Source organism: Crinia signifera, chromosome 5 (assembly GCF_055691185.1).
Source record: "Crinia signifera chromosome 5, ASM5569118v1, whole genome shotgun sequence".
Classification (NCBI taxonomy): Eukaryota; Metazoa; Chordata; class Amphibia; order Anura; family Myobatrachidae; genus Crinia; species Crinia signifera.
This window is the reverse complement of record NC_139221.1, coordinates 219,850,644-220,391,040: the sequence shown is the minus strand read 5'-3', so window position 1 is coordinate 220,391,040 and position 540,397 is coordinate 219,850,644. Positions and strand designations below refer to the sequence as shown.

Genomic DNA, 540,397 nt, shown 5'->3' with positions numbered 1-540,397 from the left:
AGGCCTGCCACGTCATCGCCCACCCCCTTGAGCTGGCTATATTAGCCAATGCGAGATGGGGCAGTCAGAGGAGTAGCAGAGAAGAGCTCCTGAAGATGCCAGATGAATACACCCAGGGCCAGATTAACAATGGGTCTGATGGAGCTACAGCTCCAGTCCCACTCTCCAAATAGGCCCATTTTTGTAGCTGAGGGCCAGGGCTTTGCAACGAGCACAACACCGTGTCACTAGTCCCCCGGGAACCGGAGATACCGCCAGACAAACCTGGAACGTTTTCCCCATAGTATAACATGGGACCCGCTAATTCCAACCTCCACCCATTTTCAATGGCTGCCAGTCCCCCCTCCGGCATCACAGAAGCTTGAGGTTGATCTCAGTCGAACTCAAATCGCTGGGCCTTCAATCTGATACCTGGTCCATATGGGTTCATTGGTTCTAGAGATATTGCGGGTAAACCAATTTTTTTTCATTTCTGAAATGTCATTTCATGGCTGTTCATGTTGTTTGAGGACAGATTTCTCTGGAACCAAACGGCCCAGTTTTATGGGACCAAAATCATTCGAAGTCTACATGTAAATGGGTCAGTTGGTTCCGATATAGCTGGTTGTTTAAAGGGGGGTGGGGGTGGTTTTCTCTCCCCCTCACACCAGAAAATGCAGGGACTAGGACCTGCATGATCCTGGGACCATATTCCCGGGTAAATCCCTGCATTTTTTGGTGTGAAAGGGGTATTATTTCAAATAGCAGTGCTCTGAATACAGCCGGGCAGCCCCCTGCTCTCTGCCCGGCTGTCAATGGCTGTCATTTCTGCACGGCGGCGGCTGTCCCACAGTTACCATGAGCATGTATTCCCCCTTGGCAATGAGCATGTAATCCCACATGGCAACGAGCATGGAACCCCTGCCAATGAACATGGAAACCCTGGCAATGAACATGTAGGTAAGCAACACTTATGTAGCATACATTTTAATAGGCATTATGGTGTTTGGCATAATACGTAATGGAGATTATGGTGTGTGTCTTAACATTTAATGGGCATTATGGTGTCAATTTTTAATGCGCGCCAATGCCCCTATTTATGAAGCATATTGTGCATTATTGCTCATTATTGATCAGTTTGGTATAGTACAGGCATGTCCAAACTATGGCCCTCCAGCTGTTGTTAAACTACAAGTCCCATCATGCATTGCCACAGTTTTGCTATTAGGGAATGCTAAAACTATGGCAAGGCATGCTGGGATGTGTAGTTTCACAACAGCTGGAGGGCCACTGTTTGGATATGCCTGGTGTAGTGTGTATTTGGGCTCAATCCATGTGGCCCAATGTGAATTTTGCCTTAATCTGTGTGGCATAACGTGAATTGTGAGTCAATCTGTGTTCCATAGTGTGAATTTTGGCTCATTCCATGTGGCATAATGTAATAGAGGCAAGTACAGTATAAGGGGGTTACTATTGTGTTGCATGATTTGTATAAGGGGTATATGGTGTGGTAAACTTAGGTGACCACATAAAAGGTGCTGAAATGTTGTCTACCAAGTTTCGGCTTTCAGTATTTTTTTTATGACTGCAGTGCCGTCTCACTCCGCAAGTATCTTAGGACATTGACGTCCTGCGGGGGCACCTTTGGAGTGCACCCGCCAATATATCTCCCTGCATTTTTCTTATGCCAGCCTCCTGCCTTTTCCAGGCATATATAATTAGTTGAAAGTATTTACACTAATAGAGACACACTCATGAGCAGACCACTGGTCACGCCCCCCACATTACTAGGTGCTGGCCACAACCCCTATTATTGCACATAATAGGCCCTTGATCATTCAGCTCCAGGCCCATTTAGACCTTAATTTGGCTCTGAATACACCACAGAAGAAAGATGATGCAATTTAATATTTCCTTTACAGGGGGGGGGGGGGCTATAGGTACCACAGCGGGCCTTTAATGCCCCATATGCTGGTACCTGTGGTTCTCCCAAGTACCTGTATGTGGGGCAGGCTTGCTGGGACCTGTATTCCCACTGTAAAGGACAATATATCTTTTTTAAACCAGGTAGCAACCGCGGACCCACCGCCCAGGTATGTGGGGGATAGCCTCGGGCTTCAGGACAAGTCTGGGGGGACCCCTTTATTTGGGGGTTCCCCACCTCAAGAACTTCTGGCCTGGGCTGACTAATTAGGGTGGGTAATGTTTTGGCGACGGGATCCTGTCAAGCGTGTCCCCTCTGGCTATGGCATTACACCCCCCTGCTAGTGGAGCCTGGTGCTGGTACTCATTTTTTCCCCTATATTTTGGGAGAGCCTGGTGTTGGTCCCTAAAATTCAGGGGATCCACACTCACTTTGTCCCCTGTGTTTTGGGAACCAGGGCTGGCTCCAAATGCCTCACCAGCCACTGACCTCACTGCACGCCACTGCATTGTATGTACCTCTGATTCCGATCCTGTGCACAGTTCCGTGCGGATCGGAGTCAGAGATCACAAGGGCTGCACTGAGGATTTGTCAGAACACACAGCCCTTGCTGGGATCACATACGATACATTGTATGCTAAAGGAGCGCATATGGTGCATCGTATGTGATCCTGATGGCCATCAGCTACCCATTGGGCAGTTGGCGGGGTATCGCATGCGAGGGAGGCATGCTATACCTTGCATAAGTGTATGGGCACCTTAAGTTGCAGTGTTAAAATAGAGCTGTCCAACATCTGTGGGCTACATTAAAAAGCAGCAAGTATTTACTCTACAGAGAAACAATATAAATGTATTTAGTGTCTAGAGAGACTCTATCAATGGGTCTTCCCCAATACGTCGACATGATAAAAGTAGACACTTGAAAAGTTTGACACAGGATTTTGTATTTTTTGACTTCAGTGTCAGCAACTGTCAACATGGATCCCCAATTAGTGTAATGCGTTCCCTCACATGACTCGCTACGGGCTCGGTGCCACACTACGCTCAGCACACTATTACCGGTATGTTCTCTCTCTGTGCTGACATGGATGGTGAAGTCATTTCGACCTTTTCATGTATCTACCTTTTTCATGTCGACCTATTGCATGTCCACCTTTTGGGGGTAGACATATTGACTGTCTATGTATATCTGTAGATCTATCAACCAGAACCACATAGCATCATGGTTTGTTCCTGACACAAAATTTGTTACTTTTTTGCATTACTGAATGCTGCCTGTTCTCATTTTTTAGCAAATTTTTGTTAGGTATGGGTCATTGGCTCGACCCATATTAGGTTGACCACTGAAGGTCAACATGGCCTAGGACGACAGGGTTGGAAGGTCGACACAAGCAATAGGTCGACCTTCACATTGTTGACATAATGCTTGTTTCGACCTTCCAACCCTGTCCACCTTGGCCATGATTACCTATTTCATGTTATGACCTTCAGTGGTTCAGTCGTTTTGTTCATTTGCCATCAGTTACCTTAATTAGAATCAGAATCCGCTTTATTGGCCAGGTATACTTGCGTATACTAGGAATTAGATTTGGATTGCTGAGCAACAGCCGTATAGGTAACAGTTAGACAGGGACAGTACAAATATACATAACACATACAGGTATATGCTCAATGTGCCCTGGGGATTGTAGATGCTGAGAACACCTACCCTCCAAGCTACACAGTGCCTAGGCAGCCAACAGCGGTGCCACTGGTCATTGCAACAGCCAGGTAGGTAACAGTTAAGCAGGGACAGTACAGTTTTAGGTTGCTATGCAGTGTGCGAGACAGGGGAGACACAGGGGTACATATGGCTGCGTGGCACAGTTCCTAGGCAGCCATTTGCGGCGCCATCTTGATCATGCTGCTAAAGGCAGCAGTAATAACATTAATTTTATTTATGTAGCACTTTTTTTCCAAAGCTGGCACACCCTGTGTGCAACCAGTGATGGTACAGCATACAGGCTTTGCATACAGTGGGGGTGGAGGTACATGGTACAAATCATGGTAAAGAAACAGTAAACAAAAAAGTAATACATAGCTTGCCTTTCATCAGCTTAGAGGCTGAGAGAGATCATTGGTGAAAAATAAAATGATGCAATGTGCGGGTGTAAGTCCAAATATATATTATTAATGCCACTACAGCAACTCCTTAAATTCCCCATCTAACTGGTGCTGATTATTATTATTCATTTTTTTCTAAATTGCCTAAACAGTAATGATGTACAGTATGTGTGAATAGTCAGTGCACCGCAGCAGCTTACTGTACATCATGATTTGTGTGCAAAGCCATAACTGCAAAGCTAGTGCCATCTGCTGGTTACTTGACCCAACTACACACCATTGCTTTACTAATTTCGAATTTTTGGTAACGGAATAGATTAGTGATGGCTAACCTTGACACTCCAGCTGTTGTTGAACTACACATCCCAGCATGTCTTGCATCAGTTTTAGCATGGCCAAATAGTAAAACTGTAGCAGGGCACGCTGGGATGTGTACTTGAAGTGTCAAGGTTAGCCATCACTGGTATAGATGATGGTCGACAGTGACTAGGTCGACACTGAAAAAGGATCGACATACCTTAGGTCAACACTGCCAGAAGGTCGACACAATCGTATGTCGACATAGGAAAGGTTGACAGCGAAAAGGTTGAGATGAGCTTTTCATGTTTTTTTTTAGTGTCTGCAATCATATGTCGACATGGACACCGTATATATGTACTGCGTTCCCTCACATGGCTCCATTCGCTCGCTATGCTTCGGGCATGGTGCCCCTCTACCCTCGGCACACTGTTATCTTCCCACACAATGCCCACTTGCATAGTAAAGTAGGAAAAAACACCTTTTTAAAAAAAAAATCATGAAAACTCATGTCAACTTTGCCTATGTGGACTATAAGCATGTGTCAACCTTTTAGCAGTGTCGACATAAGGTAGGTTAACCCTTTTTAAGTGTCAGCCTAGACATTGTCTACCCACTGACTGCATACCGAATGTTTGTGGCTCATTTACTGTACCAAGAGGTAGTTTTTATATACCTAGAGTGGATTAGCTAAGGAATACCAGGTTGATACAGCTTAATGTAGTTTTTCACTAATTGGCCTCAATAGTAAGTACCTCAAATATAATATCTTGGGGCACAAGCAATGTTACTTTTTATGGTTATCTTTCAGATTTTAATAAATAGACCCCATAAGGCTAGAGTGTGCAACACTAGCGGGGATCCAGTTTCCAAAAGGGGCAGCCTATGAGTTCAGAAGAACTGGGCATGACTCTAATTGTGGCCTTGCCAACATATAATGATGAGACCATACCCATTATCATGTGGATACACCCCCTTCAGAAACTCATTGCACCGTGTGTACACCTCTTAAGTGTGTATATATACAAAACCTAATATCTGTACAAATACTGTACATATACAGTATCTTACCTGCCAATGTGACTCTGCTTTTACACTTCTTTTTCAGCTTCGGGGTCAGGTAAACTGGATTTTAACCATGTTTTCTTTCTCTGCTCATGATACATCTGCTCCACCCGATGTGTCCACATACATCTTGGCTTTGTAGTTTTGTCCATCTGCCAAATCTGCAGCCTTGCTAACAGGTCTGAATCAGGCTAAGAGCATTTAGTGGTCTCTGTGGACTTAATTTCCTAAAAAAAACACTATATTTTAGGGAGCAAAGTAATCCTTTATATATAATATGTAGTGGTGGGCAATGATAAAAATGTTTAATTGCATGACATTTTTAAAATTAATCGCACTGATAGGCACATACATGCCGCTTACCTAATATGTTGATGCCAGGGGTTCTATGCTCGTTGTCAGGGGTTTCATGCTTGTTGCCAGGGGGGGGGGGGGTTACTTGCTCATTGCCAGGGCAGTTTATGTGCTCCATGCCAGGGGGGTTTGCTTGTTCATTGCCAGGGGGGTTTATGTGCTTCTTGCCATGGGAGTCTACTTGCTCGTTGCCAAGGGGTTTTTGTGCTCATTGCAAGGGGGGATTTATGTGCTCCATGCCAGGGGAATTTACTTGCTCATTGCCAGGGGGGTTTACTTGCTCGTTAGCAGGGGTTGCAGGGCCACAGCACTCCCGGAATACGCACTTCCATGTAGCGCTGGGCACTCTGCACTCCTATGACAGACCCTAGATGTGAAGGAGCACCTCTTGCGTCTGTCTCCTTCACAGTGGCGGCTATTTTTGGAGAGATGCAGGGTCTCCATCTGCATGTGGAGGGAGATTCTGCACCTCTGCGGTGCAGTTTTAACCAGCAGCCCCATCTCAGGTTTCCCAGTGCTCGCCAGCCCCATCTCCCGTTCCCTGCCACCGCAGCGTCCCCTGCATTTGCCCCCCATGTTAACTACGTTAAAAATCTTAATCGCCGTTAATGTGCTGGCGCGTTAACGCGATATTAATGGTCCACTTTTGGAAAGTAACTAGATATGGGGTTTAATTCAGCTTGGGTTGTAGATTTGAAAAAACTACAGCCCGTGGGGGCAGGATACGGTGGGCCGCCCAGCACAGGACCGCTCAGTTCTGCTCCGCAAACACTGTGGGGGCGATTCTCTAACACAGAAATGCAGTAAAAACCCTGTTATCTGGGTTTTTACTGCATTTCTTTTTTTTTTTTTTTTGACATTATAAATCTTTATTCAAAATTTTTTCTTTTTCCAACACACAATGCATCATTTTCTTTTGTATTATGTATAGCTTCTTATTTTTTACATGTTCTAAGCCATTTTCAAAAGCATATAATTATATTAAGGAAACAAAAGACAATAATTCCACACTAACAACAAAACAATACATTACAATAAATAATAAATACTAATAAATAGGAAATTGGGGTTGGGTGTTTAAATTTCATTATCTATTAGGTCATCTTTCATTAATTTTTATATTTAATCTTAGTTTTGTTATCTACTTCACCTTGCTTTGATTACCTATTATGTTAATGGCAAATTATGAAAAGCTAACCATGGGTTCCAGATTGCCTTGAAGGGTAATGGGTTCTCCTCTACAATGCTAGATAGGTATTCCATATGATACAGATCCCAAATCACTTCTTTTATTGCGATTTTGGATGGGCTGGACTCCATTTTCCATTGAGCTGCAATTTTTATTTTAACCGCACTGGTCATGAACCAGATCAGTTTTTGTGCTACTTTTGTGAACCCTGGTATATTCCTTGGGAGTATCAGGAACTCAGGTTGAAATGGTATTTTAGCACCTGTTACCTGTTGTATTAGGTTGTGAGTATCCCTCCAGATCTCTGAAATCCGTGGACACTCCCAAAAAATATGTATCAGCATGCCCCTTCCTCCACATTTCCGCCAGCAAAGATCTGTCGCATCAGGATATATGCGTGCTAATCTGCTGGGTGTCAGGTACCAACGTGAGTATATTTTATAAGCATTCTCTCTGAAACGTATTGCTGGGGATAGTGAGATCAAATTCTCCTTAATCCTGTCCCAAGTCTCTGTCTCTAATTCCTTACCAAGATCCGCTTCCCACGCTAATTCATGTGGCGAGCGGGTCTTTTTTCCATAATTTAGTAGTAACTGGTAGATTAATGAGATATAACCCCTAGCGTTGGCTCTCTTCTGACACAGACTTTCCACTTTCGTTTTAGTCCTTTCTTTGTTTACTGTTCGAGTTGATAAATATAAGCTTCGAATCTGTAAGTACTGGTAGAAACAATTGTTTGGTATATCATATTTTGCTTGGAGATCTGTAAATAATAAGAAGTTTCCACCGACCTCTAGATCACTAGTAAATAATATATTTGTTTTCACCCAGTACTTCTCAAATTGTCTGTCTCTGCTGGACCTAAATTGTGGGTTATCCCAAATGGGGGTCAGGGTTGGGGGGGAGGAAATCAATTTATATCCTTTACATATTTTATCCCACAGCGCCACCGTAAATGCAATTGTTGGGAAAGCTCCTAAATTTTTGGGTCTTTGTTTTTTTGGTATCCATAACAAGGTTGATACTGTATGAAGATTTAAACCTTCTGATTCCAGCTGAACCCATCTATGGTTTACTGTGTTTGCATGCCAGAGTACTGCTTGCGCTATATGTGCCGCATAGTAGTAAAACTTCAAGTTCGGTACACCCAATCCTCCTTCTTTTGTCCCATTTTGTAGTGTTTTTAACCTAACTCTTGATCTCTTTCCTGACCATAAAAACCTTAAAAAAAGATTGTCTAAATTTTTGAAAATAATAGCCGGAATAGAAATTGCCAATGACTGAAATAAGTACAGAAACCTGGGCAGCACATTCATTTTCAGGACATTTGCTCTGCCTGTCCATGATATATGCTGCCCAGACCAACTCGTTAAGTCATCTGTTATTTCATTTATCAATTTGGGATAGTTTGCCTCATATAGATGATGATATTTTTTTGTTATGTTAATTCCTAGGTAACTCAATTGCCTTTTTTTCCATTTAAATGTAAAATCAGATGAAATGGTCTCCCTCATTTCAGCGGACATATGAAAGTCCAAAACTTCAGTTTTTTCCGTATTAATCTTAAAGTTTGAGATCGTACTGAAATCATAAATTATCTCAAACAATTTTGTTACGGATGTCAACGGCTCAGATATTGTGAGGAGTATATCATCCGCATACAATGCGGTTTTGTAAACCGTATTCCCTATTTTTATTCCCCCAATTTCATGCTCATTTCTAATTTTCGCTGCTAAAGGTTCTATCATGAGCGCGAAAATTAGGGGAGACAGGGGACACCCCTGTCTAGTCCCGTTTTTATTGAGAAAGAAGGGGATTTATATCCATTCACTATAACCGAGGCCATCGGTGTTTTATATAGAGCTTGGACTCCCGTCAAAAAGCGCCCTCCGAATCCATATCTACCAAGCACTTGAATCATATACGCCCAAGACACTCTGTCAAATGCCTTTTCGGCATCAAGGCTCATGATTAAGGCAGGTGACCCTAAGTCATTCACGACCTGGATTGTATCCACTACCCTCCTGATGTTTTCAAATGCTTGCCTTGAAGGAATAAAACCCACCTGATCGGGGTGGATCAGAGTGGGAATAACCTTTACCAACCGATTTGCTAAAATTTTTGCAAATAACTTTAAATCAGAGTTTAATAATGAAATCGGTCGGTAATTGCTGCAGAGGGTAGGGTCGCGACCAGGCTTTGGGATCACAATTATTTCTGCCATAGTTGTTGCAGGATCAAATGCCTGGCCCATTTGAATGAAATCGAAGAGCGCTTTTAAGTGAGGGGTAAGGATATTACAGAATTTTTTGTAATAAATAGCTGAAAAGCCATCTGGTCCAGGAGCAGAGGCACTTTTCAAGGTCTTAATTGTTTTCTCAATCTCCTCTATGGATATTGGTTCCTCTAATGATTGCATCTGTACTTCCGAGAGAGATGGTAAGTTATTTGATAGCATAAATTTCTCAAAATGAGTTTCTAATGTTTTTTCTTCTATATCGATCGGTATGTTATATAAAGACTTGTAGTACTCTCTAAAGCTTTGTGACATTTCTCGTGGATCATAAGTTAGCTGATTCTGTGCGTTTTTTATTGCAAAGATCCGGTCTCTTTGCTTGCGTTTCCGGAGTTTATAAGCCAAAAGCGAATCAGCTTTATCTCCCTTGGCATAATATTTATGTTGGAGCCATTTCATGGTTTTACCTGCCTTTTCAGAGCAAATCTGAAACAATCGACTTTTTAATGTTAAAAGCTTCGAGTAGATGTTCCGTTTGGGTTTTTTTTGATGACTAATTGTTAAGGTGTTAATCTGTTGTTCAAGGTTGATACAGATTTTGTTATCTCTTAATTTTTGCTCTCTTGCTAATTTTATTAGTTGTCCTCTGATTACGGCTTTATGTGCTTCCCAAATTATTGTGGGCGATGTCTCATCGGTTTTATTTATTTCAAAATATTCTTTCAGTGTTTTTTCAATCTGCATACTATGTTCTGTTTTTAGCAGGAGAGTGGAATTAAGTCTCCAACGATATTCTGAGGGGCATCTATTTTTGGAGTGAAGCATAATTGTAACTGCCGAATGGTCCGACCAGACCACTGGAGTCACCCATGCTTTAATTAAGTCCGAAGTTGTAAATGCGTCTATCAAAAAGAAATCTAATCTTGAGTATGTTTTATGTGGAATGGAGTAGTGTGTATATGTACGTTCCTTTGGATATAACACCCTCCATGCATCATAAAGATTGTTTGAGGTCATAGTTTCTATAAGCCTTTTGGATTCTCTTACTATTGTCGGGTTTGGGGGATTTATTGCTTCTCTATCCCATTTTAAGTCAGGGCTAGCATTAAAATCTCCCCCTATAATTATTTTTCCTTTGGCTATTCTGTTTAATTGCTTAAAAAAATCTGTATGAAATGTTTTCTGCTCCTTGTTTGGAGCATAAACTGAGGCGACCGTTAAGAAGTTATTAGCCACTGACATTACCAAAATATTAAATCTCCCTTTTGAATCGGAATATGTTTGTTCTTCTTTATATATTAGGGAGTTATGAACCAATATTGCTGTCCCTTTCCTTTTTTTTTCAAAGGTTGAGTGATAAGATTTGGGAAATGTCCTTGAGGACAAAGATGGATGCTGATCTTTAAAATGGGTTTCTTGTAATAGTAAGATATTTACTTTTTGTTTTTTAAAGAAATGTAATGCCATCGCCCTTTTGCGTGGTGAATTTAAACCATTAACGTTTAGTGACATTATTTTAAGCGTCATGAGGTATATCGAGTGTAGGTTTTATACATGTACGACCAATTAGATTGTGTAAGACTAAGCTGATGACACCCAAGGAGGAAATTACAAAAAAGAAAAGAAACAAAATTTGCACAAGACAAACCACAAATAAGGTCCGCAGACTTAGACCCAACAAAAAACAACAAAAAAAAGACGTACGGCTGTACATCTTTAAAACTTAATCTATCCGTCAATTAAAACGAGACGGTATTTCCACACCTCTTTTGGAGTATTTTCCTCAAGGTGTCAGTTGATGCCAATAGGGGGGGGGGGGGGAAAGGGAGACAGAGATTATAAAAAGGGACACAGAGGTGACCTTATTTATTCGTGAGGCTTACTCCATTGCTCTTAAACCTTATATCAAGAACATAATTATTTTTTAAGCAGGGAACTAATCCTTCTGCTAATTGAAGAGGGGAGAGAAAAAAAAAAAAAAAGAGAGATGGAGACGTCGCTCCATAACCACCAAATCCTTCTTGGATTACTGAAATTACTTAACCCGCTATCTCAATGTATTTGCGACAAATCTACCCTATGTACATTCCCTTCTAATCTCCTGACGCCCAAAAAAAAAAAAAAAAAAAAAAAATGGAGACCAGAAAGGGAAGGGGTTGAAAAGATGGAGAAATAGCTCCACAACAAGCTAATCCTTCTTAGGTTCATGAAATTACCTATCCCACAATCTCAGAGTGCTTGCGGCATATCAGCGCTATATACAATCCCTTCTAATCTCCTAACAAAAAAGAAAAATGAAAAAAAAAAAAAAAATTATAACGAAAAACCCCTAAAAGTGAATATTATTCCGTGAGCTGGTAGACCCTAACCTGACTACACTTTCCTTCTCTTGTCGTGTCTGCTTTGAGTGGTTTAAGTGATTTGAGTGAATATTGTACCGTGATCCGGTAGATCCTAAACTGTCTACATATAACTTTCTCTTGTTGTGTCTACTGTGTCTGAGTGATTTAATTATTTTTTCTTGACTAAATGACAAAGCGCTTAAAAAAAAAAAAAAAAAAAAAAAAAAAATATTTATAACGAAACTCCCCTAACAGTGAATATTATTCCGTGAACCGGTAGACCCTAACCTGTCTATACTTTCCTTCTCTTATTGTGTCTGCTTTAAGTGGTTTAAGTGATTTAAGTGAATATTGTTCCGTGATCCGGTAGATCCTAAACTGTCTACCTATATCTTTCTCTAGTTGTGTCTACTGTGTGTACTGTGTCTGAGTGACTTAATTCTTTTTCTTGACTAAATAACAAAAAAAAAAAAAAAAAAAAAAAAAGGGGTAGGGGGAGAGAACCCGACCCGTTGCCCTTTTGATTTTTAGTCTCAAAGATAGCTTTTTGAAAAACCACATCCTTGTTATACTCCTAGCATTATTATCTTAGGTTATTTTTTAGTCCATTCAGCTCTCGGTGGCTTTCTGGATTCTGAGGACCCCGGAGTTTCCAATGTCATCGTGACCTGTATGGCCGAAAGAAGGCCTAAGTCTTTGAGGGTCTCAAGCCCAGATTCGAGGTTCCTTAGAATATGTTTTTTTCCTTCATATGTAAATTGTAGTGAAAATGGGAAACCCCATCTGTATAATATCTTCTGGTCCCTAAGAGTTTTAGTAACCAGTCCCATCTCTCTTCTTTTCCTCAATGTTATAGGTGCCAGATCTTGAAATATTGATATCATTGAGTCTCTATATTTGATTGTAGGAGAAAGTCTGCTTGCTTCCAGAATTTTTGTTTTAATCTGGTCATAATGAACCCTTATTATTATATCTCTGGGGGGCTGATCCATCGCAGTTCTTGCTCTTAAAGCCCTATGAGCCCTGTCTAGTAGAAGGAGGCCTTCTTCGCAATCAGGCAGCATCTGCTGAAAGAGCCCCTTTAAGTAGGATGGAATTGATTGGCTATCTATTGATTCTGGTACATTTCGGATTCGTAAGTTTTGTCTTCTCCACCTGTTTTCTAGGTCCTCTATTTGATCTTTTAACTGGATTAATTCTGTCTTCATTTCTTCAAATTCTTGTGATATTACCGTCTGGTAATTGCAAATTTCATCCGTCTTCTGCTCTAACGTATCCAACCTTGTCCCTAACGAGGAGATTTCTGATTTTAATTCTGTTACTGCCATTTTTAGTTCCGTCTTAAAGGAGCTAGTTATTCTCTGTAACAGAGATTCATATGGATCCGTATCTGCTAATTGTGATGTCTCTGAACGTGAAAGCGAGCTTGTGGGACTCAGAGTTATCCCTGGAGATACTGGTGTTTGCTTACTCTTCTTTGAGCTAAACAAAGTTGATTGGTTTTGTATTTGATTCTTTCGATTCTTGTTAGACATTTTTTATTTGGGTCTTCTGACCAGTTGTCAGTATGTCTGTATTCTGGCTTCTTTTGTTCTGTTTAGAGTTCTCTCCCCTTTTCTCTCCTTCCTCTTCCCCTTATTTCTCTTCCATTCAAGGCACCTTGTTATCCCTTTTATTTTTTAAAACATATTCTCTTACATTAAAGTTCAAGCTTTTGGGAGGACCTGTTTTTTTTTTTTTTTTTATGCCAGGTGCCTTGGCCCTGAACCATTTCTGGGGAGATCTCTACTATCCAAACGGCTCTTGGAGCACTCCTAAAAATGATTCTCCAGGCCAAGCTTGGAGAGTGTTGATAGTCTTATTTTCAGACCCAATATATGTAGGGTAAGGGCTCCCTGCTCTGTTGGCCCTTTGGCTCTCAACCCCCTTGGTTGTGGGGTGAGTATCCACTGGATCACAGACCTACGGCCCTGACCCTGTCTGCCGTGCTTCACAGACCTGGGTTCTATGCTCCTAGGGCTCCTGCGTATTCAGTGTTTTATCTCTCTAATGTTTATCACCTCTTTTAGCAGCGCTCTCTCTCAGCTCAGAGCGATCCCCACAAGCAAAACTTAAACCCTTATAGGCTTTGTACTGTCCCAGCAGGGGGCTCTTACCCGACCTCCAGCCTCCCACCTGCTCCGGTGACTCTCAGCGGTGCCCCTGGGCTCAGTAGAGGCTCACAATAATTGGCTGTGTCCTCCCTGCATTGCCTCCTGGTCCCCCGAGTCCAATCTCCGGCTCACCACCACCTCACCCTGCTGCCGGCTCGACTCCAGGTTCCCGCTAGAGCTGCAATGCAGACGTCCCTCCTGATGCCGGCTTCACCCCGCAGCTCCGTGCACCGTTGGGATCGGGGCTCTGCTTCTCCGTTCCACTCTCACCGCATCCCTTGCCGCTGGCTCAGCCGCGCTGTTTGCGTCCCTTCTGATGCTGCGAGACACCGCCGCTCTGTGCCCCGTTTGGCTGCAGTTAGCGTCCACTCTCACCGCCTCCCTTAGCGCTGGCTCAGCCGCGCTGTTTGCGTCCCTTCTGACGCTGCGAGACACCGCTGTCTGTGCCCCGTTTGGCTGCAGTTGACGTCCTCCTCTCCCTGGCCCCGCCGTCTCAACCCGCAGCACCCGACATCAGTCAAGCGCCCGGCTCCGAGGCAGCGGACCAGCTGGTGAGTGAAATCCCGTGCCTAGGCAGACTACCCAGGCACCGACCTGCTCACCTTCCCGGGCAGAGGATCGTGCATGAGACGTAACACTCCGTGCGGCTTCCTCTCCCGGCCACTCCCCCTCTCTACCTTTGCATACCTGCATTTCTGTATGCTGTATTGTGCTTTCGCAGTGGCAGCGCTTTGGAGGGAATCCCTGCAGAAGCCTATGGGCTTCTTACCGCAGCGCTGTTTGAGGGATCCGTCACGGATCCCTCCCAGCATGCCCCGCAGCCGGTGCGTCACTCTGGGCATGCACAGATGGACTCCTGGGTCACAGACCTGGAAGTTCAGTGCCGGCAACACATCGCAAGGGACAGCTCTTATCGCAAGAGCTGTCCCTTGTGTTAATAACAGCATATGTTAGAGCATATGCCGTTATTTATAATGCGATGCCCGGCAATAGAGGGCTGCGGATGTTACAACATCCCGCCATTGGTCATCACCCCCTTTGCTGTTTAAACTGCAGTTTAATCTTTTGCACACTGGCGCATACACAGATCTCCAGAAATCGCTAATTTGACGAGACCTGCGGGCCTTGCTGAAGCAGGTCAGTGGTCTAATAACACATTTAGTAATTGGGTAAAATGTTTAGGGCCAGAACACCTTTTAACATTAGTGTGAAAAAATGACATAAAAACTTTTTAATTTGTATTCTGGTGTTGATGCAATCTGAAGAGTTAAACGATAGTAACACTCAGATCTAAAAAGAGAGCTAAACAAATAACAAACCTCACTTACCTGCTATACCTACACCGAAGTGGGTGGAGCAGTCTTTTAAATATCTGCTGTCATTGTCACCAGTTTAATAATCAGGTTTAACATTTAATTTGCATCAAATGCATTAACGTAGGTAAATGTTTACCACATACATCATTTCTAACGTCATTATATCATGTTGTTTAGGATGATGTTAGAATAACAAAGGACAATGCAATATCAGTCACAACATATGTGAATATACTATTTATTCATTTGCACTGAAGTACTGTCTTGAATATAATTATATTTTATCTGCAAATTTGTGAGTTCACTCTGCATATGCTCTTATGTGTCCATACGGAGTGCCCAAATATCAATTTACAAACTGATTAGATGCAGATAAAACTAGTAAACTTTATTTATCATTATCTAAACATTTGCATAGTATCATCGAAAATTCCAGTTATGTCCATTTTAAAATTCTCAAATAACTAAAATTATTCATTTTGGAGAGATGCAGGGTCTCCATCTGCATGTGGAGGGAGATTCTGCACCTCTGCGGTGCAGTTTTAACCAGCAGCCCCATCTCAGGTTTCCCAGTGCTCGCCAGCCCCATCTCCCGTTCCCTGCCACCGCAGCGTCCCCTGCATGTGCCCCCCATGTTAACTAGGTTAAAAATCTTAATCGCCGTTAATGTGCTGGCGCGTTAACGCGATATTAATGCGTTAACGCGCCCAGCACTAATAATAGGATATACAGCACAGATCACACATCAAAAAAATAAATAAATAATAAAAAAAGTCAATATACTGTAGTTTAAAAGAGTTCAAACCTATGAAGGGCTAAACGCATTATTGCTTATTGAGAAGATTCAGTGTAAAGTCTACAGCAGAAGTGGTCCACTCTGGATATCTTTTGGAAAGTAACTATAGATATGGGGTGTAATTCAGCTTGGGTTGTAGATTTGAAAAAACTACAGCCCGTGGGGGCAGGATACGGTGGGCCGCCCAGCACAGGACCGCTCCCACAAAACACTCAGTTCGGCTCCGCAAACACTGTGGGGGCGATTCTCTAACACAGAAATGCGGTAAAAACCCTGTTATCTGGGTTTTTACAGCATTTCTGTATGCTGTATTGTGCTTTCGCAGTGGCAGCGCTGCGGAGGGAATCGCCAGCAAAAGCTGGCGATTCCCTGCAGAAGCCTAAGGGCTTCTTACCGCAGCGCTGTTTGAGAGATCCGTCACGGATCCCTCCCAGCATGCCCTGCAGCCGGTGCGTCACTCTGCGCATGCACAGATGGACTCCTGGGTCACAGACCTGGAAGTCCAGTGCCGGCAATGCATCGCAAGGGACAGCTCTTATCGCAAGAGCTGTCCCTTGTGTTAAGAACAGCATATGTTAGAGCATATGCCGTTATTAATAATGCGATGCCCGGCAATAGAGGGCTGCGGATGTTACAACATCCCGCCCTTGGTCATCACCCCCTTTGCTGTTTAAACTGCAGTTTAATCTTTTGCACACTGGCGCATGCGCAGATCTACAGAAATCGCTAATTTGACGAGACCTGCGGGCCTTGCTGAAGCAGGTCCGTGGTCTAATAACACATTTAGTAATTGGGTAAAATGTTTAGGGCCAGAACACCTTTTAACATTAGTGTGAAAAAATTACATAAAAACTTTTTAATTTGTATTCTGGTTTTGATGCAATCTGAAGAGTTAAACGATAGTAACACTCAGATCTAAAAAGAGAGCTAAACAAATAACAAACCTCACTTACCTGCTATACCTACACCGAAGTGGGTGGAGCAGTCTTTTAAATATCTGCTGTCGTTGTCACCAGTTTAATAATCAGGTTTAATATTTAATTTGCATCAAATGCATTAACGTAGGTAAATGTTTACCACATGCATCATTTCTAACGTCATTATATCATGTTGTTTAGGATGATGTTAGAATAACAAAGGACAATGCAATATCAGTCACAACATATGTGAATATACTATTTATTCATTTGCACTGAAGTACTGTCGTGAATATAATTATATTTTATCTGCAAATTTGTGAGTTCACTCTGCATATGCTCTTATGTGTCCATACGGAGTGCCCAAATATCAATTTACAAACTGATTAGATGCAGATAAAACTAGTAAACTTTATTATCATTATCTAAACATTTGCATAGTATCATCGAAAATTCCAGTTATGTCCATTTTAAAATAACTTAAATTATTCTTAACCTAATTATCTTTTAATAAGCATCCATCAATGTGATATCAGGTACCTGATTAAAAATGTAGAGGTGATATTTTATCATACTAATTCTGAATTAAGTGGTAGAAGTGTTGTATTTTATAGAATTGTGAGCATACTTTATTGTGCCTTTTAAACTTGCTGCATATTAAATCTGATTTTTTTTCATGCTTGCATGAACTCATTTTGCTTCTTTGTACAATTATCAGTGCATAACTACATACTGAATTTTAAGTTGCTAAGTTATTTATGTTTAATTTTCATATTCACATTTCAGATATTTTAGAAGTGGTAATCACACATAGAGGGGTGTACAATGGTGAATATGATGATAATTCTTGTCTGTATTTTCTTATTGCAGTGTTAATTTGGGTGTGAATAATAACATAGTCAGAGTCATTCTCAAACATTAATAAGCCAGTGACAAGAATGCATTAGGATTAGGGTGTAATTTTCTATCTTGAAAAAGACAAGGGGGTAAATGTAATATTGGCCCTTATTCTGCTTGGTGCGGCCGGAGCCGCATATGCGGCTCCGACCGTGCAGGCGAATCCCCGCCTTCCATACGGATCGCCACGGCCGTCCGTACGCGGACATGTGGCGGTCCGCATGAAAATGGCGGGGGATACGCCTCCACCATCTTGGAGCAGCCCCCTGCATTCGATGGTCGCCGACCATCGAAGGCAGGGCCGCACGCTCCACCAGCTCCCGCAACCATAGACCTCACGGACACTTGTCCGTGTGAAAGCATGTATGGGGGCGGGCAGCTGACATCCGGCGATGTCAGATGCCCGCCCCCAACACATGCGTCACAGCCTCATTACCATGCGTACGCCCCGCGTTTGCATGGGAACGCCCATGAAACGCGGGGCGTATGCATAGGGAAATGAGGCTAAGTAGCCCCTCACGCCCCTATCCACCCCCTTTGCGGCGGTAAAAAAAATTGTGCGGCGATTTCGCCTGCACATGCGCAGAGTGCCATCTGCACATGCGCAGAGCGAAAACATCGGCGGAACGGCCGCAAGCGGCCGTTACCGCTTAGATCGGAATAAGGGCCATTGTGTGAGAAGCTGGAGGCGCCGGAGTACTGTATGTCCAAGAATGGCTGTATTTTTCAAGCAGCAATCATTTACAATGCAAAACATACCTGAAACCGTAAAATTAGCAAATAAAAATCACTACTGTACTAACCTGAACGATGTGTTCTAGAATGAAGCCAATGAAAACGGGCAATACCTTTTGTATATTAAGTAATCTAGACTAGAGGTTCAAAGTATTAACCCGTTGAGTGCCAACTGAATTTGTTAAAATAGGTGTGAAAATTGCCGAGCATAGTGACCTATAATGTTTACCTTGTATAGGAAATATAATCTTTTTTTACACATTTTTTATTTGAATTTATATAAATGTGAGCGACACTTTTTAGTAGATATTTTGAACATCTCTCGTAGAAATGTTGGCACTCAAAGGGTTAAATCTAAATGGAGTATTATTAGGATTTTAAAACTTTTGTAAGCACATACATAAGACCTGTTAGTAAGATGATGTGATTGCGGCCCTAACTTACAGTGTAGAATTATATTTTATGCACCTTTTCACTGGAAAAAGATGAATTGAGTATTTAAAGATCAAGATTTCCCTGGATCGCACTGTGCTGATATAAACATATATATAAATATATATATATATATATATATTTACTTAAACATCTATAAGAATAAAGAAGGTAAAGATACATACACAGTAAACTAATAATAATCACTGAGGTAATAATCACAAATGTATTACCGTATATTAAATTAACCCCTTCCTGACAGAGCCAGTTTTTACGCTCCTGACAGAGCCCTTTTTTTCAAATCTGACATGTCTCACTTAAGTGGGGATAACTTTTTTTTGCTTTTACTTATCCCAGTGATTTTGAGATTGTTTTTTCGTGACACATTGTACTTCAAATTAGTGGTAAATTTGGGTCGATACAGTCTGTGTTTTTTTGTGAAAAATACCAAAATGTCGTAAAAAAATGGAAAATTTAGCAATTTGCAAAATGTTAAATTTTCTGCTTGTGAGACAAATAATCATACCACTCAAAATAGTTAATAACTAACATAGACCATATGTCTACTTTATGTTTCCATCATTATTTCAACTTCCTTTTAATTTTTTTGGACACTAGGAGGCTTACAATATGAATAGCAAATTCTCAAATTTTCAAGAAAATTTCAAACACTGATTTTTTTAGGGACCAGTTCAGTTCTGATGTGACTTTGAGGGACTTGTATGTAAGACACCCCCATAAATGATACCATTTCAAAAACTGCACCCCTCACAGTATTCAAAACAGCATTTTGGAAGTTTGTTAACCCTTTAGGTGTTTCACAGGAATTAAAACAAAGTGCAGGTGAAATTTCAAAATTTCATTTTTTTTGCAGATTTGCAATTTTAATACATTTTTCTAAGGAACACAGTACATTTTACTAGAGAAATGTGACTAAAAATTGATTCCCCCAATTCTTTTGTTTTCATAAATATCCTATATGTGGCCCTAGTGTGCACGTTGACCAAACCACAGGCTTCATAATAGAAGGAGCACCTACTTGATTTTGGAGCCTCCTTTTTATGAGATTATTTTTTAGGCACCATGTAGGTTTCTAGGCACCATAAGATGCTAAAAGTTAGGAACCCCCCCACAAGTGACCCCATTTTGCAAACTACACCCCTCAGGGAATTCATCTAGGGGTATAGTGTACATTTCAAACCCCCAGGGGTTTCACCAATTGTGGTACAACTGGGCAGTGAAAATGAAAAATTATTTTTTTACACAAAAATGCAGTTCTGGCTCCAAATTTGTCATTTTCAGAAGGTATGAAGGAGACAAAGCACCCCAAAATCTGTGCCCCAATTTCTCCCGAGTACGGCAATGCCTCACATGTGACCAAAAAATACCATTTGGGTGCATGGCAGGACTCAGAAGGAAGGAGTGATTTTTGGATTTTGCAGCTCAGATTCTGGTGGAATTTTGGTGGGTGCTATGTCGCATTAGCAAGACCCCCCAAGCACCAATACAGTGGAACCCCCCCACAAGTGACCCCATTTTGCAAACTAAACCCCTCAGGGAATTCATCTAGGGGTATAGTGTACATTTCAAACCCCCAGGGGTTTCACCAATTTTGATACAACTGGGCAGTGAAAATGAAAAATTACATTTTTTTACACAAAAATGCAGTTCTGGCTCAAAATTTTTCATTTTCAGAAGGTATGAAGGAGAAAAAGCACCCCAAAATATGTGCCCCAATTTCTCCCGAGTACGGCAATGCCTCACATGTGACCAAAAAATACCAGTTGGGTGCATGGCAGGACTCAGAAGGGAAGGAGTGATTTTTGGATTTTGCAGCACAGATTTTGGTGGAATGAATGGTGGGTGCTATGTTGCACCAATACAGTGGAACCCCCCCACAAGTCACCCCATTTTGCAAAGTACACCCCTCAGGGAATTCATCTAGGGGTATAGTGTACATTTCAAACCCCCAGGGGTTTCACCAATTTTGATACAAGTGGGCAGTGAAAATGAAAAATTACATTTTTTTACACAAAAATGCAGTTCTGGCTCAAAATTTTTCATTTTCAGAAGGTATGAAGGAGAAAAAGCACCCCAAAATATGTGCCCCAATTTCTCCCGAGTACGGCAATGCCTCACATGTGACCAAAAAATACCAGTTGGGTGCATGGCAGGACTCAGAAGGGAAGGAGTGATTTTTGGATTTTGCAGCTCAGATTCTGGTTGAATTTTGGTGGGTGCTATGTCGCATTAGCAAGACCCCCCAAGCACCAATACAGTGGAAACCCCCCACAAGTGACCCCATTTTGCAAACTACACCCCTCAGGGAATTCATCTAGGGGTATAGTGTACATTTCAAACCCCCAGGGGTTTCACCAATTTTGATACAAGTGGGCAGTGAAAATGAAAAATTACATTTTTTTACACAAAAATGCAGTTCTGGCTCAAAATTTTTCATTTTCAGAAGGTATGAAGGAGAAAAAGCACCCCAAAATATGTGCCCCAATTTCTCCCGAGTACGGCAATGCCTCACATGTGACCAAAAAATACCAGTTGGGTGCATGGCAGGACTCAGAAGGGAAGGAGTGATTTTTGGATTTTGCAGCTCAGATTCTGGTTGAATTTTGGTGGGTGCTATGTCGCATTAGCAAGACCCCCCAAGCACCAATACAGTGGAAACCCCCCACAAGTGACCCCATTTTGCAAACTACACCCCTCAGGGAATTCATCTAGGGGTATAGTGTACATTTCAAACCCCCAGGGGTTTCACCAATTTTGATACAACTGGGCAGTGAAAATGAAAAATTACATTTTTTTACACAAAAATGCAGTTCTGGCTCAAAATTTTTCATTTTCAGAAGGTATGAAGGAGAAAAAGCACCCCAAAATCTGTGCCCCAATTTCTCCCGAGTACGGCAATGCCTCACATGTGACCAAAAAATACCATTTGGGTGCATGGCAGGACTCAGAAGGGAAGGAGTGATTTTTGGATTTTGCAGCTCAGATTCTGGTGGAATTTTGGTGGGTGCTATGTCGCATTAGCAAGACCCCCCAAGCACCAATACAGTGGACCCCCCCCACAAGTGACCCCATTTTGCAAACTACACCCCTCAGGGAATTCATCTAGGGGTATAGTGTACATTTCAAACCCCCAGGGGTTTCACCAATTTTGATACAAGTGGGCAGTGAAAATGAAAAATTACATTTTTTTACACAAAAATGCAGTTCTGGCTCAAAATTTTTCATTTTCAGAAGGTATGAAGGAGAAAAAGCACCCCAAAATCTGTGCCCCAATTTCTCCCGAGTACGGCAATGCCTCACATGTGACCAAAAAATACCAGTTGGGTGCATGGCAGGACTCAGAAGGGAAGGAGTGATTTTTGGATTTTGCAGCACAGATTTTGGTGGAATGAATGGTGGGTGCTATGTTGCACCAATACAGTGGAACCCCCCCACAAGTCACCCCATTTTGCAAAGTACACCCCTCAGGGAATTCATCTAGGGGTATAGTGTACATTTCAAACCCCCAGGGGTTTCACCAATTTTGATACAAGTGGGCAGTGAAAATGAAAAATTACATTTTTTTACACAAAAATGCAGTTCTGGCTCAAAATTTTTCATTTTCAGAAGGTATGAAGGAGAAAAAGCACCCCAAAATATGTGCCCCAATTTCTCCCGAGTACGGCAATGCCTCATGTGTGACCAAAAAGTGGCAGGACTCAGAAGGGAAGGAGTGATATTTGGATTTTGCAGCACAAATTCTGGTGGAATGATGGTGGGTGCTATGTCGCATTAGCAAGACCCCCAAAGCACCAATACAGTGGAACCCCCCCACAAGTGACCCCATTTTGCAAACTACACCCCTCAGGGAATTCATCTAGGGGTATAGTGTACATTTCAAACCCCCAGGGGTTTCACCAATTTTGATATAAGTGGGCAGTGAAAATGAAAAATTACATTTTTTTACACAAAAATGCAGTTCTGGCTCAAAATTTTTCATTTTCAGAAGGTATGAAGGAGAAAAAGCACCCTAAAATATGTGCCCCAATTTCTCCCGAGTACGGCAATGCCTCACATGTGACCAAAAAATACCAGTTGGGTGCATGGCAGGACTCAGAAGGGAAGGAGTGATTTTTGGATTTTGCAGCTCAGATTCTGGTGGAATGAATGGTGGGTGCTATGTGGCATTAGCAAGACCCCCGAAGCACGGTGAAATTATGAACCTAATAATCCATAGATGTGTGGTATATTTTAAAACACTCCTTTATACATAGGCCGGGTTTGTCGGGGCAAGTGTCACACTGGAAAATAGTTTGCTTTCTTATTCCCTTTTTATAGCAAACTTTGCACCTTTTTTGTGTCCTGCCCTTTTTTCCAGTGGAGGGGATTTCATCAGGAAAATGCTGCCCTGGTACAATACGGGGGCCAGTACTAGAAGTACTGGGGCCCTCTGCCTGCTGGTTCCCAAATATTAGGCCCTTTATGACTTCCTCTTGAAAGTGCATAAATGTCCCCCTCTGGCCGGTAGAACGGAATAGCACGTAAGCGTTATACAGTGCCATCTGGATGATATACACGGCCAGCTTCTTGTACCAGATTTTTGTTTTCCGCAGGGCACTGTACGGCTTCAGTACCTGATCTGAAAGATCCACTCCGCCCATGTACCTATTGTAATCCAGGATACAATTAGGTTTTGAGGTGTGGGTACTGGTACCTCGTACAGGGACGGAGGTGGTACTGTCTCCGTGAATTGTTGTCAGTATAAGGACATCCCTCTTGTCCTTATATTTGACCAACAACATATTTTCGGTGCATATTCCCCTGCTTTCACCCCTTCTCATTACTTGGGCAATGTGCGTTTTTGGGAGGCCTCTTTGGTTCTTGCGCACAGTACCGCAAGCTGCTGTACCTCTTGAACCAAGGGCCTTAAACAGGGGGATGCTGGTGTAAAAGTTATCCACATAGAGGTGATAACCTTTATCCAGGAAGGGGTGCACTAAATCCCAGACAATTTTTCCACTAACACCTACGAGGGAGGGGGGGCATTCTGGCCGTTCAATTCTTGAATCCTTCCCTTCATATACCCTAAACCTGTGAGTGTACCCTGAGGTGCTTTCACACAGCTTATACATTTTTATGCCATACCTTGCCCTCTTACTGGGAAGGTACTGGCGGAATTTAACCCTTCCTTTAAAATGTATAAGGGACTCGTCTATGCAAATGAATTTATCTGGGATGTACATGTCTTCAAATTTGGCACTGAAATGATCAATGACCGGCCTGACTTTGAATAGCCGGTCAAAGGTGGGATCATCTCTGGGTGGGCACTGTGCATTATCGTTGTAATGCAAAAATTTAAGGATCGTCTCAAATCGAGCCCGGGGCATGGCCATACGGTAAAATGGGGTGCTGTACAGAACATCTGTACTCCAATATTGCCTAATTTCTGGCTTTTTTACTATGCCCATATGAAACACCAGACCCCAAAACGTCATCATCTCTACTGCATCTACAGGGGTCCACCTAGCAAATGATGACGTGGGGTTTTGAGCAATAAACTGCTGGGCATATAAATTAGTTTGGTCCACCATTAAATTTATAAAATCATCAGAGAAAAATAATTTGAAAAAGTCAATTTCTCTGAGACCTGTGGAATCAAATTGGATTCCTGGCATGGCCAAAAACTCAGGAACCTGGGGCTCAAAATTGTCTGGTGGTGGGGTCCATATGAGATCAATTATTGGGGGGGGGGTCTCAGCTGCTCTACGGGGGCGTCTTTGAGGGGGTCCCTCATCACCAGAGGAGGAAGAGGAGCTTAAGGCGAATCCTTCAAATTCCCCGCTTGCATCACTGGCTGTGTCAGAGTCAGAAGCAAGCATGGCATATGCCTCCTCCGCTGAATACATTCTTCTGGATGACTGGGATGACATTTGGGATGACATTTGGGATGCCATTTTTATTTTTGTGTTACTGGTAGTGAAATGTTTCAACACATGTATAGTGTAGGGGGGGTACAAACTTGATTTCAACCCGGGGGGTATGTAGTGTGTAGTGTGTATGTAGTGCAGAAAAAAAAAAATACTTTATACAAAAAAAAAAAAATTGAAGGGGTTTAAAAAAAAAATTGAAGGGGTTAAAAAAAAAATTGAAGGGGTTAAAAAAAAAAAAAGGTCCTGCGCCAAAAATTGAGCACAGATGTTGGTCAGTAACGTCCGTCACTGAACAGCGCTCAAAGGCAACAGGAATTTGATCAAAAAAAAAAAAAAAAAATAGATCAACCCTGTGCCGAAAAAGATGATCAGTGATGTACGTCACTGATCAGCGCACAGCGGCCACAGGACACCCACAAAATCACAGTGTGTGTAAAAAAAAAATTAAAAAAAGACCCCACAGCACACACAAAAAAAAAAAAGGTGATCAGTGATGCGACACTGATTACCAGTGAGGGGCAGCAGGTGCACAACCTTTGGTGCAACTGACAGTGCAACTGGCAGGTATATATAAAAAAAAAAAAACCTCTGCACCCCCAAAAAGTTGCTGATCACCTCAGATATAGTGATCAGCACAAAAGGCGGGGGCAGCAGACACAAAATTTAGCACTCTCTATCACTCTCTGTCACTATCTCTCTCTATCTCTCTATCTCTCACTATCTAACACTCTATGACACTGCAGCAGCAGCAGTGACAGGTATATATATATATAAAAAAAAACCTGCGCCCCCAAAAAGTTGCTGATCAGTTAATTTATACTGATCAGCACAAAAGGGGGGGCAGCAGTCAGTTATATAAAAAATATATAGCACAATCTGTCACTATCTCTATCTCTCTCTCTCTATCTCTCTCTATCTCTCTATCTATAACTATCACACTGCAGCAGCACAAAATATAGCACTCTCTGTCACTAGGCCTCTCTATCTCTCTCTCTCTATCTCTCTCTCTATCTCTCTATCTCTCTCTATCTCTCTCTATCTCTCTCTATCTCTCTCTCTATAACTATATCACACTGCAGCAGCACAAAATATAGCACTCTCTGACACTATCTCACTCTATCTCTCTCTCTATCTCTCTCTATCTAACTAACGCTATTACACTGCAGCACAGGAAGTCACAAGTAACAGGATCCAGGAAGCATCCAGCACACTACAAGCAGTGATGAAGCAGGCAAGATATTTGCAAGGATCAGGTAAGTATTTTGCAAGGTTCTGGTCAGTAAATGGCGACAGCTGGGCACGGTGACCGCACTGCACGCTATTCCAGACCGGAATGGCGTCTGCAGTGCAGTCACCGTTAGTTTAAACCCCCCTCCATGGCTGTGATTGGTCCGTCGGTCCGACGGACCAATCACGGCCTTTGGGGGCGGGCGGGGTGAGGTGGGGTGACACCAGTGTCACCCTTACACTCCGCGGTGATTGGTGCTGTACTTTACAGCACCAATCACCTCCGATCCCGTGTCACCGGCGAACGTTATTCGCCGGTGACACAGGAAAACGCTGTGAATGGCTGTTCACACTGAACAGCCAATCACAGCGATCGCCGACGGGGGGGCGGCATCGCAGCCCCCCCTGGGCATGCACGGACATGTCTGCTGTCAGGGACAGCAGACATGTTGAAACTGTCACCGCGTCTATAGACGCGGTGACAGTTAAATGCCATGACATACATTTACGCCATGTGTCGGGAAGTACTTCCCGACCATGACGTAAATGTACGTCAATTGTCGGGAAGGGGTTAATGACTTCTGCCACACTAAATAAGGGTACTGAGGTATGTTAAATAGTAGCAATCAATTGCAAGTTGGACGGAGAGTTCAGTCTCCCAGCCGGCATTTAAATTAAACAGGCTGTATATTTGAAGAAAAGTTAATCTGATGTAATTGAAAATTTGGCACCACCATGGCCGTCTCTACCACTAGGCAGCTTTAGGCAGCTGCCTAGGGTGCCAGGATCTGAGGGGGCACCACCGAGTCTGAATCCTGGGATACAGTCAGTCAATTATGTAGGTGCACTGCAGAGTTCCAGTGGAAGTGCAGCGGTCACACTAGGATCCCGCTGTGAACCAAACAGGTGTTGCTGTACATGCAGGTGCCCATTCAGTTCTGTTAGTCCGGAGGCTGGCATTTCCAGTGCTTCTGGGAGTTACATTCCTGAAGGCTGTAGGTTGATGTTTTGCCCTAGGGTGCCAAGAAACCTTACACCGGCCCTGGGCACCACACAGCAGTAATTCCCTTGCTCTTACCTTGTAAATTCACAGCAATGATGGTGGTCAGCTGTGGAATGGGGGGAGGCTTAGTGGGGATGTTAATGAAGCATGTGCAAAGCCCTGGATGAGAGAAGCAAGTCCTGGAACCGACTGTGAGTGTGTTCGAGCAGCTACACAAAGGGGCGGCCGCCGCCGCCAGATGATCACAGCAGCAATCGTGTGGTGTTCTCACTGTATGCTGCGAAGACCTCCGGTTCTGCCTTCTTAGTCCACTACTCACCGGCGTGTCAGGGAATGCACAGCTGGGATCTGTGTGGGAAGTTGAGGCTGCAGCAGGAGTTGTAATTGCCGGATAACCTGGATATAGGAAGGGAGCTGCCTGGATGGCAGAGGTGCTGGCAGAAGGTGCTCCTTAATGCATTTATCTGTCCTGTTGGCTGACCGTTTCCTCAGAAGAGCAAGTTTCAAAAAGCAAGTTGAGCAACTGGGTAAAATCTAAATACTTGGGGGTAAATTAACTAAAGTTTCTAAAAATGAAAAGGGGTGATTTTGCCCATAGCAACCAATCAGATTCTGTCAGTCATTGCTCTCTTGCATCCTAGAAAATGATAGCCAGAATCTAATTGGTTGCTACGGGAAACATCACCCCTTAATTTTTAGAAGCTTTAGTAAATGTACCCCTTATTGGGTAATGTAGATACTTATCATGTGGTGATCTAAGCAAGTCTTGGCTTTTATGCTATAGATGTTGGCACTTATACCTTTTAAAGTACTTTGGACCTTACTCAGACATGATTGCTGTTGTGTGAAATAGCAGAGCCCTGTGATCAGATAGTTGCCGCCCCACCAGAGTGAAAATCCACCCTGTGCACGGCTGCGAATGGCCTGCAAAAAAAAGTAGCCAATCAGCGGCTAGATGCAAATCCATTTGAAACTCACTAACCATTAAATGATTTTCCCAGTGTGTGCGTGACCCAAAACCTATTCTGCCTGTGCGCTAGAAATGGGCTGATTGAGGCTGAAGCTGATGGCACACACCCTCGCTTAAAACGCCTGGGCATGCCCTCCAACATTGCCCATTCCATTAGGTACAAAATGCTTTGTTGCTGGACTTCCTTACCAGTGGCAGTTGCAGAGGTGGGTCTGCAGCACAGTCCAATTATTAAAAAGGGGAGCCACACCTACTGCCACCCCAAACATCACTGTCCTGGACTCACTGTGCTGGAGTCCAACCTCTGTAACTGCCACTGGCAGTTACCTCCACACAAGTCTGCAAAAAAAGGGGGGAAAACGAGTTGCCAGATGTTTTAGTTAACAAAATACTAAAAGTATTTCAGGGGCCAAATGGGGAGGGGTAGGGGGGGGCATCAAATTTTGTTAAATGCTTGGGAGGAATAACATATAATAGCAGTCATGTACTCCATCTTGTAAATATACCATATATGAGATATAACCGCCTGCATGGGGAATGGGGAGGGCTTTTTCCAGTCAACAGCTATTTGACATGTCATAGCAGATAAAATGTGACAGAACAGTTTATTTTGGTGCCGGCTAAGAGTGGGGAGAGTTAAAAGTAGTAGGAAGTATTTAGGTTCAGAAGGAATAGTGGCAGGGGCGTAACTAGATATTCGTAGGCCTCATAGCAAAAGTTTTTAAAGGTCCTCTATTTAGCAGTTGATGATGACAAATGTATTACTTAGACAGTAAGATGGGCCCCCTTCAGCTCTGGGCCCCATAGCAGCTGCACCCCTTGCACCTATGGTAGTTATGCCCTTGAATAGTGGTGTCAAATAGGCAGAAGTGCAGGCCAGGGTGATTATTTCTCACATAGGAGCAGATTTATTAAGCTTGGAGAAGAGATAAACTGGAGATAAAGCCGAGAAAAGGTAAAAGGAGATAAAGCACCAGCCAATCAACTCCCAACTGTCTTTTTCAAACACAGCTGATTTATCTCCAGTTTATCTCTTCTCCAAGCTTAATAAATCTGCCCCAAAATATTGTAAAGTTTCGAACAGAACCATAACTACTATGTTTTTTTTATTTGCAGGGTGAATATCCGTATTTTTCTTTGTACTTTTAATAAGCAGGACCATAAGCTCAACTTCCAGTCTTGATTTATGGATAACCCAGATAGCAAAATGAAACCAAACTGTGTATAAATGAAGCTTTAGTGGATCACCTGATATTTATTTCTATATTACATGCAACTTCTCAGCTGTAGTGTCAAACTAAAGGCTACATGGTAATGACAGCCCAATGATTAGATGACTTTCCTTCAAAAATGGGAGAGCCTGTAGCATCACCATCCTCCTTATCTTGTCAGCATAGTTTACATCAGTTTGGGATTGGATCACTACAGTTTGGAAACCATGCTTGATCTTTATTTTAAGCCAAATGACTTTTCAACTAAAGGGCCCCATACATCAGCAATCACAATTTATGGATTTCCAGATACAGGGATTTTTTGGCCAGATAAATGGATTTTACAATCTATCTGACTTTGCCCACACATTACAGATTTATTTCAGTGATCGGCAGATTTTTCCATCTAAAGATTGCATCTTCATATCTGGAAATTGCCCCAATCGATTGTCATTTCAGCTGTTCATAATGTAAATAGATGAAGAAGACGAATTGGGAATGCCCACACATATAAAAAAGATCTGCAGATAATACCAGATTATTAAACATGTTTAAAAACCTGATTAAGCAATCGATTGGCGATTCTGATTGGGATTGCCAAAAGGGGGAGCCCACACATCTAAAATTAATTGTGGCAATCATCTCTATATCTGAAAATTGTCACAATTAATTGCTGATGTATGGGGCCCTTTACACAGATTGTAAGAGATGTAAATAATTCCTTGAAATTTTTTTTTTCAAGTTTTACATGACACACCCCTTCCTTTAGCTACACCTACACATGCTTCTGGCAGGTATGTTACCATTCGATAAGCCTGTATGCTTGACAGGTATTTTTTATTCTGTTAAACTGACCCAAATTGTATCTACTGTAGTTGCAAATTACACTTTCACAGTTCGTTCCAGAGAGTATTTTATGTTATGATTGAGGCTTTTATTAACAAAAGTAAATACAAATATGAGAAACTCAAGTAGCGCGCATATATATATATATATATATATATATATATATATATATATATATAATCACAGCACACCGACAGCTCACACGGACTTTTTACAAGAAATGAATTGCACTCAAAGGCTGATATCCTTCAGCAACGTTTCAATGTATTGGCAACATTGTCATCAGGCTTTGAGTGCAATTCATTTCTTGTAAAAAGTCCGTGTGAGCTGTCGGTGTGCTGTGGTATATGTCCATGACAAATGGAGGACTAAGCTCCAGACGAAAGCAGCGCTTTAGATTTCTGAGAGTGCCGGCTGGAGGAGTTTGTTTTTAAACCTAGATAAATATGCTGCTTAAACTATACACAGCTACTAAAGAATATAAAAATGTATGTTTTACCCCTTTTGCTTCAGATTAAGGCCCTTATTCTGGTTGGTGCGGTCAGAGCCGCACACGGGGCTCCGACCGCACAAACCAAGGGCCGCCCACCAGACGGATCGCCACGGCCGTCCGTACACGGACGGCTGGCGATCCGCATTAAAATGGTGGAGGCTACGCCTCCACCATGGTGGGAGCTGCCCCCTGCATTCGATGGTCGTCGACCATCGAAGGCAGGCCCGCACGCCGCGGCAGCTCCCGCAAGCTAAGACCACACGGACAATCGTCCGTGTGGTAGCTTGTATGGGGGCTGAAAGCTGACATCCGGCGACGTCAGCTTTCCGCCCCCATGTCATGGTAATGAGGGCGTCATGCCCTCATTACCATGCATACGCCCCGCGTTTGCATGGGAACGCCCATGAAACGCGGGGCGTACACATAGGGAAATGAGGGCATGAAGCCTCTCACGCCCCTATACGCCCCCTTTGCGGCGGACGAAATACGTCTGCGGCGAAGGGGGCTGCACATGCGCAGATTGACCTCTGCGCATGTGCAGAGTCCAAACATCGGCGGTACGGCCGCACGCGGGCCGTACCGACCGAATCAGAATAAGGGCCTAAATATGGATATTGTTCTGGGATAACAGGTCCATATAACCATCAGTGAGTGAAGAAAACCCTTTTCACCCCTTTGGGAGTGCAATTTTAAAAACTCCCTTCTTAGTAGGTGCCTATGTCACAAAAGAAAGCTGCTGTTTTACAAGGGGGCACAAAAATTTACCACTGATTAATGTCCATTGTCAATGTCTGCCCTTTCCGTTGATAAATGTACCTTTAAATCAGGGGTGGGGAACCTCAGGCCCCTGTAGCTGGTCTGAGTGGCCCACCCACCCGCATGGCGGCTTTGCAGGGAGTCAAGTACAGGGGAATTATTGCGAGAAGTCAGTAGTTCTTACGAGATTCCTCTTAATCAACAGCAGCCGGAGACTCTGAATCCTATTCAGCAGCAGCCACCGGAGCGTGGGGCGGCTACAGCAGGACAATTTGTGACAGAAATTTTTACATATGGCCTCCGAATGACTTTTTCCCCATACAAATGGTCCTTGGCACAAAAAAGGTTCCCCACCCCTGCTTTAAATCTTAAACCATGGTTTAATGTGCTAAGGACTGAAAATCTTTTTCCATCTTCTTAACTACAAAAGGCCATACAGATGTCACCAATAGCTGCTATTCAAAGTAGTGACAGGCGGGACTCGCCTCTGTGACAACAGACTTCTGGGCAATGTAGTTCCAATATGTAATGGCTTCAACTGTTCTTACTAATCACTAGGTGTGTGAGCAATATAAGCAGCAATGGTTATGGAAAATGTACATTTACAATTAAGAATTTCTGCTCTTGAAAAATATGGAGTTAAAACACGTTGGTCGTGTGACAGCTGTTTAAAAAAAATGGGAAACACTCTCACTGTCTGATTCTCACACCCTATTACATTTGGCCCTATGTGTGAATCTGAACCTTCAAACATCGCAATAGACGAGAGAGTAGCTGCCAGGAGGCATAGGCGCCGAAACCATGGGTGCTCCGGGGCCCGAGCACCCACGGAAATTGAGGAGCACCCACAGGCTACGGCAGCGGGGTCCCAGCAGAGGATATGCTGTCAGCAGCGGGGGTCCCTTCGGCGGATGGGAAATAGTAGCGGTAGGGGTGTATGGCGGTAGTCTGGGGAGAGCACCCACCAGAAAAAAATTAAATCGGCGCCCCTGCCAGGAGGGAGAGACAGGAGCCTTACCATGAAGTGAAAGATTAGAAAGTGCAGTGCTGGTTCTATAGTGTTTGTGTATTTGTTTAATCTGATGATATGTTTAACCTTTTCCTGACCACTTATCTTTTTAAATGTTTGAAACAGCCTGTTCTATAGACCATCTGTACTGTTAAATATTAATTATGGATTCCATACAGTAACCTGTGTGTAAAAATACCAAAGTTTCGGGGCTGTTACCACTCCCCCAGACTCCAGTACTTACTCCAATATGCTGTAGAGTGGGAGATTTTAAATTACATTTGGAAACGCCCCTCTAAAAATCCTGCGTTTGCCACTGGATCTCCTTTTAGTCGATGAATGCTTTGATTGCCAATTGTAAACAATCTGTTCTCACACTTAAAAAGTATAAATACAATGACTATTTAAATATTGTCTTTACTCTAATGAAATCGGGTACAAATCCACTATTAAACTCTTCGGAATACCATGTTTCATATAATTGCTGATCCATGGGGAGACCCGACCAGCAAAATTGCTACGTCACATGCTTTCCACAGTGGGAAATAACAGCAGCACATAATAAGGTTAGTATGTTGGGAACCTATCCTCAGGGACTGCTGGAACTTGCTAGAGCTCCTCTGTGCACCTGTATTTTGTATTATTATTAGATAGAAAGCCTTCCATGCATCACTTACAGCTGTGCATAACATGAGGGTTTTCAAGAACCTTTCATGTATCATTTGGACACTTAATAGCTAAAGATTGTATTTGTAGCAAAGCAGTGCAACTTAAACTCTACGGTTGTCATTTTTGCACATCATCATCTGTCACATATCACAATCAGATTGGATATCAGGTCACACACCATTTTACAAATGCAATACAAACGTATCTGTTTCTTAATCATATTTTTTTTGCAATTTGTTTCTTTTCATTACAGTTCTAAAAGGAGGTGAATAATCCCTCTCAGACATCTATATTGACATGAAGCACATGGATATGGCCTCTAGCCGTAAGTCACCTTTATTTATAAATTGACATCTCCCTTGGGACATGACTATCTCAGCCTCTGTTGACAGTGAAAGGATTTTCTATGCATACACTAAACATGACCTGTGTATTTTTCTGCCTATGTAAAGGAAACAGAAAACCAATTTTCCCAGTGGAGTATTTTTCCATTTAAATCAGCTGAAGTGTCTGTGGATTTATTTTACATAATTTTTGGGTTGTATTTTAGTTATTATTAGTAGTATTTGTGTTAAACACATTACTGCAATTTAGCATAGGCATTTTCCACCATTTCAAGGGTTAACCCGCCGGCAGCGGCTGATGGACTGTTCAGCGGCACTGCCCGGACCCAGGGGTTGCAGTGGTGGGGATATTTTTAAGGCTCATTCCCCACTGGGTGAGTTTTTTCTGGGGAGCGCTCCCTAAAAAAACCCCCACCACTGCAACCCCGGGGTCCGGGCAGTGCCTCTGAACAGTCCATCAGCCGCTGCCCGGCCCTGCCCCCGGCAACCCGGCTGTGTGTGGCGTGACGTTATAAGGTCACGTCGCACACAGCCGAGGGTATGAGGCAGAGCCGAGCAGCCACTGAAGCTGAGTGCAGAGCTGATCTCAGCGCTCAGCTCAGCGGTGCTGCCCCGCAGGACGGAGTGCAGGCAGTGGCACTCCCGAGAATTTTTCGGGTTTGCCAGTCTGCGTACTGGAGCAAAACCCGGAAAATTCTCGGTAGTGCCACTGAAGGGGTTAATGCAGTGCCAGATTAAGCCTTCGGGGGGCCCGGGGCACTTTAGCCAGGGGGGCCCCCTTGCACTTGTCATTACTGGCCGCACACTGCATGGGAGAATATTACACTGTCAAAACACAGAGTAAAGGCAGTATAAACTTGGTCAATGGGTAACTGCATATATATATATATATACACACCCACACACACACATAAATACATACCATATGAAAAGCCTGTGTTTGTCTCTCTGCAACTTACTCTGTAGGAGACCTCACAGTCCTAGTGCTGCCTTTGATTAAAAAACCTCCCATGACTAAGCTGCTGCTGCTGTTCTCCATGGGTATGTAATGAGCTTCACCAATTAGAGCTCAGCACAAACCTCTCAGCCTCTGCCCTCTGGTTTAAAGTGTCATGGGACTTAGTCAACTCCCAGTAATGCACTGCACACTTGTGCAATCAGTGTGCCTTGGCTCCCGATGCTCAGCGCCATTAATCATTGTCACATTGGCAGATAGGTGAAGCTGCAGCACTACCCCACTCCCATGCACAAAACCTTTAGCTACCTTTTTTTTAAATACATGCCAACCACAGGGGGCCCCTAGCTACTGGGGGGCCCAGGGGCACTGACCCCTTGTGCCTCCATTATAATCCGGCCCTGGTAATGGCAAAAGGCAGGTTCTCTGGGTTATGCATGTCATACCCTTTCACACATAGGGGCCTGGAAATTTCTAGGTCTAAAAGCCAGCAAATCCTTAGATTTAATTCCTGAACCCGGGGTTTTACTGCTAGTGTGAAAAGGGGAAGTATTAGTGATATATTAATACAAAATAGTAGGACAGTAAACACCAAGGTGATTTAACATCTACATTAGAATGATTTTATTTTACAAATTTGCTATGAAACTGGAGCATGGGGTGTGTATCTAAGCATCAGTATGTATCTATGTTAAAATAAAACACACACACAGAAAAGTAAAACTTTATTACATACACATCCACACACCTCACTTTTACACCGCTATACATACCGATCCAGGATCCAGCGCTGGTCTCTCTGCAGCAGAGCCGGACAGCCCGCACTGACAGCGGGCTGAACCGGCTTCCTACGATGCAGCTAACAGCTTCTGTCGCGCTGTCCCAGCACGACACAGGCTGAGAGCGTGATTGGGCGATGCGTCTCCATGGAGATGCATAGCTCAGCCCTGATTGGCTGAGCTATGCGTCTCCATGGAGACACATAAGCCGGAGACGCTCTCAGCCTCTGTTGCGCTGGAACAACGCGACAGAAGCTGCTAGCTGCATCGGAGACAGCCAGTTGTCCCCGCTGATAGTGCGGGCTGACCGACTCTGCAGCAGAAGGGAGACCAGCGCTGGATCCTGGATCGGTATGTATAGCGGTGTAAAAGTGAGGTGTGTGGATGTGTGTATGTAATAAAGTTTTACTTTTCTGTGTGTCTGCTTTATTTTAACATTCTTTTTACAGGTGGACTACAAGTCCCAGCGGGCCCATTAATGCCCCGCATGCTGGGACTTGTGGTTCTCCAACTCCCAGCATGCGGGGGAGGTCTGCTGGCACTTGTAGTTCTCCTGTATTAAGCAATGTTAGGAATGTGAATTTAACCATATCAGGCCGGCGTCCAATGGCCAGGGACGCCGGTGACAGCCCCGGGCTTCAGCCCTGGACGGGTGAAGCCTGGGGGGGGGGACCCCTTTATTGGGGGGGTCCCCACTCCTCCAGGTACCCCGTCCAAGGCTGACCAGCCACGGTGCTCATGGTACGGCCGGGGGACCTTGTGTAAAAAGTGTCCCCCGGCTGTGGCATGACACTGCGGGCTGTTGGAGCCCGGTGCTGGTTTCAAAATTTGGGGGACCCCCAGATTTTTGGTCCCCCGTATTTTTGGAACCAGGACCGGTCCAAGAGTCCGGGGCTGGTTTCAGAAATACGGGGGACCCCTACGCTTTTTGTCCCCCGTATTTTTGGAACCAGGTCCGGCTCAATGAGCCCGGGGCTGGTTATGTACAGGAGGGGGGACCTCACACCAATTTTTATTTTATTTTTTTATCACAAAATCGCACATTTTAACAAAATCGCACCTTTTCATGACTAAAAAATCGCACTTTTCATCCCGAAAATCACCCTACATCGCACTTTCTCGCACTTTTCATGCCGGAATACACACCTCATTAAATATGCGATTTCGCGGCAAAAATGCGATTTTAAAAAACGGCGATACAGGGCGATTTGAGCAAAAATCGCATTTTTGGAAAAACGGTCAACACAATAAATCTCGCCCTGAATTTGAATGCCAAGCAATCATTTATTTTGCATATATTTAGTGGCAGTTACATATCATGTCCCCAGTAGTGCCAGATACAGATGTAAAAAAAATTACATTTTGGAAACTATGGTTTTTGGAATAATTTGGATAATGGATATTTGGATTAGTGATACTCAACCTGTATTTGTATAGTGCATACATTAGTAGCTGTTAATATAATTGCTTATTCCTACCTGTGCTTGTGCTTTACATACACCAGGAAACACATTTGTAAACATTGTTTATTTTAGTACATATTGATAGAACGCTATAACATGTAAAAGTAAAACTTGAGAAAAGCACCTTGTCTCCTCCAATCAGACATTTTGCATAATTGAAGTTATCAATGACTGCTTTAAAATAGACTTTTGGTCTTGAGGCATGAATTCAGTAATAGAATTTAGATGAATTTATTTATAGATGACATTTTGTTAGGTCCTGGGTCTAAATGCCCAATAGATTATTCCTTTTCAATTGCTCAAGGAACGTTACTTGTTTCCTAGAACGGCGCCCACGATTTTGATCTTAGGCATCGCAAGGAAAAAAATCGCGTCGGTCGCATCGCATGCGGCCAAAAAAATCGCATGCGATGTGACCGACGCGATTACCGCGATTTTACATAGGGAACATTGTTAAATGGCCCAATTGACCCGATTTCAAATAGGGAACAATGTTAAATGGCTCACAGACCCCAAATACCCACCCTGACGTGTGAAATGGCCCCCCCAATTGTTAACGCCACCCCACAATCAACGTCAACCCGAAGCGTGGCAAGCGCAGCGAGCCCGCGAGGGGCGGCGGTAGCGTCCTCTGACCTTTTCATACCCCCGCTAGCCACGTCGGCATGGAGTTGAGAATAGAAAGTGTGGCGAGCGCAGCGAGCCACCGAGCCCGAAGCGAGGGGACGCAGAACATGCTCCCGAAGCGTGGCGAGCGGACACGGATTACTTAACATGTATTCCGCGTCCACTCGCCACGCTTTGGGCTCGTATTCGGCGTCCTCTCGCGGGGCTCGCCACGCTTCGGGCTCGGTGGCTCGCTGCGCTCGCCACACTTTCTATTCTCAGCTCCACGCCGAGGGTTCTCCTTGAGACCTCAGTTTGTGCTTGATATCCTGTTAAAGACGCCTCCTTACTCCCCAAATATATATATGATACCCAACCCCACACTCATGCTCCCATCCATGAAGGCCGCCTTATTAGTTCCCATACACTAATATCTCCCTTCAGACCTTGTCAACTCTTATTCCGAATTTAAGTCTAGCACGATGGTCTGCCTGTGGAGTGGCAATACTGGTAGACCTATTAACAGGCCCCACTCTACTGTCTTTTCCAAGTCTCCAACAAAATATTTTTTTCCCGAATAGCGAATTTATGCATTATCTCCAGATCTCACACTGGTGGCAGTCCACCCTTAATCCACTTCTTTTGTCTGTTATCTCCAGGTTGTTTCAGTCTAATTCTGCACATGATACTGTATTTCCTTTTCGTATGAGCTCCTAATAAGACTTGACACCCCCCCCCCCCCCCCCCCACACACACACTTAATCTAATGCTCAGAGGACATGGGAAACTGAATTAGGCCTGGTGTAACTGCTACACAATGGAGCAAAATATTTCTGTCATCATAGACTATGTCCAAATGCTTAAACCATACCGAAATGCATATAAAATTGCTCCAGAGACTCTACTTAACGCCAGACAGGTTGCACACATTCTGGCCCTCATGCTCCAAATTCTGTTGGAGCCTATGCGGGAGGTGGAAAACATATTTCATGTGTTCTGGACGCACCAAGTACTGACCAAATACTGGTCAGATGTTTTTGATCTACTTAATGTTGTACTCGCTCTTCAGCTCGCCCCGTCCCCCTCCTTGGCTCTACTTAATGTCATCCCCGTTTCCATTCCTAACCACAAACGTTATGTTTTGGGCCATATATTAATAGCTGCACGCACAGCCCTAGCACAACTTTGGAAACAGGCAGGTCCTTCTCTGATCACTGTCTGCCTCTCCACTGCTGTCCATCACACTGTCTGCCTCTCCCCCTTTGTCTCTCACACTGTCGGCCTGTCTCCTGATGTCTCTCACACTGTCGGCCTGTCTCCTGATGTCTCTCACACTGTCTGCCTGTCTCCTGCTGTCTCTCACACTGCCTATCTCCTGCTGTCTCTCACACTGCCTATCTCCTGCTGTCTCTCACACTGCCTTTCTCCTGCTGTCTCTCACACTGCCTTTCTCCTGCTGTCTCTCACACTGTCTATCTCCTGCTGTCTCCTACACTGTTTGCCTATTTCCTGCTGTCTTTCACTCCTCTGCAGTCTCTCCCACGGTTTCCCTCACCCCTGTGGTGTCTCCTTCTCTCCTGCAGTCTCTCCCACTGTCCCTCTGGTCCCTTGCTGTCTCTCACAGTGTCCCCCTATCCCATTATATCCCTCCTACTTTCTCCATCTCCACCGTGGTCTCTGCCACTATCCACCTCTCCTCTGCAGTCTCTCTCACTGTCCTTTTCTCTCCTGTGGTCTCTCCCACTGTTTACCTCTCCCCTGCTGTCTTTTCCACTGTCTCCTGCTGTCTCTTCCAGTATCCCTCTGTCCCCTGTGTTCTCTCACACACTCTCTCCCTCTCTCTGCGGTCTCTCACACTGTTAGCATCTCCCTTGCGATCCCCTGCACTCTCACAGTGTCACCCTGTCCCCTGCACTCTCTCACAGTGTTCCCTGCGGTCTCTCCCACTGTTCCCCTGCACTCTCTCACAGTGTCCCCCTGTCCCCTGCAGTCTCTACAACTGTTCCCCTGCATTCTCTCAGTGTCCCCCTGTCCCCGTGGTCTCTCCCACTGTTCCCCTGCACTCTCTCACAATTTCCCCTGTCATCTCCCACTGTTTAGCTGTCTATTCCACTGTCTCCTGCTGTCTCTTCCAGTATCCCTCTGTCCCCTGCGGTCTCTCACACACTCTCTCCCTCTCTCTCTGCGGTCTCGCACACTGTTAGCATCTCCCTTGCGATCTCTCCCACTGTTCCCCTGCACTCTCTCACAGTGTCCCCCTGTCCCCTGCACTCTCACAGTGTCCCCCTGACCCCTGCACTCTCTCACAGTGTTCCCTGCGGTCTCTCCCACTGTTCCCCTGCACTCTCTCACAGTGTCCCCCTGTCCCCTGCACTCTCTCACAGTGTCCCCCTGTCCCCTGCACTCTCTCACAGTGTTCCCTGCGGTCTCTCCCACTGTTCCCCTGCACTCTCTCACAGTGTCCCCCTGTCCCCTGCACTCTCACAGTGTCCCCCTGTCCCCTGCACTCTCTCACAGTGTTCCCTGTGGTCTCTCCTACTGTTCCCCTGCACTCTCTCACAGTGTCCCCCTGTCCCCTGCACTCTCTCACAGTGTCCCCCTGTCCTCTGCACTCTCTCACAGTGTTCCCTGTGGTCTCTCCCACTGTTCACCTGCACTCTCTCACAATGTCCCCTGTCATCTGTGGTCTCTCCTACTGTTTCCCTTTCTCTGCAGTCTCTAACACTGTTTAATGGCAAATTTGATATTTGATATGATTTGGCTATTTAACCCCTTCCCGACATTTGACGTATATATACGTCATGGCCGGGATGTACTTCCCGACACATGACGTATATATACGTCATAACTTTAAACTGTCACCGCGTCTATAGACGCGGTAACAGTTTAAACATGTCTGCTGTCCCTGACAGCAGACATGTCCCTGCATGCCCAGGGGGGGCGGCGATGCCTCCCCCCCGTCGGCGATCGCTGTGATTGGCTGTTCAATGTGAACAGCCAGTCGCAGCGTTTTCCTGTGTTACCGGCGAATCAGACGCTCGGTAACACAGGGATCAATCACCGCCGGGTGGGAGGGGGCGTGAGGGGGTCACCGGTGATGACCACACCTCACCCCACCTGCCCCCAAGGCTGTGATTGGTCCGTGATTTAAACTAACGTTGACTGCGCTGCAGACGCCATTCCGGTCTGGAATTGCGTGCAATCTGTCGTGATATACTGACCTGATCCTTGCCTGATACTTACCTGATCACCGCTGGTAGCGTGCTGCCAGCAGCTGGATGCTTCCTGGATCTTGTGACTTCCTGTGTGCTGCTGCTGCAGTGTCATAGAGTCACAGATAGTGAGAGATAGTGAGAGATAGTGAGAGATAGTGACAGAGAGTGATAGAGAGTGCTATATTTTGTGTCTGCTGCCCCCCCTTTTGTGCTGATCAGTATATCTGTGCTGATCAGCAACTTTTTGGGGGTGCAGTTTTTTTATATATATATATATATATATATATATATACCTGTCAGTTGCACCAAAGGTTGTGCTGCCTGTGCAACTGACTGCTGCCCCCCCTGCTGCCCCCCCTTTTGTGCTGATCAGTATAAACTAAGTGATCAGCACCTTTTTTGGGGTCCAGGGTTTTTTTTTTTTATATATACCCTGTCAGGTTGCACCAACAGTTGTGTGCCTGCTGCCCCTCACTGCTAATCAGTGTTGCATCACTGCATCACTGATCTGCAGTTTTGTTTTTTTTGGAGAGTGCAGTGGGGTTTTGTTTTTACACCCACGTTGCTTTTGTGGGTGTCCTGTGGCCGCTGAGCGCTGATCAGTGACATACATCACTGAACAGCATTTTTGGCACAGGGTTGATATAATTTTTTTTCTGCAGTTTTTTTAAATTGTTTTTTTTTTGGAGAGTGCTGTGGTTTATTTTTTTTAAATTGTTTTTACACCCACGTTGCTTTTGTGGGTGTCCTGTGGCCGCTGAGCGCTGATCAGTGACGTACATCACTGAACAGCATTTTTGGCACACGGTTGATATAATTTTTTTTCTGCAGTTTTTTTAAATTGTTTTTTTTTTTGGAGAGTGCTGTGGTTTATTTTTTTTAAATTGTTTTTACACCCACGTTGCTTTTGTGGGTGTCCTGTGGCCACTGAGCGCTGATCAGTGACGTACATCACTGAACAGCATTTTCGGCACAGGGTTGATATAATTTTTTTTTTTTTTTATTGGGATCAAATTCCTGTATAAAGTATTTTTTTTTCTGCACTACATACACACTACATACCCCCCGTGTTGAAATAAAGTTTGTACCCCCCCTACACTATACACGTGTTGAAACATTACACTTACAGAAACACAAAAATAAAAATGGCATCCCAAATGTCATCCCAAATGTCATCCCAGTCATCCAGAAGAATGTATTCAGCGGAGGAGGCATATGCCATGCTTGCCTCTGACTCTGACACAGCCAGTGATGCAAGCGGGGAATTTGAAGGATTCGTCTTAACCTCATCTTCCTCCTCTAGTGATGAGGGACCCCCTCAAAGACGCCCCCGTAGAGCAGCTGAGACCCCCCCCCCAAATGATTGATCCCGTATGGACCCCACCACCAGACAATTTAGAGCCCCAGGTTCCTGAGTTTTTGGCCATCCCAGGAATCCAATTTGATTCAACAGGTCTCAGAGAAATTGACTTTTTCAAATTATTTTTCTCTGATGATTTTATAAATTTAATGGTGGACCAAAGTAATTTATATGCCGAGCAGTTTATTGCTCAAAACCCCACGTCATCATTTGCTAGGTGGACCCCTGTAGATGCAGTAGAGATGATGACGTTTTGGGGTCTGGTGTTACATATGGGCATAGTAAAAAAGCCAGAAATTAGGCAATATTGGAGTACAGATGTTCTGTACAGCACCCCACTTTACCGTATGGCCATGACTCGGACTCGTTTTGAGACAATCCTTAAATTTTTACATTACACCGATAATGCACAGTGCCCACCCAGAGATGATCCCACCTTTGACCGGCTATTCAAAGTCAGGCCGGTCATTGATCATTTCAGTGCCAAATTTGCAGAGTTGTACATCCCTGAAAAATTTATTTGTATCGACGAGTCCCTTATACATTTTAAAGGAAGGGTTAAATTCCGCCAGTACCTTCCCAGTAAGAGGGCAAGGTATGGCATAAAAATGTATAAACTGTGTGAAAGCACCTCAGGGTACACCCACAGGTTTAGGGTATATGAAGGGAAGGATTCAAGAATTGAACCGCCAGAATGCCCCCCCTCCCTCGTAGGTGTTAGTGGAAAAATTGTCTGGGATTTAGTGCACCCCTTCCTGGATAAAGGTTATCACCTCTATGTGGATAACTTTTACACTAGCATCCCCCTGTTTAAGGCCCTTGGTTCAAGAGGTACAGCAGCTTGCGGTACTGTGCGCAAGAACCAAAGAGGCCTCCCAAAAACGCACATTGCCCAAGTGCTGAGAAGGGGTGAAAGCAGGGGAATATGCACCGAAAATATGTTGTTGGTCAAATATAAGGACAAGAGGGATGTCCTTATACTGACAACAATTCATAGAGACAGTACCACCTCCGTCCCTGTACGAGGTACCAGTACCCACACCTCAAAACCTAATTGTATCCTAGATTACAATAAGTACATGGGCGGAGTTGATCTTTCAGATCAGGTACTGAAGCCGTACAGTGCCCTGCGGAAAACAAAAATCTGGTACAAGAAGCTGGCCGTGTATATCATCCAGATGGCACTGTATAACGCTTACATGCTATTCCGTTCTACCAGCCAGAGGGGGACATTTATGCACTTTCAAGAGGAAGTCATAAAGGGCCTAATATTTGGGAACCAGCAGGCAGAGGGCCCCAGTACTTCTAGTACTGGCCCCCGTATTGTACCAGGGCAGCATTTTCCTAACGAAATCCCCTCCACTGCAAAAAAGGGCAGGACACAAAAAAGGTGCACAGTTTGCTATAAAAAGGGAATAAGAAAGGATACTATTTTCCACTGTGAAACTTGCCCCGACAAACCCGGCCTATGTATAAAGGAGTGTTTTAAAATATACCACACATCTATGGATTATTAGGTTCATCATTTCACCGTGCTTCGGGGGTCTTGCTAATGCCACATAGCACCCACCATTCATTCCACCAGAATCTGAGCTGCAAAATCCAAAAATCACTCCTTCCCTTCTGAGTCCTGCCATGCACCCAACTGGTATTTTTTGGTCACATATGAGGCATTGCCATACTCGGGAGAAATTGGGGCACAGATTTTGGGGTGCTTTGTCTCCTTCATTCCTTGTGAAAATGAAAATTTTTGAGCCAGAACTGCATTTTTGTGTAAAAAATTTAATTTTTCATTTTCACTGCCCAGTTGTACCACAATTGCTGAAACCCCTGGGGGTTTGAAATTTACACTATAGCCCTAGATGAATTCCCTGAGGGGTGTAGTTTGCAAAATGGGGTCACTTGTGGGGGGGTTCCACTGTATTGGTGCTTTGGGGGTCTTGCTAATGCGACATAGCACCCACCAACATTCCACCAGAATCTGTGCTGCAAAATCCAAATATCACTCCTTCCCTTCTTAGTCCTGCCATGCACCCAAATGGTATTTTTTGGTCACATGTGAGGCATTGCCGTACTCGGGAGAAATTGGGGCACAGATTTTGGGGTGCTTTGTCTCCTTCATTCCTTGTGAAAATGAATATTTTTGAGCCAGAACTGCATTTTTGTGTAAAAAATTTAATTTTTCATTTTCACTGCCCAGTTGTACCACAATTGGTGAAACCCCTGGGGGTTTGAAATGTACACTATACCCCTAGATGAATTCCCTGAGGGGTGTAGTTTGCAAAATGGGGTCACTTGTGGGGGGGTTTCACTGTATTGGTGCTTCGGGGGTCTTGCTAATGCGACATAGCACCCACCAACATTCCACCAGAATCTGTGCTGCAAAATCCAAATATCACTCCTTCCCTTCTGAGTCCTGCCATGCACCCAAATGGTATTTTTTGGTCACATGTGAGGCATTGCCGTACTCGGGAGAAATTGGGGCACAGATTTTGGGGTGCTATGTCTCCTTCATTCCTTGTGAAAATGAAAATTTTTGAGCCAGAACTGCATTTTTGTGTAAAAAATTTAATTTTTCATTTTCACTGCCCAGTTGTACCACAATTGGTGAAACCCCTGGGGGTTTGAAATGTACACTATAGCCCTAGATGAATTCCCTGAGGGGTGTAGTTTGCAAAATGGGGTCACTTGTGGGGGGGGTTCCACTGTATTGGTGCTTCGGGGGTCTTGCTAATGCGACATAGCACCCACCAACATTCCACCAGAATCTGTGCTGCAAAATCCAAATATCACTCCTTCCCTTCTGAGTCCTGCCGTGCACCCAAATGGTATTTTTTGGTCACATGTGAGGCATTGCCGTACTCGGGAGAAATTGGGGTACAGATTTTGGGGTGCTTTGTCTCCTTCATTCCTTGTGAAAATGAAAAATTTTGAGCCAGAACTGCATTTTTGTGTAAAAAATGTAATTTTTAATTTTCACAGCCCAGTTGTACAACAATTGGTGAAACCCCTGGGGGTTTGAAATGTACACTATAGCCCTAGATGAATTCCCTGAGGGGTGTAGTTTGCAAAATGGGGTCACTTGTGGGGGGGTTTCTAACTTTTAGCATCTTATGGTGCCTAGAAACCTACATGGTGCCTAAAAAATATTCTCATAAAAAGGAGGCTCCAAAATCAAGTAGGTGCTCCTTCTATTATGAAGCCTGTGGTTTGGTCAACGTGCACACTAGGGCCACATTTAGGATATTTATGAAAACAAAAGAATTGGGGGAATCAATTTTTAGTCACATTTCTCTAGTAAAATCTACTGTGTTCCTTAGAAAAATGTATTAAAATTGAAAATCTGCAAAAAAATTGAAATTTTGAAATTTCACCTACACTTTGTTTTAATTCCTGTGAAACACCTAAAGGGTTAACAAACTTCCAAAATGCTGTTTTGAATACTGTGAGGGGTGCAGTTTTTGAAATGGCATCATTTATGGGGGTGTCTCACATACAAGTCCCTCAAAGTCACATCAGAACTGAACTGGTCCCTAAAAAAATCAGTGTTTGAAATTTTCTTGAAAATTTGAGAATTTGCTATTCATATTTTAAGCCTCCTAGTGTCCAAAAAAATTAAAAGGAGGTTGTAATAATGATGGAAACATAAAGTAGACATATGGTCTATGTTAGTTATTAACTATTTTGAGTGGTATGATTATTTGTCTCACAAGCAGAAAATTTAACATTTTGAAAATTGCTAAATTTTCCATTTTTTTACGACATTTTGGTATTTTTCACAAAAAAACACAGACTGTATCGACCCAAATTTACCACTAACTTGAAGTACAATGTGTCACGAGAAAACAATCTCAAAATCACTGGGATAAGTAAAAGCAAAAAAAAGTTATCCCCACTTACATGTCAGATTTGAAAAAAAGGGCTCTGTCAGGAAGGCAAAAACAGGCTGCGGCGGGAAGGGGTTAAAACACACCCAGAAAGTATACCGGCTTCTGTACAGGGGAGAGAAGGTGACCCGCTGGTGCCGCCTGTACAGCACAGAGTTGAAGTCTCTGCGGAGAGGTGAACCAGCAGCGCTGCCTGTACAGGGGTGGGTGAGGCGACCCGACACTGAAGGTGTCTCTTACTGTGTGTGTGTGAGGGGGGGGGAAACTTTTTTGACAGGGGGGGGGGGCGCAAAATTTCTAGTTACGCCACTGGCGCAAGCCCAAATAGCAACAGAAATAGTTAAAATATCTAATTGCAATCCCCTTGCAATTTGACAGACAGAAAGTCATGTTTGGGGGTGGAAAGCAGACATTTTCTGGGAGTGTCAAAAAACTCAGGTGTGCCCAGAGAAGGTTTATGACCTCCTCAGCAGCGTCGATCAGCCTGTCTCTGTCGAGTTGTGTAATGGTCAGACTTATTCATATTTGCACAGACTGGGAAAATCATTAGATGGTGAGTTATTTGCATATGTATGTGCAACAGGATACCAGATTGCAACATTTTCACAATTCTCACAGATTTACACAGGGCGGGTTTTCTTTCTGTCTGGGCGGCAGCTAACTACTCGCAGTCATCTGCAACTTTTCAGATGAGTGATCAGGTCTGAATAAGGCCCCATATCCTTTTCATTTAAAATGTTTGCAAGCTATTAGTGAGTGTCTGTTGTTGGCCTACTAACCAGATTGGTCTCTGCTATTTACAGCCAACTTTTCTTTGCCTCCTCCCCACCAGACACTGTGCCTGCCAGGCCCCTTTCGGTGCTTTGATCCCTCCAATGGCTCGCACTATCCTCTAGTCGCCAATATATGTCGAAATGATGTCGAAATTTTCCTGTATACAGATTGTGCTGCAGTTAAAACTCTTGACCTCTTGCTACACCTGACCATTCCTGCATTCCAGTTTTGTATAATATTATACAAAGGCCCAATATGTTTCAGCTAGTCACATTGGGAGAAGGAGGAACAGGGAGGGGAGGGGGGGGGGAGGTGCTAGTGGGCCACAAACTGCAGGCTTCCAGCAGTGAAGACCTTATCATCTTTCAGCAGATCCCACTGAAGACCAGAGAGCTAATTTGACTCTTTGTTTTGACACTGTCAGATCCAAATCCCCAAATGACGGTAAGAATGAATATATGTTGCCAACAACATAGAAGGTTCCTAGTGAACTGAGTCACTGCAGTGAACATTGTGAATGATGTATTCCTCTGTTTGTAATAAATAATATTGCATTGAGTCAACCCTGTTACTCAGATATTTTCAATGACTTGCATACAGTAGCATCAAGCAATAAATTAGATTTATATCCAAGGGGCAATTTGCAGCTTGAAAGGATGTTTAAAATTTGTAGGACAATTCTAATGCACAATTCGGGCGGTTTTTGGTTGCCCACTCTTCAGTTCAGGGAATGGCATTCCCTGAACCATTATACCGTACCTCAGTTGCATGATCCCCTGTGGTCTGGAAGGGAAGGATCAGTGTGAGTCACTTGTAGACAGCAGGCTGCATTGAGGTGAATAGTATTTCCTCACTACCTAGCAGTTCCAGCCATTGTGCATCTACAAGCACTGATTGTGCTGCAGGCTGTATAATGAGACTTGATTCAGATTTGTAGGTAAACCCAATCATTTATGTAAAAACATAAAGTTTGTAGGTCTGCATGTGCACAAGACCCGCTCTGCACTTGATCAAAATGTGTTTTGCGTTATTCACATGCTGTGGCATTTGTATGGTGGCACTTCTCAAAATGGGCTGGTATCATCCTCGTTTTGTAGGCATGTCAAGCCCAGGGTCCTAGACTTCCAGGATTTAGCTGTTTGCATACTATGGCCTACAGTTTACATACATACAGGCCCTGAGGAAGACCCACGAAGCGTACGCCGGCCGACCCAGCCGTGCGCACGTTCCTCCAGCAATTCCCTACCCCCCTTTTTTGTGTTCTATGAAATGTATTTATTAGTCCTTTTCAGGACTCTAATGTAATAGCAGCCTCTTGTCACTAGTCACCCTAAGACCACACCAGCAGCAGTACGAGCTGACAGTGGCACAGGGTTGGACTTAAAGACATACGGCAACTGAAATCCTGTTTGCGGCACTTGTCCCTAGGACAGGGAGTGCGCGCCGATAGCTACCTGTTATACGGAGAACGGACGGCTCCCTGCTAGCTGTACGCGACCATAGTATCAGGTCGACAGCACGGGGTTCTACCTAGTACCTGTGATACTATTGTTACCGTTACCACCAGCCTCTCCTTTTGGGGGAATCATTGCATACCGTCCATATAGGGCAGGTTTAAGCTGTACTGGTTAAAGAGTCTCCCTGCGACCGCAACTATAAGCTATATTCTCAATAAACGGCGTAAGGAAAAAACTCCACACCATCAGCCTAATTAATAACCCTAGCCCAGGTAGCAATGTTTATCCGGGCATTGAATTGATTCACTAGCAGTAACCCATACATATAATAGAGGTGCTGCATCACCCTAAAAACCCGCTCTATAAGCACTGATTTAATAGTGACCTCAGACGGAAAGGGGTAACCGATTAGTGATATTACTGCATTTCTGTGATAACACACAGCTCAATTGTATTATCAATATACAAATAATACAAACAGCACCACGCCAGATAAACTGGTAATTAATTGAGCTAATTAATTCAATCTCAACCAATTGAGTACCAAACACCGCATCAAAGTAGCTAACATATAGGCTGTTACATTTGTATATAGAACACAAACCTATTTAAGATTGACACACTTCTCTTCTCAAACAATTGTTCAAAGGTCAAGAAGGAGAAAGCTAGTAGTGTAATTGATAATATTGAATAGAGGGAATTTGCTCCAGGAACTCGCACGTGCCTTTTAATAGCACACTGTTTTCACTTGTGTTAATGTTATTTGTTGTTTGTCATATTTCGTGTTCTTCACTTTTAAAATAAAAATAATAAAAGGTAAATTTTATGACTCTTTTCTATAAATGGTGCACCACCATATGACAATCCATTCTCTTTTCTGTAAAAATCTCATTAAATAAATTGTCGGTGGGAGCACACCCCTGGATCTAATAGAAACTGAATAAACTTGACCAGAGGGGGCCAATTGAATAAATTAAAAAACTATTCTGATATCCATCTCCCTTCCTGTGCAACTGATCACCAAAAGCTCCTACATACCTACAGTTTATGCTGACTTCCCACAGTCTGCTACCATCGGTTGTGATGGTGAGCTGATGCAGCACTCGGATCTCTCAGATGCATATAGGAGGCATCTATCTCCTACAGATGACGCCTGCTGCATTTGCGTTTATGCAGTAATTGCAGACCAACTTCCCTGCAGCTGTGTAGTTCCATATAAATCAGAATATGCTCTGTGCCTTTTCTCTAATGGGACAGCCATGGCAAGTGGCAGCTGCCTCACTGTACAAAAGGAAGATAGAGAAGAGTGACAGGAACAAAGTAACAAGAGACAGGAAAGGAATGGAGACTTGGAGAGTGACTTACTATGAGGAGAAACACAGAGGGGTAAATGCACTGTATATTACCTAAACCTTATAGTTTAAGTAAAGAGCTCTGCCTGCACCTATTTTCCACCTACATTTTTTCAAAACAAGCAATCATTACTGATACTATATTAATCTGCTATTCGTGTGCTGATCGTGCCATTGCAGAACAGATAAATGTGCCACCACAATACTTTTTAAATAGATTTCTGCATTTGGAAATCCTGCATTTTCCCCAGCAAATTTACATACTCTTACTAGGTTATGTATTGTATCTTATTCTTAATAAATAATGTGCCAAAATAAAAAACAGATGTAAATCGGCTCTTTCCTGTGCTATAGACACACTGATTGATTCAGGTTGTGGTGGCAACACACACATACCGAAGCAAGAGACGTGGCCACCCGAAAAGGTGGTGTGGCCTCATGGTACCGGTGCATCTCAAGGACCCAGTTTTCTCTGGGGGCGTGTCCAACATCCCTGGAGACAAGGCCATCTGCAGTGCCAGCTCTTTATCTGTGAGTGGAGCTGAGTTCTGCAGGAGAGTATCACACTGCAGCACCCAGCTCCTGTCACTGGAGAAGAGATGGCACTTTTGTGTACCACCTTTTGAGGGTGACCTTCATGAAGGTGTAGGCCAGACCCAACTAATGACACCACTGATCTCCGGTACAGTACATGTAATTTCTGTCATAACTCAGCTGATGCTGTAGGCTCATGTGATTTAGAAAAAAAATTACTACAAATCTTGGTGCAGGGGGTAAAACACTGATGCTATTAACATTAAACTTACCATCAATATTATTGTACCTCATTTTTTATTTTTTTTAGAACTCATTGAATCCCACAAAAACGGTGGGCACGCCAACAGAAACACTGGACGGACACCTCTGGCACAGGCGTGCCCCTGCCTGTTTGGGGTGGGAAGATGACACCAGCGCCTGCTCTGGATTCGTCGGGAAGCATTCATCAGAAAAGTACATATAGCCTTACTTTTCTTTACGAACAAAGGACAATTCATTGGCTGGTGAGTAACCAGCCAATGATTTATCCTGTGTGCGGACAGAAGCGTACACATCTGCTCACATGGAAGCACAGGGATTCGGTCGGCAGTCTAGCCAGCAGGTCTGAATTACCCCAAAATGTGTATGTGTGTGTGTGTGTGTGTGTGTTTGCCTGTGTGTGGTACGAGCTCCCTCACTCACAGGGGATGCCCCTCGTAACCCAGTTTTGACTGGCATATTTTCATCATCTCTGTTAAATGCAAATAAAAAGTTTGCAGACCTCAATTTATTACAAAAAAATATTTATTCAAATAATAATTTCCTACATTTTTTACAGAAAAAAAACCCAGTAGATTTTACATGGGACCAGACCCAGAAAGTATACCGGCTTCTGTACAGGGGAGAGAAGGTGACCTGCTGGTGCCGCCTGTACAGCACAGAGTTGAAGTCTCTGCGGAGAGGTGAACCAGCAGCGCTGCCTGTACAGGGGTGGGTGAGGCGACCCGACACTGAAGGTGCCTCTTACTGTGTGTGTGTGAGGGGGGGGGAACTTTTTTGACAGGGGGGGGGGCGCAAAATTTCTAGTTACGCCACTGGCACATGTGCAAGCCCAAATAGCAACAGAAATAGTTAAAATATCTAATTGCAATCCCCTTGCAATTTGACAGACAGAAAGTCATGTTTGGGGGTGGAAAGCAGACATTTTCTGGGAGTGTCAAAAAACTCAGGTGTGCCCAGAGAAGGTTTATGACCTTCTCAGCAGCGTCGATCAGCCTGTCTCTGTCGAGTTGTGTAATGGTCAGACTTATTCATATTTGCACAGACTGGGAAAATCATTAGATGGTGAGTTATTTGCATATGTATGTGCAACAGGATACCAGATTGCAACATTTTCACAATTCTCACAGATTTACACAGGGCGGGTTTTCTTTCTGTCTGGGCGGCAGCTAACTACTCGCAGTCATCTGCAACTTTTCAGATGAGTGATCAGGTCTAAATAAGGCCCCATATCCTTTTCATTTAAAATGTTTGCAAGCTATTAGTGAGTGTCTGTTGTTGGCCTACTAACCAGATTGGTCTCTGCTATTTACAGCCAACTTTTCTTTGCCTCCTCCCGACCAGACACTGTGCCTGCCAGGCCCCTTTCGGTGCTTTGATCCCTCCAATGGCTCGCACTATCCTCTAGTCACCAATATATGTCGAAATGATGTCGAAATTTTCCTGTATACAGATTGTGCTGCAGTTAAAACTCTTGACCTCTTGCTACACCTGACCATTCCTGCATTCCAGTTTTGTATAATATTATACAAAGGCCCAATATGTTTCAGCTAGTCACATTGGGAGAAGGAGGAACAGGGAGGGGAGGGGGGGGGGGAGGTGCTAGTGGGCCACAAACTGCAGGCTTCCAGCAGTGAAGACCTTATCATCTTTCAGCAGATCCCACTGAAGACCAGAGAGCTAATTTGACTCTTTGTTTTGACACTGTCAGATCCAAATCCCCAAATGACGATAAGAATGAATATATGTTGCCAACAACATAGAAGGTTCCTAGTGAACTGAGTCACTGCAGTGAACATTGTGAATGATGTATTCCTCTGTTTGTAATAAATAATATTGCATTGAGTCGACCCTGTTACTCAGATATTTTCAATGACTTGCATACAGTAGCATCAAGCAATAAATTAGATTTTTATCCAAGGGGCAATTTGCAGCTTGAAAGGATGTTTAAAATTTGTAGGACAATTCTAATGCACAATTCGGGCGGTTTTTGGTTGCCCACTCTTCAGTTCAGGGAATGGCATTCCCTGAACCATTATACCGTACCTCAGTTGCATGATCCCCTGTGGTCTGGAAGGGAAGGATCAGTGTGAGTCACTTGTAGACAGCAGGCTGCATTGAGGTGAATAGTATTTCCTCACTACCTAGCAGTTCCAGCCATTGTGCATCTACAAGCACTGATTGTGCTGCAGGCTGTATAATGAGACTTGATTCAGATTTGTAGGTAAACCCAATCATTTATGTAAAAACATAAAGTTTGTAGGTCTGCATGTGCACAAGACCCGCTCTGCACTTGATCAAAATGTGTTTTGCGTTATTCACATGCTGTGGCATTTGTATGGTGGCACTTCTCAAAATGGGCTGGTATCATCCTCGTTTTGTAGGCATGTCAAGCCCAGGGTCCTAGACTTCCAGGATTTAGCTGTTTGCATACTATGGCCTACAGTTTATGCTGACTTCCCACAGTCTGCTACCATCGGTTGTGATGGTGAGCTGATGCAGCACTCGGATCTCTCAGATGCATATAGGAGGCATCTATCTCCTACAGATGACGCCTGCTGCATTTGCGTTTATGCAGTAATTGCAGACCAACTTCCCTGCAGCTGTGTAGTTCCATATAAATCAGAATATGCTCTGTGCCTTTTCTCTAATGGGACAGCCATGGCAAGTGGCAGCTGCCTCACTGTACAAAAGGAAGATAGAGAAGAGTGACAGGAACAAAGTAACAAGAGACAGGAAAGGAATGGAGACTTGGAGAGTGACTTACTATGAGGAGAAACACAGAGGGGTAAATGCACTGTATATTACCTAAACCTTATAGTTTAAGTAAAGAGCTCTGCCTGCACCTATTTTCCACCTACATTTTTTCAAAACAAGCAATCATTACTGATACTATATTAATCTGCTATTCGTGTGCTGATCGTACCATTGCAGAACAGATAAATGTGCCACCACAATACTTTTTAAATAGATTTCTGCATTTGGAAATCCTGCATTTTCCCCAGCAAATTTACATACTCTTACTAGGTTATGTATTGTATCTTATTCTTAATAAATAATGTGCCAAAATAAAAAACAGATGTAAATCGGCTCTTTCCTGTGCTATAGACACACTGATTGATTCAGGTTGTGGTGGCAACACACACATACCGAAGCAAGAGACGTGGCCACCCGAAAAGGTGGTGTGGCCTCATGGTACCGGTGCATCTCAAGGACCCAGTTTTCTCTGGGGGCGTGTCCAGCATCCCTGGAGACAAGGCCATCTGCAGTGCCAGCTCTTTATCTGTGAGTGGAGCTGAGTTCTGCAGGAGAGTATCACACTGCAGCACCCAGCTCCTGTCACTGGAGAAGAGATGGCACTTTTGTGTACCACCTTTTGAGGGTGACCTTCATGAAGGTGTAGGCCAGACCCAACTAATGACACCACTGATCTCCGGTACAGTACATGTAATTTCTGTCATAACTCAGCTGATGCTGTAGGCTCATGTGATTTAGAAATAAAATTACTACAAATCTTGGTGCAGGGGGTAAAACACTGATGCTATTAACATTAAACGTACCATCAATATTATTGTACCTCATTTTTTATTTTTTTTAGAACTCATTGAATCCCACAAAAACGGTGGGCACGCCAACAGAAACACTGGACGGACACCTCTAGCACAGGCGTGCCCCTGCCTGTTTGGGGTGGGAAGATGACACCAGCGCCTGCTCTGGATTTGTCGGGAAGCATTCATCAGAAAAGTACATATAGCCTTACTTTTCTTTACGAACAAAGGACAATTCATTGGCTGGTGAGTAACCAGCCAATGATTTATCCTGTGTGCGGACAGAAGCGTACACATCTGCTCACATGGTAGCACAGGGATTCGGTCGGCAGTCTAGCCAGCAGGTCTGAATTACCCCAAAATGTGTATGTGTGTGTGTGTGTGTGTTTGCCTGTGTGTGGTACGAGCTCCCTCACTCACAGGGGATGCCCCTCGTAACCCAGTTTTGACTGGCATATTTTCATCATCTCTGTTAAATGCAAATAAAAAGTTTGCAGACCTCAATTTATTACAAAAAAATATTTATTCAAATAATAATTTCCTACATTTTTTACAAAAAAAAAAAACCCAGTAGATTTTACATGGGACCAGACCCCCCCCCCCCCCCCGAGAATATTGGGGCAGATAGTGTAATTGATTAGATATAACACAAACAGTAGCAATTTTGGAAAAATGTCTCTCGCCTTGTGCACCCTCGTATTACCACATCTGTAACTGCTATTGCCGGGCAGTTTACAGATACGAAGGCTTTATTTATGCACAGTGATTTTTATGCTGTTCTATCAATTGATTTTCAGGCTGTTCTAGGAATTCTAACCTTTGAAACAACAAAGTGTGGTTCCTCAGATTGTCTGGAGGTATAGCAGTTCAGCAGAAATGTCAAAATGAATCGTGAAATGTTTTTTTTTTGCTTATTACACGAAGTTCATTTTCTGCAACATTTTGTCCATTTTCACAGTATACTTCTTTCTTCCTATACATGAAAAATGCAAGAATCCCCGGCTCACACATTATATGGAAAATACCAGCAGCTGCATCTTCATGAAACTCCTCTTGTACACCATCCTGTGAAACCTTACTGCAGTTTAAAAATAAAACACAAGATGTGATATAGTTCACGGATTTCCAAGTGTAAAGGCAGTTTGGTAACAGAGAAGACATTTAACCTTCTAAAGTCTGATTTCTTGCTGATGCTAATTCTCACATGGCTAATAACTTGATGTAAATCACGTAGGTGCAGGGAGATCATGCATGACCTCTATTTTACCCTGTTTTCCTATGTAACTTGTATTGATCTAAATTGTATAAATAAAATATTCAATGTCTATGTATGAAAATTATTTTCATTTAAATGCATTATACGGTACCAGCCAACTACCTAGCCCAGTGGTCAGGGAACGCGGTCCTCATTACCCCACACAGTGCATGTTTTGCAGGTCTCCTCACAGAATCACAAGTGAAATAATTAACTCCACCTGCGGACCTTATAAAATGTGTCTGTGAGTAATTAGTACACCTGTGCACCTGCTGGATTATCAGCAAAACATGCACTGTGTGGGGTAATGAGGACCGAGTTCCCTGACCACTGACCTAGCCTCTAGTGATTTATAGGCTGTATTCTCCTGAATATTGTTACCTACCATGTGTCGGCAACAGGTAATATTTGCTTAGTATGGCAGAACACCGGTCCATAGAGCATATTTATTATCTGTACTGCTGACCAAAGCACTTTGGCCTCTTAGGAATATAGTCATGACTTATATAAACAATATCTAGCTGCAGTATATGCATATGGGTAGGGTACAACTTACCGACAGACGGTCGTTTCTCTGGCATCAATGCTTATTTAAATGTAAATGATTTTATACATTCAAAAGTATATATATGTAAAGGTTCCTGTGCCATGATATGGGTTAAAAGAGAAAAATATAACTTGTACTGTAGTATGTGTAGCTTACTATGTTAAAATAGAGTTGATATTTGGTTTACTAACATTGCTCGTCTGATTGGGCAGAGTGGTGAATATGAACCCATCTCCTGTTAACAAAAAAAAAAAACATTTCTGTATACCAAAGATTGCCCTGGGTAGGTAACAAGTTTATAATATGCTAGGTACCAGCCAAACAAAATGATGGAACAACATAACAATAATGTTAGTGCAGGTTATGCGCCCCCGAATGGAGCAAAACTTGAATTGATATGTCGGGCATGCACAACACTTGAATTCTCCCCATAGAGGTGAGGAGCAGTATTGGCCTTTTATTATATAGGATAAGTAATACTAACTAGTAGCATTTGTTAAATAAACATTTAGCTTGGGACAGATGTGTATTTTAGAACTTTACATTCATATGACTATTATATAAAAGTTTATAAACCCACATATAAACAAAATATATACATTTCTTGGTATGTATTAGTTTTCATAAAGAAAATGAATAGTTAATAATTTTTTCTGATAAAGAAAATGAATAGTTAATAATTTTTCCAGATAAAATAAAACTGACCAAGAAGGGGGCAGTTTTTACACACAGTGCACAATACCACTACTGTATTAGCTTTAATATGTTATGGAATTATGGAAATGCTATTTGCTACTTGTCCTTCTCTGTTCCATACCATTAGGCAAGAATCCTGCAATTATAGGCACTGGCCAGATGAGGGCAGCAACACTCCAGACAATGATAACCAGAGTCATGAAACAAGCCACCAAAGTGGATTCAATGGGCTTCCGATTCATTCGCCAGCCCTGTTCCCCTCTCAGCTCCTCTAGGCTGAAATCCAAGCAGCAGAAATTCAGCGATTCTCCTTGTAATGGGTTATGAGGGTCTGTTGAGGAGGAGGAAATAAAAGAAAAAGTGGAAGATGCAGCAGAAGATGTATGTTGGTGTCTGAGGTGGCCACTCCTTCTGGTCCTTGACCATCCACACCCAATACAGAGGCGAAATTCCTGCTGGGCCCCAGAAACCCCCAAATGCTCAATGACAACTGGAGACACAACACGGTTGTAGGCAGCTGAGAAGAAGGCTCTGCCATGGTTATTTGTAGAAAAGAGCAACAGGTCACACTGGAAGCCCAACTGCCGTCCCCAGCGAACTAGTAGCGAGGTGAGCATTAGCCTCTGCACACTGATATTGCAGTGAGTCGATCCTTGTTGCTGAGGTTGGGAGGCATGCAACTCTTGATGTGGACGAGGAGACAGAATCAAAGTATCTCTGCTGCTATCCCTAGTGTTGGTAGAAGATGACAAAGGAGGGGAGGAAGACGGCAGAGTCTCAGTGTTCCCTGCAGGGCTTTCCGCAAGTCCATCTACACTCTCCTCAAGAGAGGTCCTCTTAACAGTTTGCAAATCAAACTCCAGGTTGGCCAAAGATTTAGTGGAAGTATTAATAGGGAACAAAAAGACATCCTCTTCCGTGTGACCCTGTTGAGTCCATCCTTGTGTTGGAGGCTGGATACAGATAGCCAGCAAAGCCACAAGCCCCCGGAGCAGCCTGCATGAAGGGTAGGGGCGAAGCACCCTCATTGCATTGAGTGTTATAGAGGAGGCTGCATGGTTAACTGAAGAGAGACAGTGCTTGCACAAAGACTGAAAGTCACACAGGCGTGGAAAAGGATGCTAGTAACTGGGATCGCTCCACACTGCCTCCAAGTCTCCCTCCCTCTGCTGCACCCTCCTCCTCCTCCTCTTCGCTTTTCATTTATATGATTAGAGAAATGCAGGATGATCTTTATTCCCTATATTTGTGTAACCCTTACATCTGTGTGAACAGTGGGAACATTTTAGCATTACTTTTGTTGAAGGGAAAGCAGCATGTATTAGCTTACCTTTTGTTAGTGTTCTCAAAGCACAACAACAAAGGCTGTGACATAATATGCAAGCTGAGATGTTTAAGTGATAGACAAATGGGGAATGAGATATTCATGTTACATTATTTCCATCATAAAGTTATGGGTTTTTTTGTGCCATGATTGACATATTAAGTTAAACTACAGTCATGCTGCTTTCAGAACGCAAAACTGGCTTTGACCAGGTATTTTAAAACGTTTCTAAAAATGGGTCTGCCAGCTAAAACCCTTTTCACGCCACATGTCTTTAAACGGTATTTCAGTGCAGTTTTTGTCCTTAAACAGTATTTCAGTGCAGTTTTTGTCCTTAAACGGTATTTCAATGCAGTTTTTGTTCCTTCACAACACTGAACCCTTTTTAACCCATAGAAAACAGTGGATGAAAAAAAACGGGTCTGAAACAGGTAGGACCCTGCTTTATTACCGTTTAGAAATACCAGTTCAATAGAACCGGTAAATTCACTCTGCACCTTTCAGACTGCACAAATTACCATTTAAAACTGTAAAAAAATGGCAAAATAACGGGTAAAAAGTGCAGTCTGAAAGGGGCACTGAGATGAAATAGTAACTAGCATCTGTTTTACAGTTAGAGGTTCTTATAATAAGATGCATGTAAAAGACACAAGGAACAAAAACACTTTGGTTGACACCAAATTCATATAATAAAAACAAAAATAACACAAATGTACATAAGTACTTAAAAGAAAATATATGTACTAGAAGTTTCCTGTTATAGTAGGGCTACTTAATAACAAATATAAGTGTGGAAAAATTAATTTACTTAAGTGGAGTTGTTTGACATGGTATTTTGGTTTGTGTGCAATTGAAAGAAAACTAGTGTTCCCTGTCATCAGCTATTTTTTTGGGCAGATACAAATGTTTTCTACAAGGTCCTTTAATGAGATTGTTTACAAGAGGTTCGCTTTTTATAGTGTAATACATACTTTCATGATTATGAACAAAATGTTATCTCAAACTGATAGCAATTGACCAGCACAGCTTTTTCTTGAATATCTTCTGTACTGACAAACTCTAGAAACAAAAGCGGAGTATGAATCTGGACTGCACACCCTTATTTTTAAACATAAGAGGTGCTACTTTGCTGTGACCTGTAGTGTCACAAAGAAAAAGGAAAATGCAGGTGCACTCTAAAGGCCCATACACACTGGGTGATTTTGAGCTGAAAGCAGCTCAGTTTTGTCGTTCGAGCTGCTTTCAGTGCAAAAGTCGCACAATGGGGCAGATGTATTAAGCTTTAACAAGAGATAAATCCAAGGGTGATAAGGAGAGATAAACATACAACCAATCACCTGCTAACTGCCATGTTACAGCCTGTGTTTGAAAAAAGTCAGTAAGGAGCTGATTGGCTGGACGTTTATCTTTCCTTATCATCCTTGCTTTTATCTCTTGTTAAGGCTTAATACATCTGCTATGAAAAGTTGTCCACCCCTGGGAAAATTGATCAGAAGGGCAAAAATCTCTCATTGTGTATGTACTGAGCAGTTTTCAGCAAAGCGATTTTCCCCATCATCACTGTACACACACGCTGGGCAAAAACGCCCAGTGTATGGACCTTAAGTACTAAGAACACTACTAAGAACACTGGTAATTAAACATTATATAATAAACTCTCATTTCCATAAATGAGGTGCTGCAATGGTACATAGTTGATTGGATGTGGCTAACCTATGAAGAGAGCATAATTAGCACTTTAAAAGCTATACCCTGGCTCATACAAAGTGCAGTGGATGTGATACATCAGACATAAAGATGGCCAGCAATCACAGTAAGCCAATAGAGGCAGCATTAATGCCCAAAGAGTGGTAGGGACCTGGTATGTGCAGCACTGACTGAGGCATTGTGAGCCCTTACTGGCAGGGCCGGTGCAAGGCACCAGAGCGCCCCAGGCAAGTTGGGGTGGGGGGCGCCCCGGTGTCTGCCACCCAGGTACCTGTCCTGCGGCGCTGTAAAGCTGGCGGCGGCGGGGGGTCCCTGCAGTCAATAAGAAATAACGAGCGCTATCCGCCGGGCTATGCAGAAGCGCTTCTGTTTTGGAAACACTGGCCGCACGGCGCACGCTGATTGGCTGAATCTCAGCCAATCAGCGTGTGGCCAGTGTTTCCAAAACAGAAGCGCTTCCGCATAGCCCGGCGGATAGCGCTCGTTATTTCTTATTGACTGCAGGGACCCCCCGCTGCCGCCAGCTTTTACGCACATATACGCCGCAGCACAGGTACCCGGGCGGCAAGGGGGTGGCAAAATACTGCCCTCCAGTGGCCGGCGCCCTAGGCAAATGCCTAGATTTGCCTAGTGGTGGCGCCGGCCCTGCTTACTGGTAATTGTCTTAAGGCAAATACAGGTCCTGGACATATTTGTACACATTGGTGTCCGTACACAAAATACAGAATAATTAACACTCTACTGTAGATCTGTGGTACCAATGAATGCAGCATGTCTGAGAATGTGACACTAATGACTACACCATACTTGCCTACTTTTGAAAACTAGTTTCAGGGAGATTATAGTTGGTAGTAGAATTTTGCACAGTGCCCCATTGAGGGGGCGTGTCATTGCCCACCCAAAGGGCGTTTCTATATATATGGAGATATTGTGAAAAGGGATTGTGAACGTGGCACCCAGGGGCGGATCCAGGATAAAATGACAGGGGGGGCACCATGATAAAAGAGGGTTTAGGTGGGGGAGGGGCGGTGTTAGTAATGCCAGTGTACATGCTAAGAGAGCGGCAGAGAGCGGGTGGGAATGGGATTAAAAATAGGCCCTGGCATTTAAAGTACGCAGGCTCACAAAAGTGAAGGATGCAGTTGTGCGCGCGCTGAAGGCGCACTCCGGAAAAGGGGGTGTGGCCACTCAACAAGGGGCATGTCCTTGAGTGTAGTGTACTACACTATATACAACTTCTACACATTATGCAACAAAATACTAGACCCCACTATACTTGCCCCTACACATGATGCCAAATGGATTGAGCCAAAATTCACATAATAACACATGGATTGAGCCAAAATTCACATAATGCCAAATGGATTGAGCCAAAATTCACATAATACCACATGGATTGTGCCAAAATTCACATAATGCCACATGGATTGAGCCAAAATTCACATAATGCCACACGGATTGAGCCAAAATTCACATAATAACACATGGATTGAGCCAAAATTCACATAATGCCAAATGGATTGAGCCAAAATTCACATAATGCCACATGGATTGTGTCAAAATTCACATAATGCCACACAGATTGAGCCAAATTCAAAAAATGCCACACGGATTGAGCCAAAATTCACATAATGCCACTAGGATTGAGCCAAAATTCACATAATGCCACACGCATTGAGCCAGAATTCACGTAATGCCACACAGATTAAGCCAAAATTCCCAATACGCTTCATAAACAGGGACATTGTCCATCAAAGGCGTGCATTAAACATTTACACCATAATATCCATTACACGTTAAGTTACATGCCATTATGTCCATTATGTATTATGCCAAACACCATAATGCCTATTAAAAATTATGCTACATAAGTGCTGCTTATCTACATGCTCATTGCCAAGGGTTCCATGCTCATTGCCAGAGGTTCCATGCTCGTTGCCATGTGGGATTACATTCTCATTGCCAAGGGAGAATACATGCTCGCGGTAAATGGGGGATAGCCGCCGCCAGGCAGAAGTGATAGCCACTGATAGTGGCAGAGCCTGGCTGTATTCAGAGCACTGCAGGTTCCGGCTATTTGAAATAATACCCCTTTCACACCAGAAAATGCATTCCCAGGTTGGCCCCCTTTACACCAGCCTAGTCCCTGCATTTTCTGGTGTGAGGGGGAGAGAAAACCACCCCTCCCCCTCTTTAACCAGTTATCTCATTTAACCGGCTATATCTTCGGAACCAACAAGTATCATATTGATTTGAGTGGGCTTTGAATGATTTTGGTCCAGTGAAACTGAAACGTTTGGTTCCAGATTAGTCTGCCATCAAAGAACATGAACAGCCATGAAATTACATTTCAAAAATAAAAAAATCGGTTTACATGCAATATGTCTGGAACCGATTGACCGATATGGACCAGCCTGGTATCATATTGATGGCCCAGCTATTTGGAATTGAATGAGATCAACCTTCTGTGATGCCAGGGAGGGAACTGGCAGCCGTTGGAACTAGGTGGGGGTCGGAATTGCCGGGTCCCACTCCCATATTATCCTATGGGGAAAAAACGTTACAGCTTTGCCAGGCGATATCTTTGGTTCCCGTGGGGCTAGAGACACGGGGCTGGGCTCGTTGGAAAAGCCCTGGTCCTCAGCTACAAATGACAGGGGGGAACGTGCCCAGGTGCCCCCCCCCCCCTGAATCTGCCACTGGTGGCACCTAGAAGTGTGGGAGTGTACTGCTATATCTGAGAGGAATCTTTTAAAAATTACTTTAAGATGAGCCCCAAAGCAGTTAGTAAGAGCTATTATACTTGCTAAAGTGCTGGGAAATGGTGCTGATGATTCAGTGTAAATGTATCTATCTCTAATTCCTTTTTCCCCAAAAATGTAACAGTGCAATGTGGGCTAGGTGAAATGAGGGAGATTGCTAGACTAATGAGGGAGAGAGGGAGATTGCTGGTATTCAGGGAGTCTCCTGCAGAATGCAGGAGGGGAGGTAACTATGATGTAACAGTGTAATGTGGGCTAGGTGAAATGAGGGAGATTGCTAGACTAATGAGGGAGAGAGGGAGATTGCTGGTATTTCAGGGAGTCTCCTGCAGAATGCAGGAGGGGAGGTAACTATGATGTAACAGTGTAATGTGGGCTAGGTGAAATGACGGAGATTGCTAGACTAATGAGGGAGAGAGGGAGATTGCTGGTATTTCAGGGAGTCTCCTGCAGAATGCAGGAGGTTAGGCAACTATGGACTACACCTGTGCACCTGCTAGGTGATTTGGAAAACTTGGACCGTTAGTAGATCTCGGGGACTGGTCTGGCCACCATTGGTAGATCTCGGGGACTGGTCTGGCCACCCCTGATCTACAGTATAGGAAGAGAATCTAAAAACATATCATACATTTATCTAATAGAAATAATGTAAGAGTTAGGAAAAGGTTACATTTGTAATAATAAATATGCATGCACAGTATACCAGTAGGAGACAGAACTGAGCTTCCTAAGCATTCATTCTCCCACTGGCTAAGAGGCCTGTTCCTGTAGGCAGACACTCTTCGGTCTCTTCTGACTTGTGTGAATGAGCAGCAGACATGATAGGAAAAGCTGCTACTACCGGATATGTGTAACAACTCCATTTTGTCCCTTATGCTGCATGTTTAGTAAAATCATAATATATACTACTGCTAATGTAGTCCTTATTTGACTGTAGAGGGGTTTCCTGACAACCAGAAACCCCCTTGTGCTTACCAGCGAAAGTCTGACTCAGAGGATGTTAGGGGACTGTAATGAATCACAGTGGCTCTTATTATACGAGATGAAGTTTCTTAGATAAGCACCTGGTCTATTACCGGGATGCGGTCATTTGGTCTACAGCATTATGGTCGACAGTCATAAGGTCGACACCATTAGGTCAACTTGGTAAAAGGTCGACATGGGTCTAGGTCGACATGGGAAAAGGTTGACGTGGTTCTAGGACAAAAGGTCATTAGTTCGACAGGTCGTTAGTTCGGCAGGTCATTAGTTCAACATTGTCTAGGTCGATAGTAAAAAGGTCGACATGGAGTTTTTCACTGTTTTTTGAGCCAACATGTGCCCACAGGAGGTATTTCATGCCCTTCCATCCACTAGGGATCATTTGGTCTACAGCATTATGGTCGACAGTCATTAGGTCGACACCATTAGGTCGACATGAGAAACGGTCAACATGGTTCTAGGTCGAAAGGTCATTAGTTCGACAGATTGTTAGTTCGACAGGTCATTAGTTCCACATTAGGTCGATAGTAAAAAGGTCGACATGGAGTTTTTCACTGTTTTTTGAGCCAACATGTGCCCACAGGTGGTATTTCATGCCCTGCCATCCACTAGGGCGTGGTGGAAGAATCAAATAGTGAGCCGAGCATAGCGAGCCACCGTGCCTGACTCATTGCAAGCACAGCGAGGGGATGGGGTGCATTTTAAACTGTGTCCATGTCGACTGTGTTGACATTCAGGTAAAAAAACTGTGAAAAACCGGATGTCGACTTTTTGACTGTTGACCTAGACAATGTTGAACTAATGACCTGTCGAACTAACGATCTGTCGAACTAATGACCTTTTGACCTAGAACCATGTTGACCGTTTCTCATGTCGACCTAATGGTGTCGACCTAATGACTGTCGACCATAATGCTGTAGACCAAATGATCCCAACCCCTTCCTGTGGTCACACCCGTAAATTTGCTGGGCACTGGGTCCCAGCCGTATATCACATATAAATGGGTATGAATCGGTGCATTCGTACCCATTCGATCTTAGTAAGTTCCCCCATTGTGTCCTATAATAGCAGTGGTGTCGGGATAGGCTGTTTTTTTCCTCTAGGATGTACATAATAGGGGTTGGGATCATTTGGCCTACAGCATTATGGTCGACAGTCATTACCATTAGGGCGACATGGGTCTAGGTTGACATGGGAAAAGGTCGACATGGTTCTAGGTCGAAAGGTCATTAGTTCGACATTAGGTCGACCACTGAAGGTCGTCATCCTCAAAAGGTTGACATGGCTTTAGGTTGATAGAGTCATTAGGTCGACACAAGCATTAGGTCAACATGGGAAGGTCAACAGTCAAAAGGTTGACATAGGTTTTTCTTTTTTCTTTTTGTCCACGAATGGCAACACAGTCGACATGGACACCATATCGGTGCACCGCGTCCCCTCACTTAGGGCGCACTATTCTATTCTCCCTCCATGCCCTAGTAGATGGTAGGGCATGAAATACCGCCTGCCGGCACATGTCAGCTCAAAAGAAGATATAAAACCCCCACGTCGACCTTTTGACTGTCGACCTTCCCAGTGTTGACATAATTATTGTCTCGACCTAATGACCATGTCAACCGTTTGAGCGTGTCGACCTAATGCCTGTCGACCTTCAGTGGTCAACCTAAAGAAGTTCAACCTTTTCAATGTCAGCCTAGTGATCGTATACCCTAATTTCCAAAAAGCTGTACTCGGCCGTATCCGGCCATAGAGTTCTATCTGATCGGCTAATTTACAATCATTTGCACTGCTGAATCTGGCTGCGAATTCAGTAGTGAATAAGACAGAAAATAGACCTCATTTTCCAGGTGTATTTGGCTGAAGCCTGCATGGATCAATCAGACCCCTGTCTCCCTACCTGCAGCAAAAAGTGTCATTGCTTAGGATTCTAAATAGTTTTACAGTAGGTTGTGTTACAGGTGAGTCCAGGTCTAATGTCTCAGACAGGACCTGGAAACCGTGGGTGACATTTAATGAGATGTGAAAGCAATTTTTGGCGATATTTTTGGCAAAAACGTCCGAATTCGCATATTTAATGAGATGCGAAAAGCGGCAAAAAACACATCCAGATGTTTTCCCATTATAAAGTATACAAATTGCATACTTAATGAGATGCGAAAATGGCAAAATGTTACTAAAAATCGCCAAAGTCCCAGCATGCGGGGGAGGCCTGCTGGCACTTGTAGTTCACCTGTATAAAGCAATATTATGCATGAATGATTTAACCCTATCAGGCCGGCGTCCACAGCTCACGGATGCCGGCGACAGCCCTGGGCTTCAGCCTTGGACGGGTGAAGCCTGGGGGGGAACCCCTTTATTGGGGGGGTCCCCACTCCCCCAGGTACCCCGACCAATGCTGACCAGCCACGGTGCTCATAGTATGGCCGGGGGACCTTATGTAAAAGTGTCCCCCGGCTGTGGCATGAGACCGTGGGCTGTTGGAGCCCGGTGCTGGTTTCAAAATACAGGGGGACCCCCAGATTTTTTGTCCCCCGTATTTTTGGAACCAGGACCGGTCCAAGAGCCCGGGGCTGGTTTCAGAAACACGGAGGACCCCTACGCTTTTTGTCCCCCGTATATTTGGAACCAGGTCTGGCTCAAAGAACCTTGGGCTGGTTATGCTCAGGAGGGGGAACCTCATGCCTTTTTAATTTTTACATTTTTTTAACACAAAATGCACATTTCCTCAAATTCGCACATTTTCATGACTAAAATTGCACATTTTTCATGACTAAAAATCTCACATTTTCATGATTAAAAATCGCACATTATCGCACTTTTTTGTCCAGATTTCGCATTCCATTAAATATACGTATTCTGGGGGAAAAAATTGATTTTGAAAAGTGCGATAAGGTGCGGTTTTGGAAAGTGACTAAAAATCGCATCCTATTAAATGTCACCCCCTGTATTTGTTTTAAAAGGGCTTTGTTACCTGTGTCCTGAGATCTTGGTGCCAACTGTTGGATAAGAAACCACACCATATTGCCACTGTTGTTCTTTATGTCTCAGCACAGAAAAAATGTAGTTAGTATAGTTTTATTAAAGAATTACCAAAACGGAGGTAAGGAAGTACTTAGTTGACAATGGGACAACTTATGCTGCTTTCCCACTGCCTACACGGGTAATGACCCGTTTTTTTTAAACTGGTCTTTAAACGGGTAAGAGCCATAAAGACCCTTTCCCACTGCAGCTTTTAAAGGGTAAATTACCGTTTAAAAGCTGTTTTTGTCACATTCACACTTACCCATTTAAAAACCTGATTAAGCAGTGTAAAGATGGGGGGGGATTTTAAAAAAACGGCGTGGGGTCCCCCCCACTGCCGTAACCAGCACCAGGCTGAAATAAAAAATCAGGAAACCCGGCAAATAGGGGTTCCCTGATTTTTTAAAACCAGCCCCAGGCTCCAGGTCCGGGGCTGGTTCCCAAAATACGGGGGACAAAATGACTAGGGGTCCCCCGTATTTTAAGAACCAGCCCCAGGCCAAACCAGCCAGCAGGGTAATGCCACAGCCGGGGGACACTTATTATATAAGTTCCCGCCGTCAAAGCATTAACCCTACCGACCAGTCAGCCTGGCCAGGGGCCCTGGGGGAGTGGGGACCCCCCCAATGACGGGATCCCCCCCCTCCAGGACTTACCTGACCAGGCTGAAGCCTGGTGCTGTCCCCGATGCCCCTGTGCGGTGGGCATCGGGCTGATGGAATGGTGTAAAAAAATTGAATAAAAACTATTGTCTTTTACTGTGGAACTATGTGTCCCAGCAAGCCTCCCCCGCAATTAAAGGGCCCGCTGGAACTTGTAATTCCACAGTAAAAGAAATTGTACAACAAACACACTGACACACGTGAAAAATAAAAGTTTAATACATACATTACACAAACACACTGATACTTACCTATCTTAAGCCCGTAGGTAGCCCTGGTCCTGATGTCCTGGTCTGTGTCGGCGTCTGTATCCATGTCGGCATCCCTGTCGGCGATGGCGTCGGCGGTCCGGAGTCCGACGAAATCCATGTGGGAACCTATGGAAGGAAACCATACTCACCTGTCCCAGGGCGACGTAGTCCAGGGAAGGGGTCTTTGTGTTTGTGTACATCGTGCGGCTCCGCCTCCCGAATGCCACTATTGGCCGCCTTGCGGCCTAGCGGCTCCTGATTGGCCGCTAGGCCACATGGATTTCGTCGGACTCCGGACCGCCGACGCCATCGCCGACAGGGATGTCGACATGGATACAGAAGCCGACACAGACCAGGACATCAGGACCAGGGCTACCTACGGGCTCAAGATAGGTAAGTATCAGTGTGTTTGTGTAATGTATGTATTAAACTTTTATTTTTCACGTGTGTCAGTGTGTTTATTGTACTATTTCTTTAACTGTGGAACTACAAGTTCCAGCGGGCCCTTTAATGCCCCGCAGGCTGGGACTTGTGGTTCTCCAAGTCCCAGCTTGCGGGGGAGGCTTGCTGGGACTCATAGTTCCCCAGTATTAGACAATAGTTTATTCTTTTTTTTACACTTTAATCAGCCCGGTGACCACCGCTCCAGGGTCACCAGGGACAGCACCAGGCTTCAGCCTGGTCAGGTAAGTCCTGGAGGTCCCCACTCCCCCAGGGTCCCTGGCCAGGCTGACTGGTCGGTAGGGATGAATGCTTTGGCCGGGGGGACTTGTATAAAAAGTCTCCCCCCGGCTGTGGCATTACCCTGCTGGCTGGTTTGGCCTGGGGCTGGTTCTTAAAATACGGGGGACCCCTAGTCATTTTGTCCCCCGTATTTTGGGAACCAGCCCCGAACCTGGAGCCTGGGGCTGGTTGTAAAAAATCAGGGAACCCCTATTTGTCGGGTTTCCTGATTTTTTAATACCAGCCCCGGCTGGTAAAAAACTGCATTTTACCGTGTAAAGCCTGCAGTGGGAAAGGGTCATTAGATAACTGAGGACAATAAAACAATGGCAGCCAATGTCTTTGCTGCAAAAAGAACACTATGAACTGTCTGCCTGCATAAAAGAATGCCACAATAAATAAGCTAAAACTATTGCCCAAAAATCTGTACATTCTGTAACAAAGAAAACTTTATTGCAAGTTCTAGACCAGTTTCTGGTATACGCTGTCCATCACTGACCTGCAGTCATTATAGATGTAATCCTGTCGTTTGTTCCCTTCTTCCTGGAATATGGATAATCATGTTATGCATTTAATCAAAACAAGACAGTGGCTTAGCCAACCTCCCCAGGCACAAAATTAACCCTTTCAGCTTGGCATCCTTACACAACTTTGCAGTGATATAAGCAGGGGTTTGGCTAACAGGCTTTGAAGGTTTTTATGTAAAACATAACCTACAAATTCGAGCCTTTTATGCATAGTCAATTTAAGATAAATGCAAACCATTAAGATAACATATAATAGGCCTGATTCAGAATTGTACTTTATGATCGCGCATGCAGCGGATGTGAGAAAATATGCAAATTTGGGTACTTGTGAGTTATCCGGGCGCCCGATTTTTGGTCGTATGCGCATCGCGTCGCATCGCATGGCATCGTATGTTAACCAAATGGCATGCGATGCGACGCGACGAGATGACCACCCGAACCCGATTTTACATCGCATAGCATCGTATGTTAACCAAATGGCATGCGATGCGACGCGACGAGATGACCACCCGAACCCGATTTTACATCGGGTACTATGTAAAGTGATCATGTCGCATCGCATGTTAACCACATGGCATGCGATGCGATGCGATGCCACCCGATTTTTGCAGTGTAAAACCCCCAAGAAAGTGTCCCAAAAAGTGACACAATGTCAGTCCCATCCCCATTGTTAACACCACTCCACTATCAACGTGAACCCGAAGCGTGGCGAGCGCAGCGAGCCCGCGAGGGGCAGCGGTACGCGTCCTACGACCTTTTCATGCCCTACTATCCACTAGGGCGTGGAGTGAGAATATAATAGTGTGGCGAGCGCAGCGAGCCACCGAGCCCGAAGCGTGGCGAGCGCAGCGAGCCCCGCGAGGGGACACGGATACCTTCACAGGTAAGTGCGTCCCTTCGCGGGCTTCACAGGTGTCCACGTCGGCGACGTGGACACCTGTGAAGCCCGCGAAGGGACGCGCTTACCTGTGAAGGTATCCGTGTCCCCTCGCGGGGCTCGCTGCGCTCGCCACGCTTCGGGCTCGGTGGCTCGCTGCGCTCGCCACACTATTATATTCTCACTCCACGCCCTAGTGGATAATAGGGCATGAAAAGGTCGTAGGACGCGTACCGCCGCCCCTCGCGGGCTCGCTGCGCTCGCCACGCTTCGGGTTCACGTTGATAGTGGAGTGGCTGTGAGCATCCAATATCATTCATCCATATCATGCATATCTGACACATTAAGGACAACTGAATTAAAGGTAATAACTGTGTAATTAACATAAGAATGAAATAAATTAGAATAACAAATAATCATAAAGCACACAATAATCTCAATCAACATCATGATTTATCAACTAACGTGAGCGCATGCAGAATACGCTCAAATGCATTGTCTCTCGCCAGGCATTTTCGCCACACGAACTCCTGCATATAGGAATCTAGATGATGGCGTGCTGTTCCCCGCTGGCGTTTGTTGCGCCATTTTGCACACCCCCAAAGTCGCTCAATGTTCTGTGTGTGTGCACCAGTCTCTGGGTCAACGAAGTTGAAGCGGTGATTTACCCGCAAGTGGCTGTAACCAGCCCGCTCCAGTTCACTGGTTTGGTAGGCACGCCAGCAATCACTTACAATGGTGCTGCCAGGTGCCACGTGCTGCACAATTGCACCAATGAGAGTGGGTGCATCTCTTTTCGGAACTGCAACCATAAAACAGTCCCCTGTCTCCCGGCACACTCCTCCGAACACCCACTGCTGTGGGAGTACTCTGCCAACATTGGCCTTGCGTTTCACAAAGAGGGTTTCATCAACCTCCACCATTTTCCCTGGGCCTCCAATCTGCTGCTGTGGCTGTGCCATTAAATCACATTGGCATGCCTCCCGCATCAGGGCATTGTAGAAAATGGTGCTTTTATTGCAGAGTTTCAAATTTTTGGCACAGAATTCAATTGATGTCAGTTCATCACACCAGCACCAGATAAAGCGCAGGATCGTCATGAAGGGGAGCCTGCACCCAGGATAGAATAGGGAGGCCCGCAGACTCTGCTTTTTGCTGCAGCTTTTAATATAGCAGCGCCATTTGCGCTCTTGCAGGGACAGGCGCATAGGGTGGCCATTTGGGCATGTGGCAGTCAATGGGAGCAGCCCTTTCTCCTGCAGGAATGTGACTGTCTCTTCCTCTGTTTTTGGGAGGCTGAAGATGCCATCAACCACAGCCATTTTGGCAATAATAGTGTAAGGGGTGAAATGGGGCAGGTGTAAAGGGCCAAATGGGGCAATATTGGGGTAAATGTCCAATAATTCACCTCAGTAATATGCAACAATGCTGAAAATCAATTTCTCTCACTCAAACACTTGCTCTCTCCTCTGGAAACTACCTCACAATGATTTTCTGCCAGATGTGCCAGAGGGCGGGTTTAAAAATGGGCGGGAAGTGTAAACATTGCGTCGCGTCGCATCGCATCCCATTGTATACCATACAATAAGCATACGATGCGACGAGATACGACGCGATGGAAAATCGCGTCGCATCGCGTCGTATCGTATGCTTATTATAATGGCATGCGATGACCACATCGGGCGCCCGGATAACTCACAAGTACCCAAATTTGCATATCCAAATCTGGATTTCTATTGAGATGCCCACCGGCGTCTTTGCAGATCCTTTGATAATAAATAATTTGAGTAACAGTATGGTCACGCAGAATGGCTGCAGGAAGTGCTGGTACTGTACCATGTTTTTTTTTTAGTATAGGCCTGCGTTTTTGTGCCAACCACGGAACCTCCCCTAAACAATCCCTGGCTGTCAATCACTATGTGAATAAATCTTCACCGTGAGCAGAAGTGTTAAGGTACATGTGCAGTTGGCCAATAAGGGCTCAGCTCCGTAACAAAATTGCAATACAACATATATACTGTAAGATTGTATAAACTGTTGCTCTTAATTAGGAGAGTCAATGCATACCCCTTGGAAATTATGATTTATATAATCCCACAACAAAGCAAAAAATATCAACATATAGGAGTGCAATATGTAGCATTATGGGCCTTATTCTAGTTCACTCTTTCTGACAAAATCCTTCTTAGATGGACAAAACCATGGGCCTTATTTTGGATCACTCTTTCTGACAAAATCCTTCTTAGATGGACAAAACCATGTGCACTGCAGGTGGGGCAGATGTTACTTGTGCAGAGAGAATTAGATTTGAGTGGGGTTTTACTTCAAACAGATCTATATTGCAGTGTAAAAATAAAGCAGCCAGTATTTACCCTGCACAGAAACAAAATAACTCACCCAAATCTAATTCTCTCTGCACATTTTACATCTGCCCCCTGCAGTGCACATGGTTTTGCCCATCTAAGAAGGATTTTTTCAGAAAGAGTGAACTAGAATAAGGCCCTATAATTGGATGAATAAAATACATTGTTTTCACAGCAAAAAAAAATCTAACATTACAAAAAAAAAAAGATATTAGTAAATTAAAAACAGACCAAAAACACCTTGTGATTAATTATACGAAAATACAAGTACCAAGTCCAGGTGATAATCACTCCAATCTGTTTCTTTCAAATAGCAGACAGATGCAACAATTGTATTCCAAACTGATTTTAGATTGTTGATTTGCATAGTTCATAAGGGTTTAATTCAGTCTGATATGTGGAAAGTATGAAAAGTACAGTGGCCATCTGTCCTACCTTTCCTACAAAAAGCACATCAATATGCGGCTTTCCCTCTCTGTGTCTCTTGTCACACGGGTTAACAGGCTCCAGAAGGACCCAGGTCACTTGCCAGGATAAGCCGCACAGAGGGCTGTATGGTTCATCCTGACAACAGCTGATGAGTCCATGAGCTGTGACAACCACTTAGTTGGCAATAAGATATACCAACTGTTCACAATACACTACTACCTATTATCTTGTCGGATTAATAAAGACAATTTCTATGGTTTTAACACTGTGTTTAAAATACATTGTTTAATCCATTATAGCCCTACACTAAAGACCCCCCTTTAATTACTATGTCTTCAAACTTTAAATGTCCAAGTTTCTTCGGTTTTTTGACCTTCTTAACTGTCTCCGTGGTCTTCTTGCTCCTAGCACTAGTGTCACATCATACTGTACAGTGGCGTAACTATAGCACCGCATCCCCCGCAACCGCGGGGGGGGGGCGCTATGCATGTGCGGGCGCCGGGGGCTGCAGTGCTATAGTTACACCCCGGCGCCCGCCGCACCAACCCCCGCAAACCCCCCCATCCCCAGTCTTTACATGTGCTCAGTACGCGCTGGTCCCGGCTCCCTTCTTCTGCTGAGGACCACCACAAAATGGCCGCCCCCATATAGCACACTGTTCTCTGAAACTGTCTGCTGTATGGGGGCGGACATTTTGTGGTGGTCCTCATAGCAGAAGAAGGGAGCCGGGACCAGCGCGTACTGAACCTAGGTAAGACTGCGGGGGTTGGTGCGGCGGGCGGCGGGGCGGGTGAGTGGCTGGGCGCCCTCCCTTTAACGGCGGGGGGTGCCCAAAATGTAGTTATGCCGCTGATACTGTAGTATTTTCATTAAAATATATATGGACAGTAAGAAGTATTTGTATTCAAGATTGGAGGTTGTATCTCGTTTGCACTTAATTTGTAGCAATAGTGTTGTGTAGCCGTGCCTAATCTGGGTATACAAGAGTTATACAATATACAGAACACTAAATCACACAGTTTGTTACAAAATTACTTCAACTGTGTGATTTAGTGTTCTGTATATTGTCTGAATCTTGTATACCCAAAAAATATTTATTTCTGTGAAAACTGTACCTGGTTCGAGTACCAGTGCCCAAACTGTGAGGAGACAGATTGTTCTAGAATCTAAATGATTATGCACACAGTAAGCACCGCTATACACCACTGTTACTACAAATTAAGTGCAAACGAGATACAACCTCCACTCTTGAATACAAATACTTGTATTACATTGTGTTTTATGTTGTTTGTTGTGTGTTTCTTTTACTGTCCATATATATATTTTAATGAAAATACTGTTAAAAGTTATGTATTAAACAGTTGCTACTTAATGATCCTCCGCTAATCCTAGAATAAGGATTATTCTTGCTTGCTGCGCTCGCCACACTATCTAAAATCAACTCCACGCGCTTCGGGTACTACTAATTTCAATATTGTGTACAAGTTATAACAATGACAAGGAAACTTGTGACTACTGTGTACCCTAATCTCACTTTATGTACTTGTAAATTTGATGTCTGAACCACATGCTAATATGTGCAGCAACGTACTATGTTTTAAATTGATGCTTTGACATAATAAAAAGTTTTTAAAAAAAAAAAAAAAAGTTATGTTTTAAATACATTTTGTGACTCATACAAAACACAGATCAGCCATACTTTGGACACAGATACAGTATGTGTAGTTTGCTATACTATGCTTAAACACTTATCATACATATTTCTTTAAGACATTTCTTTCTTTCATAAGAGTGCCCCAGAAAAAAGAGAGTGCTCTATTCTTGTTTTGCCTTTAAACTTATTTTACTCTCTAGGGTGCACCTCCACAACAATTACTACGGATGAGATCATATCTTATCATAAACATTAGGAATTGTGGATGACTAATATCAATTGACATTACGATTCGATATTGGCTTGTGCACTGGTTTCCCCTTCTCCCCCTTTCCCTTACCACATCACATCATACTGTACCTGTGGAACCTTCAGCTAGGACCTCATTGTGCCCTATTTAGGATGTCTATTCCTGTGCCCTGGCTAACAACCCCATATGTAAAACATTAGCTGCCTCCAAATCCTTCCACCTTCCTTTCAGGAAACTTAGTTTATATATATATATATATATATATATATATATATGTGTGGTAATTTAATATTTGGGTGCTTGTTTCCTAGCATGGCGCCCCCGATGTCCATCGTAGGGCATCGCATCGCATGCCATATAGCCGCATACGATGCATGCGATGGGTGCTTACAATGTTAAATGCACCCCCACGCCACCCCCCTATCAACGCAAATCCAAACCGCAAACCCAAAGCGCGGTGAGCACAGCGAGCCCGCGAGGGGCGGCGGTACGCGTCCTCCGACCTTTTCATACCCCCACTATCCACGTCGGTGTGGAGTTGATTTTAGATAGTGTGGCGAGTGCAGCGAGCCACCGAGCCCGAAGAGTGGCGAGCGGACGTGTATTACTTTCCATGTATTCCGCGTCCGCTTGCCACACTTCGGGCTCGGTGGCTTGCTGCGCTCGCCACACTATCTAAAATCAACTCCACGCGCTTCGGGTTGGCGTTGATCCTGGAGGTGGCGTTGACTATGGGGGGCCATTTAACATTGTAAGGACCCATCAGGGTGCTTGTACAATCAAAAATTGTATACGATCGCATCATATGCCATTGTATGGCATACGATGCGATGCAATATTTTATTGTACAATATCGCATCGCATACCATCGTATACCTTATTTAGTGTAATGGGATGCGATGCGATGGGTGCCGTGCTAGGAAACAAGTACCAATATTTGTCTTGTATTTTGGAAGGAGTAGTCTGTTGAAATTTTTGCTTGCCCATTTTACTGACTATTGAGTTGACCTGCTGCCTTATATATCCTAGCCTTATGACAGGTCCCATTGAAACAAGATAATGTTATACAAAACACCTGTCAGTGGTTTAAACATTAAAGTTTATGGCTGATGGGTGTATGTGTATGGTGGAACTTGGTCAGTGGCTAGGACATGTGGATATCGTATAGAGGTTTTCTTCTTTTTTTACTGATGTACATAGACATAGAATGCTTATGTTGGAAACATGCAACTAAGACAGGGGTCTTCAACCTTTAAGACAGCGTGGGCCACCTAAAAAAATCCAGTGAAGCCCGAGGGCCACTATACTCTACTGCGGTATTTCGGACAGCCTCATAGAATCACAGCTCCCCTATAACGTCAGCACATTCCTTCATAGATAGTTGGCACAGCCGCCCATACTCAGCACATAACCCCCCCCCCACACACACACACACACATACCCAAATAGTTATCAGCAGCCAATTTGGGTTCCAGTGCAAACAGTAAAATTTGTGCCCCCCCCCCATATATAATTTGATATTGAATAAATTGCACGCGCCGTAGGCGCGCTCCGAAAAAAGGAGTGTGGCCTAATTATAACGAGTGTAAACTAGCAGGAAAACAATTACCTGACACCTCTTTTGCAACCTGCATGACCAGACATTGGTTACCGCAGGAATGGTCGTTGTCCTCACACGCTTAAGTTGACTGAAGGCTGCACAGTGACATATAAACATGAAGGCCCACACAGTGACCTAGTATGCCTCACAGATCGAACCCAAACAATGAAAGGCTACTTAAATCAATATACACTGTTACACTGTTTATCCATAATACACATTACACATTATGCCGCACACCGTGATGCCCATTACACATTAATCCACACAAAAATTATGCCCATTGCACATTATGCCCCACACTGATGCCCATTATGCCACAGACCATAATGCCAGCAGTACTCCTGCTTATACATATGATGCCCCAGCAGTGCCCCTCACCTAATGCCCCAGCAGTGCCCCTCACACACAATGCCCCAGCAGTGCCCCTCACACAAAATGCCCCAGCAGTGCCCCTCACACACAATGCCCCAGCAGTGCCCCTCACATACAATGCCCCAGCAGTGCCCCTCACAATGCCCCAGCAGTGCCCCTCACACACAATGCCCCAGCAGTGCCCCTCACACACAATGCCCCAGAAGTGCCCCTCACACACAATGCCCCAGCAGTGCCCCTCACACACAATGCCCCCAGTAATGCCCCACACACAATGCCCCCAGTAATGCCTGCAGCATTGCCAGGTCCCCTGCTCCCGCCAGCTGTACCTCCTCATCCTGCAGCTTTGCCGGGTCACCTGCTTCCACCATCCATGCCTCCTCCTGCAGTTTCGTCGGGTCCCCTCCGCCAGCTGTGCCTCCTCCTCCTGCAGTTCCAGCACTGGGTCCCCTGCTCCCGCCAGCTGCGTCTCCTCCTCCCGCAGCTTCGCCGGGTCCCAACTCCCCAGCTCGTGACCAGACGTGCCTCCTCCTCCCTCAGCCACGCTGGATCTACTCCTCTGCCCTGCCTGCAGCCAATGGAAATCAGGTAGGCGGCACGCGGGGGGACTCCATTACGCTGCCTCCCTCGGCAGCGTTTTCTTTTACTTAAAAAAAAAAAATCCTGTGCATGGCGGGCTGGCGGGCAGGGGGCCACTGAGATCAGCTCCGCGGGCCACTCGTGGCCCGCGGGCCATGGGTTGAAGACCCCTGAACTAAGACATCAAGGTTGGATTGGAAATTTAAAGTGGTTCTGAAAAAAATTCTAAAAGTGGCATCACATGGGCAGGACCACACAAATTTAGGTGGAGCCAAAACAAAAGTAGGGGAATTAATACATAATTATCTCAAGAGACATCAATGATATGTCCATGAACTCTCCACTTCATGAACTACAATGGACGTGGTGGGAGAACAAAATAGAGTGCCGAACCCGAACCATGGCGAGCGCTACGTTTCAGTGTCCATGTCGACTGTGTTGACCATTGGTACAAAAAAACCCATAAAAAACCCATGTTGACCTAATGCTTGTGTCGACCTAATGACCCTGTCGACCTTCATGCATGTCAACCGTCATGCATGTCGACCTAGTGGTGTCGAGCTAATGCTTGAAGACCTAGTTGCTGTCTATCCAATGATCCCATTCCCCGGAGAGAGTATGTATCGCTGCTGCTGCAGTGTGTGTTAAAATTGAAATCTAAATGACAGTGTAACAATATAGGACAGTATTTACCCTGTGCAGAAACAAAATAACGCACTGCACAGAAACAGAATTTCGCACCCAAACCTAACTCTGCACATGTTATATTTGCCCCACCTACAGTGCACATGGTTTTGCGACCAAGTCTGAATTAGGCCCAATGTTGGGAAGTTTCAAAAATTGCAATGTAATAGTTTGTGTTCTGTCATATTACTTCTGTAATCTCTGTGCACTTGGACAGTAAAGTATGAAAATGTGAAATGCCGACCTTTCCCATGATGACCTATTGCATGTGTCAAACTTTTTCATGTGTTGACCCATCTGGCGTGTCGACCAAATGTGGTCAACCTATTGACTTTCGGCCTTTTTTTGTCCACCTGGTGACTGCATCCCTCTATATGTATCTCTGTAACGGTGTACACCAAACAGAAATAGGGATATCTTTGAAATGAGACCTTTGGAGTGTTGAAGTTTATGAAGTGTTTGTCTTATTCACAAATCCTGTAAATTGTACAATTACTGAGAGCAGCGGTGTATGCTGAGTTACAGGCACAGCATGTCATCCAAGTGTCTGCTGAGGAAAAATACTGCACTATGGTTTAAGCGAGCTACAGGCCGGTGGCATCCTGTGGTGATTTATTCATTATTAGCAGCGTGAACAATCAATATGGAAGCTAGCAGGGATACCGCGGTATTCCCTCTCATTGATATGTTGTTTTATTTTCAGACCTGAAGGCACAACTCCTAATAAAGACACTATTCATAATTTATAGTAAAATAAAAGGGGGAATATTTATCGCTATCTGCATTTTACATATGGAGGTGATAAATCATTTTGCCCAAATTCACAATGTGGTAAAGACCCCATACACCAGTGGTGTCAAACTCATGGTCCGTCAGCTGTTGTGGAACTACACATCCCAGCATGCCCTGCCACAGATTTTATATAACGGATTGCTAAATCTGTGGCAGGGCATGCTGGGACATGTAGTTCCACAACAGGAGGGCCATGAGTTTGACACCACTGCCATACACTGGGTGGGATTCTCTTACATTCGTGGCGGGTCTATCTATTTACCGCTAGTTTATCGGCACATTTGCGCGCTGTTAATGATTACCTCTTATCCATCTTTTTCAATCCGGAGGCTTCAGCAGTGTGTTTGCGGTATCTCACCACTCCGAGATCCACGGGTTAGGTGTCCAGTGTGCATGCATCCATAGACAACTCATTAGTATTTAGGTTTTAATATCACACTAAGGCAGGGGTGTCCAAACTTTTTGCGACGAGGGCCAGATTTGGTGAAGTGTAAATGTGTGGGGGCCAACCATTCAGCCTGACATTCTTTGAATCATTAATCACATCGGAATGGTCCCTCACTCTGCCCCCATTCACTCTATGTCCCCCAGCCTGCCCCTTCACTTAATTTTCCACAGCCTGCCCTATTCACTGTATGTCCCCGAGCCTGCCCCTCCTTCACTGTATGTCCCCCACTCTGCCCCCACTCACTCTGTCCCCCAGCCTGCCCCCTTCTCTTAATGTCCATCAGTGCCTCCATTCATTGTATGTCCCTAAGCCTTAACCCTCCTTCACTGTATGACTCCCATTCACTGTATGACCCCCCATTCACTATGTACCCCACTCTGCCCCCATTCACTATATGTCCCCCAGCCTGCCCCTGCTCCCCCTTCTCTGAATGGCCATCACTGCCTCCATTCACTGTATGTCCCCCAGCCTGACCCTCTTTCACTGTATGTCCCCCACTCTGCCCCCTCCCTTCTCTGTATGTTTCCCAGCCCCTTGTGTGAGCCAGAGGAAGGAGAGGCAAAGCAGGCACTGCAAGGACAGGAGATGCTTGGGCTCCTGCTGCTGCCCTCCTCCGCTCTGCATGATACTGGAGCAAGTTTCCCCCTTGCTGCCCCCTCCCCAAACACTGCTGTCACTGTGATTGTGGAGTAGGGTTATATACGATTGCAGCAGCAGGGGTAGGATGCCAAACACATCTGACTGTGGCGGCCGGCACCTCCTCACTGCAGCAGACAGCAAGGTAAAGGCACGCTCGCCGGGGCCCCACCTTTAGTGTCCTGTGCTATGCTTCCCACATCTGATGCTCTGCCTGCTTCCAGCTGGAGGCTGCGGGGCACTTGATATGACAGCACGGGCCTGACTTTGGACATGCCTGCACTAAGGTCTGGGACAGGCACCTAGAACAGTAATCCAGCACACTGGCATCAGGCATATGGGTACAACAAGGGTCTCCAGCAGCAGGGGCTATACAGAAGCAGCCAAGGGGACCACGGTACTGTGCTGCCAGACGCCGGGTAGATCATAGAAGTAAGCATGCGGCTTTCTCTCTCTCAGATTCGGAATTCTCTGCCAACATATCTGTAAGTCTCTATGGGTTTTTATTTTTATATATACTTTAAAAAAAATGATAATTTCATAAAATAAACAATAACAGAATGTGACATAAAGCATAATGCAAATACATTGACAATAAATCAGCCGAGGTTAATACCACTTCGCCAGTCCAAGGAGGTGAATTGAAACACTGTGCAGAAAAAAGCAGTGGGGCATACAGAATAAGCTGCGCGCGCCCGCCCAATGTTACCCTATGGGGAGGCAGCGGTAGAGAGAAAAAGCAAGGAATGCGGAAGGGCAGCGAGCACACTTCCGCCGGCACCTGAAAGAGAATATGCTGTGCTGACTTCGGGTCTGAAAAGGACCCCAGATCGCGGTGGTAAGCGATAGAAATTCCCGCCCACTATGCGCTTTGGGCTCGGTTTCGCCATACTCCGGGAGATTGGGCCAAGAAATCAAGTGAAATCTGGCCAACTAGCATGTGTGTGACATCCGATCTGATGCAGTCCTGTCTGTGCACATCAGATTGGAGCTGGAGATCAGGTATGTTTATTTATTTATTTACAGTTTCTTATATAGCGCAGTAGATTCTGTTGCGCTTTACAAATGTTGACAACACTGAAAGCACAAACTGGGTAAAACAGACAGACATAGAGGTTGGAGGGCCTTGCTGCACGCTTACAATCTTGCATGTAAGATCCCAGTGTCGCACCTCCTCCCGGTGTTGGGGAAAGAGGATTGCATGTGATACATCACATGTGCCTCAGCCAAGGGTTCTAGGCGGCTGAAGGGGGATATGATGCGACTTCTGCAAGGGGAGAAGTCACATAGTATGGGCACCTTAAGACTGATGTCTCTTCTTCCTGGTAGCTACTCCCGGTCCAGTGCACTGATTGAGGACTCAGATTCACACACATTCAGCAAACTTGGTAGAAGAAGCTACTACTGGGCAAGTGCAGCAGCTTTGTTCTGTCCCATAAACTGCTTGATGTGATGGCAGCTGTAGTAATCATAGTATAATATACTATTGCTATTGTTATAATAATTTGAGCCACTTGCCAAGTGGAAGGGGGTTTCTGGGGCAACTTGCATTTTCCTATGGTAACTCCATCTGTACAAATCCAGCTGCTTCACAGCCAACATAGGGTGCTGTAGATGCTGTTGGAAATGGAGTTCTCCCACACAAATATCCCTTCATAGTAAGGGCCAGATGCACTAAGCTTCAAAAGTGATAAAATGTTGTGTGATAAACAGCCAGCCAATCAGCTACTGCCTGACATTTTTCAAACACAATCTGTGACATGTTAGACAGCAGCTGATTGGCTGGCTGTTTATCACTCTCCATTTTATCACTTTTGAAGCTTAGTGCATCTTGCCCTAAATCTGGGAGATAATAAATATTTGCAAGTACAGTACCCCCCAATTATTTTTTTTTTTGTGGATTATCCAAATAGGCCCCTAATAGTAGGCATTGCTCCATGATTCTATGCAGTCCTGAAGTATATCAGTAGGCAACAGCTTAGCTATTTGCTTTCATTGGTTAAACTGACTGATAAAATTTGAAATGTATTTTTTCTTGGCTATAGTATACACTTTTGTACCATATTATCAAGGTTTGCAACTTGCTTTACCCTTTTCTTATAGAAATTAAAAAAAAAACCCTGTCTCTGAGATGATTTTTTTTATTATTTTGGTTGACGTGTCTAGAATGTCATTTTCCCATATAGAGGAGGAGATGTATCAAGCATTGGATAAAGGTAAAGTACAAGCCAATCAGCTGCTGTCATGTTACAGACTGCAGGACAAATAGCAGAAGCTATTAGTTCTTAATTTATCGCTCACCACTTTATCTCTCGCCAAAATTTGATAAATCTCTCCCAGAGTGTGATAGAAATGTGCCACTGAATGTACAGTATACAGTGGGCCACCACCTGGTTTTCACCATCTTTGACAACGTGCAAAATGTGATGCCTTTTACAGAGAGAGAAACGCTTTGTATATCTATAACACGAAATGGTTCTAGGCAGCTGGGAACTATGAATAACCACAGAACATTCTGTTGTGCTCACCACAAAATTCACAAGCAGAAGCAAAACCCAAGTAAATAATATGAGTTCTAAATATCTGGATTAGTTTGGGAGCCAGGTGCAAGCAACAATTCCCACACATTCTTTTTTTTTTCTGAATTACAAAAGGACATATAGAGATTTGCTTAAAGTATTTTATTTACTTAGTACTTGTACTTTGGGCCTGATTCTGGTTGGTTCATATTTGCCTACCTGACCCTCTCCATGAGGGAGAAAATGCTCTGTTCCTGGACTTCCCTGGTAATGTATGATTGCCATCACCTGTGGTGAAACACCTTTCTTATCAATTACCTAGCTCCCCACAGGTGATGGCAATCATACATTACCAGGGTAGTCCAGGAACAGACCATTTTCTCCCTCATGGAGAGGGTCAGGTAGGCAAGTATGGGTTGGTTTGCAAAAGCAAACTCCTTCTTTCACCCCTTGAGTGGTAGGTTTTGCTGGGGCAGGACAAACCTACCAGGGCAGGTTTTTCCTGCCCCAGCAAAACCAACCACAGTGGGAAGCCCACCCTCCCTCACCTCTGCTCCGGCGCTCGGAGCTTCCCTGCTGCCGCTTGTGTCCCCGCTGCCTCTGTCACATTGAGCAGTGACTGCGGCGGCAGGCTGGGGGATGTTCGCGGCTAGGGTGACCAACTCATCCCTTTAATCCGGGACACATATTAATTACACAGGTTCTGTGGCTGGCTTTCACCTGGTTTTAAACTGCCACACCTCAAGACTCCATTTCACCTGGTTTTAAACTGCCACAGAACCTGTGTAATTAATATGTGTCCCGGATTAAAGGGATGAGTTGGTCACCCTATTCGCGGCGGCTCGGGAGGACTCAGGTGCCTGAGCGCTCCCGAGTGCCCCTGAGCCGCCCGAACATCCCAGAGCCTGCCACCGACGTCACTGATAATAAAAGTATGGCGGCGGGGGGAGCAGTATTAGAAGAGCTCTGGCGTGTGATCGCCGGAGCACAGGTGATGGAGGGTTGGGGAGTGATTGAGGAGGGGGGGGCTCTAGAGGTTCTGCGGCAGTGGTGCACTCCTGGACACCACTGGTGCGCACCTATTTCATATTTGTGGTATGCCCGGAAATTTTCCGGGACAGCCCGCTGCGGCAGTGCAGCTGAGCCCGAGAAATTTCCGGGCATACCACTCAAGGGGTTAATGGACAAAACCATGTGCACTTCATGTGGGGCTAATGTAACATGTACAGAGAGAGTTACATATGGATAATAAAGCAGACAGTATTTACCCTGCACAGAAACAAAATAACTCACCCAAATCTAATTCTCTCTGCATGTTACACCTGCCCCACCTGCAGTGCACAGGGTTCTGTCCATTAAAGAAGGAGTTTGCTTTTGCAAACCAACCAGAATCAGGCCCTTTGTCCCAATGATTCCCTTGTATTCTAAGCAGTGGAGCAGAGGAAGGGTATTTGTGTGTAGGAGGGTGTGTGTATGTGTGTGTGCTGAGTTAAGGAGAGAGGCACCTGTCCTCTCTCTTTCTGAGTGGGTGTGTGATCGACCCCTCACCCTGCCACCTGCCGCCCCATACTAATTTGTATTCTTTTTTTTTTTTTTACTGGGCCCATTACCGGAGCCTGGCAGAGCTGTCGATGCCTCTGATACTTTGAGGAGTATGTCTTTTTATTTATTTATTTCTTCAAAAACTTTTATTGACAGGTTTGAAATTCAAAAGCACATACTGTGCATTAAATCCGAAAAACAATTGCAAAACCTGAGACATGCAATGACATCTATATATACTGTATTGTGTTCAATTGAATAAAAAAATATAAGATATATGACAACATATAAATTGTGTGATGTGGTTTGTTCTTATTATTGATAACAAAATATGTGATACTTTACTTTCCCCGTTAACCCCTTCCCGACATTTGACGTACATTTACGTCATGGCCGGGATGTACTTCCCGACACATGGCGTAAATGTACGTCATGGCTTTAAACTGTCACCGCGTCTATAGACGCGGTGACAGTTTAAACATGTCTGCTGTCCCTGACAGCAGACATGTCCCTGCATGCCCAGGGGGGGCTGCGATGCCGCCCCCCCGTCGGCGATCGCTGTGATTGGCTGTTCAGTGTGAACAGCCAATTACAGCGTTTTCTGTGTCACCGGCGAATAACGTTCGCCGGTGACACAGGGATCGGTGGTGATTGGTGCTGTAAAGTACAGCACCAATCACCACGGGGTGTAAGGGTGACACTGGTGTCACCCCACCTCACTTCACCCGCCCCCAAAGGCCGTGATTGGTTCGTCGGACCGACGAACCAATCACAGCCATGGAGGGTGATTTAAACTAACGGTGACTGCACTGCAGACGCCATTCCGGTCTGGAATTGCATGCAGTGCGGTCACCGTGCCTATCTGCCACGATATACTGACCTGATCCTTGCAAACACTTACCTGATCACTGCTTGTAGCGTTCCTGGATCTTGTTACTTCTTGTGACTTCCTGTGTTGTGCTGTGCTGTGTTGTGCTGCTGCAGTGTGTTCGAGTTATAGATAGAGAGATAGAGAGAGAGAGAGATAGAGAGGGCTAGTGACAGAGAGTGCTATATTTTGTGCTGCTGCAGTGTGATAGAGTTATAGATAGAGAGATAGAGAGAGATAGAGAGAGATAGAGAGATAGTGACAGATTGTGCTATATATTTTTTATATATATACAGCTGTACTGCGTGTGCAACTGACTGCTGCCCCCCCCCTTTTGTGCTGATCAGTATAAATTAACTGATCAGCAACTTTTTGGGGGCGCAGGTTTTTTTTTATATATATACCTGTCAGTGCTGCTGCTGCAGTGTCATAGAGTGATAGATAGTGAGAGATAGAGAGATAGAGAGAGATAGTGATAGAAAGTGCTATATTTTGTGTCTGCTGCCCCCCTTTTGTGCACCCCCAGCAACTTTTTGGGGGTGCAGGGGTTATTTTTTATATATATAACTGTCAGTGCTGCTGCTGCAGTGTCATAGAGTGATAGATAGAGAGAGATAGAGAGAGATAGCATAGGCGTGCGCACGGGGGGTGCCAGGGGTGCACAGGCACCTCCTAATGAACGCCGACACCCCCCACAGGATTGCAACATCCGGCGGCGATCAGGACTGGCTTGCTTGCCGGCCGCAGCCAGTTTCCAGCATGCACGCCACCAAACAGATCACAGTGGCTGGGGGCATAACGGGAGTTGCCGCTGCGGCGCTGGCTCGGCTCCATAAAGTCAGCCCCCAGCCCTGGCCCGCTCCTACCTATAGACGTCACGATCACAGTGCACAGCACGCACGCTCCGTACCACATCCCGCCTGCCTGGTCTGGTCTCCCACCTGCAGTGCAGGGGATGATGTACATATTGGGGCTGGAAGGGGTACACACTGGTGAATAGGCTGCTGATTTGTCAATAAGTTAACACGTTTGTAAAGGGAGAGTGCTTTAGTATCTTCCAATCTTGAGCAGCGTGGCCCTTCCAGTGACTAGCCCTCTGCCATTCTTAGAGGGAAAATTGGGATAAAGAGTTGTGGCAGCTCTCAGCCTGCTGTGTGTGGAATTTGTCTGAGTATGAGGAGCTGAAGACCTGCAAGTTCTGCTTCTGCCTGCCAGTGTGCCAGTGAGCTCCCTGTGACCTGTAAGTTCTGCTTCTGCCTGCCAGTGTGCCACACCGAGCAGGAGCCAGCTGCAGCCATTGTTCATCCATGCTTTTTAAAAATTAACCCCTTGGACAATGAACATGTATCACCTCCCCACCTTGGCAGCAATCATGCAAGTCCCCTCGGCAACAAGCATATAAGTCTCCTTGGCAAGGAGCATTTAACCCCCTGACAACAAGCATGTAACTCCCCCCTGGAAATGAGCATGTATCCCCCTGACAATGAGCAGGTAATTCCCCCTAGCAACAAGCATGTAACTCCCCATAGCAATGAGCATGTAACTGCCCCTAGCAATAAGCATGTAACTCCCCCTAGCAATGAGCATGTAACTTCCCCCTGGCAATGATCATGTAATCCCTCATGGCAATGAGAATGAAACCCCTGGCAAGAAGCATGTAACCCCTAGCAACGAGCATGTAGGTAAGCGTCACTTATGTGGCATAATATGTAATAGGTATTATGGTGTGTAGTGTAATGTGTAGTGGGAATTGCTTTGTGGGGTATAATTAGTACTGGTTATTCCAGTGGGTGGCATGATGTGTAATGGGCATTACGATGTGTGGCATTGTGTAATGGGAATTACAGTGGGTGGCATAATGTTTCATGGGCATTACGGTAGGTGGCATTATGCTTAATGGGCATTACGATGTGTGGCATTATGTGGAATGGGCATTACAGTGTGTGGCATTATATGGAACGGGCATGACAGTGTAAATGTCTGCAGCGCGCCTTCAGCGCACACTGTCCAAATTCCTGGTGTGTTTAAGGGGAATGATTAATTCTGAAGTGCATATACATAAATAAGTCACCTTTTATTTTCTTTGCATTGATGCCTAAGACACGCCCAGAAGGTGGTGATGGACACACCCCTCCAATGGTGCACCTCCTAAGACAATGGGCTGCGCACACCTATGAGAGATAGTGACAGAGAGTGATAGAGAGTGCTATATTTTGTGTCTGCTGCCCCCCTTTTGTGCACCCCCAGCAACTTTTTGGGAGTGCAGGGGTTATTTTTTATATATATAACTGTCAGTGCTGCTGCTGCAGTGTCATAGAGTGATAGATAGTGAGAGATAGAGAGAGATAGAGAGAGATAGAGAGAGATAGAGAGAGATAGTGACAGAGAGTGACAGAGAGTGATAGAGAGTGCTATATTTTGTGTCTGCTGCCCCCCCTTTTGTGCTGATCACTATATCTGAGGTGATCAGCAACTTTTTGGGGGTGCAGAGGTTTTTTTTTTTATATATACCTGCCAGTTGCACTGTCAGTTGCACCAAAGGTTGTGCACCTGCTGCCCCTCACTGGTAATCAGTGTCGCATCACTGATCACCTTTTTTTTTTTTTTTTTTTGAGGGTGCTGTGGGGTCTTTTTTTAATTTTTTTTGATCAAATTTTTTTGATCAAATTCCTGTTGCCTTTGAGCGCTGTTCAGTGACGGACGTTACTGACCAACATCTGTGCTCAATTTTTGGCGCAGGACCTTTTTTTTTTTTTCTGCACTACATACACACTACATACTACATTGAAATAAAGTTTGTACCCCCCCTACACTATACACGTGTTGAAACATTTCATTACCAGAAACACAAAAATAAAAATGTCATCCCAAATGTCATCCCAGTCATCCAGAAGAATGTATTCAGCGGAGGAGGCATATGCCATGCTTGCCTCTAACTCTGACACAGCCAGTGAGGCAAGCGGGGAATTTGAAGGATTCATCTTAAGCTCCTCTTCCTCCTCTAGTGATGAGGGACCCCCTCAAAGACGCCCCCGTAGAGCAGCTGAGACCCCCCCCCCCAATAATTGATCTCGTATGGACCCCACCACCAGACAATTTTGAGCCCCAGGTTCCTGAGTTTTTGGCCATCCCAGGAATCCAATTTGATTCCACAGGTCTCAGAGAAATTGACTTTTTCAAATTATTTTTCTCTGATGATTTTATAAATTTAATGGTGGACCAAACTAATTTATATGCCCAGCAGTTTATTGCTCAAAACCCCACGTCATCATTTGCTAGGTGGACCCCTGTAGATGCAGTAGAGATGATGACGTTTTGGGGTCTGGTGTTTCATATGGGCATAGTAAAAAAGCCAGAAATTAGGCAATATTGGAGTACAGATGTTCTGTACAGCACCCCACTTTACCGTATGGCCATGACCCGGACTCGTTTTGAGTTAATCCTTAAATTTTTGCATTACAACGATAATGCACAGTGCCCACCCAGAGATGATCCCACCTTTGACCGGCTATTCAAAGTCAGGCCGGTCATTGATCACTTCAGTGCCAAATTTGAAGAGATGTACATCCCAGATAAATTTATTTGCATAGACGAGTCCCTTATACATTTTAAAGGAAGGGTTAAATTCCGCCAGTACCTTCCCAGTAAGAGGGCAAGGTATGGCATAAAAATGTATAAGCTGTGTGAAAGCACCTCAGGGTACACTCACAGGTTTAGGGTATATGAAGGGAAGGATTCAAGAATTGAACCGCCAGAATGCCCCCCCTCCCTCGTAGGTGTTAGTGGAAAAATTGTCTGGGATTTAGTGCACCCCTTCCTGGATAAAGGTTATCACCTCTATGTGGATAACTTTTACACCAGCATCCCCCTGTTTAAGGCCCTTGGTTCAAGAGGTACAGCAGCTTGCGGTACTGTGCGCAAGAACCAAAGAGGCCTCCCAAAAACGCACATTGCCCAAGTAATGAGAAGGGGTGAAAGCAGGGGAATATGCACCGAAAATATGTTGTTGGTCAAATATAAGGACAAGAGGGATGTCCTTATACTGACAACAATTCACGGAGACAGTACCACCTCCGTCCCTGTACGAGGTACCAGTACCCACACCTCAAAACCTAATTGTATCCTGGATTACAATAGGTACATGGGCGGAGTGGATCTTTCAGATCAGGTACTGAAGCCGTACAGTGCCCTGCGGAAAACAAAAATCTGGTACAAGAAGCTGGCCGTGTATATCATCCAGATGGCACTGTATAACGCTTACGTGCTATTCCGTTCTACCAGCCAGAGGGGGACATTTATGCACTTTCAAGAGGAAGTCATAAAGGGCCTAATATTTGGGAACCAGCAGGCAGAGGGCCCCAGTACTTCTAGTACTGGCCCCCGTATTGTACCAGGGCAGCATTTTCCTGATGAAATCCCCTCCACTGGAAAAAAGGGCAGGACACAAAAAAGGTGCAAAGTTTGCTATAAAAAGGGAATAAGAAAGCAAACTATTTTCCAGTGTGACACTTGCCCCGACAAACCCGGCCTATGTATAAAGGAGTGTTTTAAAATATACCACACATCTATGGATTATTAGGTTCATAATTTCACCGTGCTTCGGGGGTCTTGCTAATGCCACATAGCACCCACCATTCATTCCACCAGAATCTGAGCCGCAAAATCCAAAAATCACTCCTTCCCTTCTGAGTCCTGCCATGCACCCAACTGGTATTTTTTGGTCACATGTGAGGCATTGCCGTACTCGGGAGAATTTGGGGCACAGATTTTGGGGTGCTTTTTCTCCTTCATACCTTCTGAAAATGAAAAATGTTGAGCCAGAACTGCATTTTTGTGTAAAAAAATGTAATTTTTCATTTTCACAGCCCAGTTGTATCAAAATTGGTGAAACCCCTGGGGGTTTGAAATGTACACTATACCCCTAGATGAATTCCCTGAGGGGTGTAGTTTGCAAAATGGGGTCACTTGTGGGGGGGTTCCACTGTATTGGTGCTTTGGGGGTCTTGCTAATGCGACATAGCACCCACCAACATTCCACCAGAATCTGTGCTGCAAAATCCAAATATCACTCCTTCCCTTCTGAGTCCTGCCATTTTTTGGTCACACATGAGGCATTGCCGTACTCGGGAGAAATTGGGGCACAGATTTTGGGGTGCTTTGTCTCCTTCATTCCTTGTGAAAATGAAAAATTTTGAGCCAGAACTGCATTTTTGTGTAAAAAATTTAATTTTTCATTTTCACTGCCCAGTTGTACCACAATTGGTGAAACCCCTGGGGGTTTGAAATGTACATTATACCCCTAGATGAATTCCCAGAGGGGTGTAGTTTGCAAAATGGGGTCACTCGTGGGGGGCTTCCACTGTATTGGTGCTTCGGGGGTCTTGCTAATGCGACATAGCACCCACCAAAATTCCACCAGAATCTGAGCTGCAAAATCCAAAAATCACTCCTTCCCTTCTGAGTCCTGCCATGCACCCAACTGGTATTTTTTGGTCACATGTGAGGCATTGCCGTACTCGGGAGAAATTGGGGCACAAATTTTGGGGTGCTTTTTCTCCTTCATACCTTATGAAAATGAAAAATTTTGAGCCAGAACTGCATTTTTGTGTAAAAAAATGTAATTTTTCATTTGCACAGCCCAGTTGTATCAAAATTGGTGAAACCCCTGGGGGTTTGAAATGTACACTATACCCCTAGATGAATTCCCTGAGGGGTGTAGTTTGCAAAATGGGGTCACTTGTGGGGGGGTTCCACTGTATTGGTGCTTCGGGGGTCTTGCTAATGCGACATAGCACCCACCAAAATTCCACCAGAATCTGAGCTGCAAAATCCAAAAATCACTCCTTCCCTTCTGAGTCCTGCCATGCACCCAACTGGTATTTTTTGGTCACATGTGAGGCATTGCCATACTCGGGAGAAATTGAGGCACAGATTTTGGGGTGCTTTGTCTACTTCATTCCTTGTGAAAATGAAAAATTTTGAGCCAGAACTGCATTTTTGTGTAAAAAAATGTAATTTTTCATTTGCACAGCCCAGTTGTATCAAAATTGGTGAAACCCCTGGGGGTTTGAAATGTACACTATACCCCTAGATGAATTCCCTGAGGGGTGTAGTTTGCAAAATGGGGTCACTTGTGGGGGGGTTCCACTGTATTGGTGCTTCGGGGATCTTGCTAATGCAACATAGCACCCACCAACATTCCACCAGAATCTGAACTGCAAAATCCAAAAATCACTCCTTCCCTTCTGAGTCCTGCCATGCACCCAAATGGTATTTTTTGGTCACATGTGAGGCATTGCCGTACTCGGGAGAAATTGGGGCACAGATTTTGGGGTGCTTTGTCTACTTCATTCCTTGTGAAAATGAAAAATTTTGAGCCAGAACTGCATTTTTGTGTAAAAAAATGTAATTTTTCATTTGCACAGCCCAGTTGTATCAAAATTGGTGAAACCCCTGGGGGTTTGAAATGTACATTATACCCCTAGATGAATTCCCAGAGGGGTGTAGTTTGCAAAATGGGGTCACTTGTGGGGGGGTTCCACTGTATTGGTGCTTCGGGGGTCTTGCTAATGCAACATAGCACCCACCAACATTCCACCAGAATCTGAGCTGCAAAATCCAAAAATCACTCCTTCCCTTCTGAGTCCTGCCATGCACCCAAATGGTATTTTTTGGTCACATGTGAGGCATTGCCGTACTCGGGAGAAATTGGGGCACAGATTTTGGGGTGCTTTGTCTCCTTCATTCCTTGTGAAAATGAAAAATTTGGAGCCAGAACTGCATTTTTGTGTAAAAAAAATAATTTTTCATTTTCACTGCCCAGTTGTACCACAATTGGTGAAACCCCTGGGGGTTTGAAATGTACACTATACCCCTAGATGAATTCCCTGAGGGGTGTAGTTTGCAAAATGGGGTCACTTGTGGGGGGGTTCCTAACTTTTAGCATCTTATGGTGACTAGAAACCTACATGGTGCCTAAAAAATAATCTCATAAAAAGGAGGCTCCAAAATCAAGTAGGTGCTCCTTCTATTATGAAGCCTGTGGTTTGGTCAACGTGCACACTAGGGCCACATATAGGATATTTATGAAAACAAAAGAATTGGGGGAATCAATTTTTAGTCAGATTTCTCTAGTAAAATCTACTGTGTTCCTTAGAAAAATGTATTAAAATTGCAAATCTGCAAAAAAAATGAAATTTTGAAATTTCACCTACACTTTGTTTTAATTCCTGTGAAACACCTAAAGGGTTAACAAACTTCCAAAATGCTGTTTTGAATACTGTGAGGGGTGCAGTTTTTGAAATGGCATCATTTATGGGGGTGTCTCACATACAAGTCCCTCAAAGTCACATCAGAACTGAACTGGTCCCTAAAAAAATCAGTGTTTGAAATTTTCTTGAAAATTTGCTATTCATATTGTAAGCCTCCTAGTGTCCAAAAAAAATAAAAGGAAGTTGAAATAATGATGGAAACATAAAGTAGACATATGGTCTATGTTAGTTATTAACTATTTTGAGTGGTATGATTATTTGTCTCACAAGCAGAAAATTTAACATTTTGCAAATTGCTAAATTTTCCATTTTTTTACGACATTTTGGTATTTTTCACAAAAAAACACAGACTGTATCGACCCAAATTTACCACTAATTTGAAGTACAATGTGTCACGAGAAAACAATCTCAAAATCACTGGGATAAGTAAAAGCAAAAAAAAGTTATCCCCACTTAAGTGATACATGTCAGATTTGAAAAAAAGGGCTCTGTCAGGAAGGCAAAAACATGCTGTGTCAGGAAGGGGTTAAAAATGAAAATGGAGCCCCTGCATGTAGCGTTTCCATGTTATACTAATCTGTAGATTGAAAACATTTTCGTAAGGCTTCTTTGACCAATGTTGATAAAATCTTAATGTAATTTCTCTTGCTCCAACATAGGCCCTTATTCAGATCTGATCGCAGTACAAATTTGTTTGGAAAATGGTAAAAAGCATGTGCACTGCAGGTGAGACAGATGTAACATGTGCAGAGAGAGTTAAGGTGCATACACACGGGGGCGATTTTGTGTAATATCGCGGGAAATATGGATATATCGCCGGGTGCGCGCTCCCGTTTTTTTTACCCCTGGAGTGATCGCTGGTCACAGGAACATGCTCCTGCGACCAGCTGATTTCCACTGCAGTTTCTTTTTCATCAGCGACCATCTCTGGTCGCTGATGAAAAGGAGAAACTGAGCAATATATTGCTCAGCCATATATTGCTCAGCAATATATGGCCGAGCAATATATCTCCCCCGTGTGTACGGGGTTTTAGATTTGGGTGGGGTGTGTTGAAACTGAAATCTAAATTGCAGTGTAAAAATAATGCACTGAAACAAAATAACACACAAATCTAACTCTCTCTACGCGTTACATCTGCCCCACCTGCAGTGCACATGAGTTTGGCAATTTTCCAAACAAATTTGTACTGCGATCAGATCTGAATAAAGGCCATAGTGTTAGTCCAATCCATGGAAAACAAGTGTGAGATTCTAGGAAGGAGTACCGAAATGGGAACTGGGTCTGGGGATACTTTTTATTTATTTTACGGATATTTGGAACATATGTGCACTATGAAGAAAGTTCTTGATGTGCAGGGACACAAGAATACTATTGATTAGATCCAAGATGTTCAGTACACTGTTAATTTTATTGCATACATATTGTTTACTTGGATGGCTCTGTGGAAGCACTACAGATTTTGATTATTTCCAATAAATGTGGAATTGTTTACTGACCCTAATTTTATAAGCAATGGATAAATTTTTTTTTATTCATTTACATTTTTTCTCCAGATGCAAGGAGTAAACCCAGCATTTATTCAAAGAAACATTAATTATTGCCTTACATATTGCCATTTATAACATAGTTAATAATAATGATGATGGGGGCACTGCGATTCACTCTTGACATCATAAATGCCCGCTACTAACATACAACAGCAGTTAGATTACTACTAGTCCACCAGCTGACCGTGGGCCAACCTCCACGCTAATCTCTAAACAGAAAGAGCCTTTTCTTCTTTGTCTCATTAACTAATCTTGCCATGCAAAATAAAAAGTAGTACATTTGAGCAAAAACAGGTGCACTGGGGAGACCCTTGATTTGCAATTTTATAGATGACCCTTAAAATGAATTTTAAAGTGAAAAGATGTTAAATTAAATATTGTAAAGTGTAATAGTATAGGATGGCACTTTATAAAATAATAATATAATAATAATAATAATATTATTATTATTATTATATTTTATTTATAAGGCACCAAACATGTTTTGCAGCTCCGAAACACGTGTGGGGCTGTCACACCAATATTTATAATAATAATAATAATAATAATAATAATAATAATGTGGGTTATGGTGTGTACACACTTTAGATGTGCCTTAAGATCCTATCCACGATCTGATCAGATAGGATCGTGGATAGGATCTTAAGGCACATCCGATTTGCATCCTATCTTGACTATATAGTGCAGTTCTGCACTATATAGACAAGGCAGCAAAGACTTTCTGGCTTCCGATACGTGAACGCGCATCGGGATCGGATCAGGATCGCATGGGTTAATACCCTTGCGATCTGCATCCGATGTTGATCCGATGCCGATCCGATGTTGACTATATCGTCAACATCGGAAAGGAAATCGGATCGTGTGTACACAGCATTAGGGCCTGAATAGATTATCCTACATGATGTTTCATCAGTACTTGTTTCCTAGCACGGCACCTGTGATTTTGATTGTATTGATCGGGTCGGAAAAATCGCATCCATCGCATGCCAACCAAATCGCATGCGATGCGATCAACGCGATTTTTACATTGGAATCAATGTAAAATGGTCCCTGAGACCTAATTTTACATTGATTTTAATGTAAAAAGCCCCAAAACTCTGCATTTTAATTGCAAACCCCCCCCTGATGGGTGAAATTGCCCTCCATTGTTAACGCCACCCCACTATTGACGCCAACCCAAAGCGTGGCGAGCGCAGCGGTACGTGTCCTCCGACCTTTTCATACCCCCACTATCCACGTTGGCGTGGAGTTGATTTTATAAAGTGTGGCGAGCGCAGCGAGCCACCGAGCCCGAAGCGTGGCGAGCGGACGCGCATAACTTCACGCTCGCCACGCTTCAGTCTCGGTGGCTCGCGTATGAAAAGGTCGGAGGATGCATACCGCCACCCCTCGCGGGCTCGCCACGCTTCGGGTTGGCGTCAATAGTGGGGTGGCGTTAACAATGTGGGGGCATTAACCATACTTTATAACCATATACAAAGAGAAATTGGCCATAGTGGCCCATTTCCCATTGTTCCCTATATAAAATCGCGTTGATCGTGTCGATCGCATCGCGGGCCATTATAATGGCCCGCGATGGACGCCATCAACGCGATTTTCTGTTTTACCGGCAAATAAACTGGTGATTGACAGAAAATCGGGTCCATCGCGTCAATCGCATGCTTTAAGTACCTTAAACTTAAGGCATGCGATAGACCCGACGGGCGCCGTGCTAGGAAACATCTTCCCCAAAACACAATGAAATTACCATATTTTGATAATAATTAACCACAGGCAGGCTTGGAGACAGCAGAGTACAAGGGGAACCCAAGTTTCTGAGGGGTCCCAAATCTTGGATGAGCCCAAAACACCCAATATATTGCTCAGTAATATATTGCTCAGTGTCCCGTTTTCATCAGCTATCAGAGATGGTCACTGATAAAAAGGAGAATATATTTAAGAGGCGCAATAGTAAGGAAATACTAAAACTCAAATGTAAACACCCCCCCCCCCCCCCCCCCCCAGTCCGGTTACCAGAGTCATATACCAGGATAGAAACGTTGTGAAGTGCACATGCTACAGGGTAATTAATTAAACCGAGTTAGCATAAGTATAGCAGGCCCTGAGATTTCTGTTGCCATCACAGATATCTACTGTTTAGTTATTGGAAAGCAAAAAATACTTTTTTTCTCAAGTAGTATAAAATAACAATACTGTACTGCAATACATTTATTGTTGTATATTTTAATATTTTGCAAGTATTTTACATTTTTACGGCAAAAGTCTCTAATTATTAGCTCTGCAACATACATTTCTGGATCTGTTTTGCTTGGATTACTCATCCGAGAAGGGAATTAGGAATACATAGTCAGTTGTGATATTTTACGCTTGGAACCACAGCTAGTAACAACGCATTGACAGAGATGAGGCTTGGAGCCCTGTTCTCCTGACACCTGAATAACGAAACAAATTCTCCGGTGTATATGAGAGTGTAAATAAAGCAGAAAAGTCAAAGGTTCTCCATACAAATTATCATCTCTGCAATATCTGCCCATTCTCTTACACGACACACATACTATTTCTGTCATTTGGTTATTTGAAGCTGGTGTGTCACAATCTGATTTAATTAGTCCCCAAGGAACAAGTGACAAAAGTATGCCAGAGGGGACACATAGCAAATCATTTTACAGCTTTAGGATACCCTAATTGGCTGTATGATTTACACGCAGATATGATTTCTCCTCAACTGCATTACTGTTTTGCTATTTTGGCCCATTGTATCCTTCTGAAAGATCTCAAGGCTCCTGTCTGCAAATAATATCAATAACAGGGAAAAACTTTTCTTTTTTATTAAACCACTTTAATAATCCAATCCAATTGTTAAAGGTGAGTTAGTTAGTCAGTTACTCTACGTTAAGCTCAATTTAAACTCCAATTCCTATTTGAAACAATGCACAATCAAACAGGCAAGTATATTTAAAGATTTCTTCCTGCTACATTCTGAGTGGAATGTTAATAGAAATGACTGGCAAATTGGTATTGTCGAACCCTCTGCCAAGATGAGGGCAATCTTTTGTAGTACCATGAACAGATCCAGGTCCAGAGTGACAATTCTGCCATTTGCTGTGTCTAGAAATATTGGGGCAGATGCATTAAGTCTGGCGAAGAGATAAACTGGAGATAAAGTGGAAGGAGATAACGCACCAGCCAATCAATTCCCAACTGTCATATTTCAAACACAGCTTATTGGCTGGTGCATTATCTCCTTCCACTTTATCTCCACTTTATCTCTACGCCAGGCTTAATACATCTGCCCCATTGTCTTGTTTTGGCTCCCAAACGTTTGTTAAAATGTGTTGGGCATCAATCATTATCCCCTCTTACCTTCATATATTAAAATAGTAACATTGTATCTGTTCCATCAGTGGTGGGCTTGGCCTCGGTATTACTGGATAGCCTTTTTTTTTTATAAATGTTTCTTTCTATTTTATGTATTGAAATGATCTAAACTGTATTGTATTGTTACATTTTTTAATGATTATTTTCTATCAGCAGTAACCCCCATAAAAGGCAAATATACTGTAGATGTATGATGTATGTTGATTGCATTATTGCTATCCACTTCTCATACAGAAAGTGTTTGTTATACAAATAGCGCCTCTGCAGACAGTTGTTCAGCATGAAAGAAGCAGTGGCGTAAATATGGTGCGGCAGACCCCGCCATGGCTTGGGGAACCCAGTGCCTGGGGGTCTGCAGGGAGCACTGAAAAGAAAGAAGGTCTGCACACAGAGCTGGTGCTGGCTGCTCAGCACGCTCTGCAGTGCAGGAAGGCACTGGCCTGGACAAGCGCTCTCCAAGTGCTCCTGTCAAACAGCTGACAGGCAGCAGCAAGCTACAGAATAGCTAGGCGCCCTGGGCAAACTCTGGACACCAGCAATCCCCGGCATGTGCCAGCTGAAACCCCCCCCTGCTGGTCGGGGTGGGGGGGGGGGGGTTTCAGCGGGCACATGCCGTGGATTGCTGCTGTCCAGAGTTCGTCTAGGGCGCCTAGATGCCTTGCACCGGTACATCCTACTAGATGGTTGCCCAGCGGATTGCCTTGCTGGTCAGGGGGGGGGCAGCGGCCACATGCCGCCGATTGCTGCTGTGTCCAGCGGGGGGGGGAGTGTGTGTGTGTCAGTGAGTTGCCGCTGACTAGCTGGGAGGGGCGGCCACTGCCCGCCGAAGATTGCCGTGGATGATTGCTGCTGTGTCCAGCACAGGGAGGCAGAGAATGCCTAGCTGACTAGCTGGTGGGGCGGCCGAAGATTGCTGCTGACGGCTGGACATAGGGCTGGGGGGGGGGGGGTTTAACGTAGTGATTATCACAGGTGCCAGGCATGCTCCAGACAAGGAGGGGTGCGAGTTTAACGCAGAGAGTAACACAGGCGCCAGGCAGGCTCCAGGAGGCAGGGGGGGAGTGCGTGAATTTAATGCAGTGAGGGAGTAACACAGGCGGGCTCCAGGCGGACTCCAGGCAGGGGGAAGGGGGCTGGCGGGGGCGTACAGCTCATTCACTTGAATAGCAGAGTAACTGGTCTGGCAGATGCAGCTTTATTCCTCCTGCACTCCTCACAGCAGCTTTCCTGCTACTGCTGCTCCTCCAGCAGCTCAGTACCGCCCTCCAGTGGCCAGCACCCTAGGCAAATGCCTAAAGATGCATTAACAAGTGAGCTCATCGGGAACAAGCGTATATATTTGTGCGACTTATAGTGATTTGACATTTAGTATGTGAGAAGGAATTAACACTGCATACTGCTAAACACATAGGCATACTGCGTGACCATTCAAATAAAAGTGCAGTAGTGTTCAAAAGAGTCCAATGTATGCAACCTCTGGCAACATATTCATCAGCACAGATGTTATGTGAATTGCTGCAATCGCCATTCGCATGTATGCCACAAATGTTCTGCTTTTAAAAATGCTGAAACAGTTTGTATCAAACAAAATAATTTTGCATGCTGGTAAAGGTCCAAGCCTTAGGGGTGTATTTGATCCCAGGTCATGACTGTCAGTACGTCCCGCCTGCCGTGACCCTAGCCCGTTGCAATTTGTTCGACCACATATCAGCAGGCGGGATTCTATGTCCCGCCTGCCGACTACCGAAAAGGGGGCGGGTCTGCATAAACAGACGTGGATTGTCGAGCTCGTGACAATCAATGGGCACGGTTGGCAAAACGAGAAATACAGCATTGAATAGGTGCCTGCCGCTATTTCCCCCATTGGAAAAAACGGCGGGGATGGAATATCCCCCTTAAGCTTATGACAGAAAACCTTATGATATATATTCCAGCAGCCCATTGCACTCTGGAAGCTACACCATAAAACTCCCCAGACACTGGTTTCCTTTGCGGGAGTAATATAATGCTGAGTAAATTGGAGTAAATAATGGGATTAAATAATGCTATCAAAAATAAAATGTGCACTTCTTCAGCACACGAATCTCAAAAAAATCAATTGACAGCTCCTATACTGTAAATCAAATTGCCTAAGGAGGCTAGGTATCCAAGACCATGGGTGTACTCACTCTGCAATCCACACATTTGCCACCGCACTTTCATATAGTAAACAGTATTGTCAAACCACTTCTAGATTTTCTGGAGAGCATAATAAGTGCTGATGTGCATTTAATTCAACATGATGTTCCAGTGTTAAAAAACTGGGGACATTAAATAGTATGGGGATAACTGGGAACGCCACTGTCAAAACCCACTGTATGTCCACTGAGATCTATTGTTGGTCCCCTATTATTTGTAATACCAGATTTAGTTAATTCTTGTAGTTCTGGGTGGGTTTTCTGAATAACAATTAATAGGTATGATCGTATAACAGTATGCTTATTGTGCTCTTTCATTTTGAAGTAATTCACTATCTTTGTTTTTCAACTACATGCAATTCTAATGCCTTTGTTCAATGTACCATATTTTTTTATGTATTTTAAGCTACTTTGAGTCCTATGGGAGAAAAGCACTATATTATTATTATTATTATTATTACAGGCCGGGTATCCCGTATCCGGGCATCCCGTATCCGAATTATTCCAAAAACCGTGTTTTTTTGGAATAATTCAAATTCCCCCCCCCCCCCCAACCCTCTTTTAATACTTTCCAAGTCCTCCGGCGTCCACGGCAGGCCTTCAGCATCCTCTCCGGCGTCTCCAGCGGTCCCAGGAGTGCTTTGTGCGAGTGCGCGCGCGCGCCGGTGACGTCACCGGCGCGACTGGGAACTTGCGCAAAGCACTCCTGGGACCGCTGGAGTCGCTCGAGACGGTGCTGGTGGCCTGCCGTGGACGCCGGAGAACTCCATGGACGCCGAGGGACCATCGGGGACCCACCAGGGGCAGGTAAGTATTGCTAAAAAAAAATTATTCCAAAAAACGGAATATTCCCTTATCCGGAATGCTCGTGGTCCCAAGCATTTCGGATAAGGGATACTCAACCTGTATTACGGTCGTGTGCTTTTTGTTATAGGAAATCATTTTCCATAGCTGAACCTCCCTTATTAGTTATTCCTACAGTATAATAATGTCCGTCCACTTGTTCAAAGCAATTAAAGCTTTATGTTACAGTATGTTCTAATTAATTGGAAAGTGTGGAAACACAAAGATTTTTTATAGATGGATTTGTTAAAATTGAATCAAACCTTGATTTGGGTTGCAGTGAATTCAATTGTTCAGGAATATCACTGGTTTTATTAGTTATTTACATATGGGTTGATTTGCCAAAATGTTTATTCGGCCATAAAGTTCTATTTTGTTCTTAAGTATCCACTTTTCACTGAAATTTTCATGTCCTATGTTACAAAAAATTATCCTTTAGATAATACAGTGCTTTCAGAATCAGAGGTGCAGTATGATTACGAATGTAAATTTACATAATTTGTTTTTATGGATTTTAAATAGATGGACATTGATCTAAATTGATGTTTAATTTAAGGGGAAAAAACTCACATTTAATAACAGATGATGTTTTTAAATATTTTTTGGGCAGTTTGATCCCTGGAAACGCAACAGTGATTTAAACTGATTTTCAGCATGTATGCACATTGGGATGACCAGCAAGCGGGCCAAAGGTTGGAGTGATTTCCCTTCACCCAAACTAGTCCGATGTAATGAGTGATGATACATACAGTATCTAGTATCATACTTTATTACAGTTGACCGGATCCTATGCAATATGTACCAGTCGGCTGTGCATCTGGCCACGGGAATGTGTAGTTGTGTGTACATACACATTGTACGATGTTGACTATTTGGTCTACCTATGCTTAGACTGCAGTCTATCATTCATTTAAAAGGCTTGGAAAAAAGATGTGGTTTAAAACTTCAATACATATTCCTACAGGTACCTATAAATTCACTGTTAAGAAAAAAATATATAATTTATGATTTTTCTTTTTTATGATTATAATAATGCATTCCATTCAAAATAATGACAAATAATAATTGAAAATCATTATAGCTTATGAGAATACATCTGGATTATTAAAAAGTTATGTTCAGTTACCAAAAGGATTATGCTCCAGCTGTGTACAAAAGGTGTCAAACTACACAAGTAGCAAAATATAAACCTAGAGAGGCTAGGGTAAGTCGGCACAAATTGTCTTACTGTTAACTGTAGAAGACCCATATGTGGCCAAATGCAAAGTTGCAATGGAAAATATTTAAATAACAAATAAATATTTTATGGAATAGTCAGTCTCCTTAACAAAAGTTAGTTACACAATATTGAAACAGTGCTATGTTACAGAGACAATGCTCAGTTATTAAAAATAAACTATTAAATACAGTAATAAGAAACATTATTACATAATTAAAATAAGGTAAGGAAAACAATTAGCAATAAGGATCACTTGAATATCTCTGAGAAAATGTGAGCTGAATGGGCAGTACAATCAAATGCTACTCAGCCCCATAGGGATAAATAACTTGTGATTTTATTTGACCAACTCTTCTTAGTAAGGATCCAAGGCCTTGGAAAAAGATTCACAATAGCAGGAAAACACGTCAGCTGGCAGGAATTGGGGTACTGGTCATTGCAACAATGAGCTCCTCCATCCATATTGTGATGAAGTCTAATTTGGGACTAACAGCAAACCAACACGCTGACCGTGGGAAAAGGATACCAGTGATTTAGCTTTGGACACCTTTGGTTTAGGACAATCACTAATTTGGATCCTTATTAAGGCATTCAATAATCACCAGCTCAAGTAAATCAATGGTCAAGCAGCATGGCAGCTTGAAAAGCTGTACAAAAACATGACTGCAACAGGCCTGCATCATTCTTTAGCAGACTGAAAGTCCATTCAGGCCACACTGACCACAGGTGCCAGCTTTTCTGTCTACATTAAGATGGCCACTTTTACAGGTTACAGTACACGTTCGAAGAACTTTAATTATACTACATGTTAATTGGAGCAGTTTATCAAAGCTATGTTAAATGTAATCTCTATTCTTAGTGCTTAGAGTGCACAACTGCATACTTCCATTGGTACCTAGGCATTATAATGGTTTAGGGCATCCTCCAATCCATATGCTTAACACATGCTCCTGTGGCTCCTGTGATTGGCTGACAGTGAAGAGATGCTGTGCAGGAGGCTCTGTAACTAATGTCATTGTGAGCAGAACGGTCGGGTTTGAATCCTGCCATTGTCCCAGTGCTGGAATGGCAAAACTCTCTAACTGAAACCCATATTCCAGGAGTTTGGGCCCTCAGGGTCTTTGTTTTAAGTAATTTTTTATTTGGGGACCTGGTGGGCCCTCTGGGACCCATAGGATACTAGGCAGCTCCCTCGATACATCAAGGAAAATATGGCCCTGGCTACAACTCTCAGAATGGTAGCACCTCTTCTTATGTTTACAGCTAGGGTGCGGAATACAAAGAAAATAGGACATATTATTAGATATAAAGCTGGATTTATTTTTTCAGAAATCCTTGTTCATTATGCTTTTAGTTTATATTGATTTCCAAAATGTTTGGGTGGGTGGGTGGGAGGTGATACTAATCTAGGTTGCTTATTTGGTAATACCCTGGCCTTCCTGCAGGCCAAATTATAGATTAATTTGGGGAGCATTCTTTACTTACTGTAATTATATTTCTTTAATGGCATCGTGGCTGTTTCCAGCTAATACAAGGATCAGTAAAGGGGTAGATGTGTACTTCTAGTGGTTAGTCTGCATGAATGGATATCACCATATTCAATGTCATTTGAATATGCCCTATCACCACATAAAGTTTTCAACTTTGTATAATCTCCCCGAAAGCTTTTAAAGAAGAGGAAAGTGGAAACAACGTACCATCCATTAGAAGATGTTCAAAAGGAAGTATCCCCTCTTTCCCCCCTTCCCACCCCCATTTTTATCCCAGTGTCCCCCTTTTTTCTTCCTTCCTGCTTCTCCTCCTCCCTCCTGTCCATTGAGATCTCGATACACACAGGGAAAGCAGAAGAATCGCTCATTCTAGAATACTACCTCTTTTTCCATGATATTAAAGAGTTTATCACTTAATATGCTCTTTATGATACAATGCAAGTGTGATAAATTTTACATTGAAAGAACCAGATGACTACTTAAAATAAGAATGGAGGAACATTATAAACAAATTTTAAAAAGAACATTCCTATACGTCCGATAATATGAAGAATTTCTTTGGTGAAAAATTTGTAAAGCAGCCTAAAATGTAATGCTATCACATAAATAATTGTAAAAACAGAAATTAAATTCATTTTTACAGTATTATACAATTGATACCTATTGGGTTCAACAGTTACTTTAAAGTAAAATGGTTTATATAATTATAGAACATATTTTTAGAACATGTGTGAAACAGTTTAACATTGTTCCATTAATGCAGGGGTGGGCAACTATTTTGGCTGGGGGGCTGCTTAACACTTCCAGTAAATATTCGAGGGCCGCACACACACACACACACACACACACACACACACAAACACACGCACGCAAAGTGGGGCCCCTACCTACACAACTTAAAATATATATGAATATATATATATATATATATATATATATATATATATACACACACACACACATATAAAATAATATAGGCCCAACTGGCAGCTGCTCACTAATTTTTAAGGGCCATGGAGCAAGGGGAGCCAGGATATTATATATGTGTAGTGAATGAAGGATTTTTCAACAGGTTTTATATTGTGGGTAGAAAAACTGACACTTTTTTCATCTGAGTGCCTCCTTCATTCACTGCCTATCCATCGCCATTTTGGATGGGCACCAGGGTTGGAGACCAGAGAGGGAGAGTGACAGGCCGCCAGAAATACATATATATATATATATATATATATGTATATATATATAGCAAGGTGTGTGTTGACCTGGCACTCCCCCAGCTGGTCAGGGACCCAGGTGCCTTCCGGAACAGTTGTGCAGAAGTAGGCAAAGAAGCAGACAGCGGCACTCTGGGAATTTTCAAAAACGTATATTAGTGCAAAAATAGCATACCAACGTTTCGGGGCATAAGGTACCCCTTTGTCAAGGTGAACAGTGCAGTAACAAAAACAAAGTGCAGTGTGCTTACCTAAATACAACGTGCAACTGAAGAGGACGAATCACGCCGTTTGGCATGCTGGAGCCATGAACCCGGAAGTGAACTCTGGCAGGAAGTGCCTGTCAGTGGATATCCTGTCCGGGAGGTGTGGGCTGGAGTGCAAGCATCTCCATGGTGACCGGCTTTCACAGGGGTCTGGGGGTGGCTTAGAGGAATGCCCGGCGTGATTGGTCCATTTAACAATACAAACAGTAACAGACCTGTTGAATGCTGAAGTGACAAAAATGCATTACTGAAAGCATATGTGAGCAGTAGTGGTAATAATAAAGCATGAGTGACGACAGTGATAGTGGTCAGATACTCAGTCCATATGAGAGTGACATTAAAATTAATGTAAAGAAGAATTCTGTCGGTTAAAACATCCAGTGATATCTCCAGACCGTGGGGGGTTAATTGTATCTGTGTCATATGGGTGGACGCATAGTATCGTCTCTCTCAGTCAATCCTTGTAATAGGATTCCTATTTAATTAATTTATGGTGCTGCTGACACCTGTCAACAATAAGGGTGTCGACCTTAGATTGTATGTCACTGGCTCAAGCAGGAACGTCTGTCTGTATTAAAACCCATACTGGGCAAATTACTTAGTCACTGCTAGTACATGTATAACTAAACAATAGGGTATAATAAATGCGGGACAACTGAGTATAATTGGAAAGGGGGGCAGGGATAGCGAGATAAGCAGAGAAGAAGAAAAAGCACACCCGAAAATCTCTGTGAGGGTGGTTGGTCTACCTGTCGGCTCACTGTATGCGTGTGTCGACTGTCTGGCTGAGAGCCTCAAGTAAGATCCGGGCTTGCATACTAAGTTGTACGTATTAGCACACTAACAGTAGGGTCAACTAAGCATATCTAACGTGGGACAACCAAAAATACCTGGAAAGAGAGAATACCTGGACAGAGAGTTAAGCGGAGAGGAAGAAAAAGCACACCTGTGATGTCTACCTAGAAACTGGTCGACATGGATGTGTTGTCCTAGGTAACATGGGTCTAATGAGAGCTCACTTGCTCATAGGTTTAACAATGACCATTTTGTCTGTTCCAGATGGTTGGCCATCAGGGGACAACATAATATCGCTAAAGTGGGACAACTAAACTGAATTGGAAAAGGGTGCAGGGACAGTAAGTTAAGCAAAGAAGAAAGAAAAGCACTCAGTTGGTTGCATATGTCAACCCTGTCAGCTCCCAGTATTTTATGGGTTGGGAAGCCTATTGTGTCAGAAGAGGCCTCATAGGTCAGATGGCCTCATATTATAGGTTGGTTCGCCTGATTCGGGATGAACTTAATTTTAAGGTTGGGGATTAACTGAGATGCAAAGAGAATGGGTAAAGGGACAGTAAGAATAGCAGAGAGGAAGAAAAAGCACACAAGTATCGGTATATTCATAAAAATATGGAGTAACTGAATTTATCATTAAGTCCATGCGGTTTGACAGAGTTCTATTTGTGAATCCAGGTAGCCTCTCTTCTGAGTAACGCTTTGTCCCTGTCACCATATATATATATATATATACCCAGGGCTATTTTTCAGTAGGCTCCAGCAGGAACTGTGGCCCTTATTCTAGTTCACTCTTTCTGACAAAATATTTCTTAGATGGACAAAACCATGTGCACTGCAGGTGAGGCAGGTGTTACTTGTGCAGAGATAATTAGATTTGGGTGGGGTTTTACACCTGCCTCACCTGCAGTGCACATGGTTTTGTCCATCTAAGAAATATTTTGTCAGAAAGAGTGAACTAGAATAAGGGCCTCAGTTCCTGCTGGAGCCTCTGAAAAATAGCCCTGTATATACCTATATATATACCTATATATACATATATATATATATATATATATATATATAGCATATGCACATAGAATAATTTGCTGTCAGCTCCTTACTTTTATTATTTTTCAGGTGCTGAGAGAGGGGAAGCCTCCTGCCATTGCTGGAGATGCCTGCATAGCCGTCAGCCGCGTCATGCACAACCCGACAAAACCCGACTTCAGTGCGCCCGCCTCAGCAGCATTACTGGGAGTGTGGGAGGGGACACGGTCACGCGGCGGCTGCATCAACCAATGGCGGGGAGGTTGCTGCCGCGTCACTCCCACACTCCCAGTAATTCTGTGCGCGGCGGGCACAGTCTTGCAGTACCGCACTTTTAGCCCTGCGGCTGCCGGTTAAATGACAAGCGGCTCAGCTAGTCGGGCCGCTTGTCATAGTGTCAGAAGTCAGTGCGGCGGGCCAGACCTGAGCGTGCCGCCTGTTGCCCACCGCTGCATTAATGTGTTCCTACTTTCTTTATTTATTCTTTTATGTACAATGGTATACATATTTTATAGTATAGTTTAATAGTATCTTGTATTTAACAATTGGATATTGAATGAAAACCAACCCCAATAATATGGCCTCCAGCACACATAGATGTAGACTTTCACAAAATGCCCATCAAGAAGCTTCTGTTCTCAGCAAGAAGTCCAGTGCCAGAACGCAGAGGGTTCTGGAGACAATGAGGCTGCCCAGCATCACCCTGACTTTTGGGCGGCAAGAAGAACTTTGCAACACTTCCGGTGGAACCCAGCCGAAAAAGCCAAAGAATTGTGGGATATGAACGTTTCCAGTAAGGCAAAACCAGATATTTTAATATGTGCATTAAGATGTTAGGAAATGTATACCTATTACAGGTTTTATTTAAATGTAGGATTGATTAACCCTTTGAGTGCCAACATCTCTGTGAGAGATGTTCAAAATATAATCTAAAAAATGCCAGGGTCACTCACATTTGTTATATAAATTAAAATAAAATATATTGTGCAAAAAAAAAATTATATTTCCTACTGTATATAAGGTAAACATTACAAGTCATTATGATGACTAAAAATGTTTGCTTGCCAATTTTCACACCAGTTTTGACAAATTCACTTGGCACTCAAAGGTTTAATTACATATTGCCTAGAGCAGTGGTCTCCAACCTTTTTGGGGTGTGAGCTACTCAAGACAAAATAAACTGCCTGAAGAGCTACTATCGTGGCACTCCTGTGAGGCCACATGGCCATTTTTTCTTAAATCTAAATATGGGATAAATCTTTTTGCCTATTTTAAGATTTGGTATTTTTATATTATTTTTTTCTGATCCACCTTGCAGATCTTTTGTTCTCAAAGCTATATATGTCATTCAATTAGATTAAGCTAACATAGAATAATATATAGTGAGACTTTTTTCTGTATATTACAATTAAATGTTTTAGTCTAAAGGTCTTTATGATCTTTATTTATGAATTTATTTTTATTTTTTTATTTTTACATGTATGTATGTATAGATAAATATTTTGATTAAGATAAACGTCTTGCTTGGAGTACCTTTGTAGTGATCTCGTTTCTTGCAAATTACTGTAGCGCATAATTCTTCAGTTCAATTTAAGTTTGTTGGTTCTTTTAGAGATAGTGTGTACGCCACGCGCAGGTGTTCTAATTGTCTCCTGCTGCTTTTTAGACCTATAGAAAATTTGTTTATTTAAAAAAAAGTATTTTATGAAGTTACTTACTTAAATTTGAAAAGCGCCTGATTTGATTTATTTTCTTCCAAGCAGTGACCAGAGTTTATTTCATTGATTAATATAATTAATGATGATTATCTATCCAAATTGTGATTAGTTCACTATTTTGCATTCATGTAAACAGGGCATTATTTTTGGAATGTAAGTGCACAGGGGTGCAAGGATGGTACACCTACATTCTCTAATGCCTTTCTTCCTCTTCTTCACTTACCTGCTTCCTGAACTCTGTAGGAAAAAGGAAAATATTTAAAAACGTAGGTATATTTAACTGTGTTATATTATTTTTTAAAAATTGATATTTTGTACCCCCACACTGAGTGTCTGACTTGGACTAGCTTCAAACATGGGAATGGTTTGACTAGAACCGTTATGTATACTTACAGTAGCATACAGGGACAGTCTGTCAGTTTAAATGTCCCTCTGGAATAGCAACAGGGAATACATTGTATCACTGCCAGCATAGAGAGAAAGGATCCACATATTCCCTAAGATAAAGCCCAGCCAACTAGCCACTTAATGGACACTTGTATGGACCAACAGGATGATCAGAGCAGGATCCCACTTGGACCAATCAGAGCACAAAGAGGGACATTTAAACTGACAGACTGTCACACACCGTAATCTCATTGAAGAAGGCTTATGAGCTGAAATTGTTAACAGCAATACAATTGACCCAGGCAGCGGCTATCCCTGATAAGAGTTCAGCCAGAGTCCCAGCACGCTGTGTTTCCACATGTGTGCAGTGCTCGGGTGTCAGAAGGAAAGCAGAAAGACACCGGCATACCCTAAGCTACACCATCCGCCCCTCTTCCGAAAAACCGCACCAGCACCTGTCCTAAACGGGTACCTGAAGACTGCAATACTTAAATTTGAACAGTGTGACGCCGCATTCAGATACATTTTAGACTGTTTTTGAAGACTTTATTTCCAGGGATCAAATTGGACTAATTTCTACATACCTATTCAGGCAATTCATAGACCGCTGCTACCCACTTTGGCAGACTAGGAAACAAGTCTGGTGCACAAACTAGGGCTCGATGCTACACAAATTGCCTCAATCAGGGCTGTTATTATCATTGCAGAATACCATTGCTGTATTTTGAGGTATTACTTGCATAAAAACTATTCAAAATTTCAATGTGTCACCTCCATCAACTATAAAACACGCTAGTTATACTTGTGTGCACATACAGGCCAGACACATAAGGACAGAGCGCAACACAAACCCATTAATATATGTGTTATATTATTGTCTTGTTAAAATCCCTGACATTTTTCAAACTTTGGTAGATACCAATTTTAGGGCTAAGATCAAAGCCACAAATTTAAATTTGCATACAATTGCAAGTCTGATCTTGGTGTTGGTACACCCCTAATTATTTTTAATTGGCATTTATTTGAGTTAAGTTACACTAAATGTGCTAGTTATGATACATTTTATATTCTGCTATGTTCAGTGTGTGGCAGTGATTATGAATCATATCTTAAGCTTCTCATAAATCCACTGCTGGAGAACAATGAATTATGTAGCCCCATACTGTCACATGCATGATATTTATTCAAGGTATTAAGTGTCTTAAATGAACAGTCTACACTTTTCAAAGACTTTTAATATATTCAGACATTATTAACCTGATATGGTGCACTAAACTCTATTTTTGTAGAGGAAAAAATGGTTCTAGAATGCCTGTTTTAAGTCCTATTTTACCATCTCTACCATATCAACACATAGTCCAACAGTGGTGTCTAATGGAACAGCACTTCTTCCTCTGGTCAATATGAAAAAAGTCATTGTGTGCCCAATTTAAAATTTATTTTTGTAAATTTAGAAATGTGTGCAAATATTTTGATTATTTGACAGCAAAATTTGGTTGAAAAATGAAGTTTACTGTTAATAAATGTTTTACATTTTTTTCATTAATTTGAAAAGTATGGACTTTAGTAACTCAAGTTTTATACTTTTACCTGCCATATAATACGTCAACTTTTTGTGTGTTTTGTTATGCTACTTTTAAATTTGGTGGGTGTAAAATCTTTAGAAATAAATGTTCTTTGCAAATGCTGTCAAAAACAGTTCTTGTATAATAATGGTTACAAGAATAAGCACTTAGGATAAATAGGTAAACTACTGTAAGTGCATTGTAGTTATATTATGTTATATTTACTCAGTGTTTTGTTGCTTCTTAGTTACTTAGGGTAGTTTTTTAAATATCTGTACAAAACCATCAGGTTGCAGGTTATTGCTCAGATGGTCCAACCACTTACGCTTGGTCCTATTTCGAGTAAATTGAGTGATTTTTATTTGTATGTTCTCATGTGATAACCCTTGATAAAGTTGGTTGTGAAGCAATGAAATGGACAATATGTTTTATTATAAGATTATTGTAACAGTTGAGTATTACATCCCCTTGCTGCTTAACTTAATTTTCTGTAAATTTGTTTTCCATATCATCTTTGCATGGCAAGCCTATGTCTGATTGCCATGTAATGTTGGCTGCCATCCAAAATGAGCATCTCATCAATAAATCTAGTCCATTACAAGATTTATCTGGATGGGAATTGTATTAGTTTTCCCACTGTGCCAAACAGGTTTTCATAACTTGGTATAAACCTAATGCCCATGGCAGTGCCACAGATTTTCAGTTTGTTTATCATTATTTAGAATGTATACTGAACACTTTAAAATAAAGTGGGGAATTGGAAATGCTACAAATTTCATTATAACAAAAAGAAAATATATTTGGCAGACTAAATGGCTAACTGAGAAATATCTGAGGCATTTCAAAACTAATGACCACAGCTTTTCAGCTAAGCTAAGAAAGAAAAAAGGAGGTTCAGGAACAAGCCTTGCCTGTATTGCAGATAGTCAGCATATGTTCCCACCAAATAATGTAAACATTAAGAAAGCAAGAAATCCTAAATGATCAAAGGATTGTCAGAATAGGGTTAGTTCAATGTACTCTGAAAGAGGATGTCTCAGGGCGATTCTTGAATTCCAGAACTTTATCACCTCAAAGCTAAAGAGTTCCTAATCTGCCATTTTGGCCTCCTCGCAGTATAACTGGAGTAGATGAAAGCAGAATTTTTTTTGCTGCCATTCATCATTCGATCCAGCATTCAAATTTGTATTAGCACCTCAACCACCTGTCTTTGGGTAATTTTAAAGAGTATGCTTGCATTTTGCAGTCTACATATTGAAAAAGGCACTATGATTTGTAGGTCTTGGATAAATTTATTGTCAATATTAGGAATGGGTTTGGAGCTCCCTTTGATGTATGTAAGATTTTATATAGATAGCTGACTAGAAATCCGAATGTAAGTTCAAGTCAACAGGAATTGTCACAATATGGGAATAAGGAGTTAATCGGCTTGTTATACTTCGCGCATGGAACTGTGTAGTATTGATGATGATAGGCACCAGTAGATTATATGTGCATATACTAATTAGAGATGTGCACAGACACCTGTCATTTAATTCTGTATTAACTATAAAGCACTACTTCTGTGGGAATTGTGAATAAGGGACAATTGTGTGGCATGACTGGTGTAAAGGATATTAATGTGTAGCGTAACATGAACAAGGGGCAGTACTGAGTGACATAATATTAATAAGGGACTCTACTGTGTCGTAATGTGAATAAGGGACACTACTAAGTGGCGTAATATGAATCAAGGGCACTGCATGCTTTGTAATATGAAATAATTGTGCTTCAGTGTGGCATCAATTAAATTGGGGGTATTATTGTGTGACAATGCCCCTTTCTTGTGAGACCATTGTCCAATCATAAAGTTCAGGAAGAAAGGGACAAATTTATAGTTTGCAGGTGGGGGCCAAAAACCTTAGCACTGGCCCTTGGGGTGGGAATGAGTTCCACCACCTCTCTGGGACCACTTAAAGCCCTGGTAATAACCACCAATCAAACCAACTTCAATAGAAAGCAACAGAGAAATGTGATAAGAATCATGTATAATTGCTCCAAAGTAGTAGTAGTAGTTAATAAACAACAAGGGCATATGCTCCCAGCACGTGTCTATTCTCAGTGCCCGATCTATACTTTCCTTCTGGGGGGGCATTGCTACTGATGACTGGCCCTCTGTGTCCATGTTAAGCCCCATTAGAGCAGCTCCCAAATAATTTCCCCAGGCATTTAAATGACATGCCGCACAGAGAGCCAACGCCGGGAAGATTACATCTTGCCTCGTTTTTAGATGAGGTAGGCCAGGATCTACTCGTATGATGGAAGTTTGTGTGGGTTTGATTCTTTGATAACTAAGCCCATTCATCTCAAATAATAATAGACATCATTATAATTTAAATGTATTTAGTTATCCATGCACCTGAGACTGACAATTTTTGGCGATATGTACTATAGTAATCTTGATGAGTTTCTCCTTCACTAGCAAACTTTACTCAGAAGGCAATGATAAACACTCATCTACCTGTGTTTCAATGAATAAGGCTGTCAGTCAATCACATTAGTAAAGTGGTTCTCAAACTCGGTCCCCACACAGTTCACGTTTTCCAGGTCACACGACAGGTGCACTCATTACTGACAGACACATTTTAAATGACCCACAGGTGGAGCTCATATTTTACTTGATTCTGTGAGGAGACCTGCAATATATGCTCTATGTGGGGTCCTGAGGACAGAGTTTAAAAACCTGTGCATTAGAATTGCTCAAAAAAGAAATCGACACAATATAGCACATGGAAATACAGTGTGATGATGGCTACTCTCCTGGATGCCTTGTAAGGTGAATTACAGCTGTACTGTATATACACTTTTATTTTATTTTCACACATAGGGCCAGATGCACTGAGCCTCAAAAGTGATACAATGGAGAGTGATAAACAGCCAGCCAATCAGCTCCTGTCTGCCATGTCATAGACTGTGTTTGAAAAATGTCAGACAGGAGCTGATTGGCTGGTTGTTTATCACTCTCCATTTTATCACTTTTGAAGCTTAGTGCATCTGGCCCATAATGGGGCAGATTCAAACCCAATTGCTATGCTGCGAATGTGCAGCGGCCAACGGTCAGGTAGATGCCGCCTTGCGAATTCATGTGTACACCATGCGATTGGACGTATCACAGCCATGTGAAAATCCATTTGTAAGACGCTACCATCGAATGATTTTTTCCCTGGTCACCACCATTCATAGCAGGCTGTAGCCAGAGACTTACTCAGTGGCTGTGATAAAATCAGCCTGATCGCGGCTGGAGCTAACGTCACACACCCTCCCCAACAGTCTTTGTCACGCCTACCTATTCCCTGACACTCCCGGCATTTTTGCAGTCATTTCTGACGTTTTCTAAACTGCCGGTTACCACACACAGATGCCTACTACAAGTCAATCACTTTGCAAATGGCTAGCGAAGAAAAAAAACAGCAGGCTTTTATCAGCACAGCATTGCACACATGCATTGCGGCCCATACACATGTGCAATGTACACACATTGAATTCGACCTCTGTGCGAATTCACAGCTGGGCGATCAGGTGCGATTTACCCCCAATATGTCAGTAATTTGATAATACTGCAGTCCTGTATGTAATGCAAGATGAACTTGAATTGAACAGTCTCTGTGGCACTGGTTTCGTGCAGAAATAATTGAAGTCATGAGAAACTGGTAATACAGAAATGAACTTTGACAGTGAGCACCTGAATGTATTGTAGAATAATGGAGTCAGAATAACAAGCTGGAGTTTAAACTAGCTGAAGATGAAAAGTATCCAGGTACCAGCAAATCCAGAAAATCCAGTACATAAGCAATTGCCCAAAGTAGGCTGAGTTAATAAAATCTCCAGTTAGCAGGCCAAGGTCATAATAAGAATCGATATGGAGACAAAAAAAAATTCTGGATAGTTTCAAAGGAAAAATACACAGTGGTCTGCAGTGAGGGCCTGATTCAGATGCACAGTGTAGAATTTGTACGCAGAGAAGTTGTTTTTTGAAACTGCACAGATGCCGTGAGGGTCTTACAACAGCGGCTGCAGTAATTATTTATTGACAAGGAGTGTTTGCCAACAGCAGCTAATATGGGGGTGTGACCTTTCTGGAGTGTTGTGGATGTAGGCCACGCCCTCTGACCAAGAGGACATGCCCCCTAATTTTAGGCGCCTCCACTGCCACCATTGTTGGGAGGTATGCAATTTGTACACAATATAGTATTTTAATTAGGCATCCGATACATAAAACAAGTTTTCACAACAGTGTTATTAATAAATACTGAGTTCAGTTTACCCTGTAAACTATAATTAAATACAGATATTGTAGAAATCTTAATTTATAAAAAGTACTAGTTCATTTTAGATGAATACAAAAATTAGTTTTCTTCCCCAATAAGAAAAAAAAGAGGTCTACTTCTGTCCTTTTATTGCAAATATCAAGTAAATAAAGTTAGATTAAAGCAGTCAAGTAATAAACCTCCTCATCATCATCATCCTCAGCATCATTATAATAATAATAATAATAATAATAATGATATCATTAGAAGGGACCAAGGTGCAGTTTGCTAATTAGAAGAGGCTGCCAATCATTGCTAAATGGTTCAAGCACCCACAAGTGATATGTGTTTCTCTTGTGGTCTTCATAAGACACAATATTACTGCATTGGGAAAAAGTTTGTATGTCTGTTCCCTCCCCTGTTCAGTCTTTCTAAGCACCATGAATTGTTAGCACAATATGTGGCCGAACTTGCATAGGATAGATACATAATATATTGTCTTCAATTTTCTTCCCTTGTTTCTGCTGCTTTTTACTGCCGTCTTTAGTTATGTCTATAAAATAAAAACTAATATTAGTAGGACTTGTTGGAGTATGTGTGTAAAAATGGTGGTGATATGGCAAAGTGTAGGTACACACCATTCAATGGAGTCAATGAACCACTGAAGTGGTGGGGTGGTTTATTGAACAGTGATGTGAATTCCACAGCTGTACTATAGATGCATACAGTATATAGACTCTTTGCATTGAGTGAAGCTTAACTGAAGCATACAAGTAACCAGCCACTGAATGCATGGTAATGGTGGGTAACTGTGCAGGTTACAACAAGTGGTACCAGTATCTCTAGTGTTGCAGACAGTGGTCCCTTGGTTAAGTGGAAGATGTCTGCCTCCCTCTGTAGAGCTCCAACACTGTGCCAATATGGCACCGCACATGCACAGAAGTAAGGTGGTGCCCATCTTGGTTATGGATTGAAGCCTCCCTGTACGAGCCAATATGGAATATGCACAGTAGTACTCTCCATCTTTAATTTGACTGATTTAAAAAAATAATTAGAATGGGAGAATTGTCAAGAAAAAAATAAGGAATCATTTTGGAGAAGTCTAGCATGGGGCCAATACGTCTTTAGTAGGACATGTGCATAATATGTGTATGCATATGTGATGCTTGGCACATATCTGTAATTGCAATGAGAGACTGGCATATACAGTAGATGGAGTGCAAAGAGCTACTGAGCACTGAGTAAACTGCTGCAGGCATATGTTCTACTGACGTGTAAAGCCGCACAATCCAAATAGTTTAAAAAAGAAAATCAATACCATCAACCTCCTTACTGATTGCTGTTGACAGGCAAAAGCTATGTGATTAACTTAGGTAAAAAGGTTCTTTATAATGAGGCCGGGAGTCTGACTTAACTTTCATTGGTTCCCTGTAAGAAAGCTGTAAGTGTAATTGTCCACTTCAAGCCTGAAGCAGTGTTAATTTCTTTAAAAGTTCCTAATGAACCTTGATCTAAGATGTAAACGCATTATCTTCAGTCAGAATGGTTTCCAGAATTTCAGTCTGTGTGGATGACACAAGGCTATATTCAACAAATAAAGTAGCAGGGAGGCTCAGAGAAATTATGATATATAACTAATAAAATTATTCTCACAGCTATTATAATTATCACAACAGTTATACATTCCATTATGAAAAATGAATGAATGAAATACAAAACAGTAGGTTGACCAGTGGCTGTGTGATGCATACTTGTAGAAATAAAAAATGCAATTTATGTGTGTTATGTTGTGTACACACGGTGCAATATCGCTGGCAATATGGTCGCTGAGCGACCGTATTGCCAGTGATTTATTTGTGCTGCAGCGATAAATCGTCGGGAGCACGCTCCCATGATCAGCCCCCTAATGGTCTCAGAAGCTTGATGTTTCCCTCTGCGACTCCCCCGGCAGAGTCTCCTGTTCATCAGCGACCATCTCTGGTCGCTGATGATAACTGGACACTGAGCAATATATTGCACTGTGTGTACACAGTTTTATAACTATTGTGGTGTAATATTTTCCCTATGGATGTTTAGAGTAAAATAAATAAAAAATTTAAATAAAAACTTCACAAACATAGTAGGCAAGAGGTCCTACTGTACAATTATGTATATTAAATGCATATAATTTAATTTATATACTGTACATACAGTACAGCAGAATTCCTGTGCTCCTCAGTATGATCACCCAGATATTTGGGGATATGGAATTCCCTCATGGTCTAAACTCTGCAGGTTTGTTGGCTGATAATGTACCTCGCTGACCAGCACTTTTTGTAAAATATGACCTCCTGCAACCAGAAATATTCACACAAGAACAGTTCCAGTAAGAATATTGTGGAGGAACAATCCTGCACCTTGTCGAAACTGAATTGCATCTACACACACCTTAGAGTATCATGGCCGCCATTTGCGTTCATGTATTTACATAAAGTGCGTACGTAGCAAGTGAGAGAATATGCACTTGTTAATGGCAGTTATAATGTTACACATAGTCTTATACAGATGGAGCGTGCTCCATCTTTGCAGGGGCTGGCGGTTCTATTGCCAGTCCCCGCCAGCCGTCGACCAGGGGGGAACACACACAAGACGCTCACGTACACTGTGGCGATGGATCTCCCTGCCGTCGTCCGCCACCTTCCCCGCTTCCATCACCGGTCCCCACTGCCACCCTGAACCCCCCTTTAACCCTGCCCATCTCCCTGAAGCAGAGAATTGGATGCGTGTGAGCGTGAGACTAAAAAGGGAATTGCATAGAATTTTTTGTGAAGTTCCTGTATAGAGGCTGTTAGTGGCAGTGTAGTTTATGCCGGTGAGACTATCTCCCTTCATGTATAGCAGCGAACTTCAAAGAGTCCTTCTTTGTTAAGTTACTAGGGAATATTGTCAGAACATCTTTTTAATGTCTGAACAGATGATATCCATTTGACTCAAAATCCATGATTAATCACGCAGAGGCCAATGAACCTAGAGTGTATATATCTAATTTCCAATTTTGCCATTTGTTCTTTCCTATTATTTATCCTCCAGGTATTGAAGGCTATATTAATAGACATAGACTGAAGCTAAATCATACTTGCCTACCCTCCCAGAATGGCTGGGAGGCTCTTGAAAATCAGGTGACCTTCCGGACCCTTGGAAAGGTGGGCAAGTCTCCTGCATCTTCCTTGGATCCCCAGGGCTGCTTTGGGAATGGAGTGGCACTAAAATGATGTAAATTGGGTAATTTTGTGTCATTTTAGCCCCACTCCCTATCCATAGAGCCACAAATAGTGGCATATAGCTCTGGAATGAAGGTGAGGCTTAATGACATCAGCATCCTCCCTGCCCTGAACTTCAGATCAATGACAGGAGCATTGTAAAGTAAGCATGAGCTAAATGAGTGATGTCACAGTGATGACATCTCTGAAGTAAGCAGACAAAATGCCCTTTAAACAACTTTTTTACCGTTTCTAACATACTCTGATAATCTATGCTTTTACATACTCGATATTCTGTCGATGTCTTATTTTCTGCAGGATCACTTAAGAAGAAATTTTCAGTTCATGCTCTGGCAGCATATTAAATCTTTAATTTTATAATCCTTTTCTGTGTGTAGGGATATATTTCATGTGTTGAAGATTTCCATGTCGATATTTTGTTTGTGCGTGTTGACCATTTGGTATCGACCCTTTATACCAAAACCTTCCAGGCTGCTAAAAATGTGCCCTAGGTAAGCAAGAAAAGTCAGATGCACAATTGTGCACATGGCAAACAACGAGTGACTGAAATCTGTGTTACTGCCCTGCAAAGGTGACTGACATCAAAGGAGAATAATGGACACTGTAGAGCAGTGTTTTTCAACCACTGTGCCGTGGCACACTAGTGTGCCTTGAGCTGTTCTCAAGTGTGCCCCCAGATCTAGAGATGCCCAAACCAGTTTACAGCCACCACCAGTTCAAGGGTTATTTACTGGTCTCTTCTTTTCATTTAAAGGGCCAATGTATTTTATTTGTGTTACCTGTGGGGACCAATGTGATTGTTTTTTATATGGGGGGCAATAGGTTTGGTTTTTTCCTGTGGGGGCCAATGTGTTTTGCCCTGTGGGGATCTCATGGTGTGCCTTGGCAATTTTAAAATCTTATTTAGTGTGCCGCAAGGTAAAAAGGTTGAAAATCACTGCTGTAGAGACTGAATGTAATACTGACTGGCACTGTGAGTATCTCAGAAACACACTGGAAACTATGGCAAGTACCCAGTCAGTGGCATATATATAATGGGTGCAATGTCCGCAATGCACACGGCCAGGGGCTGGCTGGTAACTTTTAGCCTGGGGGGCAAGTCTGGAGCTCTGGCCCATAAGTAACAGCGCTTCGTTAAATGAAGGTTTTTCGTTTAAAAAATATGTATTAATAAGATTAGGCCTGGAGTTGATTATTATTATTATAATTTTATTTATAAGGCACCACAAGTGTTTCCACCACCGTACAAAGTAACAGTACAGGGAGACAAAACTTGGCGATTATACCATAGACACTTTACTATTATAACTTTACCTGGACACAATAGGCTGCTCCTCTGCATATTAATACCAGGACACCACAGGCTGCTCCCCCTGTATAATTATACCAGGACACCACAGGCTGCTCCCCCTGTAAAATTATACCAGGACACCACAGGCTGCTTCTCCCCACCCCGCATAATAACAAGAGGAAATTGAACAGGCACCACAGACTGCCCCCCCCCCCCCCCCTCTGTATTAAAAGAACAGGACACCACAGGTTGCTCCCCCTGTATAATTATACTAGGACACGATAGGCTGCTCGATCCCACATAATTATACCAGGACACCACAGGCTGCTCCCCCCCCGCATAATTATACCAGGACACCACAGACTACTCCCCCCCCCCACATCATTATGCCAGAACACCACAGGCTGCAACCCCCCCCCCCCCATAACCCCACAGGCTGCTCCACTGCATTAAATTAACAGACACCACTGATTGCCCCCCTGTATTAAAAGAACAGGACACAACAGGCTGCTCCCCCTGTATCATTATTACCAGGACACCACATGCTGCTCCTCCTTTATCATTATTATCAAAACACCACAGGCTGCTCCCCCCACATAATAACAAGAGGACACAACAGGCTGCTCCCCTGCATAATATGAGCAGACACAACAGGCTGCCCCCTGTATCATTATACCAGGACACCACAGGCTGCTCCCCTTGTATCATTATTACCAGGACACCATAGGCTGCTCCCCCTGTATAATAATTACCAGGACACCATAGGCTGCTCCCCCTGCATAATAATTACCAGGACTCCATAGGCTGCTCCCCCTGTATAATAATTACCAGGACACCATAGGCTGCTCCCCCTGCATAATAATTACCAGGACTCCATAGGCTGCTCCCCCTGCATAATAATTACCAGGACTTCATCGGCTGCTCCCCCTGTATTCTAATTACCAGGACACCATAGGCTGCTCCCCCTGCATAATAATTACCAGGACTCCATAGGCTGCTCCCCCTGTATAATAATTACCAGGACTCCATAGGCTGCTCCCCCAGTATAATAATTACCAGGACACCATAGGCTGCTCCCCCTGTATAATTAATACCAAAACATCACACTCTGCTCCCCCCCCCCCTGCATAACATAGCACACAATAAATGTCACCTGGCTGTCACAGGCACTGACAGTGCCTTTCAAGTTTCTCCGACCTCCTGTCAGTGCTGCTCTGCTGCGGCTCCCTCCATCCTCCGAGTATCTGTCCTCCGACCCACCCTACCCCCAAGACGCACGTGTGGGCGGCATCAGCGTCTGTCACACTGCAATCACAGTGCCAGCGCCCAGCAGGAATCAAGAGGAAGTGAATGTAATACAGGCGGCCGGGCCCTGCACATATTTATCCCTGGAGGATGCTGGACACATGTCCTCATGCAGGAGCCCGGCGGCCATTTTCCTGTAGCCGCGGCGCCGTCTACAGGAGGACAGGAGTGGAGGAGGTAATATACAAGGCGGCCCGCAACCAGTACCTGCTAGAGCGGCCCGGGGGGCACATGGCACCCTGCCCCCCGGCCCAACCCGCCCCTGCACACGGCCCCTGAGTCCCAGGGGGGCCCATACTGCACACACTGCACCCAGTATCTTATACTTACCCTCCAGAGGTTGAGATGAAGGCACTGACTCTAGTGCTGATTCACGAACTGCCAGGAAAATGTTGCAGCTGCCATTTTTCCAGCAGTTTAGTGCTCTGACTCACTGCACTAGGCGTCGTGTCAGGTGGGCACTGCTCATGGCAGAGAAGAGGAGGTCCAGCCGGAGAAGGCTGCACATTGGCTTCCTCCTCTTTAGGACTTGATTCAGACCTGCTTGCTAGGTAGTGTACACTCACTGCCTACCGAGCGGTAAGAGCTGAATTGAATTGACCCTTATTGACCCAAATTCTACATACAACATACCACATCCAAAACTTCTCTACCATTTATAGAAACATTCATAAAATACAGTAATGAAACACATGACTACTCAAAACTAAAATAAACTATTCTGCACCCCAGTAATCACCTACAGTAGCTATTATCTGTAACATAGATTTTTTTATATACATATTCATATAGCTCAGCTGGGCAAAGCATGCATCACCTCACCTGCTGAGGAGTGCAGTGAGGGCCATAATAACTGCTGCATGTTGAGTGCAAGAGCTCTCCTTAAATTGCCCATCTCCGTGGCTTACATTGAGAAATGTGGCCCCTACTGACCAGAAGACAACTGTGTGGTCGAGGAACAGGACACCAGACCCCCATCCCTGCGAAAGGGCTGCAGACTTGTTATCAACCAAGTGACCTCACTGGGATAACCTCAGCTGATTGTGGCTGAACAGCATATCCCAGGTATTTTCACACTGTAGACCAGTGGAGGCAAGGATGCTTGTGTACATGAATGCGGGGGAAATGGAGCAGATCCAAATTACTGCCTTGACCTGGATGATGAAAATCTTATACCCCTTTCACATCGCACTTTTAAAACAGTATATTGCCGTTTTTTTCCATTTTAAAACGTTTAAGGCTGCAATGTGATAGTGCCAGAGTTGATTTACTGGTTAAAGTTAACCGGTATTTCAACACGGTTAAAAAGCAGAGTCCTACACGTTTTAAAGCCGTTTTTTTGGCAGTTTGAACACCTCTATTTCAATGGCTTGAAACGTGTCCCTTGGGGGTTAAACGGGTTGAATGTTTGAATGGTATTAAATGATTTTTAAAACGGTTTTCACCTGCAAAGTGAAAGGTCTCAAGGCTCAGACCCGTTTTAAAGTCCCATTTAAGAATACTGTGTCATTACCCATTTCTGCAATGTGAAAGCAGTATTAGTTTCAGCCCTAGCTGGGCTTGGTCACTTGTCACTTGGTTGACAAAAAGTCTGAAGCGCTTCCTTCCTTCCTTCAGTAGTGAATCTGGTTGCATATACAGTAAATGCTAAACAACTTTACACCTACATACATCTTGGAGGCTATTTCAGGATTTTAATCCTTTGAGAGGATTAGGCATTCTAAAATCAACTACCAATTTGTGTTTAATTAAAATCTTTTTGCTTCCCTATATTGCACTATGAAGGTTCTGTAAGATATGGAGAGTTATATATGTTTTAAAATATGGCTACAATCTATATATTAATTTTATAATGTTAACATTTAATCAAAACCTTGTAAATGACTGCCCCTTTAGAACAAAATCTCTGAGTTTGGCATCCCGCACGAGCGATGGACGCGCACCGCAATATGGGCCTAATTCAAACCTGATTGCGAAGCACATTTTTTCTCTAATGGACAAACCATGTTCACTGCAGGTGGGGCAGATGTAACATGTGCAGAGAGAGAGTTAGATTTGAGTGTGTTATTTTGTTTTTGTGCAGAGTAAATACTGGATGCTTTATTTGTATACTTTAATTTAGATTTCAGTTTGAACACTCCCCAGCCAAATCTAAATCTCTTTCCACATTACATCTGCCCCACCTGCCGTGCTTCAAAACATTGGCGTCAATTCAAAATAGACATTAAATGGGCCATTAACACCATCAACAGCCCCCCTTGTAAATCTTTGCATACATCTCTATGGCTCTATAAAAAAAAGCATTTAATAGCATTGAACAGGCAACTCGACAGAACGTATCTGACTTTAAAACCAGTCGTGTCCATTTGACGAAAACGGCCGTGGATTGTCGAAATCACAGCCAATCCATGGCTGCTTTCGACGCTCAACAGGTGCAACATTGAATTCCGCCTGCGGATAAACTGTCGAGAGGACCGAAAACCTGGCCAGGATTCTGACTGTCGGAACATTCCAACAGTCGGAATACGGGATTCTCACACCCTAATACATTTGGCCCTATGTCTAGTACTTAGTACTGTACTTACAATCAAACATTAGAACACTATCCACTAGAAACTGTTTCTCTCCATTGCTTGGTAACTATGATGTTGCTTGTCAAGCACGTCAATGCAGTTCAGCAACCAGGACTAAACCCTTTAGGTCAAAAATGGTACCCACTGAATGCAGAAATAAATCACTGACCATCAAGCTAGAGGCCCACCAGGAAATTTGGGATTTTTTGAGGGTTTACTTTCCTATAACAGGCCTGGCCAACCTTTGGCTCTGCAGGTGTTGTGAAACTACAAATCCCATTATGCTTTGCCACAGTTTGCTATAAGGGAGTGTTAAAACTGTGGCAAGGCATGCTGCGATTTGTAGTTTCACAACATCTGGAGAGCCACAGGTTGGCCTGTCCTGTACTATAATGATATAATCTTAATGCATCACCAAGAATGATGGCATGGTATATGTGTTAGAAGTTTTATTGCAACAGTAAGAACCGCCGTGAATATATATATTTTTAGAAATATGTAAAAGCATTTAGATATTTGTATGTTCTTGGTAAACTGCTGGGGAAATAAGGGAGTACTTGGAAAATCACTGTAGACAGACTGATCACATGTGGTATAATTCTGTTATCCAATTCAATATTTTTTCTGAATATTAAAAAAAAAATCTGTACTTGTTTGGGTACCTGTGAAATATAATCAAAGGTGATATCCAAATAACTTGATAATTGCAATCTGTGATTGAAGTAGCTGAATGGGATGTGTGTCACATTCAATTAAAATACAATGATTTTCTAAGCATTCTACATGTTTAATGCAGTGAACTATTTCTAATGCGGTCAGTGCAAAACTGTAATTTGTGTCATCAATTGTGTATTTAGGGTCAAAAGTGATTAGATTGAAAAACTTGACTTTATTTGGTGTTCCGCAGTTATTCATTTCATTATTCAGTAGTGATACTGTGGGGATGTTGCCTATAGCAACCAATGAGATTCTGTCTATCATTTCGTAATAGAGAAATGATAGCTAGGGGAAAATTTACTAAGATGGGATTTCTAATACACATGGGATTTCTAATACACATGGGATATCGCTATGGGCAACCAATAAAATACTATCTATTATCTTCTAGAAGGTGCTAAATATATAAGAAGTAGATACTGGTTGGTTCCCCATAGCAGCATCCCATGTGAAATACAACTGTCATCTTAGTAAATTCCTTCCCCCCCTAAAATCTGGTTGCAATGAGCAATATACCCAATTCACTTTTGGAAGCTTGATTAAATGTACCCCTTTGTGTCTATTACAGTGATGGCCAGGGCCAGACTGCCCATCTGTCACTTGTGGCAAATGCCAGAAGGGCCGATGGCCTTGTGGGCCGATTTTAAGAGAGCACTGCTGCAGTGCTACAGTAGCGCCGCTGAAGCCTCCTGGGCTTCATTGTGTGCTACATCGCGCCCCTCCGCATCATTATCATATTGACGCCATCATAGGCGTGCGCACTCCCCCTGCCCTACGCTGATCGATGCATCCTACACTGTCCCTCCTCTGCCCAGCCGTACGATGAGTCCCCCCCCCCCCTCCACCCGTCACCTTCATACAGGGCTGGGCAGGGTACCATGTGCTCGCAGGTCCATGCTGTTACACATACAACGTTGCGGAGCCTACGATGTATACTCTGGCTGGCCGGTGCCGGGAGAAGCCTGCAGCCGACTGTATCGTGCCCCCGCTGCTTGTCCTCCATTGCCAGCCACCACCAGGTAATGCACGGCTGAGGGGGTGGGGGGCGGGTTTGCACGGTGGTGCGCGGCTGCGGCAGCATAATTGAAAGTATACAGGGGAAGAGAGGGAATGAGGGATTCAGAGAGCGCAGCAGCTCACTGCAATTGCCTGCCTGTAGTGAGGATTTAAATGCCTACTCCTGGTGAAAGTGGAATGGGGGAGATGAATGCTGACCCCCAAACACCCAAAATATGTGTGTAGGTTTATGGATTTTCCCGGGGGGTCACAGGCAAAGCAGGATCTCTCCCCACCCCTGCTTAGCAGGGGTGGGGGGTTCTGGGCACTGGATCTAAAGGTGCCAGTTCCCCCTCCTGCATGTCACATGTTTTGCCCTTACCCTCCTCATCTGCATGTTCCTGTTGATCCCCCTGTAAGTGACAGGTTCTTTCACCTCCTCTGTCTCCCCTGGATTGTGTAAGCTTTTCGAGCCATGGCATAATGTGTAATGGCCATTACGGTGTGTGTCATAATATGTAATGGGCAACACAGTGTACGGCAATGGCATAATGATGTGTTCAATAAGGTGTAATGGGCATAATGGTGTGTTCCATAATGTGTAATGAGCATAACGGTATTTTCCATAATGTGTAATGCCTCCTTTTTGTAATGCCACGCCTCTTTTCCATGAGGTCACACCCCTTTTTACTGCGCAGCTTCGCCGCGCAAGGGTCCCGCCTGCTGCTGGTGGGCCTGTGTGCTCAAAAAATGCCAGGGCCTATTTCTGGTCCCAGTCCTGGTGATGGCTAACCTTTTCAGCTTGGTGTGTTGAAAATCCTAAAAAGGCTTAAGGTGGTATAACCAGCAGATGAGCGGCTTTCCCAGCGATGTTGCCGGAGCGCACAGCAGCGCTCACCGCTCATTGCTGGGGCATACACACTGGGCGGCTTTGAGCTGAAAGCCGCTCAAACATGCTGTTTTGAGTGACTTTCAGCTCAAAGTCGCCCAGTGTGTATGGGCCTTATGCCTTCCTCGAGTCGTGTGTCATTTCAAGAAATATCAATAATTTGGTGATATTTGCACACACCGTGATGCCCGTTATACATATGCCACACACTGTGATGCCCATTATACATATGCCACATCGTGATGCCCATTATACATATGCCACACACCGTGATGCCCATTATACATATGCCACACACCGTGATGCCCATTATACATATGCCACACACCGTGATGCCCATTATACATATGCCACACACCGCGTTGCTCCATTATACATATGCCACACAGCGTGATGACGGTGGACTATAGAGAGCGGGAACAGCACAGGCCTGTCTACAGAAGATGGGGTGGACTACATGGGGAGCTAGCTCTGCTCCCTTCAGCAGACAGGCGACGCCCCCCTCTGTCCCCTTCTAGGCGGCGGCGCAGCATGCTTGCTGGCTCAGCCGCTTCACTTCCTATCCGCACACCGGTTGGTCAGAACGTGTGTCACTCAAAGTGCCTTGGCGTGTCACGAGTGACACGCGTGTCATAGGTTAGCCATCACTGGTCTATTACAAAGTTTTTATAAATAGGAATTGGTACTTTCCTAACCTTTATTGTTAATGTTGATAAACCTTGACCCAATGATTCACAAAGTTCCAATGTTAATGCTGCTCCACAATATTTATTTTATCTTCAGTATTCTCATTATTAATGCATCGTTTTTGTTATTATGAGTCAATCCATATTAAAAATGCAGAAGTTCCTTGTGTGGTCTAAAATAAAACTAATCAATATCTTCTAGGCCTGCAGAGGCAGTTATCTGGCGCTAATTGTAATTTTGTTATTTCCATCTCAGCATGTTAATTACTGTTGAGTCTGCCAACTTGCTACATGCAGGCCTTCCACTGCCCATCCTGTCAATTGTGTCCATTCGTAATCATCCATTTATATACTTATTTTAGATAATGTGAATAAAAGGAAATTACAGTATATGACAGGTAAATGCACAATTCCAACAACCGTTATTATTGAATAGTAAATAAGTCATAAAATCTGTTTTTATCACTGTGTACTATACTACAGTATAAATACACCCCATTTGGCTTTATATACTACTGTACATACTTTGTATTTACAGAGTAGAATCACCACTTCTTTGGAATATCTCACATACTCAGTGAATAACAGAAGTTATTTAGACCTGATTGCACATCGGTGAATTCGCCGGCTGGGCGATTATTGATAGACTGCACATGCAGGCCTTCCTGAGATAAAATCCTGCTACTTTTTCATTGCTTTCATGTACACAAGTTGATTGGCAGGAAGCCAGTGTTTGAGGGCGGTAGCCAACCGATTTCTGGGAGTGTCGGGAAAAACGCAGGCGTGCCCAGGTGTTTGAGGGGAAAGCGTGTGACGTCAGCTCTGGCCCCGATCCGACTGCTTTTATAGTAAGTCCTGGGCTACACACAGACTGCACACACTGGAAAAATAATTTCATTGATTCTAAGCAATTTGCAGGCTAGCACAGGGTGGGTTTTCACTCTGGCTGGGCAGTGATTACCTGATCAGCGATCAGGTCTGAATAACCCACAATACATTGCACTATGTGATTTCTAGCATTACACAAGACCCTACTCTGGTTCATGTTTGTAGAGAAGTATGAAATATAGGAGCATATCTATTGATTGTAGGGTTCTAAACCCAATAACTAAAATATCATGGTGGCAATATGAAATTATCGATTGTGGCTTTGTATTGAAAACTATTCGACAGAACAGGGGCTCTGAAAGGAGTCCATCCCTGCCATGTGTAAGAAGAGAAGTGATCACAAATGCAATCACATCCCTTCTGGTGGGACTACATGGTTGGCTTATCCTGTTGGCTATATATATCTCTAACAGTAATTTTTTCACTGTGGATAACCAATATCTGCTGCAGCTCCAATTTTGCTCGATAGCCTGCACATATTAATTGATACATAGGTTCCACACAGTTGGTCCGATTTAGTGTTAAGCAGCCCATACACGCTGCAATTCGGGCTGTCCGATGTGTGCTTTGAGGTGCGCGCTCCCGCGGCACCTCATCGCACAGTACAAAAAGTATGTGCTTGCACATACTTTTTGTACTTAGTTTTCATCACATTGAATCGCATTGCATGCACAACGCATGCACAGGCAATGCAATGCAATGTGATGCGTGCTACTTAAGCACTGAACGCATGCCTGTATCGGAACGTGTATGGGCGGCTGTAGACATAAGTTCATTAATGGCATGTAATGTTAGAATGGGAGAGAGGTACTACAACCTGGTTCCTCCAGGGATGCTTCATGGAAGTTTGCTATGGATATGCACCTTAAGCAGGAAAGGCTGTGGAAGGTAACAGTAGATCCTGGTGAAAGTTCAAGCCCAAATGATGTAGAGAGCTATGGACACCATATTCAACAGGAACATGTCAAATAGAGACATGTGAACAACATGAAAAGATCAATTATTAGATGTTCATTGTGCAATACATGACTGCAGATGTATGAGTGCTTATATAATTAGTATGCTGTCTATCTTTCAGTAGTTAATTTTTATTGGATTGCAACTAGATGAAGAAATAGCAACAGCATTGCTGCAAAATTTAACACCAGAAATTGATTTCATGTTGGCACCCAAGGCAAGTACAGCAAATTGACAAGACACAGCAAGAGCAAACCTATAACAATTTCACGAACATGTCAAAAAGGGTGACACAACTGCATTACAAGAAAAGAGACATTCAAAAAGTTCAAGTGTTCTAATTGTCACAAGCAATTGACTGCAAGCAGAGCCAGCCATGTAATCATAAATATGAGTTGGCCCTGTTCTCATATATAACCAGAAAACGCATACTTGGTAGATTGATTTAGATGCAACAATACATTTCAGCTGTAATGAAGATTGGATTACCAAGGTAACTGAGTGTGACCCCAGTGGCGTAAGTTTGTCCCAGTTGCCCGGAGGCAGGATAAATATTGGTGCCCCCCAAATACCTCAATCAGTACGGTGTCTGTCACCAGTAAGACAAGTGACGGGTCTAATACAGGGTGTGACACTTGCAAAAATGATGTTTGGAGGGGGAGTCAGCCACAGAAGTGATATCAACAGCTTTCAACTAACTGATTCAAACTTTCAGGGCATAAGAGGTGCCCCCTTGGGAGCAGGAGCCCGACGGCAGATGACTCCATTGCCTCCCAGAGTTACGCCTCTGTGTGACCCTATAAAAATTAAAGGGACCGGCAATCAAACCTTTACAGTTAAATAATGTTGGACAAATAAAGCCTGCTTGGGACAATAACAAAAGTCACAGAAATCCAAATGCCATTTTGTGTATCAGAAATGGGAACAAATAATATTACCATCAGTGTGTTAGAGCAAAGAGGCCACAGAGTTAACAGGTATATATGTTGCATAAAAAAAAAAATTAGCGGTATCCAATTAGCCCAGAAGAAACATTGCTATTTTTCCCAATGTTTTTCCAAAAATATTTTTTTTTCGGGCTATCCAATTACATTGCCTAGAAAAAAAAAACTCCTGAAAACACACAGGTTCATTAAAACCAGTCTATTTATTGCTGCTACAAACCTGTTATTTTTCGCTTGAAAATGGGTCTGCTTATCATGGCTACTTCGATAGTGCCAGGTGAGACAATTACCCACAATAACTGATCATTGGAAATTGGATACTGCCCTAACACACATTTTTGGCATGGGAACACACAAAAAAAGACACCAAACATTAGCAGGGTGCACAGGAATTGGCACACTGCTTGGTGCACCTGCAGCAATGATGTATGAGGACACATCTAAATATTCATATAAGTAAGTTACAGAAAAGCTTGATTTTGACATGCAGAACAAATATGTATCACTAGATATGCCAGAAGCTACTATTGAGAAAGTTCAACAACAGAAAAGATTATGTGCTAGATCAAATATCAGCAAAACATCTAATAGGTATAAAAAGGAATTTGCAAAAATCATTTAGTAAACCTGAAGACATCCAGAAATACATGTAGCAAGGAGAAAGCTTTATTTGGATGTTTGTGTGACATGGGCACTATATATGAGGCTAGCACCTATAGTAAAGTCAGTTCAGTTTGGGTCTTTAAATGCATGTCAACCACTGTCTTCATATAGTAGGTGCATGTAAATTCTGGGCAAGGGGTGTGCGCCCACCCAACCCTACTACCCTTTCCCCCCACTGGGACATAGACTTTCCGTCTGACAAGCTATATTGTGCATACAGACTGAATGATATGCTGAACGAGTCCTAGCCAGAGTCTAGTAATATGCACTTTTTTCTGAATGACATAGCTAAAATGGATGTGATTGTACATAGGACAGGAACCTTCATTAAGGACCTGCGGGAGCGCGCATCGTTCACTGCATACACACTGGCTGATTTTTTAAACTATATTGCCACAATGAGCGATATTCAGGGCCGGCGCTACCCGCTCAGCAGAGGATGCAAAGAAGGTAGGCGCCGGGCAGGAGAGGCGCCACTGTCCCTGCTCTGCATCCCCTGCTGTCTCTGAGGCTGCCGGCTGCTGCTGTGCCTGTCACACTGGAGGGCACTCAGCAGCGCCGGAGGCACAGAGTTCCCTCCAGGCTCCTAAACATCAGGGCAGCAGTACATACTAAAAGGGGCGGGGCTACACAACTAAAAGGGGCAGGGCTACACAGGCGGAGGGGGCGGGGCTACACAGGTGGAGGGGCGGGGCTACACGGGCGGAGGGGCGGGGCTATGATGGAGCAAGACTGAAGAGAGACACAGGAGAGGCTGAGCTGCCAGGACAGCAGACTAAAGTGTGAGTGTACTAATGTTGGCAACTGGTGTGGGCACGTCTATAGGCAGGCAGCATTACCAATGTTAGCAACTGGTGTGAGCATTTGTGTAGGCAGCATTACTAATGTCGGCAACTGGTTTGGGCACGTGTATAGTCAGTGCTACTAATGTCGGCAACTGCTGTGGGCACGTGTAAAGTCAGCGCTACTAATGTCTACAACTGCTGTGGGCACGTGTAAAGTCAGCGCTACTAATGTCGGCAACTGCTGTGGGCACGTGTAAAGTCAGCGCTACTAATGTCGGCAACTGGTGTGGGCACGTGTATAGTTAGCGCTACTAATGTCAGCAACTGGTGTGGGCACGTGTATAGTCAGCGCTACTAATGTCGGCAACTGGTGTGAGCATGTGTGTAGACATCGCTACTAATGTCGGCAACTGATGTAGGCATGTGTATAGTCAGCGCTAATAATGTCAGCAATTGGTGTGGGCACGTGTATAGTCAGTGCGACTAATGTTGGCAACTGCTGTGGGCACGTGTATAGTCAGCGCTATTAATGTCGGCAACTGGTGTGGGCACATGTATAGTCAGTGCTACTAATGTTGGCAACTGCTGTGGGCACGTGTATAGTTAGCGCTACTAATGTCGGCAACTGCTGTGGGCACGTGTATAGTTAGTGCTACTAATGTCGGCAACTGGTGTGTGCACGTGTATAGTTAGCGCTACTAATGTCCGCAACTGGTGTGGACACGTGTATAGTCAGTGTTACTAATGTCGGCAACTGCTGTGGGCACATGTATAGTCAGCGCTATTAATGTCGGCAACTGGTGTGGGCACGTGTATAGTCAGTGCTACTAATGTCGGCAACTGCTGTGGGCACGTGTATAGTTAGCGCTACTAATGTCGGCAACTGCTGTGGGCACGTGTATAGTTAGTGCTACTAATGTCAGCAACTGCTGTGGGCACGTGTATAGTTAGTGCTACTAATGTCAGCAACTGGTGTGGGCACGTGTATAGTCAGCGCTACTAATGTTGGCAACTGGTGTGAGCATTTGTGTAGACAAAGCTAGTGATGTCGGCAACTGGTGTGGGCACATGTATAGGCATTGCTACTGCTGTTGGCAACTGGTGTGGGTATATGGTTACACAGTGCTACTAATGTCGGCAACTGGTGTGGGCATATGGTTACACAGTAGCGCCTTGAGTCCTTTTGGAGAAAGTACGCTATATAAATTCTACTTACTTACATTGCTACTAATGTCGGCAACTGGTGTGGGCATATGGTTACACAGTGCTACTAATGTTGGCAACTGGTGTGAGCACTACGTATAAGCAGAGCAACTACTTTTGGCAACTGGTGTGGGCGTTCTGAATAAGCAGCCCTTCAAATGTGGGTATATCCAGGAGTATTCGGAGCATTATGTGTAGCATAATGTGTGTCAATATCATATGGGCATTATGGTGCATGGCATATTTTGTAAGGAGAATTACGGTGTGTGGCATAATGTGTAATGGGCATTATGGTGTGCTGCATATTGTGTAAGGGGCATCATGATGTGTGACATAATGTATAATGTGTAACGGGCATTACTTTATGTATAATGTGCCTTACTGTGTGTGGTATAATGTGTAATGGGCATTGAGGTGTGAAGCATAATGTGTTATGGGAATTATAGTGTAATTGGTACTTTTTGCCCATTCCCCATAAAGCTACGCTCCTACATTTTTGCGCGCTCCTACGGCGCAAACTCTCCCTGTTTTTTTAACTCATGGCACCAAAATGGCTAGTTACAGCTTTGTAAGGTGAATAATATTGTGCTACTATGTGGTGTAATTTGGAGTGGGAGTACTATTGTGTGGCCATTCCCCTTCCTTGAGAGATCACACATTTTTCTTTTGGTGTGCGCTGTCCCTTTGTAAAGCTTGGGTGGGCGCAAATTTATAGTTTGCAGGAGGGCGCCGAACCCCCTAGCACCGGCCCTGGCGATATTGTTCAAAATATCGCCCCGTGTGTATGCACCTTAAGCCGGAGTTTTGACTGGCTATATTATCACACTAAATGGTCTGCGTTCAACATTATTATTGTCTGATCTCTACAATAACTCTTTCATCTGCTCATCTATGTAAATCCTATTTTTTGATTAGCTGGCAGGAGGATATTTTGTGTTTTATTGCAAGAATAATATGATTGAATTAATATACTGCATTCAACACATGAATATATTGATATATGTTTGTTTTTAGATTGAGATATTTGTTTGCTGATATTTGTCTGAATATATTGTTTTATTATTTAAAAGCCCCATACACACACAGGGCGACATGCTTAAGCACAGTTTGTTTAGCACACATCACTGCACACCCGCGATGTGGGTTGAGTGATCCGTGTGGAGCAGCATTTTGCCTATAAAAATCAGAACAAGGACGCAGCACAGTAGGGAACGGCGCCACCTGCATTAAGTACAAGAATCCCCATAGACATATTTGATTTTTTGATAGGCAGACTTGGTGGCGCCCCCCCAGAACCTGGCGCCCTAGGCAACTGCCTAAAGCTGCCTAATGGTAGAGCCGGCCCTGCATGTTTGGAGGTATGGACTGACCGCAATCACACACCACTGACACATATTAACATCATAGGTTATTTTAATATATTTTACATTGGCAGCTACGTGACACTGTTAGAAGGATGTGGGGAGGATAGTTGCTGTCGATGGAGAAGGGTAAAGGTTAAGTATTATTAAAATGGGTGCAGTGCGTGCAGTGTGGGCCCGCCTGGGACTCAGGGGCCCATGTGCAACGTGCACCCATTATAGATACGCCACTGCTGCAGTAGCAGCGATAAAAGAAGTTGCCCATAAATTGTATAGTTCACAGATTTTGGTAGATATTTTCCCATATTAAAGATACATACAGTTTAAAGATACATTATGAATCTGTTAGTTACTGTACATCTTGAAACACCAGTGACAGATGCAAAGCAAAAACACATTCTGGACGGAAAAGCTGTATCGTCAACTGGATCATACTTTAAGGGCCTGATCTGGACTAAAATCTATTGTTGGTTTGGGGTCTGCACATGTGCAGGACCCATTAGGTGCATGTACAGTATGGGTCCTGCGTGACTGCTTGCAGTCCTCCTTTAGCCAAGGCATGATTGACATGGACCTAGCAGGAACGGCGACCAAGTCCGTTCTACAAAACAGGCTTGCTTTGAAAGCATGCAAAACCCAAACTCTGTGCAGGGCCAGATTACCAATGGGACAGATGGAGCTGCAGATCCAGGCCTCCACTAAAAATAGGACCATCCTCATGAAAGCATGAGGATCTCCAGTCGGCCAGATGGTCGGCCATAAATCTTAAGTATTTCAATTGCATTTCTATTTAAACATTAATGTAATTTCTGTACTTTTATACATTTAAAGGGAAACTGGAGCTTGAAGGGTATGAGTTCTAAATGCCATCATAACATTGGCCTCACCTCCTCCACGTTTCATAAAAGGCCCTTGAACATTTTCAGCTCCAGGCCCATTAAGCCCTTAATCCGGCCCTGCTCTGTGTTATTGGTAGCAGGTTCTAGTGATCCAATGCTGCCTCTTTGGAGGCTGCTTTAGGATCGCAGATGCACCAGATGTGTCTTTTTCCTACAAACACCTTCACCATACACATCAGAATATATATCTCACACAATACATTAGACTCAGTAGGCCTAGGATTGGAACACTAGAAGCTGGGAATTGACATTTTGTTAGCACAGTGCATATGTCATTTTCTTTTCTTCTTTTACTGGAAAGAAATAGTAATTTACTGAATAAGAAAAGCTTTAACTGAGGTATAGAAATGTCATGTTAAATAGCTATGGGAAGGTTTACCTAGGGATATACTACAATACAGCACAGACCTGTGTGACAATTTGTTATTTGGACTATTCACCAAGGCTAAGGTAGTTTCTGTGGTATTTTAATATTCCTTTGAATAAGTTGTTAAATAACACTGAAACGCCTCAGGGCTATTGAACATTGGACTTTTTTCCTCAATATCCCACTTGAACCAGCTCCATCTTCAACATTATCTTGGATCCCCCAAAGTCTATCCATATCTTATCTCTGGACCATACAACTAAGGGACACCACCACCTGCTTACTCATTGGAGACCCACCTGTACTTACACAGGAATACCTGATACAAACATCTTCAGGAAACCATCTTGGGACTTCAGCAGGTATATGGACACCCACAATACCAGATTTATGGAATACAAAATGGGAGACCAAGTTTAATCAACTAATAAGGGAGACTTAATCGGAACAAGGGGGAACCACAAAAATATCCCTCTGTCCTCAGCATCCATTTTATATGTGCATATTTTAATTGTCGTGAGTATCTATTGTTTATTAGATTTATATTTTAATGTTATACCCAATTGATCATTTGTGTTATTTTTTAGTAAGTGCTCCACCGCTTTCTTCTTATTTTCTGTGACAGTTGTCTAATGGATGGGAGAGGCTTGTGCAATGCTGATTTGTCTACAGGTTTCAATCATGTAAATCAAGGCCTAGTTTCAAATTTTCATAAATAAAGAATAACATTAATTTTTATGTAGCCAAGGTAGAATTTATAGGGCCTGATTCTGCAGTAGACAGATTGGCAAAGCCACACACAAGCAGCTTTGCAAAGCTATTCACTGAAAATGCAAATGAAGGAGATGTCAGAAACCTCCTTGCTGCAGTTGCAAGGTCGCAGCCTGAGATCAACATCATGAACTATGGTCACAATGTTTTCCACAGATGGCCAGTTGAACAAGCCTCAGCTTACTCTGTCTGGCCATAGCATGATGCCTTTCAAGGCCAGAAAGTGTCCGTCCTGAGATGAAGACCATGGCCTTGTCACTCCCGGAAATGCCAGCCATCTCCACCTCCCCCAAACACTTCTGCCTGTCAATCAGGCAGAAGCAGAAGGGACACGGCGTGGAATCACTTGGGACCCATTCTTCCTGTGCTTGTGCAGTTTTACAATAATTGGCAATCTGAGTGGGCATTTGATTTAGCGTATAATACTGAATCAGGCCCTTAGATGTTATTGTACAAAAAGTTAACTCTAAATTCTGGCGCTCCTCTCACGAACACTTTTTTCAAGGTAATATAGAGTGAGTATAAAAAATTATTTAAAAATCAAGTTATACTCCCCTTCTGTTAAATAATGGATCTTGGCTCCCACGAGGCTCTACTTAAAATATTACTCAGATTCTTTCCTCAAATAGGTTTTGCAGATTTATGAAATAGAAAAAATACAAAATCCAATGTGTAAAATTACTTCTGACAAATGTGGGTTTTGAATGGTCCACGACACCCACAGAGGGAGAATAAACTAGTGTGCCGAGCGCAGCGAGGCACCGGGCCCGCTGCATGGCGAGCCCGCAAGGGGGGGGGGGGGCGCGATCCACGTCCCCCCCTTGTTGGGATTTCGGTGTCAGGATTTTGACCCCTGGGATTCCGACCGCCGAGATTTCATACCAATCCCCACATATCAACATTGGCAAAACATCAGCAAATGTTTGGTGGCCCAAGTCCTGTGTATCTCAGATAGAACTTTCAACAAATTTTCAACAAAAAAGGTCACTGTGGTAACTGTTGCGTGTGAGACAACTCAGCTGCCTGAATGCCCATAATACATGCCCACATAGTATAAACCCCTATGATGTAGAATCACATTTACAGTACTGTAAATACATGTTTGATATGGAAGTTCTTTGTGATATGCGAATGCTTTAACGCATTACCTGCCAACATGTCAGGATGCAGCAGGTGATACAATGTTATACTATTATGTAGACTGCATCCAACCACTTATGCATAAGAGCCAGTTTTACAGTTTTTATTTTTGATTAATTTACATTTTATTTACACTACGTAAACAACATATGCTCTCTCATAGGCCCTTATTCAGATCTAAGCGGTAACGGCCGCTTGCGGCCGTTCCGCCGATGTTTTCGCTCTGCGCATGTGCAGAGGGCACTCTGCGCATGTGCAGGCGAAATCGCCGCACATTTTATTTTACCGCCGCAAAGGGGGTGGATAGGGGCGTGAGGGGCTACCTAGCCTCATTTCCCTATGCATACGCCCCGCGTTTCATGGGCGTTCCCATGCAAACGCGGGGCGTACGCATGGAAATGAGGCTGTGACGCATGTGTTGGGGGCGGGCATCTGACATCGCCGGATGTCAGCTGCCCGCCCCCATACATGCTTTCACACGGATAAGTGTCCGTGAGGTCTATGGGTGCGGGAGCTGGTGGAGCGTGCGGCCCTGCCTTCGATGGTCGGCGACCATCGAATGCAGGGGGCTGCTCCAAGATGGTGGAGGCGTATCCCCCGCCATTTTCATGCGGACCGCCACATGTCCGCGTACGGACGGCCGTGGCGATCCGTATGGAAGGCGGGGATTCGCCTGCACGGTCGGAGCCGCATATGCGGCTCCGGCCGCACCAACCAGAATAAGGGCCATAGTGTGCAGCAGCCAGAAAGACTCTAAAGCAGTGGTAGCCAACCCTAGCCCTCGAGAGCTACCAACAGTTCACATTTTCCAGACAACCTAGCTGCTGCACAGCTGCACTCATTAATCACTGACACATTTTAAAAGATACACAGAAGGAGCTAATTAGCTCACTTGTGATTCTGTGTGGAGACCTGCAAAACATGCACTGTTGGTAGCTCTCGAGGACTAGGGTTGGCTACCCCAGCTCTAAAGTGTTGGAATGACAACTGCCAGGGTGTCAATTTAAAGAACGTACGGCCCTCCATCGTTCAGCGATAAAAGCCACACTACCAGGCAGAGGTGGATTTAGACCTCATGGGCAGGGGCTCTTTAAGAGAGGAGGCCCGTGTGCAGCCACCTTCGGCTGGGCTTCCTCCTCCCTTCTGAGAGCAGCAGCTGCCCACCGCCTAGGGCAGTAGATTCTGAACACTAGAGCGCTCAGACTCTACTACGCATGTGTGAACCGCCAGAAAAATAGCATGGCGGACATTTTTCTGGGGATTCCGGCAGCACTGCTACCTTCATCGTGGGACTCCGGGGGGTAAGTATTAAAGAATGGGTGCAATGTGTTCAGCTATGTACACATCGGCATGGCATACAAATCTGAATCAGGCTCTAGGTCTTTAGGACGTAGGCTTACTACCTGTGTCATATTTAAAGTAAACTGACTGCCCACATACAGTGAATAACCATTTTTTATCTGGTATCTTGCCTAGGGCCCATGGGGGTCTAAATCCGCCTCTGATTTTCTCTGTCATATTTCTACTTACTCCTGATTTATTTGACAGACTTTTGATTCATATGAATGTTGTGCAGTATACCTCCATGTGATTGTGATCTGTGGAAGTCTAATTATTTTTATTCTAATCCTTTTGTTCAGAATTAAAAGACTAATTCCTGCGGGGCATTTAACACAATCTATAATAAAAGTAAAATGTTAATTTACTTCTCAAATCTTCTCTATGCTTTTCTGTAGCTGATTGAGATAAGTTTCTGATGGCTTTGCCAGTGTAGGTCTGAAATGGCAACTTTGTAGAAATGGAGTAGCAAAGAGTACACAAAGGGTGTACTGTTTCAGCTCGAGCCAAGCTTTTATGGGACCTACACACTTAGCAATTTTGTGTAATTTTCTAAGTGATCTGACTTAATTTAATTAGACCACTTAGAAAATGACCCTACATCGCTCCATGTGTAGAGGCCATAACAATAGCTGTGTGGTTCTGTGTGCTGAGTGATCTGAGCGATCTAGCATCACTCAGATCGCTCTGCACCATCGCCATGTCGGTAAGGCCCCTATAGCTTTCCACTTAAACTTTAAAATCAAACTCAAGTAACTATGCTATCATTGTCACAACTTGCTTGCATCTAGTGTGAAAACATCTAATGGTGCCCACACATGGTACGATTATCATGTGCGATTTGATCTTTTTAGTTCACATCTCATCGTGTCTAGATCAAATTGCACTGTGTTTATTTGCCTTTGCGATGCACGCTCTCACGTAGTCAATGGGGGGTATTCAATGTTGGGTCACGGCTATCGGGCTGGTCCAACAGCCATGACCCTGTCCCATTCTCGGTCTGCTCGACCGAGAATTTGAAGGCGGGATTGAATTGCACACAGCATACAAACACCTGCCCCTAGCGCTCAAAACTTGTGTTTCTGGGATTGAATGTCCCGTCTGACGCGGGTCGAGAAGGGGGCGTGGCCATGATCTGCAGCCAGGAATCGGCAACCTGCGACTGGGAGCTCATCAATACCTGGCCGTTCTCGGCAGAACGACTCCGACTGCTTATGAAGTCGGGCTCGTTCTGCCGAGATCCCCTGTTCAATGCTGTTGGGGAAGACAGCATTGAATAGGGCCCCGGGTACTTATGTATTATCTGGGCTCCCATGTTAAATGCACCCCATTTTTTGATACCCCTACTATCCAACTACGCATGGAGTTGATTTTACATAGTGTGGCGAGCGCAGCGAGCCACCGTGCCCGAAGCGTGGCGAGCGCAGCGAGCCCCGCAAGGGGACGCGGTCTCATAAGAAAAACGGGAGCCCAGATATTACATAAGTACCATTATGTGCATGCAGGAATTTTTTAACCAATTGCATGACCCTATAATTTTCTATTGCAATGTAGTCAAAAAATGGTGTCCTTCAAATTGTCTGTGGTTCAAATTGAACCAAGACCAGATTGCATAGAACAAATTCTATGGCTCAAATTGTACATCTCTCTGTGTGTGAGCGCCATAAGAAACCATTTTATTTCATTATGTACAGTAGATAAAAATATCCAATCTCCAAGCACCCAGTTTAAGCTGCTGTAATAAATGTTCCTGATTTTGTATTGCCATTCTGGACAGTCATCCCACAGTTGCCTGCCTTTAATATAAGGAAAATAAGAACTTATTAGGTAAGAACTATTACAAGTGGCTGCATATTGCCATGGCTATACGCATTTACAATGATCTCTCAAAGAAGGAAATAAGGGTTAGCAAAGCGATGATTTCGGCTGGGCACCAGTGGGAATTGAGACTGGCAGATCACTGTTTCAAACGTCAAGTCTAAATAAGAACAAAAGACTTTTAAATTATATCCTAGGGATTCCAGCACTTCACAAGACAGCAGTGTATCTTTCTGTCTGATGCCATAGTGTATTAATGGAGTGGCAGCAGGAAGAACCCCACAGGGATGTAGAAACCACAGCATTGCAGCGTGGAATTTAGGAATAGGATCCAAATGCTTTTGGAATGTATAACACCAACAGATAATGGCCAGGCTGGATGCTAAATGATTTTTTTTGATCAAATAGAAGACTCACACTGTGTCTACCTTGCTGTTTTTGGAAATACGATCGTGCTATCGTTTTAGAAGTTGAGTTTGTTTGAGTGATAAGGTTAAACAAGGATAATCTGGTTATGAAGAGATTGTGGATTTTCAGGGAGTATACCAACAAAAAGTGGGCCCCAATAACATGCTTGCCATAATGTATTTAAATTGTATTTATTTATTAGCATCAGAACTGTTCCCCATACATTTGTACATTTTATATGTAAGGGAATTACGGAGAGGAGAGTTTATAAAATAAATAGCAATAGTAATTCTACAGTTAACGCTGGATTATATCAATTTGTTTTTTAATGTTACATATTGTAATCCACCTGATAACAATGGGTTGATGCAAAATTAAACACAGGTCAGAGTAAATACACCTGTATTGTGGGCATGGAGAATACTGCAGATATGCTGTACACCTGTCATGCTTGGATTCATAGCCATAATCAGTATCAGTATACGCCTACACCAGCTTTATCACTGGTCCATGAGTTATGTATCTACACATATGTTCAACCAGGGTAGTAGAGAGCCTGGCTGGGCACAGGTTTTTTGCAGGGGCTGTGGCCTAATCATGGGAGGCGTGGTTATCAGGGATGGGCAGTCATAAATTATAAAAAAAATACAAAGATTATATTTATAAAACATATACTATGTTATAAATATCTTATTTGTATTTTTTTATTTTAGTATTTATAAGGCGGTACATTGTGTGGGGAGGCTGAGAGGCAGTGGGAAATGTGCCTCTCACTGACCATTGTAAAATGTCAGCAGTGGGGGGCTAAGCCACAGGGAGTAACTGAGGCTGCAAAGCCCATTGAAAATCAATGGGGAAGCGGCACCTGACACTCTGCCTCATTGTCAGGGACGTGCTTTCTGCCCACATCAAAGCACGCCCCTGTCACTGAGACAGATGTGATAGGACAGCGGATCAGGCTGTCACAAACTGACAGACTGATCTGGTGTCTTGCTGCTCATTGTCAGTGTGCACAGAGAGAACACCACACGCCTCACATGGATTTTTTCTTTATATTTACATTTAGCAGCCTGATCATCATTACATGTGATGAGCAGGCAGAGGTGCAAGCAGTGGCGCTGGTGGTAGTGAGTGGCAGGGGTAGCGGATAACGGCAGTGAGATCCACTACTGCCGTTGCCCACTACTTGTTTTTAAACCAGCTATCAACCCCGCACCTACCACCCAGGGGTGCGGGGGATAGCCTCGAGGGGGGGGAGCAGGAAACCACAACTAACATTCTCACTTTAAATGTCATCTATCTCTGAGTGAACTTTGTATGTTTTTGTAGGTTTAGTGTATATATATATATAAATATATACACACACACACACACACACACACAAGTGTAATAAGAATAATAAACAGTAAAAAATTGTTTTTATTGAAAGATGTCAAATAAACCACTTCAAAACCTAATAATTTTAGTTTGTGAATGTTAGAAAACATGATTTATCAATATTTCTAATGCAAATCAATGTTTCACAGTATTAATAAAAGTATTCTCTGCTTAATTATGTTTAGTTGTAAGGGCAATGTAAATAAAAAATAAGTACATTTATTATCAGAGAAGGGAGTATAATAGATGGTGATGCACGGTCACATGCGTTGCCATCACCTGACTAGATCTAGTCAGATCACCAGTGTTCCAACCAGAGAACACTGGTTAGCACAGAGCATCCATACACACATTGCTACCTGTGTATGGGCGATCTCACCACCGGGAAGCACAAGGATGATTTCCCTAGCCTACATTGCTCAGTATGCAGTCTAGCAGAAATCGCCCCGTGTGTATGGAATTTTACAATTTAATAAAGACAGTGTTCTGATTTTCTGCAATATTTGTTTTGAAAGTCCGAAACCTAAGCTGCTATATTTGTGGTGAACTTTACTTGTGAAGGAACAAGTAATAAGAAATATCTTTGATGTAATAACATATGAACTGTACTGAAATTTACTGTACTGACAAAAGAAACTGGCATTCACCATTGCTTATAAAGCAGCCATTGCTCCGAAACATAAAGCCGCTTCCATGTTTCACATTAGGGGCCTAATTCAGATCTGTTCACTAGGCTGTGTGTGCCTAGCGAGCAGGTAAAGCCACATGCCGCCCTGCCGAATGCCTTTCCCCCACATGAATCCCGCATAAGCATGCGAGTGGATGTGTACACTTACACATTCACCCGTATGCGGCTGCATGGGCAAAAAATCACTTGTTGGTCGCTCACCATTGAATTCTTTTTTCTTTTCCCTTCCCAGATAAGTCAGTGTAAACTGACTTTGATCCTGACCGGAGATGGACAAATTTGGGGCGGGTGCTGATCATATGATGTCAGCCGCCCGCCCCAAGCAGGCATCAACATGCCTGTGTTCCCAGGGGTAGGCCAAGCGTTTCTATAGGCGCACCCATAAAATACTGGCTGTTCCCCTGATTCCGCCCCCTGCCCTCCCATACTGGAGTGAACACCCCGATGAGAGAGAAACTCCCCAAAGACGTTGGTTCAGGGGGTTTGCACATGCACATTTTCATGCAGGAGCAGACCATCACCATTGGCTGGGGGACCGAATTCTGCTCGCTACGAGCGGGTCTGAATCAGCCTCTAGGTATGTGGTTCTCGAACTAAAGATGGTCGACAGTCATTAGGTTGACACTGTTGGGTCAACATACTGGAAGGTCGACAGGTGTCTAAGTTGACATGGCACAAGGTTGACAGGTGTCTAGGTCGACATGGGGTAAGGTCGACAGGTGTCTAGGTCGACACAAGCAATAAGTCGACATGGGTTCGGTCGACAGTCAAAAGGTCGACATGGGGTATTTCACTGTTTATTTTTTACCCAAATGTCGACACCTAGACACATGACGACCTTCCAGTATGTCGACTTAATGACTGTCGACCATCTTTAGGTCGACCAACTGACTGTATCCCCTATTTGTCCTTTGCCAATGCAGTTTGTATACCTCCCATTTTAAAATGTAAACGGCATGCATGACAACCAGTTATTCCTCTTTAAATAATAGTTTTAGCCTTATACCTTATTGCATAAGGACATATTCACAAATGTAATTCTGAAAACATTTCATCCAATTATCTTCTGTTGATTCCGGTGGGATTTATTTTCCTTTAATTAGTGTGATTATTAAGCAATATTCTGCAGTCTCTTGCAATACAGTGAATTAAGAATCATAATTCATTAAGCATCCCTGAAATATAAGAAGTGTCTGTCTTACTAATGATATGCAAGTTCAGATACGACATCTGTTATACCCAAGGATCATACAGTACGTTGCAGTGCTTTATTTCTGTGTCGTTAAAGAAATAATGATCTCTTGACAGCTTGAGATGATTCATGTACTTGGCCCACACCCAGGGCTTCTATGTGGTCTTCTAATTTGAGTACACTGCCATCAGTAATCCCCTTAGTGTGAAATACCTAAAATGAAAATACAGCACCAGTCATGAATTGGCTGGAAATCTTGAAGTGGCAACATTATAATTGATTGATATGCAGGTGTTTAACTGATCAAAATAAAGGCATTGTAAAAGTAAAATTGTCCCCCAATTATGTGGAGTTTATTTTCACTCTACATGACTAATTCACGGATATCGCATTTAGGTACAACAGCACTAAAATATAGCAAGTAATTCATTTTTTATTTGTCTAATGCCAGCTAGACAATGATAGTGTTCATTCTAGCACCCGCTAACTTTGACAACCCATGCAGTTCCTGTTCCCTGCCTGTGCTGTCACTGTCTGCTGTGGTGTATCTAGCATAGGTCTGGTTTGCATATCAGTACTGATATACAGACCACACTGTGCTAGAAGCATTACAGCAGACAGCGACACCCCAGGCAGGGAAGAGGAACTGCTTGGGTTTTCAAAGGTGGCGGGTGCTAGAATAAACACTAAATGACAGCAAATGTATGATTGGTTGCTATAGGTTTATGTTAATTTACAGCTATATGCATCATTAGTAAATGAGCCCTTACATCATCCAGAGATACAAGTGTCACCCATTAGCGGAAACATATAATAGCATATAATATAAAATTTTCTTAAGTTTAATGTAAATATTATAAAAGCAAACTAGCATCAGAGCAAAGTTCCAGCCTGGGATAAAAATGCAGCTCTACATATATTGATACCTTTGCTGTTTCACTATAGCCCCATATACACAAGGCAATCTTGGCTGATAAAGTTAACAATATTGTCCACAGGTGTATAGACTGAACAATACCGGTAAACAATATCGTTCAGTTATGTCAGCGGGACCTGCTGAACATGCAGGTTGTTGGCTATATAGCAGAATTGACCTGCATGTTCAGAAAACATAAAGGGTCCTTAAGGATGACACACTAGACACTAGAGTAGTGGTTCCCAAACATTTTTTAATCACGGCACCCTAGAGCATCAAAATATTTTCAAGGCACCCCTAGGCCAAATGCTTCTTATCGAGAAATTCAGAAAAAAATTAAATTAAGTACATTGTGTTTATACGTCACAGTTTTCTGGTGAGGGACAGAATTTGCTTCTGTTTGTCCACAGATTTTATGATTGGCAGCCACCAGCACTGGTTTTGCCTGGTACATTGACCATAACTAATATGAATTGATCTTGGTCCACCAACCTAAGGCACCCCTGCAAGTGTCCTGAGGCACCCCAGGGTGCCTAGGCACACAGTTTGGGAACCACTGCACTAGAGGATATTTTAAAAGATATCACTCAGAAGGCCCACACTGAGCACTGTACACACTATGCTTCAAAGTTCTGTGTGGACTAGTTTTCATGGGATTGCGAGAACAGGTCAGCAAATATTAAACAGTACAGGAGATGGGACCTCCCAATCCCAATTGCTGCATTACAAGCCGCTTATAATGCTTCTACAATAGCCCAGCATACAGATGTACGGGTACATATGGAAGGAAAATGTACTTACCTAGTCCTCTAGTAAAGATTGCGTCCTCTTGGTGCCATGTAGCATCCACGACAGGTAAAACAAACAAACTGACAAGTGAACCAGCGGCCCAGGAGTAGCAGAGAATGTATTGTTTACATTCTCCACTCCTCCCATGAACTGCGGGATTACCCAACCCTCAGCCAATCAGGAGCCGAGTTTTGCTGGGCTGAACAGTCAGGGGGTGAATGCTTTGGCCGGGAGAACTTCTAATGCTTTGACCCGGCTGAGGCATTACCCTGCTGGCTGTTTCTACGCGTGTTTCTGCGCATGTGCAGGCGCATGGTGCGTGCACCCACGGCGACCTTTTGGGTCGCCGGGTGCACACACCCATGGCAGCGAGGGGGGGGGGGGGGCGGAGATGGGCGGGGAGCGCAGGTCTGCCACATTAGCATATGGGAACGCACAGCGTTTCGATGAGAATGCTGGGCGTTCTCATGGTAATGAGGCAGTGACGCGGGTGTGTGGGCCGGGTAGCTGACATCAATGGATGTCAGCTGCCCGCCCATATCACGCCAGCGTGCACGCATATATACGCAACTGAAAAGTCACTTATATATGCGTGCACGCTAAACATCATTCGATGGTCGGTGACCATCGAATGATGTGGGCGGACACCCCAGCAAAGCGAATGGATGTTTATGCAAAACATCCATTTGCTGCTGTGCGGGCGAAGCCGCACTTTGCTGGGGCGGCGGGGGGGGGGGGGGGGCGTGCGTTCGCCGGGCGGGGTTTGGTGGACTCGCAAGGCTACGAATTCGCAGCCTTGCGAATCAACCTGAATAACCCCCTTTGTCTCCTGTATTTTGGAAACCATAACCAGCCCTTGAGCCTATTGCTGGTTTTAGAAATAGAGGGAACCCCATTCTTTTTGGCCCCTCAATTTCTTAAACCAGGACCAGGCTCTTTGAGGGGCGGGGGGAGCGCACATCGGGTTTTTATCATTAATTATTTATTTTTATCTATTTTTACACATAGAAGCCTGCACGGATCTGATTGATGAGGAGTATTTTCCAGACGTATTTTCAGGACAAATACCGGCCTTATGCTACATATAGCTGGTTAGTAAATTTGGAACCACCATTCGAATGAATGGTGATTCCTATTCATATTCCTGAATAGGAATAGGAATAAGCCTGTAAAAATGTTACAAATGGCCGTATACTGCCCTTTGTAAATTCAGAAATATGAATTTACGGTTAAAAAAGTCTATGAATACGTCTATTCGTAGCCATTAGTCTGTTAGTAATTTTCCCCCTCAGTGTTAAGTTTCAATATTATGACATAAGTCTTGTCAAATATTGGGGTTTGAAGACCCCATACATCAAAGATTAAGTAATATAAAACCTCTTGTACGATATACTAATAGATAAGTTAATGTAACATACAGTATGACAGTGCCAAAGGTGACGTGGTTAGACTTTTACAGGTGTATCTGTTTTTCTCTGTTGTAGCATATAATTAATCAGGCAATCAAGCAAGGAAATTAAAAAATAAGTGCAATTATAAGTTTGATATTGAGAGGATTATCTGAAATGACCTGTTGGTGTTGCTAAACATTAATTATTCTTTTTTTTTTATTTCTTTATTAATGTGTAAAAGTTAAAATTACATATTTCATAAACACTTGTATTTTACATATTTTGTTTTCATGCATATATGTCACATCTCATATTCCAAAATATTTGTTTACAATGCACATCATTTGAAGTGTTTTGTATACATTACCAATTTAAAGTTAATAAGCATTAAGTCGCCAATATCTTTATTTATTGGTTCCTATCTTCATCCTTCAACCAAGCTGAATATACATTTATTCTCTCTGGGTCCGTCCCTCTCCTCTTCTCCCCTCCCACCCCCCTCCCCCTCCATTCAAATTTTTATAATGTGATGTGTATTTTTCCTAAAATGGTGTAGTTCCTGTAGCTAATAGTCTTGTATTATACCATGTAGTTTTTCCCACTATTTTGCGTATTTGATCTTTAGTTGTCATTTGTAATGTTTTTATATATAATAGCCATATAGCAAAAAATTTATTAGATTTAATTTCCACCTCTAGAATGCACTCTGCCCAATCCATCTGATAAAGAAACTGGAGTCTAGATGTCATTAGGGCTATAGGTATTGGCTCATTATTTATCCATTGGGATAATATCGCCTTTTTAGACGCTGCTGCTATTCGGGCTAGTAATTGTTTTGTATTTTGTGTTACATTTTTATTCTGGGGTGTATAGTGGTTCCAAAATGCCCAGTGTTTTGATACCACAAATGGAATCCCTATTTCGTTATTTATATATTTCTGGACTTCCCCCCAAAATATTTGTATTATCAAGCATTCCCACATGCAGTTTATAATATCTGCATTTTCCATATTACATTTAAAACATCTTGAGTTGTCTGATGCCCCAGTTAGGTATCTCAATTTGGGTGTATAATATGCTCGATGGAGTATTTTGTCTTGCATCTCGGTATATGATGAGGATACTAATTGTTTTTTTAATTTATTATTCCATTGTATGATCTTTTGTAGATTTATATTTTCAGATGTCACTTGCCATTTGGCAAGTCCTGTCTTTATTTTTTGGAGATCTATTTTTCTCCTGGTTAAATCCTGTATTAATGATGAAGAATATCCACAATCTTGTTTAAGTCGTATCGCTCTATCCAGTGGAAATGTACTACAGGTTGAGTATCCCTTATCAAAAATGCTCGGGACCAGGAGAATTTTGGATAACGGATTATTCCGTATTTCGGAATATTTTAATATTTCAATGATGTATTCTGAAGTATCTTGCATTTATGCTGTATAAACACATAATATACACACAAATATATTTTATTACCACATAAAATACACACAAATATATTTTAATTGTTCAAAAAACAAGGTTTCAAAACGTGAAACAAAATGTGTGTACTATCTCAGCACTGAATTTGAATGCCAAGCAATCATTGTCTTGCACATATATAGTGCCAGTTACATATCATGTCCCCAGTGATGCTGTTACAAATGTCTCCAGTGAGTTTTTAGCAAAAAAAAATTTTTTTTTCACTTTCTGGAATGTCCGTATTTCGGAATAATTCGGATAACGGATATTCGGATACGGGATACTCGACCTGTATCTATTATTCTTAATTGGGGTAATATATCTTGTATATAGCTTCGTATTTGAAAATAGGCGAAATATGGGAAATCTATGTCTGGATATTTACTTTTGAACTGGTCCAAGGTTAAAATATTTAAACCATTTTTATCCATAAATTGGTATATACAACGTAAACCTTGTCTATGCCAGCTACGAATAATGGCATTATTTTCACCAGCCGGAAATTGTACATTATCTAGTAATGATATGAACCCAGAGATTTGTATGGGTAGTCTCCTTCGTTTTCTCAAAGTTTGCCATGCCAAGCATGTAGTGTATAGCAATGGGTTGTTTTTTATTTCCACATTTAAAGAGTTGAGTGGAGTATGTAAAATGGCACTTAGGTCGGTTTGTGGTATCATGGATTGTTCCAGATCTAAGTTAACATAATTATTTATGCCTCTTGCCCAATCTAGCGCATATCTATAATTGGCTGCCATTGCATAGTCTTCTACAGATGGCAGATTCACTCCTCCTAATGTTATTGGTTGTTGTAGTTTAAATAATGAGATTCTCGGTCGTTTATTTGCCCATATGAATTTTGTTAGTGCTTGATTTATAGTATGTACGTCCCGTTTAGCAATCAAAAAAGGCATCATCTGTAAAATATATAGGAGGCGTGGGAATGATACCATTTTATATAAATGGCATCTTCCATAGTATGAAAGGGGCAAATATTGCCACTTCGTAAAATCTTTTAGCATTTGTTTTATGCCATAGATAGTATTATAGCTGTACATATCTGTTATCTTTTTTGGAATGCGTAGACCCAGATAACGCATGCTATCTTTCGCCCAAGTGAAGGGGAATCTCTGGTCTCCCTGATTTATAGTACTTGTACCTATCGCTAAGGCTTCTGACTTATGATGGTTAATTAAAAAACCTGATATCTGGTGAAACATTTGAAAAATATTCATTAATCTGGACATGCAAAGTTTTGGTTCTTTAATATACAACAACAGATCATCAGCGAATGCCGATACTTTGATGTTGTAAGTCCCTATCTTTATTCCTTCCCAAGATTTTTCCAATTCACATGTACGGATCAATGAATCTAATGCAATATTAAAAAATAATGGTGATAACGGGCACCCTTGTCGTGTACCTCTGTACAATTGGAACCTGGGGGAATTAAGCCCATTTATTGTTAGAAATGTCATTGGTCGGCTATACAACATACGAAATATTTCTATAAATTGGGATCCAAATTTTTGTATTTGCAATGTCCGTTGGATATGGGTCCACGATACCCGGTCAAATGCCTTATCGGCGTCACAACTTACTACTAATGCATTGCAAAGTTTTGTTTTCTGAGCGTGGTGGATCGCAGCCATTAACATTCGTATGTTGTGTACCGATGTTCTGCCTTTCACAAAGCCATTTTGGGCAGGGTGTAAAGTACGCTGTAATACATATTGTAAGCGATCCGCTATCAGTTTTGAGAATATCTTCATATCTTGATTTAATAACGATATTGGACGATATGATTGTACCAACGTATGGTCTTTATTAGGTTTAGGGAATACCACTATTCTTGCCTCATTAAACCCAGAAGGTGGTATATGGCCTGTTAATAGTGAATTAAATAATGTTGTTAAATGGGGAACTATTTGCGGGGCTAGTATCTTGTAATATTCTGCCCCCAGTCCATCAGGTCCGGGGGATTTCCCTTTTTTCAATAATTTTATTATTGAAAGTATTTCTTTATCAGTAATCGGTTCAATTAAGGATTTCCTTTCCTCTTCTGTTAAAGTAGGTAATTTAGCTTTTTTAAGAAAATCCATCCCTGTTACAGGGTCATCTTTTGGTGAAGTGTATAGGGATTTATAATATTGTACAAATGTTTCTGAGATTTGAGTGGTATCCGTTGTTTTATTGTCATCTGTTGTACCTATTTGTTTAATAAATGAGGTTGAAGAATAAGATCTAATCAAATTGGCTAATATTTTACCCGTTTTATTGCCTCTTCTAAAAAATTTGTTATGCTGATTGTTATATGCAAATTGTGCCTTCTCCGTACATACTATGTCATATAGTTGTTTAGCCTTTTTATATTCTTCTCGGTTTTCTGTTGTTTTATTTAGCAGAAATGTATTATATGTTTCTGTTAAGTTTGCCCCTAAGTCTTTCAATTGTGAAGTTAGAAGGCGACGTCTCCTCGACATATATTCCAGTATTTGCCCTCTCACTACTGGTTTTGAAGTGGTCCAAAATAAATTAATATCCTCTTTGTGTAATATATTGTCATTAGAATAATTTTGAAACGCTAAATTTAAGTGTGTGCAAAAGTCTATTGATTTTTCCATGTGTGAAGGGAATCTCCAATTAAATGATTTAACTATAGGTCGGGGTAGTGTTAAGGTAAACCAAACAGGTGCATGGTCTGATATTATAATTGGTTCAATATGTGTCTGAACAATTTTACTTAATAGTGTTTCTGTGACAAGCCAAAAATCAATCCGTGATGAGGAATTATGTGGGTGAGAAAAAAAAGTATATTCGCGGTTAATCGGATAGTGAGTGCGCCAGGGATCACATAAATGTAATGCATTAGATAATAGTGAAAATGTGGATGGGTTATTCTTTAAAGTATTAGTGGAAGACGTCCTATCTAAACCAGTTGATTGGACACAATTAAAATCACCACCCAGTATGATCTCTCCTTCTGCCCAGTCAATTAATTTTGTATAAATAGTGGTGAAAAATGAAGCGTTAGGGCTGTTGGGGGCGTATATCGTGGCCAGTGTATATTGTACCTCTTGAATTTCTACTTTCAAGAATAGATACCGGCCTTCGGGATCACTGAGGATAGACTTAACTTGATGTTGTAATAATTAATACTTAATACTCCCCTGCGTTTGGAATTAAATGATGCAGTATAATAGCTACCTGTCCATGAATCTCTAAAAGTGTTCTTATCTGATGCTTTCCAGTGCGTTTCTTGTAGAAAAACGACATCTGGTTTCATCCGTTTAAGTGCTGTTAATATTTTCTTTTTTTTTACTGGAGTGTTAATGCCTTCTATGTTCCATGTCACAAACTTGATCTCTCTTTTTTCCTGATTTGTTTTAGTTTCTGGCATATTAACCCACACCTTCTCTTGGCCTCATGTATTTGATTTGTACATATATCTTGGCCCTATCCGTCCCAGCATACGGATAATTGGGTTTTAGATATTTAACAGCTTGATTATTCCTTACATTATCATAAACATTTCTACAGTTAGAACTACCTTTTAACATCTTTAAACAATCAATTTTTCCCCCTCCCACCTCCCCTCCCCTCCCTCCCTTCACCCCCCCTCTCCCCCCTCCCTTCACCCCCCTTCTCCCCCTCCCCCTCGGACCCAAAGTTTTACATTCACATCAATGCTTTTATGTATATTGTTTTGTTCCTCCCACACCAATTCTCCTATCCATTTAGTCCCTATATAAAAAATATTACAAAAAAGGGAAAAATATGACAGAAAGAAAAGGTGGGGAAAGCACAAAATTCCCATATTTTCTCTACGCTCCAAATTAATACATTTTCCCAAACATTTTTTTTCCATTAACGCTTGAATATGACTATAATGCAGTTTAAGAAAAAGAAAGGAAGATATAATGAAAAGCAAATTTTTTACTCGATCTGCCTCAGTCTGCTCCTTCTTTGCGGGGGGATTTTGGTGATATCAGAGAGTCCACATACTTTTTTGCGGCTTGTGGGGAATCGAATATATATGCTTTCCCGTCATGGTTGATTTTCAATTTAGCCGGGTACAGAAGTGCAAACTTATATCCAGATTCAAATAGACATTTGCATATTGGTGAAAACTCTCGGCGTTTTGTGGCCACCATATAGGAAAAGTCCTGAAATAGCAGAATCTTCTTATCTTGATACTTTAGATTGGAATGTTTTCGGTAAGCGTCCATTAGTCGAGCTTTATCTGCATAATTTAATATTCGCATTATTACTGGTCTTGGTCTGTCTCTTGTGGTTTGTCTGTCCGGTCCAATTCGATGTATTCTTTCAATCTGTAAATTATTACATGTGGTGGTTATGCCCAGTTCTTTAAGCAACCATTGGGTCGTAAATTGCATTAATTCATATGGCTTGACGGATTCTGGTACCCCAATAATTCTCACATTATTCCTTCTGTTTCTATTTTCGAGATCTTCTAGTTTATCTTGCATTGTTGTTAAGATTTTTGTATTTTCTTCTAGCGTGGTACGAGTTATGGCTAGATCATCTTCTAAATCTGAGATGCGTTGTTCAGCCGTGGAGATGCGTTGTTCTTGTTTGTTTATCTGGATAAGAGCTGCATCTAATGATTCTTTTAGTGGTGCCAGCTTCTTGTCTAGTAAAGATGATAGTATGTTTGTAATTTCTTCTGTTGTAAATACTTGTGGTATCTCAGTAGATGATTTATTGGACCAGGATTGTTGAGAATTTGCTGGTGAAGCAGGGGTCTCTAGTGTTGAATTCTCTCATCCTCGCCCTCTGCCAGTTTTAGCCGCTTGTGAATTTTTTGAAGCTTTTCCAATGTATTTATCCATTTTGGAGAGTATGTTGGATTTCTCCCTCAGTCTTCACTGGCCTCCCTGATATCTATGTCACGATATATCGGGGCTCACTGGTCAATACGTAAATTTCTGTACTTTCTATGAAGTGAAAATAGTAGCTTTCCACCTCACTTTTATTAGCAATTCTGTGCCGTTTTCCTCAAAATTTAAGAAGAAAGGGGGAAAAACTGATAATGTCCGTAATATTCAGGGTGCTCGCTTCACCATGTGAGTAAGAATCTGCCGGTCCAGTACTAGATCTCTCCAACTTGTATAAGTCTCTCTAGTCTTCCACCAAGCAGGTGATGGATCTCTGCAGTTTCTGTATTTTGGAATAGTAATTTCCCACAATTTATTTAGCAGATTTTATTTTTTGTTCTTCCTTTCCTTTTCTTTCTTTTCCTCCCTTTCCTTCCTTGATGCTGAATATATATCTGCGACCTGGTAGCAAGTCACTGTAATTTCTGCTGTTTAAGGTATTGAATTTCAATCCCCAGGTTTGTTTGTCAAATTTGTATAATTCTCAGCAGTGCTTGATATTAAATGAGTATCTGCGGGCCGGTAATAAATTTTCTACAGTTTTCGTAGGCTGGAGTTAGAGATATTGACTTCCTGCCCCTTATTTGGTGTCAAACAATCTGGCTGTGGATCTCTGTAATTTTTATAGATTAAAGTAGGGTTTTCCAGCAGATTATTTAGCAAAGTCTTATAGTGTGTATCTGCCACTTGGCAGCAAATTGCTGCAATTTCTGCTGTTTAAGATATTAGCTTTCAGTCCCAGGTAGATTTATACACTTTCCAGCAGGGCTTGATATTAAATAGGTGTCTACAGCCCGGTGGTACTACTACTTCTGTGAGTTAAAGATGTTGGTTTCCTGCCCTTGGTCTGTTATCAGGTCTTGTGCAGTTTATCGACAGGGATTAGTACAGCTTTCTCAACAATTATCTTCTACCACCAGCATACATTCAGCATGTCACATAGGCCCACCGGGCGTCTCACCCTCTGCTGTACGTTTTCTGCTTCCCAGACTTTCTCCTCCACCTGTAGTTTTGGCTCCCTCTGCCCTCTGTGTCCCGGAGTCTGGTGCAGATGGTGGTCGGAGATCCGTGCGTGCCTGTTGGTAGTTGCACCGCACGTCTCCTTTTCAGCTGCTTTGGTGTCGGGACCGGGTTGATGTCGGGTGAGGCGGATGAGCGTGAGCGCCGTGTGTCCGGTGGAACAGCCGCACGCTTCTCCTCCGTCCGTCCCTCTGTTCTAGGGCGTCCTGTCTCCAAGCCTCAGCGTGGCTCTCTCCCCGCTCGTTCACCCGCGGCTGCAGCCCGGCGTGTGTCTCTGCTCTGTGCGCCGGAAGCCGTCAGAGTTCTGGCCAGCGCCTGACGCCGTCTCTCCTGCACCGCTCGTGTCCCACAGCCGTTGTCCACTGTCAGCCGCACAAATCCCCCTCAAGCCCCGCAGCCAGCTCGGATGTCAGTCCGGACCCTCAGGTATAACGAGATCCAGCAATGTGATCTTTTTCTGGGGGGGTAGAGGCTATGTTCTACCCGTGTCTGGAGAGAGCTCTGTAGGGCACGTCTGTCTCCCTCTCTCACCAGGTCACGCCCCCCGAACAATTTTTTTTCACATTAATTATTCTTATAATTTACATTTTATTAATGATTGTAATATTTTAATTGTGCCATGAGTATTTTTGTTTTTCCTTATTGTATACAATCCTGTATATGGTTATAGCATTTAGATTTAGATTTCAGAGGAGGTGTTTCCTCTCTCCTATTGCAAAAGAACAATTTTGCAAATACATTATATACAATAAACTATATATAATAAACCTTTAATTGCAGACAGTCAGCAGTCTGCCATTAACAATATGAAAGGATATAAAATATTTTTTAATGTTTCAGAAGTAACTCTGAGGGAATAAGTCTGTATGTTGAAAGAAAAGAACAATGTTAATAAAGACTGCTTTAATCTCTTTTTGACATTGTCACCAGAACAGAAGGAGAGAAAAAATTGATACGTAGAAACTTAGATGAGTTTAGAGAGCTTAATAATTGACTCAAGGATCTGCTAAAGCAGGCTTAAAGTACAATCTGGTATAAAAGGGAATAAATAATAAGATCAGAAGATTTGGACATATTTAATTTAATGACTGCTCAATCCTTAAACCCAGTCAATCACATTATTTGCATGAAGTACAGTACCATCTTTAGTAAGTAAAAAGTCGTCTTAATGTGTTAATTTCCAATATCCACAAAATGTAATCATAAAAAGAACTGTATACAGATGACCAGATTTACTCTTCTGTATCACTGAACGTACTATACTGTATTACACCAAGACATATTTTTTGGGATGCTAAAATGTTTGTTCTGTTTCTTGGCTTTTTCCAAATCAAGTATTTTACTCTATTTTATATGAACTCATTTGTCTATTTTTACTGTTATTATAACTACCAGATGGTGTTCTAGAAAAAAAAACCATTTAAATATAAAAGTTTTTATGCGACACTTATAAGTAAACATGACAAAAATAGCATTGGCCGGTAGTCAAAAATGAATAACTATGTAGCAAAAGTATTAAAAAAAAAAGATTGAGCATCAGTAAATGAATTTAAACAGTTTCTGTAATTGGAAATGTACTAGGTGTATTGCATCTCAGCAAGTGCTGGGTACATACCAGAATGATTTGGCCTCAATTCCAACAATTTCAATACAGTCTTGACCGATTGCATGTAAATTGGGCATGTTTTGGCATGTTTTAAATCCGATTCCGATCCGATGCGCATCCCCCCTGGCCGTTTGGTCATTTATTTGATCAGTACTTGCTCGGGTTTTGCTGATGCACCCTGCCTGGGTTTCATGTACACCTTGGTCTTGGGTGTGGCTGCCTGCTAGGCCTCTGGGTATTCAGGCATTTTCCCAGCATTGAGACCCTGCCGGTTATAGTTTTGTTTAATCCTTGTCTGAGTCTGGTTAAAGTCTTGTGGGAGTTCTGTCACAGTCCTGAGTATTCCAGCAATCACTCCTGCTGGGTGTCCTGTGAAGTCCTGCCTGTGTCAGGGAACCATTGCTGCAGTCTATGAGACCCTGTATGAACACAGACCCTGTCTGACAGAGATAAGTGTTGGTTTTTCCACCTTGAGTATTTCAGCTGATCCCTGTTAGAGTGTAGCGGTGTGGAGTATATGTCCACTCTTATTAAGTGTTTTACCATCCAGCTTCACACAGGTTGTATATTGTTTATCATTAACATCTTCAAGCATTGTTGCATTTATGTCATTAGCCAGGACATACTGGGGGAGATTTACTAAGGAAAAAAAAATAGGTTTATCCGTATCCAGAAATACACCTATTTTTTACAAATTTGTATTTTCGAGATTTTACTATCCCGAAAATAAGGCAATTCGTATTCGTATTGATGGCACCTTCATATTTGTATTTACAAATACCAATGTATACGCCATCGATAGAATACGACTTGGAATCAATATTCAAAAGAATGGTGATTCCTAAATTACTAAGCGGCCATATTGAAAATACGGCCGCTAATTAGTGGTAAGCGTCCACTAATTGCCGACCAAATATGCCAGGAAACTACACTTAATTTTCCTGGCGTATTTGGCAAAAGCCTTCACAGATCAGTCAGATCCGTGAAGGCTTCAGTGTAAAAAAAATAGAAAAATAAATAATTTTAAAAACCAACGTGGGGTCCCCCTCCACCGCCATAACCAGCCCCAGGCTCACGGAGCCGGTCCTAGTTGTAAGACGCAGGATGACTTTGTTTACATCCTGCAGCTCCTCCCCCTGAATAGCACTATTCGCCGCCTAGCGGCCCATCAGGAGCCGTTAGGCTGCTAGGCGGCCAGTAGCACTATTCGGGGGAGGAGCCGCAGCATGTAAACAAATTTATCCATGTCCGTGCTGGCTCGCGTACCTGCGTTTTTTTATTTTGCCAAGTACGTGGATGCCTACTTTGGAACCAAGAGGACCTGATCCATGCCAAAGAGTATGTAAGTATGGTTTGCCTCCACAGGTACCCATACTGGAATTCTACTGGACATGGGGACCGATCTTCAATCAACATATGTAAGTATGTATGAATGGGCTCTGTGTGAAATAAAGTTTTATTTTTCATGTGTCAGTGTACTTTGATTTAACTATTGGTTATGCTGTGGAAATAAGAGTTCCAGCAAGCCCATTAATGAGCTGCATGCTGGAACTTGTGGATCTCCAAGTCCCAGTATGTGTTCCAGGCTTGCTGGGACTCATAGTTCCACAGCAAAACCCAATGGTTTTGTCTATTCTTACACATTTCATTAGCTTGATGCCCACCGCCCAGGGCATCGAGGACAGTGCCATGCTTCAGCATTGACAGGTAAGTTCTGGAGGGGGGGGACCCCACTTCCCCAGGACCCCTGCCCATGCTGACCGGCCAGGGGGACTTGTATAAAAAGTCTTCCCCCAGCTGTGGCATTGCCCTGCTGGCTTGTTGGGCCTGGTGCTGGTTCTTAAAATACGGGGGACCCCTACTCATTTTGTCCCCCGTATTTTGGGAACCAGGACCGGCCCTTAGGCCCCTTCAAAACAAAATTCTGCTCATCTCCTGGCACTTTTAGAATCCCTCAAAAAGTGTACTGCTGTCACACCATGTGTATGGTTAATTATGGTATAGAATGTGCTGACATCTGTAATACCCATCCTACCACATGATGTCCTCCAACTTTAAAAATAATTCCTTAGTGTCTTTCAAGTTGGATCGATTTAACAGGACAAATGGTTGAAGTATAAAGTCTATGAATTGTGAAAGGTTGGACATGATAGAGTCCACCCCTGAAATTATGGGTCTTCCTAGGTAGGTGATAAGACACTTGTGAAATGTTGGAAGTAAATACATCACTGGGTGGATGGATTATCAAAAACAAGACTTTTGCCTCTTTCTATGTTATTGTGCCCTTTTGTTGGTGACAATTTACCAGATTTTTTAATTTCTCACTAGTGGCAGAGGGTTTTTAAGGCCTTCCTTATTGTTGAGGTTGGAGGCTAAATTATTGATTGTGAAAGTGTGTGGAGGTGCAGCAGGTGTAATGGAGAACGGCGATTTATGAGTAAAGTGAGCAGGTTTTGTGCAATTCTTGTTCATAAAGATTACAAGCTAGCTTTAGACTATATAATATAAAATACTTTTTAGACGTTGAATAATAATAATCACAATAACTTTTTGGACTTTGAATAAAAATAATCGTGTCACAAGTAGCCGCTTCAGGTCCCGGCGAGCTCCTACTCACCCATAGGTGTCCTGCAGCAGCTCTCCGGGAGGACAGCTGGGAGTGCATGTGGCCAGGGCGGGGGGCTGGAAGTCGGCAGAGATGAGGGAAGGGTCCTGGGAGCGTGGCATCTGCAGGGTCTGGCGCAGTGCCGGGAGTCCGGAGGCGCCATCTTTGTTGTGGGCTGATAAGTAAATTTGGCAGACTCTGCCTCTTCCAGGTATTCTTAAGCTGGGAGCCAATGGCATCCTTCCTCCTACTATAAGGGGGATCTGCCTAGGTTCACCAGTGTCAGTGCAAAGAGTCTTCTGCCTGGTGATACTTCCTGGTACATTGCAGTCATTTCTGCCTAGCGATCCTGCAATCTGCTGCCTCATCTCTGACCTTCCAATGGCTGAATCTTTCTCTGGTTGCCGTCTCCTACTGGACCCAAACGACTGGTGAGCTATGCCCTCCCCTTCTTTGGCATTGGCCCTTTATCAGACCCAAGCCACCCTAACTCCTCTACCCATTTTAAGTACATTGCTGGAATCTTCCTTTCTCTTATATAGAAGCAAAGACATATTTGCGGTCACCGTTGAACTTTCCTTTGTTTGCATAAAGACATTAACTGCGCAACTACTATTGTATTTATGCAGAGATCCATCATTATACCAGCCCATTTCAAACCTCATACCACCAAGTCAGCAGTAGTTCCTGATCTTCAAATGAGACCATCAGAACCCACTCCCGTGACAGTTTGCACTGACCCGATGGACTCGGGTGCATATCAGGGACTGCCAGGGAATCCTGGGGTGCCTGGAGCAGTTAGAAAACTCTACTAGCCCAATGCCTTCAAGATTTGGCCCTGCGTCAACCACCATCGGCAAATCCACCAGCAGCTCCAGCTATGGCTCCAGTCAGTACCTCCCACGAAAATGTCACATCACCCAGCTCCTCTTCGGTAGTTCCGTCTCATCTTCATTTTCCAGTTTCTAGAAAATTGGACGGTTCTCCCAAGGCTCGTTGCGGTTTCCTAAATCAATGCGAGGTACATTTCACCTCGCAACCCTCCAACTTTCCCACGGCTAAAGCTCGCACAGCATCTCACTCCTTAATGGAACCTTTCTGGATTGGGTTTCACCACTCCTTTATTATCTGATTATCCAGCTTTCATTGCTAATTTTCGTAGAAGTTAAGATGAATTAGGGGAGAGTTTCCTCAGCAGCAACAGAAATCCTCCTTCTGCGACAAGGTAAATGACCGGTGAGCCAATACATCATTCAGTTTCAAACTTTGGCCTCAGAATTAAGTTGGAACGAGGAAGCATTCATTTCTGCCTTTTTGAATGGGCTTTCTGGTACAAAGAAAAGTGCCACCATCGTCAGATGTTCTGATGCAAATCAATATGTTCCATTTATCTCCCGAGGAGCGTTCTCGACGTCAAACAAAAGAACCTGTGTATGTATTGTGAAGCCTAATCATATGATTTCTTCTTGCCCCCGACGGCCGGGAAATGCCAGTTCCTGATCGGTAAGGAAGAGGCCAGATTGGGAGTTTTGTTTACATCTCCTGCCTCCTCAGAGTTCACCTTCCTGTTCATCTTCATTTTACCACAAGGTACCGTTCATATGAAGGCCTTTTTAGGTTCCAGGGCTGCTGGAGATTTAATTTGAAAGGAAATTGCTGAACAACTCTTCCTTCCTCTCCAAACCTTACAGCAACCATTATTTATAACTGCGGAGCTCCACAAGTGTGGAATTCTTGTGAAATGAAGTTATAGTTATATTAACATCTGTTGTTCTCTGGTGTAAAGGTAGTGGGCACTTGCTCCTGAGGAAGCCGGACAGTAAACATCCGGGGAAACGCGTTGAGCTATTGAAAGAAAGACCATCTCTCATCGTTACAAGTGATGCCCCTTCTCCCACAGACGTCCATCATCTCCTAAAATTCATTTGGATTACAAATCGTTTGGGGATTCAAGCCTAATTCCTAATTATCCAGCATCAAGGAGAAGACGCCAAATAGGGAGACCTGCTTTATCCCTCATTAGGGAACCATCATATGGGACTTCATCATCACTTCTTCCTGGTGCCCACTACCTTTACATCAAAGAACAACAGATGGTAATATAACTATAACTTCATTTCACAAGAATTCCACACTTGTGGAGCTACGCAATTCACTAGCAAACAAGCATCCTTTGCTCATTTTATATTTCATTTTTTTTAATGTGTGTTTTATTAATTTTCTTGATTGTTTTTATATGGTTAAAATAAATTGATACATTTTTGAGAAACCGTCTGGTCTTCCTAATTGTTCAGCCAGCGCTGGCACATTCCCTTTTTTCTTTACTACAAAATTTTGGGCTTGACAACCCAGTGCCAGCAGCTTTTGATAGCGCACCAGTCACCTTGTTTCTCATTTATTATTTATAACTGCGGTGGATGGCAGCCAAATTTGGGGTAGCCAAGTGTCATATCAAACTCAACCCCTTGGTCTCCAGGTTGGAGCCCTTCATCAAGAGACTATTCAATTTCTTGTAATTCCAAAATCTTCACATGAGATCATTCTAGGCTTACCCTGGTTAACCTATCATAATCCTCAGATTGATTGGTCCTCCATAGAAATAACATCCTGGGGTTCAGGCTGCTTCACTACTTGTCTTTCCTGTATTACTCCTCTTTGACAAACGTCCTCCACATATCCGTCCATTCCTTCCACCTATGCAGATTTCATGGCTGTTTTCAGTAAAGGTGGAGCAGACAGTCTACCTCCTCATCGTGAATTGGATTGCCCAATTGAATTAAATCCCAGGAAGGTTCCCCCCAGAGGTTGGACATACCCATTATCTATACCTGAAACAAAGGCCATGTCTGAGTATATCCAAAAAAAAAAAAACTGGAAAAAGGGTTCATCAGACCATCTACATCAACTGCTGGGGCTGGATTCTTTTCTGTTAAAAAAAAGATGGGTCTCTTCGCCCTTGTATAGACTATCGTGGCCTAAATGATATCACCATTAAAAACCATTACCCTCTTCCACTGATCAGCGAACTCTTTGACAAAGTTAAAAGGAGCCACAATCTTGACCAAACTGGATTTGAGAGGGGCCTATAATTTAATCCGCATTTGTTCCAGAGACGAGTGGAAGATGGCTTTCAATACCCAGGATGGGCACTATGAATATCTAGTAATGCTGTTTGGTTTGTGCAACACCCCTGCCATCTTCCAGCAGTTTGTAAATTATATCTTCTGGGATCTCCTCTACAAATCATTGATTGTTTACTTGGACAATATATTAATTTTCTCCTCTGAAATCTCCTCCTATCGGATGGTTGTAAAAGAAGTACTCTCCCGTTTACGCAAGAATCATCTCTTCTGCAAACCAGAGAAATGTGTGTTTGAGAAATCTGCCATTCCATTCCTAAGGCACATTTTATCCGGTTCTGCTCCAACTACACTCAAAGGCATCCAAAGGTTATTATTATTATTAATATTATTATAATTTTATTTATAAGGCGCCACAAGTGTTTCGCAGAGCCATACAAAGGAACAGTACAGGGAGACAAAACTTGGCATTACATTGAATAAATAACAAAAATAGAGTACAAATAAAGAGTGCCACAGTTTAATAAACATTACAGCTTAAATATAAGTAGTGAGGACTCAATTAACATACAACTAGAGGCTTGAGGCCAATGATGGGGATTAATATGCTGACAAAGATGGTCACTGAGTGTTTGAATATGGGAAAGCTGTGAGTGAAATGTGAACTGAAGAGGGTTTCGACAACAGGAGGGAAGAGGGCTTACTATCTTGAAAAGGTTCCTTGGCTTTACAAATTATTACAGAAGCTTTATCCGAAATGTTTTCACTATTGCTGCTCCATTGACTGCTATAACTCGTAAGGGAGCTGATCCGACCCATTGGTCTCCAGAAGCAACAGCTGCCTTCCTTCAACTAAAGCAAGCATTCATGTCTGCTCCTATTCTTCTACAAAATAATGTAGATAAGCCTTTCTTCCTTGAAGTTGATGCCTCTTCTGAAGGGGTTGGTGCCATTCTTACTGTCACATTCCACCATGTGGCAACACGGTGGGCACAGTACTCACCCGTCTGTGTGTACGGTGGGGTCCCCGGGCGGTCTGGCAGCAGCAGGTCATGGCGGTTCAGGATGCTGGCTCTGAGGGGCTTGTTGGAGGTGTGGCAGACTGACTGTGTGTTGGTAGGTGTTGGGAGGCCAGCGCCGCCATCTTGGAAAAGGGGCAAAACAGTGATTGGCCAGGTCTGGGTCTTTCCCTCCTCCTCTGTCCAGGTAGCCAATGGCAGCAACCTCCTTGCTATAAAGGGGATCTACCTAGGCCATCCTGAGTCCGTGTAAAAAGTCTCTTGGGCAATATACATCCCTGGGAAGATCCTGACTCCTGCTAGTGCCTATGCTCACTGTGTCCTGTCAGTCAGTAGTCCCTGCTGGTCTGTGACCTCATCACAGCCTCTTCCTGGTAGTCCGGTCCATTGATCCACCTTCCCCGGGTGCAACTGGACCTTCACAGTACCCTGCGGTTCCACTTCCTGATCCGGATCCAATCATCCAATCTTCCAACCAATCTTCCAACCAATCGATCAACCAATAGTCCAACCAATCTTCAAATACCAATTCCAATATTTATGCAAAGACTTGCTTCTCAGTTTGTTCCTTATTATTTATGATTTCTACTGCTCATCAAAGAAGTATTTGATTCTAGTCTATGTCATTTATATATGAGCTCTTTCATTAAACCTGCACGCTTTAAACTTACATCTTCTGGTCAATCATCTATTCCTGTGCACCACACTATACCATCCAATCCTTCACCTGTGACACTTTCTCAGAAAGGCGAAGCACAAGTTTTACAACCATGCGGTTTCTTTTCCAAGAAATTTCTCCCAGCCGAGAAGAATTACCCAATTTGAGAGTAAGAGCTATTAGCCATCAAACTAGCTCTGGAGGAATGGTGGTATCTATTGGAAGGGGCTCATCATCAAATTACCTATTAATTATCAAATTAATCTATTCTGATTATAAAAACTAGGAACGTGCAATGCCTTACTGCCCGACAAGCTCATGGACCATGTTCTTCGAATGTTGTGATTTCCAAATAGTCTTTCATCCTGGTTCCCAGAATGACCTGTCTCGGTCCTTCTCTTTGGGAGAGGGGGATTCATGTCCGTCTCAAACCGTCCTGAATCCTGTAGTTTTTGCTCAAACCACACCTCTACCTTCGGTACCACAAGGCAAGTGCTTTGTTCCAGACGAATTAAGGAAAAAGATATTAACATGGGCTCATGCATCACGATTTGCAGGACAATCAGGTATCCAAAAGACTTTAGCTTTTCTCCATGGTGGCCAACCATGCGCACAGATGTAACCCCATTTCATCTCCTCTTGTGCCCAACATAAGACCTCTCGACAACCTCCAGCCGGTACTCTTCTTCCCCTGCATATTCCAACTCAGCCATGGACCCATCTATCGATGGACTTCATTGCCGCTCTAACAGCATCTCATGGTCACATATTAATTTGGGTTGTTATCGACAGATTCTCCAAAATGGCTTATTTCATACCATTAAAGAGTTTGCATTCTGCTCCTGCTTTAGCCCAACTCTTTTTTCCACAATTTTCAAACTACATGGACTCCCCACTGAGATAATCTCGGATCATGGAGTCCAGTTCATTGCAAAATTCTGGAGATCGTTATGTCCAGCTTTACAAGTCCAATGTAAATATTCTACAGCTTATCATCCACAAACTAACAGTCAAACCGAATGTGTGTACCAAGATTTGGAGGGGTTTCTTCGATTATACATTTCCACCTCACAAGTCGATTGGTTAGACCTCTTGCCATGGGCAGAATTCGCTCATAACAATTCCCATTACTATTCCTCAAAAACTACTCCATTCTTTACAGTCTACGGCAGGCATCCTCAAGTTACTAAATTCTCCAGTCTGTCTTTGATTTACCCGCAGCTTTCTCCTACTTTCATTATCTGTCCAAAATCTGGTCTGAAGTACACTCTGCACTTAAAAACTAATCGCTATATAAAACAGCTCCAGTTTTTGAACAAGAATTGCTCTAATATACTTACCCTAGACCAATTAAAAGAAAAATCTCCAAATATACACTTTCCATACTTTGCTTATTTTCAAATATGATCTACCTCCTGAGGAAGCCGCTGATCACTTTCTAAGAGGCAGAGAAACACGTAGGGGAGTGCGGGGGAACTATCGGAAGTAATATCCTAGAACCGGTGGAGGGATCTCGGACATGACCGCATATATCCTGGACTGAACCAGCGGTCGGAGCTCACCATCTGGGTCTGGAGGCCGGAGCCTACACCCACTGGCTCTTATAAGTATATCAAAACCTTGTGCACATAGGTGGGACTAATTTTATTTGGATATTCCATTTAACCTACGAACCAATGCAAACATATTGCTGGAGACATTTGCATGCACTAACAAATATCATGGCCATATAAGGGGATCTAACCAGATGTATGTCTATTGAACCGGCTCATTGCTGTTGATCTTTTATTATTTTTCATTTATTCTATTATTTTTTTTTTTTTAGTGTATTTTATTATTATGTATGCTATTTAAAATATAAAATAAAGCAAGAAAGATTATTCTACACAAGCGCTGTTTCTATCTTTTGGTTGTTTTTCAAATATGAAGCTATAAACAGTGTACGTTGCCTCAATAAGTTTCCACAGATACTACTTTCATTAGACAGTCTAATACGTGCAAAACGGGGTTACCCATACTATACATCACTAATTTATGATCTAACTAGAAACAAAATAGATCTTACAAAAACTACCACGGGTATGGCCAAATGGCAGGATACTTTTGAGAATACAACTCAACAGACCATTATCTGATGGTGTAATACACTAATTAAATAGTTAGTCTCTTCATCGTATTCCGAAAAGCACTACAAATTACTCCACCGAGCGTACTATACTCCCAAACTGAGATTTCTAACCGTGGTATCAGATTACTCACAATGTTTCAAATGCTCCACCTTATAGATGCAGACATTATGCATTGTATATGGCACTGCCCTGCAATACAACTTTTTTGGAAAGAAGTTCAGACATACAGTATATTAATGTCAAAATAGGTATCCCATTTACTACATCTATGTCTTGGGCATTTTGGAACCATTATACCGCCCAGAATAAAACTGTAACACAACAAAAAGACTATACTATCCCAATGGATTCATGGCGACCTTATCATTAAAGCTACCTCGTCTTCAATTTTTATAACAGATGGACTTGGTAGAATGTGTTTTAGATATAGAAATTAGATCCAATAAGTTCTTCGCCATATGGCTACCCTATGTAAAAACTCTACCGACAACAATTAAAAACCATATACGTAAAACTGTTAGACGTACTACATGGGATAACAAAGAATTGGTTACCACAGGAACTACACCAATTTAGGACTACACTTTGCTAAATAAAGAATTTGTAATTCTTTCTTGCCTATGTATAATATGTTGTGTGCTTTTGTTTTTTTAATACTAATAAAAACAATAATAATAAAAAAAAACATCTGCAGACATGAAGAGATGTGCTGTTCCCCCATTGAAAGTAGGGGATCGAGTCTGGTTGTCCACCCAAACTTACAACTTTGGCTCCCTTCGATGAAGTTTGTTCCTCATTTTATTGGACCCTATTTGATTACTTAAATCATCAAAAACCTCTAAAGTTGTCTCCATTTCAGCTCAGGCCTCCTAAGTCTCCTATGATTCATGCTGAAAGAGACTCAGAGTTTGAGGTTAAAAGAATCCTGGATTGTCAACATCGTGGCTCTCACCTACAGTTTCTAGTAGAGTGGACCGTCTATGGACCTGAAGAGAATTCTTGGGTCAATTCTTCGGACTTGCATGCTCCTAGTTTGGTTCACCAGTTCTTTACAAGAAATCCAACAAAGTATCAAATGTGCCTGGAGGTCACCCGAAAGGGGGAGGGTACTGTTGCAAGTAGCCACCGCAGGTCTCGGCGGGTCTCCTACAGCGGCTCTCCGGGAGGACAGCTAGGCATGCACGCAGACAGGGGCGGGTGGCTGGGAGTTGGTAGAGATGAGGGCCCGGTCCTGGAAGCGTGGTGGTTGCAGGGTCTGGCACAGTGCCAGGAGTCCAGAGGCTCCATCATTGTTGTGGGCAGATAAGTAATTTTGCCAGACTCTGCCCCTTCCTGGTATTATGACGCTGGGAACAAATGGCAGCCACCCTTCTACTATGATCAGCCACCCTTCTGCCTAGGTTCATCAGTGTCAGCGCAAAGGGTCTTCTGCCAGGTGACACTTCCTGGTACCCTTGCAGTCGTTTCTGCCTAGCGATCCTGCAATCTGCTGCCTGGTCTCTGACCTTCCAACAGCCGAATCTGTCTCTGGTTGCCATTGCCTACTGGACCCAACTGACTGGTGGGCTACGCCCTCCCCTTTTTTTGGCGTTGGCCCTTTATCGGACCCAAGCCACTCTAACTCTTTGTCCCATTTCAAGTACATTGCTGGAACCTTCCTTTCTCCTATATAGCTGCAAAGACGTATTTGCGAGCACTGTTGAACGTTCCTTTGTTTGCCCGGGTTTAGCCAGAATCTGAATCTCAGGAAGAATCTGTGGCAGGCTGTCAGAACTCAGAACCTCAGGAAGAATTTGTAGCAACAGTGGGCCAGTGGTGGACGCTGGGAACTGGAACACTGGGGGTTAGAGGCAAGGACAGTTCATATGAGGATCACAGGAACTGCGGGCACAGCTAGTTGGGGGAGTTTTGCCCGCAGAGTCTAACACCACCGACGGTTTTCACCAGGGACCCCCGCAAGGAGGTTTGGACTTTGCTGCATTCGGTGGCAAGGTTGCGGCCCTCTGACCTGAGTTCCCCACAGCTAACTGGCCAGTCACGGGAGATGGACAGGGACTAGTGGCAGTGATCTCGGAGCTTGGAATTTAGGAACTTGGTCTGCGTTGGCCTGGGAGGCCAGAGATATGACAGTGGCTTGGGAGCCAATAAGTAGTCGATGGCCTGGCAGCCAACACGTAGTGTTGATAGCCTGGGAGAGTGTTGACGACCTGAGAATCGACATGGCCTGTAGATGGCCTGGAATCCAAAGGGGTGTTGACGATTTGGGAGTTGACAGGGACTGTAGACGGCCTGGTAGCCAGAGGGGTGTTAACAACCTGGGAGTCAACACAGACTGTAGATGGCCTGGGAGCCAGAGGGATGTCGATGGCCTGGGAGCCGGAACGGGCAGTTGACAGCCTGGGAGCCAACTCAGGCAGTTGATGGCCTGGGAGCCGACGCAGGCAGTTGACGGCCTGGGAGCTGACACGGGCAGTTGAGGACCTGGGAGCCACTGGAGAGTCTGTCTGGCCTAGGAGCCAGGAGGGTACATTGGCCTGGGAGCCAATGGAGAGTCTTTCTGGCCTAGGAGCCAGGAAAGCACTGTCGGTCAGGGAACCGATAGTGTATTCTTCAGCCTGGGAGCTGGGGATGGTTGCAGAGTCAACCTGGGAGTTGATGAGGGCAGCATCGACCTGGGAGTCGATGACGGCAGAGTCCACCTGGGAGTCGATGACGGCAGAGTCCACCTGGGAGTCGATGATGGCAGAGTCCACCTGGGAGTCGATGACGGCAGAGTCCACCTGGGAGTTGATGGTCCTGTGCTGCACTTGGGAAGCTGACTGTAAGCTGGATGCTGGAGACAATATAACAGCAGCTATAGCAGGTGGAATTAACCAGCCAAGGTGGTAGTAAAAACAGCAGCAACAGGATGAGGTTCACTGTAGCAGGTACTCAGGAGCCTTGTAGTCAGTCTCTGGGAAACTCTCAGGAGAATGACAAGTGAGGTTTAGGGTTGACGCCTGTGTCGACTAGGGAGTCAAAGACGGTGATGGTCCTTTAAGACCAATAGCAAACTCTGCTGGGAGATGCTGGAGTGCTCTATCCTCTTCCCTTGTAAACTGTAGATGGTAACAGCGAGGAAGGTAACCTGGCAGGTGGAGAGATCCAGTGAGCTTTGGTAACAGTAAGTAGCAGCAGCAGAGTGCACAGAAAACCACAGGGACCCTGGACAGGAACCTGAAGCCTTGGGATGCTGACTTCTGGATGAACACAGGGATCAGACTATTTGTTCAAGGGGAATGCAGTTATAATCCCAGCGGTCGGAATCCCGGCGTTCAAAATCCCGACAGCCGAAATCCTGACACTCTCTCCCTCTATGGGTGTCCACGACACCCATACAGTTAGAATAAATCAGTGTGCAGAGCGTAGCACACTGGTGGGGTTTTGGCGGTCGGGATTTTGAACGCTGGTATTTTGACCGCCGGGATTTCGTATAAAACCCGTTCAGGGCCCTGAGCTGTTCTCAAGTGAATCCTTATATCCCCCTAGGTAGCTGGGGATTGCCTTCTGACCGCAGCAGCAAGTAGGTCACAACCAGGAAGTGGGATTACTTGAATATACCTGGATCATGTGACCAGTGCTGAAGTCAGGGAGCCTCACAGGAACTTAATCAAGGAGGAATGCAGAGCAGCTGGACACAGACAAGCCTGGAAACATTGGGAAACAAGCAAGAAATGTAAACCAAGTTAGGTTTTTGACACAGGCTGAGCAGAATGACCAGCAGAGGCCTAGATAATCTGCAAACTCCAGTAAGTGCACAGCTCAGGAGACACTTTGGACTGACAGCTTCAGAAAGGCCAGGCTATATACGAAGGACTTCCTCCTCATAGGTTGAGAGTCAGGATAACAGAAAGGGCAACAAAAGGTGGAGCGCTAGGAATGGATCAATCAGATGATTTTAAAATAATACACAATATTTATTACTATAAATCATCGCATAGATGGGGTATAAAAATTAGACAAATAATATATATAGTATAAAAGTACGCAATACTCAATAAGATAATATGGGAATATATACCTTGCAGGATTATTAGAATAGCACTGGAGTATATAAGCAGTCCCCAAATAACGATGTTGCGATATTTGTAATCCACAGTAAGCAGGTGGTGGTTTCCCAAAATAGTTAGCAATTTTTCAGCTACATGCCCAGGGGTAGTAAGTCTTGGAGTCACTTTCAAACGGGAAGGCCAAAGCAACCAAAGATTTATTTATTTGTTAACAGTTTCTGTTTTTTCTGTATTTACAGACAGTCAAAAGGGCTCTGCTCGCAAGCTTACAATCTATAGATATCCCAATACTGTTAAAATCAGCAGGTGCTCCCTGACATGTTTCGTTGTCCTACTGACAACTTTCTTAAAGGTGTAGCACCCAGTGTAAGATCGGGGTTTTTCTACCCTTTGACAAGAAGTGTACTTAACACGATTAGTTTATCAATTAACCCAATTGATCCAATAAAGAAAAATAAAACCATATATACTGTAGCAGTTACAAGTAGTATCTACACTTCGTTTAAAAGGAGGTAGACCTATCTTAGTGTTCATTCTAGCACCCGCCATATTTGAAATCCCTTGCAGTTCCTCTTCCCTGCATGGGGTGTCGCTGTCTGCTGTGGTGTTTCTAGCACAGGTCTGGTTTGCATATCAGTGCTGCCATACAGACCACACTGTGCTAGAAGCACTACAGCAGACAGCGACACCCCAGGCAGGGAAGAGGAACTGCATGGGTTTTCAAATATGGCAGATGCTAGAATGAACACTACTATCTTATATAATACTAAGAGTATAATTACCGGTTTAATATCCACAATTTGTGGAGTTTGGAGCGATGCGCCATTCACGTGTCCTATTTCCGTGCGCTCCAACTTCTGGCAAATGGAACGCATGTGATGCGCATCACTTCCTCTGTAGCGCTATCGATGGGACCCCAGCCGGTGGGATGCAGAGCTTATATTGTTTGCGTCCCATGGCGGCCTGATGCGCCGATGGAGCGCAAAGTATTTTATGTGTGTCACATCGGCCGGGAGCACCTTTATATTCACTCAAAATCTACAGAGCCTTTATTCAATTTGATGTAAAAACATTATAGTAATATTCATGTAAATATGTCACAAGTGATTTATTGGAAATAGATTAATTTTGAGCTGGATAGATGAATAGTGTCTGTGGAACACTCTTTGTGCTTTAGTCATCAAAGTATAGCCTCAGAATTACATTTGAGTATACAAACAACATTTAAACATACTATAGCAATGAATAGTATATAGAAAGATAACAGGATAACAGAAAGGAGTGCAGACTGGCCAATAGCTCTTTTGTCTATATTGAAGATGGTGGCACCAGCCTCCCGGCGCAGACCAGAAACCAAACCAAAAACTCCTATGGGACTACCACTGGGCCCCCACCGAGACACCCCAACTCCCGCAAGGTGTCAGACCCCCATCCAGCGCAAGGAAAGCCAAGACCGAAACTTTCTATAAATGGCCCTGAATGTGTTTAGAAAAAAAAGATTTTGCACTTCTGGTTCCAGCTTCAATGGAAGCGGCAGCAAAGCGCTGAGCTCTGCTACCGCCCCAGCCAGCCCAAGCACGTTGCTCAGAAGCCGCCAGACGCCCGCCGCTGCTTACTGGTGATCGCCGGAGCACTACTGTAGCCCCCGATGGACAAATTCCTGGTGCTGTCACCGTCGGGAAAGCCACAGCGCCAACCCTCTCTCCAGCTGTGTGCCACCTCCAACATGGCCGCCGGCTCGCTCCACGCAGCACAGAAAATGCTCCCTGTGCCTCAGTCGGTGCCAGCCATAGTAAGTGAGAGTAAGACACGAAATCCCCCTCTCACACAGCCTGAACTCTTCACTCCACAAACCCCACTCCCTCAGCAAGCCCTGCTGACCTATGCATACATGGTCAGGGCAATACAGGATACAATTAACCCCATCTTGGATGCACATGCTACCAAGCTGCAACAAGCAGTGCAAGATATAAAATCACAGCTGAAGCAGATCACAAAAAAGTATATTACAAATGAGGCACATCTGGGGGAAGCTTTCAAGATATATACAAGCTTTAACCCACCACAGAATCCTTACAGAAAACTACATATACTATGCAAAACAAAATCAATGATTTGGAAAACCGCTCGAGAAGGAATAACCTTTGCATCCTGGGCTTCCCTGAAACTCTTAAGGGCCCTGATCTGCTTTCCTTCCTACTAACCACACTGCCTGAGCTACTACACATGGAAGAAGCCTGCGTGGGCATGATCATTGAGAGAGCCCACAGACTAGGCCCCATCCGAGATGGACCTTCCAGCAGACCCAGGGCAGTCATATTTAATTGCCTCAATTACCAGCACAAGGAGGCCAAAACAGATCCTTACAGTGGAACGGCAAGAAAATGCTTATTTTCCAGGACTTTTCAGCAGAGGTTACAAGAGCCAGGAAGGGGTTTTCCCTGCTGTGCTCCCGACTGGTGAAGAACCACAACAAGTTTGCCCTCCTTTACCCTGCCAAACTGCACACCTTCTCCGGCTCTTCCTTCAAGGAGTTCAGCACAGTCCAAGATGCAGAAAGTTACCTGGTTGAACAAGCCCAAGACACCTTCTCACCAGCTGGCCCTGACACCACCTGAGAGTCTGCACCTCATCACACCACGATGTACCTCAATCCCACATGCTGAAACCGACATCCTACAAGCAGACTTCCCTTTCGTTGAAACCCCGGAGCTGAGGCTATCTAATGCCCGCTCCTTTGCCCGCCTGAAATGGCCTGACTCGGGCTTTGGGGCCTGCAGTGTCCTTCCAGTAGACATAGCTATATATATATTGTTTACAAATGGTTGGTTGTGTACTACACAAAGCGTGCTAAAGTTACCTGATTTGGTTCCCGTGAAGTGGCCATGGTGTAGGTTTACTGCACCAGCCATCCTACCTTCACAACGTAAAAAGGCCCTGCTTTATCTTCATAAAATACAGGCGGAAGTAGCGTTTTTGCAGGAGACACATTTGACCCCCCCCTATGAAACCTTAAAATTGGACACGCTGGGGTGGACGCTGCTGGCGGTGGCACCCTATAATACCAAATCCACGGGAGTGGTTATTCTGGTCCGGAAACAGACTCTGATCCAGATTCACTCTATAATAGCTGATCCTGAGGGCAGATTTGTACTAGTGGATGCCACCATATGCTCAACAAGATATACGCTATGTAATGTGTACGCCCGCAATGTCTTTTCTAAGGTGTTTTTTCGCAACATTGTTACCCTACTTATGCCCTTTATGGATACCACAATTGTGTTAGCAGGTGATTTTAATGTGGTGGCCTCAAGTGTATTAGATCATGAGAGAACTGCTCGCTCAAGAAGCCCCCCCCCCCCCCCCTAAACATGGTATGCAATTCCTAATGTCCAGCCTCCACCTGATGGATGTGTGGCAATCCTGTAACCCAGTAGAGAGGGAATTTTCTTGTCTTTCTGCAGCCCACAACATGCTATCCTGTATAGATTACATATTACTTTCCACAAGGGGATTCCCCCAGGTATAGAAACTATTTCAGTATCAGACCATGCCGTCTGTTAGATTAGCCTCCATTCAGCGCAGGATAGGGGCCCATATATTCATTGGCGATTTCCCTCTCATTTAGCTAGCTCCACTAAATTCAAGTCACTTTTAGAATCCACATGGATGGAATATAAACACAATAACTTAACAACAGAATCAGATTCCCCCCTCCTATACCGGCAGGCTTTCAAGCCGGTGTTAAGCGGAGCCATAATCTTCTTCAACTCCCATGTATGCAAAGAACGCACTAAATTATACCTTGAAGCTCAAGCCGCTCTCACTGCAGCATACCAGAGCTACAAATCATCACCCACAACCCCAAACAGGATAGCATTCAATCAGGCCAAATCAATATTTGACAACCTTATGTCAAAGATAGAAATGTGACTGTCCTTCCAGACACAGAGTAAATATCATAGATTCAGTGGTAAATCTAACAGATTAATGACTAATCTACTGCAAGGCCAACACCCTACAATTAACATTACTTCCCTGAAGACAACAGTGGTTTATTAGTGCATAGAGGTCAGGAAGTGTCCACAGTTTTTATTTACAAATTTTATTCCAAGTTGTATTCACCCCCCGGCAGACCAATCCCACAAATCCTCCTTTTGGTCCACAACCACGTTGCCCACGCTTGAAACAGACCAAACCAACTCCCTACTAACAGAGATCACTGAAGAGGAAGTGACCCGTGCTATTGGACAGTTAAAACCTGGGAAGGCACCAGGCCCTGATGGCCTGATCGGAGAATACTATATAATTCACTCCTTAAAGGTGCGATCACACCACCATATTTTAACTCTGCACTCCTAAAGGTAATTTTAAAACCTGGTCGATATCCCACACTCCCATCATTTTACCGCCCCATCTCACTCCTCAACACGGACTATAAACTTTACACTAAAATACTGTCCGACAGGCTCAAAATATTGATACCTGCAATTGTTAAAAGGACCAAACGGGTTTTATTTTGGGCAGACACTCGGGGGTAGCTTTATTGAGCTCGGTGAAGTGATAAAGTGTCTGCTTTTTATCACAGACAGTTTATCACTTCACAGGTGTTAAATGTACGAAAACTTCTATCAGTGTTGCCGTGGTTGCAGACATCGGAGGCCCCAGACCCATAAGCAATTTTGGCATTGGATGCCGAAAAGGCCTTTGACATGGTCTCATGGGACCTCTATCTAAAGCATTGCAGAAATTTGGGGTCCCTGAGGCCTTCACCAATGCAATCCGTAACCTGTATGCTAATTCATCCTCCTAGATCTTAGCCAATTAATACCTGTCTTCCGCCTTTCACATACTTAGAAGTACCTGACAGGGATGAACCCTCTGCCCACTTTTATTTGCTCTTGCACTGGAATCCCTAGCCATTAAACTTCAAAATTCACCATATTTCACTGGTATTAAAGTAAGACATGTAGAAGTCAAATTAAGCTTGTTTGCTGATGACATGCTCCTGTTTCTTTCACAATCCCATCTTTCGATCCCGGCAGTTATGACTATAATAGACCATTTTGGTACATTCTCAGGTTTTCAGGTCAACTACAGTAAATCACACATATTACCCCAGGCGTGGCCCCCGTCTTATGCAGAGACTTTCCTGGCCCTACAACAATTTAAGATTTGTACCTCTCTGCTTAAATACTTAGGAATTATGATTCCTCTCCACCTAGACTCTTTATATGCGGCCAACTTCAAACCCATTTTACAAACACTAGCAAAACTATTAGATAGACGGATGACACTTCCACTCTCGCTTTATGGCAGAGTCACCATCATTAAAAGCATGATTTTCCCCAAACTGTCGTATCTATTTCAGATGTTGCCCCTCTCCCTCTTTAAACTGGAGCTATCTCGTTACAATACAATGATATCCAAATGTATCTGGTCAGCGAAGAAACCAAGGATGGCAATGTTTAGGATGTACCTTCCCAAATCCGAGGGAGGTTTTAGTCTCCCCCATGCTCAAATATTCTCCCAAGCGTCTCTCTTTCGATTTGCCACAGACTGGCTCTTATGTCGTTCGTCTTATACTAATGAAAACCTAGAGAAGGCACTCTTCCACCCGTATTCCCCAGCAGCACTCTTACATGCTCCACGGAGCAAAATTCCCAATGATATTAAAGACAATCTTCTCTTTCGTGAAGTCTATAAAACGTGGACAACAGTACACAAACGGTTTGGCAGGAACCCGGCTAGCTCACCCTACCCCACTTTCTGAGGCAATCCATACTTTCCTCCAGGCCTGGATAACCCCTTATACTTGGAATGGCGACAAAAAGGTATATCGGCTATATGTAATGTCTTTGACATTAATTATACCCTTTGATAACCGGGCCACTAAATTTCATCTCCATAGATCTTAATTCTATAAGTAACTGCAGGCGCGGCACTATGCCCAATCCCAACCTGAACCATACACTACTCATTACCCTTGGCCTGATCCTATCATTGTTAGCGCCACATAATATTCTGGGATATAGGATCAGAAACCTATATCAACTAGATAGTTGTACCACAAGATAAGCTGCTCGGCGGCCTCGAGTTTAAATGGAAGGTCAATATCCCATCAATCCCCCCGATCTGAAAAAACTCTGAAATATTTACAATCTGCTTCACTCAAATTCCTCAACAGGGCCTACGTATCCCAGAGCAGTCATTTTATCCCTGATGATCTGTGAGGCGTCACATTCTTCCACAATTTCTGAGTGTGGCAGAATAAAATTTTTCCGGAGGAGGCTGTTGGGTTTCCTGAACACACTATTTTCCGTACAATTGACGTATGACCCATTCCCCATGCTTTTCCTTTATTTCCTTAATTGGACCTTAGGACCTAATAAAAAAAGAATCATACCATTAATTACTTTGATATTAGTTTTGGCTAAAAAAATTGATCTTAACCAATTGGATCCATGGCACTTTGCCCTTGCTGGCAGAATTGAAAAATTCCTTCTTAATATATTGTTTTTTGAGCTCCAAGCTGCCGTGTGTGATATTGAAAAAGGTGTGGCACATTTTTACGCCAAATGGGATATTTATATATAAACCTTAGACATTGCTGTACAAATAGCCATACAGAAGATCTTTGAGAACACGACCTGGTTTTTTCGACGCCAGATTGCCTTGCACCCTGACCAGCCCTGAACAGAACTAATGGACCCATTGGAAGAGTCCAGTGCTAGCGTCCTGCATGTCAATCATAACAGTTCCACCTCAGTATCCACTGTTTACTTAGACATAGGACTAAGGACTGTAGACAATGTTAAGCTATTGATGTCTTGTCTCCCCTGTTTGTCAGTCTTACACCTCCCCCCTCTCATCCCCCCTCCCCCCCATTTTGAAGTTATTAGTTTATATTACAGGTTGAGTATCCGGACATCCCTTATCCGAATTATTCCAAAAACCGTGGTTTTTGGAATCATTCGAATTTTTTTTTTTTTTTTAACCCCTAACCCTCTTTTCATACTTACCAAGTCCCCGGGCGTCCACAGCAGGCCTCCGGCATCTTCTCCAGGGTCTCCAGCGGTCCCAGGAATGCATTGCGCGAGTGTGTGCGCGCGCCGGTGACGTCACCGGTGCGCGCGCACACTCGCGCAATGCATTCCTGGGACCGCTGGAGACCAGGAGAAGATGCCGGAGGCCTGCTGTGGACGCCCGGGGACTGCGCGGACGCCTAGGGATGCCCGGGGACCATAAGGGGACAGGTAAGTATGGCTGCAAAAAAAAAAATCCAAAAACCGGAAAATTCCCCTATCCGAAATGCTCGCGGTCCCGAGCATTTCGGATAGGGGATACTCAACCTGTATTAACATTACAATGTCTGTGTTCAGTTTATAAAACACGTTGTGATAATGTCCCATAAATATTAGAACTATAATATAGTGTTTTCATCCCATTGTTCTTCGTGAAAGCAATGATGGCCACATATGCCAATCTACCCTTAAGAAAAAAAACTGGATTACTGATTTGCCTGACTCTGGAACTGGTTCGGATCTCAGACGATCCTGACATGATCTGACAGCTATGTAACAGCGTTTATAACATGCGACTGTTTTCACGTTGTCATTGTTAACGTTAACGCTATTGTAACAAAAACAGACAATTGTGGTATCTTCTGTACAGATGTTTACTTTATTCATTTCACATTTTGTAACATTGAAAAACTTCTTAATAAAAATGTGTTTAGAAAAAAAAAAAAGATTTTGGGTGGAATGGAGTGACAGACGTTTCTCCTACTTCTTCCAAATCAGCCTCCTGTCTGGCCAAAAATATACTTACTGTTAATTTAATAATGAATCTTTGGGTGTTCAGGTATATCTCCAAATTATTTATTTTGTTTGATGGTGCAAATTTTAAACCCTTCTCCAAAAGAGATGCTTGACTCTCAATTAGCGTATGCGTACTTAAATTAAAAATGTTAGCAACATTTTGAGTTATTTCTCTTACCCTAGAGAAACACACATTTGTTTGTGGCTTCTGCCCCAGAGTAATTGTTTTTCTAATGAATCTAATTTGCAGTGTTAGAATAAAGCTGGCAGTATCTACTCTGCACAGAAACAAAATAACTCACCCAAATGTAACTCTCTCGGCACATGTTACATCAGCCCCACCTGCAGTGCATATGGTTTTGTCCATTGAAAAAGGAGTTTGCTTTTGCAAACCAACCTGAATCACCCCCATAATGTCTACATCTAGATTTTATATAACTGCATGGCTGTAGTCACTGTGGAGAGTTTGATACTTACACATTAAGTTGAGCCTGTGTTTTACATGGAAACTGACTTTCATTTATCAAATAAATTGCAAAATTAATAAGGGGATTTTTGTAAGAACTTACCGTTCGAACCCCTTTCTCTGAGTCCAGTCCGGTGACACAGCTCTACGATGGCATGTAGGAGGGTCCGCAGGAGCCAGGCACCTATGCTTCAATTCTTTGGGAGCAGGCTCCTCCCTCTGCATCCCACAATGCCTCAGATCAACGTCAAGAGCACACTAGGATACATTAACTCAGAACAATGCCCGAACATCTTATATGCAACATCACAGAACCATAACATGACAACACATGAACAGTATACTTAACTGAGCGTGAGGGAGGGATCGCTGTGTCACCTGACTGGACTCAGAGAAAGGGGTTCGAACGGTAAGTTCTTACAAAAATACCCCTTTCTCTTTCGTCCAGTCCGGTGACACAGCTCCACGATGGGACGTTCACGAGCCGGTCCTTTGGGAGGGTACGCTCAGACTGACAGTTCTCATCACTGCCCGTCCAAATGAAGCGTCCTCCGACGCAAACTCATGAAACCTGTAGAATTTGGTAAAGGTGTGAACAGAGGACCAGGTGGCAGCCCTACACAATTGTTCCGCCGTAGCCCCATGACGCACCGCCCATGAGGAAGCAACTGATCTAGTGGTATGTGCGTTTATCCGAGAAGGAACAGGCCTGCCCGCTTTACAGTAGGCAAAGGCAATGGTAGACCTTAACCTACGAGCGATGGTCTGCTTAGAAGCAGACCACCCAATCATTTGCATATCATACAACACCGAAAGCAAATCTGATTTGCGAACGTCCTTTACCCTTTCCAAGTAGATTCGCAAAGCGTGAACCACATCCAATTTTTTAAAATTTGTCCCTGTTACGAATCCATTCAGGAGAGGAAAACAACGGAATAACAATGTCCTGGTTTAAATGAAATGATGACACTACCTTAGGTAGGAATTTTGGTATTGTTCGAAGCACAGCCCTATCATCATGAAAGATCAAAAACGGTGACTTGCAGGACAAAGCACCCAACTCTGACACACGTCTAGCCTTGGCAATAGCCAACAAAAACGTGAGCTTCCAAGAAACATATTTAAGTTCCGCAGGTCTTAAAGGTTCAAAGGGAGGGTTCTGTAAAACAGACAGAACCAGAGACTATTCCCCCTCCAAAAGAGACTCCCTGCTGAGGAAGTCTGCTTCCACATTCTTGATGCCTGGAATAAACACAGCCGACAAAACTGGTATGTTGGTCTCTGCCCAATTGAAAATCCGTAAGACTTCCGTCATTGCCATCTTGCTGCGGGTCCCCCCTTGACTTGATGGTTCAGATAAGCCACAGTTGTGGCATTGTCGGACTGTATCCTCAAAGGAGATCCTTTCAGAAACTCTTCTGCCTGTATCAATGCATTCCAGACTGCTCGAAGTTCCAGAATATTGATGGGAAGTGTAGATTCTTCTTTTGTCCAAAGACCCTGAAGCCGCAGATGAAGGACTACCGCCCCCCACCCCTTGGGACTGGCATCGGTCGTGATGACCAGCCAATCCCAGGATCGGAGGGAACGTCCCAGCTGTAAGGTCTCCACATCTGTCCACCAGATCAGGGACTCTCTCGCTTCCTGAGACAGAAACAACCTTTCTCGTTTCATCGTTTTTGCATTCCCCGACCAGCAAGAAAGGATGTTCCATTGGAAAATCCTTAAATGGAACCTGGCAAACTGAAGAGTCTCGAACGTTGCCACCATCTTCCCAAGCAGCCTTACCCCCTGTCACACCGTGGGTGCAGTTGCTTGTAAAATTTCCAAGACCATCAGCCGAATTTCCGCTGCCTTGGATCCTGGAAGAAAAACCCTGTGAAGGTGCGTATCTAGGATCACCCCCAGAAATCTCAGACTCTGTGTGGGTGTCAAATGAGACTTGGCTAGATTTAGTACCCATCCCTGGTCTTGTAAAAATTTGGTCGCTATGCTCAGAAGCTTCTCTGCTGACTCCACCTTGAACAGAAGGTCGTCCAGATAAGGAATAATTATTATTCCCTCCAGTCTGAGTGTTGCAGCCATGACTGCTATCACTTTTGTGAACACCCTGGGGCCGTTGCCAGACCAAACGGGAGAGCCTGGAACTGCCAATGCTTCTCTCCGATTGAGAAGAGACTGATGTTCTTTGTGGATAGGCACATGGAGGTACGTATCCTGAATGTCTACTGACGCTAAACACTCTCCCGGTTCTATGCTTAATAGCACTGACCTGAGAGATTCCATGCGAAAGTGATCCACCCAAAGATGAACATTTAAAGACTTCAAATTTAGTATAGGTCTGGTTTGGGTACTAAGAATATGATAGAATAAAATCCTTTCTTTCTCTCCTCCTGAGGTACCAGGATCACCACCCCTTTCTCCTTGAGAGATAAAGCCGCTCCCAGGAGTGCGGACCTCAGTGACGCGGTCTTTGGCAAGGGAGTTGGGAGAAATCTGCGAGGAGGAGGATTCCTGAGATTTATCCGGAAACCTTCTGAAACTATGGAAAAAACCCAGGGATCCCCGGTGGATTCTCTCCACCTGTCCCGAAACTGCAGGAGGTGACCCCCCCACTCTGATGCCAGAACATCGTCCCCTTTTGCTGCATGTTTCTTTGCAAAAACACCAAATTTACCTTTGGGGGTTCTTCCTCTGCCGGTCTGGAATCTTCCACGTCCTGACTGCCCTCTGTTAGATGCTCCCCCTCGAAAGGAGGGACGAAAGAACGGTTTAAACACTCCAAATTTTGAACTCGTCTGTTTAGAAGTGGTGGGGAGAAAGGTGCTCTTTCCCCCAGTAGCCTGTTTAATGATATCGAAGAAAAAGAAGGTTTTTTGGATTAACCTTGCGCTATGATCGCTGCTCTGGATTATTATCAGATAGTATGTATCACCTTACATACAAGAAACAATTTGTGAAGAAGGGGGTACCGACAATGTTCCTGAGCGCTGATCCTATGTGTGTCTTTCAGCAGGTAGGTACCCAAAACACAAAAATAAAACCACAATAGTGCATTATCGTTAGGTATATAAAACACAGAATTATCCTTTTCTAAATGAGATGCAGGAGGACTCGTACCCTATATTCAGGTCTACTATTATGTAGACTTCACAGGCTTTGGGGGGGAGCGGTTCTTTTTACCGACAGATCCACAGGTGTTCAATTTCGTTCCCACATGCAAAATAATTAATACACTGGCATGGTGTGATATTGCTTTGATACAATGTATTAATTTTTTTATATACACAATAACAAGCAGCCTCGTACCGTATATTTTGGTCTACTTTTCACGGCAGACCTCAATTGCTTTGGGGGGGGGAGCGGTTATTCACCGTCGGACCTCATCCGAATTTCACAACCAGTGGTGTATATAAAAAGAGAAGAAAAGCTGGTATGGTGTAATACCGCTTTATTTGCAAATGACAATAAAAACAACAATGTGAGGGGGGGTCAAATCAGCGGACTCTCACCAATTCCAAATGTCCACAAAGCATGCAGACAAAGTAGGCAGATGGTTTGAACCAGGCGTCCCTGTAGCCTTTCCTGGTGAAGGTCTTGTGAGTGTCCCCCTCTAGCTCCAATGGCCAACGCGTTTCAAGACCACAATGGTCTCTTTTTCAAGGCATGTGGAGCTATACCTGAGTACACATATTTATACCCCCTTTCGGGGGAGCCTATTTCCAGACATGGATTACCTAGCAACTAAATCCCTATGTGCTCCGCTGGATCAAGATGTCCATATTTCGTCCCTCTCCATCTGATCTTTATATCCCGATCAGCTGGCGCTCGTTACAGACAAAATTCTCCGTGATGCGGGGCGGATGTGACGTATACTCGCGTCCATCTGATTTGGAACGCAGCGTTGGTTCTCCTGCGTCAGCGGAAGTGACGTTTTCCTTTCCTAATTCCGCCGGCTGTATGTAACGTGGTTTGCGTTCCATTTTATATTATTTCCTGATTAGGCGCCAGTTCTGCGTTCCAGCTCTTTGTAATGGTTCAGTTAATCTCCAAAACATAACGAAATGTACATATTTCTCCGATGTTGATATAAAATATAGAAGATATATACAATTAGATACTTTCAAAGCATTTTTTTATAAGTATCTTAAAGTGACTAAGTGCATACACGGAATTCTTAAAGTGACAGAGTGCAAAAAAGTATCCATGATGTTCAATAATAAATAAGTTAAAATGGAAAAAGGATAAAAACATTTAAAAAAAAATTTTTTACTACATAAACCACTTTAGCTCGAAATCTTTGTTGAGACCATTTGGGATGAGGGTTTGTAGGTTAAAAATTAAAATCATTTCACTTCTTGCTAGAAGGGCTGCCATATCACCTCCTCTATTATTCCCCTCTATTTTTTTTAAAATATAAAATTTTTTTATACAATCAGGGTTGGATTGGTGCTGAGTTTTAAAGTGCGTTGGTAGTGCATGTGTTTCCAATCCTTTGCGAATGTTACGGAGGTGTTCGCCCATCCTTACTTTAAAAGGCCTGCTTGTCCTTCCTATATAAAACTTGCCACAAGTGCATTCAATGGCATATACCACGTTCACTGAGTGGCAAGTTACAAATTCTCTAATACTGTGTTTTTTTCCATTTATTTGGATTTCTGTGATTTTTTGCCCAAAGTTGTTTTTAACAGTTTTACACCCAATACAAGTACCACATCTATAAAAACCTGTAGATGTTATCACGGACTTTTTAGGTGATGTGGGGCATAGACTTTTTACCAATTTTGATTTTAAATTGGGCGCCCTTCGGAAAATGCATGTTGGTTTTGGGGGAATTTCACCACCTATGATGGGGTCCTTTTTAAGGATATCCCAGTGTTTTTTTAGGATTTTCTTAATTTCCAGATGTTGTGAGGAATAATTTGTTACGAAGGACCATTTAAATTTATCATCTTTTTTTATTCTTTTTTCTTTGGGTGCAAGTAAGGTGACCCTATCTGACTCCTCTGCTTGTGTGCGGGAGATCTCAACTTTTTGGGGGTCATACCCACTTTCTAGGAATCTTTCTGTCATTCCTTGGGCCTGTTCTTGAAAAGTCGTAAGGTCTGTGCAATTTCTTTTAAGCCTTTTGAATTGCCCAATCGGGATTGACTCAAGCCATCTGTCTTGATGGCAACTGTTACGGTTGATGTATGCTTGAGAGTCCGTTGGTTTTGTATAGTTTTTTGTTTTCAATACCCTGTCCTCTGCATATATAATAACATCGAGGAAATTTACTTGTTCACTACTAATATTGAATGACAGTTTGATTCCCTTGTTGTTGTCATTTAAGTAATTACAAAAGGTGTCTAGACTTTGTCTGTCACCTCTCCACAAGAAGAGAATGTCGTCTATGTAACGACGCCAGGACACCAGGTTTGCCCCATATGGGTGGTGGGACCAGATGGTATCGGTCTCCCACTCACCCATGAAGATGTTGGCATAACTTGGGGCAAACCTGGTGCCCATGGCTGTACCCCTCTTTTGAATATAGAATTCATCTTTAAACACAAAGTAATTGTTCTGTAAGATGAACTCTATACCTTCCACCATAAAGTTTTTGAGTTTTGAGTTCAGGTCACTGTTGTTAAGGGCCCTTTTCACCGCTTCTACACCTTGGATGTGACTTATAATGGTGTATAAAGATGTCACATCTGCTGTGACAAGGAACATGTTGTCTTCCCATTGTACAGTCTCAATGAACCTGATGACTTCGGTGGTATCTTTGAGGTGTGATTGATTTTTCAACACCAATGGTTGTAGGTGAACGTCTATGAACATAGAGAGATTTGAAGTGATTGAGTCCATATTTTTGTGTTTTGGGTACCTACCTGCTGAAAGACACACATAGGATCAGCGCTCAGGAACATTGTCGGTACCCCCTTCTTCACAAATTGTTTCTTGTATGTAAGGTGATACATACTATCTGATAATAATCCAGAGCAGCGATCATAGCGCAAGGTTAATCCAAAAAAACTTCTTTTTCTTCTGTACTTAGTGTTCACCTTTTTTTTGGATATACCCTGCAGCTAATATGTTTAAAATTCGAGAAAATAGAATTAATAGGCTACAAAATGCCTTCAACGATCCATCCAGGGAAATAATTGTAATAGACGAGAGTCTTGAAGGCCTTTTAAATAAATTAGAAAAAATCCTGGTAAAAGAAACCAACTTATGCTGGGAAATTGCCACCCTGGAAAAGTATGTGTCACTCAAAGTGATACCAAAAGGCCTAAAAATGGAAAAAAAAAGCCAGTATCAGTTTCCCGAGTGAAAGTTTCCAGAAAAAATGGGAAGATATTCTCTTTGACTGTTCTTCAAACCTTATGGCACTTATTATTAAAGAACGTAAAGGTGATTTAAATAAGATAGAAGAAGAGATCAAAGAGCTAAAAAGATTAACAGCCCCCTTTAAAGACAATAAGGATTATAAGGAAAAAGAAGAGAAAATCTGTCAAAAGATAGAAAAAATTGAAAATACACTGGTTAATAGAAAATTAAAAAAATTAAAAAGGGATCTAGGATTATTAAAAGACCCAGAGGAGCCAACAGAGGAGGTATTTAAACCACCTAAAACCCCCAAGACACCCAAGACACCTATGTTGTCAGTGAGACCAAAAACTTTTGTGCCAAAACCAAAATGGTCAAAAACATTTAGGGATAAAAAACTGGAAAACGATTACACGCATAATCGGAATAGAAGCCCTTTCAGGAACCATGTGCCCACCTATCAAAATTCAAATAGGAGGGAAGAAGAATCATTTAAAAGTTGGAGACATAGATCTAATCCCCCAAAAAATAAAAATTGGGATTATGGGGATAATCATAGAAACAATTACCACCCACCCACCTATAACAGATTCTCTGAATTAGATGAGGTCTATACACCTAGGAGAGAAGACCATCACCAGCATTTTTTAGGGGGTCGCCACCAAACAAATCATATAAGATAACCACAAGGGGCAAAAGAGGTGGGATTAAAAGGAAACATCCCCAAAACAAAGCTAAAAAGAAAAAGAAAAAATCAGTCATCGTAAATGAAACTTCTAGTCCTGTTTTTGAAAATAAGGGGACAATTAAAATTTTCAATTTGAGCGACCATATTCTCCTACAAGAAGAACGTTCTTTATTGGAGAAAGGACTTAAATTCTGCCCATCTATACCCATGGACCAGTTTGGAGTTTTTGTTGACGTGCAAAAGTTTCTCAGAAAACTAACTCTGAGAAAAAATTTTCACGACAAAGAGAGTGAGGGAATTTATGATACCAATGCCCCGGTTTTTAAACCCAAATCAGTATTTTATCCGTCTTACCTGAAAGGATGTTTCCTTGACACATTCAACACATTGGTAATGGATGATGTCAGGAAACTTGAAAATAATAAAAAAAATAGGCCAAAATTTAACGTCCAAAGAAAGAAAAGGCCTTAAAACATTGAAAGAGGATAAAAACCTCATCATAAAGCCCGCTGACAAAGGGGGTGGCATAGTCCTCCTGAATAAGGGGGACTATGAGGAAGAAATTCATAAACAGCTTGCTGATCAAGAAACATACAAAAAGATGAGAGGAAATCCCACCCAAAAAATTATTATCCTCCTTAAAAATTTAACGGATAAATACAGTAGATCTGGAACTCTAACAGAGGACCAAAACAAATTTTTGAACATAGAATGTCCTATAATACCCACCATATACATTCTCCCAAAAATACATAAAAATCCAGAACATCCCCCCGGAAGACCAATCATCTCCGGGGTGGACTCAATCACTTCAAATCTCTCTATGTTCATAGACGTTCACCTACAACCATTGGTGTTGAAAAATCAATCACACCTCAAAGATACCACCGAAGTCATCAGGTTCATTGAGACTGTACAATGGGAAGACAACATGTTCCTTGTCACAGCAGATGTGACATCTTTATACACCATTATAAGTCACATCCAAGGTGTAGAAGCGGTGAAAAGGGCCCTTAACAACAGTGACCTGAACTCAAAACTCAAAAACTTTATGGTGGAAGGTATAGAGTTCATCTTACAGAACAATTACTTTGTGTTTAAAGATGAATTCTATATTCAAAAGAGGGGTACAGCCATGGGCACCAGGTTTGCCCCAAGTTATGCCAACATCTTTATGGGTGAGTGGGAGACCGATACCATCTGGTCCCACCACCCATATGGGGCAAACCTGGTGTCCTGGCGTCGTTACATAGACGACATTCTCTTCTTGTGGAGAGGTGACAGACAAAGTCTAGACACCTTTTGTAATTACTTAAATGACAACAACAAGGGAATCAAACTGTCATTCAATATTAGTAGTGAACAAGTAAATTTTCTCGATGTTATTATATATGCAGAGGACAGGGTATTGAAAACAAAAAACTATACAAAACCAACGGACTCTCAAGCATACATCAACCGTAACAGTTGCCATCAAGACAGATGGCTTGAGTCAATCCCGATTGGGCAATTCAAAAGGCTTAAAAGAAATTGCACAGACCTTACGACTTTTCAAGAACAGGCCCAAGGAATGACAGAAAGATTCCTAGAAAGTGGGTATGACCCCCAAAAAGTTGAGATCTCCCGCACACAAGCAGAGGAGTCAGATAGGGTCACCTTACTTGCACCCAAAGAAAAAAGAATAAAAAAAGATGATAAATTTAAATGGTCCTTCGTAACAAATTATTCCTCACAACATCTGGAAATTAAGAAAATCCTAAAAAAACACTGGAATATCCTTAAAAAGGACCCCATCATAGGTGGTGAAATTCCCCCAAAACCAACATGCATTTTCCGAAGGGCGCCCAATTTAAAATCAAAATTGGTAAAAAGTCTATGCCCCACATCACCTAAAAAGTCCGTGATAACATCTACAGGTTTTTATAGATGTGGTACTTGTATTGGGTGTAAAACTGTTAAAAACAACTTTGGGCAAAAAATCACAGAAATCCAAATAAATGGAAAAAAACACAGTATTAGAGAATTTGTAACTTGCCACTCAGTGAACGTGGTATATGCCATTGAATGCACTTGTGGCAAGTTTTATATAGGAAGGACAAGCAGGCCTTTTAAAGTAAGGATGGGCGAACACCTCCGTAACATTCGCAAAGGATTGGAAACACATGCACTACCAACGCACTTTAAAACTCAGCACCAATCCAACCCTGATTGTATAAAAAATTTTATATTTTAAAAAAAATAGAGGGGAATAATAGAGGAGGTGATATGGCAGCCCTTCTAGCAAGAAGTGAAATGATTTTAATTTTTAACCTACAAACCCTCATCCCAAATGGTCTCAACAAAGATTTCGAGCTAAAGTGGTTTATGTAGTAAAAAAATTTTTTTTAAATGTTTTTATCCTTTTTCCATTTTAACTTATTTATTATTGAACATCATGGATACTTTTTTGCACTCTGTCACTTTAAGAATTCCGTGTATGCACTTAGTCACTTTAAGATACTTATAAAAAAATGCTTTGAAAGTATCTAATTGTATATCTCTTCTATATTTTATATCAACATCGGAGAAATATGTACATTTCGTTATGTTTTGGAGATTAACTGAACCATTACAAAGAGCTGGAACGCAGAACTGGTGCCTAATCAGGAAATAATATAAAATGGAACGCAAACCACGTTACATACAGCCGGCGGAATTAGGAAAGGAAAACGTCACTTCCGCTGACGCAGGAGAACCAACGCTGCGTTCCAAATCAGATGGACGCGAGTATACGTCACATCCGCCCCGCATCACGGAGAATTTTGTCTGTAACGAGCGCCAGCTGATCGGGATATAAAGATCAGATGGAGAGGGACGAAATATGGACATCTTGATCCAGCGGAGCACATAGGGATTTAGTTGCTAGGTAATCCATGTCTGGAAATAGGCTCCCCCGAAAGGGGGTATAAATATGTGTACTCAGGTATAGCTCCACATGCCTTGAAAAAGAGACCATTGTGGTCTTGAAACGCGTTGGCCATTGGAGCTAGAGGGGGACACTCACAAGACCTTCACCAGGAAAGGCTACAGGGACGCCTGGTTCAAACCATCTGCCTACTTTGTCTGCATGCTTTGTGGACATTTGGAATTGGTGAGAGTCCGCTGATTTGACCCCCCCTCACATTGTTGTTTTTATTGTCATTTGCAAATAAAGCGGTATTACACCATACCAGCTTTTCTTCTCTTTTTATATACACCACTGGTTGTGAAATTCGGATGAGGTCCGACGGTGAATAACCGCTCCCCCCCCAAAGCAATTGAGGTCTGCCGTGAAAAGTAGACCAAAATATACGGTACAAGGCTGCTTGTTATTGTGTATATAAAAAAAATTAATACATTGTATCAAAGCAATATCACACCATGCCAGTGTATTAATTATTTTGCATGTGGGAACGAAATTGAACACCTGTGGATCTGTCGGTAAAAAGAACCGCTCCCCCCCAAAGCCTGTGAAGTCTACATAATAGTAGACCTGAATATAGGGTACGAGTCCTCCTGCATCTCATTTAGAAAAGGATAATTCTGTGTTTTATATACCTAACGATAATGCACTATTGTGGTTTTATTTTTGTGTTTTGGGTACCTACCTGCTGAAAGACACACATAGGATCAGCGCTCAGGAACATTGTCGGTACCCCCTGTTTAATGATATCATCTAATTCAGACCCAAACAGCAACTCTCCGTTGAAGGGCAGAGTTTCCAGGGACTTTTTGGATTCACTATCCGCTTCCCAAGCCTTTAACCAAAGTGCCCGTCTGGCAGTGACAGAAGTTACAGAAACCTTTGACGCCATCCTAGCGCCTTCTTTACCAGCCTCACAGATGTATTCCGCAGCACATCTCAATTTTACAGCCAATGAATAGGCTTCAGCTTCATGCTGGAGCTGACTGCTCAAACTCTCTGCCCATTTGATCATAGCTTTTGCCACCCAGGTCGAAGCAATAATGGGACGCAATGTAAAACCTAATCCTTCAAAAATTGCCTTAAGGCAACTTTCTACTTTTTTATCCACTTGATCCTTAAAAGCCACGCCACCCTGCACCGGTAACGGCGTGGCCTTGGACAATCTGGCTACTGATGCATCAACCATACCTTAATATGATCCTCCGGCATGGGGTACATATTTGCATACTTTTTTGTCATTATTAATCTTTTGTCTGGGGATTTGTCTGTTTCTCCCAATAAGGAAACCATCCCTTCATCTGAAGGAAAAGAAACAGGATCCTTGCGACTCCTCTTAAACACACACTGCGAAGGAGTTTTCTCCTCACAAGTTAAATCTAAAACTCGTTTCACAGCCAAGATTAAATCCTCAATGCCAGACGCTGAAGTATATACTTCCTCGCTCTGGGTCCAACCCAAATCCTCCTCATACACACCACCATCATCTGAATCTGTAAAAAAAACCTGCTACTAAGTCTAAGTTAATAAAACAATAAAAACCTAGGGTACTTGTGTACTAGCACGGCGCCCATCTCATCGCAGACCATAAGGCATGCGATGGTATGCGATGCGATGGCAGCCGATGTTATACAATTTTAAATTGTATACCATCGAATTGTATGGCATTGTATGCGATTTAAAATTGTATAAGCACCCTAAATGCACCCCCACGCCACCCCCACTATGAACGTGAACCCAAAGCGTGGCGAGCGAACCCGAAGGGGCGGCGGTACCCGTCCTACGACCTTTTCATACCCCCACTATCCACGTCGGCGTGGAGTTTATTTTATATAGTGTGGCGAGCGCAGCGAGCCACCGAGCCCGAAGCGTGGCGAGCGCAGCGAGCAGCGCGAGGGGCCGCAGAATACATGTAAAGTAATAGTCGTGCGCTCGCCACACTATATAAAATCAACTCCACGCCGACGTGGATAGTGGGGGTATGAAAAGGTCGTAGGACGCGTACCGCCGCCGCTTGCCACGCTTCGGGTTCACGTTCATAGTGCGGGTGGTGTGAGGGTGCATTTAACATTGTAAGCCCCCATTAGGGTGCTTATACAATTAAACATCGTATAGGGGGCTTATACTATTTTAAATCGCATTGCATCGCAGTGCATCGGGTGTATGGCATGCAATGCGATTATATGTAGTGCAACCAAATATCGTGGGCGCCGTGCTAGTACACAAGTACCAAACCTAGTCTAACGAAGAAAAAATCCAAAGATAAAACACGGCTGCAGCGCAGCTGTTCAGCATAGTACCCACTCCTGTGGGCACCTAAAATGAACTGGGGCATTGTTGGATGCAGATGGAGGAGCCTGCTCCCAAAGAATTGAAGCATACAGTAGGTGCCTGGCTCCTGCGGACCCTCCTACATCCCATCGTGGAGCTGTGTCACCGGACTGGACGAAAGAGAAAGAACTTATAGTCAAGACATTGGCAAGGTTAGAAATAATGATTTTTATTTGAAATAATCATTTTGTCCTTCAAACTTTGCTTTCGTCAAAGAATGCTCCTTTGCAGCAATTATCATTGCAGACCTTTTACATTCTAGCTGAGGTAATCTCAATAAATTTCAACCCACGTGTCGTGAAACACCTCTCAAATGTTGGATTAATGGGCACTACTTGCGTACCATACAGCAGGGCTTGACAATTAAAAAAAAAAAAAATCTAGGAGCCAGGACAAAGGTGTAGGAGACAGATAAACTAAGGATGCTCAGATATGGTGTGATGCGCACCATGTGTTTTGATTTAGATTGAATTGCATCTAGTTCAAAACGCATGCGATGAGTTACAGCAGCGTGCACTTTGAACTAGATGTGCTGCATGTACTTTTAGTAAAAAGGGGGAGGTGGGGTTGGCTAGTCTAGTTGCAGACAGAGATTAATAGAGGGGGCAGAAGGGAGAGAGAAAAAGAAGAGAGACAGCAGAGGAGAGAGAGGGGGTGACAGACAAGGGTGTGAGAGTGAAAAAGAGGAAATAGACAGAGTGGGGTTGGGGTGATGGTGTGAAGTGACCGGGGTGAGAGAAGGTGAGGTGACGGGATGTGAGAGAGGAGTGAGATGACAGGACGTGGAGGGGCAAGGTGACAGAGAGACAGAGGTTCGGTGACAGAAGGACAGGGGTTCGGTGACAGGTGGTAAAAGGGGGTGAGGTGAGAGGGGGTCAGGTGACTGGGTGACAGGAGCAAGAGGGGGTGAGTAAACAGCAAGAGTGAGTGAGGTGGAAAAGGTGAGGGTGGGGAGAGGAGGCAGCTGTCATTCTTGCCAGCAGGCCTCTCATTCACTGGCATTAGGCTCTCCATCTCCCCGGTGGCAGCCACCCCTGCTTCCATCTCCTTGGCTCCCTGCAGCAGCCGCCCCTACAGTATCCAATTCTCCAGCGTTACCCGCCCCTGCAGTCTCCATCTCCTTGGCTTTAGCTTTTCAGCTCCTGGCAGCAGTCGCCCCTGGAGTCTCCATCTCCCCAGCATTAGCCATCCCTGCTTCTATCACCCCAGCTACCATCGGCAGCCGCCCCTGCAGTCTCTATCTCCTCAGCGTTAGCTGCCCATACTTCTATCTCCAGAGCTCCCGGCGGCAGCCACCCCTGCAATATCCATCTACCCGGCTCCTGGCAACGGCAGCTGCCCCTGCAGTCTCCAGCTCCCTAGTGCTGGACACCGCTGCTGTGATGTCCATGGGGGCGGCTGCTTCTCCCCTGCACACGACCAGATTCTGCTTCCTCCCTCCCTGCAAAAAAATCTGGTCACCAGGAAGCAGAATCTGGTCGCCATGGTGACCTGGCACCCGGGATTTGTCGAGCCCTGCCATACGGTCAAGCTGCTTCCACAACAGCTGAATGGGGTTAAGATCTGGTAAATGCGCTGGCCACTCCATTACAGACAGAATACCAGCTGCCTGCTTCTTCCATAAATAGTTCTTGATAATTTGGAGGTGCGCTTTGAGTCATTGTCCTGTTGGAGGAGGAAATTGGCACCAATCAAGTGCTGTCCACAGGCTATGGCATGGCATTGCAAAATGGAGTGATAGCCTTCCTTATTCAAAATCCCTTTTACCTTGTACAAATCTCCCACTTTACCAGCACCAAAGCAGTCACAGACCATCACATTACCTCCACCATGCTTGATAAATGCCGTCAGGCACTCTCCTAGCATCTTTTCACTTGTTCTGCGTGTTTTTCTTTGTGATCCAAACACCTCTAACTTCGCTTTGTCTGTCCATAACACTTTTTTTACAACCTTCCTCTGTCCAGTGTCTGTTCTTTTGCCCATATTAATGTTTTCTTTTTATTGGCAAGTCTCAGATATGGCTCTTTCTTTGCCAGTCTACCTAGAAGTCCAGCATTCCAGAGTTGCTTGTAGACATTAACACTGGTGTTTTGCTGGTACTATTTAATGAAGCTTCCAATTGAGGTGCTGTGAGGCATCTATATCTCAAACTAGAAACTCTAATGTACTTGTCATCTTGCTCAATTGTGCATCAGGGCCTCCCACTTTCTTTCTACTGTGGTTAGTGCCTGTTTGTGTAATTGTAATGTCTCACATGGAATAGCCTTCATTTCGAAGAACAAGAATAGACTGTCAAGTTTCACATGAAAGTTCTCTTTTTCTGGCCATTTTGACAGTATAATTGAACCCAGAAATGTGATGTTTCAGATACTCAACTAGCTCAAAGAAAGGCCAGTTTTATAGCTTCTCTAATGAGCAAACACATTTTCAGCTGTGCTAACATAACTGCACATAGGTTTCCAAGGGTTTTCTAATCATCTATTAGTCTTCTAAAGACTATAATAACTAATCATACCACAAAGGGAAAGTTGCTTCACTATACATTAGCCAATTTCGATAACACAAAAGCACTTTTGCAGCCATGCCTTGTAAATGATTGCAGCGCCACTATTACCACTTTTACAATAGTAACTACTGACATCACAAAAATACTAGTACTAAACTTTAAACTAAAAAGAAAACGGGGGTTGAGATTCTGCACAAGACTCCACCCCATTTCCCTTCTGTATGTAATTCTATTGAGTGGAATATATGAGGAAGGTAGTAGTAGTAGTAGTACGTTTATTTATAAGGCGCCGCAAAGTGTCCGCAGTGCCGTACATAGCAAACAAAAAAACAAATTACAAGGTAACGTACAGGGTGTGTTGAAAAATACAGTATAAATAGGGGTTTAGCTGGTAGAACTAAAATCAGCATCAGTTCAGAAGTAGGTGTCAAAATTGTCGAGGAGACTGAAGATGAAGTAGAGGAAGGGAAGAACAGGACAGGAGCACAGGTGAGGTAATGAGGTAGGGTGAGTACGTGAGGAAGGAGGGCCCTACTCATAAGAGTTAACATACTAAAAATAGGTGGGTGGACGAACGAAATACAATAGGATAAGTAGGAACGTAGGGGAACGGAGGCAGGATAGGAGGATCAAAAGAGGTTAGGAGGAGGGATAGGCTAGTCCATGGTAAAAAAATATGTATGACCAACTACCCTGATTAACAATTATTAGATTTATTAATAATGCTGAACATGGGGATGGTGGTGCTCTTGTAAGGCAGATATAAGCATAGCTACAACAGAAGAAAAAGAAGACTCTTTTTTGGGGACACTCATTTTTTGTGAAGAAAATATAATCTTTATTACTTATAAGAGCAGATTAACAGTAACTCCTAATATTAAAAAATAAACATAAATCTTATCTTTAGGCTATTCTAATTACTTCCTAACAATAGATCGCATGGACATTATATATATATATATATATATATATATATATATCTAGATATATATATATAGAGAGAGAGAGAGAGAGAGAGAGAGAGAGAGAGAGAGAGAGAGATCCAGATACCGGCACTCTGCAAGCTCAGTATAGATTTCAGCCGGGGTGCAGACACGCAGAGGGAATGAATAGGGGGTGAATCTCGGTGCTCACACGGACGGACTTCCAAATGAAGACACTACACAAGCAGTGCGGATAATGTTTCGGATGTAATTTTCAAATCACAGAACCAAATGAGTACAAATACTTAGCTTACCTATATACCGTGCACAGTCTCGCTCCTCCTTGAAACGCCTCTCTCACCTGGCCCGCTCAGATCTCCCATCGCTTTCGGGTTACGCACGCCATCCACTTGACGAACACACGTCACTGCATCAGCACACACCCTGAATAGCGTCTGGTTGCTTAGCACCCTATCTGTGAGGAGACGCTGAAAGATCACAAAGACATATTATAGAAAAGATACAAACCATTATATGCAATATGTAACAAAATACACAAAAGCCCAATTACAACTGAAACACTGTTGTCATTACAGAAACATGTTATAAGAAATGTGTTCATTAAGACCCTTAGGTCTCACGGTACCCAATTTATGAATCCAGTATGTTTCTAACTGTAAAAATCTCTTAGCCTGATCTCCACCCCTTTTGTCCGACGGGACATGATCGATAATAATATATTTTTAATTTGCTAGGCTATGCTTGGCATCAGCAAAATGCCTGGCTACAGGCTGATCATTGTCCTTTTTATTGAGGGCGGACTTGATCTAGGGTCTTAATGAACGAATTAATGCCCCTTTCAGACCGCACTAAAAAAACTGTATTTTGCCGATTTTTAACTATTTTTATTGTGCGGTCTGAAATGGTATTTAGGACCCCACACTGGTCCCCCCCTCCCCTGGTACCTGGGCAGCTCGGTCCAAGGCAGCCCCCCCCCCCCTACCTGGACAGCCAGCCTGTAATCCAAGCAACATGTGTCCATGCCTCGCTGTGGACAGGGGAGCCAGAATCAGATGCTGCAGCAGGGGAGACAAGACCCCAGTCCGGGGGTGATGATACGGGCTGCAGGGGGCAGGCACTCCTCCAGTCTCCCCAGTGCCACACAGCGCAGGGTCCCTTTGGGGAATGTGAAATGAGCGGCGGGGTCCCTGCGGCGGATCCAGTCTCACCAGTGCCACACAGGGCAGGGTCCCTTCAGGGAATGTGAAATGAGCGGTGGGGTCCCTGCGGCGGATGGGAACTAGCGCTGGTACACGTCCTCCGACCTTTTCATACCCCCCACTATCCACGTCGGCGTGGAGTTGACTTTATATAGTGTGGCGAGCGCAGCGAGCCACCAAGCCCGAAGCGCGGCGAACGGATGCGGAATACATGTAAAGTAATCGATGTCCCCTCGCGGAGCTCACTGCACTCGCCACACCATCTAAAATCAACTCACACCGACGTGGATAGTGGGGGTATGAAAAGGTCAGAGGACGCATACCGCTGCGCTCGCCACGCTACGGGTTGGCATTAATAGTGGGGGTGGCGTTGACAATGGGGGTGCATTTAACATTGTAAGCACCCATCAGGGTGCTTGTACAATTAAAAATCGAATAGCATCGCATGTCGCTATTTTGCATGCGATGCGATGCACTTCAATCAAAATCGGGGGCGCCGTGCTAGGAAACAAGTACCCAAATCTGAATTCAGAGTGTAAATCAGTGTTGCCTACACTCCCGAAAAGCAGGTCCCCCTCCCCCCAGAAAGGTGGGCAACCCTCCCGGATACTGGGGGGATGGTGGGGCTAAATATGCAAATTGCATCATTTAGCTCAACCTCCTCCACAAAGACGCTGGATTTGGAGGACTGGGGGCGGGCGCGGTAATATCTACATAACGGCCCATTAGGCAACCCTGGTGTAAATACTCATGAGGGGACACCTGTGACAGTTTTTTTTTATTTAATGGTACTACTTTTACCATTCCATGGCAGCATTCCGATGTTTGCCACCATCGAATGGTAAAATTTGATGCTCCTGACCTCCCCCCCCCACCACTATGGTGCAGTGCTTCTGTGCATGCGTAGCTATCCTGAATGTGGATGAGAACTACAAATAAATAGGGATGGCCATCGGTGCAGATGCCAACGATGATGGCAAACTGTTTGATGGATAACCATCGATAGTTTTAGCTATCGATGGTCATCCATTATATTTGACTGAATGGCCGTGAGCCAATCAGAACAGGGGGGCGGGACTTCTGGGTGTCGGGGGCGGAGCTATGCTCCGTGTCCCAGCACCTTGAAAAAAAAAGAAACATTGCTTCTCCTTTGCCATCGATGTAGGGAAACCATCTGGTACTCCCACATCGATGGCAAAAGTATTCGACATCGGCCACAAACCATCGGTGATTTTAAATCATCGATGGTCGATGGCCATCCCATTCCAATCCCTACCTACAAATGAATGATAGAATGCCAGAGATCACAGCAGGGAGGCAGTCGGGCAGAGGCGGAACTACCATTGGTGCAGCAGCCGGTGCAGTGCATCGGGGCCCCTAAAGACTAAGGCATACCTCCCAACTTTGGTCGTTAAGCAGGGGGCGTGGCCTAATTTGGGGGCGTGGCCTATGCTTGCGGCTCTTCCGCGAGGCCACGCCCCCATGGGGGCATGACCCAGAGGCTCTGTGAGCCTCTAGCCATGCCCCCAGCCTGCGGGAATAGACGCTGTGCGCATGCGCACAGCGTTTATTCCCCGCTGCTTAGCAGCTGACAGGGGGGACTCCCAACAGCCCCCCCACACCGCGGGACACTGCCGCCCGCGGGTGGGACAGCGGGACAGGCCCTGACAATCGGGACTGTCCCGATAAAATCGGGACTGTCCCGATAAAATCGGGACTGTTGGGAGGTATGGACTAAGGGGTCCACTGCTGCCCCGTCACCCTCTTCCTGTAACCCATTGTTTTTCCTTGTCACCCACTTCCTCCGCATGCCTCTCCCTATCACGCTCGGCCTCTCCCTGTCACCTAGGGATGGCCATCGTTGCCATTGCCATCGATGGCAATTCTGCAACTGGCCATCGATAGTGCTAAACTATTCAATGGATGACCATCGATATTTTTACATATCGATGGTCATCCATTGTGTTTGATTGATTGGCCTGTGGGCCAATCAAAATACGGGGTGGGGCTTCACGAGTGTCGGGGGGCGGAGCTATGCTCCATGCCCCGGCACTTTGAAAAAAAAAAAAAAAGGCAAAACATCGTTTTGCTGTTCCATCGATGGAGGGAAACCATCTGGTTCTCCCCCATCAATGGCAAAAGTATTCGACATCGGCCATGAACCATCGGATCAGTATTACAGTAAAAATTGTGACTAGAAAACTGCATTACAGTAGACAGCCATTAATTACTGCCATGTATACAGGTCGCCGCAGTACACTACACACCTGGCTGCAGTCAGGGAGCACAGCTCCACCACGCCTCCTCCTCCTTTCCTCAGCCACACACACACACAGTCCGACTACTACTACAGCTGCTACGGTCTGACAGTGCACACACACACACAGTATTCGACTTTCCCGCTGTCACAGAGTAAATGACGTCACTCCCAAGTCGGGTCACATGACCGTCATATCAGGCGTGTGTGGCTGCTGGAGAAGAGAGGTAAGGGACATGTGTATGGGGCAGCTGACAGCACTTGGTGTATTATGATAAGCGCATCGGCGAGATAGACATGGCGTTACCACATCACGTATGCTTGGTGTGCGAGGGGCAATTAACACGGCGTTACAGGAAGCCGGAATTGAGCGCTGAGCTTTGTGAACTCTGTTAAATTCGGGTCGACTCGCCCACCGGCTGGGGAGTCTCAGAGTCAGACACACTACTTCTACGTCACGTGCTTTGGGAGGCTGGCGCATACACGACAACGTAACGTGTGGTCGCTATGACGACGTACGGTGTATTAGTTGCCGGACATTTGACCTTGCCATTTCTTCACCCTTGCCAGAGTGCAGGTGTGGAGTAGAGCTACAGCCAGCCCGGCGCTGGAGATTGTAATTGTATCCACAGCTGGAGACTCAAGGAGCACGTTTCTTTTTCGAAACAACGTTATTTGTCTCCTGTAGTGCGCCATATCTGGGTGTAAAATTCATGCTTAGAATGAAGTCTTGGTCTTCAGAAAAATGGCTTCCTGTTTACAATTGTACAGAAGTCAGTAAATGTTTTTTATTAGGTTATACTATCGAGAAAATCTTATGTATTAAATATTTTTATTTTCAGATTACCATCTATAGCTCTTTCTTGTTCACCAATTACTCTTTTCACATTTTAAAGTTTGCTACTAAATATCTCCCAACTTTGTGGGGCCTGGAGTATGGAAAGTTGTGTGGGGTGAAGGTATGCTTGGCTTTGCCTCAAGTGGCCCTGGCATTGGGGTAAGTGCTGTGTTTGTGAGCCACGGCCTGTTTTGTCACTGTGGAGTTCTGCCCTAGGCTATTTGAACAGCTAGCATGTCCCCTGTCCCTCTCCCGGTGGATTGATACTTTACACTCTTAGCAGCAAAGCAAGTGAGACAGGGTCTCCCAACTGCTCAATCCCACCATGGGACAGTCTTTGGAAAATGGGACTGAACATTGCACCACCACAATCAGGACAGTTGGGAGGTGTGATGTGTTTTTTTTAGTGTACATTATATTGTTGTTTGGTGTATAAATACAATTTTATATGAAAATACACATATATTGTGTTTCATTTGTAATATAATCCTAGGATTACCATACCAGATCCTGCAACATGACCCTTCCCATCAGGTACAACATGCTCAGCTCCTAGACTTCCCTTTATAGGTGCGTACACACGGGGTAATATATCGCTTGGCGATACATCGATAAGCGATATATCACTCAGTGTCCCATTTTCATCAGCGACCAGAGATGGTCGCTGATGAAAGGGAACCTCTGACGGGGGAGGCGCAGAGGGAATCAGCTGCGACCAGTGATTATAAAGGGACTAAAAACGCTCAATCGACCATATTGCCAGCGTTTTTTGCCCGTGTGTACACAGCTTATGACTACCACCCCCTGAGAACACCTTTCTCTTCAATGGCAGTCATTCATAAAGAGTGGAGTATATAGTATTAGAATGTGATTGAGGTGACCATGTTGGAGGGTCTGCCATACTATTCCACAGGGGCATAGCTAGAACTTTGTGGGCTCCATAGCAAAATATTGATAGATCCCCCCAGCTCCAGATGGAGCCATACTTGCCGACCTGACCCTCTCCATGAGGGAGAAAATGCTCTGTTCCTGGACGGCCCTGGTAATGTATGATTGCCATCACCTGTGGGGAGCTAGGTAATTGATAAGAAAGGTGTTTCACCACAGGTGATGGCAATCATACATTACCAGGGAAGTCCAGGAACAGAGCATTTTCTCCCTCAGGTCGGCAAGTATGGATGGAGCCCACTTAGACAAATTTCAGCAGGTAGAGCATCTTATACATAATACACCAGGTAGAGCCCCCCTCCCCTTTTTTTTAGAGTACATTATATTGTTTGGGGTACTTGTGTATTATCACGGCTCCCTCGATATGTGATCGCGCTATTTTTTATTGCATCGCATGCCATACACCAGATACACTGCGATGCAATGCGATTTTAGCCCCCTATGCGATGAAAAATTGTATAAGCACCCTAATGGGTGCTTACAATGTTAAATGCTCCCCCATGCCACCCCCCACTATAAATGTGAACCCGAAGCGTTGCGAGCACAGCGGTACGCATCCTACGACCTTTTCATACCCCCACTATCCACGTCAGCGTGGAGTTGATTTTATAAAGTGTGGCGAGCGCACGCGTATACCTGTGAAGTTATGCACGTCCCCTCGCTGCGCTCGCCACACTTTATAAAATCAACTCCACGCCGACGTGGATAGTGGGGGTATGAAAAGGGTCATAGGACGCATACCGCCGCCCCTTGCGGGCTCGCTGCGCTCACCACGCTTTGGGTTCACGTTTATACTGGGGGGTGGCGTGGGGGTGCATTTAACATTGTAAGCACCCATTAGGGTGCTTATACAAGTTATAATCGCATCCTATCGCATTGTATGGCATTGTATGGCATTGTATGCCCTATACAATGCAATACAATTGTAAAATTGTATGACATTGTAGAACATCGCGCAATATCGCATCGCATGGCATACCATCGCATGCCCTATGGTATGCGATACAATGTCCTCCGATGTTTTCATACCCCCACTATCCACGTCGGCGTTGATTTTATATAGTGTGGCGAGCACAGCGAGCCACCGAGCCTTAAGCGTGGCGAGCGGACGCGGATTACTTTACATGTATTACGCGTCCACTCGCCACGCGTCGGGCTTGCTGCGATTGCCACACTATATAAGACCAACTCCATGCCGACGTGGATAGTGGCGGTATTAAAACGTCAGAGGACATGTTCCGCTGCCCCTCGCTGCGCTTGCCATACTTCGGGGTGGCGTGGATTGTGTGTGTGTGGGGGGGGGGGGGTGCCTTAAACCTCTTGGTATGTCATACAATCATATTATTGTAGAGCAGTGAATAAATTACATTAAAAAATCGCATCGCATCGTATGGCACTAAAATGGCCCATGCAATGCGATTTCACTATGCAGAATAGCCCACTAAGCAATTAGCTTACTGGGCGCCATGCTAGGAAACAAGTACCAACATTTGATATGAAGATATCCACATATAGGGTGACATTTAATAGGATGAGAGATCCAGAAAGTGAGAGATTTGGTACCAAATCTCCAGTTAATTTAAAGCGGCAATCATGTACACTTCAAAATCAAACTGGTTTTGCCGTGTAAATGATTGCTGCTTTAAAAAAAATGGGGGTTTCTTACCAAATCCCTGTACTTTCTGAATCTCTCCTATTAAATTTCACCCATTGTGTTTAATTTGTAATATATTCATAGGATTACCATACCAGATCCTGCAACATGACCCTTTCCATCAGGTACAACATGCTCAGCTCCTAGACTTCCCTGTATGATTGCCACCCTGAGAACACCTTTCTCGTCAATGGCAGTCATTCATAAAGAGTGGAGTATATAGTATTGGATGTGATTAAGGTGACCATGTTGGAGGGTCTGCCATACTATTCCTCAGGGATGTAACTAGAACTATTATGCCAGGTGGAGCACTTGTTACATATAACGCAAGTTAGAGACCCTGCTAGGTGTTAAACAAAGTTAGAGCCCCGTTACGACAGGTCGAGCTCCAGTTACGCCAGGTAGAGTTACTGTTACCCATTACCCCAGGTAGAGCCCCTGTAACATGGTACGCCAGTTAGAGCCCCTCTTATGCCAGGTAAAGTCCCCGTTACTTGTTATGCCAGATAGAGCTCCTGTTACGCTAAGTGAAGTCCCGTTACATCTTACGCCAGGTAAAGCCCCCGTTACACGGTACGCCAGGTAGAAAAGGGGAGGGGAAGCAGGTATTACCTATTGCCAGCAGCTGATTAAAATTACGTGAAATTCCGCTTGATGTCAGCCAGAATCAGAATCTATGTAATTCATGAATGTCCTGGTATAAACACTACTGTAGTAAGCCTGTAGATTCATAATGTCAGCAAGATTTCAAATGACTCTGGAACTCCAACACCAAAGGTATTTTGACGTGTGAAAACATTTCATGTATGATGGCAGGACAACTGGTAACATGATTAATCATCATGTTGATCTGTGAAATGGTTGGACTTGCTTCTCACACTTGGCATCCCAACACTAATACATCGTGTTGACATTATGGATGTCAACAACACATATACTGTATAATCAGAAAATGTGTAGGTCTTTAAAAAAAAATATAGATAAACCTTAAAATAATAAAATCTTTTTTTCTCTTGATGTAAACACGATCCGTCTGCTTTTGTCATAAACGCAGCCAAATCTGACAGGGTTTGGCCCCATTTCTGACAATCTCAATCCGACTTTAAAAAAAGTTGCATTGAGGAGATGAGGCAGGGAGGACGGCGCCCAAGGGCAGCAGCAGCTTACCCGGTACCCTCTTCCCGCAACCTCCTCCTAGGGCTCACCCGGTCCCGCAGCAACAGCTCACCCGGCAACCTCTTCACCATCCCACCTCCGGGTGCCAGGCAGGTGAGGATCAGCAGCAGCCAAATTTGGCAGTCGGAGTTGGCACAGGTCCGACAGTCTGATTGGCCACATTGAATAGGGCATGTCGATCCATTCCGACAAATAAATGTCAGAATGGATCTGACTTTTAATATACCCCTAAAGATCCAAACACACTGGTCGATTTTGACCATCGTGCATGCAGACCGATGATGGAAAAGACCTATTTTAACTATTTTTCCCGGGGATGGATGACTTTTCATAGCAGGGCACTTTTGCCAGCAACCACTGAAATGTCGCTGTTTACTCCTGATATGTGATGTTAAAATAAATGTTTTTCATTTAGAAACAGACTGTGATTTTTAAGATGGACCAGTATCGTCTGCCATGTCCTTGTTGGAAATTTCTGGCTAGCTGAAGACAGATATAATTCTTTAGAGTGTACCAGATAGCGGTCACTTCCTAGCTGGATGTAAATCTAACCTTAAACACTTAACTGGTTGCACCAGATTCAACCTTGTCTGATGAAGCCCAGCACGGCATGGTTGCATCTAATGTATTCAATGTATTCAAGCCAGGCAAGGGTTAAATAGTGTTCCAGATGATGTCCACTTTTTGGATGGACACCGTTATGATTTTAAAAAGTGGCAGGGAAAAGTTATGATAAATATAATTTTAAAGAGGGGCCCTGATGATGCCCACTTGCAAGCTGAACAGTAATTATTTTGACTAGGCCCTACTTGTTTGGCCACACATACATTTTATATTTTTAGATACTAAAATCAAAATTGATTAAGATGGGAGTTCTGTCTCACATGGGATGTTGCTAATCTAATCAGAATCTAATTTGTTTTGCACCTAGGGTTACCACCTTTGTGTTGAGAGATTCCCAGACAGTGGCCAGTGACTTGACCTTAATTTTTCATACCACGATACTCATTACGTTACACCACAGTACCCACACATCACAATACCCATTACATATTACGCCACACACCAAGATAGCCATTACAGATTACGCCACACACTGCAATGCCCATTACATGTTACGCCACACACCGCAATGCCCATTACACCACACACCATGATGCCCATGACAAGTTATACCACACACCGTGATGCCCATGACAGGTTACGTCACACACCGCAATGCCCATTACACATTACGCCACACACCGCAATGCCCATGATAGGTTATGCGACACACTGCAATGCCCATTATAGGTTATGCCACACACCATGATGTCCATTACAGGTTACGCCACACACCGCAATGCCCATTACAGGTTACACCAGGCACCGTGATGCCCATTAAACATTATACCAGGGCTTTTTTTTTGTAATCTCGGAGCTATAAAAACTATAAATAGGGGCAGTGTGCACCGTTATGCCACACACCATAATGCCCATTATGCCACAGGCCCTATTACATATTGCACTACACATCGTAATGCTCATTACACACTATACCACACACCGTAATGCCCATTACATATAATAACACATGCCATAATTACATCTTCTGCTACATAAGTGCCGCTTACTATGCTCATTGCTATGGGTTTTTTGCTAGATGCCAGGGGTTTCTTACTTGATGCCAGGGGTTGCATGCTCAATGCCAGGAGTTGCATACTTGATGCCAGGGGTTGCATGCTCAATGCCAGGTGTTGCATACTTGATGCCAGGTGTTGCATACTTGATTCCAGGGCAGCAAAAGCAGCAGAGGGGGTTCCAGTGTAGGGCAGGAGTGGAACCTAGGGACTGCTAGAGCAGGGGGCAGCCACAGCCACAGGCGGCCCACACAGGGCTGGAGGCAGCACCGGACTGCAGTGTACAGTGGTGGGGCTGGGGTGGGCCTTGGAGGGCACCTCAGTAGACTGTCAAGCAGACACTGACTGGGTTCCCCCCCCCCTCCCCGACTGGCACCTGCTGTGGATGAGTTACATTATGCGGAGCGCACCGGTACAGAACACACAGGCCAGCTCCAAGCGGTTGCGCACGCACGTAGCTCGCAGCACATCTATGTCGCCATCCTTGGCGCTCTCAGTCTCACACAGACTGCTCCCCCTAGCCGAGCCAGCCTGAAGCGCCTCTCACCCTCTGTCCACGCCGCAGCTGGCGGACAATGACGCCCCGCAGCTGGCGACCTGCCAGGTTCTGGTGTGTTTCCGTTCCCGGACATTTTATAGTCCGGGAATGCCACCCGTCTGGACTCCGGACACCCGGTTTAATTACCGGACTGTCCGGAGTAATCCCGGACGGGTGGTAACCCTATTTGCACCTTCTAGAACAGTGGTTTTCAAACCCGGACCCCACACAGTTCACGTTTTCCAGGTCATCCGGCAGGTGCACTCATTACTGACTAAAACATTGTAAAAGATCAACAGGTGGAGCTAATTATTTCACTTGTGATTCTTTGAGGTGACCTGCAATACATGCACTGTGTGGGGTCCTGAGGACCGAGTTTGAGAACCTATGTTCTAGAACATAATAGTATCTGATTGGTTTCCCATAGAAACATCCAATGTGAAATATTACTCCCATCAGTATATTTTGGCCTACGACTTTTCACACCTTATCTGCCACCATGCCCTTCATTTTATACTGGGTAGGGATCTTCACTGCCAGTGATTTGAGAAATAAGTCACACTAGGAAATATCAATGAAATGAGAATTCCGTTTTCCTCACGCCGCTGGTCAGCAGGGGACTTTTACCTGTTTCCGCAGACAGCTTGACAAAATCAATGTGGGTAAAAAAGAAAAACAACCCTTTTCTCAGTTCTTTGTTGTGGTTAGCAATCTATAAATACATCTGTATTTAGCCAGCTGGGGACAATCAATCTGAAATCATTTTTGTTTAGGCTTTTTGTGACATCTTCCGTCATCTTATACCCCTTTCACATCGCACTTTTAAAATGGTATATTGCCGTTTTTTTCCCATTTTAAAACGTTTAAGGCTGCAATGTGAAAGTGCCAAAGTGGATTTACCGGTTAAAGATAACCGGTATTTCAACACGGTTAAAAAGCAGAGTCCTACACGTTTTAAAGCCGTTTTTTAGGCAGTGTGAATGGCTCTATTTCAATGGCTTGAAACGTGTCCCTTGGGGGTTAAACGGGTTGAATTTTGAATGGTATTAAATGATTTTTAAAACGGTTTTTTACCTGCAATGTGAAAGGTCTCAAGGCTCAGACCCGTTTTAAAGTCCCATTTAAGAATACCGTGTCATTACCCATTTCTGCAATGTGAAAGCAGTATGAAAGTCTCAGTAATACTTATTTTCTTCCAGGGTTTCTCTAAATGTTTCTTAGACTGATCTACCATTATTTTGCTTTCAGGGTCTTCCTCATCTGAAGAATGGGTCCTTCAATGGGGCTTGGATTCTGCAGCTCCTGTCTGAGAGGGAGGCTCAATGCACTGGCATTGCAAAATACTTGGTTTCAGGTTATAAATTATGGAATCACTCGGACTATTTATAGTGAAACAGGACAGTGGGAAAAGGGATATGGATTGGAAACTAGAAGAAAGGTGGAGACTTTTTGGCATCACAGGATAAAGGATCATTTTACCAAAATCAATGAAGAAGATGTAAGTATTTATGAAGGAACTGTACTTACAGTTGTGTCCTTTGTATATTCTGGTAATACGTGTGTTCCCATTTGATGGATTCTACTTCCCCAGCAGGCTACAAATGATGACTGATCCATGTGGATATTGTTAGTGCCTCAAGTGGTAAAAGCTAAGGCGCATGCATACTGGACAACCGTCTTAATGATTTTGTCAGTTCCAACTGGTCAGAACAACAATATCAGAAGGTTGTCCAAAGTGTGTGCATTATGGGCCAGATTCAGACCTTAGGGCAGGGCTGCGAATTTGCGCGGCGGTTGATTATCGATAAGCTGCAAGTGCATATGGGCAGCTGTGCGCATGCGCAACGCCCGACTGCGCTGACCTCCTGCAACTATTTTTGATCGCTGGCCATTCGCAAAGTGATTAACAAGATATAGGTGTCTGGGGGTAGTAACTGGATGTTTATTAGGAGTGTTCAGAAAAATGCAGGCATGGCTGAAAAAACACTAGGCGTGTGGCGTGTCTAGGAAAACACTGGAAAAATGCAGATGTGACAAGCCAGTTTAGGGGAGTGTTTGGGACGTCAGCTCCAGCATGGGTAGGCCTGTTTTCATTGCTGGCGCCAAGTAAGTCTATGGCTACACGTGTTTGCTATGATTTGTGCACTATGTAAAAATCATTCCATGCTGTGCGGCTTGTGATGGAATTTGAACGGTGCCATGTCCTCTGCAGCCGTACACATCAATTTGCCCTGCGTACACATTAATTTGCAAGGTGGGATTATAGTTTTGTGAGTCTGTGTCTACCTGAACGCTGGCCACTACAATCTGGTCTGAATCTGGCCCTATGTTACTGACAGTACCCACTCCCGCATGTCATCAGGCCATACTCCATTGGCTTTACATGCAGGGCAATGGAGGATATCACTAGCGAGAGCCATGCTGCAGAATGCATTTGCCGATGCCTGCACCCCGCCGGATCTCTAACCCTTAATTAAGTGTGTACCAGCATAAGGTTCATATTTTGTTACACTAGACTATGGGGTAGATTCATGTAGTTGAATGGTATGGTCTATTTTTTTCTGTGAATAGACTTAAGCCCTGTACACAAGGGGCGATATATGGCTCACGCTGAACGATATATTGCTTGGTGTCCCGTTTGCATAAGTGACCAGAGATGGTCGCTGATGAAAAATAAACAAAAGAATATACCAGCGCAGGCTTTGTTTCTCAAATAATAGAAATGTGACGGTTTCTTATACTTAAAAAAATATATATATTTTTAACTAGATGAATCGCCCGGCGTTGCCCGGGAGAACCTTGGGTTTTTTTTATTTCCAAAACTGCTGAAAAATGTCATTTTACAGTATGCTGTGCCAAAGACCTAAGATTATAATTTATTAAAGATTCCACCATAATGTTAGAATGTGATTGCATTGATACTCAATGATGGCAATGAAATCAGGTGCGGTGTTGTTGTTTGAAACACAACGCTCCTGAGTAGTTATGACATTCCCTCCAAAATCTGAGGGTCAGAAATCCACACCTCCATTTCTATACTTTTAATGGTACAGTTTCTAGGGTGTGTAATTACAGGCGCTGAGTGCGTGGAGACCAGGGTGGGTGTTACTTACCGCGCCACAATTAATTAAAAATTCACCACTCCCTGCCACTGCCGCTCCCCTCACCGATCCTGCCTGCAGCAGTCTCTGAGATCTGGAGATCTGTAAAGCACATGCACCGGCCATCTCTACCAAACAGTGGGGCAGCCCCTGAGTTTGGGAGCAGGTCCTCAGGCCTGGTCACATGACGTCATGATGCGAGGCACGCTACCTGGACTGCAATGCACCACTGGGAACAGGAGCGGTACTTGTATACTATCACGGCTCCCATCGCATGCCATATGTAATGGCATGCGATGCGATTTTACCGGGTTTTTAATGCATTTGTGAAAAAATCGCATGCGATGCCATTTTTCACAGAAATCATGGACATGTGTTCAAATCATGTAAAATGCACCCCAAATGTCATTTTTCACACTATCACCCCCACTATCAACGCCAACCCGAAGCGTGGCGAGCGCAGCGGTACGCGTCCTACAGTGTGAAAAATTACATTTGGGGTGCATTTTGCATGATTTGAACACATGTCCATGATTTCTGTGAAAAATGGCATCGCATCGCATGCGATGCGATTTTTCCCTGTACGATGCCCATCGTGGGAGCCGTGATAGTATACAAGTACCACAGGTGCAATGGGCCAAATTATTCTCTACACCTGCCGGGCCAATCCACAGATCCAGCCATCGCAATCATCAGTAAGGTTTGGAGTGTAAGAAGTTGAATAACACTGAGATAAAGATTTGCCATGTTAAAGTTAACAATTTACTTAATAAATCGTGAAAAATATATAAGTGTACATAGAAGTACAATCAAGAAATGAAAGTAGGATTAAAAAATAAGTTCTGATTCAAACTGGATGGGGGTGGGTTAGGAAACAAATCTATAGGTGGGGGTATGGATATTGTGGGCATAATTGGTGTTTTTTACATCTACAGGGGGTCCTCAATTGATGGGATTTTCACTACAGTGTCACCATAGGGACCCTTTACAATCCCGTAGGTCCTTTCTCCTTGAGCCTATGGTCTCCCTTAATGATAGTCAATCACTGAGGGAGACCATAGACTCCAGGAGAAGAGACCAACGGGATTGTAAAGGGGTCCCTAAAAGACCACCTGAACCCCAATTGGAAATCCCCCTATGGTGACACCGTAGTGAAAATTTCTCATCAACTGGGGACCCCCTGTAGGTGTACCAAACACCAATTATTCCACCAATATCCATACCCCCCTCCACCTATAGATTTGTTTCCCAAAGCACCCCCATCCAAACAATTATCAGTTTGAATTAGAATTTACTTTTTAATCTTACTTTCCTCTGAATGTTTCTATGTACACATATTTTTTTCACGATTTATTGAGTAAATTGTACACTTTAACGTGACAAATCTTCATCTTAGTCTTATTCTTCAACTTCTTACACTCATAACATTCAAACAAATACATGCAGCGCTCTTGCCCATCGACCAAACATTATCTATGAACCAAAAGGGTCTGGCAAACCCTTAAGGCAGAGCAGCACCTAACATCCAACTGACTAACATGGTGAGTGCAGTGTACCCACTTTATATTGATCAACGGGTGCATTGACCAGGACAAAGATTTCTCAGTGCAACCGAACAGGGAGCGCAATGACAGGCTGGAGGACTGGAGAGACGGATAATGGGAAAAAAGAAAAAACAGTACATTAGGTACAGTTTTTATTTGCCGGTACAGACTGTTAAATAAATGGCATATTATTTTTTTATGTGTGTTTGTGTGTGTTGTACTGTTTTTGTGTGTGTGTTGTAGTGTATGTGGTTGTGTGTTTTGTGTTGTATGTATCTGTCCAATGTGTAAAGGCCCCCATACATTAGGCCGACTTGTCCTAGGGACAAGTCGAACCCAATTTACCTGCGAGCCGGCAGCTCCCCGGGAGGCTCACATACAATTTGGCACTTGATGTGCCCTTTTTTTACATGGGATAATGCGATTTATCCCATGTAAAAAAAAAAACCGGGGAGCTGCAGGGCGGTGAGGAGTAGTGGGGGCGGGCAGCGGCGGCGGTGGTGGGGGCGGGCAGCGGCGGCCAGCGGTGGTGGGGGCGGGCGGCGGGTGCGGTGAGCACTGCTGACCTGGCCGGGCAGTGTACTTACACATAGCAGCAGCGAGGACGGGACGCGTAGTGGCGGCTATTAGATTTTTAAAATATTTGTCAAATGACCGGCCGCTCTCTGATTGGCCGGAGAGCTCTCAGCCAATCAGAGAGCGGCCGGTCATTTGACAAGTATTTTAAAAATATAATAGCCGCCACTGCGCTGCCCGTCCCCGCTGCTGCTATGTATGAATGGGCATTCTGTGATTGGCTGAGCGCTCCCTCAGCCAATTGCTGACTGGCTGAGAGAGTGCTCAGCCAATCACAGGCCGCCCATTCATTGTATGGGCTTTTTTTATTTATTCCGTACTGACAGCTCCCGCCGGCTCCCCCTGCCCGGCTCTATGCCGCCTGTGTCCCCCGCAGCGTCCCCAGCCCCCCCCTGCTCCCTCTACCGCTGCGCCGCCCCACTAGGTCCCAAGTCGGGTGGTCGGACGTGCAACAGGTCCGACCACCCGACGCAGATCCGATGCGCACGGGACCGTGCATCGGATCTGAGGGGACATCAAAACTAGCCGATTTTGGTCCGATTTAGGCCAGATCCGACTGATCTGGCTGAAATCTGACCAAAATGGGCTAGTGTATGGGGGCCTTAAGTGTGTGAGGTGTGCTATGTATATACAGTATGTGTATTTGTGTGTTGTGTCTTTGTGTATCTGTGCAATGTTTAAGTGTGTGTTTTGTGTGTGTTGTACTGTTTTTTTGGGTGTGTGTGGTAAATGTGGGTGTGTGTTGTGTGTATCTGCGCAATGTGTAAGTGCGTAAGGTGTGCTACGTATAAATGTGTGTGTGTGTAGTGTGCTGTGTGTATCTATGCAATGTTTAAGTGTGTGTGTTCTGTGTGTTGTACTCTTTTTGGGTGTGTGTTGTACTGTGAGTGGTGTGTTGTGTGTATCTGCCAAATGTGTAAGTTTGTGAGGTGCGCTACATATATATGTGTGTGTGTAGTGTGCTGTGCGTTTCCTGGCAATGTTTAAGTGTGTGTGTGTTCTGTGTGTTTTTGTATCTGCACAATGTTTAAGTGTGTGTGTGTGTACTGTGTGTTTGTTGTACTGTTGTTGGGTGTGTGTTGTAGTGCATATGGGTTTGTGTTGTACTGCAGGTGGTGTGTTATGTGTGTGTGTTTGTGTATTGTGTGTATCTGTCCAATGTGTAAGTGTGTGAGGTGCGCTACGTATATATGTGTGTGTTGTGTGCTATGTGTGTGTATGTGGTGTACTGTGTGCGTGTACAATGTGTACGTGTGTGTTATGTGTGGTCTATGTATATCCTCAATTATTCCTAATTGTTTAAAGCCTTCACCATAATGTTAGAATGTGTCATTCATACTCAATGACAGCAATAAAATCAGGTGTGGAGTTGTTCCTTTCTCAACGGTTTCCCAGATCGTCGATCTTTTTCCCAGATCATCAATGAAGGCAAATTAAAACATGGGGTGACATTCTATGGGATGAGATAATCTGACTTTTGCGAATTTTCTCGCAAAAACGGCCGAAATCGCATTTTTTTACATTTTCGCATATTTAATGAGGTCCGAAAATGTGAAAAAAATGCGATTTTTGGCAACAAGTTGGACACACTGAAAAAGCGATGTCTGCTTTTCGCAGCACATCGCATCCAGATGTTTTCACATAGAAAAGTTTACAAATCGCATATTTAATGGTATGCGATTTGTATAAAGTGTGACTATAATTCGCCCAAAAATCAGACCAGGTTCTGATGGGCGAATTAGCCAGAAACCTGCACAGATCGCAATGTTCTGTGCAGGTTTCTGGTGAAAAAAATAAAATAAACAGTTTAAAAAAAAAAAAAAGAGCGCAGGGTCCCCCGTCCGAGCATAACCAGCCCCGGGCTCATTGAGCCGGTGCTGGTGACATAAAATCAGGGTCCCCGACAAATAGGGGTCCCCTCGATTTAATGAAACCAGCACCAGGCTCAAGGTCCGGCGCTGGTTCCCAAAATACGGGGGACAAAATGACTAGGGGTCCCCCGTATTTTAAGAACCAGCACCGGACCCAACCAGCCAGCAGGGTAATGCCACAGCCGGGGGACACTTATTATATAAGGTCCCGCGGCCAAAGCATTATCCCCGTGGCTGGTCAGCATGGGCAGGGGTCCTGGGGAAGTGGGGACCCCCCCAATGAAGGGGTCCCCCACCTCCAGGACTTACCAGCCCATGCTGAAAGTCCGGGGCTGTCCCCGGGCGGTGGGCATCGGGCTGATGGATTGTGTAAAAAAAAGAAGATAAACTATTGTTTTCTACTGGCGAACTATGAGTCCCAGCAAGCCTACCCCGCATGCTGGGACTTGGAGAACCACAAGTCCCAGCAAAACGTCCCAACAAAAACACACTGACACCCTGTAAAATAAAAGTTTAATACACACATAACACACATACTGATACTTACCTACCTTGAGCCCGTAGGTCGGTCCCTGGGTCCGGGCTCCGGGGATCCAGGGCTGAAGAGTCCGGTTCCGGGGCCTTGGTCCTGGTTCCAGGGCTGGTCCTGGGGTTCCGGGGCTCCAGGGCAGAAGATTCCGGTTCCGGGGCCTTGGTCCTGGTTCCAGGGCTTGTCCTGGGGTTCCGGGGCTGTTCCGGGGTCCAGGATCCGATGAAGTCCACAGGGGTACCTGAGGAAGGAAATCCTACTCACCTGGTCCCCGGCGACGACATCGGCATCCTCTCCGGCAGACGCGCTGCTCCCGGCATGCAGTGGTACCCGCTCTCGGACTGAAGAGGCGAAGAGATCTTCATCTTCCGCGCCTTTCCTCCGGATGATTCTATTGGCCGGCTAGCGGCCAATCAGGAGCCGACTTTCTCGGAATCATTCTGAGAAGAGGCGCGGAAGATGAACATCTCTGCTCCTCTTCAGTCCGAGAGCGGGTACCACAGCAGCCGGGAGCAGCGCGTCTGCCGGAGAGGATGCCGATGTCGTCGCCGGGGACCAGGTGAGTAGGATTTCCTTCCTCAGGTACCCCTGTGGACTTCATCGGATCCTGGACCCCGGAACAGCCCCGGAACCGGACTCTTCTGCCCCGGAACCCCAGGACCAGCCCCGGAACCAGGACCAAGGCCCCGGAACCGGACTCTTCAGCCCCGGAGCCCGGACCCAGGATCCAGGGACCGACCTACGGGCTCAAGGTAGGTAAGTATCAGTATGTGTGTATTAAACTTTTATTTTACAGGGTGTCAGTGTGTTTTTGTTAACTATTTTTTGTACTGTAGAACTACAAGTGCCAGCGGGCCCTTTAATGCCCCGCATGCTGGGACTTGTGGTTCTCCAAGTCCCAGCATGCGGGGTAGGCTTGCTGGGACTCATAGTTCGCCAGTAGAAAACAATAGTTTATCTTCTTTTTTTTACACAATCCATCAGCCCGATGCCCACCGCCCAGGGGCATCGGGGACAGCCCCGGACTTTCAGCATGGGCTGGTAAGTCCTGGAGGGGGGGGACCCCTTCATTGGGGGGGTCCCCACTTCCCCAGGACCCCTGCCCATGCTGACCAGCCACGGGGATAATGCTTTGGCCGCGGGACCGTATATAATAAGTGTCCCCCGGCTGTGGCATTACCCTGCTGGCTGGTTGGGTCCGGTGCTGGTTCTTAAAATACGGGGGACCCCTAGTCATTTTGTCCCCCGTATTTTGGGAACCAGCGCCGGACCTTGAGCCTGGTGCTGGTTTCATTAAATCAAGGGGACCCCTATTTGTCGGGGACCCTGATTTTATGTCACCAGCACCGGCTCAATGAGCCCGGGGCTGGTTATGCTCGGGCGGGGGACCCCGCGCTCGTTTTTTTTTTTTTTACTTTGCGCTTCCCTGCAAACGTGCGATTTTCAGAAATGAAAATCGCACATTTGCAGGACTAAAGACATCGTACCACCTCGCACCTATTCGCACTATTTGGCCCGTTTTTCGCATCTCATTAAATATGCGAAAAACGGCCCAATCTTGCGATTTGAAAAAGGGCGAAGTGGTGCGATAAAAAAAAACGCGAAAATATCTCATCCCATAGAATGTCACCCTTGGTGTTTTTTAAATTTCTAAGTGAAATTTCCCCAAAACGACTTCGAGGTGCACACCACCGGGTCCAGAGGTATCTTGTTGCTGAATTTGGTGGCTCTGAGTGCCGCGGTGTGTCCGCAATGCAACAGACACGCACACACGCACGCAAACACAACACACACACTCTTCAACTTATTATATAGATATAGTAGATATAAAATAATAATAATGATAATATTATTAAGACACACAATTGGGGATTAAAATACCCTTTTTGACACTTGTTTAACTCCTGGGGATTACTGTGGTCCTGAGGGGTCTGTAATACCCAGCAAGCCCCACAGCTGCTACCCATTCCCAATTAAGGTATTCGGGTATTTATATGGACACCCAGAGACTTCCTTCATTCTTCTCCTGAAGAAGCTGGGAGACCTTTCCCAGAGAAACGCGTAGAGCTTCTCCAATACCTGATACACCCTTGACACCATTATACTCCTGAGGATACAAATTCATCAGTTGTTTCACTGGACTTGGGACCTGCAGCAATCAATAACTTCTACCCAGGTCTACCGGACAACTACCAGAAAGCAATTGCTTATAAAGTAACATCTATCTGGATACGGTTACCTGGTAATATATCACTGCTTATTAGAGACTGCACCCATCCAGTACCCAATATCCTAGATATAGGAGTTAAACAAGTGTCAAAAAGGGTATTTTAATCCCCAATTGTGTGTCTTAATAATATTATCATTATTCTTACTATATTAAAAATATTTTTTAAGTATAAGAAACCGTCACATTTCTATTATTTGAGAAACAAAGCCTGCGCTGGTATATTCTTTTTTTTGTTTACCCTATTTTCAGGGACTGACAATCCCTTAAACCAGCAGCAGTTAGCAGCGCACCTTATCACCATATATATGCTGATGAAAAAGAAACTGCCGGGGGAGCCCGGCAGTGGAAATCAGCTGGTTGCAGGAGCAAGCTCCTGCAACCAGCGATCACTACGGGCAGAAAACGGGAGCGCGCACCTGGCGATTTATCGCCGGTGCACACTCCCATCGCTGGCAATATGGTCGCTCTGCGACCATATTGCCAGCGATATTTGCTACAATCGCCCCCGTGTGTATGCACCATGACAGACTACAAATCAACCTGCAAGCTGCCCTGATACAGAAGAGATGAGTGTTCTCTGCTGCTTCCAGGCTTCTCCTGTAAATTGTGGGTCTGTAATTGAAAATGTCTGGTAGATTAGACTACGTGGCTCAACGAATGACTAATTGAGTCTGTCGCTAGAATTATGGTGTATGCTCATACGTGGGCCAAGTAATTAAAAGAATAAAGTTCTATTCATGGGGCAATTCAATTGTTTAGTGTCCTACGTGTTTTAAGCATTATTTTTATATACTTTAAATCTAGGCGATTTTTGTAGCTATATGTACTTTACTGTAAATTGCTGAGGTCTAAATATTTAGTCATATATTGTAAGAAATGCAAAGTGTTCAATTAAGTTATGGCCCCTACACAATGAGCGATTTCGGTGCATTTTCTAAGTGATCTCACTAAATCTCTTAGAAAATGCCCCTGCATGGCTCTGTGTGTAGGGGTCATAGCGATAGCCATGCACAGCCCCGCGCATCGCTATCACCCCGCAGTTAATATCCAGCATGCTGGGTAAATCTAGTTAGATCTCCAGTCAGGGCCAGTGTTCTCACCGGAGAACACTGGCCCTGACAGATAGTGCTGGCAAGTCACTGTGTGCTGAGCGATCTTGCTGAGAGTTTTGAGTGATTTAGCCTCACTCAGAGTGCAAATCTCCCGGTGTGTAGGCCCCTTTAGTCATGCAACATCTTGCAGTAATTAGAGTATTCATGTGGGCTTATATATGTACTGACCCTGAAAAGTATGCTTTCCCATTCAATGTATGCTTCAGCATAGTGCTTTATCTTTACATTACAACTGGTACAGAAACATGTGAAAGTTATTTTTTTTTGCACACAATTGTGTAAAACAGCAATGACCGTTGCTTTTAATAGGAAAATCCCATGTAAAGTACATGGCTTTACTTTCTCTGCTAATTGCATTTTGTCTTTTTTATGTCCTAGAAATCTAAACCGAAGTTTTATGTCTTATCCATGTTTCCGTATCCCTCTGGAAAATTGCACATGGGACATGTGCGAGTTTACACGTTAAGTGACACAGTAGCACGATTTCAGAAGATGCGAGGCATGCAGGTAAAGGAGTGCCAGCTACAGATTGGATGCGATAGCATTTACAGTCACGTTTAACCCTCTGTGCCAAAATCTCTGAGAGATGTGCAAAATATCTGCTAAAAATAACGACGACGCTCACATTTGTTTTTAAATTCAAATAAAAAATGTTGTGTAAAAAAAATCCTATATTTCCTATATAAAGGTAAACATTATGATGAATAAAAATGTTTACTTGCCAAGTTTCAAACCTATTTTGCGTTACTCAGCGGGCTGTCCCTAGCGCATGTTAGGTGCGCTGTTCATACATTTAAAAAAATGTAATCCCCTCCCCCCAGTTAACCAGCGTTAAGTGCAGCATATGCACTTAACGCTGGTTAATGCATCTGCCCCAATGTTATCTGTCTAAACGAAAAGTTATCTATATATTAGAAGAGGGGGATGGGGTGCAGGGGCTGGCTGGCTTGGTGTCCTGGCAACAATGCTGGAGTCAGCGGTAGCCTGGACCCGCTGTAAAATAACAGAGCCCACAGGCTGAGAGCCAGGTGTTGCAACTAATAGCTGGAGCCGATGCCAGCAATCAGCCTTCCAGCAGGAACTGCAGCTAAGACAGGCCGGAACTGAGAGCTTTAGCCGAACTTTAGTTGAGGCTGCAGTGCATAGGACATCAGGACACACCGTTGGGCACAGTTGACAGGGTCCAGGGGCAGTTGCAACATTATGTTGCCTGATTGACCTGTGTTTGTCTCCCTGTCTAGAGGCAATGCAGAGACTATTAGTGAGAGCAGTACTGGTGTACCCAATGTTAAGCACAGCTGCCAGTCAGTGCAGGCAATGTTGTACGACAGCAGTAAGTGTATTTAGACTAGATCACATTGCCTAAATACTTAGTAGTCATGTTAATAGCTAAGGGGTACCCCTTTTAGACCAAAACGCCGGGTCGCACCCGGCTTTTTGGACCCTGGTTGAAGCCGGGTGCGACCCGGCATTTAGGGGCATTTACACCGGATGGGCTTAAACGCCCGCACCCCCCTCCCGCCCCTTCCCGGCGCTTGAAGATGACAGCGCGATGTCATCTTCAAGCGCCGATCGACGCCGCCGTACCCGGAACGCTGCTGGGGGCAGCCCAGCACTAAGGTAAGCTGCTAGGCTGCCCCCAGTCCCCGCGCGCACCCCCCCGCCATTGGACAGGAGGTGAATGGATGCCGCACACAGGCATCCGTTCACCTCCCTCCCCCGCCGCCGCTGCTGTCTGCAGAGTATAGCAGACAGCAGCGCCGGCTGTCAGTGTCAGACTGACAATCCGTCCAACCTGCGGACACTACGGTCCGCAGGTTGGACGTTCCCCATTCATGTAAATGGGAGCCGGGTCATCCGACCTGGCGTTCCCATTTACACCGCCCTCTACCCAGGTCCTAGCCGTGTTCTACCCAGGTCAGGACCTGGGTAGAAGTCCCATGTAAAGGGACACGGCGTTAGGGATTTAAACCGCCGAAGATCCGGGTCTGACCCGCCGCTGACCCGGATTTTTCGGCGGTGTAAAAGGGGTATTATTAAGCTTGGAGAAGAGATAAACTGGAGATAAAGCGGAGAAAAGGTAATAGGAGATAAAGCACCAGCCAATCAGCTGTGTTTGAAAAAGACAGTTGGGAGTTGATTGGCTGATGCTTTATCTCCTTTTACCTTTTCTCCGCTTTATCTCCAGTTTATCTCTTCTCCAAGCTTAATAAATCTGCCCCTAAATCTTTAATGCATGAATATATAATATGTGATCCATACATGTATTATATCAATATCATTAATGGTGAAGGTTGTGAAGCATGGAACATATACAATCACAAGGCAAAAAACAGTCCAAAGTGATAAGGTGAATCCAAAAGCTTTATTAATATTACTCCTTCTAGTAATACTAATGGCTCCTATGTGTGTTGCTCAGCCTTTTAAACTAGCAAAAGAATGAACCAAGGGCTCTCAGAAGTGCTTTGTAACCTGTGTGTGACATAATTTCCTCTATGTTGTGTGACTTAAGGTGCATACACACGGAGCAATGCCGGAAGCGTTCCGACATTGTTCACGAGTGTATCAAAGCATTCATCGTGCTTACACACTGAACAATTTGATACACTTCACAAAAGATTGGTCTATGATCTTCCTGCAGGAAAGATCATGGATCATCGTTAACGATCAATCGGGAACACCCGCATTGTCCCTCAAATCTTTCTGTGTATACGGTGCTTTACTCCCAAATTAGTAGGTTTAAATGTGTGTAACATAGAACTTTTAACATTTATTGTTATTTGAACCAACTAAAATGTGGTTGAACTTGTGATAATGGATAAAATAAACTTACTAATATTAATAGAATAATTACTTCCCATAATGCCCTTTTCTAATGAAGTGTGTAGGGTGATTACTAGCAGAGAGCACCCTTGGAATGCATGTATAAAACCGCTATTTACCCAAATAAAACAAGATCTCCTACTTTAATCATTATCATTAAGCACCCTTGGTCAGCAACTACGCTGTTCACAGTGGGTGGTAATCCTTCCATGAGGTATTTCCAGTATACACGTGGCACTGTAGATCAAGGAATGCTGAATGTGTGGCCAACTTCGGAAATGCAATGTCCCATCTTCTGGCCACCCATTATTGTGCCCTTTTTGAACTCCGATAATGTGTGGTGCTTTGCCATGAGCAGCCTTCCCATTGTTCAAACTGACTCATGAGATGTCAGACTACAACTGATACAAGTCTGACCATTTACAAAATGTCGCAGTACAGTGGTGTGGCCTACCATCCTCTTTATTTACTGATATGCCATGACTTTTGGCACTTCAGTGTAAATACTTTAACTACAATATAAACAAATATACGAAAATTAACCACACAGTAAGCGAATTCTAAGTTGGGGTCAATTCTACTACGTGACGAGATGGAGGGGGATTGTCATTGCAATGTTATAAAATTTACGTATAGAGCTGTGAACAAAATCACTTAGGCGCCTGCGATCAGTTAGCCCCATTCCCGCCACAGTAAAATCCTACCCATGTGCACCCCTGCAAATGGCTTTGCAATCGTGCGGTGAGGGGGAAATCCATTTGCAGTCACTCACCATCAAATTAATTTCCCCTCCGCGCCCTGTGTGCAGCATAGTGTAAGACTAGACTTACTCGGTGCTGCGATGGCCCTGCTTAGAACGGGGCCGTTGCTGACATCAGTATCCCTCCCCCGTCTGTGTTTTTTTCACAGCACTACCTGGAAACGCTGGGGTGCCGCCCACTTATTCCGGCCATCTGTCAATTGGGGGGTTGGGGTGTTCGCACATGCGCACTGCAAACCGTGCGCATGCACGTTCCTCTGATAATGGGCAGGGCTGCGTTGGGATCTAAATTGTCACCTTAATCCAGTGGTACCCTAAGTGCTGCATGTTGAAAAGCCCCAGGCACCTACTCGCACATAGGATTTATAGTTAAAAATATATCTTGTGAACAGTATAAAAACATTTTCCAGTGTAACCTTTCTAGACAATTGCTCGATTTTCCTACACGCTCACCTAGTTGTTTTTATGAAGAACAGTGGGGTTTATATTTAAAAAGGAGGTGACTGTTCATATTGAATGTTTTTACTGAAAATAAATATGTAAATATTAAGCGAGTGGGTGTAAAAGTGCAATTATTTTGGTATTGTTGGGGTGTAGTAGAAGGCAAAGTTAACATTCTCACATAGAAAAACAGTGACAAAAATGCATTCATCCATTATCAAGGTAAAAAAATCTGTTTACAGATTCCAGTGTACCTGAAACATAACAACCAAATAACTTTCTTAAAACTAACTTCTTAACTAACTTTCTTAAAACTAACAATAAAAAAGTAAATTATAATAGCATGTCACTGAATTTTATTATTGATGACTAATTTTCAGTTTAATCCGCCCACTACAGTTTACTGTGCCTCTCTCCCTTCTCCAGTATAAACTGCTTGGTACCTCCAGCGGTGGTACCGGATCAGCATTGGGTCTCCTTGGTGGAGGCGGGTCCCCTCAGCAGTGCCAGCTCATGGGTCCCCTCAGTGGCGCCGGGTTATTACAATAGAGCGGATCCCCCTCAGTGGCGCCGGATCACCACATCAGTGGTCTCTGTTTAATCAGCACTGCCAGCCCTTGGTATTCAGCACAGTGCCAGCCGCAGCACACTGTTCCATTTTTCGCACTGGGGTTGCTCACTCAACGTGACGTTGAGCCCCAGCAGTATCAGAGAGAGGGTAGAGCGGAGGCTGGATTAGCCAGACCGGCTCCTCTCCCTTCAAGGTCCAATCCATAGGTGCTGGAGGGGCAGAGGAGCTATGGGGGGGGGGGGGGCGGGGGCTGGGGAAGTATTTAGGTACACGATGGCGGCACTGCCTGTAGGCACTACTTTAAAAAAATCCACAGTTACGCCACTGGATTGAGAGAAATCTAACTGTCCATGGCTGCTCGGGTTATGTAATTTCAGTCCGTCCAGCTGGCGCTGGCTCCCCCAAGCCACTGCAGGGGCTGCTACACCATAGATAAGACACTGCTCTCGGTGACACATTGCACTCTCCTTTAAATCACACTGCACTAGGCAGCACACTGTCATAAGCTGCATCAAGCTCTCAGTTGCTGTGTAAAACAGCAGAAAGGCATACCCTCCAACTGTACCGAATTTACCGGTACAGTACCGTTTTTTTTATCAGACTGTACTGGCAAATAAAGAATGTGCTGAATGTACCGATTTATTCACTTTGGCCCGACTCCCCTGGGGTTCCGACTCCTCCTCCTGGCTCCGGACTTGGTGTCACTGCAGTCTGCAGTCTGATCTGCCACTGTGCGCTGCTCTCCCCTGGCGTTCCCAATTGGCCCATTGGGGTCCTGTGCCGGCGCGTGCGCTTCATGACGTCACTCGCCGGCACCGCTGACATGGCACACTCAGGGGAAAGGACTGTCAGTGCTCTCCACATGCGCAGCGATGTCCTTCTGGGAGCGAAGCTGCCTGAGGCGGGAGCATCTTTGCGTGGGGTGCGGTGGCCAGGCAGCATGACGGGGGGACCACGGCGATGAGAGCGGAGCTGAGCCCATCAGTGAAGGAGCAGCACATAATATTTACTTCAGGCACATTGCAGCAAGTGAAGTAAGGTGCGGTGGCTGCATTTATTCAATTGTATAATACATACCCTCCAACTTTGTGTACAAGGGCTTCTGACCACGCCCCTTTACCAGTGGCCACGCCCCTTTTCAGATTTGTACCGATTTCTACCCATCAGATGTTGAAGGGTATGGAAAGTTGCAAACAATCAGGAACTCCGGGCTACACATGTGTAACTTGCTAGTGTGCTGTGAGTAGGCCCCACCCCTCCCCTTTTTCATCCCATTGTGACTTCATATTGTGAGTTTGAATAAAGACCATTTTTATTCACATCCAGGTTTTGCTGGCCTTACCTGGGTCTTACAAAGTTCAGTGTAAACTGAGGCAACCCGGGAAAAACTCGAGAGTATGATGCAATTGAATGGGGTCATCCTGAGGTCAACCCAGCAAAATCTAGGGTAAAAAATGCCAGGTCTTACCTGGGGTTTTGGTGAAAAAGTGGTATATGTAAAATGTCCAGCATCTTTGGGGAAAAAATATTTGTTTTCACAAATTTCCTGTAGTATTGCAATTTCTATTAGTTTCTATTATTCCACTTTCTATTTGTCTATCCTGTAGTATTGCACTTTCAGTTGTTACAGTATATGTTAAATCAGATTGTGTTTATGGAAAGCAAACTGGTTCAGGTGATATATATGTATGAAAAGAATCCTACCATTCAGTTCCTTTGAATTGTATTTATTTATGTTTTGACACATGGTTTGATTGGTTAAGGGACCCCGCGGGCAGCTTTACCCTTGGTTGTACTGTGATGGTATAAAAACAGACTCAGTTGACCCTCTTAAACCTTTGAGTGCCAACACTGCTGTCAGAGATGTGCAATATATCCGCAAAAAATGGCAAAACAAACCAAAAAACGAATTCCAGCACCATTGCATTTGAGAAGCTGCATGTTCATCCAGCTACTCCCCGGTACTGGTGGAAATCTCGCTGACATTATTCAACAGGAATAACCTCACCCAGTCAGGGCTGAGCTCCACGGCTGATTGGGTGTAGCTGGCTTTATAGACTTCAATGTTATGTACTTAGCATGGGAGTCTATGGGCAGTGAGGTGGGAAGGCTTGCTGGGACTTATAGTTCCATAGCAATGCACAATAATATTTTATTATTTATTTTTTCTTTTACACCATTTTATCAACCCGGCACCCACCGTCCTGGGGTGCTGGGGATAGCCCCGGGCTTCAGCCCTACACAAGGGAAGTCTGGGAGGGGGTCCCCACTCCCCCAGGAACCCCTACCAGTGCTGACCAGCTAGGGGGTGATGTTTTTGCCGGGGCAGCTTATATAAAGTCTCCTCTGTCTGTTGGAGTCTCCTGCTGGCTGTTGGAGCCCAGTGCTGGTTACAAAATATAGGGGACCCCTATCCTAACTTGGGTACATGTTCTCCTAGGCTTCATTTTCTGTCACCATTAAAGATGTTTTGCCATTTATTTTCCTATGTGTAAAAACCCTGCTGAAGATGTTAGCCAGAAATATGTGCAATAATCAATGAGCTTTGCTGTTGTTGGCCAATATATTATCTTTTCACTCTAGAATTTCAATCATATTTGATGGGGATTAAGGAGCTCAGAGACTTTACTGTTGCCCTTAAGCTGCTTTGGTGAAGTGGGATTTAACAAAATGGAAATGGCTTAATTTTGTTATTCTTCTTAAGAGACAGAAAAAATAAGAAATTGTTTTATTTCATAAACGTTGATGGCATCGTAAGGTAAGGGAATAAATGATGTGCCTTTGTTTTTAAGACCTTATTCTGGTCCGTACGCTCACATGCAAATTTGCATGTGAGTGCAATGTTTTTGCAGTGTGCATTTCTGCGCATGTGTATGCTCTGGGTGCATCTGGCTACAGCGAACAATTTGTTCGGTGGGTGCACGCACCCAACCTGGTGTTTCCATGGAAATGCTGGGTGTTTCCATGGTTATTGCCCGGTGACGTGGACGCTGGGGCAGACAGCTGACCTCACCGGATGTTAGCTGCCCACCCACTTCCTTCAGAATGTGCATGCAGATCTGAGGTTGTTTTGAGCATTCGATGGTTGAAACATTTATGTAAAATACGTAAAACATCCATTCGCAACTAGTGCGTGTGAACACACGCTGCGAATGGGTGGCACTTAGGCCACCATTCGCAAGGCAGGGTTTGGTGGACTCACAGGGCTGCGAATTCGCAGCATTACGAATTATCCAAAATAACCCTCTTGGTGTAAAATCAACAAGCTAAGAATTAATAGTCCTCAAATGATTGCTGGTAATTCTTCCAGTGCAGTCACTCCCTCCCCCAACCTGAACATTCAGGTTTCCAGAACACACAGGGTTATAAAATTGCTACAATTTTCCAATACAATGCAGCAAAAATCTTGGCCAGTTTTCCAGCTAAATTTAGCTTTAAAAAAAACAGCTTTTAAATGACGGTGGTTTATAATTGTTAAAATCCTAACTGTTAAACTGATTGCCCTCACAGGCTCTCTATATAATTAGCTACTTCTGAGATTAGACTCAGTTGCATGTCGTGTTTCCAAGTATTAAGTATGTATTTATGAAGTACATACCATTGGATAGCACTGATTTAATGTGTATAGCCACTCAAAATATATTCCGAACTATTGAAATAGCACTTGGACTTCCTTTGTACTAAATAAATTGGTAGTTTATATTTATATTGTTATACCCTATGGCGAGCAGTTCCGATAGCTGGCCGCAGAAACCCCTTCGGTCGGCGGCATTGATTACCGCCCAAAATGTTCAGTTTTTTTTTGACAATTCCTCCTGTATAGGGATCACTGCTTGCTAGGTGGGTATGGCAAATATTAGGAAGAGATGCATTAGGTTGACCGCAGAAGGTCGACGTGGCTTAGGTTGACACATGAAATAGGTCGACATGGCTAAGTCGACAGGGTTGGAACATCCACACAAGCATTAGATTCAACAATGGCAAGGTTGACATGAGTTTTTCACTGTTTTTTTGTCCTGAATGTCGACATTGTCACCGTCAAAGTGTACCGTCAGGTTCTGTAAGTACATCCAATAGCTGCAGTCTTATGAATAGTACATCACCCCAAATAATAGATTCCACTATTATTAGCAGACAAGTGCACTTTAGCCAATGTGTCTAGTCTCTCTGTACAGCGCTTAAATCCTTCTTACTATAGGTTTCCTAGGCCCTGGGGGCTCCCCGCATAGGAGGGGATCATGGGCGACGGAGACCTCCGCAATGGTGGCCGCCATCTTGGATTTAAGGGCTTACAGGCTGAATTCCTCGGAGGTCGCAGCCTGTCACAGGAGCCCGCAAGCTGGGCAACTCCAAGTGATCCCCATCCAAAGGGAGGCACTAGGAGAAGGAGAAGCCACTACAGGAGCAGTTACAGGAGGCAGAAGTTGCCAAACAAGCCTCAGGCCCCGCTGTAGCAGGGACTTTGGGTCTCTTCCTGAACTCTGTTTTTGGCGCCATTGATCCCTGCCTGTGAGCTGAGAGGACAGTTTGATCTCCTGAGGCCACGCTACCCCGCTGACCAGGAGGGTCACCCCGGCAGACAGATAAGTACTGACATACATTGGTACTTTTGCCTGACATTGTGGACTGTGTGTTTTTTTTTTTTGTGTGGAAACATGACTGACAGTAATGCTGCTGGAAAAGGGGAGGTATTGCTGGCCAAGTTAAATTGCTACAGATTATGTGTGCTAAATTTAACTACTGAGCAGATGATACAAGGGGAAGTTTGTCCTGTGTGTAATGCTGTACCCAGTGAAGCACATGCTCATAGGGGAGAACAGCCTTAGCCTGTGTGGGCTGCTGCTATAGTCTAGTCCAGTGGTCTCCAACCTTTTTTGGGTCGGGAGCTACTCGCGACAAAATAAACCGCCCGAAGAGCTACTAAAGTAAAAAAATTAAAAAAATCTGCATAATATCCCAAAAAATGCCCTTTACACATAATGCCACAAACTGTAATGCCCCCGACACATTATGCCACACACTGCAATGCCCCAAAACATACCTCCCAACACTGGAGGCAGAGGAGAAGAGTCTGCGAGGCTACATCCCCAATTTTTTCCACACACACACACACACACACACACTAAGCCCATTATACATATGCCCAACAACGTGATACTCCGTTATACAAATGCCCCACACCGTGATGCACCATTATACATATGCCACACCATGATACTCCATTATACATATGCCACACACCGTGATGCACCATTATACATATGCCACACTGTGATACTCCATTATACATATGCCACACACCGTGATGCACCATTATACATATGCCACACCGTGATACTCCATTATACATATGCCACACACCGTGATACTCCATTATACATATGCCACACACTGTGATGCACCATTATACATATGCCACACACTGTGATGCCGATTATGCCTATGACCCACAACGTGAAGCTCCTTTATACATATGCCCCACACCTTGATACTCATTAAACATGTGCCACACAAATGATGCCCATTACACATATTGCACACAATGTCCCACAGTAAGGCTTCTAATAAAAAAATGTAAATTACCTGCTTGCTGTCAGGGGTTCATTTTTGTTGCCAGGGGTTAATGCTCATTGACAAGGGGGTCACTGCTTGCCCCCTCCACTATGCCCGTCTTCACATGGGCATAATAAATTAGTCATTGCTGCTGGCTGCTGGTGCGTTCGGAGCTCAGCTCCATCATCACCCTGCTGGCAATTGGAGTCCGTCCGTTCTTCCCCCCACACCATGCTAGAAGTCATATATGACTTCTAGCCTATGACTGGGAACACAGAGCTGCGCTGCTGCAGCGTTACCCGGAAGTGCCGGGAGCGCTTATCGCGGTGCTCCCTGTCAGACGCTAGAGGTCAAATATGACTTCTAGGGCCTGCTGTCTCCTCTGGTCCCCGTAACAAGGAGGACTACAGCGGGGGAAGGTGACGGCTGCTGTAGCGGGGCAAGGTGGCGGCTATAGCGGTGGCTATAGCGGTGGCTATAGCGCTGCAAGCCAGCAGCAACAGCGGGCGGGCAGACCGGGCAGGCAGCAGTGGTCGAGCCACCCGTTTCGCTCAGGCGAGCTACCGGTAGCTCGCGAGCGACGGGTTGGCGACCACTGGTCTAGTCTGTAACTGCATTGGGCAGGTGTTAATCAGACAGAGAAATGAGTTGGTGAATTATCCTAGACCATTGTCATCCTCTCAACAGTCTCATGGTTCTATTCCCCTTTTAAGGGGAACCTGCTCTGTTACAAGCAGGATACGGCTCAAGGGTTTCAGTAGTTTAATACCCTTGCTAGAAGTCATATTTGACTTCTAGCCTATGACTGGGAACACAGAGCTGCGCTGCTGCAGCATTACCCGGAAGTGCCGGGAACGCTTAGCGCGGTGCTCCCTGTCAGACGCTAGAGGTCAAATATGACTTCTAGTGCCTGCTGTCTCCTCTGGTCCCCGTAACAAGGAGGACTACAGCAGGGGAAGGTGACGGCGGCTGTAGCGGGGCAAGGCGGTGGCTATAGCGGCGGCTATAGCGCTGCAAGCCAGCGGCAACAGCGGGCGGGCGGACCGGGCAGGCAGCAGTGGTCGAGCCACCCGTTTCGCTCAGGCAAGCTACCGGTAGCTCGCGAGCGACGGGTTGGCGACCACTGGTCTAGTCTGTAACTGCATTGGGCAGGTGTTAATAAGACAGAGAAATGAGTTGGTGAATTATCCTAGACCATTGTCATCCTCTCAACAGTCTCATGGTTCTATTCCCCTTTTAAGGGGAACCTGCTCTGTTACAAGCAGGATACGGCTCAAGGGTTTCAGTAGTTTAATACCCTTATGGAGCAGTTTTCTGAGGAACCTGTAGTATCTTCTAGACTCTCCGTAACATCTCTTCCTATTCTTAATGTGAAATCAGAGGAGGAGGGAGAGTATGGGGCAGGGATGCCCTGGAATAAATGTCCCTGGTATAAGAGGATTTGGTTTTGGCTGTTAAACAGGCATTAAATCTGTCTGAAGTAGATAAATCTCCAATGCTGTGATGTTTGAAAGGCAGCGCAGAGACGCAGTCACTTTCCCCTTGTGTCCAAAGGTTTTATGCCTGTATCCTATGCCAGCAGAGCATGCTAAGTTGTGGGGAAATAAGTTCCCTTGGTAGAAGCCCCGTTGCTAGGTTGTCTAAAGCGACTGTTTTACCTCTGCAAGGAGGTGCGGTCTTTAAGGGCCCTGTAGACAAAAAAGCTAGAAGGTTGCTTAAAAGCAATGTTGGAAGGTGTGGGTTATACCCTTAGACCTGTCATTGCTTCTGCATGGGCTTCCAAAGCTATGATAGTGTGAGCTACTATGTTGTGTGCTTTACTACAACCAGATCCAGAAGCCTTGGCCATCGCTGAAAAGGCGGCTGCAGAATATACTTGTGAAGCTGGCGAGGAGGCAGTTAAAATGGAGGCCAAAAGTAGCGGCCGTTTCTGAAAATGCACAAAGAGGTTTGGGGCTCATGGCCTAGGAGGCTGACAATGAAGCCAAGAAATCCCTAGAAGCTTTGACTTTTAAGGGATAGTTACTTTGGTTCAGTATTGGAAGTCATAATTAGACACGCAACAGGGGGGGAAATGTAATTTACTGCCCACGCCGACAGCCTAACAAGCTTCACCTAGGTTTACTGTTTTTCGGCCTTCCTTTCATTCCTCCTTTAGAGGAGGTGCGTCCTCCAGAGGACAATCCAGCAGAGAAAAGTTTGCAGCTGAAAAAAGGGAAGGCTCCAAAATCCCTTTTTTCGGGGCCTTTACAAAAAGACAGGCCTCTAAGGGTGAGGAGATACTCTCAGCATATCAGCCAGGAGGTTCCCCAATCCCTTCTCAAGGTGGGGGGTCGCCTCTTACAGTACTGAGACACTTGGGCCTTGTTAGTCCAGGATCCTTGGGTCCTAAAGGTGGTATCCCAGGGTTACAGGATATATCTAAAGATTCCTACCTACTCCATTACCCGGAGAGGCTCGTCTCAAAGCCCTTTTGTGGGCGGCAAAGTCTCTCAGGTGTGGTAATCTCGGTACCGCGACAGAAAATAAAGAAAGGGTTTTTACTCAGTTCTCTTCTTAGCACCAAAGCCAGACAACTGATTCAGCCCAACTCTGAATTTGAAGTCCCTAAATCTGCACTTGTAGGTAGATCTTTTCTGAATGGAATCCCTGAGGTTGGTTCTGCTGAGCCTGCAGCAAGGGAATTCCTAGCGTCTATGGATATTCAAGACTCATATTTACACATCCTATTTGTGCAGAACATCAGTCGTTACTGCGTTTTGCAATAGGAGACCCACAAATTCAGGCGCTTCTCTTTGGGCTGGCAACAGCCTCAAGGGTGTTTACAAAGATTATGGCAGTGATGGCAACTGCCCTCAGACTCAAAGGAATTGTGATCATCCCGTATTTGAACGATATGCTGTTCAAAGCAGAGTATGCAGAGAAACTGAGACAAAACCTGTTGGAGGCCATTTGGTTTTTGCAGAACCACGGGTGGATTCTGAATCTACAAAAGTCTCACCGGTGTCCCACTCACAGACTTCAGTTTTTTGGGAGTCATATTGGATACCTATCTACATTGGGTATTCCTTCCGGTATTGAAGGCCAGGGACATTTGTCAGTATGGCAGTGTCTCAGGTTACGGGGAAAGATGGTGGCATCTTTCGAGACTCCTTCAGTATGCCGTATTACATTCTCGGCTTTTCCAGTGGAATGCTTTGGCATGTTGGTCAGGAAACCCCCGAGACCACGAAAACAGAGAAAGAGGTCTTAACACCAGAGACAAGAACAGCTTTGCTTTGGTGGACGGATGTCGACTCACTCCAATGGGGCCGCTCTCTCCAGTCATGGGACTGGCTCGTGGTAACCACCGACGCCAGTCTCAGGGGCTGGGGAAAAGTGACTCTGGGACAAGGTCTATGGTCCAGGGCAGAGTAGGTATTACCAATCAATGTGCTGAAATTATGTGCAGTCTTGAAGACCTTATTCCAAATAGAAGGAATGCTGAAGGGATTCCCATTTGCATTCAATCGGAGAATGCCACGGTTGTGGCATATTTGTACCATCAAGGGGGTACTCGCAGTAAGATGGCGATGATGGAAGTGTCTCGGATATTCAAATGGCCTGAGACCAATGTTCCAGCTCTATCTGCTGTTTTCATTCTGAGAATTCGGAATGTGGAAGTGGTTTTCCTAAGCTGGAAGGACCTCCTGGAAGGGGAATGGGCTTCGCACCCGCAAGTTTTCCAAGAGATTGTATCTCTTTGGGGTCGTCCAGAAGTGGACTTGATGGCGTCCCGACACAATTGCCAAGTGCCAAGTTCTGTTCAAGGACCAGGGATCCACTGGCTTGGGTGGTGGATGCCATGACAGTGCCCTGGAAGTACAGGTTGCCCTATGTCTTCCTACCATTTCCAATGGTTGCCCGAGTGCTGAAGGGGGTGAGATCGCAAGGGACTTGCGTCATTCTGATAGCACCAGACTGGCTAAGGAGATCTTGGTACTCCAGTTTTCTGAGGTTGTTGACAGCGTTGTGGCATCTTCCTCTTTGGCCAGACCTGCTAAGACAGGGTTCCTTCTTGCATCAGGACCTAGCTAGGCTAAATGTGATGGCCTGGTGATGGAAACCTCTATCTTGAGAAGACGAGGGCTTTTTGAAGCCGTTATCCATACCACGTTTAATGCAAGGAGACCGGTTTCTTCTGCAAACTATTACAGAGTTTGGGAGATTTAGATTGGATGGTGTGAAACACAATAGGTTCACGCATCTGGGTTTAAAGTGTCTAGACTTCTAGAGTTTTGTACAGGATGGTTTCTCTTCCGGCCTAAGCCTTTATTTTTTGAAGGTTCAAATATCGGCTTTGTCTGTCTACTTTCGAAAGAAAGTAGCTTTGCTACCAGAGGTAATGACTTACCTTCAAGGAGTTATGAGGCTTATTCCTTATAAACAACCTGTGGCACCTTGGGTTTTGTCCTTGGTGCTGTCATTTCTTCAGGAACCTCCGTTTGAACCATTAAGGTCGGCTGACCTGAAGTTTGTTACTTGGAAAATTACATTTTTGCTGGCAATCGCCTCAGCGAGGCATTTCTCTGACTTAAGGAGTCTTCTCTTGTAAGCCTCCATTTTAGATTTTTCATGATGATAGGGCTGTGCTTAGAACAGTTCCTAAGTTTTTACCCAAAGTTGTTTCTTCATTTCATTTAAACCTAGAAATTGTTCTTCCGGGGTTCGGTTCTATGGAGGACGCCAGGAAAAGGGACTGACCTTAAATTTTGGATGGTGTTCGCGCTTTGCGCATTGATATGGACAAAGTAAAGGAATTCAGTAAGACTGATTCTCTATTGGTTTTGTATGATGTACACAAAAAGGGATGGCCTGCTTCTAAGCAGACTACTGCTCGGTGGTTGAGTTCGGTGATTGCTTTTGCCTATAAAAGCATTGGCAGACCAGTGTCTTCCAGAATCAACACTCATACCACCAGGTCGGTTGCGGCCTCTTGGGCGGTGCACCACGGGGCTACGGCAGATGAAGTAGGCTGGGTTGCCACTTGGTCGTCTGTTCACACTTTCACCAAATTTTATAGGTTCCATGAGTTCGCGTTGGAGGATGCATCCTTTGGGTGAGCCGGAATGAGAACTGCAGACCTGAGCGTACCCTCCATAAGGACCGGCTCTTGAACGTCCCAATGTGTAGCGGTGTCACCAGGATAGTTGAAAGAGAAAAACGGATTTTTGTAAGAACTTACCGTTCGAATCCCTTTCTCTGATACTATCCTGGTGACACAGCGATCCCTCCCTTACGCTCAGTAAGTAATACCGTTTTCATGAGTCGTCATGTTATAATGGTTATGTTGTATTTATTGTGCATATTAATATGTTCAGGCATTGTACTGAGTTAATGTATCCTAGTGGGCACTGGAAGTTGAATTGAGGAATCCAGGGATGCAGAAGGGAGGAGCCTGCCTCTCCAAAGCTTTAGCATAGGTGCCTGGCTCCTTCTGACCCCTCCTACATCCCAATGTGTAGCTGTGTCACCAGGATAGTATCGGAGAAAGGGATTCGAACGGGGAATTCCTAAAAAAATCGCTTTATTGCAGTTAGGTTTTTAAAGTCTTGGACAGTTTTATTACAAAATACATCTGCTTTCAATTACTGTAAATTGGTTTTGGTTGTGGACAGGTAACATTTGTGCACCGTCTATAATACCCTTTTCACATTGCAAAAATAACTCGGGTCTATCCCAGGTTGTTGTGTTGCCACGTTGACCTGGGTCTCTGTGCGATGTGAAAGGGCCTTTCAAATTTCCTGGGTCCAGCAGCCCTGCATTTTGACCCAGCTTAAAAGAAGGGTTAATCCCCGGTCGGACCCGGGTTGCTGTTAACCATGGTCCCATTCACACTATGGAGGAGGCAGTGCTTGGAGACACTATCAGCTCCAAGCACTGCCTCCTCCCTGCCCCCGATAATGTGCTGCCTTTCTTCCTCGCCCCTCTATGACGTCAGTGACCCTTCAAATGCAAGATCGCTGTGGGGAGCTGCACCTTGCAAATGCCAGGTAGCTCCTAGGAAGGCTTTGTGTCTAAATCCTGTGTGTGACCCGGCATTTGCGATGCGAAAGGGGTTTTAGTAACATAAAGCCAACAGAGATAAATTATTCTTAACACTTCACTGGATAAACCTATAATATGTTTCTTGAATAGCAATTATGGTGATCCAGGTAACCAAAGACTGCTTCTTTCCACCCAGATGCCTGTCCAGACTGGCGCTGTGCTCTGGGTTCAGACGCTATTTGTGCTGTTGATACAGCGCTCACTCAGTCCTCTCCACAGCCTCCCAACGGCGTTGCCGCTGCGCAGCATGATCCACTCATGCTGGCAAATGTCTGTCACATCTCTCCGGAGCAGCCCACAATTCCGTTGACATCACAGGCTGCAGGCCTGTTTGCTCCACGCAGAGTTTCCTGCCAGGATTCAGACATGAGTGTAGCCTTGTTGGACTATGTCACATGAGAGCTCCCAACCAATATGCTGCAGCATGAATACCAGCAGACGACAGCAACTAATCATAGTACACTGGCTGCTATAATGCTGTCCAGGAAATTCCTGTCAAGTTACCAGTGCTTGTTGTATCTATTAAAGCTACATCTCTTTAGAGAAGCTTCTGTAGATGACACTCTTCTTAGCATAGGTGCATTCCATACTGCTTCACCACCTGGCTAACGCTCAGCATCTGTGGACTCCCATGCACTATTGGTGTATTCCCAGTGTGGCGTTGCATCAAAATTCCAGCACCGATATTCTTACCATCGAGGTGCATCATTCCTCTCTATCTGCAGAAGGACTCACATCGACATCCAGATCCAGTGGTGTCTGCATCTGAACCCTGTCATTGCAGTACATTCACCATCGGTGACGGAGCTTTACCATTACTGCTCAGTTAGCAGAAGTGGGATATTCTTTCCAGCATTACCCTGCAGGCTTCCATTGTCTATCCTGCACACCATCGAATGTCCTCATCAATTGCTAACACTGATATTAATTTTCTCCATCGGTTCCAGCTGACTCCAGCCATCTCCATCAGTTCCAGCTGATTCCAGCATTTTCCATCAGTTCCAGACAACCCAAGTACTCACCATCAATTCCAGCAGATCCAAGTGTTCAGCCTACCAATACATAAATGAGCAAACAAATAACCAATTACAGTACAAGACAATTTATGACAATTACATGGTAAGTAAAGACCGTTGCATCAGGGGACAGGACACTGAAGCAATTACTTGGGTGGCAGAGAGATATATTCTAATAAAAGCACATGAGGAGAGTGGGCATTGCTCCTGAGAGCTTAAATTATAAATGGGAGGAACAAACAGACAGGAGTAACACAGAAGGGGTAGGATGAGAGATGGCTGGAGTTTATGCGGGAGAGTAGGAACCTGATCAGCTCAATCTTAGACATGTTAATTTTAAGAAAGTGCTGGGTCATCCAAGAAGAGATAGAGAGACATTTGAAAAAAAGGAATGCAAGGGAGAGAGATCAGGAGAGGAGAGGTAGATTTGAGTATCAATCAGCAAAGAGGTAATATTGCAAGTCGAATGAGCAAATGAGCTTACCCAGAGAGGATGTGTAGAGAGAGAAAAGAAGAAGAGGACCAAGAACAGAACCCTGCCGTTAGTGCTAGCGCAAGAGAAGTGGAGTCATTAGGGATGCACCTGTGCATTTTTCAAAATTGACACTACAAATGCAAGCATTGACGGTGATAGTGAGTGCTTTTGCAGTTGTCAAATAAAGGTGTTATTATGGCTGAATATCCAGTTAAGCAGCCAGAAGTTGCATGTTGTAAGGTTAAAGTGAACTCTCCTTACCTTAATTTGTCTTTCTGTTTTACTTTGGTGTAACATCGGTATGTCGCAGTTCGAATTGACTCTATTGTACTTCCTGGCCGTTCTCCAGAGTTCATTGAATACCTTTGCAATCTCCATAGCGACTTTCATATGCGCATTCTTCCATCATTAGCTACTCATTCAGTTATTGTTCATCTACCAATACATAACATTATGTGTGGAAGAACCCAATTAAACCTCCATGTTTCCTTTACGCTTCAGCCTCATTGTCTGTTTCTATCTCAAGCTAAACTCAAACCTCAGGAATGACAGCAAGATGGAAGCTACATTTCCTGTCTTTAGATCTGTTGAATGACTGCCATCTTAAAGCTGGCTATACAATCGTTGATCCATTTATCAACAGTGTGTGCGGTACAGGGTGATCAAGTGATCATAAAGGTGTGTAGCCTGGTTTAGTTAATGATGAACAAATCTATACATTCTGTAGTTTTATGGTAAAAGTTAAATATACAGTATGTTCTGTGAATGGTGACTGCATCTTTTCATACTGAATTTATATTTCTATAAAACAGAAAATAACCAATTTTTTATTTAATTACAGAATTAGAAGAGATAATTTATTTTAGCTTTCCAACCACAGATTGTTATTGTTACATGACTTCTGTGCATAATCAAAAATCTAATTTAGTTGAACATTTTGGTTATGTTTATCCGCAAGGAAGTACAGCTGGCATCTGGTGGCACCAAACTAGATTTGTAAATATGGAAGGCATGACATCACCTGTCTTTTCAAATGTTTGACACAGTCAGACACACAACATAGCCAGGTCAGCGGAACCTGAGGATTTGTCATCATCCACAAGAAGATTTTGCAGCTGATTTATTGAAGTATCAACATTTTTACTATTTATATAAAACTGTTATTCTTTACACTGTTGTAATTATTAGAGCTGGTTGCCATGGCAACTCTATAGCTGCACCTGAGATATGCAGCAAGCAAATAGTAGGTAAATCAAAATTGGTTACCTAATGTTTTTATTTCAGGAATATCTCTTGTGTGTTTCTGGTTGTTCAAATTCTATGTGCCGTTTATGTAATGCCAGTACTCCTTGTATAAGAAAAAAGGTGTATTGTGGATTAATTTAATTTTGTTTCTTTATAAAAACACACTGCCAGCTATCACTATAATGAAACAGTACTTAAGCTCTTTCATGGTATAGATAGCTGTGTCGACATTATTCTATTATGACTGAGTCCAGTACTTAAATATCAGTGTTCCCCAAGGACTGAGCTTAACTTTGCAATCTTAATATCAACAGCTTCTTCCAGTCTTGCTGGAAGGCTTTCCATAAGATTTTGGAGTGTTTCTGTGGAGATTTATGTCCATTCATTCTGTAGAGCATTTCTTAGTTTAGGTACTGATTTGGAGGCCTGGTTCGCAATCTCTATTCTAGTTTATTCCTAAGGCCCTTGATGGGGTTGAACTCAGATCTCTGTGTGGGCCAGTCAAGTTCTAATACACTGAACTCCTCAAACCATGTCTTTATAGTCCTTGCTTTGTGCAATGAGGCTTAGTCGTTTGTTTAAAAAAAAAGGGGGGGGGGGCCTTCCGCAAACTGTTGCTACAAAGCTAGCGGAGTAGCATTGTTCAAAATGTATTGGTATACTGAAGCAAGTATATTTTCAGGGTTTGGGCTAGGTATCTTATCACCAGGGCAGACTTAACCCTGGTGATAAGATACCTAGCCCAAACCCTGAAAATAGCCACGTACATTATCCCTCCTCCAACAAATTTCGGTACTTGTGTAGTTTCACGGCGGCACTTCCCAGCGGATTGCATGCAATTCAGCCCGAAGCGTGGCGATATCCACTTCAGCCCGAAGCGTGGCGAGCGCAGTACGCGTCCTCCTGACCTGTTCATACACCCACTATCCACGTCAGTGTGGAGTTGATTTTATAAAGTGTGGCGGGCGCAGCGAGGCTGAAGCGTGGCGAGCAGACGCGGAATACATGTCCAGTAATCTGTGTCCCCTTGCAGGGCTCGCTTTCGCTCGCCATGCTTCGGGATTGCTTTCCGTGTACCCGTGGGGCTCGCCGTGCTTCGGGCTCAGTGGCTCACTGTGCTCGCCACACTTTATAAAATCGACACCATGCCAGACATATGGCAAACCGTTATAAAGATTGGGTGCGCGTCTACATGTAGTCAGCCGGTAGGGTGACTAGGGACAGACATACAGCAAATAGCTATAAAGATGGGGTGCGCATCTACATGTAGTCAGGTGACAGGGTGACTAGGGATAGGGTTGGACAAAATGATAAAAACAGATCATAGCAGATGAGCAGCACTCCTCAATCAGTCTTAGTCATGGTGCCCTCCAAAGAATCCTTCATGGGAACCCAATACATGCAGTGACGGCGGCACTCATATAAAAAAAAATCATAACCAGGTTGGAATTTAATAGTCGACGTTTCAAAGCTCCTTTATTATCAATGCTTCTTCATCAGGACAGATGATGTCCTGATGAAGAAGCATTGATAATATAAATATATATATATATATATATATATTTAATATATACTCCCTATTGAAATGCTATAAAGAATAATGGGAATGAAGGCATACATATTTCAACGATTATAGGAAAATATAATGAGGGAGAGGTGAACGCTTCTTGTTTACATGCTGTGCTATAGGAGAGATCATGCTTTGGGAGTATAATCGCAAGAACGGCCAGCATATCGATCGAACGTGCGTACACAGTGCACTTTTGTTCCGATATGGGCCTGTCCGGCACTGAACCTTGACCGACCGAGTATGGACGGACTAGACTGTTTTTGCCCATTTATCGACCGTACAGCAGGAATCTGGACAGCATACACACCTATACAATCGAACGGACGTTCATCCCAGAATGAAAGAACGGCCCGATGATTGTATATACAGTATGTGTACCCAGCTTAAGTGACTGATTGTGGATCATTCGCTAAGCAGCGTTATTTTACTGCTTAGCTGCTTAGCGACTAAACTCCGCTCCACCGAACCTTGAGTCGCACACATCTAGTTGTGGCATAGTCATCGATCACATCCCAATTACACTCTACAAAGGCTTCTTTGTTTAATAAATGTAATAACCAGTTAGTTGAGTTCAAGGTTGGCTGAAAGAAATATAATACTCTTCCAAATGTATAGAATCCTAAGTGTTCTGTAGGCCACCCTATGTTATATACATATTTGGTTTATATCACAGACTCATCAAAATATAGTAATCATAGGCTGTCCCTGGACTGCAAAAAATACCACATATATAGTGGGGGGCGGAGCATGTTAAGGAATCTATTTACTAAGCCTTGGAGAGAGATAAAGTGGATGGGGATAAAATTCAAGCCAATCCACTCCTAACTGCCATTTCACAGGTTGTGTTTTAAAAATGGCAGGAGCGCGTGGGTTTGCACTTTATCTCCATCCACTTTATCTTACTCTAAGGCTTAGTAAATAGAATTCTAGGTCTTGCATATAAACTTTACAGTACCTTTAATGTGTATTAAACTGTCCCTGGGGATCAGCAATGCTGTTGTGTGTATCACAACCAACTTAGCTCCTCTATCTTGTATAACCAGCCCCTAGACCCCTGTGTATTTAGCCAATGGGAGTATAGGGGTGGGTTATAGAGGAAGGAGAATGTTGTGTCCTGGCCAGTACATCGGTGGCTGTTAAACAGCGCCGCTGCTGATCCCCAAGGAAAGCCAGCCAGCATGTTTTATGAAACACAGTAGAGGTACTGTAAAGCTTACTGTATATACAAGCAGGGATTCACTGCTCTATCCTATAGATTAGCATCACTGAGACACAGCCAACTGTATTGGCATAAAGGGTCAGGCAGCATGGGCAGGCAACTCAGACTTTGCTGGTGGAAAGCACTAATTTGTGCAGTAAACATTAGCTTTAGTAAGGAAGATTACAGTGGGGATTTAAAGCAAGTTGGATAAGAAAGATTGCGTTTTCTATACAGGTATCCTTAGTCATGCCAAACATCCCATCTCATTACTCCAGGTCCCCATTTGGCTCAGCTTGTGCTGAAAAATAACTGGCCTCTTTAGATTTATGTATGAGAAATTGGGTTAACTCATAGCTATCACCTGTTAATGAACCTTTTTTATATCTACTTAGTATGTTTCTATTTTAGTTTGGTGAAAAACAATTCCTATTTCTTTTTGTGTACCCTTATGTCTTATCAGGTTATCAATCCAATGGGCTGGGATGCATTTGGACTGCCTGCTGAAAATGCAGCCATTGAACGTGGTTTGAGCCCTGACACGTGGACCCAAAGGTACGAGCTGTTTTTTGTTATAAGGAACTGTTTATATAATGACAATAATATCACTAGCAGCATCTTATTTGTCCAATGTTTTGATAAAAAAATTTGGCACACGCATATAATTATATTTAGATTTTTGGGGGTAATTGGTTTTATTGTACCTTGAGGTACTACTTTGTTATTTTGATTTAGCTCTGAAGGTTAGTGATCCATCCTACTCTGTTTCCAAAACAATGTATATTGACCATAAACTAGTCTGTGCGGTGAATGTGATATTATTATTATTATTGTCCTGTCTCATTCAACATACATAGCTTTTAAAAGATTAACACCTTCCTTTGTATTACTAATCTTATAATATACCTGAAAGTAAAATAAGTATATTTAACAGGGCCTGATTCAGAGTTGGACGCAGCTCAATAATAATGAAAAGCTTCCTTGTGTGATCCGCTGTTGAGTCTGAAGACACAGAATAAGTTCTCTTGTGTGAACATCGGTCACCCAAGTAATCTTCGGTTATGAAGGATAGCAGGGCTGTTCTCGATGCAGGAAGTAATTGTGTCTAAATGAGCAGACCCAGCTCTATCCCCTTCCGAACATCGGTCTCCTGCAGGCTGCAGTTTGGGGGCACTACACGCAAGGATGCAGGACTATTTTGGAGCATGCATAGAATTATTATTTTATTATTATTATTGTTTATTTATATGGTGCCACAAGGGTTCTGTAGCACCTGTAAGAGTAAATAGATATCCCCCTACAAGTGGGCACAACAAAATACCAGCAGGGCTCTATTACAACCACACAGCATGGCCTTACCGCAATAACGGCGGAATGTGTACTATAATTGAAACACTAAAATTACATGTGCACTTGAATATAAGTGTAAACACCGCACACCAAATATAATAGAGGCACCCAATAATCTCTACGGATCCCCCCGCTAATTGTAGAATTGTAATTTAACCCATTAAACAAAAAACAAAACCAAGACAAACACTAACACGTTTGTAACAGTGCTAATGGTGGGATCGTTAAAAGAAAAAAAAACCTGACCATCGACTTTTACAATATTTGTAATCTCTGAGGAGATAATTAGGAGAAAGTATCCCAATAAACTCACTAAAATACATAATAGCAAAGTCTACATATGCAGCACTGAATAGAAATCGGTAACAATTGCCCAATCTCAAGTAATACATTCACAACATAAGCGTTGCAACATACAGGAGAGAGAGGTAGTAAGGTAAACCCCAGGATACTATAACGTATATTGAACAACATTCAGTTCTTACCACACAATTAAAGATTGCCATTAAGGGCAATAACAGCCCAAGTACAGTGGTTACAAGAAGGGCAGACACCCGCAATTCAACAGTGAAAACTGTTTTTTAAACACAACATTTTCTAATCTTCACTAACCTATACTTTAAATCTTGACTATTTTTTTAAATAAACATAAAAATGATAAATAAAATATCCACACACAAATAAAGTATATACCCTTCACGATAAAGGGTATTTTTAGGGAAGCACCAATAAAGGTTAATTTTTATAATCCCAAATCCCCTTTTCAATTTAATCCAATCTCATATCTCATTCTTTCTCTTGTTCATTTTCTGTAGCACCTGGCAATACATAAATGAGCAAAAATACAAGAAAACAGTGATTGACAGTACAAATAAGGACAAGTACATGGTAAATAAAAAACAGTTGCAGTAGCGGGCACTGATGCTATTTTACCAGTCAAAAAGATATACAGTATACTTAGAGAAGCACATGAGGAGAAAGGGCCCTGCCTGTCAGAGCTTACAGAATGAGTCCTGCACATGCACAGACATCCCACCAGTGGAAATGTGCGTAAAACATTGGGTTACATACATCTCCGAATCAGGCCCTAAGTATATCTATAATTTTAACTGTACCACTGCTTAAATAAGCAGAGATTATCTCACTTGCATTATTCTAGGAGAAGGAGAGCAGATGCAGAGTGACTGGTTTGCATCATCCTAATTACTGTAACAAACAATTATCTAAACAATGTTGTGCTTTCACTCAGTACATGCAAGCTTATAGATACTCACAGTTTCACATATCTCTATACCATATTATTCATTTCATATTATGCATCTTATCGAGTCCTTGTGATGATCACTCACAGCTCTCCTTTACTCCAACACTCAGTGACCATCTTCGTCTGCATACTCATCTCCATCATTGGCCTCAAGCCTCTAGTTGTATGTTGATTGAGTCCTCACTACTTACATTTAAGCTGTAATGTGTATTGAACTGTGGTGCTCTTTATTTGTACTGTATTTTTGTTATTTATTCAATGTTATGCCAAGTTTTGTCTCCCTGTATTGTTCCTTTGTACGGCGCTGCGAAACACTTGTGGCGCCTTATAAATAAAATTATAATAATAATAATAATTGTGAGATAACAGACTCATTTTATAGGGGACCGAGGACACAAGCTTGAGAAGAGATAAGAGAAGCATTGCCGTCTGATTAGACAAGGAGATTGGGTTGGATTGGATATAATGCCTAGTTTGGAGATACATGTAAAAATTAGGGGTGGGGAGACTAAATTTGGTTTGGAAATCCGTGAAAGAGTAATCCTTCACCTGGGTCAAAAACTTTAGAAATTGAGGCTAAGCCTTATCTTTCCAGTGAGTGAAGCCAACATTAGAAAGTGAAGAGGGAGAAGGACAGGTTAACACATAGGTTGATACACGGGAGTAGTGAAAGTTAGTTTGGAGCTTTTTGGTGATGGTGATCCATGCACTGTAAGTATCTGCAAATAAGAGTTTCTCTAATAAAAACAGGTATATCAGTCAGTTTAGAATGTAATTAGGGTAATATGGGGGAAAACTATGCAGTGTCTAGGAGGATGCCGGTTGTTAAAACAGAAATTAACGCATCAATAATTCTTTGCTTTTATTACACTCTGTTTTCTAAAATACTGTTATTATTGCTGAAGATGGCATTAGCTTGTTGCACAAGGTACTAGCCATGGCATATGAGGCCCCTACCCTTTGCGCTAAGCAGCAGGTGGGTGTCAGAAGCAGCAACCATTTTGTCAACTATGACTTGCATAAAAACATTACAAAATGGCTGAAGATTCAGAACAGTGCTGGAAAAGTGATTTCTTATAGAGGATTGTTTTCATTTTATAAGTTTAAGAAATCAATGTTGACAGTATAGTGGAGCAAGGACAGCCAGCTAGTCTCTAAAATATGAGATAAGAAGGTAACGCATGCGTATACCCCAAGGCCACTGAATCTTTCACTAGTAACAAGGAAGTTGGGTTAATTATGACATCACGATTGAAAGCAAAGTTTGCCAATAAGTCTCAATGATTAATTAATGTGATTAAGGTTTAAATATCAGAACTAGAGCAGGAAGGGGCAGGCAGTTGAGGAAGAACAGGCAAGCATGGGGGCTGGAGATAACTATGAATGAGGTTTAATGAGTGATCACTGTGATAGGATTCCATTTTGATTTGAGTTATAATTATTGTGTAAGTATTATCTAATTAATTTTATGTTTCTTGTGTTAGTCTGCATTTGCAAATCCCTGTAATCAAGCTATCTTACAAGTAAAGCATTGTCATACATTTTTTTACAAGTTTGTGTTGGGGTGCAATTTTTTCAGCGTTTGCTGTTATAATTAAGGTTTATAAAGCAATTATATATAACTACGCGTTATCACTGTATACAAACTAGTCCCGGGCAGCCAGTCACCAATATATCTGAAACCTATCGCAGAAGAATACACAGCCAGGTCAGGAAACCACAGACCTCCCTTCTTTCTAGGCAATTGGCATTTGGCAAAAGCCATCCAAGGCTGTTTACCTTGATACAGGAATCGTGAACATATTCAATGTTTTTAAATAATTGGAAAGTAATTGCAATGGAACCATCTGCATAATATAAAAAAAATTGGGAAACAATACACTTTTAATAGATAGTAATCTACCCAAGAGGGAAATAGGCCGGGATTTCCAACTATCCAAATAGCCTTTTAATTTAGAAATAATAGGTGTAAAATTTAGTCTATATAAATTCGAAAGGTCCGCGGAGATATGAATACCAAGATATTTGATAGCAGAAGTTTATTTATGAAAGGGTTGAAGAACAGGTAAAGAATTGAAACCACAAATAGGTAGTATTTCAGATTTTTCCACGTTTATCTGGTAGCCAGAGACAGAATCAAATAAGGAGTTGAGTTCAAGGACAGCCAGTAGGGAGACAGTGGGGTTGGAGAGAAAAAGTATCATATCCTCTGCATATAAAGACACTTTAAGATCATTAGCCTGAATATGAATATCCTCAATTATTGTGGGATTTCTGATGGCGATCGCTAAGGGTTCAATACCACAGCAAACAGTAGCGTGGATAGTGGGCAACCCTGTCTCATACCCCAGGAATTAGGATATTGTGCTGAAGTAGAGCCATTACAACCATTACAAGATATTTATGATAACAGGGCATGATACAAAGTTTTCAACATAGAAAAAAACCAGGGGGAAAACCAAATAAACAAAGATTATGGAAGAGGTAGTCCCAGGTAACAAGATTGAATGCTTAGTTTTAATCATTCTTAATATATTATCTTTTTATTTATCTGTACCCGTTTAAATCTTGTTCTTGTTTTGATGATTTAATACTTATCTTGGTTACAATTCAATGAACATAAAGGAGACTACCTGAATGCCTGAGTCCTGTGTTCTGGAACAAACAAAAATAAAAAATGAAAGTCAAGTGAAACATTCATGATTGCAATGCTCTTCGCTTCTCATATTCAAGATTAGATTAAAAAGTTGTCAGTTTAGAGCAATATTTAACACAGAACAAAAAGAACAATGAGATATGACTCATAGTCGCAAAATGCATCAAGCAGAATCCACCTGCAATGCACAGAAATTGTATATAACTGTGCTATGGAAAGACTCAGTGTTTCCAGCAATCTCGGTTTCTTTGTTCATTTGTGCTTGAAAGTTTGAATAAAAGATCAAGAACTCCATGTTTGCAGCTCACAATGCTTTTGAAAAAGTCAGTGGTCCTGCAGGAAATAGGCTATCTACGGCAAAACCCCGATCTCTGATACATTAGCTAACATACCAAACCAATTTTATCATTTCATTTCAAAATGACAAAGGCACAGTATTTTATTTATCTGAGATGGAAATTCATTGCTGTTCTATAGTATATTGTAGGCATGGCATATTTTAAGATACAGATTAATCAGAAAGCTAATGCTCCAGACTTGCCAAACTATAATAATAAAATTAGGGATGCCAATCCCGGGCATTTTGTAAATTCTGGGATTTGAGATTGAAAAAGGCTCAATCTCAGTATACCCGGGATTGACTTCCCCAGTTTAAAAAAACCCACCGCCTGCCCCACACATTTACTTACATGAGCGGGTGCGGCCGGGAGCGGGGCTGGTGGGGGTTGCAGCCAAGAGCCGGGCAGGCATTGTTGCCGAAAGCGAGGCAAGTGTGGCGGCCGGGAGCAGGGTTGTGGTAGTGTGGCCTTCGTATTGTAACCTCTGATGGGACAGGAGAAGCTGGACAGCATCTGAGCTGGTGATCAGACATAGGCCAGCATTAGACTGCACATGCACAGGCTAATTGCAAAATCCCAGGATTGAAAACTTCAGTCCTGAAATCCCAGTAATTTGGAGCCAGATCCCGGGATTGGCTACCCTAATAATAATAATAATACAAAAAACGATGAATAGTAATGATGATAATAATTATTACTATTTTTATTTGAAAGAGGCAAAATTTGATCTATTCACAAATACAGCACCAATGCAGCTAGAGAGTTAAATGTTGAGGGGAATACAATGTATTATTGTTTTTTATTCACTTCATAAGTGTTAAAGAATGATTCTAGAGGGAGAAGGAGAGTTACTACGGTATATGTAGTAACAGAGAGATCAATGCAGATGCACAATGACTGCAACATATTTGTGAGTAGATCATTGATAATTTTAGTGAGGGAATCTGAATTGTTTGAAGGACGGAAGTCTGATTACAGCGGGAAGCGAGTGGAGAGTCATTGGTCAAGTAAAATGAAATACTCTCCTGTGCATTTGGTGGCTTGTCCGTTTCCTTCTGTGACCTCAAACTACAGAAAAAGCCCGTAGTTGTCAGTATGTAAGTGATTAGATGCATGGACTGCTTAAACGTCAGTAAGTCTTGTTATAATTAGCCAGAACTATACCTTTAAGCATTTCCAGATTAATTTGCTAAACATTGCCTTGTTCTGACCATCGCTTGACACAATCTAATACAGTACTTTGTAATTACTATGTAATTTCCATTGCTATTGGCATTGTCAGCTTTAACATAAGGGGATGCAGATAGAAAAAAATTGAAGATGTATATTCAGAATGTTGACATTTAAAAAAAAAATCAATTTAATTAGGACTGATGGCATCTTCCCTGTATGTGCATTTAGAGGTATTAAAACAATAATAATAATAATAATAATAATAATAATAATAATAAAAAAAGTTTACCTAGGTCCATTTCTAAGAGGCATTTAGAACTGTAGCTACCTCCATCTGCGCTAGCCAGAGATGGATTATGCTAGGTTTAAAGATACTTATGAATGTCGACATTTGACATGTTAATCTGTTGTCTATGTCGACATTCTAAATGTCAGTATTTTGTACCACGCCCCCTTTCAGAAAACAAATATCAAAATGTAAATGAAAACGGTTCTAGTTACATAATTTACTATTATTATTATCATTATTATTACCATTTTAAATTCTTTACTTTTATACTTTTAGTTTATTTTGTACTTTTTTTTTAACCAGCACACTGACTTTCACACTGTACAATGTTAAAGCAACTAGATGTTGTAGGGATTAGAGCATATTTTATAAGCATGCAGTCAATAAAAATGTAGTACATTCATACCTTGGGTTAGCTGGAATTTTTAGTATTACTTGTAGAACTCCAAGCACCAGCAAACCCAATCCTTTAAAAGCAAACTGGGTATTTTGGGAAAGACTAACGAATAAAAAAAAAAATCTAGTGGAGGAGAGTTTTTTTTGTTTTAGTTCCTCCATGGTCTTCACATACAGATGGAGCCAGGCTCATCCTTTGCCGGCGCTCGCCAGATCCCTTTCACTGGTGAGCGCCGGCGATAGAGACTGGGATGCACGTGCGTCCCAGTATCACGGCGGCTGGGCATCGTCTCCCTGCCCATCTCCGCTTCAGGGAGATGCTGCCCAGTTCGAGAGGGGGGGGTGTCAAGGCGGTGAGGGGGACCGGTGGCGACGGCGGGGGAAGCAGCTGGGACCCCCGCCAAGCTCCGTTACCATGGGGTGCGCAAGCATCTCTCTCGCGCGCGCCCCTGGTGGTAGCCGGCTGCTGTTGGGGGATGGAGGTAGAATCGCCATCCCTTGCAAGGATGAGCCGGGCTACATCTGTATGCTTAATGCAAAAGTGCCACCACTTCCCCAGGCATAGAAATAACATAATCCACCTGGATAATTCCAAGCTGGTTTCACGAGTAGCCTTGTTTTTTCCTTTGGTTTTAAATTCACAAGGACATATTTTTTAAAGTAAAGTTATGTTTAAGTGACATTCTGAGTGGCAAATTACAAATATACAGTGATAATGATAGGATTGTAAGATCTATAGACTGCCTAGTATGGCCATTTTTTAATTATTTGAGACACTGTAAAAACTGAAAATAAAATAATTTCTCTTTTTCTCTAGAAAAACATATTTTTCGTCTCCATCCAGGCTTAAACAACATGGACAGCATAAGTCGCTCAAAAACATTGTCAATTTTGTATAGATTTTATACACTATTAAACGAGCGGTATGTTTATGCCTTACAATATTTTATTTATCTGATTAAGTGCCTCTCATCTCTGCTGCCTCTCTCTATCTATGCCTGCGCAGAGCTCTGACACGACATGTGCTGTCCTGTCTGGATTGATGGGATTTCCTTGCATCCGTATTCAGTGTTATTGTATAATAAAAAAACAACAACAAAAAAAAAGTCCATCTCTTAAAGGATGTTTAGAACTGTAGCTACTTCCAGCATTTTACTTCACCCCATCCAGACATATATAGCTTTGTACTGCCATCAGCTTCAGGTGGAATAGTTACAGCTACATTATCCTCACTCCCAGCTCCAGTAATAGAGTAATAGTAATGAACGTCCCACCAGGGAGATGTAGTTTGACCAGCCATCAACTGACCATTGGAGAGTGCATGCTTTGGACATATATATATATATATATATATATATATATATATATATATATATACATATACATATATATATTGCAAACCTCCAACAGATCAACAACCTGATATCCATCCCTGGGGAGGGACATGGATGGATGTCAGGTTGTTGGTCTTTTGGATGTTTGCCCATTGTTGTACTATTCCTGATGATGGTCTTGTGTAGACCGAAACGTGTCGTTACGTCGGATGGTATGTAAACTCGATGCAAATAAAGATGTTACTTTGATTACCTAGACCTTGGTGAGTGCCCATTCCATTTCCTCTATGCTTTATGCTTTGATGTTCATTCCCCCCCCTTTGCACTTTGATGCGATACGAGTGCGGATCCTTTGGAAAGTATATATATATATATATATATGGATAGCAGTTGTGAGTTGGCGCCCTTTTTTATGCCTTTAAGTACTGGGTCTCTATTAGCCTTTGATGAATAATAACATGGATATGAGTAAAGTCCAAAACTTTGTAAATATTTATTAAAAGGTCTTTAAAACCACTTAGTAGTGGTGAATATTCCAGATCATAAAAAGTTTTTCACATTAGCAAACATCTGTTTGCTAATGTGAAAAACTTTTTATGATCTGGAATATTCACCACTACTAAGTGGTTTTAAAGACCTTTTAATAAATATTTACAAAGTTTTGGACTTTACTCATATCCATGTTATTATTCATCAAAGGCTAATAGAGACCCAGTACTTAAAGGCATAAAAAAGGGCGCCAACTCACAACTGCTATCCATATTCTTCTTTCCCCCATCCAACAGGGGTTCTTGTGAGTACGGCAGCCAGAGTATAATATCAAACAAATAAGTGGCGCGAAACAAGAGTCTGTTCTCTATATATATATATATATATATATATATATATATATATATATATATATATATTAAACAATTGGGGTGGTTACAGCGCTATAAACCTTTTGTATGTGGGGCAGCTTAACTGAGTGGTCCGTGCTCAAAAATAGTATTAATCAAAAGTTATAGTTAAGCGCTCTCCTTTGTATGTGAAAATGAGTGACAAGATGCTAATTGTGTGAAGTCAAAATGTTTTTATTAATAAAGTTGCAAACAAATGTACATATGCAAATAAGGTAAATGGTGAGAGCCTTGAATGAGCCCCGTGGGGGAATTGGGGTGCCAGCAGGACCCCTTTCTACCATAAGCCTAACAGGCTTATGTCTCATACAGGTTTGGGTGGTGTGGATGCTGCCAGTGATAAGCCCTTTCGGGTGTAAGGGGTCAGCAGAACCCTTTAACTATAAGCTAGCAGGCTTATGTCTTATGTAGGCAGATGAGCGTGTTGGTGGGGGAAAGGAGTTTGCCTGTGGGGCGGGTGGGTGGAGGTTACAGTCCAGAACAACAACAGGGGCTGGAGGCAAAGTCACTGGATCACTGTGTGGGCTGTGCTGGGTGGCGGCGTCCCGCTCCCAGAAGTCTTACCCAGATGATCCTTTTGCAGAGTATTACGCAGCGGTGCTGTGCTGGAGTCCCGGGCTGTCTGTGCCAGTCCGAGGTGAGGGATGCTCACCCGGCTGGCTGAGATGTTGTTGCCGCTCAGCTGGAAGTGCGGCCTGCACGAGTGATGCGACCCGGACGCTACTTCCGGGTTAGCGCGATGACGTCACCGGGGGACTGAGCGCTCGACTCCGGCTTGGAGGAGACTTTGTTCTGTGTTGGAGGAGATGCTGTAGGATGGTTCTTGCAGTGTGACCAACGCGTTTCAGCCACTGGGGCCTTTGTCAAGGATGGTGCAGATGAGGGTACAGCTTGATTTATGCAGAAGGGGCGTGTCTGTAAACGCAACCATGGGATTTGATTGGTCTGGGTTGTGGGTCTCTGATTGGCTGTTGTGTGGTGTCAATCAGAATGAGATGTGTTCTGTGTATGTGGGACGAGGGGCTGTTAACCCTGTGAGGGCTGGATGTCAGTTCTTGTGTGGTGGATGGTGCAAGTAAGGGGTGATATCTTGGTTCTTAAGTATTGGAGATGAGGTAGTGGGAGAAGTATCAGTTTATTGTGTGTTAGTGGGTAGTTGCAGGATGGATAATAATAGGTGAAAATCACAGTGTCTGTTATAGTATGTACACACGGTTTGATATGGCTTCCGATGTTGACGATATCGTCAACATCGGAAGCCATATCGCATACATATCGCATACTGATTGTATGCATTGTAAGGGCTTCCTAGCCCGATGCGCGCTCCCGTTTAAGGAGAGATCGGAGGGGAGATAGAGTGGGCAGCACACTCTATCTAGCACAAATCGCAAGCATATCGCATGCATCGTATGTGATTTGCGATATGCTTAAGATGCGATGTGCTATACGATTTCCAGGGCCCTGTCAATCATCCTGTTGTTAAGTCAAAATCGCTTAGTCAAAATCTTAAGCAAATCTTAAGGCACATAGGAAATCGCATAGTAAATCAAATAGGAAATCGCATAGCAAATTGTATGGTAAAAAGTCAAAATCTTAAGGTGGCCATACATCAGAAAGATATTGTACCCAATCATACAATCTCAACTGATTGTAAGATGGATTGTATGCAGATTGTGTGCACATCTTATGTACATAATCATACAATCAATCAGCAGATGGATTGTATGACTGATTGTAAGATGGATTGTATGCAGATTGTGTGCACATCTTGTGTACACAATCATGCAGTAGATGGATTGTATGATTGATTGTATGATCGATTGTGTGTAGATTGTGTGTCCAAAAACCACCAAGGACTGCCGGGGATTTCAAGGGAAATTGTACACAATCATGAGCGCAATCGATCTTAAGATCGATCTTTCTGATGTATGGCCAGCTTTAAGCATATCTTAAGGCATATCTTAAGGAGTAGAGAAAAAAAAGGGAAAAGTAAAAATCGGACAAAACATCGAATCGTACATCGGATCGCACAGAACATCGAACCGTGTGTACACACTCTTAGTTTGTTTACATTTTCATTTTATAAACAATGGGGTTAGGACTATAGGGTTTAGCCCAAGTGGCTGTTATGAAAATCAATGTTGAGTCCTTTGGGGTTAAGTGTCTTGATGGTATAAATCCAGAAAAGCTCTCGTTTTTTGAGAGTGTCTATATGATTACCCCCTCTCCAATTTTTAAGGGGGGTCTCTATTCCCATGAAGAATAGATCCTTGGGGTCGCTGTTGTGTTGGTTTTTATAATGTAGGGATACGCTGTGATTTTCATATCCTATGCGGATGTTCCTAATGTGTTCGTATATGCGCTGTTTGAGTGTGCGTGTGGTCCTTCCTATGTATTCTAGACCACAAGGGCATCTCAGAAGATATATCACCCCTGTGTGTTCACATGATGTCTGTTGTGCAATTTTGAATGTTTTGCCTGTTGTTGTGGATGTCCAGGCCTGGACTTTCTTAGTGGATTTGTTAGTCATGTTCTTGCAGCCCGTGCATCTTCCACAGTAGTGGAAGCCTGTAGTGTGGTCAATGGTTGTCTGGGTCAGAGTTTTAGGTTTAATGTGGTTGTGTACCAGTCTTTGTCTGATGTCCGGGGCTTTTCGGTAGGTGATTTTTGGTTTGTCAGGTATTGAAGGTGTGAGGTCACATACAAAGGAGAGCGCGTAACTATAACTTTTGATTTATATATATATATATATATATATATATATATATTAGTAAATACTGCTAGTACATGCATGATACCAGATTAATAACAGGAATGCACTGTAGAGAATACACTATAGTCCTGTGCAGTAGTAAATCAAAGGCACAGTCTTGAACATGATCCCTAGATGAGGTGCTGGAAATGACAGAGTATACTTACTGGCTGTCTGGCCAGTCGCAGCAGTACTGTAGAGGTTGGGTGACTGAGGGCTAAGGACGCCTGGTTTAGTCGAGGCCAGGCAGAACTCACAAGCATTCCTAGGGGGCCGCGTACTGACAGTGTCCATGGTATGGGTTAGCACAGTGACTAGGCTGTGACAGTGTCACTGTGACCCAGTGAAAGCAGACACTAGGCAGTTACTAAGGTGGGGGTTGGGGGTACTGATATATAATGCATTCACTAACTGTGGGGTGTAAAGTACTGTCACTGCTAAATCCATCCACTCTATTCCTCTCCCTGTTCACAGCACAACCCAGTAACAATGTATGGTGCTGGCTCAAATTTTAAAAGAAGTACCCTCCATTAAACAGCCTTAACCACTTGGGTTGTTTCTGTGGTAAAGTCTCCACTGCCCCAAAATAACATATTTTATAAGTTTCTAGATCCATGTGTTATTGCTGAAAAATGGGTCTCTGAGGACTGCTTATTGTGGATTTTGCTTTGCATGCTTGAGACTCGAGAAGTATAATCCCCAATAAGTGCTAGCTCACAGGGCTAATTGGATAACCTGGGGAAATCCATTAACTGTAGTTGTTCACTTGAGTTAATAGGATATTCCCCTTGCTTAGAATGATGTGTATGGTAGACTTAGCGCCTATGCATGCAACATAGCCCCTGATAATTAAGAGTCCAACTTTTAAGATGGCAATGGTTGAATACTAGGTGGCTCCATCAGGCCCCTGCTAATGGCCTATTGCAAACATGTATGATAGGCCTGTAGGCACCTTATAGAGGTTGTTAATCTCCACTGTGTTTGCTCTCTGTTATTTTCACCTTTACAGACCTGGGTTTTTCCCAATTATGTCAGATCCAAGTCTTGTGACTAATGAAAGCTAACATTTTTTAAATTGGCTTTATTTGACAATACAGTCTTCTGTTAATAAAATGTATTAAAACATCAGTGTTATGTAATTGTATATTGCAGTAATATTGAGAACATGAGGCAGCAGCTGGAAAGGATAGGCCTGTCATTTAGCTGGGATAGGGTAAGTGAAGAACGTTGATTTTTTTTTATATACAGGTTGAGTATCCCTTATCCAAAATGCTCGAGACCAGAAGAATTTTGGATAACGGATTATTCCGTATTTCAGAATTTGGTACTTGTGTATTATCTGGGCGCCCGATTTTTTCATCTTAAGTGATTGTACAACCAAAAATCGGTCGCATCGCATGTACATTGTACAGGCACCCAGATGCCTGATTCCTATGTCAAATGCCCCCCCCCCCCCCAGACCCAATTTTTGATTGTACACCCACCCTGATGGGTAATGATTAGGTCAAGTGCCCCCCATTGTTAATGCCACCCCACGATCAACGGCAACCCGAAGCGTGGCGAGCCTGCGAGGGGCGGCGGTACGCGTCCTCTGACCTTTTCATACCCCAGTATCCACGTCGGCATGGAGTTGATTTTATATAGTGTGGCAAGCGCAGCGAGCCACCGAGCCCGAAGCGTGGCGAGTGCACGTGGGTTACTACACAATCCGCTGCGCTCGCCACGCTTCGGGCTCGTATTCCGCATCCCCTCTTCAGGCTCGGTGGCTCGCTGTGCTCGCCTCACTATATAAACTATACTCCACGCCGACGTGGATACTGGGGGTATGAAAAGGTCGGAGGACGCGTACCGCCGCCGCTCGCCAGCCTTCGGGTTAGCGTTGATCGTGGGGTGGCATTAACAATGGAGGGGCATTTTACCTAATAATTGACCATCAGGGTGGGTATACAATTAAAAATCTGGGGGGCCATTTAACATTGGGTCCAAATACGGTCAGTCGCGTCGCATAGCATCGCATCGCATCGCATACCATTGTAATGGCATGCGATGCGACCGATTTTTACATTGTGAAAATCGGGTCCCATCGCGTCTCGCATACCTTAAGTCATGGGTCCTCAAACTGCGGCCCTCCAGATGTTGTGAAACTACAAATCCCAGCATGCCTTGCCACAGTTTTGCTATAAGGGAGTGTTAAAACTGTGGCAATGCATGCTGGGGTTTGTAATTTCACAACATCTGGAGGGCCGCAGTTTGAGGACCCATGCCTTAAGTAGTGGCATGCGATGAAAATATCGGGCGCCCAGAAATTTTTTAATATTTCAATGCTGTATCTTGAGGTATGTTGCACTTATGTTGTACAAACACATCAAACACATGACATACACACAAATATATTTTGTTTGTGCGTAAAACAAGGTTTCAAAACATGAAACAAATTTTGTGTACGATCTCAGCCACTGAATTTAAATGCCAATCAATCATTTTCTTGCACACATTTAGTGTCAGTTACATATCATATCCTCAATAGTGCTGTTACAAATGTAGCGAGGCGAGCCCCGTGAGGGGACGTGGCTTACTTAACATGTATTCCGCGTCCCCTCGCGGGGCTCGCCACGCTTCGGGCTCGGTGGCTCGATACGCTTGCCACACTATCCAAAATCGACTCCACGCCGACTTGGATAGTGGGGGTATGAAAAGGTCGGAGGACGCGTACCGCCGACCCTCGCAGGCTCGCTGTGCTCGCCACGCTTCGGCTTGGCGTTGATAGTGGGGGTGGCGTGGACAATGGGGGTGCATTTAACATTGTAAGCACCCAATTAAAAATCGCATCGCATGCCATTTGCTGGCATGCGATGCTCTGCGATATTTAATTGTACATTTTGGGTCATTTTCTGAATATCGCATTGCATCGCATACCATCGCATACCTTATGGCATGGTATGCGATGGGCGCCGTGCTAGGAAACAAGTACCTAATTATCTAAATTAAGTCAGTGCATGCAGTAAAAATCTAGTCAAATTGCTTAGCAAGTGACTGCAAATCTCTCTGTGTGTACAGAATGAGAGATATTGATCACAATCTCTCATTCTGAACCATTAACCTGACTTTTTTTGCTTAAGCAAAATTGCATAGCAAAATCGCTTAGCACAAATCTCTGCATATGTATGTGCTCCCATGGGAGATCTGGACTCCAGGAAATCGCCTACCCTAAATAACTTAGCAAATATGCTTTGCACACATCTCTACGTGTGTATGCCCTTATCAATTCATACAATCTGCATTAAATTTGCACTATATAGTCCTTGCTGCCCTGTCTATCTGGGTTTCGATTTGTGCTATCATGGGAGCGCGCATTGGGATCGCAAAGTAAAAAAACCTGTGCGATCTGCATGCGATTTTGACTATATAGTCAAAATCTAATGTCAAATCTCATCGTGTGTACACAGCATTAGGTGAGCATTCAATTGTCATCCGTAATTTACAATTTGCTAATAGGTCCCCCAGGGTTTTCCAGTTAACCCTGAAGGCAGCCCAACACCGACACTTATCAGGGATGTTTCCAGGACCCGCTGAAGTACTGTTTTCGCATTCCTGTTGGCAAAACATAGATCTGTTAAATTATTAGGGATCCTGCTTTTTTGGGGGACCAATAACATGTAATTGTTTGGGGTGGAAAAAACTGACTCTAATTGGATGTCCTGTGAAAACATAATTGCGGTAAAACCATATGTTTACCCTCTTAAAATTACTGCTGACCATTATATTCTTCCTTCCCGGGGCTATTCAATACACTGATATGCTCCGTTGTTGCAATCATGTCTGGATCCTATGTGTTTTTAGCCAAAAAGAGGAATTGACCAGAAGCAATAACATCGGGACATAAACTCCTGTAAAAGCCCATTTTTTTTTTTGTTTATCCCAAAACATATTCAGGGTTAATTGAATTCCACACTTGGGATCCACATTCATGTAGAGCATCTGGAATATGATGTTGGTCTGTACCTCTGTCCTTGAGGACTCACTTTAATGATAACTTTTACAGTAAATGTACGTTGCATTGCACAGAATTGGCATATCCCTTAGATCCATCAAATTGTGCCTGAGAATACATTTGACAGCTTCGGTGAGTGGATCATCTGCTTTTTGTGTGGGGAGATATTCACTGAGCAGACAAGGAGTGCACCCACAGCTGGGGAGGAGGCAGAGACATCTCATTCTGTAGCTATAATTACTGCTGCTTCCATGTGACACTAGTCTGTATACAGTATCTCAGAGAGAAAGAAATAGAAAATTTGCTTTCAAATTTTTGGTTTCATTCTTGCCCGATTACATAAAATTCTTAAAACATAAACATAGAAAAAGATTAATACAGTAGATCTTCAGGATCGGCTCTAATGTTGATATATAACATATCTCTTATATATTTAGCCAGAACTGTCACTCTGTGACTGTGTGTATAACGCTGGGCGGAGTTATAGAGTGACAGATCAAATAGCAAGAGAAGGAGATACCCATGTGATGATCACACACACACTGCTGTATCTACAGTAACTACATACATGCTACATGTCACTGCCCATGTGATTAAACAGAGAATAGATGACAGGGAACATGCTGGAGGAGAGAAGCTGACACAGGTGAGGAACAGCCAGCTGCTGGGATCAGTGTAGTTCTGTACTACAAATCCTTCCATTCCCCACCACCATGCTGCTAGAGACTACAACTCCCTGCATGCTGTGCGGTAAAGGGCGGCCTCTGATTGACTGGATGCAGCTTGCCTATGGACTATGCATGTGATAGAGGAAGCTTAGCAGTGGCTATGAAGAGGGCTGAGCATTATCCCAAGTGATGCCCAATACTGAGCAGTGCAGCCTCCCCCTGCTCTGTGCCTCCTCTTCTGCTGCCTATAATGTACCCTAGCACTACTGATATATATATATATATATATATATATATATATAAACATACATACACACACCTTAGCACTAGTGATTTCTATAAATATATATTTTAACACTACTTAGTCAGCGTGACAGATTGGGTAGCCTATCAAATAGATGTGATGAGCGATAGAAGGTGTATCCCCAGCTCCCCCCCCCCTTGATCCCCCAGCTGTATCCCCACTTTCCACCACGCTCCCCCCAGCAGCATCCCCCGCCATCTCTCGGCTCTGTCTATCCACAGCTATCCGCCCATTAGAGGGCCTAGAGCCGGCACCTATCATGGGCGGCATGCTGCCTGTGACCATGCCTGAGTGGCCAGAAGCAAGTGACAGGCGACGCCACTCCCCGCTCGGCCATAAGTGCATGGAGGGGAAGCAGAACACCACCCACAGTATCCCCGCACCCGCCACCCCACCCACACAAACCCCTAACCACCTTCCCCCACCCATAGCCTCTTTGCACCCAGCACTCACCCACGCAATAAATGCGCTCACAGGTTAAGGGGGCGCAGCCCCTTACGATGAAGTGAAGAGCACCCGTAGGACGCGGGTCAATGTAAACATGCTCGCTGGGCTCCGAACATGTGCAGCCCAGCGAGTAATTCTGAATTAGGTAATATAGTACAGTGCAGGTGCCGGGGTGGCATTACATGGACTTTGGAGCTTAGAGAGTCAGTTAGAATGACCCCCATTCTCCAGGAGACCTGCCTCTCTCTGGGACAGGACAAACTCTGGGACAGTGTCTCCTAGTGACCCTAGTGCTCAGAGACTATATCTGTACTGGCTACTCGTGCGGTGGGGGCCCAGATGTGCACCAGCCTCTTCCTCTCTTGATGCACCTCTGATTACAGGTAACAAACTTTTTGGTACTAGCATAATGGTATTGCTTCCAGTGGGCTCAAAAGGAAATCTGGTTTGTGCCTTTTTATGCCAATAGCACTTTCATAGGAAACAAATTGCATATTACTTTTTGCTGTCTGTATTTTTATAACACAAATCATTTATCATGCTAAACCAACCTATAAATGATTGCTGCTTTGAAATTACATCCCAAATGAAATCCCATACCTCTGGCAACTTGGACCCTATAACGCATGGGTCTTCAAACTGTGGCCCTCCAGATGTTGTGAAACTACATGTTCCAACATGCATTGCCACATTTTTTCCTATAAGAGCATGTCAAAACTGTCAGGGCATGCTGGGACATGTAGTTCCACAACATCTGGAGGGCCACAGTTTGAAGACCCATGCTATAACGCTTACACCATAGCCTTATTTTTCATGATATTTTTTTTATGAATGTAATGTGTTAAACCTTCTAACTGCCATACATCTTTTCTTTACAAGAGATTACATTGTATCACAATCTAGCATAAGCTGTCACTATTGTCCACCAAAATAATGTCACTTCTCACAGTGGATCCGCAAAACACAGTGTTGAAGTACATCTTGCAAACAATTCATTCTTCTAGCACAGCGTGATTTCAGCAACATCCTCGTCTCTCGTACAATGCCAATATGTCTTTATGCTGCCTGTGTTATTAGCTCTGCATTACAGCAACAGCAAGCAGAATTCACTTTATGGATTCTCTGTGGAGCTTGTAGACTAGAACATCCTGACAGTTAAAGGAATTGTGTTGTTAAGTGTTCACCATGTTATATTATGTGCATCCCAACAGTAATACTCCCTGGCACACATGCGGAGTGGAGATATAGCTGTCAGTATATATGTAAAGCAGCTGCCAGTCTAACCTGGAGCACTCTTTTATTTTCTAGTTACTGTAATTGTAAATAAGGAACAACAATGCTCTATGGCTCAATATTGGCATACTTATATAATGTAACTACATGTTTTTTATGGTATACATTATTCTTAGGCGTTGTCTTTCATTTAAAGAAATGCAAGTTATGGTTTGTTTTTCAAAGTGGATACAAAGCAAATATACCTGCAGAATCTTGTTGGAGAATATATGTGTGTGTGTATGTATATTATATATATATATATATATATATATATATTTCTCTTTCGTCCATCCTGGTGACACCGCTCAACCATGGGATGTAGGAGGGTATGCAGGAGCAAGGCACCTATGCGGACTTCCCTTCCCAGAATTCCTCAGTTCGTTTTAGGTGCCCATCCGAGTGGGTGCTGTGCTGACTGGCTGCGGACGTTTTTGAGTAGGGTAGCTAGATGTTTTTTATTTTATTAATTTCAGTAATGTTTTACTTCCACAGGAAGTTTATACACACTGAGAGCACAGCAGAGGCTGACAGAAGTGCGTCCTGTCAGCTCTCTGTGTGCAGAGGGACGCTGTCTGCTTGGGGTGTCCTGAACGGATCTTGGGGAATAGGCCACCCGCTATGGCGGCCACCATTTTAATGAGCTTACAGGCTGAAATCCTTAAAAGGAGTTGAAGCCTATTACAGGAGTCCAGCGCAGCTGGATGCTTCCAAGTGGTCCCAGAAGGAGGGGGAGGCACAGGAGGTGAGGAGAAACACTGGTGGGAGCGGCTGAAGGGGGAAAAGGCACCAATAGGCTTCCTTCCCCGCTGAAGCAAAGACTTGGTCTCTTCCTGCTCTCTGTTCTGGCGCCCTTTCTCCCCATACTGCTCTCTGTTCTGGCGCCCTTTCTCCCCATACTGCAGAGCTGAAGGAGGATTTCATTGCAGTGCAGAGTGGAAGTTTCTCCTGGGCAGCGCTTTCCCAGCATTGTTGCAGGTCATGTAGGACACTGCACAGAGTGTTCATAAGATGAATGTATTTATGGAACAACTTGCCAAAACCCCTAAGGTTACTCCACCGAGACACCCCTTATCTACACCTCCCCTGTTGAATTTAGATTCTGATGATGAGGGTGTGTGTGCGTGGAAGATGTCTTTTGGGACCAGAAGTAGGAAGTTTAATCTTCTGTCCCAGGTATTGAGGATTTGATCCTGGCAGTTAAGCAGACATTTTAATCTTTCAGAAGAGGATAAAGTACCTGCTCATTGTGTTTTCAAGAAAATACGCAGAGATTCTGTGACGTTTCCCTCGGATGAGGGCATGATTTCTTTACTGGCTGAAGCATGGAAAACTCCTGACGAGGCTTCTCATGCCTAAAAGTTTTGCTAACATGTACCCAATGCCAGAGGAACATGTAAAATTATGGGAGAAAATCCCTTTAGTGGATGCGCCTGTGGCCAGGTTGTCTAAATCCACGGCTTTACCGATCCAGGGGCGTGCTGCATTTAAAGACCCTGTGGACAAGAAAATTGAAGGATGCCTTAAGGCGATGTTTGAAGGAGTGGGTTTACCCTACGCCCTATTATTGCCTCTGCATGGGTTTCCAAGGCTATGATTAAATGGGCTGAAGCTCCAAGCCTGACTCTGAGGCCTTTGGATTGGCTGAAAAGCTTAGGTGTGTCACAGATTATGTATGTGAGGCTGGGAAAGAAGGCGCCAAGATGGCGTCAAAAGTGTCGGCCACATCTGTGACAGCATGAAGCTCTGGATTAAAGCTTGGAAAGCAGACAGCGAATCCAAGAAATCACTTGAGGCCTTGGCTTTTAAGGGAGAACTGTTTTTCGGGACAGAACTTGAGTCCATTAAAAAGCAAACCACGGGGGGAAAGAGCACTTTCCTTCCCACCACAGGTTCTCTCCATCATTTCCCAGGGTTACAGAATAAATCATGGGACCTTCCCCAAATAGATTTCTTCCAAAACCTTTACCTCGGGAAGCTCGCCTGCAAAAAGCTCTCTTCGGGGCGGCAACGTCTCTTCTCGAGAAGGGAGTGGTGGTCCCGGTACCTCAAGGATTTTATTCGGTACTCTTTACCTAGAAGGGCGTCGGGGGTAAAAAATCGCGGCCATCGCGGGTAAATCGCGGGTACATTAAAAACGGGTGCCCGCGATGACCGCGATTTTCCCATAGGGATCAATGTTAAAATCGGTGATTGACCGCGATTTTAATGTTAAATGCCTCAATGCCCGCGATTTGGCCATAGGAATCAATGTTAAATGGGCCACAGAGCCCTAATAGTCACCGTGAACTCTGAAATGGCCCCCACAATTGTTAACGCCACCCCACGATCAACGTGAACCCGAAGCGTGGCGAGCGCAGTGAGCCCGCGAGGGGCGGCGGTACGCGTCCTCCGACCTTTTCATGCCTTACTATCCACGTCGGCGTGGAGTTGAGAATAGAATAGTGTGGCGAGCGCATTCGATGGTCGCGATGGTCGCGATGGGCGCCCTTCTAGGTAAAGAGTACCTTTTATTCCATTCTTTTCTTGGTATCCAAACCAGATGGGTCCTTCAGACCCATTCTAAATTTGAAATCTTTAAACCTGCACCAGACCATTTTCGCATGGAATCTCTCCGATCAGTGCTGTTAAGCATAGAGTCAGTGAAAATTTCTAGCATCAGTGGACATCCAAGATGCTTATCTGCATTAACCTATCTGCAAGGAAAATCAATCTTCCTTTTGGCCTGGCCACAGCGCCAAGAGTCTTCACAAAAGTGATGGTTGTCATGGCAGTGGTTCTCAGGCTAAAAGGGATAGTGATTATCCTGTATTTGGACGTCCTCCTGTTGAAAGTGGAGCCGGCGGAGAAGTTGCAGGAACACCTGGCCATTGCGACACAGTTTTTCCAAGACCATGGATGGTTGATAAATCTCCCAAAGTCTCATTTGACACCCACACAGAGACTTCAGTTTCTGGGGGTGATTTTGGACACACACCTACATCGTGATTTTCTTCCGGAGTCCAAATCATTGGACATTCGGCAGTTAGTTCTGTTCATCCTTCAGTCTCCAAATCCAACAGTTTGGCAGGATGCTAGGCAAGATGGTGGCAACCTTTGAGACACTGCAGTTTGCAAGGTTTCACTCAAGAACATTTCAGTGGAACATTCTGTCATGTTGGTCAGGAAATTCAAAGACCATGAAACATGAACAGCTGTTGCTGTCTCAGGAGATAAGGGAGTCATTGATCTGGTGGACGGATCTGTAGTCTTTGCAAACGGGGCGTTCCATTGGCTCATGGGATTGGCTGGTCATTATGACCGATGCCAGTCTCAGGGGCTTGGGGGCGGTAGTCCTACACCTGAGGTTGCAGGGTCTGTGGTCCAAGGAAGAATCCAGGCTGCCGATCAACATCTTGGAGCTCCTGGTGGTTTGGAACACCTTTCTGCAGGCAGAGGATCTCCTGAGGGGATCTCCTGTACGCATACAATCAGACAATGTGGCGTACCTGAACCATCAGGGTGGACTAGCAGAAGGATGGCAATGCAGGAAATCTTGCGGATTTTCCAGTGGGCAGAGCTGCTGGAAGGAGAGTTAGCGCTACATCAGGAAGTCTTTCAGGAGATAGTGACTCTCTGGGGGCTCCCAGAGATAGACTTGATGGCGTCCAGGCACAACTGTCAGGTTCCCAGGTTCTGCTCTCGGACCAGGGATCTGACCGAGTGGGCAGTGGATGCCATGACAGTTCTGTGGCATTTCAACCTTGCCTACGTTTTCTTTCCGTTCCCTATGATTCCACGGGTCCTAAAGAGAGTGAGGACGCAAGAGGTATAAATCATTCTGATTGCACTAGATTGGCCCAGGAGGTTGTGGTATTCAGAAATACTGAGGTTGTGATGTCTTCCTCTTCGACCGCACTTGCTCAAGCAAGGACCGTTTCTGCACCTGGACCTAGCTCATCTAAATTTGACAGCCTGGCTTTTGAAAGGGTTTTTCAGAAGCGGTTATCCAGACTATGCTCAGGGCTCGCACGCCTACATCGGCTGCAAATTATCATCGTGTCTGGAAGATCTATATCAGGTGGTGTGAGCGTCAAAAGGTGCACACCTCTAGGTTCAAGATCTCTAGACTGTTAGAATTTCTCCAGGATGGGTTTTCAGCAGGGCTTAGCCTGCAGTCTTTAAAGGTACAGTTGTCGGCTTTATCCATTTTCTTTCGGAAAAGTGTAACCCTTTTGCCTGAAGTACAGACCTTTTTGAAGGGATTCATGAGGCTTAAACCTCCATATAGGCAGCCTTGGGACCTGTCTTTAGTTTTGTCAGTATTACAGAAGCCTCAATTTGAGCCTTTAAGGTCGGCTTCAATTTTTGTCTTGGAAACTACCTTTTTGTTGGCTATAGCTTTGGCTATGCGAGTTTCGGAATTGGGGGCCTTGTCTTGCAAGTCTCCGTTTCTGAAATTTCATTATAACAGGGCTGTGCTTCGTACAGTGCCTATGTTTCTACCAAAGGTAGTGTCAAGTTTTCATTTAAACCAGGAGATTGGGCTTCAGGTGTTTTGCCCTCCTGAGGAGGCCAGAAATAGGGACAAGTTGAATAAACTGGACGTTGTTCGCGCTTTGTGCATATACGTTGAAAGGGTAAAGGATATCCTTAAAACACATGTGCTTTTAGTGCTATATGACGCACATAAGAGAGGGTGGTCTGCTTCTAAGCAGACCATTGCCAGATGGTTAAGGTCAGTAAATGCCTTTGCCTACACTAAGGTAGGCAGACCTATTCCTTCAAAGATTAATACCACCAGGTCAGTTGCTTCCTCTTGGGCTGTGCGTCATGAAGCTACAGCTGAGCAGTTGTGCAGGGCTGCCACCTGGTCCTCTGTTCATACCTTTACCAAATTCTATAGGTTCCATGAGTTCGCGTCGGAGGACGCTTCATTTGGGCAAGCAGTGATGAGAACTGTAGGCCTGAGTGTATCCTCCCAAAGGACCGGCTCTTGAATGTCCCATAGTTGAGCTGTGTCGCCAGGATGGACAAAAGAGAAAAGGGGATTTTTGTTAGAACTTACCGTTTGAATCCCTTTCTCTGAGTCCATCCTAGTGATCCCCCCCTTACGCTCAGTACGTTTATACCGTTCATGTGTTGTCATGTTATTGGTTATGTTGATTGTGCATATTAATATGTTCAGGCGTTGTACTGAGTAATGTATCCTAGTGTGCTTTAGAAGTTGAACTGAGGAATTCTGGGCTGCAGAAGGGAGGAGCCTGCCTCTTAAAAAAAGTCAGAATTGGTGCCTTGTTCCTGCCTTGTTCCTGCGGACCCTCCTACATCCCATGGTTGAGCTGTGTTGCCAGGATGGTCTCAGAGATATATTACAAATATATATATATATATATCATAAATCTGATGAAGGTTAAGTAAACCGAAAACGTTTACGTAAAGTTGCTGAGTGGTCTTTTGTAGTGAGCGAGTGCCGCCGTTCTGCATATATTTATATATTTATATTGTAGTGTTATATACAGGTTTGCAAAAGTATCATACAGTGTGTTCACGAATGCAATGATATATTGTGTGTAAGAACCCAAGAGGAGCTTTAGAAATGACTATATAATTTATTCTCTCAGAAAGCATAGTGGATGCCTGGAAGTGCTTGTAGACAAATACTTGATTACCAGCAGGGGGTCCTAATGTTAATCCAGCTCAGCAAGTACACTGCATTATTGTTTATACAAGGCCATCAAAAGTTTTATTTTAATAATATGATTCAAATCAGTTGTAAATGTTAGCAATCAATCTAATGCTTTTGCTCAGTCAAGTGGAAGTTACAATTAAATAAGCCTTTTAAAGTAATCAGGATACTATATAGACTACATAGAAAAGGCAACTGCCTTCTGCATGTGTATTTCTCATCATCCCGGCAGTTTGATGAAATTCTGACTAGCAATCATTGACTTCACAGCGTTTGTGGTAAAATCCCATTCTCTGTGCATTACATCATGAATGCATATGTACTAAGTACCTGCGTACTTACATTTATTGGTATTTTTAGGTGCTGCCTTTTTGGAGCAAAATACACACTAGAGCAGCGGTTCTCAAACTGTGGGTCCTGACCCCGAAGTGGGTCCCGACCACCTCAGAATGGGGTCACGTCTCCATGTTGGTGACAATCAGATTAATGTGTCTGTGGAAGGGGGAACAGGGGATAACTCATTAAGCAAACACCCTCTACTTCCCCCTTCCATCCCCCGTTCCCTTTTCTATCCCCTCATTACCCACTGCCTCCCTGTCACAATAGCGGGTACTTCAATTCACTGACCACACATGTGGCAGGCCATTCTGTAGTAACTTGCTCGGGTCCTGTAATAATTTTTATTGTCTGACGGGGTCCCAGAGCAAAAAAGTTTGAGAACCCCTGCACTAGAGGATATTGTGAACAATTTCACTCAGAAAGGGCTTTCTGAGCTGTATTGTTGGTACTTGTTTCCTAGAACGGCGCCCAGATTTTCTACATATGGCACCGTAGGGAAATCGCATCGCATCCCATGGGCCATTATAGCGGCATGCAATGCGATTTCTCAATGTAATTTTTTTAATGGTCTTTTTTCCTCCACTATATCACATCGCATTGCATCGCACCTCCTGCCATGCCATTAGCTATACAATTATATGATTGTATGTCCTAAAAATAGGTTTTACGCACCCCCCTACTATCCATGCCACCCCGAAGCGTGGCGGCAGAACGCGTCCTCCGACTTTTTCATACCCCCACTATCCACGTCGGTGTGGAGTTGATTTTCTATAGTGTGGCGATCCCAAAGCGTGGCTAACGGACGCGGATTACTTTAAATGTGGGGCTCGCTGCGCTCGCCATGCTTTGAGCTTGCCACACTATATAACATCAACTCCACGCCAACATGGATAGTGGGGGTATGAAAAAGTCAGAGGACGCGTTCCACCGCCGCTCGCCATGCTTCGGGGTGGCGTGGATAGTTGGGGGGGGGTTGCGTAAAAACTATTTTTAGGACCTATACAATCGTATTATTGTATACCTATTGTAATGGCAGCACATTCCCTATAAAATTTTGCGGGAGATGCGATGCGATGCCCTGTGGCACACAGAGCAGTGAATAAATTACATGAAAAAATCGCATTGCATGCGATTTCACTACGCAGAATAGCCCACTAAGAAAATAGCTTAGTGGGCGCTGTTCTAGGAAACAAGTACCGTATTGTTCACAATATCGTCTAGTGTGTACAGTCAATATCCTTAACAATGCACACTCTTGCCTGTTCAGTGGGTCCCAGTGACGTCACTGAACAATATTGTTTACCAATATCATTCAGTGTGTACACGCAATATCGGGATCCAGAAACAATATTGTTTTTCAAAATAAATGATAAGAAGGGAGATAAGGCAAAAAGCAGTCAGCAAACTAAATTCCACAATCTATTGGGACACCTCCGCCCACTTGCTGAAGGAGATACCAAGAGGTTGTTTGAAAACATTGTTGTATCACTAATTTGGTAGGAGTAGGAAGGGTATAAATATATTTAGCCCAACAACTAAACAGGGCAGGAGTCAATCTCTCTTTATCAATGGATGCCTCCAACCAGTCCATAGTAAACAAGAACATCAGTCTTGAGGTAGCCGGATGCATGAATCCATTGATGCAGCAAAATGGCCTTTTTACCTACTGCAGCAAGTAAAACAATAAGTTTTTTGTCGGTAATGGAAATAGCTGGCTGATCAACTGTGTCCAAAACAAGCCCAAGATATAGTACAGTGGAAGGCTATGCCCAGGACTGAGGAGCCATAATTATGCAATGCACAACAAAATGTCTGAACAGCAGTGCAGCCCCAAAGGCAATGTATGAGATCAGCTTCTGCTGCAGGGCATTTATTACATCCTGCCCACTCCGCTGGGCCCATCAAGTAGCTCTGCTTGGGTGAGACATATTCCCTATGTAATAATTTATAGGCTACTTCTTGGTATATATTAGCTGGTATAAGTTTTAAAGTCTTATAAAAGGTGTCTAGTAAAATTTAATTTGTAAGAGTAGGGACCTGGGATGTCCATTTGTTAAGTTCGGGGAGGTCCGTACCGGGGTCTAGTTCTATACGAATGTGGGCATATATCACAGAAATATAATTTTTAGAACGTACTATATAAGAGAATCAATGGGGTTAGGGAAATCCTGTGTTTTTAACTTATGTAATATGGAATGTACTGTAAATAGTGCAGTAAACCTCACTGCATGGTGTATAACAATAGGAGTGATTGGTAAGCCAATGTCCATGCAGAATCTTCAAGCCCTCCTGCTTTGGAAATGAAGGAAATATTATTAGAGCATCATGCCTTATAATATTAAATAAGAGCACAGGGTCTGTTAGGATATGGGAGCAGAGAATGGTGAAAGCCTCCTTTGCTGTGGAGTAGGGAAGATGGCTTGTAGCTGCATAAGTTGTGCCTGAGTGGCGAGCTAGGTCCAGAGAGCAGCCAAGGGTGCATGTGGGAGAGGAAAATGACAGCCGATAAACTTGTACTAGGACTGAGTCCTAGCGTGGATTGGTCCCAGGGCTTACAGGCGGGTGTAATATGCAGCCTCCCAGTGGGTGGTAGCGGCGGCTGGCGTCCACTTCTTCCTGCCTGGATGCTGCAGTGGCGGCTCCATGCTACCGGATGGTCGCGGTGGGTAGGCACCGAAATTGAGGCCCCTGGGGGGGGGGGGAGGTGTGGAGCAGCGCTACAGTCTCCTGCCTCTCCCATCCAAGATGGTCGATGGGTGTGAGAGCCGCAAATGATATTGTTAATTATATCAGCCACTGCCCTTGTCATTTAGATGTATGCAGGTGTGGGGCTGACCTCTAACATCACGCCACGCAGTCGCACTAACTGGTTGCTGGGCAGTGCAGGAGCTAAGCACTGGTGCTCAGCGGAAATTTTTGCCCTAAATCCCGGGACCTTGCCAATCTTGATCCTTGGATTGGCATCCCTTTACAGGAAACACAATTGGCGATTTTGCAGCCCATCCGAACATTGATAGACGGTGTATGCCGCTGACAGTACGTCGGGTACTGAAAGGCAGGGGGCGTTTCATGGGCGTGCCTGCAAAAACGGTGGTCAGAAACACTGGGCAGGCCCCAATGAACACACGTGTACCACTGTGGGGTGGGCGCATTACTTCCACATTAATAGCAGCCACTGAGTGACTCCTGGTTGGTAAGTAAATGATATCTCCTCTGTGCGGCCACATGCAAATGGATGTGTATGCGTACACATCCGTTTGCATCCCTGCACGGGGATGCCTTCGGTTGGGGGTGCATTTGGTGGGGTTGCGTTAACCTGCTCGCTAGTCTAGCAAACAGCTCTGAATCGGGCCCAGTGAGACTGTTCTATAATGGCATTTCAGTAGGCATTTTCATAATAGAAGCAAGTGGTCCATGCTAAAACAAACAAATATGACAATTAAACGTGATGTAAAGCTGAGCAATGGAGCAATTGGTCTTGGGCCTGGCACTGAGCTGGACACACATACACTTATTTTACACTAAACCACCCAAATAAAATAGTGTGTGTATGTGTGTGTATATATATATATATATATATATATATATATATATATATATATATATATATATATATATATATATATATACCCAGGGCTATTTTTCAGCAGGCTCCAGCAGGAACTGAGGCCCTTATTCAAGTTCACTCTTTCTGACAAAATATTTCTTAGATAGACAAAACCATGTGCACTGCAGGTGAGGCAGGTGTAAAACCCCACCCAAATCTAATTATCTCTGCACAAGTAACACCTGCCTCACCTGCAGTGCACATGGTTTTGTCCATCTAAGAAATATTTTGTCAGAAAGAGTGAACTAGAATAAGGTCCTCAGTTCCTGCTGGAGCCTGCTGAAAAATAGCCCTGTATATACCGAAGATAGTCAGCAGAAGTCACTCTAAGATTTTTAAACTGCACGGCGGCAGTAATCAATAAAGAAGCAATAGACACAAGAGTAGTGCAAATCGACGTTTCGGGCAGGTAGCCCTTTATCAAGACATGTCTAAACACAAGATCTAAGTGTGTACCACCAACAGCCTTTCTGGTTGATCTAGCTAGGCTCATACTTACCTGTAACCACTTTTTATACAACGGCAAATATTACGTCCAGGTGTCGGGCACCGCCATGGGCTCAAATCTAGCCCCTGCCTACGCGGGACTCTACATGTGGGATTATGAAAACTTGCACATACTGGCAAAATACCATAAGCACATCAGGTACTACAAAAGGTTTATAGATGACATCTTCCTCATTTGGTCTGGTTCGATTGAAGCATTCCAGGATATGATGCTTGAACTCAACAACATCAATGGCCCTATCAGATTGACCCATGTCATTGAGTCTACATCAATAAACTTCCTGGACATCACCGTGACTCTTTCCAATGGCACCTTACAAACCAGTGTGTTTCGCAAATCAACAGATCGCAACACTTTGCTTTCTGTTGAAAGCCAACACCCTCCCACTCTGAAAGAGAATCTCCCCATATCTCAGTATATGAGGGTGATTAGGAACAACACCATGCCTTTGATAATGGAGAAACAACTGGTAGAAATGACGGACAGATTCATAGAAAGAGGTTATGCCAAAACCACATTGAAAAGGTGCCTACGCAAAGCCAGACACAATATTTCTGTAAAACAACAAGTTCCAACACAAACTGAGCATCCAAAAGCACCACCTAGGATGATCTATGTGAATAAATACGATCACACTTCAGCCAACATCCAAAAGAGCATTAAGAACCACTGGCCAATTGTAGCCTCAGATCATACATTGAAGCTTCAAAGATTTGGGCCCCCAATGATGGCCTATAAGAAAGGTCCAAACCTAAAAGAGCTGCTCATGCGACCAATGGCAACACCCACTTTGGAGCAAAACACCACTTGGCTACATTCTAGAAGACCGGGCTGCTTCCGATGTACAGGATGTACCACCTGTAACAGTCTGATCTCAGGGACAACATTTCCTCACCCACTCTCTGGCAAAGCAATCAAAATCAGACACCGACTCCATTGCCAGATGGATCACGTTGTATATTTATTAAACTGTCCATGCGGACTTGCATATGTCGGAATGACAGCCCGAAAATTCCGCGAACGCATGGATAATCACCGGAATTCAGTGAGAGCAGCTTTAGAGACAGGCAAAGCTGACCTTCCGATACCTCGTCACTTCTTACAAGCTGGCCACCAAGTATCCTCCCTTCGCTGCCGGTTGTTAGACTGGATACCACCACCTATTCGCGGAGGGGACCGTGGCCTGCTACTTAAGAAGAGAGAGAGCAGGTGGATTCACCAGCTTGGGACATTGGCCCCGAGGGGCCTTAATGAGAACAATCCTTACAACATCTTTTTGAAGTGACACCACCTTACCAAGGACTCCTCTTCTCTTTTTTGCCTTTTTTCTCCTTTTTGGGTCTTTTTCTCTATGGACATCATTCTTGAAATGTTTAGGTCTATAATTGTATTGCTTGCGGTCACCCTTCTGCGCATGTCAAATTGCCCCACAGTTATGGTGCACTGAAACTTGATACCAAGTGTTTAGGCCACCTCAGCTTCAGTGCTGGGGGATCCCACCACTATCTCATTTTTTCATCTTTTTAATATCCCATTTTTCAATACCCCATTTCCCTATTTTTCCTTAATTCTCCGACCCAGTAGTCTCTTTACCAGAGATAGTTCTTTCCACTGCAAAACTAGTCCCTTCTTTGTAGAGTATTGACCCTGATCCATTTTTTCAGCCAATTAATACCCAGCATTATCATACCCTTGTAGACATATGTATAAAAAAATCTGTTTGATTTTTCTTGTAGTAAATACATAAAAGGTATTTTTTTATTCTATATATATACCAAGAAAAAAAAAAATTCTAGCCCAAAGAAAAATTTTTTGGGACTAAGTGCTTACATTGGGGTGATGATGACCTTCCCCCAGTAATAATAAAAATCAATATAGAGAATAAAAAATAATAAAAAACTAAATGATTACCTTCCCCCTGTAATAAGAATAAAAAATGAATACATTTTTTTTTATATATACAAAAAAATCAAAATAAGTATTAAAAAGTGTATAATAATTAATTTTATTAAAAAATAACGTACTTTTCCAGTAAAAGTCTCACCTAATATGAGCCAGTTCATTGTCCACAAAAATTAGAATATTGATGATAGAATCCTCCTTTCCTTGGAGAGAATAAGTAAAACTTCGTTTTTTAATATTACTTTATATTTATACAATCACCTGGCTTTTATCAAACACCGTCCCCGGCTTTTTTGCTCTTATATACCAGTACACTGATTCAGTGTACTAATGCACCTTGTTAACACCTAAATCTACAGCGCATATCTAAGGCTTGTATACATAGTAAAACATCAGCCCCCGTGACACCTTTTAAGCACCCGGAACATCTAGCATATTGCCGCTGATCACTATCTCTCTGTACACACGCATGGCTCCAGTCACAGACAGGAAGCCGTGCGTTCCAACTGTGCGGGTCACCATACATAGACTTCCGGTCCCGAACTTCCGGGAAAGCCTGGAAGTATCGCTGTTAGCGTGTGGACGCCGCGTCCACGTGCACCATTGGTCATTAGAGTGAATAAATAGCCGGGCCCGGGCAGTAGCGTGTAGCAGCTGCTCCGGTTACCCAGGGCTTTCCCTTTGCTCCTCCGTTGATTTTGTTGTACCACAGGAATTATAGTAAGATAATCTTTCTTCCTTGCTTCATTTTTTGACTCTATGTTTTATTGCTTTTTTTCATGATAAATTTGACTGAGGTTATTTCACTATGTGTATTGTAGGCCTCTTGAGAAAGATCCCCCTGTGTGGGATCGAAACGTCGGGGCATGTTCTATATACACCTGTGAATTTATCCAACTTGACTTCGAGTGAAAAATAAATAAAAAACAAATCTTTGGATTTAACCAAATTTGTTTGGACTTATAACTAGGAGAGTGCCGGATATTCTACACCTACACAGGTGTGGACACACCCCGGATTATAATTGGATATTCGTTTACGCGCATCTCCTTTATCTGGCACCCCGCGATATCTCTACTCTAGTGCGAGTGCGGTCTACACATGAAACTATATATATATATATATATATATATGAAAAGCACTTACCCCCCTTGGTTGTAGAAGGATAGGAACCGTGTGCTGGTTCTACAACCAAGGCGGGGTAAGTGCTTTTCATGTTCTAAAACTTTATGTTCCTGGCACCGGGATTTTTTCTATTTAGAGTGCCATCCTGCAAACCAAAAGTCTATATATATATATATATATATATATATATATATATATATATATATATATATACTAGGTGATTCATCGCGCCCTCCGGGCGCTCTTCACACCATCGTGAGGGGCTACGCCTCATTAGAAGTAGAAATATATGTGAGTGTGAGATCTAGTGTAATTGAGATAGAGATCGCAGAGAGAGATAGAAAGGGATCGCAGAGAGAGAGAGGGGTCGCAGAGAGAGATAGAGAGGGGTCGCAGAGAGAGATAGAGAGGGCTCGCAGAGAGAGATAGAGAGGGCTCGCAGAGAGAGATAGAGAGGGATCGCAGAGAGAGATAGAGAGGTGTCGCAGAGAGAGAGAGAGAGGGGTCGCAGAGAGAGAGAGAGAGGGGTCGCAGAGAGAGATAGAGAGAGAGGGATCGCAGAGAGAGAAACAGGGATCAGAGAGAGAGAGAGGGATCGCAGAGAGAGAGAGAATCCCTTTCGTGGGCACCCCTCCCCCAACCCGAGACCCCCCCCTCCCGAAATTCGCGGGCACCCCTCCCCCCACCAGCGACACACACCCCAATTCACGGGCACCCCTCCTGCGACACACACACACCCCCCCAATTTGCGGGCACCCCTCCCCCCACCCGTGACCCCCCCTCCCGAAATTCGTGGGCACCCCTCCCCCCACCCACGACACACACCCCCAATTCGCGGGCAACCTTCCCCAAATTTGCGGGCACCCCTCCCCCCACCCGTGACACAAACACCCCCCCAATTCGTGGGCACTCCTCCCCCCACCTGCGACCCCCCTCCCAAAATTGGCGGGCAACCCTCCCCCCATCCGCGACCCACCCTCCCAAAATTCGTGGGCACCCCTCCCCCCACCCGCGACCCCCCCCTCACGAAAGTCGCGGGCACCCCTCCCCCCACCCGAAATTCGTGGGCACCCCTCCCCCCACCCGCGACCCCCCCCTCACGAAAGTCGCGGGCACCCCTCCCGAAAATCGCGGGCACTCTACCCGCGACCCCCCCTCCCAAAATTCGCGGGCACCCCTCCCCCCATGTGGGGGGTGCCATGCCACCTTCAGCAGGGGCTGTACGGTAAGTACAGAAGTACTCACTGTGGATGTCTGGCCAGGGAGGAAGGAGCTGGCAGGAGGAGAGAGTACAGATGAGCCACTGCAGCAAAGGCATCCTGGGTCACAGTCAGTGTGCTCGGGTGGAGGGGGTGGTGTTCTGCCGTGGGGCGGGGTTTAGGTGGTATTCGGCCAGACATGGGGAGTGGTGGGAGAGTAAGGGGCAGGAGCTTTGTGTAGGAAATAGGATGTGTAGAACTTGTAATGCAGGTTCTGCAGTGTGGATAACGGTGGATGGGCCTGTCAATCACCTGTGGAACCCCGCCCACCATTACCTACACTGCTTTTGAGTGACGGATCTGGCTAAATATATAAGAGATATATACACACACACACAGATGTGGAGGAACGGGAACTCCCAAACGCTGTGGTACATAAAAGTGCCCCGATGCCTTCCTGCATACAAGATAACAGAAGAGGCGGCACTCGGAGACGAAGATATGATGAAGCCCCAAATGGTGGTTTAATAAAACATGTGGCAACGTTTCGGGGCTGCGCCCCTTTATCAAGCCAAGTCGAACAACAAGTGGAAAACAATGTTTAAACAGTGTATAAATACCTTAACCAAATCGCGTGCAGCCTCCTCCTCCCCGTCGCTTCGTGCTGCACGCTGCAGCATACTTCCGCTCAATCCCTGGCCTCCTCTCACTAGGAGAATGACGTAGGCGGAAGTTTGACGTAGGCGGAACTATATAAAATCACACTATACACAAACGCGCCCCCCTAGGGAAAAGACGAGTGTTATACACACCACCACCCCCTTGACATCACCTCCCCCCACCCAGCCAGGGCTACAGTACACGCCCACGCTTCGCTCGCCACGCTTCGGGTTGGCGTTGATAGTGGAGGTGGCGTGGGGGTGCATTTAACATTGTAGGTGCTTATACAATTTAAAATCGCATCGCATGCGGGCATATGGCATGCGATGCGATGTCATACAACTTAATATCGTGGGCGCCGTGCTAGGAAACAAGTACCCACTTGTGTGCTTTGCAGTTTTATTTTACATGTGTAGCAAGGATTCCTGCTTATATAGCATTGCTCAAGTGACAGGCACCTGGAGTGTTCAGTCGATATATAGTGAGACCTATTTTCCTAGGCAGTGAATAGTTTCCGATGAAAGCTTTGTACCTAACCATTTTCCTATTTAGTACAGAAAATGTTTCCTTTTTGCCATTTCCTGATTTCTGCAGTGGAAAAAGCCATCAGGAAATGCATTCTGAGCAATGATTTTGCCTACAAAGCATGGTGCTCTAGAGCTTTAAAAGGTATTTTAGAGACCCTCAAGCCGATTAAGGTAATAAATGCAATAGAATCTAGATACTTAGGTTTTTTCCTCCTATAATCAGATTTTTTTTAACTCTTTAATTGCCAGCATTTGTAGGGGCTGATATAAAGTATGCACGTTGGGGGAGAATTCCTTGCAGGTTTCCATCCTCATGTAAAAACAGTGTATAATACAGGTGGCGCAGTGCTGCTTTTCTTTTTACTTATGAACAAACATGTGTAATGGTTTGAACTCCCTGTTAGTGCAGGCGTGTATTTACACAGTGGGTAGGAACACCACAAGATGTGTAAGATTCTAAATTATTATTGTTGTTTATTTGTATGGCACCACAAGGTTTTGCAGAGCCTAACAATACATTAATGAGCAAAAAACAATTATATATACTGTAATTTCAGTCCAAGACAATGTAGGACAAGTACATGGTAAATAAGGATAGTTGCATCAGGGGACAGGACACAGTTATTGGTGTGGCAGAGATACCACCAGCTGACCTTCTAAAAGGGAGGGGCAGGCATAGAGGCATGACACAAAAGGGGTAGATACAGGTGAATATCTGTGGTGCTCCTGGGCCTAATTCAGAGGTGTATGCATAATTCAGTCACATCTGCTTATGCTTACGCAGAAACTGCATGAACATATGCAAATGCCTCAGCCTTCTGGATCTGTACGGATTAGCCCATCTTCAGTTTTGCAATTCCCAGCAGCTGCATACAGATACTGTACACAGCATTGGTCGCAGGTGAGTCAGTTATTGAACATTGTAGCCTTATGGTCACACAGCACAGCCAAAGGAAGTAAGCTGCCGGAGCCATTGCAGCTCCATAAGGGATCAATTTTACAGTCATGACACGCCTGTGTTTAGGCCACCACTCCCTGTAACAGCCCCAAACAGTATCTGATCATCAGTCCTGTCAGCCTCTGTCATCCCAAGCCCAATGCCGCACGTGCGCAGTGCAGCTTAGACACACAGGGCCGCCTGATTATCACGGAACTCTGTAAAAATGGAGTTTGCGTCCAACTCTCAATAAGGATCCTTGTTTGGGAGCAATATACGTTCAGTTTCTGTTCCACTATGTAAAAGGTTCCTAATATCTTATTTTTTGTTCCTCTGCAAAAAACTAAATACAACTGGTTTGTGTAGTATAATTTTGAGGCGTGCATTAGTATTTCCACACCTAGTTGTCAAAAAGTGCTGTTGCAATCTATTTGGATGTTACGTAATGTATGTGCAGAGCAATGTATTTGTATTCTAGCTGTAAAGCATCCCTGTTGCCAACGCGCACAGAGTGAGTCCCATAAGAAGGAGTTGTGAAATCTCTTACAGCATTATTTCATATATCCCCTGCTTATGGGAAACCTGTCAGTGAGATGAAGTCTCATCATCGCCATCTGTCTCATTCCCTGGTCTCCACAGTTACATTCAAGGCGAGGAAAATCCCACTGAGTTCATTCTGCTCCTTCAAACTTTTTGTCACACGCTGAAATACCATATGACATCGATGTCCCTAAACACTGTCCTTCCAGCACAGCAAATATGAACTGTGTAGTTTTCCTTCAATGATCATAGGAATTGTATTCACTCTATACAGCTGCATATTTCTGCCTCAAATAATGGAAATATATAATGTGGATATTTAAGTACATTACATTTTTTTTTTTCCTTCTATTTTTCAGGAAATTACCACTTGCGCACCTGATTATTATAAATGGACCCAGTATTTGTTTGTAAAGATGTATGAATCTGGACTTGTTTACCAGAAAGAGGTAAGTACTGCACAATGTAACTCGCTCCCCATGTGTGTGCCACTCATAGGCATATATTCAATTCATGTCAAAACTGCCGTCTTGGCAATAAGACGGCAGTTTTCGACATGAATAGGTCGGAAGGGATTCTGACCTATTCAATGCTAGCTTTTTTTTCGGTAGGTCAAAATGTTCCGACCTGCCGGAAACCAGGTCGATTGGCAGAATAGCCGCTAATCCACCTGGTTTTGACGGAAACACAGCCAATGCTGAAAGGTTTTGGCCAAGTTTCCGGCAATCTCAATCCGACATGAAAAGATGTCGGATTGAGGCAGGGAGGGCAGTACCTGGTGAGCAGCAGCAGCTTCCACGGTGCCTTCCTCCTTTTCACTGCCTCCCACATCCTCCTGCCGCCTCCCGTACCCTCTCACCACCTACCGCACCCACCCGCCTCACTCACCTGTCCCGCCACCGGGCCGGGTGAGAGCAACTCACCTGGCCTCGTCCCGGCTCCTGGGCGATCCTCCCACTGCTGCCCTCACCCAGTCCCCGCGCCAGCCGGGTGAGCATCAATCAGTGGTCAAATCCGCTAGGTCGAAAGGAGGTCCATGCTGCTAAATGTAGCATGCCCCCCCTCCGAAACTATATTGACTGCTGCCGGGTTGGCCCGTTTGTACACCCCATTAGTCTCACACAGATATATAGGTGTCGCATATCAAATTAATGGGCACAGTCTCCTCCTGTGTACCCATCTCATCGCTCTGTATCTAAATGGCTATAGGACCTGACTGTACAGTTAGGCCAGACACCTTGCACTGCATGGTGAATTGAAGCTATATGTATGAGAACACCTCTGTAGGTAAGGGCATAGGGTGAGATTTAATAGGATGAGAGATTCAGAAAGTGAGAGATTTGGTAAGAAATCTCCAGGTTTTTTAAAGCGGCAATCATTTACACCTAGTTTTACAACTGGTTTTGCAGTGTAAATGATTGCCGCTTTAAAAAAACTGGAGATTTCTTACCAAATCTCTCACTTTCTGAATCTCTCATCCTATTAAATCTCACCCATAGCCTTATTTGTCTATCTAGATCAGGGCTGGACAATAAGCGGCCCTCCAGCCGTTGATGAACTGCACATCCCAGCATGCCTTTCATCAGTTTAAGCTTGACCAAATAGCAAAACTAAGGCAAAACATGCTGGGATGTATAGTTCATCAACAGCTGGAGGGCCGGTTATTGCCCAGCCCTGATCTAGATGGTAGATTATGAGGGTAAATATACACAGTTAGGTCCATATATATTGGGAAATTAACACAATTCTCATATTCTTCTTGTTCCTGGAGCATTTTCTCTTACAGTTTTGTCTTAACATCAAATGAAATGCATGCTCAATTGGATTCAGGTCAGGTGATTGACTTGGCCATTGTATTTGCCTTAAAACACTCTTCAGTTGCTTTTGCAGTATGCTTCGGGTCATTGTCTATCTGCACTGTGAAACGCCATCCAATGAGTTCTGAAGCATTTGACTGAATATGAGCAGATGATATTGCCTAAAATACATCTGAATTCATCCTGCTGCTTTTGTCAGCAGTCACATTATCAATAAATACAAGGGAACCAGTTTCATTGGCAGCCATACATGCCCACACCATAACACTACGACCACCATGCTTCACTGATGAGGTGGCATGTTTTAGATCATGAGTAGTTCCTTTCCTTCTCTATATTCTTCTCTTCCCATCACTCTGGTACAATTTGATCTTTGTCTCATCTGTCCATAGGATGTTGTTCCAGAACTGTAAAGGCTTTTTTATATGTTGTTTGGCAAACTCTAATTTAGTCTTTCTGTTTTTGAAGCTGACCAATGGTTTACATCTTTTGGTGTTGATCTGGCCAACTGTTGTGAAGGTGTTTTTCTTCACCAGGGAAGTAATTCTGTCATCCACCACAGGTGTTTTCTGTGGTCTTCCGGGTCTTTTGGTGTTGCTGAGCTCTCTGGGGTGTTCTTTCTTTTTTATTAATGTTCCAAACAGTTGTTTTGTCCACACATAATGTTCTTGCTATCTTGTTGATGGGGTTGTTTTGATTTTTCACCTAATGATGACTTGCTTCACTGATAGTGACATCTTTTTGGATCTCATATTGAGAGTAGACAGCAACTGATCCAAATGCAAATGTCACACCTGGAATCAACTCCAGACCTTTTACCTGCTTAATTGATGATGTAATAACGAGGGAATAGCCCACACCTGTCCATGAAATAGCTTTTGAGTCGATTGTTCCATTACTTTTGGTCCCTTAAAAAGTAGGAGGCACATATACAAACCGTTATGATTCCTAAACCGTTCACCCTATTTGGATGTAAGTATCCTCAAATTAAAGCTGAAAGTCTGCAGTTAAAGCACATCTTGTTTGGTTCATTTGAAATCCATTGTGGTGGCGTATAGAGCCCAAAATATGAGAATTGTGTCGATGACCCAATATTTATGGACCTGACTGTGTGTGTGTATATATAGTGTGTGTATATATATATATATATACTGTACTAGTAAGCTCGCTCTAAGCTAATGCTTCAAAAGTTAGTATATGTAGTTTCACTTGCTGCCAACAGATGGCAATGTCAGCCCGCTCAAAGCAAATGCTTCCAAAGCTAGTAGTGCATGGACGATAGTATAAATTAAAGAAATAATATAAATCTGCTTTCCTTTATCATTTTTAATTCCAACTTAATTATTTAGAGCCATGTATTATGAAGCTACTGTAGCCAATAATCTTTGAATCGAGCAAATTACTGTAGGAATAAGCAGGACCCAGGTAACCTTACAGGTGTGAATAAGAGCATACTGGAAATGGGAGTGAGTAAGGATAGATAGGATAGAAATGTGTAATAAAAAATGCAAATAAGAGTCCAAATAGACTTACAGGTCAGGATTGTGATGGTAAGGTCCAAGGACTCAAAAGTTTGATGGGATTCAGAAAGGACAGAGAAGTATGCCTGACATGAGTGACTGGAATGGACTTTGGCAGTAAAGAGTGATGGGAGTAGTTGAGAAGGATGATAGGAATGAATAAGGATTACAGTGTGTGAATGCCAAAAACGGAGGAATTTCTACAGCAAATTGTCTAATACCCCTTTCAGACAGAAAAAAAGACCCGGTAATTTCCCTGCTCTTGCCGTGTCGACACGGGTTTTTCTTCTGTCTGAAAGGGTCAACACGGGTCTAAAGTTCCGGGACTTCGACCCAGGTATTTACCTGGGTTTTTCCCGTGTCAGACACGTGTTTGCGGCTGTGTGAAAGGGTCCGACCCGTGTTTTTCTCCCGACTATTGAAAAATCATGCTGATTGGCTGTGCAGCATGGCGCTGCGTGATTGGCTGATCTTTACAGGTTCCCTGATTGGCTGAGCGCACGTGGCAGAGGCGTGCAGCGCAGCAGTAAATGGCCATGGCACACTGGAAAGATGAGGAGATCCGTGAGCTGCTCAGTGTCAGAGGGGAGGAAGAAATCCGAAAACAGATTACTGGCACAGTGAAGGACGCTGTAGTCTACACCAATATTGCCAAGGTCCTCACTTCAAGGGGCATTGTGCGTACCCAGCAGCAGGTGGTCAACAAACTAAAAGCTCTGCGCAGGTACTACAACAAAGTTTGTGACAACAACAGGAGGAAAAGTGGTGCTGGGAGGATGGAATGGGTTTACTTCGACCAATGTAACGAGGTCTTTGGCAATTCTGCCCTGGTGAACCCTGTTGCCATATCATCATCCAGTGCAGCTTCATCACGGAGCATAACTCCAGAATGCAGCCCATCTTGCCCACCTATAATGGAGTTGGAAGACACCATAGACAACAGCATCCCTGATCCTATTGCTGCCATGGAGGACACAATTGATCCATTAGAGGCTGAGGTTGAGGACAGTGGAGCCAGCACCATTACTCCATCTGGGACACCCACTCCTGCACAGACTGAGACCCCAACGTTGCGTCGCAACAGTAAGTTTTTCAAGTATTGTTTGTGTATCTATTTTAATAGATGTACAGGGGGCTATACGTATCAGCAGGCCTTTAATGCCCCACATGCTGGTACCTGTGGTTCTCCCAAGTATCAGCATGTGTTGCAGGCTTGCTGGGACCTGTAGTCCCACTGTAACACAGGTAACAACCCCACACCCACTACTACAGCACACGTGTGGTGTGCCCTGGAGAGGGGTATTGTGGGAACCAGTAGTAGTCTGTCTCTCTCTCTCTCTCTCTCTCTCTCTCTCTCTCTCTCTCTCTCTCTCTCTCTCTCTCTCTCTCTCTCTCTCTCTCTCTCTCTCTCTCTCTCTCTCTCTCTCTCTCTCTATATATATATATATATATATATATATATATATATATATATATATATATATATATCTATATATACACTGGCATGCCGCTATTGGATTGTAATGATTTTTCCTTTATTTTTAGTATTTGATGTACCTGCAAGGAAGAAAAAAACGTCAAAGATGGAGCTTGCTACGCGCTCAATGTCAAGAATCCTGGTAGATCATCTCCGAGAGTCCGATCTTGAATTTCAAACTCAAGAGGATGCCCGACTGCAGCGCTTCTTTGACAACGAGAGACAGTTGCAAGATTCCTTTCTCACACAGTTGGTGGGTCTGCACGAACGCATAGCGCGTGAAAATCGAGATGCACAGATGACCTTCCTTACCAATATGGTGTCTACATTACAGAATCCGCACCCTTACAAGCTGTGTAGTCCGTACGCTGAGGGTGATTATTGTAATCCTCCACACAGAGGCCATACATTTATGCCTTCAAATTCAAGCCAAACTACTGTGCAGGGCCAAGGGCGTAGTTATACTGAAAACATGGGCAATAATTTTTCACATGCCACACAGCCAAGTAGGCCACATGCCAATACCAGTCCACAGGAGACAGTGCATGATACTGTCAATGGCACAGGATATAGTAGGCAATATGGCAATGTGAAAAATTATGCTGATGATTCAGTGAATGCCAGTAATCATAACACTCCTGTTAGCACTGTAATCAGCACTGCCTACAGGCATTTGTAGTAATGTTGCTATATGGTTGTTCTTTTTCTCTTTTTTCTGGGCTCGTTCAATTTTTCTTGCTTAAAAAGTGGCACTTACAAGGCCCGTTAAATGCTGTGTTCCATTTTGATGTACACAGTACAGTATTATGGTTCTTTAGTTTATGAGCCTCAAAAAAGCTCATTTGGTTCTTCAGTTTGGAGCTGAATCAAAGTTCTCAAACTTTTTTTTTATTTAAATGTGTACAAATAGAGTATACTCTAGATATGTGGCTGAACATAATCTATAATGTGTACACAGTATGCCTTCTTCTTTATCTTTAAGGCAATAAAAAAATTCCCTGTTTGGGGCTTATATTTATATATTTATATTGTTTTTGGGGTGTACTAAGGGCTATTTCACACACTCCGACTCCTGTCGGATGGCGAAACCCCGCACGGCCAGGAAGCCGTGCCGCACACCGGAGTTAATAATGGGCACAGATGTGACCATTCACCCAGGCCGCCTGGTTTCAGCCGGATCCCATCATTGTAAACTGCTGTGTGCGGCACAGATTCCTGGCCGTGCGGGTTTTCACTGGCCGGCAGGAGCCAGAGTGTTTCGAATTGCCCTACAGCACAGGTCTTCAACCTGTGGCCCTCCAGATGTTGTGAAACTACATGTCCCACCATACATTGCCACATTTTTTCCTATAGTAGGATGGCAAAAAACTCAGGGCATGCGGGGACATGTAGTTCCACAACATCTGAAGGGCCACAGGTGGAAGACCTGTGCCTTACAGGTACCAAAAATTGCAAATACAAGTGTTTATCTATATATACAGTGCCGGATGAAAATGTGTGGCTGCTGGACAGTCAAACTGGTGTGTGTCTCCCCTATACAATACCGGCTTGGATGGCAGCACAACCTATTCACCCACCACTGATAGAAGACCTATGCTAAATACTTATTCTACCTCGTGTTGCAATAGTTCAATGTTGTTTCAGTGTTGAAAGGGTATTTATGACCACTAAAGATATATTTGAAAACATTTTATATTTAAAAGTGAACTAACAAGCATAAAACATATTTTGTGAAAAATAAAACAAGTTCTTTCAAACATCCAACCAATGTGTCCTTCTATCTACTGTGTCATACTCTGTAAGTTAATAGTGAGGGTGTTACGGATAACCTCAGCAGTGGAACAACTTGTCTCACCCTCGTACCCTGCTGATTCGACAGGGGTATCAGCCAGGTCATAGTCCTCCACATTCCACTCAGGTAAAAAGTTCTCTTTCTGTAGCTCACACACATTGTGCAGAATGCAGCAAGCTGCCACCACATCTGGAACCAGGGTAATGGCAATGTCATTCCTCTTCAGTAGACACCGCCATCGCCCCTTTAGTCTTCCAAAGGCGTTTTCCACCACCATTCGAGCCGAGCTCAGAGTGTGGGTGTAGTGGACTTGGTCAGGAGACAGTGGGGTATGTTGCGTGAAGCCCTTCATAAGCCAACGCCTCAAAGGGTATGCCGCATCTCCAATAATATGGACTGGGATCTCCACTCCGGATACAAACTTTGACCACTGTAACGGTATAAAAAAAAAAATTAGAATTGTATAGGTGGCAAGTGTAGTGGTTAAAGAGCACATTTTTAAAAATAGACAAAGTTACCTCTCTAGGGAACAACCAGCCACCTCTCTTCTCCTCTGCGATCTGGAACAAGTCCGAATTGGCAAGTACCCGTGAGTCATGAGCACGACCAGGCCAGCCAATGTAGACATCTGTGAAACTGAACAGAAAATGTATTTGTGTTTAACAATATACAGTGCAGCCCAATCATATCACTAATGTAAATACTGCATACTGTACTACTTACCAATACTTATGGTCCACCACAGCCTGCAATATGATGGAGTGCCAACCTTTACGGTTATGGTAATCTGCTGGGTTATCTGGGGGTGCAATAATGGGTATGTGTGTCCCATCGATGGCTCCAGCACACTGCGGATAGCCTCTTCGCAGAAAACCTGTTATGGTCTCATCCAGTCGGTCGCCTTGTGGTAAGCAGATGAAACGCTTGTAAAGGCTCTCCAACAATGCCTGTGTCACTTCCCGCACTAGAACACACACCGTAGAAATGCCCACACCAAACAGACATGAGATGGTACGGTATTCCCCTGGTGTTGCGTACCACCACAACACAATCCCCAGTCTCCTGCATGGCTCAATGGTTTTCCGATAATTGGTGCATCCCCTTGTAAGTGCCGGGGTGACCAGTTCCAGCAGGTAGTAGAAGGTGGCTCGTGACATCCGGAAATGTGCCAGCCACTGCTCAGGTGCAAAAGCTTCCACAGTCTCCCAGAAAGCTTCTCCATGCCTGCGGTCTCTGGCCCACAACGACCGGTTTGAGGCACTTGTAGACTTCAGGATAGAGGTAACACTGGACAAAATCAGGGCTCTCCTCCGGTGCAAATACCTGCGTCGAGTGGAAGCCCTCTCCACCAAAAATTGTGCCTTCCTCCTCCTGGCATAACACTGTGCCAGGTAGCACAGTGTAAGCATCTGCATAATGCTCTGATTTGCTGTAAGCAGCAAAACACACAGAGCACTCATGACCTCCAGGTTCTGCAACTTGTCAGCCATGTTTAATGCAATGCAGTGACCAGACACCTCCCACTTTTCATGATCTCATCTCTGTGTGCCTTTAAAACTGTCCTTTTCTTATGACACACAGAGTTTTGCAGGAAAAATCCGGCTTCTGTGTGAAAGGGGTCGACACGGGAAATACCCGGGTTTTTGCTCCTGTGTGAAAGGGGGTCAGCCCCTTGCTGCCTAGTTGTACACGGGTTTTTGTATCCGGGAAATACCTGGGTTTTTGGGATTTTTCTGTCTGAAAGGGGTATAAGAGAGAAAGGAGATAGAAAGGCAGTTGTGACATGTGCATGTGTACTGAGAGATGTGTATTGGAAGTGAATGAAGAGATAAAATATTGAAACAATAGTATGTAGCAGAAAATGGCAGAACAGGCTGTCATAATAGAGGAAAACAAAAAAGGAGAAGCAGTAATGGAGGAGAAGAAAAAGGAGCAAAAGTTGATGGGAGAAGTGGACAGGGAGGAGGAAAATTAAGTACTGTATGTATAAGCAAAAGCTAACTGACTCAGCGTCAGAAGAGCGACGGTAGTAAATAACAGCACAGGAGAATGTGAAGAACGGATAGAGTAGTGATGGTGAATGAGGGCAGTGAAGAATGTCAAAAGTAAACCATGGTGAAAAAAGTTACTGAGGCAGTTATACGAGTGTTATTACTGATGTAAGAAGAGTAGTAACGGCCAGGGCAAATGGGCAGTTAAAACTGCGGGTGGTGGCTAGGAACGAAAATTATGATGACTGTTGAATAATAGAAAAAAACAGACATTTGAGAGAATGAGAAATGGATTTTGACATTAGACAATCTACAAGTAGTAAACAAGATCAGGGAATAAAGACTGTAGTTTGGGTACTTGTTTCCTAGCACGGAGCCCACGATATTCAGTCGTATGGCATCGTATGCATTGTATCGCTTTGCATGCCATATGCCCGCATGCGATGTGATGCGATTTTAAATTGAATAAGCACCCTAATGGTTTTTTTTTAAATGGTAAATGGCCCCCCTATATAATTTTTAATTGTATAAGCACCCTAATGGTTGCTTACAATGTTAAATGCACCCGCATGCCACCCCCACTATCAATGCCAACCCGAAGCGTGGAGATCGCAGAGAGCCCGCGATGGGCGGCGGTACGCGTCCTCCGACCCTTTCATACCCCACTATCCAAGCCTGAAGCGTGGCGAGCGCACGCATATTACTTTACATGTATTCCGTGTATGTATTGCGCTCGACACGATTCGGGCGCGGTGGCTCGCTGCGCTCGCCACACTATCTGAGATCAACTCCACGCCGACGTGGATAGTGGGGGTATTAAAAGGTCGGAGGACACGTACCGCCGCCCCTTGTGGGCTCGCTGCACTCGCCACGCTTCGGGTTGGCGTTGATAGTGGGGGTGGTGTGGGGGTGCTTTTAACATTGAAAACACCCATTAGGGTGCTTATACAATTTTAAATTGTATATGGCATACGATGGCATACAATGCGATAGTATACGATTTCAAATTGTATAACCGGCTGGCATCGCGTAATATCGTAGCGCAATCGTATGGCTTATGGTATGCGATGGGCGCCGTGCTAGGAAACAAGTACCGTAGTTTGTAAAGAGACTGTTGGTGGGAATGGACAACAACAGATCTACAGTATTTCTATAATTGTTTTACAAACTCTATTTTGCATTTTGTACTTCATCTACATTTTGTGATGAGCAATCACATTACCATTATTTATTTTGCATTTTGCTTGTAAAAGAAGTATGGAATTCCCCACAGATGCATAAAAATATAAATAAATCATGCAACACGCTCTTCACTGGTTTGATAAACACAAAGATATTAAAATGAGTATGGATTCAACAGAATTAATGCCAAAGGTCCACTGATCACAGCAATGATTATTAGCAGCTGGTTTGCAACCAGAGGACTCAGAAGAGAGTTTTATCACCTTTTTTGCACATCTTTGGGCTTTCTATAGTGTGTCAACAGTGTTATAGTGTTTCCTTGAACAAATTGTGTATTTCAAGGAATATAACTGGCCAGCTCGGAACACTTAGATGAATCATAGCAATTCGCATTCTGTTGCTGGCGTTCTGATTGAATGAGCCCAGGAGAACATTTGTTCTCGCTATTATTGTATTTAGAGGTTGGCTGCTTATCGGAGCTTTGTGTTCTTTTTGCAGTTAATTGAAGGAGTTATTTTTACAGTTTTTGATGTACTTTTTGTTTGTTCAGTTTTTAATCTATATTCATTTGGAGACAGAATGAGATTTAATGTGATCACCAATTAATTGGGTAAAGCACATATTTACAAATTACAGTTATTGGTATGCAGTAATTTGAGCAAGTTTTAATGACTACATTTCCACTAAAGATGAAAGTTCACTAGAGGAAATTAGCTCTTCTTTATTATACTAAATATATGTGATCATTCAGGGCCAATCTAGTGGAAGCTGGCATACTGTACTCGTACAGGTTCATAAGGCCACAGAAAGTGTCTCAGTAACTATCATTTGATGGGATGTTGTTCATATTATGATGGAATTCGGTTACCTTGCCAACAAGTCGCCTTTAGAAACTGTTACTGATTTTCTAACTGAAGAAACTCTTTAGCATACTGCATTCTGCTATATATTGCAGATGAGCTGAATACCTGCACTCAGAAGTTGCTAATAATGTACAGCTTTGTTAGCATATTAGTTGACAGTAGTGCACAAGGAGTTATGTAGGGTACACCCCAGAACGATTTGGCCCAAAATGACCCAATTTGGATACAATCTCAACCGATTGTATGTAAATTGGGCATGTTTTGGGCCATTTCTGATCCGATCCCGATCCGATGCGCGGTTCCGCGGGTCGTTTTTCAGATCCTACCTGCAGTAGGTAGTATCTGTAAACGACCATTCTAGTGGGTACGGGTCGCGATTGGATCGGGCCCAGATCGGATGCAGTTCGTGAGCGGGTCGTGAGCTCCAAAGATCAGGAGTGGGTCGCACGATCATCTTATGAACCGCTCACAATCTGTATTGTTCTAGTGTGTACCCAGCAATAGACTTTTACATACACGTTGGAGTACATGACCACATTTTGCCCATGGTCACTCCACAAATTTTGAACAGAGAGGTGAGACCATTAAATCATATACTATCTATACACACCTGTATAACCTGACACAAGGCTTGGAGGACACTATCCCTCTAGTTGCACAGACATGTGGTTGTGGAACTGTAGCGATTGTGTAGTCAGTTAAAAAGTGATTATGTTTGAGTTAAGGGGCATACATACTATGCAATTTTGACGATGCGATTTCCTCTCAAAGTGCATGGAGCTAATTTTGACTATATATATTGGTCTATGGCCAAATACGCTTCATGTGACATAGTCAATACCTTTGTTATGTTGAATTGAGTTTTTATGGGTTTTTTTTGTGAATATTGGATTTCCAATAATTACTAGATTGCGAGTTTATGACTATTATGTTACTTTGTCTGTAGCCAATCTCTCGTATTAGCAATTTTATATGAATTTGTAACTGAATCTCTAAAATAAATTTTGTAATTTGCAGTCTAGCAATAGTGGAAACATCATTATATGTGTTTCATGTTTGATGCTCTATCATACAGAACCAAAGAATGCTTCAGCTTTAGGTCAGAACACCAGCTCTTCCCCCACAGTTTGTGTTTCTATCTCTGTCTTTTCTCTAACATATACTGTACCTACAGTACATACTGTACAATATTTAGTGGGGATTTTAATAGCAAAGAAATGATATGTTCACAGACCTATGTTTTTCACTGCCGCGATCACAAAAACAGACTCCTCATCAGTGAGTTGGTTTTTTTTGAGCCTACGGAGGGCTCACAAAATCCCCAATAAGACAGCCGGCTGTGTGCGGGGCTAAATTAATAGGCCCGGAGGGTCAGTTAGCTGTAGCTAATCAATTTCCCCCCATTTGTATAAGCATAGAGGGTACTTTTGTAGTCTAATCTTATAGCCATCTGTTCAACTCCCTACTTCTCTCGTGGAAACATCTTCACAGGTTCCAAAGGTCATTCTACAGTAGTGAGGACCAAAGGACAGGATGTGACAGTACTTGGGTTGAGTAATCAAGATGATTTTGTTAACAATGTGAAAGAAGTACTGCAGTGACACATATTAAGACTGATTTATACCTGATGTCCCGGAAGGACAACCCGTGTCATTGTCATGAGTGCCCAAGGCCCATTGATGTGGGATACGGTCATTGGGTCAGCAGCAAGTTGTTAGACAGTCATTAGGTCGACAGGAGTCTAGGTTGACACGGGTTAGGTCAACAAGGTCATAAGGTCGACAGGGTCATTAGGATGACATGGGTTAGGTCGACAGTCAAAAGGTCAACATGTGTTTTTTTTACTGTTTTTTTATCAGACATGTGCTGACAGGCGGTATTTCATGCCCTCCCATAAACTAGGGCGTGGTGGGAGAATAAAAAAAGTATGCTGAGCGTAGCGTGGCATCGAGCCATGCGAGGGGACGCGGTGCACTTTAACCTGTGTCCAGGTTGACTGTGTCGACATCAGGGTAAAAAACGCAAAAAACCCATGTCGGCCTTTTGACTGTCGACCAAATGACCCTGTCGACCTTATTACCGTCGACCTAGGGTCATGTCCACCTTCATGCATGTCAACCTAGACACATGTCAACCTAACTGCATGTCGACCTAATGGTGTCTACCTAATGACTGTCTAACAACTTGCTGGTGACCCAATTGATGTGTGTGGTGGATATGGTAAAATACCACAGAAGAACTACTGTAGCACAAAGAGCCGAAAAAGTAAATTCTGGGTATAATAGAAAGGTATCACATGAGAACACACAGAGCTTCTCAGCTTGCTGGAGTGCCCGTACTGACTCCTGTCCTAACTGAAAGAACCTACAATGACCATATGAGTGTGAAGGTGCATACACGCTGGACGATATATATTGAACGATATTTCAAATTTGTGGGTGATATTTTCAATGATATTGCTCATTTTGATCGCTCAGAGCAATGCCGTTCATAATAATATTGCCCTTTAAATACGAACGAAGCATGAGCCTGCAGGTCTTTATTACCCCGTCACCGTAATTATCTGTACATGCATGTCAATTTTAACTATATACTGAATGCCTGCATGTATGGAGCAGGGACCCTGTGTTAAGTCATTGAATGATATCATTTAGTGTTAACTTCGGCATTTCTTTTAGGACAGGGTGCTGCCCACCGAGAGGGCAGCACAGACATTTTCATGACAATCACCGATTTCAATGAAATTTGCTGTTCTTGTTAGTTATTCAGAAAAACTAATTTACACCAAATTTCAACATCATAGGTTGGATATTTTTGGAGGTGGAGTGATTTAAAATGAACAAAATAAGCAAATTTACTGCTGTAAACTTGAGTTGTAATTTAGACAGGGAGATGAATTAATGTCGCTTTAAAGCTTATGACTACCATCCTACTGAAACATCAAATTTCATTGAAATTGGAGAGGTTCAGTAAAGCTTTTGTTTGTTTGATTTGATTTGATATGGAATGACAACATTAAACAGTATGCCGCACACTGTAATGCTCATTACACATTATGCCGCAAACCATAATGCCCATTACACAATATGGTGCACACTCTGATGCCCATTACACATTATTTCACACATTGTTTAATGTAATGCCCCTGTTACTACTGCTTATAAACTTAATGCCACCAGTAGTACAACTTTCACAATGCCTCCAATACTGCCATTTACATTTTGTTCCCAGTCCAGCCAGGACGGCATCCGTTGCCTTCACTGCTGCTGTGTTGGAAGGAGGAGAGCAGAGCAGCAGCTACATAGGGGAGAGATGTGCTGCAGCTGTCTCCTTTGCTCTGCGCTGCTGCCAGCGATGGAGGGGTTCATTGCCAGAGGGACGGGGTTGGGGGTGCGGAGGAAAGACGCAGCTTCTGCTCCCTGGTGGGATGGAGAGGGGAGGCAGCTTCCATCTTTTCGGCGGCAGGGGGAGGTCCATGCACATAGTGCGGTAACAGACTGACTCATCAGGGCTGTAGTTCATCCAGCTAGGAAGTCCAATCCACAATGTTTTCAAAATGGGCAAAACCATGTGCGCAGCAGGGGGCAGATGTAACATGTATAGAGAGATTTAGATTTGTGTGAGTTGTTGGCTCTATGTCCATTGGCTAATGTAATACCATACCATTATACAAGTCCTTAAAACATGTGAACAGGTTTATATTTTGTGATTGCAGGCGATGGTAAATTGGGACCCTGTAGATCAGACAGTGCTTGCTAATGAGCAAGTTGATGAAAATGGATGTTCCTGGCGTTCTGGAGCAAAAGTGGAGCAAAAATACCTAAAACAGTGGTTTCTTAAAACAACTGTGTATGCAAAAGTAAGTTGCATTAAATCTGATTTTTTTTTTTTATTTACATCTTTATTTTGAAATTTAAACAAATATGTTTTTGTTCTGTTGTGGTTTAAAAAATAAGGTAACAATACCCTTAATTGTGTAAATACAGTATATTCAACTTGTATGTGTGTATATATATATATATATACATATATATATACATATATATATATACATATATATATATATATGTATAATCAATAGTATGGTCTTTGTAAAGATTATTTTTCCCACATAGTCCCCAATGTCTAATCATTAGTTCCAACGGTACCTCAAGGCATCTATCCTGGCATGGAAGAAATCCATGTCAAGTATTGTACTTGAAGCCAGGACATGACGACTTGCTGAACTTAACTTTCATCTGGTTTTCCAATGGTCCAAAGATGGAAACCTTTGTATCAGTCAGAGGCCAGATGTACTAAGCTTGAAAAGTGATAAAATGAAAAGTGATATTCCACCTGCCAATCAGCTCCTAACTACCATGTTAAAGTTTGTGTATGAAAATGACAGGTACTAGGTGATTGGTTGGTGGCTTATCACTCTCCATTTGATCACTTTTTAAGGCTTAGTACATCTCACCCCAGGGCTGTATGGAGGATAGTCCTGTACCTCCCTATGGATCTTGAACAACTGTCCTGCCTTTATTAAACCTGTTTCTGTGGCATGACATTATCACCCCACACCTCTACAAGCTACAGATGACATTCAGCTGTTGATATGCCCTTTAGAAGTAGAAATCTGATCACACTACTCACATCAATGTTTTCACCATGTTTCCGCAATGTTAAGATCGTATGAGGGGTATTCAATGTGCCGCCGCTATTTCGGACGTGGAAAATAGCGGCAGCTCTCTATCAATGCTGTCTTTAGTGACAGCATTGAAGCGGAATCACAGCAGAACGGTCCTGACATTACAAGCTGTCGGCCCGTTCTGCCGATAACGGCCATGGATTGTCACGATCCCGGGCCGCAGATCGACAATCCATGGCGGTTTTAGCAGCCACGCCTTTTTTGCGCTGATCAGCAGGCGGGACATTGAATCCCGCCTGTCGTTCAGCTGTCGATCAAAGCGCAAACGGGCCAGGATCACGGCTGTCGGGAGGGATCGACAGCCGTGATCCTGGATTGAATACCCCTCTATGACTGATATGAGGCTCCGTCTAATGGCCGGGATGGGAAGCCGTGGTATACCTGCTCTGACTTGGCTGTAAATTAGAATAAAATAGAGAAAGTTACACACACAAGAGGTCTTGTTACCTTACTCATTGAGCCACCCTTGTATTTTAGTCACTGGGTCTTAGCCATTTTACATTGTACAAAATGTTTTTAATTTACCTATTTAAAGGAATTGCACACTTTCCACATCATTCTACTGTTTTCCTTTATTTAACTGTTCGCCATTCCTACCACCCTCTGCTATGCCAAGTGCCAAAGTACAGAATGAGGTCTGCACACAGTTTAGGCAGATTGTGTTGTTGCCTAATTAATCAACTTTTTATTTTCAGAATTGCTAAAATAACTAGTTATTAACGGTTCTGTGACAATAGACACACTTGTACAAAAAAATAGACATGATAGCAAGTTAAAGCATTGCATTGGAAATCAGCATGTTATAGAGTCATGGGCAGGCATAAGTGGTTGCCATGGTGACTGTACTCCATATGTTGGTCTTTGATGCTAAATTTCTGTTTTGAGGAGTCTTTGTGATTGTCAGCAATTGTGTTGCCCTGAGGAATACAGTGAGATTTCTCTCAGCAGCAGCAAGTGTTCTCAACTAAATGCAGACCATTTAACACTGTCATTGCCAAATGTGTTTGGCGTAATGTGACCTCTCCCATCTGGAATGACTATTATTTGTTGTAAAGTACATAGGCCGGCGGCATTGTCCATAGTCTGTATGCCCACACTAATTCCAGTGCAGGCCTGGTCATGCAAGATCTCTCTGTGGCAGGTATGTCTGATTTAGAGGCATGTTTAGGTAGGTCAGTGGTTCTCAAACTGTGAGTCCTGACCCCATAGTGGGTCCCGACCTTCTCAGCATGGGGTTGCGACTCCATGTTGCTGACTTTCAGGATGATGACTTTTCTAATCTCAGTCAGTGATTCAAGGAGTCTGAAAAATTGGTTGAATTGTCTGTTATTTTAGACTCCTCCCATCATTTAGTGCCTCCACAATGCTGCCATGTATGTGTTGTCTGCTGACTACACATGTGATGTAGTAACTTGCTGGGGTCCTGTCATTATTTTTATTGTCTGATGGGGTCCCAGAGCAAAATAGTTTGAGGATGTAGGTTATTCTGCTGTAGCAACAGGACATAATTAAGTATCACTAGTAAGTAATGTGTCTGTAAGCAGGAGATTTTGGAACTATCTTTAGATTTCTGATCACCAGCTATTTCAATAGGCATATCCACAGTGGCGTAAATGCAAATAATGAGCCCCCACCCCCCCGCCAAAAGTTTCTTGTGCCCCCCACCCCCTGGCCGCCCACCCGCTTGCTCGCTCGCCCACCGGCCATACTTACATACTTAGGAGTCCGGCTGTCAGCGATGCGGGTGGGAGCTGGGATGCCTGTCAGCGCTGCGGTGGTCCGGCTCCCGTCCTGGCTTCATTCTGATATGAAGAACGGACCATCACAAAATGTCTGCCCCCATACAGCAGACAGTTTCAGACAACTGTCTGCTAAATGGGGGCGGACATTTTATAATGGTCCGTCTCCATACGCTCAGAATGAAGCCAGGACGGGAGCCGGGACCACCGCAGCGCTGACAGGTAAAGCTGTGGTGCACATGGGGGGGTGGGGAATTACAATAGCACCGCAGCCACCCAGCGCCTGCACTTACACTGCGCCTCCCCGTGACCGCGGGGGCTGCGGTGCTATTGTTACGCCACTGCATATCCATATTTGTTCTCTGGATGGCAGATCATGTTTAGGTCGACAATCAATAAATCAACACCATATGGTCGACATACATATGACTGACAGGGTCAGTAGGTTGACATGGCAATGGCCGACCCATGAATAGATCGACATGCGTTTTTCTGTAATTTTGGGGAGTTTTTATACTTTGCCATCCATGTACACTCCTACTGGGAATGGAAAAGGTGTTCCGAGGCATGGCAAGTGAAACGGTTAACCAAAAGAGGGGGTCCACGTGCTCGGGTGTTGACATTGAAACCAAATAGTGCAAAACTTACTTTGACCTTTTGCTTGTGTTGACCTTTTTCCAGTGTTGACTTTAATTATGTTGACCTTTTTGGGATCGAACTATTGACTGACAACAAAGACATTGGATCCGATTCAGCGCTGTATGCAGGGCTTTGAATTTGCAGCCCTGCCAATTATCGTAGGGCCGCACATGTGCACAGTCTGCAGTGTGCATTCACAAGCCCTCCGTGCAGTCACAGCCAGCGACGGCATGTGATCACAGGCCGTACGCTGGCTGATTGACAGGCAGAAGGCGACCCCGATGTTGTGGTGCTGCACACTGGAGGACGACGACAACTGATGGCAAGTGATTTTGACTGGATTTTCACCTCTTCGCACAACTGCGAGTTCTCTCTAGTGGGAAGGGGGCTAATAGATTACTGGGCTTGCAGCCCTGAGGTCAGGGTTGAATCTCTGTGAGCTACACTGCATTTTCTATGGCTAAATAACAAGTTCCAAAAATATTTAATAAAGTTATTTAAAACTAACCTGAAGTAGCGAACGTCAGCTTCAAATTAAGTAGGGGCATTATTGGTGTAGCATGCTTTTCCCATTGCTATGATTTCTGACCGTACTGCCCCAACGACTTAGGACCTGATGCAACTTGAAAAAAAGTACCAATGACCCGTCCTTTGGGCATGCCCCGGACCTGTACTGCACATGTGCAGAACAGATCCTGCCTTGTAGGATGCAGAGCGGCTGCAGACATCAAGTGATGGACAGTCTGCAGCTGTTTGGGGGTGGTTTTGGCAACCGTTTCAGCAAATGTTGTTTTCAATTTGTGGGCATGCCAAGACCAGCCACTGAGATTTCTGGGCTTTATGGAAAGAGCTGCTGCTGCGGCGGCGACTTCTTGCATGACCATATGGATCACTCATCTGGCCGGTGGCGTCACATGTGATCCAATGTGGCATCCTCAGACCCCACACTTGATCACACATGCATGCAGAAGGCGTCCTATTTATAGCATCGCTGCAGCTTCCAAATATGCAGCAGCTATACTAAATACAACCACATCTGAACCAGGCTCAAAGTTTGCTTTGCATTAGGCAGAGTTGATCTTAACAATGGTTATTTTTTTGTCAGTGTTTATTAAACAACAGTTACTATAATCACTTCAAACAACAATAATTTGTGAAGGAAATGGTTTGTTATTCTTCATACCAGATATTATTAAATATTATATATTTTCTTTATTGCATAATGACATTATAACGTTTTGCCTTTTTCGAAATATGTTGTCTGTGCTCTTCCAAATACATTTTCCATGAGAAAATGAAAGATTTTGTCAAAGGACAAATGGTGTTTTAGAGGCTTATTTTTCTTTGTCTTTCGTGTAAGGTTATCTTTTAATTGCTGTATTTTTCTGTCTCAATGTGCTGTTATTATAGAGTGTGCTGTATCATACATTGGGTAGCTCGGAGACTGGCACAAGAACTGTTTCAGAACAAGAGTCCTTTAGGCAACAGGGATTTTTATTGTTTACTTTCATGTGTGTTTTCCATATAAATAAAAGAAGTAGGTGTCAATCCCCTGTCATGTGTACAAGGCCTTTTTCAGCTGTTTGCTTGAAAAGCCAGGATCTACATTCCACAAACTGTTCTCTCCTGATGCATCCATTCTACAGAGACCTCTGATTCTGCATGCATGGAAGTGTCCTTCCAGATGGACTGTCAGAAGCCTGTATCTTCCAAAATAATGGCTTTAAAACATATGGGATATAGGAGTTAAACTTCTGCACACATCAAAAATACTGCTTAAGTCAAGGACAGGTAAATGTTACAGGATAGAATAGCCTTAATATTCAGGTGTTCTATAAGTAAATATTATGTTGCGTTTTACAATTGGGACCAAAGCAGTAACAGTAGAAAAACAAATCTGGTTTATTATATTTACATAAAACTAAATAATACAGGAGGAGTGCAATAAGTTTCCGGGTGCGCCAAAGTATTCTATTTACAAACAATATATATTTTAAATGTTTTTTTGCCAGAAGAGTCTTTGCAAAGTTGCATGTTGTCAAACCGCTTGGTGAAGCAGTTGGACCAGTCCGAAGCAGGTATGACTTCTACGTGCTGGATAAAGGTCTCCACTGCAGCTTCTGGTGACACAAAATGAATCCCACGTATACTGTGCTTTATTTGTAGGAACACGTAGAAGTCGCAGGGGGCCAGGTCCTCACTGTACTCATGGATGCATTCTTGGGCCAGAAAATCCTGCGCTCTCCTGGACTTACTGTAGGCACATTGTCAGAAATAGGGCACCATAATTGCAAGTTCGTGACCACCTTTAAATGACTTTTAGCAATAACGGCAGGCATTTGTTGGTATACCAGTCCCCAGTGACAGTTCACTGTTGTACAATTGGTATGGTAGCTATATGACCAGGCAAACAGCCACCATCTATTTGGCCATGCTGCGGTCACGTTGGAACTTTGCTGTCGATCTCCAACTGGGGTCCACTAGGCTGATTGTTTGGCCTGGGGATCAAACCTGTATTTCCAGGATTGATCCCCACTAATGATCTCCCATATAGAGTCTGAGTGACTGCCATCAAACCTGGCCAGCATGTTTTAGCGCCATGTCACCAGAGCCTCCTTTTGCTCTCGAGTCAGCTGATGGGGCACCCAGCATGCAGAAACCTTGCTCAGGAGGTTATCCATTTCAACTATGCTACACATAGGAAGTCATTCTGGTTGGCTCGCAAAGCAGCTGTATTTTGCTGGTTTGCGAGCCTTTGATAAACATCCATTCAGGCTTGCACTTGGACCTGAAATCATTCGATGGTCATTGACCATCAAATGATTTCTGCAATGCTGGAAAATCTAAGTCAGTCTCTGCTGACTCAGATTAGCATCCTCCTGCTCCAAGAACTGGGCGTGCAGCTGATGTCTGGTGACGTCAGCCACCTGCTCCCGGAAGGCAGGTGCCCGCCCCCGTTAGCATGGGGATGCACAGCGGTTTCCTGGGCGCACCCAGCATTTTCTTGGGAAACTGTACAAGTCTCTGAAGGTGCCCACATAGAAGCCCTGCACATGGGCACAAGCGAATATGCGTATGTGCATAGATTCCACATCGAACTCCCGTGCAAACGCATGGGGATGTTGTCAAATCAGAACCGGGGCCATAGCAACAACATTGTCTTCTGTGATCACAGACACAGGTATCCTGCAGTGCTTCTCGTCTTCTAGGGATGGTGTCTGAGGTGCCAATATTCTGCAACCCACTAAAACACAGTGGCGCAGGATGGGGCTTCCTCCCTAAAAGGCAGCACCCACATGTTTTCACACCCACATGTGGTTCCTATTTCCACACAAATTCTCTGTAGCAGATTAATAAAGGTTTTTTTTTTTTTAAATCCTTCCTCTTACAAACTTCTGTGAAATATAGGCATTCTCTCTATTGATGAAACCAAACTCTACTCCAACAACTAGTATAAAAGAGTGTATTGTTCAATGAAGGTATAACATGTATATGTCATTTTGAATTATTCTGTGATGTACTGCATGGTTTCTTTATTCCTCTAAACTTTTGTGTGTAAGCTGGCTGGACAAATACGTTTGTTTGAAAAGTAGGAGGCTTCATGGTCAGGGTGTGTGGTCTATTATAACGGCACTCCTGCAAGGCCACGCCCCATTTTCTACGCTGTGGGGGGCATGGAGAGCGCTGTAAGAGCTGCTGGCCATGCCCTGAGCCCCTCTCTCCTGTGAATAGACAGCATCCATTCCTCTCTGCAAGTAGCAGCGGGGACTCCCAACTGATCCCCCCCCCCCCCCCCCACACACACACACACACACACACACACACACACCGCGGGACACTGCTTACCCCGGTAAGATGTGGGACAGTTTTAAAAAAAAATGGGACTGTTCTGGGAAATCGGGACAGTTGGGAGGTATTTATTTTATATATTTATAAACACTTTCTTATGCAGTGTAGCAAGTACCTGTTCCAATTAATTTATGTCCTTTTTAAGGTGCAGTGCCCAGAACTGAACACAATACTCCAAGTGTGGTCTCACCAATGCCTTGTAAAGAGGCACTATCACATTGGCATCCCTTGAATCCATTCCCCTTTTAATGCATGCCCGTGTCCGGTTTGCTTTTGAGCAGTGTGCACTATTACCCAATTTTTCATCTATGATGACCTCCAAGTCCTTCTCTAGAGCAGAATTCCCTATAATAGCTCAATTTAGCCTATAAGTAGCTTGTTCATTTTTGCTGTCATAATGAATGATGGTAGGAGGGCCCTGCTCGCAAGCTTACAATTATCAGATATGGTTTCTTTAATAGAGAATATAGCCATCTTCCACAGAGGATATAATCATATATGCATAAACTTACATTCATTGATCTACTATGTGTATCCTGTAGGAAACAGATAACCAGCGCCTTAATAATCCAATTTCATTATTTGATCATGTATTATACAAGGTGGACATGCCTTGTTTATTAATAATGTAGGCTGCATAGTTTTTTTGTTTTTTTTTGTGAACATTAACGAGATAATTGTTATTGACAGATCAGACATCTACATGGAAATCATAATGGAAAGATTGAGAAGTACTGAATATTGACAATCCTCTATAAAATAATAAACTAAAAACTAGGTTACATTTTCTCTTTTGCTTGGGGAATTCATTTCTAATGCTCTGTTTTTTTACAGGCTATGCTAGATGCTCTAGCTAATCTTCCTGAATGGTATGGGGTGAGAAGTATGCAAGCAAACTGGATTGGTGACTGCATTGGCTGCTTCTTTCAATGCATGTTAAAGGTAATGTAAATTGTACGTATTGTAAACTGACAATGGTACCCTCTGTGCTAACGTGATGCACTTATATATTCTCAGCACTACAAAAAGTCAGTGTGCACAGATTATCACTGTTTGATGGAACCAAGTTGAGTGCAGATTTTGCACATAGAGATGTGCATTTTTGTTTCAATTCAATCATTTTTATGAAGTTTTTGCATTATTACACGACACATTTGTTGCCAAGCTGCTCAATCAGATTGGGATGTCACTCAGGTGCCAAAAGGGAGGGGTAATTCTGGTGAGGAAAAAACATTTTGTATCCCAATTGCGCACTGATTGAGAAATATACACATAGACCAAAAAGGAAATAGCCGCAGCATACATAAAGACAGGCACATTATATGACAATATGCATAGTATTACGTCACTTTATGGATCACAAACAGGATAAGCAAGCTACCCCCAGAACATGCTACACTTACAGGATCACCTGAAGGCGCCATTCGGGTACATCAAATTAGAGCTATATAGTAGTATAGAATGAGATTGTGTTTAAATATCGACGTGCTCAAACCCCGGCTGTAGAATTGGGAGGAAAATACTGTAGTTGCATGTCTCACCAAAACACACTATCAAACTCAAAATAAATAATGTATACCTAGCTATCAAAAAGAAATAGGAAAAAAATAATAATAGTAATAATTAAAAAAAAAACAACAACTATCAAAGCAAACTTCCCCATGACCCCCCACCCTCTATGATCTAATCCCAACACAGGCATACTTGGATCCCTAAACAGTCTATCTCTACCCTCTAACAACACTAATTAACCCCACCCACCCTCCACCCAAATGTAGGATAGTTAAACAAAAAATAATTGACAGGGCAAACAACTAATGACCTTAACTAGGACCAGCTCCCTGTATAAGGATACAAAATTCCCCCCACACAATACCAAATATTTGCAAACAGCCACACAGCCTGATATATACATATATACTGTAAAGTATTATTGTACAAGAACCACATACAATATAAAAAGGCAGAAAAGAAAGATGAAACAAGAAAAAAAAAACCCCCACAGGCTATATTAATAGCAACCAAAACAGAGATGAACACATCAATATGGCCAAACTTCAGCGGTCTGCATAGCAAAAATAGTCATAGTATCCCCCATTTTTGAATCAAGTTTCTTTAATTGAAGCATTTCAGATCAATATAATAGAGGTACAATGTGCACAGAAGTAAAAGCACAGTTCACTTAAACAAGGTGTTTGTCAACAGTAAAAAAATAAAAATAAAATAGGATAAAATAATAATAATACACGTGACATTTTCACCGTGCAATAGCATTCCACAATAAGTCAGTGAACATACAGGAAAGCAAATAAAGTAGAAAGATTATATATAATGGGAGTCATAAGAGGAGCCCGGGTCCACGCCATTTATTACCTCCACTACACACACTGTCACGCCTGAAAAAGTGGAGTTCCAAGGGAAACAGTGGTCCAGATGGATCAAGCTTCAAAAAGAGATAAAATGGAGAGTTATAAACAGACAGCCAATCAGCTCCTATCTGTCATGTTACAGGTTGGGTTTGAAAAATGACAGGAAGGAGCTGATTGGCTGGTTGTTTATAACTCTCCACTTTATCACTTTTTGAAGCTTGATACATCTGGCCCAGTTTTCTATGAGATTGGGGGGTCCTGTGCACATACCCTAGTCTCGTACCATAATGTGTTTTTAAAACAGTTTCCAATTTGGCTCTTTAATGTTGGAGATAGGGTGTCAATGTAGCTCTCCCAAGTGTCAAAATTTTTTCCAGTGAACTTTTCTTTTTGTAGAGAAGCTTCAAGCCACTCCATTCGGAAAATGTGAAATTATTTGTTTAAGAAAAGTGAGAACGGGGGAGCTGTAGGGTGCAGCCAGAGTTGAAGAATACGATTCTTGGCTACTGCAGACAGGATGATCAGCAGTTTTCAGACCCCTTGCGGGACCCAGGTCCCCTCTGGCATAATGCCAAATATTGCCCATTCAGGTGTTAGGGAAACTAGAAACTAGATGTTGAGTAGCATGTTTCCAAATTTCAGCCCAAAACCCCCGAATTATTGGACATTCCCACAAGCAATGGTACAATTCTGCCCTTTTTGCATAGTATCCCCATTTATCCAGAGATTCACAGAAAAGGACAAGAAAAAACTGAGCAGTGAGATCAGCAATTGCATAGTCTCCCCGGGACAGATATAAAATGTCCCAGAGATATTTCCTGAGGTCCCAACCCCACCACGAAAAATGTAGAACTGATCCATGGAGGTAGTAAAACAGAAGCAGGCCATGTACACATTGGAAGGATTTCTGATATCTCCGGAGTATACACATCCTGTAATCTGGATAGCTCTGAAACTAGTTATGTTGTAGGAAATCTGGAAATAGCATCTAAAGCACTTAGGGGTGCAGGCTGTATAATAACAAACAGGAGCAGGCGTATATGCATTCAGAGGATTTCTGGCTCGGGAGTATAAGCATCCTGCAAACTGGATAATTCCATAAATGGCTTTATTGCAGGAGACCTGGAAACATCATCCAAGGCAACAGGCAGCAGAGTATCAAACTTAGGACCTAATTCTGGTTGACTCGTCAGGCTGCAAATTTCACAGCCTTGCGAGTCCCCAGATGCCACACACACAGCCGCTCCCCCTGCACAGCTGCGAATGGATGATTTGCATAATCATCCATTCACAGCCTTGGGTGTGAAGGAGAAATCATTCAATGGTCGGCAACCATCAAATGATTTCTCCAGCACTCGCAGATCTGGGACACCTCTGACGTCAGCTGCCCAACCCCTGTACACACTTCATCTGGGAATTTCCATGGAAATGCCCATGAAATGCTGGGTGTTCCCATGGGTGAATCCCCCAGCCCGGACTTCTGTGTGCGAGTGCTATAGCTGCTCTTACACAGCGGCTGCACATGGGAATAAATAACTGTGCCAAAAATTGGTCCCCCATGCGAACATGCAGGGGACCGATTAAATCAGAATCACCCTGAGAGTCATCGGTTGAATACTGACCCGTGAGCTGTGATGGCGAGCTATCGGCACTGCTTGCCATCACAGTTTGCCATAGAGCATTGAATATACCCAATAGTGAAAGTGTTCAAGGGAATGATAGAGAAATGATCTTCACCAAAATCCATTACAGTATTTATAAACTGCAAAGCTATGACTAAATCAATTACTAAAATTAGATGAAAATGTTCGTCAAGATCCACTAAGACAAAATTAAAAAATTTTACTAAAATGTGACATTTAATTAGGTCAAATTTTAGGAAAGTAACTAAGACTTAAACTAAAGTAAAAAACCCTGACGAAATTCACACTGCTTCACCGCTGGTACACACCTATGGATCTTGGGTGCTAAAAAGCACCCGCGATGTGCCGCTGACAGTTCCGATCCAATAGATTGAACCTGCAGCAGGGTCCGACCTGATTCGCATGGGACCACGCATCGGGTCGGATGGGATGTTAAACACATCCGATTTCTGCCAATTTATCTGCCCGATCCGTCAGGATTGGGTGAAATCGGCCCAAATCGGAGTGTATGGGCACCTTTACTATGACAGTTTAGGACAAGCAATTGTATGTAAACATACCTACATCAGAAGATGCCATCGAAGAATGTATGGAATTGGTTTAGGTAAAAGAAGAAAGGGCACACAAGGGAAGAGGACCCTGCTCGTGATTGCTTACATTCTAATGTTCAATAATGCACAATCCAGAGTTATATGAACAGCAGATACTGTACGTACACTGGTTCTGATTCTGGTTCACTTGAAAAAGTAAAATCCTTCTTTAATGGACAAAACCATGTGCACTGCAGGTGGGGCAGATGTAACATGTGCAGAGAGTTAGATTTGGGTGTCTGCACATGTTACAGCAGCCTTACCTGCAGTGCTCATGGTTTTGTCTGTTCAAGAAGGAGTTTGCTTTTGCAAGTTAACCAGAATCAGGCCCAATGGGTGTACTTATACATACCAAAGTGTCAAAATAAATGTTAAAAATCCCTGTGTTTTTCAAGAAACATTTGGTGTGAAAAACACATTTTTCCTATAGTGGTGAAAGAGATATGTGGCAAAACTAATATTTCGGTAAATGCTAATCATAATTAAGATAGGTACTATTGGAAACAAAGGCAAATGAATAGCAGTATTTCAAGAGGAGGTTTACAAGGTTGTAACGACTCAGTAATAATTATCTAAATGTTTATACACATACTTTATTGCATTTACTACTAATATACAGTATGTCTTAATAAAAAAAATGTTAACCCTTTCAGGTCCAACATCTAGTCTATAACAGCCCTAGCGCTAGTAGCAGATCCAATGTTGAGCCACTTCAAAATAAGAACATTAACATTGTTCAACATTCAATGTAGACCAATTTCCAAGAAAAAAAAGAAAAAAAAATTACAGTTAATTTAAACATTTAAACCAGACTGTCTAAACTGCAGAAAAACAATTTGGACTGCAAAGGGTTAACAAAGAACTGTTGAATATGGATGTCCCACTCTATCACCTAAATAAATGTTTTATGGTGCAAATAACAAATGCAAAAATATTTATATGAATATATTATTAAGCCATTAGTTTTGCTTACCCTGCACAGAAAACATAAGAGCCCAGGCTGGTCTAATTTTACAGAAATGTTATGTTATTACCTTCTGTGTTGTGTCTGAGTCCTGTTACATCACAGTACATTGTCATTTTTTTTTACCTTTCGCAACAATTACACAATTACTTTTAGTTATCTAGAATTCACTATAAAATTTAACTGATTTATGAAAGAAAGTTCTACTGTACATTCATTATTCAACCTTGTTCATGGAATGGGACTTAAGAAAACTTATTAAAAATGAATCCAGATGTCCCATTCCGTCACATGGAATATCCCATTTATATATTGCTATGTGATTAGCGGTTCTCTATTGTAGTTTTACCGGTTTCTACTGATGATAAATATAATTCTCTCTGTCCTCCAGGTGTGGCATGACAGCTCAAATGCTCTGTTCTCTGCTGCTTATAATGTGGTCTGTGTCCAACTGCAGCTTGATCGCGCAGTCAGGGGAAATTACGATATTTCCCTCTGCTCCAAATGATGGGCAATCACGCAGTTAATTATCTGCTCAACTGCCTTATGCGGTAGTCAGCATATGTTCAGGGTCTTAACTTATTTGTTTCTTTGCATACCTGAAACATCCTTTGAGCCATTAATGTTTTTCTTTTTCTTTTTTTGGGAGGGGGTTCCGGTTACCTACATTCATTGGGGAACATATTGTAGGCCTGAAAAATGAAATATCTCAGTGTTCATACTAGATTTTTTAAATTAATACTCAACTATATGCTAAGGGTATGGTTGGAAAAGGGGGTGGGTACAGATTATCCGAATTGGGCTCATAAGGGGAGAGCAGGACATTTTGTAATTGACGGGGAGCAACACCTTTCACAGAGATTCATATACCAAGCTAGGTGTGGCTGTGCCTCTTTCTAGAACTGGGACTCACAGATAGCCTTGGTTTATGTTTCACTGCACACAGGAATATATAACGCACAGAAAGAAAAGGTAAATGCAGCAAATACCCAGGTAACAGTCCAGATATGGCAAGTCCCAGTAGAGGTTCTATTTATCCATATAGGAGCAGCATTGCATAGGTCCACACTGGACCGGTGATGTGTGCCACAATGTACCTCAGCAGAATATTACTACTTAGCCAGGTTAGTGCCTAAAGCCCCATACACATTAGACGGTAATGATACTGTTAACAATTAGAGATCCGACAGATCCGAATATGGTGATCCAAGTCAGGATCCGAGTCGGCTCGGGAGTTCCCGTCTGAATTCCGGACCGAAAAAGAGGCAAACCGTCATCATCGCGCTGTCGGATTCTCGCGGGATCTGGATTCTATATAAGACGCACGCGCCCCGCCATCTTTACTCCAGCATAGGAGAGGGAAGAGGGTGGTTGTGCTCTGTGCTGTGTGCTGTGCTATAATAATAATATATTATTTTGCTGCTGCTCACTCGATTAGGGTCTGCAGGGGCTGCTGTACACAAGTCCAGTGTACAGGGGCTGCAGTGGCCAGTGTACAAGGGGCTGTACAGGGGCTGTGTTCAGTGTGACAGGGCCTGTGTACAGTGTGACAGGGTTTGTGTCCAGTGTACAGGGGTTGTGTCCAGTGTACAGGGGTTGTGTCCAGTGTACAGGGGCTGTGTCCAGTGTACAGGGGCTGTGTCCAGTGTACAGGGGCTGTGTCCAGTGTACAGGGGTTGTGTCCAGTGTACAGGGGTTGTGTCCAGTGTACAAGGGCTGTGACCAGTGTACAGGGGCTGTGTACAGGGGTTGTGTCCAGTGTACAGGGGCTGTGTACAGGGGTTGTGTCCAGTGTCCAGGGGCTGTGTCCAGGGGCAGTGTCCAGTGTGACGGCTGTGTCCAGTGTACAGGAGCTGTGTCCAGAGGCTGTGTCCAGGGGGATGCAGTTTAAATCCCGGCGGTCGGGATCCCGGCGTTCAAAATCCAGACTCCGGAATCCCGAACGCCGAAATCCCAACATTCTCCCCCCGTGGGTGTCCACGACACCCTCGGAGGGAGAATAAATTAGTGTGCCGAGCGTAGCGATGCACCGGGCCTGCTGCGTGGTGAGCGCAGCAAGCCCGCAAGGGGGGGCGATCCACGTTCCCCCCTTGTCGGGATTCCGGCGTCGGGATTTTGAACGCCGGGATCCCGACCGCCGGCTTTTCATGCCGAATCCGTGTCCAGGGTGACGGGCTGTGTCCAGTGTCCAGGGGCTGTGTCGAGGGGCAGTGTCCAGTGTCCAAGGGGATGTGTGCAGTGTGACAGGCTGTGTCCAGTGTAAAGTAAGAAAAATAAATAAAATAAAAACACATCTTTGGAGGATGATGGAGGAGGAAATAGTGGGAGATCAGCAACCTGATAGAAGTGCTGAAGCTGCTACCACCAGTCATGACGAGGCCGATACCTCTTTGTATTTTTGCTCTTTGGAGCATTTCTCTTTTTTTGGGGTAGTTTATTAAACTGCCACCCTGTCTGCCCCTGGAGTGCCGCTCTGCTTCCAAGATGTGCCAGGTTGGAAATGTAAGGTCCACATGTATGTGATGCCCACTGTTCAGTCATCCAGCTACCTTTTGGCCCAACTACATTAAATGAAAACATGTGAGCTGTGAAGTGATCAAAATTGACTATAAATGAGTGGAAACTAATGTTATTAATAATACTTTAGGGGCAAAAACAGGCCCAAATTCTGTTATTTTAGCAATTTTTTGAATTTTTCCAAAAAAAATCCAGATCCAAAACCAAAACCCGCAAGGGTGGTTTTGCCAAAACCAATCCAGATCCAAAACACGAAGGGAGATCCAGATCCAAAACCCGAAAAAGTGGCCGCCGCACATCTCTATTAACAATATATTTTTCATATTGTCTAGTGCAGGGGTGGCCAAACCTGTCCTCAAGATCAAGAGGAAGGTTGGAGTGATTTTAATATCTGTAACACATTGGCTGTCTGGAGAGGAATGAATTATGGACTAATGTGTTACAGATATTAAAATCATCTAAACAGCAGCGCAATTTACTCCAACCTTCCTCTTTAGCTTTTTCTTTTGTGGGTCTGACGGGCCCATAGGAGTTACTGCAGCAGCTGTGGCAATTCTTGCTAATTATCCATATATTTACACATCTTTTCAAAGAAGCAGATCTTGAACTGCAGAGCGCCAGGAATTGTGTCCCAGAGAGCCCTGTTTTTGGTGCTACTCTGTCACACAATAAACCCCTTTGTCCTCAAGATCAGTTCATGTTTTTCAGGCGACCTGTGAATCTATAGTAGGAATGAATGCAGCATGTTTAAAAATGTGACAGTAATGACTTCAGCTAGGTGATTTGGAAAATGTGGACCTTTAGGACCGGCTGGCCACCCCATGTCTAGTGTGTACATTCAATATTACTAATGATGCGTGCTCCCGCTCTTCATTAACAAGCCCACCCCATCATCTGTGTTGCGCTGCAGGGGCTGGTGATGTCAGTGAATGGTATAGTTAAAGATACCGTTCAGTTTGTATATAATATACCTTTGGGCCTTTTTACATGCTTAATATCCCTATCCCCAAGGGTCACCGTTCATCAATCCTTACTGATCGGTGCATTCGGTCAGCGGTTCAAGGGTCCGTAGGATCACCCGAGCAGATGTATGGGCCCCTTGATGCGATAGTTTGAGTCTTGTGAATGAACAAACACACACACATGGTGAATAGTGCTGCCAGCAAGAGGGACAGGGAAATATAAGAGCTAAAAAGTACATTCATCGCTGCAGAAAATGAGACAAAACAAATACAGTTTTATCCAAAGCCTCTTTTCTTCACAATAATAATTTCACAGGTGGACAATGTGGAAACTGGAGAAATAATTTCTGCTTACGCCTTTAATCCAGAGGCTATTTATGGAGCATCTCACATTGTTATATTACCAAACCACAGACTACTACATGGTGGCAGCAGTGTGAAAGGAGCCCTTCAGGAAGCCTTCATAGCAGGCAATGGTGAGTAAATTAGTGTTGTGTATAATGTTACCTGTTTTGTGCAATAGTGAGTTTATGCATCTGTTGTAGGCTTGACTGCTTTAAGGCATTGCTGGGCTCTACTCTAAGATCCCATCGTAGATGGCGACAGGTGGAAGGTACATGTGCAGCAATCACGTAATTGTAGCCTTGCCTTCTGCTGCTAAGAGACACAATTTGTAGCATTAGGCATTAGGGACAGAGCCACAATGATGTGGTTTATGTAGGATTTGGACATCAAGTGAGCTTATTTGGGTGGCTAGCCTAATCTAGAATTTAGTATAGCTCTCTGAAATCCATGGATCACATTGGCTCTCAACCCATTTCTTGCACACTAAGGTACATTTTCATAAATACCCTATAGAGTGTACATAGAGGGCCTAATTCATGTTTGTATAAATTCTTGTAATTAACATTCAAATGCAGAATTAGGCATCTCTAGGAAATAGATGTAAGGTGAAATGTATGTATCTGCGTTTGCAGATCACCATCGCAACCACTGGTTATGATTTGTAATGTTTTCAGCACCGGACAACCTGCATAGGCTGATGCTTACACAGGCTGGGCGTTGGAATCGGACACCTGGTCCAATATGTCTGCGTCCGGTGACACAGACCCTGGACCCATCATGCCAGTGTCTCTGGTGCTGCCCCCAAATGTCACAGCATGTCAATCATGCTGTGCCTGAAAGGGTTGCGTGCAATTTTGCAAGCCTCTTTCTGCAATGGTGTAGAATAGTTCTTACAGCTGGGCATGGTATTGTACATAATCAATTGGCTTTTTGTACAAATATGTTGTTCAATCTACTTTGTATGTGATTTTATTATATTTTTAAGATTAAGGGGGTGTCCAATTAGCCAATATATGACTAATAGTCATTATCAGGCTATCTAATTAGGGCTCATTTTTTCAGATGGAAAAGGTCCAGTTTTTTGGCCATGGATACGGGGTAACTTCCTGGACCCAGGTGTTATAGGAAATCTGTGTGATACATTTTGCCTGCAGCACCCAAAGCAGTCTGCAATAAGTATTGTGTTATCGGGACTAATTGGATAGTCCCAGGTGACATTATTGGCAGGAATTTACCACAGCTAATTGGATATCGCACATGTGTGTAAAATAAGAGCTATTTTAGATGAATTGATTTACTGTTTAGCCAAAGTTTTTTCTTCTGAGCTTTAGTTGGGATATTGTTTAGGATAAGGACCAACAATACATTTATGTTTCCTTTTTTAGCATTACATATTTAAATTTTTTAGTGTCACTCATGAGATCATATGAACACTAGGGTCATGTAAATCAGATAACCTAATGTTTAAACTGGCAACTCCCTTCTTTTACATCTTTTCATGTAGAAAGACTTTAACGGGTAGATGTATGAAGCAGTGATAAGGCAGGAGAAATGAGGCAGAGGAGAAGTGACCCATGGCAACGAATCAGCACAGAAGTACAGATGGAGCCCCTGCCATCCTTGGCCAGGGCTCGCCAGAACCTCCCCGCTGGCGTCCCAGTCTCTCGGCGAGGACGCTGCATGTCCCTGCCCATCTCCGCTTCAGGGAGACAGGCAGGGTTAGGGGGGCGCTCGGGGAGGCGGGAGGGGACCTGAGACAGGCTCCATTGCCCAAAGGGCACGCAAGCGTCTTGTGCGCGCACGCCCCCTGGCAGGGCTGGCGTGATGGCGGGGCTGGCGTTAGAAATGCCAGCCCTGCAAGGATGAAGCCAGCCCCATCTGTAACATCTATAATTTGCATAATATAAAAACATAGAATGCAGCTGATTGGATGCCATGGGCCACTTCTCCTCCCTTATCACTGCTTCATACATCTACCCCTAAATGTCTTTTGTGTTGCTTAATTTAAGTTATTATAATAAAAAAAATCGGTACTTGTGAGTTATCCGGGCGTCCGATTTTGAAATCGGGTCGGATCGGGACATCGCATCGCATCGCATGCGACCATCGGATGCGATGCGATGCGATGACCCGATTTTTCCATAGGAATCAATGTTAAAATGGACTGAGTCCATTTTAACATGGAATTCAATGGGAAAAAGGGTCCTTTTCATACCCCTACTATCCAAGTGGGCATGGAGTTGGATATAAACCTGTGGCGAGCGTAGCGAGCCACCGTGCCCGAAGCGTGGCGAGCGTAGCGAGCCCCGCGAGGGGACACGGAATACCGTCCCCTCGCGGGGCTCGCTTTGCTCGCCACGCTTCGGGCTCGGTGGCTCGCTACGCTCGCCACAGGTTTATATCCAACTCCATGCCCACTTGGATAGTAGGGGTATGAAAAGGACCCCTTTTTCCATAGGAATCATTTTAACATTGATTCCTATGGAAAAATCGGGTCATCGCATCCGATGGTCGCATGCGATGCGATGCGATGCGATATCGCATCGCATCGCATCTGATTGTATGCCTTAACTTAAGGCATACAATCAAAAAATCGGACGCCCGGATAACTCACAAGTACCAAAAAATCACCAACCACAGTATCAAATTAATGTTCTCAATACAGAATGTTAATATATGTGGGTATAAAACCTCTATGTGGTCATTATACTCTTCTCAAGCAGAGTGATAATTGGTTTCATTTTAAATTAATAAACTATGATGACTCAGTTATTACATAACATGGCCCAAGAAAAGGTGAAGTTGTGATCATTATGAATGTGGAATTACATTTGTGATGTCCATTTATCCTTGCTGATGTGATTGCAGATTGCTTAACACTGGTTTCAGCAATAAATCTTTTTACTAAGCAAGAGCTTCCTGTTATTATCTCTGCAAATTGTGAGTTTGAGGGCTATCTGGACAGTAAAATTGGTAAGTTCATTTAGTTTTTTCTAAAACTAAGCTATTAAGTTGATATTGTTTGTTGGTTTATCAGTCATTGCCAGTAATAACCCCATTATTGCTTATTGCAAGTCTTCAAATTAACTGCATACAATATATAATTTAATTTAAACAGCAGACATTGTAGCTAACGTGAATGGACAAATCTGTGACCACATTTACAATAATTTTAACCCTTTTGAGTGACAAGTGAATTTGTCAAAATAGGTGTTGAAATTGCAAAACAAACATTTTTATTCATCATAATGACCTGTAATGCTTACCTTATATAGGAAATATAAACTTTTTTGGTACTTATATGTTAGTTGTGCGCCCACAAAGCTATTTGCTTAGTATTCTGCTCGCCATGCTTCACACTATAGAAATTCAACTCAATGCCGACATGGATAGTGGGGATATGAGCGTAGTAACTATAGTAAGTACCACTTTTTTTTTACATAACATTTATTATTTGAATTTGAGCAATGGTGGCATTTTTAGCAGATATTTTGGCCATCTCTCAAAGAGATGTTGGCACTTAAAGGGTTAATAAATAAAGCACCCTCATAAATCTAAAATAAATAAGGTTGTGTAATTATAATCAAATTAAGATCAATTTGTGTTGTGTCATCTTGGGGGTTATTCTAGTCCATTCTTTCTGACAAAATCCTTCTTAGATGGACAAAACCATGTGCACTGCGGGTGGGGCAGATGTAACTTGTGCAGAGAGAATTAGATTTGGGTGGGGTTTTTCTTCAAAGTGAGATCTATATTGAAGTGTAAAATCATGCAGTCAGTATTTTCCCTGCACAGAAACAAAATAACTCACCCAAATCTAATTCTCTCTGCACATGTTACATCTGCCCCCCTGCAGTGCACATGGTTTTGTCCATCTAAGAAGGATTTTGTCAGAAAGAATGAACTAGAATAAACCCCTTTATACTGTGTTGTGCTTCTCAAAATAGTGACCAGCCCCAGCTGTTTTGAAAGAATAGAGAAACAATTAAATGAAACCCTCAAAAAGACGCTTAATAAAGTTACTTGCTCTCTCCACCAGTGCACTGCTCCCCAAAGACAAACAATAAAATTAGGTATTGATCGGTCAATGTAAAATAACCATATAGTGTTGCATGTACAGTAAATTGAAAAACATAGAGATGACATTACTCCACAAACAGGTCACAGAGACATTGAAGAGATAATGTAGAATGTAAGCTCTTATGAACATAACCCTCTCAACCTTTTCTAAAGGCCACTGTCCCGCTGGCACTGCCGTTACACTGACCAGATGCTTTGTTCTGATGCCAGCAATGGGCGAAGATCTATTGGTGCATTGGGGATATTAAGCATGTTCAAAAAGTACCGATTCCGCAATCCCTGCCAGGATTGGGGGAATCCGGATCTTTACAGTTTTAATATCCACAATCCCCCAGAGCGACTGTCAGGGGGATTGGAGGATTGGCCCAATAAAATGCTGGGCACCATTACTTAGACCATCTTCTACTCCATAATCCCTACAGTGGCACTTAACCCTCAGTTTCTGCCACTCTCATGATTATTTTGTCGTTGGGGATTTTGTTCATTAATATTGACTACTATTACTATTTCCTTTTATTCTGCCTAATTATATTCAGTGCAGTTACAGTAAACCCCAGGCAGACCAGTTTGTACACAGAATGTTAAAAAAAACGAAGCATTGTTAGGGTTTAAGTAATTTAATATGCTTTACTAACTGTATATTTTCCATGTATAGGTATTCCAAGCACAAACGCTGAAGATGCCATTTTGGCTGATAAATTAGGCCTGGCCTATAGCAGGGTTACAGAGACACTTAGTGATGGTACAGAGAGGCTTACAAATTCTGCAAAGGTAAGAGTGGGTTCTTATAACATGACATTTTTTTCTTGCAGTATACAGTATTTTATTTATTATTTATATAGAGCACACATATTCTGCAGCGCTTTACAGAGAATATTTAAACCTTTACATCAGTCCCTGCCCCAGTGGAATATTTGAACTTTTACATCAGTCCCTGCCCCAGTGGAGCTTACAATCTATATTTCCTACCACATCTACACAAACACATATTCATTCTTGGGAGGTTATTAGCCTGCCAGTATATTTTCGAATTGTGAGAGGAAACCGGAGTACCCGGAGGAAACCCATGCAAGCACGGGAAGAATATACAAACTCTGCACAGTTAGGGCCATGATACAGTATGACCGTGTACTTTTTTTCTCTCCTTTTTTTTTGGAGAAAGTATAGTCATATATATATATGTCAGATTCATTTAATGTAAGCTGTGTTTTGTAATTGTTTATAATTTAAATTGTTTATAATTTAAAAAACAAAGACAAAAATAGAACAGCCCTAAATGTGTGTCATTTTTCCAGTTCACAGGCCTGTCCAGACATGAGGCATTCCAGGCCATAACCCAACAAGCACAGGATGAAGGAGTGGGTGGACACCTGACCAGTGACAAGCTGAGAGACTGGCTAATATCAAGGCAGCGTTATTGGGGCACACCTATCCCCATCATCCATTGTTCATCCTGTGGCACCGTGCCTGTGCCCTATGATGACTTACCTGTGGTCTTGCCCAGTGTGTCTTCTTTTACAGGCAAGGGTTCTTCCCCTTTATCAATGGTTTCTGACTGGATAAACTGCAAATGTCCAAGGTAACAATTGCAAAATACAGTGTTTTGCATATGTAAATAAGAACATTGCTGTTTACAGATAGCAGTACTCTGGGATTTTTATGTTCCCTAATTATACAACCCAGAGACTCGGATGGCAACGATGGCTTGAGTAAATTAGCTCCCTTTTAATATCTTTACATTTAATAATTTTTTAGGCTGTTATGTTTGGAGAATGCTAGTGTAAAGGTGTATTGTAACTCAGTAATGTAACGGTTTGGGGGATTGGTAGTTCCAGCAGATGAAATATTTAAAAAGATAAAGAAGACTAAAATTCTCATTACTGCCAAATTGTCAAATAACTGTGGATGAAACCCTGATTTCTTTCTTGCCTAGTGAGACATGAGTGTTGGGATGTTTCATACCTCCATAAATAATGCAGCAGTGGGCATTCTGTCCATCAGGCACAAACCTTCAGTCCAGGTTTGGAGGAAATTCTCCATATTTGGTTGGGCTACATATTTTTATATTGAACGGTCTGCAAAAATATCAGCATCATTTGAACTTTACACAACTCTATATGAGTATTTTAATATGTCGCCTTTTTCCCAAGTGAATTAACCATGTTACTCTATGCAAGTCTACATTTCAGTTGCATGTACAGTATTTATTATACATATAAAATGGAGGTGTCCTTACATGTTCTATGGCTAACTAATGACTTCTTGGTGACTAATGGTATTGCTATAGGCAGTCCGTTTATCTCATGGAAGTTTAAATGCTTGTATGACTTTGCCATTTTTCATTTAGTATACATAAAACATAACAACAGTGCTCAAGCTATCTATATTACATAGTCTGATAGCAGTGGTAAAGTGTGTTCACATACTCATGTAGTCCTGGCATGTACTGTAGGTCCTTGCAGATAGTAGGTCTTGAAATTGATTTGTATTATTATTCTACACCTTTATTATGCTTATTTTATAAAAATATTTCACTTGTAATTTTGTTTTTCCTAGGTGTGCACGAGCAGCTTTGAGAGAGACAGATACAATGGATACTTTTGTTGATTCGGCTTGGTACTATTTGAGATATACGGATCCTCATAACTCTGAAAGGTATAATAGATGTTTTTGCAGCTAGGAAGCCATGATTCTGTTCTTGGAAATATGAGAATACTACATACAAAGTGCTGGTTTTAAAGTTTCACTGCCATGAAGAAATAATGAGGGAGATATAGCGCTGCTTATTATGCCGCTATAACACAATGACAAGATGTATGGACATCTGGTCTGCCGGAGCGAGGGGAGCAAAAACTCCCCTTCCATTAATGCCTGGCGAGCTGTTTCTCTCTGACCATCCGACTGTACTGTGCATGAATGTGATTTCTCTACTTACGCGAGATCTCCTGCACAGCCAGGAACTGGTGGTCGCCACAGCCAGGGACAGCTTGGATACCCCCTTTGTCCATTTAATAGTGTCTACTGATTAAAATGATATGTCTATATGCAGCTTGTGACTGCAGGTGTACAGATGGAGACCATAGAGGTGTCTCAGATCTGCGAGCGCTGAAAAAATCATTTGATGGTCGCCGACCATCAAATGATTTCTCCCCCACACCCCAAGGCTGCAAATGGATGATTATGCAAATAATCCAATCCCATACCTGCAGGGGCTTGTGTGTGTGTGTGGGCGGGGGGTTCGGGGGGCAGGCAGCCTTGCAGAAGGCGGCACCATCTGGGGGACTCGCAAGGCTGCGAAATTTGCAGCCTTGCAAATCAACCAGAATAAGGACCATAGTCAGCATTTACCTCAAGATGGCGAAAATATAAAATAAATATGCATGTGTTCTTCAAGTGCAGATTTTATTTTTTATGAAAACCTTTATGCACTTTGTTCATCAGGAAAAATGAAAAACAGGTTCAGTATATAGTCCTTTACGATAGTTCCTATAATCAGGTCTATTCAGAATATCCCTATTACCAAACCAATCTAGAAACAAACTGTTCGTTATATACTGTATATATATTCACTCGAATTATATTTATTACTACTGTTGTTATTGAACGCACAGTTTGTACAGGATTGTCTTTCTGTTTTATTGAACCTCAATAAACATAATAAAAAAAATAAAAAAAAAACTTCATGCACTATAGATTACAGATAGTTGTCCTTTTGGAAAGGTGGATTAATGTGGAAAGCAAGAACAACAAAACAAAACATTTTCTTTGGCAAAGTTTCTTGAAATTTCAATAGAAAATAACTTTCTTTTTGTTACACTTGGTCAACATGTTATTTATTATGTTAATTTGTGTTAGCACTGTATAACAAAATCAGTAGGGGAATGCAAGGCTAATTGTTTCAAGCATACAGATATTCAAATATCTCAAAGATCAAAAATTTACACACAAAATAGTATGATGTAATATACCCATATTTCTACACCAATTATAATACTATGTAGTGTGTAACAGGAGTGCTGCTGCTGCTGCTGCTGCCGCCAAACTCCTGACAAAGCAATACAGTAATAGAAAGGAGCAGGAAGAGTTTTTCTGTTGCAGTGCAGGATTACTTTATAATGTTAGGACATAATAAACAGTTCTATATACATTTTCACAATGTTTTCGGTCTAATACCTGTTTACCCCTATACAAACTATTATGCTGCTTTCCCACTGCAGACCAGTTTAAAGTACTGGTAATCTTAAATGGTATTTAAAACGGTATTAGCATTCCCACTGCAGCAGATTACCGTTTTAAATACCATTTAAGTACCATTCCCATTGCAGTGAACCGTGTAAAATGTAGAGTGCCTAAACCCCCCCCCCCCGTGTAAAGAGTGCCTAATCCCTCCCCCCCCAAGTGTAAAGAGTGCCTAACCCCCGTACCTGCCCTGTGCCCCCACCTCCCCTCCCCTTGTACTTACCTGCACGGGGATGCAGGGCAGTGGGGAGGCAGTGGGGGTCCATGCAGGGTACAGGCAGTCCCAGTGCCTGATGAGAACTAGAAGTTCTCACTTTGCGCATATGTAATGAGTGCACGTGCATAATAATGAGTCACTCATTACATATGCACATATGTAATGAGCGGCTCTTTATTATGCACGTGCACTCATTACACATGCACAAAGTGAGAACTACTAGGTCTCATCAGGCACTGGGACTGCCTGGAGGCTAAATAACGCTTAAGAGGCATTCCCACTGCCTCTTAAACGTTATTTTAACGTGTAGGACTCTGCTTTAAAAACAGGTTGAAATACCATTTAGCTTTAAACGGTATTTCAACTATGGCCCTTTCCCACTGCAGCCTTAAAACTGTAAATTGCGCTGAAAATCGTCAATTTACCGTTTTTTAGCTGCAGTGGGAAAGGGGCATTAGTCTGTCTTGCCCAATTTATATATATAGGCAATCAGGTGACTGCATGCAGTTCCTCCATCAGGGGGTATGGTCAGGACTCCCGAGCCCAGAGCGAGATGAGGAAGTGTGTGTTTGTGTGATTGTGCGGCTGTGTATAGTGCCCATGGGGCAGTGCATGTGGTGGAGAAGCCCTGCCTATTTAGTCAGCCACTGGCCCCATCATTTTTAATGGTAACCCTGACTGCAAGAATGGGTCAGCTTGTTAGTGGAGCGGAGGAGAGGGTCAGGAAAAATCACATAAAATGTATAAATGCAAAAATAGGAAATAATATGCTTTATAATATCAGATTTGCATTACTGTATACATTTTTTATTATTACATTGTTAAACCTATTCTAATGCATGCTTGTGTCTTTTTAATTTTTTTCAGGCCATTTGACAAGTCTTTGGCTGACTATTGGATGCCTGTTGATTTGTACATTGGAGGAAAGGAACATGCCGTGATGCACTTGTATTATGCCCGCTTCTTCAGCCACTTCTGCAAGTCGCAGGACATGGTGAAGCACAGGTTAACTCTCATCCCCATGACACTTTTTTGCAGCCTTTCATCAAGCACATAAGTGATTGCATATCAGTGTTCCTCTTGATTCAAGTAGTTTAGTTTGAATTTGTTGAGCAGTTGGATTTTCCTTAGCCTGTTCCACTTGTACGTCTAGCGCACAGATCATTCTCATGTTCTCCCAGTTAGAGTCTCAAGTTTTAAAGTTTTATTTTTCGCCATAGAAAAGAAAAATCATTCAATAATTGTCTAATGGTCTTCTGAGGCTTTATTAGAAAACAATATAATGTGATGGGATATATGAATACCTTGCACTACAAACCACAAAAGACATATCTCACTGCCCATGCAACCAGGTGAGAACCAATCAATCTGAACCAAGTGTTACCTAGAAGACTGCAGGTCTGTAACTCTGGGGCAGATTTATTAAGCTCGGTGAAGTGATAAACTGTCTGGTTTTTATCACTGGCCAATCAGCTCCTACCTGTGAAGTTACAGGCTTGGTTTGACAAAGGACAGGTAGGAGCTTATTGGCGATATTGGTGATAAAAACCAGACACTTTATCACTTCACCGAGCTTAATAAATCTACCCCTCTTCTGCAAAGCTCCTACATGATGCAACAAGGAGATACAGGGGTTGATTCTGAGTGACGTAAAGCAAAAATGAGCAAGCACATTGGCTGCACTGCAGATGGTGCAGATTTAAAATGTGCAGAGAGATTTAGATTGGAGAGGGTGTGTCATATTTTACATTTAAATTGCAGGGTAATAATAATGTTACCCAGCATGGGTGTAGGATGATGTGTTGACAGTCATAATGGCAAAATCCACCATGTGGACATCTTTATAATGTCACCAATATTTTTTTATTACAACAGGAGAACCACAGGCTGACCAAGCTTGCAGTTTTCCTTCACAGCCTTTACCTTTGCAGCCTAACAGGCTATTTGTGACGAGATACTAAGCCCTAACATATTGCCACCATACCCCACTGGTCTGCCCAAACCCTCCCCGAACTTGGAAGCCAAGCAGTGGAGGGCCAGGACAGTACCCAGGTGGGAGACCCCCGGGGAAGCCCAGGTGTGGCAATATTAAAATTAGGGGTATGAGCCGCGGTATCAAACAAACACCTGTAATATGACTGCCAGAGTGAGTGTCTATTAAAGAATTTATAAATATACATAGAGGCTGTGATATCTTTTTTCTTTTTCCCCATACCACCAATCTAGGTGTATTACTCGATGCTAATAAGCACAATATCGTTCATATTTAGGGGAACTGAATCATTTCACTGCCTATAATCATTGGTAATCATACCTCTGATAACATCAGGGCTTGAACGACAAATTAAATGTGTGACTAATCTGCGAATATCCCTGGAACTAAATCAGTCCAAGGATCACACTACATTTTAATATCTAAAATATTAAATAACCCTGTGCCATCTATTTTAAATAAAGTCTAAATAAAAGCTATGTTTTAAAATTATCATACTACATCTTTAACAAAGGAGTGCGCCCAAAAAGCGTTTTTTCTTTCTTTTGTCGGACTCTTTCTCTGACGAAAAAAAACCCAGTTTTCCTTCACCCCAACCACCCCTTCCCTGGTGCAGCCTAAACCCCCTGCCCACAGCCTAACCTAATGTCCACATTCTAACAATGTCAACATTTCACGTGGTCTGTGGGCATTTTAAGAATGCTGAAACTATAACTGTCAAAATTGTGGTGGCAACATTATTAATGTCGACACTATGAATGTCAACCTAATAAGTACACCCTGTCTAGTATTTCTGAGCTACATGCAAGAGCTTACAGTATTTATTATTTATCCTGCGTCTTATAGCCAGAATGTTTTTCGGTTGAGGGGCACAAGGGTCAGTGGGCAGTACCATCTGGGAGGGGTGCCGCAATTGGGGGTTGTCAGAGGGCAGCTAGTAGGTGGACGAGAAAGGAAAGATAAATGGGGAGTTGGGGAGAGGAATGTTTCATAAGTGGGAGGTGAGAAGGTCTGTACTCAGAGAAGGGGCCAGCCCACAGTAACTAGCCACATAGTGGTCGGAGCTAGGTACAGCGGAGGAGAGCTCCAGGCGCGGGTGGAGAAGGTCTGTTGAGCAGCACATTAGTTGCAGCAGCTTCAACATGTTTTACAGGAGTTCCCCCATAACACAACACACCGACACACACACACACACACACACAGATTTTCACCCCTTACTTTGCAACTAGGTTTGATTCAGATGCAGTTACCAGCTGTTTTTGCTTTGGTCCCACAAAGATTCAACCCCATAATATCTGCCTACACAGCTGCTTGCAAGCATAAAGCTTAGACCATAAATACACTTAATATATGTACGGCATCAGTTTGCATGATAAAAACTTTCATATATTTTCTGGGTATAAAATATGCTCAGTGGCCTGTTCAGCTGGCATTTCTGCCGGCCTGCCATCTACAGCCACCACTGTTATGTAGATGTGTTGCATTTGCACTGAATAGTAATCTGCATCCAACTGTATTTACTTCTGGGTATGGCAACCTGTATTATCTCCAGGATGGGTACTAATTGGCAGCCGCAGTGATTTATCTTGCAATAATTTTTTTGTAGAAATAGATATGGTTTTTAACAATGGGATGCGGTCAACATGCCAGCGGTCGGAATCCCGACGGACGAAATGCAGATGCCGGAATCCCAAACGCCGCAATGTCGGTACTTTGTCCCTCTATGGGTGTCCAGGACACCCATAGAGGGAGAATAAAATAGCACCAGACCCGCAAGGGGGGCGATCCATGGCCCCCCTTTGTCGGGATTACGGCGTTTGTATTTCGACCGCAGGGATTCCGACTGCCGGCATTTCATACCAAATTCAAAACAACATGTTAGAATTGTAAAATTCCCTTTTAGCTATGTCTTTGAGCAACAATTTAAAGGGAAACAAGTTCTGAGGTCATCCAATGCACCATAGACTATTTGGTGCCACCTCAGATGGCCATTTTACTTTTTCCTCTGGCACTTTAGTTTTTCCTCTGGCATCCTCAGATACCATCAAAGGTCAGCAATGCCCGGCAGCTGAGCTTTTCATCTTGCCACTTCCAGTATTTCTGTAAAACCAACTATTTGAATTAAGTTGCCGTTCTCCCGCATGATTTGTTTTCTGCACATCCATAATGTTTATTTCATCTGGAATATATTATAAGCGCATATCAGAAGGCGAAATATTGCCTCAACAAAAATAAAGTGTAATTTTTCTTTACAGATATTTTACCATGCCAACCATTTCTGTCTGTCATTTGAATTCAGATACATTACTGTAACAGCTGCTGGAGTCATTAAACTAAGCATAAGCGATATGCTTGTGAAAGGGAGTTTAATGTTTCTTTAGCACAGCTGTAGTCAACCTGTGGCACACTTCATAATCGCTCAACAGGTTCTCTTGAGTCACCATGCAATTACACAGACACATAGGATTTAACTGGAGATTATTAAAAAAACAACTACTACAGGTCCATAGTGGTTATCCTTTCTTATATGTGCTTGGATTTTTATTTTTCTTAATGCAAGATATATATATATATATATATATATATATATATATATATATATATATATATATATATATATATATATATATATATATATATATATCCAGACCTGGACCGGTTGATTGATAAGGGTCAAGGCACCCCTGACATTTGGACGTTTGTGAAATTTATTTAGGGATCCTGTACCCTTTTATTTGTGACTTGCCTGCTGATTGGAGATGTCACAATTTGATACTGGACTTGTGAGAATGGCTATGCCAGCCAATATTTCCCTACCTAGGGGAGAGACTTTGAGCCTCACGGCCGAATATGCAGATGGTGTATTGTTTTCTGAGCCGATGGGTGATACATGCTTAAATGCCGAGGATATATACCACAAATTGTTAAAACTGCGTAAGAGGGAGGTTGACTTCCTCCTACATGGACAATCCCTATCGGATTATTTCCGAGAAAAACTCATCCCACGAGGTTTTCGTGTCTGTAATGTGCCAACAATCGGACGTACCTGCCCGGACTTTTGCCGCCGTTGGGTCGCCGTACTGAACAAGTGCGGGTTGGACCTAATGTTGTTGGTAATAGAACAGGCGGGGAAAGAATTGAAGGTGACCCTTGAGAAGATTGAGATCCTAAAGGCAGAGCATGTATCGTTATTGAATGAGCCCGATCATACCGCATTATGGGAGAAATTACAAAAGCAGTGTGAGTCTTATAAAAAATAACTGTTAAAAAATCAAAACTACATGTTGTACAACAAGACTACGAGGATAATGTGGTTTATCGGTGGATTTCGGGGCAAAACTCTAACAAACGCCAATTTCAACAGCAGAGAAATCCGTCCTGGCGTGCCAGAAGGGAGAGACGGGAACAACAGAGATCACCCTCTCAGAGCGATAGTGATTTTGCCTGGCCGGAATCTGACGATCCATCAGCTGCCCGACCCCCTTTAGGGGCCACTTCAAGGAGAAGGGGCCCTTTAGCAACAAAAGGACCCGCAGAAGCGGCCAAAACGAGACTCTCTACAAAAGCAACAAAAACGACGAAGAACTGATATTCAACCTCTCCTCCAGAGTTATTACCAAAACAGAGAGACGTGTTTTGAGTAAAGGACTCTCATTCATCCCTACCACGATTCATAACAACTTTGAGTGGCAGTGCAGCCTCCAGAAGATGGGGAGGAATATGAGACTTAGGGAGCATTTCCAGGACTCTGTCCCTGCACAAGAACCGGGGGTTACTGACTCATTTGTACGTCGACAGCACTTATCTAAGTTTGACCCTGTGAGTGTGAATTCTTCGATTAAAACGTATTGCAGCTTTGGAAGGGGGCGTGGCCACGGCGTGCGTGAGTGAGTGAATGTGCTTCCTCCCTCCCAATGCCAGCTGCATGAAAAAAATGCTCCCCTCCTCGTGAAGCCTAGCCAGGGGAAAAGCAAAGACTCTACCTGCGGTATCAGCGCCTCTGTCCCGCGCATGAATGGGGTGCTGAGCTCCCAAGCTACAGGTTGTATCTGCGGACGCTCACCGGTGAGAGAGGCGAGCGCGAGCTGACGGGACCAGGGTCGGAGCTCTGACGCGGCGGGAGTGAGCGGCCGACGTCATCAGCCAGGGACACACCAGTCGGGGACACGCCGGGCTGTGCCGCGCACGTGGAAGCGGCGGCTCCGGCGAAGGAGCTTGGGCACCGGCTGAGCCTCCCCGCTTGACCCCCGCATCTACATCTCCTGTGCCTGAGGCTGCGAATGGCAGACGCAGCCCGGACTGAAAGAGATTAATTATATCAGCAGCAGCAAAGGTCACTCGACGTTTGGTTAAGTGCGGGCTGGCTGCACTCTCTTTACAGCTACCCCCTACAGTAATCTCTGCGCCCGAGGCTCTGGGTGGCAGACTGAGCCCGGGCAGAGGGGTGAAGTGCCAGTACTACGTGAGCTCTGTTGCCCAGCTTCCTGTGTGAGAGGCAACTGTTGGGCAGTGGACTGGGGCCAGCTATCCACATATATCCTCCTGACCCATCGGCACAAGCTTCAGCGTACACACAGCTGCCATAACTGGACATTTGCAAGGCCTTGTGGAAGCAAGATTGTCCTCCGGGTGGGAGACGGAGGCCGGAGCTGCCAAGAAGGTACAGCGTGTAATAACAAAGGCGCTGGTCAGAGCCGCTGAGTGACCAAAAATAATTCTACAGCAGATTGCTGCTGGCCCCTGCGAACTGAGATCGATCACTGGAGCAGCAGCAACAGTGAAGAAGCACGCAAGCAGTGAGTAACCCTGTTTTGACATTTATATTATTGTGTTGCACTGCTGGAGTTGGGGGTGCCATAGAATACCGTGGCTTGGCAGTAGGACTGCTGCCTGGAGAGGAAAAAACAAAAAATAAACATAAGTATGGGGAAAACTGGCCAAAACACAGCGGCAGCGAGATTGGAGAGATTTGCCAGGGCGCAGTCCCAGGCTGGGTCTAGCTCACAACCCAATACCCCCATGACAACTCCGGTCAAAAGTAGTAGTACTCAGCAACCTCCTGAAGTTACACTACAACAAGTACTTGAGGCAGTCAATAACTGCGAGACACGTCTCAGGGATCAACTGAGCCAAGTCCAATCAGATATGGCACTTCTCAGAAATGATGTGCAAAAAACATGTGAAAGGGTGACTGAAGTGGAGAATCGGGTGTCTACACTAGAGGACACTGTCACACCCTTACACTCACAGGTTAAGTTAATGTCAAGCCAGATCACGGACATTCGCCTGAAATTATCGGATATGGAGGGACGCCTCAGACGGAACAATGTTCGCTTTATCGGGTTTGAGGAGAGGGCGGAGGGAAACGAACCAGAAAAATTTCTGGAAAATTGGATAATTCAAATGTTTGGAAGCAATGCATTCTCTGCCCAGTTTTCTGTTGAACGGGCACACCGTGTCCCAGGCCGCCCACCAGTACCAGGGGGCCCGCCCCGAACCCTGATTGCTAAAATTCTCCACTTTAAGGACCGGGACAATATTCTTCGGTTGGCCAGGGATAAATCTGACTGTATGTATAATGGAAAAAAAATCGCCACCTTCCCTGACTTCCCGATTGATGTCCAGAAAGAGCGGGCGAAATACAAGGACATTAAAATCAGGTTGAGAGAGCTCTGACTGAGTTATTCAATGTTCTATCCATCCAAACTGAGAATTGTGGTGGATGGAAGTACTAAATTCTTTGTTTCCCCAGCCGATGCAGCTAGTTGGCTGGATGAGCATCATCCAGGGAGAAAGCAAGTGTTAGCTTAACTGATTTCAGAAGGGTTTACTATGTACAGGCCTGCCTTGGTCTTTCTTGTCTTTGTTTTCTCAGTTGTTGTTTTTTTTTATTTTTATTTTTTTCTCTTTTTCATTTTGGTTTATTTTTTGGGTGAGGAGCAGAGAAAGAGGAAAAAAGGAAAATCCGTTATACTTCGCTGGCTGGTGCGATTTGGGAGGAGGGGATGGGGGAGCCTAAGAGCTATAATATTTTGTTTAAGAATTGGCAATGAAAACAAGTAAAACGGCAGCGCAGGCTTGGGAGGGGGTGTTGGGGCTCACTCTAGTGGTCATTAGTTAATTGCTCCACGGGGTCAGGACTGTAGGGAATAGTTAAAGGGGGTCTACTTTGGGGTACAGGTATGCCTAACGGGATAGGTCATACAGGGTGGGGGAGGGGGGAGGGGAGTGTTGTTTGTATATGTTGTTAGTCAGTATGTCCTTATTCTGGCCTAAAAATGGAATGCAAAGTCTGATGTGTCTGGGAGCTTTCCTACTGCCAGGTGATATATGTTCAACGACAAAAATATGGTTAAAGTTTTGACATGGAACGTGAGAGGGATTAACGGGAGAGTTAAAAGAGCCCTGGTATTAAAGCAATGTAAAAATATGGAGGCAGATATTATATGTCTTCAAGAAACGCATTTGAGGGGAGATAGGCTGCTCTCGCTAAGACGCCCTTGGATAGGGCAAGCCTCTCACTCTTCTTTCACCTCTATGTCAAGAGGAGTCTCCCTACTGTTTAAAAAATCTCTGGTGTTTGAACCTGGGGTCGTAAAGATAGATCCCGGGGGGCGATACATTTTCATAGAGTGTTGCATTAATCGATGTAGAATTTGTATTTTGACTGTATATATCCCCCCTCCCTTCTCATACGAGGTCATTAAAGAGGCGGTTGAATTTTCTGCCGGGTTTCCTGATAGCCAGGTGATTTGCTTGGGGGATTTTAATAAAGTTTTGGACCCACAGGTAGATAGGTGGAGAAGATCAGAGGAGGAAGTGGTAAAAGAGGGGTATAGATTCTCCGAATTTATGAGAGAGATTGGTTGGTGGGATCCATTGAGGTTGAAATACCCTCTTCGGCAACAATATTCTTGCTTTTCCTCCTCATATAAAGCCTTTTCAAGGATAGACTTGATACTTGTAACAGATGGTCTCCTTAACAAGATTTCCCAAATAGAATACAAAGCCCGGGGAATCTCGGACCACTCCCCAATAGTAATGCAGATGGATCTCGAGTGTGAAGTGGGGTTCAGATACTGGAAATTGCAGCCCTTCTGGTTGGAACAAATGGGTGATCAAGAGGAATTTGAGTCCACCATGCGGGAATACTTTGAGACAAATAATGGGACATCCCAAAAGATAATTGTGTGGGATGCCTTTAAGGCTTATATAAGGGGTGCCATGATCAAGAAGATAGCAACCCTAAAAAAACAGCATAGGGTAAGGGCCAATGAATTGGAGACCGAAATGAGTAACCTTGAGACCAAATATCTGAAGTCAAATCTAGAGGTAGATGGGGAGGCTTGGTTGCAAGCCCAGAAAAAATGGCTTGAGTACTTACAGGATATCACATGTCGGAGAATAAGCTACGGGGCTCACCAGTGGTATGCCAGTGCGGATAGGGCAGGTAAATGGTTGGCAATTCTGGCAAAACAAGAGCGGCCTTCAAATATAATACCAAAAATCACACTAGAATCGGGTGAGACGATTTCGGGGACCCCTGAGATTGTACAGGCATTTATGGCCCACTTGGGAAAGGTGTATCAATCCCAAATTAGTAAGGAGAGGGAGGCTATTGGGGAGTATCTGGAGTCAATTGATATGCCCCGGCTACCACAGGAACTTAGTGAATCTCTAGAGGCCCCCATTGAATTTAGTGAGATCGCGGAGGCAATTAAATCACTGCCCATTAATAAAGCTCCAGGACTAGATGGCCTTCCGGGGGAAGTATATCAGCGATATGCTAAAATTATGGTTCCACAGCTGTTAGATTTGTTTCAGGCGATGGAGGAAGTGGAGAATATCCCCCCCTCTATGTCGGAGGCATCGATTATAATGATTCCCAAAAGTGGGAAGGACCCTTCTCAGATTGATTCATATAGGCCTATCTCTTTGATTTCGTCAGACGCAAAGATCTATGCTAAGGTCTTGGTGAATCGGTTAAGCAAGGTGATTGATAAGATCGTACATCCCGATCAAACGGGATTTATGGCTGGGAAGTCAACCATGATCAATCTGAGAAGGGTCTTTTCGTACATTCAAATAGCAAAGAGCAGGAAAGCTAAAGTAGCGGTGGCATCATTCGATGCAAATAAAGCCTTCGATTGCATCGAATGGGAATATTTGTGGGCGGTTCTTAAGGCCTTCGGCTTTAGGAATCTGTTTATGGGGTGGATATCGCTGCTTTATAAAAATCCGCAGGCCAGAGTGTCGATAAATGGATTTACATCCCCGCTGTTCCCACTTTTTAGGGGGACCAGACAGGGATGTCCCCTTTCACCCCTGCTATTTGCAGTAGCAGTCGAACCTCTGGCCTGCATTTTAAGAAAACAACTAGAGGGAGTGGGGCCCGGAGCGGGACTTGGCCTGAACCTGGTTTCCTTGTACGCTGATGATTTGTTAGTGGGTGTGGCAGACCCCGAGGCGGATATCCCTAGAATTATCGAGTGTATGCGGGAATTTGGGGAATTTTCGGGTCTCACAATCAATTGGGGGAAATCACATTTGATGAGGGTAGGTGATAACTTGGTAGGAGGCCTAACGGGTTCTCCCCTGCAGCCCACGGGAAAATTCAAATACCTGGGCGTGTGGGTCTCGGAAGCTACAACCGACTATATTCTGGACAATCTCACGCCGTTAATAAAGGATATTAAGGCCAAGTGTCGCTGTTGGTCAAAACTTCCTATCTCTCAGATTGGTAGGGTAAATCTGATAAAGATGTCGGTTTTGCCCAGGCTACTATACATATTTCAACAATCTCCGGTTTACATAAAAGATGATTACTTTAAGAAAATTAGCAGTATTATTTCCTCTTTTATTTGGCGTGATAAGAGACCTCGAATCAGGATGGATATTTTGTGTAGAGATAGAGATAGGGGTGGATTGGCGGTTCCTAACTTTAAAGTTTATTATATTGCTGCCCAGCTGGTTCATCTTTGCGCTTGGGTCCGAGATGGCGAAGCCACGGTGGAGCTGGCAGGTCTTATGAGTTGCGTCGAGGACAATATAGCTCCACTTCAGCGGCTTGTGTCAATGGATTTGCGAGGGCATCCCCCACCTATAGTAACGCAAGCGGTAAAAATTTGGAGATGGGCTCATAAGGCGATTAAATATGAGGGGTTGGACCCTGATACCTCCATTTTTTCCTTTGATGCACTGAGGGAAATAAAAGACCAACAGGGTATGGAGATATGGGGGAAATATGAGATGATAAGGATTGGACAATTCTATAGGAATGGAAACATCAAATCGTTTGATGAAATCCAGATGGAATTCAATTTGCCTAGACATATGTTCTTTAGATTTCTTCAGGTCAGAAGTGCATTGCAGCAGGAAGAAGGGGGGATAGAACATAATATAGTAGAATCGCCTTGTAAAAGATTTATTAAACAATTGAGTGGGAAAAGATTGTCCAGAATGTACGGTTTTTTGAACTCATACGCTCAGGATGAAGAATTGCAGGTCCTTATGGACAAATGGGCAGCAGATATCCCGCAGGTGACAGAGATAGTTTGGGGGAGGGCACTGGCAGCTCCGGGAAGGGCAACCACCTCAATCCGTATACAGCAAGTACAATTCAACATTCTACATAGGAGTTACCTAACCCCGGTCAGGTTAAAAAAAATAGCAGGAACCCACTCTGATCGCTGCCCGAAATGTAGGGCGGAGGTAGGATCCTTTTGGCACCTCTTATGGGAATGCCTGGTCATCAAGGAGTTTTGGGAGGCGGTGGTGGATAAGTTGGTGATGGTGGGAGTACCTCGAGAACTCCTTACAACGCTAAGTATGGTAATGGGGGTGTGGGAGAGGGATGATCCCATTGGTGAGTGGAAGGATCTAGTGATAAATGTGTCCGCAATAGCGAAAGTCATCATCGCAAGGCAATGGATGGCCTCCTCTGGCCCAAACATTACCGAATGGATGAACTTAGTTAACAGTACGTGTGAGCATGAGAGATATGTATACGCCTCCAGAAGGGCTCAGGTTAAATATGGAAAGATCTGGGGTAGTTGGCGACACTCAAGACTATATAAAGCGGTAGCCCGGAACGATGGCGAGTGACTGAGGTCAAGAGAGTGTAAAGGGACTGGGTTAGCACATTAAACTAGCACAATATAAGTACACGGGTTAGGGGAGGAATTTGTAAGGGGATTAAGTGGGTATAATTATCTAAGAGAAATAAAATCAATGTAACACGTTGGATGGGCCTTGGTATCGGGGGAGAACTTCAATACTACATATATAAACAAGGGGTAAATCAATAGGGACACAGTCAGAAAACACGGTACGGTTAGTTACTTAATAATATCACACGGATCTCATACATAAGTCACACGTATATCAATTTGATACAGCACGAACGGAGTTCAGTTAAAGGAGGGGGGGAGGCGGGATAAATAGTAATGATTATGGGGTTAAAGGGTACCCACAAATAAGAATTAATTGAAGGCCCAATAGTAATTTTTCACACATTTAGACAAATCACTAGATTAAGGTCACGTTTATAAGAATAGATCATTGAACACGATTTTTTATAGTTTTGTCCCCTTTTCTTTGCTCTTTACCATGGTCATTATGGTATCGATTAAGGGTAAAAGTAGTCTAGGAAACGTGCTTCTAAGAAATTAAGAACTGGCGGATGGTGGAATGGTCGAAGGAATTGCATCAGGTAAAGCATAAATAATACTTGGTAATTATAATCCAATATGAGCATAGATATAGAGAATAGTAGAAAGTTAGGCAAGAGAGGACATGATAGGTCAGGGGTATGTGTGGGGGAGGGGGGGGTATATGTAAGTTTTGTAAAAACGTATTGCAGATTACTTGATGATTCCATGTCTAGATTTAATGCTGCTAGCAATACTATTCACCGTAATTTGTCCAGGGTTGAACAAGAAGCACTACATGACTTAAGTTGTGATAAAAGTATAACTATCCGCCCTGCCGATAAGAAGGGCGGTATAGTTATACAAGATTTAGATAAGTACTGTGCAGAAATTTATAGACAATTAGCAGATGAATCTGTTTATTGCAAATTGAGAGTTGACCCTACGAATAGATATCAGCAGGAATTGTTTAGAATTGTGGACCAGGCTCTTTTGGATGGTTTAATTAATCAAAAATGTGCACTAGCACTTAAACCTATGGTACCAGTGATACCGGTACTATATACATTACCAAAAGTACACAAAGATAAAGATAACCCCCCTGGCAGACCTATCATCTCTGCTAGGGGGAGTTTATTACAACCTGTGTCCCAATTCTTGGATATGTTGATACAACCTCATATTTCTGTACAACCCACCTTCTTAAAAGACACCACTGCCTTTCTGAACTTTATTTCCCAATGTGATGACATCCAGGAGCACACAATTATGTGCACCATGGATGTATCGAGTCTTTATACCTCGATCCCCCATCAACAGGGGTTGATGGCAATGAGGAATTTTCTGTGTAGCCTTGATGGGTTTGAATTCAACATTGACCTGTATATGACTCTACTTGAGTTGGTTCTATCTAGGAATTACTTCCTTTTCAATGGCACTATGTATCTACAGACGTCCGGGTGTGCGATGGGGGCGGCGGTCGCACCGGCCTACGCCAATGTGTTTATGTTCGAATTCGAGCAGAGGCACTTTTTTCAACATCTATTTGGCCAGCACATCCGGACGTTCTGTAGATACATAGATGACCTGTTCATGTTCTGGAATGGGGGAGTGGAATTGTTTGAGACAATGATGGCAGAAATTAATGTGGCAGATACCCCTATCAAGTTTACTTATATGTCCAGCAAAGAGACAGTCAACTTCTTGGATGTGGCTGTCTCTTTGTCTAATGGTAGTATCAGTACCACATTATTTAGTAAGCCGACTGATAGGAACACATTGTTACTAGCAAGCAGCCACCATCCCCCTCCGCTCAAGAAAGGCCTGCCATTTTCCCAAATGGTGAGGGTCATGCGGATTTGTAGTGATGTGTCCAAGATTGATGAAGAACTGAACAGGGTAATTACCAGATTTCACCAAAGGGGCTATTCTTTGAGAGAATTGGAGGGTGCGAAATTGAGAGCGCTTAAACTTAAAAGAACTGATCTACTCAAACCTACAGTAAAAAAATCTAACGATGTGTTTCCATTTGTATCCCAATTTGATTCATCTAGTATGGTGGTACCCATAGCTACGAAGGCCTTGTGGCCTATTGTGGCATCTGATAAAGATCTACCTGTGTTCAAAAGTGTACGACCCCTAGCTTGCTACACTAGGGGACGCAATCTGAGGGACATTTTTGTTCACACGGATGTAACTGGATTTGAGGCTGCAGCATCCTCAAATACACAATTGAAAAAACCAGGTTGTTATAGATGTCCCAGATGTGTCACGTGCAGCTTCATGCGGACAGGGGATAAATTTCAGGATCCCCACTCCTCAAAAAGCTATAAAATTAGGCATGTACTGTCATGTGATACTAGATTTGTAGTATATTTAATTACCTGTCCATGCAATTTGTGTTATGTCGGGATGACATCACGCAAATTTAAGGAACGCATGGCCATGCACAGGTCCTCTATTAAGAGTGCACTGGCAGGTAAGAAAGCTGAACAGCCAGTTGCAATTCATTTTAAAACGTTGGGACACCCTCTTGAATCTTTAAAATATCAAATAATTGACCATGTCCCCGAGTCCAACAGGGGGGGCGATAGGGTCAAGAAACTTTTAAAATTGGAAGCAAATTGGATCCACAAACTTAAAACTGTATCTCCACACGGTCTGAATGAGAGAATTGTGTGGAGTACATTTATGTAAACATTTATAGTAGGTTGTAGAATATTACAGTGTACATGCCTCCCTTTAGTTTGTGGTAATTGCCAGTGGAATTGATTGTCTGGCCAAGAGTACTAAGATATGAGATTTAAACATGATTTGTATATTAAATGCTCACGCTCATTAGTCCATTTTATTATTGTGTATCCCATTGTACGATTTTATATGTATGTTTGTTTTAGATTGTACAGGTAACTTTGACCCAGAGATTACACTCTGATCGCCACGGCGGACTCCTGCGGTCTGACAGCCTGGTTTTCATGGGAACGCGTCTGGGCGGGTGTGAGCCGCTGACGCTGTCCCTAGGTACCTGTCTGGATTGGCTGCGGTAGAGGAAGCCGGATGACACGGTCTCCCGGCGTCTCAACGGGTGATCAGGTTGTCATGACAGCGGCGTCAGCGTGTGTGAGACGCTGACGCGTTGTCTGTGCGCCTGATTACACGGGGATCGCCTGGTGAGGAGTGTGGGCGGTAAGTAGTGGTTTCTGGCGCCAAAGGGCCCTATTTAAATGTTTTTTGTACATTGTATTGTATCCTCTTGAAAACGGGGTGTTACCCCGAAACGGCCCGTCGAGGTCAATAAAGCATTTTTGACATTCTTCAAGCTGCAGTGACGTGTGTGTTCCAGCAACCTGTGGGAAGGTGGGACCCTGCTGTATATATATATATATATATATATATATATATATATATACCTGTAGTAGTTGTTTATATATATATATGTTAGTATACACAGTTGATAAATACTTATTCATCCCTTACTGCCTTGCTATGGTCAGCTTAGCCCTTAGTGCTATAAAGTTTTTGTCCTTGACGTATTTGCTGTTCGTTTTTTTACATTTTTTCACATTTTCGTTTGTTGTGTTTTTATATGTATTTTATATATCACGTTTTCTAATTGATATCACCGATCATGTTTAGCGCTATGGAGCGCTCCATCTTTGCTGCTTTGTTTACTGGTATCCCCTAACAACGTCCTGCGATATGGCGTTGAGGGGTGATGACATCACTCTGTGAAGATCGTGGGGCAGGGCGGGGGCTTGACTCCCGCCTCACGCAGCACACACTGCTATTTTAACTTGTATCACTTGCTTTTGTATTAGCCTGAAGACAACATGTAAATGTTGAAACGTAGCTATAAGAGCTAACTATTAAACCACGTCTTTGTACTAAGCTGGAGTGCTGCATCATTGTTTCCTACATACGCTGTCTCAGCATTGGATGCGGGCACCCGCTGAAGGTGGATTATAAAGATTGTTGGAGTGCCGGACACAAGTGTTTGTTATATATATATATATATATATATATATATATATATATATATATATATATACAAATACAGGGACTCAACACTCTCCATAATGAACTAACTCACCTTAGTATACAATTAATCAAATAAATAATGGGGTTTTAGTTCATGAATTGATCAATGCATTTAAGCTTGCAGCCCATCGCCAAGGGACCCCATTTCACTGCAAGTCCTACACTAGCAAATATTTCTCAAGAGCCTGCCAACTGCTGACACATCATAGCTAAAGTCGACATGTGCTTTTTCCTGGTTTAAAGCTCACCTGCCAAGTGCCTTATGGCTTTTAAAGATGAGGCAGTCACCTAACACAACACCTGACTTAGAATTAAAGGGGCAGCTGTAACAGGTTACAGATAAATTAGCTCATCTGGGGTGAAAGAGAAAGCTATGATCAATTCATGAACTAAAACCCCATTATTTATTTGATTAACCCCTTCCCGACCGGGCGTTTTTTGTTAACTTTTCTTTCTTTTTCCCTCCTCGCGTTCAAATAAGCGTAACTTTTTTAATTTTCCGGCTATATAGACACATGAGGGCTTTTTTTTTGCGGGACAAGTTGTACTTTTTAATGGTACCATTTACTATACCGTATAATATTCTGGGGAATCAGGAAATAATTCAATGTGGGGTAAAAAGGAAAAAAAACGCAATTCCACAATTTTGCGCTGGTTACGTTTTTTTTGGAGTTCATAGTTCGTTTAAAATGATGGGTTATCTTTATTCTATGGGTCGTTACGATTCCGGTGATACCAAACTTATATAGTTTTCGTTACGTTTTACCACTAAAAAAAAAATAGAAAATTTTACGGTTTTTCTAATTTGCGTCGCGTCGCCATGTTCTGCGGCTTATAACTTTTTTTATTTTTCCACCTACGGACCTGGGTGAGGGCTCATTTTTTGCGGGCTGAAGTGTACTTTTTAATTAATACCATTATGGGATATGTGCGACTTTCTGATCGCTTTTAGTTAAATTTTTTTGGGTAGGCGATGCGACCAAAAAACGTTTACGCCTTTAACCGTGCGGGATAACTAATGTTATATTTTAATAGATCGGACTTTTAGGAACGCGGCGATACCAAATATGTTTATTTTTTTATTTATTTTTATTTGTGAAATGGGGAAAGGGGGGTGATTTGAACTTTTAATATTTTTTTTTTTTTAACTTTTTTTTTTAACTTTTTTTACTTTTACTACAAGGCCCCCTAGTGTACTTGACCACTAGGGGGCGCGATCGCCTGTACTAGGTTCAGCCATAGAGCTCTATGGCTGAACATAGTGATTTTCAGCACTTCCTATTACATCCTGCCTCAGGCAGGATGTAATAGGAATGCTGACATGGCCAGCACAGGGGTCTACATTAGACCCCTGGCTGCCATGGCAACCGATCGGCACCCTCCGATCTCGCCGCGGGGGGCCCCGATCGGCGCCGGAGGGGGGCGCCCCCCCCCTCCGATCAGCTATTTAAGCACTGCGGGCGCTTTGCCCGCGGTGCTTAAAGGGTTAAACGGCCACGATCGGCGAACTCGCCGCTCGTGGCCGTGAGAGCAGGTACCTGGCTGTAATATACAGCCATTACCTGCTCTCTTTCAAGCCAGCTCACTCCGTGAGCTGGCTTGATTCCCCCACAACCGTCATATGACGTACATGTACGTCATATGTCGGGAAGGGGTTAATTGTATACTAAGGTGAGTTAGTTCATTATGGAGAGTGTTGAGTCCCTGTATTTGTATTTATTAGAGCATGTGGTCACAGGCCACTTTCAACCCAACCTGGGAATGGCGAGTGCTGCTTGCACCCCATTCACAGGGATGGCGAGTGTTGTGGTACTCTGTATGTGTGTGTATATATATATATATATATATACAGTACACGATCGGTACTAAATCCCGGTGGTCGGAATCCTGGCATTCAAAATCCCCACGCTGGAATCCCGACCGCCGGAATCCCGACAAGGTGGGTACGTGGATCCCCCCCCCAGTTGCAGGCTCGCTGCGCCCGCCACGCAGCGGGCTCCATGCTTCGCTATGCTCGGAACACTAATTTATTCTCCCTCTATGGGTGTCGTGAACACCCATAGAGTGGGAAAGTGTCGGGATTTCGGTATCGGGAATTTGAACGCCGGGATTCTAACTGCATCCCATATACATAGATATATATATCCCCGCCGCCGAGCGGGCCATTCTGTTTTGCATATGCTGTCTTGAGAAAAATACCTGATGTGTATTGAAACGTCGACTTGTATGCATATGCCGGATTGACGATATTAAAGCAGCTATTCTTCTAACTAAGACCCCAGGAGTGACTCAGATCATTTCGACCATATATATATATATATATATATATATATATATATATATAGACTGCGTGTTGGGGACTGGCACTCCAAAGAAACAATATGCAATGGCCCTGGGTGCCTTCCAAAGAGAGGATATGCAGAGTCTTCTACGGTGCTGGCGGCACTCCAAACAGGGGATACTTGTCAATAGAAATAAAGAGCTGACACCGTGCAACTCAGTGCTAACAGTTTCGGAGTTTAATCTCCTTCATCAGAGTACAAAGAGACAAGTCAAACACACTTACCTAAATAAGCTCCCACACCAAGCACCCTCACCGTGATCCCCGGCGTCCCAGTCCCGGTGACCAGGGGTGACGTCATCGGCGCCGCGCCCCGCATCAGCCGGAGCGGGTTGCCATGGGGATCTGAAATAACAAAAAAAGAAGAAAGTGAAAATGGGGAACCGCATAAGGGAAAAACATGCCAAAGATATATACAACTGATATAACGACAATACATCTAAAGATGATGTAACAATATAAGTCAATATAAGTCATGACAAGTTACTTTACGAAAAAGAGCAACTTAGTAATGTCATGATAGCCATAAACAGGAAAGAGGTGATAAATGCAACACGGCAGATAATAGTAGACAGGCAATGGAAATAGTGTTTATAAGAAACAGCTCAATGAGAGATACTCATTGAGTCCAGCAGGAGCTATGGTATTGAGTCTGTATATCCAGGCTGCTTCCCGCTGTAGCAGCAGCTTATGTCGATCACCTCCTCTCTTCGGGGGGGATACCTGTTCCAACATCCAATATCTCAATGATGGCAGAGTGTGTCCATGATCTTTAAAGTGACGCGGTACGGGTTGATCACATACAGCCCCCTCAAGTGCCAGTTTAATTGATGAACGATGAACGGCCATACGTTCTTTAAATGATCTCGACGTCTTTCCCACATATAAGAGTCCGCAGGGACAGCGGATAGCGTAGACCACGAACCTGCAATTACAACTCAGGACCTGATGGATTTTAATGATGCGGCCCGAGTGCGGATGTCTGAACGAGTTACCGGTTTCTAAATAGCGGCATGTAGTACAACCCGTACAGCGATAATTGCCAGGTTTTTTGCTGAGGAAGTGGGTACTTGATCTCTTCCCCATGCCAGCAACATCACTTTTAACCAGAAGGTCTCGTAAATTCCGACCCCTTTTGTAACAGGGTAGGAGGGTGGCCGATCTCAGCTGGGGCAAATCAGGGTCCTCAGATATCAGCGGCCAGAATTTTTTGGCAGTACCAACCATCTCCTTGCTGTGGGTAGAGAAGGTGTTGATAAACGGAATACGTCCAGCTTGAGTTTTGCGGGCAGCATTAGGTCTAAGGGTCTCAGCTCTGGGGATACTCATGGCTTTTTGTTTAGCCCTAACAAGTTGCTCAAAATTGTATCCTCTAGTTATGAATCTCTTCATCATCTGATTCATTTTGTCTTCCGCATCTGAGTCCGAGCTGCAGATACGGCGTACCCGTAGAAATTGAGAGAAGGGAAGACCTTTCTTCAAGGACGGGGGATGGTGACTAGATGCTGCTAGCAAATTGTTACGGTCCGTGGGTTTTTGATACAATGTGGTAGTCAGGCCCGTTTCTGTAATGCTGATACATACATCAAGATAATGTATAGATTGAGAGCTATGTTCAGATGTAAATTTGATATTCTCATCGGCTGCATTCAGAGAGTCCAGGGTGCTGAGGAGTAAATCATACGGACCTGTCCAAACCATCAGGACGTCATCTATATACCTCTGGTATAAGGCTAGATGTTTAGCAAGGTCAGGTTTAGATAATAGAATGTCTCTCTCAACTTCAAACATGAAGGAGTTCGCATAGGTCGGAGCGACACAACTACCCATAGCACAACCCTTCAGTTGTAAGTAAAACTGTCCATCAAATTGGAAATAATTACGGGTGAGTGTGCATTCAAGGAGTTGTAAGTAAAAGTCTATATCAGGTCCATTGTATTTATTACTGTTCATGATGAGTCTCTGTGTGGCTGCCAACCCTCTCTGGTGAGGTATGTTGGTATATAAACTCACCACGTCCATGGTGCATAATATGCTGTCTGGTGGTAGTGCTGGTAATTGCTGAAGTTTTAGTATGAGGTTGGTTGTGTCCTTGAGATACGCCGGTTGTTCCTGAATCACTGGTTGAAGGTAGGCATCCAGATATTGTGAGATGGAGTAATATAATGATCCCCTGGCAGATATAATGGGGCGGCCTGGTGGATATAGGGGATCTTTATGTAGTTTAGGAAGAGTATACAGTAGAGGAATCTTAGGATTCGTGACTTTAAGTGCTTCCATACAGTACTGAGAAATTATGTTGTTCTGAACCGCAGTTTGTAGAATAAGGTCCAGTTCATTTTTGAAATTGGCAGTTGGATCTGCCGGCAGTTTGCGGTATACCGATTCATCAGCTAGTTGGCGGTAGATGTCTTTTTTGTAGTGATCCAAGTCCATCACCACTACTGCACCACCTTTATCCGCCGGTCTCACAATGATGTCCTCATACTTGCTTAGTTCATTAAGGGCCTTAAGTTCCGCTTTAGACATATTCATCGAGCTTTGCACATGTACTGGTGATTCTGTACATGCTTTTTTGTCAAGGATCTTGTTGTAACTTCTAATAGCGGCATTAGAGGATGGAGGATCAAAGACCGACGTGGCTCGGACCGAAGGGGGTAAAGTTCTTGGGATCGTGACTGTGTCACCAAAATGTTCCTTTAATCGGAGTGTACGTCCAAACTTGTGCATTTCAATTTTGCTTGCAAAGGGATTGTGCCTATTGGTGGGTACGAATGATAGTCCACGGTTAAGTACGGCCATTTCTGTGTTTGTAAGGGTTCGGGCTGACAGGTTAAATACTAGGGTTTCTGATTTCTCCTTCCCTTTGAGGATCCTCTGCCACTGCCCCCCTCTCCTAGACCGGGCTCTGCCCCCCTCTCCTAGAGCCCGGTCTAGGAGAGGGGGGCAGTGGCAGAGGATCCTCAAAGGGAAGGAGAAATCAGAAACCCTAGTATTTAACCTGTCAGCCCGAACCCTTACAAACACAGAAATGGCCGTACTTAACCGTGGACTATCATTCGTACCCACCAATAGGCACAATCCCTTTGCAAGCAAAATTGAAATGCACAAGTTTGGACGTACACTCCGATTAAAGGAACATTTTGGTGACACAGTCACGATCCCAAGAACTTTACCCCCTTCGGTCCGAGCCACGTCGGTCTTTGATCCTCCATCCTCTAATGCCGCTATTAGAAGTTACAACAAGATCCTTGACAAAAAAGCATGTACAGAATCACCAGTACATGTGCAAAGCTCGATGAATATGTCTAAAGCGGAACTTAAGGCCCTTAATGAACTAAGCAAGTATGAGGACATCATTGTGAGACCGGCGGATAAAGGTGGTGCAGTAGTGGTGATGGACTTGGATCACTACAAAAAAGACATCTACCGCCAACTAGCTGATGAATCGGTATACCGCAAACTGCCGGCAGATCCAACTGCCAATTTCAAAAATGAACTGGACCTTATTCTACAAACTGCGGTTCAGAACAACATAATTTCTCAGTACTGTATGGAAGCACTTAAAGTCACGAATCCTAAGATTCCTCTACTGTATACTCTTCCTAAACTACATAAAGATCCCCTATATCCACCAGGCCGCCCCATTATATCTGCCAGGGGATCATTATATTACTCCATCTCACAATATCTGGATGCCTACCTTCAACCAGTGATTCAGGAACAACCGGCGTATCTCAAGGACACAACCAACCTCATACTAAAACTTCAGCAATTACCAGCACTACCACCAGACAGCATATTATGCACCATGGACGTGGTGAGTTTATATACCAACATACCTCACCAGAGAGGGTTGGCAGCCACACAGAGACTCATCATGAACAGTAATAAATACAATGGACCTGATATAGACTTTTACTTACAACTCCTTGAATGCACACTCACCCGTAATTATTTCCAATTTGATGGACAGTTTTACTTACAACTGAAGGGTTGTGCTATGGGTAGTTGTGTCGCTCCGACCTATGCGAACTCCTTCATGTTTGAAGTTGAGAGAGACATTCTATTATCTAAACCTGACCTTGCTAAACATCTAGCCTTATACCAGAGGTATATAGATGACGTCCTGATGGTTTGGACAGGTCCGTATGATTTACTCCTCAGCACCCTGGACTCTCTGAATGCAGCCGATGAGAATATCAAATTTACATCTGAACATAGCTCTCAATCTATACATTATCTTGATGTATGTATCAGCATTACAGAAACGGGCCTGACTACCACATTGTATCAAAAACCCACGGACCGTAACAATTTGCTAGCAGCATCTAGTCACCATCCCCCGTCCTTGAAGAAAGGTCTTCCCTTCTCTCAATTTCTACGGGTACGCCGTATCTGCAGCTCGGACTCAGATGCGGAAGACAAAATGAATCAGATGATGAAGAGATTCATAACTAGAGGATACAATTTTGAGCAACTTGTTAGGGCTAAACAAAAAGCCATGAGTATCCCCAGAGCTGAGACCCTTAGACCTAATGCTGCCCGCAAAACTCAAGCTGGACGTATTCCGTTTATCAACACCTTCTCTACCCACAGCAAGGAGATGGTTGGTACTGCCAAAAAATTCTGGCCGCTGATATCTGAGGACCCTGATTTGCCCCAGCTGAGATCGGCCACCCTCCTACCCTGTTACAAAAGGGGTCGGAATTTACGAGACCTTCTGGTTAAAAGTGATGTTGCTGGCATGGGGAAGAGATCAAGTACCCACTTCCTCAGCAAAAAACCTGGCAATTATCGCTGTACGGGTTGTACTACATGCCGCTATTTAGAAACCGGTAACTCGTTCAGACATCCGCACTCGGGCCGCATCATTAAAATCCATCAGGTCCTGAGTTGTAATTGCAGGTTCGTGGTCTACGCTATCCGCTGTCCCTGCGGACTCTTATATGTGGGAAAGACGTCGAGATCATTTAAAGAACGTATGGCCGTTCATCGTTCATCAATTAAACTGGCACTTGAGGGGGCTGTATGTGATCAACCCGTACCGCGTCACTTTAAAGATCATGGACACACTCTGCCATCATTGAGATATTGGATGTTGGAACAGGTATCCCCCCCGAAGAGAGGAGGTGATCGACATAAGCTGCTGCTACAGCGGGAAGCAGCCTGGATATACAGACTCAATACCATAGCTCCTGCTGGACTCAATGAGTATCTCTCATTGAGCTGTTTCTTATAAACACTATTTCCATTGCCTGTCTACTATTATCTGCCGTGTTGCATTTATCACCTCTTTCCTGTTTATGGCTATCATGACATTACTAAGTTGCTCTTTTTCGTAAAGTAACTTGTCATGACTTATATTGACTTATATTGTTACATCATCTTTAGATGTATTGTCGTTATATCAGTTGTATATATCTTTGGCATGTTTTTCCCTTATGCGGTTCCCCATTTTCACTTTCTTCTTTTTTTGTTATTTCAGATCCCCATGGCAACCCGCTCCGGCTGATGCGGGGCGCGGCGCCGATGACGTCACCCCTGGTCACCGGGACTGGGACGCCGGGGATCACGGTGAGGGTGCTTGGTGTGGGAGCTTATTTAGGTAAGTGTGTTTGACTTGTCTCTTTGTACTCTGATGAAGGAGATTAAACTCCGAAACTGTTAGCACTGAGTTGCACGGTGTCAGCTCTTTATTTCTATTGACAAGTATCCCCTGTTTGGAGTGCCGCCAGCACCGTAGAAGACTCTATATATATATATATATATATATATATATATAGTATCAGTTTGAATCTAAATGGTGGGTTTGGATCTAAATGGTGGAAGGAGTGACAGATAGTCATTATCACTCTTAGAGGCTGATGTACTAAGCCTTGGTGAGAGATAAGGCGGAGAGATAAACTACCAGCCAATTAGCACTTACCTAGTTTTTTTTTTAAACACAACCTGTAATGAGGCATTTATGAGCTGATTGGCTGGTACTTTATGCACTAAATCCTAAAAAAAATGGAACATGGCATGGCTTTATGGGACAGGGGATTATGCACACCGTAATGTCTATTACACATTATGCCACACACCGTAATGCCCATTACACAATATGTCACACACAGTAATGCCCATTACATATTATGCCACGTAAGCGCTGCTTACCTACATGCTCATTGCTAGGGTTTTCTTGCTCGATGCCAGGGATTACATGCTCTTTGCCAGGGGTTACATGCACAGTGCCAGGGGTAACATGCTCGGTGGCAGTGGTTACATGCACAGTGCCAGTGGCTAAACGCTCAGTGCCAGGGGTTACATGCTCAGTGCCAGGGGTTACATGCTCAGTGACAGTGGTTACATGCTCAGTGACAGTGGTTATATGCTCAGTGACAGTGGTTACATGCACGGTGCCAGTGGTTAAATGCTTAGTGGCAGGGGTTATATGCTCGCTGCCAGGGGTTACATGCACAGTACCAGGGGGAAGTTACTCTGTGCACTGCACTGTGCGGTAAAGGAGACAGCTGGGCAGTGCGGTTGGAAAGCAGGCTTTCTCAGAGCAGGTCCAATGATTGGATTACGAGACTCAAGCTGGTGCGTCATTTCAAATAGCGGGGCAAGGTGAGCGGACAGAGACGGAACCATTCTGCTGCCAAAATGGAACTGACGGAATGTGGTTCCGCCCCGGTCTGGCTCACTTTAACCCCTGCTTTGCTGCAAGCTTTAGTGCAATGAATTGCTACCCCCATACATAATTAGCTAGTATAAATTGTTAAACCTGAAAACAAAGAGTAATACAAATTAGATTTTTTTTTTAATTCAATAGTTTTTATTGATTTTTGCAAAGTACAAATAATTCCCCGTAACCACAGGGGCAGGCACTACAGCGTACAAATGGCATATAACAATTGAGAGAGGATATATCGTAGAGCAACAATAGGATTATTCAATGCATATTTGTAGCAGGATGTATAGAGCACTAACTGCATATAATAAAATCAGAAATACCCAATCAGGTATATATGTATCATAGTGAAACAGAAGTGCATATGCTGTGTAGAAAAATAAGACTTTACATGTCGAAGCGGATAGAAATGCCCCCCCCCCCCCCCCCCCCCCCCCCCAAAAGAAAATACCACTGATAGTATAGCCTCAACGACCCATAGCGAAAAAAAACCCCCCCAAAAAAAATAAAAATGGATAAAGATAAACCCCTAGTACCCTTAACCCCCATCCCAAAACAAACCACCACCCTAACGACCAAAACAACCCTCCCCTATAACCCCCCACCCTGTACTACCCAACCCCAACTGAGGTGTACCTGGAGCCCATAACCTAACTATACCCCCCCAACTAACTCTACTACTAACTACCATCTAGTGCTACTCCCCCCCCCCCTTTTTGAACAGGGTAATTTATCGGATAAGTACGCAGGGCAAAGAAGAGGTATCTTAAGCTAGAATAATAGGAAAGCCAGCAGACACACAGGAGACATATTTACATACAATGTCCAAAGAAATAGCATACACGTGATTCCTGCGACAAAAAACAGGATATATATAAAGCAGTATTCTGAAAAGTAGTAAAATAGAAAACGACATGGTGTGGACATCTCAAGGTAACCATGTTACAGGATTTAGTCCGGCCAGTTTTCGGTGCCGTGAATGGGCCGCGGTATAATAGAAGACCCATGTCTTATCCCTTCATTCCCTTGAGAAAACTCAGGATTGCGTCCAAGATAGTCAGGCATCAATATGAAATATTGTAAAGTTGTCAGCAGGAAAGGGGTGGGGAATCCTTGTTGACAAGCCTGCATATGGTACCAAAGATTTTTGCAGCCATCGGGAACCAACTTTAAGGAAACTTCCAGGGTGCGGTCAAATAAAGGAGTCATAGGGGGAGTCATATGCAGGATATTGCTGTAGAATTTCTTCAGCCACATGTGGATATTTGTCTGGGACATGAGAGATGGAAGGGGTTAATTCCCGTACACCATCAAGTCTGGCAGCAAGTCTGTCAGCCGAGGCCGTTATAGCCTGAAGGATTCGTTGTAGATAGGCTTCCATATCTGCGCCAGAGATGCACACAGCCAGTTTAACGATGGGAAGGTAGACTTCTGGGAAGGAGTCTTGGTGTATTGCAATATGGTGGTGGCTAGCACACCACCTTACAAGCAAAGGATATTAGTAGCAGCAGAATGTCTGGCTGTAGCTTCTCCCAGAAAACAGCAGATGATGTGTGTTAAATATTATACTGTCCCCGCAGGCTCCAGTAAGCTTATAACACTCGTATCTGCTGAGCCCAACTCAGGATCAAATCTGAATAGTTACCACAGTCCAGGGGACCAGCAGGCGGGGCAGCGCCACCGGCTCCGTGCGGCCGAGCGGCCTGTCTCAGTGAGACCAGCTACCACTCTCTCCGCTGCTCCCCGGAGCCCTTCCAGACGCCCCCTCCAGTCGAATCACCCGGGCAGCGGCAATCACGCAGCCGGATTACAGAAACCGCAGGTCTGGGCTGGGAACTCCTCCGTTCAGCCAAAGCAGCCGGGGGATCCAAAATGGCGCGCGCTGCTGTAGAGGATGCACGAGGCTCAGCAGGCCAGTCAGCCAACACTCTCCGAGTATATCAGGATAGTCATGGGCAGCTCAGGAGATACAGGAGCAGCTCGAAAGGCAGCTGGATTGCATATAAATCTTCCGCAGGCCCGGGGACAGGATTTTTAGTCAGGATAGTTACGGAGCTCACAGTCCCCACACCCGCTCTCAGTGCTGGCTAGGCCACGCCCCCTCACAAATTAGATTTAAATATTACTGTTCCGAGAGCGGTTGAGAGTTGAACCAAGTTTGTGTGCTATTCAAGGGAGTGCATGGGCAGAGGAGAGTATTCAGTGGCAGCAGCCTGACTGGCCCCAATGTGGCCCTGCATAGAGCTGCTATGTAATGGGCTGGGGAAAGCAGCTGCTACTGGCTGATAAGAAGGAGGGTGGACAAAAGCATTACTTTGTAGAAATAATTATGAGGTAAGCTAGGCACGTTCTCAGGCAGTAGTGTTATTGTTGTGGTTGATGATGAAGCGGTTTCCCATACTAATAAGCTTCTAGATTGTATTTATCAAGCACATTATTTAAAATTATATGAAAAACCCAATTAATAGGCAACATCTCCACTCTGTAGAAGACTTGTTACATTTTCATGTCTACCTTTGCATATTTCTGTGTATGGCATCTTATGGGGATAAGAAGGGAAAGAGTAGAGATGCTGCCTCAGGTACCATAATAATAGGAAGCCCTTATGGTAGAACATGCTGTGCTTAAAATGATTTTAAATTGTTTTATTAAAGGTGCAGTAACATTGTAAAGGTGACTCATGTTGAAGTTATGACATGCAAAAAGTGTTTTCTATTTTTTTAATTTCCTGAAAAGATTTCTCAGGACAATATTTGCCTTCAGAAAGATATATCTAAACAGTGTGAACTGTGGGGAGATTTTATCAAACTGTGGGTGATTTATTACTTCTGTTGTGGTTGAAAAAATATGCTTATCTCAGATGAGAGTAACAATATTGTGGCAGGGACAGCATCTTTACACATGAAGGTCCAGTCCAGGTCTTTGAGCAGCAGCAGCAGCAAGAAAACTGGTGTGATCAAGGTTGGGCTGATTAGCAACACTTGGAGCTTCCTAATAAAAGTTTCCAGGGCAGGAGGTTATTGCATTCTATGGTGGAATAGCTACCCAAGTGATAGGCCGGGGTGTGGGCTGGGTAATGACCACTGGATCTAGTTTGGACTATGCTGTGATTACCTGTATGCTGTGACCTGTTCCAAAAATAAAGACCAATACTTCATCTTGATCCAGTATGTGATGCCTTGTCACAATATGTAATCTTCTGTCACATAAAGAGACAGTGTTTTTGTATCCCTATATTACTACTAATGTACTTTACATTTGCTATCATTAATAGTGAACAGTGGTACACGCCGGGGGGGGGGGGGGGGGTCTGGGTATTCAGAGACCCCCCTGACAGCCAAAAAATGGTTTCAATGGTTTTAAACACACTGCCGCGGCCCTCAATTAAGCCTTGCCTCTGGGAATTAGCCTTTTCCCCTTTTCAAACACCCGCGATTAGCGGGTTGGGAAGAAAACAGATAACCTGCCAAAAGAACACACAGTGGCTGCTGTGATTCCTGCATGGCTCTGTCCGCTTCAAGTACTTGACACTGTTGCTGCTGCCCGCTGCCTAGTTAATGTATGTACAGATGGAGCAGGGCTTGTTATTGCTGGCGGAGCGCCAGGACCGTGTCCCTGGCGATCCGCCAGCAATCTGGCGCTCTGGCTGAATGAGACGCTCGTGCGTCTCCCACGCACGAGCGTCTCAATAGCCGGGCGGCGAGGCGGCGCGGCGGGTGCAGTCCTGCCCGTCTCCAGCTTCAGGGAGACGGGCAGGGCTGCGGGGGGCTGCGGGGGGGCGGTGTGGACCGGCGGGGACCCGGGGAAGCCGGCGGGGACCCGGGCAAAAGCTCCGTCGGAACGGGACGCGCGTGCACCTCGTGCACGCGCGTCCCCTTCCGACATACAGATGGCGCGGGGCGGGGGATGGCGGGTGGCGAGTCCTCCGCCATCCCCAGCAAAGACAAGCCCTGCGCTATCTGTATGTATGTAAATATAGTGTTTATATATATATATATATTAGTGCTGGGTAGAATTACATTATATTACACACCAACGCCACAGCACTATAATGGTGCAGCCCCCACTACCCCCACCTGTCTCCCTGAAACGGAGACAGGCAGGGAATCCGCTCCCCGCCGCTGTGCTGATGGAGACGCGCAAGCTTGTGAGATGCACGGACGCCCCGCATTACAAGGGGAGCTGCATGTGCATTTGGAACCTTTAATCAGGCCCTGGCTAAATCCTTCTAGAGACCATAAAAAGATGTCCTCACTTATACCCTGTACACACAGGGTGACAAAACCAGTGTGCTGAACGGTCTAGTTAAGCACAGATCGCGATGCACCAGCAATCTGTCATGGCCAGTGTTCTCAATTGAGAGAACTCTGGTGATGACTAGATTTATTCTGCATGCAGTATATACCTAGTCAGGCAATAGCAAAGTGCAAGGCCATGCATCGCCGTCAACGGGGGGCCATATACACTAAGCGATCCTTGCTTAATTTCTAAGCATTCTAGACAGAACTCTTAGAAATGGGTCTGTAATTGCCCTGTGTGTATGGCCCATTAGGGGTAAATGTATGAAGCTTCTCTGTATAATTTTATACTATGCAAATTATAAATGTTACTTCAATGCCAATTGGTTGTCATGGGCAACTTCTGCAATAGCAGCCTACTCCACTATTATCACTGCTTCATACATTAACCCCTTAATATCCAGTGATGACAGGTGTGGCTCAAAGGGTCAACAGTGTCTAAGTTGACACAAGAGAGCTAACAGGCACCAGGTCGACATTGACAAAAGGTTGACATGGAAAAGGCCGACATTGACAAAAAGTCTACACAAGAAAAGGATGACATGAGTTTTTCATGTTTTTTGTGTCAGTGTTGACACTTGTTGACATAGATCCAAGTTTTATGTGCATGTCAACACTTTTTGATTGTCGACCTATTAACTGTCGACCTAATATCCAGATACCATGATGACATTGGTATGTGAGTTGGCATAAGTGCACACCTCCCAACTTTTGGACGTGGTGGGGCGGGACAGGGTGCGCGCCGGAGGCGTGCAGTGATTTTTCGGGGGGGGGGGGGCGTGGCATATCGGGAAGGGGCGTGGCCTATAATTGCGGCACTGCCGCGAGGCCACGCCCCCGTTTTCCGCCGCTGTGGGGCATGCCCAGCAGCTCTATGAGCTGCTGGCCAGCCCCCAGCCCTCCTGCCTGCAAGAATAGACGCTGAAAGAGGATTGATACTCAAGAGAGAGTATCAAAAAAGAAACTCCCGGGTGGGGCACAACCTTCTAAGATATGTGTAACAGTTTAAAATATCAACTTTATTATTACTAAAATTGATCCTTTGGGTGGATCAAATGACGAACATAAGACAAGAACATACAGATAACATGAATAATAGTATACAATTTGAGAAAAGTAGTGAAAATATATTGTAGAAGTCTGAGAAGAGGACTATATTGCCTCTGTCTTTGGTATCACAAGAATATCAATATATTTGTGTGAGAAATTCTTTTCAGACTAGGCACGTCTTCACTTGACCAACAATTGGTTAACACGTCAAAAATATCAAAATAAATATCATATTGAGTAAAAAAGGGGGCTAACTGTCAAACAGCACACGTTTATCTGGTGAATATATTTTCACTTGAATTTAACTGCAGAGTAATAACTAATATGAAGATGGGGGCAGTGGTGAAGTACCTGGGCTGTATATACTCGCGGGGTGGCTGCTGTCTGTGCTTACGGTGGCAGTCAGATACTTGCACAGTTGAGCGGACTCAGCGAGTGTCACAGGTACGAAGATGGAGCAAAAAGGGGGTTTCTGCTGTCTCCAGAGGCGACCAACCTGGCCCTGTTATACAAAGACAGCGCAGAGTCAGGTAATGGGTCCTCCGGGGATGAGAGAACCCTGATGGGAGGAGGTCAGTACAGAGAGCACCTTCACTATAAGTCCCTGGCATACGCTACTATCCAGTGTGTATGCCCATAGGCACAGTGAACACTGGTTGAGCGGTATGCCCGGGTAGTGAATTGCAGAAGGAAGTCTAGATTGCACTGTGGTACTATTGTTTTGGCTTATGAATCCCTATTGTACCATGCAAAGGTGGTGAGATGAGAAAAGGATTTTTCAAAAAAGTGCAAGTCTATATTGTCACAAAAGGGGTGTGGTGCCCTATGTTGTCTTGGTCCAGGAGCAGAGCTGGACTGGTAGAGTAAGGGGTCACCCTAAATTTGATGGACCTATAGGTCAGATGGCCTCTTTTTAATAAATTGCTGGTTTGTGGTCCTTGATAGGAAATAACACTGAAGTGTTAATTATGAGAGATACTCTATTATAATTCAGTTATCTCCTATACAGCGGTTGTTAATTTAAGATATAATTCCACATATAGACCGAGGTGCAAGGAAAAAGTCCTTATGCAATGCAAAACACACAGCTTTGAAAAGTAATAAATAAATAAGTTGCCTGCTACTGTATTGAAGTGTAATGTAACACTCTGTCTCTGTGCGTTGCAGAGTCACAGTTTTTAAATATACAAGTAACATTCACTGTGGTTAAATAAAGTGCAACATAATATCTATGCAATCGATTAGCAATAGGTAATGTGACACTCTGTCTCTGTGCGTTACAGAGTCACAGTTTTAAGTATATAAATAGCATTCACTGTGGTCAAATAAAGTGCAACATAATATCCATGCAATCGGTTAGCAATATGTGACAGGCCACTGAATTAGAGTATAGAACAGCAGGGTGTGAATAATAGATAACCCCGTAGTTAGAATAGCAGGGGATATATTTTTATATATTAACAGAGACACTGCCCTGAGGGCTGTTAGACTCACGGACACCCGGTCCAGGGTGTGTCGCTGGCCAATCTGGACATCAGGCGGCGAAATCCCCCAATGTGTATGCTCCAGTGAGAATACTGCAGTCAATCGGCCATAAGGTTGAATACGTGAACTGTCACAATAAATGGATCAAAAGAGGGGCAATCTATGTATGCAAATGAATAATAAAGATGATAGTCTCTGCGTTATTTAGAAAATCCCCAGCGTCTTTTGAGGTTTCTACGAGTGTAGCTTGAAAACTCAGCTGTTAGTCCTGTCAGGCGGCTGAGTTGAGCGGGGGAGACAGACGGTGATTAGATATCCCGTACGGGGATTAGTTCCGACGGCGGCAAGTGAGTGAAGTCGCCGCTGTGTGTCTCCGTCAGCTGCGCTGTTAGTCAGTGAAAGCCTTAGGCTTGAGGTAAGCTGGTTATGACGGGAAAACGGCGGTGATGAAATGTCCCGTCCAGGTGTTAGTGCCGTCGGCGGCGGAAGGACAAAGCCGCCGATGTATTTCTCCGTCAGCTATGCCGGCATATGGTAGGAGCCTTCAGCTGGCCGGGGGTCGTGCTGTTTGCAGCAATGAGAGCCAGGTGCAGGTATGTGAAGCGTGCAGGGTCCCGCTCGTGCACAGCGGGAACCTGGAGCAACCGAGACGTACGATTGAGAAAGCTTCCTAAAGTGAAACGTACGTCTCGGTTGCTCCAGGTTCCCGCTGTGCACGAGCGGGACCCTGCACGCTTCACATACCTGCACCTGGCTCTCATTGCTGCAAACAGCACGACCCCCGGCCAGCTGAAGGCTCCTACCATATGCCGGCATAGCTGACGGAGAAATACATCGGCGGCTTTGTCCTTCCGCCGCCGACGGCACTAACACCTGGACGGGACATTTCATCACCGCCGTTTTCCCGTCATAACCAGCTTACCTCAAGCCTAAGGCTTTCACTGACTAACAGCGCAGCTGACGGAGACACACAGCGGCGACTTCACTCACTTGCCGCCGTCGGAACTAATCCCCGTACGGGATATCTAATCACCGTCTGTCTCCCCCGCTCAACTCAGCCGCCTGACAGGACTAACAGCTGAGTTTTCAAGCTACACTCGTAGAAACCTCAAAAGACGCTGGGGATTTTCTAAATAACGCAGAGACTATCATCTTTATTATTCATTTGCATACATAGATTGCCCCTCTTTTGATCCATTTATTGTGACAGTTCACGTATTCAACCTTATGGCCGATTGACTGCAGTATTCTCACTGGAGCATACACATTGGGGGATTTCGCCGCCTGATGTCCAGATTGGCCAGCGACACACCCTGGACCGGGTGTCCGTGAGTCTAACAGCCCTCAGGGCAGTGTCTCTGTTAATATATAAAAATATATCCCCTGCTATTTTAACTACGGGGTTATCTATTATTCACACCCTGCTGTTCTATACTCTAATTCAGTGGCCTGTCACATATTGCTAACCGATTGCATGGATATTATGTTGCACTTTATTTGACCACAGTGAATGCTATTTATATACTTAAAACTGTGACTCTGTAACGCACAGAGACAGAGTGTCACATTACCTATTGCTAATCGATTGCATAGATATTATGTTGCACTTTATTTAACCACAGTGAATGTTACTTGTATATTTAAAAACTGTGACTCTGCAACGCACAGAGACAGAGTGTTACATTACACTTCAATACAGTAGCAGGCAACTTATTTATTTATTACTTTTCAAAGCTGTGTGTTTTGCATTGCATAAGGACTTTTTCCTTGCACCTCGGTCTATATGTGGAATTATATCTTAAATTAACAACCGCTGTATAGGAGATAACTGAATTATAATAGAGTATCTCTCATAATTAACACTTCAGTGTTATTTCCTATCAAGGACCACAAACCAGCAATTTATTAAAAAGAGGCCATCTGACCTATAGGTCCATCAAATTTAGGGTGACCCCTTACTCTACCAGTCCAGCTCTGCTCCTGGACCAAGACAACATAGGGCACCACACCCCTTTTGTGACAATATAGACTTGCACTTTTTTGAAAAATCCTTTTCTCATCTCACCACCTTTGCATGGTACAATAGGGATTCATAAGCCAAAACAATAGTACCACAGTGCAATCTAGACTTCCTTCTGCAATTCACTACCCGGGCATACCGCTCAACCAGTGTTCACTGTGCCTATGGGCATACACACTGGATAGTAGCGTATGCCAGGGACTTATAGTGAAGGTGCTCTCTGTACTGACCTCCTCCCATCAGGGTTCTCTCATCCCCGGAGGACCCATTACCTGACTCTGCGCTGTCTTTGTATAACAGGGCCAGGTTGGTCGCCTCTGGAGACAGCAGAAACCCCCTTTTTGCTCCATCTTCGTACCTGTGACACTCGCTGAGTCCGCTCAACTGTGCAAGTATCTGACTGCCACCGTAAGCACAGACAGCAGCCACCCCGCGAGTATATACAGCCCAGGTACTTCACCACTGCCCCCATCTTCATATTAGTTATTACTCTGCAGTTAAATTCAAGTGAAAATATATTCACCAGATAAACGTGTGCTGTTTGACAGTTAGCCCCCTTTTTTACTCAATATGATATTTATTTTGATATTTTTGACGTGTTAACCAATTGTTGGTCAAGTGAAGACGTGCCTAGTCTGAAAAGAATTTCTCACACAAATATATTGATATTCTTGTGATACCAAAGACAGAGGCAATATAGTCCTCTTCTCAGACTTCTACAATATATTTTCACTACTTTTCTCAAATTGTATACTATTATTCATGTTATCTGTATGTTCTTGTCTTATGTTCGTCATTTGATCCACCCAAAGGATCAATTTTAGTAATAATAAAGTTGATATTTTAAACTGTTACACATATCTTAGAAGGTTGTGCCCCACCCGGGAGTTTCTTTTTTGATACTCTCTCTTGAGTATCAATCCTCTTTCAATTGTACTTACCTTACTCCCTGGGAGCACCTCCTCAACAACACTGTATATTTTAATTTATACGTTGATTGGAGTAAACCTTCTAACCCCATAGCAAATTAGTCCTGTGCCCTTGGCCCTCATCCCCTTCCCCTTTTCCCTGAGCTAAAGAATAGACGCTGTGCGCATGCGCACAGCGTCTATTCACGGACCACAGGGGGGGACTCCCAACTGCCCCCCGCCGCGGGACACTGCCGGTGGCGGGAGGGACGCGGGAATGTACCAAAATATTGGGACGTTCCCGCGATAAGCGGGACAGTTGGGAGGAATGTAAGTGGGCCTTGTTCCATGCCGTTCTATCTGTCGGTGACATCAGAATAGTACTTGGAATACTTAGAGAACTGAATTTACTGTAGTTTAAAATAATGTGGAACCCATTGGTGTGTAAAAACCAGGGCCGGCTCTACCACTAGGCAGCTTTAGGCAGCTGCCTAGGTGCCAGGATATAGGGGGCGCCACCAAGTCTGCCTATCAAAAAATCAATGATGTCTGTGATGATCCTTGTTGTACTTAATGCAGGTGGCTGCTGTGGAACCTATAAGACCTCATCTCCATACTTTCTCTTGAGGCATACTTCCCTACATTACTGCCCTCTCTTCCTGTACTCTGTTATGAGTGGCAAATGGGAGGGTGCTGGGGGCCTCCAGTGAAAGCAGGGGTCTTATCCGCCTTCCTGGGGGGCTGGGTGGACCACTAAATTTTTGGGATGTTAGGCAAGTATGCATTAAGGTGTTGGACAATGGTTATTGGTGGCAGTATTTGGGGGGGGGGGGGGCAGCAGTAGGTTGAAGTTTTGCCTAGGGTGCTTAGAAGCCTTACACCGGACCTGGTAATAACAGCCCACTAAGTGCACTTCATCTATTTTAAAAATACCTTTATGTGCCTATCTGAATTATTACTTCTGTGAGTATGGTATCCAATATGCATCTATACTGACAGTAATTAGGGTGAAGGAGTCTACTATCGAACACATATTTCTGCCCTACTATCAAACTGCACAGGGTGGATCTTGAATACATTAATCTGGACGTACAGTATTACACTATTGTATATTCTCATATTATATGCATCTGGACTGTATGAGAATACATTATTTATTTTTATCTAATTTTATTTCGATTTACTGTATTTGTAGCAACTAACATTGATTTGCTTTTATGGTATATATGTACCTGCACTTTGCTAATAAATTGCCAGCAATCTGTAGTATCATTGCACGTTTGTATACCATTATACAACATGGCGAAATTAAAGTTTCCCTATTCAGAGCTGCTTGTAGGTCTAGCTAGTATGTACAGCATAGTATTCAAGTCATGGGATGAAGGATTCTGTGAAATAATTTAGTTCTAAAATCTGCCAAAAGGGGATAATATGACACTGTACAAGTTAAAATGCTTGAAAATGTATCAGGAAATATAGTGAGTGGACTGTGAGTGGGGTTGAAGCTATGAGGAAGCTTTCTCACTTATTACGCTACCAGGGAAGAGGGGACTGCCCGAAGACTGCACACCAGCCCTCTCCTCTTTTAAACCACCCTTACTTGTAGTTGCACAGAACTAAATTTTCCCTTATTAACATATTTTGGAACTACATTTTTGTGGCGTTCTGCCTATCAGATAGAGCTTAGACCGCTTTAGGGAAACTTTAATTATATCTGTTTATATCCTGTTATATAGTAAATGTCTCTCAAATTTGGTGAGCAATATCAAAAATATTTTGTTTTTAACAGTGTTGTGACCATTGAGGCATTCAGTTGCATTGCGGTGTTTGGATTCTATCCCATTGACATTATCAAAACAATCAGTATGTGCTGTTATTAAGAAAGATAAGACAGATGTAAGCACGTATAATCTTGCCGCTCTTTTTAGACACCTACGTGACTGGTTACAGGACAGCTCCATTTATACTAATGTAACATTGGACCAGGGCTTCCTGGGTAATATTAGTCTAGTTAGCTTTCTCCACCAGCATGACCAGGAGATATTTGAAGATTTAAAACTCAATCCTCTTTTTGTGGTCTACCAGAAAGATTTGGCATATATTGCGACACACAGCTGGCCTAAATCAATACCACTCCCTATTCTTACCCCTACTGAAAAACCCTGCATTCTTGGACGGCATGACTGCTCACCCTTTCTCTATATGGAGGCTGGAGGGGATTAATTATATTGGTTCATTAGTCACAAAGGAGGGAAAACATCTTTTACAAGTCTCTGAAGTATCTACCCAATACTCTATGGTTAGTCCAATACATTGGCGTTTTTGCAGGCCAGATTTTATATTTCAAATGTCCTTTCATATTTCTCAGATAAAGACTGGGATAACACCTTGGATATATGTTATCCTATCCAGTCCCACCCACCAAAGCCATATCTATTCATTATACATTCCTAAGACAAATTCTTAATCACACAAAAATAAAGGGAGGAATATCCACATGGTTGGAACACTTCCCCTCTTTGACTGTATCAACATTAGAAAAAGGCCTTCTATATTCCCGACAAGTTCTCAAAGCTAGTATGTATACAGAATATTTCCTAAATATTTATCATAATTCCTACCTGTCCCCTCTTAGACGATTCCATATGGGAACCTTTGACACACATAACTGCCCAAAAATGCAGACCTGTACCACTGTTTATGGGCTGCCCTATAATACGTTACTTTTGGTTTCTTGTAAAACATTATGCGGAGACCAAATTGGTCACGTACTGTATGTCCCCTTCAATCCAGAGTGGGCAATACTGGGCATCTCCGTATGACAAAAGAAAATAAAAAAACTTTTATTAGCTTTAAGTGCAGCAGGTAAAAAAAAACATTCTTCAGGGATGGATTGACACCACCCCACCACAATTCCCCCTGTTCTTGACTAAACTCCATTTTTCGTTTCGGATGGACTGAATAGAGGCCATTGTTGATAAGGGCAAATTTGTGGAAAAGTTCTTCCTTCTATAGGAATCTTATATACCCACTCTTCCTCTCACCACAAGATAAATGATCTGTTCTAGCCTAAAAACAACTACATGGTATTTAACTAAAATGGCGGCCCAGGATCCCCCTATTTATTTTGACTGAAGTAGGATTGTATGTACCTCACCCCTTCTGTGACATACATATGCTTTAGGTGATGGTTGGACAAAGACGTATCGACCAAATGTAATTCGATATGACTTAAATTTATTTGAACCTCGTTTCATGGAATACAAAATAATGCATCTGTGATATATTGTAAATGCAATGTCTCAATAAAAAAGTTATAAAAAAAAAAAAAAAAAAGATAAGGCAATAAACACATATAAATGTGATTTCTCATTCCTCTCGCGTTTTTCATTGTTTCATGTTTTTCTTTTTTGAAGAGAACCTTTCAACAAGCTCTTGGTACAAGGCCTCATCAAAGGACAGACCTTTAGGCTTCCCTCCTGTGGGAGATACCTGAAGAGGAATGAAGTGGAAATTAGTGGTAAGCTATGTGTGGTGCTTTTGATTATTCTACTACAAAAAAGTGTATATATGTATTTATCCAGGAGAAATAGAAATATATGATTCTGTTTTCCCTTTGTTGATTCTGTAGAACAATGTTGAACAGATTGATTTTAAATGTGCGGACGGGCTTCACATGGGTCACTGGGGCAGATGGGCTTAAAACTGGTTAGTGGAAGTGACAAGTATGGATGGGCTTCACACAGGTGACTGTGGCCGATGAGATTCACTAGGGTGACTGGGGAAGATGAGCTTCACACAGGTGATTGGGGCAGATGGGCTTCACACAGGTGACTGGGGCAGATGGGCTTCACACAAGTGACTGGGGCAGATGGGCTTCACACAGGTGACTGGGGCAGATGGGCTTCACACAGGTGACTGGGGCAGATGGGCTTCACACAGGTGACTGGGGCAGATGGGCTTCACACAGGTGACTGGGGCAGATGGGCTTCACACAGGTGACTGGGGCAGATGGGCTTCACACAGGTGACTGGGGCAGATGGGCTTCACACAGGTGACTGGGGCAGATGGGCTTCACACAGGTGACTGGGGCAGATGGGCTTCACACAGGTGACTGGGGCAGATGGGCTTCACACAGGTGACTGGGGCACATGAGCTTCACCCAGGTGACTGGGGCAGATGGGCTTCACCCAGGTGACTCGGGCAGATGGGCTTCGCACAGGTGATAGGGACAGATGGGCTTCACACAGGTGACTGGGACAGGAGGGCTTCACACAGGTGATGGATGCAGACATACTTTTCACAGGTGACTGGAATGGATTAGCCTTACATGGGTGTCGGGTGCGGATGAGCTTCACACAGATGTCCCAGGACTCTAGTCCCTGATGCAGCAAAATTAAAATGAATATGTAGATTTTGCATGCCATTCATGATCATGGTCTTATGAGAATTACTATAAAAGTAATGTCAGGTCAATGTGGGAACAGGTCAATGTGGGATTCCTATGCATTTTGTCCATAAGACTTCTTGAAGAAGTCTTATGGACGAAACGCGTAGGGTTTCCACATTGGCCTGCTACTTCTAAAGATAAGGATTTTTTCATTGTTTATTGTCAAGTGTTGTTAACTTATTTTTATTACTTAAAAAAATTTTTTTTTGATCTACATTAAATCATACACTACTGTATATCAGGCATGTCCAAACTATGGCCCTCCAGCTGTTGTGAAACTACAAGTCCCATCATGCCTTGCCACAATTTTGCTATTAGGGAACGCTAAAACTATGGAAAGGCATGCTGGGACATGTAGTTTCACAACAGCTAGAGGGCCACAGTTTTGACATGCCTGCACACTCTCTCTATCTATCTATCTATCTATCTATATATATATATATATATATATATATATATATATATATATATATAACGACACCCGAGGCTGGGAAGAGGAACTACATGGGTTTTCATATTATATTATTGTACATTTATTTTTTTGTGCCTCGAAGGATCTGAGTATATTCATGCTGAAACTGGTGAGAAACTCCAGGTAACGTGGGAGAAGATGAGCAAATCCAAACACAATGGAGTGGATCCAGAAGAAATGGTGGAGAAATACGGCATTGACACCACTCGACTCTATATCTTATTTGCAGCCCCTCCAGAGCAAGACATATTATGGGATGTAAAGAGTACGTAAATCTTCCTGCCTTCCATTTTAGATCAGTTTATGGGATGTAAAGAGTAAGTAGCTCCTATCTTTGCCATCATAGAACATTTTATGGGATATAAAGAGTATCTCCTCCTACTTTTCAACCGAGAACATGTTATGGGATGTTAAGAGTAAGTAGCTATTACTAACTTCCATTATAGAACATTTTATGGGATGTAAAGAGTATGTAGCTCATCCTACCTTCCATAATAAAACATTTTATGAGCTGTAAAAGAGTATGCAGTTTTTTATACCTCCCATCATTTAACATATTATGACATGTAAAGAGTAAGTAGTTCTTCCTGCTTTCCATCCAAGAACATATTAAGAGATGTAAAGAGTAAGTAGCTCCTCCCATCTTACATTACAGATCCTTCACTTAGGGACAGTTTCATAAAAAGTGTCATGTCACTGCACTGGATATTTATGCAACATACAGTAGCATAGGAAAAGTGCAGCTGGTTATAAAAAGTATAACCTTATGGAAAAATGTATTTTTCTATTTTGAATTTTAAAGAATAGTACTTCTGAGATTATATGAAAAATTGACATTGATGAAATTCAAGAATATGGTTCTGTTTCAGTTTTAAATTCTCATGTTTTCATATGATGTTCTCAACCTTAACGATGAGTAATATTATTGACGATTACAGTTATTTATTTTTATGTGACTATAGTCATTTACCTTGAAAACTAGATAATGAAACAAGGAATTAAAGAATATGGCTTTTATTTGAAAATGCATTTGTAGAGTTCAAGGGTTTTCATTTATTCTGTTATTAGTGACTCAGGTAGTGCTTTCACAAGATTTTCTGAACTTTCTAAAGGCCCATACATACTGGGCCATTTTGAGCTGAAAGCAGCTCACTTTTACCGTTTGAGCTGCTTTCAGCTCAAAAGCCACCCAGTGTGTACGGCCCGGTGGTCAGCGCTGATGTGCACTCCTGCCTTTATAGCAGGCCTCCTCCTCCCATCTGCTGGTATTTCCAGCAGATGAGTGGTGGGGAGGACGGTATTTGCATAGCGACCTGTTATAGGAAGCCATCCACCCCTTGCAAAAAAATAGCTTAAACTGGCAAAAATTGCTGTGTCTATGCACGGAGTGATTTTCAGCATCATCGCTGTCCATACACGCTGTGCTACTTCTTAAACATTTTCGAATTCAAAGCTACACACTTTCTGAAAAATATGGTGGACAGAGACCTTGGGGCTGCAACAGTATATGCAGCCATTATTTCCAGGATCTGTAGGTTTCCATAATACGGAGCCAGCATATCAATTCATCAATATTGAATAGTGGCTGAGTGGGACCTGCAAGTAGGTGGACCAATCACAAGCTGCTTTAATTCGTTTCAAAAGTCAGTATTATTATTATAAGCCAGCTATTCTTTTAAGCTTGGAATTTAGATTCATAACTATTCCCTGCTAATATGCAGATCAATTCTTATATATGCACTCTATTTGCCAGGTATACTTTCGTATACTAGGAATTGGTTTCCGGTTGCAATGCAACTGCCAGAAGACAACACAACAGGGGGAGGTATACAGCATACATAGTCAACATGGGGCATAGTGTATGTTCCGTTACAGATAGTGTTTTGTGGTCATGCTGGAATTGTTCATTAGGTGGATGGCTTGGGGAAAGAAGCTTTTTAGTCTTCTGGTTGACTTAACCAAAATGGCCCTGAAGTGCTTGACAGTAAGCATTTTGGTCAGATTCTGGACACGTACAGGTCCTGGACAGGTGGGAGGTCAGTGCTGATGATTTTTTCGGCCGTCCTCACCACCCTTTGTAGCCTGCAACTGTCTCCCTCACTGGTGGATATGTACCAGACTATGATCGAGGAACTTGGCACCGAATCGACAGTTGCGGAGTAGAAGAGGAGTAACAGCTTCTGAGGGACATTGAACTTCCTGAGTTGCCTCAGGCAGAACAGCCTCTGCTGGGCCTTTCCAATGATGGAGGCGGAATGGGGTGCCCATTTTAGGTCTTGGGAGATCTTGCAACCTAAAAACTTGAGTCTACTAGCGACACCACATTGTCAGCAATCATGAGCGTTGGCATGACATTCGCTTTTCTTCTGAAGTTCTTCTGAAGTCCACTACTTCAGAAGAAAAGCAACTGTCATGCCTTCGCACATGATTACTATGAAGGTGACTATAGGACATCATAAATGCATATGATTAATTTCCATTATCTGTTATGGGGCAAAAGGGCAGTGTGCTATAATGTAACTAGGAATGCTTAGCTAGTTAGCCCAGGGAAAGAGAAATTACACCTGTTAATGCTTTTTATTTAAGACACTAGGAGGGGGTGTGGTTAGTCTGTCTGTCTGTTAGGGGGAACAGGAATATTACATTTTTGTTGTATTTGTAAGCTTTACAAGACTCTTACTTTTGTAATATGGAAACTGTTTTAAAGATTTTCATTTAGACTAAATTGATGCAGATTTTCTGTTTATGTGGAGTCCATGATTGCCAAGAAAGATATATTCAAATTGATTTTTAGCATTCCTGGTGGAAAATAAGAATTAACTGATGATTGCTATTTGTATGTGTGAAGTCGTCAATGAACCATATTGATTAGGCTGCATGTATTTCAGTCTTTCAGAACAACTACAGAGTGATTGAGAGCTATTAAATATGGACACAAGAATGAATGTCCAAATTGGATATGGTTTCTGGCAATCAGCCTGAGCAGGATACTTACATACAGTATCTCTCTGTCCATATTATTTTTGTAGAATAGTTCTGTCCGTGTCTTTAAATCAATTCTACAGCCTTTCAGTTTTCTTAAATCTTTGTTTGGCCTCTGTGTGTTAATGATAACCCCCTGAACATCATAAATGCTATTTTGTCTTCGTAGAGCTGTTCAGGTTAGTTCTCAATTGCCCTCAATTACTTATATGAGCACTCTGCCATTTGTGTGGTTACATTAAGTATGAAATTAGAAAAATAAACATTTTAGAAGCCAATATTTACTGAGCTTTTCAGTTTTTAGTTTAATGACTGCCAGACTTCTGTTCTAATACAATGACCTGCTCACAAGGTTTAAGGTCTGGAAGACAGATTTCTTTTGCTCTACTGTTTGGAGACTGTTTGATCCTCACACTACTGCTTAGAGACTGTTTGATCAGACCCAGTTTTCCTCAGCCTTTCTTATACCCTGAAGGAACATTTTATTCTGTGCAGGTTTGGCAGACGTTGGGCTAGCTTGTCAGTAACTGCTATTTTAGATATATAAAAGAAATACAGTATTCTCAGTTCACAGGATATGAATAGTTTATTTTAACCATGCATTTATGCTGTAGGAAGTGAAATGCCTACTAGTCTTGCTTTGATGTAAGGCACAAAATCCTAAATATATTTGAATCTAAAAAAATATTATCTTTTGAAATCCCCAACATATATCAGGCAGCACAGTACACTGAGGCGGATATAATGCAAACAAATGACATACAATAGCATGAAACAAAGGGTAAATAAGGCTTTGTGCAGTCTGGTCTGTGGAACAGTTGATAAAGAGTAATAGATTAATACAGTAATTGGAACTAGAACATTTAGTGGTGCTTCTAAGAGGAGTTAAGTATACATTTATAGATTAGTCAAAACAGGATATTAACAATAGGATATTTCTTTTTCTAGAAGCAACACAAATGTATAGGAATAGAAAGTGCAAAGAAAAGTGAACTACTGCATGTATAAAATAGGCATTTACAGATGGAGCCATCCTCATCTAACCCTTTAATATGATTAAGTGAGCCAGAGCTGTCGTACTTAATCCTATGCTAATCTCCTACTGTATTGTTCTATGTATTGTACTGCAGTTGAGAACAATAGGCCTTGGCTCACCATGGCTATCCAGAGAAGGCTAGCTGGGGAGGGCTCCATCTGTACATTATTTTATTACCGAATAAAAGAGCTGTATACCTGTTAAATGTTCTTAATGTTAATGCGGCCAATATGTCCTCTAGACATCAAATCAATGTCCATTTCAAATTCTTGATTAAAACCAGGTCCTATCAGAATTACTATTGTTGTTACCGTGTTTCTAAGTTAAGGAACAACCTGAATGGAACACACAGAGCAAGAGTCCATTGCTTGCTGAAAGTTTGTATACGTATATATTTAGAAGAAGTATATAAACTCCACTAGATAAACACAGGAGATCCATTGGATGGATTGGTGAAGCACAAAACAGTTACCCACAAATATTGTAATTCGAGATCAGGAAGTATAACATCTTTTCAGTCCATTGTCCGCTCATAGTAGTGCAGTCACATATTCACCAATAGTAATGTAAATATTATTGGAGTAACAAACCGAGTTTAGCCTTGGCTATATCCTCCAGCTAATATATAACCACAGCAGATGGATATGATGTTGGGAGATATCAAATCCCTGGATGCTATTGAGTGACACAGACAGATCATATACTCCTCTCTCTATCTCTGTTGCCTATCATTCGATATCTCAGATTTTTTTTATTTCTAATTCCTTAATTAGGCAGGTGTGGTCTGCTGAGATAAAAGACATATGTAGTGATCATGTCTCTGTGACAGTGGGCTTGTGATAGGCCACAAATACCAACTCACCACCTTAAACTTTTTTTTAGATGTTTTTGGGTTTAATTATTTGGAAGATAATTTGGGACATTGGGACACCTCAGTCATCTACGGTTACGATGAGGGGTCATTATTCAGTATGTCACTAAGCTTAAAAAGGAGTTATCTAAATAATGTAAAGCACTTCAAGGCCTCTGCTTTCCGTCACTATAAAACAAATCAGTTAAACCGTAAACCTTCTCAGGAGTAAAGCAATATTAGAATTCTTTTTAATGTCACAATCATGGTCGATTCCAATCTGTTATCACAAAATTTGGAGAAAACACTCCTTTATAATAGTAACACTATTGTCAAAATTCCTGTTCGTACTAAATATATTTAATCACAGTTTTGTGATTATTATTCTGCCTTGTATCAATCCTTTATGGTTTTAGGAGTAGTCTACTGCAGAATTGTCTTGCCCTGATACAAGAACAATGTGAGATAATGGGGGTTATTTTGGTTCACTCCTTCTGACAAATTCCTTCTTAGATAACAAATCCATGTGCACTGCAGGTGAGACAGATGTAACTTGTCCAGAGAGAGTTAGATTTGGGTGAGGTTTTACTTCAAAGTGAGATCTATATTGCAGTGTAAAAATAAAGCAGTCCATATTTTCGATGCAAAGAAACAAAATAACTCAGCCAAATTTTATTCTCTCTGCACATGTTACATCTGCCCCACCTACAGTGCACATGGTTTTGTCCATCTAAGAAGGAATTTGTCAGAAGGATTGAGACATGGAATTACAGGTTGAGTATCCCTTATCCAAAATGCTCGGGACCAGGAGAATTTTGGATAACGGATTATTCCGTATTTCGGAATATTTTAATATTTCAATGATGTATTTTGAAGTATCTTGCATTTATGCTGTATAAACACATAATATACACACAAATATATTTTATTACCACATAAAATACACACAAATATATTTTATTTGTTCAAAAAACAAGGTTTCAAAACGTGAAACAAAATTTGTGTACTATCTCAGCACTGAATTTGAATGCCAAGCAATCATTGTCTTGCACATATATAGTGCCAGTTACATATCATGTCCCCAGTGATGCTGTTACAAATGTCCCCAGTGAGTTTTTAGCAAAAAAAAATTTTTTTTTCACTTTCTGGAATGTCTGGTTTTCGGAATAATTCGGATAACGGATATTCGGATACGGGATACTCGACCTGTATACACAGTCATTTTGAAGTTGCTCCCTCATATATCCTCTGGGCCCGATGGGTTTACTGGCATATACTTTATGTACTTAATGTAATTAAATTAAAGTTTATGCAATTGCTTATTCCCAAATAAGATAAAGCTCCTTTCAGTTGACTCAATCTCTTCTAAAAACAGATCTTTAAATATCTAAAATGATGGCCTACTGGCTTCAGTCTAAATTTTTGGATTTGCTGACTCCACATCAAACAAGTTTTGTATCAACTGCAGTGATAGTGGGAACTTCAAAATAGTGCTCTTTGGACACACAGAAGGTGTTTGGCACAGTGGCATGGCCACGCCTCTTTTCTGTTTTGGAGAGAAAGGATTTTGATCACATTTTTTGTTATATTACAGTAATTCATCACTTCTACTCCCAGCCCATCATGACCTACATGTTAGTGTATGGTGCTCAGGTAGATCCTATCCAAATCCATAGAAGCATTTGTCAGGAATCCCCACTATAACCCAAATCTAATCAATATTTATATTGATTGCCTGTTCCGTATCCTTCAATTAAAGTCAGATTTAATTTTAACTCTGCCAAACCAATTGAGATTCCTTTGTTAGCTTTTTCCTTATGATGTAGTATTGTATATTTAAAGCCCAGGGACATATTAGAGCTGATTTTGAATAAATGATGTGATTTTGGAGCTATATCCGGCTATACAGTCAATTTATCTAAATCAATGGTACTCTTTATGCATCTGTGGGTTCATGTGCCACAATGGCGTCATCATCTCCATTATAAAATGTTATACAAAACACACTTTCAGCAAACTCGGACTATTTTAAATCCCAACATTATTTTCTTAAAAAAATATATAACTGAAGCCACCTATAATTTGTTGTATTTGTATTAAAATTTGAATTTGATTTATTTCTGATATGGGCTTTTTTTGTTGTTTTCACAGCTGATGCAATACCTGGGGTACAGAGGTGGCAGTCACGAGTATGGTCAATTGCAAGCAAATTTATTGAAGCCAAAAGCTCCTCATGTGTTCCCTCTTCCAAACTTCTCCGTAAGACTGAAATAGCAGAGGCCCAAAAAATTTGGCAAAACAGAAATCTTGCTGTTTTAAAGGTAATAAGTCATATAAGAGTTAAAATGTGGTTTTGGGATTGTACACTTGAAGTGTTCAAATAAATATGGGCATAGTGCAATGGATCTACAGTAAATAGTCAATAGGTCCATCCCATATGGACAACATGCAAAAGGGAAACAGTAAAAATGTTGACGGTCTAAGGGCAACAGGTTCAAAATGTTGGCGTGCACATGGTCAACGCAGAAAATGTAGGCAATAATTTTTTCCTGTTTTTATGGGATCATCAATGGTTACCCCAGTTAGCCGTGCATCTCGTCATCCTTCGGACAAGGTCTCGATTCCCAATTTTAGTCCACGTGGTTGGTAAATAATGCTTAAGTTGAAAAAAAAAAAAAAAAAACATTATATCAACCATCTATGTGTAATCCACTGTCATGTAGAGCTTTTGAACCTGTTAACCTTTTGCACCTGCTGACCTTAGACACGGTCAACCTTTTACCATATTGACCTATGGAATGTCGACCATATGGGGTCACCCTATTGACTGTCTAAGTTGACACTGTCTATCCAGTGTCTGGAACCCTATAAAATATGGTACTTCTGTCCTGCTTCCACAAAAGCCCAAATGTGAATCCCTGTTTCCTAAAAAAAAAAAAAAAAAAAAAAAAATCGTTTTTTTACCCAATTTATTTAATAATGGTTAGATAATTATACTGGTTTTAATTTCTCTTCATGCAGAATTTTGATCCTCAATCCCCAGAATCCCAAATAAAGGGATTTGCCATTTTATGTAAATATACAATGAAATAATAAAATGAGCTTTGGTTCAGAAGATCCAGAAATGCTGGCTGGCCTCTGGGACTTTTTGTCCCATCTTTAATGCAACTGTTCAATCTGCAATTATATTAAAAACAGGAGCTGAATTGCAACACTGATCTCTCTCTCTCTCTCTCATACATACATATATATATATATATACTGTGCATATAAAGTATGTGTGTGTGTGTATATATATAAATAGTGGCAGGAGAGGTACATTGGCACCTGGAAACAACCCTAAGGACTTAAAAGTGGCTGGTGGAACTACTCACAAGGTTCCAGGGGGTAGATTGGAAGTGTGCATGGACCGGGTTCCCATCCATTGGGCCCAGACCAGGTCTTATAGGCTTCTTAGCCAAGAAGCTGCTTCATCAGCCAGCACCTGGAATCTGGGTTTAAAGCTAGGGACAGTGGGATCCAGAAGACTGTGGCATTAGTGTCAGGATGCCGGGACATGAGGGGTTCCTGATTAAGTAAAAAGGAGTGAGGCAGGGCCTAACCTCCCTGGTTGTGTATTTGTTTCTTTGTATTTGAGCAACCTGAATAAAAGGTTTTTGTTTTTGCATAAGCCTGGAGTCGGTCGTTGGTGGAATTTTTGTAGCAGAGGGCATGTGTGTGGGCACCGCACACCTTGATATGTCAGTGGTTGTATGTAATGAACCTGTGTTACTAAAGATTTGAAAGCCTGTAGTTAATATTGTTTCATTGAAAAGGCAACTGTAGGGACATGTGGACAGGAACATGCCTCTATCTGTCCCAGTTTTCATTGGCGGAATGTTAAGTTATGTATACAGCCATTTTCACCACAAGTGTACATTAGCACAGGCTCCCTTTTTCCTTTTTTATATTGATCAAAATCAAAAGTTACGGTCAGCATGATAATTATGAATAACATAAAAAAGCAGCCTGTAATCTATGCATGAAAAGGATAACATGATTTACCTGTGTTGAGGAATTAGCCCATTCCTGTTAAGTTCCATAAATGAATAATTGTAAAAAGGCTTTTTTTGTTTGTGTTGCTAGGTAACCAGCTACTTCACTGAGGATTTCGTTTTCAATGCAGCTATTTCCCAGCTAATGAGTCTAAGCAACATACTGTTGGTAAGTGCATCTGCTGCCTCCAACATTCTTTACAAATGTGACATGTGGACGGTAATAATATTAACCTGAGGATTCCTTTTCTTTGAACTGGAGGAACAGATTGTTTTGCTTCTGCTATTTGTTCAAGCAAACAGTGGTTTTAGTAATACTGTACATTGTTCTACAGATACACAAGCAAATGCACCAGTTCCTTGTATTGTTTTCTCCCCTGTAGAAAATGACTCTCTGTGTGTGGGGAAGAAAAAGTACAGAGTGGTCAAGGGCACAGTTACATTTAAATGTATTCTGTTACATTATCTGCTAAATGACAAATTGTTCATTCACAACAAAGAATGGATAAGATGCAGTGAAAAATATTCTTTTGTGGCAAGTTTGTCTAGATTTCTGTCAAACGTTATGGACGTGATTCACGCACAAAGTAGCTGGAGTTGCGGGCATCTGCAGAAGCCTGATTTACTGTAATACATTGCATTACTTGTCTAAGTAGAGTTAATGTGGGAGTGTGTGTCTGGTAGTGGAACCTTAGTCGCATATTGGGGAGACCCAATTGCACAGCTGCGAATTTGCACGGTCATAATTGGTAGACAAGACAGCGTCATATCACAGCAATAAACTCCTGCTGTTTTTTTGTTGGTTTTTTTTTTTTATTGCTGGCCCAGATGCAAGTTGATAGACAAAAAGCCACCTGTCACAGTTGTAGCCCAGTATCTCTACGAATGGGGTGATTTGCTGTGGCTCCCCTGTTTAAAATTTGGTCTAGGCTTTTAGTACCACCACAGCAACTGCCACAGGACTGCAATGCTCTCTCAATAGAGGGGATTGTGGGGTACCAGTCCCTTACTTTACCTGGGATGCTCGGACCCCTAGATACAATCAAGCCAAACACATCAAAAGAAGTGACCCTTGAGATAATTTGAGCTAGGATGTTGTAGAGCTGAATGTTGTTGAAAGGTGATCACCAGACTGAATACTAAAGGGGCACATTATTTTAAAGAAGGAACTATCGTATTACAAGCGAGGGTTCTGTCTAGTTTGTAGGAGCTAGGATGGGGTAGATGGATATGGGAATTACAACGGGAAGCAGTCAGTTTCCCGAAGGTGGGAATCCCGGCATTCAAAATCGCCGAAATCCCGACACTTTCTCCCTCCGTGGGTGTCCACGACACCCATAGAGGGAGAATAAATTAGTGTGCCGAGTGTAGCGAGGCACGGGGCCTGCTGTGTGGCGAGCGCAGCGAGCCCGCAAGGGGGAGCGATTCACGTCTCCCCCTTGTCGGGATTCCGGCGTCGGGATTTTGAGCACCGGGATTCCATACCGAATCCATTACAACACCTTTCCCCCACCATAGGATGCTTTTGTAGTGAAAATTAAATTGATCATGTAATCACGAGACAATATCTTGTAAAGGGATGACATTGTTTGAAAGTTAGTCTTTCCTCTTTACAATGACAGCACCCTTGCATCTCTGTGTGCTAGTGTGGGAGGAATTAAACACATTTTGTGCTCTCTATATACTCTGTCTGTTCCAATATTCCTGTATTGTAATGGTTGTTACATAGTTACTGTATATACATAGGTGTGCGCACACTGAGTGTTAGGGGTGCACAGGCACCCCCTAATGCTGTGCCCACCCTTATGAACACCCCACTGCCGCTAGCACTACCAGCAATACCTTTAACCAAAGACTTTTGCTTTGTAGAACTGTATTCTATTTAAAGAAGTGCACATCAAACAATAATGTGTGTTTGCATTGTTATTTGTTCTAGACCATTGTCATATCACTACATACCTGCGTCATCCATATTACTACATACCTGTATCATCCATATACAGTATGCTTATGACTGTATTTGCATGTACTGTTATACAGAGTAATTAGTGGATTATAACTGAAATAGGCAGGGGATTATGGTGTGACGGAGACACACGCCTATGTGTATATACATTGCCTTTTACTCCTGCCCCCACTGGGGGGTAAGGGATTTAGTAGCAAATACCAAGGTATTAGAACATATGGGCAACAGTGATGACAACATGGTTTTACTCAAAATTACAGTAGCTTTCCTGAATTTAAAAGTTTTGGACGGTCACTTATGTTGCTCTTTATGAAAGCTAACTTTGATAAGCTAAGGGTTCAATAAAGGAATAGATTGGGATACAGCATATGAGGGGAATAATGCAGGTGAAATGTGGGAAACTTTCAAAAAGCAAATTGAGAAATTACAAATACATTTATCCCACTAAGGTCAATAGGATACTAGCATGTATAAAAAGGGGTATAGAAGCTAATGTCAATGTAATTATGCCACCCTACAAGGCACTAGTTTGACCTCACCTGGAATTTTGGGTACAATTCTGGTTGCCTTTCTTCAAAAAGGACATTATATAATTTGAAAAAGATCAGCGAAGGGCAACCAAACTGATAACATTGATGCATTCCTTAAACTATGAGGACAGATTAGGAACACTAAAACTAGAGAAGACATGCTGAACATGTACAAATAAATCAGGGGGACAATATAACGAACTATCGGGCAACCTCTTTACTCTCAGGCCAGTGACTAGGACGTGAGGGCATCCGCTCAGATTAGAGAAGAGGAGATTTTGGACCAACCAAAGGAAAGGCTTTCTTACGTTAAGGGCAGTAAATGTATGGAGCTCTCTGTCAGAGGAGGTGTTGTTGGCAGACACATTGAATACATTTAAAATAAGGTTGGAAGAAATTTATTGAAAGAAAAAAAACATTCAGGGGTATAACCCATAACCATTACTTCGTTAGTAAAAAGTAAAAAAATCCAGACCTAGACCAACAGTTTGAACTTGATGGACGAAAGTCTTTTTTCACCCTCAACTACTATGTTACTGGCATAACACAATCTCTGCAGTACAGAAAAAAGTGCCAATTATGACATCTTCTTAATCTAACAGTGCTATGGGCAAGGCTACATTTCTAGAAAGTTCCCTGTTCAGTATAGTGTGTGAATAAATAGGGCCTGATCCTGGTTCAGAAAAAAGAAAAAGTGGAGCGCTAGGTGGATCAATTGGATATCACAATTTTATTCTTTAAAAAAAAATATATATATAATATAAAAACAATTAATAAATGATTGTAAACTATAACACGGTATAAATGACAGTAAAAATTAGTGGACAAGGAAGATTATACTTATGTCTCTGCGTAGCTGCCGTGTATTCCTGATGATTGCGGACATGGGGGGAACCTGGTCCTCTATGGTCGTTATATAGACGACTTGTTTTTCATTTGGGATGGGGATGCACAATCTGCACTATCCTTTGTCACATTTATGAATAACATTTATGAATAACAACACCTTCAACATGCAATTCACACATACTTACCACCCCACACACATAAATTATTTAGATATTTCACTCACAGTTAAAGATAACAGAATAAATACATCCAATTACACTAAAGAAGTCAACACCAATTCATACTGGAAGTCTAATATACCAAAAGGGCAGTTCATGCGACTGCGCAGAAACTGCTCAGATTTAGAAACTTTCAAAACACAGAGTAGCACTTTGGCTAGTTCCTTTTTGGATAGAGGATATCCCCCCAATTTAGTTCAGAAAGCTTCTGAAGAAGTTGAAATGCTAGACAGATCTACATTATTAAAAAATAAAAACAAAAATAACATGAGCTCCAAGAAACGAGATAAGAATGAGATCGCTTTTATCTCAACCTTTAATGGGGAATACAGAAAAATAAAAGAGATTATCAATAAAAATTTCAATCTATTAAAATGTGATCCAGTGTTGCGGGACCATCTCCCCACAAAACCATCTTTTATTTTTAAAATAAATACCACAGTTAAAAACATTCTAGCTCCAAGTTTACCTAAGAACTTAGGAAAAGTCAAAACAGATAATGCAAAAACAACATGGCTACAACCCATATTAGGATGCTACAGATGTAACAAGAACAGGTGCATCACCTGCAAACATATCCAGAACAAAATTCACGAAATACATATTGAAAAAGAAACATACAAAATTAAGTCATTTATCAATTGTGACACTGTATATGTCATATACCAACTGACCTGTTCTTGCGGTCTGAAATACATCGGACGCACAACCAGATCATTAAAAGAAAGATTTCGAGAACATCGGCGCAATATAATCAATCACGTTATTGGACATAGTGTCTCCAGACATTATTCCACTCACCACAACAGCGACCCCCAATGTCTTAAGATACTGGGTTTAGAACATATAAAATGCACCTTGAGGGGAGGAGACAGATTTAAATTATTGTGTAAACAAGAAATTTATTGGATGCATAAGATGAACAGCATCCACCCTGAAGGACTTAATGATCAGGTCGAACTTAATGTGTGTCTCTAGTTCTGTAACATCTCCCTCCTATACCTCTGTCTTGATCTCATACATATTGATATATATATATATATATATATATGTATTTTTCCATCACATATATATATATATATATATTTTTTTTTTCATATCCTTTTTTACTCTACTCTCGCCCCCTCCTCCTGTAGTCTTCTTCCTTCTTACCAAATAATTATATGGGAATGAGGGCAAGAATAGTAATAATGACAATAACGGGGAAATAATAATAGAAACAAAAACAAAAATGAAAATGAAAACAGTAATAATAAAAATAATAAGAATAGAAACAATAACCACCACTCAGGTTTAAATTTAAATTTAAATTTTTATTTAAATTTTTATTTAATTTTTGTTTTGTTTTTTGTTATGGTTTTTGACCTTTTTCTCATATTCTTTATATGTATATATATATGTATTTATTTTTCATATTTATTTTTCATATTTATATTTCTGTGTGCAAAGGCATCTTGCATATCAATGCATATGAACTTGTATTATATTTATATTTATATGATTTATATGTATATCTTCGGTTTTTTAGATTTCTCTGTATCCCAAATGTACCACATTAACTATGCAGCTATCACCAATTATCTAATCATCACAGTATATATACATTCCATGGATTCCGCTTCTATAAACTGTTCACCCTTATATATATGTGTAATAAACATCCCTCTTACTTGGGACATTACTATTTCCAGCTATTGAAACCTCTGAATTCAGCATAACAATGCGATGACACGCATATGCGGTTCACGGCGGCCAGTACACTCAGTAACATCGCAGGACATCCGGTTTCTGGCTATTCGGCACCGTGACACGCATGTGCGGTTCACGGCGGCTAGTACACACAGTAACATCATAGGACATCCGTCTTCCGGCTATTCGGCGCCGTGACACGCATATGCGGTTCACGGCTGCCAGCATACTCAGCAACATCGCAGGACATCCGGTTTCCGGCTATTCGGCGCCGTGACACGCATATGCGGTTCACACAGCCGAGTAAAGTATTACTCCTCTCCATGCGCCGGCCCACCCGGATATGCATCACCCAAAGTGGACACGCAACCACATGCGTTCCACCCACCGGAAGCTAGAGCGCGGTGTGCGTTCCAGCGGGCTACTAACGCATGAATACACTGTTTTATCGCCCTATGTAAGGTAAACTATTTGTATTATATTGGTATTAGGTCTGCCTCCTATATCATTATTATTATCATCATTTTTTGCATCCATATTTGTTTTTTAATACGTTCTTTGGATCAATTGGATAATTAATTAATTATATGTGCATGTACACTTCCTGTCTAAGGGTATTTAAACCTAGCCCACTGACCAAGTGCCATACCTTTGATAAAGTCGTGACATCACGACGAAACATGTTAGGCAGCACTTGCTAATTTTAATTGGACCTGGAAGAACCTCTGCCTCTGCTGGCCCCCCCCTTGACCCCAGCTTTTCCCTTTCATTGTCACCCCTCCGGATTGCCCTCCAATTTCTCTTCATTGGGTAACCTTCCACCACTACATCGTGGACCCCAACACTCGCAAACATCGTGAGGACCCTTCAACAGAAGGAAACAGATCATCCTCCAGCGAGCTACCCACTCCGGTTTCCCCCCGAAAATTTGCGCATCATAGTGAGGACCCCAATTTGGGAATCAAGATCATCCTCCAGCGTTCAATTTATAACATCCGGGACGGCAACCTGTCTATTTCTACACTTCAGGGCTAAAAATCAACGCATAAAAGCCCTAAAAATCATCAGGAATACACGGCAGCTACGCAGAGACATAAGTATAATCTTCCTTGTCCACTAATTTTTACTGTAATTTATACCGTGTTATTGTTTACAATCATTTATTAATTGTTTTTATATTATATATATATATATTTTTTTAAAGAATAAAATTGTGATATCCAATTGATCCACCTAGCGCTCCACTTTTTCTTTTTTCTATTCCATACCCATAGGAGGGTTGACATCCCTCCAGTAGGAGCAGCTGAGCAACACACCCCACAGGGCGCCTATTCCTACTCTGAGTACCCCATCTCGAGTACACCCCCTTTTCCCTGATCCTGGTTCACTTGCAAAGGCTAATTCTCTCTCTAATGGACAAAACCATGTGGACTGCAGGTGGGGCAGATGTAACATGTGCAGAGAGAGTTAGATTTGGGTGGGGTTTGTACTTAAAACTGATATCTATATTGCAGTGTAAGAATAAAGCAGCCAGTATTTTCCCTGCACAGAAACAAAATAAATCACCCAAATCTAACTCTCTCTGCACATGTTGCACCGACCCCTATGCAGTGCACATGGTTTTGTCCATTAGAGAGAAAGAATTTGCTTTAGCGAGTGAACCAGAATCAGGCCCATAGTACTGTATATACACATAGGGCATGCTGGGAAACAGATTATAATTCCAGTTAATAAGGTAGAGGGCTGCCCTTAAAATTTTCATTGAGCATAAGTTAAGCATCATAGCTCCATAGATGACTCACAGATTGGAAAGACGCACCTGCTGCCGACAGTGTTTTCTTGTCTCTGTCATATCATAGACTTACATGATTTTATATATTGCAGAATGTATTAAGTTACATTAGGTCAGGGAGACAATAATAGTCTGGCTATTATTATGTTAGACCTTTGACCTTTGGTTTTAGACTTCTGGACGCCACTATCCAAATGTATTCATGATGTAATGTTCTCACAGTTACTTTTTACCTGCTTAGTCTCTGAGACAAGCTGCATTTTTTCCAGTCAGATTCAATTTGTGCTCAGTTAATTACTGTTTCTGAATTCACCTAATGTTTCCACATGCTGAATTGGCTCAAGTTTTCATTCACGCTTTACCACAAAAAAAATGATCATGAACTTTGACCTGAAACAGCAGCAACATACTACTTACCTGGCCTTCCTGCTTCCCTCCTTAAGTTAAATTGGATCTTCTTAATGTCACAACATATTTCTATTTGCACTCCCCTTACCCCATTTGACCTTTTAACCAAATCCTGCTTCTCCATACTGTGACTGCATACTGTGACTGCAACAAGACCTAGTGTTCCCGCTAGGCTGTTTTAGCGGGGCGCTGCGCCCTGCCTAATTTTTAAAGTGCAAAATGCGCCCTGCCCCTCTGGCAGCGCCCCGCTAAAACAGCCTGCATTGTCCCCTCTGTTGTAACCGGGGAAGCCCGGCGTCGCTGTTCTTAGCGATGCCCGGCACTTCCCCGGCAGTGTACAGCCGTCCGGGTGGCCAGGATGCGCCCCTGTGCATGACGTCGCCGGCCGGTCCCGCCCCTTTGCGTGACGCCGCCGGCCGGGCCCTCCCCTTTACATGACACCGCCGGCCAGGCCTGCCCCTTTACGTGACACGACGACCGGGCCCGCCCCTTTTGTGACGTTGGTGGCCCGGGCACGCCCAAAACAGTGACGTCGGCGGGCCCGGTCCGACCCCCTCCCGCCCTGCCCGCCCTAGTTCCTAGAAGGAACACTAAAGACCAGTGTTTGTGCAGAGGGCAGCTTTTTATTAGTCCTGGGACAAACACCAGTATGACATCATGTATCCCAGTGCCTTGCTGAAAGTATGTCTTTTTTTTTTATTTTTTTTATAAAGTTTACAGGTTTTTTTATTGTAACAGTGTATACTGTAATTGTATTTATAGGAATAGCTAGTTTTACATTGAAAAAATTAAACTAATTTTAATCTGGAAAATAACCTGCTGTAACCAGGAGATCTATTCCCCAGAGACATATTTTCTTACAGCAAACTCACGGCCCTTGGCATTAAGACAGAACACTTAGAGCACTACACACAAACATACATTACCGATTTATATTCATATTATTAAAGGTAACCTACAGATGTAAGTACCACTGAAATAATAATATAGTGTATATCAATAATATAGTAGTCCTTCATCTGGGGATTGTCACATTCAGTGCCATTTGCTATAGCTAGGCTTCTTACTGAATACAAATGTTGGGGAGCACATACACACACACACACACACATATACACTAGAGTTTGCCCGCAGCTTTCTCATATTTTTGGCTCTATACACCAAGGTATTTGAAATGAACCAAACAAGATGTGCTTTCTGAAGCATTTGACTGAATATGAGCAGATAATATTGTCAAAAACACTTCAGAATTCATCCTACTGCTTTTGTCAGTAGTCACATTATCAATAAATACAAGGAAACCAGTTCCATTGGCAGCCATACATGCCCATGCCATGCTTCACTGATGAGGTGGTATGTTTTGGATCATGAGTAGTTCCTTTGCTTCTCCATACTCTTCTCTTCTCATCACTCTGGTACAAGTTGATCTTGGTCTCATCTGTCCATAGGATGTTGTTCCAGAACTGTAAAGGCTTTTTTAGATGTTGTTTGGCAAACACTAATCTGGTCTTCCTGTTTTTGAGGCTCACCAATGGTTTGCATCTTGTGGTAAATCCTCTATATTCACTCTTATGAAGTATTCTCTTGATTGTTGACTTTGACACATATACACCTACCTCCTGGAGAGTGTTCTTGATCTGGCAAACTGTTGTGAAGGGGTTTTTCTTCACCAGGGAAGTAATTATTCTGTCATCCACAACAGCTGTTTTCCATGGTCTTCTGGTGTTGCTGAGCCCTCCAGTGCATTTTTTATTTTTAAGATTGTTCCAAACAGTTGATTTTACCACACCTAATGTTTTTGCTATCTATCTGATGGGTTTTGATTTCTCAGCCTAATGATGGCTTGCTTCACTGATAGTGACAGCTCTTTGGATCTCATATTGAGAGTCAACAGCAACAGATTCAAAATGCAAATGTCACACCTGGAATCAGACCTTTTTTTCTGCTTAATTGATGATGATATCACAACGGAATAGCCCACACCTGTCCATGAAATAGCTTTTGAGTTGATTATCCCATTACTTTTGGTCCCTTAAAAAGTGGAAGGAATATATATACAAACCGTTGTAATTCCTACACAGTTCACTTTATTTGGATGTACAGTAAATACCCTCAAATTAAAGCTGAAAGTCTGCAGTTAAAGCATATCATGTTTGTTTCATTTCATATCCATTGTGATGGTGTACAGAGCCCAAAATATGAGAATTGTGTCGATGTCCCAATATTTATGACTGTATATGTATATAGTGACATCCGTAAATAATTATAGTTAAGGAAGAGGATATAATTTGACATTGTATCGTTTTAGTAGTACCGTGTGACGTGCTCAGTTGCTTTCTGTAATATGAGCTGTGAGTGTACTGGGTGTTTCCAACATGTTTCTGTAGTTAAGCCTTCCACAGGGAGTGGCGGAAACAACCAGTACACCCATACCAACAAGAAGAATCCTCCATCTGACTAACACCCATCCAGCCACCCCCTCTTACTTCGGCAGTGTGGCTCACTTCCAATAACCCTGCACTTACTGTATTACACATCCCTGTATGGAAGCTGTAGGGTATTGCACATAATACATCATATGCTGCTCATAGAGCCCGGTATAGCAAGAAAGCGTAAATGGTGACAGGCATGATAGATCAAAGCACCATGGTGAGTTGAAACCCAACAACCAGAGAAAGCTTCTGCTCTGATCTGGACCCATTTGCCTTTATACCACATTAATATCTGTATTCATACTGCCCAATTGCTAATCTGCAACCAGTTTCTCCTACCCCTTAACTGCATGCTCTTTACCACATGTTATATGCTACCTGCTTGTGTACCTTTGTTTTTTCACACACTATTCAATGTCTGACTAGCATTGTGACTGAAATACTCAGTATCCATTCTTTAGTGTCTGCATCCTGTGTATATTACACCAAATCATACTAGAGTCAGTAACTGAGCGCGACACACCATACCATACTACATTTATCCCGGTGAGGCCTGGTATCCTTGCCAGGGCTTGTTTCTACACAAGTTGACTCCCAGTGCGATCAGTAAAAACTATGCCCTCGCTCCAGGATATTTTGAAAACTATTTTGCCATTATGGCACACCTTTATGCCCCTGACACATTATATGCCCCAGCCAGTAATGTCACTTGCAAATTATGAAACACACAGTGAGGCTAACTACTTGTAAACTAACAGCTTGTTGTCAGGAGTTGGTGTCAGCATCTTCTCCCCTTTTCCCAGGGCATTGTCAAGGGTTGGTGTCAGTATTTCTTCCCTTCTGGCTCATTGTAAGGGTTGGTGCCCCTGTCTTCCCCCCTTCTCAAGGTTTGTTGCCAGGGGTTGGTGCCCGTGTCTACCCCCCTTCTCCAGGCTTGTTGTCAGGGGTTGATGCCAGCATCTAGCCCTCTTATCCAGCCACTGGCAAAACGGCAAGGTCCTGGTTTCAGGACACGTGAGCAAAATTGCAGGCAGAACAGAGACCATTTGAATTACAAACTTAGCATTTTTCTCTGAGCGAAGACCAGCGCCTGAAGCACGGCGAGTGCAGCATTACACTTATATGGTGTCCCTGTCGACATATGTCGACATGGACACAAAAAACTCATGTCGACCATGTATATGTCGACCTTAATCTTGTGTCGACCTTCTTTCAGTGTCGTATATTTCATTGTGTTGACCTAGTCATTGTCAACATAGACATTGTTGACCATTTATGTTGCATAGTCAAATTATCATTTTTTTTTTAAAAAGGTACATTTTATTTTAATGTGGCTGCAATTGTATGTTCGTTAATGTTCTGCTTAGTGTTCTGAATCTATTCTAATGTCATTTTTTCATAGTTTGAAGCACTTTAATTAAGATCTACGAGAACAGAAATGGCTATTCACAATCCTCGATTATATTGTTGGCTTAATTTAGAAGCGCTTGTTGAAAAGTTGAAAGCAGATAATAGCAAATTATGAGAAGGTTTTTACTTCTATTGTACATTTTTTGACAGATTTCAGAGGATTTTTTTTATATAAATGTAGATAATGATTTTGTCTGCGTGTTATAATTGTTACACGGGGAGGTAGGCGATGAACCATGAACGATTAGACAACAGACATCTATTAAATGGCAAGAAGTATCTGTAGTTTTCAAAAGTCTGCTGTTCTGTTTGTTCCACTGTGGCTGTTATATTCCACACAATTTAAAGGGCTCTCATTATTAAAAGAAGCATTGAGGATATGTTGCCTCTTAAAACACAGCTACTCTGTCCCAAAGGAGTATACATGAATAAGTATTTCATACAATCTTTACCAGAGCGCTAAAAGTTCTCCTTTATTGTAAAGATTCATCTCTCATCCTAACCCTCTGTCCCATGCACACTGTCTACCCCATCTGGGTAACCCCTGTCAGTCTGCCTCTCCCCATTAGATTGTGTTGTGAGGTCTCACCAATAGGGCCCTATTCACTCATATGCCATAAAATTCTACATTTCTATGAAAGCACAAAAGAACCACTTGACCCATTTAGCTTGCCCCCTATTTCATCATTTAAGTATGATTGCAACCATTTTTGAGCCTTAAGCTGGTCATACACTTGTCAGATTGGGCCAATTTTCACCTGATTCTAACGGATCAGGCAGAGAAATCGGGTGAAAAGTGGCCAAATCAGATGTGGTAGACAACTGATACATTCTGATGCATGGACCCGTGCGCATTGAATTCGAACCGGTTTGTGCGTCAAACCTTGGCTGGCAGTGGGGAGCGGAAACCAGTACAAAATAGCACAAAATTATAACTCATGTGATCCCGCCACCCAGAAAGGTCCCAGGTGGCTCATGGGGGATTGGCGACACAGGAAGCAGCTTCCGTGGGGGGGGGGGGCGCTCGCTACTCCGGGGGGGGAATGTGCGCACGCTACTCGGGGGGGGGCGGGGTGGTGCGCGCATTACTGCACGGGGGACGCGCTGCTGCCGGAGGGGGATGTTACTTACCAGGCTAAAGGCAGCTCACGGGTGACGTCACCAAGCGGCCGCAGCCTGGTCATAAAGAATGGCAGAATAGCCCAAAACCAATATGGCAGCCGCAGGGCTGATAACACCAGCCCTGGTGTGTTCAAAGTACCATGTCCGAGGCTTCCACATTGCAAAATGAATTGCCTTTGAACCGTGTAGTATCCTTCTTTTTAAACGGTTTGAAATATTGGGCATTTTTACCCAGCATTTTGACAACGGAGCTTTCACACTGGACCTACTGTAGGACTGGGTTGAGATACTTAAAAATCGGCAATATACCGTATTATAGCTGTGGTGTGAAAGGGGTATAAGAGTCTGTGGGCTCGTGTTAAGGCTACATGATTTTTACAGTAAGTGCACAAAGGCAAATTGGCCTAATCTAGATATCTAAGCAAAATTGTTGGTTTATGCTCATTTCCAATGTTTGGCGATTTTGCACATGAGCAGACCAGTGCCGGTAACTACAGTTGACACTAAGGATGCCAGTCCGGGGCATTTTATCTGTTTCAGGATTCGAGATAGAAAAATTCTCAATCCCGGGATTCTGAGGATACCTGGGATTGAGTCCCTCCCCCCCCCCCCCCCCCCTCCCCAAACCGGCCTCCCTGCAGTTTTACTTTTGCAAAGGTTTGAAAAAGCTATTTTAGCAAAACGCGTCAGGAAAACAGCAGCAGCAGCAGCACCCACCATTGCCTTGGACCAGCCTGGATGGACTAATGTGCTTTTGGTTGCACCATCTCAAGCCATAGCAAATGGTCACGTTTACTTGCCAAATCACGCCTATTTCATCATTTGGATTACAAATACGGGACTCTGATACACCCACATATTCAATTAGACTTTGGTAATTCCTGGGGAGGAACCCTAAGTCTCTACTGCTATCTGGACATTTCAAGCCCCAAATCCGAGAAGGCGGATGGTAAATATACATCTTCTTAGTCCAAAAAAACAGCTCCAGGTATCCATAGGAACGGATGGTGACATAATTGTGCTGCTCCTACCTAATAATTATTTATTGCTTTAGTGTGGTTCTTCATTTTCATATATATGGAAATTTTTATTCATGTGTTAGCAATTTTAATTGATTAAATTGTATTTTTTATTTATGCTCTACCGATATGAACTAATGTAAAGTCAATCCAATCGCTCATTGGTTTTTATTACCCTAGGCGCTGCATTTTATCTGTATATTGTATCCACAATAGATCTGTGTACATTCTAGCACCCTACAGTTCCCAAAAACCCAAGCAGCCCACCCATGGTGCCGCTATCCACCGCGGCACCTCCAACCCAGTTAGTGCTGAGATACAGATCACGGAGCACCAGATGCACAAAGGCAGAGAGCAACACACCATGCAGAAGAACAGCATAGGCCCCAAAACATGCAGGGTGCAGACTGGACACTACATCCTGCACACAGATGTAAATATCTAAGGTGTACTGCACAGCTTGTTGCTGGCAGGGAGTACAGCCAGTGAAGGTACAGCATGCAGGCTTTGCATACAGTGGGGGTGGAGGTACATGATATAAATTATGGTAAAGCAACGGTTAACAAAGTTAACAAAAAGTAATACAAAGCTATCATCAGCTCAGAGGCTGAGAGAGATGGTAATTTTGGAAAAGAATAAAAATAAAATGATGGAGGGGTTAAGTCCAAATCCAGTCCAATCTCCAATCCTAACTCAGGATGCTTCAGATGTAGGCTTAGATGGCAGGCAAGCCTTGAGCAGGCTTCCAAATATTTCCCATTTTAAAGGAAAGTTTGGGTCAGTTGGTACGGAGGGGGGGGGTGTTTGAGCACATTTCTCAACAAGCTAATTAATGGTGGGGGAAGTTGCAGGCTCCCAGTAACAAAACAAATTTTCAGTGCAGATTGTTCTTTAAATGAAAAACAACAGATTTTGAAAAGCGGGATTGATGTACCCGTAAAGAAAAGATGAGAGATGGTTTTAAAACTTCACTCCAATCCTAACTCCATGCTTCAGATAATATGCTTCAGGTGCAGGCTTAGATGGCAGGCAAGCCTTGAGCAGGCTTCCAAATATTTCAACACAAGTTCTGGCAAATGGACTGTTACAATGGTCACTTCTGTATGTGCATCTCATTTAGCTATATAAATCATATATGGGCTATGGAGATAGAGCAAGCATACACTGTCACCCACGGGTGGGTCCCCTCCAATTGTCCACCCAGCTTGCAGGGGCTTCAGGCTTCCTCTGCAGCCCTGGCGCCATTGCCAGACTGTGGGGATGTGACTGTGAGCAATCCTGCGCTCAAGTGGATGAGCTTCCAGTAGCGCACGCAGGGGGGGGTTTCTGAGTACCCAGAAACCCCTCCTGGAGTCTAATGACCCTAGCCTGAAAGCTGAGGGTCCCCTCTTTCCATGGATACAAGAATTTTTAAAATCGGCCCTTGGGAACCGGAGATATCTGACTTCAAAGCAGTGGTCCCCATCCAAGCCTATTAATTGCTATTCCCAGTCAGATATTTCAGGTTCTGTCTGACTTAGAGTTTTTCTGAGGGAATATTCCAAAAGCTGGGACTCTCCCCCTTTGCTGGACACTAGTAGCTTGTCTCTACTGTTCCCAGAACCAGAGATATCAGCCTTCAAGCAGCTGGTTACTGCTCCAGCTCCACACACCTGGTATGTAGTATGTAGTTTTATATACTCGTTGGCAGATTGCTCTGCCTCCTGAAGTCTGATCCCCTAGTCCCCAATACTATTTGGTAGGTGGAATTCTCTAGTTTTTAATTTCATTAAAATGTAAGAATTTTTTTTCCCGAGAACTGGAGATATCTGCAGTCAAGCAAGCTGTCCTCCCACCAGAAAATTATGAATAATAAGCCCACTCCACTATATACCCCTCCTCTGCATATTAAACATCCTCTACCACCCTGGAAGTTATGTATCAGGGCCCCTTCATTCAGCCCAGTGCCCCCTTCTCCCACCTTGTCTCCCAACATCTGTGCAGTAAAGGAGTAATTAGTAGAAATTACTGATCCAGGCCCTACATGCTGAGCGGTTGATATAATACCCCCTACCACCCGCGGGACATCAAAGCCTCCCCCACCCCTACCGCTGGAGGATCGGTAGGGGCCTCAATACATTGCTATGTATGCCCAGGGGTCTACACTGCTGTTGACGCCTCTGTATGTGTGTATATATATATATATATATATATATATATATATGTAAATGGATGTGTATAATATATCCTAAGAAGTTACACACATCATGAAGTTGGATCTGATGTTACTTATTTGAACAAAACTGTGATCTGAATTTGAAAAGTGAACCAAACTTTGTATAAGCCTTTTTTACTCACACACTATTATTGTTATGAAATTTATAATAAAAAAACTTTTTTATGTACCAATGCATGACTGCTAATGTACTAAAGTGGTGAAACAGACAGAGCGCACATCTATCTCTTTTCCTTCTATCTGTCCCACCTGGTACCTATATTAACAGCTAGGTACGGTAGAAGTGCTGCTCACTAACCAGCGCAGAAAAAGGACCACACTCCCCCCCATTTTCTATATATATATACATGTGTGTGTGTGTGTATATATATATATATATATATATATATATATATATATATATATATATATAGTTTGATGAAAAAAAGCGTCACTCCAGGTACTTCGTTCAAACAATAAGTTTACTGTAAGTCAACAGTGTTTCGGGCCGGAGCCCGTCTTCGGCCCGAAACACTGTTGACTTACAGTAAACTTATTGTTTGAACGAAGTACCTGGAGTGACGCTTTTTTTCATCAAACTATCAGTATGAGCGCTGGTAACGCCAGCTCATAGCGGGCACCCAGGCCAAGATACCAGAGTGGAGCAGGGGCAGGTGAGGAGTGCCGGACTTCCGACTATATATATATATATATATATATTTGGATATACCAGAGTGAACATCCGGTCACCCAGCCTTATTTTGTTGATTGAACCTTGATGTTGACACTGATAAAGGGTGCGAAAAACAAAGTATAAGGGGACATACCCTTTGCCAGTCTAAACGAGTGTTCTGATATTTGGCAACATACTGTATGTACTTCTACAGAGTTCTTGTTTTGAGATACATAGCGGTTCCATCAATTAGAGACACTGCATGAAATGCTATCGTACTTTTTCAATCAAGTCATCAAACGCCCCTGATGAAGTCACGTAGTTGACGAAACGCGTTGGGACTGCCATTTTATTGGATTACTGTACATTCTGTGTAAAGACTCTGTAAAATGACCATGTGATTTTGTCTTTTCATTAAGCCTTTTTGAAGGCTATTTTTATCAGTATTAAATATTTGTACATATAAAAAAAGGAAAGTGGTGTATTTTACCGAAGCGCACTCTGACTTTCTCTGTATATATACATATATATATATATATATATTATTGTTATTATTATTATTATTTATATACATTTGGTCTATCTATAATACTTTAACTGACCCGGCATAAACTGGGTCACCTAAGTGTCCATCTCCGTGCTTTGCTCCGCCCCTCTGGAAACCCCCTTCTGAAAATCCTGCGTTTGCCCCTGGCTTCTGCCAGGTGCTCCACTCCCTGTTGCACAGCAGGTGTACCCAAATGAGTGCAGGTAGGGGACCGGAGCTGCAGGTTGATCATTGCAGTGCCTGTGCCTTTGTCAGCAGCCCCTGTGTGTTTTAGCTAGTGTAATGAGACACACCTTCAGCATTCCCCTAAGACATGTAAATCCTATGCTGTTGCTCACTCCATAGATGTGGGCTTCCACAAAGCCCAAGGTCACAATCGGTAGCCATTTTGTTTAACCGCTTGGTGCTTGAGTCTGGCCTGCTTCTACTGTATGTCATTCATACTGTAGCATAAGTCTGTGTTTAACCAGTGAGACGCACATACAGCAGTGCCCTTACACAAGTGTAAACTATAAGTCCTAGTTGAATTCCTTTAGCCATTTTGTTAACCTGAGTCTGGCTTGCTACAGTATGCACAGTAATTTGACCATAGCCCATTACAAATTGCATAATGAGACAAACGTCTATGCAATAGTATTTTCTGTCTATTTAGCATACTGTGCAGTACAGTATTGTAAAGTAGTTCTTGCACTATAGTGCATTTCAATAAACACTACACGTACGCGCAATGTGACATCTGGTGATGATCGCTGGTATTGCACTCATACGGTAAATGCCATATGCCATACTCCATGTTGTGCGAATTATTGCGCTGCCATCTGACTAGGCGCGCTGTGGCGAGTTGCAGAGACAAATGCCATAGGCAGACTAGATGACAGTGGCTCCATCTGTAGGTTCCACTAAATGGTGGTCTATTTCCAGTCACGTTCTGATATACAGAACAACTTAGTGCAACTAACTGCTGCCAGAACTGTTTATCAAGTTTAAATTCTTTACTAGTTATGGAGGCCCACCTGCCCGCCCGCCCCACATACTTACATTAAGGATTTAGGTATCCGGATCCTCATCTATGCCAGGATTCTACCGCTGATCTTGACGTGATGTGTCATTGGTATTCTGACTGCCAACATCCTATCAGTCCTATCAAAACAAGGGGGAAAAAATCTTAATGGCACTCAGGAGTCAGCAAACTGCAAAAGTGATACATCATCGAGATCAGAGTTTGGCATTCACAAGGCTTCACAATGCAAGTGCATTTATTTGGTGACTTTCAAGGACTGTATCCCCCTTCCTCTTGATAAATATGTAGCAGAGAGCGAGAAAAAAACCCTTCTGTCTGCCAGTTGGATTGGCCTGTTCTGACTTATCTGGGCTCTCAGTTGTGTCAGTGTTCTGTTAGAATACATTAGCAAGTGGCAGAAATATGATGTCATTTCTTTTTCGTTTTGACACCTTTTTTTCTGTTAATTTCCACAAAGAAAACTCTCTGCTGTAGAAAGCATTTTTCAATTTAATTTTTAATTATTTTAGCTGACACTACTGACTAATATTAATTAAAACTTCAGAAATGTGGCTTTTTTTTTTTGCTTAAACAAATGTGTTTCTTTTGTACAGTAGGTAAAGAACTCATTGCATTGTAGTAATAGCGCCCCCTTGTGTACAGATGCCAGTTTTAGAGAATAGTGTATTCGATATCTGTGTCTTTAGCATTGTACTGTATTAGGCAGGTGTAGGCTGACATAGCCTAATCTGGACCCATACAGTGTCCATTGTTCTAGTACAGACATAACAGTTCCTATAATCTAGGTGTATAAATGGTTTGTATATTATTGTGATATGATAGCAGCTTTATATCTTATATAGTCAGTAAGATCAGTAGGAGCTGATCGTAATCACACAGGAATTTTTGGTGTATTCTATAACAGCCAATGTGGCTTTCCCTTTTGCCTATACTAATATTAATACATTTAAATGAGGCCTACAGAAGCATGTCAGGCTCAGTCTACCACTATAAGGTCTGTCTAAATGTCCCCATGTATAGTGCAATTTATCTTATCTTATATATCGGTGTAATGGTAAGCATTACGGCCTCACAGCACTGAGGTCATAGGTTCGATTCCCACCATGGCCCTAACTGTGTGGAGTTTGTATATTCTCCCTGTGCTTGTGTAGGTTTCCTCCAGGTACTCCGATTTCCTCGCACAATCCAAAAATATACTGGTAGGTTAATTGGCTCCCACCCAAATGAACCCTAAAATGTGTGTGTGCGTGTACATGTGGTACGGAATATAGATTGTAAGCTCCACTGGGGCAGGGACTGAGTAAATATTCTCTGTAAATCGCTGCGGAATCTGTGTGTGCTTTAAACATTACTGGTAATAAATACATATCTGAAACAGAATACACATTTTGTATAGCCTCAAACCTATGTTACTGTATGTGAAATTTGCAGGGCTGTGAACAACATCATGGCATTGTAATTTGAGAATAAGCTCAAACAACAGTACTACAGTATAGCTCTTTTTTTCTTCATAGAGATGGATGGTTCAAAACCGTTTGTAAAGACACTTGGTTCAGAATTTATGAGTGTATTAAACATCAACTAAGGTTTGCAGTGGACGTTAATGACAAAGACTATTACAAAACGTGGATTCACTTTAACAATGGCAGAGCCTAGAGTGCCTCAGAATACGCAGTGCATAACTGCACAGGACTGAATAGAATTTCTCTCAGCGAGGCCATATCACACACCTGTCACAGGAAATTGTGTGCACAGATCATCATTTCCTGTACAGACTACATTATTGCATTTTCTAACAAAGCATATCCCCGACTTCTGCACAAGATGAATAGTATGATACTTAAAATTGTTATAAAAATTAGATTTTTTTTATTATTCTGTAAAATCCAAAATAGCCCAGTGCAGATTGAAGGGGAGCGGGAGAAGGGAGAAAAGAAAGGGGGGGGGGTTTGAAGTAGAGATACATAATTTTTAGAAGCCAGGTGGAAAGCCAATAAGAGATAACCATTGATTGCTTTGTAGAAAATAGAGCAAAATTGATTAACCGATTGGGTGCCAACATTGAGAGCAACATTTCCGCTAAATATGCCAGCGTCACTCAAATTTGTTATATAAATCCAAATAAAAAATGTTGTGTACAAAAAGAGTATATTTCCTATATAACGTAAACATTACGGGGGAAATTGACCAAAATGGATTCGTAGAAAAAAGGTGTATTCGTAGGCAGAAATACACCTTTTTTTTACGAATTTGTATTTTCGGGATTTACAATCCCAAAAATACAACAATGCGTAGTCCTAAAGATGGAACATTCGTATTTGTATTTACAAATACGAATGTCTACACCATCGATAGGATACGACAGAAATCACCATTCAAAAGAATGGTGATTCCTGATTTACTAAGCAGCCGTACTCAGTGGCAAACGCAGGATTTTCAGAAGGGGGTTTCCAGAGGGGCGGAGCAAAGCACGGAGATGGACACTTAGGTGACCCAGTATATGCCGGGTCAGTTACAGTATTATAGATAGACCAAATGTATATAAATAATAATAATAAAAAAATATATATATATATAAATATATATATATATATACATACATATATACGGGGCGTCAACAGCAGTGTATGACCCCTGGGCATAGCAATGTATTGGGGCCCCTACCGATACTTCAGCGGTAGGGGTGGGGGAAGCTTTGATGTCCCGCGGTTGGTAGGGGGTATTATACCAACCGCTCAGCATGTAGGGCCTGGATCAGTAATTTTCACTAATTACCCCTTTACTGCACCAATGGTGGGAGATGGAGTGGGAGAAGGGGACATTGGGATGAATGAAGGGGCCCTGATACATAACTTCCAGGGTGGTAGAGGATGTTTAATATGCAGAGGAGGGGTGTATAGTGGAGTGGGCTCATTATTCATAATTTTCTGGTTGGAGGACTGCTTGCTTGACTGCAGATATCTCCAGTTCCCAGAAATAGATTTCTTAGATTTTAATGGAATTAAAAACTAGAGAATCCCACCTACCAAATGGTAATGGGGACTAGGGGATCAGAGTTCAGGAGGCAGAGCAATCTGCCCACGAGAATATAATACTACATACCAGGTGTGTGGAGCTGGAGCAGTAACCAGCTGCTGGAAGGCTGATATCTCTGGTTCTGAGAAAAGTAGAGACAAGCTACTAGTGTCCCTCAAAGGGGAAGAGTCCCAGCTTTTGGAATATACCCTCAGAAAAACTCTAAATCAGACAGAACCTGAAATATCTGACTGGGAATAACAATTAACAGGCTTGGATGGGGACCACTACTTTGAAGTCAGATATCTCCGGTTCCCAAGGGCCGATTTTTACAATTCTTATACCGATGGAAAGAGGGGACCTTCAGCTTTCAGTTGAGGGCCCTTAGACTCCTGGGGGGGTTTCTGGGTACTCAGAAACCCCCCCTGCGTGCGCTACTGGCCGTACTGACAATACGGCTGCTAAGTGGTGTGAAACACCCACGCAAATACGACAGGAAAATAGGACACCATTTTCCTGTTCTATTTGTGTTTTAGCCTGCACGGATCAGTCAGATCCGTGCAGGCTTCAGTGTAAAAAAAATAGAAAAATAAATAAATAAAAAAATCGGCGTGGGGTCCCCCCCCACAGCCGTAACCAGCACCAGGCTGAAGGAGCCGGGGCCGGTAATTAAAAATCAGGGAACCCGACAAATAGGGGCTCCCCGATTTTTAACAACCAGCCCCAGGCTCCAGGTCCGGGGCTGGTTCCCAAAATACGGGGGACAAAATGACTAGGGGTCCCCCGTATTTCAAGAACCAGTCCCAGGCACAACCAGCCAGCAGGGTAATGCCACAGCCGGGGGGAGACTTTTTATGCAAGTCCCCCCGGCCAAAGCATTCATCCCTGTGACCGGTCAGCCTGGCCTGGGGGAGTGGGGACCCCCCCAATGAAGGGGTCCCCCCACCCTCCAGGACTTACCTGACCAGGCTGAAGCCTGGTACTGTCCCCGATGCCCCTGGGCGGTGGGCATCGGGCTGATAAATGGTGTAAAAATAAGGATAAACTATTGTTTTTTACTGTGGCACTACAAGTGCCAGCAAGCCTCCCCAGCAAGCTGGGACTTGGAGAACCACAAGTCCCAGCCTGCTGGGCATTAAAGGGCCCGCTGGCACTTGTAGTTCCACAGTTAAAAAAATAGTGCACAAAACACACTGACACACTTTTAAAATAAAACTTTAATACATACAAAGCCCACACATACTAATACTTACCTATCTTCTTTCCGTAGGTATCCCAGGTCCTGTGTCGTCGTCTTCTGGTCCTGTGTCGTCTTCTGCCTCCATGTCGACCGTCGCTGTCGCCGTCCGGATCCGACGAAATCCATTTGGGAAGCTGTGGAAGGAAACCATACTCACCTGTCCCAGCGCGACGTAGTCCAGGTAAGTGTCTTGGCAAAAAAACAAACCGAACACCCCGAAACCAGCCGGACACGGAGACGCACGGTACTCTGTGTACATCGTGCGGCTCCGCCTCCCGAATGCCGCTATTGGCCGCCTTGCGGCCTAGCGGCCAATCAGGAGCCGCTAGGCCGCAAGGCAGCCAACAGCGGCATTCGGGAGGCGGAGCCGCACGATGTACACACAGTACCGTGCGTCTCCGTGTCCGGCTGGTTTCGGGGTGTTCGGTTTGTTTTTTTGCCAAGACACTTACCTGGACTACGTCGCGCTGGGACAGGTGAGTATGGTTTCCTTCCACAGCTTCCCAAATGGATTTCGTCGGATCCGGACGGCGACAGCGACGGTTGACATGGAGGCAGAAGACGACACAGGACCAGAAGACGACGACACAGGACCTGGGATACCTACGGAAAGAAGATAGGTAAGTATTAGTATGTGTGGGCTTTGTATGTATTAAAGTTTTATTTTAAAAGTGTGTCAGTGTGTTTTGTGCACTATTTTTTTAACTGTGGAACTACAAGTGCCAGCGGGCCCTTTAATGCCCAGCAGGCTGGGACTTGTGGTTCTCCAAGTCCCAGCTTGCTGGGGAGGCTTGCTGGCACTTGTAGTGCCACAGTAAAAAACAATAGTTTATCCTTATTTTTACACCATTTATCAGCCCGATGCCCACCGCCCAGGGGCATCGGGGACAGTACCAGGCTTCAGCCTGGTCAGGTAAGTCCTGGAGGGGGGGGACCCCTTCATTGGGGGGGTCCCCACTCCCCCAGGGCCCCTGGCCAGGCTGACCGGTCACATGGATGAATGCTTTGGCCGGGCGGGACTTGCATAAAAAGTCTCCCCCCGGCTGTGGCATTACCTTGCTGGCTGGTTGTGCCTGGGACTGGTTCTTGAAATACGGGGGACCCCTAGTCATTTTGTCCGCCGTATTTTGGGAACCAGCCCCGGACCTGGAGCCTGGGGCTGGTTGTTAAAAATCGGGGAGCCCCTATTTGTCGGGTTCCCTGATTTTTAATTACCGGCCCCGGCTCCTTCAGCCTGGTGCTGGTTACAGCTGTGGGGGGGACCCCACGCCGTGTTTTTTTTTTTATTTATTTATTTTTCTATTTTTTTTTACACTCTGCAGCCTGCACGGATCTGACTGATCCGTGCAGACTGCTAGAAATAATTCGTATTAGCAGCCGTATATACGGCCGCTAATACGAATTGTTAAACCATCGGAGGGTTACAAAGCAGTCGTATCTGACTGCTTTGTAACTGACCCTCCGGAACACGAGTTTGCATACGACTTAAACAGTCGTATGCAACCGTAGGGAAAATACCAATACGAAAAACTAGGTTTTTCATATTGGTAAATTTCCCCCTACAGGTCATTATGATGAATAAAAAAGTTTGTTTGGTAATTTTCACACCTATTTTGACAAATTCACTAGGTACACAATGGGTTAAAGGTCACACTTCCAGTGCAGATTGGAGGGGAGCATATATATATATATATATATATATATATATATATATATATACATACACACACACACACACACACACACACACACGACGATGTAATAGAAAGCTCTCACTGTGCTGACTTCTGTGAAAGAATATATTGCATAGGTAATCAGGCTGCTTTATATGGGCTATATTCTGCAAATCATTTGTTGTTGTTGTTGTTTTTTTGCTTTTATATGTTCCAATTTGGTTTTGATCCCTATACAGTATGTGCCATGTAATGTGGCAGTCTACCTCTGGTGTAGCCATTACCTGTAACCTCTTCAGCTGTTTGTGAGCAGGTTATCCAACACATGATTTCTGTCTTTTTTCTTAGCATTCATCCTTACATGTCGTTCAGCACAGCAGAGAATTTGAAGACGCGTTAGCAAGTCTCATCATTATGATGTCACCCATGGCCCCACACTTGGCTTCAGAGTTATGGAGAGGTAAATCTGGTGCCTAAATTTTTTTTTATTGACATGCTTTTTAGGACAAATTCATGTCCCAGATCTCTTTTGAAATTTGTAATGACATATAATACACAATATTAATGATAGGCCAGTTTTTATAAGGTTTATCATTTGTATTCTTGGCCATTGCAAGGTGGTAAGTATTGCAGTACAGTGCCAGGCTAGAGAGGAGCCATCCACACTCCGCTGCTCAGGCCTCATTCATCACCCTACAGACCCAGTGGTTGATCCACAATCTAATGCTACAGTGCAACTCCAGACAGGGAGATAAGCTGTGCCTGCAGCCAGCCAGGTACATACAGTCAGACTGCGCTTTTGTTTGTGACTTAGAGGTGCCAGTGCCCCCCCTCCCCCCACACACACACACACACTGCTCAGTACAGATGCAGTAACATTGTCAATAACGTTTTTTTGTGGCCGCATAGCACTCTGGGAAGAAATTGGACCAATCAAAAGGGAGTGCCGGAAGAGAAGGCGAGGGAAATAGCGTACACAGTGTCACTATTTACATGGGGGGGCATTTAGAGCCACTAATTATGAGGGGTGGCACGCAGAATCCTTAGTTATATGGTGGGGCATATAGGGCCACTAGTAGGGGCACACACGTTCACTAATTATATGGGGGGCACACAGGATCACTAGTTACATGAAGGGGCACACTGCGTCACTAGTTACAGGAGGTGGCACATAGGGTTACTAGTTATAGAAGTAGAAACACAGGGTCACTCGTTATATAAAAATAACATAGCAGCAGCCAGACATCCAGCAAGAGCTAGTTACAACAAGGAAATCAGCAGCATGTAATACACGGGCACATACATACAGGACAGTATAGCATGCCATAAATGTTTATACAGTATACCATATTTAATGCTAATTAAAGGCAGTATGTAAACAGGTGTAGCAAATGATTTACCAGGAACACTACAGTGCGGCTTATAGGTCACTATGGCCAGTATTCAATGATAAAAATTTGCCTTATTTTATGGCGAGTTTGTGCTATTTTCGCGTTGGAAGGAGCATTTTGCTCTCCAAAAGTGAACCACCCTATTCAATGTGATATTTTCGCCGTCTTTTTAAGTGATTTTCGCCGTGTCTCTCCGTGTAGCAATTCTCCATCTTTTCATGGAGAACTGGAATGTGAACTTTTAAACTAAAAGTTTTTTTTTTTATTTTGGTGTCAAAAAATCAGGATTTTTTTTCTGTGAAGGGGCATGTTATTTTTATTCATGTGCTTATAGCACATGAATATATATTTAATTTAAAATAAATATATATATATATTTTTTTTTTTACACAGAGCAGCCAGCAGGGGGCCGGAGCTCTCGAGCCGCTCATTAGATATTCATATATTCACTGCACCCGATTATTACATATGCACAATCGGGTGCAGTGAATACTGGGTCCCCCGCTGGCTATAGGGGGGGGGCAGCTTGTGCTGCCTGGGTCCCAGGGAGCCCTCCTCCCCTCCACATATGTTCTGGAGCAGCCAGGGAGACTTTAATCTCCCTGGCTGCCACCGTCCCCCGGCTCCCTGCCAGCTCCCAGCTGCAGACGCTCGTCCGCTGCAGGGGTTAAGACTCGCCGCGAGTGGCGGCGAGTCTTAACCACATTGAATAGTGGGAGCAGGAGTGTCAGCGAGCCCTCCGGAACAGGGCGAGTGCATGGCGAGAGAAAAAATCTCTCGCCATGCACAGAGAATTTTTCTCATTGAATACTGCCCTATGATAAAAACTCTCTCCTTATGCTGGTTTGACATCTGTGCAAAACCTTATTCAGTTGTTTTCTTGTATGATTGAAAAGGCCCCTAGGTATAATATTTTTATGAAAACTTCAAGTATTTTCTGAACTTCTGGTATTTAATCTATATCTTGTTTTTACGAGTTCCACCTCATGCTACCTTTGGAAGTAATTCCGACCTGCTCGGTCTGCAGCGAATTAACTGCGGGGACCGATGGCGTGGGTCTGCGCATGTGTATCGGCAAATATATACATGTGCAGACCCGATGTGTGAACGTCTTCGGCGACTATAACAGTCGCTGAGACATTGGCACACAGCAAGGTGGGCAGGGGGCTGTTGCATGGGACGCCCAGCATTCCTTGGGCGTGCCCACAGAACCACTGGGGAGACATTGGCCAGTTTTCAATGCTGCAGGCAAGCTGTCACAGCTCACATGGTCAGTATTCAACTGGCCCCCCTTGCATACGCCGATTCCCCCTCGCTCTGTTTTTGGAGCATATGGAAAAAGCGAGGCTCACAGCGAAATGCAGCAGGCTCCCTGCATTAGCCGCGAACCTCGCTGTTTGGGGGAATCCTCGCTGTCAGAGGACAGCGAGGATTCCCCCGGAACATTGAATAGAGTGAGCTGCCAGCCGTGCCGTTTAACACACGGCCATTGTTTATCCACTGACTGCATACCGCCCATTACTATATGCTCACCCCCCCCCCCCCCAACCCTGCACCTAGTACTGTGTGTGTGTATCCCCCTAATTCTGCACCCTGTTTTGTGTCCTTATCCCCCAACACTTTTCCCAATACTGGACCCTTCTTCTGTATAGTTTTACCAGTGAATAATTTAGGACATTGATTATCTTGATGTGCAATGCCCCTGGTCTTCCCATGTCACTGCAACTACACCATTCTGTATTTTGGTTCTTTATAGTGCTCCCTCTATTCATGTTTTCAGTGGCTCTCATCAAGAAATGCTTCTTTTCCTTCTCATTTATGTTTTAGCTATCATATGCTAGAGCTAGACTTTGTGCAGCGTGGGAATTTCTAGGTGCTAAAGCTGTAACATGACCCATAAACTTTGTATTTTTGCGGATGATCTCCTTTACGATCCTGAGCCAATTGCATCATTGCTCTTTCTTGGTAATTCATTAGATAGCTATAGCAGAACTTCCATTTACAAACTGAGTACTTAGGATACCTTACCTATTAATTACACAGAGACTAGGATGTACATTTACTAAAGTGTGAGTTTTAAGAAGTACCCTTAGCAACCAATCAGATTCTGCATATCATTTATATAGCACCTTCTAGAGGATAATATCTGAAATTGATTGGTTCTTATGGGCAACGTCCGACAGTCATTACACGACTGTTAAAACCCCGACAGACGGGCAGCGGCTATTCTCCCTTGTACAGGGAGAATAAAATAGGTGGCAAGCGTAGCGAGCCACTGTGCCCGCAGTCTGGATTCCCAGCAGTCGGGATTCCTACGTCGGGCTAATCACTGCCGGTGTGTTATGCCACACCCGAAATTCTCCCCTAGGGTGTCCAAGCTTAACTGTAGGTCTAAGTACAATTGGGAAACCACTTCCTTACTTTATTTGGATATTGAATTCCCCCAACTCTTTCCACTGTTATTGACAATAATATCCACCATTTTCTGATCATTTAGTGATCAGTTAATATCTTTAAATAAATTCAGGTTACCATATAGTTACATAGTAGTTAAGGTTGAATAAAGACTCACGTCCATCCAGTTCAACCTTGGTGTATTAGCTTCCTCCCTTGTTTTAAGGACAGGTTATGATTGTTTGTACACCTGTATATTTTTAACCAATAGATGTTTGTCCAACCTTATTTTAAATGTGTTTATTGTGTCAGCTGACACCACATCCCCAGGTGTTTTTGTCTAATGGAACGGAATCTTCTTTCCTCTAATCTAAACTCATGCCCCCGTGTCCTTGATTCTTTCCTTACAGTAGAAAGGATGTCTGACAGTTCCTTATATTGTCCCCTTATATATTTGTACATGTTTAGCATGTCCCCCCTTAAACGCCTTTTTCCTAGCGTAAACAATCCTAAATGGGTCAATCTCTCCTCATAGCTTAAATTCTCCATTACCTTTATAAGCTTTGTTGCTCTTCTTTGGACTTTTTCCAATTCTATGATGTTCTTTTTATAGTGCGGGGCCCAGAATTGTACTCCATATTCTAGATATGGTCTAACCAATGCTTTGTACAGTGGCAGAATTACATGTGAGTTCCTTGTCTCCATACCCTGTTTTATGCATGCTAGTATCCTGTTCACTTTTTTTGTTGCTATGTGACATTGAGCACTACACCCCAGTTTATTGTGTATTTGGACACCTAGGTCCTTTTCAAGTTCTGAAACACCCAGTGCTTCCCCGCTTAGGTTATAGTTAGCACCTTGGTTATGTTTCCCAAGGTGCATATCCTTGAGTTTCTCCACATTGAACCTCATTTTCCACTTTTTAGCCCACTCATCTAATTTAGTAAGATCGCTCTGGAGCGTGGAGACATCCTGGGTTGATCTAATTACTCTGCTCAGTTTTGTGTCATCAGCAAAGATGGAAACATTGCTCAGTATATCCACCCCAATGTCATTAATAAATATATTAAATAAAAGGGGCCCAAGCACCGACCCCTGTGGCACTCCACTTAATACTGGTATCATATTTGATACTGCGTCGTTTACTATCACTCTCTGTTCTCTATTACACAGCCAGTTCATCTACAAATGGGTAACATCTACTAATACTTTTCCCTAGTCCCAGATTTTCCATTTTATTTATCAACCTCTTATGGGGAAGTGTGTTAAAAGCCTTAGCAAAATCTAGTAAGACAGGCACAAAAAAGTCTATGAAGAAAACGGGAAGGACATACTGTAGGCACCTGCCATTGTAGTGTATGAAATACAAATAAAGCTGCAATTTTTAAATGTCTAAAAAATTTAAAACACCTGAAAGACAATCCGGATATAACGCAAAAAGTGTTTCTATGGTTCGGGTCAAAATTAAAAACATAATATGCTTATCTGTGGGGCTTGTGCTCCTTCACTTCTCAATTACAGGTATTACTTCCGAGGAGTATACCTCAGGAAATGAGCTTTAGTGGTGTAATAATGCTTTATAGCAAAGCCTGTGGAAGGTAACAATGGAAAATGCCGATAATCAATAGGCTTAGTTGAAGAAATGGAGTCTTTTGTTGTCCTCACGTTCCCAGCATGCCTCAGGGTTCTCAGAAGAAAACAAATTATACAAGGCAGCATCCTAATGCAGCACTTACATAAGATCAAAGTAAGGTAATGCATGTACATCAAAGTAAAACAAAGAGCTCCTGTCGTTTTTTTGTATAGAAAGTCTATATCAATCTACTGTGATTTTACACCCACCCGTTGCATTCCTTCTTCAGTGGGATAATAACAATGTCCATGGTAAGTATAAACACTAGGATTAAGTGAAACACAACAATGACAGAGGCATGATTGCACATGCATCCATGTTATTCCAGTTTTACAGCAAAAAGTCCATTATAAGTACTGAAAAGCAAAAATGTAATTCCGGCTAGTCTCAATCTATAACTGCGGCCATATATGTACTCTTACTGTGTGAAGCACATTCCGTAGGGCAAGCATCCATCTTTGATGTTATCCAGTGGCGTAACTACAGTGGGTGCAGGGGGTGCAGTTGCTATGGGGCCCGGCAGCTGGGGGGGCCCGCGGGCTTAGCATGCTACCCCCTGCACCATAAAGATGTTTTTTCATTTTTCCATATAATTGTTTTGCGGCCGGCCAGGGAGCAGTGTCAGCTCACTGCTAATATCTACTGCCGGAGGCTGCCGCTGTGTGACTGCTGACAATCAGCGTGACCGGCGGGGGTCCGGGTCATGCAGATGCCGGCCACGGTGATGACAAACAGATGGGGATGGAGTCCGGATGTCTGCTGTGCGAGGGGGCGGGTCAATTGACGCTGATGCATGTGCGCCATTGTGCAGGGGGGAGTCGCGGGTCTGGTGGTGGCGGCTGCGGCCAGCGGGGAACTTATGAGGGACCGCGATGCTGATGCCGGGCAGAGACCTGGGGGGGGGAGTCCAGGAGACGCTGATGTCAGGGGGGCGGCCAGCGGGGGAGTTAAGGGGGACCGCAGCGCTAATGTCGGGCACTGTCCGGTGGGGGGGGATGCTTGACCGCTGATCCCACGTAGCGGCATGCCGGAGTGATGTCCTGGTGGCCAGGGCAGGCAGGGTATTCAACAGTCAGGGGGGCCAGTTGAGATGAGGTCAGGTGGTATCTCTACCCTGGTCTGACAACATGACGAGAGAGAGCCTGACAGCCAGATGATTTAGAAGAGCAACTGCAGGCAGTCTGAGGTGAGTAAATGTGTTTATGTAATTACCCCACTTGTACTGTACGTATCATTTCGAATAATTTATCACATGTATGTAAATAGTGTTTATTGGTGTTGGTTACTAGAGTGTGACTGCCACCCAGAATCACACTATCCTCTCTCCCTACCCCTTAGTGTCTCCCTCCCCACCATCTAACATCTCTCCCCACTGGCTAGCGTCTCTGTATCTCCTCCCCACCGTCTCGCGTCTCTGTATCCCCTCCCCACCGTCTAACGTCTCTGTATCTCCTCCCCACCATCTCGCGTCTCTGTATCCCCTCCCAACCGTTTTGCGTCTCTGTATCCCCTCCCCACCGTCTAGCATCTCTCTATCCCCTCCCCACCGTCTAGCGTCTCTCTATCCTCTCCCCACCGTCTAGCGTCTCTCTATCCCCTCCCCACCATCTCAAGTCTCTGTATCCCATCCCCTCCGTCTCGCGTCTCTGTATCCCCTCCCCACCGTCTAACGTCTCTGTATCTCCTCCCCACCATCTCACGTCTCTGTATCCCCTCCCCACCGTCTAACGTCTCTGTATCTCCTCCCCACCATCTCGCGTCTCTGTATCCCCTTCTCACTGTCTAACATCTCTGTATCCCCTCCCAACCGTCTCTGTATCCCGTCATCACCGCCTAGCGTCTCTGTATCCCCTCCCCAGCGTCTTGCGTCTCTGTATCCCCTCCCCACCGTCTCGCGTCTCTGTATCCCCTCCCTACCACCTTTTATCTATCTTCTCCCTATTGTCCTGCATCTCTGTGTAGTGGGAAAGGGGTGAGCCTGCTGTGCAGAGGATTTTTTTTTTTAATGGGGGGGGGGGGGGGGCCCTTTCAAGAGTTTGCTATGGGGCCCACAAAGCTCTAGTTACGCCTCTGATGTTATCTATGGAGTTCTCATCACATGCTCAATAATGATCCATAAAGATCAAGAGCAGCCATATAAGAGAAAGTATTATTATTACACTCCGCAAAAAAACACCTAAGATACCTCTATGCTAGGGCGATTCACTTGCAGTTTGGTCACTTTTCATGCTATTGTGGCGATAAATTGCATGAAAAGCTTCCAAATTACATGTGATTTACATCAGGTCCAATGCAATGCATGGTTCCATGCGCAGCATTGGAGCCTGAAAATCGCATGGGCTGCAGGTAAGATACGTCACATTGCCAGCCAAGCCAGACAGGCATACGATACATCATGAGCAAAATGACTGTATACAGTGTATCATATGGGGTCCTGCCATCCGGGAGGTTCCTGGGTGGCTCAAGGGAGAATCGCAGGTGATTTCCCCCCTCGGAAATGTCGTCCTACTGTATGGACACATTTAAGCCAAGATGTCATTATACATTACAGGCTATAGATCTGGAGTGGGAATTTTAATGTAGCCTTTATAACAAAATTGATGATATCCATTTTTCTACGTATACATTATAAACACATACAGATGTGTCTTCATAAAATATTACGGCAGTCACATTAAACAAGTCTTCTCAGCGTACCATATCATGACTTGCGCCAAGGATATTTTTTGTGTTGTTTTCACGCAAATGTGCCTTTAAAAAGTCACAATGCGATTTTATTATTAGAACACATATTCAAGCGAAAAACATCTCTCAGTGTGGCTCAGTCACCCCAAGCATCTCACCCTGCAAGGCATATTCGCCCTCATTCGGATCCCATTAGCTCAGTTTCCGGATGCCCAAAGTATACTAAAATCAGAAGTTGTTCTTTATGAGCGGTTGGGATGATATCATTTGTTGTGTCTGTGTCCTGTATACCGTTTGTTTTTCTTGACTAAATGTATTGACTGGCTTTTCCTCACTGTTTTCGTTTTATGAATCCCTTGATTATCTCTTGTACATGAATATTAATCATCCTCTGCATAATCTTCTTATCCTTCCTTTCCATTTACGTTAGCTCTGCTCTTCCTCCCTCATTTATTGATGAGTAAAGCTCTGCAGGGTGGCATAGTGGATAGCATTACTGCCTCCCAGTACTGAGGTCATGAGTGCAATTACTGACCAGGGTAGTGCTGTGTGGAGATTATATGCCTCCCCTATGTTAGAATATTTTTTATTCGGGTATTGGCTTTCCTTCCACACTGCAGAACCACAGTGGTCGGTTAGTTTTAGTCTGTAAAAATATTTTGTAGTGTGTGTGTTTGTATGTCCGCGGGGCCAGTTGGAGCTTATGATTTTACGTGGGTTCTCGGGCCCAAGAGCACCCAACGAATCTGCGCCTATGTGCAGGGCTATTTTTGTGCAGGCTCTAGCAGGAACTGTGGCCCTTATTCTAGTTCACTCTTTCTGACAAAATATTTGTTAGATGGACAAAACCATGTGCACTGCAGGTGAGGCAGGTGTTACTTGTGCAGAGATAATTAAATTTGGGTGGGGTTTTACACCTGCCTCACCTGCAGTGCAAATGGTTTTGTCCATCTAACAAATATTTTGTCAGAAAGAGTGAACTAGAATAAGGGCCACAGTTCCTGCTGGAGCCTGCACAAAAATAGCCCTGCCTATGTGTAAACCACTACATAAATTGGGGTGGTTATATAAATAAACAGTAAGAATAATTATGCTTAATGTATAGAAGTAGAAAATCCCAATTTGTTATGTTAGGCCATTGTTATGGGGTCGGTGGGATGAACTGCTTTCCATTTTCCTTTAGAAGCAGAAGGGAAACAAGCAATGACATGGAACATTCTTCTGTAATGGATTTCATTTTGTTATGCCTTTTTGTAGAGTGGCAGAAGCAGCATCAGCAAAATATAATCATTTTAATGTTATCCACTTCAATCGCTTCCATTTGTCGCGTATAGGGCTTTATTCTGGTTGGTTCCTTGTAGCGCCGCCCGCCATGTGGCTGAACGCCCGTCCCCGCTACTTGACGATTTTCCCCGCAGCACTGCAAATGGATGCTTTGCTTTGTGCTCAAAATCATTTGATGGTCGCCGACCATCGAATGTTTTTTGAAACGCTTGCTAATCTGTCTGGTGCCGTAGATTAGTGGCACACTGCTCCATGAACAGGTTGGGCACCTGACATCAGGTGACGTCAGCTGTCCACCCATAGAAGGCAGGTAGCCGTCCCCATTCGCATGGGGATGCCCAGCATTTTCCTGAGCACACCCAGCATTTTTTTAGGGTACGCTGCGAGTGCCTTGGAGACTATGCAAGTCACCCAGGGTGCCCGCAGTGAAGACTGGCACATGTGCATACTAATTATGTGCTTGCGCAGGCAGTAAACAGTGTTCGCCATTGAAAATTTGCAGTGTAGCGACCAGATCAGAATGAGGGTCATAGTGTATTGGCTGTCACACGTCTGAGTTTATGCAAATTACTAACAAACTTTCATGTGTATATCTGTGCAGCTGAATGTGCAAGGACTCCCTTTAGTGCCCATGCATGCTGTAATATCATTTGGTAAATCCTTATACACAACCATTCCTCGCACTATAGAAAATTGCACTAGCCTTATGCTTGCGGCTGAATGTATGTGCAGTCTTAAATAAACACTCAACTATTGTACGTGTACATCAGCTGTGCGTGCAGCATTAAATCAGGCCCAGAACGTGAATCTTACAGCTGTTCTAGGTCACATGTAACTTCAGACCTCCCTACTATCTTGATGGTCATGTATCTCACATTTCATGGCATTATGAAAGTGGCAACTACAGTATATTGACTTCAGAGAGTTATTATGGTCTCCCTACATACTGAGATTTGTGCAGCTCTGAAAGGGACACTTATGCTGTGTACACATTATGCAATATCGTCTATGAACTGTATCACTAACGATTTTCCTTGAACTGCTTATACTACTGAGCAAACAATATAGAGCAGGCATATACTGTTATAGGGCATACATACTGGTATAGAGCATACATACTGATATAGAGCATACATACTGGTATAGAGCATACATACTGATATAGGGCATACATACTGGTATAGAGCATACATACTGATATAGGGCATACATACTGGTATAGAGCATACATACTGGTATAGAGCATACATACTGATATAGGGCATACATACTGGTATAGAGCATACATACTGGTATAGAGCATACATACTGATATAGAGTATACATACTGATATAGGGCATACATACTGAACAATATCCAGGCCACATCCAGGAGCATGCTGTCATTGACAAGGCATGCCATTGATGGGCCGACACTTGTTAGGTTGACAATAGGATGACCACTATTGGTCAACAGACACTTTGACAAAGGTATATAATGCTTAGGTTGACACGGGCAATAGGTCGACGTAGAGAAGGTCAACATTAAAAGGTTAGAAAGGGGGTTCAGAACAGGTGTTTTTTTTCTCATGTCAACCTTTTCTATGTCGACCCATCGCTGTTGACTATTTGTCCCTGTCGACCAAAGCTATGTCGACCTTTTTAATGTGTTGGCATATGGCCTATCGACCAATATTGGTTGACCTATTGAGCGTCAACCCTAATTGGGTCAACCGTATGACACATAGCCATTGACAATATAGTCAAGATTTGAATGCATGTACAAATGACAAAGGGGGTTGTCTACGACCCGCGGGAGCACACATTGTTTATAATATAGGGGTTATTCAGACATGACTTCTATGCATATTTGCAGAGGTCTGCATTCAGTCACCGCCCATTCTGTGAAAGTCTGCTTATGTAGTATATCGCCATTCGCCAGCCAGCTGCAAATCCGTACTGCAAATCCGTACTCCACTCACTCACCATCAAATGATTTTCCCAGTCTGTTCAAGTGTGCCTAAACAACTCTGACATCGGAACTGACATCATCAGACACTCCCAGAAAATAGCCGGTTACCACCCCCAAACCGGCTACCCCCAAACTTTGACTTCCTGTCAGTCAAGTTGCAAGGGTATTGCGAAAACAGACTCGCTGAGTTTGTCAACGTTTGGCCATCACCTTGCGAATTCACACAACAGCGATCAACTTTGAATGACCCCCAGAGTGTGTACATATTAGCCGATATACACAATATTGTAGAGTCTATTGTTAAAATAAAAAAAGCATTAGGGATATTTTCATTTTGACAGATTAACCAAAACATAGTCCACTTGTATTTTTGGTGGATTGTTGCTGTGGAAGTGCAGCCACTTACAGTATACTCAGAACTTCTGTAACAGGTAAGTTTGGACAATGTTAGCTAATTTATGATTATTGATGAGCCCATAAACTGCAGCCTAGTGTGATTGCTGTTCCGGCTCTGTAATCTGACACTGCCATTTTTTTTATGTTTGATCAAAATACATCTGTGCTATCTAATTCATTTGCTGATTGTTTCCAGGTGTGGGAAAGGTAGAAAATAAGCTGTGCACCCAGTATAGCTGGAGCAAAGATGTCCTCCTGCAAGCTTGGCCCACAACTGACCCTGAATATCTTGCTCAGCCTGACACAGTGGAGATGTCTGTAATGGTAAGAACACAATATCTCTCGGTCATACTGACTGCTCTCGTGTGCTGCTAGAAATGGATAAGAGGTTGATGCCATATGGTCAACATACATTAGGTTTACATAGGTAAAAGTTGACACAAGTAAAAGCTCAGCATGGCTACCGTCAATGAAAAAAAACCCATGCCAACCATTTCCATGTTATCCCTTTTCCTGTCGACCCTTTGATTTATACCCGCTAGAACAGGGATAGGGACCGTTTGGCCCTCCAGCTGTAGAACTACACTACCCACCATGCCTTGGTACAGTTTTAGCATGGGCAAACTGTGGCAGGGCATGCTGGGATGTGTTTTTCAGCAACAGCTGGGGGGGGGGGGGGGGTCAAAGCATCCCTACGCTAGACAGAATGGGATCATTGGGTAGACAAGCATTAGGTCTACAAATATTAGGTCGACATGCATTAAGGTCGACATGGCTGAAGGTCAACATGGGTTAGGTCGACAGGGTCATTAAGTGAACATGGTCATAAGGTCGACATGGACAAGGTCAACAGGGTCATAAGGTCGACATGGGGTTTTCCATTTGTTTTTTTTGTTTTTTTAACTGAATGTCTACACAGTCGACATGGACACTGAAGCGTAGCACGGTGCGTTACTGCGCTCGACACACTATTTTAGTCTCCCACCACACCCTAGTGGATGGTAGAGCAGGAAATACCACCTCTCGGCACTGTCAAAAAACAGTGGAAAAAAACATCGACCTTATGACCCTGCCACTTTCCCCATATCGACCTTATGACCCTGTCGATCTAATGACCCTGTCGACCTAACCCATGTCAACCTTCAGTCATGTCGACCTTCCTGCATGTCTACCTTCAGTCATGTCGACCTTAATGCATGTTGACCTAGTGGTGTCGACCTAATGCTTGTAGACCTAATGCTTGGTGACCCAGTGACCGTATCCCCGCTACACTTTAGGTATTGTATAATTTAGAAGAACAAGTGTAACATAATGAGCACTATATTCAATTAATTTGTTAAACTTCATTAACTAAAAGAAAGTTGCACATTAGGAACTAGTACAATGCATAACATTTACTCTGATCTGTTTTGCAGATTAATAATAAAGTCTGTGGGACAGTCACCCTTCCCTATACTGTATCCCAGGACGCTGAGCAGGTGCAAGCCTTGGTCTTGCAGAGTGAACTGGGCACATCACACCTGCAGGGACGCACTATAAAGAGGGTGATACTTTCTCCGAGAACCACTCTCATCAACTTCCTTGTGCAGACGTAATGTTGTATACTGTAAAAGCCTTGAAGAAATACATTTTTTGTGGCTACAACGTTCTTTTTGAGACCAGCTTCCGGTATATGGAAGAATTGTATGTAAATCAAATTGTTTCAGAATTAACTGCGTTTAATACTTTTCAGCGCATCTATTGTATAAATCTTCAGACTCTACTTACTTTATTTCATTTTTATATAGACTACATGCAGACCTCAGCTATGTGCATTTCAGTTATTAACAGCCAAATACATACTGAGGTGTGGTGAAGCGCAAACACAGCTTGTATTGTGTTTGATTCTTGTCAAAATTCCATTGATTCATTTTTAAAAGCTTTCAATGGACATAAGGGGTGACATTTAATAGGATGAGGGATTCAGAAAGTGAGAGATTTGGTATGAAATCTCCATTGTATGGTATATATAAATGGTATGAAAATCACACTGGTTTTGCAGTGTAAATGATTGCTGTTTTAAAAAAACTGAAGATTTCTTACTAAATCTCTCACTTTCTGAATCTCTCATCCTATTACATTTCACCCAAGGTGCTCACTTACACATGCTTGTTTATAAGTACCGTTGTTGTGTTTTATATTTAAAGCTACATTATTACAACTTAAGGATTGGACATATCACTTTTATTTATTTAATATATCCGTAAATAGACCACAAACATTTTTTTAATTTGGGGGGGGGGGCTGGGGGGTGATACTGATGTGTCACCGATATTTTGTTGGTGTGGACTATCCAATGAAATCTCGTGTAAGAAAAAAACGTATATATATATATACTTTTTTTGTGAAAAAGGTTCAATGAGTAAAAATTCCTAATAAGCCACAGCTTGTGCGGCCTTATACCCCTTTCAGACATATGAATAAATCCCAGGATTTTTCACGTGCACACGCATAATACCAGGACTGGCGTATGTCTGCATGGCTCTACCCGGGGTTTTAAAAACCCAGGATTGTAGCGGGTTTAAAATCCAGTGTATTATGTTTGAAAGTGGTATTATTGGGGACCTTGCGTTTCCCCTTTGCTGTGCGAGATTGAGAGGGTGTTTGTGTGTGTGCAGGGGGGGGGATCCACGTTTTCTGGGAGGGGAGAGCCTAGGGTCTGTGTGTTACCATGCAGACTTCCTGGCCTTGCAGCGCCTCTCCTGGGGGTCAGGTGAGTAACCTGGAGCTCACTCAGCTGGCCTTCTTCTTGGAACTCCGCGATGGTCGTGATGTTGGATCCCAGCTTGCAATATCAGTCACAGTGCTGAGATCACAGCAATATGTAGGAAGCATCTTTTCTACTTAGACGTCTCCTGCGTGCCCCTCCTTATAATCAGCCTCCTGCATGCATCCCGGGATGCTCATCTGTGTAAACATCAATAATCTAAATCATCCTTATGTTACTCAGGATTGACACTCTGCACGTTGCCTTGTCTTTAATACTATATTATAATTGTAATTTTATAATGTAATGGAACAATTATAATGAAGTATGTATGCTCATATACAAATTAATCAATTGTATTGCTAATCTATTATTTATTGTTTTAATAAATAAAGGTTGTATACAATTAAAAGCAGTATATAAAAGGCATGAGGGCCAAATGCACTCAGCATCAAAAGTGATAAAATAGAGAGTAATAAACAACCAACCAATCAGCTCCTGTCTGACATTTTTCAAACACAGCCTGTGACGTGGCAGGTAAGAACTGATTGGCTGGCTGTTTATCACTCTCCATTTTATCAGTTTTGAATCTTAGTGCATCTGGTCCAGCAGTATGTTAAAAATGTGCGTTATATAGGTGTGTTGGTACTTGTGTATTATCACGGCGCCCATCGCATCGCATGCCACTAATTAAGGTATGCGATGGCATGTGATGGGACCCGATTTGAGCCTTTCCCCCGGGTGTGAGCATACAATTTTAATATTGCGCCGCATCGCATGCCATTATAATGGCATGCGATGCGATGCAACGCGATCATGCCCGATTTGGGCTTATTCCCATGTTAAATGCCCCCCCCTTACCCAATTTTTAATTGTATACCCACCCTGATGGGTAATGACTATGTTAAATGCCCCCCCATTGTTAACGCCACCCCGAAGCGTGGCGAGCGCAGCGGTACTCGTCCTCCGACCTTTTCATACCCCCACTATCCACGTTGGCGTGGAGTTGATTTTATATAGTGTTGCGGGCGCAGCGAGCCACCGAGTCCAAAGCGTGGCGAGGGGACGCGGAATATATGTGAAGTCATCCGCGTGCGCTCGCCACGCTTCGGGCGAGGCAGCACATGAGGCAGCGCTGGGTTCACACCCACCCCCTCTGTTACTCATCACAACAAGCCTGCACCCGCACACACGCCTCTGGTCCATTGACATACATGCATCCAATTGGATGCACACTTGCAGATGCCGCCAGCAGCGTCTATTCAGCATTGGCATATATTCGTGCATAGCAGGCACCAACTGTTTAGGCTCTAGCGCCGCACATGGCGCATGCGCACTACACATGCAACACACCGGACACTAGAACGCCGCAAGTCTAGTGCCGGCACTGTGATCGCGCATGCGCAGTAGAATCAGGAAGCCCGTGGATGCCGTGGTGGCGCTGAACACATGCGTTTGGCACCCACCCTCATTTACTTATTATTTATTGCTTATCTTAAATTTTGTACTACTGTCATTTTAGAAACTGTGTCAAAATAAAACTGTGCTTTTACTTTAGCACCAGTCTTTAGTCATTCATGTTCATCCGCCCCTCCTGCCCTCTAACCTTCACTCACGAAACAATCTAGGCAAGGAGTGCACGCTGATACTGCAAATCCTAAGGGTAAGTTACTACAAGACTATTAAATTCACTTACACTGACGCATGTCCTTACATCTGAGGTACGGACACCCCAACTCAGAAGCAAGGGAACTGCATTACTGAACTCCCAGCCTCAAGTCCCCCTGAGCAGAACACCCCTCTTCGTGGGACATAGCATCTCATACTACCATTCACTGTGAAGAATTTTTTGACATCCTTCCCAACACCCAGCCCACAGTTATCACTCCCAGATACAGACTATACACCCAGGACCATTTGGACATTACACACGCAATACAGTGACACCAGAGCGCCAGCACCCCCCCAAACTTGTACCATATTTCTATGGAAAAAAAGGGGGGACCAGGACTCCCCCCTATAGGTGCAGGCTGCTAAGGGCTCGCCCCTTCCCATCTCTGAGCGCTGTGCAAACACCATCTACCCATCAGATAAAATTGTGATGCGATTGCAGTTCTAGATGAACATCTGCAAGATTTAAGTCTGACCTTACGCAGGCTTGTAGTCGCAGGGGGGCATTGAGAGATGCAGATGCAGTATATGGCCTTGCCATGCCCCAGAGAAGTGGGCGACACCTCTGTTTTACCGAACGCCAACCTTCTCTGGTCTTCCCCCCCTTGTTAACAGTAATACTGTGTTCACAGGACCAATTGTGCACATCCGTAGAATGAATACTGCACATACACAGAAACTGCATGTTGGATCTCTCATGTGATCTAACCTGAATAAGATTCTCTGTTCATTGTTTTTCCGTTTGTTTTCCTTTTGCTGTAATCGTAAACCACTGTATTATGGGGGGGGTATTCAGACCTGATTGCAAGGCTGTCCAGCTAAAGTGAAATCCTGCCCTGTGCAAGCATGGACTGCGATTAGCTGCAAATCCATTTGCAATCTGCTCACCATGAAATGATTTTTCCAGTGTGTGCAGTCTGTGTGTAGCCCAGGAGGACTTATTTGGTGGCTGTGATAGCAACAGGCTGTTTAAGGCCGGAGCTGAGGTCACATGACTACTCTTCAAACATTTGGGCACGCCTGCGTTTTCTTGACAATCCCAGAAAATGCACATAGGTAACGCTATCCCTATAAGAGCTACCCTCTACAATGCAATCCGGTGCCTGACGGGAGGAGGCCCAATGGGGGGGGGGGGGGTCACTACACCGGGAGACATCAACCCTAGTGACACCTTTTGATGGTGACATTAAAATGGTAGACTGCTGACTCAACACACTTTTCAATTGTGCTTACTGTATTTTCAATGGGACAACCTTGTAGTGTAGACATGCTGGTTAGCAGCAGTATAAGTGCCTCGATGAGTCCGGCATTTCAGTGTCCCCATAGAAATTATAAGCATCACAGCCATTAACAATCTCACTGCATCCCATCACACATGCCTACCCCTTGAAAACAGCTGGGAGGCTCCCAAGAATCAAAGCCCAAGGATGGGCAATGGCAAGTATCCCCCACCAACGTACAGAGCACAAGTGGATGAACCAAGAGGGATCCAATGACACAATCCGCACTGTATAGAGAGGGGTGGAGCCATGATGACGTGATCATACTGCTCTCCACTCCCCTGGGCAGCCCATCTTCCGCTGGTCACACTCACTTGTGGTGACTAGATGGAGGGGGCAGCAATAGGCAAGCATGCATCAAATTCACACCATAGTATGAGGACAGTATGCGGAATAACACAAAAGAGGAAATGCTATGTAATTGCCTATTTACAGTGACAAGTAAAATCAATACAATGAACTTGTGACTCTGATAAAGCAATAACTTACATCATATTATATACAGAAGTGGCATGGCTTACACAGATGACTTCTAACACCCTTTCTAAGATTGGTTTGTGACAGAGGCACAAATGAAAATCAATGTTGAATTAACAACCTCCGATATGTTTGCTGACACCTGATTATTGCTGCTGAACACTGAAGTGTGATCTTGGTATTATCAGCCAGTTCAATTTCCTGAAGCAATAAGAGAAATGTCCACCTAATAGCACAGCTTTCATAAGGGTGAGATGGGGGCTAACCTGGATCTCTCCTGTTTACATGAAACTCATGAAATGAGTCATATTGGACCCATAGTATTGTTAATTGAAGCTGGCTAACAGTTGTGTATTTTGTTACACATGAATAAAACACACACAAAACAGGAAATGCATTAGTCTAGGCTGTGACCGTTCAGTGTTAAAGCATTCACAGAATGTATTGGTGCTATGTTTCAATAGCTCTACATGGAGAGGACAAATTTAAGGGTACATAAAGGGGGTCGATCCTATTAGTCCCGATTGGTTGCGGATAAATCGCAAGTGCAAATCATCACGACACCGGGCGCACTTTACGGCGGGCTGAATTCGCTTAAAAGTGCTCGCACCTCCATAGGGTGCAAAGGGTTTGAGTTAGGCTTTATTTGGGTGCCGTTTTCATCATTAAAACGACACTCGAATGGCAAATCGCACCCTTCGGGACTAGGATTGGCCCCCTTAGTGGTAAACAGATGCACATACATTAATTTGTGTGCTAGTAAAAAAAACTATTTGCATATATGACCCAAGAGTTTTGCAAGACCGAGCTCTCTAATATAACATCACACGTGAAAAGGTCACTGCACATTTAATGTTCCTCAAAAGTAAATGCTCATGTCAACAATCCAGCAATATACATAACAGATACCCTCTATTGCTATCCATGTCCATTAGAGTAACTTTATATTTGTGAGTTCAGTCCTCTTGTCTATACACTTGCACTTCTATTATGGTACAGGGAAACAGTGTTACAGTATAATGCATATAATTATATACAGATTCATAGACTGCATGGGTAGGCTATTGCTTGTAAGCTATACCCATGAGTGCCAATTCATACTGGCACTTTCAGAACTCAGCGTGCTCTGATATTGCGGGTACATGTGGGCCTGTAGTTCAAAACAGGAAAAGACTGTTCAAAAAAGAAAACACCATAGGGGAAAATACAGTTGAAAGAACAAGTATGTGAACCCTTTGGAATTACCTGGATATCTGCATAAATTGGTCATAAAATGTGTTCTGATCTTCATCTATGTCACAACAATAGACAATGATATGTTCTCATGTTTTTATTACACACCATGTAAATATTCACAGTGCAGGATGGACAAAGTATGTGAACCCTTGGATTTAATACAGTAACTGGTTGACCCTCCTTTGGCAGCAATAACCTCAACTAAATGTTACATAGTTACATAGTAGGTGAGGCTGAATAAAGACTTGCATCCATCTAGTTCAACCTATGTTTATAGTAGTTTATCCCTTGTTGTATAGTATGTTCTGATATTTTAAAGACAGATTATGTTACTTATTTGTACCCATGGATGTTTTTAACCAATAAATGTTTATCCAACCTTATTTTAAACATATTTATAGTGTCTGTCAACACCACTTCTCCAGGAAGAGAGTTCCAAAGTTTGACTGCTCTGACTGTAAAGAAATTTTTTTTTCTAGGTGAACAAAATCTTTTTTCTTCTAATCTAAACTCATGCCCTCGAGTCCTAGAGTCCTTTCTAGTAGAAAAAAAAGTGTTTGACATTTCCTTATATTGGCCCCTAATATATTTATACATGTTGAGCATATCCCCCCTTAAACGTCTTTTCTCTAGTGTAAATAGTCCCAAATTGTTTAATCTCTCCTCGTAGCTTAAATTCTCCATTCCCCTAATAAGCTTTGTTGCTCTTCTTTGGATTTTTTCTAATTCTATGATGTCCTTTTTATAGTGGGGAGCCCAGAACTGCATTGCGTATTCGAGATGCGGTCTAACCAATGATTTGTACAGAGACATAATTACTTTTGAGTCCCTAGTTTCCATGCCCCTTTTAATACATGCGAGAATTTTGTTGGCTTTTTTTGTTGCTATATTACATTGAGCACTACACCCCAGTTTGTTGTCTATTTGGACTCCTAGATGTTTTCTATAGTGTAGTTGCATATCAGACCTGCGCAAAGATCAGGAGGAATTTTAGACAATTTTCCGTTCAGCAATATTATTGGGATGTCTAGTGTGAATTGTTCTTTTGAGGTCATGCCACAGCATCTCAATAGGGTTACGGTCAGGACTCTGACTGGGCCACTCCAGAAGGCGTATTTTCTTCTGTTGAAGCCATTCTTTTGTTGATCTACTTCTGTGCTTTAAGTCGTTGTCCTGTTGCATCACCCATCTTCTGTTGAGCTTCAATTGGTGGACAGAAGGCCTTTAGTTCTCCTGCAAAATGTCTTTATAAACTTTTATTATAATTTTTCCGTCAATGATAGCAATCTGTCCAGGCCCTGAAGTAGAAAAGCAGCCCCAAACCATGATGCCCCCTCTACTACAGTTAGGAAGAGGTTTGATGTTGATGTGTTGTGCCTTTTTTTTTTCTCCACACACCGTGTTGCGTGTTCCTTCCAAACAACTCAACTTTGGTTTCATCTGTCCACAGAATATTTTGCCAGTAGTGCTGTAAAATATCCAGGTGCTATTTTGCAAGCTTCCAAATGAAGCAATGTTTTTTTGTGGACAAAAGTGGCTTCCTTCGTTGTGTCCTCTCATGAACTCCATTCTTGTTTAGTGTTTTACATATCATAGATTCATCAACAGAGATATAAGCATGTACCAGTGATCTCTAAGTCTTTAGCTGACACTCTAGGATTCTCTTTCACCTCATTGAGCATTCTGCGCTGTGCTCTTGCAGTCATTTTACAGGATGCCCACTCTTAGGGAGAGTAGCAACAGTGCTGAACTTTCTCCATTTATAGACACTTTGAATTACCATGGACTGATGAACACCAAGGCTTTTAGGTTTACTTTTGTAACCCTTTCCAACTTTATGCAAGTCAACAATTCTTAATTGTATGTCTTATAAAAGAGCTCTTTTGTGTGAAGCATGGTTCACATCAGGCAATGCTTCTTGAGAATAGCAAACTCAAAACTGGTGTGTGTGTGTTTATAGGATAGGGAAGCTTTAACTAACAAATCCAATCTCGTCCCATTGATTGGACTTCAGGTTGGTGGACTCCTGACTCCAATTAGCTCTTGGAGAAGTCATTAGCCTTGGGGTTCATACTTTGTCCACCCTGCACTGTGACTTGTGTGTTCAGTAAAAAGTAAAACGTGAGAACATATATTTGTTTGTGTGGTATTAGTTTAAACAGACTGTGTTTGTCTATTGTTGTGACTTAGATGAAGATCAGAATACATTTTATGACCAATTGATGCAGAAATCCAGGTCATTCCTGAGGGTTCACATACTTTTTCTTGCAACTGTATATTCAGCAAGTTAAACCATAAATACTGGATAAAAAAAACATTACTGTGGGGGCCTCAACAAATTGTATTTGTAATTTACAATGATGTTCACCAATAAAGTAAATGCATATCTGTTACCCTCAGGGAATTCAGCCCCAAGCTTAGTAGGCCAGTGCTGTGTCACAGTGCCCTGTAACCAGCCTAGCCTGTCATAGCTGATGCTGCTTGTGGCTTAAGTGGAGACTCCAATCTGCTAACCCCCCACAATTTTCTTTATGTGTGTGGGGGGAGGGGGCTTTTATTTCAATATGTATATTTATTTATTAACAGTTTCTTGTATAGTGCACACATATTCCGCAGCGCTTTACCGAGTATATTTGAACATTCACATCAGTCCCTGCCCCAGTGGAGCTTTCAATATATATTCCCCATCACATTTACATGCACACACAGACATTCTAGGGTTAATTTGTTAGGAGCCAATTGGCCTAACAGTGTATTTTTGGATTGTGAGAGGAAACTGGAGTGATCTTTGCTTTAGGGGTGTCTCTTGCAGATTCCATATCTAGCAATTACATGAACATGCTTCTACTGTATTCAGTATTGGTCACCACCTTTCATCTTTTGCAGAGGAGAGAAGGTGCAAGTCAGGCATAAGCCAACTCGAAATGAGCTCCATAGTGTACATCAGTGGTTCCCAAACATTTTTGAATAACGGCATCCTTGAGTATCTGATTTTTTTTCCATAGCACCCTAAAAGTTTCTTATTGAAAAATTTATAAAAACATATTAAATACTGAAATTTAACCCTTTGAGGTCCAAGTGAATTTGTCAAAATAGGTGTGAAAATTGACAAGCACACATTTTTATTCATCATAATGACCTGTGTTTACCTTATCCAGGAAATACAGGGTGAAATGTAATAGGATGAGAGAATCAGAAAGTGAGAGATTTGCTAAGAAATCTCCAGGTTTGTTTTTTTAAGTGGCAATCATTTACACTGCAAAATCAAACTGGTTTTGCAGTGTAAATGATTTCCGCTTTTTAAAAAAAACTTGGCACTCAAACGGTTAATATATTTTTATACATTTTATAGTTTGGGAACAGAGTTGGCTACAAATCCCATCTGTTTCCTAATATATGAATTTTCGCACTTTACGTGTTCCAACAATTGCATAAGCTTTGGTCTGCATTAAGGCTTAGTATATGCCTGACTTGAGCCACAGCACACAGTTTGGGAACCACTGGTGTACGTACAATCCAAATGTATATACTATATAGCTAAGGAAGTAATCACATGGAAAATGAACAAGTGTTTTCTGTGTAAACGTGTGAAATAAAAGAACATCTGTACATCATATCTTTATATATTTCCTGTTAAAGATTACACATGTATGAAATGTTATTAGGAGAAATAGCAAAAGGCCAGTCAAGAGCAGCAGGGGAAGGGGAATGAGAACAAAGAAATCTGTAACTGTCTGTAATCAATTAATTGTAACCACTGCATCAAGACCAGCCAAATGTAGTGTGGGAACTCTGCTATATATATGCTCCCAGAATCTGTGTTTTTTACACTAATGGTGACTTTGACAATGCAGACATAATTTATTACCTTGAAAAACGTGTGTAACTGTACATTGTTCAGCTGTGTTTTTTTTTAGTGTTAAAAATTAGAAAATAACATTGCTTTTCTTATTACAACAAAATGCGAGGCTGGAGAAAGGCATGATGGGAGATTAAAATACAAAACAAGCCATTGGTCCTTTGGGTTGCAGGGATTAACACTTGCAGATGCTTGAGACACAATTCAATACAAACATGTTAAAGGTTTATAAAAATAATGAAGAGTTTTCTCTGAATCTTCATAATTGACAGACGGAAGAAACAGGCTTATTATTTTAGCCTGTAGTGGAGCTCTCCGACACTAATCCCTATGACATCCTTTTGTATATGTTACAAAGCAGGCAGTAAAATTAACCCTATTCATGGTGAGCTTTCCAGCGAGAGTACATGGGCCCTTATTCTGATTGACGCGTACTTTCCCGCATACTTTCGGACCGCGTATTTACGGCGTCTGCGCATGCGTGGAGAACGCCACGCGCATGTGCCACGCCTTGACTCCGTACCTGTTCGGCCAAATCCCGTACAAAACTGGTCACCGCAATCATTCGGGAAATATGGGCGTATTATGGGCGTCATGCGGAATGACACATGGGCGTAGTTTCAAAGTGGGCAAAACGGGGCGGAAACATGGGCGGACACGGGGGAGTACACTTATGTTGGGGGGCGTGCATTCGGATAGCACTCCGAATGCACGCGAACAAAAAGGGCAGAAATGTGCGGTGTCCACAAGTGTACTATTGCTTTGCGGACACCACTCGTTCCTGCGGGAGGCGAACGGACCGCCTAATGACTACAAGCATTAACACCTGAACCCAATAAAATCGACTCCTTTACTCATTACTCACTAATAGGACGCTTGTCAGTGCTTTAATTGAAACCATTGCACTTCAATTGCTGTAAGGGTTAATGTGTGCAATGCATGTGTTAGGCATGCTTGTAAGGATATATTGGAATCTAATTGATTCCAATTCCAAATAAGCATTTTTTTATGAGGATAGGTAATTGAATAAGTGGGTCATGTGATGTATTGCAGAATTGACATAATAGTGGGTTGTTTGGCGTAAATACTCCGCTTACGGGCGGTAGCACCGCTTGGCTCCCGTTCGGATGCGGTATTCCCGAGCATACTCTGTAATACTCTGTAATACCGTGCAGAATCGGAGTGTTTCTCCCGCACACGCATGGTTTGTATGTCGTCCGTAAACACGCCCTGTTCTTAAAGAGTGAGTCCGTCCGAATGCGGAGGACACGTGGGCGTTTCTACGGACGATGGCCGCACGCGGCAGAACACTGTGGCGTGCGGACCGCTCCGTAAGAATGCGGGAATATCCGCACCGATCAGAATAAGGGCCATGGTAAGGACCTGTAGTGGAATGCACTTGACCCAACTATTGAAGTTGACTTTTTTATTTGTCATAGACACACACATTTAACCATATTTTTTAATTGAGTGTATGTTAACATTGTTTTTATTTTTTTATTGAAACTGAGTAACTGGGACAGAGATAACACACTTCCTAAGCCAGATTCCATGTTCATATCTGAATGACTGTCCCATATTGCTGCTACCTATTACTTTTCCTTAAAAACTGTGTGAATCTGATCAAAATAAATTTCTAGGGTATAAATACTAATGTATACAGCTATTTATATATTTTTTCTATAAATTACAGTGAGTTTATTATTATTTTCATGTTATTTTTTTGTGTGTGTTTTTTAACTTAAGTTATATTAACCAATTTTTCTCTGGTGTACCTCATGACACATGGACATTTTTTGTATACAATCTTTTACCAGCTCAGTGATAAATTGTATGTTTTTCATTTTTCAAAATGTAAGAATCCAGTTTAATTACCGTACCATGGACACAATTTGTTTTTAGCACTTTTTGGTGAAATTAAGACGAGGTATCCATGTATAAATATTTCCAATATAATTGAATAATATCTCTGGTTTATAATTATGTTGGGATTGTCCTCATGAGGTCATATGGACACTCCTTGTGAAAAGTTATTTAAATTCTACACCCAATGTGGATTTGAACACGGGGAGCTGACGACTGACCAATATTTCAATTCTAAAATCTTCCAAGATTCTGTCCTCCCCTTACCCTCAGACCTGCCTAGTTGTAATGTCTGATTGATCATTTGCATTCAGAAAGAAGCAGAAACAGCTAAGAGGGATAAAATAGACTATGGCATCCAAACCTATGTATTGGTGCTATTGTTGTTCCATGTTTTCTCAATATTTAATGTACATGTGTTCCACTGGGAGGGTGAGATGTGTGCAATGGGTATCAAATTTGTGCCCTGAGCAGTAGGGTACCTTGTCTGCTTTTGTCTCTTAAAGGTTTGCTTTTTAAAATAGTGAACTATCTGTGCCCAAGGTAATGGTTGATAAGTTTACCTACTTCTAAGGCTCCAGTTGTTAAAGGCATTTTGCACTCTGCCATAGCAAGGTGCACTCATAGTCAGCTGAGGTGTGTTGTGAGACAATAAAGGGGGAGGGGGGACCAATGGACCAATAGCAAGAGATTAGCAGAGAAGAACGTTTGCAATACAAAAGAGAATAAAAAAATAGAGCAATCGCGATGAGAGGAAGGAGATTAGTAGAAATTATTTTGACTGGGTATTGTCCGTGTCAGTAATGAAAGTGTAGATGGTGGCGTAAGCTCTGCTTCCCAAAAGTCAGCTGTAATGGGGGAAAATATTGGGTTAATATGATTTCTAACAGGAATGAAGCAGACCACTAGTTCTCCCCAGAGACCTGTTGAAATGTTGTTGCTGATGAAGACAGACAGAAATGCCCAAAGCTTGAAATCCAGATCACACTAACCTGCTCCTGTGAGGGTGGAGTGTCTGGATCCTGCTGTCAAAAATTAATTGTCCAATATCGAGAGGTGCAGACTGTAAGTGGTCAGGATGGTGGTGTTCATGATCTGCACAGGCAGGGTGATTTGGCTGGCTATGGGCCTGGATAAGCCCACAATGTAGGCAGGGATTGCTGTGTATGATGTCTGAGGGGCCCTTATTGGCCTCAGCAGTTTGTAAATTATATAATGATAATTATTATTTATTTATAAAGAACTGGACTCAAAGTCACTTTACAGACAAAAACAAAACAAAAAACAACATACATTTGACAAAAGATTTTGTTAAGGGGCATACACATGGGGCAACCCTTCCTCTGTGCTGAGTGACAGGCTTAAGCACGATCGCTCAGCACACATTGCGTTACACCCATGATGCACCCTGTGGTGCTGTGTTCCGAGCGGTCATGCTGAGTGGGGATTTTCCTATTGTTTATAGGCAAAGCCCTGCTATCCAAGCATTGTCTTTCCCTACAGGTGATAGACGCTTGGGATGGCACAGCCCCATCGCTGCAGGGCACACACACGGATTGGTCAGTGCTCCATTTCTAAGCAATCTAGTCAGATCACTTACAAATGGGTCTGAAATTGCCCCGTGTATGTCTCTTTATACAGCACAGAAATCAACACAGGAAAAAAGATAAACAAAAAACCTAGAGAGCACAATAAGCATAATGCAGGGTTGTAGCAGCGATTTGGGGTAATAAATTCATAATAAATGATATGCTCCAGCTTGTAAATGATATGTCTTGGAGAGACTGCTCTCTACAGTAAATCAGTGGTAATTGGGTAGAATAGCCTAGGGAAGTTAAGAAGATGTCTCAGAAATCTGACAGGTTTAAAGGAGTCATTTTTAAGCTACAGAAAAAGAGTAGCTACTGCTGATTCCTCATCTTTGTCTTGGAGGATGGGTGCAAAGCTGGGTTCTCCATAAAGTATATAAAGTATTCTCAACTATAAAAATATATAAGGCAAGCTATTGTGAGATGCGCAGACAACTGCGCTTGGTGGTAGGCAGGTAGCCAGCCCTCAACCATTCAAATTTGTCAAAATTGGTCTGAAAATTGCCAAGCAAACATAACTCATGTTTAATTGAGCAAATTAATGATAATGAATTGCAATGTTTACTTTTTATGGGAAAGAATCTTTTCCTAAGCAACATTTTTTATTTAATTTATATAACACATGTGAGGCATTTATAGTAGAGATGTTGACACTCATATTTTGTGCATCTCTCACAGAGATGTTGGAACTCAAAGGGTTTAGATGTCCTCTAAAAGGGTAATTTCATGGCGATTCGGTAGCTCTTCATCCAACTGCAGTGATAAATCAGATAACCAATGTGTTTACATCAGTTCCAATGTGTCGTGCTGTTTCGTGAGCTGTGTATAGTGCTCCACTATAAAGTTATCTAATCTCCAAGCCTCCGGCAGGCTTGGCTAGGATCGTGTATGGTACATTGTATGCAAAAGGACTGCATACAGTGTATCGTATGCAAGCCTGCCATCCAGGAGGTTCCTGGGCAGTTTAAGGGAGATTGTGGATGACTTCTCCCTTTGGAGAAGTCATCCTCGTGTATAACACTTATGGTGTGTACACACTTGTACAATTTAGACTATGTATACAATTTAGACTATCTGCATACAATTTAGACTATATAGTGCAGATCTGCACTATATAGTCTATGCAGCCAAGACTTTCTGGCTGCGATACGGGAGCGCGCATCGGGATCGCATCTGGATCGCAAGGGTTAAAACCCATACAATCTGCATGCTATCCAGATGAGATTTTGACTATATAGTCAAAATCTCATGCACATTGTACAAGTGTGTACACACCATTAAAGGCAAAACATGCATAACAAACATCCGTATATTATATTTTGTACAGTGTATGGGTGATCAATTACAACAATTTGTCAGCCTCTGACTCCCATTCTCTGCTGTGCGGTTGGTACTCTGTCTGTAAGCAGGTCCTGGCTCCTGTCAATGACCCTTGTTATTATGGGGAACAGTGCAGCTAATAAAACACCCGCACAGCAGCGCAGGCAATTGAGGGGTAGATTGAGGGCCTATCGCGCCGCTATAACAGTCGCTAATGAGGCGAAGCAGGAGGGGACACCGACAAGATCTATTAAGATCTTGCCGCCGGAGTGGGGGAGCGCTAACTCCCCCCTCCGGCGATATCCCTCCTGGAGACAGCGCATCAGTTAATACTGATGCGCCGTCCGCCCCCCCCCGGCCGGCTCACTGTGCATGCGCGGGATCTCGCTAGTCTCGCGAGATCCCAGCGCAGCTCAGCTCCAGCAGCAGGGACAGCGCTGTCCCTGCTGTAGGTATAGGGCATCGCCGCCTGCAGCTGGCGAAGTCGCCAGCTGCAGGCGGCGGAACGGTCAGCGATGCTGACCATTCATAAATCTGGCAGGAGGCAGGGGCGCAGTGCAAAATATCGCCCCTGCGCTATGCCTCCTGCCCCACACCGCCGGCGTTAGAGTAAACGCTCGGCGGGTGTGATAGATCAGGCGAAGCGCTATCCCCTGCTATAACGCACAGGGATAGCGCAGATTCCCCTGATTGCCATATAATAAATCTACCCCAGAGGATCTTAAAGGAAAAGAAGCACATGCCACATATGCATTGATTTTGTATCTTTGCTGCCATCAAGTAGCTGCCCCCAACAGCTGGAATACCAACAGCAGGATCCCGATGGTCAGAATCCCCATGGATTGCTGTACCCTACACCTAAGCCAAACCTCCTGCAGCCCTTCCCCATGGAGTCCAGCACTAACTCCCCCCCCCTGTTCCTAACCCCATGCCCAGTACTTACCTTCGAGGTCCCGCTTCTTGTATTCTATTGTCAAAATCCTGGCTGCACCCTCACCTAACAAAGTGGTATGTGTATATTTCTCACAAGCAGCAAAATACAAATGACTGGTGTTATATTATTTCAAGACATATCTAGTTGAAAAGGGGCTGAAATATTTTTTCCACTGACCCCCTCAATAGAAAGACTGGTTGAACACTGCACAGGCTCCGGATCAGTCTGCGGCTGTCATGTTCTCTGTGTGGTACTTGGCATCATCATTATTTATCACATTTGTGTACACTTTACTATTGTTTTTACCTTCTAAATGCCACAATTTATGTATCTTGGATTAGTATGAGCACTTCTACATCCTTTTTGCTTCATGTTACCTGATGGCTGCATATTTGGATGATTAGCAGCAGGGGGCAGCAGTGTGGAAGTGTTCATACAGTACATCATGGGAAAAAAAGAAAATCTAAAAATAAATATTGAACAGACCAGTGGTTCCCAAACTTTTTAAATGATGGCACCCTACAGTATCAGAATATTTTTCACGGCACCCCTAGGCAAAAAAGTTTGTTACCGAGATTTTTAGAAAAAATGCCGTTTTTGCGTGCAATGCGATCGCATGTAATTTATTCACTGCTATTTTTCCCCCTGGCCGGTGTGATCGCATTGCACCGCAAATACATGTAACGTAATCCGCATCCCCTCGCTACGCTTCAGGCTCGCTGCGCTCGTCACACTATATAAAATCAACTCCACGCCGACTTGGATAGTGGGGGTATAAAAAGGTCGGGAGGCTCGCCACGCTTTGGGGTGATGTGGATACTGAGGGGGGGGGGGGGGGTGCCTCAATCTCATTGCATCTCCTACAACTGTATAATAAAGTAAATGGCATCGCACCCTATGCAATCGCATGCGATTTTGTGGTGCAATGCAATCATATGTAATGTGATGCGATTGCACCGCCCAGGGGGGGAAATTAGAAGTGAATAATTACATAGGAAAATCGCATCGCATCGGATGCGATCACATCGCACGCAATAACACACATGGAATGCGATTTCACTACGGTACCGTACGTAGGAAAACTGGGCGCCCTGCTAGGAAACAAGTACCAATTAAATAAACTGGGAATAAATTTTATCCTTAGGTCCATTTATGTGGTGAGGAACATGATTCACTTCTGTTTGCCCACATATTTTATAACTGGAAGCCACAAGCACTGATTTTGCCTATTTCGTGGACCATAAATAATTGGAATTGCTTCTGGACCACCAATCTGAGGCACCTCTGCAAGTGCTTCAAGGCACCCCAGGGAGCCTAGGCACACAGTTTAGGAACCACTGGAACAGACTATAACTTTTACTTGTGAATTGTGAATAAAATATTCATTTTAAATTGTGTTTATGTCATCAATTATGTGGTGAGGGACATGATTTGTTCTGTTTGCAGACATAGTTTATGATTGACAGCCACAGGCACCGGTTTTGCCTATTACACAGACCATCATTAATTTGAATTGGTCCTGGTTTACCAATCTGAGGCACCCCTGGGTGTCACGCAGTGGCGTCATAATAGCCCCCCAGACCCTGCCGTGGCGGGGAGGCGCTGAGTAAATGTGGGTGCTGGGGGTCTGCCGGGCTATCGCTGAACCACTGCTGCCTGCCTGGAACTGCAGATCTACTTGCCTGCAGTCACAACTCCTGACGCTCATCCTCCTGCTGCTGCTAATGAAAAATAGCCCTAACAAAATGTCTGCCCCCTTACAGCAGACAGGTATTGAGGATGCTAGAGGAGACAACCTCCTCTAGCATCCTTAAAAAGGGTCTGCTGTTAGGGACAACCATTTTGTTGAAGGCAGTTTTAAATAGCTGAAGGGAGAGTGTCAGGGCTGCAGGCAAGTAGATTTGCAGGTCAAGTAGACCCAGCGGTGGAAAGCGGATGGGTGAAGGTAAACTTTACTGGGGGTGGGGGGTTATGAGAAGGCTGGAGGGCGATGCCGAAATTTTCCAGCAAGGGGGGGGGGTCGCATATCTTGTAGTTACGCCATGCTTACACATGCTTAGTTTGGGAACCACTACTATAGTGTATAATTAAGAAAAAATATTATAATAACTACATTAAATATTATGTAATTAATAACTTTTCCTATTAACACTAAGCAGGAAAACCTTTTGCTGTGGGTGAGGCTATCAATTAAGGCCTAGACACAGGTCTGAGTTACTTCTATTTAATCTGAATCTGGATGGCTGTTTGCCGTGTACGGCTGTGTTGTGTGCAGCTGTTAAGTGTGTAGTGTAAAGTGGGCAGAAATATTAATAATAATATTGGAGATATTGCGAAGATAAACAGGAGAGGATAGGAGGACACCCATCTACCTTCCAATATCATCCAAGCATATTGCTGTCAACATACAACAGTGAGCTAAGGACTTCACCACCTCCAACACATTTTGAATGCACAGCCTGGACGGCCCTCACCAAGCTCCCTGTCTGCAGGTCTCTAAGACCTATGCTTATAGCCAGTACTTTCTGTTCACCCGAAGTCATATTTTCTCTGTATCCATTTCTGTGTGCCAGATTCCACATCAGTTCTCTGTGCATTGTATATGTCCCTGTACACCTGCTTCTCACACTACCTACCCTAACTTTGTACTTATTTTCTTTTCTCTATCTTAACACTATCTTTCTGAACTACACTGTTGTACCAGAGCCATGGTTCCTCAATCCTGTGGTATACCTATTCACTCTGGATGCTTTCTGCCGCCTAGCAGGGCTGCTAGGGGTCAAATGTGCAGGTGGAGGGAGGAGAGGAGGATAGGAGGAGGGAGATGACTACTTTGTCCATTATCTCTACCTGCTGCCTCATGTTCTGACCCTGCTAGATAATGACGTAGATATTATATATAACACATAACTGAGTAAACAAAATAGATCAGGATCTGTTGTGATGAGTCAGGTTCTCCGAAAGGTGAGGGGAAAGTGGGGTGTCGGGTCCTGAAGTATATCAAGCTCAGGGAAGGGGCAGCAGTCAGTGCCACAAACTCCTTGGGACTGATCCTGTTTCTCTTCCCCCTAAGTCTCAAGACCAGGGATAGGGACCAAGCTTTGGGCTGGGGTGGGATGTAAGGTTCCACAAGTACTCACAACCCTGTGAAGAAGGAAGCGCAGGGAACAGTCATTCAACTGGTTTCCACTCCTCAGTGACCCAAACCCAATTCCTCCCCTAATGGCAGGTGCCAGCAGCGTTTGTAGACTCCTGCAGATAGTGCACTCGACAGGTCTCAGACAGGGAATCCATCAGCGCAGCAAAGAAATCCAAGCGGACCAGGAGGCAAGCGGAGGAGGCACCCGAAGCACCAGCCCAGAGGAGGCGAGGCGCCCACCAAGTCTGAACGGCCGCCGTCCACAGCGCCTCTGGAGCTCCACCTCCGCAGGGGAAAGCAACGCTGGAATCCAGAGTCCCACAACAACCAGACGGAAGTGCCACAGAGGACCACAGGAGCAACAGAGGTTTCAGTCCCCCCAGATCTGCAAAGGTCAGCAGGCCACCAGCCGCCCCCCCATGCAATCCTCCCCCAACACAACGAGCCCTGAAGACTGGGCAGCAAGAGCTTGCAGGGAGCAGCCACCCATCGTGCTCTGCAGGCGTGGAGTCCCAGCCAGATGAACAGAGCGGCAGCAGAGCAGAGCAAGTAGCGCAGGCTGGACTCCGGCAGAGACGTGCAGTGGGACCTACATGTACAGCAGCTCCACCCCGCACCCCACAACCAATGTTCCCTTTAATTTTAGGAAGGCTGTGTGCGGCAAAAGATTTTGACTGTGCAACTTTGGAAGGAAATTTTAATTTTTGTGCGTCACTTATATATGACTGAAAATGATGTTCAGCATTTGTGTTAACTTTACTTCAAAATTATATTAAACATTCAAAACACAGCACACAATGTTGTTAATGGGTGAAACACACATTAATTGAGTCCACAACTGCAAAAAGGGACCACTGTTGCTTTGTGCACTCTGTTGCAATGTCTGTGCACACGCTCGCACAGCTTAGAGGGAACACTGCCCACAACCCTCCAAAGTCCACCTTGCTCACCCCAAATCAGGGCAACCAGTGCAGAGCAGAGACTCGTGAAGCAGTTAGAAGCGCTTTGTTCCAGATATCTTCACACTGCCAGGGCTGTGTTATAGCACCCCCTGCTCCACGCCAACTTTCGCGCCCAGGCATACAGACCTTAAACTTCTAAGGCCGGACTCCGGTGGCAAACAGTAGTGTCAGCTCCCAAAAGGTAACAGACGGTTCTGCAGGGCATCAGTTCCCTGATGCCCCATGAATTGGTCCAATTTATAAGATTATTCAGAAGATTAAGTTGGATTGTTGCTATCCTCGTTTGGAGCTTCAGTAAAATGTGGCCATACTAGATGCCCCGCCCACCAGAAGTCTTTGGATATGTTTTTTGGTACTTGTGTAATATCACGGCGCCAAGCTACGCTACGTTTTCAGAGTAGGTTAAGCACATTGTCAGCGTAGCCCAACGGCTACCTAGCGTAGTCAGTGTTGCGCGCCTGCCAACGGCTGCCTAGCATAGTCAGTGTAGCCCCCCTGCCAGCTATCCCCAGGGGGCAGCTTGTGCTGCCTGAGTCCTCCTACCCCACACACAGCCTTCGGCACAGGCAGGGAGGCTTCCATCTCCCTGCCTGCCGCCGTTCCCCGCCTCCCTGCGGCATGCAAATGTATACCAAGTTTTGTGTACTTTAGTACTGAGAAAGGATTGGCGTGCGAATTTATACCAAGTTTCGTGTACTTATTCCCAATAAGCAGAAGGGTTTACAAGAAATTATACCTGGTGTGTTTAAGTATTTAGTACTGAGAAAGGATACCGCTTTTCACTTATTGTCCATCGGTTTGGGATTAATTTTGCAAATGCCTCCATTTCAAAACCCCACTATCCACGCCATCCCGAAGTGTGGCGAGCGGACGCGTTACACGCTCCTCCCGGCCTGTTCATACCCCCACTATCCACATCAGTGTGGAGTTGATTTTCTAAAGTGTGGCGAGCGCAGCGAGCCATCAAGTTTGAAGCTTTCGCAAGCGCAGCGAGCCGTGCGGATTACTTTACATGTTTTCCGCATCCCCTCCCTATGCTTCGGGCATGGTGGCTCGCTGCGCTCGCTACACTTTATAGAATCCACTCCACGCCGATGTGGATAGTGGGGGTATGAACAGGTCGGGAGGACGTGTAACGCGTCCGCTCACCACGCTTTGGGCTGGCGTGGATAGTGGGGTTGTTTCAGGAACACATTCACACCTGCCATATCATACATCTGAGACAGTAATGACGACATGTGTTAACTGGTAACTGGATTTTAGTTAATAATAAGGAAGAAAAAAGCAATTTAACAAAGTACACGCATATATGCTGGCCGTCACAACACTACGCCTAATTGGACAGGGAAGCTGACTACGCTGTCAATGGGAACACTACGCAGAATCTGACAGAAACGCTAACTACACTGGCCGCGGGAACACTATGCCGAATCTGACAGATACGCTGGCCGCAGGAACACTATGCTGATTCTGATAGGGATGCTATAACTATGTAACAGGCGCCATGATATTACACAAGTACCATTGTTTTAGATGATTTAGAGACAGATTGAATGTGAGGAATAAAGGACAGTTCAGAGTCGAAGAAGACCCCTAGGCAGCAAGCTTGTGGAGTAGGATTGATTGTTGTGTTCTCAACAGTGATAAAGATATCAGGTTGGTAACTACTCTTGGCTGGTGGGAATATAATTAATTCTGTTTTGGAAATGTTGAGTTTGAGGTAGTATGACATCCAAGATGAAATGGCAGAAAGGCATTCAGACACTGGGCAATACTGATGGTGATAATTCAGGGGAATGATACTGAAATCTAAAAGAGTTGAATAGTTTGCTAAGAGAGGAGGTATAGTTTGAGAAAAGCAGGGGACCTAAGACTAAGCCTCTTGGTACTCCAACTGATAGAGGTAGTAAAGAGGAGGTAGAATCTGAGAAGTGAACACTGAAAGAGCGATTAAATAGGTAGGATGAGAACCAAGAAACGGCTGTGTTCTGAAGATCTAGGGATAGTAGTGTTTGTATGAGAAGAGTATACTTATATGTTATTTGGGCGCCCACTAAGCTATTTGCTTAGTTTTCTGCATCCCCTTGCGGGACTCGCTACGCTCGCCACGCTTTGGGCTCGGTGGCTCGCCACACTATAAAACATCAACTCCGTGCCGACATGGATAGTGGGAATACTAACTATAGTGGGCGCCCAACTAACATATGAGTACCGAGAAGAGAGTGGTCAACAGTGTCAAAGGCAGTCTAGAAGAATAAAAAGTGAGAAATGGCCTTTAGATTTAGCAGTGGCCAGATCGTTTACTACTTTAGTCAGTGCTGTCTCTGTGGAGTGTTGAGAGCGAAAGCCTGACTGAAGTAAGTCCAATAAGTTGTAAGAGTTAAGAAAGTGTGTGAGGTGAGTGTAGGCAAGTCTCTCAAATAGCTTGGAGAGGCATGGAAGCTGAGAGATAGATCAGCAGTTAGAGGGGTTTATTCTAGTTCATTCTTTCTGACAAAATCCTTCTTAGATGGACAACCATGTGCACTGCAGGGGGGCAGATGTAACATGTGCAGAGAGAATTAGATTTGGGTGAGTTATTTTGTTTCTGTGCAGGGAAAATACTGACTGCATGATTTTACACTTCAATATAGAGCTCACTTTGAAGAAAAACCCCACCCAAATCTAATTCTCTCTGCACAAGTTACATCTGCCCCACCCGCAGTGCACATGGTTTTGTCCATCTAAGAAGGATTTTGTCAGAAAGAATGGACTAGAATAACCCCCAGAGAGACAGTTTGGATCAGAATATAGTTTTTTTTTAGAATGGGAGTAATAGGTTCATGCTTGAACAGAAAAGGAAATATACCGAGAGAGAGAGAGAGAGAGAGAGAGAGAGAGAGAGAGATTACAGATTTTAGTTAAGTTTGGGATAAGCACAGGAGACAGAGCTTTACTGACTTGTAAGGGTATAGGATTAAAAGATGAGTTAGTGGAGTAGGAGGATGAGAAGAGTGTTGATACTTTATCCTCATTGGGTCAAATGAGGAGAAAGTGGCAAAGGGCTCAGGAAAGGAAATAAGCAAATCACTGGCTGAGGAAGAGCATGCCATTTCATCTTGTATTTTAGCAATCTTGTCCTTGAAGAAGGAAGCAAGTTCTTGAGCACTGAGAGTAGCTGGTGGAGAGGGTAAATCAGGGGTTTAAATGTATTAAAAAGTTGCTTGGGGTTGGTGGCATAAGAAGAGATGGCAGATTGAAAATATATTTGTTTTGCAGTGTCCAGAGCATTACCATAGGAGTGGTAGGTAGTTTTAGATGTGAGGAAGCCACTTTGATTTTTTTAAACGCTTTATTTTTACAGTGGCAAACATCACAGTAAGAAGTCAGATAACTGTACAGTGTTATTACAGACATTCTAGTTTGAACTGATAGTATGGTACAGTATAATGCACAAAAAAAATAAATAAACTGTTGTGTATACCACTGTCATCTTTTGTTTTTATATTATGTTGGCAAACAAACAGTAATTCAATACTAATGGGGTAATTAAGAAGGAGAAAGAACAGGGGGGGGGGGGGGGGGAGAAAAGAAAGAAATAGAAAGGAGGAGGAGGGCGAGTCACACAACCATGCACATAAGAAGTCACTGATTTTGAAATTTATGCCATTGATGTTAAAATCTATATGATAGTTTTTGCTGGTGTCTTGTTCATTTAGAGTGCCACAGTTGGCATCTAAGCCTATGTGGATTGTGGGGAGTAGCTGGAGCAACTTCATCAAGGGCTGTTTGTAGAGTCTGGTTCAGGTTGGATACAGCTGTCTCAGGACAAGTGTAGAAATGGGTGAGAGCAGTTGTTGCAGAGTTGTTGAAAATCAATAGTGTTAGTATTTCTGTAAGTTGGAGGAGGCTTGCATGATTTGGGAATTATAGAGTTTGGAGAAATTGTGGAGGTTGAGAAGTAAATAAGGTTGTGATCAGAGAGAGGGAATGGAGTGTTAGCACAAGAGTGTTAGTTACCAGAGCATAGCCAGGTGAATACAAGATCAAGGGAGTTGCCCTCCTTGTGAGTAGAGGAGTCGGACCATTGGGTGAGGCCAAGATATGCGGTTAGAGAGAGGAGTTTAGAGGCATGAGGAGAAAGTGGGCTATCAATAGCAATATTGAAATCACCCATGATGATGGTGGAGATGTCAGAAGATAATAAGTGTGGGAGCCAGGCAGAGAAATCTTCCAGAAACTGTTGTTTGGGAAGCCCAGGTGGGTGATAGATAGCTGCAACACTCAGAGAGAAAGGGGTGAAAAACCTGGTAGAGTGAACTTCAAGTGTTGTGAATGTGAGTGATGGAACCAGTAGTAGCACTGAGTATGTGCACTGTGTATGTGTAAGGGATATCTTTGTGGCAACAAACACACCAAACTGTGTTAAACCAGTAGAAGAAGGTGTAGTAGAATACCCTTATTTCTGGACAAGCACAATGGAACTACAAATGTACAAGAGGAGGGGGATCCCTCTCTGGAGGATTTAGTGGCATAGCAGTTCATAGGCTACTATAAGATAATGGCATCTGAAGATGGCGCTACCTAGTAGAGCCAAGATCCACAATGCTTTGGATTTTGGAGTTCGATCAATCCTTCAGCATAGCAGCCAACATAGAAGCTTATATGGGCCGTATTTGCGTTTGAAAATTGAGGGAAAATTAAAAAGTTCTGTAGTGATTCCTGCATACTACTTCTGGGGATCATTTTCATGTGAAATCCTAATATTAAATATAGACCCCACAGTCTTCCAGGTCTAAGGGCCAGTAACATAACCTTATAGCAGCTATTAAAGTTTTAGCTCCATGGAAAATTTCTGGACAAAAACTTTGCCAAAAATTCACATTTGTCAAAATGCGTCTCCTGTTCCATCACGGACTCTTGACCGACCCTATCCCATGAGAATCTGGCTTTTTTGCAGGTCCCAGCTGTTCTGGGAATGCTTTGGCTTTTTGTACATTACCCCATCATCAATTGGGAAATCACATTTTCTCTGAACAACATCATGGGGGAAATTTACTAATATGAAAAACCTAGTTTTTCGTATTAGTATTTTCCCTACGACTGCATACGACTGTTTCAGTCGTATGCAAAGTCGTGTTCCGGAGGGGAATGTACAAAGCAGTCAGATACTTTGTAACCCTCCGATGGTGTAACCATTCGTATTAGCTGGCCATATATACGGCCGCTAATATGAATTAGTAGAGGCAGTCTGCACGGATCAGTCAGATCCGTGCAGGCTGCAAGGTGTAAAAAAAATAGAAAATTAAATAAATAAAAAACGGCGTGGGGTCCCCCCCACAGCTGTAACCAGCACCAGGCTGAAAGAGCCGGGGCCGGTAATTAAAAATCAGGGAACACGACAAATAGGGGTTCCCCGATTTTTAACAACCAGCCCCAGGCTCCAGGTCCGGGGCTGGTTCCCAAAATACGGGGGACAAAATGAGTAGGGGTCCCCCGTATTTTAAGAACCAGCCCCAGGCACAACCAGCCAGCAGGGTAATGTCACAACCGGGGGACACTTATTACCGTATATAAGTTCCCGCGGCCAAAACATTAACCCCCTGACCGGTCAGCCTGGCCAGGGGCCCTGGGGGAGTAGGGACCCCCCAATAAAGGCCCCCCCCCCTCCAGGACTTACCTGACCAGGCTGAAGCCTGGTGCTGTCCCCGGTGACCCTGGGCTGTGGTCACCGGGCTGATAGTGGTGTAAAAAAAATAGATGAAAAAACTATTGTTTAAAACTGTGGAACTATGAGTCCCAGCAAGCCTCCCCCCGCAAGCTGGGACTTGGAGAACCACAAGTCCCAGCCTGCGGGGCATTAAAGGGCCCGCTGGGTCTTGTAGTTCCACAGTTAAAAAAATAGTTAAATAAACACACACTGACACATAAGAAAAATAAAAGTTTAATACATCCATTACACACACACTGATACTTACCTATCTTGATCCTGTAGGTAGCCCTCTGTCCTGGTGTCCTGTGTCGTCCTCCAGGTCCATGTCGGCGGTCCGTGTCGTCCTCCAGGTCCATGGCGGTGTCCGGGTCCGAAGTAATCCATGTTGGAGCTGTGGAAGGAAATCCTACTCACCTGGTCCTGTGCTGAAGATGTCTTGTCTTGGTCCGCTTTAATCCAGATAATCTTCAAGCTGTCGCCGGTCCCCGCACTGTCCGCATCGCACTGAGGAGAGATGCTGAGATATTTCATACTCGGCGCCTCTCCTCAGGATGATTTCTATTGGCCGCCTAGCGGCCAATCAGGAGCCAAGAAAGTCGGCTCCTGATTGGCCGCTAGGCGGCCAATGGAATCATTCTGAGGAGAGGCGCCAAGTATGAAATATCTCTGCATCTCTCCTCAGTGCAATGCGGACAGTGCGGGGACCGGCGACAGCTTGAAGATTACCTGGACTACGTCGGACCAAGAGAAGACATCTTCAGCACAGGAGCAGGTGAGAAGGATTTCCTTCCACAGCTCCAACATGGATTTCTTCGGACCCGGACACGGACCTGGAGGACGACATGGATCGCCGACATGGACCTGGAGGATGACGCAGGACACCAGGACACAGGGCTACCTACGGGATCAAGAAAGGTAAGTATCAGTGTGTGTGTAATGGATGTATTAAACTTTTATTTTTCTTATGTGTCAGTGTGTGTTTATTTAACTATTTTTTTAACTGTGGAACTACAAGACCCAGCGGGCCCTTTAATGCCCCGCAGGCTGGGACTTGTGGTACTCCAAGTCCCAGCTTGCGGGGGAGGCTTGCTGGGACTCATAGTTCCACAGTTTTAAACAATAGTTTTTTCATCTATTTTTTTTACACCACTATCAGCCCAGTGACCACAGCCCAGGGTCACCAGGGACAGCACTAGAGAAAGAAAAAGAAAAAGTACTCTCTGTTTGTGGGGGCACTACTTTTGAAATTTATTTAAAACTTAGCTTTTAATGTAATACAACTTTTTTAAGCATAAAATGGGACATACAAAACACACTCAACATAAAACACGTAATTTTGTGGACATTACAATGTTGTAATAATATGTAGCATAAAGTCCACTATTCAATAATGCAATAATCCTCTAAATAAAGTGTAGATGCTTAGCTTTGGTTGTCCTGGTGGTAACCATTAGTAACGGATACAGAGTGTGTTACTTCCTTCACCAATTATAGCAAAGAAATCTGTATTCTATACATCTAATTCCCAGAAGGTGGCTTGCTTTTCAAAAAATAATAATAACAAGGCTAAATTCTGGTTGATTCTAGAGGTAACCGATAGCAACAAATACGAAAATATACTTCTATTGCAGACCGCAAAATAAATAAATTCAGGCAATTAGTTGGAAATCATATAATAATGTGTCATCATTTTGTAAATAACCGTAGTTTGATAGCCTCATACAGTGATTGTCATTTCATAGAAGCACACAGTTAGGGGAGTAGCCCCCGAACACCCTTCTTGTTTTCAAAAGCACAAGCAATTCACAGCAGCCTACAGATTCAGCATTTCTAAATTGGATACATGGAAGTATTCAATTATCCACTTAAACAATCATGGCAACTCTGTTGCAGAAACAGTCTGAGATGGTTTACTGTATACTTGTAAACTATTCTATGAGGCAATATACGTTGCAATAGACAATTGTTATTCTGTGTCTCTCACTGACAATTTTATCAAACACTTTAGAAATGTTTTGTAAATCCAACAATTAAGAATATTTCACTGCATTCTAAGTCAATTTGTATATCCTTTGCTCTGAAATGCGGTATAAGATATTTGAAAGCATAAGAAAAGAGTGTAATATACTCTTTTTACATAGACACGGTACAATTACCGTGCTGCGGCATACCTTAATTAATAGTCTAATCCTTCTAGTACAATGACTAAATGGGGATTTCTTTATTGGTCTATAATTAAGGGTAATAGTAGATGTGACACAGGAATAGGGGTGAGAGCAGTGGTGAAAAAGAATACCCTTTTATAGATGGATTCTTGGGGTTTACCAGGGTTAGACTAAGAAGGATAGTACTACTGTCCTGGAGGGTAGATCGCAGGGAATTCTGTTGGTAAAGTACCAGCGCAGAAGTATCCTGCTCCCCTTTCAGGACGAGTATCTATCAGTGCAGAAGTTGTGAGACAGGTAGTGAGGATCGCTGGCCGCTGGTGGTATGCTGCTGCTCCCCACTTGCCAGCAGCAGAGGTGGAGGGTGAGCGATACTATAGGCGGGTGCAGAGGTTCTCAAAGATGGAGGAGGCGATAGTGTGGGAATCCCCTCTCCTGTTTGTACGCTGCTGTTCCCCACTTGCCTGTGGCAGTGGTGGAGAGTGAGCGGTACTCCAGAGAGAGACGGGATATCCCAGGATAGAGTGGGTGCAGATTGCGGACAGACTGCCTGGCGTGTGTCCGCAGCGCAGTGTCCTTAGAAGTATAGCCAGAGGGAAAGAGAGAGGTCTGCCCTGGTGTCGGGGACTCCCCGATATTATCAGTAAGTAATGAGTTTAGGCAGGTTGCCGGTATCCACGTGTCGGTAGAGCGGCACGGGTGCCGGAGTGTACCTGAAAGTGTCGGTTGACACTTAGCGTTATGCAGGTAGCCGGTCTCAGCGTGTAAGGAGGAGAGGAGACGCGCATAACCGGTGCTGTGTCAGAGTGCCGCAGAGGTTCACATGCCGTCAGCAGTCATCTGGTATGCGCTGCTTTGACGGTGGGTTCAAAGGTCAGACGGCCGTTTCGCATCTATCGCTTCGTCAGTGACATGTCGGCGATCCATGTCGTCCTCCAGGTCCGTGTCCGGGTCCGAAGAAATCCATGTTGGAGCTGTGGAAGGAAATCCTTCTCACCTGGTCCTGTGCTGAAGATGTCTTCTCTTGGTCCGACGTAGTCCAGGTAATCTTCAAGCTGACGCCGGTCCCCGCACTGTCCGCATTGCACTGAGGAGAGATGCAGAGATATTTCATACTTGGCGCCTCTCCTCAGAATGATTCCATTGGCCGCCTAGCGGCCAATCAGGAGCCGACTTTCTTGTCCCCCACAAACAGAGAGTACTTTTTCTTTTTCTTTCTCTAGTACTGTGTTTACTCTCAGGGGAGCACCTCCACCAGCCATTGTATTATATTGACCAATACAGCACCTTATTATTGATATTGTGGAAATTACATACTCGTATCTCTATATATCTTCAATTGTGTTAGTAACCTGTGCACCGGTACCTTCCCAAAACCCCTTTTCCCTGCCCAAATCACCAGGGACAGCACCAGGCTTCAGCCTGGTCAGGTAAGTCCTGGAGTGGGGGGGACCCCTTTATTGGGGGGTCCCCACTCCCCCAGGGCCCCTGGCCAGGCTGAACGGTCAAGGGGTTAATGTTTTGGCCGCGGGACCTTATATAATAAGTGTCCCCCGGCTGTGACATTACCCTGCTGGCTGGTTTGGTCTGGGGCTGGTTCTTAAAATACGGGGGACCCCTAGTCATTTTGTTCCCCGTATTTTGGGAACCAGCCCCGGACCTGGAGCCTGGGGCTGGTTGTTAAAAATCAGGGAACCCCTATTTGTCGGGTTCCCTGATTTTTAATTACCGGCCCCGGCTCTTTCAGCCTGGTGCTGGTTACAGCTGTGGGGGGGACCCCACGCTGTTTTTTTTAAATTATTTATTTTTCTATTTTTTTTACACTAAAGCCTGCACGGATCTGACTGATCCGTGCAGGCTAAAGGCAAATATACAACAGGAACATCAAGGTGTATTTTCCTGTCGTATTTTCGTGCCTGTTTTACACCAATTAGCAGCCGTACTATCAATACGGCTGCTTAGTACATCAGGAACCACCATTCTTTTGAATGGTGATTCCTGTCGTATTCTATCGATGGTGTAGACATTCGTATTTGTAAATACAAATACGAATGTCCCATCATTAGGAATACGAATTGCTGTATTTTCGGGATAGTAAATGTGTAAAAAATAGGTGTATTTCTGCCTACGAATACACCTATTTTTTACGAATCCATATTGGTAAATTTCCCCCCATGTGTACAAATAGGTTTTCAGAAAGGCCCTCCCTTTCTCTAGCAACTTATAATTTATTTATTTATTTACAGTTTCTTATATAGCGCAGCAAATTCCGTTGCGCTTTACAATAGTAGACAGTGATAAAACAAACTGGGTAACAACAGACAGACTTGGAGGCTAGAGGGCCCTGCTGCAAGCTTACAATCTATAGGGATATAGGAGGGAAACACAAGGACAGGCACCAGTAATAGCATAGCAGTCCCACCAAGTTACAAGTCCAGAAGGGAAGCTTTATAATACAATATAGAGAGTTATGCGCGTAGAACTTAAATATGATAGGCTTGCCTGAAGAGGTGAGTTTTCAGGGAACAGTTGAAAGCTAGTGGAGAGTCTTATTGTGTGTGGAAGGGCATTCCATAGGATGAGAGCAGATGAAAGTCCTGTAATAGTGAATGGGAGCTACTGCAGAAGAGAGACGCAGATCTTGTGCAGAGCATAGTGGTTGAGATGGGAGATATTTTGTGATAAGTAAAGAGATATATGATAGTGCAGTATGGTTAATATAGCTTTATATGCGAGTAGAAGTGTTTTATATTGAATACGGTAAGATACAGGCAACCAATGAAGGGAATGGCAGAGCGGATCAGCAGACGATGAGTATCTTGCAAGGAAGATCAGCCTAGCAGCAGCATTTAAAATGGATTGCAGTGGTTAGAGTCTGCTCTTGGGAAGACCAGTTAGGAGACTATTGCAATAATCAATGCGGGATATAATGAATGCATGGATAAGAAATTTGGTAGTGTCTTGTGTGAGATAGGGTCGTATTTTGTATATGTTTTTTAGATGCAAGTAACATGATTTGGAGACAGATTGAATGTGGGGAAGAAAGGACAGTTCAGAGTCAAGGATGACCCCTAAGCAACGAGCTTGTGGGGTAGGGTAGATTGTCAAGTTGTCAACAGCGATGGAGATGTCAGGATGGTAACTGTTCTTAGTTGGCGGGAATATACTGTAAGTAATTCCATTTTGGAAATATTGAGTTTGAGTTGGCGAGAAGACATCCAAGATGAGATGGCAGAGAGACATTCAGAGACTCGTCCCAAAACCACTGGTGACAACTCTGGGGTTGATAGATAGATTTGAGTATCATCCGCATATAAGTGATACTGAAATCCGAAAGAGCTGGTTAGTTTGACAAGAGAGGAAGTATAGATTGAGAAAAGCAGAGGACCTAAGACTGAGCCTTGCGGAACTCTGACTGACAGAGGTAATTAAGAGGAGGTAGAATCTGAGAAGTGAACACTGAAAGAGTGATTAAATAGGTAGGATGAGAACCAAGAAATGGCTGTGTTCTGAAGACCTAGGGATAGTAGTGTTTGTATGAGAAGAGAGTGGTCAACAGTGTCAAAGGCAGCAGAAAGCTCTAGAAGAATAAAAAGTGAGAAATGGCCTTTAGCAGTGGCCAAATCGTTTACTACTTTAGTCAGTGCTGTCTCAGTGGAGTGTTGAGAGCGAAAGCCTGACTGAAGCGGGTCTAATTGGGTGTGAGAGTTAAGAAAGTTTAAGAGGCGAGAGTAGACAAGTCTCTCCAGTAGCTTGGAGAGGCATGGGAGCTGAGAGATAGGATGATAGTTAGAGAGAGAGAGTTAGGGTCAGAATTGTGTTTTCAGAATGAGAGTAATCACTACATGTTTGAGCAGAGTGATTCTGTTCATTGAGCCTAATTCAGCTTAACACAATGAATAGCTAAAATCGCAGTTGCATTCTGGAAAGTGTCAGCAGGGGCAGCTTCATATGTCTGTCTATACCCCAGTTTTAGGTGGGAGTGCCAGGATGGTTAGCGGTGGCTGCGTGATATCACATGTAGCCGCTTTGATCCTACACATGCACACAGCATCTATTTCCGCTGCTCTGCTCAGAAGAGCAGTGACAGGCAGGGGAACTCGCATCTGATACCCCCAACCCACTACACTGCTGGCCCCAAAAGGGACACCCCCCCCCCCCCCCCAAAAAAAGGGACTGACCCTCACTACTAATTCTTCTAGATCTCTCTGCTGCTTTTGACACGGTTGACCATACACTTATCATAAAAACACTACAATCCCTTGGTCTTAAAGACACAGACCTTTCTTGGTTCTCATCCTACCTATCTAACCACTCCTTCAGTGTTCCTTTCTCTGATTCCACCTCCTCTTTGCTACCTCTATCAGTTGGAGTACCTCAGGGTTCAGTCTTAGGTCCTCTGCTTTTCTCAATCTATACCTTATCTTTTGGCAAATTAACCAGCTCTTTTGGATTTCAGTATCATCTTTATGCGGATGATACTTATCTCTACCCCTCCTCCCCAGACCTGACCCCATCTGTATTGGGCCGTGTCTCTGAATGCCTTTCTGCTGTTTCATTTTGGATGTCATCTCGCCACCTCAAACTGAATATATCTAAAACAGAATGATTTATATTTCCACCAATAAATAGTAGTTACCAACCAGATATCACTATAGCTGTTGAGAATATGACAATCACCACTCAAGCTCACTGTCTAGGTGTCATTCTTGACTATGAACTCTCCTTTCTTCCCCACATTCAATCTGTCTTGAAATCATGCCATGTGCACCTAAAAAACATATTCAAAATTCGCTCTTACCTAACACAAGACACTGCAAAAACTCTAATCCATGCTCTCATCATCTCAGGCATTGATTATTGCAATAGTCTCCTTATTGGCCTTCCCCAATACAGACTCTCACCACTACAGTCCATCATGAATGCAGCTGAGATGCTAATCTTCCTAGCATTCATCGTCTGCAAAGCTACTCTGTCAGTCACTTCATTGGTTACCTGTATTCTACCGTATTCAATACAAATTTATTTTACTCACACACAAAGTCATTAACCAAACTACACCAATATACGTCTCTTCTCTTATCTCTAAATATCTTCCAACCTGACCTCTTTGCTCCTCACAAGATCTATGTCTCTCATCAGTGGCAGAACTTGTGAGAGGTTGGCCCAGGTGCAAAAATATAATACAGGCCTTCCACCTCCAGTCCAACCTAAGTTCACAATATGCCACACAGCAGTGGTTGGCAGCAGATGGCCCCTTAGTCCTTATAGGCCCCGGTGCAATGCACCTGCTGCACCAATGGTAGTTCCGCCTCTGTCTCTCATCTATACTCATTACTCGTTCACATTCCCGATTGCAGGACTTTCATCAGGCTGCACCCACTCTGTGGAATGCTCTCCCACGAACAATAAGACTCTCCTCCAGTTTCCAAACCTACAAGCGTTCCCTGAAAACTCACCTCTTGAGGCAAGCTTAACAAATTCCAGAACCAGCCACTTAACCTTCATATACCATTCCTATCTAATCACATCCCCACTGTACAGTCTGCACATATCCACTCTCTTTCTTTTTCACTTTATATCCTCCTGACCCATGGCCAAACTGCTGTCACCATATCATACAGCACACCAGGAACCTTTGCATTCTGAATATCTATCCTTGTGTATCAATGCCTATTTCTCTATAGATTGTAAGCTTGTGAGCAGGACCCTCATACCTTTGACTGTCTGTAAATACCCAGTTTGTTGTATCACTGTCTCTTATTGTAAAGCACAACGGAATATGCTGCGCTATATAAGAAACTGTTAATAAATAAATAATCGGGACAGTTAACAGGTATGGTGTATGCATTAACAGTGGCGGTGGAGCTCTTACAGTGTGTATGGACTAGGAAAGCCAATCACAGGATTTGGGATTTAAAATTGCTCAATCCTGAGACTCCATTCCCTAATAACAAAAAATGTCCCGGCCGCCCCCCATATTTACTTACATGCATGGGTGTGACCGGGAACGTGAGAAGTTGGGCAGCATCTGCCCAGCATTAGACTGTGCATGCGCTGTCTAATCCCAAATTCCAGGAATTGGAAACTCCAGGCCCTGGACTAGCGTATCAGATTGGTCCTGCAATACAGCCCATATATGTGAAAGTGCATCTATAGGTGTACGCCAGCTGCAGAGAGCACAACACCAACATCAAAGCAGGGCTGGCAAAAGTGGATTTTGGTCCTACCTGGAAAATCCTTTTTTTCTGAATCCATGGTGGACACTGGGACAGTGGGGTGTGGGTGGAGCCACCGGCGACAGGCACCAAGGAGATTCAATTTCTTTTGGATGCAGCCCAGGCTCCTCCTCCTCTACGCCCCCCTAGGCTTCAGTTGTTTCAAAGCTAGCCCGGTAGGGACAGCAAGAGAAAGGATAGATAGAAAACCATGCACACAGAAGTGAAGCAAGAAAAAAAGAGAAAAAAACCCTCTCATTGTCAGCACCGTTCGTGAGGATTGGCGCCCAGTGTCCACCATGGATTCAGAAAAAAGGATTTTCCAGGTAGGACCAAAATCCACTTTTTTCTATCATACTAATGGTGGACAGTGGGACGTCCCAAAGCTGTCCCCTCAAAGGGTGGGACGCACCTGAGCTGCACTGAGGACACGGCGCCCAAACGCAGAGTCTGCGGTGGCAAACATGTAAAATTGATAAAATTTGAGAAAAGTATGTGATGAGGACCACGTGCTGCCCAGGTGGAGCCCAGTGAGCAAGCAGAATGGGATCTCACTGAGATAGGGATGGGCTTATTTGCTGACAAATAAGCCTGTCTAATAGTTAGGCGCAGCCAGTGGGCCAAAGTCTGCTTCGAAGCCGGCCAACCTGTCAACCAGTCCCCTGTAGATAGTTAGCACAGCCCCTTGTAGATAGAGCACCACCCCATAGACAGAAGAGCACCTCTACACATGCTGACTATCTACAGGGGGCTGATCTGTCTAGGGGGGGGGCTGTGCTGTCTATGAAGAGCTGTGCTGTCTATGGTGGACTATGCTGATTATCTATGGGGGTGCTGTACTAGCTTTGGGGGGCTGTTCTGTCTATGAGGGGCTTTGCTATAGGGTTCTGTGCTGTCTATGGGGGTGCTGTTCCATCTATGGGGCTGTGCTTTCTATCTATCCTGTCTATGGGGGCTATTCTAACTATGGGAGGCTGTGCTGTCTATCTATGGAGGTGCTGTTCTGACTATGAGGGGGGGGGGTCTGTTCCATCTATGAGGGGCTATGCTGACTATGGGTGGTTGTGCTGACTTTGCAAGGGCTGTGCTCGCTATGGGGGGGGGCTGTGCTATCTATGAGCGGCTGCGCTGTCTATCTATGAGGCCGTTCTATGTTGAGCCAAAAAAACCTGCAGATGCCCCTTGGCAGCAGTGAGTGCACACTGTCCACTGGGCAGGTCATCGACATGATGGCAGCCAGGAAAGCTCACTAGAGATGGGTCGTTCGCGAACAAAGCAAATCTTTTGAACGGATTCCATGAAAGAACGAGTGAGCCGCCGATCCCAAAAAGCTGACCCGAACTTACTTTCAGTTTAGTTTTTAATTACAATGCATTTTCCTGATCTCAGAACTGCCACCTGTGGCAGCTGAGATGTACTAACTCTGGAGACTGAGTACAGTGCTGTGACTGCAAGTGAAAGAATAATAGGGCTGCTGCTGCTGGGGTTGGCCATCGGTGCAGACACCATCGATGGTTGCTATCGATGTCGATTCTGCACCCAGCCATCGATCAGAGTTTTTACTCGGTCATGTATGTTCCTATTTTTTCAGCTCACTGTTTTAAAAAAAAAAAGTTTTTAAAGAAATGGCAATAAATGATTGTAAAACAAATTATGCTTCGTTATTATCAAATTACCCTTTTTCAAAGTAAGTCGATGTTCCGTGCAAAAGAGATGAATCTTTTCACGTATTGATCCGTTGGATCCCGGCTCGTCTTAGTGACCCGTTTTGCCCATCTCTAGCGATGGTTTATGGCCGAGGGGGGGTGGGGCGCCCCGGTGCCGACGGGGGTGGGGGGTACCTGCGGCGCTGTGTGATCTGGCGGCGGGGTCCCTGCAGTGATGCGCGCTATCCGGGACCGGCAGCCAAGCGGCGCGGGAAGCGCTGATGGGTTTGGAAACTCGCCGCACGCTGATTGGCTGAATCTCAGCCAATCAGCATGCGGAATGTTTTCAAACCCAGCAGCGCTTCCCGCGCCGCCTGGCTGCCGGATAGGGATGGAGGCTGCAGGGACCCCGCCGCCAGATCACACAGTGCCACAGGTACCCGGCACGGACACCCCTGCAGCCTCCATGCGAGAGGCGAAGTGCTGCCCTCCAGTGGCTGGCGCCCTAGGCAAATGCCTAGTGGTGGCGCCGGCCCTGTTTGCCATAGAAGTGGGAGAACCAGATGGTTTCCTAGTACATCAATGGAAAACCGATGTTTTTTTTTTTTTTCCAATGTGTAGGGACAAGGAGCATAGCTCTGCCCCCCCCCCCCCTCCTCCCGAAGCCCCACCCTTACATTTTTTTTGACCCTGGTGAGTTCTCCTATAGTCACCATTATACCTGTTATATGCATCCAGAGGGCGACTGCCCTGGTTATGCATGCACGTGGAGCTCCGGTCCCCCATCCACGGAGCTCCACCATCCCCGGCCTCCGGAGTGGCGGGCAGCGTGACGGCGGAGAGGGGAGAGGGGAGGCAGCGCTGTGCACCCCCGGCGGCAAGCGCTGTGCACACCCGGCGGCAAGCGCTGTGCACACCCGGCGGCAAGCGCTGCAAACGGCACCCCCAGCGGGACGGCAGGCGCAGCACCATCGGCCTGCGGGCGGACGACTTCCCCCAGTTGGGGACGCACACTGTGGAGCTCCCGCTCCATCCACGGAGCTCCCGGCCCCCCCACTGCTGGAAATTAATCGCGCCGTGTGAAGCGAGAAGGTCACCAGGACTCGGAGAGAGGGATCCCCCAGGCAGCGGCGGTCCGGCCTAGCGGAGGCCCCACCTGGATGTATGGAGGAGGCCACAAGCGCAATGGCTGATGAGGACCCCCGTCCACCAGGCTCCCGGCGACCATCGGAGGGTGAGGTGAGGGGAAGCTGCGTGAGGACACCAGCGGTAGCCCCCCCCCAGCTTGCAGTTTCATCCCCAGACCACAGGAGAGGAAGCCTCTGCCCCCAGGAGACCAGCGGTGGCTCCCTTTCCTGCAGGCCCAGTCTCCAGCCCCAGGCCCCACTCGACTTGACTCTGCCCTGGCCCCCAGTGACTCTCTCTCCCCCACCAACTCCAGCCCCAGGCCTCACTGACTCTGCCCAGGCCTCAGTGACTCTCTCTCCAACCCCCTCACCGCCACCACCCACGCTGCCCGCGGCTCTCCCTACAGGAAGATTCAAGAGGGCGCCACAAATGGCTGCCTAGGAACTGTGCACTCAGCCATATGTATCCCTTGTCCCTATGTGATAACTGTACTGTCTTGCCCACACTGTTACCTCATACTGTGCTCATAATGTTACCCACCTGGCTGCTGCAACGACCACTGGCGCCGCTGATGGCTGCCTAGGCGCTGTGCAGCTCGGCGGGCATGTGTCCCCTGTGTGATAACTGTACTGTCCCTGCTTATATTGTTACCCACCGGCTGCTGCAACGACCAGTGGCGCCGCGGATGGCTGCCTAGGCGCTGTGCGACTCGGTGGGTATGTGTCCCCGGCATGTGTTCCAAGTGTGATAACTGTACTGTCCCTGCTTATTTTGTCACCTGCCTGGATGCTACGGCGACCAGTGGCGCCGCTGATGGCTGCCTGGGCGCTGAGCAAATCGGCGGATATGTGTTCCCGTGTGATAACTGTACTGTCCCTGCTTATATGTTACTCACCTGGCTTCTGCAACGACCAGTGGCGCCGCTGATGGCTGCCTAGGTGCTGCGCAGCTCAGCGGGTATGTGCCCCCCGCATGTAATGTCCAATGTAATGTATGTCATGCCCCCCCCCCCCTTCATCCCTGCTGATGCTGCACTGTAATCCGCAAAAAATTCCTACTGTGCGCAAGCACACATGGCCAATAAAGTTGATTCTGATTCTGATTCTGATTCATTCAAAGATAATGGATAACTATCGATAGCTAAAAATATCGATAGATATCCATCACATAGCTTATGACTATCGATAGCTAGTTGCAGAATCGCTATCTATCGATGGTCATCCCTAGATCAATGAAGAAAAGTGATGATGAGAGTCTCGCGCACCTGCTCTGCACACGCACGCGCACGCGCAGTGAGTGATCAGGCAGCGCACGCTATAGCTCCCAGGATCCCCGGCCCCCACACCAGTCACACAGTGGCCGGACTGCGACGTCACCGGCGCACAGTGTCCTACAACCACGTGCCCGGCCTCCCCGCTATCCCCGCCCACCATGCTACAAACACAGCGGCCGTTAACGCTGCCAACGGGCAGGTCATAAATTCAAAATTCAACCGCCCCCTGCCAATCTCCCGCCACTGTGGGGCGCGCGCAAAACGGCTCCTGACAGAGTTATAACTATATGATGTACCGGAGACAGCGTACCGTGATGCAGCTGTGGTGTAGTCTTACGCACAATGGACACATGACTGTACTTAGTTTAATCCCACTTGCCGTTACCAACGCATAACGTATGTGTATAGGGTGCTATTTATCGCCCGGCACTGAAGGGAGAACTTAGTGGTGCCGGTAGAGCGGCAATGCGCGCCCCTGTCCCGCCTGACACAGGAAAGCAGAACAAAGGACGCGGGTAGATCGAGGCGGGCTCGCTGGCGCCGGCTTCTTTTCCCTCTCTACCTTCCCATTGGCCGCAGGGGCTACGGGCGCCGCTCAGGCGGCCAATGGGGTGACGAGGTCCGTGTGTGGGCGTGGCTGCTGCAGCCGGGAGCAGGGTGGGCGGGGAGAGGAGGATCAGGGAGGATAGTTTGGCGCCCGCGACCGGTGCTGCAAAGAAATCCTGGTGGCCGCACACACACTGGGGGGAAGGCGGAGAGCCGGCCGGGGGAAGCGGAGGATCGGAGGCGGGAGCCGCGGATACGGTAATGCCCGTCTGTCCCGTATGCTCGGTAGAGCGGTGTGGTATGGGCCCTGTGTGAGGAGTGCAGGCGAGGACAAAGGGGCCGCCCCCAGCCGGGGAGGAGGAGCCGGGGCTCCCGGACTCAGCTGCAGCAGCAGTGTTTGCGGGGAGGGGGGCTGCTGCCCGCGTCAGGTATAACATGTATGGGGTCAGCATAGGGACAGGATAGCGGCATCATGTAGCCAGGTCACAGGTTCGCCCTCTCCGTACTATGTACACACACTGCTGCCCCCATCCCCGGCGGCGGCCACATTGACTGAAAGACCGGTGCTACAAGTTCTCGCTCACTCCTACGTGTATGAATGGGAGGACTTGACATACATATACAGTATATGCTGCACTAGCCGGTGCCACACTATCCGCGCACCGTGATCCCCGGGAGTGTACAGGCGTATCCTGTATGTGGCTTATAGTGGAGGCTAGGCACTGATGCACACAGAGTGACTTAATGGGAATAACTTTATTTTATGGCTACAGTCTAGCACTTGTGTCTGCATTATCATTGCACCTTTGAACTTGGCTTCTTTCTCTTGTATGACAGCATAGCACTGACCTGTCTCCCTGTACTGCCTCCTCAGTTTCCCTTTAGAACTATTCAGTGTTCTCCCAAGCGCCATTCATACTTGCATCTTGTTACTTTGCTTTGTTTACTCAAGGGATCTTCCATATCCTTTCCATTTGTCTCTCCACCATCTTTGTTTGCCTGTCTTTAGGTTAAAGTGAAATTGTTTTTGCAGTATGACTCACTCTATCATTAAAGGTATTTAAAGACAATACTTGCTTATAAATCTTTGTGTGTAACAAAAGGTAGTGATGGCATATTTGACAAATCAATCCTCAAAAAGCTTTTTGAACATGTAGCATGGGAGAAGTGAGCTTTGCAGTCTGAACCTAGATTAAAGTGCATGATTCAGAGTTGAGCATAAATAACGCAAAACGAATGGGGCCTACGCATGGAGCGATGTGTGGAGGAGCGTTCTGAGCGATGCTGGATCGTTTTTATAGCTCAGCACATAGTGATATGTCAGGGCCAGTGTTCACCATGCAGGTTATTTATCGATGGGAGATACTGACGCGTACGGCTATGTATCTACATCGCTATGGCTCCTACACACACTCACTCTCAGAGCATTGTAGCGGCATTTTCTGAGCGATGTAGTTTAACTAAAATCGTTCAGAAAATGCCTGCATATTGCTACATGTAAGCCCTATAAGTCCTCCGAAGTGCAGGTTAAAATATGCAGAGATTTTTTTTTTTTTTAAGATGTTGGTTGTCCTGGCTTAAAGGCCCTTACACACTGGGCGACTTTGAGCTCAAAACACCCAGTTTGAGCGGCTTTCCCAGCCGCCCAGTGTGTATGACCCAGCAATGAGTGGTGAGAGCTGCTGCGCGCTCCCGCATCATCGCTGAGAAAGCCGTTCATCGCTATGCAAAGCTGCCCTCTCCCCGCTGGTGGCGCCGGACAGGGGGAAAGCTGCTCAGTGTGTATGCCTAGTCACCCGGTGTGTATGGACCTTAACCTCATATTTTCATTGTGAAAATAAAGCTGCCCACTATTTGCTTGTTACATGGAGAAATCTATATTTTTAATGTGTGCTAAAAAAAAAAAAAATCCGAAACATGTTTTTGCACCTCTTGCATTGTTAGTTCCTATAGGAAATGTCTCCATTTTATGCGCTTCAATCTCGGAATAAGGTCTAAACGTTTGAGGGAACACTATTTTCTGCGGTTAGCCGAATTGAGTGTACACCCTGAATGATATTGGTCAACGATATTGTGCAGTGACATTAGTGGGACATGGTTAATATGGGGACATACTAAAAGGAATGACAGTGGAATGACAGTCTGGTCTGCAGAAAAGGAATGCCAATTTACTATAATGGGAGAAGATTTCATTTATATGAATATTTCTGAAATGATTAGACCTATGAACTATATTTTTAGTACACATCTTTAGTGTTCCTTCTAGGAACCAAATGGGGCAGGGCGCTGGAGGGACGGACCTGCCACGCCATTGTCACATATGGGGGCAGGCCCCGGGCCGCCGCCGCACTAAAGAGGACTTGCCTGGCCGTGATTACGTCCCTGAGCTGCCAGTAAAGCGCCGTGCACCGCAATCTACGGCGGCGCTGGGCTTCACCGGTGCACTCCGGCGGGACAGGCAGCAGGCTGTTTTAGAGGGGCGGGGTGCATTTTGCCCTTTAAAAATCGGGCAGGGCGCAGCGCCCCGCTAAAACAGCCTAGCGGGAACACTACATCTTGCTAAGACCATTACACATATGTTACATGCAAAATGACGCGGGATGACAGCCAGACTCATTCCACTGTCATTCTTTTTAGTATGTCCTGTTAACATGCAGGTCATTGGCTATATATCCAAAATCGATCCGCATATTCAGTAGAGAGGAGAGGTTGTTTAACTATGCATGGGATTGTGCATCATTAACGGCACTGAGTGTACACACTAGAGGATCTTCTTAAAATATATAGCTCAGAAAGCACTTTCTGAGCAATATCTTCTAGTGTGTATGGAGCTCAAGAGGATTTATTGAATTAAGCCCCATACACACAGGTGATCGCCTAGTCACCGTGTGTGCACTCCCTATCGTTAACTATGCACACCCCAGCGCATCATTAATGACCCTCTCTCTTGTATGGGGTGGGGCGCATCAGCAAGTGTGTATGGGGCTTTAGAGTCTGTGGCTACATGCTCTGGAGCTACTAAATTTTGATTCAAGCCTCATTGGGCTTTGCACAAAAATCTGTGATCCTGGCGTGAGATGCTTGCTGGCATTTTCTGAACAGAGGTGATACATTATCCCAGATAACCAGTGAGTTAACATATGCATTGACCTTGTTAACAAACAAATCCTTGGACTTTTTATTTTCTGTGTAACTGCCCATTACCACTTATAACAGGGTTTCGGGTGAAAAAGGGAATGTTAAAGCACAAGGCTTGTTCCCGTATTCACCCCAATAATTTATTGTGGGCAATTGAATTCCCTACACAGAAACGATAGATGAAAAGTTGCTACTTATGTGAAAATAAAACCCAATACACACTAGACTTTTTTTTTTTTTTTTTTTTATTGTAACGAGCCTTCCTCGTCAGCTGAACATGTAGGTCGGTTTTGGCTATGTAGCCAACGGCCTGCATGTTTATTGGGTCCCAGAGATGTTACTAAACGTTATCATATACTTACATCATTCAGTCTGTATGCTCAATGAATCCACTCGTGACTGATATTGTTAACTATATCGGCTATGGAGTGGTTTGTCTAGTGCAGGCATTCCCAACCACGGTCCTCAAGGCTTACCAACAGTGCAGGTTTTGTAGATATTCAGGCTTGAGCACAGGTGACTTAATTAGTATCTGAGTGATTCTGATGAAACCATGGGTCTTCAACCTGTGGCCCTCCAGATGTTGTAAAACTACATTTTCCAACATGCATTGCCACATTTTTTCCTATAAGAGAATGCAAAAACTGTCAGGGCATGCTGGGACATGTAGTTCCACAAAATATCTGGAGGGCCACAGGTTGAAGACCCATGGATTAAACCATCTGTGCTTCTGCCTGGATATCACTAAAACCTGCTCTGTTGGTGTGCCTTGAGGACTGTGGTTGGGAATGCCTGGTCTAGTGAGTACGGTGCTTAAAAGCAGGAATTTCCTGCCTCTTTTATCAAGGCACACTAAAGCTGGGTACATGCCAGATGACATTGTAAACAAATTTGCTGATCGCGATTACGACAAGTTCTTAAAATTGCTCAGAGTGTACGTGCTATGTGGGTTATTCGGATGTAATCACTGTTCGAATTTGGAAGCTGATCCATTAACAAATGACTGTGCATGTGTAAGGATCATACCGTACATGTGCAAGGCCAAACATCGACAGTCGGTGGTGATTTCTTCTTGCAGTCACCTCTCAATTTGACTGATGGGAAGCTGACATTTTTTAAGTGTCATAGAAAACACAGGCCTGTTCCATGTCTGGACAAGGAAGGTCCAGACAAATGTTTATTATTTTTATTTGTATTGTGCTGTTTTTTTTTTTTTTATTGAAGTTTTGCACATAAACACAAACCAACAAGTACCCCGTATACATATGGGGGTAGTTAGGGTAATAATGTGAAACTGCAGAACAGTCCGGAATAAATACAGCGTAATTGTATAGTCTTACATACAGTAAGCGGACAGGAATACACATCACCACAACATGAATATCACCAAAGAAAAACAATCATGGTACCACATTCCCCGAAGGCGCCATTCGGGGATGACCAAACAGGAGCAATGTAGCATATGCAGTATAGTGAAACAATAGTTGTAAACTAAAGTGAGCAATATACTTCTGTATAGTAGGAGTCTCCTATATTGTATTCTGCAGTAAATATAATAAAAATATGTCTAACTACCCAAAATAAATCAAATGAATCCCAAAACAAACCTACCTAAAAAAAAACCCCACCCTGTATAACCTACCCCCAACTTATGCATACCTGGAGCCCCTAAACCAATGAACCACTAACTTCACTATACTAACCCGTTTAACCCTTCCCTCCCCGCGAAGAAGGTAGCAACTAGTGGTCCTTAGCTAGATTAATGAAACTTGCAGAGCAATCAGGATAGATACAACATAATAGCTAATCTACCCCTTCCATCCCACCCACCCATTTGAGGATAATAGCAGTATGGATTGATTGGGGCAGCAAAAAAAAAAGGATATGTAGCAAACGAGTACACAATACTTATGGCTCAAAACTGGGCTAGACCCAGTTCTCCCACAAGCGATGAATATAGCAGCTATTGCAAATATATTGCTATGATAACTGACAGGATATAAAGCATAATTATACCTCCTAACATAGAAAGGACCCAATACAAATGAGGAGAAATGTATCCAGCTGAGGATATTTGTGGGCCAGAGACAGAAGCACTCAAGGCACAGAAGGCCCAGGTTCATCTCTCCCACCCAGATATAAGAATATGATACACATGAAAACCAAGGGTATGTGATGACATACAGTGTAGGGCTGTAGAGGAAAAGCTAATCTAGCAATTGTAGAATTGTAAGCTGAAAAGTATAAGGAATACTGACATTTAAGAGAAAATAGCAAACTAGCGAAAAATACAAGTTAAATATTAGAAGAAGAGATATCTCAAATTCAAATGCACTACAGAGTGTTAGTCAGGCCAGTCTTCAGATCCAGTAAAGACAGGTGGTATAGTAGTCTCTTCTCCATCAACGGGTGGAGCAGGAAAATTCCCATAAGAGCACCGGCTATCCCAAGCTGGTGCTGTTTTGGTTGATAGAAACTTGCATGTGATGCTATTGTTAACTTATTCATAGCACTCCTTTTGCACAACAAAACAAAGAGTGTAATATCCTCAGGCTGGTGGAATATTTATTTTTTGATTGGCAAGTGATCATTCTGTAGGGCTCTGTGCATACCTTGTACAATATATTTTCGTGGGGTGTTTACAGTATTGATAAAAAAGGTGCAATTTTTCTTTTGAGGCTTTTTTGTTTTCTATATCAGAAATGTGGCATCAAAGTTGGCCTCAAAACGCTGTAGATTCTATGACAATTATCTCTGCGATCTCTAAGTAAGTCCCACGCCTGACTTTTCACCAGAAAACATTTAGTTTTGTTTTGACTTGCCAGTGTCGCAAGCTACGGAACCCAACATTTCTTAGGGGCTGCCCCATCGCAATTCTCTTTTTTTTTGTACTAATTTGGAAATGTATATATCCTTTTCTTTTTTCAGGTAGATGGGCAGATGGGTGGCACTCTCTTTCTTACGCCCAAGTCACCTGAGACCTGTATTATTTCAACGTTTCGAGATACTTAGGGCGGTATTCAATGTGAATACCTGCGAGGTGCAGCGAATCCTTTTTTGGATTCGCTGCACATTCTCCACGTTCCAGAGCCGGCGGGCTCCGGTATTCAACGAGTCAGGGGCAGCGAGCCCCTGACTGGCGAATATGAGCTCCTGCGGCGATTGCCGCAGGGAGCCTGAGGACGGTGCCAGGCAGAGAGATGGTAGTCTCTCTGCCTAGCCCAGACCTTTGTGGGGGGTTAGGTGGCCTCCCCGGGTGCCAGGCAGCACAGGCTGCCCCCCCGGGGGTGCCAGCAGGGGAGCATATATTCACTACACACGATCGTAATGATCGTGCAGTGAATATATGAATATGTAATGAGCGGCTCGGCTCCGGCGCCCCCTGCTGGCTGCTGTGTAAAAAAAAAAATATATATTTTTAAAATTAAATATATATTCATGTGCTTACAGCACATGAATAAAAATAGCATGCCCCTCCTCAGAATAAAATTCCTGATTTTTTGACACCAAATGTAAAAAACAAAACACTTTATTTTAAAAGTTCACATTCCACTTCGCCATAAAAAGATAGCGATTGCTACTCGGTGAATCATGGCGAAAAAAACCTTCAAATGTATTCGCCATGTGGTCATTGAATAGGGTGATTCACCGTTTTTGACAGAAATTCGCCAAACAGCACAAATTTGCCATAAAAACCTGGCAAATCAGGCTCATTGAATACCGCCCATCATTCTCATCATCCGGAGACAAAAGTTTATTGAAATGTTGAAATAATACAGGTCTCTGTCATCCTTACTCCAAGTCACCTGAGTGCCACCCATCTACCTGCTGTGTGTTTGTGTGTGGGGGGGGGAACCTACTGTTGGAGGGCACCAGATGCTATACAACAATACAGATATATATTTATTTATTGTTTGACACTCTGGACAAATGTTGCTATGCTGTGGTTTCTTCCCTTAATTGCTATGGAACTCTTTCCTCGTACCTTCAATGATGGAATATATAAAAAACAGGCGGCACTCCATGGCCTTAAAAAAATCATGGGTTTATTTATAAATACATTTATGTTGTCATGTCGACATTTCATGGCTCAAAGCCTTTTCATCAGGGCTGGCATATAAAAGTGCATAAGTATATCGTTCTGCACAGCACTATATGCAATGTTATATGCCTGTCCTGATGAAAAGGCTTTGAGCCTCGAAATGTCGACATGACTAAATACACCCCTCTGCTCTGTATTTTAAAAAACATAATACATCCCTTTGTATTGGGAAAAGATCCTCTTCTCCGACTACGATGGTAAGAAAAGAAAACCAAGTGGTATATGTGATAAATACCGCACGCCCCTCTTATGTAGTGAACACTCCCATTCTCCACCTTACGTTTAAATTCAAACAAAGGGTCTCACACTGAGTAAGGCAGTGTTTTTCAACCACTGTGCCGTGGCACACTAGTGTGCCTTGAGCTGTTTTCAAGTGTGCCCCCAGATCTAGAGATGGCCAAACCAGTTTACAGCCACCACCAGTTCAACTATTATTTACTGGTCTCTTTTCATGTAAAGGACCAATGTATTTTATTTTTGTTACCTGTGGGGACCAGTGTGATTGTTTTTTATATGGGGACCAATAGGTTTGTTTTTTTCCTGTGGGGGGCCAATGTGTTTTGCCCTGTGGGGATCTCATGGTGTGCCTTGGCAATTTTAAAATCTTATTTAGTGTGCCGCAAGGTAAAAAGGTTGAAAATCACTGGAGTAAGGTCTTGGGTGTCAGCCGTACTTTGATGATTTAATCATTAGTCGGTGATGGTAACCCCCAAAAAAGGATGAAAGGGCATATAGGGCCTTATTCTAGTTCACTCTTTCTGACAAAATCCTAATCGATGGACAAAACTATGTACACTGCAGGTGGGGCAGATGTAAAAATGTGCATAGAGTATTAGATTTGGGTGAGTTTTTTTTTTTTTTTTCTGTGCAGGGTGAATACTGGTTGCTTTATTTTTACACTGCAATATAGATCTCACTTAGAAGTAAAACCCCACCCAAATCTTATTCTCTGTGCACAAGTAACATCTGCCCCACCTGCAATACACATGGTTTTGTCCACCTAAGAAGGAATTTGTCAGAAAGAGTGAACCAAAATAACCCCCATTGTGTGATACTATTTAATATAAGACAAATGCAATAAACATAATAAAAGACAAATGGTTGAGAAATATATGGATGTGCCAGCGCTGGCTGTACCAATAATTTGGACCAGACGGTTCTCAAAGATAATTATACAATTTATTAATACAAATACATAATAAAATGGTAAGATAAAATGTGAATCAATTTAGAGCAATGTGCACATTTGAAGTTCTATCTCAGGGATAATTGGATATATTGCAGCATCTATGTCACATGGATAATTTGAGCATATATTTTCCAGATATTGCAGGCTGACAAAAATGTTTATATTATCATCCGGTTCTCCTGGTGGAGATTTGTATCCAGGATGTAGTGACCAAATAGTCCTTGTTTGCCCTATAATTGCAAGGGCTCAGGCTTTCCAATTAGACAATCTTCCTCTGTGCTGGAACAATTAGGGACAATGCAGATAGCCCAAAAGGATGAATCCAGATGTTTCTTACGAGGGATGTCAATAGGGGATGGACAGGTCTCTATGGAGGTCAGGATGGTGTCAGCAAGTACTGTGTCGGCATCTCAACGCGTTTCCCCGGATATCTCCAGCCTTCCTCAAAAGACAACAATGACAAGGCTGGGAAGGTGAATGAAAAATGTCCTATTACCATATATGGTGGAGAACTATAGTAATAGGCCATCTTTCATTCACCTTCCACCAGTGGAGGAAACATCAACCCATTTTCTTCTTTACATAGTGATTTGGTGGTGTAAGGGTCACCACATTGGATGTACCCACTACAAGGCAGCTTCAAGTGCACCTGCATCAGAAACTCTCTCCCTATTTGTTTATTGCTAATTCTGTCTAGCAGCATCACTCCTATTCCTGTGCATACCTATGGGTATGCAAGGTAAAATGACTGATGTTGCAGTCATGGTTTGCAGCCAGTAAGGGCCCCCATACATTAGGCTGACTTGTCCTAAGGACTATCCTCCCACCACTCCCGCGGACTCTGCTCTGCGGTCCCCACGGTGAGCAGGAGAATAGAAACCATCCTGTTCAAAAGACTGGGCGGCTGCTGATTGGATGAGAGCTCAGCTAATCAGCAGCCGTCCAGTCTTTTGAATAGGCTTTCTTTCTATTCTCCTGCCGCACCCTGGTCTCTGCATCTGCGGTCCCAGCCTGCCGCTACATCTCCTGCTGGTCCCCGCTCCCAGCCTGCCGCTGCTGCTTCTCCGGACCGGACCCAGCTCTCCGATCCCCGCCTCCCTCTACAAGTGACCCTGCCCGCTAGCTCTCCTGCAGCTCCCCCGGACCAGACTCCGCTGCACATGATTTATCTTATGTGCAGACTGTTCGACATCCGGATCTGATCCGATGCGCACAGATCGGATGTCATACCCTGCGCAATTTGGGCAATTTCACCCGATTTCTCGGCCCGATCCTCCAGAATTGGGTGAAATCGCGCACAAATCGTGTAGTGTATGGGGGACTTAAGAGCGTTCAGAAGGCAATGTGGCTTTTGAATGCTCATAATAAATCCAGCTGGTTTATTCAGTCTTGAAGCACTTTTTACAAATACCTGAACATATACAGTGTACTCACTGTATGTGTGTATGTTTTTTATATAGTGCAGGGCTCGACAAATTTCTTTAAAATCTAGGAGCCAGGATGACATGCTCATTGCCAATGGGGATATTATGCTCTGCCAGGGTTAAATGCTTGTTGTTATGGGGTTGGCATGGTCTTCCATGGGGTTAACCTGCTCGCTGCAAAAGCATACATGTTCTGCCAGGAAACTTGCTCGTTGCCAATTGGTTACAACATACCCTGCCAGGGGCTACCTCGTTGGCAGGGGTAAATGGCAGCTTGGCCTCCCGTGCAGTGTCGTACAGGATCTGCCGGGTGTCTGCCAGCTTAGGTCTCTTAGAGCTCCTTCAAGCTGCACACCTCCTCCTGCTTGTGACCTGCAGCTGCAACATGCTGTTCTCATTCTCCAGGATCTGGCCTGGAGTGTGAGGTCTGAGTGGGGTGCTCACTGCTCATGCTGCTGCGCCAGCCGGACTGCCGGGTGGGGATGGTGGTGGTCGCCATGGGCTGGGGGTGCGAGGTGACAACGGGTTTCATGTGAGAAGATCGGCTACAGTCACACACCCGGCACTGGGCGCTGAATGTCGGCTCCAGGGACTGCAGCGTTCCGCATAGACAGCGGGCCCTGCTTTGAGTTATACCATTTGATATAACAGACAGCGCAGCAGCCGGCAGAGCGGTGCTGCCGCTTTATCAGTGCAAGTCCATGACGTGACTATTTCAAAAGAGCTACCACTGCAGCTCCGTGCTTGAGTTTGAAATAGGTGCGCCGCGGACCTGCTCTTATATCTAACCGTATAATCCACCACATCGCCCGCTGCGGCCATTAAGTGTAGCCACCACTGTGCCCAGGGGTTCTGCTTCCTGGCAGAGTCTGGTCGCCATGGCAACCTGGCCCCCGGGTTTTGTCGAGCCCTGATATAGTGAGGTTCTATTATGTAAATTTTTGTGTTTGCCTTTGGGGAGTAGATCCAAGTAGTAGTGCCAGTAGAGATTGATTGTAATGTATAATTTGTATTAAATTTAATAAAGCAATATGTAATCAGTATGAAACAATAGAATTGCACATCACATCATGCTTGGAGCCAAATTAAGGGGCAAAGTAATGGTATGTAGTAAAAAATTAAACTAATGGCATAAAAGCAAACAATTTGATTGGCTAGTCTGAATTACAGACAACGGTATTCATTTCACTTTTCTTAACATCATAATCATTTAATGTATGTTTTCTAAGGAGACTTAGTAATGGTAAGTTAGAGTCAGTGAGTGTGAAGGGAGATGCATTTGATAGAAGTAGTTTCGTGAGAGGAGAGCAGGGATGACTGCTTGTAGTACTGAAGGAGTGTAAAAATACTCGAAGGTTGCCATTCGGTTACCGTTTAAATGCTGAAAACGGCACCTGAATTAAGCCGATCTCACACCCTTAGCAGGGCTGAGAGGTGCGAGCACTTTTAAACGAATACAGTCCGCTGTAAAGTGCGTCCAGTACCGTGATGATTTGCGAGTGCGACAATAGGATCGACCGCTATGGTTGCTTAAGCATATTGCCACATCAGTGACTCATTTTAAACTGGATACACACTATAAGATTACATTTCCAATCTGAGTGGTTGAAGTGAGCAAATTTACCTTTTGCACCGAAACATGGAAAACAGATAAAAATGGTCAGACATACTGGTTAAATTCCTTTTTGATTTAATCAATTTATTCAAATGACTGTTTCTGTCCATTTTTCAGCTTTTGGAAGGAAATGAGAACAAATTACAATCAACTAGACTTTAGTTTCAACCACCCAGATTGAAATGATAATCCCACTACCCTTTTGAAGCGATATTGCTAATTTTATCACCCAGTGTGTGCACACCCACCAATGGCCAGTGCACGCTCCTCTGGGTCGTTAACGACCCGCTCCTTCGCTAAAGAATGCAGCCTGGGCCCCACCCCCCTTTATTAGTCGGCTGCCAGCATCAACAGGTGTGTATGCACTTGCTGATGCCATTGTACACAATGGGAATCGCTCAGGGTATATGCACTTTTACAGCCACCTATATTGGGTTTTCCATGGTTGGTCATGTACAGATGCCGAAAATATGCAGATCAGTGCATGGTACTACATATAGTGTTCATTCTAGCACCCACCAGCTTTGAAATCCCATGCAGTTCCTGTTCCCTGCCTGGAGTGTTGCTGTTTGCTGTGGTGTTTCTAGCACAGATCTGGTTTGCATATCCGTGCTTATATACAGACCACACTGTGCTAGACAGCGACACCCCAGGCAGGAAAGAGGAACTGCATGGGTTTTCAAAGCTGGCGGGTGCTAGAATGAACACTATACGAAGGGCGGTATTCAATTAGGCTGATTCGCCAGGTTTTTATGGCGATTTTGTGCTGTAAGGCGAATTTTTGACTAAAACGGTGAATCACCCTATTCAATGACCAGATGGCGAATACATTTCAAGGTTTTTTTCGCCATGATTCACCGACTAGCAATCGCTATCTTTTTATGGTGAAGTGGAATGTGAACTTTTAAAATAAAGTGTTTTGTTTTTTACAATTGGTGTAAAAAAATCAGGAATTTTATTCTGAGGGGCATGCTATTTTTATTCATGTGCTGTAAGCACATGAATATATATTTAATTTAAAAAAAATAATAATAAAATATATATATATATATATATATATAATATATGGTGCGGTGTGGCGGCACTCGGAATAATCAAACAGACAACGATGTCACCAACGTTTCTGAGCTGTTGCAGCTCTTTTATCAAGGTGCAGAAGTCTTCTGCACCTTGATAAAAGAGCTGCAACAGCTCAGAAACGTTGGTGACATCGTTGTTTCTGTTTGATTATTCCGAGTGCCGCCACACCGCACCCTGTACATACATCCAGACAGTAGTACTGTCTGTATTCTGGAGGGCACCGGGTGATTTATTTATATCAAGTCGACACTGGAGTGCCGCGTCTACACATCCCGGAGCCGAGCCGCTCATTCGATATTCATATATTCACTTCACCCGATCATTACATATGCATGATCGGGTGTAGTGAATATACCCGGTCCCCTGCTGGCACCCCGGGGGGCTGCCTGGCACCCGGGGAGCCCACCTCCCCACCACAAACATTCTGGGGCAGGCAGGGAGACTTCCATCTCCCTGCCTGCCACCGTCCTCAGGCTCCCTGCGGCGTCCGCCGCAGGAGCTCAAATTCGCTGGTCAGGAGCAGCGAGCCCCTGTCTCGTATACTGGAGCCGGCGAGGCTCCGGAATGCGGCGGGCAGTGGCGAATGTGCAGCGAATCCTAAACAGGATTCGCTGCACGTCGTCAGTATTCTCATTGAATACTGCCCGAAGTTGTCTGAGAGACCTTTATTTCCTTCATGTGCATCGACTACTGCATCATCATGATGGTTGTCAATCACTTCTGATACATATTTTAGTACATTTTTAATGCTAAATGTGTTGTATAAAAGAGAGATTTTGGCCCACATTAAGGGTGAGATTTAATAGGATGAGATAATCAGAAAGTGAGAGATTTGGGAAGAAATCTCCAGGTTTTTTTTAAAGCAGCAATCATTTACACTGCAAAACAAATCTCTCACTTTCTGAATCTCTCATCCTATTAAATCTCACCGAGTTTTTTTTTTTTTTAAGTTTTTGTAACAACAACCTCTTTCCATGTCTACACCATTGCAAACTGAATAAACACATGTTTTTATGTTCTATTTCTTTTGTTTAATCTCCTTTTTGTATATGTTGTTTTTGGTCTGCCATTTGAACACTATACACAGTGACGTTCTGGATTTCTAATTGTCAAATTATTCATCCTTATTTGACCTTTTTAATTGAATGAGAGGGTCTCACTCTGTGGTTGTTCAATGGTTTTTGCATCAATGCATATTTTATTAAGTGTCAGTTGCAGGAAAGTGGCTGTGCAATATATCATTAAATTATCATGCCAGATCTCCATTACTATTGTTACTTTGGGGGATAAGTACTGCTGACAATTACAAACTATCATAGAGTGTATAGTCTGTGCCCTTGGTTTGTAGAGACAGGCGCTGACCTTTAATATAATAAGGGGAAGGTTATTTTCATAAAGGATCACCAATTTAATACTTAATGTTCAGTAAGCTCATAACTCCGCTATGGGGGTTATTCTGGTTTACTCGCAAAGGCAAATTCACTCTCTAATGGACAAAACCATATGTACTGCTGGCGAGGCAGATCTAACGTGCAGAGAGGGTTACAGGACCATGCATCGGACCGGATCAGACGTCATGCACATTTGATTTGGTTTCTCCTGATTTCTCACTGCTATTCGTCGGAATCAGGTGAAATTGGGACAAAACAGCATAGTGTATGGGGCCTTCAGAACAGTGCCTTAAATTATATTTATTTGTATTTTAAATATAAAATAATTTATGTAGTATTGTTGCTGTCATGAGTTCACACAAAATAATGTACACCAGTAATAAATAAAAAAAAAAAAAAATATATATATATATATATATATATATATATATATATATATATATATATATATATATATCTTTTTTTTTTTTTTTTTTAATCTAAATTGGTTCTTAACAAGAATTATACCATTGAATGTTGTGTATAGATCATATGAACAATATAGATGTAAAGGAGCGTACTCACGGTAAGATATAGTGCAAAATCTAGCACACTATCTAGCCAGTTTCGAATAGCATGCTAGATAGTGCACTATCCGACGTACGATGCGCGCTCCCGCCGGTCGTCTGGGAGGGAGCTGCTCGGGTGAGCATGCAACTCAATCTGGCTAGAAAGCATAAGATAGTATAGTGTAGTACAGCTGTGACGCCATATCGTATATGGTATCTTATGCACATTGTACGTTACTTTAAGCACAAATCTTATGCTTTTGACCACTGGGTCTTTCCTGGGAAATCGTATACAATATCATACAGAACATAAATCATACCGTGGGTACGCACCTTAAGAGTTATTGGATTTATTCAGAGTTGATAGTATGATGCACATGGATACAATTACATGTAATTGGCTTGGCGACTATTAGCTGGACCCATTGCTGCCAGTGAATGCTCGAAGGGATATAGATTAAAAGATCATATTACTAAGTGGTGTGTGTTACTTTGTAATCTTTATTGTACTGGTTTGCATTTAGGTATATTGATATAAGTTTCCATTTGCTTTGACTTTACATTACATGTCTATTTCTACTATAATTTGCATAGCTTTATACACTATTTTCTATACATAAGTGTTACTTTTCCTGGCTGGTTTTAATAACTGCATAGATATGGCAACCATATTGCTTGTTAATATGGTGGTGATTAGAACTGCTCCAGAATATTTTTGTGGATAGATAAGTCTCCAAGTTCACTACATAAATGGTATTTTTTATTAACCAGTTGAATGTCAAATCTGCTGCTCATTAGCAACTTTGACCACTTTTATTTTATTTTATATAAGGTAAGGTCTACATACCTGCAGTCTGGGCACATATAATCATAGCTCTGCAGTGCAAGCTATCAATTGTGAGCTTTTTGTTTTGTGTATATATATATTAGGGGGCAGATTCAGTTAGTCATGTGGCTTACTGTTAATGGTACAGGGTATGGTAGCTGACGCTCACCGTCTTTGTGTATACTCTATGTCAGGGGTGGGGAACCTCAGGCCCTGGGGCCGTATGCGGCCCCCGTAGCCATCTGAGTGGCCCTCCCACCCACCAGGCAGCTTTGCCGGGAGTCAAGTAAAGGGGAATTCTTGTGAGAGGTCGGTAGTTCTCGCAAGTTTCCTCTTAATCAACAGCAACTGGAGACTGTCAGTCCTATTCAGCGGCAGCCGCCGAAGCGTGGGGCGGCTGCAGCAGGACAATTTGTAAGAGACATTTTTACATATGGCCCCCGAAGGATTTTTTCCCCATACAAACGGCCCTTGGCACAAAAAAGATTCCCCACCCCTGCTCTATGTAGTGGCAGCTGTTACGTGTGAGGAGACCTACCTCACAAAAATAGTATATATCAAAGGGGTTTTCTTTGTAAACTGTGCTCTCAGAAAAAAATACACTGTCCAAATATATAAGTATATGTGTATGGTACTCTTTACCGATTAACTGAGGATAGTGCTTGAATAAATGTAGCTTAGCGTTTTTTTGGGGGGTAAAAAAAATATTTTATTCTAAAATAGATTCAGTGGTGGGTATAATGGTCAGGGTAAATGGGGAGGGGTTCAAGCTGAATGGGGTATGCCTGGTGGTAGGTGAGGTAGGACGGGGTATGGATGGTCAGCAGGCAAAAGTCTTAAGGTGGCCATACACACGCAGATTTATCTGCAGATCTTTCAGGTTGGAACAAAAACATGGTTACGGATGAGAGCAAATGACAGTTGACCATTTGCTTGGAAATGCTAGAAAACTGACAAACTGTCACTCATCCATAACCATCTTTTTGTTCCAGCCAGATCTGAAGATAAATCTTACTAGTGTATGGGCACCTTCAGTCTCTAGTCGGAGTTTGGCAGACAGAGTGGCGTGGGAGGCTGGCTGTGAAAGGGGTATAATGCACATTAACCCATATATTCCAGGTTTGCTCAAATTATTTTCAGTTATGGATTTGGAGTTTTTCACATCTGTCACAGCTTATTGGCACACAGTGGCCATTTCTTTCAATGATCCAAAAAGAATGCAAGATGAGCAAACAGGCTGAATGGTCATGCATTGGATGATTTCTTCTGGTGCTTGTTCACCTTTTACTAAGAAGATAAACAGCATTTTTATCCAATGGTTAGCCCCAAATTGAAGTGACTGTAGTCGCAATAATAGATTTAGACACCACTGCAATCTTGTAACCCAATTTTGAAAATCCTTGCAATATCTGACAAAGTCCCAAAACTTTGTAGATTTAACGTGTGGCCCTTTCTTAGGGAACATACATTGTAAGCTTCTTTAGGGCAAGGATTATTACCCTATATACAGGATGGTTCCACAGCGCCCAGTTACAGAGCAGTCTAATGCAGTAGAGGACAAGTACAAGGTACATAAATAAGGATTGCTATAAAGATAAAATAATATGTTCTATATCAATAACTTCATAGAAAATTATAAACCTTGCTCCATCGTCTATATCAGGGCTGGGCAACAGCGGCCCTCCAGATGTTGAAGAACTACACATCCCAGTATGCCTTGCATCAGTTTCAGCATGGCCACATAGCAAAACTAATGCAAAGCATCCTGGGATGTGTAGTTCATCAACATCTGGAGGGCCACTGTTGCCCAGCCCTGGTCTATATCTTACCCCTGTCAGACTTTATTCCATCTGGAAATCTCATTCAAATGCATGCTGGCATAACTGTGGTGGTGTCAGTACTTTGTATCATATTTTCGTGTCGTGTCCTGCTCTCATCCCCTTTTGGACAGAGGTTTTCACCCTTATATCTGACATCCTAGGCTACCATGTACTCCCTCTACCCAAACTTGCGCTCTTCTCTTCCATAACTATTTTGGTGCACTCTTCCCGAATGATAGATATGTGATGGGCCAAATATTAATAACAACTAGGTTATTGATTGCACAACATTGGCGCACCTCCCAAATCCCCACTATGGCAGCGGTAGAACAGGCAATTCAAACCCATTATGAATATGAAACTGCGGGCCTGCTCTTCTCTGGTGGTCCACCCAATGGTCTTCGTGGTGCACACATAGGTCCTTAATATTGCAGTCCAATGGTATCCCCCAGGAGTGAGCGCCTAGATAAATTTTGAGCCCACTGCTGTCATTGCCCAACATTGAAACTGTTACCTTTTTTGGGGGGGTTTGTCTTTTTTCCATATGACCAGCATTTGTATGTGACAGACTTTTTGAGTATATTTTTCTATAACCTTCAGCAATATAGTAATATTGTCTCATGACAATGTATTGTGATCCTACGATTATGTCCACTTTCCCCATCGTCCCTCCATTCCTCTCCCCTTTTTATTCTTTTCTGTACCCTACTTAACCTATGTGTTCTATAAAACATTAATAAAAATCTCATTTTGAAAATTATAAACATAATGGTGTAAAAAAAAAAAAAACTAATATTTTAAGGGAAAAAAATAAATGAAATAACATTGAAGTCTAGTCCTTAACCCCTTCACGACATTTGACGTATATATACGTCATGGCCGGGAAGTACTTCCCGACCGTTGACGTATATATACGTCATGGCTTAAAACTGTCACTGCGTCTAGAGACGCAGTGACAGAGGGACGATGTCTGCTGTCCCTGACAGCAGACATGTCCGTGCATGCCCAGGGGGGGCGGCGATGCCGCCCCCCCGTCGGCGATCGCTGTGATTGGCTGTTCATTGTGAACAGCCATTCACAGCGTTTTCTGTGTCACCGGCGAATAACGTTCGCCGGTGACACGGGATCGGAGGTGATTGGTGCTGTAAAGTACAGCACCAATCACCGCGGGGTGTAAGGGTGACACTGGTGTCACCCCACCTCACCCCTCCCGCCCCCAAAGGCCGTGATTGGTTCGTCGGACCGACGGACCAATCACAGCCATGGAGGGGGGTTTAAACTAACGGTGACTGCACTGCAGACGCCATTCCGGTCTGGAATAGCGTGCAGTGCGGTCACCGTGCCCAGCTGCCGCCTATACTGACCAGAACCCATCCAAAATACTTACCTGATCATTGAGATTGCTTATGCTTGTGACATCTTGTGACATCCTGTGACATCTTGTGCTGCTGCGATTTATTAGATAGAGAGAGAGTTAGAGAGAGATAGAGAGAGATAGAGAGGCCTAGTGCTATATTTTGTGCTGCTGCAGTGTGATAGAGCTATAGATAGAGAGATAGAGAGAGATAGAGAGAGAGAGATAGAGAGAGAGATAGTGACAGATTGTGCTATATATTTTTTATATAACTGAAAGAGATAGAGAGAGATAGAGAGAGATAGAGAGGCCTAGTGCTATATTTTGTGCTGCTGCAGTGTGATAGAGCTATAGATAGATAGATAGAGAGAGATAGAGAGAGAGAGATAGTGACAGATTGTGCTATATATTTTTTTTATAACTGACTGCTGCCCCCCCTTTTGTGCTGATCAGTATAAATTAACTGATCAGCAACTTTTTGGGGGCGCAGGTTTTTTTTTTATATATAGATATACCTGTCAGTGCTGCTGCTGCAGTGTCATAGAGTGATAGATAGTGAGAGATAGAGAGATAGAGAGAGATAGTGACAGAGAGTGATAGAGAGTGCTAAATTTTGTGTCTGCTGCCCCCGCCTTTTGTGCTGATCACTATATCTGAGGTGATCAGCAACTTTTTAGGGGTGCAGAGGTTTTTTTTTTTATATATATACCTGTCAGTACCACCAAAGGTTGTGCACCTGCTGCCCCTCACTGGTAATCAGTGTCGCATCACTGATCACCTTTTTTTATTTTTTGTGAGTGCTGTGGGGTCTTTTTTACATTTTTTTTTTTACACACACTGTGATTTTGTGTGTGTCCTGTGGCCACTGTGCGCTGATCAGTGACGTACATCACTGATCAGCTTTTTCGGCACAGGGTTGATCTATTTTTTTTTTAATCAAATTCCTGTTGCCTTTGAGCGCTGTTCAGTGACGGACGTTACTGACCAACATCTGTGCTCAATTTTTGGCGCAGGACCTTTTTTTTTTTTTAACCCCTTCCATTTTTTTTTTTTAACCCCTTCCATTTTTTTTTTTAACCCCTTCCATTTTTTTTTTTAACCCCTTCCATTTTTTTTTTTTGAACCCTTCAATTTTTTTATTTTTGTATTTTTTTTTTTTCTGCACTACATACATACACACTACATACCCCCCGGGTTGAAATAAAGTTTGTACCCCCCCCTACACTATACACGTGTTGAAACATTTCACTACCAGTAACACAAAAATATAAATGGCATCCCAAATGTCATCCCAAATGTCGTCCCAGTCATCCAGGAGAATGTATTCGGTGGAGGAGGCATATGCCATGCTTGCCTCTGACTCTGACACAGCAAGTGAGGCAAGCGGGGAATTTGAAGGATTTGTCTTAAGCTCCTCTTCCTCCTCTGATGATGAAGGACCCCCTCAAAGACGCCCCCGTAGAGCAGCTGAGACCCCCCCCCCAATAATTGATCTCGTATGGACCCCACCACCAGACAATTTTGAGCCCCAGGTTCCTGAGTTTTTGGCCATCCCAGGAATCCAATTTGATTCAACAGGTCTCAGAGAAATTGACATTTTTAAATTATTTTTCTCTGATGATTTTATAAATTTAATGGTGGACCAAACTAATTTATATGCCCAGCAGTTTATTGCTCAAAACCCCACGTCATCATTTGCTAGGTGGACCCCTGTAGATGCAGTAGAGATGATGACGTTTTGGGGTCTGGTGTTACATATGGGCATAGTAAAAAAGCCACAAATTAGGCAATATTGGAGTACAGATGTTCTGTACAGCACCCCATTTCACCGTATGGCCATGCCCCGGGCTCGTTTTGAGGCAATCCATAAATTTATACATTACACCGATAATGCACAGTGCCCACCCAGAGATGATCCCACCTTTGACAGGCTATTCAAAGTCAGGCCGGTCATTGATCATTTCAGTGCCAAATTTGCAGAGCTATACATCCCTGATAAATGTATTAGTATCGACGAGTCCCTTATACATTTTAAAGGAAGGGTTAAATTCCGCCAGTACCTTCCCAGTAAGAGGGCAAGGTATGGGGTAAAAATGTATAAGCTGTGTGAAAGCACCACAGGGTACACCCACAAGTTTAGGGTATATGAAGGGAAGGATTCAAGAATTGAACCACCAGAATGCCCCCCCTCCCTCGTAGGTGTTAGTGGAAAAATTGTCTGGGATTTAATGCACCCCTTCCTGGATAAGGGTTATCACCTCTATGTGGATAACTTTTACACCAGCATCCCCCTGTTTAAGGCCCTTGGTTCAAGAGGTACAGCAGCTTGCGGTACTGTGCGCAAGAACCAAAGAGGCCTCCCCAAAACGCACATTGCCCAAGTAATGAGAAGGGGTGAAAGCAGGGGAATATGCACCGAAAATATGTTGTTGGTCAAATATAAGGACAAGAGGGATGTCCTTATACTGACAACAATTCATGGAGACAGTACCACCTCCATCCCTGTACGAGGTACCAGTACCCACACCTCAAAACCAAATTGTATCCTAGATTACAATAAGTACATGGGTGGAGTAGATCTTTCAGATCAGGTACTGAAGCCGTACAGTGCCCTGCGGAAAACAAATATCTGGTACAAGAAGCTGGCCGTGTATATCATCCAGATGGCACTGTATAACGCTTACGTGCTATTCCGTTCTACCGGCCAGAGGGGGACATTTATGCACTTTCAAGAGGAAGTCATAAAGAGCCTAACATTTGGGAATCAGCAGGCAGAGGGCCCCAGTACTTCTAGTACTGGCCCCCGTATTGTACCAGGGCAGCATTTTCCCAACGAAATCCCCTCCACTGCAAGAAAGGGCAGGACACAAAAAAGGTGCAAAGTTTGCTATAAAAAGGGAATAAGAAAGGAAACTATTTTCCACTGTGAAACTTGCCCCGACAAACCCGGCCTATGTATAAAGGAGTGTTTCAAAATATACCACACATCGATGGATTATTAGGTTCATCATTTCACCGTGCATCGGGGGTCTTGCTAATGCCACATAGCACCCACCATTCATTCCACCAGAATCTGAGCTGCAAAATCCAAAAATCACTCCTTCCCTTCTGAGTCCTGCCATGCACCCAACTGGTATTTTTTGGTCACATGTGAGGCATTGCCGTACTCGGGAGAAATTGGGGCACAGATTTTGGGGTGCTTTTTCTCCTTCATACCTTCTGAAAATGAAAAATTTTGAGCCAGAACTGCATTTTTGTGTAAAAAAATGTAATTTTTCATTTTCACTGCCCACTTGTATCAAAATTGGTGAAACCCCTGGGGGTTTGAAATGTACACTATACCCCTAGATGAATTCCCTGAGGGGTGTAGTTTGCAAAATGGGGTCACTTGTGGGGGGGTTCCACTGTATTGGCAATGCAACATAGCACCCACCATTCATTCCACCAAAATCTGTGCTGCAAAATCCAAAAATCACTCCTTCCCTTCTGAGTCCTGCCATGCACCCAACTGGTATTTTTTGGTCACATGTGAGGCATTGCCGTACTCGGGAGAAATTGGGGCACAGATTTTGGGGTGCTTTTTCTCCTTCATACCTTCTGAAAATGAAAAATTTTGAGCCAGAACTGCATTTTTGTGTAAAAAAATGTAATTTTTCATTTTCACTGCCCACTTGTATCAAAATTGGTGAAACCCCTGGGGGTTTGAAATGTGCACTATACCCCTAGATGAATTCCCTGAGGGGTGTACTTTGCAAAATGGGGTGACTTGTGGGGGGGTTCCACTGTATTGGTGCTTTGGGAGTCTTGCTAATGCAACATGGCACCCACCATTCATTCCACCAAAATCTGTGCTGCCAAATCCAAAAATCACTCCTTCCCTTCTGAGTCCTGCCATGCGCCCAACTGGTATTTTTTGGTCACATGTGAGGCATTGCCGTACTCGGGAGAAATTGGGGCACAGATTTTGGGGTGCTTTGTCTCCTTCATTCCTTGTGAAAATGAAAAATTTTGAGCCAGAACTGCATGTTTGTGTAAAAAAAATTTAATTTTCCATTTTCACATCCCAGTTGTACCAAAATTGGTGAAACCCCTGGGGGTTTGAAATGTACACTATACCCCTAGATGAATTCCCTGGGGGGTGTACTTTGCAAAATGGGGTGACTTGTGGGGGGGTTCCACTGTATTGGTGCAACATAGCACCCACCATTCATTCCACCAAAATCTGTGCTGCAAAATCCAAAAATCACTCCTTCCCTTCTGAGTCCTGCCATGCACCCAAATGGTATTTTTTGGTCACATGTGAGGCATTGCCGTACTCGGGAGAAATTGGGGCACAGATTTTGGGGTGCTTTGTCTCCTTCATTCCTTGTGAAAATGAAAAATTTTGAGCCAGAACTGCATTTTTGTGTAAAAAAATGTAATTTTTCATTTTCACTGCCCAGTTGTATCAAAATTGGTGAAACCCCTGGGGGTTTGAAATGTACACTATACCCCTAGATGAATTCCCTGAGGGGTGTACTTTGCAAAATGGGGTGACTTGTGGGGGGGTTCCACTGTATTGGTGCTTTGGGAGTCTTGCTAATGCAACATGGCACCCACCATTCATTCCACCAAAATCTGTGCTGCCAAATCCAAAAATCACTCCTTCCCTTCTGAGTCCTGCCATGCGCCCAACTGGTATTTTTTGGTCACATGTGAGGCATTGCCGTACTCGGGAGAAATTGGGGCACAGATTTTGGGGTGCTTTGTCTCCTTCATTCCTTGTGAAAATGAAAAATTTTGAGCCAGAACTGCATTTTTGTGTAAAAAAATGTAATTTTTCATTTTCACTGCCCAGTTGTATCAAAATTGGTGAAACCCCTGGGGGTTTGAAATGTACACTATACCCCTAGATGAATTCCCTGAGGGGTGTACTTTGCAAAATGGGGTGACTTGTGGGGGGGTTCCACTGTATTGGTGCTTTGGGAGTCTTGCTAATGCAACATGGCACCCACCATTCATTCCACCAAAATCTGTGCTGCCAAATCCAAAAATCACTCCTTCCCTTCTGAGTCCTGCCATGCGCCCAACTGGTATTTTTTGGTCACATGTGAGGCATTGCCGTACTCGGGAGAAATTGGGGCACAGATTTTGGGGTGCTTTGTCTCCTTCATTCCTTGTGAAAATGAAAAATTTTGAGCCAGAACTGCATGTTTGTGTAAAAAAATGTAATTTTCCATTTTCACATCCCAGTTGTACCAAAATTGGTGAAACCCCTGGGGGTTTGAAATGTACACTATACCCCTAGATGAATTCCCTGAGGGGTGTACTTTGCAAAATGGGGTGACTTGTGGGGGGGTTCCACTGTATTGGTGCAACATAGCACCCACCATTCATTCCACCAAAATCTGTGCTGCCAAATCCAAAAATCACTCCTTCCCTTCTGAGTCCTGCCATGCGCCCAACTGGTATTTTTTGGTCACATGTGAGGCATTGCCGTACTCGGGAGAAATTGGGGCACAGATTTTGGGGTGCTTTGTCTCCTTCATTCCTTGTGAAAATGAAAAATTTTGAGCCAGAACTGCATGTTTGTGTAAAAAAATGTAATTTTCCATTTTCACATCCCAGTTGTATCAAAATTGGTGAAACCCCTGGGGGTTTGAAATGTACACTATACCCCTAGATGAATTCCCTGAGGGGTGTACTTTGCAAAATGGGGTGACTTGTGGGGGGGTTCCACTGTATTGGTGCTTTGGGAGTCTTGCTAATGCAACATGGCACCCACCATTCATTCCACCAAAATCTGTGCTGCCAAATCCAAAAATCACTCCTTCCCTTCTGAGTCCTGCTATGCGCCCCACTGGTATTTTTTGGTCACATTTGAGGCATTGCCGTACTCGGGAGAAATTGGGGCACAGATATTGGGGTGCTTTGTCTCCTTCATTCCTTGTGAAAATGAAAAATTTTGAGCCAGAACTGCATGTTTGTGTAAAAAAATGTAATTTTCCATTTTCACATCCCAGTTGTACCAAAATTGGTGAAACCCCTGGGGGTTTGAAATGTACACTATACCCCTAGATGAATTCCCTGAGGGGTGTAGATTGCAAAATGGGGTGACTTGTGGGGAAAGTTCCTAACTTTTAGCACTTATGGTGCCTAGAAACCTACATGGTGCCTAAAAAAAAATCTCATAAAAAGGAGGCTCCAAAATCAAGTAGGTGCTCCTTCTATTATGAAGCCTGTGGTTTGGTCATCGTGCACACTAGGGCCACATATAGGATATTTTTGAAAACACAAGAATTGGGGGAATCAATTTTTAGTCACATTTCTCTAGTAAAATCTACTGTATTTGTTAGAAAAATGTATTAAAATTGAAACTCTGCAAAAAAAAAGAAATTTTGAATTTTCACCTACACTTTGTTTTAATTCCTGTGAAACACCTAAAGGGTTAACAAACTTCCAAAATGCTGTTTTGAATACTGTGAGGGGTGCAGTTTTTGAAATGGCATCATTTATGGGGGTGTCTCACATACAAGTCCCTCAAAGTCACATCAGAACTGAACTGGTCCCTAAAAAAATCAGTGTTTGAAATTTTCTTGAAAATTTGAGAATTTGCTAGTCATATTTGAAGCCTCCTAGTGTCCAAAAAAATGAAAAGGGGGTTGAAATAATGATGGCAACATAAAGTAGACATATGGTCTATGTTAGTTATTAACTATTTTGAGTGGTATGATTATTTGTCTCACAAGCAGAAAATTTGACATTTTGCATATTGCTAAATTTTCCATTTTTTTACGATATTTTGGTATTTTTCACAAAAAAACACAGACTGTATCGACCAAAATTTACCACTAACTTGAAGTACAATGTGTCACGAGAAAACAATCTCAAAATCACTGGGATAAGTAAAAGCAAAAAAAAGTTATCCCCACTTAAGTGAGACATGTCAGATTTGAAAAAAAGGGCTCTGTCATGAAGGCACAAACTGGCTCTGTCATGAAGGGGTTAAAATGGCATTTCAATTATGAACTGAGAAAAATGTTTATACCCACATTGTTTAGTCAAAATATTTAATACATACACATTATTATGGGAATCCAAGGACGTGTATGTGGGAAAGAAATGATGTCCTTCTAATGAAATTGCTTTTATTTTAATATTTCTGCACCAAGAACTGTTAACAAGTGTTCATAGCCAAAAAGTTCTATAATTCAATACGTACAAGTTTTTTTTTTTAGCAGTAATGAATTTATAACCTGTGAATCTTTACAGACTTTATCGTCTGCTGTGCTTCCTCCCTCTTATGAATAATAAACTCCTTTCACTGGTTAGGCGCAGTGCTGATGTGTAAAGCCTTTTTTTGTTTTACGTTACACTGGTGAATATTTTAATTACATTAATTGTATAGAGATTCTGCCAGTTTCCCTTAGGCCTAGGTGAGGCACAACCTTTTGTGCTACAGACAAGTCACATACCCATTTAAGGCAGGAGGAGTCTATGCAGACAAGGCATTGAAGCAAAATATATTCTATGATTTCCATTCTCAAAGGTTTGCCATTGTGCCTCCAAAAATAGTATGACGATAACAACAATGACAGGGAATGTAGTAAGAACATAAAAATTAAACAGACCACTCCAAAAGTAGGAGTCTTCATAGATTTTAAAAGAAAAATTTTAGAGCATTTAAAATAGAAATGACACTTGTAGTTGTAAGTAAAAGATCAAATAAAGCCTGTGTGTGTGTAATACATATACTTTAATATAGAGTTAGTCCCCCTTTTGCAGTTATATCAGCTTCTCTTCATTGAAGGCTTTCCACAAGATTGTGGATTGAACTTGGTCATGTGCGGTTTGCCTGCAGCTGCAGGCCATGGAAACCCATTCCTTTAAGCTCCAGACTCAGTTTTTGTGCTAACATTAATGCCAGTGGAAGTTTGGAACTCTTCAGCAATGGAACCAGCACCCTGATCTGTGATTTTATGTGGTCTTCAGCTTTGTGGCTGAGTTGTCGTTGTTGTTCTTTAAACATTCCAACTTCCTACTAATATCACTTAAGGTCCATACACACTGTGTGATTATGTCCAGTGTGTATGGATAGCGATGACCGCTGGGGGGAAAGTCGCTCAGTGCATACACACTGAGCGGCATTCCCCCTACTCGGCGCTGTGAGGGGGGGCTTTGCATAGTGCAGTGGTTTTCACGGCGATGATGTGGATGTGCTCATCGTGGACCATACACAATTGGGCGGCTTTGAGCTGAAAGCCGCACAAAATTGGTGTTTTGAGTGGCTTTCAGCTCAAAATCGCCCAGTGTGTATGGGCCTTTACAGTTGGCTGTGGAATATCCAGCAGGGATGAAATTTCATGAAGGTCTTAATGCAGAGGTGGCCATTAGGTTGAGCAATTTTGTGTTGAATGCAGCTCAGTTTTGCCCTTTGAGCCACCCAGTGTGTACGGCTGGGCAATATACGCTGAGTGCCAATGCATGCTTCCTCATCATTGCCAGCCACTGCTCATCTGCTGGTATTATTGGTGTGTATGCACCTTAATTCACTAAGGTATAAAAGGAGGAGTACAATGTGTGAGGAAATGAGACATGCAGCAATACAGAGGCTAATTTGGAGACAGGGAAAGCAGAAGTTCTGTAGGCTGGTGAGCAGTAGATTTGTTTTCTTGGTAGGGATATAATGATGGGGTCAAAAAAGTCTTGGTGGTTTTCAGTGAGACTGGTCCTGATGCTGGTGATCTATAAAGCTGTTACACAAAGCTATACTCCAGTATTGCGTCACTTTAATAACATTAACAAAATATGATTGTTAAATTGTATTTTTTACATCGGACAATCGTTAATGTGAAAGTTAGGACAAAGGGGTACATTTACTAAAGCTTTTAAAAATAAAATGTTGCACATAGCAACCAATCAGATTCTGTAAAAATAGAGAAATTATAGACAGAATTTGCTGTGGGAACATCACCTGTTTTCATTTTTAGAAGCTTTAGTAAATTGACTCCTTTTATACTCGCGTCACCATCATAAATGGCATCCGCAGTAGAAAAATCCAGGAAGAATGAAGCTAAGGCTATTTCAATAAAACTACAGCCAATGCAAAATTTGGGTACATCACTGAAATTCTAAATGTTCCCAAATCTATTTTGCTTTCACATGAGAACACCAAAGGCCAGCACCAATTGTATAAGCCTGTGGCTTTACCCTAGGGGTAGCTTCAACAAAGAGTTATCTTTTTGTTAAATGGGGGTTCTGAAGATCAATTCAGTCAAATGTCAAATACTGGTCAGCATATTAGTGCTGAAATACAGACCACACTGTGCTAGAAACATAACAGAGAGCAACACCCCAGGCAGGGAAGAGAAACTGCGCAGGTTTTGAGAGCTACAGGATGCTAGAATGAACAATACAACACCATTTGGTCAATCCTCGTACATTATATTGCATTGTATTACAGTCTATCATTCTAGACATTTCAGCATCCTGAAAATAATTTGCTCTCTTTAATACCTGACAGATCTGTATTGTTTTCATTGGAGTTCCTTATGCATTTTGTATGTGTTCCATTTGTTAATGTGGTCATATGACCTTTGGTAATGTTGCCACAAAAGAGAACTTTATTATTTAATAACATTTTATTATAAATGACCGTGCCTCACTGTTTTTAAATTAACAGTTGTGTAAGCCATAGGATTTCTGGTTCTAAGCCTTTTCTACTGACATGTTACTAATTGCTCTTCTAGAAAGTGTATGTGTTGCTGTCTAGTGCTGGAAACCGAAATGTAATCTTTTTTTTTTAATCACTGTAGGATAATCATGGGCCAGACTGGCAAGAAATCTGAGAAGGGACCAGTGTGCTGGAGGAAGCGGGTGAAATCCGAGTATATGCGCTTGCGGCAACTAAAGCGGTTCAGGCGAGCGGATGAAGTAAAGGTACATGGATAAGCACAGGATGAGAGATTGTGCTTTTTATGATATTTCATCACAACATCTTGATCATTGACCTATCTAATGCCAAATGGACCAGCATTATATTTCACTGCAATTCGGCTGAATTGCAAGTGCTTCTAAAGCTCATTATATCCAATACGCTTATTTACTTATCAAATAGTTTTATTGAAGAAACAGCAAAAGAAAAATAGAGCAAATTATACATGACAGAAAATAAATCGCTAGAGTGCATACACAGACTGAACAGTAGTAACAATTAAGGAGATAAAATAAAAATTTGAAAGAAGTAGAAATAAAAAGTATGGAGGGTAAACGATCTCATGAGATAACAGGAGGAGAAGGGATCTGAGACTGAAGTGGAAACCATAAAAAAAAATAGGTATGTTACGGTGATAAGAAAAAAAAAATAAGAGTAGGAGATGAGGGTAGTGGGGATAGGCAGTTTAGTAATTAGGGAAGACCAAGGCATTCCCTCCTTGAGTCATATACCAGGGTGACCATACTGCAGGGAACTTGGCCACCGTGTTGTTTTGGAGACAAGTTATGTACTCCATTCTGGCAACAAACCATGTGCAGTTATGCAGCTGTTGGCAGGTTGAAGGACACAACAGTTTTAAAGATCTAGAAATCGGATATTTAGCTGGACACGAGATGTGTAAAATTAATTTATTATCGAATTTGGAGGCTTGGCACACAAAAGCAATGAGGAATGAGCAATGGGAGAAATTTAGGGGGACCACAGAGGAGATCAGAGATTGGACCATGGTCTGGAAAGAAATTATAACAGGGAAAGTCCACCGTGTCATTTTGAAAGCATTGATACATCCAACCCATGAAAAAAATATATTCTGCCAATGAAATATTTTGATCTATCGGCCTAAACAGGGAACGGTAGTTCACTTTGTCGAGAGTATTGTAAGTTTTTCCATCGGATGGACACCCAGATATTTGATAGAATTTGTCCGCCAAGTAAACAAAGTTTTGGTGAAGAATATCTAAAAATGGCCAATGGATATGAAAGGGTAAGGCCTCTGGTTTATCTTTTTTGTTGTTGTTGTAACCTGATAATTGCCCATAGAGAGAGAGAGAGAGAGAGAGAGAGAGCTCCTGGAAAGGATTTGGAAGATAGATTAGGAAAAATGAAAGTGAGGAGGACATCATCAGCAAAAAGGGAAAGTTTGCAGAACTTTATATAATTCATATGGTGGATGAAGTCTGCTTTACGTCTAGTGTTATCAAGAGCTTGGCCTTGTTACTCTTTTTTTATTTTTTTAAAGCGGTCGAGCCATCTAAGAGATTTCTTTTATTTCCATAGAGGAGGGCATTGAGTGTATTTATGAAGGAATTCCAACTGGTGAACCTGTTCCGTTGGGGAACGGAGGTGTTTTTTTTTTTTTGTTTGTTTTTTGTGAAGCAAAACTAATATGACCTCTAACTATGAACTTGTGGGCTTCCCATATGTATGTGTAGCATCCAGGTCTATTACATTAAGGGAAAAGTAGTCTTTTAGAACTTCTGTAAGTTTGTCTGAAAATGGTGCAGTGTTAGAAGGGTATTGTTGAGCTGCCAAGAATGTCTGACATCTAAGAGGTCAAAAGAGGAAATAACAATGGAATGATCTGACCAGGGAATGATCTGACCAGGAGTTGGGTATAATGGGTGGATCAGTGAGGTAATAAGAAGGCTACAAAAGATATTAGTGATTCTGGAGTATGTATGGTGAGTATTGGAGCAGATTGGTAATCCCGAAAAGAGGGATTAAGGGAACTCCAAATGTCAAAGAGGCCGGCTTCTTTCAAGTAACCCCTTGAGTCGTGGGTTTTGCTGGGGCAGGACACACCTATCAGGGCAGGTTTGTCCTTCCCCAGCAATACCCACCACAGATCATAGGAAGCCCCCCCACCCTGCCGCCACTGCCCCAGCCACCAGTCAGTCATCATTGACCACACAGACAGCCGGCTCGGGGATGTTCGTGGACAGGCCCCGAACATCCCCGAGCCTGCCGCATACGTTTTCCGGTACAACCTGCTGGGGCAGTGCAGCTGAGCCCGGAAATATTTCGGAGCATACCACTCGTGGTTAAGGGATCTCGATCTCGGATAAGAAATGAGGCCGCAGGGGGAATTGTCCGTAGATGGGTCTAGGAAGGAGTTGATGTCTCCTCTGAGGAACAAATTACCTATATTATGCTTGGGCGGTACTTTAAAACGCGAGTTAAAGAAACCGTGTTATCCTATTGTGGGAGTATATACCATGACGACAGTGATAAAAGCTACTCCCTTATGTTAAGATGTGCTGGAGTAGTAAAACACAGTGGAGAAGTGTTCATAGCAGGCATGCCATAGTTTTAGCATTCCCTACTAGCATAACTGTGACAAGGCATAATGGGACTTGTAGTTTCACAACAGCTGGAGGGCCACAGTTTGGACATGCCTGGCCTAGAGAGCAGTGTTGGATCTGATACGTTTAATTAAATGGGACATAAATATGTTCAAACTAATCGGAGTTCAAATGGGGGTTATTTAAGAATATTGTAGAAAAGCAAACTTTCAATAGAGCTACACCTAAATTGTATATTTTTTATTTCACTGGTCTAAGTGTATAAATGTTTAATTTCCATGTTTGTTTTAATCTGCATTTAGCACTAAATCCAATTTAAAGGCCAATAAACAAAATACCAAAATATTTTGTTGAAAATATTTGTGTAAAATTGTATCTAACTTTTATGTTTGTCACCTCCATGACTGAAGTGGTCAGAAGCCTGTAATGGACTTACTGTTGGAAAGTTTTTTTGTTTGGTACATAATAGTGCCGCCCTGAAGACCTAACACACCCACACACAATGTAATATAAAAATATAACTCCTTAAATATTATTTCCTAAGTTTATTCCTTGAATTCATGTTAAAGTTCAATATAATTTATTTGGATTGCTTAATTTGCATTATTACAGAAGTATAATTAGTCATTAGAATTCTATATAGAAGTGCTTATTAGGTCATGTCCGACACATTTAATAATCATTTCATTTCGGTCTTTGCAGAGTATGTTTAATACAAATCGTCAAAAAATTCTGGAGCGGACTGAGATTTTAAACCAAGAATGGAAACAACGCAGGATACAGCCTGTTCACATTATGACCTCTGTCGGCTCCCTGCGGGGGACAAGAGAAGTATGTGTCTGGGAAGCTTACATTTTCATTATAATAATTTAACTGTTACTTTTATGTATTTTGTTCTTTAATCTCAAAATGTAACACCAATCGCCTTCAAAGGTGTGCCCAATCGGCTCCAGGCACAGATTTAGAAATAGGCTGCAATTAGGGCTTTATATTCGCACTGCTTTTGGCTCCAATATTATGTGGCTGCTTTTGCTTAGTCCAGAGGTGCTCACTATGATGGTGCCACTCTATAATTTTTGTGGCCCTTCTGTCAGGGATGTAACGGATTTGTCTAAAAAGAGGTGAGGATGGTGGACAAGGCTAGTATCTGGACTGGGCTGGCAGTGAGTTGAGTGAGAGACTGACTGCAGCCTGTGGTTGGACAATGGCCTATGTGCAGTTTTTCCTCCATAATTAATTTCCCAAATCACATCAATAATCTTTATGCTGGTGTTTTAATGTAAATACACACAATAAAAGTTTGGTCTGTTCTGGGGTGTCTGTGACTGGTCCTTAATACATATCGTTCTGTCAGCTTGGAGAATGTTACAAAGATATATAAATACATTTTTTTTAATGGAATTCTATCGTTATCGCCCCTTCTACTGAAGGTTTTCTCACTTGTGCTGAGGCTATTTTCTGATGTTAGCACTAGTCACATTCCAACATTTTTTTTAATTTTTTATTTTTATGCAGTATTAACATCAAATTAAAACTAAACTGCCATTATTCTTTTTATTCATTCTACCATTTGAATTTATTTTAACCTAAATGGCCCCTGTCTGGAAAAATTCTTTGTGGTTCTTGTTTCGCCACTAATCCTCCATTCTAAAATAGTAAAGAGCAATATTCTCTGTGTAGGTAAATCTGCACTTTTTTTATAAAAAAAAAAAACCCAACAAAACAAAAACTTCTAACAAAAACAATTGTTTAAAAGAGGAAAGTACTGCACTTCAAGGCAGGGTGACCATGTGTGTGCAGAGTTATAAACCACCATCTATGTAATATAATAGCACTAAGCGATTATTGTCTTGTAAGTCAATAACGATTAAGGGGGCCACATGATTTGTAAAGTAATTTTGTAAGTGAGCTATCCCACATATGCTGGTATAATAATAATAATTTTTTCGGTACTTGTGTATTATCTGGGCGCCCGATTTTTTTCATTGTATGCCACTACTTAAGGCATGCAATGCAATGTGATTTTTCATTGTAAAGACCCGATTTTTAATTGTATAGTCAGCCATGGTTGATTTCATACCCCCACTATCCAACTACGCATGGAGTTTATTTTATATAGTGTGGCGAGCCCGAAGCGTTGCGAGCCCCGCGAGGGGACACGGATTACTTTACATGTATTCTGCGTCCCCTCGCGGGGCTCGCCACGCTTCGGGCTCCATTACTATATAAAATCAACTCCATGCGTAGTTGGATAGTGGGGGTATGAAATCACCCATGGCTGACTATACAATTAAAAATCTGGTCTTTACAATGAAAAATCACATTGCATTGCATGCCTTAAGTAGTGCGATGCGATGCAATACAATGAAAAAATCGGGCGCCCAGATATTACACAAGTACCATTTTTTTTCTTCCATAGTGTAGGGTAGTATTGTCTTGTGATCATTGGACAATAGCTGCAGTGTGCCCACCCTAATACAAAAAGCATACATTTTCCTTGGAGCAGTGTAACATTTTCCTGTAATCATAGATGATCACTAGACAATAAGAAGTAATGGTGACCCATCAATTGAAATAGAGGACCTCATCTTTCTAAAATGGGTGAACTTAACCCCTTAGCCCAGAAATCTTCTGGGGCCAGCTGCACTTGCCGATACTTGCCACCCCTGAAGATTTCTGTGCATACCACTGTAACTAGGTGCGCGCCAATGGTGCACCATATGGCAGCAGCACCCACTGCTCTCAGGCTTTACTAATCTATCAAGTCCATGTAACTAATCCAAAAGATGCTGAATCCAACCATCAAATGAAACAACCATTTTATAGTTCCACCTAGAAGTAATCCTATTATTCCTGGCAAGTACAGCACATAACCATACTACCTCCTACTACTCTCAATTTTGGTAATGTGGAACAGTTTTCTTACTGTAATATGCCTAGAGCCATATCCGTATCCTGTACCATTTTTATTTCTCAACGGAACACTTTTTTTCCCCAGCAGTAACAGATCTGTGATATGCTTTTTCCGATTGAATATGAATGATACTACTTAACTTAGGCATGTCCAAACTGTGGCCCTTCAGCTGTTGTAAAACTACACATCCCAGCATGCCTTGCCATAGTTTAAGCATTCCCTAATAGCAAAACTATAGCAAGACATGATGGGACTAGTTTTACAACATCTGGAGGGCCATAGTTTGGACATGCCTGAAAAACCTGTTTGCAACTGAACCATTTTACAATCCTTGATTAAACCATTCTGTAGTAGGTCACTGTATGCCATCATACTAATCTTGTTTGCATGTAACATTATTTTTCATTAGATTGTAACATTTAACATTACATTGTAACATTTGTGGCTTGCCTGCAGCAAAAAAACATTTACAATAATTTTACAACGGAGAGATTACAGGAGGGCTTTTAACCAGGTCAAGTTTGGACGCATTTAATTAGAAGTTCTGTGTCTGAAAATAGAAAATGAAATTATATTACCACTAGTTCTAGTACAATTTCAAAAAGACACCCAAGAAGTCCACCTAATATATATTACACTGTGGAAACCCAAAATATTCTGAAAAACCATGGTTTTTGGAATATTTCGGTTTTTGGAGATACGGGATACTCAACCTGTAATAGTTTTCTATGTGCAGTGATTTGGGCTTTAATGTTTACTATTCCTCTTTGCAGGTTTTTCAATCTACTTGTGTATATGATTTAGCAATATTTGAACTACCTTTTTTTTGTTGATTTTTTTTTTTTTAAACCATTTATCTTTTTTTATTTTAGTGTTCTGTGATCAGTGACTTGGATTTTCCAAAACAAGTAATACCTCTTAAAACACTGAATGCTGTAGCCTCTGTGCCCATCATGTACTCTTGGTCTCCACTTCAACAAAATTTTATGGTAAGTAACACGCACAAAATCCTAACTTGTGACTAGAAGTACGTCGTTTTTAGATGCACTCAAACATGCTTTCATTTATAATGCCTTTAAAGGTGGGTACACACGGAACGATGTCGGAAGCGTTCCGACATCGTTAACGAGTGTATCAAATCGTTCATCGTGCTTACACACGGAACGATTGGATACACTTGACAAAAGATTTGTCTATGATCTTCCTGCATGCAGCAAAGATCATAGACCATCGTTAACGATTCACAAGTACGCGCATCGTTAACGATGCACGGAACGATTTGAACGATTGGTCGTTCCCATCGATCGGGAACGCCCACATCGGGCTTCAAATCAATCCGTGTATACCCAGCTTTAGAAAGCAAGCTGGATTTTTCCATGCTGGTTTTTTTTTTTTTTTTTTATGTCTCCTCGTTTATGTTATTGCACGTTCACTTTGACTTACTTACTGTAAGATGAGTTTAGCAGTGACTCGGGCTAAGCCCTGAGGGCTTTGTGTAACTTCCTTTCCAACTTGGAGCTTGGCAGGAAACTCACATTAACTGGGAAAGTCTGCTTTGGATGAGGAGTGTCTGGATTTGCCCACTGGTTTGTGTCTATAAACTGCAATCTGCTTAATGATTTCTATAGAAATCCACATTATTTAATTGAAAGTAGAAACTTTTCATGATTTGCATTCCTTTTTTTTTGTGTGTGTGTGTGTGTGTGTGTATGCTTGTGCTTGTGTATTTTGTTTTTTGTATTATTAGCAATAGCATCTGGCCGACATAACGTCCTATACGATACATATTCCTGCTTTAGGAACAGGCAACCATGTTGGACATAAGCATTAATATCCCACTTTAATACAAGCCATTTGTCACAGCTTGGGGTATCATGATGGAGAAACTTTCCAGCCTCTTAGCCATGTCGGTGGCTTGATTTATTAGAACGTGTTTTTTTTTTTTTACACCCTGACATGTAACGGTTGTCTTCAAATTTACAGGTGGAAGATGAAACTGTATTGCATAATATTCCTTACATGGGCGATGAAGTACTGGACCAAGACGGAACTTTTATTGAGGAACTGATCAAAAACTATGATGGAAAGGTTCATGGAGACAGGGGTAAGATCAGTCACGTATTACCTCGGTGTACCTTTAAATGTTCAGCTGCATTCTGAGGTTGATCAAACTGCTGGAAATCAGAAAGGTGATTGTGTACCAGGTTTGTTCATTATATGTTTATATGGAGGAGTGAACTGTATGCTAGCTTGTCCCACGCTATTGCTGGCTCTTTGCCACTGTATTGCAGCCTTCTCTGGTAGAGGAAGGGTGAACAATTGGGGTTTCTGTAGTTTGTGTCCTTGGTGGAAGCCTTTTGTCTATCTGGCTGGTAATTGCTCTTTTACAGCTGTTAGTGGACATACTTTGTTTCCAGCCAAATCTCTTGGCAGCAATGCAGACCTGACTCTCGAAGGATTGTGGGTCTGGCTGGGTCGGTGGGAATATGAAGTCATGCACAGGTCGTGCTATTTGTGGCTTTGTTTAATACAAATATGCACGTTTTACAAGGTTAAGCTATTGTGAAGTGAGAAAAGGTTCCAGTGCATGAAACATGCAGTTATGTTCGCTCTTGTAGCATCTAAAATGGCCACTTTGTTAAAGAAGGAATATGTGCCCTAGTCAGCTAATGGTATTTTGGTTTTGTTCAATTTTGTAAACAAATTGGGAACTTGTTTCCTAGCACGGCGCCCACGATATTCGTATGGCCATTGTATTCAATTTAAAATTGTATACCATTGTATATGGCATACAATGCAATGTGATTTTAAATTGTATAAGCACCCTAATGGGATTTTTCAATGTTAAATGGTCCCCCTATACAATTTTTTTATTGTATAAGCCCCTTAATAGGTGTTTACAATGTTAAATGCACCCCCACGCCACCGCCACTATCAACGCCAACCCGTGGGGAGCACAGCGAGCCCGCGATGGGCGGCGGTATGCGTCCTCCGACCTTTTCATACTATCCACTTCCGTGTGGAGTTGATTTTATATAGTGTGGCGAGCGCAGCGAGGCGAGAGGACACGCATTACTTCACATGTATTCCGCGTCCCCTCACGGGGCTCGCTGCGCTCGCCACACTATATAAAATCAACTCCACGCCGGCATGGATAGTGGGGGTATGAAAAGATCAGAGGACGCGTACCGCCGCCCCTCGCGGGCTCGCTGCGCTTGCCACGCTTCAGGTTGGCGTTGATAGTACGAGTGGCGTGGGGGTGCTTTTAACATTGTAAGCACCTATTACGGTGCTTATACAATCATTTATCTTATAGGGGGCACATATAACATTGATATCACCCATTAGGGTGCTTATACAATTTAAAATTGTATATGCCATACAATGGCATACAATTCGATGGTATACAATTTAAAATTGCATCGCATACCATCGTATGCCTTATGGCAGCGGTTCTCAAACTGTGGGTTCTGACCCCCTCAGCATGGGGTCACGACTCCATGTTGCTGACCATCAGACTAATGTGTTTGTTGAGGGGAGACAGGGGATAACTCATTAAGTAAACACCCACTGCTTCCCTCTTCTATTCCCATTTCCATCCCCTCATTACCCACTGCCTCCCTGTCACAATAGCGGCCACTTCACTTCACTGACCACACATGTGGCGGCCATTCTGTGGTAACTTGCTGGGTCCTGTAATAATATTTATTGTCTGACGGGGTCCCAGAGCAAATAGTTTGAGAACCCCTGCCTTATGGTATACGATGCGATGGGCGCTGTGCTAGGAAACAAGTACCACAAATTGTTATATTGGTAAGAATGTATATTTGTAAGTAATGTACATTTAAAAAAAAAAAAAAAAGTATTTTGAATGGAAGCGGTCAGGCTGATTTCTCAATTGAGAGAAATCTGTACACATAGGGCTGTATTTAATTATTGCCACCAGTCCCAGCTCCCATGCGTATGCTGGCGGTATTTAATCGTTTCTGCAGGCAAGCGCGCTAACATAATTTCAGCTTGCTACCATCGGGGTGTGGTTCCATTTGGGGGCTGTGGTTCCAGCAAGTATAATAGGAGTGTGTGGTCGGACCAGTAAAAGCTTGCATCTATTTCAGCCAAGGTGTGGAGCATATTGATTCGATTTCTTGACTTTGAATGGTGTGAAATAATCCCCCATACTATAGTATTGCTTTGAAGTGATTCAGTTTTTGGATATATTTTATTGCAGAGTGCGGCTTTATTAATGATGAGATATTTGTGGAGCTGGTCAATGCCCTCGGCCAGTATAGTGATTATGAAGATGAGGATGAGGATGATGGAGATGACAATCAGGATGAGGAGCAGGATGACAAACTAAAGGATCAGGAAGACAGCATGGATGGTAAGCTGAGTGAACATTTCTACGGCCTTTACTTTAACAGCCCGTGTGCCTAGAATAACATTTCACGTGACTTTCTCTAGCAGACAAGTCGACAGACCTGCCACGCAAGTTTCCCTCGGATAAAATATTTGAAGCCATATCCTCCATGTTCCCAGATAAAGGGACAACAGAGGAACTGAAAGAAAAGTAAGACCATTATGTGATGATATGAAGAAATGAGTAGGGAGCATTATCTATATTGCTACATGTTTGTTCTTTCTGATACTGGGGACGTTCCTGAAATCTGTTGTACATATAGTGGATTGTAATTGTCTTAGTAAAGTTTGTGATATGAAAACCACTATGATTAGTTGCCATTGATTACAGAACCTTTTTCATAGATTCTGGATGTGCTTCGTACAGTTGCAATACATTTGAAAAAAAAATGACCTTAAGCCCCACACACTAAGTGATAGTTTAAATGATATCGCTCATGGTTTTTCTTTTCTGAGTGATATCGTTTAAAATGCCACTTGTGTATGCTAAAGATCAGCAAGGATGCACGCTCCTGTGGGTCATTAACGATGCCCCTCATCCAACATGTACCGATGACAGAGCACGATGTTAAGTCCTCTGCTTCCTCCTATCGGTATATGTGTATGCATTTGCGGATGCTGCATGGTCCCCACTTCAGCCAAAATAGCGGGGTACACACACACACGTCCGCCTTACCTGTTCCTCCACTGTCGGCGGCCATGTTCCTGTAGGCACATATGTATGCGGCTACAGAAACATGGCCGGCGGCCTCCACGGCTACGTGGAGGGGGGCCCGGCCGCCTGTTCCCTCTGGCAGTGACAGACACTGGGTGGGGACGTCATGACGATGACGCCGCCCGCCCATGCGTCTGTAGAGAAGTAGGAGCAGGCAGGGAAGCTGGACCGGGAGTCGGGGACAGTGTGGCCGCAGCAAGCAGTGAAGAAAAGCTGGAAGCCGCAGGACAGACGGAGAAACAGTAAGTGAGGATGAGGATCACACTCACAATAAAAAATATATATATATCTGCTGTTTCCTGAGGTGTCCCCATGTATAATAATAATAATAATAATGCCATGACACCACAGGCTGCTCCTCCTGTGTAATCATTTATGTGTCATGGCATTACTTTTATTATATTATACAGGGGGAGCAGTCTGTGGTGTCATGGCATTATTATTATACAGTGGTAGCAGCCTCTGGTGTCATGGCATTCATTTTATATTATACAGGGGGAGCAGCTGATAACGTAGCTTACATAAGGAAAGCAGCCACGCGCTGCGCTGAGAACAGCTAGAGCGGCACGTGCACAGTATACACAGAGTCTGGCAGACTGCCAAGTTTCAAAGTTTCACTGTGCGCACGGTGGCGCCGTGAAACTACACAAGTACCGAGAGGGGTTCTCCACTGCCTGAGCTTGGAGAGTACATCTGGTTCAGGCCTGGTGAGCTGGCTCTCCATAGGGCATTAGCAGGACTTGGGTTACCCATTCACCCTTATCCCATGTTGCTCCTGAGACCAATCCTGGTCTGAACTTAGGTTGGTTTTCAGGGTTACTCAACCCGGGTCTAGATTTCACTCTAAGGTGTACAGTGGGCTGGTTACTGTCAAAATAAAAGCACTTTTGAGCTAAAACACCCAAAAGAGTGTGCTTGGCCACGTGACACGCCCATGTTCCTCAATGTGCTTACGAATATGCTTGGGCTCTTTGCACACTGAATGGATGCCATGCGCTTGCGAACAGCATCTATACCCCATACCTCCCAACATGACCCTCTCCAGGAGGGACACCATGCTCTGCTCCTGCACTTTCTTCTTAATGTAGAATCAGCTTCAATAACCTGGGAAATTGCTGTAAGAGGGTTATAATAGACATAGGGAGAGATTTAGGAAAGCCTGGAAAGCGAGATAAAGTACAAACCAATTAGTTGTCCTTTTCAAACAGCCTGTAAAATGAAAGAAGCAGGTTGGTTGTTAATTTATCTCTCTCTCTCTGAGGTTTGATACATCTCTCCGTTTATCCTGTTGCAACCAGATGAGAAAAGAATGTAAATAGTAGAAATGATTTGTAGTAGGCAAGTGCCACATCCTGCATTGCACCCCATATAAGATTAAAAATGTCCCCCAAAAGTGGATATAAAGGAAAACACATAACGGTGTATATGGTATTTTCCCATTTATTTATATATTGGTCATCAAGCTGGAGTACTCGAGTGTCTTCTAAATTCCGCTGTGCTTTAGATTACTACGTTTGTTTCATTTTGGTTACTTCCATGTTTCTATTTTCCTCACCATATGTGTGTTCTAAAATATATAAATATATATATATATATATATATATATATATCTCTATATATATCTCTAGATATATATTTCTATAATTAAAGCTGCTCTGTAGCAATGTAGACTTGTAACTACAATTCCCATAAACCAGAAAGGTACTTGATGTAATGCTTCCAGAGTAGCATTGTACATTCCAGATTATCTACATCTGCTTATGTGCACAGTATATTTGTCAATGCCAGGTAATTGCCATCTCTGCAAAATCTCAAGGCTGCCACTAATGAAGCAATTAATCTCCACTTGTATTGGTTAATACTGTAACTTCCAGAAAGGACCTTCCAGTATTTATAATTTGTGTACAACTGAACACACAAAAAGTAAATCTGGTGTATGTTGCTCCCTTCTTAACGTGCCTTGTAACAAATGTGTGCACAGATGTGTCCTCACATCTAGGCTCTTATTCAGATCTGATTGCTGTACAAATTTGTTCTCAAAATGGGCAAAACCATGTGCACTGCAGGTGGAGTAGATTTAACATGTGAGTTAAATTTGGGTAGGGTGTGTTGAAACTTAAATCTAAATTGCAGTGTAAAAATAATGCAGCCAGTATTTACCCTGCACAGAAATAAAAATAACTCACACAAATCTAACTTTTGAGAACAAATTTGTACTGCGGTCAGATATGCAGTGGGAGATGCCTGGCATACACACAACTCCATTAGTGGGTGGTTTGTTTTTGCCAAAAGTTTTATCTTAGTCACATCGCATTGCGACTAGGATGCAGCTGTAAACTGTGCGCCGATTAATCTGAATGTGGAGCTTTATACCTTGTGTGAATGAGTCTGTATATGGAGCACGATGGAACTTGACATGAACAAAATCTATGGCTGCTGCAGTGTAGCACTTCCAGATGCAGATTCAGATACTCCGTCATGAATAGAGATCTGTTGCGATCAAAATTTTTGACATGGCATGTTATGAGGGGCTGCTTGGTACGGCTTCAGCAAAGATGTTTGATGACAAATCTGTACATTATTCTACTATTATACCCCCTTTACATCCCACTTTTATAAACCCGGTTATTGTCGAGTCACAGTGCTGTGTGAAAGCACCAAAGTGAATAACTTAGGTTAACCAACCCAGCTATCCAACCCGGCTTCATTGTAAAAGGTGTCATCCGGGTCGTACACAGGTTCAAAATCCCGGGTTCACCTTCGGTTTCCAATATGAAAGCGGTATAAAGGATTGTGTAACCTATAGTGTACTGGCAATGATGTGATCAGCGTGTCCCTACAGTTTCAGTACATGGATTGGTTTCTCAGGAAGTCTACCAGCATCAAGCATTGGATCCTAATTTTTTTCATGAGCATCAAAACCGATATCTCCAGTAATACACAGAACATTGTAGCCGTCAGAAGCTGAAAGGGGCTGTGGTTTCACCTCCGTTTTTTTTCATGGACGGTCTCTGATACTTTCAAGTTAAAGTGCCATATTGCACACATAACTTTTAAAGGCTTGTTAGCTCCTATCTGCTTCTGATTTAGTTTTTTTTCAAGTAAATGGATGTAAAACACGGTTAACCCCTTCCCGACATTTGACGTATATATACGTCATGGCCGGGATGTACTTCCCGACACATGACGTATATATACGTCATGACTTTAAACTGTCCCCGCGTCTATAGACGCGGTGACAGTTTAAACATGTCTGCTGTTCCTGACAGCAGACATGTCCCAGCATGTCCAGGGGCGGCGGCGATGCCTCCCCCACCGTCGGCGATCGCTGTGATTGGCTGTTCACAGCCAATCGCAGCGTTTTCCTGTGTTACCGGCGAATATGACGCTCGGTAACACAGGTGTCAATCACCGCCGGGTGGGAGGGGGCGTGAGGGGGTCACCGGTGATGACCACACCTCACCCCACCTGCCCCCAAGGCTGTGATTGGTCCGTCGGACCGACGGACCAATCACAGCCATAGCGCGTTATTTAAACTAACGGTGACTGCGCTGCAGACGCCATTCCGGTCTGGAATTGCGTGCAGAGCGGTCACCGGCCAATCTGTCGTGATATACATACCTTATCCTTGCCTGATACTTGCCTGATACTTACCTGATCACCGCTGGTAGCGTGCTGCCAGCAGCTGGATGCTTACTGGATCTTGTCACTTCCTGTGTGCTGCTACTGCAGTGTCATAGAGTGACAGATAGTGAGAGATAGTCAGAGATAGTGACAGAGACTGATAGAGAGTGCTATATTTTGTGTCTGCTGCACCCCCTTTTGTGCTGATCAGTATATCTGTGCTGATCAGCAACTTTTTGGGGGTGCAGGGGTTATTTTTTTTATATATATACCTGTCAGTTGCACCAAAGCTTGTGCTGCCTGTGCAACTGACTGCTGCCCCCCCTTTTGTGCTGATCAGTATAAATTAACTGATCAGCAACTTTTTTGGGGTCCAGGGTTTTTTTTTTTTATATATATACCCTGTCAGGTAGCACCCACAGTTGGGTGCCTGCTGCCCCTCACTGCTAATCAGTGTTGCATCACTGATCTGCAGTTTTTTGTTTTTTTTTGGAGAGTGCAGTGGGGTTTTGTTTTTACACCCACGTTGCTTTTGTGGGTGTCCTGTGGCCGCTGAGCGCTGATCAGTGACGTACATCACTGAACAGCATTTTTGGCACAGGGTTGATATAATTTTTTTTCTGCAGTTTTTTTAAATTGTTTTTTTTTTTTGGAGAGTGCTGTGGTTTATTTTTTTTAAATTGTTTTTACACCCACGTTGCTTTTGTGGGTGTCCTGTGGCCGCTGAGCGCTGATCAGTGACGTACATTACTGAACAGCATTTTTGGCACAGGGTTGATATAATTTTTTTTTATGACCCCACGTCATCATTTGCTAGGTGGACCCCTGTAGATGCAGTAGAGATGATGACGTTTTGGGGTCTGGTGTTACATATGGGCATAGTAAAAAAGCCAGAAATTAGGCAATATTGGAGTACAGATGTTCTGTACAGCACCCCACTTTACCGTATGGCCATGGCTCGGACTCATTTTGAGACAATCCTTAAATTTTTACATTACACCGATAATGCACAGTGCCCACCCAGAGATGATCCCACCTTTGACCGGCTATTCAAAGTCAGGCCGGTCATTGATCATTTCAGTGCCAAATTTGCAGAGATGTACATCCCTAAAAAATATATTTGTATCGACGAGTCCCTTATACATTTTAAAGGAAGGGTTAAATTCCGCCAGTACCTTCCCAATAAGAGGGCAAGGTATGGCATAAAAATGTATAAGCTGTGTGAAAGCACCTCAGGGTACACCCACAGGTTTAGGGTATATGAAGGGAAGGACTCAAGAATTGAACCGCCAGAATGCCCCCCCTCCCTCGTAGGTGTTAGTGGAAAAATTGTCTGGGATTTAGTGCACCCCTTCCTGGATAAAGGTTATCACCTCTATGTGGTTAACTTTTACACTAGCATCCCCCTGTTTAAGGCCCTTGGTTCAAGAGGTACAGCAGCTTGCGGTACTGTGCGCAAGAACCAAAGAGGCCTCCCAAAAACGCACGTTGCCCAATTACTGAGAAGGGGTGAAAGCAGGGGAATATGCACCGAAAATATGTTGTTGGTCAAATATAAGGACAAGAGGGATGTCCTTATACTGACAACAATTCATGGAGACAGTACCACCTCCGTCCCTGTACGAGGTACCAGTACCCACACCTCAAAACCTAATTGTATCCTAGATTACAATAAGTACATGGGCGGAGTGGATCTTTCAGATCAGGTACTGAAGCCGTACAGTCCCCTGCGGAAAACAAAAATCTGGTACAAGAAGCTGGCCGTGTATATCATCCAGATGCCACTGTATAACGCTTACGTGCTATTCCGTTCTACCAGCCAGAGGGGGACATTTATGCACTTTCAAGAGGAAGTCATAAAGGGCCTAATATTTGGGAACCAGCAGGCAGAGGGCCCCAGTACTTCTAGTACTGGCCCCCGTATTGTACCAGGGCAGCATTTTCCTAACGAAATCCCCTCCACTGCAAAAAAGGGCAGGACACAAAAAAGGTGCAAAGTTTGCTATAAAAAGGGAATAAGAAAGGATACTATTTTCCACTGTGAAACTTGCCCCGACAAACCCGGCCTATGTATAAAGGAGTGTTTTAAAATATACCACACATCTATGGATTATTAGGTTAATCATTTCACCGTGCTTCGGGGGTCTTGCTAATGCCACATAGCACCCACCATTCATTCCACCACAATCTGAGCTGCAAAATCCAAAAATCACTCCTTCCCTTCTGAGTCCTGCCATGCACCCAACTGGTATTTTTTGGTCACATATGAGGCATTGCCATACTCGGGAGAAATTGGGGCACAGATTTTGGGGTGCTTTTTCTCCTTCATACCTTATGAAAATGAAAAATTTTGAGCCAGAACTGCATTTTTGTGTAAAAAAATGTAATTTTTCATTTTCACAGCCCAGTTGTACCAAAATTGGTGAAACCCCTGGGGGTTTGAAATGTACACTATACCCCTAGATGAATTCCCTGAGGGGTATAGTTTGCAAAATGGGGTCACTTGTGGGGGCTTCCACTGTATTGGTGCTTTGGGGGTCTTGCTAATGCGACATAGCACCCACCAACATTCCACCAGAATCTGTGCTGCAAAATCCAAATATCACTCCTTCCCTTCTGAGTCCTGCCATTGTTTGGTCACACATGAGGCATTGCCGTACTCGGGAGAAATTGGGGCACAGATTTTGGGGTGCTTTGTCTCCTTCATTCCTTGTGAAAATGAAAAATTTTGAGCCAGAACTGCATTTTTGTGTAAAAAAATGTAATTTTTCATTTGCACAGCCCAGTTGTACCAAAATTGGTGAAACCCCTGGGGGTTATACCCCTAGATGAATTCCCTGAGGGGTATAGTTTGCAAAATGGGTCACTTGTGGGGGGGGGTTCCACTGTATTGGTGCTTTGGGGGTCTTGCTAATGCGACATAGCACCCACCAACATTCCACCAGAATCTGTGCTGCAAAATCCAAATATCACTCCTTCCCTTCTGAGTCCTGCCATTTTTTGGTCACACATGAGGCATTGCCGTACTCGGGAGAAATTGGGGCACAGATTTTGGGGTGCTTTGTCTCCTTCATTCCTTGTGAAAATGAAAAATTTGGAGCCAGAACTGCATTTTTGTGTAAAAAATGTAATTTTTCATTTTCACAGCCCAGTTGTACCAAAATTGGTGAAACCCCTGGGGGTTTGAAATGTACACTATACCCCTATATGAATTCCCTGAGGGGTGTAGTTTGCAAAATGGGGTCACTTGTGGGGGGGTTCCACTGTATTGGTGCTTCGGGGGTCTTGCTAATGCGACATAGCACCCACCAACATTCCACCAGAATCTGTGCTGCAAAATCCAAATATCACTCCTTCCCTTCTGAGTCCTGCCATGCACCCAAATGGTATTTTTTGGTCACATGTGAGGCATTGCCGTACTCGGGAGAAATTGGGGCACATATTTTGGGGTGCTTTGTCTCCTTCATTCCTTGTGAAAATGAAAAATTTTGAGCCAGAACTGCATTTTTGTGTAAAAAATGTAATTTTTCATTTTCACTGCCCAGTTGTACCACAATTGGTGAAACCCCTGGGGGTTTGAAATGTACACTATACCCCTAGATGAATTCCCTGAGGGGTGTGGGGTCACTTGTAGGGGGGTTCCTAACTTTTAGCACCTCATGGTGCCTAAAAAATAATCTCATAAAAAGGAGGCTCCAAAATCAAGTAGGTGCTCCTTCTATTATGAAGCCTGTGGTTTGGTCAACGTGCACACTAGGGCCACATATAGGATATTTATGAAAACAAAAGAATTGGGGGAATCAATTTTTAGTCACATTTCTCTAGTAAAATCTACTGTGTTCCTTAGAAAAATGTATTAAAATTGCAAATCTGCCAAAAAAAATGAAATTTTGAATTTTCACCTACACTTTGTTTTAATTCCTGTGAAACACCTAAAGGGTTAACAAACTTCCAAAATGCTGTTTTGAATACTGTGAGGGGTGCAGTTTTTGAAATGGCATCATTTATGGGGGTGTCTCACATACAAGTCCCTCAGTCACATCAGAACTGAACTGGTTCCTAAAAAAATCAGAGTTTGACATTTTCTTGAAAATTTGAGAATTTGCTATTCATATTTTAAGCCTCCTAGTGTCCAAAAAAATTAAAAGGATGTTGAAATAATGATGGAAACATAAAGTAGACATATGGTCTATGTTAGTTATTAACTATTTTGAGTGGTATGATTATTTGTCTCACAAGCAGAAAATTTAACATTTTGAAAATTGCTAAATTTTCTATTTTTTTATGACATTTTGGTATTTTTCACAAAAAAACACAGACTGTATCGACCCAAATTTACCACTAACTTGAAGTACAATGTGTCACGAGAAAACAATCTCAAAATCACTGGGATAAGTAAAAGCAAAAAAAAGTTATCCCCACTTAAGTGATACCTGTCAGATTTGAAAAAAAGGGCTCTGTCAGGAAGGCAAAAACAGGCTGCGGCGGGAAGGGGTTAAATAGCTGCTGTTGAATCCCTATAAACTATATTAACGTAAATGTAAAAAAATAAGATATTTTTTGTTTTTACCTTTTTCAGATACAAGGAATTAACAGAGCAACAGTTACCTGGGGCTCTACCTCCAGAGTGCACCCCCAATATTGATGGACCAAATGCAAAATCTGTGCAGAGGGAGCAGAGTCTTCATTCATTCCATACTCTGTTCTGTAGGCGATGTTTCAAATATGACTGTTTTTTGCATCGTAAGTGCAGTTCTTACTGGGCCATATGTAAACTCTTTGGTGCTATAAAAGTTACTTAAGTTATCTAATTTTAAACTGCTCAAAATTCTGCACCATAATAAATAAAATTGTCAGTATTGTTGTAGGAAATGTGCATTTGTCAGTATTGTTGTAGGAAATGTGCATTTAGAAGCTGTACACACAGTAGTTATTGAGCCAAAGCTGACTCCGGCACTGCTCTTAGCATGGATAGGACTGCAAGTCTATAATGTTATGAGCAGTATCCAATTGCCTTTGATCACCAAGCGCGACTACAGTGTTTTATCAGGGATTTTGTTTTGTCTTGCTGAAGCAGGGTAAGCAAAATCCCCAAAAACAGAGCTACAGTGCTAAAAACAAACACAGGTGTCGCTGGACCTGTGGGTTTTTGGGGTGCAGTGTGTGTGTTTTTTATGGGGTGATGTAATTAGATTGCCCGATTAAAAAGCATTGAAGGAAAAAAAAAAAAGCATAGTTCTGATAATTGGCTAAAGAGGAACTGATGAAATTAAGGAAATCCTGATTACCCGTAAAAAGTGCTTGTAACATAGGGCCTTATTCTAGTTCACTCTTTCTGACAAAAATCCTTCTTAGATGGACAAATCCATGTGCACTGCAGGTGGGGCAGATGTTACTTGTGCAGAGAGAATTAGATTTGGGTGGGGTTTTACTTCAAAGTGAGATCTATATTGCAGTGTAAAAATAACGCAGCCAGTATTTACCCTGCACAGAAACAAATTAACTCACTCATATCTAATTCTCTCTGCACAAGTTACATCTGCCCCCCTGCAGTGCACATGGTTTTGTCCATCTAAGGAGGATTTTGTCAGAGTGAACTAGAATAAGGCCCATAGTTCCACAAATCAGGACTCCCACAGAATGAATACTGCAAAAAACCTGTGTTAAAAGCCACATTACTGGGTAGAACTGCTTTACCCGGCAATTTTAATACAGTAGTTGTAGTTGGCGCTCACTGCTTGAGTAGCTATACTCTGTGTGGGTGCTGCTGGTTACAGGTGAGGAAACCTTCCTCATGGAGAATAGATAATGACAAAAATAGGGATTTTGTAACCTGCACTCCTAAAGTATACCATTCAGTATGGTGAATGTGTTTGTTTCACATAGGAAACTGGTGATGTTAATTCAGATGAATGTTGCCCCACAGTATATGTTAATGAATGTGCTGAGAGTGCTGTTTGCATAAAAAGGCTTTTATTAATCAAAAATAACCCAAAGGATTGGGGTGGGGGCTGAGAAAAAAATATGTCCCATGTGAAACAAACACATTCACCATTATTATACATGTCTAGAGATGCGTTTTATTTCCTTTGAGCTATATGAATTGTGCTCTTTTTGCTGTCAGCGGTCAATAAATAATTTCCCCTTAATGTCTAAAACAGCTTTTCATGCCACTCCGAACACCTACAAAAGAAAAAATAATGAAGGTGCAAATGATGGAAAACCTTGTGGACCTCACTGTTATCAACTTCTGGTAAGTGGTTTCTGATTGTTATCCAGTCTGTGGAGGGTTAAACTTGCCCATATACACACTCTCACTCTTATCTATAGTCCTCTGTGTGTCACAGGATGTGTTTTATCAAGTCAAGGTTAAGGCTTATATTAGATGTACATACAGGAAAGCTATTTACCGGTACTTATTAACTCTTTACAAATCTCTTCATCCTTTTTATTTATCGTTTTCTCTGTAGAACTGAATGTTCTAAAGTACTTAGATTCATTTTATAATAGTTGATAACGGAATAATGAATATTTTATTGAATGGGATATTTTACTAAATGTTTTGATTGACACATAGCTACAGAATATGCAAGTGCAATTACAGGTTATTTTTAATGCAGCTGTTCATACAATTCTGCATGAAAAGTTCAAATGCAAAGCTTTTACTAAAGTGTACTCCAGATGGCATTCAGGGAGATTGTGTAAGTGACTACCTTTCCTGACCTGAGTGCTGGGAGTCATCTGTGGTATTTATCGGGCCTGCCTTCCCTTCCTTATCCCAGTAACTTGGACTGAAGCTGCCCTATTGGATATCTGCCTTGTATTGGGAGGGGGCTGCTTTGTATATATTTAGTTGCACAACTGTTTGTTGCATATAATTAAACTTAAGATATTTTGTGTACATTGATTTGTGATTCATAGAATATTTTTTTTATTGTATGTATGAAATGTGATGTAACCATTTCCTTTGATATAGAAGAGGAACTTGTGTGTGGGAATGGGTTTCTTTTAATTATTGTAGAATAAGAAGTCTTAATGCAAGCATAGTTTTAATCTTTGTAAGTTGTCAGTTCCTCTCTAACTCCCATGACTCTTTACTAGCCGAGTTATTGCAGGGGATCATGGGATCATATGTTTTTGACAGCTGCTGAAGACCCCACAGTCTCTTCAAAGGTATGCATGATCATTGCTGTTATATCCCTATAAGAATACAGTTTTTATTATTTTTTGGAAAATTAAATTTGCACCATTTTCACTAAGGGAACTTTTTTCTGTAGGAGGGAGCAAAGGAATTTGCTGCAGCATTGACAGCAGAGAGGATAAAGACTCCACCAAAACGCCCAGGTGGCCGTCGAAGAGGTAGACTTCCAAACAGCACCAGCAGACCTAGCACGCCAACCGTGAATGTGTCAGAAGCCAAAGACACAGATAGCGACAGGGAAGCTGGCACTGAAACAGGTGGAGAGAGCAATGATAAGGAGGAAGAAGAGAAGAAAGACGAGACCTCAAGCTCTTCTGGCAAGTGACTTAACAGAATACGATTTCATCTGAGGGAGGTTTTATGTACTGCTGAGTACTAACTGATGTCAAACTTTCACTTGGTCTTGTAGAAGCAAACTCTCGCTGCCAAACACCAGTCAAGATGAAGCCAAATATTGAGATCCCTGAGAATGTAGATTGGAGTGGAGCTGAAGCCTCTTTGTTTAGAGTCCTCATTGGAACCTATTACGACAACTACTGTGCAATTGCAAAGCTGATTGGCACAAAGACATGTCGGCAGGTAATTCTGTCTCCCTCAGCGTTAAGTCAGTTTCTAAGGCCATATGATCTTTTTTTTAGTCTGTAATGGTAAACCATAGGAGAAATTTAGATGAGCTTATTAGTGTGTTCTTATTACATCTGGGAACTCTCGAGGCCTGATCCGGAGACTTTGGTTTATATATACATCTTACATTTTATGGCATATTTCTCTGGCTTGCCTTTTAAGTCTCTCACTCTAGAACACCCCCGAAAAAGAAAAAAAAAACCTACCTGTATAGTTCCCCCAACAATTTGTTTAATTCAATTATCTTAGCTTTGCTCTGATTCCCCCAGAAAGGAGTACATGGTATATCTATTGCAGGTGTACGAGTTCAGAGTGAAGGAATCTAATATCATAGCTCCAGTCCTTGAGGAGGATGTAGACACACCACCAAGGAAGAAGAAACGGAAACACAGGTCACCTTTTTATTCTGATTTGTCTTTGTATCCCTAGCTGTACGGAAGGAGGTTTTCTTAGGCCTCGATCGCTGATAAATACCAATTAGATGAATAAGTATTTGTTAGATTAGAAAAGTGCTTGTGCTAAGAAAAACCACAACGTCTACTAAAGTGTAATTAATCGCATTAGAGAGAGCTGTATTAATGGTGCTTAAGACTCTTCCATTCCCTTTCAACAACCATTACTTCAAGCAGTCTAAATGATGGAATTGAACTGTTGTATTGTGGTGTTATGATGGTCTTTTTTTTATTTTTTTTAAATACAAATGAAATACATATCTTTTTAGAAAAGGATTAGTTCTGTGTCATAGTGAGGGATCTTGTCTCTCCCCCTGCTTTTAATTTAGTCCTCATTTCATAGCAAACAATTGAACACTGAAGAATATGCAGGGAATACATTTGTTTTGTTGCTAGCACAGTCTCCAAAATATTTTCCTTTGTATGTTGTTTTGTTGACTAACCCTTTGAGTGCTTAAATCTGTGATGGTGTGTACACGCGGTAGATATGCCGTGCTATGCGAGTCCCGATACGATCAGATCATATCGGAACTCGCATAGCACAGCATGCATGCAGTGGCACAATTTGGACTATATAGTCTTGGCTGCCCTCTCTATTTGACCACCGACTTACACTCACATAGGAGCGCGCATCGGCTCGCAAGCCCTAAAAAAGCATACAATCACCATGCGATATGGCTTCCGATGTTCACTATATCGGCAACATCGGAAGCCATATCGCATCTATGAGAGATGTGCAAGATATTGCTAAAAATGTCAGCGTTGCTCACATTTGTTATATAAAGTCAAATATAAAATGTGTGAAATAAGATTTAATTTCCTATATAAAGAAAACCTTACAGGTCATTATGATGCATAAAAGGGTTTGCTTAGCAATTTTCCCACCTATTTTGGCAAATTCACTTGGCACTCAAAGGATTACTGTGCTTCAAATAATGATGTGTATACCTTGAATGCAAGCCATGTATGCCCTGTGTCTCTTTTCTATGCATTTTGTACAGGTGGCAAACCCGATTTTGTAGATTCTGGTGCAACTATAAAAAAATTGTATGTTACTGCTAGTAATCGATGCCATCAGATATTAGTTTTCATCAATACAGAGGAGATTGGATTAATGAGGAAAGAAAACATGATTAATTTTTGGGTGTAATACCTGTTTAAGCCACAGTGTTCTACAAACCAGGATGTACTTTGGCTTTTAAATACCATATATTTACATTGTAGCAATTGCACTTTCTGCTGTGTGACCTCTCTTATTTGAGTAGGATGTCCAGATTAATTTGTTTTTATTCTTTTTGATGCTAGCTGATAAACAAAAGAATGTTATTTTGAACCGAATTCCATTAATTCCCCAATGGGAAATTGTTTTAACAGGCTGTGGGCTGCTCACTGCAGGAAAATACAGTTGAAAAAAGGTTTGTATATAGTTTGTGAGCTTATTTTACATATATAAACCTCTGTGATGGTCTACTTTCTTATGACTGGATAATATAACATGCACAGGCAAGTTCTCTAGACTGCATTATCGTGTTGGAGGGGAATTGTCATATCTCACCCATGATCGCCCTGACTACCTGAAAATAGACTAGCTACTAGTTATGTTATTGATTACCATTATGAAAATGTCAGTCTAGTACTTTTATTGGTACTTGTGTATTAGCAGGGCGCCCAATAAGCAATTTGCTTAGTTCTGCGTAAGAATCTTTCCTATGTAATTTAATCACTGCTCTCTTGGCCCCGGTGGATCACATCGTATGTATCGTATGCGATTTTATAGGCTGCGATGCCATTACATTTATTATACACTTCTATGAGATTTAGGCACCCTCCCCACTGTGCACTCCACCCCGCAGCGTGTTGAGTGGCGGCGGAACACGTCCTCCCGACCTTTTCATACCCCCACTATCCACGTTATCGTGGAGTTGATTTTATATAGTGTGGCAAGCGGAGCGAGCCACCGAGCCAGAAGCATGGCGAGTGGACGCGGAATACATGTAAAATAATCTGCGGGGCTTGCTGCGTTTGTCACGCTTCGGGCTCGATGGCTTGCTACTCTCGCCACACTATAAAATCAACTCCACGCTAACGTGGATAGTGGGGGTATGAAAAGGTCAGGAGGACGCGTTCCGCCTCCCCTCGGGGTGGATAGTGGGTGCCTAAAACCTCATTGCGATTGGCCGGGGCAAGAGAGCAGTGAATAAATTACATAGGAGCATCGCACGGCACTAAAACGGCGCAATGCGATTTCCCTACGCTAGCGTACGTATGCTAATTGGGCGCCCTGCAAATACACAAGTACCCTTTTATTATGAATATGTCTTTGAGCTTTTCTTTTTATCACTTCCAGAGATGATTTGGTTTTACATTATTCTATGTGGGGGAAATGCCACTTATTACAAATAGGTTATTTTATGTATATCCTTAATCCGAACTAAAATGGCTACATGGACTGATAGTCACAGTGTAAATATAATCGAATCCCACCTTGGAGCAGTGCTTTCCCATGTAATATCTCCTGTCTGTCTTAGTGTATAATATATGTACAGCCATTGCCTTCTACTTGGATGAAGTAATCTGCAGGCATTGGGTGGTTTTTGTTTAAGCAGCCAATAATTAATTCAATAAGTAAATATTTATTGTATGTATGTGAGTATATAGATAGATATATAGCGGCACTCACTGTCTTGTTTGTAAGGGAAAACACATCCCAGCCCTAATTCAGTGTTGCACTGTTGTATTTGAAGATTGGCCAAGATGTCTTCCAAAATGTCCACAATGCACGGGGAGAATAGAACTAGTCTGTATGATCTCTTGCAATCCATTTGAAAGCTGCATTTTCCATTTGCTTAATAATGAAAAAGAAAGGACATTGGTCCTCTAATAATCCCACAATAATATGTCTGGGCAGAAAATGGCACTTGCTGTGGCATTTGGAGGCAGCACCTGGGGTATTGCCCCCATTTCGAAGGCATGTATGGTCCATGGTCGCCAATGTCAGGGCGCAGGTCCTCTCCCCCAACCCCCCCCCCCCCCCCCCCAGGCTGTGAGGCATGTTACATGTATCAATGTGGCTATTTTAGTTTATAAAAACAATTGTATGTATGACTTTAATGATATATTTGGTTGAGTGGGTCTACCTGCTTAATTTAATTTTCTCTGTTCCAGATGGCTCCTCTAATCATGTTTACAATTACCAGCCTTGCGATCACCCCCGCCAGCCCTGTGACGGCTCCTGTCCCTGTGTGATTGCACAGAATTTCTGTGAGAAGTTTTGCCAGTGTAGCTCTGAGTGTAAGTTGCATGCCTAAAGAGATTACGTATCGAAGGCTGTAAAAGTAATGTTATGTAGGTGGAGACCTATTACTTGTTTTATGTAGTCTACTTTTATTTTTTCATTTGACATGCTTTCATTTTGTTTATTTGGACATTGTATCCTACTAACAGACTCCTATCCATGCAGGCCAAAACAGATTCCCTGGATGTCGCTGTAAAGCACAGTGCAACACCAAGCAGTGTCCTTGTTACCTCGCTGTGCGGGAGTGTGACCCAGACCTGTGTCTCACCTGTGGGGCTGCTGATCACTGGGACAGCAAAAATGTGTCGTGCAAGAACTGCAGCATTCAGCGGGGATCAAAGAAGGTTAGTACCACAGGCACATCATGTTAGTGTTGCCGCTTTTTATGTTAGTTGAGGGACTTGACGGTTAAGTTCTCAGCTAAAATAATTTGCGGACACTCTCCTGCAGGGGTACCTCCTCGCCCCCAAGGCCATTTTATGATATTGGGGGGTCCAGGGCCAAAAAAACAATGGGGAGACCTATAAACATGCCAAACCTATAGGGGGAGTCAGGATAGTAGATTGCATCCAGTGTTTGAGAGCAGAGCAGTAATAATGTTTTTGGGGCTCCCTTCCACTATTACAAATTACACTATTTACTAGTTATGGTTCAGAGTCCTAAGACTACACTGGACAATTCACCTGAAATTTGGGCTCTCTTTCTGCAATTCCGGCGATTAGTCACAGGAAAAGAGCCAAAATTGCAGGTGAAAGACAAAATGTCTATTGCAATGCGCGGTTCCATGGGCATTGCACAAGCAATCTCTTTGATTGCTTCTTAGCCGGGTAGGCTTGGCTGGGATCACATTTGGTATATCACATGCAAAAGAGGGGGGGGGGGGGGGGGGGGGGAGGGGGAGGAATCAATGTGCCTGTCTGACAAAATCGTATGTGCCTGATGTGTAGGACACAATCCACAATCCCTTGCCATTGGGTATAACCAAGAGATTGGATGAGATTAAACCTCCTGCACATAGGATAAATCTTGAGTCAATCAGGTTCAATTTGTTGAACAATAAGTTGAACAAGTGTAAGGGGGCCTTTACTGTATAATGGTCATTTTAGGTCAACAGCCCTTTTTAGCAATACTTAAGGTGTCTATACACTAGTACGATTTGGGCCTATTTTACCCGATCCTGACGCATCGGCCTGAGAAATCGCCCCCTCGGAACCGATGCATGTTCCCGTTGCACATCAGATCTGAAATAGAGGTCGCACCTGGTGCCCATCCAACCTCTGACTCAGCCCCTCTCCCGAGGGCAGTGAAGAGGGCTGCATGCGATCCTGCCACCCGGGAAGGTCACAGGCGGCATAGGAGGGGGAGGGGGCCAAACACTGCTGCGGTACCTTTATGAAGAGACGAACTGTAGGAGTCTTCTACACATTATTTAAGCTGCAGATTTTACAACCAGTGAAAAGATGATTAGATAAGTGACAATAATGTTGCCTTTCTCTTGGGTTAGAGGAATGTAACAAATACCCTGTCTTTGTTTGCCCCCCTCTTTCAATAACATTTGATCCTGCAGACTGATTTCATCCAATATTGGCAAAGAGGCAGAAGGCTAGGTAAGGCCTCTCCAGTTTTTGGATAAGATGCACGTGAATGGGCGATATGGCTGCCTTGACATAAGAGACGGTGCAGAGCGTGAGCTGGCCATTTCAAACTACATTTCTTCTACTACAATCATGAGACGCAGCCATGTTAGAGCAGGTCTCATTAATCTGTTTTTTTTTTATTTATTTTTTCCATGTTCTCCATGTCTTTGTGGCTCAGAAAGGGGAGGGAAATGCCATTGGATGTGTGCCTTGCAATAGGTGCAGTTTTGTGGTTTTTGCAGCTTATGCTTGCCATGTTCACGTACTCGAATGTATGTCTTGCACCTGTGAACTGCTTATGGCACAGTGAGGTGGGTTATGTAAACTGCATTAGTCATCGAGATTATTATTTTTTTTTATTATAATTTCCCCCTTTTTGCAAAAGTCTTTTTATTGCTGACATTACATTTAATCAGTTTCCTTCATGCACACAAATGCATATGTTTCATTTGTAACATAAGATCTCTGTTTTCATTAGCATTTGCTGTTGGCTCCATCGGATGTGGCTGGCTGGGGGATTTTCATTAAAGACCCTGTACAGAAGAATGAGTTTATTTCTGAGTACTGTGGAGAGGTACGTTGTGTATAAAATGAAACCAGGTCATCTGCATATGCAGGTATTCCTACTATACCCTTTTTTTTTGTTTTTTTTTTGTTTACTTCTATAGTTGTCTTTTTGAGTTTGTTTTATGTGACAAAGGTTGGCCACTTTTGCTAAGAAGGTATTTGGTAAACCTTTTAAGAAACCTTATGTACATTGCGGGAATCAAAGTACTCTTTATAATGGTCTCATGAGGGCTGTCCTGTCTCCACCATGCATGCACAGGGAGAGCCGGGGCATGCACCACCTTTCCAGTAGCTAGCAGTGTTAAGGGGCCTCTGCTGAGCAATGCAGATCAGTCAGCACACAGCGCTGCACAATGTGCGATGTGTCATTGGAGAACACTGGCTCTGACCGGTGATGGTACTAGATTTATCTAGCATGCTGGCTTGGCTGCACATTGCAAATGCTATGACCACTACACACTGAACGATGTAGGGGCATTTTCTAAGCGATCCAGTCAGATTGGTTAGATAATGCCCTGAAATCGCCCTGTGTGTAGGCCCCATTATGGCAGCAGGACAGACCCTAGCCAGAGAGGACATGCTGTGAATGGGTAAGGTAACTGTACAACTGCGGAAGGAAGGGTATAGAATGATGCAGAACAGGGGGATGGAGCAAGACAGGCGGGGTAGGAAACACAGAGGCCATGTGGCAAAACATAGTAGGTGTGATGTGGGTTGGAGCAGAACAGCAGGCACACTAAAGTAAACCAACACATACCATGTCCCTTTACTGATAGAATGTCTGAATGAATATTTGATGTGTAGAAGACAATAAGTATTGTGATAGTAACTATAAATGCCTATTCTGTATAACTTGGATTCCAAGAAAACATGATTGTGTTTTATGTTCAGATCATATCTCAGGATGAAGCAGATCGAAGAGGCAAAGTGTATGATAAGTACATGTGTAGCTTCCTGTTCAACTTGAACAACGGTAAGTCTTAAAAATGATATACATATCATTCCAATGTGTCTGCTCTACAATACTGATTAAACTGCATCCAGATTTTTGTTATGGACAACCATATTCAGATCATTCTAGGGATTGTCTATGGCAGAGGTTCTCAAACGCAGTCCTGAGGGCACCTATTAGTTCAAGCTTTAAGTATATCCATAGCTAAGCACAGGTGGCTAAATAAAATTGACTGCATTGCTAAATAAGTCACATGTGACCAAGTATGGATATACTTAAAATCTGCACTGGTATAGTGCCTTAAGGTCATGTTTGGGAACCTGTGGTCTATGGCAGTGTTTCTCAACCTCAGTCCCCAAGTACCCCCAACAGTGGACGTTTTCCAGGTCTCCACACAGAATGACAGGTGAAATAATTAGCTCCACCTGTGATCTTTTAAAATTTGTCAGTGAATGAGTGCACCTGCCAGATGACCTGGAAAACATGCACTGTTGGGGGTCCTTGAGGACCAAGGTTGAGAACCACTGGTCTATAGGGTGTTGATTTGGGCTTTGATTCTCAAACTCCGGGAATTTGAATTATGGTGTTTTTTTTTTTTTTTAACGGCTACACCTATATGCTTCTGCTTTATACTTTTGGGGTTTCTTGTATGTATACTATAGCAAAATTACCTTTTTAAGAGTGTACGTATCACCTTTTTGCATCAACTGCCCTCTATGGAGCAGTAGGATAATGCTCCTGCCAGCATTCTTTTGCGCTAAGCATGGTGTGCTTGGAATAGTGCAGTGTGGGAGATACTCAATAAAAACAATGTTGCCGCTGATAAGGCTACAATGATCAACACAGTCGCCTAAGAATCTTCTATATCTATCTATCTATATATATATAATCTCTATCACTGCGATCATACATTTTTCGTTCATACAATGTTTTGTTTTCTATTGACCGTTATCAAGCTCTGCTTGCTGCAGTCTCTGTCTGTTGTATTCTATTTAAAGTCCTCTGAGTGCCGCCGTACTCTGCGTCTATTTATCCAGTGTGGAAGCACCGTGGATGGCATCGGGGCCTACTATGTTATTACTCCAGAGTGCCGATCACTATAGATAGATAGATAGATCACACACTATATTACTTTGTCACATTGATCTTAGTGATGGAAAAACACTACATTTGAATTTCTTTATATCTATACAGCTGCCCGTGTTTCAAATCTATTTTTGACCACATTTCTTCCCTTATTGTCTGTTCTAGATTTTGTAGTTGATGCAACTCGCAAAGGCAACAAAATTCGTTTTGCAAATCATTCTGTGAATCCAAACTGCTATGCAAAAGGTAACTTTTATCTGCTCCTCTATGTGGTAATTCTGTACTTTTTATCCAGCAAAATCTACAACTGCTCCAGTGGCACTTAAGGTGTACACATGTTGGGATTTTGGCAGGAGATTTCGACTAGATAGTTAAAATTTCCTAGAAGGTTAGCCCAAATCTCCCAGTTTTTCTGCTGCTTAGATACCGACGCGAAGTCAGCAGCACAGTCCACAATTCAAATAGGGCAGCCACAGCAGCTACCAGTGAGTCAGTTTGGAATGGCAGTTAGTGGCAGTTGCTGTATCTTCCCTATTTGAATTTTGAACTGCACTGCAGACCCTCATCTGGACCATGCCCTGGAACCAAGTATAATAATTTTGTTGAAAAAAAAGACGGTACTTGTTTCCTAGCACGGCGCCCATTGCATACCGTACTTAGTGGTGTGAGATGCAATATTCCCATTAAATTAACAGGAGTGCTTGTACAATGAAATATCGCATAGCATTGAATGCCAGCAAATGGCATGCGATGCGATTTTTAATTGTACAAGCACCCTGATGGGTGCTTACAATGTTAAATGCACCCCCATTGTCAACGCCACCCCCACTATCAACGACAACCCGAAGCGCGGCGGTACACGACCTCCAACCTTTTCATACCTCCACTATCCACGTCGACATGGAGTTGATTTAAGATAATGTGGCGAGCCACCAAGCCCGAAGTGTGGCAAGCGGAATACGAGCCGAAGCATGGCGAGAGCAGCGAGCCCCGTGAGGGGACACGGAATACATGTAAAGTAATCGGCGTCCCCTCGCGGGGATCGCCACGCTTCGGGCCCGCTGCGCTCGCCACACTATCTAAACTCCACGCCGACGTGGATAGTGGGGGTATGAAAAGGTCGGAGGACGTGTAACGCCGCCCCTCAGGGGCTCGCTGCGCTCGTCACGCTTCGGGTTGGCATTGATAGTGGGGGTGGCGTTGACAATTGGGGTGCATTTAACATTGTAAGCACCCATCAGGGTGCTTGTACAATTAAAAATCGCATCGCATGCCACTATATTGCATACGATGCGATTGTATAAGATGTATTAAGATCAAAATCGGGGGCGCCGTGCTAAGAAACAAGTACCAAAAAGACTTATGAGAACAGATTTGTGACCTATAACACAGGAAAAATCTTACAGAAAACTTCTTAGTGCAATAAATGAAGCGCAATAAAAAATTTTGATTCATATATTGACTAAACTGCCAACCCGTGGAACGCAGCCCGAACCCTGCGCTACCATGCAAGCAGGTGTGTACACATCCGCTCACGTGCGGCTGCACGGAGAAAAAATGTATCCGATGGTCGCTCACTATCGAACGATTATTCCACACATCCGTATGAAAAGTAAGTCTATACTTTTCATATGGCCTCTTTCCGCCGAATTGGGAATGGGCGCTAATGTCATGTGAATTCAGCCACCTGCCCCAAACAGGCATTGGGCACGCATGCGTTAGAAGGGGTACGCCCAGCGTTTCTTTGGGAATGCCCATAAAATGCTTGACCGTTCCATGCGACCACCCCCTGTCAACCCATCATGTAGCGAATGCCCCAGCGAGTGTATAAATCACCGAAGGCGTTCACTTGGGGGGGTTTGCACATGCACAACTAAGCACATGCGCAGACCCCCACCATCAGGAACAAGGCCGAATTTGGACCTGTAGGTATTCAGGTCTGAATCGGCCCCTTAGTTGAAGGACCAGTATTGCCTAGCTGAGTAGGTCACAGCCAGACATGTGCAATGAGGAAACGGTCCCTGCTGCTTTCAGTGCAATGTGTATCTTCTATGCCCTTGATTTTGGTTTTTAATCTTATCCATAGTTATTGTTACCAAATTAGTTCTATACACAAAACAAACCAATAGCATCACAAACCACAATGTGATCCAGTTTTAATGTTCTATTTTCCTCTCATTTCAGTAATGATGGTGAATGGAGATCATAGAATAGGCATATTTGCAAAAAGAGCCATTCAAACAGGCGAAGAACTCTTCTTTGATTACAGGTACGTAATGTGAAAATTGCCATGAACTGCAGTGAAACAGAACTTAATGTGAACGACCTTCTATTTTACCAGCTTATGCAGTCATTGAGATTTCCTGTCCTCTCTTTGTAGATATAGCCAAGCTGATGCTCTAAAGTATGTGGGTATTGAGAGAGAAATGGAGATCCCGTGAATCACCAGCTACCTCCTCTTGCAACCCATGCCTTACCTTCTTCAGGAATTTCTAATACTGGCGCAATTTTAGCTACAAAGAAAAAGAAATGCGAGATGAAGTTCTACATCTAATGAGTACTGTACAAGTAATTTATAGAGATGAAAATCAGTTATTCTTTTTGCCAGCTGCAAAATGTTTTGTACCAGTGAACTTTTGGCAATAATGTATTGTGGTACATCTCCCACCTCAAATAAAATATACTTGAACTTCGTTACTTCCTGTATGACTGGCTTCATTCTTTTCTTCACCAAGACACAAAACCTTATTCTACACTTCTGTCATTAGTATTGGCTTACAGCTTTTATCTGTTAAGGTATTTGTATTGTTCCCCTAATTAAGGGCTTATACACCAGATACTTTGAGGTGTGTGTAATACAGACTTAATGCATCACTTATTTAGACTATTGTAAATATTGATGGTGCATTTATTATTTTCTTGAATACCACATCCAGATGTGCTAGTTCAGTGGTTCCCAAACTGTGCGCCTGGGCTCCCTGGGGTGCCTCAGAGCACATGCAGGGGTGCCTCGGTTTGGTGGTCTAGATCCAATTCAAATTATTTATGGTCAATGAAATAGGCAAAATCAGTGCTTGTGGCTTAGTTTTAAAATCTGTGGATAAACAGAAGTGAATTCTGACCCTCCCCACATAACTGGACCTAAGGATGACAAATAAGCACAACTTTTCTGACATTCTCGGTAGCAAACTTTGCACCTAGGGGTGCCTTGACAAATATTTTGATAATCTAGTGTGCCATGATGCAAAAAAGTTTGGGAACCACTGTGCTAGTTCATATGGAAAGGATGTGTATCATGAGGTCACCCACAGGAAGGTCAAAATGAATTAGGTTGCTATGCCTTAGGTTGACACACTAAAAAGGTCTACATGGCATTAGATCGACAGTAAAAAGGTCTACATGGGGTCATCTAAAAAAATTGTATTGGTTAACACTAATCTATTCTCCCTCCTCTGGATGCATGAAATACCGCCTATCTGCTCTAAAGAATAGGTGGAAAACCCATGTTGACCTTTTGACTGTCGACCTAATGATCCTGTCGCTTTATTGCATGTTGAACTTTATGTCGACCTAGTACAATACACCATATGGAAAGTGGTTAGTGAATTTAGTCTTCTACAGTATGTGTACCTTGGCAAAAGATCTGCTCTTTCCTCTAAAGGCCCCCATACACTATGCGATATGGGAACGATTTCACCCGATTCGGATGAATCGGGCAGTGAAATCGGCCCAAATCGCACTTGTAGACATACCCTCCGATCCGATGCGCGGTCCTGTGCGCATCGGGAGGTCGGATGGGCTGCACATAAGATTTGCCAAATCTGTGCAGCCCAGCCAGGGAGCCGTGCAGTGGGACAGCAGCGGGCGGGGGATGCCGGCTATAGAGAGCCAAGCAGGGGGAGGCTGCATATGGCGCCAGGCTGGAGGAAGCTATGTTGCGGTCCGGTGACAGCGGGAGGCGAGCAGGGAGAACTTGATGACATGACGCTGGCTGCCGGGCAGCACCGGGAGCAACAGATAACTTTAAAAAAAAAAAAAAAAAAAACGCCCATAGAGATGACTAGCAAGCCATTGAGAGAGCTCTCAGCCAATCAATGGCTTGCTAGTCATCTCTATGGGCGTTTTTTTTTTCCAAGTTATCTGTTCCTCCTGGCTCCCGCCCCTGCGGCGCTGCCCGGGAGCCAGCGTCATGTCATCAAGTTCTCAACTTCTCCCTGCTCGCCTCCCGCTGTCACCCCACCGCAACACAGCTTCCTCCTGCCCGGGTCCCTATGTAGCCTCTCCCTGCTCGGCTCTCAATTAGCCGGCATCCCGCTGCCGTCCCTTGTACGGCTCCCTGACTTCTACGTGCTGCAGCTGCAGTCCCTAAAAATCACATTTATTTCACTACCATCCCATCCTCCTGCAGCTCCCCGGGGACTGCATATGATAAATCCAGGCGATTTATCATATGCAAACCTTGGCACATCAAGTGCCTAATCGTGCTTCCCCCCTCCCGGGGAGCTGCAGGGGAAATCAGGTCCGACTTGTCCCTAGGACAAGTCGGACTAATGTATGGGGGCCTTAAGGCACAAACTATTTTTGTCACCAATAACATTGTATATAAACAACAAATTGTCTTAGAAACTGATGAACAATTGCTTGCAACTTAATTTAATTGTTCAAGACTAATGACTTGGCTGCCATGCAGAATTCCAAGAAATCCTATTACAATGGGTAGCTCCCTTCTAAACAGGGCAGTAACATGTAGATATATACTGTGGTTCCGCCTCCCTCACTGTTGCTGAGTGGCATTCCCAGCTGCCCCTAAAAAAATAACATGGCTGGGAGATCTGGATCATGGGTCTTCAAACTGTGGCCCTCCAGATGTTGTGAAACTACAAATCCTAGCATGCCTTGCCACAGTTTTAACCCTCCCTTATAGCAAAACTGTGGCAAGGCATGCTGGGATTTGTAGTTTCACAACATCTGGAGGGCCACAGTTTGAAGACCCATATATATTGGTAAATCAAGCCACCTGAGCTCTTAGGATTTCCAGTACCTTATGTCTGACTACTTTTCTAATCCATCTGGAAATGGGTTGCTTGAAGGGGGCATGAAATCTCTAAAATCCATTGGCATTATGAATTGTTATGTATTTCCAAAATGGGATGAGGTCAGGAAACCGGCGGCATCCTGACAGTAAGTACTGGGGGGGTGGGGGAGTTCAGTTAGGAGTTCACTGCGGGAGTGTTAAAATGCTTACTGGGCTCCGTCTAGATACTGCTGTCAGCTTTCAGATACCATCCCCCAAGTTCCTCTGTCCTTGATGAATGTATAGTGACTGCTTTTCTTAGCTCAAGCGAATGCATGTGATTCTTTTTCATCCAACAACTGTAGATAAAAAAGATGGTCTTCTCTATTTGTTAACATTTACTTATTGTGGGTCCTTGTGCCACCTAGTGGTTCATCTCTGTATTAATAGTACTTGGCAATTTATGCATACTCTATCCCTATATCTTACTGTGGTGCACTGAATAAGTAGGCAATTTGTATGTGGTATCAATATTTTACTTGATAAACAAAAGAATAAAATTAATAACAAGTGATACAGTTGCAAGTGCCTGGGTTCAATAAGTCTGAGATCGAGGTCCCCTAAGAATGCGCACCAGGCTTGCAGCCCGTCATGCCAGAATCTGTGGGGTGCGGTCTCCTTATTACCCTGAAACCTTAAGAATAAAGTATTGTCCACTTATCCTCCTTTATGGGGGAGAGATAAAGTACAAAACTGCAAAAGTCCAGTTTTTCTGAGTGCGGCGTCCTGCAAATCAGATAATGAGGTCTGTACAAGTATACATATCTTCGGGTACCCCTTTATGACGTCAAATTGTAAGTGTGCAGGTTTTCGGGAGAGGGTGTGGATGGTGCAGCTTAGGGTGCCAGTGTTAACAGGAGTGCTCAGGTCCGTGTGACCGTGGCACGCGTGTGGATAACACAGTGTGCTGCGGTCTCTGTGTCAGCAGCTCCGTGTATGTACAGGAGATGGGACTGACGCCACCGTAGCCAATAGATTGGCGTGTGCACCGTGTCCCACCGTCCTGCCTGTGGACCCTACTTACCGTTTCCTTACAGCTTGGTGGGTCCTCCGTCTCTCTCCCGTCGCTTGCTTCTGTCAGTGCGTGCTGACACCGCTGCTTGCGCCGTGAGGGGAGCTGGTGGATGGACAAGAAACATCCACCTGCTCCCCTCAGCACGCACTGACAGAAGCAAGCGACGGGAGAGACGGAGGACGCACCAAGCTGTAAGGAGACGGTAAGTAGGGTTAGGAACGCGAGGCAGGAGGGACCCCAGGCAGGACAGTGGGACACGGCGCACAGGCCAATCTATTGGCTACGGCGGCGTCAGTCCCATCTCCTGTACATACACGGAGCTGCTGACACAGAGACTGCAACACACTGTGTTAACCACACGTGTGCCGCACTCACGCGGACCTGAGCACTCCTGTTAACAATGGCACCCTAAGCTGCACCATCCACACCCTCTTCCGAAAACTGCACACTTACAATTTGACGTCATAAAGAAGATATGCATACTTGTACAGACCTCATTATCTAATTTGCGGGACGCCGCACTCAGAAAAACTAGACTTTTGCAGATTTGTACTTTATCTCTCCCCCATAAAGGAGGATAAGTGGACAATACTTTATTCTTAAGGTTTCAGGGTAATAAGAAGACCGCCCCCCACAGAGTCTGGCACGACGGGCTGCAAGCCTGGTGCGCATTCTTAGGGGACCTCGATCTCAGACTTATTGAACCCAGGCACTTGCAACTGTATCACTTGTTATTCATTTTATTCTTTTGTTTATCAAGTAAAATATTGTTACCACATACAAATTGCCTACTTATTCAGTGCACTACATTAAGATATAGGGATAGAGCTCAGCACAAAAACCTACTCTTTATGACTGTGTCTATTTATCAGGACGGTGAAGTCAGACCGTACCTAGTGCTTTGCAGCTAGTCCCCAACTATAATCACTCGGTGCGCAGGTATACTACCATGCACTCCACAATTTATGCATACTGTTCATACTGATTAGAAATCCCTCCAAAGGGCATTGTAATACTACATATTAATATGAAACTTGGTCTCCCTGTGGTCCAAAGTACCTTCATTCTTCCTTTTGACATTGTACTGTTTTTTTTTCTTGTTTTTTTTTTACTACTTTGCCTCTCTGGCAATTTCATGCTTTCTCTGGGTATATTGTGAGGCACTTGAAACAATATGATGTTTTCTCATTATTTGTGGAGATGATCAGTCTGGGTTTCATTTACACCTGACACCCTACATGTGATTTGCATCTAGTTTTTTAAAGCTTAGATGACTGCATTGTTTTTTTTTTCTTGGTTGGAAGGTGTGTGATGAAAACAATTCCTGACAAACCTTAACATTTTGATGACCCTTCCCAAGTTACTCTGTCAAGTATTGCCAAGAATAAAGCCACTAATCCATCCGCGTCCTTCACATCTTTGAAAGAGACTGCACCAACTGAACAAGGGGTAGTGTTCACCCCGACCTCACTCATATGATCACAATGATGTCCAGAGTTCTTATGACCCAGATTGGCAAAAAAGTAAGCCTTTTCCTTGAGGGACCCTTGGCTAAGATGAACACCATTCAGACACTACCAGTCACCAATTGTCCGAAAGTAGGAAAAATTTGAATTAGTGATTTATAGGAATCCCTGAATCCAGTTTATGATCTTCGTGTTACACTGCGCTGAGCCTTCGACTTTCCTGTAAACCCCCCCTCAAATTGTGCAGGCACACAAACTGGACCTGAAGTGAGCGGAACTAGAGATCATCACTTTCTGGAAAAAGAAAGATTCCTGGATTTTAGAATAAAATTTTTGAATAAAATAAATAGTTGTGATATAGAAAGTGTCCTTCATTGATCGCGGAGCATAGACACATCCTAATATTTCAAGATTTCTGTGCACCTGCAGCACCAAAACGCAAGGCGCTTTCTCCTGTTTGCAGCTACCTTTTTCTTGCCATGCTTTTTGTGGGCATTGACTGTCTTACTCTCTTTTTCACATATCCCGACAAAGCTTAGGCTCACTTTTTCTCGTGGTTGCTCCGCACCGCAGTCACCTAATCATCACCTTAATTTCCTGAATTTTGGTGGTAGATTACCTCATTTCTGGTAGTTTTCATTATTTGTACTTCTAGTTGGGCTTTTGTTAACTCAGTTCCTGTTACCTGGGAACATTTTATGTTTGGTAGGACAGTGTTCATCTTAGACTCTCATTTTGTTTAAGTCCCTTTACATTATATTGTTCTTTCACTGTTTTTGTGTTTTTATTCTGTGTTCTTCGTAGACATCTCTCCCCCACCCCCCCCCCCCCCACCCCCGAGGCATGAAAAACAAAATTTACCATAATACTGTTATTTTTAATTGTGGACGTGATTGCAAAAATACAAATATATAGTTTATTGTACGTTCTCAGATAATGGGTAAGAAAAAATACCAAAAGGGCATTCATTGAATTGCCCTGCAAAAAAAAAAACCTTCAGTAACATTTAAATCAAGTAACATTTACCATTGCTAATTGAATTCCCCCATATCTTAGTGGCAGCGGCTGTATTATTTTATGTACAGGACGCAATCTTGGTAGACATCACACTCCTGCTAATGGGGCCTTATTCTGGTTAACTCTTAGAGGCAAATTCCTTCTCAAAAGGACAAAACCATGTGCACTGCAGGTGCTTCTCTCTAGAACAGTGATTCCCTATATTTAATAACATGCTTATACACTGAATTAAAAAAAATTGACATTCTCCTGTTTATAATCCTGCCATGCTTATGCAATATGGTTACATTGTGCAATATGCAGGCATTTACAAAACACCAGGATATCTTTTAAATATGGACATATGTTGACCCTGTTTTTTTAATTATGAAACTGATGTTGCCTCCTGATCCAGGAACTGTGCAGCCTTCTGTGCTGTACAGTCTCTGGTCATGAAGGTAGCATATTTGAGATGTAATACTTAAAAAAAAAAAAAAATCGCTATGCCAATTTCCGTGATGATAAAATTCACTGATTCCATGCAAATCTGTCTTGTCTAGCTTTGACAAATGTATTGAATGTCCTCAGGTCTTGGGTGTGCAAAAGCCAGTTTTGTTTTTAACCAAGGATTAGGGGGGTATTCAATGTCGTTCGTGCTCCCGCAGCCATCTCCCGACAGGGGAGATGGCTGCGGGGCCCTATTCAATGCTGTCTTCCCCGGCAGCATTGAACAGAGCCCGACTTCTCAGCAGAACGAGCCCGACAGCTTGTGATAAGCCGGAAATAGGCAAGCTCCCGGCCGGAGCTCGTCTATTTCCATCCTCAGCTCGCGGCCACGCCCCTTTCTCGCCGCTCGGCAGCCGGGACATTGAATCCCGAGCGCCGAGCTCAAGTCGGGCAAAGCGAGAACGGGACAGGGGAACGGCTGTCGAGCTTGCTCGACAGCCGTTCCCCTGACATTGAATACCCCCCTAAGTCTGGAATAAAACTTGTTTGCCATTCCTGAAGGATCTGTGACAATTGCTCGGATTTTGAGGTTTGTTGGAGGTCTTTCTTTCACAGGCTTTAGCTTGGGTTGTGGTTTCTAGGACTGAACAAGTTCCCTTTGGATATTCATGAAATTATTTTTATATATATATATATATATATATTTTAATTTATTGCCTATGATCCATAAGTGCAGTGATTTTTGATAGTATGGATCCACACTGCTGCATAAAGGGCCTAATTCAGATGTGGCTTGCTTTGAAGCAGTATGTTATGGTATTAGTATGGTAATGCAGCAGGAGGCGCCGGGTATATAGATGCCTCCTTCATGCATTAGTGATCCATGCTGTGTCTTATGACACCAAATCGGATCACCTACACCACCATCAGCTGGCTGCGTAAACTATGGGTTCACACAATCCAGCCACTGTAGTTTCTGATAGGAGGCCAGAAAATCAAATCTGGCCTTGGCACTCCACCAAAAAACGGCTACTGTAACCGACCGTCCCTAATATGGTAGTAGACTGTCGATCACTGGCAGTCTGCTACCAATGATGCAGGACCTAAACTGCACATGCACAGTACTGAACATCGGTATTTTACAACATGAGAAGCTCCTGCTTGTGCAAATTTGGCAGTTTTATTGGGGATATGCAAGTCATTGTACATTTCTATGATTTTTCATTCATCATAAATCCTGAGAGCGCAAAAGGACTGTTTTTAGAGGGAATGAATAATTGTATGACTTTCATAGGGTTTTCGTTCACCAGCTTTGAATTGCTGACATGACAGGATGGACACTTAAAACAGAGAGTGATAAACAACCAGCCAATCAGCTCATACCTGTTATTTTTCAAACCCAGCCTGTAACATGACAGGTAGGAGCTGATTGGCTGGCTGTTTATCACTCTCCAGTTTATCACTTTTTGAAGCTTGATACATCTGGCCGTGTGACCTTTGCTCCTGTGTCATCTCCCTCCCAAGGACATTTGCATGGTAGTCTCATTTTCTCTGAATAGAAAGACCCCTTCAAATGGGATATTAGCTTGTTTATTTTTAGACTTAAGGCCCATACACACTTGTAGACTTTCATTTCAAAAGACTTTGCCAAAATCTCTGATAGATTTATCTTTCACCAAAGTAGTGCGTACACACTGAACTATTTTCCCCAAAGAGCAAAAGATTTTCAGGAGGCAAAAGACTTTGCTGAAAATCTTTCATATAAAAGGCTATTTACATAATGGGCGGGGTTAGAATTCCAAGGGTGGGAGCAGGGGCCATTTTATTCAGTGCATGTCTGCTCTTGGGGCCTGATTCAGAACTGATCGCTGGGCTGTGTATATTCGGAGCCCAGCGATCAGGTAAAATCCTGAAACGCCATTGGAAGCGCATTAAAAAGTACTGTATTTTCAAGAGCCTGGAGTGACTTTATTTCTTCCATACAGATGGAGCCCGGCTCCCTCTTGCTGGCAAATCGCCAGAACGTCACCACTGGCGATCCGCCAGCAGCCCGGCTCTCCATCTGACTGAGACGTGCACGCGCGTCTCAGTTTCCGGGGCGGCAGGGCGACGGGAACCCTGTCCGTCTCCGCTTCAGGGAGACGGATAGGGTTAGAGGGGGGGGGGTGCAGGGAAGTGGTGAGGACCCCGGGTTGACCGCCGACAAGCCAGCGGGGACCCGGAGGAGGAAGCGCCGTCGGAAGGGGACGCGCGCGCATCTCGTGCGCGCACGTCCCCTTTCGCAGATACAGATGGCGGGGGATGGCGTCGCCATCGCCATCCCCTGCAAAGAAGAGACCCGCTCCATCTGTAATTTTGTGTGTGTGTGTGTGTATATATATATATGTATATATATATATATATATATTCATATATAAATATTCATTGGTGGGTAGTGGAGCCATTAATATATACATTGCTGGCATGTGCCAGCAATGTATATATTATTACTGGCCAATACATAAATATTCATTGGTGGGTAGTGGTGCCAGTAATATATACATTGCTGGCATGTGCCAGCAATGTATATATTATTACTGGCCAATACATAAATTTTCATTGGTGGGTAGTGGAGCCATTAATATATACATTGCTGGCATGTGCCAGCAATATATATATTATACTGGCCAATACATAAATATTCATTGGTGGGTAGTGGTGCCAGTAATATATACATTGCTGGCATGTGCCAGCAATGTATATATTATTACTGGCCAATACATAAATATTCATTGGTGGGTAGTGGTGCCAGTAATATATACATTGCTGGCATGTGCCAGCAATGTATATATTATTACTGGCCAATACATAAATTTTCATTGGTGGGTAGTGGAGCCATTAATATATACATTGCTGGCATGTGCCAGCAATATATATATTATACTGGCCAATACATAAATATTCATTGGTGGGTAGTGGTGCCAGTAATATATACATTGCTGGCATGTGCCAGCAATGTATATATTACTGGCTAATAACATTGGTGGTCAGTGTGCAGTATGCTGTGCTCCGTGTGGAGCAAGTCGGAGGGAGCAGGGCGGATAGAAGCCGGGAGGGGCGGGGCGTCAGCTGACAGTCTGTGCTGTGGCCGGGCGGGAGCAGCTGCAGCCTGGAGAACTATGGAGACGAGCAGACGAGCGGGGCGGTCCTTCAGCGGCGGTGAGTATGATCTGCAGCCGGCGGGGGAGCAGGGGGAGGGAGCGGGGCGGTCAGCCGGGCTGAAAGTGTATCATCTTTCAGTCCGCGCTGCGTACACACCTGGCGATGATGGCTGAAAAACCAGCCATCATCGCTAGATGTGCTGGTAAAACCAGCAGACTGCCCACCTCGTTGGCGATGATGCGGGAGCGCGCATCATCGCCAGTCGGCAGTCGGGGGGGCATACACACCAGGCGACTTTCAGGTGAAAATCGCTCAAAACGGCTGTTTTGACCGATTTTCAGCTGAAAGTCGTCTAGTGTGTATGGGCCTTTAGTGTCTCCTACTGAGGGGCATAGCCAGATGGCTCTTCTAAGCACTAATGTCGATGTCATGGGCGCCGAGGGTTTACGCTTCACAAAATTCAATGACTACTTACGTTCTGCTTTATAGTAGTACTAGTTACCAGCCCTTTAAAATAACTGAACAGTAATGTCAGAGCTGGCAGCTGTGTGCACCTGAATGAAGCAACACTTGAATTGTTCCATCAGGGAAAATTTAGTGGCTGCCGATGCGCACAACACTTGAATTCCCCCCAATAGATGTGAAGAGCAGTGTTAGCCTTTTATTACAAAGGACGGGGAATGTTCTCCCCCTAATTGGTATCTCTGGCCACTCATGACATGTGACTCCCAATTACAATGTATTTTCTTAGAAAAAAAAAATGCATTTAATACAAGACCCTTTTACCTTCAGTAATAAAATAAATATAACAAGTGGCACATATATTGTTTTTGTATGCTTTTGTGTCTTGCTGACCACACAGCTTCCCCCGCCACAGAGGGGTCCGGCCAGCTGGTGCGGGGGGGGCGGGGTCTATCCAAGTGGCGTCAGCGGCTGGAGCTTGTAGCAGCATTTTGCCAGCCGGCGGGATGCGGCTGCGGAATATTTTGAAATGACTGGCCGGCCATTGATGGCTGAGACCCAGCCAATCCGTTGTTTCAAAATATTCAGCAGCAACATCCCGCTACCCTGCCAAATGGCGCCACAAGCTCCAGCCGCCCCCCGCTGCACGGGAAGGTCAGATCACCTGCTTGGGTCTGATGCGCACGGGATCGGACCTGAGGGGACATCAAACTGAGCCAATTTAGGCCGATTTCACGGCCCAATTCGTGGCAATCAGCCGAAATCGGCTCTGTGTACGGGCACCTTAAGTGTTAGGGGAGACTCTAAAAAGTCAATTGCTTCAGCATGTAGTATAGACACAGAGATTGTGTCTAAATGATTTGATATTTCTGTGGGGATTTGGTATGAAATACCGACGGTCATAATACCGTCAACCATTGACCGACATTTAAAATACCGACACATAAATATATATACACGCACACGCACACAGAGGTCAAAAAGTATACACCAGTTATTCATATTTTGTTGGTCTGTATGTTGACATAGGTCGACATAAAACCCATATGAGTGTACCGCGTCCCCTTGCTACGCTCGCACGCTTCGGGCACGGTGCCTCGCTATGCTCGGCACACTTTTATTCTCCCTCCGTGCCCTAGTGGATGGTAGGGCATGAAATTCTGCCTGTCGGCACATGTCGGTGCGACATGGGCAGTCAAACATAGTACCCCGTCCCCTCGGCACACCATTATATTCCCCCTTCATGTCCACTGGGATGGTAAAGTATGAACAAGTGAAATATCGGTATTTTAAATGTCCGTATTTTTATTTATTTATTAACAGTTTCTTATATAGCTCAGCATATTCCGTTGCGCTTTACAATAGCAGACAGTGATACAACAAAACAGGGTATTTACAGACAGTCAAAATGTAGGAGGGCCCTGCTCGCAAGCTTACAATCTATAGGGAAATAGGCATTGATACATAAGGATAGATACTGTATTCTTTATTGCATCGATTCCACCAGAACGCAAGGTTCTATGACTGGTTCTGGAATTTGATAAGCTTGCCTGAAGAGATGAGTCTTCAGGGAACGCTTATAGGTTTGGAGACTGGAGGAGAGTCTTATTGTGCTTGGGAGGGCATTCCAAAGAGTGGGTGCAGCCCGAAGAAAGTCCTGCAGTCGGGAATGGGAGCAGGTAATGAGTGTGGATGAGAGACGCAGATCTTGGGAGGAGCGTAGAGGTCGTGTTGGATGATATTTTGAGATAAGAGAAGATATGTATGTTGGTGTAGTTTGGTTTATGGCTTTGTGTGTAAGTAAAAGAATTTTGTATTGAATACGGTAGAATACAGGTAACCAATGAAGTGACTGACAGAGTAGCTTTGCAGACGATGAACGTCTGGCTAGGAGGATTAGCCTTGCAGCTGCATTCATAATGGACTGTAGTGGTGAGAGTCTGTATTGGGGAAGGCCAATAAGGAGACTATTGCAATAATCAATGCGTGAGATGATGAGAGCATGGATTAGAGTTTTTTGCAGTGTCTTGTGTAAGGTAAGGGCGAATTTTAAATATGTTTTTTAGGTGCATGTGGCATGATTTTGAGACAGATTGAATGTGGGGTACAAAGGAAAGTTCTGAGTCAAGGATAACACCTAGGCAGCGAGCTTGAGAGGTAGGAGTGATTGTCATCTTCTCAACAGCGATAGAGATATCAGGTTGGTAACTACTATTTATTGGCGGAAATATAATTAATTCTGTTTTTGAGATATTAAGTTTGAGGTGGCGAGATGACATCCAGGATGAAACAGCAGAAAGGCATTCAGAGACATGGCTCAATACAGATGGGGACAGGTCCGGGGAGGATAGGTAGAGCTGAGTATCATCCGCATACAGATGATACTGAAATCCAAAGGAGCTGATTAGTTTGCCAAGAGATGAGGTATAGATTGAGAAAAGCAGGGGACCTAAAACTGAACCCTGAGGTACTCCAACTGAAAGAGGTAGCGAAGAGGAGGTAGAATCAGAGAAACGAACACTAAAGGAGCGGTTAGAGAGGTAGGATGAGAACCAAGAGAGGGCTGTGTCTTTAAGACCTATGGATTGTAGTGTTTGTATGAGAAGTGTGTGGTCAACAGTGTCAAAAGCAGCAGAGAGATCTAGAAGAATTAGTAGTGAGTAGTGGCCTTTAGACTTAGCAGTGACCAGATCATTCACAACTTTAGTCAGTGCTGTCTCTGTGGAGTGTTGGGCACGAAAGCCTGACTGATGCGGGTCCATTAAGTTGTGCGAGTTAAGAAAGTGTGTGAGGCGAGTATAAGCAAGTCTTTCAAGTAGTTTGGAGGTGCATGGAAGTTGAGAAATGGGACGGTAGTTTGAGAGAGAGCTTGGATCAGAACTCTGTTTTTTCAGAATCGGAGTAATAACTGCTTGTTTGAACAATGAAGGAAAGACACCAGTAGAGAAAGAGAGGTTACAGATTTTAGTTAAGATTGGAATGAGCACAGGAGACAGAGATTTACTTATTTGCGAGGGTATAGGGTCAAGAGGAGAGGTAGTAGAGTGGGAGGCAGAGAAAAGTGCAGATACTTCATCTTCATTTGTGGGATCAAATGAAGCAAATGCTTCAGAGGGCTCAGGTATGGAATTGAGCATATCACCAACTGAGTTGGAGCATACCAATTCATCTCTGATCTTGTCAATCTTATCCCTGAAGTAGGAAGCAAGATCTTGTGCATGGATAGTGGTTGGTGGCTTGGGTGAGGGAGGGTTGAGAAGGGATTTAAATGTATTAAAAAGTCATATTGGGTTAGAAGCTTGAGCAGAAATGAGAGTTTGGAAATATGTTTGTTTGGCAGTTTCCAGGGCATAACTATAGTACTGGTAGATATTCTTATATGTAAAGAAATCCATTGGACTGTGAGATTTACGCCATTTACGCTCAGCTTTGCGTGAGATATTTTGTAGGTGTCTCGTTAATTTAGAGTGCCATGGTTGGCGTCTAGGTCTACGTGGAGTGTGGTGGGTAACTGGAGCCACTTCATCCAGGGCTGTTTTGAGGGTTAGGTTTAGGTGTGATATTGCCATCTCAGGAGTAGTGAATACAGAAATAGGAGCAAGCTGTTGTTGCAGTGAGGAGGAGAGTACTTGAAAATTAATATCATTAATATTTCTGCGGGCTTGAGGTGGATTAAAGGATTTCTGTGTTTTTGAGTTAGAAGTACTAGAGGACAGCATGCAGGTGATAAGGTTGTGATCTGAGAGAGGGAAAGGAGAATTGGTGAATTTCGACACTGAGCACAGCTTAGTGAATATCAGATCAAGACAGTGGCCATCCCGATGAGTAGAGGAGTCAGTCCATTGGGAGAGGCCGAGAGAGGAGGTTAGAGAGAGTAGTTTGGAGGCATGAGCAGCAGATTTTGGGCTATCAATAGCAATGTTGAAGTCACCCATGATGATGGTTTAGATGTCAGCAGAAAGGAAGTGAGGGAGCCAGGCAGAAAAATCTTCCAGAAATCGTGTTAACTGCCCAGGTGGGCGATAGATAGCTGCAACACGCAGCGAGAAAGGAGTGTAAGTTCTGATGGAATGTACTTCAAATGATGTGAATGTGAGTGATGGAACCTGTGGTATAACTTTGTATGTGAAGGATTGGGATAGTAATATTCCAACCCCACCTCCTCTGCTGTCACCAGGCCTGGGTGTGTGTGTGAAGTGGAGAGCACCATGTGACAGGGCTGCAGGGGAGGCTGTGTCTGATTGTGAGAGCCATGTTTCTGTTATAGCCAGCAGGTTGAAGTTGTTTGAAATGAAGAGGTCGTTGATGGATGTTAATTTGTTGCCAACAGAGCGTGCATTCCATAATGCACATTTTAGTGATTTGGGGGATGAAGGGAGGCATTTGATGTTTATAAGGTTAGCTGGATTACTATGTTCCTGAGAGTTAGGTGCCTGCGAGCGGGGCAAGCAGCTGGGGCCTGGATTAAGTGAAATGTCACCAGCTAATAGAAGCAGTAGAGAAAGATAAGTGTAGCTGCAGGTGGTTTGTGAATGTTGTTTCTGGCGACAGTTTGTGGATGTTATTGTCAATGTAGAGAGATATGTAAAAATCTCATGAGTGGGTACTTATGAGTTATCTGGGCGCCCGATTTTTTGATTGTATGCCTTAAGTTAAGGCATACAATCAGATGCGATGCGATGCGATATCGCATCGCATGCGACCATCGGATGCGATGACCCGATTTTTCCATAGGAATCAATGTTAAAATGGACTGAGTCCATTTTAACATGGAATTCAATGGGAAAAGGGGTCCTTTTCATACCCCTACTATCCAAGTGGGCATGGAGTTGGATATAAACCTGTGGCGAGCGTAGCGAGCCACCGAGCCCGAAGCGTGGCGAGCGAAGCGAGCCCCGCGAGGGGACGGTATTCTGTGTCCCCTCGCGGGGCTCGCTACGCTCGCCACGCTTCGGGCTCGGTGGCTCGCTACGCTCGCCACAGGTTTATATCCAACTCCATGCCCACTTGGATAGTAGGGGTATGAAAAGGACCCCTTTTCCCATTGAATTCCATTTTAACATTGATTCCTATGGAAAAATCGGGTCATCGCATCGCATGCGATGGTCGCATGCGATGCGATGTGCCCGATCCGACCCGATTTAGAAATCGGGCGCCCAGTTAACTCACAAGTACCCATGAGTGTTAATAAGAGGGGTGTGGATAATGGAGGCAGAAATGTGTATAGAGGGCTGAGCTTCAGGGAGAGAGAGAGAAGAGACTGATTTTGAGAGAAAACCATGGAGAGCGAAGCAGAGCAATAGTTTGTAGTACATGGTGTATTTGAACAGTTCTATAGGCCAAGAGTTATATTAGACTTGCAATAGTTAATACCAGCTTACTGGTGTTGCTCAGATAGTAATTTATAAACCCTACATATATGTGAGTGCACGCTGATTAGCACAGCTGACCATAGATTGCATACAATGTTATGGCATGCAGTGAAGTAAATGTTTTCAGTTGTAGAGTTACCCTGTATTTTGTGAAGCAGGCACCAGTCTAATATGGCTCCAATGAGCAAATTTGCAATGTCTAAATGTACAAACACAAGTATTGCAATATAGAAGCAGATTATGTTATTAGAATGGATGAATCACATACACAAACAGGCAGCATAGTGACAGTGTGAGTATATAGAAGTGTAGGTTAGGTACATACGTTAAATTTTAGAGGTTAAAGCAAAGGGTTGTTAAACTTTCTTAGGCTTGAAGATGTCTTGGTGATGAGTTCATCTGTTTTCATCCTGTTTAAGTCCTGAATTTGTTGCATCATTGCAGAACCCTTTTAAATAAACCCTTATAAAATAACCCAACAGCCCAGGCTACAACAGCCTAGTGAGGCTCCCTTATAAATGATGGATTCTGTCCATGTGAAGTCAATACAACTAATCCAAGCCTGAACAATCAACCCCTCCCCAATTACAAGGCAGGCAATAAAACTCCAATATAAACAAACATTCAAATAGCAGATTGCCAGCACTTGAAGACAAATTAGTTGGTACTTGTTTCCTAGCACGGCCACAATCGTAAGTAATCGTGTCCCTTAATTAAGGGACACGATTACCCCGATGGACCCGATTTCTTTTGAAATCAGGTCCATTTTGCCGGCTAGGAAACAAAAATCGGGTGCATCGCGTCGGTCGGGACCATTAACATTGGTCCCGACGCGACCGACGCGATGCCCCCGATATTTCCATTGACTTCAATGTTAAAAAATTTTTTAACATTGAAATCTTGTCGGGAAGTTAAAATATCGGGGGCATCGCGTCGGTCGGGACCATTAACATTGGTCCCGACGCGATGCGACGCGATGCACCCGATTTTTGCATAGGATTCAATGTTAAAAAATTTTTTAACATTGAAATGGTGTAAAAATGTCCAAAAATGTGAAATGGGTCAATATGACCCATTTCACATTACAAATGTCCCCGTCGTCGCCCCACGATACACGCCAACCCGAAGCGTGGCGAGCGCAGCGAGCCCGCGAGGGGCGGCGGTACGCGTCCTCCGACCTTTTCATGCCCTACTATCCACTAGGGCGTGGAGTGAGAATAGAATAGTGTGGCGAGCGCAGCGAGCCACCGAGCCCGAAGCGTGGCGAGCGCAGCGAGCCCCGCGAGGGGACGCGGATATCTTCACAGTTATACGCGTCCCTTCGCGGGCTTCACAGGTGTCCGTGGCGACGCGGACAGCTGTGAAGCCCGCGAAGGGACGCGTTTACCTGTGAAGGTATCCGCGTCCGCTCGCCACGCTTCGGGCACGGTGGCTCGCTGCGCTCGCCACACTATTCTATTCTCACTCCACGCCCTAGTGGATAGTAGGGCATGAAAAGGTCGGAGGACGCGTACCGCCGCCCCTCGCGGGCTCGCTGCGCTCGCCACGCTTCGGGTTGCCCTCTATCGTGGGGTGGGGTTTACGCGCTTGAATTTGGGGGGGTTGGGAATTTTTTTCATTCAATCCAATGTAAAATTGGGTCCCAGGGACCCAATTTACATTGGATTTAATGAAAAAATCGGGTGAAAAATCGGTCGGTCGCGTCGATCGCATCGCATGCGATGCGATCGACCCGATTTTTTTCAGCACGATCACCCCGATCTTAATCGGTGTGGCCGTGCTAGGAAACAAGTACCAATTAGTTTAAACTTATACAAGACCTCTCAAATCTATAAATAATATTAGCACTGTCTTGGATTACCCAATCAAAATATTTGATTCCCTGTTAAGCTGCAGGAGCAGACAGGCCAGTATACCAATAGCGATATTTACCCAATCAAAATATTTGATTCCCTGTTAAGCTGCAGGAGCAGACAGGCCAGTATACCATTAGCGATATTTACCCAATCAAAATATTTGATTCCCTGTTAAGCTGCAGGAGCAGACAGGCCAGTATACCAATAGCGATATTTACCCAATCAAAATACTTGATTCCCTGTTAAGCTGCAGGAGCAGACAGGCCAGTATACCAATAGCGATATTTACCCAATCAAAATATTTGATTCCCTGTTAAGCTGCAGGAGCAGACAGGCCAGTATACCAATAGCGATATTTACCCAATCAAAATATTTGATTCCCTGTTAAGCTGCAGGAGCAGACAGGCCAGTATACCAATAGCGATATTTACCCAATCAAAGTATTTTGACTGTCGGTCAATGGTTGTCGGTATTTTTATTGTAGGTAAATTGACTGCATCCCTTCTAAGGCATTTTATACAAGTCTAGAGCTATTTAATATCTTATAGTATGTCACAAACTCCTCCACAATTTCGGGCGTTTTTGATAGCTATCCGTAATTCTAAAAATGTGAAACTATCACAGTGTTGGAAGCCCTATCAGTTCCAGCTATGTTGTCATATAACTTCCAAGCCTTCTCTGTTAAGTGGTTCCGCCAATCAGCTTGGGCACGTAACTATCTCGCTTTAGTAGGACTGAGGCTGTCAGTAAGACACTGTGGGGCAGATTTATTAAGCTCGGTGATGTGATAAAGTGTCTGGTTTTTATCACTGGCCAATCAGCTCCTAACTGTGAAGTTACAGGCTTGGTTTGAAACATGACAGGTAGCAGCTGATTGGCCGGTGATAAAAAACACTTTATCACTTCACCAAGCTTAATAAATCTACCCCTATATCTCCAATGCCCTTCATGCTGCCTCCAGTTTCTGCTCTTGTTGTTTATGGTTAGATTTTAAAGTGGCCACCACCTTAACTAGTGTTTTACATAAAAAGTACTTCAATGCATCCCAGAGTATAGGAATGAAAGCTGAACCCTTGTGAGCTCCAAATATTCATTCCACATCTGTACCAGCTCCACCCAACTGTGCGAGCCAAAAGGAGTAACATTTCCAAAATATTTGACTTTTGTTATCTTGCATATCTAGGCTCATACTGATTGGTGAATGATCTGAGATACGACTAGTATCGTATTGAAATCGACAATTCATACAGTAGTACATACATACAGCTTGTTTAAGAACTTCAGAAGAATGAGGATATATATATATATTTATATATATATTAGAATCGAAGAACCGCACTCCATCCATTCCTTGCGGACAACTTTGTGGTGCTCCGCTCTACAGGCAATTTTTGTTGGAAGCAGGCACTCACCATAAACCATAGAATAGGTGAGTCAAGAATTTATTTCATAGTTATAGTCAACGTTTCGAACAACACGCAATTATGTCGACATGTCATTGGTGATGATTGGGCCGCAAGATAGCCGTGCATATTAGAGTGAAGGCAAGTATGGTGGTCTGATCGACTGGATCGCACCATCAGATTTATCACATATAAGTTGACACAAATATTGGTTAAAATATGCGGACCTAGGGTAAGTAAAAGGTGAGCTCTATTGGGCATCAAATGTATGACATGCGAAGCTATGTCCATAGGGCGTGAGAGTGTATATATGTTTTATAATTTATAATGCGTCTGGGAGGTGGGCTGCATTAGAGTATAAATAGAGCGGGATTGCCTATGAATATAAGTATAATTTTAGATTATACTATAATATAATTTTATTATATATTTGCCAGACAGCATCATGAGTATTATATGTAATTGGTCGCAAGGCATGCGTCCGCTATGTCCATCATGCTATAGCACAGTGTGCCCTGTGGAAGCAGATGTTAATTGAACAGTATAGGGGGGAGAGGTCTGGTGTTCACCATGTGCCTGCCACCCTGGGAGCACGGTTATGCATCCGAATGAACTCACAATCAATAAACAGCAAATGTATATGGAACGGTGTTGAGTGTAGACATACAGCAAATTAACAAACGTATTGATGGATAGTGTCAATTAATGGGAGGCCCCATGCACAGAACAGTGCCGGTCACCTATCCTGAGGAGGGGAACAGTGAGTGTCCATAGTCCCAATAAAGTATGATGATAGAACAAGTAGTTATTTCAGGAACATATTGAGCGGATTGTTTTCATTCAGCCCTTTGGGGGCCAGAGTTCCCAATTCGAAGATCCAGCGGCTTTCTTTTTATCTCAAGAGGAGTGCTCTATCACCGCCCCTTAACATCGGAGGAACCCAATCAATGAACCGACATCTAAGGCTGGCAATTTGATGGCCAGCTGTAAGAAAGTAGCGTGGAATGGGGAGTTCTGCTTTACCGGACTCGATCGCTGCACGGATGGAGTTACGGTGATTTGCCATGCGCTCACGGAACTTCCAAGTAGTCATCCCTGTATATGCAAGGCCGCATGGACACGTCAAAAGGTATATGACGTGGTCCATGAGGCAATGTAATCTGAATTTTATTTTTATCGGTTTACAAGTGGTGCATCCTGTGCAATGGAAGCACCCGGGTCTTTTGGAGAACAGCCATGTGGTCTTGGGGTCAGGATTGGGACTCAGAGTGGGTCGCATCAGGATCTGTTTGAGATTTTGCTCTTTTCTATACGCCATCATTGGTGGGCCGTAGTGTTGTAATTTAAGAGCTTTATCTGATGATACGATCGGCCAATGGTGCTTCAGACTTCTGTATTTTCGCGGATGTATGGTTGTAGGTATTTACGTATAATCATACGTGGTGCCCCCGTTGTGGTAGCGAGTTTCTGGTCTTGGTTAGCGATATTATGCTTTGCTTTGGATAAGCATCTTTTGAGGACAGGGGGTTGATATCCACGTTCAATGAATCTATTTGACATCTCACATAATTGCTCTTCCATTACCTTTGGTAGCGTATTATTGCGAATCACTTGCATAAATTGTGATATAGGCAAATGTTCTTTGAGCGCAGGGGGGTGTTGGCTACTGGTGGTCAACAAGGTATTCCTATCGGTGCTCTTGCGGAATAGGCTGGTGTTTAGTGTGGCCCCATTGAATTGGATACTGATGTCCAGGAAATGGATTGACTCAGTTTCAATTGTATGTGTAAAGCGAATGGGGGAGGCCAAGGTATTGAGGTGGTCGATCATCTCTGTAAGTATCTCTCTAGTACCAGTCCATAGGATGAAGACATCATCGATATAACGCCTGTACATTTTTATATATTCGCCGTATCGGGGTAGAATATATTTATTTTCATATTCGTTCATATACAGGCAGGCGTAAGATGGGGCTAAATTGGAGCCCATAGCTGTTCCGGCTGACTGGACGTAGTATTTGTGATTATAGAGAAAATGGTTGCACGTCAGAATGACAGTTGCCATCTCCACCAAGAAGTCAGTCGGTGGACTGAGTGTCGTCCTTGTCTCCAAAGTTTTCCGAACTACACGGAGACCATCCTCATGCGGAATCACCGTGTAGAGGGAGTTGACATCCATCGTTACCAGGAACCGGATTCCAGTGGTGTCAATCTCCATGAGTTGTTTGATGAAGTCATTAGTGTCCTTGATATAAGTATTTCCAGAGGTGACAAGGGGTTGGAGATGGTAGTCAACGAAAATGGCTAGTGGTTGAAGTAGGGAGGCGCGGGCGGAGATGATCGGTCATCCGGGGGGATTTGTGGGGGATTTATGTATTTTGGGTAACGTGCAAATGATTGGGAAAACTGGAAAGGGAACTGAAAGGTAGTCATGATTTTCTTGTGTAATCCATTTTTGGGCTACACCGTTTTGTAATAGGGTGTCAACCTGTTTTTGGAATGGGATTGTGTGGGACTTGGTTGTAAGTATTAGTGTCTGCGAGTTGACGAAGAATTTTGTTATTGTATTGGGACCAGTCCTGAATAACCACTGCCCCGCCTTTATCGGCTGGACGTATAACAATCTGGTCGTCCTGTTTTAAGATCTTCAATGCAGCTCGCTCGTCAGGGGATAGATTACTGTATCTTGGTGTACGCGTTGAGTTCTGGATGTCGTGTTCAACCATGCGGGTAAAAGTCTTAATACTCGGGTTGCTGGAGGAAGGGTCAAAGGTGGATACTGGTCGGAATTTCGACTTCTGTTCGGTTTGGGGGTTCCCACCGAATTGCTCATGGAGACGAAGTTTCCTGCTGAATTTGTAGAGATCAATGGTGGCATCGAAGGGATCAAAAGTACTTGTAGGTACGAATGAGAGACCCTTTGTTAGTAGTGTTTCCATTGGTTTTGTTAAGGTGATATTCGATAGGTTAAAAGTCAGATCTTTGCCTGCTTCCTGATGCATTTGCCGAGTTCCTCCTCGACTGGGTTGTGGTCTCCACCCCTTCCGCGTTGTTGTCGATTTGGGCGTACTTTGGAGTTGCCCAGTCCTGCCTCTAAAAAATCAGTCTGTGGACCGGAATAGTCGGTGTCGGACGCTGAGGTAGAGGACCCAGTATTCAGACGGTATGGATTTCGTTGTTGGTTTTGGCGTCTGGGTCTGAATGGGCGTTGTTGTCGGCGAGTGTTGGTTTCGCATGATAACCAGCGGTATACACTGTGATTGTGATAATCAGAGGTTACCGTGGTTAATTTATTCCTTTTGATAGATACCAGTTCGCGTTTGTAGTCTTCAACTTGAGTCCTGATCTTTTCGATCAGATTGCACGTTTTGTCTGTTTTTATGGTGGCCAAGTGTGCAATCCCAAACACATCGATATCAGCCTTAACTTTTTTTAGTTCAGTGCCGACCTCCTCAATAACCAGTAGCATGAGGTCAAATGAACATTTGTTTCAACCTTCTGACCCAAGCTGAACACGGCATCGTGTCCCTTACAGACGACGATGCCGACAAAGTGCTATTCGACCAAATCGACTTCGAAGCATTACCGACTGAATCCCCTCTGGATTTCTACCAATGCCTCCTAAAATTAAAAAAAATTAGAAATTTACCTCACTCTTCACAGCCAATTTCTTTCAGAATACCACCGGAAGAAATTTGTTCCCCGTGGATTCCGTGTGGCAAATATCCCCACGATCGGACGGAATAATCCCTCTTTCTGTAGCCGGTGGTGTGGAGTCTTGAACATATGTATGAAAATACGGCCACTACATAAAAATGTACAGGCGTTATATCGATGATGTCTTCATCCTATGGACTGGTACTAGAGAGATACTTACAGAGATGATCGACCACCTCAATACCTTGGCCTCCCCCATTCGCTTTACACATACAATTGAAACTGAGTCAATCCATTTCCTGGACATCAGTATCCAATTCAATGGGGCCACACTAAACACCAGCCTATTCCGCAAGAGCACCGATAGGAATACCTTGTTGACCACCAGTAGCCAACACCCCCCTGTGCTCAAAGAACATTTGCCTATATCACAATTTATGCGAGTGATTCGCAATAATACGCTACCATAGGTAATGGAAGAGCAATTATGTGAGATGTCAAATAGATTCATTGAACGTGGATATCAACCCCCTGTCCTCAAAAGAAGCTTATCCAAAGCAAAGCATAATATCGCTATCCAAGACCAGAAACTCGCTACCACAACGGGGGCACCACGTATGATTATACGTAAATACCTACAACCATACATCCGCGAAAATACAGAAGTCTGAAGCACCATTGGCCGATCGTATCATCAGATAAAGCTCTTAAATTACAACACTACGGCCCACCAATGATGGCGTATAGAAAAGAGCAAAACCTCAAACAGATCCTGATGCGACCCACTCTGAGTCCCAACCCTGACCCCAAGACCACATGGCTGTTCCGTTGCACAGGATGCACCACTTGTAACGGGATGCTCACTGGAGCAACCTTCCCGCACCCCCTTTCGGGTAAACCGATAAAAATAAAATTCAGACTACATTGCCTCATGGACCACGTCATATACCTTTTGACGTGTCCATGCGGCCTTGCATATACAGGGATGACTACTTGGAAGTTCCGTGAGCGCATGGCAAATCACCGTAACTCCATCCGTGCAGCGATCGAGTCTGGTAAAGCAGAACTCCCCATTCCACGCCACTTTCTTACAGCTGGCCATCAAATTGCCAGCCTTAGATGTCGGCTCATTGATTGGGTTCCTCCGATGTTAAGGGGCGGTGATAGAGCACTACTCTTGAGATAAAAAGAAAGCCACTGGATCTTCGAATTGGGAACTCTGGCCCCCAAAGGGCTGAATGAAAACAATCCGCTCAATATGTTCCTGAAATAACTACTTGTTCTATCATCATACTTTATTGGGACTATGGACACTCACTGTTCCCCTCCTCAGGATAGGTGACCGGCACTGTTCTGTGCATGGGGCCTCCCATTAATTGACACTATCCATCAATACGTTTGTTAATTTGCTGTATGTCTACACTCAACACCGTTCCATATACATTTGCTGTTTATTGATTGTGAGTTCATTCGGATGCATAACCGTGCTCCCAGGGTGGCAGGCACATGGTGAACATCAGGCCTCTCCCCCCTATACTGTTCAATTAACATCTGCTTCCACAGGGCACACTGTGCTATAGCATGATGGACATAGCGGACGCATGCCTTGCGACCAATTACATATAATACTCATGATGCTGTCTGGCATATATATAATAAAATTATATTATATTATAGTATAATATAAAATTATACTTATATTCATAGGCAATCCCGCTCTATTTATACCTCCCGGGACGCATTATAAATTATAAAACATATATACACTCTCACGCCCTATGGACATAGCTTTGCATGTCCTACATTTGATGCCCAATAGAGCTCACCTTGTACTTACCCTAGGTCCGCATATTTTAACCAATATTTGTGTCAACTTATATGTGATAAATCTGATGGTGCGATCCAGTCGATCAGACCACCATACTTGCCTTCAATCTAATATGCACGGCTATCTTGCGGCCCAATCATCACCAGTGACATGTCGACATAATTGCGTGTTGTTCATTTAATTTCTCCTCACATGTGTATGTATGTTTGAAACATATGTCACTTAGGTACGCTCTGCGGGCTCCCGGCTTATACCTAGCGTACATCACGTCTTTAAAACCCCTCACAGTATCTTTAGCTGCGTAGCATACGCAGTGCACCCAATCAGAGTGAGCGCATCTTGGTGTGCGCTCCACGTGCGTGTCACAGCGCACCACGGCATCCGTAGTTTACCGACGTTGCTATGTTACCCCCGATCACCCTATCACAGGGAGGGCGCCTAGACTTGCGCTCCAGTTGCGGGTCACAGCGCATCACGAGACCGGACACCCGGCTAGCGCATACATGCCCGTAGGATAATCACCGCCGGCACCCCAAACTCATTGGCTGTTTGTTTACATATGCAACTTGCGGCGCAAATCGGCTGTGATTTCCGCTATTCAGGTATTTAAGCCGGGCCCGGGCAGTCTGTGATACAGCCATGGTACCTGCACCATGCTGATCCGTGTTACCCAGCTGTACTTGTTGTTGACCTGACATTACTTCAGATACGTAAGTGCTATGGATTTAGGACTTGCACGATTTGTTTGTTACACTGATGTTTGAATATGTAAGTGACTAGCATACCTGTTATGTTATATTGCTTGCAGGCTTCTTGATAAAGGTCCTGCTGTTGGACCGAAATGTTGGGGCTTTTTCTGTTGATACACTACTATGATGAACTTATAAAAAATAAATATCCCAAATTGGATTTTACCAAAAGTTCACTGACTTTGATTATTGTGGAGAGTGCGCATTTCTCTGACAAGAGAACCCTGGATACATTTGGAGCTACGGACATTGTTTGGACCTCCCTTTGTGCACCCCACCCATACCCATACTATAGTGCGAGTATCTTCATATATATATATATATATATATATATATATATATATATATATATATATATATATATATATATATATATATATATATATATATATATATATATATATATATATATATATATATATATATATATATATATATATATATATATATATATATATATATATATATATATATATATATATATATATATATATGCAACAATCAGCCAGTTAACTGTACATACACACAAAGAGTATAGTACAGAAAAAACCAGGGTGAAACACTGGACAGGAGAGACAGTATAAGTGGTAGAAGCTGCCACAGGCTAACAACAGCGCTATCAGGGAGCGCTATAGCCTAATTTGCATACAGCCCAATCTGTCTCACCGAGCGCTAACCCCACTGTCTGCTCACTGAAATTAGGGGAGCTGTATCAGGTCTGGACACCGGGAGAAGAGTGCTGTTCTTGAGTCCGGAGACTCACAGCGTGCAGCGGCACCTTGTATAAAATGGCCACCCACTGTCTTAGGTAACGCTGGGGAGAAGCCGGGGCCGCTGGGAGCATACCACACAGTAGCTCTGCCCCTCCCGGCAGCTCCATCTCCCTCTAATGGTGCCATGTTTTGAAAAGAACCTGCGTTACCGCCATTTTTAAAAACTGCCTTTAAGGTTGCCTTGCTGGCCGGAGGCGGTAGGGCTGAGGGAGGACGGGATGCACACTGCATGTGGCCATCTACTCCAGAGATGGTGGTCTCTGCAGCCGGTGGACCGGGGCGTGAGCCACACACAGCTGCGGTCGGGGCTCCCCCGGCAGCTCCCACATTGCAGACAGGCAGCGGCAAGACCCTGTCTGTCTGATCTGTGTAAAACATGTTAGTTTCCTATTTATAACAGGCATGTCCAAACTATGGCCCTCCAGCTGTTGTGAAACTACACACCCCAGCATGTCTTGCCATAGTTTTAGCATTCCCTAATAGCAAAACTGTGGCACGGCATGATGGGACTTGTAGTAGTTTCACAACAGCTGGAGGGCCATAGTTTGGACATGTCTGATCTATGCCCTGGAGCAAGCCAGAGTGTGACCAGCTCCCAGAGGGCACATTCTAAGACTGCCTAGGAGGGGGAGGAGTTGGCCACACATTTAAATTTAAAGCGCCCATGCTCCCTGTAGGCGCCTTTCTGTTCCCCACTGTTACTCTAGTGACACCTAGTGGACAGTCCACCTGGATAAACATTGACCTCTGCCTGGTGTGTTAGTATTTGTCCTTACCATTAAATACTCATGCATAATGTTTGAATTCTTTACATTCGTACATTTTATTTATTAAATGGTTAGCATACCTTACTAACAGTACCTGTTCGAGATTGTGGCAGGAAACACATATACTGGTTTTGTATTCAGATAAAACATGAACCATAGTATGTTATAGAATGTAGATTGTAACCTTCACTGGGGCAGGAACGAATGTGAATGGCCAAATATTTTCTGTAAAGTGTGGCAGAAAGTGGGCACTGTATAGGTAGTGATGAATAAATAATATACACAACACTTTAGGTAGAATCTTGTTGCAGTTCATAAAATGAGGTCTCGTTTTAATAAAAAATTACTCTCCTCATATCAATATTTATGCAGAAAACATGACTTCATTAGGGTGGTAATCTATACTGTCATGACAGATAGGAATAAGGTAAAGGCACACATTTCTGCTTAGAATAATCCTCTCTTACACAACACCTGTTTTGATCATGTTCCAACCCATGTAGGCGTGTTGCTCAAAGAAGTACGGTACTTATATAGTCCCCTTTTTAGAGCTTGAATTTCCAGGTTAGAAAGATCATGGTGTAGTATATGCCCTAAAGCTAGATATACACCATCTGCTCCCTATACACAGTGGAGGCAGCCATTTTGTGGTTTGGACAGCTCCAGGAATATATGAACTAACACCACTGCATGATTAGTGGTATCACTAGTTCTGATCACCCATATGTAAGTACAATGCATCACTAGGCTACACTATCTGTTCAGTTAACAAATGGCTGCTGCTTTATAGATTATTTTCAGAAATGATAGTATGCACAGCACTTACAATTAAAATGTTTAACTCATAAAAGGAAAAAAAGTACTTCAGATATGGATAACCCCAATCTCACCAACCACACACATCGTAAAGATGACAACTTTCATATGGATTGGTGGAGACCTTTTAGGGGCAAAGAAAACAATGCATACAAACATGTTCAGGTGTGGGAATATTTTATTTATCAACAGAAACAACTTGATTGTGAAAGATTACAAGTTTAATATGTCAGACACAACCATTTTCATGATTTTCTTGCTTGTATAATACAAGAGCTGCAATGTGTGTATTGAGGGAACTAGCACCTACAGCAGATATAGATATGAGCACGGTTTTGCATTTTTATTGCAGTTTAATATTCCTCTGTCAAAGCCATCGATGATCAACTGCTTCAAAAAACCCATCCCTTAGTATTTAGTCATGACAGAGGTAGATTCAGTAATCAAAGAAAAAGGGTAGCATTACTGAGGAGCAGATCTGTGAACCCATTGGCCATCGGCCTTGATTGATGGGATTTAAAAACTGGCAATAGATAGACATGCTGGTTTAGATTTTTTTCTATTTTGGTTTTAAATTCATTGTTCAAAGCCGCTGATGACCAATGGTGTCACAAACCTACTCTTTAAACATGTAACTAGACACTACCAATTGTAATCAGAGCAAATATTGAAATCGCCCGACCTCAGGCACATACACGGCGGGTGAGATACGCCGTGTATAGAACAACTGCCGAGCAGTGCGGCTCATACTAACAGTGGAAGAGACTCACTGTCCGGACACCCAGGTATAGACACCTCAAGTCTGCCTAATTCATCGGTTGTGGACCCCTGCTGTGGGTGTTGGTTGTTGTCCCGGGACCCCAGCGGTAACCAGCGGGACTGATTTATTAATCTTATTAACATCTAACATTGTCAAGTACTCTTAATTCTGTAATGGATTGTCATTTAAAGTGCACCCAGAATAACATAGATAAATATTCTATAACGTCTAAAAAGTGATTCATTTGTGTTGCATAATACATTATTTGTTTTATTCTTCTTTTTAACCATGTACTAGTGTTAAATCTATTAACTGGTGGCCACTCAGTAGAATATTTTATTCATATGTATTGTTTTTTCCTATATTAAATTAGTGTTATTATACATTGACGCATGTGAATTATTCAATGGTGTTATAAAGGAATAGCGTGGTGATTAGCTTAGTTTGACAACAGTCCGTATCTTAAGCTCTATCCCATTATCCCCTTATGTCCAACGAAAGCCTACTACTTAAGGGGTGTACACATGGTGCAATTCTGAAGAATGTACCTATGCTGCTGTATTTTTTTTTTTTTTAGATATATTTAAACTGGTGGACAGTGGACAATGTAAACTACTAGGAGAATAAAATGTATTTCACACACAGGACAGCAGGTTCTGAACCCAGTGCTAGCCTTTTCTTCATACAGCTCTGTAGAAGAGAACACACCGAGCGCACTTGTGCCCTTGTCAGTTGATGGTCCATTTTCTGAATACTGATAATGTTGCCTGTAAGTGCCACCAATGTAAGATGTAACAATCTCGTCCATTGCAGATACGATCCAGCCATTGCTATTTCTACATCCAACCAGACTTGTTTTAGGTCTTCAGTAGGCCAATGAATAGTGTCATCATCATCACTCCACCACAATGTATTAAGTGATTTGCTGGGACAAAAACAACTTCTACAGAAATGTTTTTTGTAGATTTTTTGTTTTATTTTCACACATTAAAAAAATTAAACACACTATACAAATGGGATTTCATAGCAGATTACATTAGGTCCATTCATACTCTATATCATTGTGCTGCCAATATAACTAGGGACTAGCTTCATTGACATCTGTTGCCCATACAGCCAAAATGTACTGATTTAAAAGGAGGGAGGTGGTAGCATGCAAACATCTGTTTTGCTTGGGTACAGGCTACCCTCAGTTCTTAAATTAAAGGGCATTGGTGTCCATATATCCATATTTACATGCTTGAAATGGTGTCAGTCCTGAGGCTGGCATTTTGGAGTCCCGTTTCCTGTGTGGTTAAAAAGTGTCGGACCAGGTGGCAACAATTAAGCTCCTATGAAGTTCTTCTGTGTCACCATTCTTTCCATCACGTAACTTACTATCTGCCGAGTGTCACACAAATGACATTTACCCAATCAGGCAATTTCTAAATATATGTATAAAATTTTCTTTTTTTATTCAAGCCAGGTAGCTGTATGTGTCCTTTTCGCCATCTACCCGCTCCAGATACTCTTTTTCTATAAGGATGTCAATACATTTCTACAGAGAAAAGAACAAGGCAGTGAGCGACCAGTGTGTTCCAGGTTATACTTTATCCTATAGTCTGCAGGTAGCTTGCATGCAGTGTAGCCCAATAGCCTGCAGATGGCACTTATAACCATTTGCACATGTATGTGTACTTTATATTTTAGGTTTATTTTACTTTTTTTCCCCTTTAAGATCAAGTCTCCCTCCCCGCATAACAGGCACAATGACTGTATAGATACTTTTGGACTGGTAAGTGGTGTTGAGCACCTGAAGCAATACTTCCTCCAGAAGCCCCAAATATGGACACGTAACTGGTCACTAGCAGGTGGTTAGAAACACATGCTGGGGAAAGTCAGCCACAAGATAATCTGCGCGAGAGCAGCAGAGATGCCGGATCTGCAGTTTCCTCTTGGTTAGAAATGGAGGAGTCTACAATAGTTCCTTGCCATTGTGTTTTCTCAGCAAGAGTTCTTTAAAATGTCATAATAGGGGTAAGGGCCCAGGTGTATGATCTTTTTGACAATACTACAAGCAATTTTGATAATACTCTGAAGCCCTTAACAAGCTTCTCAGTTTTAGTTTAAATTTACCTTGATAACAGGAACACGTGGCTTGAACCTTGAAGACAGTTGGGTCAAAACTTCACCAAGAAGCTGCTGGTGTTTTAGGACCTTCCTCATCTTCATGATTCTCACTATAGCAGCCTGTGCCGTGAAGAGAAAAGCAATCAAGACCCTTTCCATATTAAATAAAAAAGCAGAACAGCTGGTCAGAATATTTAGGGGATATGCATTTACATGGAATCATTGATTACAGGTAATGGGTTCGTCTGTGGCTAACCAATAAGCCAGTGCATGCTGTGACTTAGAAGTTATTTTAAAAATCAGGCAGGGAAACCAAATCTTCAAAAGGAGACGAGTTTTCTACGAAAATACATATATTTTTCAGACGACCAAATTAGATGGCCCCCAAAAACGGAATCGGAGAACTAAAACATGAAAACGCATGTTGACCTTTTGACCCTGTCAACCTTTAGTTGTCGACCATATGACTGTAGACCTAGACATTGTAGATCTAATATACCATAACAATTAAATACGGGGGGACCTGCAATAAGGGGATTTTTGGTTCTTACCTGTAAAATCCTTTTTTCGGAGGCCAAGGTGGATGCTGGGGTGTGGGTATTCCGGGCTGGAGGTCCGGGCACCAAGGAGTAGAAACTTCTTGTGGCTAGTGCAGCCCCAGGCTCCGCCCCCCTAATACCCCTTCCTGTCCTCAGAGACCAGTTTTTAACTTTAACAAGCCGAGGAACAGGTATAGGAGAGGGGAACCATTCAACTTTTTGAACATTCAATCAACAGAACACTAAAATGTGAACTATAACTAAGTAACTGCAAGATTTGGAGCGGTAGGGCGGGCGCCCAGCATCAACCTTGGCCTCCGAAAAAAGGATTTTACAGGTAAGAACCAAAAATCCCCTTTTTTCTTACGGCCAGTGGTGGATGCTGGGGTGTGGGACGTCCTAAAGCTGTCTCCCTAAGGGTGGGACCGCTCCCGAGCTGCACTGAGGGCACCCCTGCCAAAGGCCGCATCGGCCGAGGCGAAGGTGTCGAATCGATAGAATTTGATGAACGTGTGAGCCGAAGACCACGTGGCTGCCCTGCAGATGCTCTCCGCCGAGACCCCTGCCCTCAGGGCCCACGATGCCCCCACAGACCTGGTGGAATGCGCCCTTATCGAATGCGGTACTGGTCGCCCTGCCAACAAGTACGCTTGCCTTATGGTAGACCTTAGCCACCTAGCCAATGTGCATTTTGAAGCAGGCCAACCCAGCTTCCGGGCATCAAAGAGAACAAAGAGAGAATCAGACTTTCTTATCTGTTCTGTTCTGGTCACATAAATTTTTAGGGCTCGAACAACGTCCAAGGAAACCTCGTTATCCTGCGAATCTGTGGTTGTACTATAAACTGGCACTACTATTTCCTGATTTATATGAAATCGGGATACAACCTTTGGGAGGTAGTCCAGTCTAGTTCTGAGAACTGCTCTATCTTCATGAAAGATGAGCAATGGGGCCTTACAGGAGAGGGCCCCTAAATCTGATACTCTGCGCGCCGAGGCAATGGCTAGCAAGAAAATAGTCTTCAGAGTAAGCCATGAAAGAGAAACTGATTCCAAGGGTTCGAATGGGGCCTTCATCAAACTCTTTAGCACCAAAGTAAGATCCCATGGGTTTGCTGGTGGACGTATGGGAGGTTGTAGGTGAAGAGCTCCCTGTAGAAATGTATGGATTGTAGATGAAGTAGCGATCTTCCTCTGGAAAAGGACAGAGAGAGCCGACACTTGAACCTTCAAGGATGAATGGCTCAACCCCATGTCCAGGCCTGATTGTAAAAATCCTAGGACCCTATCCAACCTGTATATCCTTGGGTTGAACCTCCTCCACACCAAAGAAAATACCTTTGCCAGATTCTGTGGTACACCCTAGCTGACGATGGCTTTCTAGCCGCCAGCAGCGTCTTAATGACTGTAGGGGGGAAACCTCTCCTGCTCAGGATCGACTCTTCAATAGCCACCCCGTCAAAGCCAGTCTGGCTAAGTCGGGGTGTAGGCACGGTCCTTGTGACTGGAGGTCTGGTCGGAGGGGCAAGGGAAACTGTGGTGCCTTGGCCATCTGTAGTAGGTCTGGGTACCATGATCGTCTCGGCCAATTCGGGGCCACTAGGATCATGGTCACCCCCTCTCTCTCTTGAGGCGTCGAAGTAGCCGGGAGATTAGAGGAATTGGCGGAAATGCGAACACCCTTTGAAACGGCCAGGGGGCTGATAGTGCGTCTACCAGACATGCCTGTGGGTCCCTTGTTCTGGCTCCGTACAGGGGGAGTTTTTTGTTGTGTTTTGAGGCCATAAGGTCGACCTGTGGCATTCCCCACTGGCTTGTCAGGATTGAGAACACTTCTGGATGGAGGGACCATTCCCCTGAGTGGATCGTCTGCCGACTCAGGAAGTCCGCCTCCCAGTTCAACACTCCTGGAATGTATACTGCCGACAGGGTGAGTAGGAATTTCTCTGCCCATAGCAGGATCTGGGTCACTTCCCGCATGGCTGCTCGGCTCCGGGTTCCCCCTTGATGGTTCACGTACGCGACTGCCGTCGCGTTGTCTGATTGTATTCTGACTGGTCTTCCGTGAAGAAGGGTTCCTGACTGTTCGAACGTCCGGGAGATGGCCCTTAGTTCCAGTACATTTATTGGTAACTTTGTTTCCTTTTGTGACCACCGGCCCTGGAATGACTGGTCTAGGGTCACAGCTCCCCAGCCTATCAGGCTGGCATCTGTTGCCACAATGATGTAATTGTGGCTTGCGAAGGACTTTCCTTTCCTCAGATTGTCCGACAGCAGCCACCACTGTAGGGACTGTCTGACCATGTTTGATATGGTGAGGAACTGTCTTTTCAAATCCGTGTGTGATCGGTTCCAGCGAGACAACAGGGCCAGCTGGAGTGTTCGGGAGTGGAACTGCCCAAATTCCAGCATCGGAAACGTGGATACCAGTTCCCATTAGTGTCATGCAGAGATGCACTGACACTCTGCCTTGTGACAGAAACGCCTGGATTTGTGAGTGAATGTCCTGTATTTTCTTCTTGGGAAGAAAAACTCTCTGGGCATCTGTATCTATTAGTGCTCCCAGATGTATCATGGTGGATGAGGGAGTCAAGCTGGATTTCTTCCAGTTGATTATCCACCCGTGGGATTGGAGCATGCCCAGAGCAATCTGTAGGTGGTTCTGGATTTCCTCCTGTGACTGTGCTACTATTAGTAAGTCGTCCAGGTAAGGGAGAATTCGAATGCCTACGAGGTGCAGGCGAGCCGCCATTACCGCCATGACTTTCGTAAACACCCGGGGGGCTGTTGAGAGCCCGAACGGGAGAGCACGAAACTGAAAGTGGCGATCCAATATCGCAAATCTGAGAAATCTCTGATGCTCCTGCTTGATTGGAATATGCAAATATGCATCTTGTATGTCCAGTGAGGTCATCAGATCTCCTGGTTCTAGGGTGCTTAGAATGGAGCTCAAGGACTCCATCCTGAATTTTGGTACCCGCAGGAACGCATTGAGTCTCTTGAGATTCAATATCGGGCGGAAGGACCCATCTGGTTTGCTGACCAGGAACAGATTCGAATAGAAACCTGTCCCCCTTTGGGAATGTGGAACAGGTATGATCACCTTCTGTTCCAACAGAGTTGAGACTGCAGTCTCGAGGGCTACTGCCTTGAGCGGGTCCTGTGGGAGGCCCGTTGTAAAGAATTGTGTTGGGGGTCTGGAGCAAAAGGTTAGAGCATACCCTCGCGATATTAGATCCAACACCCAGGAGTCCGATGTGGAACCTGACCAGGTCTCCGCAAACTCCAGAAGACGGCCCCCCACCCATGGCACTTTCTTGGTGTGCCCGGCGTCAGGCCGCTGGCTTTTCAGCCTGTTTTGGGGCCTGGCGACGAGCTGCCCAACCCTGTTTGGGCTTGGACTTCTGCGTCTTTTGTGAGGGCTGTTGTGACCTAGTTGGCCAAGATCCTGTATAATGTGATCTGCCCCTGGAGGGACGAAAAAACCGAAAGGCCTGTTGCCTTGGTTTGGAGGTTCCTGTGGGCAAAAAAGCAGACTTTGAGGCTGCAATGGAAGTGACAATCTTGTCCAATTCCGCTCCAAAGAGAATGCCCCCTGTAAAAGGTAGGGCTTCCAAAGCTTTCTTGGAATCGTTATCGGCTTTCCAAGATCTGAGCCAGAGGGCTCTGCGTGCGGCCACAGATACTGCAGAAATTTTTGATGCAAATATTCCCGCATCCAACACACCCTCACTTAGGTAGGAACTAGCCTCTCTAATATTGTCCACAAAAGACAACAACTCAGATCTTTTAGTTCCTGACTGAAGGCCCTCCAAGAGTGCATCTGCCCAGTGCGCTATAGCTCTGGCTGTCCAGGCTGCCGAATAGCTAGGTCTAACTGCTGCCCCTGCATTAACGTATATGGACTTGAGAAACTGATCCAGCTTTTTATCAACTGGATCTTTTAAGGATGTTACATCAGGTATGGGCAGGGCCGTTGCCTTAATTAACCTGGTGACATGAGCGTCCACCTGAGGAGGATCATCCCATTTCTTGTGGCTGTCTGGGAGGGGATAAAAAGATGAAATCCGCTTAGACACAAGAAATTTCCTGTTTGGATGCTTCCAGGCTTCTTCAAACAGATCATCAAACTGCTTTGATTGAGGGAAAAAAGCACTATCTTTCTTTTTGCGTTTGAACATTGGTTCAGTATGTACGCCCTCTGCAGTGGCTTGAGTATCTGGCTCCTTAATATTGAAAGTGAGCCGTATCAATTTAATTAAGTTATCTACTCTGGCTTGAGACATATGATCCTCAGTATCAGTGTCCACATCATCCACTATATCGATAGCGTCCCCGTCCTGATCGTCTCCAGTTGTATTACCCTCATCATCATCTGTGTCCTGTAAAGGAGGCTGAGTTGCCTCACGCCTGGACGGTCTATTTGTACTAGACCCTGTCAGAACATTTTGCAGTGAAGATGAAACCTGCACCAAACCCTGGACTGACTGAGATAGGCCTGCTACCCAAGCAGGGTTCTGGCTGGGGCTGGACTTGGGGAGCCGCTGCGGCAGCGGGGTTACGTGACGCTGCCAGCTGGGAAGCTAATTCCCTCATCGCAGAGGACAGGTCTGCCGCCCAGTCCGGTCTGCATGGAACATCCGCATTGGGTTGCGAACTAGGCCCCGGCTGAGAGCAACGATCACAGAGGCCTGTGTGGTTCTGCTCTGCACTAGCAAAATTTTCTTTGCACACTGTGCAAGTATATGCGTGCAACACTGGAGCGGGACCAGGCCTACGGGATTTCCCCTTTTCTGCCATGATATGTGTATGTATCCCAGTAAATTTGTAACCTGAGTTAACTAAATACACCAGTAATATTGTATGTGGGAATTGTCAGTCACTAAATAAAAAAAAACAGTGAACTAATACTGCGCTCTCTGTCAAATCTACAGAGAGATGTGGTATATGAATACTCACATCAACATAACAAACTGTGGAAAATAACAAAGACAGAAAAAATACACTGCAGTATTCAATCCCTCACACAACACATACACACAGGATTCGGCACTTTGTTTCCTACACCTTCACCATATAAGTGAGGTGAGGATAATACAACCTGTCACTGATAACAGTGGAGGCAAAGGGAGGCGATTTCTTAAGCTCCTCTCCGTTTAGCAGGCAGGCAGCAAGTGAGCTAAAATGGCCCCCGCTGTGACACAGGGGGGAGGAGAGGAGCGCTCGCGGCGGGAACCCAGGACAGGCCATTGCCGCGAGCATGGGGGCGGAGTTATCTTGTACTCCGTCCCCTCCTGGAACCACCAGTGTAACTCCCTTTTCACAGAGAGAGATGCTTACGCAGAAAACTCCTGGTGGTCTAGCGGTTTCTCAGCATGAGCTGAGTACTGCTGCCAGGCCTCCGGCGGCGCCCCCTCCGCCGGCGGTGTGAGCCGCGATATCCGGCTCCCCTTCAAAGGGAAGCCGCTTACCTGTGCTTCTCCCGGCTGCAGCTCCCTCCAAGTGCCTGAGGTGTCTGGTGCGAGCGGCCGACAGGTCCGTCCACCAGACGCCGGGAGAGATCTCTGCCGTCAGCCGCAGCAGCGCTGCGGGTCTGACGGCTGTGTTAAAAAAAAAAAGAAGAAGTAAACTAGGGCTAAAAATGCCCTCTCCTTAGCGTGGTGCCTGTTCCTCAGAGCACCAAGGAAAAAACTGGTCTCTGAGGACAGGAAGGGGTATTAGGGGGGCGGAGCCTGGGGCTGCTCAAGCCACAAGAAGTTTCTAATCCTTGGTGCCCGTACCTCAAGCCCGGAATACCCACACCCCAGCATCCTCCACTGGCCGTAAGAAAAATTAGAATTAGCATTAGTCACCTCTAAAATAAATATATAGTTATTAACACCACTTTGGACTATAAATGCTTTCATGAACTTGACGTAGGCTGCAGATTTCCCATGCCCTTGCACAATAGCTTAAAGCACACACTCCCAAATACTGCAGAAAGAGATCTGTGAGAAATTACAGACTTTCACATATGATAGCCGACTTACTAGTAAGAGATGGTTCATAAACAAGCTGGCCGAAACTCAGAACAGACAGTGCATGCCCTATTCTTTGCAAGTACAAAGGACTTATCAGGCCAGACGTTACCTGAATGAGGAGCTTGCGATCTTCCTCTATGTTTTTGTGCGTCGTTTCTTGCTCTTGTTTCTGCTCTGTTTTCATGGGGACATTAATGTTCACTCGAAGTTTTTTACTGCCAAGAAAAAGGAATGGTCATTTAAAAAAAAAAAAAAAAAAAATCTAGTGGTCTGATCAAATGTTAACATTTCAAAGTATTGGTGAATCTGTGGAATGCTGGGGGAAGAACACATTTACGCAACACACCACAGATCTAACCTTTCAGTAGGCTATGTTAATAAAAGGGAGGGGATAAATACGGAGCTAACATTCTGTCACAGTAAGGGAAATTGAAATACACATGAATATTTCAAGACTTTTCGCGTTGAATCAGGATTTTTATTATGTACTCAAAGTGAATGCAGTTTTAGGACTTTATTTAATCACGTCTAAGTCAACATAAGACTGTTCTCATCCAAATAATATTGGAAATGCTAAAGAACGTTAAAACCCGCTGTGCTATGGCAGCCCGACAGGGGGGATCCTGACGGTTAGTATCCCAACTTCCGAATTCTGACTGCCGGTGCTCCGACAGAGGAGCGAGCACAAAGAAGTCCCTTGCGGGCTCGCTGCACTTGCCACGCTGCAGGCTCTGTGACTCGCTTTGCTCGCCACATGTTCTATTCTCCCTCTATGAGGGTCGCGGACCCCCACAAGGGAGAATAGCCCATGGGTCGGGATACCCCGTCTGAGCACCGGCAGTCAGGATTAAGACGTTGAGATACTGACAGTCGAGACCCCCCCCCGCTAGGCAGTCATCCGGCACCCCAGCAAACATACCAGTAGGTTTGCTGAGTAGGATCACTCAGTCGCTCACATGTGGCTTGTCAGCTGAAGACTATACCATCTAGTAATAGTGACCTGATGGCATGTGCAATGCAACCACCTTTGCACTTCGAAGGAAAAACACATTGGACAATATGAAAGTCTTAAATTGAAGATGGGGAAATTGGATTGGTCCTTCACACAGAATAAATGAGGTATGGATACAGCTTGCCTAAGGGTTACTTGTTGCATGTATACCCTTAATGCTGCAAAGGTATGTGTGCAGCAGTGTGATGCCACAGGAGAATGTTACTTTAACCACTTATTTGTAATGGCTTCACTCACTAACTCCTACCGAGGATTGAAAATATTTTATTTAACACCACAAGTCACTGGCAGATTAGGTGGGATGACAAATCTGGACATACTTTTTATAGCCCAGGTACAGCTTTATTAAGATATCCGGCCTCAGTTCCACTTCATCTACATTTGCATTTTCATCTTCTAAAACCTGGTTTAATACACAAATAAATCACATCATTAGCTTAGTACAAACAGAGCAATATTATGCTTCCAATAACAGAAAATGATTAACATCAGATGTTCTCATACAACTGAACATACATTTACAGCAACTTATGCTGTACGAAAGGATAACAGCAGAAAATATTCATAAGGAGTATTAGACAAGCGGTCTACCACCTGAAGACCAGTGTTTCCTAATTTCATCCCTCAGGTCTTCCCAACAGGTCATGCTTTAAGGATGTCTGTCTGTGGAACAGGAGGGATAATTACTGACCCAGCAACATAGATTGATTTGCATGGTGCGTAATCAAAGAAACCCATAAAACATGGCCTGTTGGTGGTACTTTATCACTGATGTTGGGAATCCCTTGTTTAGAGATTCTGGTCCATGACTTGACAAACATGCAGTAGCTCCAGATTGGTCAGATGTAGATTCATGCTGCAGAATGCTCATTCCTCTACACCCCAAATGTGCTCTATTGTACAGTTTCTCAAACTCTGTACATAGGTATTAAGTCTATCCATACTTCAATGCAAGTGACTTACCGCAGACATTTTGATTTGCCCATTTGTGCTTAAACATGGATAGAGTCTGGGAAGGATTGGCGTATTGGAGGCATTCCCAACCTTGGTCCTCAAGGCACACCAACAGTGCAGGTTGTAGTGATATCCAGGCTTGTCAAGTTAAAGTAACTGAGGTACTAATTAAATTACCTGTGTGCAAGCCTGGATATCACTAAATCCTCGACTGTTGTGTGCCTTGAGGACCAAGGTTGGGAATGCCTGGCGTATTGGGCTGAGCTCTGGCAAATGTGGAGGTCACTGAACTCCTTGTTCTGTTCAGAAAACCAACCTAATGGCGTGTACACACGTTAGATGTGCCTTAAGATCCTATCCACGATCTGATCAGATAGGATCGTGGATAGGATCTTAAGGCACATCCGATTTGCATCCTATCTTGACTATATAGTGCAGATCTGCACTATATAGACAAGGCAGCCAAGACTTTCTGGCTTCCGATACATGAACGCGCATCGGGATCGGATCGGGATCGCAAGGGTTAAAACCCTTGCGATCTGGATCCGATGCCGATCCGATGTTGACGATATCGTCAACATCGGAAAGGAAATCGGACCGTGTGTACACAGCATAAGATGAAGATGGACCTGCTAGAATATCCCTTTAATCTGGGACACCTATAGTTACAGTTTTATGGCCAGTTTTTATGTACCTGTGCAAATCATAGGTCTCCCTAGATTGAAAGGATATAGTAGGCCTAGATGGAGTAGCCAATAGAAGATGGGTATAAAGGAATGCACATATACATGTGCCCACATATATCTATCCTCCATGCTTCGGTTTCAAATTCTATGCAGCAGGACTAAAGCAGCCTATTCACTCAGTTTTGCAAGAAAGATGCTAGTTAACAGAAAAAGTCACCCAAAAAAAAAAAAAAAGACACCACGTTACTGGAGTAGAACGGCTAGAAGGACTGTTTAACATGAAAGGCTACTAGATGTACATCTGTAGTCAGCAACAATACACCGATATTAAGTGTCCTTATAAGTGCAGACAGTACACAGGCTTTAAACTACATTTTAACGGTCAGTTGCAGATGTCCTACTTGTTGACACTACTCATTACAAACAAGTGGCTGTATCAGGGAAACCACCTTCCCCTAGGACTGCCTAGCAACAGATGTCAGGTAAATTCTCTCACTGGAAGTGTCACTATGCAAAAGCAGCTGAGTGGACAGGAGTCGTCTAGTCCACCAGACTTTCGGGAACATCATAGGATTATATTAGTTTTACCTCTAATTTTGCTGTTAGACCTATTAGGTAACGCAAGGTTATCCACATTGTGTCCACAAGCTGTAACATGTGATATACACACTAAGAACAGCATCTAGTATCAGCTCACAGCACATCATGCAGGGAGTTAGCACATATGAACATGCATATAGGGATGTATGCAACATGTGTGCTGGCTGCAGATCACTTGGAATTTTGCGATGCTAGATCTATAACAGCGGCTGCTGCAGCACCCAGGATTCCACATTAGGCATCACTCTGCTAAGCCCACCCCTATGCACCCATTGGTCAGGTTTCACAGGAGGGCTTTGAAGGAAAATGGCGCCATATGCCGAGTCCCAGGGTGCTGCAGCGGCGGCTGTGATAGACACATCGCGGCCGATACCTTAGACTTGCAGCCAGCACATATTACATACATCTCTGTATGTAATGTGCTAACCAGCAAACCCCCCTGGAAAATGCAGCTGCCAAAATAGAGCAATAGTTAAATGTAGCTCACACGATATTTACTTAACAGTTTCTCATATAGCGCAGCATATTCCATTGCGCTTTACAATAGGAGACCGTAATACAACAGACTGGGTATTTACAAACATTCAAACGGTATGAGGATATGGCACAAACTGGTATCCAGGCCACATTTCACATCCCCACTGCATCTATAACTTATGAACATGTTTACTTTATCACTGAACTAGTCTGTGCCATGAGATACTAAGTATGACATGAAGTAATGTAGAATCAAGACACCCCCATGTATGTTCACTCTGTAGAGGAGACGTTTCTAAACAGACATTTCCCCCATTAACTAATTGATCTTACAGTGTGGCTTACTAACTGCATTAAATCAGTCATATCTTGGGACTGAACCACACAGAGCCCTCTGTTGTTACAAAGTGATTTTGTGTTAAGCAAGCAGTGGGGAGTAATACTAAAGGTATCCATACACTATGGGACTTCTCGCCTTGGTGAAGTCACATCCAATCCCCCTTCATCTGCCTGGGAGGCAGGATCCCATATGATACAGCTCACGGGGAACTGCTGCAGGTGAGGTATCACATGCAATCCCCTTTCCCTGCTCCCTGGAGGTGGTCCAACACAGATCTTACAGGCAGCCTATATTATCGACGGCTCTGATCCGATGCACACAGGACCACCACACCGGATTGGATGTTACACACGCTATTGGTGCCAATTTTACCCAATTTCTTGGCCCGATCTGCCGGAATCGGGTGAAAGTTGGACACAAATAGGATATTTTATGGGGGCCTTAATAGTGCCTTATAACAGCCCGCCGCGTGTGTACAAGCATTAAAAATATACATTCAGATTGGGAATTTACTCACCAATAATTTTGACTTCAGTAATATTTGCAGCACTTGCACCAAGATGTCCTGCAACAGAAACAGATATTAATATCTTATGATACATTTTTTACGAGAGAAGCTCTTTAAAGCATAACAAAAGCCAGCCTCATATAAAACAGGCGATGGGAGTGGCTTCATAACAGGGAGTTGGACAGCCTGCATGCTGCACAGCTTTATATTATATATAGTACAATATCCTACAAAAAGGTACCATTTTTATCTGCGTGCTGTCTGTCAGTTGCTGTACTGTATAGGCATCTTCTGTGTTATACTGAAGCAGGATTGCCATCTGGAATGTGGATGCCTACAACACAGAATAAATGTTATATTTAGGGCTATCTACCATTATGTTTCTTCATCACACAAATGAACAGAACAAGCTTCAGTGTAGTGTCAATACCAGGCGAAAAGCTACCGTCAGCTACAACTGTACTACTGTGCAAATAGATTTGACCTTATTAAAGCATTGCACAAAACCTTTATGCAATAAACCTTTCCTTATGTAAACACCCACCTGCAAAGTGTATCTGTTTTTAAAGCAGTTGGTAACCAATTCCCCTTTGGACAACTGATACAACCAAGTCAGCTTCCTCCCGCTGTGACGACTGGCGTAAAAAGCTGTAAACCTCTGGTAACTTCGTTCCAGCTGAAAGAGATAAAAACACACTTTTATTTCATGGAAATAAATAGATCGGAAACTGGTAATCTACTTGTGCTCGTTTTGAAGTTTCCTATCTGATAAAGCATGCTGCAACCCACAAATTGCATTACTTATTGATATTACAACCTCTTTATGAAACATCGTCTATTAAAGGGGATTGAGGACACACTTATAGTGTTTGATTTGCAGTATATCCAGAAAGACTTACGGTAAAGCTACTTGGCATCAGCTAATAGGATTGGGTATACCTTACTAAAAAGTGTCAGAAAAGAAGGGCCTTTCCACACTACTCACTTATGCTGCTTTCAGACCGCATCTCTGGCTTTGACCCTGTATTTGGAAACGTTTTCCAAAAACGGGTCTGCCAGATAAAACCCCTTTCACACCGCAGCACTTAAACGGTATATTACCATTTAAGTGCCGATTTTTTGACACTGGCGACCCGTTTTTGGAAACTTTCCAAATACAGGGTCAAAGCCAGTGCAGCCTTCAGCCCTCCCCTCCGTGCAGCTCCCCCCTCCTCACGCGTGTCGACGCCCCCCGTGCATGTCGGCGCCACCCCCCCCGTGTCGACTTACCCCGTGCCGGTACCTCCGTTGTGGATCCCGGCACTGCAGCTCAGTATGCTCGAAAAGCACTTATGAAAAAAGTGTCTTCCAGAAAATGGCTGCCCCATAGGAAACACTATTTAAAAAAACTGTCTTTCGTATGGGGGCAGCCATTTTCTGAAAGACACTTTTTTCATAAGTGCTTTCCGAGCATACTGAGCTGCAGTGCCGGGAACCACAACGGAGATACCGGCACGGGGTAAGTCGACACGGGGGGGCGCCGACACGCGCGGGGGGGCGCCGACACGCGCGCGGGGGGGCTCCAGTGCTGTGAATACTTAATGAGCGCTCATTAAGTATTCACTGTGCTGAATTTAGGACCCAGCTCATTGGCTGGGTCCTAAATACCGTTTCAGAACCGATTTTGAGCCTAAAATACCGGTTCTGAAACGGGTAGGACCCTGCATTTTAACCGGTTAGAAAAAACGTTTTTTTCTAACCGGTTAAGTGGTCCTGCACCTTCAGACCGCACACATTACCGTTTTAAAACGGTAAAAAAACGGCAATATACCGTTTTTAAAGTGCGGTCTGAAAGGGGCATTACAGGGCCTGATGCTGCCAAGGTTCCTAACAGTCTATGTGCACCTTTCAGATAAAATACCAACCCAGTCTAACAGTGTTTGACTTATCATTGGTTGTTTGAGAGGCTCTCCTAATTATGTAATCCAGCCTCTCCTTCAAGGCTCAGCCTATAACTAATGCTGCATTCTCACTGCCGCCCCTGCAAAATCCCGGGTTTTTCTTGCTTGATTTTTGGCTGGGCACAGAGCTTCTCAGCTCAACAGACCCCTTCATACTGCACCTCAGACCCAGGAATTTCCTGTGTCTGCCCCTTTCACACTGTTTTCCATGGTCTGCCTTCCAACAAGTGTGTGGAATTTGATTGGGTGTTGGGAAATTTGCACAAATTGCTGTGATTGGCTGTTTAAAAATCAGCTTTTATTGGCTGGCAGTCACATATCACATGATTACATACCCCAACGAATGTGCTTTTTTGGCATTTTGTGAGAAAAACCCAGGTCTGTGCTGTTCACACTGCCATACACCCATGTATTACCCAGGAAAAACCCTGCAAAAAAACAGTGTCTAATTCCCAGGGAATAACACCCGGGAATTTCACAAAGACCCTTTCACACGGAGAAAGGACACGGGAAATGACTGCTTGCCCTGGCAAATACCCAGGTTTTTGCGGCAGTGAGAACGGGGTATAATTGAAATGCCCTGTCACAGATGACGCGCTGCCATACATGGTCTAGCTGGCTAATACTTCAGTCACACTGCGTGAACTACACAGCTTTTATCAGGCATTTAAATGCCAGGTAATTTTGATGGGTTGTTTTTTGGGGGATTTTGAAGCAGATGGCTGACTGGAATGAAAATCTGAGAAGGAATTGGAGCAAACGACAACCAACTAGTTGGAAATTTTGTAGGAACGTTTGAGTATCATATGGCCAGATTTAGATGCGACAGATGAAAAAGCCTGTTGCGTCACTGAGCATTTCATCACTGACTGCAAAGCTTGGACACTATCTCCTGAGTGCACTTTGCCGATGGAAAACTACACGTTACACCAGCAAGACTACACATTTTGCTTCATGCCTACACTCAGGGAAAGGCAATTGGCATTCCTTTGTTACATGATAGGTAGATTTGATGCATTAGATAAGAAGTTTAGTTTATTATACCTATTAAAAGATCACATTTTAGACAGAAAAATCGCATTAAGAAATGGTAAATAGGCAAATAAAACACTACCTCAGAGGGTAAAGCAAATGTGCAGAATTGTTGAAAAGGCCACGATCCAGAGCTGAGAACCTGTATGCTGAAATCCACTGCAGAGAGGGAGACAGAGTTTTAGAACAGTGCTTTCAACCATTTAAAAAAAAAACAAGTATATGATACTGCTGGGGTTTGACCAACTTCAGAGCAGTTACAACTAGATACATCTTGGCAATATATCGCTTAAAAGTCCTTGAGGGGCAGATTTATTATGCTCGTGAAGTGATAAAATGTCTTTTTTTTTTATCACCGGCCAACCAGTTGCTATCTGTCATTTTTCAAACCAAGCCTTTAACTTCAGTTAGGAGCTGATTGGCCGGTGATAAAAACCAGACACTTTATCACTTCACGAGCGTAATAAATCTGCCCCTCAATCCATTAGTCTTCCCAGTCCGCATTCTTTGATTTTCTAAAATGCCTCGAGGTTAAGTAACCTGGATAAAATGCATCTTTCCAGACATATTCTAGGGATGATATTTCTACACTCTTATCCACTGTTCTATAAAAAAAAAAAATTTTATCTGGTAATATCCACCACAGGAAAAAAAAAGTCGAATTATACTCACCGATAATTCCATTTTCTTCCTAGAGATCCCATGGCAGCCATAACACTGGGATGTATCCCTTTCCCCATAGATCAGACAGGAGTTTTTTCTCTAGGACCGCCCACCTTGGGTATAACAGCCTCCTCCTCCTTAGCCTCAGTGTCTTTTGAGTGTCTCCGTAATCCTGAAGAAAAAACACAATAATAACACGGGAGGGCAACAAGTGGCTGCCATGGGATCTCTAGGAAGAAAAAGGAATTATCGGTGAGTATAATTCGACTCTTTCTTCTACGATCCCCATGGCAGCCATAACACTAGGACATACCCAAGTAAAACCACACGGGAGGTATAGCTGTATAAATATTTACTTATGGCGAAGCCAGTCCGGCTGACCTAGCTCCTTGCAGAACATGGTTCCCAAAGTGGGCAGTAGATACATTAAGTGCATAATGGTTGGAGAAAGTATGGACCAAAGACCAGGTAGCAGCTCCACAGATCTCTGTAACCGATGCCTTCGCCTTATTCGCCCATGAAGTGGAGACTGCCCAAGTGGAGTGTGCCACCTTGTTTTCTTTCTTGTAGGCAAATAAGATAACTTCTCTTATCCACCTAGATATCGTTTGCTTAACTGGTGCTCCTCCTTTCTTTATTCCTTCTGGAATTACAAATAAATGTTTGGTGGCTCTAAATGTCTTGGTTCTTTCCAAGTATATAGATATGGCCCTCACCAGATCTAATTTATGCCACATTTCTTCCTCTTCATCCTGAGGATTTGGATAGAACTCGGGAAGCGTTATCTCTTGATTGAGGTGAAATCTAGAGATGACCTTAGGTAAGAATTGTGGGTGTGTTCTCAACACAACCCTGTCCGGAAACACAACAAGATAGGGTTCCTCAATCCACAACGCCTGTAGCTCACTCACTCTCCTAGCAGAGGTGACTGCTACGAGAAAAACCACTTTCCAGGTAAGTAGTTTGAGCGGAATGTCCATAAGTGGTTCAAATGGATGCTTGGTTAGTACTGTAAGAAGCAAGTTCAGGTCCCACGGGGCCACAATTGATTTAATTGGGGGCCTAACTCTCTTCATGGCCCTGCTGAACCTCTTTACCATCTTCTCTTCCGCCAATGGTCTGTCTAGCAGAACGCTTAAGGCTGACACCTGTGCCTTGATGGTGGCCGTTGCTAAACCTAATAGAAATCCATCAAATAGGAACTGCAGTACCTCCCCAGTGGAAATCTTGGCATATTCACCTGAGAATTGACCCCATTCGATGAATTTTATCCATGTCCTGTAGTATGC

General features: G+C 43.5%; 5 protein-coding genes, 1 long non-coding RNA gene and 1 pseudogene across 11 annotated transcripts in view; 4 read left to right on the top strand and 3 right to left on the bottom strand.

Annotated features, from left to right (window-relative positions):
- Positions 1-53,988: 53,988 nt before the first annotated feature.
- On the bottom strand, positions 53,989-57,018 carry TMEM158 (transmembrane protein 158). The gene has a single exon (XM_083188553.1). The coding sequence runs from the start codon at positions 56,908-56,910 to the stop codon at positions 55,972-55,974; it is 939 nt and encodes a 312-aa protein (XP_083044679.1). The 5' UTR covers positions 56,911-57,018; the 3' UTR covers positions 53,989-55,971.
- An 82,394-nt stretch (positions 57,019-139,412) lies between these two features.
- LOC146080861 (uncharacterized) lies at positions 139,413-194,386 on the bottom strand. The gene is made up of 3 exons (XR_014475011.1): positions 194,254-194,386; positions 191,081-191,254; positions 139,413-141,368 (listed from the first exon to the last, which is right to left on the bottom strand). It is a non-coding gene; the product is annotated as an uncharacterized LOC146080861 (long non-coding RNA).
- Positions 194,315-396,872, top strand: LARS2 (leucyl-tRNA synthetase 2, mitochondrial). 2 transcript variants are annotated; one of them, XM_083188551.1, is made up of 21 exons: positions 194,315-194,470; positions 202,265-202,514; positions 212,358-212,486; positions 234,182-234,273; positions 247,322-247,382; positions 270,223-270,312; positions 284,221-284,364; positions 292,254-292,361; positions 300,781-300,940; positions 303,678-303,782; positions 305,545-305,660; positions 306,185-306,468; positions 307,446-307,544; positions 310,213-310,350; positions 347,719-347,822; positions 349,307-349,489; positions 356,244-356,413; positions 358,218-358,295; positions 382,273-382,384; positions 393,855-393,982; positions 395,074-396,872. In XM_083188551.1, exons 2-21 carry the CDS (start codon positions 202,284-202,286, stop codon positions 395,251-395,253), a joined length of 2,712 nt encoding a protein of 903 aa, XP_083044677.1. In that variant the 5' UTR covers positions 194,315-194,470; positions 202,265-202,283; the 3' UTR covers positions 395,254-396,872. The 2 variants fall into 2 exon arrangements, with proteins under 2 accessions (XP_083044677.1, XP_083044678.1); XM_083188552.1 differs by lacking the exons at positions 194,315-194,470; positions 202,265-202,514; positions 212,358-212,486 and adding an exon at positions 242,002-242,107.
- LOC146080859 (uncharacterized) lies at positions 273,370-276,871 on the top strand. The gene is made up of 2 exons (XM_083188550.1): positions 273,370-274,283; positions 274,746-276,871. Exons 1-2 carry the CDS (start codon positions 273,731-273,733, stop codon positions 275,354-275,356), a joined length of 1,164 nt encoding a protein of 387 aa, XP_083044676.1. The 5' UTR covers positions 273,370-273,730; the 3' UTR covers positions 275,357-276,871.
- LOC146005934 (5S ribosomal RNA) lies at positions 311,316-311,434 on the top strand (annotated as a pseudogene).
- A 36,655-nt stretch (positions 396,873-433,527) lies between the features above and the next one.
- EZH2 (enhancer of zeste 2 polycomb repressive complex 2 subunit) lies at positions 433,528-494,345 on the top strand. 3 transcript variants are annotated; one of them, XM_083188548.1, is made up of 21 exons: positions 433,528-433,660; positions 461,684-461,807; positions 464,868-464,996; positions 467,952-468,068; positions 469,063-469,183; positions 471,308-471,460; positions 471,544-471,646; positions 480,414-480,577; positions 481,996-482,087; positions 482,936-483,007; positions 483,112-483,352; positions 483,445-483,614; positions 483,957-484,051; positions 485,486-485,526; positions 487,277-487,402; positions 487,572-487,750; positions 489,522-489,617; positions 490,502-490,583; positions 491,814-491,894; positions 493,833-493,917; positions 494,029-494,345. In XM_083188548.1, exons 2-21 carry the CDS (start codon positions 461,691-461,693, stop codon positions 494,087-494,089), a joined length of 2,325 nt encoding a protein of 774 aa, XP_083044674.1. In that variant the 5' UTR covers positions 433,528-433,660; positions 461,684-461,690; the 3' UTR covers positions 494,090-494,345. The 3 variants fall into 3 exon arrangements, with proteins under 3 accessions (XP_083044674.1, XP_083044673.1, XP_083044675.1); XM_083188547.1 differs by having other exon boundaries at positions 471,541-471,646; XM_083188549.1 differs by lacking the exons at positions 491,814-491,894; positions 493,833-493,917; positions 494,029-494,345 and adding an exon at positions 488,974-489,013 and having other exon boundaries at positions 471,541-471,646.
- A 28,836-nt stretch (positions 494,346-523,181) lies between these two features.
- CUL1 (cullin 1) overlaps positions 523,182-540,397 on the bottom strand; it is a 73,414-nt gene continuing 56,198 nt past the window's right edge. For all 3 annotated transcript variants that reach the window (XM_083188545.1, XM_083188544.1, XM_083188546.1), the window contains 8 exons: positions 538,528-538,604; positions 536,018-536,149; positions 535,715-535,807; positions 535,483-535,530; positions 532,229-532,311; positions 531,006-531,111; positions 524,345-524,458; positions 523,182-523,766 (listed from right to left, as the gene is read on the bottom strand). In XM_083188545.1, coding sequence (XP_083044671.1) covers positions 523,686-523,766; positions 524,345-524,458; positions 531,006-531,111; positions 532,229-532,311; positions 535,483-535,530; positions 535,715-535,807; positions 536,018-536,149; positions 538,528-538,604 — 734 coding nt within the window. In that variant the 3' untranslated portion in view covers positions 523,182-523,685. The remainder of the gene's footprint in view (positions 523,767-524,344; positions 524,459-531,005; positions 531,112-532,228; positions 532,312-535,482; positions 535,531-535,714; positions 535,808-536,017; positions 536,150-538,527; positions 538,605-540,397) is intronic.

Coding starts and splice junctions, on each gene's coding strand:
- EZH2 (XM_083188547.1), top strand. CDS start 461,691: ATGGGCCAGACTGGCAAGAAATCTGAGAAGGGACCAGTGTGCTGGAGG. Junction 468,069..469,062: donor CACTTCAACAAAATTTTATG/GTAAGTAACACG, acceptor TCAAATTTACAG/GTGGAAGATGAAACTGTATT. Junction 471,461..471,540: donor TCAGGAAGACAGCATGGATG/GTAAGCTGAGTG, acceptor GACTTTCTCTAG/CAGACAAGTCGACAGACCTG.
- LARS2 (XM_083188551.1), top strand. CDS start 202,284: ATGGGTCCTTCAATGGGGCTTGGATTCTGCAGCTCCTGTCTGAGAGGG. Junction 306,469..307,445: donor ATAAACTGCAAATGTCCAAG/GTAACAATTGCA, acceptor TGTTTTTCCTAG/GTGTGCACGAGCAGCTTTGA. Junction 356,414..358,217: donor GAAATCTTGCTGTTTTAAAG/GTAATAAGTCAT, acceptor TTGTGTTGCTAG/GTAACCAGCTACTTCACTGA.
- LOC146080859 (XM_083188550.1), top strand. CDS start 273,731: ATGGCCATGGCACACTGGAAAGATGAGGAGATCCGTGAGCTGCTCAGT. Junction 274,284..274,745: donor CCCAACGTTGCGTCGCAACA/GTAAGTTTTTCA, acceptor CTTTATTTTTAG/TATTTGATGTACCTGCAAGG.
- TMEM158 (XM_083188553.1), bottom strand. CDS start 56,910: ATGAGGGTGCTTCGCCCCTACCCTTCATGCAGGCTGCTCCGGGGGCTT.